The sequence below is a fragment of the Penicillium griseofulvum genome (assembly GCF_001561935.1).
Source record: "Penicillium griseofulvum strain PG3 chromosome Unknown contig_6, whole genome shotgun sequence".
In the NCBI taxonomy this organism is placed as follows: domain Eukaryota; kingdom Fungi; phylum Ascomycota; class Eurotiomycetes; order Eurotiales; family Aspergillaceae; genus Penicillium; species Penicillium griseofulvum.
The window spans coordinates 1,214,106-1,756,102 of NW_024467419.1; the positions used below are offsets into that span (position 1 = coordinate 1,214,106).

At 47.9% G+C, this 541,997-nt stretch overlaps 184 protein-coding genes across 184 annotated transcripts; 75 read left to right on the forward strand and 109 right to left on the reverse strand.

Moving 5' to 3' along the window:
• Nucleotides 1-387: 387 nt before the first annotated feature.
• PGRI_075630 (uncharacterized protein) lies at nt 388-3,050 on the reverse strand (the record flags this gene model as incomplete). The annotated part of the gene is made up of 2 exons (XM_040795277.1): nt 388-2,608; nt 2,668-3,050. 2 exons carry the CDS (start codon nt 3,048-3,050, stop codon nt 388-390), a joined length of 2,604 nt encoding a protein of 867 aa, XP_040652954.1.
• A 4,721-nt stretch (nt 3,051-7,771) lies between these two features.
• PGRI_075640 (putative C6 finger domain protein) lies at nt 7,772-8,543 on the reverse strand (the record flags this gene model as incomplete). Its single annotated transcript, XM_040795278.1, has 2 exons — nt 7,772-8,397; nt 8,471-8,543. 2 exons carry the CDS (start codon nt 8,541-8,543, stop codon nt 7,772-7,774), a joined length of 699 nt encoding a protein of 232 aa, XP_040652955.1.
• Nucleotides 8,544-12,770: 4,227 nt separating this feature from the next.
• On the reverse strand, nt 12,771-15,641 carry PGRI_075650 (uncharacterized protein; the record flags this gene model as incomplete). The annotated part of the gene is made up of 1 exon (XM_040795279.1): nt 12,771-15,641. The coding sequence occupies one exon, from the start codon at nt 15,639-15,641 to the stop codon at nt 12,771-12,773; it is 2,871 nt and encodes a 956-aa protein (XP_040652956.1).
• An 878-nt stretch (nt 15,642-16,519) lies between these two features.
• On the reverse strand, nt 16,520-17,458 carry PGRI_075660 (dienelactone hydrolase family protein; the record flags this gene model as incomplete). Its single annotated transcript, XM_040795280.1, has 4 exons — nt 16,520-17,127; nt 17,196-17,243; nt 17,299-17,369; nt 17,430-17,458. 4 exons carry the CDS (start codon nt 17,456-17,458, stop codon nt 16,520-16,522), a joined length of 756 nt encoding a protein of 251 aa, XP_040652957.1.
• A 3,320-nt stretch (nt 17,459-20,778) lies between these two features.
• On the forward strand, nt 20,779-22,023 carry PGRI_075670 (putative C2H2 finger domain protein; the record flags this gene model as incomplete). Its single annotated transcript, XM_040795281.1, has 2 exons — nt 20,779-21,843; nt 21,898-22,023. 2 exons carry the CDS (start codon nt 20,779-20,781, stop codon nt 22,021-22,023), a joined length of 1,191 nt encoding a protein of 396 aa, XP_040652958.1.
• Nucleotides 22,024-23,053: 1,030 nt separating this feature from the next.
• Nucleotides 23,054-24,424, forward strand: PGRI_075680 (uncharacterized protein; the record flags this gene model as incomplete). The annotated part of the gene is made up of 3 exons (XM_040795282.1): nt 23,054-23,662; nt 23,710-23,874; nt 23,924-24,424. The coding sequence occupies 3 exons, from the start codon at nt 23,054-23,056 to the stop codon at nt 24,422-24,424; spliced, it is 1,275 nt and encodes a 424-aa protein (XP_040652959.1).
• Nucleotides 24,425-24,652: 228 nt separating this feature from the next.
• Nucleotides 24,653-26,463, reverse strand: PGRI_075690 (uncharacterized protein; the record flags this gene model as incomplete). Its single annotated transcript, XM_040795283.1, has 2 exons — nt 24,653-26,382; nt 26,430-26,463. The coding sequence occupies 2 exons, from the start codon at nt 26,461-26,463 to the stop codon at nt 24,653-24,655; spliced, it is 1,764 nt and encodes a 587-aa protein (XP_040652960.1).
• Nucleotides 26,464-28,619: 2,156 nt separating this feature from the next.
• On the forward strand, nt 28,620-30,041 carry PGRI_075700 (uncharacterized protein; the record flags this gene model as incomplete). Its single annotated transcript, XM_040795284.1, has 7 exons — nt 28,620-28,757; nt 28,815-29,041; nt 29,102-29,241; nt 29,293-29,387; nt 29,443-29,556; nt 29,607-29,702; nt 29,778-30,041. The coding sequence occupies 7 exons, from the start codon at nt 28,620-28,622 to the stop codon at nt 30,039-30,041; spliced, it is 1,074 nt and encodes a 357-aa protein (XP_040652961.1).
• Nucleotides 30,042-31,141: 1,100 nt separating this feature from the next.
• PGRI_075710 (putative MFS transporter) lies at nt 31,142-32,926 on the reverse strand (the record flags this gene model as incomplete). The annotated part of the gene is made up of 6 exons (XM_040795285.1): nt 31,142-31,301; nt 31,352-31,819; nt 31,876-32,290; nt 32,342-32,627; nt 32,682-32,707; nt 32,758-32,926. 6 exons carry the CDS (start codon nt 32,924-32,926, stop codon nt 31,142-31,144), a joined length of 1,524 nt encoding a protein of 507 aa, XP_040652962.1.
• Nucleotides 32,927-34,125: 1,199 nt separating this feature from the next.
• On the forward strand, nt 34,126-35,121 carry PGRI_075720 (NAD(P)-dependent alcohol dehydrogenase; the record flags this gene model as incomplete). Its single annotated transcript, XM_040795286.1, has 1 exon — nt 34,126-35,121. The coding sequence occupies one exon, from the start codon at nt 34,126-34,128 to the stop codon at nt 35,119-35,121; it is 996 nt and encodes a 331-aa protein (XP_040652963.1).
• A 1,076-nt stretch (nt 35,122-36,197) lies between these two features.
• On the reverse strand, nt 36,198-37,592 carry PGRI_075730 (uncharacterized protein; the record flags this gene model as incomplete). The annotated part of the gene is made up of 1 exon (XM_040795287.1): nt 36,198-37,592. The coding sequence occupies one exon, from the start codon at nt 37,590-37,592 to the stop codon at nt 36,198-36,200; it is 1,395 nt and encodes a 464-aa protein (XP_040652964.1).
• A 955-nt stretch (nt 37,593-38,547) lies between these two features.
• Nucleotides 38,548-40,293, reverse strand: PGRI_075740 (uncharacterized protein; the record flags this gene model as incomplete). Its single annotated transcript, XM_040795288.1, has 6 exons — nt 38,548-38,815; nt 38,875-39,186; nt 39,249-39,372; nt 39,423-39,881; nt 39,931-40,088; nt 40,142-40,293. The coding sequence occupies 6 exons, from the start codon at nt 40,291-40,293 to the stop codon at nt 38,548-38,550; spliced, it is 1,473 nt and encodes a 490-aa protein (XP_040652965.1).
• Nucleotides 40,294-40,769: 476 nt separating this feature from the next.
• On the reverse strand, nt 40,770-41,923 carry PGRI_075750 (sugar phosphate isomerase/epimerase family protein; the record flags this gene model as incomplete). The annotated part of the gene is made up of 3 exons (XM_040795289.1): nt 40,770-40,863; nt 40,917-41,503; nt 41,567-41,923. 3 exons carry the CDS (start codon nt 41,921-41,923, stop codon nt 40,770-40,772), a joined length of 1,038 nt encoding a protein of 345 aa, XP_040652966.1.
• Nucleotides 41,924-46,234: 4,311 nt separating this feature from the next.
• Nucleotides 46,235-47,741, reverse strand: PGRI_075760 (Aldolase-type TIM barrel; the record flags this gene model as incomplete). Its single annotated transcript, XM_040795290.1, has 7 exons — nt 46,235-46,402; nt 46,464-46,503; nt 46,554-46,722; nt 46,780-46,894; nt 46,957-47,025; nt 47,085-47,651; nt 47,709-47,741. The coding sequence occupies 7 exons, from the start codon at nt 47,739-47,741 to the stop codon at nt 46,235-46,237; spliced, it is 1,161 nt and encodes a 386-aa protein (XP_040652967.1).
• Nucleotides 47,742-49,008: 1,267 nt separating this feature from the next.
• On the reverse strand, nt 49,009-49,992 carry PGRI_075770 (Quinate/shikimate 5-dehydrogenase/glutamyl-tRNA reductase; the record flags this gene model as incomplete). Its single annotated transcript, XM_040795291.1, has 1 exon — nt 49,009-49,992. The coding sequence occupies one exon, from the start codon at nt 49,990-49,992 to the stop codon at nt 49,009-49,011; it is 984 nt and encodes a 327-aa protein (XP_040652968.1).
• Nucleotides 49,993-50,253: 261 nt separating this feature from the next.
• Nucleotides 50,254-51,393, forward strand: PGRI_075780 (Gfo/Idh/MocA family protein; the record flags this gene model as incomplete). The annotated part of the gene is made up of 1 exon (XM_040795292.1): nt 50,254-51,393. One exon carries the CDS (start codon nt 50,254-50,256, stop codon nt 51,391-51,393), a length of 1,140 nt encoding a protein of 379 aa, XP_040652969.1.
• A 382-nt stretch (nt 51,394-51,775) lies between these two features.
• Nucleotides 51,776-53,002, forward strand: PGRI_075790 (uncharacterized protein; the record flags this gene model as incomplete). The annotated part of the gene is made up of 2 exons (XM_040795293.1): nt 51,776-52,122; nt 52,186-53,002. The coding sequence occupies 2 exons, from the start codon at nt 51,776-51,778 to the stop codon at nt 53,000-53,002; spliced, it is 1,164 nt and encodes a 387-aa protein (XP_040652970.1).
• Nucleotides 53,003-53,204: 202 nt separating this feature from the next.
• Nucleotides 53,205-54,362, reverse strand: PGRI_075800 (CaiB/BaiF CoA transferase family protein; the record flags this gene model as incomplete). Its single annotated transcript, XM_040795294.1, has 1 exon — nt 53,205-54,362. One exon carries the CDS (start codon nt 54,360-54,362, stop codon nt 53,205-53,207), a length of 1,158 nt encoding a protein of 385 aa, XP_040652971.1.
• A 559-nt stretch (nt 54,363-54,921) lies between these two features.
• On the reverse strand, nt 54,922-57,364 carry PGRI_075810 (uncharacterized protein; the record flags this gene model as incomplete). The annotated part of the gene is made up of 12 exons (XM_040795295.1): nt 54,922-55,240; nt 55,303-55,443; nt 55,505-55,688; nt 55,755-55,809; nt 55,868-56,002; nt 56,063-56,163; nt 56,221-56,224; nt 56,296-56,520; nt 56,577-56,757; nt 56,814-56,866; nt 56,918-57,283; nt 57,335-57,364. 12 exons carry the CDS (start codon nt 57,362-57,364, stop codon nt 54,922-54,924), a joined length of 1,794 nt encoding a protein of 597 aa, XP_040652972.1.
• Nucleotides 57,365-57,475: 111 nt separating this feature from the next.
• PGRI_075820 (uncharacterized protein) lies at nt 57,476-61,021 on the forward strand (the record flags this gene model as incomplete). Its single annotated transcript, XM_040795296.1, has 6 exons — nt 57,476-58,465; nt 58,743-58,806; nt 59,432-59,523; nt 59,595-59,716; nt 59,770-60,341; nt 60,393-61,021. 6 exons carry the CDS (start codon nt 57,476-57,478, stop codon nt 61,019-61,021), a joined length of 2,469 nt encoding a protein of 822 aa, XP_040652973.1.
• A 471-nt stretch (nt 61,022-61,492) lies between these two features.
• On the forward strand, nt 61,493-62,212 carry PGRI_075830 (peroxiredoxin family protein; the record flags this gene model as incomplete). The annotated part of the gene is made up of 5 exons (XM_040795297.1): nt 61,493-61,542; nt 61,592-61,704; nt 61,758-61,921; nt 61,975-62,121; nt 62,177-62,212. 5 exons carry the CDS (start codon nt 61,493-61,495, stop codon nt 62,210-62,212), a joined length of 510 nt encoding a protein of 169 aa, XP_040652974.1.
• Nucleotides 62,213-63,729: 1,517 nt separating this feature from the next.
• Nucleotides 63,730-64,448, reverse strand: PGRI_075840 (uncharacterized protein; the record flags this gene model as incomplete). The annotated part of the gene is made up of 2 exons (XM_040795298.1): nt 63,730-64,006; nt 64,066-64,448. 2 exons carry the CDS (start codon nt 64,446-64,448, stop codon nt 63,730-63,732), a joined length of 660 nt encoding a protein of 219 aa, XP_040652975.1.
• A 787-nt stretch (nt 64,449-65,235) lies between these two features.
• Nucleotides 65,236-66,648, reverse strand: PGRI_075850 (uncharacterized protein; the record flags this gene model as incomplete). Its single annotated transcript, XM_040795299.1, has 1 exon — nt 65,236-66,648. One exon carries the CDS (start codon nt 66,646-66,648, stop codon nt 65,236-65,238), a length of 1,413 nt encoding a protein of 470 aa, XP_040652976.1.
• Nucleotides 66,649-70,000: 3,352 nt separating this feature from the next.
• PGRI_075860 (uncharacterized protein) lies at nt 70,001-71,248 on the forward strand (the record flags this gene model as incomplete). Its single annotated transcript, XM_040795300.1, has 1 exon — nt 70,001-71,248. The coding sequence occupies one exon, from the start codon at nt 70,001-70,003 to the stop codon at nt 71,246-71,248; it is 1,248 nt and encodes a 415-aa protein (XP_040652977.1).
• A 1,585-nt stretch (nt 71,249-72,833) lies between these two features.
• PGRI_075870 (sugar porter family MFS transporter) lies at nt 72,834-74,520 on the forward strand (the record flags this gene model as incomplete). The annotated part of the gene is made up of 2 exons (XM_040795301.1): nt 72,834-72,928; nt 72,993-74,520. The coding sequence occupies 2 exons, from the start codon at nt 72,834-72,836 to the stop codon at nt 74,518-74,520; spliced, it is 1,623 nt and encodes a 540-aa protein (XP_040652978.1).
• Nucleotides 74,521-75,529: 1,009 nt separating this feature from the next.
• On the reverse strand, nt 75,530-76,179 carry PGRI_075880 (uncharacterized protein; the record flags this gene model as incomplete). Its single annotated transcript, XM_040795302.1, has 3 exons — nt 75,530-75,614; nt 75,673-75,895; nt 75,960-76,179. The coding sequence occupies 3 exons, from the start codon at nt 76,177-76,179 to the stop codon at nt 75,530-75,532; spliced, it is 528 nt and encodes a 175-aa protein (XP_040652979.1).
• Nucleotides 76,180-77,653: 1,474 nt separating this feature from the next.
• PGRI_075890 (Flavin monooxygenase FMO) lies at nt 77,654-79,087 on the reverse strand (the record flags this gene model as incomplete). The annotated part of the gene is made up of 1 exon (XM_040795303.1): nt 77,654-79,087. The coding sequence occupies one exon, from the start codon at nt 79,085-79,087 to the stop codon at nt 77,654-77,656; it is 1,434 nt and encodes a 477-aa protein (XP_040652980.1).
• A 998-nt stretch (nt 79,088-80,085) lies between these two features.
• On the reverse strand, nt 80,086-80,808 carry PGRI_075900 (GNAT family N-acetyltransferase; the record flags this gene model as incomplete). The annotated part of the gene is made up of 1 exon (XM_040795304.1): nt 80,086-80,808. One exon carries the CDS (start codon nt 80,806-80,808, stop codon nt 80,086-80,088), a length of 723 nt encoding a protein of 240 aa, XP_040652981.1.
• Nucleotides 80,809-84,698: 3,890 nt separating this feature from the next.
• Nucleotides 84,699-85,943, forward strand: PGRI_075910 (oleate delta-12 desaturase; the record flags this gene model as incomplete). Its single annotated transcript, XM_040795305.1, has 2 exons — nt 84,699-84,740; nt 84,798-85,943. The coding sequence occupies 2 exons, from the start codon at nt 84,699-84,701 to the stop codon at nt 85,941-85,943; spliced, it is 1,188 nt and encodes a 395-aa protein (XP_040652982.1).
• A 1,730-nt stretch (nt 85,944-87,673) lies between these two features.
• PGRI_075920 (YoaK family protein) lies at nt 87,674-88,723 on the reverse strand (the record flags this gene model as incomplete). The annotated part of the gene is made up of 2 exons (XM_040795306.1): nt 87,674-88,281; nt 88,357-88,723. The coding sequence occupies 2 exons, from the start codon at nt 88,721-88,723 to the stop codon at nt 87,674-87,676; spliced, it is 975 nt and encodes a 324-aa protein (XP_040652983.1).
• Nucleotides 88,724-91,361: 2,638 nt separating this feature from the next.
• On the reverse strand, nt 91,362-94,097 carry PGRI_075930 (fungal specific transcription factor domain-containing protein; the record flags this gene model as incomplete). The annotated part of the gene is made up of 4 exons (XM_040795307.1): nt 91,362-92,418; nt 92,508-93,385; nt 93,449-93,529; nt 93,585-94,097. 4 exons carry the CDS (start codon nt 94,095-94,097, stop codon nt 91,362-91,364), a joined length of 2,529 nt encoding a protein of 842 aa, XP_040652984.1.
• Nucleotides 94,098-95,433: 1,336 nt separating this feature from the next.
• On the reverse strand, nt 95,434-97,356 carry PGRI_075940 (acyl--CoA ligase; the record flags this gene model as incomplete). The annotated part of the gene is made up of 5 exons (XM_040795308.1): nt 95,434-95,992; nt 96,066-96,490; nt 96,574-97,008; nt 97,066-97,203; nt 97,264-97,356. 5 exons carry the CDS (start codon nt 97,354-97,356, stop codon nt 95,434-95,436), a joined length of 1,650 nt encoding a protein of 549 aa, XP_040652985.1.
• Nucleotides 97,357-98,195: 839 nt separating this feature from the next.
• PGRI_075950 (uncharacterized protein) lies at nt 98,196-98,466 on the reverse strand (the record flags this gene model as incomplete). The annotated part of the gene is made up of 2 exons (XM_040795309.1): nt 98,196-98,292; nt 98,348-98,466. The coding sequence occupies 2 exons, from the start codon at nt 98,464-98,466 to the stop codon at nt 98,196-98,198; spliced, it is 216 nt and encodes a 71-aa protein (XP_040652986.1).
• A 522-nt stretch (nt 98,467-98,988) lies between these two features.
• Nucleotides 98,989-103,778, forward strand: PGRI_075960 (Beta-hexosaminidase subunit alpha/beta; the record flags this gene model as incomplete). The annotated part of the gene is made up of 5 exons (XM_040795310.1): nt 98,989-99,683; nt 99,739-100,413; nt 100,484-100,951; nt 101,013-101,089; nt 101,656-103,778. The coding sequence occupies 5 exons, from the start codon at nt 98,989-98,991 to the stop codon at nt 103,776-103,778; spliced, it is 4,038 nt and encodes a 1,345-aa protein (XP_040652987.1).
• Nucleotides 103,779-104,081: 303 nt separating this feature from the next.
• Nucleotides 104,082-106,391, reverse strand: PGRI_075970 (Hsp70 family protein; the record flags this gene model as incomplete). The annotated part of the gene is made up of 13 exons (XM_040795311.1): nt 104,082-104,278; nt 104,332-104,391; nt 104,445-104,463; nt 104,529-104,712; nt 104,763-104,780; nt 104,831-104,928; nt 104,992-105,091; nt 105,152-105,416; nt 105,463-105,529; nt 105,585-105,629; nt 105,683-106,146; nt 106,204-106,274; nt 106,327-106,391. 13 exons carry the CDS (start codon nt 106,389-106,391, stop codon nt 104,082-104,084), a joined length of 1,653 nt encoding a protein of 550 aa, XP_040652988.1.
• Nucleotides 106,392-106,754: 363 nt separating this feature from the next.
• PGRI_075980 (uncharacterized protein) lies at nt 106,755-107,978 on the forward strand (the record flags this gene model as incomplete). Its single annotated transcript, XM_040795312.1, has 4 exons — nt 106,755-106,848; nt 106,897-106,946; nt 106,998-107,451; nt 107,497-107,978. 4 exons carry the CDS (start codon nt 106,755-106,757, stop codon nt 107,976-107,978), a joined length of 1,080 nt encoding a protein of 359 aa, XP_040652989.1.
• Nucleotides 107,979-108,143: 165 nt separating this feature from the next.
• Nucleotides 108,144-109,246, reverse strand: PGRI_075990 (isocitrate lyase/PEP mutase family protein; the record flags this gene model as incomplete). Its single annotated transcript, XM_040795313.1, has 3 exons — nt 108,144-108,766; nt 108,836-108,983; nt 109,037-109,246. The coding sequence occupies 3 exons, from the start codon at nt 109,244-109,246 to the stop codon at nt 108,144-108,146; spliced, it is 981 nt and encodes a 326-aa protein (XP_040652990.1).
• Nucleotides 109,247-110,281: 1,035 nt separating this feature from the next.
• Nucleotides 110,282-110,731, forward strand: PGRI_076000 (CTAG/PCC1 family protein; the record flags this gene model as incomplete). Its single annotated transcript, XM_040795314.1, has 2 exons — nt 110,282-110,325; nt 110,410-110,731. 2 exons carry the CDS (start codon nt 110,282-110,284, stop codon nt 110,729-110,731), a joined length of 366 nt encoding a protein of 121 aa, XP_040652991.1.
• A 682-nt stretch (nt 110,732-111,413) lies between these two features.
• Nucleotides 111,414-112,282, forward strand: PGRI_076010 (YoaK family protein; the record flags this gene model as incomplete). The annotated part of the gene is made up of 3 exons (XM_040795315.1): nt 111,414-111,504; nt 111,600-111,629; nt 111,696-112,282. 3 exons carry the CDS (start codon nt 111,414-111,416, stop codon nt 112,280-112,282), a joined length of 708 nt encoding a protein of 235 aa, XP_040652992.1.
• Nucleotides 112,283-112,823: 541 nt separating this feature from the next.
• PGRI_076020 (aromatic amino acid ammonia-lyase) lies at nt 112,824-114,914 on the reverse strand (the record flags this gene model as incomplete). The annotated part of the gene is made up of 1 exon (XM_040795316.1): nt 112,824-114,914. One exon carries the CDS (start codon nt 114,912-114,914, stop codon nt 112,824-112,826), a length of 2,091 nt encoding a protein of 696 aa, XP_040652993.1.
• A 1,142-nt stretch (nt 114,915-116,056) lies between these two features.
• Nucleotides 116,057-117,593, reverse strand: PGRI_076030 (FAD-binding oxidoreductase; the record flags this gene model as incomplete). The annotated part of the gene is made up of 3 exons (XM_040795317.1): nt 116,057-116,196; nt 116,252-117,413; nt 117,462-117,593. 3 exons carry the CDS (start codon nt 117,591-117,593, stop codon nt 116,057-116,059), a joined length of 1,434 nt encoding a protein of 477 aa, XP_040652994.1.
• Nucleotides 117,594-117,859: 266 nt separating this feature from the next.
• On the reverse strand, nt 117,860-119,170 carry PGRI_076040 (isopenicillin N synthase family dioxygenase; the record flags this gene model as incomplete). The annotated part of the gene is made up of 6 exons (XM_040795318.1): nt 117,860-117,964; nt 118,014-118,193; nt 118,252-118,638; nt 118,689-118,769; nt 118,827-118,979; nt 119,030-119,170. 6 exons carry the CDS (start codon nt 119,168-119,170, stop codon nt 117,860-117,862), a joined length of 1,047 nt encoding a protein of 348 aa, XP_040652995.1.
• Nucleotides 119,171-120,118: 948 nt separating this feature from the next.
• On the forward strand, nt 120,119-121,331 carry PGRI_076050 (pectate lyase family protein; the record flags this gene model as incomplete). The annotated part of the gene is made up of 5 exons (XM_040795319.1): nt 120,119-120,241; nt 120,307-120,533; nt 120,585-120,670; nt 120,728-120,813; nt 120,867-121,331. The coding sequence occupies 5 exons, from the start codon at nt 120,119-120,121 to the stop codon at nt 121,329-121,331; spliced, it is 987 nt and encodes a 328-aa protein (XP_040652996.1).
• A 285-nt stretch (nt 121,332-121,616) lies between these two features.
• Nucleotides 121,617-124,242, reverse strand: PGRI_076060 (FAD-dependent oxidoreductase; the record flags this gene model as incomplete). The annotated part of the gene is made up of 5 exons (XM_040795320.1): nt 121,617-121,971; nt 122,021-122,161; nt 122,228-122,504; nt 122,889-123,198; nt 123,253-124,242. 5 exons carry the CDS (start codon nt 124,240-124,242, stop codon nt 121,617-121,619), a joined length of 2,073 nt encoding a protein of 690 aa, XP_040652997.1.
• Nucleotides 124,243-125,331: 1,089 nt separating this feature from the next.
• On the reverse strand, nt 125,332-126,780 carry PGRI_076070 (uncharacterized protein; the record flags this gene model as incomplete). The annotated part of the gene is made up of 6 exons (XM_040795321.1): nt 125,332-125,348; nt 125,401-125,532; nt 125,603-125,846; nt 126,051-126,400; nt 126,462-126,707; nt 126,759-126,780. The coding sequence occupies 6 exons, from the start codon at nt 126,778-126,780 to the stop codon at nt 125,332-125,334; spliced, it is 1,011 nt and encodes a 336-aa protein (XP_040652998.1).
• Nucleotides 126,781-127,631: 851 nt separating this feature from the next.
• Nucleotides 127,632-128,018, reverse strand: PGRI_076080 (nuclear transport factor 2 family protein; the record flags this gene model as incomplete). Its single annotated transcript, XM_040795322.1, has 1 exon — nt 127,632-128,018. The coding sequence occupies one exon, from the start codon at nt 128,016-128,018 to the stop codon at nt 127,632-127,634; it is 387 nt and encodes a 128-aa protein (XP_040652999.1).
• Nucleotides 128,019-131,334: 3,316 nt separating this feature from the next.
• PGRI_076090 (purine-nucleoside phosphorylase) lies at nt 131,335-132,575 on the forward strand (the record flags this gene model as incomplete). Its single annotated transcript, XM_040795323.1, has 2 exons — nt 131,335-131,451; nt 131,502-132,575. The coding sequence occupies 2 exons, from the start codon at nt 131,335-131,337 to the stop codon at nt 132,573-132,575; spliced, it is 1,191 nt and encodes a 396-aa protein (XP_040653000.1).
• A 98-nt stretch (nt 132,576-132,673) lies between these two features.
• Nucleotides 132,674-134,016, reverse strand: PGRI_076100 (SGNH/GDSL hydrolase family protein; the record flags this gene model as incomplete). The annotated part of the gene is made up of 4 exons (XM_040795324.1): nt 132,674-133,250; nt 133,302-133,412; nt 133,479-133,915; nt 133,972-134,016. The coding sequence occupies 4 exons, from the start codon at nt 134,014-134,016 to the stop codon at nt 132,674-132,676; spliced, it is 1,170 nt and encodes a 389-aa protein (XP_040653001.1).
• Nucleotides 134,017-137,232: 3,216 nt separating this feature from the next.
• On the forward strand, nt 137,233-138,866 carry PGRI_076110 (putative MFS transporter; the record flags this gene model as incomplete). The annotated part of the gene is made up of 3 exons (XM_040795325.1): nt 137,233-137,440; nt 137,491-137,553; nt 137,608-138,866. 3 exons carry the CDS (start codon nt 137,233-137,235, stop codon nt 138,864-138,866), a joined length of 1,530 nt encoding a protein of 509 aa, XP_040653002.1.
• An 865-nt stretch (nt 138,867-139,731) lies between these two features.
• On the forward strand, nt 139,732-140,304 carry PGRI_076120 (cupin domain-containing protein; the record flags this gene model as incomplete). Its single annotated transcript, XM_040795326.1, has 1 exon — nt 139,732-140,304. The coding sequence occupies one exon, from the start codon at nt 139,732-139,734 to the stop codon at nt 140,302-140,304; it is 573 nt and encodes a 190-aa protein (XP_040653003.1).
• A 52-nt stretch (nt 140,305-140,356) lies between these two features.
• On the reverse strand, nt 140,357-141,516 carry PGRI_076130 (zinc-dependent alcohol dehydrogenase family protein; the record flags this gene model as incomplete). Its single annotated transcript, XM_040795327.1, has 3 exons — nt 140,357-140,826; nt 140,877-141,323; nt 141,378-141,516. 3 exons carry the CDS (start codon nt 141,514-141,516, stop codon nt 140,357-140,359), a joined length of 1,056 nt encoding a protein of 351 aa, XP_040653004.1.
• Nucleotides 141,517-141,913: 397 nt separating this feature from the next.
• On the forward strand, nt 141,914-143,058 carry PGRI_076140 (glycerophosphodiester phosphodiesterase; the record flags this gene model as incomplete). Its single annotated transcript, XM_040795328.1, has 4 exons — nt 141,914-141,959; nt 142,010-142,197; nt 142,245-142,424; nt 142,474-143,058. The coding sequence occupies 4 exons, from the start codon at nt 141,914-141,916 to the stop codon at nt 143,056-143,058; spliced, it is 999 nt and encodes a 332-aa protein (XP_040653005.1).
• An 811-nt stretch (nt 143,059-143,869) lies between these two features.
• PGRI_076150 (uncharacterized protein) lies at nt 143,870-145,672 on the reverse strand (the record flags this gene model as incomplete). Its single annotated transcript, XM_040795329.1, has 1 exon — nt 143,870-145,672. The coding sequence occupies one exon, from the start codon at nt 145,670-145,672 to the stop codon at nt 143,870-143,872; it is 1,803 nt and encodes a 600-aa protein (XP_040653006.1).
• A 1,048-nt stretch (nt 145,673-146,720) lies between these two features.
• On the reverse strand, nt 146,721-148,943 carry PGRI_076160 (LIM domain-containing protein; the record flags this gene model as incomplete). The annotated part of the gene is made up of 3 exons (XM_040795330.1): nt 146,721-148,615; nt 148,675-148,785; nt 148,835-148,943. The coding sequence occupies 3 exons, from the start codon at nt 148,941-148,943 to the stop codon at nt 146,721-146,723; spliced, it is 2,115 nt and encodes a 704-aa protein (XP_040653007.1).
• A 987-nt stretch (nt 148,944-149,930) lies between these two features.
• On the reverse strand, nt 149,931-151,109 carry PGRI_076170 (uncharacterized protein; the record flags this gene model as incomplete). Its single annotated transcript, XM_040795331.1, has 5 exons — nt 149,931-150,061; nt 150,115-150,214; nt 150,277-150,383; nt 150,440-150,883; nt 150,938-151,109. 5 exons carry the CDS (start codon nt 151,107-151,109, stop codon nt 149,931-149,933), a joined length of 954 nt encoding a protein of 317 aa, XP_040653008.1.
• A 1,488-nt stretch (nt 151,110-152,597) lies between these two features.
• Nucleotides 152,598-154,195, forward strand: PGRI_076180 (Major facilitator superfamily domain, general substrate transporter; the record flags this gene model as incomplete). The annotated part of the gene is made up of 2 exons (XM_040795332.1): nt 152,598-153,486; nt 153,543-154,195. The coding sequence occupies 2 exons, from the start codon at nt 152,598-152,600 to the stop codon at nt 154,193-154,195; spliced, it is 1,542 nt and encodes a 513-aa protein (XP_040653009.1).
• A 2,158-nt stretch (nt 154,196-156,353) lies between these two features.
• PGRI_076190 (inositol-3-phosphate synthase INO1) lies at nt 156,354-157,949 on the forward strand (the record flags this gene model as incomplete). The annotated part of the gene is made up of 1 exon (XM_040795333.1): nt 156,354-157,949. One exon carries the CDS (start codon nt 156,354-156,356, stop codon nt 157,947-157,949), a length of 1,596 nt encoding a protein of 531 aa, XP_040653010.1.
• A 157-nt stretch (nt 157,950-158,106) lies between these two features.
• PGRI_076200 (putative 1-aminocyclopropane-1-carboxylate deaminase) lies at nt 158,107-159,195 on the reverse strand (the record flags this gene model as incomplete). Its single annotated transcript, XM_040795334.1, has 1 exon — nt 158,107-159,195. One exon carries the CDS (start codon nt 159,193-159,195, stop codon nt 158,107-158,109), a length of 1,089 nt encoding a protein of 362 aa, XP_040653011.1.
• Nucleotides 159,196-160,053: 858 nt separating this feature from the next.
• Nucleotides 160,054-161,497, reverse strand: PGRI_076210 (bifunctional alcohol dehydrogenase/S-(hydroxymethyl)glutathione dehydrogenase; the record flags this gene model as incomplete). Its single annotated transcript, XM_040795335.1, has 6 exons — nt 160,054-160,268; nt 160,323-160,960; nt 161,010-161,145; nt 161,230-161,344; nt 161,413-161,427; nt 161,477-161,497. 6 exons carry the CDS (start codon nt 161,495-161,497, stop codon nt 160,054-160,056), a joined length of 1,140 nt encoding a protein of 379 aa, XP_040653012.1.
• A 986-nt stretch (nt 161,498-162,483) lies between these two features.
• On the reverse strand, nt 162,484-162,985 carry tim9 (protein transporter TIM9; the record flags this gene model as incomplete). Its single annotated transcript, XM_040795336.1, has 3 exons — nt 162,484-162,678; nt 162,806-162,875; nt 162,978-162,985. The coding sequence occupies 3 exons, from the start codon at nt 162,983-162,985 to the stop codon at nt 162,484-162,486; spliced, it is 273 nt and encodes a 90-aa protein (XP_040653013.1).
• A 1,579-nt stretch (nt 162,986-164,564) lies between these two features.
• Nucleotides 164,565-167,442, forward strand: PGRI_076230 (uncharacterized protein; the record flags this gene model as incomplete). The annotated part of the gene is made up of 3 exons (XM_040795337.1): nt 164,565-164,721; nt 164,959-165,114; nt 165,164-167,442. 3 exons carry the CDS (start codon nt 164,565-164,567, stop codon nt 167,440-167,442), a joined length of 2,592 nt encoding a protein of 863 aa, XP_040653014.1.
• A 1,431-nt stretch (nt 167,443-168,873) lies between these two features.
• Nucleotides 168,874-170,852, reverse strand: PGRI_076240 (Major facilitator superfamily domain, general substrate transporter; the record flags this gene model as incomplete). The annotated part of the gene is made up of 10 exons (XM_040795338.1): nt 168,874-169,021; nt 169,070-169,212; nt 169,262-169,395; nt 169,443-169,534; nt 169,586-169,686; nt 169,742-169,879; nt 169,930-170,389; nt 170,439-170,488; nt 170,542-170,622; nt 170,682-170,852. The coding sequence occupies 10 exons, from the start codon at nt 170,850-170,852 to the stop codon at nt 168,874-168,876; spliced, it is 1,518 nt and encodes a 505-aa protein (XP_040653015.1).
• A 445-nt stretch (nt 170,853-171,297) lies between these two features.
• Nucleotides 171,298-172,668, forward strand: PGRI_076250 (Peptidase C45, acyl-coenzyme A:6-aminopenicillanic acid acyl-transferase; the record flags this gene model as incomplete). Its single annotated transcript, XM_040795339.1, has 2 exons — nt 171,298-171,437; nt 171,486-172,668. The coding sequence occupies 2 exons, from the start codon at nt 171,298-171,300 to the stop codon at nt 172,666-172,668; spliced, it is 1,323 nt and encodes a 440-aa protein (XP_040653016.1).
• Nucleotides 172,669-172,700: 32 nt separating this feature from the next.
• PGRI_076260 (fungal specific transcription factor domain-containing protein) lies at nt 172,701-175,058 on the reverse strand (the record flags this gene model as incomplete). Its single annotated transcript, XM_040795340.1, has 8 exons — nt 172,701-172,861; nt 172,929-173,682; nt 173,732-174,067; nt 174,123-174,362; nt 174,408-174,639; nt 174,812-174,829; nt 174,890-174,968; nt 175,028-175,058. 8 exons carry the CDS (start codon nt 175,056-175,058, stop codon nt 172,701-172,703), a joined length of 1,851 nt encoding a protein of 616 aa, XP_040653017.1.
• A 453-nt stretch (nt 175,059-175,511) lies between these two features.
• On the forward strand, nt 175,512-176,503 carry PGRI_076270 (PIG-F family protein; the record flags this gene model as incomplete). Its single annotated transcript, XM_040795341.1, has 3 exons — nt 175,512-175,931; nt 175,996-176,282; nt 176,347-176,503. The coding sequence occupies 3 exons, from the start codon at nt 175,512-175,514 to the stop codon at nt 176,501-176,503; spliced, it is 864 nt and encodes a 287-aa protein (XP_040653018.1).
• Nucleotides 176,504-177,475: 972 nt separating this feature from the next.
• On the forward strand, nt 177,476-178,264 carry PGRI_076280 (uncharacterized protein; the record flags this gene model as incomplete). Its single annotated transcript, XM_040795342.1, has 1 exon — nt 177,476-178,264. One exon carries the CDS (start codon nt 177,476-177,478, stop codon nt 178,262-178,264), a length of 789 nt encoding a protein of 262 aa, XP_040653019.1.
• A 1,806-nt stretch (nt 178,265-180,070) lies between these two features.
• Nucleotides 180,071-183,218, reverse strand: PGRI_076290 (transcription factor domain-containing protein; the record flags this gene model as incomplete). Its single annotated transcript, XM_040795343.1, has 6 exons — nt 180,071-181,048; nt 181,098-181,893; nt 181,945-182,009; nt 182,457-182,474; nt 182,665-182,882; nt 183,125-183,218. 6 exons carry the CDS (start codon nt 183,216-183,218, stop codon nt 180,071-180,073), a joined length of 2,169 nt encoding a protein of 722 aa, XP_040653020.1.
• Nucleotides 183,219-183,830: 612 nt separating this feature from the next.
• Nucleotides 183,831-185,893, reverse strand: PGRI_076300 (putative acyl-CoA dehydrogenase; the record flags this gene model as incomplete). The annotated part of the gene is made up of 4 exons (XM_040795344.1): nt 183,831-185,295; nt 185,397-185,459; nt 185,517-185,733; nt 185,788-185,893. The coding sequence occupies 4 exons, from the start codon at nt 185,891-185,893 to the stop codon at nt 183,831-183,833; spliced, it is 1,851 nt and encodes a 616-aa protein (XP_040653021.1).
• A 372-nt stretch (nt 185,894-186,265) lies between these two features.
• On the reverse strand, nt 186,266-187,127 carry PGRI_076310 (glycoside hydrolase family 18 protein; the record flags this gene model as incomplete). Its single annotated transcript, XM_040795345.1, has 2 exons — nt 186,266-186,912; nt 186,986-187,127. 2 exons carry the CDS (start codon nt 187,125-187,127, stop codon nt 186,266-186,268), a joined length of 789 nt encoding a protein of 262 aa, XP_040653022.1.
• Nucleotides 187,128-188,757: 1,630 nt separating this feature from the next.
• Nucleotides 188,758-189,180, reverse strand: PGRI_076320 (tautomerase family protein; the record flags this gene model as incomplete). The annotated part of the gene is made up of 1 exon (XM_040795346.1): nt 188,758-189,180. The coding sequence occupies one exon, from the start codon at nt 189,178-189,180 to the stop codon at nt 188,758-188,760; it is 423 nt and encodes a 140-aa protein (XP_040653023.1).
• A 640-nt stretch (nt 189,181-189,820) lies between these two features.
• PGRI_076330 (NAD-dependent epimerase/dehydratase) lies at nt 189,821-190,865 on the forward strand (the record flags this gene model as incomplete). The annotated part of the gene is made up of 2 exons (XM_040795347.1): nt 189,821-190,235; nt 190,294-190,865. The coding sequence occupies 2 exons, from the start codon at nt 189,821-189,823 to the stop codon at nt 190,863-190,865; spliced, it is 987 nt and encodes a 328-aa protein (XP_040653024.1).
• Nucleotides 190,866-191,452: 587 nt separating this feature from the next.
• yth1 (cleavage polyadenylation factor RNA-binding subunit YTH1) lies at nt 191,453-192,217 on the forward strand (the record flags this gene model as incomplete). The annotated part of the gene is made up of 1 exon (XM_040795348.1): nt 191,453-192,217. The coding sequence occupies one exon, from the start codon at nt 191,453-191,455 to the stop codon at nt 192,215-192,217; it is 765 nt and encodes a 254-aa protein (XP_040653025.1).
• An 817-nt stretch (nt 192,218-193,034) lies between these two features.
• pst2 (putative NADH-quinone oxidoreductase Pst2) lies at nt 193,035-193,807 on the forward strand (the record flags this gene model as incomplete). Its single annotated transcript, XM_040795349.1, has 4 exons — nt 193,035-193,061; nt 193,114-193,199; nt 193,259-193,655; nt 193,712-193,807. The coding sequence occupies 4 exons, from the start codon at nt 193,035-193,037 to the stop codon at nt 193,805-193,807; spliced, it is 606 nt and encodes a 201-aa protein (XP_040653026.1).
• Nucleotides 193,808-196,079: 2,272 nt separating this feature from the next.
• Nucleotides 196,080-197,301, reverse strand: PGRI_076360 (uncharacterized protein; the record flags this gene model as incomplete). The annotated part of the gene is made up of 3 exons (XM_040795350.1): nt 196,080-196,532; nt 196,590-196,935; nt 196,994-197,301. The coding sequence occupies 3 exons, from the start codon at nt 197,299-197,301 to the stop codon at nt 196,080-196,082; spliced, it is 1,107 nt and encodes a 368-aa protein (XP_040653027.1).
• Nucleotides 197,302-197,917: 616 nt separating this feature from the next.
• On the forward strand, nt 197,918-198,898 carry PGRI_076370 (uncharacterized protein; the record flags this gene model as incomplete). Its single annotated transcript, XM_040795351.1, has 1 exon — nt 197,918-198,898. The coding sequence occupies one exon, from the start codon at nt 197,918-197,920 to the stop codon at nt 198,896-198,898; it is 981 nt and encodes a 326-aa protein (XP_040653028.1).
• Nucleotides 198,899-200,123: 1,225 nt separating this feature from the next.
• On the forward strand, nt 200,124-202,151 carry PGRI_076380 (DUF3176 domain-containing protein; the record flags this gene model as incomplete). The annotated part of the gene is made up of 3 exons (XM_040795352.1): nt 200,124-200,635; nt 200,689-200,864; nt 200,920-202,151. The coding sequence occupies 3 exons, from the start codon at nt 200,124-200,126 to the stop codon at nt 202,149-202,151; spliced, it is 1,920 nt and encodes a 639-aa protein (XP_040653029.1).
• Nucleotides 202,152-205,549: 3,398 nt separating this feature from the next.
• Nucleotides 205,550-207,702, forward strand: npl4 (nuclear protein localization protein 4; the record flags this gene model as incomplete). The annotated part of the gene is made up of 4 exons (XM_040795353.1): nt 205,550-205,603; nt 205,713-205,843; nt 205,903-207,361; nt 207,421-207,702. The coding sequence occupies 4 exons, from the start codon at nt 205,550-205,552 to the stop codon at nt 207,700-207,702; spliced, it is 1,926 nt and encodes a 641-aa protein (XP_040653030.1).
• A 633-nt stretch (nt 207,703-208,335) lies between these two features.
• Nucleotides 208,336-209,950, reverse strand: PGRI_076400 (DUF2417 domain-containing alpha/beta hydrolase; the record flags this gene model as incomplete). The annotated part of the gene is made up of 2 exons (XM_040795354.1): nt 208,336-209,760; nt 209,816-209,950. 2 exons carry the CDS (start codon nt 209,948-209,950, stop codon nt 208,336-208,338), a joined length of 1,560 nt encoding a protein of 519 aa, XP_040653031.1.
• A 293-nt stretch (nt 209,951-210,243) lies between these two features.
• On the reverse strand, nt 210,244-211,896 carry PGRI_076410 (aldehyde dehydrogenase; the record flags this gene model as incomplete). Its single annotated transcript, XM_040795355.1, has 3 exons — nt 210,244-211,699; nt 211,751-211,792; nt 211,844-211,896. The coding sequence occupies 3 exons, from the start codon at nt 211,894-211,896 to the stop codon at nt 210,244-210,246; spliced, it is 1,551 nt and encodes a 516-aa protein (XP_040653032.1).
• Nucleotides 211,897-212,189: 293 nt separating this feature from the next.
• On the forward strand, nt 212,190-212,928 carry PGRI_076420 (uncharacterized protein; the record flags this gene model as incomplete). The annotated part of the gene is made up of 2 exons (XM_040795356.1): nt 212,190-212,810; nt 212,863-212,928. The coding sequence occupies 2 exons, from the start codon at nt 212,190-212,192 to the stop codon at nt 212,926-212,928; spliced, it is 687 nt and encodes a 228-aa protein (XP_040653033.1).
• Nucleotides 212,929-217,410: 4,482 nt separating this feature from the next.
• Nucleotides 217,411-220,059, reverse strand: PGRI_076430 (uncharacterized protein; the record flags this gene model as incomplete). Its single annotated transcript, XM_040795357.1, has 2 exons — nt 217,411-219,808; nt 219,857-220,059. 2 exons carry the CDS (start codon nt 220,057-220,059, stop codon nt 217,411-217,413), a joined length of 2,601 nt encoding a protein of 866 aa, XP_040653034.1.
• Nucleotides 220,060-224,795: 4,736 nt separating this feature from the next.
• On the reverse strand, nt 224,796-226,853 carry PGRI_076440 (ATP-binding protein; the record flags this gene model as incomplete). The annotated part of the gene is made up of 3 exons (XM_040795358.1): nt 224,796-225,259; nt 225,309-225,454; nt 225,517-226,853. The coding sequence occupies 3 exons, from the start codon at nt 226,851-226,853 to the stop codon at nt 224,796-224,798; spliced, it is 1,947 nt and encodes a 648-aa protein (XP_040653035.1).
• Nucleotides 226,854-227,424: 571 nt separating this feature from the next.
• On the forward strand, nt 227,425-231,796 carry PGRI_076450 (uncharacterized protein; the record flags this gene model as incomplete). Its single annotated transcript, XM_040795359.1, has 6 exons — nt 227,425-227,775; nt 227,832-228,024; nt 228,075-228,239; nt 228,311-229,235; nt 229,294-231,023; nt 231,087-231,796. 6 exons carry the CDS (start codon nt 227,425-227,427, stop codon nt 231,794-231,796), a joined length of 4,074 nt encoding a protein of 1,357 aa, XP_040653036.1.
• A 427-nt stretch (nt 231,797-232,223) lies between these two features.
• Nucleotides 232,224-233,759, forward strand: ppe1 (putative ribosomal protein/carboxylic ester hydrolase (Ppe1); the record flags this gene model as incomplete). Its single annotated transcript, XM_040795360.1, has 4 exons — nt 232,224-232,408; nt 232,497-233,035; nt 233,088-233,178; nt 233,228-233,759. 4 exons carry the CDS (start codon nt 232,224-232,226, stop codon nt 233,757-233,759), a joined length of 1,347 nt encoding a protein of 448 aa, XP_040653037.1.
• A 549-nt stretch (nt 233,760-234,308) lies between these two features.
• PGRI_076470 (putative transcription initiation factor TFIID subunit) lies at nt 234,309-236,995 on the reverse strand (the record flags this gene model as incomplete). Its single annotated transcript, XM_040795361.1, has 5 exons — nt 234,309-235,347; nt 235,397-236,211; nt 236,262-236,305; nt 236,361-236,499; nt 236,630-236,995. The coding sequence occupies 5 exons, from the start codon at nt 236,993-236,995 to the stop codon at nt 234,309-234,311; spliced, it is 2,403 nt and encodes an 800-aa protein (XP_040653038.1).
• A 394-nt stretch (nt 236,996-237,389) lies between these two features.
• On the forward strand, nt 237,390-238,903 carry PGRI_076480 (mediator of RNA polymerase II transcription subunit 11; the record flags this gene model as incomplete). Its single annotated transcript, XM_040795362.1, has 4 exons — nt 237,390-237,660; nt 237,747-237,996; nt 238,287-238,383; nt 238,439-238,903. The coding sequence occupies 4 exons, from the start codon at nt 237,390-237,392 to the stop codon at nt 238,901-238,903; spliced, it is 1,083 nt and encodes a 360-aa protein (XP_040653039.1).
• A 272-nt stretch (nt 238,904-239,175) lies between these two features.
• cap2 (F-actin-capping protein subunit beta) lies at nt 239,176-240,303 on the reverse strand (the record flags this gene model as incomplete). The annotated part of the gene is made up of 5 exons (XM_040795363.1): nt 239,176-239,249; nt 239,303-239,350; nt 239,422-239,691; nt 239,754-240,133; nt 240,275-240,303. 5 exons carry the CDS (start codon nt 240,301-240,303, stop codon nt 239,176-239,178), a joined length of 801 nt encoding a protein of 266 aa, XP_040653040.1.
• A 343-nt stretch (nt 240,304-240,646) lies between these two features.
• On the reverse strand, nt 240,647-241,345 carry PGRI_076500 (HD domain-containing protein; the record flags this gene model as incomplete). The annotated part of the gene is made up of 1 exon (XM_040795364.1): nt 240,647-241,345. The coding sequence occupies one exon, from the start codon at nt 241,343-241,345 to the stop codon at nt 240,647-240,649; it is 699 nt and encodes a 232-aa protein (XP_040653041.1).
• A 642-nt stretch (nt 241,346-241,987) lies between these two features.
• PGRI_076510 (uncharacterized protein) lies at nt 241,988-242,695 on the reverse strand (the record flags this gene model as incomplete). The annotated part of the gene is made up of 3 exons (XM_040795365.1): nt 241,988-242,178; nt 242,233-242,517; nt 242,578-242,695. The coding sequence occupies 3 exons, from the start codon at nt 242,693-242,695 to the stop codon at nt 241,988-241,990; spliced, it is 594 nt and encodes a 197-aa protein (XP_040653042.1).
• A 914-nt stretch (nt 242,696-243,609) lies between these two features.
• On the forward strand, nt 243,610-246,921 carry mph1 (3'-5' DNA helicase; the record flags this gene model as incomplete). The annotated part of the gene is made up of 1 exon (XM_040795366.1): nt 243,610-246,921. The coding sequence occupies one exon, from the start codon at nt 243,610-243,612 to the stop codon at nt 246,919-246,921; it is 3,312 nt and encodes a 1,103-aa protein (XP_040653043.1).
• A 1,175-nt stretch (nt 246,922-248,096) lies between these two features.
• On the forward strand, nt 248,097-250,709 carry PGRI_076530 (ankyrin repeat domain-containing protein; the record flags this gene model as incomplete). Its single annotated transcript, XM_040795367.1, has 1 exon — nt 248,097-250,709. The coding sequence occupies one exon, from the start codon at nt 248,097-248,099 to the stop codon at nt 250,707-250,709; it is 2,613 nt and encodes an 870-aa protein (XP_040653044.1).
• Nucleotides 250,710-251,993: 1,284 nt separating this feature from the next.
• On the reverse strand, nt 251,994-255,362 carry PGRI_076540 (uncharacterized protein; the record flags this gene model as incomplete). The annotated part of the gene is made up of 2 exons (XM_040795368.1): nt 251,994-255,108; nt 255,178-255,362. 2 exons carry the CDS (start codon nt 255,360-255,362, stop codon nt 251,994-251,996), a joined length of 3,300 nt encoding a protein of 1,099 aa, XP_040653045.1.
• A 1,203-nt stretch (nt 255,363-256,565) lies between these two features.
• Nucleotides 256,566-256,939, reverse strand: PGRI_076550 (dolichol phosphate-mannose biosynthesis regulatory protein; the record flags this gene model as incomplete). The annotated part of the gene is made up of 3 exons (XM_040795369.1): nt 256,566-256,751; nt 256,805-256,885; nt 256,937-256,939. 3 exons carry the CDS (start codon nt 256,937-256,939, stop codon nt 256,566-256,568), a joined length of 270 nt encoding a protein of 89 aa, XP_040653046.1.
• A 272-nt stretch (nt 256,940-257,211) lies between these two features.
• Nucleotides 257,212-259,771, forward strand: PGRI_076560 (pre-mRNA-splicing factor CWC22; the record flags this gene model as incomplete). Its single annotated transcript, XM_040795370.1, has 2 exons — nt 257,212-259,038; nt 259,091-259,771. The coding sequence occupies 2 exons, from the start codon at nt 257,212-257,214 to the stop codon at nt 259,769-259,771; spliced, it is 2,508 nt and encodes an 835-aa protein (XP_040653047.1).
• A 323-nt stretch (nt 259,772-260,094) lies between these two features.
• PGRI_076570 (putative MYND domain protein) lies at nt 260,095-261,783 on the reverse strand (the record flags this gene model as incomplete). The annotated part of the gene is made up of 1 exon (XM_040795371.1): nt 260,095-261,783. One exon carries the CDS (start codon nt 261,781-261,783, stop codon nt 260,095-260,097), a length of 1,689 nt encoding a protein of 562 aa, XP_040653048.1.
• A 3,802-nt stretch (nt 261,784-265,585) lies between these two features.
• PGRI_076580 (WD repeat-containing protein) lies at nt 265,586-269,015 on the reverse strand (the record flags this gene model as incomplete). The annotated part of the gene is made up of 5 exons (XM_040795372.1): nt 265,586-265,594; nt 265,645-265,767; nt 265,825-266,081; nt 266,127-268,762; nt 268,858-269,015. 5 exons carry the CDS (start codon nt 269,013-269,015, stop codon nt 265,586-265,588), a joined length of 3,183 nt encoding a protein of 1,060 aa, XP_040653049.1.
• A 555-nt stretch (nt 269,016-269,570) lies between these two features.
• On the reverse strand, nt 269,571-270,506 carry PGRI_076590 (uncharacterized protein; the record flags this gene model as incomplete). Its single annotated transcript, XM_040795373.1, has 1 exon — nt 269,571-270,506. The coding sequence occupies one exon, from the start codon at nt 270,504-270,506 to the stop codon at nt 269,571-269,573; it is 936 nt and encodes a 311-aa protein (XP_040653050.1).
• Nucleotides 270,507-271,666: 1,160 nt separating this feature from the next.
• PGRI_076600 (uncharacterized protein) lies at nt 271,667-272,287 on the reverse strand (the record flags this gene model as incomplete). The annotated part of the gene is made up of 1 exon (XM_040795374.1): nt 271,667-272,287. The coding sequence occupies one exon, from the start codon at nt 272,285-272,287 to the stop codon at nt 271,667-271,669; it is 621 nt and encodes a 206-aa protein (XP_040653051.1).
• Nucleotides 272,288-275,607: 3,320 nt separating this feature from the next.
• PGRI_076610 (threonine/serine dehydratase) lies at nt 275,608-276,675 on the reverse strand (the record flags this gene model as incomplete). Its single annotated transcript, XM_040795375.1, has 2 exons — nt 275,608-276,174; nt 276,229-276,675. The coding sequence occupies 2 exons, from the start codon at nt 276,673-276,675 to the stop codon at nt 275,608-275,610; spliced, it is 1,014 nt and encodes a 337-aa protein (XP_040653052.1).
• Nucleotides 276,676-278,709: 2,034 nt separating this feature from the next.
• On the reverse strand, nt 278,710-279,510 carry PGRI_076620 (6-phosphogluconolactonase; the record flags this gene model as incomplete). Its single annotated transcript, XM_040795376.1, has 1 exon — nt 278,710-279,510. The coding sequence occupies one exon, from the start codon at nt 279,508-279,510 to the stop codon at nt 278,710-278,712; it is 801 nt and encodes a 266-aa protein (XP_040653053.1).
• Nucleotides 279,511-282,835: 3,325 nt separating this feature from the next.
• PGRI_076630 (uncharacterized protein) lies at nt 282,836-283,246 on the forward strand (the record flags this gene model as incomplete). Its single annotated transcript, XM_040795377.1, has 1 exon — nt 282,836-283,246. The coding sequence occupies one exon, from the start codon at nt 282,836-282,838 to the stop codon at nt 283,244-283,246; it is 411 nt and encodes a 136-aa protein (XP_040653054.1).
• Nucleotides 283,247-287,481: 4,235 nt separating this feature from the next.
• PGRI_076640 (Nucleotide-binding, alpha-beta plait) lies at nt 287,482-288,793 on the forward strand (the record flags this gene model as incomplete). The annotated part of the gene is made up of 4 exons (XM_040795378.1): nt 287,482-287,559; nt 287,614-287,770; nt 287,822-288,017; nt 288,076-288,793. The coding sequence occupies 4 exons, from the start codon at nt 287,482-287,484 to the stop codon at nt 288,791-288,793; spliced, it is 1,149 nt and encodes a 382-aa protein (XP_040653055.1).
• Nucleotides 288,794-290,969: 2,176 nt separating this feature from the next.
• Nucleotides 290,970-292,400, reverse strand: PGRI_076650 (TBC domain-containing protein; the record flags this gene model as incomplete). Its single annotated transcript, XM_040795379.1, has 3 exons — nt 290,970-291,093; nt 291,145-291,893; nt 291,951-292,400. 3 exons carry the CDS (start codon nt 292,398-292,400, stop codon nt 290,970-290,972), a joined length of 1,323 nt encoding a protein of 440 aa, XP_040653056.1.
• Nucleotides 292,401-292,752: 352 nt separating this feature from the next.
• PGRI_076660 (uncharacterized protein) lies at nt 292,753-293,776 on the reverse strand (the record flags this gene model as incomplete). Its single annotated transcript, XM_040795380.1, has 3 exons — nt 292,753-293,177; nt 293,244-293,715; nt 293,774-293,776. The coding sequence occupies 3 exons, from the start codon at nt 293,774-293,776 to the stop codon at nt 292,753-292,755; spliced, it is 900 nt and encodes a 299-aa protein (XP_040653057.1).
• An 836-nt stretch (nt 293,777-294,612) lies between these two features.
• PGRI_076670 (AFI1/MesA family protein) lies at nt 294,613-297,090 on the forward strand (the record flags this gene model as incomplete). Its single annotated transcript, XM_040795381.1, has 3 exons — nt 294,613-295,223; nt 295,272-295,332; nt 295,390-297,090. The coding sequence occupies 3 exons, from the start codon at nt 294,613-294,615 to the stop codon at nt 297,088-297,090; spliced, it is 2,373 nt and encodes a 790-aa protein (XP_040653058.1).
• A 449-nt stretch (nt 297,091-297,539) lies between these two features.
• Nucleotides 297,540-298,457, reverse strand: PGRI_076680 (uncharacterized protein; the record flags this gene model as incomplete). The annotated part of the gene is made up of 1 exon (XM_040795382.1): nt 297,540-298,457. The coding sequence occupies one exon, from the start codon at nt 298,455-298,457 to the stop codon at nt 297,540-297,542; it is 918 nt and encodes a 305-aa protein (XP_040653059.1).
• A 793-nt stretch (nt 298,458-299,250) lies between these two features.
• Nucleotides 299,251-300,635, forward strand: PGRI_076690 (pyridoxal kinase; the record flags this gene model as incomplete). The annotated part of the gene is made up of 6 exons (XM_040795383.1): nt 299,251-299,298; nt 299,349-299,359; nt 299,432-299,511; nt 299,564-299,776; nt 299,828-299,945; nt 299,996-300,635. 6 exons carry the CDS (start codon nt 299,251-299,253, stop codon nt 300,633-300,635), a joined length of 1,110 nt encoding a protein of 369 aa, XP_040653060.1.
• Nucleotides 300,636-301,047: 412 nt separating this feature from the next.
• On the reverse strand, nt 301,048-301,665 carry PGRI_076700 (DeoxyUTP pyrophosphatase; the record flags this gene model as incomplete). Its single annotated transcript, XM_040795384.1, has 2 exons — nt 301,048-301,131; nt 301,186-301,665. The coding sequence occupies 2 exons, from the start codon at nt 301,663-301,665 to the stop codon at nt 301,048-301,050; spliced, it is 564 nt and encodes a 187-aa protein (XP_040653061.1).
• A 341-nt stretch (nt 301,666-302,006) lies between these two features.
• Nucleotides 302,007-303,229, forward strand: PGRI_076710 (phosphotransferase family protein; the record flags this gene model as incomplete). The annotated part of the gene is made up of 3 exons (XM_040795385.1): nt 302,007-302,105; nt 302,172-302,467; nt 302,536-303,229. 3 exons carry the CDS (start codon nt 302,007-302,009, stop codon nt 303,227-303,229), a joined length of 1,089 nt encoding a protein of 362 aa, XP_040653062.1.
• Nucleotides 303,230-305,493: 2,264 nt separating this feature from the next.
• Nucleotides 305,494-307,064, forward strand: PGRI_076720 (uncharacterized protein; the record flags this gene model as incomplete). Its single annotated transcript, XM_040795386.1, has 3 exons — nt 305,494-306,641; nt 306,694-306,891; nt 306,947-307,064. 3 exons carry the CDS (start codon nt 305,494-305,496, stop codon nt 307,062-307,064), a joined length of 1,464 nt encoding a protein of 487 aa, XP_040653063.1.
• Nucleotides 307,065-308,674: 1,610 nt separating this feature from the next.
• On the forward strand, nt 308,675-309,693 carry PGRI_076730 (esterase/lipase family protein; the record flags this gene model as incomplete). The annotated part of the gene is made up of 2 exons (XM_040795387.1): nt 308,675-308,748; nt 308,829-309,693. 2 exons carry the CDS (start codon nt 308,675-308,677, stop codon nt 309,691-309,693), a joined length of 939 nt encoding a protein of 312 aa, XP_040653064.1.
• A 1,177-nt stretch (nt 309,694-310,870) lies between these two features.
• PGRI_076740 (putative C2H2 transcription factor) lies at nt 310,871-312,010 on the reverse strand (the record flags this gene model as incomplete). The annotated part of the gene is made up of 1 exon (XM_040795388.1): nt 310,871-312,010. The coding sequence occupies one exon, from the start codon at nt 312,008-312,010 to the stop codon at nt 310,871-310,873; it is 1,140 nt and encodes a 379-aa protein (XP_040653065.1).
• Nucleotides 312,011-313,125: 1,115 nt separating this feature from the next.
• On the reverse strand, nt 313,126-314,999 carry PGRI_076750 (putative L-cystine transporter; the record flags this gene model as incomplete). The annotated part of the gene is made up of 5 exons (XM_040795389.1): nt 313,126-313,308; nt 313,919-314,281; nt 314,363-314,801; nt 314,872-314,889; nt 314,959-314,999. 5 exons carry the CDS (start codon nt 314,997-314,999, stop codon nt 313,126-313,128), a joined length of 1,044 nt encoding a protein of 347 aa, XP_040653066.1.
• Nucleotides 315,000-315,645: 646 nt separating this feature from the next.
• On the forward strand, nt 315,646-318,063 carry PGRI_076760 (uncharacterized protein; the record flags this gene model as incomplete). Its single annotated transcript, XM_040795390.1, has 3 exons — nt 315,646-315,793; nt 315,876-316,243; nt 316,291-318,063. 3 exons carry the CDS (start codon nt 315,646-315,648, stop codon nt 318,061-318,063), a joined length of 2,289 nt encoding a protein of 762 aa, XP_040653067.1.
• Nucleotides 318,064-321,316: 3,253 nt separating this feature from the next.
• Nucleotides 321,317-325,543, reverse strand: PGRI_076770 (uncharacterized protein; the record flags this gene model as incomplete). The annotated part of the gene is made up of 2 exons (XM_040795391.1): nt 321,317-324,910; nt 325,019-325,543. 2 exons carry the CDS (start codon nt 325,541-325,543, stop codon nt 321,317-321,319), a joined length of 4,119 nt encoding a protein of 1,372 aa, XP_040653068.1.
• A 688-nt stretch (nt 325,544-326,231) lies between these two features.
• PGRI_076780 (uncharacterized protein) lies at nt 326,232-327,872 on the reverse strand (the record flags this gene model as incomplete). Its single annotated transcript, XM_040795392.1, has 1 exon — nt 326,232-327,872. The coding sequence occupies one exon, from the start codon at nt 327,870-327,872 to the stop codon at nt 326,232-326,234; it is 1,641 nt and encodes a 546-aa protein (XP_040653069.1).
• A 117-nt stretch (nt 327,873-327,989) lies between these two features.
• PGRI_076790 (F1F0 ATP synthase subunit delta) lies at nt 327,990-328,839 on the reverse strand (the record flags this gene model as incomplete). Its single annotated transcript, XM_040795393.1, has 6 exons — nt 327,990-328,022; nt 328,078-328,167; nt 328,224-328,312; nt 328,403-328,533; nt 328,615-328,637; nt 328,708-328,839. 6 exons carry the CDS (start codon nt 328,837-328,839, stop codon nt 327,990-327,992), a joined length of 498 nt encoding a protein of 165 aa, XP_040653070.1.
• Nucleotides 328,840-330,934: 2,095 nt separating this feature from the next.
• On the reverse strand, nt 330,935-332,456 carry PGRI_076800 (uncharacterized protein; the record flags this gene model as incomplete). Its single annotated transcript, XM_040795394.1, has 2 exons — nt 330,935-332,094; nt 332,198-332,456. 2 exons carry the CDS (start codon nt 332,454-332,456, stop codon nt 330,935-330,937), a joined length of 1,419 nt encoding a protein of 472 aa, XP_040653071.1.
• Nucleotides 332,457-332,753: 297 nt separating this feature from the next.
• On the reverse strand, nt 332,754-334,182 carry PGRI_076810 (NCBP3 domain-containing protein; the record flags this gene model as incomplete). The annotated part of the gene is made up of 2 exons (XM_040795395.1): nt 332,754-334,013; nt 334,078-334,182. The coding sequence occupies 2 exons, from the start codon at nt 334,180-334,182 to the stop codon at nt 332,754-332,756; spliced, it is 1,365 nt and encodes a 454-aa protein (XP_040653072.1).
• A 1,297-nt stretch (nt 334,183-335,479) lies between these two features.
• On the forward strand, nt 335,480-337,506 carry PGRI_076820 (putative glycosyl hydrolase; the record flags this gene model as incomplete). The annotated part of the gene is made up of 2 exons (XM_040795396.1): nt 335,480-336,362; nt 336,425-337,506. The coding sequence occupies 2 exons, from the start codon at nt 335,480-335,482 to the stop codon at nt 337,504-337,506; spliced, it is 1,965 nt and encodes a 654-aa protein (XP_040653073.1).
• Nucleotides 337,507-340,986: 3,480 nt separating this feature from the next.
• On the reverse strand, nt 340,987-341,943 carry flbD (putative MYB family conidiophore development protein FlbD; the record flags this gene model as incomplete). Its single annotated transcript, XM_040795397.1, has 1 exon — nt 340,987-341,943. One exon carries the CDS (start codon nt 341,941-341,943, stop codon nt 340,987-340,989), a length of 957 nt encoding a protein of 318 aa, XP_040653074.1.
• A 5,364-nt stretch (nt 341,944-347,307) lies between these two features.
• On the reverse strand, nt 347,308-352,333 carry PGRI_076840 (uncharacterized protein; the record flags this gene model as incomplete). The annotated part of the gene is made up of 3 exons (XM_040795398.1): nt 347,308-347,934; nt 347,991-350,598; nt 350,655-352,333. 3 exons carry the CDS (start codon nt 352,331-352,333, stop codon nt 347,308-347,310), a joined length of 4,914 nt encoding a protein of 1,637 aa, XP_040653075.1.
• Nucleotides 352,334-354,739: 2,406 nt separating this feature from the next.
• PGRI_076850 (60S ribosomal protein uL11) lies at nt 354,740-355,432 on the reverse strand (the record flags this gene model as incomplete). Its single annotated transcript, XM_040795399.1, has 4 exons — nt 354,740-354,753; nt 354,810-355,255; nt 355,337-355,370; nt 355,429-355,432. 4 exons carry the CDS (start codon nt 355,430-355,432, stop codon nt 354,740-354,742), a joined length of 498 nt encoding a protein of 165 aa, XP_040653076.1.
• Nucleotides 355,433-355,874: 442 nt separating this feature from the next.
• sec23 (GTPase-activating protein SEC23) lies at nt 355,875-358,518 on the reverse strand (the record flags this gene model as incomplete). Its single annotated transcript, XM_040795400.1, has 7 exons — nt 355,875-355,899; nt 355,953-356,146; nt 356,205-357,302; nt 357,354-357,827; nt 357,884-358,178; nt 358,237-358,367; nt 358,426-358,518. The coding sequence occupies 7 exons, from the start codon at nt 358,516-358,518 to the stop codon at nt 355,875-355,877; spliced, it is 2,310 nt and encodes a 769-aa protein (XP_040653077.1).
• A 691-nt stretch (nt 358,519-359,209) lies between these two features.
• On the reverse strand, nt 359,210-360,818 carry PGRI_076870 (DNA primase subunit PRI2; the record flags this gene model as incomplete). The annotated part of the gene is made up of 3 exons (XM_040795401.1): nt 359,210-359,974; nt 360,029-360,579; nt 360,629-360,818. The coding sequence occupies 3 exons, from the start codon at nt 360,816-360,818 to the stop codon at nt 359,210-359,212; spliced, it is 1,506 nt and encodes a 501-aa protein (XP_040653078.1).
• A 620-nt stretch (nt 360,819-361,438) lies between these two features.
• Nucleotides 361,439-362,265, forward strand: PGRI_076880 (adenylate kinase ADK2; the record flags this gene model as incomplete). The annotated part of the gene is made up of 2 exons (XM_040795402.1): nt 361,439-361,610; nt 361,673-362,265. The coding sequence occupies 2 exons, from the start codon at nt 361,439-361,441 to the stop codon at nt 362,263-362,265; spliced, it is 765 nt and encodes a 254-aa protein (XP_040653079.1).
• A 330-nt stretch (nt 362,266-362,595) lies between these two features.
• On the reverse strand, nt 362,596-363,589 carry PGRI_076890 (thermonuclease family protein; the record flags this gene model as incomplete). The annotated part of the gene is made up of 2 exons (XM_040795403.1): nt 362,596-363,072; nt 363,200-363,589. The coding sequence occupies 2 exons, from the start codon at nt 363,587-363,589 to the stop codon at nt 362,596-362,598; spliced, it is 867 nt and encodes a 288-aa protein (XP_040653080.1).
• A 652-nt stretch (nt 363,590-364,241) lies between these two features.
• PGRI_076900 (putative peroxisomal carrier protein) lies at nt 364,242-365,421 on the reverse strand (the record flags this gene model as incomplete). The annotated part of the gene is made up of 4 exons (XM_040795404.1): nt 364,242-364,365; nt 364,415-364,652; nt 364,703-365,247; nt 365,321-365,421. The coding sequence occupies 4 exons, from the start codon at nt 365,419-365,421 to the stop codon at nt 364,242-364,244; spliced, it is 1,008 nt and encodes a 335-aa protein (XP_040653081.1).
• A 553-nt stretch (nt 365,422-365,974) lies between these two features.
• PGRI_076910 (calpain-like protease PalBory) lies at nt 365,975-368,674 on the forward strand (the record flags this gene model as incomplete). Its single annotated transcript, XM_040795405.1, has 4 exons — nt 365,975-366,013; nt 366,066-366,436; nt 366,484-366,715; nt 366,770-368,674. 4 exons carry the CDS (start codon nt 365,975-365,977, stop codon nt 368,672-368,674), a joined length of 2,547 nt encoding a protein of 848 aa, XP_040653082.1.
• Nucleotides 368,675-368,877: 203 nt separating this feature from the next.
• On the forward strand, nt 368,878-370,255 carry PGRI_076920 (uncharacterized protein; the record flags this gene model as incomplete). The annotated part of the gene is made up of 4 exons (XM_040795406.1): nt 368,878-368,980; nt 369,041-369,141; nt 369,238-369,365; nt 369,418-370,255. The coding sequence occupies 4 exons, from the start codon at nt 368,878-368,880 to the stop codon at nt 370,253-370,255; spliced, it is 1,170 nt and encodes a 389-aa protein (XP_040653083.1).
• Nucleotides 370,256-371,665: 1,410 nt separating this feature from the next.
• On the forward strand, nt 371,666-372,888 carry PGRI_076930 (NAD-dependent epimerase/dehydratase family protein; the record flags this gene model as incomplete). The annotated part of the gene is made up of 3 exons (XM_040795407.1): nt 371,666-371,711; nt 371,759-371,920; nt 371,972-372,888. 3 exons carry the CDS (start codon nt 371,666-371,668, stop codon nt 372,886-372,888), a joined length of 1,125 nt encoding a protein of 374 aa, XP_040653084.1.
• Nucleotides 372,889-374,024: 1,136 nt separating this feature from the next.
• Nucleotides 374,025-377,120, reverse strand: PGRI_076940 (DNA topoisomerase 1; the record flags this gene model as incomplete). Its single annotated transcript, XM_040795408.1, has 6 exons — nt 374,025-374,159; nt 374,214-374,663; nt 374,732-374,974; nt 375,025-376,518; nt 376,608-376,834; nt 377,066-377,120. 6 exons carry the CDS (start codon nt 377,118-377,120, stop codon nt 374,025-374,027), a joined length of 2,604 nt encoding a protein of 867 aa, XP_040653085.1.
• Nucleotides 377,121-377,689: 569 nt separating this feature from the next.
• PGRI_076950 (F1F0 ATP synthase subunit gamma) lies at nt 377,690-378,829 on the forward strand (the record flags this gene model as incomplete). Its single annotated transcript, XM_040795409.1, has 4 exons — nt 377,690-377,745; nt 377,887-378,461; nt 378,514-378,682; nt 378,733-378,829. 4 exons carry the CDS (start codon nt 377,690-377,692, stop codon nt 378,827-378,829), a joined length of 897 nt encoding a protein of 298 aa, XP_040653086.1.
• Nucleotides 378,830-379,772: 943 nt separating this feature from the next.
• Nucleotides 379,773-381,508, forward strand: PGRI_076960 (uncharacterized protein; the record flags this gene model as incomplete). Its single annotated transcript, XM_040795410.1, has 2 exons — nt 379,773-379,931; nt 379,985-381,508. 2 exons carry the CDS (start codon nt 379,773-379,775, stop codon nt 381,506-381,508), a joined length of 1,683 nt encoding a protein of 560 aa, XP_040653087.1.
• Nucleotides 381,509-382,481: 973 nt separating this feature from the next.
• On the reverse strand, nt 382,482-383,966 carry PGRI_076970 (F-box protein; the record flags this gene model as incomplete). The annotated part of the gene is made up of 1 exon (XM_040795411.1): nt 382,482-383,966. The coding sequence occupies one exon, from the start codon at nt 383,964-383,966 to the stop codon at nt 382,482-382,484; it is 1,485 nt and encodes a 494-aa protein (XP_040653088.1).
• A 345-nt stretch (nt 383,967-384,311) lies between these two features.
• Nucleotides 384,312-385,904, forward strand: PGRI_076980 (putative disulfide isomerase; the record flags this gene model as incomplete). Its single annotated transcript, XM_040795412.1, has 3 exons — nt 384,312-384,458; nt 384,512-384,519; nt 384,599-385,904. 3 exons carry the CDS (start codon nt 384,312-384,314, stop codon nt 385,902-385,904), a joined length of 1,461 nt encoding a protein of 486 aa, XP_040653089.1.
• A 277-nt stretch (nt 385,905-386,181) lies between these two features.
• PGRI_076990 (ribosome biosynthesis protein KRE33) lies at nt 386,182-389,346 on the reverse strand (the record flags this gene model as incomplete). Its single annotated transcript, XM_040795413.1, has 2 exons — nt 386,182-386,314; nt 386,372-389,346. 2 exons carry the CDS (start codon nt 389,344-389,346, stop codon nt 386,182-386,184), a joined length of 3,108 nt encoding a protein of 1,035 aa, XP_040653090.1.
• A 5,163-nt stretch (nt 389,347-394,509) lies between these two features.
• Nucleotides 394,510-396,941, reverse strand: PGRI_077000 (FAD-binding, type 2; the record flags this gene model as incomplete). Its single annotated transcript, XM_040795414.1, has 7 exons — nt 394,510-394,690; nt 394,756-395,063; nt 395,138-395,268; nt 395,337-395,899; nt 395,966-396,305; nt 396,363-396,510; nt 396,576-396,941. 7 exons carry the CDS (start codon nt 396,939-396,941, stop codon nt 394,510-394,512), a joined length of 2,037 nt encoding a protein of 678 aa, XP_040653091.1.
• Nucleotides 396,942-400,175: 3,234 nt separating this feature from the next.
• On the reverse strand, nt 400,176-401,132 carry PGRI_077010 (uncharacterized protein; the record flags this gene model as incomplete). The annotated part of the gene is made up of 1 exon (XM_040795415.1): nt 400,176-401,132. The coding sequence occupies one exon, from the start codon at nt 401,130-401,132 to the stop codon at nt 400,176-400,178; it is 957 nt and encodes a 318-aa protein (XP_040653092.1).
• A 2,047-nt stretch (nt 401,133-403,179) lies between these two features.
• PGRI_077020 (DJ-1/PfpI family protein) lies at nt 403,180-403,893 on the forward strand (the record flags this gene model as incomplete). The annotated part of the gene is made up of 1 exon (XM_040795416.1): nt 403,180-403,893. One exon carries the CDS (start codon nt 403,180-403,182, stop codon nt 403,891-403,893), a length of 714 nt encoding a protein of 237 aa, XP_040653093.1.
• Nucleotides 403,894-404,955: 1,062 nt separating this feature from the next.
• Nucleotides 404,956-406,752, forward strand: PGRI_077030 (uncharacterized protein; the record flags this gene model as incomplete). Its single annotated transcript, XM_040795417.1, has 3 exons — nt 404,956-405,748; nt 405,800-406,284; nt 406,339-406,752. The coding sequence occupies 3 exons, from the start codon at nt 404,956-404,958 to the stop codon at nt 406,750-406,752; spliced, it is 1,692 nt and encodes a 563-aa protein (XP_040653094.1).
• Nucleotides 406,753-407,590: 838 nt separating this feature from the next.
• Nucleotides 407,591-408,806, reverse strand: PGRI_077040 (glycoside hydrolase family 16 protein; the record flags this gene model as incomplete). Its single annotated transcript, XM_040795418.1, has 3 exons — nt 407,591-408,344; nt 408,398-408,630; nt 408,681-408,806. 3 exons carry the CDS (start codon nt 408,804-408,806, stop codon nt 407,591-407,593), a joined length of 1,113 nt encoding a protein of 370 aa, XP_040653095.1.
• Nucleotides 408,807-410,189: 1,383 nt separating this feature from the next.
• On the reverse strand, nt 410,190-415,054 carry PGRI_077050 (CORVET complex membrane-binding subunit VPS8; the record flags this gene model as incomplete). Its single annotated transcript, XM_040795419.1, has 3 exons — nt 410,190-414,226; nt 414,277-414,709; nt 414,761-415,054. 3 exons carry the CDS (start codon nt 415,052-415,054, stop codon nt 410,190-410,192), a joined length of 4,764 nt encoding a protein of 1,587 aa, XP_040653096.1.
• A 2,442-nt stretch (nt 415,055-417,496) lies between these two features.
• On the reverse strand, nt 417,497-418,914 carry PGRI_077060 (uncharacterized protein; the record flags this gene model as incomplete). Its single annotated transcript, XM_040795420.1, has 2 exons — nt 417,497-417,614; nt 417,677-418,914. 2 exons carry the CDS (start codon nt 418,912-418,914, stop codon nt 417,497-417,499), a joined length of 1,356 nt encoding a protein of 451 aa, XP_040653097.1.
• Nucleotides 418,915-420,511: 1,597 nt separating this feature from the next.
• On the forward strand, nt 420,512-421,519 carry PGRI_077070 (uncharacterized protein; the record flags this gene model as incomplete). Its single annotated transcript, XM_040795421.1, has 2 exons — nt 420,512-421,109; nt 421,158-421,519. The coding sequence occupies 2 exons, from the start codon at nt 420,512-420,514 to the stop codon at nt 421,517-421,519; spliced, it is 960 nt and encodes a 319-aa protein (XP_040653098.1).
• Nucleotides 421,520-422,065: 546 nt separating this feature from the next.
• PGRI_077080 (uncharacterized protein) lies at nt 422,066-423,355 on the reverse strand (the record flags this gene model as incomplete). Its single annotated transcript, XM_040795422.1, has 2 exons — nt 422,066-423,090; nt 423,316-423,355. 2 exons carry the CDS (start codon nt 423,353-423,355, stop codon nt 422,066-422,068), a joined length of 1,065 nt encoding a protein of 354 aa, XP_040653099.1.
• Nucleotides 423,356-423,706: 351 nt separating this feature from the next.
• Nucleotides 423,707-426,294, reverse strand: dppV (dipeptidyl peptidase DppV; the record flags this gene model as incomplete). The annotated part of the gene is made up of 8 exons (XM_040795423.1): nt 423,707-423,842; nt 423,917-424,128; nt 424,183-424,415; nt 424,467-424,689; nt 424,738-425,761; nt 425,810-426,048; nt 426,107-426,158; nt 426,227-426,294. The coding sequence occupies 8 exons, from the start codon at nt 426,292-426,294 to the stop codon at nt 423,707-423,709; spliced, it is 2,187 nt and encodes a 728-aa protein (XP_040653100.1).
• Nucleotides 426,295-426,924: 630 nt separating this feature from the next.
• On the reverse strand, nt 426,925-429,878 carry PGRI_077100 (DNA ligase (ATP) CDC9; the record flags this gene model as incomplete). Its single annotated transcript, XM_040795424.1, has 4 exons — nt 426,925-427,470; nt 427,528-427,758; nt 427,938-429,714; nt 429,811-429,878. 4 exons carry the CDS (start codon nt 429,876-429,878, stop codon nt 426,925-426,927), a joined length of 2,622 nt encoding a protein of 873 aa, XP_040653101.1.
• Nucleotides 429,879-430,465: 587 nt separating this feature from the next.
• Nucleotides 430,466-433,938, forward strand: PGRI_077110 (uncharacterized protein; the record flags this gene model as incomplete). Its single annotated transcript, XM_040795425.1, has 2 exons — nt 430,466-430,498; nt 430,552-433,938. The coding sequence occupies 2 exons, from the start codon at nt 430,466-430,468 to the stop codon at nt 433,936-433,938; spliced, it is 3,420 nt and encodes a 1,139-aa protein (XP_040653102.1).
• A 325-nt stretch (nt 433,939-434,263) lies between these two features.
• Nucleotides 434,264-435,502, reverse strand: PGRI_077120 (translation initiation factor eIF5; the record flags this gene model as incomplete). The annotated part of the gene is made up of 1 exon (XM_040795426.1): nt 434,264-435,502. The coding sequence occupies one exon, from the start codon at nt 435,500-435,502 to the stop codon at nt 434,264-434,266; it is 1,239 nt and encodes a 412-aa protein (XP_040653103.1).
• Nucleotides 435,503-436,503: 1,001 nt separating this feature from the next.
• On the forward strand, nt 436,504-438,371 carry PGRI_077130 (bifunctional hydroxyethylthiazole kinase/thiamine-phosphate diphosphorylase; the record flags this gene model as incomplete). Its single annotated transcript, XM_040795427.1, has 7 exons — nt 436,504-436,603; nt 436,653-436,829; nt 436,879-437,014; nt 437,079-437,486; nt 437,538-437,914; nt 437,963-438,063; nt 438,117-438,371. The coding sequence occupies 7 exons, from the start codon at nt 436,504-436,506 to the stop codon at nt 438,369-438,371; spliced, it is 1,554 nt and encodes a 517-aa protein (XP_040653104.1).
• A 217-nt stretch (nt 438,372-438,588) lies between these two features.
• On the forward strand, nt 438,589-439,371 carry PGRI_077140 (uncharacterized protein; the record flags this gene model as incomplete). Its single annotated transcript, XM_040795428.1, has 3 exons — nt 438,589-438,619; nt 438,667-438,682; nt 438,744-439,371. 3 exons carry the CDS (start codon nt 438,589-438,591, stop codon nt 439,369-439,371), a joined length of 675 nt encoding a protein of 224 aa, XP_040653105.1.
• A 979-nt stretch (nt 439,372-440,350) lies between these two features.
• Nucleotides 440,351-442,006, reverse strand: PGRI_077150 (uncharacterized protein; the record flags this gene model as incomplete). The annotated part of the gene is made up of 1 exon (XM_040795429.1): nt 440,351-442,006. The coding sequence occupies one exon, from the start codon at nt 442,004-442,006 to the stop codon at nt 440,351-440,353; it is 1,656 nt and encodes a 551-aa protein (XP_040653106.1).
• Nucleotides 442,007-444,046: 2,040 nt separating this feature from the next.
• On the reverse strand, nt 444,047-445,063 carry PGRI_077160 (DUF3632 domain-containing protein; the record flags this gene model as incomplete). The annotated part of the gene is made up of 1 exon (XM_040795430.1): nt 444,047-445,063. The coding sequence occupies one exon, from the start codon at nt 445,061-445,063 to the stop codon at nt 444,047-444,049; it is 1,017 nt and encodes a 338-aa protein (XP_040653107.1).
• Nucleotides 445,064-445,959: 896 nt separating this feature from the next.
• Nucleotides 445,960-446,967, reverse strand: PGRI_077170 (SGNH/GDSL hydrolase family protein; the record flags this gene model as incomplete). The annotated part of the gene is made up of 5 exons (XM_040795431.1): nt 445,960-446,093; nt 446,147-446,537; nt 446,613-446,691; nt 446,739-446,778; nt 446,841-446,967. The coding sequence occupies 5 exons, from the start codon at nt 446,965-446,967 to the stop codon at nt 445,960-445,962; spliced, it is 771 nt and encodes a 256-aa protein (XP_040653108.1).
• A 2,646-nt stretch (nt 446,968-449,613) lies between these two features.
• PGRI_077180 (putative voltage-gated chloride channel (ClcA)) lies at nt 449,614-452,466 on the forward strand (the record flags this gene model as incomplete). The annotated part of the gene is made up of 3 exons (XM_040795432.1): nt 449,614-451,806; nt 451,864-452,250; nt 452,308-452,466. 3 exons carry the CDS (start codon nt 449,614-449,616, stop codon nt 452,464-452,466), a joined length of 2,739 nt encoding a protein of 912 aa, XP_040653109.1.
• Nucleotides 452,467-452,969: 503 nt separating this feature from the next.
• Nucleotides 452,970-453,860, forward strand: PGRI_077190 (uncharacterized protein; the record flags this gene model as incomplete). Its single annotated transcript, XM_040795433.1, has 1 exon — nt 452,970-453,860. The coding sequence occupies one exon, from the start codon at nt 452,970-452,972 to the stop codon at nt 453,858-453,860; it is 891 nt and encodes a 296-aa protein (XP_040653110.1).
• Nucleotides 453,861-454,372: 512 nt separating this feature from the next.
• PGRI_077200 (dihydrofolate reductase) lies at nt 454,373-455,203 on the reverse strand (the record flags this gene model as incomplete). The annotated part of the gene is made up of 1 exon (XM_040795434.1): nt 454,373-455,203. The coding sequence occupies one exon, from the start codon at nt 455,201-455,203 to the stop codon at nt 454,373-454,375; it is 831 nt and encodes a 276-aa protein (XP_040653111.1).
• A 423-nt stretch (nt 455,204-455,626) lies between these two features.
• On the reverse strand, nt 455,627-456,331 carry PGRI_077210 (RNA polymerase II mediator complex head subunit MED22; the record flags this gene model as incomplete). Its single annotated transcript, XM_040795435.1, has 3 exons — nt 455,627-455,905; nt 456,018-456,157; nt 456,229-456,331. 3 exons carry the CDS (start codon nt 456,329-456,331, stop codon nt 455,627-455,629), a joined length of 522 nt encoding a protein of 173 aa, XP_040653112.1.
• A 613-nt stretch (nt 456,332-456,944) lies between these two features.
• Nucleotides 456,945-458,824, reverse strand: PGRI_077220 (spliceosome-associated CWC15 family protein; the record flags this gene model as incomplete). The annotated part of the gene is made up of 10 exons (XM_040795436.1): nt 456,945-457,282; nt 457,328-457,338; nt 457,735-457,748; nt 457,802-457,837; nt 457,893-458,063; nt 458,118-458,199; nt 458,253-458,549; nt 458,602-458,678; nt 458,734-458,756; nt 458,815-458,824. 10 exons carry the CDS (start codon nt 458,822-458,824, stop codon nt 456,945-456,947), a joined length of 1,059 nt encoding a protein of 352 aa, XP_040653113.1.
• A 180-nt stretch (nt 458,825-459,004) lies between these two features.
• PGRI_077230 (exosome non-catalytic core subunit RRP45) lies at nt 459,005-460,095 on the forward strand (the record flags this gene model as incomplete). Its single annotated transcript, XM_040795437.1, has 3 exons — nt 459,005-459,249; nt 459,306-459,425; nt 459,486-460,095. 3 exons carry the CDS (start codon nt 459,005-459,007, stop codon nt 460,093-460,095), a joined length of 975 nt encoding a protein of 324 aa, XP_040653114.1.
• A 763-nt stretch (nt 460,096-460,858) lies between these two features.
• PGRI_077240 (aminophospholipid-translocating P4-type ATPase DRS2) lies at nt 460,859-465,044 on the forward strand (the record flags this gene model as incomplete). Its single annotated transcript, XM_040795438.1, has 3 exons — nt 460,859-463,788; nt 463,842-464,145; nt 464,196-465,044. The coding sequence occupies 3 exons, from the start codon at nt 460,859-460,861 to the stop codon at nt 465,042-465,044; spliced, it is 4,083 nt and encodes a 1,360-aa protein (XP_040653115.1).
• A 498-nt stretch (nt 465,045-465,542) lies between these two features.
• PGRI_077250 (type-X family DNA polymerase) lies at nt 465,543-467,510 on the reverse strand (the record flags this gene model as incomplete). Its single annotated transcript, XM_040795439.1, has 1 exon — nt 465,543-467,510. The coding sequence occupies one exon, from the start codon at nt 467,508-467,510 to the stop codon at nt 465,543-465,545; it is 1,968 nt and encodes a 655-aa protein (XP_040653116.1).
• Nucleotides 467,511-467,567: 57 nt separating this feature from the next.
• On the forward strand, nt 467,568-469,355 carry PGRI_077260 (uncharacterized protein; the record flags this gene model as incomplete). Its single annotated transcript, XM_040795440.1, has 5 exons — nt 467,568-467,616; nt 468,069-468,333; nt 468,387-468,504; nt 468,552-469,076; nt 469,239-469,355. The coding sequence occupies 5 exons, from the start codon at nt 467,568-467,570 to the stop codon at nt 469,353-469,355; spliced, it is 1,074 nt and encodes a 357-aa protein (XP_040653117.1).
• Nucleotides 469,356-472,703: 3,348 nt separating this feature from the next.
• PGRI_077270 (HoxN/HupN/NixA family nickel/cobalt transporter) lies at nt 472,704-474,481 on the reverse strand (the record flags this gene model as incomplete). The annotated part of the gene is made up of 7 exons (XM_040795441.1): nt 472,704-473,326; nt 473,388-473,533; nt 473,597-473,875; nt 473,926-474,011; nt 474,067-474,139; nt 474,201-474,211; nt 474,266-474,481. 7 exons carry the CDS (start codon nt 474,479-474,481, stop codon nt 472,704-472,706), a joined length of 1,434 nt encoding a protein of 477 aa, XP_040653118.1.
• Nucleotides 474,482-475,602: 1,121 nt separating this feature from the next.
• On the reverse strand, nt 475,603-476,985 carry PGRI_077280 (uncharacterized protein; the record flags this gene model as incomplete). Its single annotated transcript, XM_040795442.1, has 1 exon — nt 475,603-476,985. One exon carries the CDS (start codon nt 476,983-476,985, stop codon nt 475,603-475,605), a length of 1,383 nt encoding a protein of 460 aa, XP_040653119.1.
• A 3,205-nt stretch (nt 476,986-480,190) lies between these two features.
• PGRI_077290 (dicarboxylic amino acid permease agtA) lies at nt 480,191-482,116 on the forward strand (the record flags this gene model as incomplete). The annotated part of the gene is made up of 5 exons (XM_040795443.1): nt 480,191-480,347; nt 480,404-480,461; nt 480,520-480,526; nt 480,577-480,737; nt 480,787-482,116. 5 exons carry the CDS (start codon nt 480,191-480,193, stop codon nt 482,114-482,116), a joined length of 1,713 nt encoding a protein of 570 aa, XP_040653120.1.
• Nucleotides 482,117-482,546: 430 nt separating this feature from the next.
• On the reverse strand, nt 482,547-484,174 carry PGRI_077300 (M14 family metallopeptidase; the record flags this gene model as incomplete). Its single annotated transcript, XM_040795444.1, has 2 exons — nt 482,547-483,749; nt 483,803-484,174. The coding sequence occupies 2 exons, from the start codon at nt 484,172-484,174 to the stop codon at nt 482,547-482,549; spliced, it is 1,575 nt and encodes a 524-aa protein (XP_040653121.1).
• A 734-nt stretch (nt 484,175-484,908) lies between these two features.
• Nucleotides 484,909-489,139, forward strand: PGRI_077310 (Arf family guanine nucleotide exchange factor SYT1; the record flags this gene model as incomplete). The annotated part of the gene is made up of 2 exons (XM_040795445.1): nt 484,909-485,266; nt 485,334-489,139. The coding sequence occupies 2 exons, from the start codon at nt 484,909-484,911 to the stop codon at nt 489,137-489,139; spliced, it is 4,164 nt and encodes a 1,387-aa protein (XP_040653122.1).
• A 738-nt stretch (nt 489,140-489,877) lies between these two features.
• Nucleotides 489,878-491,127, forward strand: PGRI_077320 (putative RING finger domain protein; the record flags this gene model as incomplete). The annotated part of the gene is made up of 3 exons (XM_040795446.1): nt 489,878-490,417; nt 490,476-490,731; nt 490,790-491,127. 3 exons carry the CDS (start codon nt 489,878-489,880, stop codon nt 491,125-491,127), a joined length of 1,134 nt encoding a protein of 377 aa, XP_040653123.1.
• Nucleotides 491,128-491,319: 192 nt separating this feature from the next.
• On the reverse strand, nt 491,320-492,297 carry PGRI_077330 (DNA/RNA non-specific endonuclease; the record flags this gene model as incomplete). Its single annotated transcript, XM_040795447.1, has 1 exon — nt 491,320-492,297. The coding sequence occupies one exon, from the start codon at nt 492,295-492,297 to the stop codon at nt 491,320-491,322; it is 978 nt and encodes a 325-aa protein (XP_040653124.1).
• A 639-nt stretch (nt 492,298-492,936) lies between these two features.
• On the forward strand, nt 492,937-494,527 carry PGRI_077340 (Zn(2+) transporter ZRT3; the record flags this gene model as incomplete). The annotated part of the gene is made up of 3 exons (XM_040795448.1): nt 492,937-492,988; nt 493,037-493,167; nt 493,217-494,527. 3 exons carry the CDS (start codon nt 492,937-492,939, stop codon nt 494,525-494,527), a joined length of 1,494 nt encoding a protein of 497 aa, XP_040653125.1.
• Nucleotides 494,528-494,986: 459 nt separating this feature from the next.
• On the reverse strand, nt 494,987-502,475 carry PGRI_077350 (ATP-binding protein; the record flags this gene model as incomplete). Its single annotated transcript, XM_040795449.1, has 3 exons — nt 494,987-500,001; nt 500,054-500,660; nt 500,715-502,475. 3 exons carry the CDS (start codon nt 502,473-502,475, stop codon nt 494,987-494,989), a joined length of 7,383 nt encoding a protein of 2,460 aa, XP_040653126.1.
• Nucleotides 502,476-506,045: 3,570 nt separating this feature from the next.
• Nucleotides 506,046-507,380, reverse strand: PGRI_077360 (splicing regulator NSRP1-like domain-containing protein; the record flags this gene model as incomplete). The annotated part of the gene is made up of 1 exon (XM_040795450.1): nt 506,046-507,380. The coding sequence occupies one exon, from the start codon at nt 507,378-507,380 to the stop codon at nt 506,046-506,048; it is 1,335 nt and encodes a 444-aa protein (XP_040653127.1).
• Nucleotides 507,381-507,940: 560 nt separating this feature from the next.
• Nucleotides 507,941-508,744, forward strand: PGRI_077370 (TRAPP subunit TRS20; the record flags this gene model as incomplete). Its single annotated transcript, XM_040795451.1, has 2 exons — nt 507,941-508,218; nt 508,378-508,744. 2 exons carry the CDS (start codon nt 507,941-507,943, stop codon nt 508,742-508,744), a joined length of 645 nt encoding a protein of 214 aa, XP_040653128.1.
• A 470-nt stretch (nt 508,745-509,214) lies between these two features.
• Nucleotides 509,215-510,558, reverse strand: PGRI_077380 (cysteine hydrolase family protein; the record flags this gene model as incomplete). The annotated part of the gene is made up of 4 exons (XM_040795452.1): nt 509,215-509,717; nt 509,770-509,901; nt 509,959-510,383; nt 510,449-510,558. 4 exons carry the CDS (start codon nt 510,556-510,558, stop codon nt 509,215-509,217), a joined length of 1,170 nt encoding a protein of 389 aa, XP_040653129.1.
• Nucleotides 510,559-511,488: 930 nt separating this feature from the next.
• nde1 (nuclear distribution protein NudE) lies at nt 511,489-513,350 on the forward strand (the record flags this gene model as incomplete). Its single annotated transcript, XM_040795453.1, has 2 exons — nt 511,489-511,725; nt 511,782-513,350. 2 exons carry the CDS (start codon nt 511,489-511,491, stop codon nt 513,348-513,350), a joined length of 1,806 nt encoding a protein of 601 aa, XP_040653130.1.
• Nucleotides 513,351-514,767: 1,417 nt separating this feature from the next.
• PGRI_077400 (acetyl-CoA carboxylase ACC1) lies at nt 514,768-521,671 on the forward strand (the record flags this gene model as incomplete). The annotated part of the gene is made up of 2 exons (XM_040795454.1): nt 514,768-514,926; nt 515,000-521,671. 2 exons carry the CDS (start codon nt 514,768-514,770, stop codon nt 521,669-521,671), a joined length of 6,831 nt encoding a protein of 2,276 aa, XP_040653131.1.
• Nucleotides 521,672-523,655: 1,984 nt separating this feature from the next.
• mfs56 (uncharacterized protein) lies at nt 523,656-525,543 on the forward strand (the record flags this gene model as incomplete). Its single annotated transcript, XM_040795455.1, has 3 exons — nt 523,656-523,947; nt 524,001-524,918; nt 524,972-525,543. 3 exons carry the CDS (start codon nt 523,656-523,658, stop codon nt 525,541-525,543), a joined length of 1,782 nt encoding a protein of 593 aa, XP_040653132.1.
• Nucleotides 525,544-525,858: 315 nt separating this feature from the next.
• On the reverse strand, nt 525,859-526,372 carry PGRI_077420 (putative glyoxalase family protein; the record flags this gene model as incomplete). Its single annotated transcript, XM_040795456.1, has 3 exons — nt 525,859-525,935; nt 525,991-526,187; nt 526,239-526,372. The coding sequence occupies 3 exons, from the start codon at nt 526,370-526,372 to the stop codon at nt 525,859-525,861; spliced, it is 408 nt and encodes a 135-aa protein (XP_040653133.1).
• Nucleotides 526,373-527,011: 639 nt separating this feature from the next.
• PGRI_077430 (GMC family oxidoreductase) lies at nt 527,012-529,047 on the reverse strand (the record flags this gene model as incomplete). Its single annotated transcript, XM_040795457.1, has 5 exons — nt 527,012-527,229; nt 527,281-527,808; nt 527,860-527,946; nt 527,996-528,573; nt 528,650-529,047. 5 exons carry the CDS (start codon nt 529,045-529,047, stop codon nt 527,012-527,014), a joined length of 1,809 nt encoding a protein of 602 aa, XP_040653134.1.
• Nucleotides 529,048-531,026: 1,979 nt separating this feature from the next.
• PGRI_077440 (F-box protein) lies at nt 531,027-532,883 on the forward strand (the record flags this gene model as incomplete). Its single annotated transcript, XM_040795458.1, has 2 exons — nt 531,027-532,481; nt 532,542-532,883. The coding sequence occupies 2 exons, from the start codon at nt 531,027-531,029 to the stop codon at nt 532,881-532,883; spliced, it is 1,797 nt and encodes a 598-aa protein (XP_040653135.1).
• A 941-nt stretch (nt 532,884-533,824) lies between these two features.
• PGRI_077450 (uncharacterized protein) lies at nt 533,825-535,034 on the reverse strand (the record flags this gene model as incomplete). The annotated part of the gene is made up of 3 exons (XM_040795459.1): nt 533,825-533,972; nt 534,029-534,606; nt 534,714-535,034. 3 exons carry the CDS (start codon nt 535,032-535,034, stop codon nt 533,825-533,827), a joined length of 1,047 nt encoding a protein of 348 aa, XP_040653136.1.
• Nucleotides 535,035-537,660: 2,626 nt separating this feature from the next.
• PGRI_077460 (uncharacterized protein) lies at nt 537,661-541,683 on the reverse strand (the record flags this gene model as incomplete). The annotated part of the gene is made up of 2 exons (XM_040795460.1): nt 537,661-538,148; nt 538,347-541,683. 2 exons carry the CDS (start codon nt 541,681-541,683, stop codon nt 537,661-537,663), a joined length of 3,825 nt encoding a protein of 1,274 aa, XP_040653137.1.
• Between the last annotated feature and the right edge of the window lie 314 nt (nt 541,684-541,997).

A 541,997-nucleotide genomic window follows, 5' to 3' on the forward strand; every position in this document is an offset into this window, starting at 1 on the left:
CTAAAAGTAATCACGCAAGGATACCAAGATCCATTAATCAAAGCCTGCTCAGCAGCGCAAGAAATCCAAGAATAGAGTAAATAATATCAAAAAACAGGAGAGAGATGCGCACTTCTGCCCGGCTCCGAGCTGCAAAACAAAGGAAACATAAAAGCAAACATAAAAGCGAAAAACATCATAGGCAGCTCGGGTCCCGGACAGACGCGGTTGTATCAATCAAATCAACAAAAAAAGCACACGTGACGTATAGTAATCAGGAAAATATGGGAGTAATAAAGGCACGACCGAGGACATAAGTCGTGTAATACGTGAGATTATAGTGGCAGTAGCCGCGTCACACATGAACAAAACTCAGTAAAAGAAAAAGGGTCATGTAGTAGAGGCCAACTACAGACTCATTGTCAGCCACTCCCATTCCTGGCTCGCACCCTGTCCACCAGCGATACTGTGGTTCGCTGGATTTGCGGCAGCAGGTGGTGCCATCGCCGGAGCTAACGGTACGACTTTGGATCGGCTCGTAGGAGCGGCTGACTTGGGGCTGTCGTCGGGATCTGGGTCGGATCCAATCGGCGCTTTCTCGAGTCTGCGCTGCCGTCTGGGTGCTACTTGCACACCGGCACGAGCCTGAGCGACGCCAGCCGGGGGACCAGACTTGGGCGGAGCAGCGGCAATTGGCACAACACCGGGCTTGCCCAATGTGTTGGATCCAGTCATCGAGGGGGGTGACTCGGAAGTGTTGATGCGGGATGAAATCGATGTGGATGGGGCATGCTGAATAGAATTTTTGCGGGAAGATTTCTTAGATGACCGAGAAGTACCAACAGCAAGGGTATTGGCGCTGCTGCGGTTCCGCTTCTTGATCACATCGGTCTTGAGCGAAAGGGGGCGGACAACACCATGGAGTTTCAGGAACAGGCCACATGCATTGCACAGGGGCTGGCCCTCTGGATTGCGTCTCCAGAGAGGAGTGGTTTGAGTGAAACAGTTGGTACAGGTGGTCGGTCCCGCGTTCGGGTCACCATTTTTCGACCCACCAGGGCTGCCTGGTCGGGACGGCACCGCACTACTCAGACCGGACTCTGGAGGAGTGCTAGGCGAGGGGTGGTTTGTCGGAGGCCCGCTGGCTGAGCCATTCAAGCTCTGACGGAGCAGTGCAGCAGCATTGGGGGTCGATGCTGTGCGAGGGACCTTTCCGTAGCGACGAGGATCCTGGTTCTGATTGCGAACATCGCTGACCGAAGCAACGGATCCGTGCCCACGGCCAAGAGTGCCTCCCTGGTTCCATTCAGGCGGGCCATCCATCATGTCTGTGGATCCTATCGTAACATGCTTGCGGTGCTGAGCACTGAAGCCTGGTAGCGACTGTACTGACCCGGGGAAACCTCCATCCCAATGAAGACCGGCGCTCATATCACCAGACTCATCCATCGAGGCAAAGTCATTTGGCATAGTCATGCCCCCGCGTTCAAAGTTGCCATCGTCATCCTCATTGTCCGAATCTCCACCAAATGTGAACATGCTGGTGGCAGGCGCAGTTGTGGAGAACTCGCCATGGCCAAGCACCTGTGAAGGGTTGACATGCTGCGGTTGTGGCACCGAGAATCCAGAAACATGAGTGGTTGGTGGCCCTGTAACTGCGTTCCCTTGGTGAGAATCGCCGTTCATGTTGTACATATAACGCGGCTGTAGAGATGCAGACAGGTTCGACTGGCGCTGCTGGATATAGTTAGGAATGCGGCGCTGGGAGTGGGATTCAGCGGAGGGCGCATCAGAAAAGAATATCGATTGCTCCCCTTCATAAATCGGTTGCGGGGTCGACACAGTAGACTGGTAGCCAGAAGGCGGGGGAGAGAAGAACTCGGTTGAGTTAAGTGACGAGGCGAGCGGCGTTTGAGAATATAGACTCGAGAAAGGATTTCCTGCAGTCATTGGAGACTCTGACGGCGAAAAATGGAAATTTTGCTGATAAGGCCCGGCTGAGTTGATCCCGTGGTCTTCGTTTAAGCCATACGTATCCAACCCGTAGGGAATGTTAGAGTGCGTGTGGTGGTGCTGAGGTCTGCGCGGGCCCACCGTGCCATTTCCGGGAAGAGCAAAGGCAGAAGGTGGGTGATCGAGTGAGTAATCTGGCAGTGCCGCTGACAATTCCGAGTGCTGCGCCAGCATAGCGTTGGACACCGGGGGAACCTGGGGCGAGGCCTCGGCAGGGCGCTTGCGGGTCGGAACAGAAAGACCAGCGAAGAACTGGCGCTCGTCGACGCTTGTTTTGCGGACCCGACGGGCGACATACCCAAACTCGGAGTTTGTTCGCTGATCCTGGGGTGGGTGGGGGAACGAGGCGGCGGTCGACTGTTCCATCATTGCATCCTTGCGCGATTTAATAGGAATTGACCCAGTCGGCGTTGCTGTGAATTGTCGATCGGCAGAAGGGTGTGAGGGGTGTTCAGCGGGCGAATCAAAGGGAATAATGAAGTCATCCAGATTCATTGCATCTGAAGTGCCATCAAGGTTCATATCGTGCGAAAGATCGGGCCCAGCGGAGGATACTTGGTCGGATATGCGCATCTGCGCGATGCCGCTTGGTGCCGGGCTTACAGTTTCCGAGGCACTGTTTGGACACCAGAAAATCAGCTATGTGCTTCAAGAATTCGCAGGAGTATTTCTTACCGAGCCTGTTGCTCCCGTTCCTGCTGCTCCCGTTCCTTGCGCTTAAGGTTCATGGCCATCATTCGCCATGTCAGATTCTCCATGCGTTCTTGGTTAGGCAACTGAGACTTTGTCCTGGTATATAGCTTCCAAATCTGAGCCGCCAATGGATCCTTTCTTTGCATCTCATCGGGGCTTTCGCCACGCGGTGCACCGTTCGTCCATTCAGGAAAGATGGAGTTGCCGAGGACGCCATCATTGGCGTTGGAAGAACCGGAGGGACTGAACGGAGAGTCAAAGGTAAAGTCGTCGGACATCATATGAGAGTCGGCGTCGAAGCCGGGGAAGGCCATAGACTGGGATGGCCGGGCTCCCCCGTGCCCTCCATGGTGTATCCCCTCCATAATCTCCGATGGAGAGGGTTTCGATGAGAGGGGGAAGGTAATTCAAATAGAGACGTGGGGGGGGGATGGCAAAAAAAGGTGGGTTGGATTGAAATTCCCCCGTACCCGCCGTAAACGAGACCCTTGCCGGAAGTTGATGATCGAATGCAGCCAAGCGAGAGACGATTGGCAGGATTCAGCCAACGACCAGGGTCTGTCAAGGCAAAACGCCTATTAGCACGGAACGGATCTTATAATAATAATATATGGTAATAAGATAATTACGCTGACGACTGGGATGAGAGAAACGCACGATGGATCTGTAGACCACCACCCAGCCTCGACGCCTCTTGGGATTTCCTGAGTCGTGGAGGGGGGGCTAGACCCTCCAAACGCTCATGCCCCGAAAAGATATATCCTTTGATGGAAGAGAAAGTCCTCCCCGAGAACAAAAGGAAAAAGAATAAAGTGGCAGAGATGAATAAAAAAGATGGAGGGGAGAGAATGGAATTGTGTGGGACGGGAGTGTTACTGCCGACCACGCAACCAAGTTGTATAAGTTAGAAATCAATGTACTTCTGTATAATGAAATTGAACAAAAGAACAAAATAAAAGAAAGAGGAAAAGAGAAATAATATGATGTCTAAAGGAGAGAGTAGAGCAATAGTGAAGAAGAGTAGGTACCTGTAATCTATGTAATTTATATGTAACAGAACGTACCAGTATGATTCTTGTCACAGGAAAACGACCGATTTACGGCGCTTCGCTCGACTCCCAAATTTATGTGCCACTCCCGTCTTCTTAAAAAGCCATGGGGTTTTTTTTCTTTAATTTTTCTTATATTTGGACTTTATTTCCTTCTCCAATCAACTGTTATGTATTTACATACATCTGGTCTAGAAGGTCTTTCTTTCTTTCTCTTGCATATTCGCACGGTCCCAATCTCATGTCACATATCATCTGAGGTCAAGTACATGACCGGCATCTCAAATATCGGCCCGAATGTTTTCAAACCCCCGTACTAAAGTTGAAACTAATGTATGTACATACATTGCCAGACCCTCTCCGGTGAGTCGGGGCCGCGGTCTAAACGCAGGTACTATCATAATGGCCAGTTGGATACTATCGGAAAAGCTTGTGAAAAGAGAAAACATGGCACTCCCAAAGATATCACATTCCTTAGTGTGTCCCCGAAGGAAGTCCAGATGCAGGCTAAGTGGGGACTGTTCGTTAGTGGTGGAGTACAACTCCCGGTCCAGTCAGAGAGGTCTGAATAGGCTGAAAGCGAACAAAGGCATTCTTTCTTCTCAGGATCTCGATTTCCTTGCTCTGAGATGTTTCAAATCACCGAGGGGCTGTCTGTGGGATATCCGGGAAGAATTGCAGGCGTAAGGAGAGAAAAAAAGCCCAATCAAATATGTTGATATCGAAGTGTATAGTCCATACTCTTAGCGCAACGTAGCGGGGCGGAATGATAGTAAACCGAGCAACGGATGGATCCTCAAAGATAAGGAAACATTCTATGGGTCTTCTTTTCCTTCTTTTCTTTTTTTTTCGAGAGAAAAATAACAAGGGAATTGTGTTTTTCACGGATTGAGTAGTTATTTCCGTATGCACATATTCAATAAGCGCGATATAGAATATAAAATCAATATCTTCCAATAATCTGGAGACTCACCGAGAGGCTCAGAAGGAGTGAAAAAAAAGATTCCTATATTACCCGAAAACAGTACCAGCCGTGTATGAAGGAGACATACAAAATGGCCTGTAACGGAATTTCCCCGATCATCGCCCCCAAACAAGTTAAGGTACCTAAAAAGGCAACCAACAACTTCGCAAATCAACGATCGCATTGGCATTCTGGAGATAATTCTCCTTTCGCGGGGGATTATAGGTGGACATCCGTACCGGTGAATATCCCTGCTCTTTCGTAGGTTTGCCACCGCTAAGGCGGGGTTAAGGGACAACTCCGGCCTTCAACAGTCGCATATTCCGTGTCATTTTGATATCCCCGGGAGAATGGTTGACTCATGTGGGGACGACCCGGATCGGACAGGCACGCGAGGCCTAAATGAGTAGATGATGTTCTCTCCCAATAACGGTGTAGGGGTAGCTCTATGGCATCAAATATGTTGTATATTTTTTTTGGCCCTACGACCCACAAGTCCCAAGATAAGAAAAAGTTGATACAAATGTATATTTGTAGAGTGTAATTAGCCGTGGTCAGATAGACTGCAGATCGGTGGAACTTTCGACCTTATCTCTTTGTTAGCATAAAGTACGGAGTACATAAGAAGGTCATACGTGTTTCTAATCATATTTCCAATCCATAAGTGGGGGAAATAACTGTCTCAGGCACCCGGATCAACCCGATTATGATTCTTGTATGTCGCGGGGGAAAGCACTGGGCATTTCCCATCGCATACGGGTGGGTCGTGGCGTCCTGCACATTCAGCCCATGCTGACTGGTACTTTGGTCATCTTCTTTCGAGGGGTTGTACAGTGTTTTTTTTTTTTTTGCGGTTCTTGCGGTTACGCGAATATATCGAAGGTCAAGGCATTTGATTTCATATGAAGAAGCTTTTTCCCAACAGTGAAGAGCGTGGAGACAGAGAGAGACTGACACTGCGCATATGTAACAGGCATTCCGTTTTAGGTGAACCGAGTTGACATTGAGATTGACCGAGCTGACACCGAAGTGAAGCCGAAGTCAAAAAGGAAATGCCAGGGACACGGCAGTATATATACTTTGTACTCAGCAACCCGAGAATATTGACGCCTTGCCGTGTGGTTATCTACCAAGACCGTCTCGATAAGACGTGACGCTACCTAAGGGGCCAAAGAATGTGCTCACTGATATCGCAACCAACAGGGAGAATCATAGGTATCTTGGCCGAAAAATTCGACCTGCAGAGAGAGATAAGACCCCTGACACAGACCAGAAGAACCTTCCAGGGTTTGAACGATGCGTTGTCATTGGATATACCCCCTACACCGCCATCATATTGCGACTCTGCTATCTCCAGATTTCAACCCCAGAGTATTCCTTCCACCGGATCTCCGGGGGATCCTCCAATGCGGCCCCGGGGATCCCGGGAGCCAATTTACTTGTAAACGGACAATGGACCTTATCTCCTGGTTTAATCCTGTGAGATAAAGACTATATCGCCGATGTGACTGATCTTCGAGATATCCGGATTGTCTCACTCAAATATGGGATCAGATCATTGGTGCAATCTGGGGATATCAACACTCACGCAACGCTATTAGCAGATCACGCAAGGGAAGATCAAAGATGACAATCCCCATCCCAAATGCGCTGATTTATTTAGCCAATCTCTTCTTGATTCTTCATGCAAGGTCCCTATCAAGTCGGATTCGCGAAGTCATTGATGTACAAATCAATGCTGGCTAATTGTTATCAGAACTTCGGTGGTTTTCTATCTGCTTATTATCTATCTAGCTATCTCCAGAGCTGTGTCAAGCATTTGTTATCACAAACTCAAATGGGCTTGATTCGAGAGAGTCAATTGGCATTTATGTTCTTATATCTAGGGCCATAAATCGTCCTCACGGGGGCAATGCTCTTCATAGGTATTGGGCATTTGATTGGCTTCTCTCGACGAACCAATAGTTTGACTTGACCTTTGTACGATTTTCCGGTTTTGGAGCAGGAAAGATCCCGGACCAATAGAGCCTCACATATTGTTCAATTCTTTGCATGTGAGATATCATGCATCGCTCAATTCATGTCGGACCTAGCTTTGCTCCTACTATTTGATACAAGCGAATGCATTCTTCGGAGTACTCCGTGTTATTATTATGTGACTAGCAATTATGCTTTGATAAAACAAGGATGCAATGGACATGTACAATTCGGCGAATAGGAAGGAAACTCACATATCATATCTACAGTAGAGCTCTTTGAGTACATTGAGGGTAGACGAATAAGAACCCTAAGAGAAAGCTGGCTTAGCTGAGGTATTCTCAACGATAAATATGCAATTCAGACATTGTATAATATGTACAAATGAAGTATGCATCTCTAGCACATCAGGCACGTGCCTCGAAGAGCTAGAGATAAGATCGTAGCCCAAGAAATAGCACAAAGTAAACAAGAACACTCTAATTCATAGCAACAAGGTATCATAGCAACAAAGTATAGCAACCCTTCAATTGTTATGCTATCTTGGTGAGCTGGTCGATATCTTCCCGCATGCAGGGGTCTCATCTTATGACACAAAAGCGACAGAGACGAGAAGGGTATCATGTATGACAAGATAACGCATAAATCGTCCATGAAAATAAAGGGGAATGAAAGAAAAAAAAAGTCTATATGGCCCAAAGAAAAGCTCCAACATGTATGAGGTAAACACTCCACGACAACCACCACAAAAAAAAAAAAAGCACACCGGGGGAGAAATGCCACCAAATGAGATAAACGCAAAAACCCGGGATAGAGCCCGAGGATATAGAAAAGATGGGACTATGCCATAGAAAAAGAAACAACGATGGGGAAAAGCCACCCAAAAACCCTTGCGCCCGCTAATGACCAGCTGCAAAGCAGACCCGCCACGGTATATGAGGATGAGGTGAAAATAGAAATGCGAAGGGGGTAAAAGTATGTGAATGTGCCACGGGGTATTAGAAAAGAAACAGGCCGTCTAGGAATGTGATGTGCAACGTGATGAAAAGACTCGAAAATGCGAATAGGACATGGCAGAGATAGAAGGAAAAGCGGTTCATGGGTTCGGTGACCGTGACGGGCCTGGGTGTCCCATCGGAGCAGGATTGGGCGGGTATGCGTGCGGAACTGGGTCGGCGTACATAGGATAAGGCACCACGCCCATTGCAGACATGGCGCTCATATCCTGCCATTGCGGGTAATTCATTCCGGGAGGGTATGAGACTGATCCTGGAGTCTGCATTTCGGGCGTTCCTGGCGAGCCTTGGCCCATGGCACTCAGTGATTGCGCGGGTGTTGTCATTCTCCGTTTGAGCTCTGGAGGCATGTGATGAAATTGATTAGGGTATGATGAGCCTATTTCCTGTCCTGGATAGCTCATAGTTCGTGGCGGTGGCGGCGGGACCTGCCAGACTGTTCCGTCGGGCTGCATGGCATATGCAGGTGTCTGGCCCATCGGCTGGCCTCCCATTGATGAGGCTGCAGATATCGGCGAGGCGGGTGGTAGGCCTGACGTGATGCTTCCGGGATTCCATACGTTGGGTGACATATTCATCATCTGGCCTTTTGCGGCTGCCATCGTATTCAACAGCTGCGGGTCCGCTATTGTCGTAAATTCGTCCCATGCCACCCCAGCATCCATCGGTTGATGCCCAGCAAAGTCTCCTGGTCCCATGGGTCGGTCTAGTTCGGATCAGTCAGTCAATGGATGCGCCTTGATTGCAGTGCAGAGATGATCTGCTAGACATAGACCTACCTGGCGTTAGACCCATGTTGGCTTGAACCATTCCGACATTGTACGTTGACATGTCCGCGGACGAGGTGTTCATTGGCATAGGCTGGTATGGGTAGAAAGTCTCGGCGGGATCGGGCATCAAATTAGGCGGAGAGGAAGCAACTGGCGTGGTGTTTGAGCGTTCGGTAGAGGGAGTCTCCAATCTCGAGCTTGGTCGTGATTTCTTTTCAATCGGTGGTTGCTGGTCCACCGGGAAAAACTGACAGTCCTTTCGCAGTCGAATACAGTTCTCACATCGTCCTTCCGTATCGTCTGGCGCTACGAGACATCGGATCTTTCGTCGTCGACAGTGCACTGGAAAAGTATAAGTAAGATGACCACATGCGGGATATGCCACTCTGGAAAGGAGGGGTTATTTTTTTTTAAACAAAATCTCCTGATCGACAGAATTTCACACAGAAACGGAGAAAGGCAACACGCAAAAGGACGATGGGTGCTTAGGATTGTATTACTGACCACATGCGACAGAGGTTCGATGATATCCTAACTTATTGCGCTTTTTATCATTTGCGTCCATGGCGCTTTGTGAATTTCCTGATGCCATATCGACAGCTGCGGGCATAGCTCCCACGAGCACGGTTCTGTTGTAACGGTTGAAGGTGCATCAAAAGCCCTGGCAAAGCGAAAGGCGTGCTTTGCGAAGCAGCCGGTTGAGAGTACGTCGAGGGGTGATCAAAGGTAAATGCGACAAGGATCTGCACAAGGCCATACAGATACAGAAGACTCCAGAGAATGACGCTTCAATTCTCGGGGCTCCGATCCACATGCGCCACACTGGACCAGGTATGATATTGCGCACGTTTCAGAGGATGTTTGGTATGTCAGGGTCTGTCTCAAAGTATATAGGTGTTGCAAATGGTCGAGAATAGATTGGGATTCGGAGTCCCCAAATAAATCCAGTAATTGCGAATTAATCAATGATAAATTATGGTGATTAAGTTGGATTGCCGGGGGGATTTGGGGGGGTTTAGGGCCTAGAAGTGGCCAGCAAGAAACCACCTTAGGAGTCAAAATAATAAAAAGAAATTAGTAAGAAAAGGGAAATGGGAAAAAAGAAAAGAAAATAGAGTATTCAAAGGAGTGAATATGAAGTGAACGGTGTGAAGAGAAGGAAGAGCAGATCGAAGATGGTAGGTATAGTCCAGGTCGAAGCTAATCGCGGGGTGAAACGCCCAAATGTCTTTTGTTTTATTTATTTTTATTTTATTTTTTTGGGAGAGAGAAATTTTTTTAGATTTAATTTAATTTTCAAGTATGTATATCACGTACGTGGAAGTGGCTACTAACACGGATGTATCGACTTAGCCCTCAAATGCAGGTCATTGTCAATGGATGATCATTTCAGGGGGGGAGAACTTCCCTCTTAATTTACTATAGTGTACTCCGTATAGATTTTTACTATTGAATAGAGGTTATTTCTTATTTTCTACATTTTTCTTCTAATTTTTTCTACATTTTTTTACCTTAGGGTTTTCCAAAAAAAGGAACTGTTGTCACCATTAGATTGGTTCTGATATGATTAGGTAACTTGCCAATGCCCCTGATTGCGTACTATAGACCCGGTTCTTATGAAGTAGAAACGAGGAACCATGGTCTGGGAGCGCTGACAACAGTGGGGAGTGGATGTTCCAAGGTCTTACTAGTTAGGTTTAGGGCCATAACTGTCAATCATTGATGAACTGGGGAATACTTCCTTCAAGTCCAAACTAGGTGATTGGTGACGCGAGTTTAGGTCGGCTCTCAGAACCAATAAGATTGTTGATTTGAGGGTCCATTTTAAAAAGAACCTTCTTTCGGTTATTTCCAAGGCTGATCCCTAGAAACCTTGAGGGCTTCTCGAAGGGGAGTTTTGCAGTTCGATCTAAGCGATATTGGACCACATGGCCTTCTGGAAAGATTAGAAAGACTACTCCGTAATAATCTGAAACGAACCATTTTAATTTGTGCTAAAAACAGATCCAGGGTCCACGACCAAAGTGTATCAGGTTACTGTTTTAAATCCTTCTTGTAGTTTGTTTAATATGTTCTAAAAAAAAAAAAAAAGAAATATCATTTGGATTTTGCCCCTTTTTTTTCGTTCAATTTCTATTTGACTGGCAAATTTATCCAGAATAAGAAAACAGTCAAATCCATGGAAATAGTGGAGTTGTCCAATCAATGTTTTAGATCCAATGTACCCTGAGATGTCCCTACATATATAATATACAGTAGGATGTTTCAACATTCTCTATAGGAAATTCCTAGAGACACATACGTGGCCTTACTATAAAATATCTTGTACTTTAGAAACCAATCGGTATACATTAGAGAATACACAGCCCTGAACTACACCCAAGTAGGATAACCGTCCGAAAGCTTTTAAAAGGTAGCAAATAATTTAAAATATACAACATAGGAAACAAAATGCGAAGTGCAACAAACTCAGAGTGGACACAAGGTTTAATTAAGGATCATCTCGACTGCTGGTAGCGCGTTACAGATTAGTCTTGGCATTCGTTTGGGGCTCATTCGGGGGTTTTCTTTTTTGTTGTACTTAAGGGTACTTAAGAAAAAGCGCGGGGAATCACTTATTCTCTACTACAATGTAAGTACTCTGTACATGTTTTAAAAAAAAGGGGGTTAACTTCCGGTTAAACTGAAGAACGTGTCAAATATCGCTTAATAATGTTAAGTGTACTGTGGATGATCTTCGTACTGTATGCCCTGTGTATCACGTCAAGGTCAACGCCACCGATCACCGTCTCTCGTGCCTCTCCAAGCCACTTTACAAGAATTCAATATATGCACAATAGATGCTGAAATCTTCGAAGTCGATATTTCCACCGCTCTTTTGCGACACTATACGAAGTAACATTGTACATACTCCCTCGCTATGGCCCCACAACTCAGCACACACAAGTCGAAGATCGACAAGCACGGATCTTGAGAAATGCACATGGGCCAATACTATTGGATCACACAATAGACTCTTTGGAGCTGGGGTGTGCAGCTAAGCAATAAGCACATGTATCGTGACGCGGCAAATGTTGCGATAGATCTCGCAGTTGCATACGAGGCAACCGACTCATCCGAATCTCCGTAATAGCAACATACGTTGTCTCCAACAGGCAACATCATGTAGAAAAGTGCCTCGGTATTTTAAGAAGCCCCAACGGGCGTCGTCATTGTCGATCGAGAATTGTTTAAAACTGAAACAGGGTCCAGGGTTGAGCCAGATCTGGTTGATCTAGGCCAAGAATATATCCATGTGGGTGGAGTGGAAGAATGTCTAAAATGTCGGCTAATTACCGTCTACTTCACTAGTCTATTTAGGTAGTTAATACATATTTGTATTGTAGCGAGGTTTATCGACAAATTATAACTATTCCCTTCTGAGATTAGTGCACAAAAGCTCTTTTCTTTTCCCCTGCCAAACCCCCCCAACTGCCGAGCTCCGCAGTGGCGTGCATGTACGGAGTATACGCTATGAGATACGCTATATACGCTATGTACGCTACGAGAAGATACTACAAGCTACTACTCCGTACCTTTGGGCAACTGCATATCCGAGGTTTTAAGGTCTATCGTGTATACTTTCGGGGGGTGATGCTATTTCGGAATGTCCCCGTCTCTAAATTCTAAGTCTCAAGGCTTAATCCAATATGCACATGCAAATGCAAAAATATGATCTAATATGTAAGAGGCCCTGCAGATGATATAATGCCTTGTAGGGTACATTTTGATATACAATTAGGGTTTTAACCTCTTTCTCTTTCTCTACAATATATATAGTAACAACATCCATATCATAAATTAAATGAGATCGGAGATCTCCCCTGTGGGCCATTCAATGCAGGGACCTCACTGGTCACTCAGCTTTGGTCCGGTTGTTTCACCATCTTCGGGGCCCTTGACTCCATTCGGCTCCCTCAAGGGGGTCACCCTTTTTAACCTGCAACCTGCCTTACGCGTCCTCCCAAGAAAAAACTCCCTTTTGCCCCTATCATGATTCGAGATTTTAATTTTTTAATTTTTTCGAAGAAGAGGAAGGTGGTATTTACTATCTGATGGCGCAGGAAGGCGTTTCCCCCACTCTCAACAGCCATTTTCTACGGCTTCTCCGGAGAGTTGAAGCCACAGACTTTTCCAATTCGAAAAAGGGGCCAATATCCGCCTTTCCATATTGTACTGAGAATGCAAATTGCGCGATTATGCTCTCATGTTTCGGGGCTCCGCCGAATTCGGCCTGAAGTAGAAAGACAACTTTCAATTTGAAATTGTCTCATTCGCTTACTCGTACCACAACCATTGCGTCAATGGCTCTCGCTTGCCTGATTGAACATGCAACACAACATGTCACACGAGTTCCCCCGGACCGACTTATGATCGCATGGCACCCGACAGCAGCACACCATGCCCGAGCGAACGTTTCTCTGTCTCGGTTGCCCCGCGCATCAATGACAATAATCTCCGGCGCTTGATCTGCGCTTTGCGATAGTGGTGGTGCTGGTGTATTGGAAAGGGAATCCAACGAAACATATTTGTATCGATAAGAGATGTGCAGAGGGTGGCCTGGTAGACGGGTATACTTGGACACGTGTCTCGTAGGTTGTGTTTCATCTTTCTCGCGGTCGGACTTGTGAGATGCGACCCCCAACGGTGGACAGCATTCATGGGCGGAGATAAAGCGCACATTATACTTGAGGGGGAAACAAACCGTAGTTGAGACTCCAGTATGTGCGTCTGCGATCGAGAACGTCATGGATGGCTCAGCGGGTGTAATACCGTATCCGTTGGGTCCGTAATCATTGACAGACAGAGTCAACCCTTCGATATTGACTTCGGTTGTACTTGGCTCTTGAGTATCTACTGGGAGTGTAAAAGCCTCCGCTGTGAGGTCTCCCGTGCCTAGCGGTGTCGATTCCATGGAAAGCTTGGCTCCATGCTTGATTCGAGGTCTGCTCGAGATCCGCGGAACCTCTTCAACTGCGAGTTCAAGCCATCCACGTTTGAATATTTCCCCCGTATTCACATCCCGGGGCATCATGTCGCTGCTGATCCACCCCATGCATGTCTTAGCTCCCGCTGAACAAGACAAGACACGTCCGACAACGCATGCTTTGCTCCACCAACTCCGTCCGCCATAAACGAATCCTCCGTAAAGGTTAGCAATTGAGCCTAGTTGGGCAAGGGCGTCTGCGTCATTCTCAAGGAGCGTCGCCATGAGAAGGTGACTGATACCCTCACCGGGTATCACGAACCCGGATAGCCAGGAGCGCGAGATCCAGCCTAAAGTTTTAGACCGTGGATCGCCAGAACTACAAAGCTTGACACGGCGGCGGCTGGGGCTTTGTGTGTACATATCCTCCTTGGCCAGTAACATCTCCTTGGATATTTTTTCCTGTCCCCAGCTGTCATCGACAACCAAGCGTGGTAGAACCGGATTGTTAAGGTCTCCAAGTTTGAGCTCCATGGTAGCTTTCAGCGCATCCAGTTTTGGCCATCCAAGGTTTTCTGCGAAGACATACAGACCCTCGAGCTGCAGTCGAACGTGAGAAGAGCTCAATTCACAGTCCCAGGCAGACTGTAAATCTGGAATAGGAGGCGAGCTGCTACGTCGAGTGATGCTGTCCAACAATGTAAAACGACGACTTTTCTCAGGCGACTTCGTGCTTGAGGATTTCGACCGTGGGCCACCAGGAGATGCTGGTTGTGGCGGCGGGCAAGTGATATCCAGACTATTAAGGAAACGGCGAACAACAATCAAATCCCAGTTCAGCTTTCCTTCTCGCAATCTCTCGAAATGTCGAAGCTCAGGGATCGTGATGTGACCACCGTGCGGATCATACAACATGCCAACTCGAACGAACGCATCCAAGCGAAGAAGCAACTCAGCAGAGAGGAGCAGTTGGATGAGCAACCACTTTCGCTCCATCCCGGAACTAATCAAAATATCCCCTGACACCTTATCGTTACTTGAATCGGGTTCCAGACAGTCCCCGTCGCAGTGCAGGGATGCCTCCCATAGGACCTGCCCTGCGCGAAAGCGCCACTCGGGGAGACTGAAATTGATCCAAGCTCCTGGGGTGGCCAGCACAAGTGACAGGGTTTTGATCTGGGATTTGACACTTTGCGGATGGCGTTCAATCAACTCATTTGGAGGATGGGGGTGAAGAGAATGTGTGTGTAAACCATCGTGCAACTCGCGTGGACTTTCAATATCCAGAATTGTCTTCGTCGACCCCTCTGTGAGTATTTCACGTCGGACGTTGCGCAGATGTTCTAAGCGTTGCACGAGATATCGAAGGTTGATATCTCGTACTCCAATACGTTTCCAGGCCTCTGGACCTTCACAGATGAGTGTATGACGATCGAATACGACACCACTTTGACATTGTGAATATGGTTTGTGGTAACCCTCCATTAAACCGAATGCCACGGTTGCCCCCATGTTTGAGAGTTGCTGTATAGATGGAAGGGTCTTCGGTTTTTCGGGGACGTATCGAATCGCATCAGCAACCGATAATTCAAGAAAGTGGCGGAAACCGACGGTGCCGGGTTCTTTGCCGTTGTTTGATAGCATGTTGGGTACTTCGAAGATTCCGACGTCAAACGTTGCCCTGTTCACGGCGCCTGTTCGGCGCCGCCAGTCAGCCACTTGGATCGGAACTCCACCTTTGACAGCCCAGTCGTCTGGGACTGGTAGATGGGCGTGAAGTGTGCTCAGAGTAAAGGAAGCATGGGGCAATGCCTTGCGATCCCACATGTGTTGGATTATTGGGTTCTGCTCATCCCAGGGGAAGATCACCTGGGGATACCATCGGCCATGCTTGCCTTTCTCTAGAAGAAAGTGAGGCGCCCCAGATAGCAATGCCTTGATATCTTTCGGTGTGAGGTATGATTTCTCTGGGGGTCCGGGGTTGGAATCAGGTGAATGGTCTTTCAATTTACACGCCATATCCAATCTAGATTCGAGAAGATCTTGAAGATTTTGAGGTTGCCTCGGCTCGCCGTGTTCTTCTGGTGTGGGAGAGTCGCGTGTAGGGGAGCCACGGGGATCTTTGGTACCCTGTTGTCGGCTACTACAATCTGGTCGTGATTTGGGCGGCGTGCTCGCTTCAATTGAACCTGACTTTTCTTTTTCCTTTTTCATCGTGAGCTAGCGTTCTAACGACGATGTAGATATTCTTACTTGTCTTGTTGGAGAAGGTGTGTCTAAGTTGCCGCTCTGTCTTCGAAATAGACTTCGGAACCTCCCGTTGGGTTGGTCATCTTGGTGGTGGCCGGGAATATGAGGATGCAATGGTGATGATGGCTTGGGTGTCTCGGATTTATGAGTAGTAGATGCTGGATCTGGGGAACCATCTGCACGGCGTCGGCCAAATAGGAAAGACATTGGAACCCATGAGGATGCAATTATTGCATCTCCTGAAAAAAAAAGTATGCTCTTATAAACTAAAAAATAAGAAGGAATAAGGAATAAGGAATATAGGCACTATATGCGGAGTGCTGATCTCGGCCCTCTCGGCTTGTGACGTGACCCTATAAACGGCAATGCGGCAAGTGGGCGACGGCGAGACCGAGTTTTTCCCGTAAATGCACAGATTATATTGGCGAGAACTGATAATGAGAAATAGATTGTAAAAAATAGAGAATTGAGGAGGTTAAGGAGGCTAAGGTGGACTTTAGAAAGTGATGACGTATGGACAAGAGCGGCGAGCATATGGATGGCCTGTCTTCCATCTTTTAAAACAAAACAGGAGAGAATAATTTTGTGTATGTGTATACTTTTCAACATCTAATCTTAATAAGAAAAGAATGACATAAACAACGCTCTTCAAAGTTAGACATAGCTACGATTTATCCTAGCTAGACATACCTTGGAAGGAAGCTATGTGTACATAGGAGGTTTTGGTTTGTCCACGTAGGACTGATCATTCTCTCATTCTCTCGTTAGGAAATCTAGTTCTCATAGTATCATCAAGCCTCCGCGATAAGGTGCTCCTTGTTAATTGTGCCTTTCGGGTTTGTCTACGCGTGCTGGTGCAGGAATTCAAGAACGGTCTTATATCCGCGCTCGTACTCCTTGCGCACCTCGGTGTTCTCCAAGTCCGATCGCGCAGCCATCCAACCGTGGATCTGAGATGAGAAAGTCTCAACGTGCTTGGGAACCTTCAAGTTGGCCTCAAAGTTCTTGACGTCCTGGACAGGCTCGTCTCCCGAAGCGAGCATCGCCATGGGGATGTTTACAACCTTTGCATCATTGGGATCGACCATAGCTGGGTGGCACTGCACGGCCGCCTTGAATAGCTTGTTATCAGCGCCGGAGGACAAGCAGGCAATCTTACCGCCCCAGCAGTAGCCCAGGATCGACCAGGATTGGAAATTGCCGCCAGGAGCTAGCTTGTTGCCTTCGGCGACGACATTGGGGATCTTGGAAAGGGTCTTGGGTGGGACAGCCTTGGTCGAGAAGAAGTTGCCGAGCTTCTCCTTGTGTTCCTGGGTGGTGGGCGGGTACCACGAGATGTCGGCAGGGCTACCTTCAAAGAAGTCGGGCATGAACACGCGGTATTTTTGGTCGGTCGAGGTGGCGAGGATGTCGGCACCTTGGACAGTTTGGTCGAAGAAGCCGAAGATGTCTGTAGATCACGCAATGGTATCAGTTGATGGTCGGATTGTATTTCGTGTGGGGAGATGAGTGACTGACCATAGATGACCAGGATAGCCTTAGTGGCCGATTCTGGGCCAGTGACGTCTAGAAGTCATCTTGTTAGCTCAATCCATCAGAACTGGGCGAAATAGGAACTCACAGGTCTTCATGCCATTGATGGTTTTGTATTCTCCCTTGGGCTGGTAGCCCTTGGATACAACAGGGGGAATTCTATGCATAGTCAGCGACCCCTAATTTTGAGACATCACAGAATGCAATGGGATCACGAACGAGCAACAGGCCTTGCTGATTCCAGACATAGTTGCAGAGAAGCGATGGAGGGGAGGTGTGCTGAAGCGGGGTTTGGTTGCGAGAAACGGTCTTGGTAATGTCAGAAATGACCTGTATTGCAATTGGAGTTAGGAGTAGAGAACATACAAGCAATTGAATTCTGGAATTCTAAATTAAAGGTAAGGTTGAAGAAGAGAAAAGGGGAAAAGGTGTACCCCGCCGTTCGACGTCATCGGAGCAACACTCGGCAGTTCGATATTAGGAGATGCAACCCGCAAGGAAACCTCCAATTTAGACCTGTCTTATTGCTTGGCTTAATTTCCGAAACTGCTGTCATTTTTGAGGTAATCTATATGAAAATATATTTCCGAATTTGGCCATAGCCGAGGTTTCTATCTTTTATATAAACACAGTAGCGCAAATCATAAGAAAATCCGTGTTACTTTATGCAGTAAAATAATCGAAAGCTGGGGTAGCCTGTAGGGAAAGACTCACAGGGTTATCGTTTCCAGTAAACTAGAAGTATCACAGCCATCGGGTCTTGATGAGACCTCATTTATGCACTCAAAGGTTTCACAGAGACTGTCACACCAGAAACCTATATGAGACGGGAGCTCAAGGTAAGGAAAGTTGAATCGATTATGCATAAATAGAGCACGATGCAAGAGAAAGTTGACGTCTCGTCTTAATTTTTTACAGGCAATACAATGCAAGCAGACCCGAATCTCGCCGCAAGGGAGGATCTAACAGCGACCGAAAGATGCTCGTGGGGCCGTTCGCATGTAAAAAAAAAGGAAAGATATAAAAAACCGAAGAAATCCCGAAAAACAAATGCCGAGAAGAGCTTGGCTTTTAGGAAAGTCACCTGAACACAAATTACCTAAACCTAGAAGGCCGGGGGCAGAGATCCGTGCTCACCTTCTGAACCTGAGACCCATCTGCCACCCACATTATGGGATATAGAATAGTCCACGTTGGGAAGATAGGCGAAATGTGGACACCGAAATCCCAGGTCGGGCATATCAGCCCTGCAGGAAACTCATGGCCGCAGATCTCCCGGGTCAGAAGAATAACCAACCTTCCACGAAACGCCATTCCCGGGGACGATCGTGAATGCTGTGAGCCTCTCCGAAGCCACACCGGCAAGAGCCGATGCAGGCGACACTAAGGCGTTCACGATCAGCCAGGTGGATCCTTGCGCGCTGTCACATCTGTAGGAGCCGCCTTGCATGAGAGCAGCGACTAATCGGCTGCGAACCGTGTGGTCCAGGGATATTGCAATCGAAAGTGCGAGGGTCGATCGACCGGGAACCAGCATAGGAAAGGGCCACAGATGATCAACTGATCGTCACTGATATAAACCTTTTCGGGTTGGTGTGCGGCTACAGACGCGGTGGAGGGGATGAACGCTATCGAATTGTAGAGTTTATTTCGAAAGCTAAGAAGTGTCTAGTGAATGTCAGTATACTGTATAGAATGTATAATATTGGAGAAATGCTGTGCCTTGTCGTTTCACTAGGTAGAGGTATGCAGTTCCTAGGAATGTGACTCGGCAGATGTTTTAAGACCCCCTTTTTTTTTTGTTTTCCCCCCCTTCCTATTCTAAGAGCACTGCAGGTTCAAAGCCGGACTTGCTAAATACGGGGGAAATGCGAACCGGATCGTAATATTAAATTCTCTACGTGAATGGATATGTCTAGCTGTGCTAAGGAGCTTCGGCATTCATACGGAGTACATACTCCGTACTCCGCACTTCGTATATGGAATGAAGTTCACACCCTCCATATGTTGTAGGTAATCGGAACATATCTTTAAACCATGTTTTTTGCGGCAGATCAGCTCTGTCAAGTTTTATAAGGTAAAAGACATCGATCGACAGGGCATGTTCCCTTTTTTCCCCCCCCTTCTCTACATAAGCATCTGCCACGTCCGTGCAGAAGGCAAACAGACGCCTCTGTTAGTGGAGAAACCGAAGCGAGGTCGGAGCTACAAAATACAAGAGCCCGAGGGAGTGGAAAGCGATTGGCTTTCGGGGAGTGAGAGAATAAGTTCCAAATAAGGTCCGAGCCAAAGTAAAAGAGAAAAACGAGGAGTAACCATGGCCGGTGAAGTCTAAAGACCAATCATATTGGGGGCTAAAATTGAACCCTTGGAAGTAGAAAGAAGTCTACAATATACGTCTCTGTTCTCTATTCTATACGGAGTACTGTACCTTATGGTCTAAGTTCCAATATAATATCCGTAGGAGGGAAAAGGGAAAAAAAAAACTAATTTCATTTTACCTAACGAATAACCAACGAGATAGCTCGCTTCCCTCTGCCTTTTCAATGGTCTTCTCGTATTCTAGCCATTCCGGTCTTGTCCGTGCGTTGACATCTCTTTTTATTGGACAGGAATCTTACCATGATAGTAGGAAAGTATCCATTTTATATTTCTTTTTTTTTATTTTTCAAATGAAATTTCTTTCTTTCTCAATAATAGCCGGGTCCATTCCTACAGATTCTCTCCGGAGTCTCCTACACTAGCGTCCTTTTTTTTTTTTTTTTTTTTTTTTCACGCGATCAAGTCGGGAAGCAAGGGGAATCCCCTCGAGGAAGGGTCTTTTTTTTTTCTTTTCTTTTATAAAAATAAGAGTTACTTTATATATGAATAGTTATATAGTTAGTTTATATAGTTAACGGTAATTAAAGAGACAACAAGATCTACATATATTCGATATCCACAAAATAAAAATAAATGTCAACCACGTTCTGCTGACACCCCTCTCACTCTTTCGCCTTTTTTCACCTTTTTTCCCTACTTTTTAATATATAGAACTGTTTATTTTATTATACCATTCCTTTCCCCACGGTGGCCAGCTGGCTAGACCCATGTCGACTCCATTCCCTAAAATAATAAAAAAATACATATTTACTTTTTTTAATGTATTATATTCCTCTCTCTTAACTCCCTTAACTCTTCTTATAATACTTCCCCCGCGCTTGCTCTATCGCCTCCAACGCCACGGTCCTTTGCCCACCCCCCACATCTTCTCAACTTCTTCCTCATTTCTCCCCGAAATGTACTACACGCGTAGTCGTCGACCGTGACAATACCGGAATTATCTCTTTCGAGGCTCTTGTTCTAGAAATTTTCTTATTTCTCGGACTTGAGTGCCTCTCTTTATATTCCGATCGCGAGCCCCAGCGATCGACGATCGCCCCTCCTGGATTCTACCAGCCCTTCCGGGGGCTTACCTGGCGATCGAGATTGGACGTTGAGCGGATCCTCTTTCGGTCAACTCTCCAACGTCAACGACCCCGAATTTTACAGGGAAGCCAACCTGGCGACTCTAACAGTGCCAGCGGGAATGGGGACAGCGTTGGACACGCTGTCAGCCCCGCCGTTGAACATTCGTCGTCCAGCGGCCCCGACATTGCCGAGCTTTGAGCTTCCACCACCACCTTTCACCTTGGGTGCGACAGCACCCAAATACGCCGGACAACCCAACCATCCACCAGTCTCACACGCGCCGGTCAATGTGAGCGTGGGGAACCTTCTAACGCCACCAGCCACGATTCAAACAGGGGATCAAGCCACACCCCAACCATTGGCGCCCTCAACAGGCGCGTCCGCCGAGTTGCCGCCGGCATATTGGTCAGGGGCTAATCCGTACGGACAGTCCTGGGGGTCCGGGGTAAATCCATACTCTGCCCGCAGTTCCTTCTCACCATCCGGCATGCAGCGCTCGGTAATATCACCACCGACAACGGATGGCTTGCCACACCCATATGAAGGCCCAACATCATCTTATCAACCTCTACCCGCACCGTCAACAATGCCTCCTTCCGCCTCACAACCTGCTATGGTCATGTACCATGGACACGCTACATCTCCCACCCCACTGCCATCCAACGATCCATATGCCCCTAAACACCAGCATATGTATGCCGGTTCTCCCCCTATGCACAGTCCCCACCAGGCCGGCTTCTCCCACATGTATAGCCCTGCCGGCCCTGCCGGCCTCGGCATCCACCCTCCAGGACGAATTCCCGTTCACAGTCCAGGCGGACAGCCACCATTGGGCTATCCCCGCCAGCCATGGCCCTCATATTCTCTCCCTGCGATGAACGGTCCTGTCATGACCAACGTGCACAGCCCCGGTGGGCCCATGTCGATGATGGGAATGCAACCTGGCCTTCTACCGGGATTCAATAGTGGACATGTTGCCAGTTCCCAACATCTATATGGGGGTCATCCACCACCGCACGGCATGTCCGCACCCGCAGCGGATAGACCTTTCAAATGCGACCAGTGTCCGCAGAGTTTCAACCGCAATCACGATCTCAAGCGCCATAAGCGCATTCATTTGGCCGTGAAGCCTTTCCCCTGCTCACACTGTGACAAGAGCTTTTCGCGCAAGGATGCTCTTAAGGTATGTTATTTGCGATTCTGTACCATTTGCGCGTATACTGACTTTTATCGATAGCGACATATCCTTGTGAAAGGATGCGGAAAGGACGGCGACTCGGACGCGAACAGTACCCAAACTGGGCCTGATATCAAGGGCGAAGGGCGGAGTGAAGACGGCAGTCCCCTCCTCAATGGACGTTGAACGTTGTTCCGTCCTTCCCGTGTTACTTTCGTCTTTGCGACGTAACTGCCCCCGAACGTTCACCCGCATATTTATGGTGACGTTCGAAGACATTTGTATGTATCTACTGAGGCATTGGGAGTCAGGGTTTCTATCGGATTTACTTTTTGATTTTTTTGTTATTTCTCGAGCTTCGGCGAAAGGTTTGTGATTTGGGCATCATGGGAAGGTCTGATGTCTGTTTTTTTTTTCTCTCTCGTGCTATCCGGATTTATGTTTACTATATGTGCTTATCGGACTCATGTGTGACGTGTGTACCTATCCTGCTTCTCTGTGATTTAAAGCGATTAAGCGAACTGTTAATGGGATGGGCAACGTCGGTATATAAACAACCCTGATTATGATATGGAAGATATCCCGAAGTATATTAATCGTCTTAATTTATGTAATAAAACACATTTCAAGCCACATTTTGTTACTCGGCCATTATTGGCTACTCATCTGCCTATTGACGCTTGAAACGGGGGTGTTAGACATATGGCTGATTTGGCTGAACCGCCATCTGCGCCACTTACTGGGGAGCCACATGGCTGTCTCATTCTAATTAAACTACTCCGTACGAGTATATGTGAACTAGATATTCAGATCGATCTTAATATGGATACCCGATTTCATTTTTGTGTGGGGGATAGGGGTATGTAGATTCAATGCTCCCCATTGAGTTACTGAAATAGGTATCATTGTACTGGTCCATCAGGGAACGAGCCTCCATACAGGTAGATGATCGTCAACTCCCTTTGATCTCGAAAACTATAAAAATTCAATTCTCCGAATCTCCCTACGTTCCCCCTTTTGCTTCTCTTATACTACGCAGGTATATATACCCAGGGATCAGCAGGACTGCAGCAACTTATGCAGTCGGATATACTATCACATGCATTTCATTTCTCTATCATCTCTCATCGATAGTGGTTGCACAAGATTCCTGCACCAGTGAGAACTGTCATTGAGTAGCATTCTTAAGATACTGCCCACGCCGCCGTATTCCACCATGTTTCCACAGTTCTTACTCTTGATATGTGTTCTACCAGTGCAGACCCTAGCATTCCCAAGTCAGCACACAGTCAACGAAAAATCCTCACCACATCTCCGTGCTAGCAGGTACTCGCGCAGCGGGAACTATCATATCCCTAGCGTTGTACAGAACGGAACTAGCAAGGCTCGATTCGACATCCAAACACCAAAAACAACACTCGACACAGAGACCCTCTTCAGTCTAGACGCACCGCAAATAGACCCAATCAACAGCTCCGTCTTCGAATGGTGGTATTTCGACGTCGTCTCAGAGACAAACCCAGATGATTCCCTCGTCGTCACATTCTTCACCTCATCCATGGAAGCATTTCCATTCCTCGATCCAAATGAAACATCCATCTTAAGCGTCTGGTTATGGGCTTCGTTCGCCAACGGAACCGTTTTCGAAGATTCCGTCCCGGCAACAGTGGCAACCGTGACTGGCGCAGACGGCCGAACAAATAGCTCGGGTAACTGGTCGCCCACAGGGTTTACCTGGAATGCTCTCACAGCTAATTTATCTCAATATGAGATTATCATTGCGTCTGAGAAACTCCAGGTCGAAGGACGGTTGACCTTGACTTCGGTAAGTGGCTCGAATCACACGAAATGCTTGCTGACAGTATCTAACAGCGAGCACCGCCTAATCTACCCTGTGGAATCCAACCGGGACGGACTGAACTCGAAATCGCACCTCATATTGGATGGGTTAATCTCGTACCCGACGCTGTGGCTGAGGTGGATATGGAGATCCATGGGTCGACGTTGAAGTTCCGAGGGTCTGGATATCATGATAAAGTAAATTTGACCCGAGGAAAATTAAGGATTTCAGCTGACCAACTCGCAGAATTGGTCCGATCGACCCTTTATAGACTCTGTTCAGAGCTGGTACTGGGGTCATGGCCGTGTGGGTCCGTACTCGATTGTATGGTTCAGTTACCTCGCGATTAATGATACAACCAATACCACGTATGTGAGTAGCTATGTTGCTAAAGATGGAGAGATACTCGTGTCGGCTTGCGACCCCTCTATTCTCACTGTGAGGCCGATTGGTAAGCCTGGGACTACTGGTGGGCGATATCCGCCATATGCGCGTGACATACCGGACGGGTTTAGGTTGGAATATGATTTGGGAGAGGCGGGTCAGCTGAAAGTTAATGTCTCGGTTAGAACGGTGGTTGCGGGGGATGAGGAATATTATATGCGATGGACAGGTGACATGGTTGGGGAGGTTGAGTCTGAGAGAGGGGGTGGCGGTCCGAAGAAGGAAATGGGAGAACGTGACGCACACTCATCTTCACCTCTTGTTGGTGTTGCAGTTTTGGAGCAATTTGTTTTATTGGAATAGATGATGTCGATGACTAGCATTGCCAAAGAAAGTCATGTGTTTATATAATATACTCACATACTTAGAAAACACCATTGTATTGGCTTGAATAGCGCAAGACTTATGTGAAAGAAAGAAACAAGAACACCTCGAGCTAGTCGCACACACGCGAAGGGAAATAGGAAGACGAAATACATAAATACATATCCGACAGGATTGACCGAAAGAAAATAAATGATACCCGGACCGTTACTGGGTACGTTGCTTTGATTTCCACTCTTCGACCAAACCACGGTAGTCTTCAGGACCATAAGGCTCCAAGCACCGGGCCAGCAAGCCCTGCTTGCGCTTTGGTGACAGACCCAGTTCTCCCAGCATCAGATCGACATATGGGATCGCGTCAAACACGAAGTCAGGGTTCCGCCGTCCGAATCCTCCCGGGTAGCGATATTTGCCAAATTCAGTAAACAAAGCTGTCTCCCAGGCAAGGTCGATTTCTGATACGTCTTCCGTCTTCAGGCCAGATGCAGCACGCACATCAATTGGGCAGCTTTCTTGTGTAGTCGGGGTCAGATCTCCCTTGAAGTAGGCTGAGATCCACAGAGCCTGGGTTTGAGCAATCAAGGTTGTGTTGATGGTCATGGTGATGCCCATGAATGCCAGCGAGCGTTCATTGACCAGCGAAAGGGGGACCATGAACTTCGCCAGCCTGAAGGGATGCGGCACAGCTGCCTCGGACTGCTCGTTTAACGGGGTGTAGTTAGGGTTCGGCTTTGGTTGATCACGCAGTCGGGGGAACCGGCGCAGGATCTCTTCGTCTGCTGCTTTCACCATATTCTCGTTCAGCGGATCCGCACTCCATGGGAATCCCAACTCGCGATCAATGCCTTCAGGCAGGAATTTGAGGTTAGGAGTGCAACGCCAGCCAGTCGAGCATATCAGTGCTGAAGTAGATAGCGCATCACCCGATGACAAATGAACAGTGTGATCTGATAGACGTTCTATATCAGAAACGTGCACCTTGATAGTGCCATCCTTGATCAAATCGAAGAAATTGGTCGGGTAGTTCAGAATGCTGAGCGACGAAGCGATCCAGAACGGGCCCACCCACGGCTTCAACTTCTTCATCTCCGGGTGCTTGTCGTAGCCGTTCAACTGCACAACATCATCCGCCAGAATACCCCAGAAAGCATCCACGATCTTACGGCCCAGCCAGGTACCATGCAAAAATCCACGAACGCCAGAATACCCGTCCGCCTCGCCCCAGATACACGGACTGAACCAGGTCAGCAGACGTGTTGTGACTAGCTTTTCCAGCCATTTTTTCAAGGGCGTCACATAGGGAGGCGCCATCCAACAAGGTCCATGACCGGACTCACGGATGATCCAGTCTACCTTCATACCTGCCGTTGCGCAAGCATAAGCCGCATCCCAGGCAGACTTGGTACCGCCGAAAACGGTCGCGCGCTGTCCAGATTGTAGTACAGCATCTTGATGCTGCAGCAGATCGCGACAGTGGAAAAGTGGCGCATCAAATGACTCCTGGCCCTTGAATGTAGGTAGATATGCCTGTGAGGTGATACCGGTGGCGACGATCATCTTCTTGGTATTGATTGTTGTCGTATCCGCTCCGTGTGACACGGTCAACTGCCATGTTCCGTCGAGATTGTGTTGCGCGCTTTCCACATGGTGTTCCAGTCGAACGCAATTAGCAAAGTTAAAGTGCTGGATATAAGCCTCCATGTATTTTTGAATTACATGGCCTGGAATATGTTGTCCAGGTTTGATGCCAAAAGTCGCTTCGTCCATTGGGAAGTCGCTGTACTCGTACGTGCCCAGCATATTGTTCGATTTGAGGCCTTTGTATAGACGATGTTTAGCCCATACCCCGCCAACAGAGCTGGCAGCTTCCAACAAGAGCACATTGTGGCCGGGATTGACCTCGCGATAGGTCTTGATGGCGGAGAGCCCGCTCCAACCTATACTTGTTAGTGAAATAGCTTGCGACGGTGAAGATTCGACTTACCTGCGCCTACCACTACAAGATCCACGGACTCCATGTTAAAGAGTCCCTTGCTTTCGTCTGTTTTTTTTTTTTGGAGGGGTAGAAAATAAGTTGCGCGACCAGGATTAATGCATGAATTTATGTACAAGCAAACAAACGCAATCGACCATCAGATTACCGGAAAGGAGGCAACTAAAAGTATTAGCGTCGAGTACGTTTTGTTTTTAGATTTTTTTTCCCTTTTAATTTCAGCCCTTGCTGTTGCAGTGACACCCCGGAATGGGGCAATGAGAACTATTAAATTGGACCTAGAACAACCCTAGAAAAAGCCCACAGTTTCCTTTTGTCTTTCCTAAAAGATATGGAAAAGGACCCGAGACATTTTAACCATACGGAGTACACTTTAAATTGATCCCATAATGGTATTATGGCCACTAGTTTAAGACCCCTTGACCCATCTCGGTATGGAGTATGTGCTTGGCATGCATTTACTTTGTGCTCTGTACTCTGTTTAGTGATACCAGGGGGCTCTTCAGGAGAATTTGAATCCGCACCGAATATTTTAGCTTCCCTCCGTCGTTTGACTAGTTTAGCCTTGCGGTCAAAGCGTAAGACCCGCGCGCTTTTTAATCTTGTTTGTAGCGTTTATAAGGAGTAAGCGGGTTACAAGGAGCCCACAATTAAGGAGTACACGACTATTTTAAACGTTTTCACGGTGGAAACAGCGTGGCGTTTGCATTTACTGCAAAAAAGAAAATAAAAGTCGGGACCAACATATGCAGGTTGCCATCCCTCGGTTGGTATCTCAATCCGACTATGGAGCACTGGGCGTCCAATTAAACAGACCGATCTAATGCATGTTGTTTGAGAATACCTAATTATTTGAGACGGTCTTCGCGACTTAGAAAATGAGAGGATAAGGAGAAACTGAACTGACCGTTATTCGCATTTCGTATATGACCCGCTTTAAGATCCACTGAGTGGCAGCGGCACTCAACCGTGAATATCGTACTTTTGATATGGCATGTTGACCGTCTATGCAGAAGGTTAGGGTTGGATAAATAGGAGTCAACCCCTATTTCGGGACCGCAAACCGCCTAATTCAGTACTTAGCATATCCCCGGACTCGTTTGGCGCGATACAACAAAAAAAGCCATCAGTAACCGAGATAATAATATAACTGGCCTAAGTGCCGATGGCTAGTTACAAACTTTTGGCTACACGTATTATCGGAGTAATCTCCGGTCTGATCAGCAATAAAACTAACCGAATGCAGCATGTGGGTTAGAAACATCAATACATATCATTGCGATGGCCTTTGAAACCTCGGCAAAACGGCAATCAATTGGCTACAATACGCAAGCTTTCTGCAACTGCGCTACTCCATCTGCCGGTCTCTGAGTTGGCCCGTTTGCACGTAATAGGTAGTCAAACCAAATCCTCGGCATTGCGATTCATTGCTGCTTCTAAAAATTGGCCCAGTTGACATTGTGGCTGAATATGTAGTCGGGTGTAACCGCAAAAAGAATTTCTCAGGTTAGACGAAGCGAGATCTATCAAGCCCCCCCCGTGTGCGCTCGTATTTGATGGATGAGTCGCCTCTTTACACCGATCATTCCCCCAATGGGGAAGTTCATATTGACCCAGGGGATGTGTGGACCTTTGGATTATCGTTTGCATTTCCGGGAACCAGTAAGCTGGGAGTGGAACAAACGGTCGTCTAGACCTTAAACATCTCCCCGGCACGTTGAAGGACCCATAGCCCGACTAAGGCTAAAGATAGTCCTTCACTATCCAATGAGATGACTTGGTGGAGGTTGCGATGGAGCTATCACTCTTGCATGAAGACTCCAGGCCTGTCATAAATCTTCTTCACGTGTAGCATCCCCGTAATATATGGGGCTTGTTTAGTTTAACGAAAGCCACAATATGTAGGTCGGCCCGCTAGGATTTGAGATCCTGTTCTTGCTTTTTTTTTTCTTTTCTTGGTGTTGATAAGTCGACCAAGGAGCTCGTTTGGTTCTTTGTCCGGGCTGGTTCCAATACCAACGACCAAGAAGGGAGCTGAGATACTGTCTTCTGCCGCTCGTTTCCCCCCTCCGCGCATTTACCTTTCTCTCTCTTTATCTCAATGTACACCCTGGGTTGAATGGTTTTTCCATTTAATTTTGATGGCATATAGCACAAAGCTATCACTGAAACTCACCAATCATGAACAGCTTTAATACAGAAGCGTTCACCCTGCTAGGAATAGCCATTGCCGTCATTGGTCTTCGAACGACTGCAAGATGGATTATGGTTGGCCCAAGAGGGTTCCAAGTTGATGATTATCTGATGCTGGTGGCATGTGTGAGTTGAATTACAACCTGTGGTTTGTTTTCGCCTTGCTAATCAATATGAATATAGGTGGTGTATGGATTAGAAACCGGTGCTGCATACATGGTCGGGGCATGGTTCATGGGCCTTGCCAATAATGCGATGACGGATGAGCAGCGAAAAGAATTGTCTCCTCATTCGGAGGAGTATCGTCTGCGTGTGGGTGGTTCCAAGGTCCAGGTAGCTGGCTGGTCATTATACACTCTGCTACTATGGTTGCTGAAAACATGCATGGCCGTTTTCTACTCTCGATTGACGTGAGTTTTGATCCCACAGGTATTCTGTTCTTTGGGACTAACTTATATCCTACCATATAGCGCCGGCTTAGTGAATATGCGAATCCGAATCCACATCGCCTACGTTTTAATCGCCGTCACTTATATTGCTACGATCTGCTCGATTCTCTTCGGATGTCATCCAATCGACAAAAATTGGCAAATATATCCAGACCCTGGGAGTGCGTCATATGTTCTCAATATGTTAGAATATGTCTCTGATTATTTATTAGATTACTGTCAGCCCGCCGTGTCCAAGATTGACATCTATGTCACCGTCGTACTTAATGTTGCGACCGACCTCTATCTCATTAGTATTCCGGCGCCGGTAAGCTTCTCCCTAAATATTTATGTGTAATACCGCTAACAATACCATTGTCAAGATGCTTGTCAAAGCCCGACTAAAGTGGCGGGAAAAGCTCGAGCTGCTGATTCTTTTCAGTGGTGGTCTATTCGTTATGATGGCGGGTATTCTGCGCTGTGTTCTCATTTTAACGGTAAGTTATACCGAGATCTACTGGAATAACAAATTCTAATAGCTCCCTAGGCTGGCGCAAATGGTGCTCAACAAGCCGGCAGCTGGGCCTGCCGTGAGACCTTCGTCGCCGTTATAATCGGCAATACCCCCATGATCTACCCGTTGGTAAGACGATTTACAAAACGTGCTGGTATATATATTTCATCAAGGGGTGGCTCACAGAGCTACCCTGGCTACCAGGGCTATCCTCTGTCAGATGCCGACACTGGCGGTGGCGGGTATGCTAGACGCAAGAAGTTCCGCCATCCTCTATCGATTCCTGGAGACACCCAGTGGAATACAATCAGCGATGAGCAAATGATATTACCTACCTCACGACAGCAACCAGCCACATGCACCGCTGGCGACGGTGACTGGGAGTCTCACAGCCAGGGCAGCCAGACTGGAATCAAGGTTGTTCATGAAACAATCGTTCACAGTAGCGAGAAGTCTCCTCGGCTATAGCACCAAAATCTTCAATAGAGATCTTGCGGAAGTTTTTTTTTTGTCGTTTCTGTTAATCTCGGGCATTTGAGCGTTGGCATGTCTTACCATTTTATTTGTTTCTCTGTACATAGTATATATTTCTATACCCATTTTCGGCTCGGCTTTCTCTTTTTATTATCAATTGAAACTACGGAATACTACATGGGGTTTCATCAGGAAGGTCGGAACCCGACAGGCTGATACCTGAGCATTTTTCTAGATCCGATTCTGAGACGGATTGTGATTTGAACACGATATAACCGTTACACAAGACTTGGTATCAACCAAGCGGATGCAAATTCCCATCTGTTGTAGAGGTTTTGTCAAGTCAAGGGGTGGGAATTTGAAATGGACTGGAGTATGCAAGGAGGGTACTGAGGAGGAAGCAAAAGAGAGGAACATTCATGGATGTTGGTTGACTAAGGAATAAGGATGTTGACCAAGGAATAAGAAAATTAGATCTATAACGAATAGGATGACTTGACAGCTAGTGATGCAAGTGATGCGATGGGGCTGAGATGAGACCAGGCAGTTCCCCATGAGGCTTTCAGCCTTGAAATGTTTCAAGGGTGTTTGCTTTATTGTTTCACTCTTTGATTCCATATATCCTTCTACAACGGGATATAGTCTTCAGATCTGCAAATCTGATCTCCGGAAATTTGATCTCATCACCTACGTAGTGTCACCCAGAAAGGGGGTTGTAGCACAATGCGAGTTGAATCAAATGTACCGAAAACGCGAGTCTGGGGCCGAACCTGCATTGTGGTACTTCAATTTTCCTGCAATCTCACAATATGATTCAAGGCAAGTGCCATGAGAGACTGAATGAATGCTTTCCTCTGATGTTTCAATTTGCGGGTTTTAATTATGTGCATGTAGTTTCTCAAGGAGTTGCATATCAGCACATTGCATGTTTGCTGTGAAGAATCGAAAATTTTGACTATTTTTGAACATAATGTTCGACATGTTTTGGCATTTTCTATAGAGCAGATGCAGGGGATGTAAGTATTAGATAGCAGCCATGAGTTGTGGCTTTGCAGTCTCCATCCCATAGAGGAAAGGAAATCCATTATTATCTATTATAACGCGTATCGGAAAAAGGGATTCTGCTTGTCAGTGAGGTCATCGAATGCAATCTTGTCTCGCTGTACCTCATCCAATTCCAACGTTTCGCGAATTCGGTTTTCCCGTCGGAGGACTAAGTACAACACGACTGCGGCAGCAATTGTGATACAGTAGCTATACTTCGTTAGAAGGGATCAATAAGGAGGAACCAGATATAGACTTACCAGATAATCATTCCAGTCCACAATTCTGGGTAATGTTGTGCCTTGGTGTTGCTTTTCACAAGTTGCGGCCCGATGATGTTGCCGACAGTGTAAGCCACGAATACGGTTGCTGCCATGACGGTTTTCTTTGTGGCTCCAGCGACATTGCTAGCTCCAACCGTGATGACCAAGCTGACCACTGGCCCAAAGAAGCCAGTTAGCGCGTAGCCAACGACTGGAGTAACTGGATGATATCCCCATTGTGATTTCCAAATCATTACACAACCAGCAATAACAGGGAGGCAGCAGGCGATGAGCAAGGGTATGCGGGTGTTGGGGATGACGGTAGGGATATAACCGCAAAGAGGAATGAAAATGACACAAATTCCGCCGACGGGAAACTGGAATAGAATTGAATGAAGGGTGTCATAGCCGAAGGTGGACACAATCAGCGGCCCAAAGCCCGAGATAGCACCATTGATAGTGTACCTATAGTCAGAGATGTTAGCAACAACAAATGTATGGTGTGCAATGAGAGAACTCACGCTGACGCCATCATGATAGCCACCAGATAGAGCTTAATGTCCGTCACACACTCTTTGATCTGGTCCAACTTGATCTTCTGGCAACGAACGCCAGTTTGACCCTTGCGCAGTCTCTCTACAGCAACCACTCGTTCTTCTGAGGTTAAGAACCAGGCAGAAACTGGGGAATTAGGCATAGTGCAACACCAGAGGCCAAACAAAAAGGTCAAGGCACCAGCCAGAATATAGATGTACTGCCATCTTTTCAATGACCCAGATGTGATTTGGCCAAACCCATAGTTCAGGGCACCGCCGATGATAGTGAACCAACCGGTACCAGAGAACCACCATGCCTGTCGGAGAGTCTGCTCCTCTTGTGTGTACCATCCGCTGACTATGGTCATGAAGCCTGTCGGAATAACACTTTCGATGAAACCTATCTTCTATTAGACAAGAGACTGGTAAAAGGAATTCAAGGTAAACATACCAAGGAAGAACCGCTGCACGAAAAGTCCTTGCCAGGTTGTCACACCAGCGGTAGCGGCACAGACAATGGCCCATATCAGAACAACTGGACCGAGGACAGTTCGAGTATTGAACCTTTGCAAGATGAATGTCATTGGGTAGAGACCAGCAAGCATTCCGAAATAAAAGATTGATGTTGCCCAGCTGAGCCGTGAAGTATCAACAGATGGAGGAGAAGTAGAATAGTCCTTCACCAGTAATTGCAAGTCGGTTGTCATGCCAAATAGTGTAGCACTACCTAGAATAGCCTATACAGAGATCAGTATATATTGACTAAAAAGGAATCGGTGCAGTCATCGCACCTTGTCATAGTACACTATGCCATAGCCTGTGTTTGAGTTAGTAATAATTCCCACGGATATGAAGTGTATAACTAACCTATAAGCATAGCAGGCATGAAATACAAATCGATCTTGCGTAGAACCCTTTTTTCCACCACCGGGTCAATTTCTTGGGCGAACTCGCTCACTACCGCCAATGCTGCATCTTTCTCGGATGAGACATTTGGCGATTCACCCGCACTAGTTATGCCATGGATCTGAATCATGTTCCCACACCAAGATGGCTCCCCTGAATGTCAATGAGGCCAGGAAAAAAAAGAGATATCTTCGAGATACGACTGTATCTAATAATTAATAAGTGAGAGAGAAAATTTGCTTAAACTTCGTACTTTCCACATCGGGTTATCCGATATCGCGTGCCATACCGCCTTTGAATGGCAAGAGTTAGCGACCGCGAGAATCGATCCAGATGGTAATATTTTATTGTTATTATTATTGAGCTGACGTCTTAGTATGTATGTTCTCAAAGGGAAGAAAACAACACTGATCTCATTGTTCAAATCTATGGGTTTCTAACAGCTTTACTCGAAGAATTATGCCTTCAATCCGGCAATATACAACATAGTTCTCAACGAGTGATAGCTCGGCCGAGAGGGCGCTAATAAATGCACCAACAAACCCTTTCTGGGTAGTAACACCAGTACCATTTATTAGTGATATTCAGTTACCAGTATAGAGCTCTCACCTAATTCTGTATTTATTTTACTGTATTCATTTGAAAGGATACCGTATTTAATATCGGTGGGGTGCATGCATTAGCATCCCTTCTCGGCCGGGCTGTCGAGGCAGGACAATATTGATATATGTTGTACAGCGTACAATCGAGTCAGTCTTTGTCCAAGGGCGAGATACGGAGTAGAAAGACTGGGAAATATGTTTGGCATCCAGAGTACATTGTCCCTAATAGCAGATCGGAGCTCAGAATGTGAGATAAATGCCTAGATTCGCTAAAATGGTTATAGCATCATGGAAATAGCCACGCCCCGTGTGTAACTATCCAATACTTAAAGTATCAAAAGAAGTTGGTGACTGTTCTTTTGTTGCTGAACACGGCGAACCCGAATAGATGATGTCATTGGGTTTCAGCTCTTCGAGGTCAAGCTTGATTAAGCCCTTGAGAAGGCCAAAGAACTTCCGGAAAGATTATGAATCTTTGCTCTAGCTCTTCGCGGACCTTTAGCTCAATTTGGAGGGAAAAGACCGAGGTATGAACAAACTTGCTCATTCAACAGGCCCACTCAATTGCATCACAGAGATTTCCTGTCGATCTCAAAACTTTGTGATTAAACATTTTTCGGGGTCAGTGACGTACTAGACATGACCGGCCTATAAAGAGTAATGTTAATATCTGAATTCTTGAATATATTCTGTCTCAAACCCGAAGTATTTTGCAATATTCCCCACAATGACGATCAAATTCACTGTATTCAAGGGCTCCAAAGATGGAATCACCCAAGCGGAGAGCGAGCGACAGGATCTCAAACACGACGATGTCCTAGTACGAACCACGCATTCGGGAGTGTGCGGCACGGACGCTCACTACCAGTCAGTCGATATGGCCCTTGGCCATGAGGGAACGGGTGTGGTAGAAGCAACCGGACCAGATGCGAAGATTTTGAAGAAAGGTGATCGCGTGGGCTGGGGATATGAGCACGACTGCTGTGGCTTTTGTAAACAGTGCCTCACCGGATGGGAGACATTGTGCAGTGAGCGAAAAATGTACGGCCAGGCCGATCTCGATCAGGGATCTTTTGGTACCCACGCCGTATGGCGCGAAGCCTTTTTGTTCAAGATTCCCGACGACATGAGTAACGAGGACGCTGGACCCCTGATGTGTGGTGGTTCGACAGTTTTCAACGCTCTCCATGTCGCACAGGTTCGTCCGACCGCGCGCGTTGGTATCGTCGGAATAGGCGGCCTGGGACATTTGGCTATCCAGTTCGCTGCAAAGATGGGTTGTCAAGTCGTGGTCTTCTCCGGCACAGACAGCAAGAAGGATGAGGCGATGAAACTGGGAGCTGGCGAGTTCTATGCGACCAAGGGTGTGAAGGAGTTGAAGATCAAAGCTCCGATCGATAATCTCATTGTGACGACCAGCAGTCAGCCAGATTGGCCGATGTACTTGAATATCATGTCGCCTGGTGGTGTCATTTCGCCTCTTTCTGTCGATTCCAACGATCTCAAAATCCCATATATGCCACTGCTCGCGAACGGCCTTCGGATTCAAGGAGGTATCGTGGGTTCGAGACAGGTCCACAAGGATATGCTTGAATTTGCTGCATTCCATAAGATCAAGCCTGTGAAGATGACCTTCCCTATGACGTTGGATGGTGTTAAACAAGCCTTCAAGACACTGGATGAAGGGAAAATGCGTTATCGTGGCGTCTTGGTGGCACCCTAGAATGTCAGTGTGTGGGACAAAAAGTCCTTGGGCTGTTGTTCCGACGTCATAAGTCCAGGGTATAGGTTTCAAATGGGAGGATGAAAAGGGGAGTGAAAGAAGGTTAGGAGGGTCTGTAATTTTTGTATACATACTTACCTAACTTATAGATATGCTTACAAAAGTTTTTATTTCGTATTTTCCTAACTAAGAGGTAAACCTAGATGTTTCCCTTAGGAGTCTAGATTATCTCTTCAACAAGATAGTAGTAGATCTTTGCGGGGTAATCGTCCTAATATATAGTAGTAAAACTATCTATACTAAAGTCGATTCGGTTTATCTTATGAAGTAATAATCTCTTATTGAACGTTATTCGTAACCTAAGGGCTTTAAATCCCAGAATATTAGAAACAGCAAATAGGGCGGTTGAAATAATTTCATTCCGCACAGTAATTAGTAAAACCATTCAATAGCCAACCATAAGTCTCCAGCATATGTATAGATGCTCGCGGATCTGAATCTAAACCTCGTTTCTTCAACTCACTTGATTTCTTTTCCCTAGGTGTAGATGAACACAGGGCTGACGTTGTTCATGGTCTACACAGGAACTTCAAGCCAAGAGATTATCTACTCCCTTCTAAACATTATCTGTGGGCATTCAAGTAAACTGATGTATTTAGGAGCAGAAAGCAAGAATATATGCAGAAAATAAGATAAAGGATTGAAGTGGGCGCTCAATGGTCGTATTTATTAGCACCCTGCGCTGGAGCTTTTTCGACAAGACACACTAGGCACGTCCTAGAATATTGAGAGGAGCACGCTCCACGGTGCGTGACATAACGTAGATTGAGGATGGTTTCGCAGACAGGTTAGTTAAGATCTCATGAAGGACACCAAGCAGAGAACATCGGCAAAACTGCAGTATACCAGCTCGGCGGCTGCGAATGTGTCGCCCAAGAGCAGTCTCATGTTGGCTGGATCTGGTAGTGACTTGGGCGGCTTGGCGACCAATAAACAAGCCCGTTTTAACCTGGTGACTTACCATTCTATATTCCTGACCTTTTCCGGTTGCACGCGTGGCTCGGTGACCACCATAATTAATTGCATGCCCCTGCTTCTAATTGCGAAATTGCTTCTGACAAAGTCATGCGAATCTGTGTATCTTCTTCCATTAGTTTAGCAGCGACTGACCTTAATGTCTCCAAGTAAGGACAGTCTTCTGCATGTGCAGCAATCTCTGACAAGAGCTTCCCATAAGCCCAAATATCATTCAATCGCCGTCTTTCGAACGGGAGCCCAATAGGTGATAGTATATCTCGAACTTCCGGTGCACGCCATTCGTACGTCATTCCTCCAATACCACTAATATCAATGACTATCGCATTGCCCTCTGCATCAAGAACAACATTCGAAGTCTTGATATCCATGTGGGATTTTCTTGCCGTATGCAAGCAGCTCAGAGCCGTCGCAATTTGGATGCCCCAGCGCTTCCAAGGATACATTGCCACCTGGCCTTTTGAAAGAACATCCCGCAAAGAGCCACCGGTGTAATACTTTAGCAAGATACCGTTGACGACTAATGGCTGGTCAAATCCTCTTAAGGTCATGTATGGGTTGGGTGACACCACAATACCAGCTTGTTGAACGATATTAGGGACTCCATGAAAGCATTTGAGATTTTCCAGCTCGCTTCGGATAACATCCGTATCGTGAGGGAAGTAGAGAGGACGGTTGACGACCTTGTGTATGTAGTGCATACTGTCATGTTTGTGGGACACTCGGAAGACTCCATCAGTGATTTCCTCACCGTCTATCAAATCTGCCAGATGGATATTTCGAAATGACGGAAACTCGTCACATAACGGATAGAGGACTCGTGATGGGTCTTCCCGAATTTGATAGGTTAACCGCCTTGCGAGCATCGCATAACTGTTGACGTTATTTGTCGCTTCATGCTTCAGTTGAATCGTACCGACAGTTTCTGGTGCTATCTCCAGAATCACTTCAGTGACAGTGTCGTCAAGCAGCGGAAGCGAGTTATATTGTATTAGCTTAACAAAGGCTTGGTATTTCTCTCGTAATTCGCGTTTTGATATACTCCGTTTTTCAGAAGCGTGGAGGGCGCGTGAAAACAACCCAACGAATGTCACTTTAATCCACCATTCACAGTCACCTGAACGGTAGACTAGAGTTTGCGAACGACTGCTAGTTTCAGGCGTTCCTTGTACGAGATAGTCCTGATTCTCGGAGTATGACTGCAATTTGACTGTTGACTGGATGGGGGGATGCAGAAGCGAAATCGGGGCCGCAGTTAGAATTCGACTGCATTCTCGTATTTCATCCGGGGTGGCTGCTTTGGAACGAAAGAGATGATTATAAGAATCAATCTCAACTAGTTGTGTTAAATGGGCACTCACCGGGAGTAGAAGGGGTAGGTGAAAGCTGTTGGGTCGTTCCAGTTTCAGGCGTCCTTTCATCCCAGCCTTCTCCATTGTGGTAATATTGGGGGAGAAACTTGTGGCTTCAGCCAGGGGATAATTTGTCAGTGATATATAATAAGATAGGCTGCGGAAGCACTCAGAGACCTACATTGAAGTAGATATGCTCGGCAACCAGGACATCGTTGGAACGGAAACGATGAGGCTAATGCCAAAAATTTGGAAGAATTTTCTAATGGATGTTGAGCGTGGAGGGTAATTCATCAACAGAGTGGATGTTGGCAATAGCTTAGGGCCGTTCGAAGATGTACCCGTGTTTCTTTTTCAATGTGTTTTCAGCCAGCGAGCAAGGATTGTTGGAAGAGACAAGAATCCAGGAAAGTAGGAAGGAGTAAGTAGAGGACGGGAGGCAGTATGGAGTATATAAGGAATCAGTCCACGGGTTACAACATAGGTAGGGGCAGTTCCTTGGAAGACCCGGCCCCGGGAGGCCCCCGGGAGGCCCCGGGGTTACTATCAGCTTATATAATCAGTGTTTGGCTCCAACCCTTTGGAAGGTCTGGAATTCCGAATTATATATGACTTCAATGTTTATTACTCGTTATTCGTAAAAGAATAACTCTATATATATCATTGATGTAACCTGCTCTGGTATTCTTTTACAAAAATCACAGACCCTCTTAACGGAACGTTTACCACCCATATGCAATTGTACCTTTTATCAAGCGGACCATACAAAAGGTACATATGAATGCTGATTTTTAGTACTACAAAATTCTCTACAAACTTATTATTATAACCCAGCATATGTAAAATAACAATGTGCTTTATTTAACTGCGAATGTGAAGCTTTATACCCCAAAAGGTGAGGATCTTGATAGAGAGACTGGAATGAGCCATGTCACTTGACAATGCGACCTCCCAATTTTATTGTGAATCTCCACAAGATGCTATTTGATCAAACGCCATCTCGTCGATAACACGTTCTGCACGCGACTTGCAAAATAAATTAAAGACGCCCTTGAATTGGTTTATCCTCTCCATCCCGGATATCGGCAGGTGGTAAACGAGGCTCAGGCAACCCCAAATCGCGTGCAACTTCCCGGGCCGCCCAGAGACCTGTCACAAACGCGAGAGCAAGACCACCAGCGTATCCGAGATTACTGAAGCCACCAGCATCAACACCCGCAACCAGCAAGCCTGGGATTTTAGACTTATCAGGGGTCAAAGCGTGGCCCTTCGAATCGATCGCGATACCGCCATAGGTGAATGTGATCCTATTAAACGTTAGAAAAAGAGAGGCTGGAGTGAGCCAGAGACAACAGAGACAACTTACGACGGCTGGACCTCCATGGCATAGAAGGGTCCTTCCCCATCCACCAAGGGTGTCGGGGGTGAACCAGCACGGCCGATAGGGGCATGAAGGGAAATGCTCTTATCCCCTAAACGCACCACTCGATCATACTCCTCGATAGTCCGTCTTGCCTGCACATCGTTTACACCCCACCCGTGAAGAACATCCACCAGACCACTCAATGTTGATGCACTTCCGACATTACAGCCATGGTCGCGAGCTTTCTGCAGACGATCGACGTCCCCTGCATTAGGGAACAACGCAGTGACACAATGTTGGAGCCGGGTTTTCTCGCTATAATAATAAGTCACTGATCAGATTACTGCACAACCCCTCCTTTCTGGGAACTAACATACTTGAACAATATAAACCCGCGGCGCTTTTGCTGCTTGGCGAGATACTGATTGATGATCTCGTCACCTGTGGTTTCGTCGGCAAACCGCTGACCCCCTTCGTTCAGCAATAGGCAGTATTTGCTTTCTATAGCTTGATTAGAGGGAAATACCGAGTTGGCGAGGACTTGCTCTTACGGTATTGCGCGAGTGGAAGATAGTCCTTTGGATCGACGTCTTCAGCTCGAAGTGGAGCTGCCAGAAGATGACCATAGTAGGTATTCATTCCTCTACTGGTTCCTGCACCAGCTTCAATGGCCAGCTTGAGGCCATCTCCTACTGAACCACGATTGGAGCGCACAAAGATATTGTCTCCGCCTTGTCCCAAGTATTTCGATGTCATCCCCGGAGAACCTTGGAAGCCACCAGTAGCCAAAACCACCATTTTGGCTCTGACTTCATAATATGTAGCTGGTGAGCTGGGAGAATTTCTGCAGATGACAGCGCCAATTATGGTCGATCCTGAAACACCGGGCTCTTTCTGAATCAACTTGACTACCGATGTATTGGTGAAAACCTCGGAACGTGTCTTGCTAGACTGAATACGCTTTCGATGAAGGTTATGGAGATGTGGAATCTTAATCGGGAATCCGATACCTATAATTTGTCAGGGTAACTATTCGCCAAATTCCCTTTTTAGTCCTACCAATTGTCATGATACCGTCAAACCGGTCTGCCGTTGGCACCCCATTTTGACGCATCCACTGCACAGCGGGCAGATAATCGCGCAGCCAGGCCTCTTGCAATGCTGGATCTCCTTCTGGAACCCAATTCCTCAGCTTGTTATATGTTTGCGGGGCCCAGCTGTTGAAGCATTAACAATCTCGTTTGCCCTCAAGATTAAGTCAATCACTTACAACATTCCGGCAGAGTAATTCGACGAGCCACCGATATCCGCTTGCTTCTCGACGACCAGCACTTTAGCTCCTGCATCCGCCGCAAAAGCAGCGCATGCCATTCCGGACATGCCTCCTCCGCAAACGAGAACATCGACTAGAATGGTCTCCATTGTGGGTATGGTTTATCTCAGGCCAGAAGAGATCAATGAATAATATCTTCAAAACGCATCACAGCAAGCGATTAATATTTAACATAATTACTATATTCAAATGTTGATATTCCGGAAGCTATAGATGCCTCGGCGCCGGCGAATAAATCAAATGACCGGTGTGGACCCATTGCAGGGATGTGGGGCTATACAATTATCTCAACAGGCGACGGCAGAATGTAATCCCATGGCCTGTATGATCGTGAGAGGAAGTTATAGGGAATTTATTTATTCTATTAGGATGCTTCGAGGCCAACGCTAGCTTTTCTGGTTAAATAAAATTAAAATAGGAGGGAACAGAAGGTAGGAACGTAGAATCTATTCATTTTATACTGGAGAGAATTCGTTCTCTTATCATTTGAAAAATGTAGATGGTTGAGTATGGTCTTTGCGGTATGGAAGTATCCTGTATCATTTTTACATAGCATTCAATACTCTCACAGCTTCCCATGGGTATGTCGACCAAGCCCGCAGTGAAAGGATATTTCTCGCCACGAAGCCATCCCTCTTCTAGCCCAGTCATCGGGTACTCTATAAACATGTTAAACTTAGTACGAGAAGTGATCATGGAAGGTCACACTTACGAAGAGCGTGGATTCCACATATCAGTATGAAATACTTCCATCGACACCCACCCAGTGTACCCGAGATCAAATACGGCCTTTGCAACCTCGAGTGCAGGAAGAACACCTCCACGATTCGCTTCACAGGGGAAGATCCGGCAGTTTCGCGATTGAGTCATGTATGGGGGCTGATTAAGGTCACGCCGTGGGTATCCCACTTGGCTTTGGTCAGCAACCATTGCATCACTTAACTGAAAATAGGCGATCTGGTTTGGCGTCACAGTCTGCTTCAGTTCGTCCAACGATTGGCGCAGATTTGTGAGGCCGCCTGGCCGAATAGGAGCCACAGCATTGAACGGATCGCCTGCCTCTTTGACGGAAATATGAAAGGTATCAAGACAATGACGAACATTGGGAAGGTTGACTAGCATGATAATCTCATGGATCTGCTGCCAAGTATCCAGGTGAGTCCCCCAGGCGGGAGCTTCATATCCAATTTGCAAATCGTATTTCTGTGCAAGCAGACCTAATAGTTTCATATTCGCGGCGATTTTGGTTACATCCGGCGTAATCCTGACAGGATCAATAGGATAGAGACACGACGTGATCTATAGTAAGGATGCGAGGTTAGTGTGACAAAAATTCGCAATCAAAATATTAGTCGTGCGCACCTGGAAGATTGGAATTCGCATCAATCGACAAAGGTCGAACCAAAGCTCTGCCTCTTCTAGACGAGACTCAACTTCGGCTGGGTCTATAAGCCCATCGTATGCGCCAAATGGATTGAGCGCTATCAAAGATAGAGATAATTCTTGCGCCTTTCGGTTGACATCGGCGGCGGCTGCGCGCAGGCGGGAAGCTCGAGATGGTTGCGAGAAGGAGGAAGCATGTGCTTCAAGACACTCTATGGCAACTTCCACTCCATCGAATCCGTGTAATTTGGCTGCTTCAAGTTTATGAAGAAGTGTATGCCCCGAAGCTGACTTGCCTAGTGAATTACTAGCGATCGCAACTTTGATGGATGTCATGTTGTCTGGCAAATTGGAAATTATCTGCGAAAGGGATCGAGCAATGGTAAAAAAATTTGAGTACTGCGAGAGGGCCAAAGGTATGGAAGGAATTCCGGGGACCAAATTTGAGGCCGGTGGATGGAGACAAATGCGGGGAGAATGAGATGAAATTCCGATTTAAAGTAGTTAAAAACATGGAATACAGCAGATTTCGTGGAAAAGGAAACCTATGCCAAGGATATACTTGACTTGAATTATGCCTCTTCGTGCGAAAATGAACACTCCACGTGTGGTGATTGTTACAGGTCAATACACCAGTTGACTCGTCCTATCAACTATGAGCTGACTTGGACTTATAGGTGGTGCCGATGGGTTTGGGGCTGCTATCGCAGATCGCTTCAGCCGCGAGGGATGCAAGGTCATGATTTTGGACTTGAATCAAGCGAAAGGTGAAAGCAAGCAACGAGCTGACTCAAATATAACTTTCCTCCCTGGTGATGTGACTCGCCCTGAAACATGGCAAAAGGCCCTGGCTTTGGCCCAGACAAACTACGGTAGGGTGGATGTGGTGGTCAATAATGCTGGTGAGAACATTCGAAGTATTTCACGTGCTAAGGTTATGTTCTGATGTGTTGACTCGGTCTAACTAGGAATTACCCACGATCAATCTGTATGACTCCCTGCACGAATGCGATGGCCCTCCTAACACAGTGATTTAGCCCATCCACACGAAGAGTCTTCTTGAATATGAGAAGACATTCAACGTCAACGTTAAAGTAAGACGATCTAGCTGCCGTGCGTGGCCATTCACTAAACAATATTTATACAGCCGGTTTTCATTAGTGCTCAGGTCTTTGCGCCTGTTATGATGGAACAAGGACATGGAATCTTTATCAACATAACGAGGTAAGTCACATAATTAGGCTCTAGTATGAGGTTATTGACCAGTGTAGTACTGGATGTACACGTCCTCGACCGGGATTCGCCATTTACAACGCTTCCAAGGCGGCTGTAGAAGTAAGTATAAGATTTGAAGCTCTTGCGCTAAATAGTAACGAATTTCTAGGTGGCAACCAAGACAATGGCTCTGGAGTATGCCCCAGCTGTTCGATTCAACTGCATTTCCCCCGCTGTGGGAAATACTACTATGTATGTTGATCCAAAATTTAACTTAGTGCAATTGTTAACAATGAACCAGGCTTCAAGCTAGCATTGGAAATGGCGAAGATTCCCGTCAGCGACTACGCCAAGTGGAAGACTCGTTACCAATGAAAAGATTGTGTCAGCCAGTAGATATAGCCAATGCAGCATGGTATTTGGGATCGGAGCAGAGTAGCTTTGTAACAGGAACGACATTGGAAGTGGATGGTGGTCGAGGGGTGTAAATATAAATTTCATAGCCGAAAATTCCCCCGCAATTTTGGAAATTCCGGGGGTTGATATTTCTCCACTTCCCTCTCTCCTTAAATCAATTTATATTTCCACCTTGTTAATATTTATTTATCTGATTCTCATAGTCCTCATGTCCTCAAATTCTGGGGATGATAATACATCTGGCCAAACTCGCCCCGCTAACGCGGCAGCGTGTGAGGCGTGTCGGAAACTGAAGGTATAGGCTTCAAGTTTTGACAAGAGATACATACTTGCTGACGAAAACTGGTAGATGAGATGCATTCGGCCACAAAAGGAACAGAATGGGGGATTGACAGAACCATGCCAGCGATGTAAGCGTACCAACCGCGACTGCAATATCCCAGAGCCGAGGAAACTTGGGAGAAAGCGCGGTGCCACAGGTCGCTATCAAGGAATTGAAAAAGCCTATCGAAAAATGCAGTTGGAATTAAAGAAGGCGAAAAGTTCTCATGCGGGCGATAATGAAATACATAATTTCGTCAGCGAAGAGCCGATGCTAGAACTCTTATTTTCCAACCCAGCTGAGACGAACGATCATACCCAAACGTCCTCAGAGTTAGGAACTGAAGGCTCTTGCGCGCCCCATTTCGATTCGATTATGCCAACTGTACAAGATAGTGAACCATCAGCAAACCTTGTCTCTCCTATATTCCGCAGTGGCGAACCCTCTCAGTCCAACCGTGAACCAATCAGTAATCCTCTGGCTTTGCTCGCAGACGCCTCTGATGCTGCCCAGGCTTTGGAGCTACACTCAATATCCACCAATTCTTCTCCAGAAACGAATGGCTCATCTTCTGCGAGGCCGTCGTCAGCCAACCTGCCAGCTGGAGCAAGCCTTGGTCGTCAACTGCTTCATCGGCCAGGGTACGTGTCACTTGGCCTACAGCTGGGCAGAGATACTCTTGAAGCAGGAATTGATTCCCTGGTTGTCGCTTCTGAGCACCCATACCGTTACTTGAACTATTTCAAATCGTCTCCACAGGTGCCTCTGCGAGATGTTGGTCCCGATGTTGACCCAGTAGACCTCGGTCTGGTGACCATGGATGAGGCCTGTTATTTGTTTCCAATGTGAGCCAAAAGAAATCCATTTGGTCTCGATTTACATGCGCTAATCAATTGAAGATATTTTATTCGCTTGCATCCGGTGAACGGTATCCTAGACCCGATGCTTCACACTCCAGATTTCGTGCGTTCGCGATCGGCCCTTTTGTTCACCTGGATACTGGCTTTAACTGCCCAATTCGACCATGGATCAGCCTCAGTTGCCAAACGGTTACGGCTTCATGGTGAAAAACTCTCGAAGCACGTCCATACCTGTGGATATAAGTCGGTGGAGATCGTTCAAGGCTACTATATCTCACTACTATCAGCCACTCCCGCAGAGACATTGGCACAGGAGCGCTCGTGGCTCTACACAATGTATGCTTTCGGTGTAGCGGCCGAGCTAGGTCTAGACCAAGATTCCCGTGCCAAAGATGCGACTCCTCCCAACTCGATCAATGCTTCCTATTTCCGAACTCAGGATGCAGGTCCAACACCATTCCCAGAAAATGACTCGTCACATTCCTTACTGGAGTATCCTTCAAAAGACCCCATCGACAACCAACGTTTGGCGCGAAATCGCGAGAGAACGTGGCTAAGGATTCTACTATGGGAACGGGCGAACAGTGCGGCCTGTGGTAGAATACACACCTTCCCGGAAACAGACCTGACACAAAGTGTCGACAGCTGGTGGCTCCACCACCTGGCAGACCCCACAGACAAGCACACATGTGCATTTATTACCCTGCGACGCATTTTAGCATCATTACAAAATGAACTAAGACATCAAGCTCATTTGACACATGATGATCCCCACTGGGTACGGGAAATGGTTGACACAACTCTGGGACCCTGGTGTGATCTCTGGCTATCACATCCAATGCCCAATTTAATCACATCGCCGTCTGAAAAGCTGTCCAATATCTTTCTCCATTATGTTTATCTCCACGGAAGGCTTTGGACCTTGTCATTCGCCCTTCACGGTTCAATAAACGGGGACCAAAATATGGACGCAATCCGGGCAGATTGCTTCGAGGCTGCAGTTAATTCTTGTGAGCTCGCCGTGCGTGATTTGCATAATATCGGTGAACCATTATATTGCATGTTAGCTCCGACTTGGGCTATGATATCCTACGCTGGGGTGTTGGCTTTGAAGCTATTCCCCGCCTTGTATGGATCCCGCGTTGGAAACGATGTGGAACTTCTTGCTCTACTCAGCCAAGTTGCAATTCAACTAGAGCGTGCAGGAACAACACCGCCGCATCGATTTGGAATTGCTGCGTTGCTTGGACAACACCTTATGATGATCCTAAGAGCTAGAGCAGCGAGACTGAAAGACTCGAATCAGTTTGGCCAGACCAGGATAGATGCATCGTACACCAACTCAGGCTTTGATGACGGAACGAGACAGTTTATGCCACAACAGTCCCCTAACTCGAAGCCGTACGAGGCTCTGATCTCGGATTATGATCCGTTCTTAACTACAGCTTCAATGTCTACTCAGGGGGATTTAACTGGGGAGGGATTCGCTGACTTCTTCCGGGAAATGTTCGGGCCTGGATTCGGGGGTGTCTTTTGATATACGTCGCAAAGCACAGCTATTGTTCGAGCAACTTTAGTGTCTAATGATAACAAATCTATTGTTTCCTTACGCCATTTCTTGCCAAGTCCTATTAGCATTAACAGCCTTTGGAACACATATAAGCTCCGCATGAACAGTGGCTAGGGTCAATATTCCAGTATTTGACTACGTAACAGACACATTAGTGATTTTGTAAAAAAAAGAGAAAAATATTTAATTATTCGCAAAATTTCTACCATCACAGTGAATACTATGTTGGTTACAGTCGCTATCTCGGACCACCAAGTATCAACCTACAAGTTACTTCTGCGAACCTCACCGCGAAGCACCTTATTGACAAAGTCGGGATCCTCTCGAAGAGGTCGACCCAAGCCACACATATCGATGTCTCCGCGTTCCACAGCCTCCGCCATACGATGGCTATCCCGCCAACCACCCGTAGTTCCAATAACAGCTCGTGACTAGGAGTTTCTCGATCAGCTCGATAGATCATTAGTGACAGCAAACGGGAAATGTACTTACCAGGACCTTTTTCAGCTCTTGCGCCCATTCAATGAAGTAGCTTCGCCTAGTCAGCATATGCACACAGGGAACCAATCGAACCAAACTTACCTTCCACGCTCTTTCTGGGACGGTCGTTCAGCCAGCTCAGTCATGATGTTGCCACGCCATGCAGGAGAGGCATAGGTTCCACCCGAGATGTCGAAGAAGTCCACGCCAGCATCTTCTAGCCATTTTATCACAACACACTGTTCGGCAAAGCTTTGGCCTCCCTCAATGACTATATGTATCTGTCAGTTAGAATCTCTTCTTGAGTTGTGAAGTAGAGTAGACTGACAATCTTGGCAGTTTAGTTTCGCTGCAATCACGAACTTGTCCGAAGGAAGTTTAGCCTTGATCGCATTGACGATCTCCAAAATGAACCGCGCCCGGTTTTCTAGGCTTCCGCCATACTATAAACGCAGTAAATATCAGCGCTAATTGCAAGGGAAAAGAACAAATCTAATATCCATACCTCGTCTGTTCGCTTATTGATTTTGGGCGACAGGAATTGATTCATGATGTACCCGTGGCTGGCATGCAGCTACAAATGCCGGCCACTTAGCCTCTTTCCCAACAAGTGAAGAATGTTCAAACACTCACAATAATACCATCGGCACCAGCCTTTGCAAGAACCTCAGAAGCCCACACATATCGGGAGACAAGATCCTTGATTTCAGCCTTTGTCAACGGCGACGGCTTGCCATACGTTTTGTTGAGACAAGGTTCGAGGTGCTCAGCAGAAGATGACTTGGGATTCTTGTTGAGGAATTCCGGAACCTGACGTCCTGGGAATTGCAGCTGGGGGAGAAAGATCGCGCCTCGCGACTTGGCTGCTTTGGCAGCTGGGGCAAAAGCTGCGACTGGATCCCAAGGATTGTTGGGGTCCAACACTGCGTTGTTGTAATTTTCGAGATTGTCGCGATGGATGGGGATATTTCCTGTGCAAATGAGACCGGCACCTCCTTCTGCTAGCTCTGTGTACTGGTTAGCACCACTCGTGTATGATAGGGTGCTTGGGATAATACCTTGATATAGCTCTGCATATCGATCCATGGGTTTGCCGGAGTTCTCTACATTGTTCTCGTCGTATGTTGAGGCATACTCGCTGAGAGGTGTGCGATATAGGCGATTGCGAATCACTTTTCCGGAGAGCTTTAGGTTAATGGGCTGCTCATTTGCTGTTAGAAAGTCTTGTCAGGGGTTGGTTCGAGCGAGGATGTATACCTGAGCGAGAGGGGAGATATGCGATGCAGACATGGTGATATAGACCCAACGGCAAGTAAGAAATTTGAAATACTGGGGAGGAATGTCTGTATTTTGCGGGGATGTAGTGCGCCTTTATTTTGCGCGTTCATTCCGTTCTATGTCTTATAGCTTCTAATCGCATCTTGATTCAACCGGGCTATTTATCTGGCATCCGGTCAATCTGAACTGCGGGGGAAAATCGAACTAATGATCGGAACTAACGCCGAAATTAGAGGCAGATATTGCTACCAGGACCACTTTTGATGTTCAATTAATCGTGCGTTCCATTGACACTTCGCGGGGGATCGATGTGCAGGAAATCCCCGCTTATATCTTGATGCTTCATGAGATCGATTGTACTAGCAAGTTTAGCATCGCATATCGCACCATTAAAAGCCGAAGACCCACTAACAAAGAGCGTTGCATTGAAAGTGGCAATATTTTAAGCTATGGCAATTCTACCAGGTGATGCCTGGTCAGGGTGTTCACTTTCCCCTCTAACCCCTTTAGGGGCGTGACCAGGCGTAGCTGCTTCCACCCGATCTTGTTTCGAGAATTTTTGTTTTATATAAGGGCAGTCGTCGGGGAGACGATGGATGAATCTGTACGCCCAGTTCATACCAAGGCACCGCTCTGTATTATAGCGACGAAGCATTTGAGTGGCACAGTCGCGGATCATCTCGGCGGTTGGTGGGGTATTAGCGGCAGTTAGGGTATGTACCCAACGGATCAATGCTTCCTCTTCTTCTGGTTGCAATGCTTTTCCAGGGCCTATGCGACACCTTGCAGATTTGCGACCGTGGACTCGACCACGCAGCAATTGATAGGAAATATCAAGGTCCCGCGCTAGTTTAGCGATTTTGGGTTTCTTTTGTTCAGAATATAATTTCAATGCAATTTCAATGCGAGCTTCCAATTCTTGGGGTAATTGAGACATATTTGGTGTGGAGGTTTGACAATGGTGAGTTCAAAAATATAATGAGAATATTATAATTAGGGTGGTCGGAAGTCCCCATAAATCGGACATCTGGAATTGAACCATCAACTGATTTGAGAGCTACCGGAATCATCGGAGAAGAAGCTCCCGCCTGCTGAATTGGCGTTATGAAGGCCATCACATGTGGTATGGGCGGCTGCCCATTCAAGGTTACGGGTGGAAGGCGGCAGTTTCTGGCCTGGAAAGTGGTCATTTTATGCCTCAATTGCAGGTGCCCATATTTCTGGTGAAATTTCATGTCACAGGAACATGGAATAGTAGTATACCAAGGGAGTCTCTAATTCAAATCTTCGAAGCTTTTGGACCGCTCTCTCCCTGGTTTACAGCTTTCCAAATAGCCGACATTGCATCATCCACCCCCTGTTTATTGACATCCTTCTCCAACCAGAGAATCTGTTGTGCGATACAAACACGCACTAGAACCTCAGTCCCTGGAATAACTGCCCAGCCGTTGCCCTTCCCGTTTGTATATAGATATGTCACCGGGGATGGGAGATAGCACATATCCAACACAACGCCTTTGTTTTTCCTGCACAAAATGGTATCGCAGATCTGACGGCAAGTAATTTCACCTGCTTCACGGGGTATATCGTTTGGAATCGTCCCAATGACGATATAAGGTGTCTCGCAGGTTGCAGCTTCCTTGGCAGTAGCAAGATATTTGAGTGTGATATCTGGTGCCGTTGATTGGAAGAAGGCAATTAATGCATCTACTTCTGCTTTCAGACGGTTGGCGATGTAGATTTCTGTAGAGCCAAACCATCTCCATAAGGCAAAGATCGCACTTCTGGCCGCACCTCCACCCCCAATCACCATAGATGGGCGACCTTTGGCCGTGGTACCCGCGTCCGGCATTCGGTAGAGAATGGAATCCCGAATACCGATGCAGTCTGTGTTTGTACCGATATGTCTTCTCTGCCCACTTTTGTCAAGTCGAATAAACGATGTATTGACGGCCCCAATCATGCGCGCCTCCTCGGTCAAGTCATCGAGTAGAAGGCCAAAGGACACCTTGTTTGGCATCGTGATTGTGGTCCCAATGCATGTGTTGTCATCTAATTGTTTCCGGAATATGTTGCCGTCGGTGGTCTCCGTGAGGTGAAATGCCCATGAGGCTGAATTGGCGCGAAATAGAATTGAGTGTAGCAAGGGCGACAGTGATTTTGAGATATTACCGCCAAAAAGATAGACATGGTATTGACTTGCAGCTGCGTTTGGTGGTAACGGAGAGCTGCCGTGGGCGTAAGATTGCTTGAGGAGATCCATGTTTTGGCGTTTGTGTGTAGCAGAATGGGATTGAAAAAAAAAAAGAAATAGATAAAGAGAAGGCAAACAATTCCAGGGAGACATCCTCTAAGTGAAGGTCAAGGCCAATCAACCGCCCCGCATCCACGGCATTTTTATATATTGACCGGTACCAAACGGTGAATAATATTTACTGCCTAATGGCTCAACTATTTGATCTCCAGTTTTGCTTAGGTCTAGATGCATTCTACGAATCCACAAACCTCGTCTTGTGTCTCCAGTATGGCAGAAAATCCAAAGGTCCGGGTCGCTCTCATCGGCGGAGGCACCATAGCTCCTTTGCACGCCGAATATCTCATGTCCTCGCCAACATGTGAGCTGGTGGCAATTGTCGATCCGTACCCTCCGGGGTGTGCATTGGCAGCGACCTTGTCTCTTCCGCACTTCGAGTCTGTCGCATCACTTTTGAACTCACTACAAAAGCCACCGGAGGCCTACGTAATATGCGTCCCCTCGAGCCTCCATGTTTCCATAGCGACGAACGTCATTCATCAAACACAGCCTATGGCCTTACTCATCGAAAAGCCTTTCTGTACAGATTCAAAGTCTGGAGCAGAGTTACTCGCCCTTGCAAGCGAGAAAGGTTGCAAGATCCTCGTCGGACATCACCGCCGATTCCACCCCTCGCTGTCAACTACGCGGTCGGCGATCCAAGATGGAAAAATCGGAAATATTACAGCCATCTCAGGAATGTGGACTGCGAAGAAAGATGAGATCTATTTTGCTTCTGCCAGCTGGCGAGCAACACGTTCCGCGGGAGGAGGTCCGATTTGGACGAATTTCGTGCATGATATCGACGCCCTTCATTTCCTCACTGGTGCCAAAGTAACATGTGTCTGGGCTATAAGCACTACATCCAGGAGGAAACACGCAGGTGTGGCTGCCGATGATATCGTTGAAGAAGGTGCAGCTATTATGACGCAGTTTTCTAATGGGGTTGTTGGAACCTTTTTGGTGAGTGACAACGTGGCGAGCCCTTACGGCTGGGAGGCTGCTACTGGTGACAATCCTTTATACCCAAAGGCAGAGCCTCCGGTGGATATTTATCGCATTCTGGGCACAAAAGGGACTATCGTTGTGCCAGAAAATACGCTTTGGACATACGACCCGGAGACGGCGGACAAATATAACCAGGAGACTGGGTGGAAAAGTCCAATCTCACGAATCAAGCTTCCAGTCGCTGAGGGGATTCCATTTCAAAACCAAGCAGAGCATTTGGCTAGAGTGGTTCGCGACTTAGAAGATCCTCTTTGCTCGGCCGAGGATGGACTAGCAGCAGTCTCTGTCTGTGAAGCCATTGCTACAGCCCTTAAGGCCAAAGACGGACTACCTGTTCCAATCTCACACGCTTCACGTAACTAGTTTTCTCTTAAAGCAAGATATTATCCATGCAACCTGTTATTGTCGTTGGGGAGATTCGAGCGAGAAAGTTGGCTGTACATTATCGTGATAGTCCCTAAAGTTTCGCACACACATTCCTGTGCACTCACCGGATTTCCTCTATTGAATACGAATCAATTCCTACCTGAATCCTCTGACTAGTTTCCTGATTTGGAGGACTATACGCTTTAAATTAGATGACCCACTACCCCACACGGTGTATAAAAGAATACCCCGGTCTGTGGGGGTGGCGTCAACTGCGTCAAGTGGCGCCAACATATCGGGTATTCGATCACCCCTCTGTCCTATTAATGGACGGGACTCATAATTCAAACGTATTGGGCAAGTTACCATATCTGAAATTATGACAGTCTCATGGCCTCCATCCACAGCCAACCCATTGGGTATCGCCACCTTATCACTCGGCAACTGGCGAGAACATGGTTTGGAGCCACGACTGGAAGCCGCGGCGAAATCAGGATATCAATGGATCGACTTGTTCGATGAGTGCTGGGCTGCTTACCTCGAGGAACATGGCTTGCCTGGAGACCAACTTTGGGAACCGACTGCCGAGAATCTGCAGGTTGCTCGGAAATTGGCTCGTGTTGTCAAGTCACTGGGAATGAGGATTGCTTGCACCCAACCTCTCCGGAAAATCGAGGGAATCAAAGATCCAGCCGAACGACAGGCTACCTTGAATCTAGTCGCCAAGTGAGATATACCTTACCCGGATAACAAGATAATGGTAAAGTCCATACTGACTTGTTAACATAGACGATTTCCATTCATGCGCGCCTTTGACACCGATCTTGTCTTCATGTGTGCAAACATCCGCACGGATGAGGGAGTGACATCCGATCTCAAGATGGTCGCGAGAGACCTCGCAGAACTGGGCGACATGGCGGCCGCATATGCAAAGGCCGATGGTGGACGCATGTTGAAGATCGGGTACGAGGGGTTATCATGGGCAACTCGAAATACGTGGTCAGCTTCATGGGAAGCTGTGCGATTTGCCAACCGCGCTAACGTTGGGTTGATTGTGGATGCTTTCAATATCCTCGCCGTTGAATTCGCTGATCCGTATAATGTTGCTGGCCACGGGCGGATCTACCCAACCTTAGAGGAATCTCTAGATGTCCTTACTGGATCACTCGCATCATTGGTATTGACGGTACCGGGTGATCGGATATTCTTTTTCCAATGTGGCGATGCGGAGTTGATGAACCCGACGACGTTCCTCCCTCCAACTGACCCGGAAACACCAGCACTGCTCCCATGGTCGCGAAGTCACCGACTATACCCTCTTGAGCAGTCTAAGGGTGCTTATATGCCGGTTGAGCTTGTCGCAGCTGCTGTGCTTGCCACCGGATATCGAGGGCCAATCTCGCTTGAGGTGTTCAATGCATCACTGAACCAACCCGGACGAAACGTTCCGGCGGAGCATGCTTCCAGAGGAATAAATGGTCTTCGTCTCTTGTCCGAAACTGCGAAGTCGATGCCAGCGTTTTGGCAAAGTCATGGTGAACGTAAGAGTGCCATCGCACAAGTGGTACGACGGCTACAGTCAGATGAGCCCAAAAATAAGCTATGATAAATGACAATTATATAGTTCAATCATTGCCGAATATGACAGAAATTAATTGTGTTGACTAGAATCGATAGTCCCCGTCTACCATACCATTAATGTCGTGTTTTATAAATGAATTATTTGTATGTGAAGCAGCCATTGAAGGTTTCTTAGTTTATATTTGAATAGAGCCTACTATAATACGATGGAAACAATACTCTGAGTTCTACATCTTTGCGGCTTCCTTACTGCAAATCCCTCCATTAACAACGACAAAGTCTCTTCCCTTTTTCCATCCAGCCCAATCCTGCAGGACAGCCTCGCCTCCTTGCCCGTTCGGCAATGTTCTCACTTCCCAGCCATCCGTTCCAGGCATCACCGATGGCGTCTCGCTAAGTGTGACGGCAGGGCGTTGATCATAATGACTAGCCTCCATTTCATGATGTTCCAAAACTGGCGTACAGCAGGCGTCAGTTCCATCGAATATGACCTCCCATTCTTTGCGTGTCTTTTTGCGAAATGTATCTTCGAAGAGGATGTGCATTCCAGGCCACAGGGATCTGTCTTCGCGATTTCCTCCCCAATCCTTCTGCTCTAGGCCAAGTCCTCGACTTAGTGCGTCGAAAAACTTCGGCTCTAAGGATGCAACGGCCATGTAACGGCCACTGTCCTTGCATTCATAAACCCTATAGTAAGGACAGCCGCCATCGACCAAATTCTGTCCTCGAGGCTGGTCCCATTGTCCTGGAATCTTGCTTGAAATGCGTGGTGCGGTGCCAAGATAAGAAACACCATCTACCATGTTGGCTTCCACAACCTGTCCTTTGCCTGTGCTGACTCTAGCAAACAACGCCAGAATAATACCCATGAAACAGGTCATTCCACCCCCGGCGAAATCAGCCAAGATATTTCCTGGTGGGCTGGGTGGAAGCGGGTGTCCCAAGGGTGGAACTCGAATCGAAGGGCCGAGCATTGACAAAACTCCCGAGACTGCAAGATAGTTGAGGTCATGGCCCGCCATGGTGGCATACTTTCCATCACGGCGAAACCCTGTCAATCTTGCGACAATCAGCCGGGGATTGATTTTCAGCAAGATATCTGGGCCGAGCCCCAGCCGTTCTAGAACACCAGGGCGAAAGGGATCGATTAAGACATCGGCGTGTGGGATGAGGCGGAAGAGGAAATCCCTTCCAGGGGAACCCTTGAGATCAACACAAATAGATGACTTCCCCCTAATCAATACATCTGGGCTGGGAGAATGACCTGGCTGAATGCGGTCAACTCGCAGCACATCTGCTCCATTGTCGGCCAGGAGAAGACCGGTAAACGGGCCCGGCGCGAGTCCAGCTAGCTCAAGCACGCGGATGTTTTCAAGGGCTCGCATTGTGGTTGTGGAAGTTGAATTTGATTCTGGGGAGCGAGATAGAAACTAATTGATGCAGGTAGCGAGAGGAAGGTGGGATGACACGGCAGTGTTCGACATCTATGGGTTTTTGAATTCCCGCAATGATGTACTTGTCCGCGATGATATCTATATCCGGTGTTCTAGATAAATTGACCGGTATGAGGAACTCATTGTAACTTAACAAATTCCGAGTCCTTGCTTACAATCTTCATGTGAGTGTGTTGGTGTTCGCCGAAGCAATGATTGGGGTGCTTGTAACAGCTTGAATATAGTATCGAATCATCAAACATTGAAGTACATATCCTTCGCATATTACAAGTACAAATGAGGGCATTTCTTTAATTGACCCACGGAAAGAAGCAGAAGTAGAAACTGGTACGATTTTGATGCAGCTTGAAGCGGAAGTAGAAGATTAGGAAGCTGGAGGCAACGGGGCTTAATTTAATGTGATCATCTGGAATCAAATTGAAATCTAGGCTCATAATGAGAAAATAACTCAAAAGGGACTTCCACAGAGGCATCTTCTAAGTAAATGTCTCTAGATATGCGCCTTCAGTCTTGCCAGACTGCGCAGCTCTCTCCTTAGCAACTTGCCCGTCGGGTTTCGTGGCAACTGGTCAACAAATAAAACACCGCCGCGCAGCCTTTTGTAGCCAGAAACCTTAGATGCCACCATTTTCTGAATTTCCTGTGATAGCTTTTCACGCTCCGAGGAAAAGACTTTTACCTTTGGAATCACAAATGCTTGAGGAATCTCCGTTGCTTCTGTGTCATCCCATACAGATGTTACAGCAGCATCGGCAACAATTGGATGCTGCCCAATAATCTCTTCTAACTCGGTAGGGCTCACTTGAAATCTGTGAGTAAATGAGTAGTTAGTCTGGGTAGCTTGTACTGTCAGATAGAACGAATCGCTCACCCCTTATACTTGATCACATCTTTGATTCGATCAACGATAATCAGAAATCCTTCCGAATTTAGATAACCTATATCGCCGGTCCTATACCACCCTGGTTCTAGCATAGCATCTTCAGTTGCCTTTGGGTCATCTTTGTAACCCCTATCATATTGTCAGTATGTTTGAAGTCACTGGTTTGGCTGCTTTGAGGCCGGTTGCCTACATCATAATTGTGGGAGATGACACGCAGATCTCTCCTGCATTTGGAGGAGAGACGTCTTTTCCATTTTCATCAATAAATCGAACTTTCATGTTTGCAAGAAGAGTCCCGGTAGCAACAAGGGGCGCGTTTTTATCTCTGACACCACTCTGAGAGACGCAAGACGAGAGCTCGGTGCAGCCATAAGCTAGAGCCGGTTTTTAGTTAACGAATGTTGTCTTAGGGTTAGCATGATATTGGATAATTGACTCACTTTGGCAAAGACTGACACCGGGAAACTTGGTTCGAAGTTTCGTTGCAACCAACGGCTAGGATTGTCAATTATGCTGTGAACCAGAAGGATAAAAGCGGGACTATAGATCTCACCTTGAGTGGTGCTGCGGAACATGAGAAATATTCCAGGTCGTCGTACCTATATTTCTCTGTGATTGGAGACTCTGCAAGCGCAAGTGCCACGGGAGGCACCAATCTAGCCAACGTAGCTCGCTTCTCTTGCAGAAGCTGTTGGTTGTTGGTCAGAACCTTTTTGTCAAATAGAAAACTAGGAAATAGCTAGCATACCCGACAAAATGTCTCAAGGTCAAAGGCCGGTAACAAACACACGTAGTAACCCAGCCATGGACCAAGGAGTGCACAGACATAAAGCCCGTATATATGCGATACTATTGCAGTTAGATATGTCTAGTTAATACGCTATTCACCTAAGAATATAAACTCACGAGGCTGGATTTGGTAAGAAGCATATTAGCTTGAGAAGTTATAACATCTTTCAAGAACGGAAGTACATGGCTCACCGGAAAAAACACCTCTCGCATGCTACCTCGCCAGTTGTCTGGGTTATGGGCTCGTAGTTGCTCGCAAATAGCCACCAGATTGTGATGGGAAAGCATCACAGCCTTTTGAAGACCTGTTGTCCCACTCGAAAGAACGATGGCGGCGCATGATTTGCGCGCATCCTTCCCATCCAGCACATATGCCTCCGACTCAATTCGACAAGATTTGACGAGGTCCTCCGGGAACTAGTCCTTATAATGTCAGTTTCACTTATCTCAGTGTCTTCTAGATCATGACTGACCAATGGATAGTTGGCTTCTCGCTGAATCAGTGTGAAGATGGTGACCGAGGAATTCATGTCGAGGGTAGTAAGAGCCCCATGCAGCTTGTTGAGTACCGCAACATCTACGATAATGACTTTGGGTTTTAAAATTCTCAATGCATGTACTAGCTCTTTGGGCGTGGACGAATGATTGATCGTGCTATTTGAGAAGAATGGTGAGCAGTTGTCTCAAAGTCCCTAGCTGACATGACGAACCTCACGACTGCCCCTGCAGACCATATGGCATGCGCCGCCAGGATATAGTCAACCTGTTATGATTCCGTTAGTAACATGTCACTTAGAACAAAAGATTAACGAACGGTGCTTCTAGATATAATCGTGACAACGTCTCCAGGTGCGATGCCGTATCCATGCCGCAAAGAATGAGCTGCCTTGAACGCATCATCCCGTAGTCCACCGTAGGTGAAGGTCTTGCCGGTCAAGGTATCTTCGCAAATAACTTTTGTTGGATCTGTGTTTGATGCATTTTCCAACATCAACTGCGTGATTGATCGGTCTGTGCGCAGATGCACAGTGGTTTTTGAAGTAATTACAGCCATGATGATTTTCTTAGATACGTGCAATACCGACACCACGTCTGTCACTGGTGACAGGTCGTTATATTTATTACTACTCTCGTAGCTCTCCTCGGCGGGGTAGGTTGTTCTAATCTCAAATTCCGATCCCTAATTCCGGGGGGTGTTCCGGCCTTAATTTTATACACCGGTTGAGATTACCTCGAACATCGCTAGATCTTCTTCACTCATTGTGTGAACCCCAAATTTCCGCTGTGGATGGCGACTTGTTTGTCTTAATTTGAATATTTGCTTTCCAAGCTGTCATTCCTGTTTAATCCTCCTGATTCAACCTCGCCCACGATGGCCAACAAAGACATGACATTCGCCGCACTTCTAGCCGTATCACCAATTGAGAGACAAATCGAAGTTACGCCAGCCACAGACTTTGGCCCTTCTGTGTTCCTCAACAAATATCCTGTTTGCCACCCCAAAGGTACACGAGGGATCTTCGGTGGTATCACCATTGCACAAAGCCTCAGCGCAGCCCAAGAGACTGTGAAAAAAGAGTTCGATGCCCACTCAATGCATTGCACTTTTGTATTTGCAGGCACTGCGCTCACAACAATCTGGTACCATGTTGAGATAGTGCGAGACGGGAGGACATTCTGCACACGAGCTGTAAGGGCCATCCAAGACAATCGCACAATATTCCTTGCAACAATCAGCTTCGCTCGTCCACCACCGGAGCCAATCACAAATATCCACCATGCTGAGCGCAATCCTTTGACGGTGCCAGTACCGCAAGATACTGGTATCGGGTCCAATAGCAATGAAGAAACACCGGGACTCCCATACATAAACCAAAGCGTTGGAATGCTACACTTCAATTCTGCTGATCCATGTAATAAACGTATGCATCAGTGGATCAAAGCACGTGGGAAGATTTCACCTCAAGGTGGCTCACGAGCGCATCTGGCAGCGTTGGCATTTATGTCAGATAGTTATTTCCTCGCCGGGATACCTCATGCGCATAATATATGGAGCTTTGTCAACCCTCCAACTACCGAGTCCTATGACTCCAATGAACAGCTTGAGATGCCATCTCCTATTCACACCAAGATACCTAGGCCCCATTTACAAGGGGGCGGTAGTGTGCCTGCCCAGTCCCATAGGATTGGAATGATGGTTAGCCTGGATCATACCATTTACTTCCACCAGCCTAAGCGACTAAGAGCTGATGAGTGGCTTTTGACTGAAGTGAAGACCGATTGGGCTGACAATGGCCGTGGAGTGGTATTGCAAAAGATATGGGCCCGAGATGGTACGCTACTTGCGAGCTGTACTCAAGAGGTAAGCCAACTTCTCCAACTTCAGGGTTCCAATTTAACGCATTATTCTGCGTACAAGGGTATTTTGCGACTTGAAGCCCGTCCGAGGAGAACCCAGATTTCTAAGGTGGACTCTCGACTTTGATGGTTCCGTGCAACTATATATATCCAACTAGCTATACATACCGGATTTGGATAGATGATGATGTGTAATTACTCATCTAGGAACACTGTTGCAAAAAAAACTGCTATAATCTACTATCGGATATTTCATAGAACAATACTTTTCACAATATTAGCTGACAGAAAACTGGCAGTTTAACAAGAGCATATCTGATGGTCGTGTCGTCAACAGCTCTGGGGGTACCTAGCTAACGGCCAAGCTGCCAAATTATGTAACATACCATTTGATAGTCATGTGACTCTACTGTAAGAATACCGGCAGATACCTGTATTTAACCGTCATATTTCGGCACTACCCAACGGGAGCCCGAAATTACTTTAGCCAATCAAGGCCACCCAATGACATTCACCGTCCGAATACGATTTATCCCCCAAGACTGTCCAGGTGTCCATCTCGATAGGGGATTATGGTACAACTCGTGCTTCATTGCCATATTTTGATTGGATATTTTGATTTTATTGCTTGATAGACCTTACTAAACGTCTTGGCGTGATACCTATAAGGTACCTTCTCCTGAGGTCCAATACCTACAAGGTATAGCGAACAAAGATTTATAGCTGGGGTCGCATTGATCTTATCCTTGACATCTGTAACTGACCGCAAGGTCCTTGCTGTTGAAATTTTGCACGGCTGAAAGCATTATGCCACTTCTCTCCCCGTTTTCGCAGTGCCTCTCTTCGCTCGCCCAGCTGAATCACAAATGGGGTAACCATAGAGTTTCAAGGCAAAATGATGGAACGCAAAAATCCCTGTCAGAGCGTTTGTTGGACGTCTTTCTGCGTACATGGGATCTAGGTTTTACAGCCTTCGGAGGACCACCAGTACACTTCCAGATTCTACATGCCAGGTTTGTGGAGGGACAGGGCGGCAAGGAAAAATGGGTAGATGAGCAGACTGTACGATTCTCCCTATGTATCCTCAAACTGGCGGATCTCAATATCATAGGGATTGCTAATGAATCTCACAGTATCAAGAGCTCTTTGCTATTTGCCAGGGTCTTCCGGGTCCTGCTAGCACGAAGTTGCTTTTCTGCCTCGCCCTATTACATGCAGGATTTATTCCTGCCCTGCTTGTGTTTTTGCTTTGGAGGTGACTATACCTTTATGCTATAAAATACGCTACCTTTTAACTAACCGTGTCAGTCTTCCTGGGGCAATTGGCATGTATGCTCTCTCACTTGGTGTGCAAAACATGAGTGAAACCCTTCCAAAACCAGTCTACTCCCTACTTTCGGGCCTAAATGCCTCTACGGTAGGTATAGTTGCACTTGCAGCCGTTCAGTTGGCCGAAAAAGCCATTCGCGATAAACTATCCCGTATTCTTGTGATATTTGGCGCATGTGCTGGTCTCTGTTACAATGCACTCTGGTATTTCCCCGTTCTGATGATTGCCGGTGGCTTCCTCACAAGCCTTTGGGATGGATGGCTATATCATCAAATTCTGAGGGCAAGGCTTGCTTGGAAAAACAGACATAGTGCTCCACAGGAAGTGGATGTGTCAAATGGGGAAACTACAGGCATGGACTATGTAACCCTGGAAGAGAATACAGTGCAAATGAGTGACACGATGCGATCGAGGAGGACGGACTCAAGACCTGACGGACTGCCACAGCATATAGGCAACACTTCAAGGCGAACGGAGTCCGCCGAAGATCCGTCACAACAGCACATTATTCGGATTCGGGTCGGAGCTTTGGTCATGGTTCTGTTTTTTGGTAAGGCCCTAACCTGACAAATCTCCTGAGAGTCAACACTAATGTCGTTAGCCTCCTTCATCGGGATTCTTGTTGCTAGAAGCCAGCTCGCTACACCCCCACTGGTCCTCGACCTCTTTGCTAATATGTACCTTGCTGGTACAGTCATCTTTGGTGGAGGTCCTGTTGTAATTCCCCTTTTACGCTCTTATGTCGTCGATCCCGGTTGGGTCTCTAGCAGAGACTTCCTTATCGGCCTTGCCATTATCCAAGCTTTTCCCGGTCCTAACTTCAACTTTGCTGTCTTCTTGGGGGCGCTAGCACTGCAGCGCTCGCGCTTCCCTACCGTTCTCGGCGCATTTCTCGGCGCTTTGGGAATCTTCTTTCCAGGGATCACGCTGGCCGTTGCAATCCAAAGTTTCTGGCGTGTATTGCGGAAGAGGAAGTATGTGATTGACTTCCTAAGGGGAGTGAATGCTACAGCGGTTGGGCTAGTATTTACAGCTGTATACCGGTTGTGGGAGATTGGATATTTGACTGCCGAAAGAAGCGACGGACAGAGTCTGGGCAAGGAACCGTGGTGGGTGGTTGTTGCGGTGGTAACCTATGCTGGGAGTGCATGGTTCAATGTGCCTCCACCCGTTGCGATTGTAATGGGTGCTATCTTAGGGCTATGCTGGTATGGAGCTGTGGGGCAATAGCATATTATGGAAGGGGTTCTTGAACCTATCTGTCATATAGAAGAGAGGCCGATTTATGGAACCACCATTCTTCTTATATAGTCTAATGATATTGTGAGTCGATGTACTATGTACTACTCCGTACATACCATAGGCGGGGTCCCCACACCGGGCCGGCTCGCGGATATGGAAGTTTGGGAGCTTGACTGTCCCTAGTAATAACTTAGAATTGACTATTCAATTTCAAATGTGATATTTATTACCAGAAGTCCAATGCTAAGTTAAATCAGCATGGTAGAAGACAAACGGAAGAGACGGAGAGGAGAGGAAGAGCTTCGCTAGGTGCCGAGGTCGGCGAGCCCCGCCCGCCCGCGATCACCTCATATTAATCAGCGTTACGTCGACTGGGGAGATCAACAAAACAGCTTCACCCCGCCATTTCCAATTCATCTTCTCTTTCATATCACCCTCTCCAATATACTTCATTCCAATATGACTACCCTCAAGTCCGGTGACTCGTTCCCTAGCGACGTGGTCTTCAAGTGGGTCAACACACAACCCCCGCAAACAAGCACACACTGATCTCTCCAGGTACATTCCATGGAGCGAGGAAAGTGACGAAATTACCTCCTGCGGAATCCCCATCAACTACAATGCCTCACAGGAGTGGGCCAACAAGAAGGTTGTCTTGTTCTCAGTTCCCGGTAAGTAGCTATTACCCGTTTACTGAAGTCGGTGTGCTAATGTGTGAACCAAGGTGCCTTCACCCCGACCTGTTCCGTCAACCATGTGCCCGGATATATTCAGAACCTGCCTAAGCTCCGTGAGAAGGGGGTTGACATTGTCGCAGTTATTGCCTTCAATGATCCGTTCGTGATGAGTGCGTGGGGCAAGGCGAACAAAGTTCGCGGGGATGATATCGTGAGCATAACCCCACTTTCCACGTTTCGGTGACTAGTATTGATTTTGGATAGCTTTTCCTCTCGGACCCCGATGCCAAATTCTCGAAGAGCATTGGATGGGCTGATGAGGCGTCTGGCCGTACAGCTCGTTATGCGATCGTTATCGATCACGGTAAGGTCCGCTATGCCGATATCGAGACTGAAAGGGGTGCTGTCAAGGTATGAGGTTCCGTCCTTCGTTTACCTCTTTTTGGTGGCTAATTACCTTTTACAGAAATCTGGCGCCGATGCCGTCCTTGCTTCCCTTTAAATAAGCAAACTATAGAATACCCTAAGACTACTCCAAATTCAATTGCAAACAAGAGTTGTTGGCCGCGTATGCGGCCTCTGTTATTGAACATTTTCCCTTGGCATTTTATGTTTCATAATTGAGATTGAATTTTTATAGTCCCAGTACTTTCAACCCACTTCCTTTTTTTCAGGCGGGAAAGCGGAAATGGTGCACATGATCACCCCAGGGACAGAACGGGGCTGGATCAGAAGCATGTCGGGCACCGTACCTATTGTTAGTTACCCAAGTAAAAGGCCCGGCCTGGTGAGAAGCGGTGGGTTGTTCTAGAGGAGCGGTGCTTTGAGGGTTGGAATACAACAAGGCTTGGTAAGTTTATTGTCTTGATCCAAATATGACATGTGGCACTTGGGAAACGCAGCGATGGAACTGCAGATAGTCGTTGCTGCATGTCGTCTTGATACATAGGCTATGGTGGCCTTGATTATCGATCTGAACATGGGCTAGGACAGAGAGGATTTTGTGTTGACACACTTGGGAAAAGACAGTGATGTGACATTCAGATGACTACGCAGCGGTATAGACGCCAAGGTTCAAAACTCCATTTCTGGGCAATATCAACGCCCTGGTGCCTCATTTTCTGAAATAAGACCAGTAGAATCATTAACATACTTCAATTACTATTACAAGAATATTCAGCCGCATAGGCTGTCTTTTGATATCTTTTCAATGGTCATTTTGGTGGTCTCTTTAGTGCTCTCCTCAGATACCATTCTGTTAAGATGTGCAAGTTTTATAGGTAGACGGCAAAAGAAAGTCAGAAAAAGGCTTAATTTGTGCAAACGACGTTCCAATGTGTAATCTTTCAACTATTGATAAAGTGGTTGAAGGAGCGACCGAACCACGCCAAAATGGGACATCAAGGCATCAATATTCTCTAAAAATGGGGGGTTGACCTCAGGCGTCTATACCGCTGCGTAGCTGGGCTCGGATAATGCCCAACTGGATTTAGCTTTCGGAAATCGGGAGGTACTCGTGCTAAGCGCCCCAACACATTCTAGTGTTAACTGATTCTTCATCAATTCGACGCTCCGATTGCCTCTTTGGCATATTAATGCTAGAGTTCAGTGCTGACGCGATACGTTGCTGCTCACGGGTAGAGACTTCAATCATCCCCGCTGCCGATGCTCATCCGCCGGCTGGCTTGCTATTGAATATGCTGAGCATTCTTTCAGTGAAACTGTGCTATGTTAGTGAGGATTTCCGGGCCCCTGAGAGGGCACCGCGCTAGGTGTAGAAAGTCAGGATTTACTATCTCGGGTGGATAGCTCGCTGTGAATCGAAAGAACATATCAAATGCTGCATCACCCTTGGAGGCAAAGCAGAAAATTCGAGACTTCCGAAGTTCGAGCTTATCGTTGCACCGGTGGTAGCAGGCTTGGATGATACGCCCGTGTCGAGGCCCGAAGAGCGAAATTAAGAGTACCTATATAGAAAGAGATCGTGAGTATAGCTCGGGAGTCCTAGTGGGTAGAAATTTATCTCACTGGGAATAAACGACATGTCTCAAACCCCGCCTGAGTTCGGCGGAACGCAACGACCTGAGCGATTGATCCGAGCTCACTTAGTAGTAGGCTGCCTTCCTTGCCATTCCCCTCCGTGCAGATGATAAAACGGATAGAGGGCCCAATGAGGACTTCGCCATCCCACCACTCTTCTAGCAATCCAGTTGTCCAGCCTGGGGTATCAACGCCTCGATATCGTCCACCCGTAGAGAGCAGGAATCCCTCATGACCGCCAGCGAACTCTTCGAAACTATATGCCATTAGAACCAGCTTTCGTAAGGAATCGCAAATATACACTAGTTTACTTACTCAATGTAATTCCACCCGAATGCATCCCTTAGGCTAGTTTTCGATTTGCGGCGATATTCGAACTGCGCCGTGATAAAGGTGAGCACCTGTTGCGTGGCGCGTGTGACGTTCCAGTCAGGCCGATGCTGCCTTGCGAGATCCAAATCCGGGGGATTCAGGCGGTGACTGACTTGCTTGGCCTCAGAAGCCGAGATCTTCCACGGTTTGATATCCTCCTTAGAGATCGGTTTGAAAAGCCATGGTGTCTTGCGGTCCGAAGGCTCTTCGTCGTTCGGGTCAAAATCTCCGACGGAGACTCCTAGGTCCAGAAGCTCAGATTCAGTGATATTTGCGTGGTCGATCACCGCCAACGTGTTCATGATGTTGACTACAACATCCTTCATCTTGGCGGACGGAGGAGAGCCTGTTGAAAGTTTAGAGATCAGGATCACTTCTAATGTTGTTTGAAATACGGAAGACGAAGGTTAGTGTGTAGAGAGATGGGGTAACAATACCTGTCTGCGTTAGGGGATGGAATTTGGGGTTTGAGGATGAAAGGTTTGTCCCGGGGATTGAAGTTAACCTTGGAAGGTGGTCAACTGCCCAGGTGCTCACTATTACGTCGCAAAGTATCCGTCAAGGTAATCTCAAATGTTAGATACATATGCATGTATTACATTCTTTTCATTTTATATCTTTCGCATTTAAATACTGTACTATAATCTAGATCGCTTATAATAAATAATGAATAAATAAATGATAAGTATAATTTCAATTGTCGAAGTCAGAACAATTATATACAGTCCCCGGAGAGAGATTTTATATATTGTGCTATTCCTAGTGGAGACAGAGACTGGCTGCTAATTATTGTTTCAAGTTCTCGGGACTTTTAAGCATGTAGAATCCCTTTCCGAGGCATAGAACGGAATACGTTATACTACGAGGATAATACACTACTAGATAGGATATGTTCAGAACAACTTCAGTTCAGTATTCGGGTTACCGTTTCCGAGATGAAGAGTGGGAAGCTCGTTTCATCATCTAAAGAATTGCAGTTGAAATTCCAAGTCTCGCGCCAAATTTTTGTGGCACATCTATATCATGTCTATATCATGCAAAGCTTTCATGTGGTATCGTCGAATCAAATGCTGGGAAACGCAAGCCCTGAGCTTGCTAAGAAATGAGGCAGAATCAAATATGTGACAGAGCACGGTCATAAAGATGCAGCTCTAGGCCAGCATTGACACAGTCTATATGCAAAGGCTCAGCAGCCTGATATACTTTGTCCCTGATGCCAGCTCCAAGTACTTGTGGTCCGGAGTTGGCAACCTCATAATCGTCATCCGACGGGACATTGCGGAATGCACCCTCAATATCGACACGCTTGAGTTTAGGGAAACGAGTCTGGCGATTTTTGATCACGGTCTGTAACTGTGAAACCAACATCCCCAGATACCGCTCCTCACATCCTTCAATATAAAGGGTCTCAAGCGACGACGGGAGACATTCAATGAGTGGCGTGGTTGGTTCGTTCTGGTATCGAATATCCAGAAGGTTAGGCAGTCTCACGCGCACCTCTTGCAAGGCAGTGAAATCAGCAAGCGAGCCGAACCACTCGTCGTGGTTTTGATTCAACCCGGCAGCTGTGAACGGGTGGTGGCTGCCATAGTGGTCCAGCCACAATGTTTGCAGACTCTTTTTGCTGTGGGTCAGAGAGCAATAGAAAGCGGATGGTTGGTAGCCATTCGAAAGGACATGCGAGTCCGAGTGCTGGTATTTGAATGACTTGAGATCTGCGCATGAACTAACTAATGTCTCCATGCCATAGTTCCCGCTACTTGCCCGCAAATCGATATCGGTGATTGAAGAGAAACCAAGGCGTGGCTTCTCGTCATCCATCGGCTCCTTTGATGATGAGATAGTGGAACCAGGGTCCACTACAGAGTTGGCTGTGATAGCACGAACAGAAGGTAGGTGGAAAAATGGCAGGAGGAGTGTCGATGAGAGTTGAGTTTCACCCTCCGTATTGCCTAGCTGCTGGCTGTAGTTGAGATCTTCTCGATGATGCAGTGAGACCTTGCGTAGGTGGCGGAAGGCTGGTTGAACTGAAAAAGGCGTTTCGCAATCCACAGCTCTTTGCATAATCCGGTCCAAATGGGGAGAGTTGGTCGTGTATGCCAGTGTAAGCTTTCTGAGCTGGCTTAACAGTGGGAGAATTAGCGCAACCCAGGCGTCGGCGAGGCCTTGCCCGAGACCTTGGGCCCACTGATCACTTTCGACCGTTGAACATGATACATCATCGAGCCATGCCCTCAAAGCTGGCGATGTCTGAATTCGGTTGCAGTCGTCATCCGATACACTTTTTGCATGCCAGTGTGTTAGGTCTAGCTCCCGAACGGCCCGCGCCAGCGCAGGTCGTTTTAGTATGGCATGCAGGAACGAACTAGCATCTTGCCAATTGTGGATAAACACCTTCCGATATACCAGCGGGAGGAAAAGGTCGTGGAAGTGATGAGAGACAAAGATGAGGTTCCAGCGATCTGCTTTGTGTTCCACCTGCTCTCCTATCAAGACTAGTACGTCATTTGGTATCGCCAGCTCCATGATAGCACTTTCGGATAACTTCAACAAAGCCAAAGTGCAATGGATAAGAATCGTGGGGAAAAATGAAGGAAAGAACCACAAAATCAACTAAAACAAAGAATAAATATGGATAAATATGGAGCAACTCCATATTTTAACAATTTTCCATTATCGCAGAGTTGGCCACCGGGGAGTTCTGGAAGATCAAACTTTGATCCGAACCGACCAATGCCGAGTCTCCATGAAGCCTTGTGGATCTATAATCCGATACTCTGAGAGGTTATAAATTGTTTGTTTCCACTTTGAAGAAAATTTGACATAGACCGACGTGACAATTGCCATTGTCGGAAGGTTTGTCGCATTTTCGGATTCCAATTCCGGCGGTATCCATGAATCAGATTTCGTACGACGGAAATGATTGTATCGGGCTCAATGCGGAAGGATGGCCGGGGAGCCTTTTTCCGAGGGGCAGAGATTGACAGTCGAAGAGCCACTTAGGTGCATGAAGTGCAGTTATTGCGATGATACTCCGTGCTGAAGATGGCGTCCGAGAGTTGCGGAGTCATGGCATTATAACATCCACTTTGATCGCGAGCGATACGCGCTCATTAAGAACAGTAACAGCGAACATATTAAATGTAAATCGAATAGCATGCGAATACAAAAACCGGCGATGATGAAGGTGGATCAGCCCGAGTGGGCTGGCGGGCGGGAGGTGGTGGAAGGAGAGGGCTAAGGATCGTCCTGAGACATTGGACACGACTCTCTCGGACTGGACTATGTTAGCGACAAAGTTCACATGCAACTACTATTAACACGCGATGCCCGGTGTACGATAGCCTTATTGATCAACGGATCGCCATCTTTCGGAGATTTCAATGTTAATATCCGCTCCCGCGCATGCCGCCACCAGGGCAGTTTCGTCACTGACATTCCAGCCTAGGTCACGTGGCTTCAAAGGCATGAGTCCGTATAGGGTTTCTATTGGATATCTATGCTGTTCACTCGTCCCTCATGGTGAACTGTGCACTAGCAAAACGGTGAAGATTCATCCCAATCATTTTTTGGTTGACAAAAGTACGTCAGGCTTGAGCCGTACACCGTAAAGGTATCACTTATGCAGAAAACATCCAACCGAATCCCCGCTTGTGGTCAAATACAGGCAACTAAATGGGCCGCAAGTCCAAAATCCTTCTTTTGCTGTTAAATTGGGGGAAAGAACTACAATAGCAATAGCTGTAGGTCGGGATCTGACGGGCCTTCTATTCCGGCCTGGGGATGGAGTGGTTCATGCTCCGATGTAGACTGCAATCTCGAATCCGGTAGTGGATCATGATCGAGGCTCAGGTTCCTGTCTAACCATTGAAGTTGATCCTTAGCGAGCCTTGTCTCCCACTCGGGTCATTTTGTCGCGAGCACCAGATTCTACTCAGTATGCTCTCGCTCTAGAATGGATTCCGGTTAGAGGCTGCTAATTTGTAATGTCCCTGGTAGAGGGCTATGGCAAAGAGAAGCCATGGTGCGAAGATAGCAAGGAAAGAGAGCCTGAGAACAAACGGGGAAGGAGCAAGCTTCAGGCACTCAGGCAGCAACGCGCCCTACAGTGGTCTCTATGCTGTCTTTCCTGCGGTTGGTGTTAATGACCGATGGGGCGTTGCAGTGAGCAGCACTGTCGAGACGGCATCATCCAATTGATTCAAGCACAACGAAGGCAATTTAAACCCCTCTAACCAGCTCCAAGAAACGTTGTACGCGATGAAAGCCATAATCTCCAACCGGTCGCTCATATAACTCAGAAGCGACATATTCCACGATCTTATCCATATATTGAGTCCCTGGACGACGTGGCATCGTGATTCCGGTGGGTATGCTCCTTCCCCACCTGTCACCGCGTGCCGTCGCTATTGCAGGTGCTTACTGATTGGGCCATCGTGCCCAGGTGTAACACAACCGACGGGAGGGTTGCTATTTGGAACGGTCGTCGAGGTTGACAACGCATACAACCTTTCTTCCGCAATCGGCCCATGGTGGAAGTTGGTAAGTTTCCTCTAAAAGTGTTCGTTAATGAAAGGTGGATATTTGGTCGACGCAGATGCACTGGTGGATTCGGTATGGGGTAGTATCTCATATTGGGGAGCTTCTGTGGTCTGGGGGTCGTGCTGTATGAGGTGGTAAGTCGTCGAGTGGTTCACTTCAGTTTTAAATAGAAGTCCTCCGCTGTAGCCACCATGGAAATTTGAGAACGAGAATGGGGAGAAGTGAGAATCCGCGGGATGTAGCCCTCCACATTTTGACTCCAACGTGACAGGGGTACGCCGTACACAGGGGTCAGACTTCCTGATCTCTTGTGCAGTCAACGTCATTTTCACAAAACGTAAGATTTATCTTCTTTAGCGACGGGATTAGGCAGAGAAACAGAAAGACGAGTGTCTGCCATTGCAAGGTGGAAGGTGCAATTAATGGTGTGGGGTTAAATTTAACAAATGTAAGAGAATCGACAATTAAAAAAGGCGTCCCTAGCGTGTATTTGGGCTGACCCAAGCATGTTTTTACCTCGAAGCATTGACCTAGAGGCATCATGTCCAGGCATTTTGTGGGGACAATATACGAGATTGGGGGCCAATGCGACCCTAGCAGCCCATATAGAAATTTGATGTACGGAGTAATACCACCAACCTTAGGACCGCGCGGTGGTTAGACATTGTATTTAACCCCGAGCCAGGGCGTACCATTTCTTAGAATCTACATGAAACATCCGACCATAGAGTACGGAGTATACAAGAGTTGGTTTAAAGGGTTACATCAAACGCCAGGGATCCGATTGTGTTCACTGTTTATGTCTTTGCGCCTATTTTTTGCTGTCCATCTATAGACTTAATAAGATATCTAGATGGAGACGACGACCCGTTCACTCAAATACAAACAACACTGAAAGGACATCGGAAGACCGCATAAGTGACCGAATATACTTGTAGCCGATAGTTTAAGCTATGGTCATGAGTATAGGCTATAGGACTCAAAATCACAATCGGTTTCATAGACGACTTGTGTTAAAAAATTATCGAAAAGCGTGAGCTCAGCTTTACGAACTGTTACTTGAATAATTTACACGTACCAGTTGGTTACTGCGGCCAGCGGGAGACTTACCCAAAGTAGTTTAGCGGATAGTGCGTCGCGAGATAAACATTGAACTTCACAAGAGTCCGTAGTCCTTCTAGTCAGAGAAACCCATTTCCTGTAATTGTCTTAAAGAGAAGCATTAGATGTTCTGCCGACAAGACTGTTAGCGGTGAGGATTGAGCTGCCGCCTATTTTAGTATGTCTCATTAATCTAGCAGCCACAACTCGGCATTCTGACTTCTCAACATCAACGATGTCTTCCCATCTGCCCCAACTATCTCATGTCTCCGGCTCTTCCCATAATTCCAAACCATCTACAGATGCTGGTTTGGCCAGTGCTGCAGAAGAAATGCTGGCAGTTGACGAAGATGAAGACATGCTACGACGGGCCTTGAGCGTGCATTCCATCATATCAACAACTTCAAGCTTTGCATATATGGGGCGAGCAAAATATATTCATGATGCTGCATTCACTGTCATCGGAAGAGGAACATGTGGAACGGTCTTTGAGATTCCCGGGACTGAGTCTGCATATAAAAAAGGCAGCGATAAGGACTCACTATGGAATGACGCAAACTTGACCAACACTGCCTGCCGTTCAGTGACAGAGACCAGGACTTATCTTCAAGAACTATTCCCCAATATCTCAATACCTCGTGTGCCTGTAGTGACTGGATGGGTCTGTGGGAACGAGCTAGAGAACTGGTGGTGCCAGAACTTGTCACGATTCCCAGAGGACACACAAGCCGGATATATTTTTCAACTTCAGCGGATCTTGCCGCTTCCTCGACCCTCCCGTGAAGCTCTCATCCGCCTCTATTTCCCGCAGGAAATGCGTCGTTCTGCATTCGAAGACCCAGAGAATAGGGCATGCCTTGTACGACCATATCTTGGACAGCGAAGAACAGAGTGGGAATTTTCGCATCCAGCACTCAGCCTTCAGAATTTTCCCCTTTATCTCGATCAAATAGAGGAACTCCGGTTAGAAGCCAACCAATTTTCTACAGAGATGGCTATTGGTCTGGCTATCGTCCACTGGAAGGCATTCTTGGATGGCATGGACATGGAATTCGTACTCGGAAGTGCGGCGACGAATGGGGAACTTCCCACCGTCATTGAGGACTTCAAAAACGTGGAGCCATTTGATATCCCTGCTTGTGATGTTAAAAGACGACAGGTACATCTATGGATGCTCGACTTCGATAAGGCTGACAAGCTCAACCTGAAGGAGAGCTGGAAGTCTTGCTGCGATAAGATGGTCACTGCCGTGACAGCAAATGACCCTTATTTCCCCAACCCAGTAGCTACGGGAACCCTCGAACATAAGTTATGGGAGACATTTGAGCGGGCCTATCTGCTTGCTGCGTCGAATCTGCTGCTTAGACAGACTGGGCTGCCAAAGGAGGCGAATGAATACCCGGCTTTGTTTTTAAAAGCATGGAAGAAGAGAGCCACAGAACTGGCAAAGGATACAGAGGGTGGTTTTGTTGAGTTCGTGTAAATATGTATTCTATGAATGATTCGTTTTAGTAGGACCGATTTCGGGGTGTCTTTATCATTATCTGAGCGTTCGTTGAGTAATAAGAGGAACACGAATAGCCGCATAAGCGGCCTTCTAATATCTTTTCAGTGGTATCTTTTGATATGATTCCGTTTGGATGTCCCATCAGTTTTATACAACATGGGACGACAGCAAAAAAGCAGGCGGGGAAAGGGTTTTGTGCAATGGGCTTTTCGAAGTATAACTTTCAGTATGTCGCTTGTCGTTCTCTTTGCCATTATGAGACTTAAATGTGGGAAACGAATTTAGAGAAATGAGGAGTTTAAAGTTCTCTAAATCTGGGGTACTGGCCGGGGTCATATCCCCCACTTTTAGACAGGGATGTGTCTGGTAGGAGAAAGTTATGCATCTCGATTTTGTAGCTCCATGCTCTTCCTGGATCTTCGACAGCCGGGCTCCAAGGTCAGAAATGGGGACGTGAGCAAGCCATTTTCTCACTTTTGCGCCAAGAACCAAGAGCGAAAGTCATGTGGCGTGTTTAGCCCTCGTAAGCGTAGCCTTGGTCATCCACTTACCGACTTAATTTACGCCTTCGCACTGATGTGGCGCTTTACAGCTGTGCCAAGATACTAGTGGCTATAGGGGGATTTTGATATCCAAGTCTGGAAAGCCCCTGGAAAATAGGGGGGCCCGTCCACGTATTACGCCAGTTAGTCAGCATTAAGAATTTACCCAGTTGCTTCCAGGGTGTTTCCAAACCCAGCTCCTAGTCGGGTCGTACCACAGACACGAGTTGCTTTTCGGTCAAACTGGTTCCGAAAGCGTTGGCTGATGCATGTGCCGTGTTGGCAAATCATAACGGGATAAGCGTGTTGCCAAGGAGAACTTATGCCACCCGCCTCGCGATGGCGCGCTAGGTGAAGGCTAACGTAGGCCAATATCGCAACTTCGATGTCAACACAGCGGGGATGTCAGCATTCGTTTGGATGCTTGGTCCTTCGTTCTTTATGGCCAAAACCTAGTTTTGTATTTTACCTTTCTTGTATTTCAACAAAGGAGGGGAAACCAAAGAGATCGCCCTCATCCATGGATGTCCCACTAAGATTGAACAAAATAGGTAAATGTCCGACATGCGATGATACCATGTGGCTTGAGGCAACATATGAAGTTACATACACTAAGGTGCCGACCGGCATCTAACCACAAACCAATTTAATATCTACCCAATGATTGGTGAGTCCGTCACATACTGACTCGGTGACTATATGAAGGATAGCTTTGCTTGGACGGCACCAATGAAGTAGGGAATTTAAGTTCATTGTATGATATGGCATTTCTTTACGCGTTACATTCATAGCAATGTAACTATAAACATTGAAGTATTCTGGGGATGCCACATGCTTTCCGCCCCCCGCATCTCTCCGCACCTCCGCGTTTTCTGTTTTGGGCCCGGACCCTGCGGTTTGACGGTATTAAAAGTACTGTTATGTATTTTCTTTCAGACCTTTAAAACCCCTGGCTCCTCCCTCTACGCTTCGTTCTTTCTTCTTCCATCTATGATCTAACTCCCTTGCGGAACTTCATAATGGGGTACAAGATCACTAATATCTATGTCATCACCATGGTGGCCGTCATTGGCGGTGCACTATTCGGTTTTGATATTGCTTCTATGTCCGCCATGTAAGGCTTATCATTCCTAATGGGAGCATAGTGGGAGCTAATTAGGACTGACCATCTCTCGCAGTCTTGGTACACAGCAATACAAATGTTTCTTCAACCAACATGGCATCCACGAAGGTAAATGCGGTGGCCCTACTTCTGCCAACCAAGGTGGTATTTCAGCAGCCATGCCTGGTGGCTCCTGGGTTGGTGCTCTAGTTTCCGGCTTCGTGACTGATATTCTGGGTCGCCGTGGGGCCATCCAGTCTGGTTCAGTAATCTGGTGCATTGGTAGTGCCATCGTTTGTTCTTCTTATGGAATCGCCCAGTTAGTCGTCGGTCGCTTCATCAACGGTGTTTCGGTCGGTATCCTCAGTGCGCAAGTCCCCGTATATGTCGCCGAGTTAGCCCAGCCCAGTAAACGTGGCCAGGTGGTGGGAGCACAACAGTGGGCCATCACATGGGGTATCATGATCATGTTCTACGTCTCATATGGCTGTAGCTTCCTTGAGGGTACCGCTGCGTGGCGTACCCCCTGGGGCTTGCAAATGGTCCCGGCTGCCCTGCTCTTCGGCTTGGTCTTCCTGTTGCCGGAGAGTCCACGTTGGTTGGCAAAGAAAGCTCGCTGGGAGGAAGCCCATGAGGTTTTGGCTTCAGTCCACGCCAAAGGTGACCTAAATGCACCTTTCGTCCAGGCCGAGTTACAAGAGATCCGTGACATGGTCGAATTTGAGCGCAACAACAAGGATGCCTCATACCTCGACCTTTTCAAGGGTCCGATGCTCTACCGAACCCACCTCGGTATGTTCACTCAGATCTGGTCCCAGCTGACCGGTATGAACGTTATGATGCTTTACATTACCTACGTGTTTGGTATGGCCGGTCTCACTGGAAACTCGAACCTTGTCGCATCCTCGATTCAGTACGTCATCAACGTGGTGATGACCATTCTAGCCTTGGTCTTCATTGATCGTTGGGGTCGTCGCACTCCACTTTTGGTCGGTTCTACCCTCATGATGGTGTTCATGTTTGCCAACGCTGGTATCATGGCATCGTACGGAAAGCCTGCCCCACCGGGAGGTCTCGACCATGTCCCCGAACAGTCGTGGGATCTCAGCGTTGCCCCCAAGGCTGCTAAGGGAGTCATCGCTTGCACATATCTTTTCGTCGCTAGTTACGCGCCGACCTGGGGTCCTGTCAGCTGGATATACCCCCCTGAGTTGTATCCTCTTCGTCTGCGTGGCAAGGCCGTTGCACTTTCAACCTCGTCTAATTGGATCTTCAACTTTGCCCTATCATACTTCGTCCCTCCCGCTTTTGAAAACATCCAATGGAAGGTTTATGTGCTCTTTGGTGTCTTCTGCTTTGCAATGACTGTCCACGTGTTCTTTGCCTTCCCTGAAACAGCTGGAAAGACACTGGAGGAGGTCGAAACCATGTTCACCACCCCTGGTCTTGTGCCGTGGAAGACCGCCGTGCAGTATCACCATGTTCGCAAGCTGGAACAGGGAGTTATTGTGTCAGACAAGGTGGCAGATCTTCGTGCGGAAGAAGGGACAGCCCAACAGCCCAACCCCAGTGCGAAGGAGACTACCGTTTCGCAAGTCGAATAAGTATCTGGTCTCCACGACTGGGTATAGCATCTCTGTCTGTATCCTTAACCCAACCCAGTACTAACTACTAGTACTTCGTCAATAGGATGAGTTTGCTCTCGTCTCTCCTAAGCTTTTGAGCTATTATTTATTACCCCTACATCTCCCTAATTATGTTATTTAACCCCGAAATACCAATCGCTCTTCCTTTTCCTTGGATCCAAAATGTAATTCATATAGATCAACATTTAGTAAACAGAGTCTCCACTAAACAGCTAACCACCATTGGGCATAAATAAGTACACAGACGGCGAGAAGACTGCGGTAGTCTCCCTTCGACCACAATGCTTATCTTGCTAGTATTAAACGCAGGAGTACGGCAGCAATTAGCCTCATTTTGCTATCTTCCAATCATAAGTGCTGTTGGCCCAGCAGACACTATGTCATCGCCTTTATATAATGCGATCAACGAGCCATTATGTTCCAAGGTCATACCTGTAAGAGTAGGCCACCGGTCGCAGAATTCATCTTGCTGCGGTGCTTGTCGGTTGGTCCTGTTCTGTGGGCTTTCGGTGCTAGACAAAGGATGGTGATCCAGGCCTTCCATTCGCTGCACCACATCACCTCTGTAGTTAATTCCAGCAGCCGAGTGTGGTGGCATCGAAGCTTGTTTGAGCGGTTGTCCTGGCAGACTTATGGTAGTCATTCTGGGATAGCGATCGGCGAAATGGACCAAAGGATGGATAGGCATGACTCCTATAGACAACGCCGAGGTCGGGAAGGCGATGAGGCCACTCATAATCTCAAGAGATTCCATTAACTAATTAACGTGCATAAAAAAACTAGGTCGCTAATATGAGGCTAAGAGGATTTTCTCTTGATCTGCAAATCCAAATAAATTAACAATGACGCTTGAATCTCAATGCTATCTTCGGTTTGGTTATGGCCTGTACAGATGATCTGGGCGACAAAAACGGTCAAGCACAACCTGTTAAAACATCCAAGACTGCTGTAGAATGTATCACAGTGTTTAATCATCCAGACCGGGGCAATGCTCGCTGGTCTCGTCGGTTATTTGGTCCCAGGGGGATGGGACGGTCCAAATAAGGTCGAAGCTATTATAAATGTTAGACAACTGGAGCAAAATCTATGACACGAAGGTTGAACACTGACCTATCGTCTGGATAATGTGGTGCATCCTCGACACCCAGTGTCTCCAGAATATCAGTGATTGTATCGTGCTCCCAGCAAATCAGGATATTGCCTTCTCCATCGTAGTTCTCGATGAACTTCTTAACGCACTCCGGATCATCCCGATCGCAATCAGTATCAACCTCGAGCCCAAGGTCCTCAGCCAGCGGCTTAACAGTGTCGCGGGGACGGGCGCGTTTCCCATCTATTTCGTTCGCGTTAGTGCTCTAGTCTATATAATTCGTAATTGACACGGGGTATACTCGTACTGCTCTTGGGTGTTTGTGCCATAATGTGGCCGATATTGTACTCAGATTTCTTGCCGAAAACTTCGCGGATGCATTTTGCACGTTCCAATCCTACTGCATTTAAACCATTTCCTCCATCATCAGGCTTCTCGCCGTGTCGAATGAAGTAGACTGTAGGACCGCATGATGCTGCTGCAACAGAGGCGAAGGCCAGTAGGCCAGCAGGCAGAAATCCACGCATGATGTCAGATCGGAGGAAAAGAGACTCTGTATGTCAAGTCCTGCGAGTGATTAAATTTATATATCAGAGGATGGGCTAGTCCCATAACCCCACGCTATACTCCGTACTCCGTACTATTGAGCGAGTTCAGGAAGACCAACCATTTCCACGATCAACAGGGCCATGTCACGTTTTGAAGATTTGATTCGGTAGCCAAGTCGGGTCTAGCCTCTATGGGGGAAATGGGTGGCCCGCTGCTAATAAAAGACCGACAGTTTGAGCCAATCACACAACAGTCAGAGTAGGATTCAATTTATAGTGCTTTAGTTGTTGTCTGCAAAAGGAAACTCCTATTTTCTGCATTGCATTCAGCATTCATTGTGGCCCAAACATGATTGTTATCATACGGAGTACTCCGTATGTTGTGGTAGAATGGACGCCATCCACCCCCGCTTCCGCCCCCATGTTTCGAATAGTGCAAATCAACCTATCTAGGAAAATGGGCGGGTGACCGGGTATAGAAATATACCATATCTGTTGATATCCTGTTTTCTTGTCTTGGCCATTTCATCATGTAAATCCAGGGGTTTGCAATGAGTTGTGTTTCTTCTGACTATTTGTGCCTTGGTCGGTCCACACGCGGAGGATCCAGCGACGAGAGTTTACAATGCACATACTCCGTAAGCACTAGTAAATCGCATATGCATGTCCGCCATTCCTGCCACATTGAGGTTGGACTTCACACATATAGAAGCACTGTTTTGGTTTAATAGTCCCGGACAAACAACAGCCAACAGTGGATCCAGCGGTACAAAGACAATGGAGATGGACCTCATGGGCGCTAACAGTAATAGACGATCTGCAATGTGAAGGATTGTTCTTAAATTACCACATGAACCCAAAGGAATGCTGACTTTATGCACGCGTTGGCGATGCAATACCCACAATGAGTAGTATTGGTGTTAGGTCTAACGCTAGTGTATACACCAGAGTAACATGCCGGGTATGCCGGTCCACACTTGCACGTAATTTCGAGATTTGGAGCCTAGTGGGGAGCTTGGAACTGTCGCACATGATCCACGGTTTGCTTTGTCCGCAGGGCAGCAGAGATGACGGTACTGCGCAGCTGAACTAAAAAGGAATATGCCCTCCCCCCTAATTGGTGGCAAAGTTGGATATTAAGTAGCGAACTCAGGGTCTTATGTGCTAGGACTGCATAGTGTATTTCTACTTGTGCAGGTGAAGGTGAACTCCATAAATGGCAGTAATTGCCGAGTCGGTGGCATAATTCCATGAAGATGATGTGGGAAAAGTTGCAGTGTCATCACCGTGGGAAGTAAGTACGAAGATGGAAAAAGGAAGGAGCAAGGAACAAGTCGGCTCAAAAAAGCTTTCTAAAATTGAAATCTCCAACGGAGTTTCCGCCTCGCAATCGACGACTTGAAGACGCAATGAATATATATTTCCCTACCATGAACAGTATATAATGTTTACTTCACAGCTTAGCTGCCACTGCCACTAATCCATCTGCCCTTCGCAGTGACTTCCAGTATTTGTCCTTTAGCTGGAGAATCTCGAATCCTTGTTCCGCCCATCGATCTTCCCAAACAGGCAGTGGGTAACCATCCGTTCCCGGTGCTGGGGGACCAGCTAGATCTGTCAAGAAACTGAAGTATTCCTTGAAATCAGGCCTGATTTCGTGGAAGAGGGCTGTGTGGCCTTTATATTGAAGGCGCTGGACCTCCCAAATATCCTGTTCTTGTGGAGTAGGCAAGGACGCCGCGTTTCTTCCGGCAAAATATCGGGCTACCGCAACGGCCTGGTATTCATAAACCCGGAAGCTAAGCGCAGCGCGGACCTGGCCGATCAGAGCCAAAGACGGATCTCCAATCTTGAAAATATGCTGGTAAAATCCCCCCAGCCGGTTGTTGGGAGTCACGGGGTTCGGTACAAGGAATGGATAAGACAACTTGTACCCAGTGGCGAAAATGATTTTGTCGACACTATCCAAAAGGCTGTTGTCAGAGAACAAAACATCTATTCCTTTCTCCGTTGCTTGGATCTCTTTGATCGTTGGTCTAAGTTTGACATTAGGTAGGTCCCATGCGGCTTGCAGTGCCTCGTTCTTCCCTCTCTGGGATACCTCGAGAGGACCTTTCACAATGGCATGTAAATCTGCGACAAGATCTGCGGAGGAGACACTACCTCCAACGACCACCACGCGCTTACCCACATAATCGTCTGCCGTTCGGAACGACTTCGAATGCTCAAATGCGGTTGGATAGCGCGCGAACGCAGCGTCTAGTCCTGGAACAAAAGGAACAAAAGGCACGCTGTAATGCCCCGATGCAACAATCACAGCATCAAATTGCTCCTCCCACCAATAGTCTTTGGGAGTGTTGCCATCGCCGTGCCCAGACTGACGAAGTGCTAAGGTCCATTTTTGGTCTCGCTTCTCAACCTTTTCGACTGTCGTATTTAGCGAGGCAAGGTGAAGGTAGTCTTGGAACACGTCTTCTAAGTATTTTCTCACCACGCGAAACGGCCGGGTTGGGTTGGAATGCCCTAATTGTCTGGTTGACGATGCCGAATTTATTTCAGGAAACGGAGTGTGGCTAAAAGCCATGACTTTGGCACCGACATTGCTGTCAAGTCCTTCGTAGATGCCTGTGCGAGACGTCACATCTTCAGGAGAAGGAGATCTGAGGAGTGGAAGGTGACTTGGGATTTCGATATCTTGTCGACTGAAAGACTTGAGAGATGGAAAGCGATCGGGAATCTCATCATATTGCCAGATTCCTCCAATGTGACCTCTTCGCTCGAATAGACGTATCGTCTGGAAAATCTTTTCTTCTTGCAAGGCTTTGACGGCAGAAATGCCAGATGGGCCAGCACCGATTACAGCAACGCTTTGAAACCGGGGGGCCATGACAAGAAGTCGTCTCGGGGAGCGTTTTTGAAAGTGAGTAGTTTGTTCAAAACTGATCTTTCCGCCTGGGACATACCAGCAATAGGATGTGAGCTTCTTTTAAGTCGTGCTGTATTCTTATCGTATACAAAAGTTAGCGATGATGTCAAAATACTCCACATTGTCGGAATTGAAGCTAAGGGCACGATGGATCAATATTGTTTGACACCAGCTAGATGGTGACTTTTCATTGGAAATAACATGCAAGATGTATTTTGGATGACGTTGACGCAATTTGAAGTTGAGATGATCATACTTTCGATCCAACCATCATCTAGCATGCTGGTGATAAGAGAATCTTTTGGTGTTATATCCATGGATACCCTTGGACACTCAACGTGCTTAAACGGGATCCTTGAGCAGATTAAAAGGGGGCGGAGGTGTATTGCGAATAGTGACGCAGTTCCCCCTCACACTATTCGGCTTATCCAAAGCTGCACCCTTTACGCTCAAATCATCGACAAGCAAAGACAAATTGCTATGACGAGCGGAAATCATGCGCCTGTCTGAAGTGCAAAGAATTATATAGACCATCCACTCCACCGGGATGGACAACGGATCCAGAAGAGCTTGACTACGAGGGTGAATGGGCGGCGGTAGAGTCTTTGGAATATCGTCTCGCTACTTCTTATGAGCTTCGGAAATGCACCCCTATCACGTGTGATCACCAGGGGGGAGGACTTGTCTTTAAGGCGAGTAGGAAATTCTATATGGTCGACCAGATGTCCTGTGAGGTCTTCCAGATTATTTACCGGAGACGCTCGTTGAAATCGTTGCTGTTATGAAGGGAGAAAGCCGACGAAAGAGACTAAAAATGAGGTCAATCGGCTGCGCGGGGTAGTATGGGTTATTCCTTCCTGGATCGGAAAAGCAGACCATGACTGCCAGAAAGTCACCCCCGGAAAGAGAAGTTGCATTCTGGAATTTGAGACTCCATGTCATACAAAACATCTCAATATTCATTTGGCAGCACCCTCCCATTCTAGCTCACTCGGTTCTTTCCAGTAGTTCGTGTCACTCAGTGTAAAGCCAAGCTTTTGCAACACCTTCGCACTCCTACTATTTTCTCTCTCGGTCTCCGCGATGAACCTCTTCACCCCTCTTTCTTCGACAGCCCATCGCATAATGGCCTTGGATGCTTCCTGTACAATTCCCTTGCCCCAAAATTTTGGCGAGACACCGTAACGCAGCTCAATCATTTCAACCCATGACGGTAGCGCAGGATCTCCAGCCTCTCGCGGTGGCATCGAGGTTGTTGTGGCATCACGGAGGCCTGCATAGCCTACCCATTCAGAGGCGGCGAGGTGGATATCGTTGGGGCCCGCAAGCCGAACATAATCGTTGCCTTTGAGCAAGGTGAAATCGCCATTTTCAGTGGACTGGGTGTCGGACTCGAATGTGGATGGTCCACGCAACCCCACCGCAAAATCACCTAAGCCGCGCCTCTGCCAACAACGTTCAATATCACGCGTCTGGATCTGATTACGCGTCTCCTCGTCGCTCCATGTCCTGGCTGGAAAATGATGCCCGAAACCCATTTGGCAGAAATCTACATTTGCATGTAGTTCGGAATAAAGGGCCCGGTATGAGTTGAAGGAGACTGCTATGGTGGTGGGAACAATAACGAATCGAGGTGTGAGGATAGCAAATTGCTCAAAAGAGCTTCCTTTATCTGAAGCCATTTTGCGGATAATCTGACCCTGAATATAAATGGAATAAAAGGACGAAATCTGGTTCTATTATTGGGGGAAAAGCAAAAGAAAAATGTCGATTTTTCCCCATATAGGTCACGTGTACACGTGCTTCTTTTGAATCCGATATTGGGCTATGTGGTTTTCTCCAGGGCGCCGATATGTGAACTGCTAAGAATGCTTGCCTTCTAGGTGCAAAGAAGAACCCCAAGTTGCAGTGCGATTATAGATCAAATAAACCCAAAAATGGTACATGCTATCAACTTCGCGATAATGCCAAGACATAGCCGCCACGATTGGGGTGGTCATTTGTGGCGCCCATATCATTCACATCATCGGTGCTATTCCCTCGATTCTTTAGAAGGGGCCATCCAATGCTGCTCCACCCTTCATTCTCGAGCTTCTGACCTTAGCTATCGGCGCCGGGATCTTCAAATGAACGTTTCCCCAATTATGCTAGATCAAATTCGCCAGTCGATAGCCAACACCCCCGCAGCTCAAGTCAGCTGAGAAGGTCTTCGTCGATCTAGATTCCATCACCATAAGGACCAAGCTGGTCTTTAACGGCTCTATAAACATTAGTACTTTTTTACGCTTGCTACCACATATGCTGGGACGTACGTTAGGTACTGGCTGTCGTTTCTCTTGACGGGATTCATTTGTCTGCTACACCCAATTCTACCTTTAGCGATTCACAAAAGAATACACCAGGGGACACCCATCTGGGGATTAGAGATCACCCACGCATTGAATACCACCACTACAGCACTCGAGCAGAACAAGTCTCGAGTATGCCGTACGAACTTCTGGGATGCCGCAACCCCTGACAAAGTGCGCAGTGGGTATCACAGCTTATTCGACTAGAGATGCCGTGAATGATGTTGGGAGAACCCTCGGTAAGCCCATCAGTTACCCGGTTTACGGTCTGCTTGCTCTCACCTTTGGGGAGAAACATGCATGTATTATAGCACCACAATGCTTATCTTTTTGCATATATGCGCATGCGATGTGGCTTTGTTTTTCCCCATCTGGAACTAAATGTCGGTGGTATCGGCTCAGTTGTAACGAACCAAGATGCAGCCACGATCACAAACGGAACCCCCAACTTTAGTGCACTGACGATCATCACGATTCCATTCTTGACGTTTGTGTGTTACCCGTACAACCTATCACCATGCGGATACCACTCATCAACGTGCGATACTGCTGCTGCTATCCGTATGTGGTGGCAGGCTCGGAATATTGTTTTTAGGGCATTGGGCGAGTGCTTTTGTAACGTTACCGCATACGAACTGGCATATGCGCGATTATCTCTGAGTAATGAAAGGCTTGGTTTTGACCCATCCTATTGCTATTTATGAAAAATATTCTTTGTAGTGCACTCGGTGAAATTTTGTCCCAATTATCAAGGATCCCTGGGGGCACCGACTGCTGCGATGGGTGTCCAAGAAGTAGTTCCCAGGGTGCGGTTCAAAAGGCTTAACGATAGTATGGATAGAACGAACTATCCCTATTGCTCTGCCGGTGAGGTGAAAGGCAATGGACTGACAGACAATGATGGGAAACGCGATGAATATTTGACCTTTAGGACTATTTGATATCTCATATGTTCACGACGATGCGAATTAGTTATTCTAAGATTGAAGGTCTTGCTGTCTCGCTCCCAGAGGAGATATTTGCTCCCTCGAGATACCTCTCTTAATTCTCCATGGGTAGCTAGTCACGTTATACAATTATTTCCTTTCTGATCACTACACACCAGTATGAATGTCTTGCCTAACATTCAGCCCCCAATTCACAGCATGCTCCACCGGTTCTAAGGGCTTACCATCCCGTTTCCCGGTCCTGGACTGTGATCCGGATTCGTAGAAGCGAACTAGAGTGAGGATTACTCTGGATACTCCCTAGTGAATCATCACATGTGGTCCGATGCGCTCAATACAACCTTTAATTTCAAGGTAACACAACCAAACGCATGTGATTAAACGGCCAACGCAGACCTTTTTGCAATCTCGAGGACGATATGGCATGTGATTAGGACCCGCTTAATAGGACTACAACGAATTGAACAATTCCAATATGTTTTGTTTTTTCCTTTTCAAGTGTGGCGCAGCATAGCATTGAGTTGGAAAACTCCTCTTGAGACACCAAAATATAGGTTTCATATGCACTCTGCCGCTTTGATACATTAGAAGTAGCTGGTGACACATATTACATCTACATACTGCTAGGTAGAATCTGCAATTGCCTTCAATATTAGCCAAATTGAACACATAATCAGTGCAATGCAAATTTAAACGAGGTCAAAGATAGATAAAGTGGGGCAAAGGATTAGGACGAAATCAACTTCCATCTCGGGCGAAGGCAAAATTCCCGTGCGGTTCGGGTTGTGGGTTATCATTTAACCACATGTAATTTGGACACAAAACCACATGCAAATCTCAGCTCTCATGTGGCCCCGAGTATTTTCCGAAGCAGAGCGGTGTATTATTGCCGTCACGTGCACCGCGGAGGCCCTTAAAAGGTTCCAAACTTTATGTAACTTTAAATAAGGTACGGGGTATGGAGTCTGGAGAATTGGGAGATACCATGTGAAAGGAACAGCCGGAGGTTTGCCTGGTCCCGGGGGTCATATGTACACAATGTGTGCTGTAACTTATCCAGTAGGTGGTCCGAGTTTGTGTATATAAAAGACCCCATCCATCTATTCAATGAAATATCTGTTGGGCCTGTGGCCCCCAATCATTGTTCTCCCATAACAGTGATATGGGCAACCTGAATACTTTACAGCCTTGGCTCGTACGCATATTCTAAAATTGTCTTAGTGCCCCTTTGTTGGGCTTATATATCAAAACTGCGCAATGCGTTGTTTTACAATTAGAAATATCGGAAACTAAAGACGCGAGTGACATGATACGTTATTTTTGATAGATTCTGATCAGGCAGATGGTATGAGAAATGATAGGTCATTGTTAATCGCTATGATTGAGCAAATATGAAACTCCATTGAAGCCAAGATCAGCATCGGTCCGGGAGCCCACGTATATTACGGTATGTACTCCGTATGTTGTATGCTATAAACATTCAGAGGAAAATAAGCTTAAAATAGACTCCAATGGCTATCCCTCCAATGACCGGAGTGCTGACCATGTTTCTGGGAAACAATTTTTAGGTGATATTGAATGATCAAAAAGCGCTTGAGAGATGAACAATCCAAGGCAGTGCTCTACCCCTGATAGAGCCAGTAAGACAACGAGATAACCGCCAAGCCGTTTATTAACTTTTTTTCTCAACCTTTGCTTATTAGTGGATCCCTAGATTCTCTCCCGAGGTCGAAAAAGGGGTGTGTACGAGACTTCCCGTGTTGTGGATAAAATCGAAGGCAAACACCGAGATATGCCAGTAGCGTGCATGGATTTTGTCATATGGTACTAGCATGGGGTAGCATTATCCTGCCGCAACATTCTCAATTAGTTTCAATAAGTGCTTTTCGTGTTACTAGATATTTTCAAGAAAGCAATGATCTAAGTAAAATTTCGTTGGGCCAGAAACGTTGAAAAAATTAAAAATAAAAGAGGCTAGCGCATGTGAATCCATGGAACAAGCGCGTCCACCCGCTAAACGATCAGCCAATTGGAAGGCTACCCCTTTGTCAGTGCACCCAATTTGACAGTCTTCTGGAAAAGAATTGGAAAAAGGGGATTGGTCAATGTATTTTTGAGTTCAGATAATCTAGAGCTCCTTTTTTCCAGACTAAGGGGATATCGGGGCGAAGGGGGGCGAAGGAAAAAAAAAAAAAAGAGGAAATAAAAATACACTCCAAATCCTCGACATCTTTTCTTATCTCTATCATCTTGAAATCTTCAACCCACCGCTTCAAAATGGCTGTGACACAAAGGCAGCCTGTCAAGCAGGCAGAACAGGTATGGAATATTGAATTCATTCAACAATGCGCATAAACTAATATTCTACTCCTACAGAAGACCGAAGTTCCCAGCTTGCAGGCCCTCAAAGATGCAATCCCTAAGGAATGCTTTGAATCATCCCTCGCCACCTCCCTCCTCTACCTCGCTCGCGATATCATCTACTGTGCAGCTCTAATTTACGCTGCCCTCCACATTCATCTTCTCCCAACCCTGCCTATGCGCATTGTTGCCTGGGCCGTGTACGGATTCTTCCAAGGCTGTGTTGGCACAGGACTATGGATTCTTGCTCACGAGTGTGGCCACGGTGCCTTCTCAAAGCACCAAGGGATCAATGATTTCATTGGTTGGGCTACACACTCCTTCCTTATGGTCCCTTACTTCTCATGGAAGATCACACACGCTCGCCACCATCGCTACACCGGTCACATGGACAAGGATACCGTCTTTGTCCCCTGGACCGAGGATGAGTTGGCCTCCAAGCGCAATGTCAGCATTGAGCAGCTGAAAGAACTCGCTGAGGAGACACCCATTGTTTCCTTTATGCAGCTTATTGGACACCAATTGCTTGGATGGCAGATGTATCTCATTCTGAATGTGACTGCCGGCAAAAAGAGCGGCCCTGAAGGATCCGAGAAGGTGGAGTATGCTAGCCACTACAACCCATCCGCGTCTATCTTCACTGCTGCCCAGTGGAAGCTGATTGCCTACTCCGATATCGGATTGCTCATCATGGGCTCTATCGTCTGGTACACTGGAACTATCATCGGAGCGTGGAATGTCTTCTTCCTTTACGTCGTTCCCTACCTCTGGGTTCACCACTGGCTGATTGCCATCACATACCTTCAACACACCCACCCTGATGTTGCTCACTACACTGCTGAGGCCTGGACTTACACCAAGGGAGCTCTTGCTACCATTGACCGCACCACCGGTTTCATTGGTCGTCACTTCTTCCACGAGATCATTGACTACCATGTGGTCCACCACTTGTTCAGTCGCATTCCTTTCTACAACGCTGAGAGGGCCACCAAGGCCATCCAGCCCATGCTCGGTGAGAACTACCACGAGCAGAAGGATGAGGGCTTCTTGTACTCGTTGATGATGACCTTCCGCAAGTGCATTTATGTCTCCGAGGCCAAGGGACGCGCCAATGGACAGTCCGGAGTTCTGCACTTCGTTATTGCAGATGAGACCAAGTGAGCGTGGTACTGCCATGTGCCATTCAAAGAGCCACTTAATGAAATCATAGAATAGATTATAGATTTTGGTTATACCACTTCAACATTTTGGTTATACCACAGTCCAAACAAAAATATATCCTCTGCTGTCTCAATGCTCCTATATACTATTTTCAATTAGCTCCAAGTAGTTCTAATTTATCAGTTAAGCAGGTAATACTTGTCGAGAGCAAAGGAGTGGAAGGTGTTCATCACCATGTCCCATATAGCCTTACATCGAAGGGTACATAGGAACCGAAATTCGCCTACTTCAGTTGAGAACTCCATGATACCCCCACGTATCGAATCTTGCATAGAATTGAGAAACGATGTTGTGTGTAGTGAGGGGAATAGATCAACGTTTTCAACGCTCAGTTGGCATGTCATCCATATCTAGATATGGTTGTGACCTCTAACTAGGGTTTGTGAGAGTCAAAGGTAGCATATAGACATCCAGATACGACCTACGTTTGCTGTTGTACTATAGAGCAATCCAAGATCAGCAGCGTCTCTGGCAGTGACAACGTGAAAGAATACCCCAATGAATGGGATAAATGGAGGTGGGGAAGAGCCCTAGGGAAACGATAAGTCAATTGTATTCAGATTCAAGAGATGAGGTAGGATGAAGAGCGTAAAAATGCTTTTTTGTGGCGATAATTACCGAAGGAAGAACCATGAGGGATGGGAGAGGTCTACTACTTGAGGTCTCGTCATCATGCGGTTTTCGAGAGATAATTCGACCTGTACCAATGTGTAATTTGTGAAATTTAATCCGAATCTGTAAACGGGTGAGTGACCTTTCTCTCTGAGTCGCCATGAACAGTCGTAAAAGGTATCGGATCTTTGGATGCTGTGCTGAGGCTGAGCATGATGTTGTGGAAATACAGTAGGAAAAGTCGTGTCAATAAAGACTACTTTAGCATCCGAACCGTCAAGCAAGTGGAAAGGCTCTATTATAAGATGGATATAGCATGCGGTAATTTGAGCCTCGCCAACGAGAGTGGGAATGAGCTCCAAAAGCTTTCGGGTGGCGAATCCGGAAGAGCGTGCCTTGTCGGAGTGGAGACGTGACAGTGTATGACTAGAGACTGTATAGAGCTAGGTACATGGGATTCACGCTGGCTAGCGACGTCCAGGCTCGACGGGTTGCTAAACTAGGTGGCTGATGTTGGGAAAAGGCCAGTTCCCACGACTGGTCGATGAGGCGAGATTGCAAGTATGCGAGGATGTACGTTGGAGGATACCGTTGGGCCTTATGCTGAAACACGTGAGAAATAAGCCAGGAAATTTGTGTTCCCGAGTGGATCGATGGAATATGAGGGCGTGGGATGTTACCCACTGGGAACTGTGATCTGCTCCGCGATGAAGGCGTATGATAGGACATGACTTTCAGAATGACCTGGTGAGTTGTCTGCGTGAGACATTGGTGGCATGTGCAGTGGAATGTGAGTGCGGAGAGCAAAATCTGCGACAGCGAGGTTGATGTGAAGTGAAGAGCGTCATAACACTACACTTCTATGTAGCTTCTTAGTGTTTCGAGTAGATACCAAACGAACAGTAGATAAGCTAAAGAAGACGAAGCGATTGACCTAGTAGATGAATAAAAGATATCAGGCATTCAATACAGCAAGCAAAGCCTTATTTGACAGTTGCATAGGCTCGTATACATGCCTATGTGAATAGGTGACAGAAAAACTAACAACCTTGGCCAAGTCAAACATCCAAATCACTCTTCCTCCTTCCCTCCCGCTGCCAAACAACCCACGCCAAGGTAACTATCAACTTCAGACCCATAGCAAGCCATATACTAGATGCCATACTCGTGGTCTTAGTAAGGCCACCCGCGGTCATGGCTCCCAGAAACAATGCAAGAAAAGCGCCTATCCGACGGTTCCGCTTCGGATTGAATTTTGCAGTCAACTTTGGGTCGACAAGCAGATCGCATAGCATAGCCGTCACAACAACCGTGGGGATTTCATCTAGGGCCAGGACCCGGGAAGCACAAATCTGGCCTCCTGCTTGGAAAGCTAAAAGTGATATTGGCAGCACTTGCATCCATTCGATCGGAGCCCGGGGGTCCTCGGGTTTCGGGGCAATGACCTCTTTCTGGATGAGAATCGCTGTCACCAAAAGGGCAATAGTCTGTAGGGCGAATGAGATTATCAGAGTTGAGCGGCGTCGTGGGCCCAAGAGGCGATGTATGTTGATGAAAAGAAGGTTGCTGGCAATAAACATGGTCAGGGCGACCAGGGACTTTGCCCAGAGGTATGCTGGATATGCAGGCTGGCCGGAGGGGCCTAAGGCTAAGAAGATGGTATTTCCTATGTCATTTGTCTTTAGCCCTATGTACTTTCACCGCGGAACGAAATTGCCATGTAACTATAGCCTGCACTAACCTGTTTGCATACTCGAAAAGCTACCCCATGCATTAAATGACAGCCCGTCTACCAAACCACCAACGAAACCGCATATTATAAGAGGAATATCAGTATTCTTGGTATTTATGTCGGCTCCGAAATGACGGGAAATAGTTGAGTACACCGTATTATCGTCTTCTGTTTGGTTGCCAGAGACAGACACTGCTGTGCTGCCCCCAGAGGACCAAAAGCCGGGTGTATATTTGATTTCCTCATTGGGCCGTTCCAAACGGAAATTGGCGGTCGTTAACTCGTTCTGGTAGATGGAACGGTTATCAGGGGCTCGGTGCCCGGTAGGTGTGGGTGGCTTAATATCTCCCGACGGGGAAGGGGGCCGGTGGTGCATTGCGGGATTAATGTGAATATGTATGTATTATTTAAGGTCGGAGAAGCTTATTATGAACATAATCAAGCCTAAAAGGTTCCACTTCAGGTGTGTCAATATGAAATGAAATAGATTGCCCAGACAAGGACTCAGCCTTCTTTAGTACATGTCCATTTCTCGGTTTCATTCCGGTCCTCCCCATGAAAGGAATACATTGGATCTTCGCCAAGAAAGATAAGAAAACACCCTGATGACATGAAACAGTAATACACTTGCCTCATCCCTACATAACTCGTGTCTGTGTTACACCGCCGGGGGAATACGTTGGGAGCCGAAGTACTGCATCTATATCTACTCCATACGGCTCTTCATCTCACATACACTATGCGTATGCAAGCACTATAACCTTGGTTATCCGCATAACCAGATCATATCACATGGCTAATCTTTAAAAAATGAATAGCCCAATATGAATGAATACCCATCCTGAAATGAGTTGATCTCACACATCCCATCTGGGCTGAATCTGGGCGTTATCTTGGCACCCAAATTATCTTCGCTAACTGCGTAATTCATTCCCAGACCCCACTCAAAATCAAGCTGCAACACGACCTCGGAAGCTGGGGATTCAGGATTGCCCTTCGCTTCGTGGAGGTTGGTAAGAGCCAATTGCTAGGCTTCTTCGTTTTCAATAAGCAATCCGCAGCATTTACTCACATTATCTCTTGGCAGCATGGTTATACAATAAGGAGTTGATTGGTTATCTTTTGCACAATCACTACGCGGCAGTCGACCGAATTCAAATTTGGAATAATTGTGACTTATCATCATTGTTTTTACTCGCTTACCCTTGTATTTATACCATTGATATGCAACTATGCGTGTATCCCCTATCCCCTTGGGCTGAGATGGCGTTTTACAGAGTTATCGCCTGTTCTGGCCCCTGAAACGTTAAAAGGTTTTATTGACTTTATTTGCCAAGAGATCGACGTATCCACCGACACTAGTCGGCTTGGGGGGCTGCCACGCGCTACAGTAAGACTAGTTGCCAAGAACGATCTCCGGCAGCATCAATGGTTCATCACTAGTGTGGTTCGCCGGGGAGTCTTATCTCTGCCTGCCAACGGCGGAGTTCCGATAACACAGCCTCGAATACTAGATCTTGGCGTTTAACTAAGTTGCCTACATTCACTACAACATCGCAGTTCAGGCACTGAGTCGCGCTGACGGATCAAACCTTGGCATTTTCTCCTTGAAATAGATATGTGGGCTGCACCGATCGATGCCTAACTTGGAACAGGGCAGTCTAATACTAATCACGTTAAGGGTTTTTATGGTTGTCGCAAGGTGAGGCTTCACAAAAAGGGGGGAAAATAGCAAAATCTACCGTTCAGGCTCAATGGAAAATGATGAAATATTTCCATCTAAAAAAGCAAAGCTATACGCCAAGGTTTGAGAAGTGGTGTTCCTTCCATGCTCTTGTTATATTCAGACTAGGCAAGGTCAATTGATCCATGAAGCCGCCAAAAATACGTGATACCGCCAAGGGGATGGAAGGCCTTGCTTTATCTCCAATTGGCCAGCCCGCCGACTGGGCGGTGTTTTGGCTTAAAACCATATTTAGCCATTCTCCCTGCTGGGAGTCTGACATCACCACCTGATAGTGCAGAGCAAACCTGCAGGTGAAGACTTGGTATACTTCAAATTACTGCCAAGGAAATACTCGGCATACGCCGAGTCCATCCGATCCCCGAATTAGGTCGTCACGATCTAGTTGAAAGTTTCATCGCATTAACATAGATGGAATTATTTAGGCATTGCAACATATTGTACGGAGTAAAACAGAGGAGGTATAACAAAGTGTGCACTTTAGTTCACGATCTTGACATTCGCCATCTCCAAACAATACCTAGAGCCAGCAAGGGTGAAGGATTAAGTGGGGATGCCGATACCACGTTGATATAGTCATTGGTGTTTGTCAATTTTCTTATCGTGGAGGGAAGATCCTAACTTTAAGCATCCGAACTGATCTACCGGGGTACCCCAACCCTTGTTCATTGAAGGGATCCGCGCAAAAATCCGTTAAAGCTGCGCCACTCTGAGAAGAGCTCTCGGCGTGGGGTGAATGTGGATCCGTGTCGATCATTCCTAATGGCTTAGATACGCCCACTTTCCTCCCTTACCGCAACAAGAGGAGTTAAAATGTTCTTCCACAAAAAGGGATATTGGTGCTCCATACTGTTCCTCGCCAAGATAATTGCGTCAGTTGATTTCCAAGCCTGGAAGCGTTGTCGGAGGGATCATCGGGGAAATTCGGATTGCATTGCATACAATTTTGTCTCGTGTTGGCCATGTGCGCAGTGTCCAGCCCCAGGATTTGGTTTCCGCATAAATAAATTACCGACTGGTGCTTGGCCGAAATGAAAATGAGCCTAAAGATGACGTGAAGTGCAGTCCCTTGGTGTGGCCTAGGCGTTCATAGATCACCTTGCGAGTCTAGTTCCTGTGCAAAAGCAAAATCGTTCATGGTAATGTCGGTGATTCCATATTTGTGTCTGCCGCCGTTTCCGGGAATATATTTATAATCAAGATATCCATTTTTTGTTCCAGATACTGTCATTATTTCGATGATTTCCTTCTGGAATGTTCTTCTCATTGTTCAGCCAAAGTCTGTACTATTGAAAGGCCCGGTTATGTTCAAATTTGCGTGAAGGAACGAGTCAAAAATTGTCGAATCAATGGCTTTGATTGATTGAGGTAAGGGGGTACCGTAGGTGTCAAACACGTGTTGTTCCAACGGGATGTCCGCCTGCAGGTCGTGACCAGTAAGTCTGAATGGAGTCCTGAAGGCACAGGTTTCCATCACACTTTGTGATACCACCCCTTGATAATCTCCAAAGTCCATGAAATCTAGGTTCGGTGTGGTAGTTTCACAACCCGTCTTCTCCGCTACTTTGTCGATGTATTGCAGTTGCTCCTCCATTGCCAAGGAAGCGGTCGCAGAATACTCGGAAAATGCATCCGGTAACAAGTTGTAGTTGGTTTGGACCCTTTGCGAGGTGGTCTTCTTCTCCGGCTCAGTCCCCTGACTGATACGTTCCGAGGCATCTATCCATTCCACACAGGACGAACGCAAGCTCACAGGGTAGCTCTGCTGCTGTACCTGGTTTATATGGCTTACGAGAGATTGCGTGGATTTGGAGAACGGAATATCAGATGTCCAAGGAAGGCGAGTGATGACACCCATTGCTGGAAGGTCACGCACAATTTCAGGAAGGCCGTTCGCTGATGGGAGATCCCCAATTGACAGAGTATAGTCCACAGACGTCGATATCAAAAGATATGCCCTCGGGCACCGAATGAATGCATCTTGCCAGCTCTCTGGGCAGTTGGATCTGGGCAGTGTCGATTTACTGGTCGCTCTGGCTGGGACCCGATTGTTGGATACAGTACTCTCTCTCACCATGTTCTCAGATGAGAATAATCGAGATGGCTTTCTGTCCAAAAAGAGGTTCTGTGTTATCGAATAAGCCAGCTGCAACATATGGTTGATCGCGACGGCGACGCGATCAGTAATATCGTAAAGTATCTCTGAGTGACGGATAATTCGACTCAGTGAGTGCAAACGTCGCTGCCTTGCCTCAGCCTCCTTCCTAGAAGGGGAAAGCTTGAGGTCTACAGCCGCCAGTACGAGTGGCATGCTGAGGTATCCAAGTCTGCCGCTCATTAGTAAAGCATTACACCTAGTAGGGAAAGGTTGGGAGTGGCATTTTTGTGACAAATAAATCATAAAGGGAGTACTTACACACTCAAGGGAAGACTATCAGCATATCCATTGATGCTGAAATGTTCCATCACGAGACTCAACCCTTCGATCCCATCCCTTAGGTCATTACTGACCTCTAGAACCATATTGTTGTATTCGTCTCCCGCGTAGAACAAGTTCTCTTCCAGTATAAATGCTGCATACTGAGCCAGGTCCACTCGTGCTGCACTAAGATAAACAGCCGCTTGGTTAGTCTTGAAGACAATCGGGTGACTGGTGCTCACGAACTGGTAGTACATATATGTCATGTAGGTCAACTTTGAAACTGCGTCATTTCCTTCCGACTTTGATGCCTTGCTTGGGGAACTAACAGGCTGGATGGGCAGTTTCCACTCGTCGAGAGATCTTTTGATATTTTTTATACTCAACAGGATGCCCTGGAATTCAATCATAGACAGAAGCCGTCTTGGAGTCTTTTGGTGGGTAAATGCCAAAGATGCCAGATCTGTGAGTAGCACTGCTAGTTCACATTGCTTCTGAAGTGCCTCCAGTAAATCCTTCTTGGTGTCATAATCGTAAACTTGAGACTGGTGCAACTCTTCACCGAAATCCTCTGTACTCAGCCAATCACTCCATCCGTGCAGGCTGATCGACGTCACCTGAGGACGGCGGCGTAAGCCAATACACAGGCTTCGGTCGCGAAGAAGGATAGACCACCAAAGCCGTTTCTTCAACGACATTGTCACATTTTCCGCCAACAAGGACGGTTCAGCATCAATGAGTGTAGCGTGCTCGATGGCTCGTGTGACCCACAAGCTCCCAGACTGGGGGTCATCCGTAGAGGTATAATGGGTAAGCAGAACAGCACCTTGCGCGTTTGGATGAGACCGGCATTCAGTTCTCAGATCGAACAATAGCTGTACCCAGCGCAGTCAATACTTGAGCAAGGCAAATGTGACACGGAATGTGGAAATGCGTACTTTGGCTCTGTTGTACAGCTTCTTTCGTGCATCCCTCCTATCACTGAATCCACATTGACGCAATGTTTTCAAAGACATAAACTAACGTGGCTTAGTCAAAGAGTAAGACCTGCCGGAGAGATAACATGACACTTACCGGGCAGCTAGCGAAAAGCATTGATTGCAGCACAAAAAGAGATATTTTGGGACCGGTAGATTGGTTTTCTAGATACATTCGCCAGAACCCAGCCTCATCCAAGACAGGTACTAATGGATGGATGCGCTTGAAATACTGGTGAATGAACTCGTCGATTGCATCGGACGCTGGCAAGCTCAAGCTGTCGCTGGATGTGAGAAATGCTGTATCTTCGGAAGTAAGCGAGAGAATTTGCTGCGACTCGATAAAGGCGTATTCATTATACGGAACGTTGGGGGATTCTGGTGGACTGGCGCTACGGCCATCGAAACTGAGACCATGTGCGCGTAGCTGGGAGGTAAGATTTGGATCACCATTTGACTGGCGCAGGTCGTCGGAGTGCAGGCCTGTTATCGTGTTTTCCGACCTTGTGGGCAGATAGAGGTCAGCAAATACGTTCTTGAGGCAAGTCTTTCGATCATAATTCTCACTGCTTAGGATTATGAGGACGAAGAACACATTTGCTGCGACCATCTTGTCGACAACGAGTACAAGGAGAGCCGAGTTTCAATGCATCGCAGCGCACTTTTCGATGACGGCACCAGGAGCAAGCTGTTGGCGATCTTCTTGTACGGCGCAACATTTTGTTTATCACATTTAGTTTCTTTGATGTTCGACACAGGAGGGGAGATGATGGTGCGGGGATATTTTCAGCGGGGGTCAGAAGAAACTCAGCTCCGGGGTCTGGGATCTGGGATCTGGGGGATGATCAGCGGTCGTACCACCAACATTGGAAGAAGCCGATTCGGATGTTACCATCCCGGAGCCGCCTATGCAAACTCAACCGCCCTGTGGATAATGATGCCCTGAACTTAAGACCCTTGTTAGCTCTCCACGTTATTTTAGCTGGTATATAATGCATAACTGCAACCTTGTACTCACTGTGCCTAGTCTGTGGTTCTATTGGTAGATATTACTGAGTACACTAAGACTGACCCGCTAGGTAAGATACCTACCACGGTGCCTAGTCAAGCAATGACGTAAAAGTATGTCCACGTCCAACCATTTTACAACCACAAGCTACTAGTTTGATTATCTTGCATTGTGTTCAAAGGCCGAATACGAACAGATCAATGCCTTGATCTAATCTAATAGCCTTCATCCATGGGTAGCTACCCCGCTAAATTTATGCTTAGCCGCGGAACTCGGCTTCTCCACATTTCTCCACTTTGGGTTGATGCAAACCAAACTTCAATGATCTAAGTGGCGCGTTCTAAGGGGACTATTCCGAGATGGCGGTACATTCTTGCGAAATAACGTATTAAGGTAGGACAGCACACTCCCATTATGAAATGTATAGTGTCGTAAAATTAGGAACATGTCATGTTTTAAGGTCACATTCCCGTTCTATGACTGTTGTTATTGCACGTGATATATTGCACTATGACATATAAATGTTTGGATGGCGGGCAGTTGGCCAAGCGGTTGTCGGTGACAATTGGAGCACAATTGGAGCACCGCTTGTTTCGCCTGCCATCCCCAGCTCGAGTGCCGTTTGATCTCGAGTTGCCGGATTGCCCCTGGGCGATGACTTTTTCTATTTTTTTGCTTCTTTTCTAGTGGTATCCAGGTCATGTCCAAACGTTAAAAGCATATCTTAACATCAAATTCTGATATTGGATATCCCGAGATTAGCTTAACTACCTCTGTTCTTTCTTCCTGGCTGCGACTGCACATTGCGCACCTAGAGACCCTACAGCCGGGGTTTGTTAGACTAAAAGGTTTGCTCAAATGCTTATTCAAATTAGGATTGACACGAAAGAACGTCTTTCAAATGTCGTCCTACTGAGTTGTTCTACCTCTATTGACCTCATAGCTTAGCTTTCAGAAGCCCAGCCTCAATTTCTTTCTTAGCATCCTCGCGCAATACTCTCTTCAAGATCTTCCCACTTGGGTTCCGTGCAATCGCACCGACAAACTTCACGCCACCTGTGAGTGCCTTATATTTCGCAAGGCGCCTCAAAACATATTCTTGAATCTCAGCTTCCGTTAGCTTAGACCCTGCATCCCCCGGTCGTCGTACCACGTAGGCACGTGGGTACTCGGTATCAGCACCAGGGAAGGTGATCCCAATGACACCTGCATCGACGATCTGCGGGTGCGACAACAGCGCCGCCTCGAGTTCCGGTGGAGCCACCTGGAACCCGCGAACTTTGATCAATTCCTTCCTGCGATCCACAATATACCATTTGCGAGTATTCTGGTCACAATAGGCCATATCGCCCGTTTTGAACCAACCTTCCGCGTCAAAGGACTCGGCATTGGCCTCGGGATTGTTGAAGTACCCGGGTGTCACTGTCGGACCTCGGACACACAACTCGCCACGGACGCCAAAGGCGGAGATATTCTCTCCGTTTTCATCGATGAGTCTGTAGAAAATAGATATTAGGCTCAGATCAACACAACCCTACGTATCCAGCTAAGGGATTGGATGTAACCCACTTAGCTTCAAGATTTGGGAGAAGCCGGCCAACAGAGCCGGTATCATCGTGCTCAGGGTAGGGAAACATGGTAGCCACACATGATGTTTCAGTCATGCCCCATACCTGCGTGAATGGCCCGTTGCCGCCCATCAGTGAGCGAAACCTGGCTTGGACATTCTTATCCAAAGGAGCCGCTCCACAACCTGCCGTTCGGATCTTTTTAAGATAAGGTTTCTTTTGAGAGAGAGGCGACATCAGGATTGCGATTACGATTGGTGGAACCATAGCAATATCGGTGACGTTGTACTTATCGACTGTATTGAGGTAAGTCTCAAGGTCGAACCGACGCATCATATATACGACTGCGCCAGCTTTCAGGGTTGAAATATGTGTCACTGGAGCTGCAGATGCATGGAATATGGGGACTGCAATGACCCGTGAAACCTAATGGAGTATGTCAGGCGTCAGTTTTAACATCGCCCTCGTTTGTCGATATCCCCTCCAGGCTGATACGGGAATGAACTGACAGAGTAAGGACGGGGATTCACGCCATAAACAGCCTCATGTTGTGCAATAAGATTGTGATGTGTAATTGTCACGGCTTTGGGCAGGCCGGTAGTGCCGCTGCTAAACAATCTTGCGGCTGTGGTCTGTCGGCATGTTTCAAGATCGTTGAATCGGACCCAATCGTCCTCGCCGACTTCTAATAGCTGTTTCCATGATCTCATTCCATCCGGAATAGATTGTCCCAGATTATCAAAAATCCAAACATTTTGTTTGGGTATTTTTATCTCCTCAGCCGCACGCAGGAGTGGATCCAAGATCTCGGGCTCGGAGAAAAGGAACTTGCTCTCGGAGGCCCGGATATGGTGAGCGAGCTCATGGGGGGTGTAAGATGGGTTTGAGCCCGTGTAAACTCCTCCAGCTCCGATAATAGCTAACACAAGCATGCTGTAGCTTATCTGAATTTAAGTTAGTATCCCCTAACCGTATCTCAACTACACAATGGAGCGTCGTACATCATTGAATGAATGAATGAGAACACAATCGCCTTTTTGGAGACCAGATGCCCGTAGGCCGGCGATGAGCTGACGAATGAGCTTTCGCGCCTGGTTGCAGGAGATCGACCGTGTGGGATTATGGACGTCGACATAGATCTACCAGTGTCAGTTCGGCGGCTGATTGATGCCTAAGTTAGAATATTAATTATCCCTCACTGGCTGGTCTTGGTCATATGTTGGTTCATCAAAAATGTAGGACAATAGGTCCCTTGTTGGAAGCAGAATCCTTTCTGCTGGTTCGAAGATCATGCTGAGCGATCGAGACTGACAAGCTGTAGGGGACTAAAAGGAACGACCAGGTACAAGATTGTCGGGTTTTATTCTAAGGAGTTACTCGAGGAAGAAGACGGTTTTAATTCCAATAGATGTATCGTAAGTCCCCGCAACTTCGGTTCAGCTGTCGTGTGCTTAGCTCGGAACTCGGTCGCTTAAACGGAAGAGCATAATTGACTTAATTAAGACTGGCAGGGGGTTGGAGACCACATACAGTTACCAGTCACAATTTTATGCAATTTGATGATCTTACTATAGTGAACGAATCAAGTCAAAAGAAATGTGATTTTATGCATCTTCTCTTACCCCGCTTCCCCCGGACTGTGCGGAGAAGTGTTTCAGTCAAATTTCATAGGGACACTTGGGTTTTTCTATGATATATATTGTACGGAGTAGATAAAATTAGGGTAGAGTCCACCCGTGGATATCTTCTTTATCGAATGTGGGAAAGAGGAAGTCAACCCGCAATTTGTGTATGTTGAGCCCCTACATCTATCCTTACAGGTTTGCAACACAAGCTACCAATGATTTGATTTTTTAACGTTACCTTCAGGTACCTACTTGAAACATGCAGGAAAACAAAAAACTTAGGGTAAATGAAAATAGATAAATAAATAATGTCGACAAATTATAAATTATATACAGGGAGGGTGAAAAATAGGGGTGTTAAGGTCATCCCACAAGTGTCAAAATGCATAAGGTACTTTATGCTTGGCTCTATGATCGTCGATGAGATGATTGTCGGTGATTGAATGTCTATCAATTTCTGCAGCAAGAGCCGAAGCACATATCGCCCGCTGAATAATATTTCCCCATTAGCTGATGTTGCATGTCATTACTTTAGGGCTGAGGTACTCACCATTATAATTCCGGGGTATGTTACGCTTCTTGTAGGTTTTTGGTTTTGTCTGTCTAGAATGAGTTAGCATCGTAATGTTCTATCCATGCATAGTTGGAGTTGTCATACCGTGGGACGAGTGTAGTTTCGGATGTCGCATCATCCTTGATCTCGCGCTCTTGGCTAGAATTCCTGGAAAAGATAGCCTTGAGATGATCGTATCGGCTCAATCTGCTGGTTTCGGGCATTTTGGTATGATAATAGATACTTTTGAAGCTGATTTGTGGGATTTTGATTCAGAGGAATTAAGCAGTGCTGCAATGGATATATATGTTTTAACAATGTTTAACAAATGTCTTGAATATGTTTTTAATCTACACTGAAATCTACAATCAGAACATCCAGGCCATTTATATAGGTGTTGTAGCATTGCCGAGCAAAAAAAATCTGCTTCTACCGAAAGAAGTAGGTTGGTTCATGGCGTTGTATGCCGAAGTAGCCGCCGGCTGCCCGCGTTCGCCGGTTCGCCGTGACCCCTCGGCGGATGACGTCACTGAGCGGTGTCACGCGGCGGTACCGACTGGCCGGCATCTTCGGGCAACGTTTATGTGTTTGTTTCGCTAGACTGTGAATTTTCTAGGTTATAACTTCGGCCATTCATCTCGGCCACCCACTGTTTTACGTTCGCCGATAATTCCACCACTGGCCTGGCCTGATAAAATGCGTGTTAGCCTACATTCCTTGCTTCCGCCGATCATCTGAAACAAGTCATGTCTTCTCCCGTTTCTTCTCGGCCATATCGGTCGAAAAGACAGCGTCCGTGTGATCAATGCCGTGGCCGCAAGCTAGGGTGTCAAACCGATGGCGGAGGCCCCTGTCTGCGATGCCGATCGGCGAAACTGGAGTGTACCTTTGATAATCCTCCACCGAAAAGAGCGCGAACAGTGGAGAATTTGTCGCCTTTTGGCGCTCAAAGTATTGATGGAAATACATTTGCAGGGCCAACATGCAACAGCAATTTCACCCGCGAGTCTAGTTTGGCAGGAAGTGTAAGACAAAGTGTTGAACCACGATTCCCAAACATCGGCCTCGATCCGAACACTCCTGGTTTATCTCCAGGGTCCGGTGTTCTAGCCCCTGGAAGACCCCCGACCCAGTTTGTGCAGAGTATTGATCAACTGGAACACGGTTACGCCCAGCTATTCGGCGCATCTTCCGAATCAGACCCATGGCTGTTAAGACATTGTTGCTTTGATGATTCTGGCATGAAATATTTCTACAAAGTGCACTTTCGCAACGCTGGAGGTGTCCCCACAGCACAGAGAATTCCAATCCACTTCATGATTTCTTCCGAAGATCTCACAACCTCCATTAAACGTGAAACTAGGGCCGGAGTCGGCGAAGCGACACGGGAACGCCTGGACTATCTAGTACCCCCTGAGTATGGAAGGAGGCTAATGGCTTTGTGAGTATTACCCCTCGAATAAGACACAAGCATCAATGGACTAACAGAAGGTCAGATTTGTCAAGTATGTCTTCCCTGCTTTGCCAATCATTTCCCGTTCCCAACTAGGGTTGACTGCTGCAACATATCAGCTACCCGAGCTGTCAGCATTGGAAAAGGTACCCGTGCACCTTCTCGCGGCCATCTATGCATCAGCATTTCCATTTGTCGCCCATGATGATTACCTCTGTGTGCTGAGCACATATAACGCGTCGCCAGTTGAGACCTTGTGGCGGATGGTCTATGAACTCGTAACAGAAGAGATCCATAGCCCTCGTTTGGCCGTGCTGCAAGCAGCGTTGTTATATATACATCAAATGCCGAAAGATGAAACCCGCCTCACGACCGCCGATACCCCGTTTCTGTGGTCCTTCGTCGGCCAAATCGTTGGGCTGGCATGTTCCCTCGGCCTTCACATCGAATGTCGCATGTGGGGCATTCCTGCATGGGAGAAGCGTCTCCGGCGGCGGTTATGGTGGGCCGTGTATGCCGAAGACAAATGGCGCAGTTTGCTGATGGGCCGACCTCCATATATCCATCCCGCCGAGTGGGACGTGAGTGAATTGGATGAAGGAGACTTTCTAGTGGGCCCACGACAAGGATTCTCAACTAGTTCGTGTGATACCGAGATTCCATTCCGATACCTCATCAATCTCGCACGAATCGGCGAAGAGATCCATGATACATTTTAGTAAGTTTTGGCCCCCAGGCCCTTTGTTTGTTCATCGGCAAAAAGCAATCTTGCTAATCCTGATTTGTAGCACGCTTCGGGCCTCCCAATTCTTGAACGCAAACTTTATTGCCTCTGCAGAGCTCGGCCGAGGGCTGCTTGAGAAGCTGAATGCCTGGTATTCTTCTCTTCCTGAAACATTTCGACTTCCTAATTGGAGCAAATCCGTCAATGGGCTTGCCCCGTACCCCACATCGATTCATTTTGCTTACCTATTGCTTGTGGTCTATGTTTACCGTGCGATGCTCCGACCGATGGCACGATCATCTGACCCGCCGCTTATTTTCGACTTGGAAGATCTGTCTGCCACATCGCCATTGCCCGTAGATGAGTCCATAATGGACTTCATGGACCTCCCGGAAATTGGATCTTTGCCGGAAATAGCTATCTCCGATGAGTTTGGCACTGGCGATGCCACTCTACACGCTGCAGAGAAGTGTGCCTCCATATTGGTGAACTTTGCGAGACGGCTGACGTCTAGTGACTTCACTGCATTCTGGTATTCTTGTAAGCTTACCTTTTCGACTGCTACAATCTCATATGGAGTGCTAACAATGTAGGGTCCCGAATTGGTTTCGCGACGATTTCAAATTACCTGATGTTGCTACTGGTACAGGCTCCGAATATGGCACATGCGGTAAGGGGAAAGCATTTAGTAGATTCGTGGCTACAGGTTCTGCGGTGTCAGAGCCAAAGCTTCCCACTTGTGAAACTTGGACTTGCAAGACTTGATGCGCTTCACTGGGCGGGACTGGGGAATACCTTTGTCCTTCCTGTGCATGTTCAAACGGCTATAGTAAACCCGGATATGCCCGAGCCTTGAACGGATGAGTGCGGCATTATTTATTGGATGTATATTCACTTATGTCTATAGTATTCTTCATCAACCGTATCGTGAGCGGTGTTCTTCCGAGAAGAGCGGGAATAGAAAATGAAATACTTCTAGCTGAATTTACTCAGCCTGCCTCCAAGTATAAAACCAGCCAAGCTAGTAAAGCCGAGGAAATATGGGCAGAGTTACATTTGAGAAGTACAACTCTGCCTATATAAAAAGCCACAGGTGTATAACCTCCACACTTCCCCGCAACCCTACCCCCGTGCATCCATCACCCCCACGCTCCTGTAGGAATGTAACGCTACCCCTTGCTTTGCATAAAAGGGTGCTTTTATATCACAAAAAATAAGACTGAATACAATGTCCAGACATGAAGTGGATTCTACTCTCCCTTGCCGCAGTCGCGTCTGCGCTGCAGAGCCTGCCCCCAGTGTACTTTGAGAAGACTGGTTCAGGTCATAACAAAGGCTTCTCATTAACAACAACCAACCGGATAATCTACCTGGATGCCAATTTCGCCAGCTGGAAGGATCAAAATGGCCTAACGCTAATTCCACCATCCGCATCCGACTTTGCCAATACGTTTCGTGAGGACTTAGAGGAATTAACAAACAATTCCTGGGAGCTTCGCACGGTCAGGCAATTTCCAAAGCACGCGTCAGGAATCTTCCTCGGTCGCGCAGACCACAGGCACCGATTTACCTACGAAAATGGACGCGAGACCGAGGAGGGATATGAACTAGATATCCAGGATGGCAGTGTGTTCATCCGAGGCTCTGGAGCGCGAGGTATGTGGTGGGGGACGCGAACGCTCCTCCAGCAGCTCCTTTTGACACGCTCATCCCTACAACCCGGTCGGATAGAAGATGCCCCTGCCTATGCGACTCGTGGATTTCTGCTAGATGCTGGTCGCAAATGGTATTCGCTGGAGTTTCTGAAAGATCTTTGCACTTATGCCTCGTTCTTCAAAATGTCCGAGTTTCAGTACCATGCGACCGACAACTATCCACTGAGTCGTGGTCGTAACGAGACTTGGAACGAGGTCTACTCGCAGTTTTCGTTGCACCCCGAAAGCGAGGCTCTCCATCCTCTTGTCCAGCGTGCCAACGAAACGCTGTCCCGGGCTGAGTTTGATGACTTCCAGCATCACTGTGCCCAGCGAGGTGTTACAGTTATGCCGGAGATCGAAAGCCCCGGACACTGTCTCACGGTTACGAAATGGAGACCTGAACTCGCATTGGACTCGAGGGATCTGCTCAATCTCTCCCATCCGGACACTGTCCCTTTGATGAAGTCCATCTGGACTGAGTTCCTGCCTTGGTTCCACACGAAGGAGGTGCACATCGGTGCCGATGAGTACGATCCTGACTATGCGGATGACTATGTTGAATTCGTGAACGAGATGTCCCGCTTTGTGCAAGAAACATCTGGCAAAAGTGTTCGTATTTGGGGGACATACGAGCCGTCAAACATTACGATTGATAAGGATGTGATAATTCAGCACTGGCAGTATGGACAGTCGGATCCAGTTCATTTAGCTAGCAACGGTTACCAAGTCATCAATTCTGAGGATTGGTGGGCGTATATGTCGCTGAAAAGCAACCATGTACCTATCACTCCAGCACCCTATCCCCAGTTCTTTAACAATTCCCGTGTTATCAACTTCGCCGATCAAGACGGGTGGCAGTGGACGCCAGAGCTCTTCAATCCAGTGAACACCACTGAACAGCCAGATGCCAAAGCTGTACCAGGTGCTCTCTTGGCTGCCTGGAATGACAGCGGCCCAGACGCCACTACTCAGCTTGAGGCCTACTATGCAATCCGCGATGGCATTCCGGTTGTAGCTTCGCGGGCGTGGTCTGGTGCGCGTGGTCCTCGCCTGCACGAACGAACCTTGGCCAAGTCTATTGCCCACTTGTCCTCTCACGCTGTCGGGCAAAACCTCGACCGACGTCTCCTAGGAGAAAAGAGTCACGGATCAGGACCTTTGCTTTCATGGACAAGGCCAACCGCGAAGCCCAACCAGGATAAATATAATTTAGGGCGTGGCAGTAAGGGCATGAATTATACCCTCCAACTAGACGTCACGGGTCCCTTTTCTTTGCAGTCCTCTGATGCGACAATTACCCTGTCATCGGATGGTGAATTGACCTTTGTTTCTGATGGATGGCCTTACCCACTTCGCTCTGTTGGTGAGACTGATGGCTTTGACCAAGACCAGCCTGGGCGAATCTGGGCCAACAAGACCACCTCAAGCCACGAGGTTGTGATCATCCCCCGCAAATCACAGGTCACTATCTCCACAAACGAGATATATGGAAGTCGTGTGTGGGTGGATGGAGCCTTTGCTGGCCGTTTTGAAGTCTTCATCTATGGCGGAAAGAATAAAGTTTTCTCATGGAGTCAGATGGCTCTCGTGGCACCGTTGGATGTCCTGGAAGGGTCAGGCTTGCAACATTTGGCTGTTTTCCAGGGAAGCAGGGATGGCTAATATCGAATCTCGTCTACCGGAACCTAACGTGCCAGGGTTTCTTGGATCCCGTTTAATATACCTTAGTATATTGTATGAGACTGCCTAACGCACATTGCCTTGACAATTTCATCACAAGTGAAGCAAACATCGGTTTCACATTGCTAGCTATTTCTGTCTTTCCAAGGATTTCATAAGCCAATTTCAAGCGATCAACTGATTGAGCCTGCAAGGAGCACGGCCACGCCCATCATCGGCCAAGATTCCCTTTGTACCCAGCTATGTTAAGACATACGTACCTATTTTGGCTCGCTGTAGTTGAATTCAGTAGCGAGACTTCACACTCCCATAGGAGACACCATTGAAATGAAGGTCGAAAAGAAACGATGCGGAAGTTGGCGTTAGAACCAATTCAAAGTTGATGTGGTAAAAGGTTTGCCTGGCGGAGTTGATTTTCTTCGTAAAGAGCCCTTTCGGGATTTTACTCAGATCTGCCTCCAGCTCACACAGCACCGTGACACCTTTTCAGGTCAGTAAAACGCGTTTTATATGTATTGGACACATGGGTACATACTGGAATCAGTTACTTCGGGAGCTGTAGTCTTCTGGCAAAAGCGCAACTTCTCGTGAAATACTAAGGAACAGCAACGCCCACTTCACGGTAGAAGGACATCCTTATTGGCTCACCCTCGGACACGCGTTTTCCCTCCAATTCCCTCATGTTAGCAGTCAAAGCCTCCAAATGGTCAGTCTGAATTGGAGACTACTCACTTTAAAGATATACCATTGCATACGTTTACTCATAAACCATTCCTCTTCATACGGACACCATATGAGGTTTTCATCTGCGCGATGCTTCTTGGGATCAAAATGGACTTTCATCTCAACGCTATAGTTGCCTCTGGCAATGCGACTCTCGACTTGGTTGCCTTCTTGTCCACGGATAACGGCACCACTAAGCCTGTTAGATACAAAACAAGAGATAAGAATGCCTCAGATACGTACCGAGCAACAGCAGACCACCTAATGTTATATCAGTATAGGTTCAAATTAACAAAAGATTGAGGACTTACGCGTTTGGGGGCTGCATGACTTGGATGCCATCAGAAGCAGCCTGCAAACGCTTGAAGAGATACCCCGAGGCACCAAGGCCACCAACCAGAATAATAGCCTAATTGGAATTAATCGGGATTTTTTTTTCTTTTTCTTTTTTGAAAGCGGCTTGGGGGCTTACCTTAGTCGTATGACCAGTTGCTTTGACGCTCCTTCTCTGTTCGGCGACGAGACTCTCAACCTGTTTGATGATCGGATCGAAGATCTCTTTCACTTGATTACTGTGTCTGCATTAGCGTAGCCCGTTGGTGAGCTGATAAGGTAAAATTCAATATACGCACCTGTCGAGATACAAGTGTCCCTCACTAAGCTCGATGTTTGAGATCCCTGAAACCCCGGGAACTGGGATCCAATATCCTGGCTCACACATGTCATCATCATCGTCATCGAGAGGACCCGTATAGCCTGGCTTGATATAATCTTGCCAGTACTTTCTTGCAGCCCTCACAGTTGACTGGGGAATTGGTTGATGCGACTGCTCCTCAATGATGTCTTTGATAAGTGCGTCGAACCTCTCATCCAACATCACTGAGCCACACACAGCACCTGGAATTTGTTAGAAAGAAGTGAGAGATGCACTTTTGATACATACCAGTTCCCTTCGTGGCTTCCTCAACTCTTAGCGGGTCAGTTTGCTTGACGCGATAGGTAATGATGTCCTATTGTCAATGTCACTAAAATTTGTCAAATCAGTTTGATACAAGAACGACTTACGACCGTTCCACCTCCAGCATCACAAACAACCAAACAGTCGTCTTTCTATATACTTTATTAATAATCCGACTCAATTCATGGTGCGATGAGATCCATACCGTGATTGAATTTGGTTGAATTGTCCGAATGGCGCAGACAGCCGCCGCCTCCGGCTCAGACAAGAGTCTCAAGCACTCAGGAGATATACCAGCTTGGTGTGCTGCCTGCTTAGTAAGATCCTTACCTTTGTCGGACCACACAGCGGGGACAGTGAGAATATACTCCAAGTCCATGGCTTTCAGCGCAGTTCCAAAGCGACGTGTCAAAACCTCCTGGGCATGGACGACCAATTTTTCCAAGTAGTCACCAGCAACCTTCACTGGCGTTTTTTCGAGGTCCTTGATAATACTTTGTGATTCAATAGCAGGTGAGTAGCGGAATTTCTGACTTTCATCTAGCAAAAGCTTGACTCCTTGGATGAGCCGATTCTGCGTGCCCGGTTGGCTCGACTGGTCAGTCTGATGACCCCATTTCATGCGCTCGTCATCGTAGGAGCATAAGGTTGGGACTTTCTGGCTTGTGACTATTGAACTATCTATCAGTTTTGATGAACTTTGTTTCTCTTTTGGCTCAGACTCACTGTTACCACCACCTGGCCATGTCTGAATGAGTTCAATATCATCAGGACAGTCTTTCAATCCCCAGGCAACGCTATCAAAGTTAGCCCACTACCCGCTATCACCATCAGAGAAGATATATTTACCCGCTGAAAGTTGTCCCGAAGTCATTACCCACTATGAGCTTTGGTCGTTCCTCTGTGTCCGTCATGTTGAATTCGTACGACTTGTCTTTCTTATCACTTTCGGAAAATAGAATGAAGCAATTTTCTGCAAAGGAGAAGACTAGTGGGTTATATTTCTTTAATCAAAAGATTGCTAATTTCGCAAGTTTGATATCATTGACTCCTGCGCTTAGCCGCAACGAGCGTCGGAGCAAGGCATATATCTACAACATCACCTAATTGTGATCACTACTTTCTAATTTTCTGTACGGGTTTTCCCTATATTCTATCGGAGTCGCCTAGTTGGGTCTCGCTCTGGTTTTCCTGGTTTGAGATAACCTCATCGGTAAAAGTTGGAATTCTGCATTTGTGACATTGTAAACTTCCCATCACTCGAGCATCGGTGCGCAATGTGGTCTCACGAATTACCCATGCCTGGCCAGGCGGACAGCAGTAATCAGACGTTCCCAGATTCACCAACGAGATGGGAGCAACTTACTAGTGGTTCGTCTTCCCATTCACGGCTGAAATGCAATCAACTAAATTTATTAGGTTGCTTGGATCGCAGGGCAGTGCATGATGAACTTGAACGGCTTCGTCAGGTATGTGGTGAAGATCCCTTCTATGCTATTCTTATCTAATAAATCGAACAGCAAGTCAAAAAGACGAAGGAAAATGTGGAGATACTGCATAGAGCCAAGCTTCTTGCAGAGGAGCAGTTTCGTCAACGAGGCGAACTGCTCGAAAATGCTATGCGGGAAACAAAAACAGCTCGACAAGAGAACCGAATCCTGACTACCAAAATAGCAACCTTACAAGCTGGAGCCGAGGCTTTCTCCGACGAAGAAGCCAAGCGAGAGATGGCTCTACTATATCACGACCTTGAACACTGGACATTTACTCATTTTGGAGCAAAGCCATCATCTCAACCAAATAACGAGCCTAAGCCACAACCAGAGAGACTTGATATCTCGACGTTGGATATTATACAGTCCGAGATTGCCGGGCTAATTTATCAGTCGTTTTGGAACCGATTTATGGTTGGCGCTGAAGATCACTTTTGGAGCAATTATCTTCGCAAAGTCGACACCGAAGTAAATAAACAATGTAAGCTATCAGAAAAAGTTCACTATTATAACTGAGTTCTAACAGCAGGAGTTTCTAACCACATCTCCCGGCATTGGCGATGTGCGATGAGCACTGCCATCCTATCCTTAGAAACCGATCTTTTGCAAGACCGGTGCAATCGGATTATCGAGACAGTAGAAACATGCTTTGGTCCCTACGCTGTCACCGACAGAACGAAGCGAATGCAACAGCTACACGACATTATTGCGCGCTGCATCAGGCTCAAACACAAGTTACAGTGCCAGGAAGACACGTACATCTTCTGGAGTCATAAATACGGAGTGCCGTTCCGCGATGAGAACATGCGTACCCCAACAGAGGAGAATACCTCGGATGGAATCGTTAAATCTAGCCTATGGCCTGGTTTATGGAAGATCATTCGGCCAGGCGAATGGTCTATAGTCGAAAAGGAAATGGTGAACACGCTTTCCCCATTGACCCCTTCTATTGAAATGATCGATGAACTGGAATGTCATCAAGACGACACAGATTCGGATGAAATTTAGAAAGACTTTGGCTTATCTGAGGGGTTGTATATTGCGATTATTGCTTCCAATTTGAATATGTGGCTTTATGATATATTCGAAAAGACATGAGGATAGCTATAGAAACTCCGTTGCTTGTTTGTCCAATGCAAAACTCATATATCCATGCTAGTTCAGAACTTACTACTAGACACCCTCGGCAAAGCCGTCGTTTCCGGATTCTGTATCCACCTTCATAGAATCCATCAACCCACAGACCTCGAAGATCGTTCGTGGTCCGAGGCCTTCGGGTACACCGACTACTCCGTCTGCCTTGAGGCGCTCCAAAGTGGCCTTGATGCCCATGTAGGCTGGGGTGATTGTGGCAAATGAGAAGATCATGATTCTGAAGCCCATTTCCTCGGCCTCCTTTGTGGTGATGAGAGGACTCGCGCCGTTCTCTACCATGTTGAGAAGAAGAGGCCAAGGTGCCAGATCCTGGACACATTGGCGAGCTTGCTCCTTCGAAGTAAAGCCCTCAAGTAGTCCAACATCAGCTCCGATATCTCTGGCAGCCTTCAGCCGGCGGATGCACTCATCGTAACCATGTTGTTGGAGTGCGTCGGTTCGTGCAATCAAAACGATATCCGAGTGCAAGCGATCCTTCGTCAGCTTGGCGGCACGAATGCGCATGAGATATTCATCCAGACCAACGACTTTCTTGCCATTGAGATGACCACAACGCTTGTTTTGGATCTGATCTTCAATATGGAAGCCAGCCACACCCGCCTGAATATATTGCTGTACAGACTTTGACACCATCAAAGGACCTGGGAAAGGGTTAGAATGCTTTTATATAGGCGAGAATGGTCTCTTGTTTCAGAATGCTCATCACTAACCTCCATAGCCAGTATCCATGTCTGCAATCAATGGGGGCCCAAAGGGATCCAAGTTTGCAATCATTTCAGCATTGGTCTTCATGTCGTGAAGCTGAGCCAGGCCGAGATCAGCCATTCCCAGGCGTGATGCGGTAGTTCCAGCACCGGTCTGTGCACTTGGTAAGCATACAGGGATGTGGTGTAACAGGTCAGAGTTCTTACCATGTACAGTCCCTTAAAGCCAACCTGCATAGCAATGCGTGCAGAGAGGCCATCATACACACCAGGACATACAATGAGCTCTTTGGTGTCTTTCAGCATCCGACGCAACTTGGAAGCTGCTGGAATGACATAGAGAGAGACAGTGGGCTCCTGCCGGGTCCCATTGACCTCGTAGTATCCGTCCTTCTCGACAGTGATTGTAATAGTCATGTTTAAGCTTTGACAAAGTAGATGTCTTGTTGTTTAGACACTTGAGTTCTTGTATCACAGCGTAATCTGCGAGGGACAATGCTGCTCTTTATATTCGCAAGATCTATACCCCGCAAGGTTTTTTGCTTCATCTGGGGACACCAATCCCAGAGGAGAAACACCCGTCTCCTCGAAGCAGACAAAGCATCTCACCAGCGACAAAAGGCCTTGATTTCTTGGGGATGTAACATTCCACCATCCGCCAAGACGTCCGCAGACCCTTATCTTCCTTCGCGTCGGACTGATCCTGGATGACCTCAGCTGAGTGAGTCCAATGAGTCCACGGAGTAGATTTCTTGCGCAATGTCAACAGCGCTAGCCGCGGGACTGATTCCTCAGGCTATTCCCATCAATCAACAGTCAGAATAGCGTTGCATAGATATATCTCCGAAAGCATGTGCCAAGATGAAGATAATGCGTGTTTACATTGGGCTTGCCAAGTTGATTGGGATAGGTTGGCGACAGTGAACTCGGCCCACAATCTTCATCCGGCAGCTTCCTTCTCAGACAAATTTAATCAATGTGAAGTATCTTGGCAAGATGACTGCATATAGGAAGGCAGTGCATGCACTTTTTTCCCAATAGATCGGCACGGCGATATCTTCAGAGGGGGTGCGTCTCTTGGCCAAATGCACCGTTCCACAAAGGCCTTCGTTCGCCAAGAACTTCACACCGGGAGATCATCACCCAAAAAAACGTAGAAAGCGCCATTGTAGTGCTGTGTAGCGAATCAACGCTTACCGTCGTGCAATGTGTACACCAGGTTCAAAAGTGAAGTTGGACTTCTTTACCTACAGTAGCCTCGTTGAGCGTTCGGCTGAGTCAGCTATTTAGTTTTCGGGTCGGGACGTCCTCCTTCTGGCACTCCGATCGTTGCCAATTTCCACCCCCGTCATCCTCACAATAACTCATACCCCTGTTTCTTGGAATTTATCCTTTTGTTGAACTCAGAGCCACAATCTTCGATAACTTTTACCAACCTCAATTACGCTTATCATGGCTCTCAGCCAAGCCACCAATCCCGAATTCCCTTACTCGCTGTAAGCCCCTCCACGCCCCGAAATAATAGCTCCGAAAAAAACAAGGGCCGATTCAGCCAAAGCAATGCTAACGTCTTGACTCAGCACAATATCTCTCCCTCTCCCAACCAATCGTTTGGCATCATGCGCTCTACGCGCCTTGGAAGTTGACGCCGAACTATCCCCCTTCGTGCGACGGAGTTTCACCCTTGAAGCTCCGGCGGTGCAAACATCATCCGAACCGCAAGAAAAGAAGCAAAAACAAGACCCTGAAGAGGCTAAAACTGTGTTGAAGATAACATATATTGCGACGACAAACCGGATGTTGCGTGTTTCTGTTAATGGATTTATGGAGAGTCTGGGCATCGTGCTTGGGGTTATGACAGAATTGGATATTGATGTGCTGAAATCCGAAATGGAGGGTTGAATGGTGTATTTTCCCTGCAGCAACATGCGCCAATGACCTGTGATTCTTGGCTTCAACGTCTCGTGTATCGTCCTATCGGGGGTCGCCTATCGGGGGTCTCGTGTCTGAAAAACTGAAACTCTTGGCTACCACAAGGTCTAGAGATCAAGCAAAGCGGGTCGTACATCAGACCCCTCAATGAGGACCCCCGGTGACACAAGTCCAGCCAGGGATAGAGTTCAGGAGGAGAAAGTTGCCGCCAAGAAATACGCCAACATTCATTCCACCGAGTCATCCTTGGCGTTCTCGACACGCATCGGAGACTAAATTAGCGTGAGGTCGGCATGGTCTACTCCGTACGGCCCGTCCGAACAGAACTACGAAGGCTTTATGCACGAAATGTGATTGTGGCTGCCCTTATCTGGAATTCTACGAGTTTCGTGTCTTGGACTCCGTGGAATCTCACGGAGCTTCGGAGATTTCACTGTCACTTGGCTCCGTCTTGGGGTGCGTCAATTATGTGAGATGCTGATGCGATGGGCCAGGGGAGGGGAAGCACATGTTGGCAAATTTCATAGTTTATTCCCCCGTCCTTCAGTTGGCGAAAAGAAAATGTGTCAATTTTGCTTTATCTCAAAGGTTTCCTATGTCTCTTTGGCACCTCATCTTCATTTCTCTCCCATTGTAATCAATAACTTCCAAAATGGACGATGAAAAAGGTACACTTGGCGGACTTTCCACATCCCTGAAGGCCGAGCTCGAGCCACAGCATGCCGATCTCCTACTTTACGCTTGTTGTTTGACATCTGGACTTGTGGATAGCACGATATACCGCGGCAAGACGAAGCCCAAGTCACGTCTCCACTGTCGCACGTCTAACATTTTATAGCCTACAACACTTTTGTCTCTATGCAAACAGGTGATACCACAACCTCGCCGATCCACAATCCCCGCACATGATCGTCTAAACCCCAGTTAATTGTAGGAAACACCATCTTCGTCGGGCTAGGTGCATCGCACCAAAACCTGCGTCCGTATGGCTGGGCACGGTCGCTCACATCCATCGGATGTTTCATCCTCGGTTCCTTCATTTTCTCACGATTACATCGCGCCCTTGGCGCCCGGCGACGAGCGTCATTGATGTTGTCTTTCACCTCACAGGCCAGTATCATCCTCCTCACGGCAGGACTAGTCCAAGGAGGTGCCGTTTCTAGTACGCTAGCTGGCAATAATTCACATGCAGTGCCCCCATGGGATCAGGAGGTCCCGATTGTTCTCCTGAGTCTGCAGTCTGCCGGTCAGATCGTAGCGAGTCGTGCCTTGGGTTTCAATGAGATCCCGACCGTGGTGATTACTAGTCTTCTCTGTGATCTGATGTCGGATCCCCAGCTGTTTCTTGTGAGGAACGTGAAACGGGACCGGCGAATCATTGCCTTTCTGCTGACGCTTGTGGGTGCTATCGTCGGTGGATGGGTCACCAAGGTCACTGGGGCGATTTCTCCCATTCTCTGGCTATCTGCTGGTATCAAGGGCTTGCTCGTCTTGGCCTGGGCCTTATGGAAGGCGAAGTAGAGGACTTTATTGTGAGTCCCTCTGTGCAGTTTCGGAGTTACCAGAGCGAACTTGACACAACCATCTGGGCTGTTAGTATCATGCTAGTCAACAAATTCACTATATATAGGTCGGAACAGGAGTCTTACGCCGTTCATCCCCCCGTCCACTACTGTCGCTACTCCATTGCCATATCCGAACAACGGCCAATACACGGGATCAGGATAGGTCTGGTCGGATGCGGAATGATATTATGAACGTTAAATTTCAAGCATTATCTACGGGAGAATGTCCTGCACTTCAAAGGTTTCTCGCTTTATGCCTACTGTTTACAAAATACAACTAGAAGATAAAGCACAACATTACAAAAGAAAGGACCTCTCTAGAGGCTATTCTGGCTCATATACATGGGGCCTACTGGACTTTACCGGGGGCTTTCCTATTTGAGCTACCGCTTGGGTAGATGCATCACAGATCCATGCTCACAGCGGGTGAGTACAGGTTATTTACATTCTATTACACACACTCAAATATCCTAATCTAAACCTCGTCTAAGCCTCGTCTAAGCCTCGTCCTGCATCCAACCTTCTAAAATCATATCCATCATTTCACCCTCCAGCAAGCTCTCATATATCGTGCTTACCGAGCTTCCAATGCTCCTTTTACCCTTTGTGGGAAGGCCCTTTTGTGCGTTGTACAAAGGATCATCGTGGAGACCACAATTCATAGGCACGTTGAGTTTCGAGCGTACCCATGTATACAGCTGTGCAGTGCCGCCGCCAAGCTGTGCGACCACCTCATCCGGGGAAATAGTTGGGCTGGGATAAAACATTGCCTCGGCTGTGCTGTAAACGAAGCTCTGGAAATGCTTCTTAAATGCAACGATCGTTGACACCGAACAGTTTGGGTCGTGAGTGGCCATGAATTCGTTGACTGGCGCCATAACAGCATCAACCACAGACAGCACACGGTCTTTCCAGGTATTGGTGTTTGCGCGATACCAGCTTGCCTGGACGATGGGTAGGAGTAACGCGCATAGTGTCTGAATGTGTGAGCCATTCAATCCAAGTCCATACAAGGCCCCGCTTGCAGTGAAATCCTCCATCTTGATGCGGAGGGCTGATAGAAATCGGACGTGGTTTGCGCGTATCTCGACGGCCTGACATGAGACATATAGATGGCAGGCGCACATGTGAGCCAATAGATCTGCAGCCTCGATGGTTTGTCGCGCTGAAATCAAAGCCAGGGAGTTGATACCCTGATTATGCATCTCGGCGGACATGACGTGGGCTGAGACCGGGTGTGCCAGGGCTGCTAGCTCGGACATGTATGCTGACATGTTGATGTCGATTCCCTTCATGGTGAAGTTCTCTTGTGCGGTAGCATTGAGATTAGCCTCGAGGCCATTGTTTGTAGCAGGATTGATGATCTCGGTGACCTGAGACCAAATCATTCGTCCTATCATCTGAATAGCCAAACGGGCCTTGTCCATGGCTGATGTGACGGCAACGGCTTGGAAATTTCCACCGGAGTAAACCTTCCCACTGGAACCATCTTCTTGTTTGCTCGTGTCAACTAGAGGGTTGTCTGATGTGGAGTTGAGCTCTACTTCGAGCTGATGTTGCGCCAGGAGAAGGTCCTCAAGGTAAGGACCAATCCATTGAGGCGCTGTTCTTGTCGAATATCGATCTTGGCAGAGTCCATCGCCGGATGTCTTCTGTGACTCCAAGCCAACGACAAATTTGGAACCCTTCAAAAAGCGCTGGATATTGCTTGCAACCTCAATTTGTCCAGTGTGAGGTCGAGTAGCATGAATAAAAGGGTGAGCCCACTCTACATTCCCGGCCAAGCACTCAGAAGCGAAAGCCGTCAGCATTTGAGACAACAAGGCAAGCTGCTGTGTATCATATAGTGCCAGGCTTGCCACTGCCACAGAAGGAGCAGTGCCGTTAATTAGTCCTAGCCCCTCCTTTGGTCCGAGTCCCGACGGGGAGAGCCCGCTCATCTTCAATGACTCTGGCGAGGACATAACTCTGGCTTGTGCTCCCTTTCCCACCTGGACAAATACATCTGGGTTGCCCATAATTGCACCAGCAATATACGCCATAGGCATAAGATCCCCGGATGCCGAAATGCTCCCCCGCAGTGGAATTAGGGGCGTAATGCCATTTTGCAGCAGGTCAATCAGGCTCTTGAGCACGCACTTCCGGATGGCACTATGACCTCTCAGATTTTGATTGGCTCGAGCCACGATGGCGGCTCGAACCCAGGGGAGAGGCATGACATGGGAAGGTTCCCGTTCTGAGTTGCTGGCGGGATCTTTGTCGGCGGCAGTGATGATTCCGCTTTGGATAAATTGGAGCAGATGGGTCTGCAGGTCGATGAGTTCATTGGTTCTAGTGTCTGCACTGCCACCGAAACCGGTGTTGACGCCGTATATGACACATTTCTGAGAGATCACATCTGCCAGAGTGTCGACAGAGATTTCGAGCCGCTTGGTGAGCAGCTCTTCTGTGCTAATTGTCGGCTGAACTCCATGGCGGGCAACTGCGACGATGGAAGCAATGTCGAGGTTGTTGCCATTGAGAACAATATGTTGTTTCTTGTTCCTCAGATCACGTAACCGACCCAAGAGGTGCAGTGTCGCGCTCATATGAGCTGATTGGTCCAGTCTCGTGAGGGTCATCATGAGACAGACGCAGAGTATATAGTGCCTTTAATTCAAGGGATGTGTTGTTGTTTGCTCGATTACAAGAATTCGAACGCGTCATGCAGAAGGGAAGGAAAGCAGTAAGTACGGTGAGAACAAAGATCTTATTCTCTGGTTATTGCACTCATGTAATAGAATTTATGAGCGGACACTAGATATATAAACGCGTGACGTCTTTAGCTTTCTCTGATGATCTCTTTCAGCTGTCGGTTATACGATCCGTGCCCTTACATAAATTAAATAAATTACGGGCCCTCAATTTTGGTAAAAAGATAGAAGGGCACTCTAGAACTGTTAGTATGTATTAGTTTCGTTATATATGAAGTTTAAGTGTTCGAATGTGTACACATCCAGTTTATTAGGCCAAATGGGCTGGAGATGATCCTCAGCTGAAACCCGATCTGCCCCACAAGTTAGTACTTCTGTACGGAAGGATTATAGACCTATCTGAACTAAAGACAATGAACCTACGGGGTGCAGTTCCGTAGAAATATTCTAGATCTATAGGATCCACTGTTCGTCAAATACAACTATCGATTTTATCCTGCGAATTATATGATCCTATGTGGCCCAAACCATCTTGGCGGGATTTTTGGCGTGATATATCACATATCAAAAAAAAAGAATTGAAAGAATTTTACGCTATATTCTTCTTTGGGAATATGCTGTAAAATCATGATGCGACAACATGTCAATATCATTTCCAGCTGAGTCGGCTAAATGACGCACGCCTCTTTTAGTCTGTTACGTATCAAACATCGCCTATCCTTGTTTTCCATGACCTAGGTCCTTGAATATCTGCAGGCTATCAATTTACAGCGTCTACCTGCTTGGAGGTGCTCGAGTCTACAGGCAGGTAAATAAAATTATGAAGATACTCGAGTTAGGTCAATTGACAGTCAAGTATCGGCGATGCTTGGCCCCAATTTTCCATTCTGAGATCCTCAATTTGTTGTCCTATCACTTTTCATCCCCTTGCTAGAGCAGGAAGAAACACACCAAGAACAAAATACATTTTTCGGAGAAATAGTATCAAAAACAATGTCAAAATGACGCTATCACTTCGTTTCAAGTCGATGCTCATCCTATTCCTTCTTGGTAACAGATGCGCCCGTTGGAATTGGCTGCATTTTGTGGAAAATGTTCTTTGGGTCATACTTGGCCTTCACCTCTTGCAGTCTTTCGAGGTTCTGACCGAAGATATTGCTTACCACAGAGTCACCAGCTGGATAAGATGTTAGTATCTACCGAAGTGCGAATGTCGAGTCAAGTATACTCACGTTCTGCGTAGTTGATGTACTGAGGCACGCTCGAATCCACAACCTGGTCTTTGGTTTTCGAATCCAATTCAGCTTTCCACTTGGACTGGACTTCTCGTGCCCAAGCACGGTGTTCCAGGTCTTTAGACGGGTCGGTCCATCTTAGATAGATGATACCATTCTGTGTGTGATTTCGACTTGCCAGTGCCGTTGCAGTCAGCGGCACTTCGCAAATCTTGCGCATGTCGGTAAACTCAAGAATGATGGCAGATGTCTTGAGATCTGGTTCACTCTGAATCTTGGCCGTGAAGTCATTGAAGATCACCCTCGCGAATTGAGGATCCAAAGGTGGCTCGTAGAAAATGCCCTTAAAGGACTTCCGATCACCGTAGGTCGCTTGGGGATTTTGTAGGGTGTTCACCACAGAGTACGGTACCATATCAAGGGTGTTCATAACTGGCTCAAGGGCCGTGAAGCCGGCGAATTTCTTTTCGCCTTCTTCACGTGGGCCGTTGAAGAAACCAATTACGATAATCATCGGCCCAGATCCATCTGGTGCCAAAGCAAAAATGGACATCGCACCGAAGCGAGAGTCGGGCTTTGCTAGCGATTCATTCAACGCGTCCATAATCCCTTCCAACTTGTCGGCAGTGAATCCAAGGATGCCAGAGTATACTGGATCTTTCTGGTCATACGCCTGGTAGGTGAAGTCTACCACAACGCCAAAGTTGTACCCTGCACCTCGCAGCCCCCAAAACAGGTCGGTGTTCTCGGTGGCAGAGGCCGTGATAATACGACCATCCGCTAAAACGACGGTCGCCGACAGGAGATTGTCAATAGTGAGGCCATACTCTCCGCTCAACCAGCCATAACCACCGCCTAAAGTGAGTCCTCCAACGCCGGTGTGGTTCACGGTGCCCCCGACAGCGGCCAACCCGTGGACTGCACCTGTTTCGTCGACTTCCTTCCATGTCGCTCCACCCTGGGCGGTGATAGTCTTGTGCTCGATATCCACCGTCACTTTGTTCATGCGCGACAGGTCAATTACCAGGCCACCATCGCTCGAGCTTGTCCCGGCGGTTGAATGACCCCCGCCTTTCACAGCAAGGTCGATATTATACTCTTGTGTCCAAGACAGGGCGATTGAGATATCAATCGCGTCAATTGGTTGGACTACAACGCCCTAGAACTTATCAGTCGGTCGTCCCATTTCTTATGTTCCTTTCCGTACCGCATATTTCATTCCAGTGTCTGACCAGCGGACCAGAACATCTTTGTAACTATCTGATTCGGGTGTATATATAGTCGCGGTCTTTAGGCGACTCTGCAAAGCCTCAAGGGCTACAGGATTGATCTTAGACATTGTTGAGAGTGGGAAATTGGTGGACATTAAAATTTACCCCGCGTGTGGATATTTCCCTTTGAAGTGTGACAAAGAGGATCAACATCAACTCGGGTAAGAATTGGCCCACAGCCTTGAAAATTTCATTATATTGTGTATTTTGCTTCAATCCGCTCGGAAATTCATATAGAAGTTCTGATTTCCCTGTATGGGTTCTTGTTTCACCGTGATTGTTAGAGATATATATGTTGAAGTTAAGCAGATGTTTGCTTCAATGTTTTCACTAACTATTTGAGGACCTGCTGAGAATACTTTGTATACAGCTCTGAATACCACCGCTGGCCCACATCTGGATGGCTTAAGATGCGATTTCTCAAATGAGCCTCGCCGAACTGCAATATATTAGTCTCATGCATGAAACATTGATCTAGGACCACTCACGCAGGAATACAAAGGAGAAAGGAATTCACTCGGCACATCAACTGCCCGCTTCTTCTTGTCATCAGAAGCTGGAATGCGCTCCACGATGTGAGCAGCTGATTCCTTGAGCTGATCTAGCGTCAAGTCCAGTCTCACGCCCTGGAAGAACGGAATGCTATAACGAGTCCGAGAAGTAGGCGCCTAGGGGTACAAGAGGGTTAGAAAGACGGTTCAGCGATGAATGGTATAGTAAACATACGATAACGCGGTGTGTGGTGGCCGCGCAAATGCCTCCAGTAATCGCCTCAAATCCCTGTTGAATATTTACGACAAGACTTCCCTCAATGGGAGGCACATCGATCCATTCTCCATTCTTGTTGAGTACTTGTAGTCCTCCTGTGTTGTCCTGAGACAGGAAAGTAAAAAGGCCCGCTGAGTCCTTATGAGGGCCAACACCCTGGGAGTTTTGCGCTGCCGATGGGTACTTGACAAATTTAAGTCGGCTCATGTTACCCTTGAAGCTATCGAATGTCTCCCGTGGGAGTGACAGGCATTCTGCCACGAGGCGCACGAATGCTTGTGCCAAGTTATCAGTCTTCGCGATATATTCATCGACCAGATCTTGAGCACCTGGGTAATCTGGGTACTGTCGAGAGTTAGTGGTGGAGATGAGCCTCTAGAGGCGGAATGACCTACCTGGTTAGGACCTTCAAGCCGTTGCCAAAAGGGATCCTGCTCTGTCCAGGGTTTCATGCCAGGGGTGCCAAAATCAAATTGCTACGGAAAATTAGTGTCCGTGAACTGTAGCAGGGCTCCAAAAGGAAATTATCTCACCTCGCGGAGATCTGTTTTCGCCGCAGTGGTCTCAGCACCGAGGCGGGTATAGCCGAGAAACGATGGCGAGTTAATCATGTTACATTTCTCCTTAGCCTCTGTCGAGAGAGCAAAGAGTTCGGGTAGCTTTTCATGAGTATGGCGAATTAGGTTCTATCAATTTGGTCAGTATCCCGGCTACATACATTGCTTGTCTCTCATACCTCTAATCCCGTGTTGGTCAAATATAGGAATCCAACGACGAAGATAGCTTTGCGCAGATTTGAGAGCTCCTCATCTTTAGTCACAGGGTCGTTTAACCGAGCGAAGTCGACGATCGGCACGGATGAAAATGTTTCTGTCATTTCCGCCTATTGCAAGTGAAGAGTTGATGATTCGCTTTTTCCCCGCAGATGTAGATTGCCCGGGGTAGAACAGGGATTACTCAGCCACCAGACTGTGAAGAACGGTTATATGCGGGGGATATTCCTTGTCCTTGGAGGTTATTCCTTGTAGGTCTTGGATATGAATGTGTCAAAGAATTGAATGCCGGAAGATCGGAGATGAAGTGTTTGTCAAAGACTTGATTAATTCGATCACGCCATTTGCCCCATATTACTATATTGCTGAAGCCTCCACCTACCAAAAAGAATTATACACAAATTTCATAATAGTCAACTCTGAAATTATAGAGGAACATTAAGGCTTCTTCATAAAAGTATGAATAGAAATCTTATGACTTTCCCCTTAACGCTTCTAAATGCCAAGACCGGATATGAAACTGGGGGTCTCGTTGGTGCAGTCTTGGGGGCGTTTCACATCATTAGTGGAACTTATTCCGGCGAGAATGGTCTGTGAGCAAGCAGCATGTAATTATTATTTTCCATCCAAAGAGCTTCCATCTCGCAAGGTGAACATGGGTGTCCTTGGCCCTGAAGGTCTCGAACCCATTGTAGACTGAAGACCTCAATTAACTATGCCAAGCTTTAAGTGTCAGAGGCAACGCCCCTAAGACATCAGGGTGATACTCGACGTGTCGGAGAATTAACTTTTATGTCCATACCGGTAAAACTTCGGGTTGGCTAGACTAGAATCTATCAGGGAAATTCTCCAACAATCAGGATGATGGTGGATATGGCTCGTGCTGGATGTACGCGTAGCTTCAAGTAGCCCTAAGGAGCTCTTCCATGGTATATAAACCCTTCGACCCACCGTGGTATGCTCTCATTGTTTTGATATCAACACTCACAGACTCTGGCAAAGCATCATTGAGACTCAGTCTTCAATATTCCCCGATCTCTTTCTGTGTCACAATGGCTCCTTTCAACTTGATCGCAGTTTCCCTCCTCAGCTGCTTGTCCAGCATTGCATTGGGAGCTCCTACTGCAACTAGCAACGAGGCAAACCTCCTAGGAAAGCGTGCAAGCGTTGACGACGTAAGTGCAACCCACTATTCCTTCAATTACTTCCTGATCAACATCCTGACCCGACTCTGACATAGGTTGCTACTGGTTATGCCAGCCTGAATGGAGGCACCAAGGGTGGTGCCGGTGGAACCACTACCACTGTTTCGTCATACGCTGCCTTCACAGCCGCCGTCGAGAGCGATGATGCTAAGGTCGTCTTTGTGAGCGGCACTATCTCGCAGAAGGCCGACCAAGTTCGTGTTGGAAGCAACACTAGCATCATTGGCAAGGACGCAAAAGCCATCTTGGACGGCTTTGGCCTGTATGTTCCCGTTCCTAACCTCGACATGAGATAATACTAAAACCAATACAGCCTGGTCAAAGAAAAGACCAACGTCATCATCCGCAACCTTGGCGTGAAGAAGGTGCTTGCCGATAACGGCGACGCCATTGGCATCCGTGAGTACCCTTGCATAATTATCTTCATCAAACAAGAAAAGAACTGATCGTGGTTAGAAAAATCAACCAACGTGTGGGTTGACCACTGCGACGTGTCGTCCGACATGGACCACGACAAGGACTACTACGACGGACTTATCGATGTAAGTCCTGCTCACTGGAATCCCAATAAACCACAGACGCTAATATAGACAAGGTTACCCACGCCGCCGACTACGTCACTATCTCCAACAACTTCATCCACGATCACTACAAGGCCTCCCTGATCGGACACTCCAACAGCAACAGCGCCGAGGACACCGGTCACCTGCTCGTCACCCAGAATAACAACTTCTGGAACAACCTCAACTCGCGTGGACCTTCTTTCCGCTTCGGTACTGGTCACATCTACAACAACTACTACCTGAACGTCGCCGACGGCATCAACACCCGCAAGGGCGCCCAGCTCCTCGTCGAGTCTAACAAATTTGTTGGTAGCAAGAAGCCCCTTTACTCTACTGATGACGGCTATGCTGTGGACAATGACAACGACTTCGGTGATGCATCCAACACTGCTTTGGCTGGAACCCTCAAGTCTGTTCCCTACAGCTACACCCTCCTTGGCTCGTCCAAGGTGGAGGCTGGTGTCGTTGGCACTGCTGGTCAGACCCTTGTCTTCTGAGGGAAGTTGGCAAACCCAGTGATCGCTGTCTGAGATGCGCTTTTTGTTTTTGTTTCGATTGAATTATTGCAGTCTAGTTGCTAAGAATTATATATGTTGTACTTCAATTGCGGCAAGAATACCCTGTAAATGTTGGTGTACTCAAAATTTCGTATTTCATCTACTACTACTGTATAGAAGCCTTTGCTATTAGTGACAGCCAAAGTAGAGTAATACTACGAGTAATAATTTTGATTATCGGCGAACTAATACCACACTTCACAATTCCTCATAATAGTGTATCCCCTACCGATCACTAGAACACCAGATATCATTATCATGACGGAATTTTACTGTCAGTGTATGCAAATTCATCATCTGCAAGGCGACAATAGGATTAAACTCTTCCACGATACTCTCCACGGCGACATTAAGATACCCTTTAAATCCAGCACCGGCTACATCCTCATCACCTAGGCCTAAAGGAAGACGCGGGGCACTCGCTCTCCGGGATACCGAAACAACAAAAGGAATCCCCTGGCGCTCATGGCGGACGGAAGAAAGACATGGCCAGGAGAGAACAGACTCTAGAGAATCTGGTGTCACCATCAGACAAGCGGAAGTGGCGAATCCCCGTGATAATGCCTTTTCATTGAAGCGTCTTCGCATATCAGTCAAGATAAGAATCGGAAATCAAAAAAGAGACATACCTAGCCACATGCGCTGCATCTACGCCCTCTAATTCAGGCTGTTCCACCCACTGAAACTCCAATAAATTGATCGCTCGGTCAACTTTCGAGATAAAGCCTCGATACGGTGCCAAACCCTCCTCGATCACGGCATCCCACCGGCTTCAAAAGTCCGCCCACTCCGTCTCATGCTCACCCCCATAGGGAGTCGTGCGAAACACCACAAACCCCCATTTCCCCCAGTCAGTCTCTGTGCCTTGGAAGAGAGAATTCAGGGTATCGACAAAAGGTGCGAGGGGCTCGCGCTCTTGCTGCTTGGGTTCCTCTGACTTAGAACTTTCAACTTGGGCCAGGTAGCGACGATCCATTTCCTGCATTATTTGGCGGAAGCTATCTTCTCCATGGGTGATTTTCAGACCATCGAAGAGAATTGTGCGCTGAGTGTCTGAGAGGGCCATAAGGTCTTCTCCGCTGGCGTTGAGGAGCCGGTCATGCGTCCAGCCTTCTGGGTAGAAAAACGTGGGATTTAGGTTACTATTGCGGTGAGGTAGGGTATATTTATGCTAGATAGGAAGAACTGGAACACGAGCCGCTTGTTTACTTCGAATTAACTAGGATTGTCAATGTTGATGGATTAAACATTAAACGTGACATCAGCAAAAGTACAAAACACAAGTACGAAAATTGAAAAGTACGAAAAGACTTGAACATCCACAGAGATATCGATTTAGATATATTCAGATCTAATTGCCGGGTATCCATTAATTGAAATGATTCACGCCCCAGTCCATGCATCCATACAGGCCAACCCAAACTCCGGTCCTCTAAATCCAAACTCCTCATATAGTGCGGTCTCTCAAAAATGAATTCAATGAAACCAGATCTTCACTGGGCGCCGGCGTGGGGAGTGCAATTTTAGTGGCGTCAAACTCCCAGGCTGCCTCGCGTGCGTGTTCGTTGGTTTTGAGATGGAAAGTCATCATCCACTCCTTAAGTCTGCCCTCCAGCAATCCCATATCGCGATTCCTTTCCCACATACGACGGGACTCTTTGAATGCACGGTTGATTGTTTCACGACGGAGAGTCTCGTATGCGTCAAACACCTCTGTTAGAGGCTCTGAGCGATAGCTTGCTAGAATTCGAGAGAACAGGATTGCATCGTCTAGTGCGTACGCGGCGGACTCGTCACGCGGGGGCATCTGTATAGCTTATTAGAATGGAATAAATAAGGGGGTTTGATAAATAAAACATACCGCGTGTGCTGCATCGCCAAGAAGAATAACTCGATTCAGGCACCAACGCCCTCCAGGGGGGACTTGGTATACGGGATAAAGCATCCAGTCCGCTTTACTCTCGATCATCTCTTTGATACAAGGAATAGCACACTTGCGGAAGCGGTCTCTGATCTCCTCACGGAGGGCACAGCGAATTTTGTTCTGAGTGGCCCAATCCTGACCAGGCTCAAGTCGGTAGAGGCTCAACGCCTCGCGACTAAATTGGACGATAGCAGCAGCGAAGATCTGTTCGCGATCACGGTCACAGTAGCTCGCGAGCATTGATCCATGACGCGAGATATTGAGTGATGATGTGCGGAAGTGAGGGAGTGATGAGAGTGAATCCGTATCAATGGTAGCCTGCAAAAACGACAAGCCCGTGTACTCGGCCGGCCGGTTGACGTCCACAAACTTGGTTCGGACGGCGGAGTGGACTCCATCACAGCCAATGACCAAGTCACCCACTGCCTCAGTACCGTCCTGGAATCGTACCACGGCTCTATCCGCGAATTCCTCGCCACCGATAACCTTCTTGCCGAAGACAATCTCCACATTGCGAGTTCGCTCGGCCACGGTCAACATGGCGACGGAGAGGGCAATCCGCATCACTCTTCGGCCCTTATATCCGCCGAATCCTCTTCCTTGGTTGTCTGTGAAGTTGATGGATCCGATCCCGCGGCCCGAACGCATGGAGAACAGTTCAATGGCATCGACATCGGCACCACCCTCGGGACCCATACGATCCAACTCATTGAGGACTCCTAGCTGAGCCAGATGTCTTTGGGCAACGGGAGTCAAATTGATAGCACCGCCAGAAGTCGAGAGTACATCGTGTCGTTCGTAGACTTTAATTTTCAGATCTGGCACGAACGGAGAAAGCTCCCGGGAAATGGCCAATGCACAAGCGATGCCAGCGATGCCAGCACCGATAATGGCGATATTCTGTGGGGGACGAATTGGTTCCATCATGTTGAGTAGATAGAAAGACAAGTTTTCCAAGAGGAAGAAGTGCCGTGAAGGAGATTATCTTGGCATGAGCTTATGTCGAAAAGAATTTTTTTTTACCATCTGACGATTCCGGCTCTTTCATCCAGAATTAATATATACTATGCACCTAAAAAAACTAACGGGCAGGCTAGATGCCTCTAAGGCTCGGCCGGGGCAGGAGATCACTCGGGCATATCCATCCGTGGATTCCGATGTGGAGTCGCGTGTCATAATTGAAAATCACAAAATATGTATACCTCACATGCGAGTTCAAATTTGAATAGTATACTCCATATTTAGGTCAGGGATAGCGAGTGGCGTTGGATCTATGGGAAGATCAAAAGAGGATCATGGAAGGATCCTAGACGGTCGAATGTTCCAACAAAGGAAATGATCAGTTAACGGAAGGAGCTCGGGGAAAGCTAGGGAACCCGTTAGGCCATCCCGTTAGACCGGAGAAACTGACAGCACAGTTCTTTGTTGGGCCTTGTTTCACTTTTGACTTGTCCACTTCGGAAATTCAGGACCAGTTAGATATAAGAATGTATTCATTTTGAATTTGTTAGTTCCATTTCTCTGCATTTCTCGATCACTGTTCCACTTTAATTCTTCCAACTTTTTCCAACTTTTTTTATGTTGTAGTCTGGGGTTGATTGTTCTGGTCTATTTAATATAGTCTAATATACTTATATATTATACATATGTACCTCGGTACGGAGTAAGGAGCAAATCTAACGGTCTTCCGGTCCTTCTTTGGTCTTTTTGTCGCGCTAAGCTTAAAAATCGAGCCTCTTTATTTATTTTTTAATTTATTTTTTTTCCTTCTTCTTCTTTTCTTTCCTTTTTCTCTTCCGAACCCCTTCCAATCCCAAACACTAGTTCAATTCATCCAATCTAAACACGGCACATGCTTTACATCTCGTTTAAATCTCCATAAAATCTCCATACCATCTCCACCAAACTCCGATGCTAAGACCGTTGAGGCACAGACGATTTTAAATTCCAGAAGGCGGTAAAGGAACAAAGTCCGCACATCCCCGCTAGTTATGTTAGCGTTGAAACTTGAAGAAATCAAACAGGGGGGACACCTATACGAACCCAATACACAATTCATCCCATAGTATCCGATTTTTTCCGTACCATATCCGGACACAATCGGCCCAACAAACATTCCCAGTGTCCAACTGATACTAGAAATTGATATTGCCCTAGAATACCCACCGTTGGGGCCAAAGATTCCAGGACTTTCGGCTTGGATCTCATCAACAGCTTCTGCAAAACGTTATTATCCGTCACATGTGACAGCCTCTAAAAAGATAGCCAAAAAAAAAAAAAAACTTACGAGTCGCTTCCATCATACCCACCCCATTGAGCAAACAGATCACAACCCCAATACACGTGACAGCAACACCGTATATAATCCGACCAATATGCTCTTGGCAAGCCCAGGGAAACCGTTCATCCCCAGGAATACCAATAATCCACATTAAAGGGACCAGAAGAGCAAACCCTATCGTGGTCGGGTACCGCGTCCCCACCCGATCCTTCAGCCATCCGACAGGAACGCTAAGGAACACCGCGGGACCCTGGAAAGCAGCGAATAACAAACCCGCGGGGAGACTTCCCCAATGAAAAGCATCGCGCACATGCAGAGGAAGAGTTGTGTCGAAGCTGGCAGTTAAAACGGCGTAGCAAAAATAACTAACCACTCCACCAATGAAGCGACCGTTGTTACACAGGCATAGATAGAATTGTATGCCCGTCTTTTCAGATACAGCGTGACTACTTACCTCTTCGGGATCATGCGGCAGAAGTGTCTCCCTTTCTGGATCCTGTTCCTGCTCGACAGGAGTAAGTTTGGGGAGACTCGACTGCTCTATCATCAGACATCGCAGGATCACATCAAACACAATAACGAAAAGCACACTCGACCAAGCAACCCAATACCCGCCTAAATCGAACAGAACACCAGCAACAAGTGGTCCGCCCGATGTACCTACGCCAATAGCAACGGTCACAAACCCATACATTTTGCCCAGCTGGTCCGCAGGGACGTTCTCTGCCAGCGTAGCAAAACCGACTACCCACAGACCAGTGCTGGCAAGAGACTGTACAAGCCGCCCGGCAAAAAGAGCAAACACTGTGTTAACATTAATCATCTCCCTGGGAATACCATCCTCTAACTGATAGTTGCCACTTACATGAAGTCGCCAGAGCAATTATCAAAGATCCCAGCAACGCGCCCGCAAGTCCCCATAACAACCAGGCACGTTTCGCGCCCGAGCGATCAGCATGGGACCCGATCAGGGGACTTGCCACGACCATGACAAGCGCGGTCTGCGATAGCAACGCAGTGCTCATGCGCTGTGTAAGCGAGACATCAAGTCCCAATCGATGCTCGAGCACGAACGGAAGAATTGGAACAAGAAATCCATACAGATACATGTCTATGGGAGGGTCAAAATATGCATTTTTCCACTATGTGCAACAGAACCTACCAGTGAGCAAGGCCACTGACATTGTCGCAACAATGAAATAAGTGGATGATCGCCATCGAAGGCCCCATGGTTCTTGGTGGTCTGATGCGGCTCTCATCGTGTCCACAGATCGTTTCACAGGTTTAATGATCGTATTTCACGAAAAAAGGGGGCTGTTATCCTGTCTTACACCGACTAAATACAACATACGGAGTACATCGGGTCTACATACCCACCTAGGTCCGTCGGCTTATTAATGGTTCGATCACATCACCCCTGTGCCCAGGCGGAAGGATTTTTCACGATCCGGCCTGACTCATCATGCAATGGTCTGATGTTTGTTGTAAGGATGAGCTAGACAGGGGTGTTTGGTGATTGCGCCATTTCTGTCAGAATCTGCCGGCAGAGCAAGGGGCTTGCATTAGTGAAGTGCTTTCTGTTTTTTTTTTCAAAAAACTGCGCCACGGCTGAATGGTTGGGATATATCAGCCACTCAACAACACAGCCACAGGTAAAAAAATTCAATGAAATGGGAATACATTTGCGAAAACTGCCAAAAGAACAGCCTAGACATCTTGAATGTTGAGTGGAGTCGATCTCATCGAGTAGATCGTACTCGATATGCACTGCGGAGTATGGAGTCGAGATCATCGCATTAGTTAGCTGATCACTCACCGGCAACTCCACTAGAACATATAAAAAGACCACTTCTCTTCCGCAAAACGGGGCATTGAAAGTTCAAATAAATTCAATTATGCTTCATGGCATTAAAAAATTCGTTGACTCGTGATACATGGACATCATATCACTTAAAACACACATTCGCCGCTCGCCGAACTCAGACATTCCCTGCAAAGGTATAGAAGGATAAGAAAAACATCGCAAATAACATTTTCACATCAAAGTTTCTTGATGACAAGCAAGTGTCCACTCGCCATCCGAGCCTTGACTCCAAGTCGTCGAGCCGGAGCAGATATATTCTTTCTTCCCTCGTTTAGCGCGGACTTTGTATGTGACGACGCCGGCCATCAGGTCGACGATGATGACTCGTACTTCTTCGAACTGGTAGGCATCGAATCGGTGGAATGGTGGTCGCACGGCTTTCTTGAAGGCTTCCTCGTCCTCGAGGGTGATGATGGGCATTTGAGGGAATAGGAAGCAGGCTTCGGGGTTGCTGAGTTTCCAGATTGGGGGTGCTGGATCGGCGGATGTGAGGGCTGTCCAGAGTTCGCGTTCTTTGTGGAGGATGTCCTCGCGAATACGTTCGTGCATTCCAGGCATGGTGGGTGGTTATGGTTATGGTTTGGTTTGTATTGGAGTGGGGTATCAAGGAAAGACGCTGTTTTGGATGGATATATGTTGCGATGCAAATGTGAGTGCGAGGATATGCGAGGATATAGGAAGATAGAACTGAAAGCCAAATATAATAAACAGAGAGACTTTGAGGCCCTGGCCTTGATTTTATTTGGCATCCGTGGTACCTATATTAAAATGACGTCAGATGACGTTGAGGGTCGAACAATTTTAATCTCCGGGGATCAACGCATATCTGCCATACACAATTCTAAGTATAGTATTCTTAGTATTCTATTGACATGCGTCATGATCCACCGTTTAACATGTGGTCACTCGGTGGCTTAAAAGCCCCGGCATCACTGGGCCTGGCGCACAACCTTCCCGAGTTCATCCATGGAAGTATAGCCAAGCCGTGTTCTGATTTTTACTTGCTGACAATGGATTATGGGTATATTTTTTGCCACTTTTACTGCAATACTTGGGTACAATATGTACCTGTGCCGGATCTCCCTCGGTGCTTTCATAATCTGAGCCGCTTCAATGAGGGCGCTTAGTTAGGCCGCGGACTAAAGATCTAGTCGCAAACTTAGACTACATGATAACCGATGCTATTTAAATTCTCGTTGGTTGTTCATTACTCACTCATGCCGAGTGTCTAATTTAGACACCCCGATTATTTGGCCCGCCATCAAATACACGCATAGAGTACTAGACCTATAGGGTCGTTTATAGTATAATGGTTCGCTGCTTCTGTCATCATATTCTGCAGTACCTAGTAGTCATCTCATCAAGGCTTTAACTTGATACATTGATATAATCTCGTATCCTTTTTCTTTGCATATGTCAGATAAACGGATAGTGGTATTTGTTATAAGGATGTCTCTCTGAATCGTCAGATAGTACACCCAAGGAGAGAACGGGTACCACATACTCGATAAATAACCATTAGAAGGAGGTGTATCATAGAAGAAAAAGTCTTGTCCAAAAAGATGGCTTGGAGTTATCTTGAAGGCGTTGCCACGCATGTCAAATTGAGCAAGGACCTCGTGAATTGGGCAGAGACTTGCCGTCTTTGCATACGCATAGCTGGACGACGGACCGATCAGAATTTGACTATGAGGCGTTTATTCAAGGCGTAGATACTCTATAAGTCATAGCTGGTGAAGGGTGGCCAGGTAGAACTAATGCATTTGCGTCAGAATCTGAATGAACTGTTCGGGGGAGTTCGTATGTAGTATATCGTTTCCTCTCAAGGGTCAAGTGTGCTAACCTACAGGGGGGTTACCCTTTTCATCTGCACGGTTGTGCCGGTCGTTCTCGGGTGTTAATAAGGTTGTGGCGGAAATGGAAGGAGACGGAAGAGGGACGCATATAGAACATCTTTAGAGGATGGATGGTTGAGACACGATTTGTAAAGAGGTTGTTTGTCAAGTTTCCACTAGCGATCTATCTAAACAGAATGATATCTGAGAAGAATACTAAATAGATATCACAAAACCGCGTATACGGCCGACTATTCTTGTGTATAATTAATTCCTTCTTCTTCTTCTCTCATCTCCCCCCTTCCCTTCTCTCTTGTCACCTACCCTCATTTCAATTACTGGTTCTTTCCCTACTGGCCAGGCGACTCGGCATGGTCAATGATCACAGCAAATTCAGATAGGCCAAGTCTTTTAAGTTAGTCCTCTGGGGCACCTGGGCGGCTATCAGAGGCAATCAAAATTCCACAACAAATGAACTTACACTACTTCTTTCCTTTTCTTTACCTTCCTATTACTTTCGCTAAGACACAAAAATGGCAGGTTTCCTAGCTGTCTAGCTGCTTTCCATAAAGGTAGGCCCGCCTTACACTCTATTTCTTCTTATCATCTAATACACAGGAAGCCTTGGACCCGATTGATGCCGGACACAACATAGACCCGATCCGATAAAGACGATATTTCCAACAGATTGACGGCGGGCAGTGATGAACTCAACTGGTATAACGCGAGTATCAAGTATCCATCGGAAATATTCAGAGATAAGCACCACAGGGACCCGAGACATCAAAGTAATTCTTTTTCATTGAATCTCTCCGGATCAGCCTTGCCGAGATGTAATGTGGCTGAGCAAAGTTGCCAAATGACTCCAGCTGCCAAAGCACCACGCGGTAGAGATCTTTACGGATAGCATCAATTCGTAGCTTTTGCTGTCGAAAAGGGGAGGGAACTCAGCTAATAGGTGGCTCACACGACGCTATCTCTTCGTCAAAGACGCCGTCCCACAAGGACATGTGGCAATCACCGTGTTGAGACTGAAAAGAACGCCACAGATAGATTCATTAAGGCGTAGATAAAGGACAAATTCGAGGCCTTTATCGGACTAATTGGTATGACTTAAGTTTACGAGAAGGATATGGGGCTTTTACAATGTGAAGGTAGAATGGGAGGTCCTGATATTAGGAGGATACGAAGGTTCTATGAGTGGAATGATGGATGCCTCGGGCATGTATTAAACAAAGGCCTTTCAGCGCAATATTTGTGGGATTGAAGATGCTTCCGGTCCAGGAAATTCCTGCTGAGGAAGTTTTCCATTTGAGGGGATGAATTTGACAATGCGATCATACAACAGATCTCAGCTGAACTCAGTGTATGTCATGTTGACGGCCTAGAAGATATTGGGGTCCTTCGTGATTGACAGACACGTGGAACCATCAACTGGTTTGGAAGAAAGTGCATGTTTAACCTCATATGTTGTTTGATAGAGGTGTCACGGCAGTGAGGCTTACGATTTTCTACGATCGACACACTTCTGCTACACAGGACAGGCGCTTGAGCACGAAGGTAGGATGTCGCGATCAGATCAGAATGCATCTTCAGATCCCCAAATATGCTGCTGTTCACAAGATTCTTCATAGCCGACTGCAATCTCTGCAATGGACCCGCCGGCAAGCTCCGATGCTTAAAAGCAATTGTCGTCGTAAGAAGATAAGTTGTGGAATCGCATACCCACATCGAAATACAAAATGGCCAATTAAAAGACAAGTACCAAGAATCAACAATCTCTTGTTTCTTTTTTCTATCTCGAACTAATAAAACTCTATTATGAAGGCCAATAGGACAATCTCCGGTATTGTTTTGAGCAAGTTACTCCAACTCGCTCCACGGACTGATGTTGATCTTGCCCTAATCAAGTCACCAATATGTCCACTCATCGATGATCCATTTGTAGTGTGAAAGACGCAAGGAAAACAAAATCTTCGCCCTACAAATAGAAAGCTTCGGCGCAAGAACCTTCAATTGTCACTGCAAATTTTCTCAACATGCACCTACTTCAAACTTTGTCGGCGTTGCTGCTCACCGGCAGCTCATTATGCGCCGCCACTATGCCCCACAAGGGCCATGGAGCAATTGCGCCTAAGGTTTTCATTGTGTCAATGGTATGCGCTTCCACCGACAGAAATGTAATGTCGCTAATAAATCATGACAGTTCGAACCTGAAGCCGAAGCTTGGTGGAACATCCCTGAATTCGACTTGCTTGCCCACAACATCACTATTCCCGGTCTCTCACCGCTGTTCCCAGATGTCCACTGCACCGAAGACTATGAAGTTTGTCAGCTTATTACCGGAGAAGGCGAGATCAACGCTGCTGCCACTGTAACCTCCGTTGCTTTCTCCCCTCTGTTCGACCTCACGCAAACCTACTTCTTCGTCGCGGGAATTGCCGGCGTCAACCCTAACAAAGTCACCACTGCATCCGCGACCTTTGCTCGGTACGCAGTGCAGGTCGCTCTGCAGTACGAAATTGATATCCGCGAGCTTCCCAGCAACTATACCACCGGATATATCGCCCAAGGCACCGATTTCCCAGGCCAGTACCCGACCAGTATCTACGGCACAGAGGTCTTCGAAGTAAACGCCGACCTGCGCACAATTGCCGCCAATTTCGCGCGCAAGGCAAACCTCTCCGACTCCGCCACTGCTCAGGCCTACCGCGCTCGCTACAAGACCCCCAGTGGGAAGTACAAGGCTGCCACCTTGCCACCCAGTGTTGTTGAATGCGACGTCGCGACCACTGATGTATACTTCAGCGGCCATATCCTCGGCTCGACGTTCGAAAACACCACCAAGGTGTTGACTAATGGAACGGGCGATTATTGCGCAACCGCACAGGAGGATAACGCCACGTTCGAAGTCTTGCTCCGATCCTCGATTCACAAACTGACCGATTTCTCTCGCATTATCGTCATGCGCACGGCGTCTGACTTCGATCGTCCCTACCCCGGCGCGTCGGCATCTTACAACCTTTTCCAATCCTCGGAGCAGGGCGCATTCGAGCCCGCTATTAAGAATCTCTATGTTGCTGGTATCAAGGTCGTGGAGGGTATTCTGGACGGATGGGATGAGACTTTTGCTGCTGGTGTCAAGGCCAACAACTACGTCGGTGATATCTTCGGTTCTCTGGGTGGTGTTCCAGACTTCGGCCCTGGACGCAAGCAGGCTCTCATCGGTGGCGGTGCTTACAAGCGTAACGTTCAGAATCGGTTCACGCGTCGTGCTTAAATATGCTCTTTTTGCTGGAAGTTTGAAAGCTTTCATTTGTTCATATCTGAAGACTATGTACTTATATTTTGCATTGGACACTCCGAATCATACGAGGTTCACTCGAATACCCCAAGAGGGAAATAATCAGCCAACGCCTGATACCCCGCCACATTAGGATGGAGATGGTCTCCCGAATCATATTTTTCCAGCAACTGAGACGGTGCATGCGGATCCCTCAATGCCCGATCAAAGTCCAGTACCTCATCAAATACACCACTTTGCCGGATGAATTTGTTGATTTGTTGACGAGTCTTCTCCCGCTCAACGCTTGAGTAAGGTTGCTCATAGTCGGACGTCGGTGATGAGCCGAACGGTGGGATAGTGGCGCCAAATATCGGAATGCCTAGGGCATGCACCCGTGTCGCGATTTGTTTATATGCCGCCTTGAGTTTCTTCTCGATCTCCGCCTGTGTGGCTGTATCACTAGCAGCGACACCGATATCATTGACGCCTTCGAAGATCATCGCATATCGCACACCCGATTGGGCTAGGACGTCACGGTCAAGACGGCTGATCACGTTTGGACCTAGGCCATCTTGTAGGATACGATTTCCACCAGCGGCTTGGTTGAGAATGGCGATGGTTGATGTGGGTCTATGCTTTTGCATTCTTGCTAGCAACAGATCCGGCCAACTATAACCATAAGTTGAGCTATAAACATGCATCGCAGGACGGTCCACTTACCGATTATTGCCATTTGTAGTGCTTCCTCGTCCATCGGTGATACTGTCACCAATGATTACGAATGCACTAGACTTGGAAGGTAGTAAAGCCTCGACTCCACTTATTAGGTACCTAAAATAGGGGTTAGATATAGAGTCGTGTTTGTGCAAGCCAAGGGGTTTGCAGGAGAAAGCTCACCAATGATCTGTGCTCTTAAAAGATGAGTCTGTGAGGTTCTTTGCGCCAGTCCAATCCCCAAAAGCGAGGTATGAACTTGTTCTACTTCCAGGATGACCAGTGATAGAGAAGCCTTGCTGGCCCTCTTCGAGGTATATGTTGATCATGAGAACCGACTGGGCCTTCACAGGGAACTTTATCGGGTCTGACGCAGCCAGTCCACCAGTTGGGATCTCCACATCTGGGCTTCCATTGAATGATACGGGTTTCACTGTCTCTGTCTGTAGACCACTGGTCCCTACCTGCGGTTTTTCCGGCAGGCCGACGGTCACTTTGGAGATCTTGAGATCGTTTGCGCCGAATGCATTAGAGAGTCGAATACGAATCTCTTGTGCAGCTAATGAAACCTGCAGGGTTTGACGAATTGTAGTATTACTGAACACCGAGGTGGATCCATTCTGCACTCCAATTGTCAGTATTGGGGCATTTACTGTGACAATGAAAACCAACGTACAAATGGAGCAGGAGGTAGATTAGCGGGCTCGACCAACTGGGGCATAGTAGTCCATATATTCACCCAGTGCGAGTCTCTCGACTTGCCGTCATTGTTTTCTCGCGCCAGTAACGGGTAGGAAGATACTATATTGATGCATGACAGACAGATTAGAAATATAGATCTGAGTTGAAACATGGTGAAGATCATGGCAGGTAGTCCACCTGCTGATGCAAAGGTCACGTATTCGCCCACATTTCAATTTGAACCTCAATCTACCATTTATAGCCAGTTAGCTTGTGTCCGGATAATGTGGGTAAATTCTGTCTGAAATTTAGATCTTCGATTTCCCCGCCGCATATGTTCCCCGTGAAGACAAATTGCGGGGGAAATGGCTAAATTCATCTACAATTTTTGGCGGCATCCTGGATAATTGGATAAATGTCAAAATCCTGATAATAGTGGACTCCAGATATAGAAAATTGTTGTGATATATGTTGCAATATATCTGTTAAGACCACGATGGCATCTACGTGTGCCCCTGGAAAATTATTCTTCACTTGTTTGTATTAAACTTCCCCTAATAATACTGGAATTTTCCTATCTTAACTACCACCTTCATGAGGTCAGAGTCAGACTTGAGTAAGTTTCAGATTGGGCCCAGGATGAGTTTCACTGAGCTCAGTCCATATTCAGTCTACAATATGTACCCAAGAGGACAGATCCAACTTTTATTTGTGACTTGCTTTGAAGGATAATCAACTTGAATTTTTTTGAAACAATCTATATCTGTACTTCTTTTCCACTCTTAACTCCGGCCCGGAAACACGCCATCGAGCGAGATGATGCTAAAATGGAACACATGTTTCATATATCCCAGCCAAAGCGGACACCATAGCCGAGGAATGCCGTCTCTATGCTGCCAATAATGAGACAATGAGGAAAAGGCTTCGCTGAACCAGCTGAAGAGGAGTGTGGCCAGAAGTGTGGCTAGTATGGCGATAAAAGGGGGGAGGAATCACCCGAGGGTTTGAAGAGTTTCGAGTGTTGCGAGATGTCTCTAAACGGTTGCTTAAGAGCGGACATAAGTGGAGATGAATTCGATGTATCTTCAAGGTGTCTTCGGGCTTTCAGGTAAGCTAGTGAGATCAGCCTTATGCAGCGGATAGAGTCATCGGGTTTCAGGAAGAACCTTTGAAAGTATGTTTATCAATGCCGAGAAGCGAGATAGAGATAAAGAAGAAGAGAGTTCCTGATTATAAAATCTACGTGATAGCAGAATATTTATACCCTGTACGCATCGGTATAGACGCCAGGGGTCAAACCCCTAGTTCTAGAGAATTTCGATGCCTTGATGTCTATTTTTGGCCTGGTTCTTCATCGCTCCTTGCACCGCTTTATCAGATGTTGAAAGGTCGCTTGCACAAATTGAGCCGTTTTCGCCTTTTTGTGGCCGTCGACATATAAAATAGGGACTCAGTGAGGAGACCACTGAAAAGACCACTGAAAAGACATCACAAGGCCGCTTATGCAGCGAACAATTCTTGTGATAATAATTTAAGTATTTTATTTATTCTGCTGGTCTTATCTCAAAAAATGAGGTATCAAGGCATTATATTGTTCAGAAATGGGGGTTTGACCCCTGACGTCTATACTGCTGCGTAGGATATTTATACCCTGTAAATGTAGCAAACAATCTAGCAAATGACAAAGATCACAGTATGGAGCCAAACTAGCAAATGGCAGAGATGGGATCATCCAATAAGTGCATTTATTGATTACTTAGTCGGATTAAATGTTGTAATTCCCGCGTCCTTGATATCTAGACTATATGTATATGGACAAGTCCGTTAAGCTTTTTGCTGCCATTCTTTTGCCGTAAATTGAAATTGTCAAAAGGGAGAAAATACTTTAAGAGATATAAGCAGAACATCTGAGAAGACCGCTGAAAAAGACCACCGAAAAGACATCACAAGCACGTATAAGCGGCCGACAATGCTTGTTGTATCGGTTAGAGACAACTATAGTTACATATATGTACCTGAAAATGCTATACATTGTACTGCTAGATTTCTATCACTATTCACTAACTTAACTTGCACCTTTCATCCACTAAGTACCCGGTTATCAGAACCCTTTGTCATATAGCAGATGGCCGCACCTTTAATTTTGTCACTGGCAAGTATTACCCCATAATAGAAAATAAGTGTTGAAGCATATCTATCTAATTACGTATCTTCACACCAATGGTCCTCCAGGCCTCATGTGGCGCAAGTAACTGTAGGATCGTGATAATGGGGTAGGTGACATGTAAGCCGCCTAGCGAGTGCAGTTTATTTAGGTCGCTTTATAAGCTGCTAGATCCGACGCCCACGTCCTGCTCAGCGAGCGAATCAGACGAGGGTCAGTGAATTGACTAGACTGACTACTCACCAGAGTCTCAGCTCAGTCCTACTCGGTAAGCTAAAGCGGCAAGGTCTGAGCACTAAAACGGAAGGGGCAACCTTGTCACTTACCACTTCGTTCAAGTATAAATTGTCTTCCTATCATTAATTATACAATCACTCTATACTATTTAGCTTAAGAATAAAATAAGTAAGTGATTCGAATTTGGTTCGAAAATTGAATTGGCAATGCTGGGATGATCGCCTCATTTCAAAGAATATGCTAATGTCCCTGAAAGGAAGACATAGAAGTTCAAATAAACTTTAAGTCCCTGGAGACCCCAAAACCACTTTCCGGGAATTTTGCAGTCAGATCTGCTGTCATATTCCAAGGTGGCTTAATGTGGTGAGGTCATGAGATGCAACCCCTATTTTTTGGGCGGATACAACCCTAACTTCCAAGCTTCTATATCGCCTGTTTATGGAAATATCTAGTTTTAGAACAATACTAAACCGGCGAGACATAAAATGGGGTCGGAAGGAAGAGGAAACGGCAGCTACGATACGAACATTTACTATGAAGGATATAGCCAGGATTCGACTATTTGAAGCTTGAGGGATCCTCTTCCCCGCAGATAAGACGATGAACAAGTCCGTAAACTCCCCCCAATGCGACCATCTCCGGCGATCTTTGCCCAATCAGCCCAAAGCTCCCATGCGGAGAAACGTGGGGGTGCTTGCTATCCATGCATAGGCAATGCAACATTCCCGAGGTCTTGTTATCTAATAGAGCAAGGGATGTCACCTCTCTTTTTCGATAAGAAGCGCACATCTGCAGCTTTATAACTTTGAATAGTGCACTTGGACTTCCTGTATATTTTATTACCTTGGATAAAACATGACGAGTCCAGCGCGAGCGCCGTCGCCTGATGGCACAGTGAAGAAAACCGACACTATGGGCACCATTGAGGAGCCTGTCACATTGAAAGGATATGGCTCTGCCCCGGGTGTTATTGACGAGGTGACCCGAGTCGTCGACCATAAAGCTGAACGACGTCTCTGTCGGAAGTTTGACTATCGCTTGCTCCCTATCCTCGCGGTCATGTGTAAGTCTACCGAATATCGTCAGCCATGCGGGGGAACTGACTAGCGACAGATCTATTCAATGCGCTAGATAAGGGGAATCTGGGAAATGCAGAAACTGATGGGATGAGCAAGGGTATGTAAGACCTCAATCCAAGCGGTAGGCACTCAAAATTAATCGCATAGTTAGATCTGAACTTCAAGCCGAATGAGTATAATCTCCTCTTATCAATCTTTTTCGTTCCATTCGTGATCTTCGCACCGCCCTTTTCGATGCTCGGAAAGAAGTTCAGTCCAGCGCGCGTACTTCCAATCCTGATGTTCTCATTTGGTTCCTTCACCATCCTCTCGTCCGCCGCCTTCAATTTTAGCGGCATGTTTGCCTTGCGCTGGTTCCTGGGCATGTCCGAGGCTGCATTCTTCCCACTGGTCATTTACTACTTGACCACATTTTACCGTCGTGGCGAGCTGGCTCGTCGTCTGGCTATTTTCTACGCTGCGTCGAACATCGCAAACGCGTTTTCCGGACTCATTGCATTCGGAGTATTCCAGATCGAGGGATCTAATCTCCCCAATTGGCGCTACCTGTTCATTATTGAAGGTGGCGTCACTGTTCTCTTCGCTGTATTTGCATTCCTATATCTCCCACGGAGTGCCGCCGAGGCCAAGTTCTTATCTGACGAGGAGAAGGCACTAGCCTTCCACCGAATCCAAGTTGATTCCAGTGCAGTGGTCAATGAGGAGTTTAGCTTTCGCGAGGCCCTTGGCATTTTCAAGCACCCCACTACATACGCTTTCTTGTGCATTGAAATCTGTCTCGGTGTGCCGTTGCAGGGTGTTGCGCTATTCATGCCGCAGATCGTGGGCCGGTTGGGTTATCCCACCGTCAAAACCAACCTGTACACAGTTGCACCAAATGTGACAGGAGCAGTCATGCTGCTCGTTCTAGCCTTCTCCTCTGATTGGACCAGACTCCGATCACCATTCATCGTTCTGGGCTTCCTGTTCACTTTCTCCGGATTCATGATCTATGCATCCATCGATGATGTCCAGAATAACCTCCAGGTCGCCTACTTCGCAACTTTCATGATGACTTGGGGAACATCCGCCCCATCCGTCATGCTCAGCACATGGTATAATAATAACATCGCCCACGAGGGCCGTCGTGTACTGTTGACCAGTATCGGTGTGCCATTGGCCAACTTGATGGGCTTAGTGAGCAGCAATTTGTTCCGGAAGCAAGATGCACCCAAGTATATGCCCGCGCTGATTAGCGTTGCTGCATTTGGTGCTACTGGCGCTTGCTTGACAGCTGCACTGGCATTCTACATGATAATTGATAACAAACGACGCGACCGTCGTGATGGAGTCACGCTCCGGGCGCGGGATATTCCGACGGAGCGAATGAGAGATGGACCGGCATCTGTTGAGTTCCGATGGTTTTTGTAAAAGGAGGTCGGATCATCATGTCTATACTTAGCTGAGCGAAATAAATATCCATCTATCAGTCTCGCATTCCCGAGGTCCCCTAATTCTCGCTTACATGACTTTCAGCTTCACAAATGATCTCTCCCCCGCTCTCCCCGCAAAACCAAAGCGTGGGGGCTTCCGGAATAAACGAGCCGGTTTTGCAATCGTTTTTTTTTTTCTTTCTTGTTTTGGATAGTCAGGCCCGTGCGATTGCTTAAAGGTCATGCGGCGTTTAGTGGGCTGAACAATTGGGGCCGGAAAGCCAGGTGTGTTAATCTTGGAACTCGGAATAAAAGCCAAAATATTAAAAAAAAGGTTACTCCGAACTCCATACTCCTTTGAGATATTCAGCTCGCCAAAACTCCTTTCGCCCAGCCCCGGAGGCGTACCTAGCGTAGGATGGTGCTAACGGGCCTATCCGTATTCCGTAGACTGAGAAAGAATCCGGCAGCTACCTCGGGCCACATCGATGTAGCTGGACATCTCTTCGGCATGTTTCTCCTTGCTTTTCCCCTGTGTGGGCAATCTTGACCAATCTCACAACCATAAGCCATTGGGTCCCGTGTCGCTCAAAATGGCAACTGCATTGACAATCTTTCAATTAGGTCTAACATGTTGGTTGCTTTGAACATGCCACTCCGAACAAAGATCCGCGCAGGCCAGTGAGATTCTCATCTAGATTGCTGGTGTGCAAGCTGACATGTAACCTGCCCCGCATCACGTGGAGCAAGGGTACGTGTTTGGCAGCGTTGGCATCACTATAAAACCATCCGAGGGGCCTCTCGTACAAGTATCTGATTTTGAAAGCCTAACACTTCCGACCACATCTCACGCCCTATAAACAATGGCATCCAATACCAGTCAAATGTCGCCTTTGCGGCCCATCACTCGCCATATCACAGGCCACAATGAGGCCGGGAGAGCAGTGATCCATTCCTCGACACCGGGTGAATGGGAATCACTTGAAGAAAGCAAGATGGCATTCAACGTTATTTATACGACGAAATTCCCTGCGGATCTCAACAATGATGCGGATATCAAGACCCACGAGACATTGATACAATCGAACGAGCTGGGCCTTGTTAACCCTGGTGGAACCGTATGCCGAATTGTGGATTTCGCCCCGGACAACCTTGTTGTGGTTCACCGGACACAGAGTCTAGACTATGGCGTGGTGCTGGAAGGTCAGATTGAAATGGTCTTGGAAGATAGCGAGCCGGTTATCATGAACCGAGGTGATGTTGCGGTACAACGGGCTACGATGCATGGGTGGCGCAACCCCAGCAAGACAGAATGGGCCCGTCTCCTGTTTGTGCTACAGGATTGCAAGAAATTGTCGGTGGGTGGGAAGGAATTGGGAGAAGAACTGGGCCTTGCGACTGGGATACTCAAGCCGAGTGGCAATGACAAGAATTGAGGGTCTCTTAGGATATTTTGAAAATGAATTTCTTTTTCAGAGCTTCATGGCTCTATTGAACTTTGATAACTACCTTTCCAAAGTGGCTGCCACTTTCCAGGAATCTGAATGCTGCCTTCGCCTCGGCAAACGAAAATACCCGGTTAACTACTGGGTGAACCTGCTTTGTCTCATAGAAACGGATCATCTCTTCAAATCGATCCTTGGGACCGTTGATAATTCCTTTGAGGGTAACCGTCCGACGGAGAGCCAGGAGATTGACATTCAGGCGGTCGTCATCAGCATCAACCTTGCCTGAGACATAGCCAATGCAGTTGATCAATCCTCCGAAAGCGACGCAATCAAAGCTCTTCCGCAGCGTTTTGGCACCGCCAACTTCCAAGATTATATCAGCGCCGTGGTTCTCAGTCACCTTCATCACCTCCTCTTCCCAGTTCGGGTTGGTGCGGTAGTTGATAGTAAAATCAGCACCTAGCTCTTTAGCCTGGTCCAATTTGGCATCGGACGAAGATGTGATAATAACTGTTTGTAGATTAGAATTTGCGCCAATGAACGGTGATAAATCCACCCACCTTTCGCACCAGCCGCCTTTGCAATCTGCAGTCCGGCAATAGCCACACCACCAGTTCCCTGGAGCAAGACATATTCGTCCTTTCCGCCACTCTGCCCCATCGGTCGCATACCATTGATAGACATCCACGATGTGACCGAAGCAATAGGAAGCGTAGCCGCCTCCTCATCTGACATGAAGCTAGGTGCCTTTACCAGGCTGTGGTCGGGGAACACGCGGTGTGTTGCAAGGACACCATCCTGCGGCAGCCCCAGACTTCTGCCAAGCTCCTTTTCAGTGACCTGGCCGGTTTGATGATCGGGTAGGAAAGTCGAAAGCACCCGGTCGCCGACTGTCCACTTCGTCACGCTAGATCCAACCTGCGTCACCACTCCACACATGTCCGAGCAGGGTACGATGGTGGCATCCTGTTCGGCGGATTTGTGGTGTTTATACTCGCCCTTGGTCACTTTATAAAATTCTGTCAATCTAGATCCTGGTCAATTCTTGGCGGGCGACTTACCTTCCACGTCGCGGTAGTTTAGAGAGACAGCTCGGATCTCTACCAATACTTCGTTCGGCCCTGGTGCGGGCATTGGAACTTCCGTCTGGCTAAGGCTGTCAATGCCCTTCAAGGGCGTGATCCATTGTTTAACGGCCATTTCTCACGACTTTAGTTGAAGAAGATGTTTGATTGAAAAGGACCCTGAGTTAAAGACCGAAGTTATAAATCAGGTTGGAGAAATTTGGAGTAATCCATCACTAACGCCTCAGGTGGAGCCGGGCTGGACGCCTGCAGGTGCTGAGTAATCTCTATTCGACCTCGCCAACTTCTCTACATGGCAGCTTTCTCTTGGTCAATGACCATATGAATATCTCTAGAACCTGAACCCGGCCATTTGGCACCCCTGCACCTGGAAGAACTCCAACTCCAGGCAGCAATATGAACAATGCACAGTCACCCACGAAGCGGGGCCTAACTCCGCCAAACTCCGATGGCCCTGTTTGATCACCGAATCTCCATTCTTCTCTCCATCAACACTCACAATTCCTTTCAAAATGGACGACACATCACCTCTAGCAGAGCATCCACATGGAATTCCAGGTACGCAACCCTCCACAACCGGCATGGTCAAACTAACACAATTCCGCAAGCTCATTTCCACCACTCACCGGTTTCCCGTGCCTCCCCACGTCTCCCTCAAGCCATCGCCCACCGAGGATTCAAAGGCCAATACCCCGAGAACACCCTACTATCAATAGATGGAGCAATCCGGGCAGGAGCACACGCCCTCGAGCTGGACCTTCACATCTCCCGCGATGGGATCGTGGTTTTATCACACGTACGCACACCCACCCCATGATATAGAACCACGCTCATACATCCAAGGATGCAAGCCTGATGCGCTGCTTCGGCATCAAGAAGAAAGTAATCGACTGTGACTGGGAGTATCTAAAGACTCTACGAACTCTACAAGCCCCCCACGAACCCATGCCGCGGTTAATCGATGTATTGGAATACCTAAGTCAACCAGGCCGGGAGGATTTCTGGATTTTGCTCGATATAAAGGTATTTATTCTTGACATATTATCTTTCCAAGGCTAACATCCATTCCCAGCTCACCAATGAACCCTTCGCTATAATGGACCTTATTTCCAAAACAATCGACTCAGTACCATCAACTGTACCCTGGCACCGTCGAATCATTCTAGGCTGCTGGTCTGCTCGGTATCTACCCGCGCGAGCAAAACATCTACCGCTCTACGCGGTGACGCTTGTCTGCGTTGATGTGAGCTATGCGCGCCAGTTCCTACAAATACCACTTGTATCTTTCAACATCAATCAGATGATCCTGATGGGTCCGCTAGGACGGGGGTTTCTAGACGAGGCGCGTGCTGCAGGACGTCAGGTTTATGTCTGGACGGTGAATGCGCCGAATCTAATGCGTTGGTGTATACGACATCAAATCGATGGTGTTATCTCCGATGAGCCCGGACGGTTCCGGCAGGTTTGTGAGGGGTGGGAAAAGGAACATAGTGGTGTGTTGGGTGTTCCGAATCCTAATTTAGATCGGATTCCGTTGAGACAGCGGATTGAGATTATTGCTGTGGCGCTTTATGTGATTTGCTTTGGGTGGATCTTGAAACGGATGTATCTTGCTCCGGTTGAGCGACTAGAGTTTGAGGAACGGAAGTCTAGATAGTTACATAGCATAATGGTGCGATGGTATATTAATGGGTAATCAGATAATGAGGCATGATTTTGGGTCATTGGTGAGAATTGGGAAAAGAGACCATGTCTATTAAACTTGTAAACGGTGGATCTGAAGCGCTTGTTTTTAGTCACATCTTCGCTACTCTCCCTTTCTCTCACTTTTCTATTCTTCTACCTCTCTATTTTGCACTTACTACGCCCCGACAACTTTGGCTAATCGGACTGCCCGACTCCTCTATTTGCCCCTTATCACTTTTCAGCCAACTATGGCTACTCCCTCGTTTTCTCTTCCATTTAGACCCCTTATCTGTTGTTATTATCGGCTTAACGTTACAATTATCTTCTATACGGCTTCGATTTGTTAGATAGATCACGGATCAGATACGAGTTCGAAGCAGGAAGTCTAGCAACCAAGTCGTTTCGCCTGTGCTTAAATACTGACATCTTCTAGGCAGATGGGCGATTGTAGAGGCAATCTACCTCCTACTATGGATGGAGAGGCATACTAGGTAGCATGGGTATAATACACCCTGTGGTGTCTTCCTACTGTATTGTATGACACAACTACCAGTCTAGAAAACGGTTTGACATGCGCGCGAGAGTGTAAAGGTATATCTGAAACCGAAAATTATTAATGTCGGTACAAAAAGAACAGAACTATGCAAAAGAATGGATAATTGAAGGCAAGTTTGACATCTTTGGACTTGAGACCCAGAAATTGAATCGCAGATACGCTACTACAGCTTCCAGAGATATCTAGCAACCTAGCCAAACAAACCATGCTCACGAATTTTGTTGGCCTAAGACTGGTCAGAAAGATATGGCTCATCAGATTCATCCTCGGTTGTGGTATCGCATTCTGACCAGTTAGTAGTATTCCCCTTTCTCCAACGATCCAGTTGACTTCGTTGCTTCTTGGACACAACAAAGCGCTCCTCATAGACTGACCGCACTGCAATTCTCGTGTCCTGTTTGAAGGTGCCTGGATGCGAGACAATAAATAACACGGCGTTGTAAACCTTGGCAGGATCTTTTTGTTCATCGCTGAATTCCCCACGTATTATCACAAATAGCAGTCGAAATGCCGCGTCCCGTGCTCGAGATTTATCGCCCTTTACAACTCGATAACGCTTATATTCGAGTTGATAATCGGGTTTGCAGGCCTTCAAATCAGCAAAAATATCATCAATTGACTGTCCGCCAAGTACGTCGACCCCAAGGAAATCATATGTTTCACAGAGGGTGTGGTACTGAGGGATATCATCTCGCAAAGAGCGGAAACATTGCCGATAGCCTGATTCCAAGCCCCTGAGAGCAACGTCAAACAAAGCAATACTGCCGTGAATGAATTCGGTTTTTTGCGGCTGGGAAACACCTTGAAACCTGACAAAAGCTGATAAATATGGTATCGTCGAAATGTCAACATTGTAGAAAGTATCCCCAATTCTGAGTCTTGTTTTGCGAGAGTTTGTATCAATCGCTTCAGTCGATCCCGTTTCGTCGAGTTTCGAATAAAGATCATCAGCTAACATCCTGCCCCCTTTGCTCTTCAAAAGCGCAAGGCTGTCACTTCGACCGTCGTATTTTACGACAGCATTCCCACCATTTTCTCTCACTACCCTTATGATTCCCTTGACCAATACAACTAATCTCCAAAGGTCATTGGCATGATTTCGTTCCCATTCAGCAATCTCGCGAGTGACGTTTTTGACTTCCGGTAATCCAAATGTGCCACCATTGTGGTAGGCACAGACAACATTCGGTGTTTGCGATACCCACAGCTGTGGAAGAACCTCTTGGATGTTGATAGGCTTGTGGGACACGCGTGTTTTTATCTCAAGAGTTGAATTAATTGGGACCTGTTTTCCTTTTTCCTGGACCACTAATTTGGACTCGGCAAGACGAGAGGAAGTTTCGGGTCGTGAAAGAGAAAGATTTTCCATCATATTCAGAAAAGTCTCATTTTCCGAACCACTTTGAAGTTTCGAAGTTTCTTCAACGTAAGCGTCAGTCTCGTAGCGTACTATGAATTTCAAATCCTCCAAGTTATAGGAGATAATCCGATGATGTCCCGTGCTGCCGGATACTTGGGTTGTGGTGAAGGCTTTCTCAAACTCGTGACCGTAGCCTCTGAAGTCGTGTGGGCCGACGAATGTATGTGTTTCAGTTTCTACCCGACAAAAGATTGCTGTATTGTTTGTAGTCTCAATTTCAATGGTGAAAGGCTCCAGTCCATTTCTAGAGAGTTTTGGATTGATGAATGACAGAAGTTTGCGGATGTTGTTTCGATCAGTTATCAAGTCGGCTTGGTGTATATCGTATGAGGGTTTTTCGGTGTACAGCGAGCGAAAAAGTGGTTCAAGCGGACTTTCAGGATAGCGAAACGCGTTTTGAGCAATGTAAATGAGTCCAGAGTCTTTGGCTACTTTTCTGGGTGTTTGGGGTGGAGACCAAAGAGGCGGGCAGCCAGGAACCGCAATAGTAGGGCTGGAAGATTCAATCCAATTGTAAGAAGACAAATGCTCCACATTCGTGATGGATGGCCCGATCTTCTCATCTGTCAACTCCGGGCGAGGTATGTCTGCAACCCAAATAGAACCCATTGTTTACTTTGCTTGGTGATATTATGATAGTCAGGGCAAATGAGATTTGGATTGAGTCCCTTGAGATATTTGAATCAGCACGAGTCCTACGGATTACCCCGCACGAGTTTGGACAACACATCCTTGCATACTCACGTCTTACCTTGTATGTACTATTTGTCCAGTTTGTATATTGACATCCCTGTATGACTCTCCTTTGCCGAATGGGAGATGAAGGAAGATAAAGGACTTTGCAGATGATGCCAAGAACTATGTAAAGCGTGGAGTGATAATTCAGCCGACAGGATTGTCTCTATGCAGGGCTATCATTTGATTGGTTAGGTGTTACATGCCAGATTTTATCAAAGGAGAAAGAGTGGATTTCAAGTAGAATATCAAAGATGAAGAGAAAGAGAAGAGGAAGAAGCTAGCAGGGAATCCGTAAGGATTAAATACTGCATCATGAGCAAAAAATCTAGAAGCAAACACTCTCTTTAGATAAAGAAGTAAGAAATAGCAAACCTGTATGAGCAGGTGATAGCAGATCGTGACATTAGGCAGAATCCTGGTGATGGTGCTCTTGCTGCAGCTAGCAGCCTCACCCGTCTGACAGATGCTGAATTCACCACCGTAGAACACCTTAGCGCTAACTCGAGCAGAACGTTTTCGTTTTCAAAGCTCATGCGGATATTCCCTAGCTTTAGACCTGGTAGATAGATTACATCAACAGGTGCTCATATTATAGTTGCAAATCGTGTACAAGAAATAACCAGCCCAAACACCGAGCCGATAGAGAGCACATTAGATACATTTCGGCATTAAAATCAACAAATACACGCCGGACCAAAAATCACAAAACACGTCAATGGGGTTTCACAGGACAGCCCCGATGCAAGAGAAAAACAAATCAACGCCATTGCCAGCGGAAGTTAAATGGGTGAGATAGCACAGGGTATATCGCGATATATAAACGAATGAACAAAGTGGGAACGCCATCCGCGATAGAGATGCGGAAAAAAAAGGAATGTGCAACTCAGCGCTTTCCAATCAGGAAAGAATGATGGTTTGCTCAAACCATCATAAGCTTAGTGGTGCGTCGTTCAGGGAAACGTCCTCCGCCCCCAGCTCCAGGTGGGAATCTAGCGCCGGGGTGGAGTCCGGGTCCGGGTGGAGGTCCAGGTCCGAGTCTTGCGCCAGGTGGAGGGTACGAGCCTGGTGGGAAGTGGCCGGACTGGGCTAGGGGAGATGAGCCTGGTGGGCGGCGACGACCTGGACCAGGAGGACCAGCAGGACCAGGTGGTGGGTAGTGGTGCTGGGAGGCAGCGGCTGCTCTGCGAGCGTCTCTTTCGCAGAAGACTTCACCATTCCACTCGAAGTAGTCGCCTTTGAGAAGGACGTGGCATGTACGACACTGCAGACACTGGGTGTGGAATCGACGGCGGTCTGGTCGTGCAGGGTTCCGCTCGACGGTCTCCAGGTAGTGGCCCTCGATGCCGGTGTGACAACCGGCGCAAAGGGAGCCGTTGCGCTCGTGGTAATGTTGCGCGCAGAAGGGTCGGTTGTTGAGGACGTAGAAATCGACTGTTTGGAAGGGAGAGTGGCATTCGAAGCAGACGAAACAGCCCCGGTGGTATCGACCTGTGAGGCGGCCATCTGAGGATGATATCGATTTGCCTGTGATTGTCTCATTGCAACCCTTGCACTTCCCCTTCGAACGCCCAGTCGCGGACCGGGTCGGTGTCGTCGGTGTTTTAGGTTGTGGGGGTATGGGTGCTGTGAATGAGCGTTGAGGTGGTGGTGGTTTTCGGGGTATCGATTGTTGTGGTTGTGTTTGGATGGGAGTTGGAGGTTCCTTCCTCTCCGCAATTAACGACACTCCACCTTTGTTGATTGAAGGGTCGGTAGGTGAATCTGGGCTGAAGAAAGCAGCCGGGATGGGTGGGACTTCTTCCATGGTGCTTCGTATACGGCCGGGTATTTCTACAATCGTCTGTCGTGTCCGGGCGGGCATGTCTTCCACCAAGGGGGATAGATTCAAAGGGTCGGTGGGTTTGTGTCGACTCAAGCTACCATCGGATGGAAGACTGGACATAGAACTACCACTGCGGGCATCGGAAGGCGATGAATCAGAGCCAGAGCTTTCAGAGTGATTCATTTGGTCATCCAGACCAAGTGCCCGGGCAAAGCTAGTGACAGAGAATGCACTTGTGGTACTCGCGTTAGAACCTTTCCGCGGCGCATCGCTACCTGGCTCTGCTTCCGCTGTCGCGGGGTGAAGGTGGGTTTGTCCAGGACGGAAAGCGACATATTCGGTCTGATTCTGGAATGAAGGAGATTCCTCCGGGAGATCATGTAGTCCGGTAGTCTGGTTCTGACCTGTAGGTATACCGAAGTCGAACCCACTGGCTTCTTCCTTGCTAATCCGGGATGAAACCACCGAGACGTTAGAATCACGGGGGAAAGACGTCTTGTGAGGGGTGCGTAGAGGTGCCAGTGGCACTGGTGGTGTGTCATCCATGAATGACCGGAAGCCACGCGAGAGGCTGTTGGCTGATGACCTTGTTGTGGAATCGCCGTAGCGACTGCTGGCGAAAGACGACCGGTAACTGCTGTGGCTCGCCGCTGAATTCTCCCTGTTATGGTTCGTCTCTGGGGACTTGGGTGGCATTGGACTAGGTGGAAGCTGCATATTCTCCGGCATCAAACCCAGCCCCAATCCCGATGACGGGGCTGTTCGTAGTTTAAGGAGATTCCGATCCGTCATTGGGCTTGGTGTCCTCACTTCAGTGGGTGACCTGTTTCCAGGCATGGGAAATGAGAAAACTGTATCCAAGTTGCTCTCAGATTGATCCTCGGTCGGATTGTGAGACGGGCGCAGTGTAGATGGTGCTGGACTGGCAGGCAGTGGTGATAGATGGACACTGTTAGCTGGTGTCGGCATATTTGGCTGCAAGAATGCTCGGTCTAGATGTAGGGTTAGTGACAGATCCCTTCAACTCCTCACATGGTGATTTGAGACATACTTGCAGCGGAGGGGTCTATGGCCGGGGGTGGCCCCCGGCCAACCTTTGCCTCTACAAATCGGTCTGAGTCAAACCCTGCGGATGGAGGCGGTGATGGGATAGGTGCGACTGCTAATAAAGTCAGCGCATAGATCTGTCGTATTGAATATACAAAGCCTACCAAAATCATTTCGAATACAAGTATGATCTCCCATGGAGGAGATCTCAACATTGCACCCACAATTGGAGCATTTTATGGTGGGCAACATGCCCATGTTCATTGACGCCATCAAGGATCGTGAACATCGAATTTAAGCCATATCCCGAGATATGGGGAAGATTCTAAGAAAGTGAAGTCTAGGAGAATTCCAGTATGGGGGGGGATGTCTTTGTGTTCTGAGAAAATACGCTAGTGTGGGTAGCGTCTCCAGTGCGGAAAGGGGGTGCGTAACTTATTCAGGGGGGTTCCATTTAGTATATTGCTATTATATTATCTGATATGATTGTTTTGCATAATTAGATATAGCTGTTTCATCTTTCTACAACTTATTTACTATATATTTAATTAAAACCCCCTACTCTCCCTATATCAATATCTGTTATACCTGTTCTCAAACCAGTGGAGCAACACATTCAGGGATATGCACATCAAACGGGAAAAAAGACAATGCAACGCGACTGGCCCGTATTTGGAGTCTGATCCTCCACCGTCACCAATCATATTGTGTAGGTGATTTTTGAGTGCATTTTCGATGGAGAGATATCTCTCCATCTGAATTTTGACATTCGACTACTGTACTCAGTACGGAGTACTTCATGCAACATACAGATGTTGTACAGAATGAACCCATCCAAGATTCCCTTAAATATACGCGCTTTAATAAAATCCCAAACTTATCGGAGTATTCGAATACAAAACAATCAATTTGTTTTACCCTGGCGATCCGCGGGGCCATTTTTCTTCCCAATCCGTTCATATTACTGGCCACTACTTTTTCCACCGAACGCCATGGATGCATGGCCCTGACACTTGTCCGAAAACAGAAGTACATACTCATAGCATTGTTAATACGTTTCTACCGTTTAGGTAGTTGCAAAAATGAAGCCAAGCCCGGACATTTGAAAACTCGCATATGACGTGGGGACGGGATGCTACGAGTATGGGGCTGTTGGTTACGGGAGAGGGACGATCACCTGTCGCGTCTGTGCATTCTCAGACACGGCTCAGTTTCGTGAGACAACTTTCTCTCTTTCACTTCTATTTAAATGATACAAAGTCAACGTATGCCCCACGTCTCCCGAAGCTGTCGCTGGAGTACATGCGTAGGCCAGCCGTGAAGTGCATCCATTTGGATAAGAACTTGGATCAAAAGCTGCTGTTCATGTGGGTCTGTGAAGCGATCGCCGCCTGTGATATTAGTTAGCCTCATACTTAGAAGATATTGAGCAGTTTCTGCTTACATAGATGGATGGCCATGCAACCAACAACCATGGCGGGGGGCACAGAGGCATTGGATAATGAGGCGCCACAGACTGTCCAAACACCCCGGCGGATATGGTCCTAAACTACCTGTCAGTCTGTGTTTCGGTACTTAACGTAGGTTTCAAAGTTAAGACACTTACATCAGCCTCCTGGATCAGACGCCTGCGCAGAGGTCCAACGGTCGGCAGACTTGGGTCATGCACAGAAAGCAGAATCTGGGCAAGATCGATATATTGATTGCCAATTGCTATAGTCCCAAGTAATTAGCCTTAGTTCACTTCCAGAAATATCCTCGGTACGTACCATGCCAGGGACACCCATAACGAATATCGGGCAATTTAACTCCCACCTCCACCTCTTCACCCACAAAGTATGGGTCAAAAGAGTCCGGCCGAGTCTCCCTCCATTGCTGATTATGTACCTTAAGCTCTGCATGCACCCCCACCGAACGAGGTCCCTCCCCGAAACAAAATATCAAAACGTCTGCACAATGAGTGATTGCTTCATTCGCCCATGCGCAATCACCTGCATCAGGGCCCAGCGGGCTAACATGGGAACTCAAGTTCAAGGACCTCAGGCCAATATCTGGGGCTTGGTGAAGGCTAAGGGCATTGTAAATTTCCTGGCGGAGGCCACTCCAGTAGACAGCCTGCCGTAGACTCGGGGTTGTAGTCATCATTGATGGGCCCCGTATGAAAGCCTTTGTCCCAAAGGAGTGGCCTCGAATATCCGACCCGGCGAGTGGGACTATGCTCAGTTAGTTGGATTATTGGCACAAGCGGGAATGCATCTACTACTCACCATCAAACTCTTCCAGCAAGCGTAAAATGACAGTAGCAGCCAGCAAATCATCATCCATCGTAACACTGTGATCGTCTAGCGCGGGGATCAACTTCTCCAGGCATGCTTGGTAGTAATGGTCTGACACGAAAGGGTCAAAATCTGTTGTGCGATTCAAATGACGAGCTGACATGGCCAATAATGCATTGAATAATGTGTCGCAACGGCGTGCTCGGTAAGGGATGTGGATAGCAAAATGCTGCTGGCTATCCGTGCAATCAAACTTGATATCGCTCAGTCAGACTACCGGATTTTATTTTAAACAGAAATGATCACTTACAAAGGGTGCAATTTTATCCACAAAATGTTGCAATAAATACGCCTCGCGGGGATCTCTCAGCGGCCATGGCCGTTGGTATGATCGTTCAGGTGTGCTCACCACCGGAGGAGTTGAAACAACACTACTCCTCGTATGTACTTGGTGGTTTGAGAACCCATATTGCGGCAAAGGGGCGGTATATGAAGATCCGGGAGACGGCCCCGGTATAGGAGTGGAGTCGGCAGGACTATGCAAACTCCCGGCAGGTGACTCAATATTACTTGCGCTCTGTGTCTGTGTCGAGGCATCTGGCTGGCCGCTTCCACTTTCGAGTATAAAGTCAACTAAATAATGGTTTGGTGTTAGACTAGATATCAATGAAACCGAGTGGAAAATCCAACCTCTAGGTGGTGGCCGAAGCCAAACTTGATTGCTAGGAAACTTAGTGCGCGTCGTCCGACCCTTGGCCTGTCGGAACTTAGTTTCTTTTTTACCTCGAGCGCATTCGCGACCTGTGCGAACGCATCGGCCGCATTGTGGCAAGACTCCGTCACCTATCGACAGTTAGAGAAGAACTGGTCTGGGCGGCGTTAAGCGGCATTACATTTATGGTGAAGTACACGACATGGATCACTTAATATAGTCAGTCCTCAAATCCTAGAAGATAAGGATCTAGATCGTTACTTACCAGCATTGGCTTTTCGGACCGGGCATGACGGAGTTGATTTCTTCACCTCCGTCGGGGAAGTTCCCCATTCTCCACTGCGGGGGATTTAATCCGGTGCCACAATATATTTATGCCAATGATAGAGATGATTAATCTTACCTTAGCGTAAAATATTTACTAACTACCTAAGTTCAAGGGAAGATGACAATCTAAAATAAAAAAAAGCAATTGTCCACTGGTCGAAGGTAATATCCATACGCATATATATATCTTCAATGAATCATTCACGAACAGCCCCCATAAGTTGATCCCACGTCCGAAATTTGATGGAAATCCCACGCAACAAGTCTTGATGTTAAATTATATATCATGATGTGACCGTCAAATTGTCTTGTTATAGTAACAGTGTTCAACAGCCACACAATATGATATACCCCTTGCTTATACCTCCCGCAGCATTCATCGATCATCTCGATCTGCAACTCAAAATATTACTGCTAACCTTGCTGAACTGGTAAAACATGTGTTTCTAGATGCTGATCTCGAGATTGGAATGCAATAAAGTAACATCAATGCAAGGATTGAATCCACCCCACACAATTGCAAGATATCTGATTAATTCCAAACCACGTCGGCAGTCTTCCAAATTGACACCAAACCACCCAAACATAGCCTTATTTCAAACCTTGCACGCCATGACACGATTTCTTGGCTTTCGAGGCAGCCGCCTCAACTACGCGGCACTCCTTGGCGTGGTTATGCCTGCAATGATGTCCCTAGGCTATAATCAAGCATTACTAGGAGGAGTTCTCACCCTACCCTGGTTCAAAGCGCAATTTCCTCAAATCGACGTGACCAATGCCCACCCTTCAGAAAAACACCACAAATCCACATTACAGGGTGCTGTGGTGGCCCTGTATGCCGCAGGCGGGTTCTTAGGAGCCATCGCCTGCATTGGGTTGGGTGATATCCTTGGACGTCGACGAACTATCATACTCGCCTCAGTGACGCAAATGATCGGGGCTTTCCTCATGGCTAGTTCGTTCCCTTTTTCTCAGTTAGTGGTATCGCGAGTTATCCTAGGTCTAGGAACCGGCGGTCAGCTAGCCACTGTACCTGTCTGGCAATCGGAGATATCGCCAGCTGCCAAGCGTGGTGCGCATGTCGGGACCACAGGCGTCTTCGTCGCTATGGGGCTTACGCTGGCGTTACTTGTCGATCTTGGGATGTCATATGTTCCCAATAGTGCAAGCTGGCGTGTCCCAGTTGGTCTGCCTATCATATTTTGCTTAGCTGTGATTATATTTACTTCTCATATGCCTGAGTCTCCCCGTTGGCTGGTCCAACAGGGCAAAGTCTCTGCTGCTCGTGAGGTATTAGCAGCATTGATAGACACGGAAATGGAAAGTGAAATGATCGGGAAGGAGATAGCGGATGTGACGGCCTCGTTAGCTATTGCTGGTAATGGATCCCTGCGCCAAATCTTTCGCATGGGTCATCAGAGAATCTTTCATCGTGTATCGCTTGCGGCAGGTGGGTTGATATTGCTACAACTGACGGGTGTCAACTGTATCACGTACTACAGTATGTACTCTAATCCCTCAATCCCTTCCAATGTCCTTCGCTCATGGATCCACTAGGTACGACGATTTTCCAAACCTATCTTCACCTGGACGCGACAACATCAAGGATTTTGGCCGTGGTTTATCAATTGTCAGGTGCCTTTGGTGGCATTGTCTGTGTGTTCACTATAGAAGGATTTGGTCGTCGCTTCTTGTTGTTGTCAAGTGCGACAATCAACGCAATCACCATGATCCTCGTGGCTGCGCTTAGTTCCCAGTCGACAAACCACATCGCCATGTACGCAGCTGTGGTCTTTATGTTCATCTTTCACTTTAGCATGGTTCTCGGGTTTGGCGGCATACCTTTCCTCTATGCATCTGAGGTGTCACCTCTCAGTCTGCGTACCACTATCAATGGTATCGGGTCTGGCATAAACTGGGCTCTGAGTGTTTTGATCGCTGAGGTCACACCAATCGCTTTCAACGCTATTGGATGGAAATACTTTCTCATATTTGCCGTTCTGAACTTTGCGATGATACCGATAATCTATCTGTTTTGCCAGGAGACTGCAGGTCTGTCGCTGGAAGATATAGATGAGGTGTTTATTATGTCCACAGGTTGGTTAGATCCTGTTCGTGTGGCCAAGCAGTTGCCTAACAGGTTAACTGGGCGACAACCCCAGGAAGATGGCCCTTTGGAGAAAGAAGGCAATGGAGTGCCGAAAGATTGAGGGTTGAGAGTATAAGCATTTTTTTTGTGACAAAAAGAAATAGGGACAAGAAATAGGGACATGATTCTCAGGAGTGTTCAGTCAATGAGAAATAGCCATACTATGGAGGTATCTATGGATTGCAGACATGATTTGTTTCCATAGAAGAACGCACTATGTTTTCGGAAGTGCGCAACATTGAAATGCAGCGTCAAGAACAACAGATGCATAAAGCAGCGTAACACAGTTGAGCAATATAAGAGAAACAAATCACAGATGAATACATGAGAGGAAATACGACCACACTGTTACCAGGTTCAAACCCTAGAAGTTGAAGTGAGGAACACCTTTCAAAAAGTCCGCCGGCATCCCCATCTTCCGGGGAAAGACGCGAGCGTTCTCGCTGCTCAAACACTTCATGAGAGTTTGCAGTCTTGTAATACTCGATAGTCTTTTTCAAGTCCATTTTGGTAAAAGTCTCTTCGTAATCGTCGATCTCTGCCGGGGACGATCTGACGACAGCAACATCGCCCGTCACAGTTCGTCCCAAACATTGACTGGCAAGTTTGTTTTTGGGGAGGTTGTGACCGGACGATTGATACATATAGTAGTACCATGTATCGATGTCCTTCTGAGGATAGAATTTTCCAGCCTCCTCAGCTTGCGGCCAGCCAAGCCTTTCCCTGAGCTCTTTCATTTCGAGGCCCCAATTTCCATAGGCTTTGAGGTGGAATGGCTCAATGTAAGCTGCATCAGGCTGATTATCACCGGCAACAGGGGTAGCTCGGATCAAGAAGCAGTTGTATGGGATTGTAGGCGCATAGCTGAGTATGGGACTTTGAAGTCGGCTTTCTGACACTCCCTGCTGTAGTACTAAGCTTTGGCATTGGGTGGCTCACATGCTGAGCAGGTCCAAAGGCCAGTTTTGGCACAGCCTGATGCGTTACAAGCTTTCACGGTCATTTTGAAGGAGAGGGCTGATACAGGCGTTAGGGGATTGGAGATTTGAAACTTGAGAAGATCTTGCCGTTGTGGGGCATTGATAACATTTCAGGATCCATTATCTTATTCTATAGTAAAGTAAAGTAGGAATTGTTTGATATTATTACATATTATTGCTGTCGGTTAAAGCTTTTGGTTAAACCCCTGGAAAGTTGTGAATTTCAAAGCGAATTTGAGGGATGCTATGCTGTCGGAGCTATCCGGGCCGTCTCTCCCAAGGTTCGCAAATTAACATGTGTTTCTGGAGGGAATATGCCGTAATAAGCGAAGGATACTAGTAACGACTAAGAAACGATAAAGAGAAAAAAAAGGCAGCAAAATTTAGGGCCAAGACCAGGCCAAGTCAGGGGCTGACCGCCATTCTGCCCCGCGGAGGTTACCCCTCCAGCACGGTTCAAGCAAAGGCTCGTGGTCTGATTGATACTCCATCGGTTATTATTTCAGTAAATATAGGAATTACTATCATTCAATTGACAATTAGAAGCTCCCCTGGAAGAAAAGGTCACCGAAATTCGAATTGGGAAAGGAATGTACCGGGCCAGGCACCAAAGAAAACCTTGGAACCCCCGGAAGCGGAGCACGTCAAGCGGTAATTCGGTAGATGTGTTATGATAGTATGGGCTAATACAAAGGCCATATATGCAGGAACAAAAAGAATGCGGTATCGGCTAGAAAGAATAGACGGTGTGATCATTTCAACCAATTATAATATGAATAACAAGTAGTCTGAAGCTAAAAGAAAGAAAAAAAAAAGAACAAAAAGGGGAAGCCGGGGGACCGGGGGAACGGGGGACTACAACGCCGGAGACAGGCGGAGACCATATAAGTTGTGGCCCTTCCTCCCTCTCTCTCTCTTCTTCTTTCTCTCATCCTCAATCATATCATTCTTGCCCGTTTATTTTAGGTTCGTATAAACCTTGTCAGCAGGTCAGATCACTTCTCGTCGAGACAGTGGTCACATACAACCGCCAAAATTTTCGCGACAAGTCTTAACTCGTGAGTTTCTCCTTCTCTATATGAATAATGATCGTTCAATTGCTAACTCCCTACTAGCCGGCACCACCCGTTCAACGGCCGACGCTCATCCAACCGTGGAGGAGCATCGGATTGCGCACCCTTTATCCGTTAAAGCTAAGCTATCACACAAACTACTCTCAATTCGCCAATTCATCCCGCAATGGCTCCTCACGCTAGCTCGGATGTTGCCAATGGCACCCTGAACGGGTCGGTTCGCCAAGAACTGTTTACTGTCCAGTCTCCCAATGTCGTCTATACTGAGGACGAGATTAAGTCGAAGTACGCCTATCAGACTACTGAGATCACCCGCACCGCGGACAACAAGTTGATTGCCACTCCCAAGGCTACCAACTACAACTTCAAGGTCAACCGTAAGGTTGGCAAGGTCGGTATGATGCTGGTCGGTTGGGGTGGAAACAACGGTTCCACCGTGACTGCTGGTATTTTGGCCAACCGTCGTAACCTCTCTTGGGAGACTCGTGATGGCAAGCAGGCCTCCAACTACTACGGTTCTATCGTCATGAGCTCCACTGTCAAGTTGGGCTCGGATGCTAAGACCGGTGAGGAGATCAACATTCCCTTCCACGACCTGCTCCCCATGGTCCACCCTAACGATCTGGCCATTGGCGGTTGGGATATCAGCAGCTTGAACCTCGCCGAGTCTATGGACCGTGCTCAGGTGCTGGAGCCCACCCTCAAGAACCAGGTCCGCAAGGAGATGGCTGAGATGAAGCCGCTGCCTAGTATCTACTACCCCGACTTCATCGCTGCCAACCAGGAGGACCGTGCCGACAATGTCATCAAGGGTGACAAGGCTTGCTGGGCTCACGTTGAGCAGATCCAGAAGGATATCCGCGACTTCAAGGCCCAGAACGGCTTGGATAAGGTGGTTATCATGTGGACTGCCAACACTGAGCGCTACGCCGATATCATCCCTGGTGTTAACGACACTGCCGACAACCTGATCAACTCGATCAAGTCTGGTCACCTGGAGGTTGCTCCTTCCACCGTGTTCGCTGTCGCTGCCATCCTTGAGGACACTCCGTTCATCAACGGCTCGCCCCAGAACACCTTTGTCCCTGGTGCCCTTCAGTTGGCTGAGCAGCGTCGTGCTTTCATCGGCGGTGATGACTTCAAGTCTGGCCAGACCAAGATGAAGTCGGCCCTTGTTGACTTCCTCATCAACGCTGGTATCAAGCTCACCTCCATTGCCAGCTACAACCACCTGGGCAACAACGACGGCAAGAACCTGAGCTCTCAGAAGCAGTTCCGCTCCAAGGAGATCTCCAAGTCCAACGTTGTGGATGACATGGTCGCTGCCAACCACATCCTCTACGAGAAGGATGAGCACCCCGACCACACCGTTGTCATCAAGTACATGCCTGCTGTCGGTGACAACAAGCGTGCTCTGGATGAGTACTACGCTGAGATCTTCATGGGTGGTCACCAGACTATCAGCTTGTTCAACATCTGTGAGGACTCGCTTCTGGCCTCGCCCCTCATCATTGACCTGGTTGTGCTCGCCGAGATGATGACCCGTATTAGCTGGCAATCTGACAGCGAGGGTGACGACTACAAGGGCTTCCACAGCGTCCTGAGCATTCTCAGCTACATGCTCAAGGCTCCCCTGACCCCTCCCGGTACCCCCGTCGTCAACGCCCTGGGTAAGCAGCGCTCTGCTCTTATCAACATCTTCCGTGCTTGCGTTGGTCTCCAGCCTGAGTCGGAGATGACCCTGGAGCACAAGCTGTTCTAGATTGTGCATGCTTCCCTTCAATCATCTTTACGCGCCAACTATAGTCACTCGTTTATCAATTCAAGCTTAAATATGCTACAACCATACTTCCTATTCATAAATCCGTAAATTCCATGTAAGTATATTCCCATTCCAACTTCTAAATACATTGATACCTCTATTCATTAGTCCGACCAAGCTCGGAGTAAGCATTCAAAGCCAACTGCCCACCAAGATGCGCATACAGAACATTCCCACCCTTAATCTCCCCCTGACGAATCATATCCATCATCCCCGCAAAGCTCTTCCCTTCATAAACCGGATCCGTAATAAAAGCCTCCATCTTCGCCGCATACTCAATCGCATCCCAAGTCCTCCGATCCGGAATACCATAAACACCCCCATGATACCTCTCATCAAGCTCCACATCCTTCTCCGTAATATCATCCTCAGAAAGTCCAATCCTAGCAGCCGTATTCTTCGCAATGCGCAAAATCTGTGCCTTGGTCGCCTCAACAGTCGCAGAAGCATCAATCCCAATAACCCTCCTCTTCCCATCCCCAGGATACAACTTCTCCAACAACTTAAACCCAGCAATCATCCCCGCAAACGTCGATCCCGTAACAGCACAAACAACAACAGTATCAAAGAAAACACCCATCTCCTTCTCCTGCTCCCGAACCTCAAACGCCCACCGCGCAAACCCCATCCCGCCAAGCGGATGATCCGACGCTCCAGCAGGGATATAGTACGGCTTTTCGCCGGCGACCTTCGTCTCCTCAACAACAGCTTGAACGGTATTCTTATGCTCGATCCCGAAGCCGGACGGGTCGAGACGGACGTCCGCGCCCATCAGACGGGAGAGCTGGATGTTGCCGGTACTTTCATAGCCGGGGTCTGTCCATTCGACCCAATGTTCTTGAACAAGACGCGCTTTTAGACCGGAGCGTGCGGCGACGGCGGCGACTTGGCGCGTGTGGTTGCTTTGCACGCCGCCGATGGAGACGAGGGTTGTGCAGCCTTGCGCTTGGGCGTCGGCGAGGAGGTACTCGAGTTTGCGGGTTTTGTTGCCGCCGTAGGCGTAGGCGGAGTTTAGGTCGTCGCGCTTTGCGTAGATGGTTACCGGGTGAGGGCTGTTTTTGGAGAGATCGGCGGTTATGCGGGGGAGGGGGTGGATTGGGGATGGGCCTAGGAGGAGTGGGGTTCGGGGGATTGTGGAGAAGGGAGCTGGGAGGGTGATTGGGTTTGGGTCTGGGATCTTTGACATGTTGGAGAGAGGTGAGTGCGGAGGGATGCTGGTGGGTTGTGGAGTTGTTCTGGAGTTGGACAAGTAGAAGGCAAGTAATGCAGTAGTGGTAGATAGACTGATTTGATTGTAGAGAAGGTTTAGAATGAGTTGGTCTTGTACAGATGAATGATATCGTGGACTATATACCCCTCCTCGATATCGCCGCGGGAATCGCCGCGGCGGCGGAGTTGGGATTGGGTTTGATAGCCCCTCATAGACCCCTCAGGACGTGGATATGCAGTGCTGTATGTGGGCAATATGCCACCTATCACAGGCTGACAGCGACGTTATTCCGAAGTAGAACCGAGATTGGCGTCTTTGGCAGTATATTATTAGTGGAGGGTTAGTGGGGAGTTCGGAGTCAGAAGTATAACCTGCGCGGTATCTGTGACTCTTCCGCGGCTAAGGATCTGATTGAAGTGACTACCTTGTCTGATAGTCCTTGATATCTATCCGGAAAGAGAGAGGAGAGGAGAGAAGAGAGTTTCAGAACTCAACAGCTATAGGCCTCAAGGAAACCCTAGATCTTTCAATGCTATGACCTATCAATTGATATACGAAGGTACTGCTATGCTACCATTCTACCATTGACATCAATCGACTGCTCTAGGGATATCATAGCCTTTCCCAACCTATTGGGCTGACATCAACATGTACACATTTCCAAGGTTGCCTCGAGGTGTTGCGGGGCTGAGGACCTTGATGGCAGCCACTGCCCTACAAAAGGTTCATCCTTCTCGATAAATAGTACTGCTATATAGAAGAATTTGAATCCAAGAAATAATTAAAGTCATATTTCACATCAGTTATTTTTTATCGACTAATAGAATATTGCATCTATTGCATGTCGACAACACAACGAACACAGTCACCCTCCTTCATCTGATCGAAGGCAGTGTTGATACCGTCTAGCGACTGGCGGTGAGTGATGAACTCGTCCACCTTGAGCTCGCCGTTGAGGTAATCGTCGACCAGGCCGGGCAATTGTGTGCGACCCTTGATGCCACCGAAGGCACATCCCTTCCAGACACGACCGGTGACGAGTTGGAATGCTGCGGCATGTGTTAGCGAATATACAATGGAAGTGAAGAACGAGGATAACTTACGCCGAGTGGCGATCTCCTGACCAGCAGCAGCAACACCGATGACAATGCTCTCACCCCAGCCCTTGTGGCAGGCCTCGAGGGCAGCGCGCATGACACCGACATTACCAGTGCAATCGAAGGTGTAATCACAACCACCATCGGTCATCTCAATGAGGTGCTCCTGGATAGTCTTGCCTTGGAGCTTGGTGGGGTTAACGAAGTGGGTAGCGCCGAACTTGCGAGCCCAGGCCTCTTTGCCATCGTTGACATCGACAGCAATGATCTTACCGGCCTTGTTCTTAACCGCACCCTGCACAACAGACAAACCAACACAGCCGACGCCGAAGACAGCGACGTTGGAACCCTCCTCGACCTTGGCGGTCACGACAGCAGCACCGTAACCAGTGGTGATTCCGCAGCCGAGCAGACAGGACCGATCAGTGGGGATCTTAGGAGTGACAGCGACGACCGAGATATCGGCAACGACGGTGTACTGGGAGAAAGTGGAGGTTCCCATGAAGTGCAGAATGTCCTTGCCGCGGGCCTTGAAGCGGGAGGTGCCATCGGGCATCACACCCTTACCCTGGGTAGCACGGATCTTACCGCAGAGGTTAGTCTTGCCAGACTTGCAGAACTTGCACTCGCGGCATTCGGGGGTGCTACAATTGTCAGTGGGATATCGCGCCGAGATCGGAGCCGGAAACATACTAAAGAGCGACGACGTAGTCGCCGACCTTGACGGAGGTCACGCCCTCGCCGATGGACTCGACAACACCGGCACCCTCGTGACCGAGGACAACGGGGAAAGCACCCTCTGGATCCTTGCCGGAGAGAGTGTAGGCATCTGAGGGATGTCAATAATTGTCGTTGATCTCGGGTTTTTCGGCAGTTTGTTTCTTTTTCTCAGGGCGGGGCTGGCGGGGCTTACCGGTATGGCAGACACCAGTGTGGTGAATTTTAATGCGCACCTCACCAGCCTTGGGGGGAGCAACCTCAATGTCCTCAATGGACAAAGGCGCACCAGCCTCCCAGGCGATGGCAGCCTGTCAATTCGTTTAGTGTTCATTCACTGGTCGACGTCATATATGCGGGGCGGTCGGATCGAGCTCACCTTGCAAGTGATTGTCTGTTTTCAAGTTAGCAAGGTTATTTAAAAGAAGAGAAGAATAATTTACCTGTCCTACTGTGCTGGCCATTGTGAATGTTTCCAAAACTAGCACTGTTAGTAGGAAAATTCCAGGGGGGTAAAAAAGAAGACTCACATCAATGTAGAAGAGAAGAAGGGAAATGACGGGCTTTTGAAGGAGGGGTGGATCCGGTGAGGGGAAAGATAAAAAGCATCAAAAAGAAGTTGGAGATCCGACACCTTCAACTCCCCTCACATTCTCTCCCCACTTGGGGAAAGATAAAGATATTTCCCGTATAGGATGTTTACTCCGCGGGAAATAAGGTTAATCTACCTGATTTGTCTATTATAAGCACTATGTGCCACTATATATAGGCACTATAGAGAGGAGTAGTTGACAAGCTACTTGTACTCGTTATTCTCTCTCCTATTGGATCATGATATGATATCTAAAGACATGTCGCCGACCTCGGAAGGAATAGCTATATCGACCGGGAAACCCCTAGGACCCAAAGTCCGGGGAATACATAGTATTTAGTCGGGGAAAACTGATAAAGTAACTACTTTGAATGCTCACCTGGGCAACCTCAACTCTGCCACTGTACGCCGGAGATAAGGGGGGAAAAATCAAAAACAATAAACGCCCGGCCTTGGCCTTCACGACCGTTAAGCAGTTCGACAGCAGGAGATAGATGTCGACTTCGACATGAAGAAAGAAGTCGAGCTAAGTCCCATTCCGCGAACCCGCTCAACATATATGTTCACATCTTTCCTTGGTTTGGTCAAGTCTTTTGTATTTTGAGCCCCGGGAGAGGAGAGATATCTCCCGTGCTAATCTCTATGGTACACGGAAAGGAGCCGATCCTGCCTGCTTCCTCGCCAATAGGTCATCGACCACGTTGTCATCCATCTAAACCTCCATATAAAGCTATAAAGCCACAGTCTGGCCGGCGACAACCGGGTCGATTGAATTTCGCCAATCAATTCATCGAATGCATGGTGCCCAAAACGGAACATACTCATCGACAATATGTTTCTTATTATCAAAATAGACCCTTAGTTGCCTCCCATGTTGCCGCTCTGCATCATTGCGGCATTCTGCTCCTGGAAGCGCTCGTTCAATCGGGCGGAGCTCTTGAGGTTCTTGTCGACACAGCGCATGACGCAAGTCTCCTCACGGTTGATGAGGGACTTAGTGGTGAAGTCATTGACACAGTCATCGAAGCAGCGCTGGACCATCTTGGAGTACATCTGAAAGGAAGGTTGTTAGATCACGAGTATGGGAGAAGACAGGTAGTTGATGGTAAGGATCCAGCATCACGGACAAGGGAATGAGCGCGAAGTCGGATATTCAATGCGGAAGCCAGGAGACACATACAGTCATAAACTCCTTCATCTGCTTCCGCTCCATGCGGGCGGCGAATTCGCGCTGTTCCGATGCGTTAAGTCTGTGATTTGGGGATTAGCGGGTTTCTCAGAGAATGATCCGGAAGAATAATAAGGTAGAAAATATGTTGGGAAGTTAAGGAGGGTTCAAAGGAATTACATACCCGTCCATTGTGATAGATGATTGATATCAAGATGTTTTGATGGTAAGATGCTTTCTACAATTCTCCTGCCAGCTGCCAGCTCCGCTGGTTCTGAGCTTCTCGGGTGCCGGAGAAATATTAGCCCACGCGACTTCAATCTTGTGCCTTAGTTACCAGGCCATAACATTAATAATCAATAACTAACTAGTTAACTAGTTATCTCATCTTTTTTGTTTGCATTGGGTCCTCCACTTTAATAACTTTCTAGATCACATAATATCTTATAACTCCAAGAATTCAATCTTCAAAGCAATGGCCTTCACTGGGGGTAGTATTGGATGATGCTCTGTAGCTCTACCTACTCCAAGCCTTCCGCGATAGGATTTATCCGAACGGCAAAATTATCCAAAATTGGAAGACGTAGTCCACGTGATTCTCAACGTCACCAATATCCCTTCAACCTCACTTCATGACGCTATGGACAGCAGCTTCCACCACAATGACTTCCAATGTATGGTCAAATGGGTTTCTGCTCGTGGATAAAAAGTTACATCCTAGGGGTGAATACCCGTCTATTTTTATTTTGTCATTTGCACTTTTGACAACTCAGATGACGTATAAGATGTCAAAAACTATATGTAGATCATGCGCCCCAAAATGATCTAAAGATGGTAAGAACGCCAAAGACGCCACTTCAAGGCAAGTACGTTTTACGTCCGAGGGACGATCTAAGCCGTACCGGAGACATATTGTCCCGCAATAGACCAAGTGGCAATAGATATGCTCTAACCGAGATAATATACTTCAACTTCATTTACACTGTAAAAATGTTAACCTAGAAGACGGAGAACCAAAAAAGAAGAAAATCGGTACCTGGTGAAGATATGAAACCCGAGATATAAGCGACTAATTTCCCAAAAAGCCCCTAAAAGGGTCGAGACACGTTCCAGCCAGTTCAAGACCCGTTGGTTCCAGACTTTCTTTGAAGGCCTTCATAGTCTTAATATTTTATCTAGAACTTCTAGAAGTTCCAGAAATTCCATTCTAAAGCTATATTATCTATTGTATATAGATGTTTTGAATATATAGAGATCTTAATTTCAAGTAACATTGTGTACCTGTAAATTAATCTACATGACAGGCGACCCTGACCCGTCTTTTGACTACGGGAACCTTGGGTCTTCAATATTGTCTATTCATAGTTTCATTCTAGAATTTCCCTTAACCAGGTCATTTTTTTTAAAAAAAAAAATACAGCTCTCTGTCATATGTGTTTGGTTCTTGGCTCGTGCCCCCCCGACTCATTGACCCTTTCGAAACCCTGACCTTTCAGCCCTTTCGCATCCCTTCCATCAAACTTACCCTCGTCTCGCCTTTTCCTCTCATCCTCTTTGTTCACACACTCTACTCGAATCCCCCATCTTTACTCTGCCCCTCGAAAACGTGCCTGTGCTATTTTTGGCTCCAGCCCCAGGATTTCCCACACGAGGGCGGTGACGCAGGGCCGCTTCGACTTTCCCGAAATCCCTCGATCGACACACCCACTTCCCTGCGCTTCTTCGATTCTTAGTATCTTCGATTTATCTCGAGTCGCCTTCCGGACTCGCCATGGTGACGGTCGGCAAGTCGCACCCGGGTGGTGACCCCGTTCACCCTCTCCCCACCTCACCCGACCCGGTCGGCGCCAGCTCCCCGCCATCAAAGCGAGATTTAGCGTCATGGTGGAAGCAGTTCAAACGGAGCACCCGGAAAGACGAATTGAAAGGTAAGCCATACTGCGCGAAAGTGATATTAGAACACTAGCGACCGCGTAAATGTTTCCTCAGGCGCCCCGGCTCGTGGCGGTCCGCGACTCCTCTCCCCTGACCTTGCCGGGTATACTCTTGTCGCACAGGAGATAGTTGTGGCGGTTCATATCTGAGTTGGGAAATTTGCTCGCTTTTCAATTGTTTTGTTGGATTCTTCACCGTCTCGAACTGGTTTGCTGACTCGTTTGTCGCAGAAGAAACACCCCGCGGCATCTTCGGAGTTCCGCTGAATGTCAGCATTAAGTATGCCAATGTGGCAATCTCTTTGACAAACGATCACGGTCAGAGCTCCATATATGGATACGTGCCCATTGTTGTTGCGAAGTGTGGAGTTTTTCTAAAAGAAAAAGGTGAGCATTTACCATCTTATACTCGATGAACTGTTGCTCACCGGAATAGCAACGGATGTCGAAGGAATCTTTCGCCTTAACGGATCGGCCAAGCGTATTAAGGACCTCCAGGAGGTCTTCGACTCCCCCGAGCGATATGGTAAAGGACTCGACTGGTCCGGATACACGGTCCACGATGCAGCAAATGTACTTCGCCGATACCTAAACCAGCTGCCGGAGCCCATCGTGCCATTGGAGTTCTATGAGCGCTTCCGTGAGCCTCTACGTATCTACCAGCGACAAGTTCTAGAAGACAAGGAGACTGCCGATGCCGATAAGTTCGACCATGCAAAGGCTGTCGAGACATACCAGAACCTCATCATTGAGCTTCCCCCACTGAACAAGCAACTCCTCCTTTATATCCTTGACCTCCTCGCGGTCTTCGCCTCAAAGTCGGATCAGAATCGCATGCCGTCGGGTAATCTGTCCGCGATCTTCCAACCAGGCATGCTGTCCCACCCTCAGCATGATATGTCGCCAGAGGAATATAAGTTGAGTCAGGATGTGTTGATCTTCTTGATTGAGAACCAGGACCACTTCCTGTTCGGAATGAGTGGCACGGCTGCCGATGAGCAGACCATGAAAGAGGTCGAGGGAGGCATTTCACGACCCGTATCTCACACAACCGTCCGACGATCCGTGTCCAACGCCAGTGCCAACACAGAAAGCCATCGCAAGTTAGACAGTATCCGGCGCAATGTCTCCGTTTCATCGCGCAACTCCCGTCATTCTAACAACGCCCAAAGCCCCGTAACTCCTACCTCAATCACCGCTGGTGGTGGCGGTGTTCACCGAAGCAACACTTTACCCTCAAAGATGGGTCCAGTCTTGACTTCTGCGCGTTATGCACGAGCCAACGACACGGGGTCGAACAGCCCTTCCGGGCTCGCCTTCTCTCATCAGAGTTCTCGATCGACGAGTCGAACACCATCAGTGCGCGAAGAACCTGAGCAGCCTCAGCCGATCCCTGAGTCGATGTCTCATCCGGATCCTCAGCCAGTCCCTGAACAGGCTTCGGAGCAGCAGCATCCTGAGCAACGGGCCCCTGGTCAATCAAGCACCTCATTGGCTCCAGGCAACGCCTATGTACACACGTCAACCCATGGGCCATTGCCTCCGGCAACTGCTGAACGTCTTAGCCTCAGTGAAACTGCCAGGCCACATGAGAATCTCAGTACGGCCGTCGCATCACCCCCGGTCGCATCACCTCCACAAGTTGTTACCCCGAGCCGCGAGAGGAAACTCTCAAATTTCTTCACGAAGTCACCGCCAGCTGATGGTGAGCTGAGAGAACCTCGGCAACCGAATCGCTTGAAGAAGAAGCGCATTCCCGGTAGTGCAAGTATTAGCGCCCAAAGCTCGGCTAACTCACTCCATGCCTCAAATGCAGATCCTAGTGCGGATCTTGAACCTAAGCACGATAACCGATCCGTGGAAGCCGCTGTTGGCGATACCACACCCAGACCACCAAATGCCCCCACACTCGGCAACCGAGAGAACCCTTTAGACTCGAACCCGGCTCTCACAGAAAGTACTTCGCAACCTCACAATGAACACTCTCTGCGACCTAAGAAGTCCCGCACGCCCTCCATGAACTCTCGTTCATCGTTCACTGATCAGTCTGACATGGATCAGCCTGACGATGCTTCTCGTCATGAGAACCGCCGTAGTTGGCGATTCCATCGGTCATCCAAGCGCACCAGTGAGCAACTTGGACTAGGCGTCGCGTCTCCCCCTCTGTTGGCGACGAATCCCCGAGCCGAACAAAGCACTAGTTCAATCGGCAGCGGTAACTATCAAAGCACAGACCTCTCCAGCCACCCACTGAGTTTGGATGCTGGTGTTCAAGGCACCTCGTCCGCAGGATCTGAGCATGAGAAGAAGAGTTTGTTCGGAAAATTCAAGGCGAAGGTCGCTCAGGTTGTTAAGGACGAGCGTGAGCGCACAAAAAGCCCCACCCGGTCGGAGGACGATCCTTCCCTCACCAATCAGCCTCTTTCTCCCATTATCACAGAATCGACGAATGGAAACCCCACCCCAGTCGATGTCCAACGCGAACAGCCCAAGGAAGAGCATATGCGTTCACCTGTGTCTCCCTTGCCTGGCGCTGGTCTTCCACCGTCTATCCCCGAAGAGCCGCATAGTCCCAAGCCGTCTGTGGCTGAGGTTGTCATTGAAGAGAAGGAGCCCACTCAGTCGTCCGCTACCGAGTCTGTGTTGGTATCAGAGCCAACAGTGTCCCATGAAATCCCGAAAGAGACAGCAGGACCGTCTACCTCGGCTGCTTGATGTTCTTCAATCTGCTTTCACGAAGTGCTTCCATTCTCCCGTTTTTATCATTATCACGATTGCTCTTGCGTCGATTGCACTTCTATTTTTATCCAGTTGTGCAGGATCTGTTTAACCATTTGAGAAGGAATGGCTTATTCACGGAGCATTGGCGTCACCTGAGGCGTTAAATGAGGTTTTTTTTTTCCGTCTTTTCTTTTCGTTCATGATGAATGGGCTTCGCCCTCGTACTCGTGACCATATTGCCCTCCTATCCCTTTGCTGTCGAATGGATAGTGTGATGTTCTCCCAAGTCCCCTTTGAATGACCCCCCATGTATTCTTTACCCCGTTGTCCTCACCCTACCCTGTCTCGCAATGATCCAAAGCTCACTTCATATTATTAGCCCTTTTCCGGATTTTAGTTGATCACGTTGCCATGTGGAATGAATGTATGTCTGTCTCTGCAATTGCAGCTGGTCTGTCTTGATCTGTTTTCGTGTTTTTTCCCCCGATCTCCTATTATTAGGTTCCGCTTGCGATGTTGGTCTGGTGTTATCGTTATAAACTCCACGACAAGAATAGGGATGTTGCTTTTTCAAGGTTTCTTTCGCCTTCCTTCTGCATAGCTGTAGGGTGTGTACGCGGCCGGAGTGTCGCCCGGAGAAATCCTGGAGAAATGGTCAATTCTCATCGTACCACGGTATTCATCAGTTCGAAATCACCATGAAGGAAGTGATTGCGTTTCTTACGTGTCTTTCGTCGTGGAAGTGATGCTATCGCATGAAGACCTGAGAATGTTGTGGCTTCAAAGTTGACCGACGAGTCAGGGACGACTAAGCAGCCATGTCACAACCATGGAATGGCCAGTGATACACTCTTGCACTGATATTTATATTTTCCGTTCTGCATTGAAGCCCATCAGATACGCACAACTGCTCTCTGTGGTACATCAAAAGAAAATCCAGACCAGCTAAGGCCCTCGGGTCACCTACATATAGGTACGTACATGATGCGTTCAGCCAACAAAATATATATCTTCCCAAGGGATATAAGAACTATCAGGGCAATGCAAATTCACGTAGCTCTCTTCTAAGTGAAAGCAAGAAGAAAATGTACGGTGTGCCTCACCAGATACATACATGGCTTTGACCATATTTTGATAGGAATTGGTATTAAATGTATGTAAGTTGAATATCCGTGACTTCTGTTCTTCGGTCATATAAGGATGAGACCTATACTAGGTACTCTACCTCAGCATTTCACCGAAGGTTATACATAGAAAAGTCCAATGCACAAATTAAGCCTTTTTCCGCCTTTTGTTGGCCATCGACCTATAAAACTGGCACATCTACATAAACAGAATGATATCTGAGGAGACCCCTGAAAAGACACCACAAAGCCACTTATGCGGCCGACTATTCTTGTGATTATATATACTTTGTCAAATTCATCACCAACTGTATCGGAAATTCGGCTGCTCCCGATCTGTCAAATCCATCAAATCTGTCTCTAAGATGTGATGTTGATTACCCTCGTCTGCAATGACTGATCCTTCACTGCGTTTATCACGACGCCGATTCTCATTTATCAGATACATCCTATGAGAATTAGAACTTGACAGCCTTTAAAGCTGGGTGGACACTTACATCAAAGCGGCTTCAATGACAATCATCATCGATGCGGTGACGAAATATGCACGGAATCCCGTAGGATATGTTGGTGCTTCAGAAGTGATGAAGAACTGTGGCGTGATAATTTGACCAATACAATAACCAATAAAGATCATGACCTAAATGGCATTAATCAATCGCTCACAGGATAAAAAGGTGTTCACTTACGCTTGCTGTCATCTTCTTGGTGAACCCAGCTACGTTGGATGCAATCATTGACATGCACATGATGTATGAAACAGTACATGTGAGGAGCGAGTAGACGGCGCCGAGACGGGACAGCTTTCTTTCAGCGGGAAGAGCTGCAGCAATTAATATCGGTAAAGAAAGATGGGATTCGGTCACTTACTGTAGAGGAGGACACTACCAACTAGCACGCAGATATTACTCAAAATCATCGCAATGCATCGTCCTTTGCCTATATAGGAACATACGCCGCCACTGATTCGTTAGAAATAGAACCACATGAAGTGAAAGCTGGAAGCCACATACGCGAGTACCACCGAGACGAGTTGAATCGCATGCTCGGGCATGGCAACAACTGTAGATTCGACACTTGTGTAGCCAAGCCCCGTGAGAATAATCTTATTGAACTGAAAGAAACGTCAGTTACTCAAATAGTGTACCAATGTTAGATCGTTCCCTTACAGCAGTCAATCCGCCACCAGGAATACATTGAAGGAACACAATGGCAAAGAGCATCAACACCTGAGGATCACGGAAGCATTCTATGACCTGGTATTTCTTGTATTGCCGATTCTTTAATCCGGTATGGTTTTGCAAGACCTAGAGGATACATCAACAATGACACTATCTCATGTGTAAATGGGACTTACCCTGACAACCGCGATCTGCCTTTCCCTTGGGGTCAAAAACCACGCCGTCATGGGGGATGACGGCATAGCGAAAAAGAGAAATATACCCCAGGCCATTGTAATGGGACCAAAGATGAGGTACAGATATTGCCATCTGCTCAACGCGCCTTCGAAATGGCCGATTCCATTCGACACGCCGTCACCAATAAATGCTGCAATCGGACCACCGGCCCACCACAAGCACGCCCGCAATGCATGCTCTTGGCTTGTATAGTACTGGCTGACTAGGAGGGTGAACACGGGGTTGTTTGATGCCTCAAACACACCAAGGAAGAATCGGGCGACGGCTAGCGTCGCGAAATTGGTGACACCCGCCGTGGCTGCGACACAGACACCCCAAAGGAATACCATGCCTCCTATCCAGCGGCCAATTGGTAGTCTCTGCATGAATATAGAGTTGGGGTACTGCCAGACCAGGAAGCTGTGTTGCATTAGACCTGTGAGGGACGAAAGGGAGTTAAGCAACATACCCGAAGTAGAATATAGAATTGGACCAGCTATATTGTTGGCCCACGAGGCGCTGGAGCTGTTAATTTATGCATAATCACAGGAGTCTGAATGTAATTGTCTTACCAGGTCATCGCGGAGCCCATAAACTGCGGCTGTCGATAGGATCCCTTTGTCGACAAAGGAGAGTAAATAACTTATGAGCATCTACACACCTAGTAGTAAGTATGTGTATAGGTAACAGGGGCTCGGATATTGATTTATACCATAGGCACAATTGATAGATCAAGCTTCCAGCGGACGATGCTCTCTTCTCTTGCGCTGTACTCCACCACCAAGTCGCCGTTGAACATCTCTGCGGCATCGTCACAGCCCTTGTCATGCATGGCCTTCTCACCGTGGGGGACGGCGGTCTCCTGTACACCGTGTTCTCCCATTGCTGTAATCTGTTTGGGCTTTTGTGGATACACTAAAGAGTCTTTCTGTTTGGCAAAAGGACATGGTTCTGGCGGCCGAAGGACAATAAGTACTTCTCCAGTTCCCTGGCAGCCACATGGAGCTAACGGTATTCCCCGCACTCTTTTTGGTTCCCTTATCAATTTAGCCCCTTTACTTGACCTGGGGTAATGATAGTCATGATAGTAAACATAGCACAGGATCACTGCCGAGAGTTAATTGTCGGGAATCCCGATATATCGGCTCATACCGATGTCTCGGCAGCAACCGATATCTCCGAGATAACCTAACCCTTACCATTTGCAGCTATCGGAAGGCTGCCGAAGTAAATAGTTCATAAAGAACGACAATCTTCCGGATAAGCCTCTCTGCTAGCCAATTGACTCTCTGGCAGATCTGCAAAGATATTCCAGCGCCCCTCGGAATATGTCTGAGAATCCGTTTTATCAGCATGTGGTGGTCCATGGGTTACCTTATGACCGCGGGTTCTCCTATGGTGAGCAAACCAAGGAGAAGATCCAACTCAATGTTACGTACTACAAGCAACCAGGCAAACTAGGACCATGGTAGGCCACTCAGATCTCAAAGTTCAATCAGAGGATGCTGATTTGCAGGTCTTCAATTTCGAGAGTCATTCACAGCTGCTATATTCCTGGACTGCAGCGTTACTGGCCGTCAGGATGGGAAGAGATGCGTGGTGTTGCCGCCGGTGCTGGAGTTACAATCGAAGACATCGTCATGCTGAACGCGCGATATGACCTCTCGCATGTTAAGTTCGAGGCCGTCTCCGAAGCTCTTGCCGCAGAAGAAAGAGAGACCGTGGAATCTATTCCTGAAATCTCCCAGGAGACAACTGCCGTCGAGGATCCCAAGGCCATTGAAGTTTCTAAACATACCACCGAGAAGAAGCCGGCCACCGAGGAACAACCCGTCGACGAGAAAGTGCAGGTCGAAGTCGCAGAAGAATGCACCTCTGCAATCATTCTTGCCCCCGCGACAAGGGACAAGATAGTCTTCACTGCTCAAAACTGGGATATGTCCCACCGACTTGTCATCGACGACGCCATCATCTACCTCGAGATCCATCCAGATCCCTCCGAAAACATCCCCACAATGTTTCTCGTCACCGAGGCAGGTCAGCTGGGCCGCTCAGGATGCAACGGGGCTGGACTAGGTCTCACAGCGAACTCCCTGCAGAGCAATATTGATCAAGCTCCAGACTTATCAATCCCTATCCCCCCCTCCGGGGCATTGAGACGTCTCTTCCTTGAGCAGTCCAACTACTCCCTCGGACTGAAATGCATTGCCCGAACCCCACGCCACGTCTCCTGTAATATCATGGTCTCATCTGCCGACGATATTGGTATGTGCCTAGAAGTGACACCAAGTACAATATTCAGGTCTGTCATTTCATCGACCTCGGAAAAGCCATATCTCCTCCACAGCAACCACTTCCAGACTGGCCCCTTCCTGTCCCAGACGCAAATTGCCGATACATACCTCGGAGGGAGCTCATGGTATCGGGGTGAGCGACTCGAGGTAGGTCTGCGCGACCAGGCACAGAAGGAAAATTTGATCGAACAGGATATTGTGGCGGCATTCCAGGACCATGCGGGTTATCCCCATAGTCTATGTGAGCATGCCGTGGAACAGAATTCTCAAGAGGAGAATACTGGACCGTATTCTGGGCCCACGTCGACTGTCTGTTGTGTCGTTTATAATTTATCTAAACGCACGGTGCGAGTTTGTAAAGGTTGCCCATGTGAAGGAATATTTCAAGATTTCGAGTTGCGATGAAAGAATATATCTGAATTACATCTAGATAATAGTTAGCCGCATAAACGGCCATGTGATTTCTTTTCAGTGGTCGTTCCAGTAGTCTTTCCAGTGGTTTTTCCAGAGGTCTTCTCAGTGGTCTTCTCGGTAGTCTTCTCAGTGGTCTTCTCAGTGGTCTTCTCAGTGGTCTTTTTAGAAGACTTTTCAATATTTTCTTTAGATGTCTATTCAGTTATAGTCGGTGGCAAAGGAAAAAGCCGAAGTATAATCTCTGATTTAACCCATTATTTCCTCAAGCCTGAACTGATCGCGAATGTAATCGTCTTCAACCAAGTCATCAAAAATCGACCAAAAGCCCTCACCCCCAAACGGTTCCGCATCGACCGGAAACAATCCGTTCCAATTTTGAGTTTGGCTGCGTTTCAAAATATCCATCATCTCCCGCGTAAGGGTTTCAAAGATATCCCTGAACCGTTTTGTTGACGGCCATTGCTCTGATATAGCAAATAGAACACTCGAACATGCTCGTATGTCTTCCAACGCGACGAGATCGGGCCTCTCCTTCCCAGTCCAGGTGGAGTATAAGAGAGTAAGACCGGCAGTGAAGATAGAATGTAGCGCTAGGAGATTCCAGCCTAAAGGGCTTCGTTGATGGAGCACTTTGTAATGTTGACAAATGTCACCAGCTGCCCGAGCACTCAGTGTAAGATACTCTGCTGTCTTCGACACGTCTCCTTCTGGTTCTTTCTTTGTCGTGGTAATACGTCGTTGAAGGAGCATACGGAGTGCCTTGCTATATTGGATATCGAAGAACTCCCTTGTATCGTACATCGAGTAGCCAGGGAGATTAAAGGAGGCATCGATTGGGACCGGGACAGCAAGTCGCCAAGCATCCAGCTCATATCGGAAACAGTCAATCTTTTCATCCGACGCTTCGTGCACGTCGGCACCAAATATTTCACGGTGGATGCGGCTTTCTAGCCGTCGCAAATGGCACATGTGGGTGAAGGATTGGTATTTTCTCGAGTCATGTACCTGTTCATTCATCAGTATTCAGAAGTAACAAATCAGAAATCAAAATTACCGGAACGTCGATCTCATGTTCTGCTAGGGCAAATGGTCTGCCAAGGGTCAATGAGACCGCTCGATCCAAAATATATGCACTCCAGAAGACACGATTTCGCAGATTCAGGTCAACTGAATTTAATTGTCTCGCCCGAGAATCACGAAGATTGCGATGAAGACCCATCTCGACCGCATGTCGGATAGCGAGACCAATAATGTGCCAGCTTCCAAGGTTTGACACATTACTTGGAGTTCGGAGAAGGTATATGGCAATTAATAGGAGGGCTTGCACCCGTTGTAGGCTCTGGCTCGCTAGAGCAGAATCGATATGGCGAAGAGCACGTGTAAAATATGTCTACACGCGTTTTAGAGTTGAACCTGGTTCCTTTGGCTCTTGTGGCGTGACATACCTCCGGGCTTGTACAGCGACGCATCTCAGGGTGCAGCTGAATGGTCCTCGCAGCAATAGCGTAAACCATATATAGTAAGAAGAGATCAGGGCCATCGTGGTCTTCGTCACTGGCCCTCTCCTGGAATAAATTTTGAAGCAAAACCTCGTCAAGAAGTGGATATCGAGGATGCACTCGTTGGAAAAACGTATCAACCAAAACATCCTCTTGGTCTGTGGCCACAGAATGCGCTGGCATTGTCTGATCAGAGACAGTAGTGCTATTATCTCTAGCTCTTTCTGTTACCATAGACTGCGATAAGATTCCCTCGACCAGTCGAGAAAGGGAGAAGCCCGATGTTGCACCGACAAATGACGGCTCTGCAGCGGCATTCATACTCAAAAGCACAACATCCGTGGATAGCTCACCATGGCAGTCGACCGGCGAGATAGAATGCGGGGCGATTTCATGGGTGCAGACCTCATTTCTCTGCTGGGACTGGAGGCGATTTTGTAATTCAGTGACTTGCCTTTCTAGTCTGCTAGCATGTTGTACCAGTTGCGAGTGCTCTGTGGTGTGGAGGGCATCAAGCCGAGGCAACGTTGGCCATGTACAATCTGCGCTTATTAGAATCTCCACACTATCTATCGGTTTGAGATATATAGATTTCAAAGCATACTGGACCCTGACCGCTCACAGGCTGAACATACGGGGAGCTCTCCATTGCACTATCCTGCTGTCAGTAATCATCGCTTCAACGCATCATCATGTCCTTGCCTTTGTCTTACGGCGCTTGCAACGCTCGCAGGCGATAGATGCCCGGGTTCTTCGATGTGGCGGCATGAACAAGATGGGAGGCGATAGGAGCTGAGGGGGTTAAATGGGAGAACGCTCCTGTATATACCCCGACTCTGCGGTACGCTAACCTATATAGGAAGCTAGATATAGGACATCCATTGATATTGGTCCTGATTTGGATGACTGATGGTAAGAGATAGCGAGACAATTGTTGAGATATATTTTCACATAGTTAAAGACAAGAATAATAATATATACCATCATGTCAAAGAAATATATTAAGAACTGCAAAAAACCTAAAAAATTAGAAACACTCCGAAATGAGGTCAACTATCGCACGTAGTAGGAGCTGCTGCAATTTTATGGACTAGTTATGTATTGACAATGTAAGCAACCAGTATAAATTCAATACGTGAGGTCCAGAATGCCGTTGTAGCCCGAAAATCAAGGCACTAAGGATAATATGCCTGAGGAAACGGGCGGCAAGGCATCAAGGCCACAGCCAATCACTGTCGAGCTGTCATCTCCATTGAAGACCCCCATTTCCATCCCAAATCAGCCGGAGCTGCTCAGGGTTTGTTTTCCACAGAAAACTGCCAGTTGAATTCTGCAATGGCCCCAGATACCTCTTCTGCACCAGGGGCTTCCTCTTTAACACCCCAGGCCCCCGACGAGAAACCATCCGCCCCTCCCGTCAACATCCTCCCCTCGCTGTCAGCCCGGATCTATTCAATTGCGCACCCAGCACTCCTTTTGGCATTGGGCGCTACCCGTTTCAAATCATTGGTGGCCGATCCCACCAAGGAGCTTCTTTCTACCTTACCATGGCTCACTCTTCTACAAATTTTCTACGTGATTGTTTGTCTTCCACCCGCCGGGTCGACACCGTTAACAGAAACGAGCGCATCCACCTCGGCTGATGGCAAGTCAAGTCCTCGGTCATCTGGGGTTGGTAGCGCTGTACGCCATGGAAAGCATGGAAAGCGGAAGCAGCACGCCAACAGCTGGGCGTGCATTTGGTCCCGGTCACTGGTACGCGATTATTTTCCAACTGATGTGGAACCTGTGAGTCTTTGATACTGACAAGACTTTCTAGCCGGCTCTCCTCTCGCTCTCTCTGACCTTCGCCTTGGCCACCCCGGTCCTCACAATCCTTCTGGTTCTATTTGGCGCCCCGCTCACGACGCACAATTCTGAGACCGTCCTGTGTGCGGCCCATATGGCCGTTCTGTCCGCGACAGCCCTGATCTACGCCCACGGGGTGGATCGCACCGTGTGGAACGAGGTTTGGGGTATTTCCCGTCCCGCTGATGCGGTCTGGGGCAGTGCGCTCGGCACAGGTTTGGGGGCATGGTTAGGCGCTATTCCTATTCCTCTTGACTGGTGAGTTTTTACATTCTATACTGTACTTCGATTGCCGAATACTCAGCTAACTTGATGTATCAAGGGATCGACCTTGGCAGGCATTCCCAATCACCATTCTCGTCGGAGCCTACATCGGATATGCCGTTGGCTCCTTGCTTTCTCGTACTCCGTTGGTTTACGGTAAGCGTGTCAAATTCACTTCAGAGGACTCAAGCGAGATTGAGAAGAAGACCAACTAGGGGCTTTGTCACAGAGTCCTCTATATTTGCGCAATACGGCCTATCTATGAAGATACATCTCTGGCTTGTATTAGCGATAAAAGCTCTTACATGACTGTGGCCACCAGTTTTAATTGGCTTTATATATCCAGAGAATTAATTTGATAATGTGAAATTCTAATGGGAGCCTCTTTCTCTTCACATCTTGCTATGAATCTTGAAGCTACTATGCTGCACTGAGCATTTGTTGAGCTTCCTGCACCTGTGATGGCTTCCTGTGAAATCACCCAGGGAACGTGATGAGCTATTTTGCTATCTCAATAGCTTTCCTTTCAAGATTCTTCTTGACTGTCCTCTTGACAAGGTGGGTTAATCTGGGCCCTGGTCTAACTCAAGATGACATATTGTGGAATACTCAAGTCATTGGGCCATACTGGCACAGTTGGATTGACATAGATGATCCCAAGCACTTACTTACGAGTTCCCGCTTATGTTTTGAAGAGATAGCCCCTCAGTCATTTGAGCAGTCAAGGTCTCGTAACCTCTCCTATCTGGAAAACCAGGAATTCAAGAAGGGCATGCCTTTCACTAAAGCAGGAGGGAACCATTGGTACATTGCATACAAAGAGCCTTCAAAAAAAAGGGAAGTAGATTGCTGCGATCTTTACTGAGCTTTTTGGCTATATCTCGAGACAACGAGACTGTCACAGAAAGACATAGATGAAATTACTATTTGTGACTCTGCTTCACCTAGCAAGCACCTTGTAACACTTTGATATTCCTCCAATTCTTCCCGATGCGTCGTAATTGAGTGTCTTTCTACACAATGTACATATACAGATTGTTATAGGTTTTACTTGCACCTCTGTAAAGCCCCTGCCGAAGCTTTTACCTCACGTGCAGCACATGACCCCCAGGAGCTCAAGGGGTAAGTGCTTTGTTATCAGAGATATAGACATCACAAGCGAACTATCTTCGCTAAATCCACCAACCATGAATAATGATGGACCTGAACTCATTGGTCTCGGCCGAACTGGACGTGTGATGCGCTTCGGAGATATTGCAGTCAAAACTGCCAATATTTGGACTGCGCCCAAAAACTCGTCCGAGACAGCAATCATCGGCTGGGAGCAAATGACCAAGCAAAATATAGAGTTGATAAAGCATGAGGGACTTGTGTATTGCCATCTTGGGCATGTCGAAGGCGTGATAATACCCCACCAGGTTTCCGACACCGAGATTCAGATGCCATATCTACGCCAAGGGTCACTCAGCCGCTATCTGTCCGCTTATGCTGATAGCGTGGACAACATCCGACGATTAAGGTGGCTACAGGAAGCTGCACACATCATCCGTCGAGTACACGAACGGCGGGTATTGATTGTCGACATTGCGACAAGAAATTTCCTGCTCGACGAGAATCTTGCTCTCCAGATGTGCGACTTCACTGAGTCTGTCATTGTTTCGGATGACGAGGGCATGGCCAATTTTGTATCTGAAGATCTTGTTTCAGTCAAGTTCGACATTGCACGCTTTGGCTCAATGATATACGAGGTCATCTCTGGATGCCGATGTGAGTTCTATGTTGTACCTGAAATGGAGACTGATATAGATGACGATCCAGAGTCCAAGATATTTAAGGCGTGGCCCACTGATGAGAAACTTCCCAATGTGAATAGTGTGTTTTTGGGGGCTATTATCCGGAGATGCTGGGCTGAGGACGGATTTCTCACGATGCAGGAAGTTTGTCACGCCTTGGATAAGGCTGATCCAAAGCTATAGGCTTCATAGGGCTCTGGAGACGCAGAAAATACGTTAAATAGAACAACAATCCACCCAGCAACCGTCCGGGATGGGTTTGCCTCGATGTCATATGACATTATTATGAATGGGAATATCTCCTGGAATACGGTTGAAATTTGCATTGTGTTTCTTTTTTTTTCACTAATGTCAGGCTGACTCTTTATGTTCCGCCTGTTTTCGGCCATCTACCTCTTTATAGAGCAAACAAAGGGGAGAGAATATATTTAAGTAAGACCTCTGAAAATAGTATCCAAGAATATCCAAAAGACGATCCAAAAGACTACTAAAATGACTACTGAAAAGACTATATAGGCACGTACAAGCCGACGATTCTTATTATGCTTGAATGTTTGTATACATATAGCCACCTGGGCACAGAAATATAATTATCTCACAAATTTTACTACGGGAAATCTGTTATGGCGCACTGGCTGTTCGAGACTGCCCTACTTGGCACCTTCTTTCCTTCTACTCTCTGAAATATCTCTCTAAAATCAAGCAATACAAAATGTCTACAATACCAACAACAACTCTTTCTTCATCTCTTCCTCATCTTGACAACTAAAAGATGAACCTTTGAGACACATGTCCGCACGTCGATCTTGAATGTCATGCCTACCTAGACACTACCTGGATCCTACCTACACCTTGAACTCTGGATCTCTATGGAACCTCCATCGCGTACACCATCATCTACACGCGAAGGCAGATTAGCCTAACAGGGAAAGCAACGTGGATTACCACCCACTCAAACCCACCAACACCGCCACGAGCAAGATCTGGACGAACTTGCGAGAACGTGCACAAAAGACCGGCTTGTCTAACGACCCTGCCGTCTACTTGAGAATGATATGCACACATCCATCGTCCAGCGAGACACCTGACCTCCCCATCCTTCGGCCAGGCCTAATGGTCGGTTCAATATGAGCGGCGAGGAGATGGCAAAGACCGGCCAAGCCCTTCAGATGCGTATGTACCCTTTCCCTATACCCCAGCCTTTGAGAAGAAACCAACTGACTATACTTATATGATAGTAGAAGACAAGATGGTACTAGAAATGGATTCCCAGACCAAAGTCTTTGGCATCATACTTGTTGTGATGCAGTTTGTCAGGGAGTTGGTCACCGTGTATAACTGGTGGGCTGACAGCCAGGCCGAGAAGGCCAAAATTAAAGGCGACCTACAAAGCCTGCCACAAGGGTGGAGGTGTCGCAGGTTAGAGAGGACCTCCAGGCGATAGGAGGCTCACTGCAGCGCCAGATGAATAGGCTGTGGGCGTTGCAGACCCACGAATGGGGAAAGTCAGAGGGCCGTGATGAGGAAAGACACCGAGAAGGGGCGGGTGGTCACTCCAGATCCCCATGTGGTGTTGAAAACCGTGGGGGAGCAACGCGCGGTAGCCCGATGGACAGAGTAGCAGAGTAGGCGGATGAGCATGAACACGGGGCGCAGTACGATGAAGGGAGTAGGATGAAATGAGCAACTATCAACAATGAGGGTATAGTATACATGATATACCCCATCGATTCATACCACTATCACTTCCTTCTAGTAGTTTGCCGATGTCGAATTTCTAGAACACTTCAGGTAGTATTATGATCTTGATATACAAAACGATAATATAGGTTAACATAGGTAAGCTATAAACGACATTATTGTAGACGAACAGGAGACAATGGGTGGTATTTTGAAAGAAAACAAGAAAGTAGCTTTTGTACATAGAACAAGACATGAACCGAGACTGACCAGATTTTGCATAACGCCAAATCTCAGGCTTTGTCAAGTTCATACATTGAGTAGCCAGGATCCACTCCAGTCAAATCCAGCACCTTCCCAGTTATTGCTGAACGGATCCAAACTAACATCAGGGGAGGCAAAATCGTAAGAATCCACCTGTTGTCCGTGCGGAGCATCAAGGGACCGAAGGGCATCATTAGGGTCTTGAATATCCGCCATAGTGCAAGTAGGTGAGATCCCAGTGTTCCCTGTGGGTTCTAAGGATCGTCCAATGATTTGCCATTGTTTGCAAAGTTTCGTATCGAATCCCTCGAAGAAAGAGGCTGCATCTTGGTCGAGAGTAGGCGACGAACCCGCAAATGGACCGAGCTCTCGGACTTTATCGGTCAATTTGTTCAGCGCACGCAATGGTCCCACCGCTGAAAGCCATCTTTCAGATAACTTCTGAAGGGAGAGTTTCATGACTGTCAATTCATGTTCGGCCGTACCCTGCAGGTGGGTATAGCGACAGCTAGAAAGAAGTGATAGTCCAGCGCATAGTGGATAGAATGCGAATACAGGACCCAGGTATCGAAGCTCGTCGCGAAGCAGGAATTCCTCGTAAATCCCGGCAATGAATGAAGATGCGACCAGAGATGCTGCGGGTGGTACGCTCCCTGGAGTAGGAGAGCGATGGAGAATAGTGAGGACCACGAAATACTTAACCATCAGCTGTTGAACTTCGAAATTGCAGATGGCCGGATCGTCTTGGTCTGCGACAGATGATCGTAGCCTTGGAACGACTTGTTTTGCCCATCGGTAGACGGCATTCTCAAGATCGACCTGTCTTTGACGAGAGATTTCCTGTCGGAGATGGGACTCGACTGTGTCTCCCAGAAGCCGACATATCGTGTAGTAGGCTAGGAATAATTGAGATTTGAAGTTGTTCACGGGGAAATCATTAATTGATGGTGGGAGCACATCGCTGTCGCGTAGATTGATAGTTCGTGGTCGGCCTACGCCAACAGAGATTATATTGTCTCGCACCTAAGTATGTTAGTGCGTGATACGTTGTGCGTTGCAATGAGATACCTACCACCAGAGACCACCACAGCCTTCTCCGAAGCCCCCGATCTCGAGCATTCGGCGCAGGTTCTTTGTGCAGTCCAATCTGAAAAGCCATTGCCCCGGCTGTTCGGATCCAAAAACCACTGGTATCGGTAGAGACATCTTCGGGCCCAACCGGGTTATACCAATGCAGCAGGCAGGCGGCCACAATAGAAATCAAAGGGTCGTCACAACCACCAAAAAAGAAAAGTAGCTTTGCTCGGCGATAGAACACTTCACTAGACCCATAGTCTAAATGAGCTTTAGAAACTCTGCTTCCAGCGAGAAAGACAGACTGGAGAAGCAGCATTGATCGCGGCGCACTCTCTTCCAGCCATTTCGGGTCCACAACCGGTGTCCAGGGTGCACAGTGCATATTAAAACTGGCCATTAACTCTTTTTGAACAGATACTGGAGGTAATTCAAAGGCACCCTGATCGCGGAGCATTTGCAAGTCGGTTGCTGATGGTTTGGGGTTGGTGTAGGTAGTTTCGCGACCGGGTTTGACCATATTTTCATCAAACGGGACGCTGCCACCGAGATATTCACTGCGGCCACGATAGCTCTCTTCTTTAATGAAGGGATCATTATTAGCTGAATTGGCTTCATTTTGAACATTTGGAATGACCCCAGACGCGCTCAAAGAATTCCGCTGTGAAGCCACTTCTGGTGACTCAGGAGGAACTTGTGAGCCCCGCGGTGTCTGGCTCAAGGGGGCAGAGATTGACACATTTCGCCCTGGCGAGAGACTGTTGGTGAATCTCTTGCGTTTTCTTGTATATGGTCTAAAGGGAGTCAATTTTTTGAATTCGATCTCTCGGGGTTTTTTTACTTACCTGCACTCCACATCTGATTTTTTGCAGTTGGTGCAAGGGTCTTGTGTGGCAAAGTCACACCTCACCTATAATCATTAGTTGCATTATTTAAGAACTGATCTATCAATGTACCTTTCTTTTATGACAGATTATACATGCCGAAGACATGGCGCTATGCCCGACAGGGCAGATCCGATTGACGGTGGGTTGGAGAAGTTCGAGAGTGGAGTTTAGCCGAGGCTCTATCTTAACCAACATTTCATCTTTTGCTTATTGTTTATAGGACATTTGAGTGATTGCAATAATTCTAGGGAGAATGCCGTCCACCCCTTGCCTGCAAAGGCACTCTACGATACTATTCTTCTCTTTACGGATGACCAGAAGTGTGAGTGTCCTGATAGATGCCAGCTGTAGTTTTTGCGCAGTCAACCTTCACAGTGTTGTGTATGCAATGAACAGCGACTATCTCTAGCCTGTCAGTTGTCTAGGTGGTCTACGTGGTATAGATATTGGTGTTTGTTTGATCGACGCACATCGTTGTCTTCAAGCTTCTAGCCGTCTTAGTTTTAGTGAAGATGGTTTCAAGTTCATCGCGTGAGCAGCAGCAGCCACCATACCACATCCCTGGGACCTCACCACCATGACAACCGCGACCACCACGCCGAGACTTCGCGGATTTCCTCCGCTCCTTCTCTGTCGGGTGTTTCCCTAATCCTTCAGCCGAGCATCCAACCTCATGACCAGCTCATCGAGCTTATTTGTGTCGTCTTTGGCAAGTTCATGCTCCACCTTGCCAAGTTCAGGCCCTACCCCCTTCTGCCTGTCACCTGCTAGTTCTTCTTCTTGCCTCTCGGACCAAGGGTTTACCCACCATTTCCAGGTTTTGATGCGGTCCACAATGAATTGGCGTACTAGTACTAGGACACCAATATCTTGGTAGGCCGTACTCCACACCTCCTCTGGTGTCGCGCTGTCAGATATTTACAGTTAGTTGATGTTTGCCCAAAGGATAGGGTATAGGGGAAAGGGACTCCCATACAGCTTTGGAAAGCTTGACAGAATTCAGCCATTTCTATATCATTCACATTGAACCGACCGTTAGGCCTGGCCGAGGGATGGTATGGGCTCTTCCCCCCAAAGTGTCATCGGAATAAAACGATTAGAAAGTTATTCTCCGAGATACTCAGACGGTATTTCCTACCGACCAGGTAGGAGGCGGGGTTCCAGTTTCCACAGAGTATGTAGAATGCTTTATAGACTGGGAACCAGAGCAAACCATTCGCCCAAATGATCATGTGGCAGGGTCCAGGGTGATACGCGAGGTGCATATGTCGCTGTATTGGTCAAAATCACCCTTAAACTGGGAGCTGCGTTGGTGGGGCGTCAACGGGCAGAGGCAGTAGAAAACATTTCGGCCGGTGAAGCAAACGTAAGACAGCTCCAGGCGAGCCTCTTGCTTGACGTGGTCCGTTCAAGCTCCTTGCCATTATGGCGATTGGAACGGATCCTTCGGCGGCTCACAAAGACGTGGACGTTCTCGACCACCGTTGCCGCCTCGTCCTCACCCCCACGGCCACCATGATCAGCGCAGATTTGAATATGAAGAAGGGAGGAAGGGTTAGATAGTCTGGTATTTATATATGCCAGAGGTATGGGGCGGGTAGGTATGTTAGTCTTTTGGGTGGTCTTTTGGGTAGTCTTTCTATAACTTTTCAGATATCCTTTTAGATGTCTTTTTCGTATATATTTCTCACCCTTCAAGGTTTGATACTGGACGGCAGAAAACGCGAGAGAAGGTATAAAGCGTACAAAGACTTTGCTACATATAAATAGTGATGTACCTGAGAATCACATAGAACAGCAAAATTTGCGTGCTATATAAAGCGTCAAATTTCATGCTTGGCTATTCAAAGCTTCGAACCCGCCTTTTGCAAGGATCGATGACCAGAGGCACGGTTCGCCGGCAGATCAACTCCCCAGGCAATACGGCAGTCCCATTGGAGATGCTCATCGCCTCCGGAACTAGCACTAGCATTGCCACTGACAGTAACGATATCATGGAACACCTGGTCTCCCACACCACCCTCGGCGCTCACGATCCAGCGACGAGCGATCTCTGCCATGACAGGGTCATTATCCCTTTCAGCATCAAGCGCCAGAAGAGCACCGGATAAAATCCAAGCTAGTGTAAACATAAAACGACGGCCATCAGCAACAGTCGAAGCAGGATCCTGAGTTGTAAAACGAGCACGTAAAGTCGACCACGCAGCTGTCAGGACATTCCGAAGATCTGCCCGCTGAATCAGGGTCAAGGTACGGTCAAGCCAGCACCCAAATATGCCCAGGTTATCTTTCTTGATAAGGAATCGAACAAACTCGCTCGCTAGCACGTTGGTAGTACCCTCCCAGATAGAGTTGACCGCGTTATTACGCATAATCCGAGAGATATTGAACTCGGGCTCATCAGCCTCATCCATATATCCGACTCCACCCATAGATTCCTGACATTCCTGGATTCCGATAGTGGTCATTTTACTAATGACAGCCTTAGCAGTGGCAGTCAAGACGCGGAAAACCACCTCGGCTTCCTTGCCGGGATGAGGTAGATGGGCGAGCTTATTGGACGAGGATGTCTGATCCTCAACCACCCCAAACAAAGCAACTGTGAACCATGCAAGGTTCATCGCTCCGCGATGCTTTACTTCCATGTCTGCGAGGAGTCGCAAGTGCATCGGGATTAACCAGAGCGGTTCACCAACTGTAGTCCTCGCTTTCGCGAAGCTCTTCGTGATACTGATAGCTCTACGCCAACCGGCAAGTGACCCGACAAATGTATGAAGACGGGTGACATTGAGTAGAGGCGCGATGGTGATGATGCCCTGGTCTAGCTCTCCAAGGAGATGCGCACGCATGTCCTTTAGTTCCAATTCGGCCGTTGGCAATTCTTTGGTCCCGAGTTTGTTCTTCAGTCGGTGGATCCTGACGCCATTGGATACAACCCTAGGGACGCCGTCGGCGCCTATCACTGTCCGTCGCAATGGGGCGAGGAATGTGCTTAGCTTTCCGGACGGTGTTTTAGCGAGCAAAAGGGCAAGGTTTGCATCCGTTGCTGAGGAGAAGAACTTAAATCCGCTGATTAGGTAGTCGCCTTCACCTAGAGGGTCGGACCCTGTGGTAGCTAGAGGCGAGTATGTTGCCCATGTTTCGGTGTTTTGAACATCGCTTCCACCGGCTCTCTCGGTCATCCATTGGCCCGAGGTCCAGTGGTCATCTTTTTCGGAGATCAGCCCGTTGAACGCAGTATGGAAAGAATGTGTAGATGGCAGTTTGTTGATTCTGCGTGATAGAATAAAAGCAGCACCATCGGTCATGCTAATTGGACAGGAGTAGAGTCCAGAAGAAGGAGAATATAAATAGATCCTGGGATCATGACATCAGTGATAGTGTGAGAAGATCGATAACGAGTTACTAACAGCGCATACTGAACTGTCCTTCTATCAACCCCTAGGTTCTGGTCATAGCCCGCTGAAACGATCCTAATCGGGTCAAGTTAGATTATGCATGTCATCTTCAAGCCGATTAGTCGATGATACCTATTCCGAGCACCCCATTTCCCCAATTGTTTCCAACCTTCCGTTGTTATCAATCGGTCATAATCATATCTCTTGCCCCAAACATTATGACTCTTGACGTATGGCACATTACGCTCGGCATCGGCGCTCCATTCACGAACCTGCTCGGAAATAGCCTCGGAACCGAGCTGGGTGAGATGTGGTTGTATAGATTCAAATGTAGCGGATGGTAAGTACCCTGAATAGTGTTAGGTGTTATTATAGGGTAGCTGCATATGAGTGAGAAACTTACATGCCAGTGCCCGTTGAAGGCTGGGATCCGATGTGTAGGTATTCCCCAATGGGCTGGGGTCGGTGACGTAACCGGTATCTACTGTCGCGGGCTGTTGGGAGGACATGCTGTGATTCTTACAAGTGAATACAATTATAAGATAACAAACAGAACACTCAGAACATTCAGAACACTCAGAATGAAATTGATTAAAGCTATTAAATATGCGGGGGAGATGGACCTCGGCCGTCGGTTGTCTCATGGAAGTCTTCCAAGGTTGTGCCTTATAATTTGTCCTCCGTGAAAGCGCCGAGTACCCGGTGATCCTTGTTGACAATGCAACATCGTATATATAGATGATTTGCTGTTTCTACTAGATATCCTGGTCAAAGTCGGCTGGCAAGCCAACACATTTCCAATGGTCTTTTCACTACTCTTTGCAGTAGTCATGACAGAATTTGATTTTTTATTTAACGTTGCTTTTTCAAACTGAAATCCCTCACATCTCATGCAGAGTGTTGTATCCCGTCTCAACCAAGCTGCGCGGTCCTCGGGCATCAGAGCAAACATGCCAATAGAACAGTCCACCCAGTTTCGACGAGGTCACAAATTCCGCCTTCTGTTTTACCGTTTCTGGGGTATCGTATGTGACAAAACCACCATCAGCTCCAGTACAGAATGACGCACCAATGTCCCTGTCATAGTACTCCTGTGTGCCCGGTCGGGGCAGATCACGATAGTCAAAAACACCATCCTCGCCACCATGTCCAGTATACCGCTGACCAGGGCCATTGCTACCCAGGAAGGAGCGTCCATAAACTGGGACACCCAAAATGATCTTTCTAGGAGATACTCCTTGTCCTACGACGTAAGAAACCGCCGAATCACCAGATACACCTGGGCCATAAAGCTTCGCCTGATGGCCCGTCTCGGGCTCCCACGGCCCAGCAAAATCGTAGGTCATGAGGTTGATCATGTCAAGATACTTTTGTGCCGCAGCAAGGTCAATGTTGCGCAATGCCCACTGGCCAGCAGGGAGGGCGGTGGTAAGGACGTATCGTGGAGCGGGTAGGACTTCCCGCAGACGTGCGAGGAGACGAACATAGTCCTTCCCTTGCTTGGAATCAGAGGGATGTTCCCAGTCAACTGCGTAGCAAATATGGTAAGTCATATGCTTCCAGCGTGCGTCCGAATAAAAAAAAAATTAACACGGTCTTACTGTCAATGCCATCAATTCCAAATTGATCCACCAGTTCGCGCGCGGTGCGAACGAAAGTGTCCACCCGAGATCGGCTGTTGGCAACAGCAGCGAAGTTCTCACTGCCTTTTCCACCACCGCCAACAGAGAGAATTACCCTCATTTTAGAGTACTGTTGTTTCAATTGGACAAAAGCTCTAAGGCAACCTTCTGCACCATCAACGGGCATTTGGGTATCAGCCCACTCATCACTTAGCTATGACGCGGCGTCAGTAAATATTCCCACATTGGAGGATGTGCATGTTGATTAAAACTGACATAGACAGTGCCATCATCTTTCACCCTGCGAGAAACCAATTTGAGATTAGCGCATCAGCCATCTACACGAACTCGGGCCTTTGAACGGCGGTAATTGGCTGTGTTTACCAGGCAAATGCATAGAACACGTGAGAGATAAATCCCAAACGTAAAGATGAGGGAGGTTCCTTTCGATAGATTCTCCAATTCGGATAGTAGGCTGCATTTGTGTACAAAGGCACTTCGTAAGAGACGTGGGCAGCGGGGTCACGATCCGCACCCAGTCGACGGAAGAACCTGGAGGCTGAGAACATTGTCAAGACGTCAGAGTCAGGAGTGTTATAAGCTTGCTCATTGGAGGAGTAGAAAGACTGAAGTTGAAAACAAAAATATATGAACAGAAAAGAAAGAGAAAGGATGAATTGAAAGTCGGAAAGTGCCCAGAGCAATCGTGTGTTTCCTTTTTTGGAATCTGTCACGTGGATCTGTTCTACCACTTAGACTAATTGGGGGAGTGTGGATGATCAGATTTGAAGCAGATCTCAAGGTGTCACTAAGCTACTTGGGGTGGACGGTAACGAAAATGCGGGGAAGGCGAAATGCACAGATTTTTCAACGTACAGAAGTACTGTTTGGCCTAATGCGGGGGGATTGTTCGGTTGCCTACTTGCCATGAACCTGTTCTAGATCGGACCTTCTCGGGGTATCTCCGTGTGATCGGAAAATCCTGGAAGACCTAAGGTACGATGGTGGATCGTCTTGCATGCGCCCCATGTTTGAAAGGATGCAAAAGATCATGAACCATTGTGGATGACCATGAATACGACAAGCTCGTGTCCCGGTGTGCAATAAATCTTTGCAGATCAAGAGACTAAGAAAAGGGGCTATGCAGGTTTGATATTTTGCTAATCCTTTTTTTGCTTTTTTTTGCTTTTTTTTGCTTTTTTTTCGATCGGATCGCTTACAGGGATATCTGATTCGCTCATGGGATTTATATGAGGCTGGTGAACTATACAGTGTGGCCCGGGCTTTGTGCTTTGCCTGAGGGAATGCATCCTGCGGGGACCCGTGGGCACCGTTTGACTACATCGCATGCCCCTCAAATCACTCCAAAGTTCGGAGTATGAGAGGACATGAAAAATGAAAACGAGCTATTTTTATTGGCCAAATGTGCTCATTACAACGAACGGTCCCAAGATAACCAACACAAACCTACAACCCTCCCCTGCCCTAGATAGGTAATCATGGATCATCATATAATCAGGTACCATCGGTGTTGAACATGATTTATTCTTCGGCCACAGTTGTCTTCAGTTACGGGTATGGTCTTAACACAGAGTCTGATTCGGGGCACTTGAAATACTCGGCGACATGACAAATTTAGATGCGGGTTTTGTATCCGTTGAAGTGAACGATCTGCATGTTCGTCTCAATGACTTTTACAATGTTGTGGAGGCAGTTGATCAATCTTCATCATCCGTGATCTTCATACAACACTAGAGCTTAACAGCCTTGTTCAGTTCGGCCCACTTCTTCTCCCCCTCAGACCCAGTCGGTGGCGGGACCAGACCATTGAGCTTCCACAAGTCTCTCGACACTTCCGTAATCCAGTACTCCCAATCCATTCCCTTCGATTCAAATACAGGATTGAGGATCGCATCAACATCAGCTAAGAATCGCTGTTTGCTTTCGTCGCTCTTGAAGGCACGAGCAATGTGATAAATTGTCAAGGCTGCAAAGTTGGGGTGAGTTTCGCCGCCAACGAATGCAGTACCGGGGGTGTCCTCGGTGAAGCGAACTTGGACGTAGAATGCAGGTAGGCCGTACGAGACGTACAATTTAGTGATTGACTTGGCGAGTTGTTCTTTTTCAAGAGCCGTAATAGTGTTTGGGCTATGTTTGATGTCCCAGAGAGGCATTTTGAAGGAAGTATTTTCTTCTGGGAATGATCGTGTTGGAAATTATTTCAAAATGAATCGTGAATGAATAGTTGTTGATTAGATTTACATTTATTAGATCGTCTTCATTTTTATATACTACATTGAAGATCATGAGGTCCCAAATAGACCGAGATTAGTGATATCAAATTGTCGCGCCATCGTCCATATGCATAATGACTGTTATTTCTCCGTATGTTATATAATATTGTGTTCATCTCTCGGGAAGATATTGTAATAGAAAAAAGTCTTGAATAAAAATAGCGGGTCAATTGTGACACTTTAAGGTTTTTGATCATTTCATCAGCCTCGGCCGCGATTTTGATGATTATATCGTGCAACTTGCCTCGGAAGCTTCACAATAGTAACACTGATTACTCGGGTTATTGGATCGGGGTAACATTCAATATATGATGACATATCTATGTCTCATGGAGTTGAGGGTATCTTTAGAACCGGACTAGGATCCTATGACGTGAGTGATTGTGCTATACTATCAATTATACACAGGTGGAGACTGGGGCAAATTAGATTCAACGGCAGATTACAAATTCAGACAGATATAAAAGACAGCTGCCTAGCAGTTGGTTTATCCCCCATCAGCACTCTAATAATCAACAATATGTCCAACGAACTGATATTTATCACTGGAGCTACTGGCTTCATTGGGAGCGCCACGGCAGTGGAGGCTCTCAAAGCTGGTTATCGATTGCGGGTTTGTCTTCGCAAGCCATCTAAGCAGTTGGAAACTCTGTTGTCGGAGTACAGTGACCGAGTTGAATTTGTTATCATCTCAGATCTCACTGATGAGACGGCATTTGATGGCAAGTTAAACGGCGTGGACTATGTACTTCATCTTGCATCCCCACTTCCCCATGGGATCAACAAGGAAGCATACTTCGGCCCGGCTGTGAAAGGAACCACTGCCTTGCTGAAAGCAGCAGCAAAGGTGCCAACTATCAAGAAAGTCGTGGTTACCTCGTCCATTGCAGCCTTCATTCCATTGTCTGGCATTCCTGCCGGTGGTGTGGTCAAAGGTACGTTATATCACACTTTTTTATATCCGAGTAAGAATTTTATTGACGCATCTCCTAGAGGACAATGACTGGGACTTTTCCGTTGATGAGAATGGAAATTTTGAGGTCCCTCAAAACCCGGCTGCAACAGCAATGCGACTGTATATGGCATCCAAACTTCTTGCAAACAAGGCGACTTGGGAGTTCCGAGAAACAGCCAAGCCACACTATGCATTGGTGACATTGCATCCTGCATTTGTATACGGGCACAATCTTGTTCAGAGTTCAGCCGACGGAATCCAGTCGGGATCTAACAGTGGTCTGTGGAATCTTATCATGAAGGGCGATCCCTCTGGAAGCACCGTGGGAGTGCATATACAAGATGTTGCCGAAGCCCACGTCAAAGCACTGGATTCCAAGATCCCCGATGGCTCGAAGTATCTGCTGGCCGGGCCGAAGACGACGGGCCCAGACGTTGCGAAAATTGTGCGAAAACTCTATCCGGATTCTGGGGCTCTGATCTCTGAAGATACCCAGGGTGTCTCGTTCCCAGTTGATACAACTAAGGCGGAAACAGAGCTTGGAATTCAATGGCGCTCATTCGAGGCGATGGTGCGGGATCTGATGGACCAGCAACTCGGGTTTAGGTAGACATATCTGGCAAATTTTGTGTTTATAGATAAATAAGAATATTTCGGAATATTTGCTATAGACTCCATGTAAATGGATATTAATTGGATTGGTTGTTGGGATTTAGTTCTCTTGTCCTGATTGCTTCTCTTCACTTGATTCCCACCTCGCTTATCTCCATTCGGCATATAATCGTATCATTTCCAAAAGAATAAGAGCACTAGGCTTGGTGGTATAAAACGTATGAATCAAAATTTTGTTACCAATGTAAGGAGAAAGATTTAGTATCGCTGGCTTCCAAGCTTGTCCACGTCTCCGATGTCAAATGCAAACAAGCCAAACACTGTGTCGCCACCTGATTTCTAAGGCGTCAACTGGAGAACAATCTGGACAGCTCCGCGACCTTCAACTAAGCCTTCTTCCTCAATCCTCCTTCTCCATGCCAATTTAGCTGAGATAGTCTGAGAATTTGTGATTGCTACTCTCTCCATAATCCTTGGAATTTTATCCACAAAAAGGCGGGTACACAAGTCAGTCGAATACACTGACCCGCGACGACCACCGATCATCTCTTTGCCCTCAAAACTACACCCGAGCTTCATCGAGCCATGGCTGCCGATACTCAAAGCGCAGCTGCGCGCATCATCTCCGCCGAGCCGACACGCGATCCTAGCTATAATGACTTTTCTTTCACACCCTTTCTGCGCAAGAGCTTCGGGTTCGGACTTGCCAGTGATGTACCTGTCTGCAAAGCTTATAGCGAAGGACACTGCCCACTAGGACCTGCCTGTCCAGATCGCCATCCCACACCATCCCGCGTGACGACCTCAACTACCACAGCCTCCGGAATGGCACCATCTACAACACACGGATCGCTGGTTTGCAAACATTTCCTCAAGGGACTGTGCAAAAAAGGACTGAAATGCGAATACCTCCACGAATATAACCTTCGGCGAATGCCAGAATGCCAGTCATTTTCGCGATCCGGATACTGCACCAATGGTGACGATTGCCTTTATCAGCATGTCCGCGAGGAGGCACGCCTGCCACCTTGCGAGCACTACGACCGCGGATATTGCGAATTGGGACCACTCTGTGCAAAGCGACACGTCCGCCGGCGTCTATGTGTCTTCTATCTAGCCGGATTCTGCCCTGAGGGAAAAGCGTGCGCCAATGCTCACCCTCGCTGGACGGAAAACCTACCACGGCCTACAATGCGCACCGAGAAGACGGAGGAAGAACTTGAACGTGAACGAGTTCTCATTCGCGAAGAACAAGAACGCGAAAAGGAACGGGAACGAGAATGGCGAAATGAACGTGGTCGGGGTGGTGGGTTTGGGCGTGGTCGCTTCCGCGGGCGTGGAAGGGGTTAGCTGGATTCCCGAGGTCTTAGATTCTTATCGCAAGGGTTTTTTTTGGCGACATTGCATGGCATGGAGTGAGGTGTGGGTTCAGCAAGGGTCCACGGGCTTGTTTTCTTTTCGTTTATGGTTCTTTCGCTAGTCCCGCGATACCCCCATTAAATTTGACGCAAAAATATATAAATTTTACTTTTCATTTGCTCAATGGCACATCTGGTCAAGGGAGGCATACTGTTTCACCCACTTCGCCTATAATAGACTTATAGTACTGTGAAACATATTCAGCCACCGGCCCTCAGTACGCCGTCAGCTTACGCATCTAACTCGTACGATGTCTAGGTGCATTCCTAGTGCATTCGGACCTTTTCCCAAGGTTCTCCCAAACTATCGGCGATGCGATGACATCATGACAGGCAAAGAGATAGTTAACGGAATTGAAAGGATATAAGATATACACCTAAAAGCAATAGAATCTCAACAATTACTATTTTTTACTAATGATTTTGTAACTTGGCTCTGAAGACCCTTAGCGTCTAAATTTTAATTTGTCAGTTCTCAGTAAGAATCACTAAGGGGAGAGCTATATCCGGGTGGATCCTCTTTAGCCAATCATACTCCATTCTTGCTCCGTAATCGATGACTGATAGCCACTGTAAAGCTTTGTTGAGCTCGCTAATCATAGAGGTACCTAAGTCCCCTAATAATTAATATGGGGAATGAAGTACCCTAGGACATTCCTCCCGGCGGGGTGTCACCATATAATTAGCTCCCCTCCCCCACGCCTTCTCAGTTTCCCTCTACATTCACTCAATCCTCACAAACCGTCATAATGGCTCCCAAGATCGCAATTGTCTACGTACGTCTTTCAATGGCAATATACTCCTTCATCTCACTAATTGACCGAACAGTACTCTATGTACGGCCACATCAAGGCCTTGGCCGAGGCCGAGAAGAAGGGCATTGAGTCCGCCGGTGGTCAGGCCGAGATCTTCCAGTCAGTGACACCATTATTCTTCTACCATCAAATCACTTAATTAACATTTCTATCTCTAGGATTGCTGAGACCCTCAGCGAGGAAGTCCTGGGCAAGATGCACGCTCCTCCCAAGTCTGACTACCCCATTGCTGAGCCCGCCGATCTCCTCGCCTACGACGCCGTTCTGTTCGGTATCCCTACCCGTTACGGTAACTTCCCTGCTCAGTGGAAGACCTTCTGGGACAAGACCGGCGGCATCTGGGCTACCGGTGGTTTCTGGGGCAAGTACGCCGGTCTCTTCGTGTCCACCGGTACCCAGGGTGGTGGTCAGGAGTCTACTGCTCTTGCCTCCATGAGCACTCTCGCTCACCATGGCTTCATCTACGTTCCCCTCGGCTACAAGACCGTCTTCGCCCAGCTGAGCAACTTGGACGAGGTTCACGGTGGTAGCGCCTGGGGTGCTGGTACCTTCGCTGTAAGTTAACATTACACCCTCCAAAGCGTTTCTATTGCTAATCATCTCATCTAAAGGGTGCCGACGGTTCCCGCCAGCCTTCTGCTCTTGAGCTCGAGGTTGCCACTGCCCAGGGTAAGGCCTTCTACGAGACCGTCTCTAAGGTCCAGTGACTGCATGGTAGTACCGAGTCGAAGCCGGAGAGCTCGACCCCTGCTGCTGGGGAGACTGCTCAAAAGACGGAGCAGCCTGTCAAGGAGCAGCAGGGTTCTCAGGGGCCAGCTAAGAAGGAGAAAAGCAGCGAGGGGCCATGCGGTTTGCCTAAGAAATGTACCATTCTTTGATTGGACCCATGTCTCTACTTGCTTTCTTTGATTTTTGGAGGTTCTCCCTGGGCGTTCTCTTAGGCGTTTCGAATTATTATGATGATACGGAGATACCATTTTCATTATCTATTGAACAATTATCTCTATAATGGAAGATATATGTGGGAATTTTTCTCGGTTTCTTTTACAACACCCCATTATAACGTATATGCTCAGCTCTCTTGCCTAAGACTGAAGAGCCAGGTTTCAGCTAATAATCCTGAGGTATATTCTGATCCTCAAAAGGTACATCTTCGTGGTAAACGAAGCCAGAAACAACCCGGCCTTGATCTACTGACTAAAAGTAGACCATCACAACTTCAAAGCATAGCAGTAAGAATCATTCAGCAACAAATATGGGCCAATGCTAAACATATTAGATGTGTAATAATATGTGAGGTATCTTTGGATTGTGCGGCCATGAGGCAACAGTATATATCGCGAGATGTCCGCCTGCCATTCAAAACCAAGTACCTGCCCCCCTGATCAGCGTGAAGACGTCCACAACTAGCAAGAGGATTAAGGACAACGAAGAATGCCCTGCATGTAGGGGGATAACACCACCAGAGACACCATAAATATAATAAGTGAGGTGACATCTAAGCCTTGAATCATTCCATCTCGTTATTGATTTCCTTCCGTATACCTTCAACAATCTTTTGCTCCTCTTTACCCCCCCAAGTGTATGAAATAGCTCTCTCCTTTGCCTTTTCACTCCATCCATTACGGAGAATAAAGGTTCTGTCTAATCAGAATGCGTATCCAATACCAAAACATTAGACTAGACGCCTCACAATTTGCCGTTCTGTTGACTTGCAAGGTATACCTGATGAGGAAGTTGCCGAACATCCTCCTTGTCGAGTTGTTGAACGACCCCCAAATCAAGAATAAACCATCGTTTAAGGGGTTTCTGTGAATCAAAATCAGCGGGAATATGAACGTGGTCATAGCCCGCTGGGTGAAGAGAAGGATTGAATGCACGGTTTAACATAGTTGCACAGAAATCTTCTCCAATTGTGACATAGCGCCTCTGGGGACACCCATCTATGTCGGTTACACAGGTATAAATTATTATTCTGGTAGGATTGGAATCCATATTTTCCAATATAATGATAACAAAGCGAGCAATGGAGCAGGGCTTAGAACCCTGGAATTTTGAAATGACGCATTGTAAAGTGTCTAGGTGAGTATCACGCCTCTTTTATATGACATGGCCAAGAGGTTGAGCGGTCAAGACCCTCTCGATGATGGATTAACAAAAGGCCGAACTTTCGGACAACAGAAGCTTGGATACCAACGATGGGATCCATACACCAGATTCTCCAGATGTATGGCTTTTTGTAAGCTTCCATTCTTATTTTATGGATTCAGGCCGGTTCATGCACGAATTTGGATCTATATACATAGCTCCTACCGTAAATCACAAGCTATGAGGCGCCAGACAAACATTTATTTCCAATTAGAGAAGTCAGTTCGCCCCTACCTAAATCCTAAACCTTGCCCATCAATACTTGTAGCAAGTCCTTCAAGAAATGTATGGGATCAAAAGTACCAGAAATGTCTACTATAAATGAAAGGCATCCAATATTCTACCGGTGGCCTGAAGGGCAGAACAACCAAAAGGGAGGCCGGGTTTGACTCCATCACCAGGAACATTGTCTTGCCCGACGATTGGTGCACTGATGAAGCAGGAGTAAAACAGCTTCCAATATACAACATTCCATATTATTGTTCTAGAAGTGAATGATACGTCTTAGATACATGAAGCCTTTACGCATTCAGTTCTATGCGATTTCACGGTTAGGTCACTCTTGCAATGCAAGTAGGTGTTAGCTTAAGGGCTACAAAGGAGTCATAGATGAGGTAGGAAAAGCTATATAGCCAATTAATGTAGCTGAAAGACAGCTGTAGTAATATTCGACAAGGTTTTTGAGTGTTGTACAGTCGTCACTTGTCCTTGACTCAAGCGAAATATTGATAGAATTGTCCAGAACGCCTCTAAAATGCACCATCGGAACGCTCAACACGCAAAGAAATCACCTTGACCGTAGTATGCTTATGAACTGTTCACTCATTTCTTTCAAATTCGCCTTGTCTTGCATGGTCCGTAGTCTTCTTGTTCGTGAGATCGTTTCATATTATGTTCATTGACATCATTCACGTCATTTGACGTATTAGGAAGATCGCGGTAGGGTAAGGAACTGGGCTCCACACCCTCGGCAACAAGTCGCTCGGCGTCCTCTTTTTCGTGTGGTCGTTTCATACTGTGCTCATTGCTATCATTCATATCATCTGATGGATTGGAAAGATCCCGGGAAGCTAACGGACCGGGTGCCACAAGCTCGGCAGCGAGTCGGTCGGCGAAGGTAACATAAGGCTTGTATGGGATTTTCATCCGTCGAATGATAGGCCATTCCATGGGGCTTGTTGCATCCTTCGGATTCCTAAGTCCATTCAGAAGCTCGGTGGTGATTTGGGCCTCGTATAAAAGCATGTATTCCCTCTCAAATATGTGGGTCACGAGAAGACGCGACTGGAAGCGAATTAGCTGAGGCCTGGCAGAGAGAAAGCGAGCAAGCGTGAAACTTACTATGTAAGTAGTTGGTTTTGGCAAATTGAGCTTGCGCTCTTGAAGCTGCGCAAGAGCCAATAAGTGACATATGAAATATGGATCTTCGGTCCATTCCTTTGGGGTTATCTGAGCTAGTCGCTTATTGTAGATACGCCCTACAATGTGGTTCAGCGTGCCCCTTGGACCCGGGCAAGCCATAAACCGCCTGCCGCGAGATCCGTTGACGCTTGTGTAATGTACATAGCCTACCAACGGGGGTGGGCTATTGTGGATGTGTTCCGCGGGTTCATTGCGACGATGAAACATGATATAGTTTGGTCTGTGAATAAACCGACCTTGAAAATAAAATGGCGCTCCTTTAATGCTTAATAGTATTGTCAGTAACTCCTATGGAAGCTGTTCTGTTAGACAGTGGCTCTTACCTAAAGAATGAAAAAGGACGCTCCTTGCCCACTAAAATGTTGATGAGATGATCACGCTTCGCGGGAGGGGAGATATTTCTAGCAAGTCCTTCAGCGTCGCTTGCTGTATTCTGGCAAGGCTTTGGATGATCATTGTTCCTCTGGTCGTTTTGAGGAGATTCTGCATAGACATGGGTAGTCCCGACATCCTCGAATCGACATCCCACTAGATCAAGATGGTGAGAAGTCCACAGGAGAGGATTGACAAGGAAACTGGTATGGTAGCGCAGGATATCATTAAACGATTTTGGCTGAGAAGTGGCCGACATTATGACATTATGGATAAGATTGGCGATGACCTTTGATATTTTGAAATCGGCACCACTATCCATGGATAAAGCCAATAGAATATATCCACCGCCTAACGGAAATATTTGACCGCCTTTGTCACATGACCAACCATCCTATCAAACTGGTTGTCACGTGGCGCGGACATGGCCTCGGTTTGTTTGCTCCCAGCACTTCTTGTCCACAGTTCCTCTTTCTTTATTCTCTCTTCATGCATTCAAGGTTTTACTAAATCACTTCCTACTGCTCATAAATTATCCTTCTCTCAATATTTTCCCAAGAAGGGTTATTAACTTCTGCCATCTATAACCCTTCTTACTAGTTCAACTGAGTTGGGCACAGACCTGCCAGTGATTAGGCTGCTCGTTAGGCAACCGCAAATGAATGGTTAGACAATATGGGAGACCAATACCACTTCTGATTGGGATATCAACCCTTGGGCTTGCTACACTACGCTAGTTCAGACTAAGATTCTTTGTTCGCTAGTTTGCCAGTTTGTTTGCTAGTTTAGTATAAATACCTCCCAGATCTGTTTCTTGCTTCTTGATCTCTCATAGCATGCTCAACAACTTCTTTAATTCTTCAAATATCTGAGCCATGGTCCACACTCCTTATTTTAACAGTGTTATCTCCGAATCTGCCTTCAAGACTCGTTTCCAAGCTGAGAATGGACAAAACTTTTCGGAGATAGCAAATCTCTCAGCCAGTCACTGGGGACGACCTCATCTGCTTGCATGTCGTGTAGTACGGCGGGATCCGCAGCGCAACCTACTTCCCATCCTATCACACTATGCAGCACCCTCTGATGTACAGTCTCCAGCGGATGAAATCCGAGCATTCTTACGAGGCCCCGACTCAACATTTATGACCCAAAGCGAGCACTATTTAGTGCGAAGGTCTAATTGTGGCATTTCACTTGCTCAAATTTGGGCAGCTATGGCCATGTTCAAGGGAAACCAGAACCGACGCGTTCGAGACATATCTGCTCTCACTGTGCTAGGACAGAATGAAAGTGGGCATGGTAATGACGATGGGCCGGGGCACCCGAAGCGTCTTAGGCGACAAATATCCCAGCCAGACTTCGCCGACTCCAGCGCAATCCGAGTTGGCTCTAGCAGTCCACTACACGATGGCTCGCAAGATGGCTCCGATAGGTCCTCTTTGCCCTATGTCGACGCTAGTACACACTATTTGAGTATAACACCGGAAGATGACACTGTGCGACTCGCGTCATGCGTCATTCGACATATCCTTTACTTTGCTGCACCCCAAAACTCTGCATCAAATCCAGTTGTTGTCGAGTTTCGAGATGCGAAAACGAGGCTCGCCGCTACCACAACGACCGCAGAACGGCGAATGATTGCCATTGATGACGGCGGCCTCTGTTTGCGACGACAAAACCAAGATGGATCTTTTGCACTTGCGAAGAACCACGTTGCACTCTTGGAAGCGAAGACGCAATTCCATTGTGTAGAAAATGGTCGACCCGTCATATCAGATAGGAGCTTTGCGCAGATGGTTTGCGAAGCACTAGCGACAAGGTTATCCAATATGGGTGATGAGTCACTACGAAGGTAAGCTTAATTGGCTCCAGATCCTCTAAACACCGAATGCCTAGGTGTTTCCATCTCCGCATATTTCCTTTCAAGTACAGACTGACAATCCTAGCAGCGTCATAGTCATAAATGCCGCACAGCACTATATGTGCTTCCTCCAAATGGATATAAGTGACGAGTATATCATGGATTTTGAGACCACCTCACCTACACATATGTTGTATGTGAGCGCCACGCCCTGGTTTGACCTCAGCCAAAAAAGCGGGAGGGAAAGCGTATTGGCCAATTTATGTGGGATTGTGCGTCGAGCCATATCCGAATAGGAGGTAGAAGAAAATTACAAGTCTATCTTGAGAAAGTTATATCAAGTTAGGCACTTAGGCATAGCTATTACAACTATGAGCCTAATATATTAAATAACGTATATTCGTAAATTGTTTGGTCGTTGAATATATAGTAGGGGTCTCACCGAGCCCTTTGCGTGCGTGGTACCTAGTGTCAACGCCAGTGAGTTCATCAAGTGCAGCAAGGTCTTCGAAAAGGCGATTGCAGTAGATGACGTTATGTCCACTAATTTCGCAATGATTACAGTATAGCGATATTATGTTAGTTCACATCTATATATCCTTAGTATATCTAGTAAGTGTTGTGTTGAGGAGATGATGATGGCTTAACAAGGAGTTAGGATTTAGAAAGTTGTATCTCGTACAAGATGATGCTCAAACACAACCTGTTCTTCGAGATAGGGTGGGGTCCTAGTCAGAGAAGGACTGATGATGCGAAAGAGCATGATCCAACAATTCTCAGGGGGCCATAGTGATCAAGAAGTTGACATAATGGTGGGAATGTGCTATTATCGGAGACTTTTGTTGCTGGTCGTACGAACTCTCCTGCATTGAAGCGAGCCGCATTGGGCACGCACTTGTTGCCCTGAAGTCCCTGTCGCAGCAGACATACATGACAGGAACCCCAAGGCTCAGCCTCTGTTGACGTGGTACCTCTGACTTTAAGGGGTAAGCCAACCGCAGATCATTTATCTGTGCGGAGCCTCAGCCTACCCCAGACGCACCCTAGGAATGATCGTTATAGCATTCGGCAGGAGGGCGGAGTAAAAATAGCCATATTTTCACTGACTATAATTATTTTAAGTTTGATATAGCCACCCGCGACACAACCTTGCCAGCTTGGCATGGAAAGCTATTTTAAAACAACTCCCCCGTGGAGAATTTTGGGGAAAAGCACTCAGGATGGCCTCGAGCATAAACGGAACAGATCCATCATACGAGCTAGCCCAGGCGACGATAGAGGGAGAATTTTATCGTCACCCATCAGTGAGTGAAGATGAGGACCCTTCGTCCGCCAATACTCCTGAAGCGGGGAGCGATGGAGCAAATAACGTGGACAAGCCCAGCAACCTATCACAGTCATTATCTACTACATTTAATGACTGGTTTGTCTGGGAGGTACTAGGGTTGGTAACATCAACAGGCGTTTTGATCGCGTTGGCCACGGTGCTTGCGCAATATAATCGAAAACCACAACCTAGCTGGCAATATATGTCGCTAAATTCTTTTATTTCCTGGATGAGCACTATATTTCGAGCCGGTATCATCATTTCCAGCAGTGAAGCTTTGGGCCAGTTAAAGTGGATATGGTTTGCTCAAAAACGAGAAAGGCCGGTGCAGGAGCTTCGTGTGTACGACTCCGCTACAAGAGGGCCTTACGGGGCGATGGAGCTTATATGGACATTGAGGGCAAGGTAGTAATCAACGATTGTTATATCGTCGGGAACAATTTTCTAACACTGCGCAGACACTTCGCCGTCCTAGGTAGTCTTGCAGTTATCCTGACTATCGCCATTGATCCCTTTGCGCAGAACCTCGTCTACTACTATCAAGACATGGTTGACCACCCTTTTCACCAAGCTTTGCTCTCCAGAGCAGACAACTATAGTGCTAGTGACCAGAATTCAATGAATTTGCAGGCAGGTTCGTTGCTGAATTGGCGACAGTGGCAGAAATTTGCACTAACATATGAGCATAGGCTCCGGTGTTGATGTCGTCCTCAAAGCCAACGTCTACAACTCCCTCCTGAACAACGATCCCCAAAAGCCATGGGCAATCCCGCAATACTCATGCCCGTCAGGAAACTGCACCTGGGATCCAGTTGCCGCTTTGGAAGCCCGCGCTCTCTGCGCAGATATCACTAGCCTCCTCTCCAAGTCCTGCATCAAGCCTGAGGATAACTTTGGCAGCACAAATTGCACTCTCAGTCTCCCTGGAAACCACACACAGGGGTCGTATATCGGTCCTGACGACGGACATAATTTGCACTCCGGCAGTGAAGAAAACATGATTTTCGTTGGCAGCGGTGTTGACACACCTGTGGCGAAGTCAAATCGTGCAAATACAACACTAGGCGTAGTGCAGTTCATCGCCCGTCAAAGAGACATCCCCCCAGATTGGCTTCACGAGATGGTGTCATCGACGGATGATCTCGAAGCCACCGAATGCACCATCATTCCAGTCGTGCGGAGCTTCCGACCTTCTGTCGAAAACAACGTGTATAAGGAAGAGACACTCGCTACATGGAATCAATCCAGCCTTATACGCGGAGATAAACTCGTTGCGCATTACGATCTCATTCCACCCTGGGGTCCTGAGATGGGGATTGACCAGCCCAACCAGGTATTCGGCTACAACGTCCTTTCCTCCCGTGTAGTTACAAGATTTGTGGAGGAAATTTTTACAGGCCGCCTGAGTAAGAGTGACAACACCCCAAACTACCTAGCAACCGCCCCGGACCCGATATATGCAGGTCGCGACATCCTCGTGGCGTTAGGGGAAGGCGACGTTGTCGGCTGTGGTGGTTATCTCCCGTCGAGACTAAATTGCACCATGGAAAATATCGCTCAAGCAATCTCAAAAAGCTTCCGAGACTCGCGCTATAGGGTAAACGCAGAGGATGAATCCGGGAGAGCTGTCGGGCGTGTTCGGGTCAGCGTTACGCATGTCGGGGTGCGGTGGCAGTGGATTGTGCTTCTAACGCTCGTGTTGCTCTTGGGAATACTAGTACTTGCTGGGACTTTATGGAAGGCTCGACGAAGATGCATTCCCAGGTGGAAGAATGACCCGTTGCCGCTGTTGTTTCTATACAACGATATGACGGGTGAAAAGACCGGAGGCCTGGGCTTGCCGGTACAAGGAAGTCTCAGCCATACTATGGATATAAAAGCGAGGTTGGATACGAGCGATGGCCGGATTCTGTTGCGGTAGTTGATGCTGTGCAGGTGCATTTTTTCTAATGTTTGATTTCATTGATCTTGGACTCAGTTAATTTGGGCTGGTTATATAAAACAAAGCAAGGATAAGGTATTTCTATTCCTATTTGTTTTAGCCTAGTTATAAAAGCCTATATATTTTAATGATTCATCTGCTTCATAGACGGGGCTTTCGTGGGGGCCTAATGGGGGTCTACAATAAGGCTGGGGCTGAGGCTATAAGCCCCGAGGCTCGACCCCGGACCCACTGTAGGTCACGCGGAAGAGTAACCCCACTGTGAAATGGCTGGTGATTTGACCTCGGAGGCTTAGAGATACCTCACTTTTTCACACCATATTAGAATTAATAGGTGTTAGAGAGGTTCTTATGGCCATGATTGAGAGTTGAAAATAATTTAAAGACGCTGGTGTCCGATTTTACGGATACTTCTGCGGTAGAGCTGGACATACTTCCAACGACTTCTTGAACAATTCCATCATGGAAACACCCCTGTCTACCACTCCGTAACGTACAAAAAAAATCAGTAGCAAATAAACTGAGGCGCATATTTTCGTAAATGTGAACAATATAGTTATGGAATTTGTATGATCGAGTTCCAATCAAAGGAGAACCATGGCAGTACCTAGAGCTAGCACCATCGAGATAAACCCGACAAAAGGTACGCTTTGCCCCCATCTAATGCTTTCAGCTTGAGCAGCCGCATTAACATGCGATTCTGATTTGTCTGAGGGCTGATGCATCATGATCAAGCCCGGAACCTGCGTTACGGCAATATAATCGGATGTTCTGCTCGGGTCCATTGTCGTGATAGAGGAGGAGGTGTAATATGGATGCACGCAAAAGCTTTTGATCTCATATGACGACAAGCGCGAAGTGCAGCCCCCTCTTGCAACTGGGGTCATTGAACTATCAGGATGTAAAACGGATTAGAAACAGCAGATTGACGAAGTCTAGAATGAAAGACCAACTAACCTTGGGCAGCACCAGGCGGCAGTCTCACTCGGTGCCAGGGCTGAGATGATGTTACGAGGATGCACTCCTTCTCCCTGCACTCCCGTTGCACTGGCGAAATTGAAAGCTCCCGAGAGACTGGGGGACTCGCTGCCCGAGCGAGCCGCTATGCCCATCGTGGCCCAGCCAGACGGGCAGACGAGGCCGGGCGAGTAATACCCCATCATTGACATTGTGGCGGTGGCAGATGTTTGGGTTATGGCATTACTGTGCTCTGAAGCCATGGAACTACCGCTTGGGAAGCACTCATAGGCCTGCGCCCACTCACAGTCAACCTTTCTGTAATATGAAGTTGTGCGGCTGGCGTCAGCCAGCAACACATCACCAAACGAGGAAATACATGATGCGGGAGGAGTGAACGTAGTGGTCAATGGACCGATGTTTGAGAAGCTGTATCCGGACAGGGCTGCGGTTGGCATGATAGCTGGAGATATGGGGATACTTGCTTGGATATTTGGGAATGATGACCAGGGACCTAGATTGTTTATAACCTTTGGACAAACATCCTCGGGAACTTGAAGGATTCACCCACGCCGTGCGCTTGGACCATTTATTTGAATGCGGATTGATTAATTCTGACATCCTACCGAAAGCTGAGACACTAATTCAAGGCTCTGCCTTCTTCACTATAGGGGAAATTAGGCCTGGGCGAATGGTGTGTTAGCCGAGTGACGATCAGGCAGGGATTCCTCGTATGTTGTATTCTGTCTTTTATTTCATCTACTATGCCAAGTAAAGGGGGTTCTCATGAGCCGTTTTGGCCCCATTATTTTCTAAATAGCAGAGCCTCATCATTACCTCCCATAGTCCTTTTACCGTCAAAGATCTCTTCTATATAATCTACCGTGCCAGCTCGTGCTAATGTAAGCCAAACCTCTTTTTTTTAGCAGTAATACCAATACTAATAGGCAATTATCACTATGCAGATCACAACTTTTTCCATATTGAATTGTATTGCACTTGAAATGTTACCGCACTAATTATTGGCGGCGTACATGCCGCGGCACATCGAGATTGCCGTTATTGGCATCTAGCAAGATTCGTTGCATAAATCAAGTGGCTATAATTACCAAGACTAGGGTATATGTCACATCATGGCCTATTTCTCACTCAGGTAGAGACCGAAGAGAACTAAACGAAATCGCTCTAGTATGCTTTGAGCCATCATTGTTTTTTGCTGTGGTTGTTTTGAGTAGATTCCGCATGGACAGGGGTTATTAGGACATCCTCGAATCGATAGCCCACGAGATCGATATGGCGAGAAGCCCACGGGAGAAGATTGACAAGGAACCACTCTGGCTGCGCCCTATTTCACAAAACGGTTTTTGCCGAGAATTGGCCGCCATTACAAGGAGGGCAACATTGCCAATTATCTTTCTAATATTTACATGCCTAAAGTCAGCATGATGATAACCTAATGATGATTGGCAACAAAGTACTGCCTCCGCGTGATAGCTACCTTGGTATCTCTGAACAGCATAGTACAAGCCGTATATGAACAATCAAATATCATAGATATGTGGGATAGTGGAGTCTATACACAAACTCTGGTAAGCTTAAATTATAGTTCCGCTGAGCGGGCTGACACTGGCTGATTCTCATGTCCATCTAATGTTAGATTCGTCCTTCAGGCTTGCAGCTAAGATCATAAAACCTGCATCATGTGTTTATGAATGTTTTCTTGGGTTGCCCAAGTGACCGAGTATTCTACATAAATTCCTACCCTTCTGCACAAGCCCGTGAGCAATAGATCTTCTTGTAGCTTCAGACATTGGGGTGCTCTTCTTGGGCACTTAGTATTCATATACACGCTCGCAAGGCCAACGAATCGATATCGAGCATTCAATGAACTCACCTATTTCTAGACCCTAATTTAAGGTGGATAATTAAAATACAAGAGTTAGAAGATCCAGGAATTATTGGAAAAGTGAAGTCAAAACGAAATAAAACAGAACTGTACGAGTACTATCACTAACTGGTCAATGTTTCCGAGGCTTTCCACATCTTCTACATTTGCTACATTTGACGATTCTGGCTATGACTATTTATGTGAGAGTCTCCAAGTTGATACCTAATAAATGTCTTTTTTTTAATAATGTGAAAATATAGTACTATCGCTGTGAACCCACAGCTCTTATTTATACGATGGCTTTGTATGTGTAACGACTTTTACAATTTTACCGCCTTCTTACTGAAAACTCCACAGTCGAGCGGAAAGTGTTTTGTCAGTCAGGTACCATACCGCCCGCCAACTGTGACGTGACCAGGGAAGCTTCCGGGTCGAGCTTCTCATTCTCACTTTCTTCTTCTTCCATTTTATATTTCTCGTTGAAGCAGCCTCTCATTTCTCCTTAACAGTGCTCTAGGAATTAAGGGCCAAGATGGCCTCCATTCTTCTGCGATTCGAGAGTCGAAACGGCCAATTTCGACTCACGGTCAGCCCACAGGAACTCTTTCCATCACTTCAAAAAAAGGTATTGCCCTTGGTCAGAAGGGGACGATAGCAGGATCAGATCCAAAAGCTAATTTGGCAACTTGCATTAGATTCTAGAGCATCTCCCCGCAGCCGCCGAACCTTCGTCCATCACCCTCTCAAATAAACCGATCGGCACAGGTGGTGAGGAGAGACCACTAGACGGCCTACAAGGTGTTTCACTCGAACAGGTTGGCCTCAAGTAAGTGTGGAAGCTCTGGCCTTTATGGAATGAATTACTCACGCCCCGCTGACTTGAAGGCATGGCGATAAGCTCTTTATTGGGTACCGGGAACAGGCACAAGATAATGGACCCTCGAACGGCGACTTATCTAGCACTTCAGAATACCGACTCAATGGCACGCCAATTCCCAAACAACAGACAGTTCCGATTCGTGCACTACCAAGTGTTGCCGCTCCGATGAAGAACCCGTGGGACCTAGTGCAACAGTCACCGCTGGACAATCTGCTAGACAAGAAAGATGGGAAAATCAAGCGTGGCATGGACTACAAGATGTGCAGACATGGTCCCCGAGGCATGTGTGATTACTGCATGCCACTCGAGCCTTATGATGCGAGCAACATGGCAGAGAAGAAGATTAAGCACCTTTCTTTCCATTCATACCTGCGGAAAATCAATGCCGCGACCAACAAGCCCGAAATGGGAACCTCGTTCATGCCACCGCTCAACGAGCCATATTACCGAGTGCGAACGGATTGCCCATCGGGGCATTCTCCTTGGCCGGAGGGCATTTGCACCAAATGTCAACCAAGTGCAATCAGTCTTCAACCCCAGGAATTCCGAATGGTAGACCATGTGGAGTTCTCGTCCTCTGATTTAATCAATTCCCTCCTTGACTTCTGGCGAAAGTCAGGCGCTCAACGACTGGGCTTCTTGTATGGAACATATGAGGAATACACTGAAGTACCACTGGGTATCAAGGCTGTCGTTGAAGCAATCTATGAGCCCCCGCAAACCGGCGAAGTGGATGGCGTAACACTCCATGACTGGCACAACGAAAAGGAAGTGGATGAAGTAGCCCGTCTCTGCGGATTGCAGAAGGTTGGTGTGATATTTACTGACTTGATTGATGCTGGCCGTGGAGATGGTTCAGTCGTTTGCAAGCGCCACATCGACTCGTACTTCTTGTCTTCACTTGAAATTGCATTCGCTGCACGACTCCAGGCACAAAACCCCAAGTCAACGAAATGGAGCCGGACAGGGCAGTTCGGCTCCGATTTTGTAACGTGTGTGCTCAGCGGAGATGAGGCTGGTGCGATTTCTATCAGTTCATACCAAGCATCTGTTTCTGCAGTTGAGATGGTTCGAGGAGATATCATCGAACCTTCAGCGGACCCGAGTGTGATGCTGGTACAATCAGAGTATGACGAAGATGCCGGAAGCAGGACACGATACATTCCCGAAGTCTTCTACCGACGAATTAATGAGTACGGTGCAAGTGTACAGGAGAGCGCCGAGCCTAGTTTCCCAGTGGACTTCCTATTAGTTACCCTGACCCATGGATTCCCAACAGAGTCATCCCCATTATTCACCAACAGTCGCTTCCCTATTGAGAACCGTGAAGTTGTTGGCGAGAGCCAGGAGCTTCGACACGTTGCCCAGAAACTGATGTCCCATGGTGATCCCGATAAAGCTATCCAAGGCGTTTCTGATTTCCACATACTGTGCTTCTTGCATGGACTCAGCACATTTAGCAAGGTCGGTGTTATATCGTGCATCTGTTACTGTATGCGACGCTAACTCCCATTAATGAATAGGACGAGGAATCGCTCCTCTGCCGTGTCGCCAGAACGAAGTCCCCCATCGAGGGCATGCAGCTTGTGAATACCCCAGGATGGGCCACATTGATGACAATTCTTCAAGAGAGTGGTGAGCGCCCCCCTAAGCGCCCCTGGCCCACACCGGCGGACCCTTCTCGCCCGGATTCCCAAGCCCGGAAACGCCGCAACCCCCCACCCTCCACTCTACCCCGGTCCATATCTCCCAGTCCCGAGAGTGACCAGCTTGCTAAGAGGTTTAAGGGAGCTAGTTTAGAATGACCGGTTTCGTCTTTTCGCCGTTCGGTTTCATCGCACCGCCCCCAGGCCTTTCGGTTCAGCTTTCCCACCGCGTTGCCACAAAATTCACGAGGAGTCACTAGTGGCTGTGCATCGCCCTTTTTTCCCGGGATATTGTCGATTCACGGACCCGAAATGGAGATGTGATGCGGGAACGGAAGCTAGACAGCCCTTGGGTCCGTCGGCTGGTTATAGCAGGCTAAAGCTCTGCCCGATATCACTGTATTTTCGACGAATATACTCGAAATCCAGTTTGTGTCTTACGCGTCTTACAGCCCTGGGGTCTGCTGTAGATAGATAATTCACTGATTCTCTCGTGGTTCATTGAACTTGCTTTTTCCGGTCACATAGATATATGGTAAAATATTGGAATGTCTCTAGGTATATGCTACAGATGAACACGGAGTAATGAGCCTACATATAAGTCATATTTATATGAGGTGACGTCAGGCAAGGAACTATTCCTGAGGGTACATTTCCCCTCAACTTCCGATGTATTTCATACTACACAATTAACAAATTTCCTGCCCTCTCCGATATTTCACGATAAACGCCCGATTAAAGATGCAAAAACTCACAGATAATAACACGACTTACCGACGATGATCACCCTCATTATTCATACACCTGACTTTCTTGGACAAGCTCCTTCAAACGTTTTTCCAATATCTCTCGTCCCTGTCCAGTATTCCATACTTCATGAGGAGCATCATCAGCAATATCCCAAGACAACAGGTTGTCTGTGATATGAGAAAGATCTTCCTGTCGCTCTGCCCACTGAGAATCTTTCCTCACTTCTTGCCCAGAGCTCACAACGACCACGGGAGCATGACCCATCTGAACATGGCGAGCAGACTTTATCTCAGCGGCAGTCATGGTGACAGCAACAAGGTTTTCCTGCAGCTTTGCTTTGATGTACTTTCCAGACTGGTAAGCCGAACGACCAACAACTCGGTCCTCACGAGAACGGCCGCGTAAAATGGCACCAGCAAGCCGATCCAATCCCAGGGGGGAAAGAATACCACGAAGCCAAAGTAAAAACCCACGACCGGGTCGTCCAATGTCTGCCAAGTATGCCTCGTGGAGAGGGTCGATCATAAAGATGCCGCGAACTTCGAAAATATTACGACTGGCGAACAGCCTGGAGTATAGACTGCCAACTCCAGCGGAAACAACTATCCATGGACCAGTCTCGCCAGCAAGAGCTAACGCCTCTCCTAGCGCATCTACCGACATGCCTACAGAATGAGGCGAGGGTGCATTGTCGGACCATCCGAATCCCGGTCGATCCCAGTAACAGTATCTACCGATACCACCACGGCCGTATACATCGTCGATGAAGGGTTGCAGTGTATGCTCGACCGGCCCATTCCCACCCTCCAGAAGAATTGTCGGTACTTTGTCGTCTGCAGTTTTGTTCCCGACACAAGCGAGATGAACCTGATAGGTTTCCCCATGTACCAAGTACCGCTTACCCGGGGCTTCGAGTCCGGCGTCGAAAGCACGCAAAATCAGAGTCGCTGTGAACAGGATCGTGGCGATGCCCATGACAGCCAGTAAAATTGTTTCAGCGAGAACAGCAACCCACTCCAGGAGCGAGCGTCGAGTCTCTTCTCGACCAGTGAGGCGCTCTTCCTCCTCTCGTTTACCCCAAGCAACCGCTTGGTTCTGGATCGCATGGTAGATGGAGATCAGAGCTACCCAGACGACTGATGCAATCCCCACCCAGCCCTCTTCAAGACGGATTCGCGGCACAGCGAGGATAATACACATGTCCAACACAAGAAGAGCTGCAAGGGTAATGGCCCATATGGTCATGGGCTTGGATGGCACTGCGAAGAACAGGAGTCCAACGGCGAGATATCCTGTCGCCAAGGTGGTATATGAAAAGGCAAAGAAGCCCGACCCTCGTGGGTGGATCATAGGTGGACTAACAAATATGGAGACAAGCAGGAATGTCCACCATATGAAGCTAATTGCTAATGCAGTGACTGACACGCCGCGCAGGGCGCGCACGCTCCATAGATTGTAGGGCGATACCTGGGTTCTCGAGTTAGCTAAAACTTGTGTGATATTTAGTTTTAGTTTGACTCACCGCTGGATCATCTGGAGTGAGGAAGCCATGATTTTCTGCAGGAAGCAGTCTTGAGCGCTCAGTAGGTTCATGTTGATCTTGGCTATTCGGTGGCCCCGTGGGTCTAGGGTCGGTTTTGCGACCCCGAAGCGACATGATGAATATGAGTGTCGATCTTTTGATATCAGTAGGTTTCATATAAATTAAATCAGAGGAGTGTTTCATTGTATTATAAAGAAATATAAGGCGTAGTATCCCGGCTGGGTATGACATCATGCATTTCTTACTGCAGATCTATATCTTGAATATTCAAGTAACACCGTCATTTCCTGCTTTTTGCCAGATACAAATGACATGCATTTCATAATGTATAGAAAAGAGTCTAAAGTGAGATACAGTTTCAATAAAACTAGATATAACTTCTACTATATATGGTTACCTAAAAGTATTCAACCATATCTAACATTGCCGGAGCCATCTCCAAACCAGTCATCCGCAGCCAAGGACTCATCAGGCGAAGCATAGTTTATGATTGTGCTTTTCGATGTTGTGTAGGCATTGTAAGCCTCGACTCCGTTCTCGCTTCCAACTCCACTAGCAGACTTTGAACCTCCCCATGGACTACTAGGGTCATTTCGATGATGGGTGTTCACCCAAGTAATTCCCGCATCAATCTGTTCGCATACTCGGAAAGCCTGGGGGAGATCGAGTGTCCATACACCAGCTCCCAATCCAAACTCGCTGTCATTTGCCAAGGCGATTGCTTCTGCCTCGGTGTCGAACCCTGCAACGACAATAACAGGACCAAACGCCTCCTCACGCCAGATAGATGTCTTCACAATACTGTTGTTTTCTTTGCTGGATGCAAGTAGCGTTGGTTCGTAGAAATATCCCTTCTCGAAGTTGAATCCGTCAAGCGGGCTTTGAGAGCCCATCCTTTTTGCACCGATGAGAGCGACCGCATTCCCTCCTTCTAGAGCGCTATTGACTAGACGCTCCACATTTGCTAACTGTTTTTCGGAAATAAGTGGCCCCATGGTTGATTCCGGGTTGCTCGGGGCTCCGATTCGGCGTGTAATGCTCTCGATCTTGGCCTTGAGCTTATCCAGCAGCTCATGCATGATGGAGTTTTGCGCTATAATTCGGGTGCTGGCCACACAGGTCTGTCCACTTGCGATGAAGCTTCCAAAGACGATTCCATTGATTGCAGTATCGATGTTGGCCTTCTCAAACACGATCAAGGGCGCCTTTCCACCAAGCTCCGCGGTGTATTTTGCCAGATTTCCACCAACAATTTTGCCGATTGCTCTGCCGGCCTCGGTACCACCAGTCACATCCACCTTTTTCACTAGTGGATGCTCGACCAGTGCTTTGCCGGTGATGGCTCCATATCCAGGTAAGACGCTGAACACGCCATCTGGGATTCCCGCCTCGCGGAGAATTTTGCCCAACATAAGAGTCGTCAATGGGGTCAGCTCGCTAGGCTTGACTATAACGCTGTTTCCAGCGGCAAGTGCTGGAGCAAGCTTCTTCACGGCGATCAACAACGGGTGGTTAAACGGGGTTATCTGAACGACCACGCCGAGAGGTACTCGGTCGACAAAGTTATGCAGTTTACCCATCGTCGGCAGGACAGACCGCTCCTCGACTCGTAGCAGGGAAGCATAGTATTTGAACCATCTTGTCAAAGATGGGACTTGAGCCTTCATTTCCCGTATCACTCGACCAGTCTGCTTTGATTCTGTTGAGATGAGTTGCGGGAGGACATCGGAGAGAAGCGATGCGCATTTGTCTAGCACATCGGCACGGTGATGACGACTCGCACGCGACCATATGCCGGACTTATATGCTGCGTGGGCGGCGGAGATGGCGGTCTCGACATCTTCTGATGAGGCTGCGTGACATCTGTTAAAGGTTAGGCCGGGATGGCTTCCCAAGGTCTATGAGTTATCTTACTGCGCGAAGATCTCTCCGGTTGCTGGATCTTCAATTGGGATGCTGTATACTTGTCAATGCTTGTTCGAAAGTGTCAAGATAGCCGTTACCCACAGGTCGCCATTCCCATCCTGCTCTTTACCGGCTAACCACAAACGATATTCCATTTTGATAGAAAATATTCAGGTACATAAAAGGCTCCAAAATCAGGGGGAGTGATGTCTTTATAAATTGGGCTTATCTGGCTTATCTGGGTAAATGCCCAGGTGAGGGGTCAACGATATTCCATCCGATCTCGGGATCTTCCTATTTCTAGAGGGGTTTCACTCTCAAGTTATGAATGGACTCAATGTTGTATTCATTCACAAACTGGTATCTGTCGGGTAGAGGGGCCATGTCGATCCCTTCTCCAAATTGAAATGTCGCGACCTGCAATGTTTTCATCTTCAAACTCCTCGCCATGTTTTCTTATGATAATATTACACCCGTAAATAAGGCTGTCAAGACACTCTCCCAGCCTGTCGGAATCAGACAAGAACATATCGCCGATGAAGAAACTCTCCTCTACCTGAAACCTAAATATGACCAACTATCGCCCAATGAATATACCATCAAGAGATACTGGGACGACTCAACGATTTTCACAGTCACTGGCCACAAATATGGTGACACTCCAGCTCGCGAATTTCGTGATTCCTCAGGACTCCCAATGTTCCAGTCTCGCGCAGCTATCCTCGCATGGAAACGACCACTCCGGGTACGATTACCTGGCAAGGAAGACGAAGAGCTTGTGGATTTCAGAGTCGATATGAACAAAGTCTACAGACTCACATTTCGCAACTCGATGGAGCCGGACTCCAGAAGCGAGCGTGATAGAATGGTGACGGTCGAAGTGCGAGAGACGGGCTGTTATGCATGGCAAGGATTCTCGGCTAGTGTTGGGGGCCAGAAAGTGGTTGATGTTCGTGAGAGCATAACAATGAATAAAAAGCTACCTAAAGCTACCTCTCAAGGTGATGTGTCCTTGATGCCACGACAAGTGCTTGAAATTCTTGTGGCTGAGGGGTTTGACTTATCTCTAGTAAGTAACATATCTGAGGTCATTTTAGTTGGAAACTAACAGCTCTGTTCAGGCCGCACTCATTGCTGTGTACATGGCAGATACGAGGTTCAGTACTGCGCCTCCTCCCCGATATTAAGTCATGTCTAGAATACAAGGACTTTTAGATACATGTATTGCAATTGAACTGGTCTCAATCCACCCCCGGGTACTTGAACCAGGCTGAACGAGCGCCTGCAGTCAGCATCCTTGGCGACCTGAGCGGTCATTGGCGAATTGCGAGTAGGATTAAGCTCCACGTTGCCAGAAGGTCCTTAATGTGGCATTTGCTGGGGTGCGTTGGTCACAGCACAGCCCAAGGTGTCGCTCTTGCCCCGCCCAGGCGTCTTCCGCTAAACTGCCTATCTCTAAGTCAGACTGATAACTATTTCTCTTTAATTTCCGCTTAGGCCTGTAGCTCATTTGAGCAAAGATTAATAGACTGAATAGAACACTGGATTGTGCAGCAAGTAGCAACCGTTCATGGCGGGAACCGAACCCGCTGGACAGCACCGGGCTCTGTCTACTGTCCCTCAATGGTGGTGGCATGCGCGGGCTGTTAACTCTATACATCCTGAAAGGGTTGATGGATCAACTGAATCAGACACGTCCCGAGGGTTCACCAGCAAAGAAACCCTGCGAGGTGTTTGACCTTATAGGTGGCACTAGTACAGGCGGGTTAGTAGATTTGGTTCATGTTGTAATATCGGATGGCTGACAGATACAAATTGATTGCAATCATGCTAGGTCGATTGGAGATGGATGTTGATGACTGCATCATGGCATATATCAAGTTAATGAAAATTATATCTAAGAAGGCCCCGAAACGGGCCAACCTCAGCGTTTTTGGAAAGAATGAGCCCCTATTCGATGCCAACACGCTTGAGAGTGTAATCAACGAAGTCATCAGTAATAATGGAGCTAAGCCAACCGATTTATTCAATGATTAAGCTAACCGGGGTTGCCGGGTGTAAGTGCATATGAGCTGATAGTTCCGTATCCTGCTAACGGCTCCAGGTTCGTCTGCAGCATTATGCAAGAGACCAAGGATATCGTGCGCCTTCGCAGCTACCCTATACACGGCAATCCTGGCATCCCAGTGACCATCTGCCAGGCCGCCCAGCTACTGAAACTAAGCACACAGAAAAAAACTTCATCTCTAGATGGCGGGGTTATTATCGTAACAAGCGGTATTTTTGATTCAATGTGAACCAGGGGTTACAGGACGTCGGGTTGGCAGAGTATCAGGAGCAAGGCTTGATTGAGGTAGCGACGGAGGTGTATCTCGGCCACCAGGCGGTGGTATTTCAATTGCACTATTGTGTTGAGAAGCTAAAATCAAAGTAGAGTGTGTATTGAGAAGACTTCTCATAGTCCTAATTTCCCTCGACTGACGGATAATAACGGAGATAGGTGCAACCAATTTACATTTTGATAAAGATATTCGGGTTCATACTCCGTCACCAGAATATAGATATGCTGCTAAGCTAATACAGGCGTATGGGGAGAAACAGGCTCTTTGGAAACAATGTATGCCGTTGTTCTGAATACGTGATACCGAAATATAATGCTAATAGAGGTGAAGGGCAGGGCAGGGCCAAATAGCAGGTGGCGTTTGAACGGAATACGCGGTTTACCGGCCGCGAAGAACTGCTTAGTGGCCTGACACAAAAATTGAAACGGAAATCTGAGGCCACCATGGTGTAGGCAAGACCCAGTTAGTGCTTGAGCTAGCGTACCGCATGCGAGAACAATACGCGGTCTATTGGGTTGCTGTCAACAGTCCTTGATAGTCAGGGCAGGTACAAAGAGGTTGAAGCCACGCCTCGGCACAATCCATATATTGAAACAATCTGTATCTCTTATTATATTGTGGATCACTGTCACTCGTCGGTATCGAATGACTTGCTCATATACTTCTGCCCACCTTAGTCCGGATTGTCTAATGTAGGTTTTTGAATCCACTTCATCATCGCATTTAACAGTACATATGTCGACCATGCTTGTTAAGAGCATGCTATGAGAGAGAGATGAAGAAGGGAGAGGGTGTACTGGAGAAAGCTATGGAGAGGCCGGGGTTTAAAGTTTTATAAGATATAAGTTTTTATGTATACTCATGTAAAGCAGCAAGCAAACAAGCAAATAAAGGTATCAGGAGTCTAGACTAGCAAACAGCATGGCAAACAGTATAGTTGATATCCGAACAATATATATTCACTATTCACCTATTCTAGTTGATTGAGCTTTTCGTCGAAAGCTATGAGTGGATCATCCCGAATAATCCAAGTCCCCGAGGATTTTCTATGCTAGCGAGGGAGCACTGAATCTCACACAGAAAAGTGCTTTATTGTATTCATTGCTATAAATGGGGTTTGAAACATTTAAGTATACTGTCAAAATACTGAGGCCCTTTTAATACACATTTTTGCAGAATATTTACATCCAATGGCGGTTTGGCCGAGTGGTCTAAGGCGATTGAGTACGTTTCTCTTCACAAAAATACCACATACAACATTCACTAACAATCCGAACAGCTAGAAATCAATTCTCTTCGGAGGCGCATGTTCGAATCATGCAGCCGTCGTCCATACTTTCTTTTTTTGTCTCTAAGTGTATGCAGTAAACCCTCCTTTCTACGATTATCTTAAATTCATCTACTCTCCCGCGCAAAAGATCGTTATATCCAGCGCTTTATTAAGCATTTTCAACCAATTAATGTCCCCTTAGTTGGTCGCGTGACTTGACTTTTACCTTTCAACCAATGAAAATATCACACTGTTTAATCCTAACCGGGCACCCAAGCCCAGCTGATCCTAACCTCTTAGAAGGTGGCTTTACAATAATTAATTGGTAAGTATAATAGATATAAATGGTTAGCGGAAGCAAGGAAATCGGGGTTAGAGAAGCAGAGCGATATTAGGAGCTGTTCTGGCACCTAGCTTGTGTATAAACCAGAAATAAATATTTTATATATGACATTTCGATTGAACGAACACCTGGGTATAGCAACATTTTTACTCCGTCTGAATTATATCGTTATAACCAGGCTTTACTGTATTAGGTATCTGTATAGCTTTCCCAATTGGCAGGGAAGTAAGGATTCCTAACTAGACCTCCGCAATGGGCCGGGTTGGGCCCGGAGCTCAAGCCCATAGCCCAACCCAACCCACGGCCCATTAGTGGAGGCCCATAAGGCCCCCAATGAAGCCCATCGGTATTAGCCTTTGCAATCGCTGTATTATAGCCTTTTCTACCAATTATATAGAGTCTAAATTCAGAATATCAAATCACAGTATCTATATTAGTATATATTTTAATTTTAAATAAGATCCGATAAGTAGAGGACGAGATATTGTAGAAAGTATTAATTTTGATATTTTGATATTAGATATATATTTTAGATCTAGACGGGAATACTACTACTTTCTAGTAAGGCTCTGTAATTTTTAGAATTTCTTTATAAACGCGCTTTTTCGTGTTTTTAAACGCGATATTAAGAAATTACTAATATTAAGCTCTAAATCATTTAATAAATAGAATATTACCTTAGGAATAAGGCCTAGAAACGTAGGTAAAATGAAGCGTAATTAAAAAGACAGAAAAGGGAGGGTTCAACTTTACTTGGCACCTAGATTCTTAGCATGTTTGTACTGTTTGGGGCCCATTGGGCCCCTACGAAAGCCCAGTGGGCTTCTACCCTAGGCCCATAGCCCACCGGTGGGCCTAAGGACCGGGCCCATTTGCGGGTTGGGTTGGGTTGGGCCCTGGGCTTTATGGGCTGGTGCGGAGGTCTATCCCTAACTACCTAATAAAGTAGTAGTAAGGCTTAAATTCTAACAATCAATAAGCGGGTGTAAAAAAGGATGTAATATCATACTTGTACTATTACTCCGTATAGGTCATAAAATATAGAATTTTTGGGTACATAGCAGATCTGGGCCAAGAAATGTACCAAAATTCATTGATAATATGAGTAGACTTGGCGGGTACACCGAATAAGTTTTTCGACCTCGGAAGTATCCCCGAGCTACATGCCCACTCTCGAGGGCTAAGAAATTTATATACCTATAAGGTACTTAAGCAGAGTTGTAATCTTACTATGTACTAGAGCGAGCGCACTAGTGGAATGGATAGAAATTGTTAATACGTTGATATAAGATATAAATGAAAGTATAATTAATAATGGCGGTTTGGCCGAGTGGTCTAAGGCGATTGAGTACGTTTCTCTTTGCAAAAAAACTCCACATACAACATTCACTAACAAATCCAACAGCTAGAAATCAATTCTCTTCGGAGGCGCATGTTCGAATCATGCAGCCGTCGTTCACATCTTTTTTCTTTCCTTTCTTTTTTTTTCTTCCTCCTGGATCGCCTACTCGATACGCTGATTGATACACAATTCTTTTATCGATATCCGAAAGAGATGGATGTTTCCTTTTTCCTTTCGCGGGTCTACATTTTTCGGCTTAGGTGGACGATGAATGAATTCCCACCCACCTTCAATAATTGGCAATGATAGCTAGTGCTGTTGTCACAACCTTCATGAGATCTTCCCAGATGAAACTCATTACCAGGACACGGTTTAACCTGTTGGCTTCAGAACCTTAGGAGAAGCACTATTGAACCTGATTATATTGTCTTCATCGTCCCGGTAGGCCCCATTAATAAATGGTTGCAGTTCTGGTGGCACGTTCTTAATCCTTTTGTCGATCCAGACAAATCGTCTTTTCCGACGACATATCTCTTCAAATGAGTCCCCATCGAGACCATCCACAAACGAATTAGCGATCGCGATGGCTTGCCACGTAGAGCTGCTCGCATACTTCACGAATGACTCTTCTCCCTTTTCATCACGCAATGAAACTCTAAAGCCAAATCGCATGCCCGGGTCACTCCTTAAGGCGTTGGTGGCGTAGGCGTGGGGATGTCTCTCACCCATAGGTGCTATCTCGGCTTTCACAAAAAAAGATGTCTCATTTGGGGGCGCTTGGTGGATTCGGAAAGTTGCATGTTGAAAGTTGAACTGATAAGTACTGACTTCCCCCTTTCTGGTTTCGTGTCCCTTGAAATGATAACCTATGAGAAGTTGTAGACCTTTTTGATAGGTCATCTGGTTCACTTCTGTTGCCCCAGGTCCCTGTGCTTGCAGCCGTTCGACCACTAGTCTCTCCTTCTCTGAGTCCAACTCTTTCAGTGTTGCACTCCCATGCTCAACCGCTTCCATTATGAGGTCTTCATCTACCAAGCTGGTGTCCTCCCACTGGGTGTGCGAGGGCTTGATAACGTCGCCAGTGTCAGTCTTATTCACTGGGAGTAGCTCTTTCTGGACATCTTTCAGTAATAATCGGACTTTTTCCATCGTCTCTGGAGATATCACGCCGATTCGCTTTGTCTTGGACTGTGGGACCTTTCTGGGTCCTACCCCCGGTGGAGCTCTTGGTAATACTTTCAGGAGAACGAGCAAACCAAGCCTCAATGACCCCGCTGTGCACTCTGCAAGACGGCGGACATCCTCGTCCTCCCTAAACCCTAACCTTTCTAGCCATATTCTCAAAGTGGGATTCACTTTTTCTAGCGCTGGTTCGAGCGGGTCAACCCTCTCAGATCTCTCATCGTCCCACCCACGAATCACCAGTGCTACTGTGAGTGCACTTTCATAGAATGTCGTGGAGAGCCTAGTGTTTGAGACAGCCGACACACACCTAAACAGTAAGTCGATCTTCACAGCTATGGACCCTTTGTTCGACCATAGTGTGATGAGAGGAGCGGGCGATCTCACGAAGATGCGCTCAATGGCATTGTGTCGGAATCTCACCCAGATTTCATATCGAGCACCTTGGAGATCCAAAATAAATTTATTCTTGAGGTCTTGCTCTGTGAGTGCCACTTTTTCAGCGAATTTTCCGCAGAGTAGAATGACTCGGAGGCTGCTTTTCTCAATCAATTCTTGGGTACTTTTTGAGAAGAATTCTGTATCGGTGTCGCGTGACATGCCGACTTGGAATGTCCCAGGGATAAGCTTGTACTTTTGAAGATTGGTGAACCATATCAAAGAGTTTGTCTCCGTGAACCCGCTTTCTCTCAACCCCCAAGGGAGAGATATCTCGCCATAGGTGTGGGTCGGAACGCTATCTAACATGATGCCAACAGAGGCTACTGTAGTGCCTATTGGGATTGCTAGATCGCTCTTGGTGCAACCATCGTTCAAGATCCAGTTGGAAATATTCTCAAACCAGGCCTTCACATCCAAGGGCTGGATCTCACTGCCAAGGGGCGTCCATGGAACCTTTCCCTTTGATGGCCAGAAAGCCATATCAGCAAACTCCTCTCCACTCTGTATGGCAACATAAAGAGCATTGACATTTTCTTCAGCGGTGAATCTTGGGCATCTCTGAGTTTCAACCAAGCTTTTCTCGGAGGCGTTGGGCCGGTGCTTCTGCTTTGCCCGGACACTTGGCCACTCACGGATCTCGGAGTCTGTAGAGCCCTCCAGAAGTTTTGTAAACTCCGCCCGAACTCTCGGTGAGAGTTCTCTACCTTGCATCAGTGGGGGAACTATGTTAAGACCAAGGCTTGAGTATGAGCCTTCTGGGCAGGGACCAAAATAAAGCTCGAGGATAGAAGGGGCAAGTGTTTGAAATGCACGAGTGAATGATAGTTCCAAAACATTTTCGAATGCCTCTTTTGTCGAAGTTTGGGTACAATTTGGAAATTGTATGATCCATAGCCGAATGAAGTTGCTGTAGCGGTAGCCTGCCGCCGAAGGTTTTGTGACAATGTGATAGTGTAGGGTGTTGTTTTTCCCTGTCCTTATTGCACTGCAATGCTGAGGAATGCGAATTGCCAATACTGAGGCCTGTCCGACATATCCACGCCAGTACTTCGCATCTCGGGAATCCGTTATAAAGTCGCAGTAGCCACCATGAGAATGAGGCCAAGGGTCGAGTTCTTGCATCTGGGATGCACGGATAATATCTAGCCTAGCTTGTGTGAGCTTTTCTCAGCTAAAGCTAGTGGATAATACATACATTTCCACTGTGATTATTTTGCCCTGGAGAGCGAGAATACGAGGGTCGATTGCATTCAATGCCATTTCGGTAAACACTTGTTCGCCCCCGACAGCATCAATCACAGACTGATAGCCTAGATGTTCAATCAGAGGATCTTTGATCTCTTGTCCGTGCAGTTTCTGTACAAGTGAAAGAATTACTGGCTCCATTTCAGGCATCATGATCTGGTGCTGAGTCTAAATGACCTGGGTCAGAGGTAAGTTGGACCATGGGAGGGGAAACGGGGATCTTGCCTCGGGTATGATCTTAGTTGACTGCAGCGAATCCTGCATTAATGGTAAGGTATTTTCGAGCTCCCGTGAAATCATTAGGTTCATCTGCGGGCATTCGGCCTTGCGATGACCTGGCTGGCCACACTTGAAGCAGGTTGGCTCAGTCTGCTGGCAATCATGCTTCAGGTGACCCTTCTTCCCACATCGAAAGCAAGTCTGCAAGCTCATAGATCTTGACCTAGACCTATCCTCGTGTTTCCTTTTTCTTGATGGGCAGTCATGTTTTACGTGCCCCTTCTCTCCACACTTGAAGCAGGCCGGTGCCTGTTTACAAGTGGCAAAATGGTTGGGCTTCATGAACTTATGGCACCACCTGCAGTGATCTTGGCAGTCTTTAGCAAAGTGGCCACCGAAGCTGCATCTACTGCAAAACATGCAATCGCTTGGAAGAAAGGATGACATGCTGGTGTAGGGTATGGGCGCTTGGAAGGGAACGAAGGATGGATAAATGTCGTCGAAACCTAAGGTGTCAGGGAGAAGAATGAGGAGGGAGGTGCGGGGCGTAGAGAGATGGGCAAGCGACACGCCTCTAAATAGCTTGACGCCCTTTGACTAGCAAACAGAGCGGCGATTTAACGGAGTAATTATTTGCTATAGTCTTCTCTCTTCTAGCTAGATTGGCCTCTCTCTCTCTTTCTTTTCCCAAAGTCAATCAACTATCTTGATCTCTTCTCCTTCTCCATTGCATTCTCTACACTGGTTGCCGCTCTATGGTTCTCAGCACGATCTCTTCAACTCTACGACGGCCTCACACCTACGGACAGCTATTTCTTGGTACTTTCCCTGCATCACTAATGGCTTCAATGCTCTCGCAGATCTTATAGAACTAAATGCAGTGTTCTCACCTTTCGGCCCTCTGTCATAGGCTACTCCTTTTCCCTTAATGTTCTATCTTCTCAGGTTCATTTTCAGCGTTTCGGAGACCCTCCATACTCCCCAGGTCTTCTTCTCTCTTATCAAGCTTTCGTCCAAACTTCTCGGGTTAACCAGCCTTCAATGACCTCTCCATACACCGACACTAACTTCACGATCTACTTTCGGGCGCGTACACGAAACCCACTGTTGATGATTTTGACAAGGGTGTTCGGCCGCCGTAGAGCTTACCATCCTGAATAAATGGGTTCACAAGTCAAATATTCTCCATCTGTGGCTCACCATCACAGTTCACGATTCGCCCAAGTCATACATCAACGACACTTCAGATACACGAATAATCGCCCTGTTACAACCTTCATCAAGCATTTACGCCCCACGTTTAGGATATCAAATCCAACAGCACTGGAGCTCTGGAGGTTCAAAAGTAAACCAGAATTAGTTTGGTGGTGGCAGAATACATGACAGAAATCCTGATCGTACCTAATCAGGAAGGCGGAACTGACAGATCAGGCATTTGAAGGCGGGTTGGTTGCATTATCAATCCCTATACAAAAATTAGATCGTATCATTGATAGCTTTCCTAGTTCTATCCATACAGGCCTCTCATACTAGGAAAATTAAGATCAAGGATTAGCAAAAAAGAGAAGAAAAAAAGATAGAACGACGGCTGCATGATTCGAACATGCGCCTCCGAAGAGAATTGATTTCTAGCTGTTGGATTTATTAGTGAATGTTTTTTTGTGTGGTGTTCTTGTAAAGAGAAACGTACTCAATCGCCTTAGACCACTCGGCCAAACCGCCATTAATGAGGTAACTGGAATACATGTGCATTATGAAGGTAAAAGTCCGGATCCTCCCATCTTGATTTACTATAAGGTAGTATTTTTCAGCACAACAATACTCCAAGATATACCGCGTATATTGTACGGAATACGCTAGGTCAGATAGAGATAGAGGTTATGGAATGGCCTCCTCATTCGCTTGATTTAAACCGATTGAGAATCTCTGGGCGATACTAAAAGCGAAGATCTACTAGCTTCGACCTGATCTCCTGCATAAACCTTCGCAATGGGCCGGGTTGGGCCCTAACTTCAAAGCCCAGGCCAGCCCATGGCCCATTGGTGGGGGCTCCATGAGGCCCCCAATAAAGCCCATTGGTATCTAGTAAATCGGTATCTGCAATCGCTGTATTACTACCTTTTCTATTCATTATATGGAGTTTAATCTGAAATATCAAATCACAGCAGCTATATTAGTATATATTTCTATTCTAAACAATATCTGACCAGTAGAGGACGAGATATCGCAAGAAGTGTTAATATTCATGTGTTGATATCAGATATTCTAGATTTAGGAGTACTACCACTTTTTAGTGAACCTCTGTAAGTTTAAAAATTTCTTTATAGACGCGTTTCTACTTCGCGTCTTTGAATGTGATACTAAGAACTAACTAATACTGAGCTCTAAATCATCTAAATAAGTAGGAATATCTGACATACTATACGATAGTTGATACAACGAAGTTGAACGAAAGCGAAAGTCAGTAAGAGAGGCCCTATACTCGCTACACTCGGCATAATCTGCGGCCTGCAAGGCCCGAACTGAGTCCCTATAGCGGGCATAGTCCTAATAGCCCTAGAGGGCAGAAATGGAAAAATTGACGGGGACCTGCAGGCGGTAAGGTAGAATCCAACCAATGAAACAGCACAAAGGACTCGAAAGAGATCTGCAGACTACCTAAGATTTAACAAACTCTTGCACGTCTATTCATCCATGAGTGACATGGAGAAAAAAAAAGAAAAAGAAAAAGATGTGTACGACGGCTGCATGATTCGAACATGCGCCTCCGAAGAGAATTGATTTCTAGCTGTTGGATTTGTTAGTGAATGTTTTTGTGTGGAGTTTTTGTAAAGAGAAACGTACTCAATCGCCTTAGACCACTCGGCCAAACCGCCATTATTACTTGTACCGCTGATACATACATATGTATCGTAGATTAACCTGGATAACCTCTATCTACTATTTTGCACCCGGGTACTTCTATTTTCTGCCGGAAGAATTTTGCATCCACTCACATCTAATCAGGTGGGGTCAGTATTAGTAGTAATAGAAAGGCGGTGATCAGGGCGGCCAAAAATAGAAGTATTGGGTTCAAATAGTCATGAAATGCCACTATATTTCATTAGTGCCCCCTAGTAACCGGCCCCACAACCTTTTATACAAAAAATACGGACCCCTCGGTCCGCCACCCATATGAAAGGGATCACCCATATGGAAGTGTATCTTTTACTAGGCACACATACAAAAGGTACATACAACATACATAGATGTTGGTTTCTCAACCATTTTTATATTGGTAACCCTTATTTTAAGTATAGAACTGATATGCAAATGCTACACTAATGCTCTGATCAAATCGTAAGAGTATATTTCAGGGACGCATTAAAAGTTGAATAACTTATGTTAGGCATGATAGTTGGTTAAAATTTGAAATCGCAACACTGTAAGGAGGCTCCTTTAAACCTAGGCCGAAACTCGAATATAGTCTTTGAATAGGAAATTTGATTTTATACTATAAGTTATACAAAGGGCTCTCAATATAAAATGGCTGAGAAAAACTAGATTTTCTTCCTTTCTATCGGCGGCGGAGTCGACATACGGGCACCGCGAATTCTCGCGCAGCTTACGCGATATTAGGTTTAGTTTAGTTAGAGAGAGGGTCGAGAGTTGGATCTATTTTAAGCTGTAATTTTTTATTGGTTTTAGGCATAGTTGGTGGTGTGGTTGATGTTTAAAGTAAAAAGGAGGTTTTTCAAAAAAGAAGTTCCATATGGGTGATCCTTTCATATGGCTGGCGGACCTGAGGCTCCGTATGTTGTATTTTTTGTATAAAAAGTTGTGGGCCGGTTAGATACAGGTAAACTTACAAATTAGGTCTTGTGTATGTTGTATACTTGTCCATGCAAAATATACTTAAGCACCTTGTAGTTAGGCATATGCCTCAAGAGTTAAGAATCTTTACTTCCTTATTAATTAGTAAAGTTATATAGTTAAATAACTAGTATACAAGGAGTTAAAAAGAGAAAAAAAAGATATGAACGACGGCTGCATGATTCGAACATGCGCCTCCGAAGAGAATTGATTTCTAGCTGTTCGGATTGTTAGTGAATGTTGTTGTGTGGTATTTTTGTGAAGAGAAAACATACTCAATCGCCTTAGACCACTCGGCCAAACCGCCATTATTGGGGTATATGAAATAAATACAAATTATGAAGGTAATCTAACAAAACTTACAGGCTTCTTGTCTAGGACTCGTTAACTCATGCTGGAATCTTTTTCGTTCTTTGCATATGAATATTTCCAATCATCGATTTCAGCACTTGTTCGATAGATACAAATCACCCCTGGTACTTGCTCATATGATTTTCAACACAGAAAGTTATATAAACGATTCCCTGCGCCGAGGATTTTCCTTGTACATCGAAATGCGTCAATAAATGGTCGGCATAGACTACTCATGAAAAAACCCGGAAATTAAGTATGTGAACTGGTCAATTCCAGGGTCTGACTGTTCTAACAAGATTAAAAGGATTCTAAGTAATTATATCGAGCCAAATGTTCTCGGTTATAACCTCCCAAGGTGTTACATGCACCTTATCTACAACCAACAAGTCTCGAGAGGTAAGAGTAATTTGTATAAAAACTCAAATAATGTTATATGCGCCAGTAAAGCGAATCAGATACACATCTCATGAATTAAAGCCGCCTTTTTCATCTTCTATAATTGAATTCGTTCTTCGCATCATCAAGTGCGAGCCATTGTCCATAGGATGAGGAGCTCCCTGCCTGATTTTCTGCAAACTTTCATCAAATCTTTTCCAAACACCCAGGACCATCTCGATATGCTCAATCCCAACCGGCTTCTTTTGGAAGCGTGCGATTGTCCGGGCCGTATGGACAGCATTCGCAATCTCCCTACCATTCATTTTCACCAGCACGAAGGCCTTCATGGCCTCATCAAAATCAATACAATTTTCTTCGCTTGGTATAGACTTCAACATTTGCAACCAGAGTCTTTCTCTAGTCTCAAGGCCTGGCGGGGTATATTCGAGTGCGAGGTGAATGCGAGACTTCATGGCTTTATCAAAGGACTTGATACGATTAGTGGTGAGGAAAACAATTCCACTGAAGTACTCTAATTCCTTCAAGAAAACTAAATGCATGTTAGCTTTGCTTTTTAGCGACTTGGATAAGCTTCTTACCAGCCACGAGAGCATTTCGATAGGAAGTGTCGCCGTGGTCCTCTCGAGCCTCGAGGAACACATCCGCTTCATCCATTAGGACGACTGCCTTCCAGGTTGTTGCATATTGCAAAAGAAGTTTGAGGCGATATTCAAAAGCCGCAGGACTTTTTGAAGTTAGTCCTTTCCGATTTCACATTGCTGGGCAATATTCAACACTTGTTCGTACCTTTCCGATTTATTAAGCTCTCCCAGAGAGGTCATCATAATCGCCCTTTTTGATCCCTCAGCGGCGGTCTCAGCTGTCAATGTTTTACCAGACCCAGGTGAGCCATGTAATAAAACAACCAGACCCTTTCCTTTCTGCAAGCTTTGATCCCGTGCGTCTTCCGGGTACGAGTGAGACGTGACTAACGACTGAAGAACAAGCTTTTCATGATCACCAATAATCAATGAATCCCAAGCATTCTCTTTCCATTTAACGTCTCTAATCGAGTCGATAAAAAACCGACACCATTCTTTGCGACTCAGAGAGAATCCATACTCATATGGCGGACAGCATAGCGGATCGGGCGTCTTGGCCTGAACTCTGCCTGCATTTGAATACTGGTCCTCCTGGAAGGTCTTGCGGTCCAAAATTACCCTTCCAAGCTCAGTATAAGGAAGCCAAACACCGTCAAAGTCGGCCATTCTGGGATGAAAGTAACTGTAGTCCGGTTCCTTGAGGTACTGGGCATGTCCGTCGTAGGACATAACAGATATGCCCTGCAGTGTGAGAAACCTTTCGCCGCGAGCTATGAGTCGATTTTCCAGATCCCATTGGTCCTCGACAAATTTTCGAGGAAAACACGGGAGCTTGGTAATGATGGCCGGATTTTCGGCGGCAAAGCTTCTTTTCTGAAATATCCGAAAAACATGAGAATTTTCGCCAGTGATAGTCCCATCGTGGTCTGTGAAGAGACAGTGGACTTCCATATACTGACCATCTGTGGTGCTTTCTTCATAGGCAGTCTTTTGACACCGCAACAACCAAGGATGGCCCATGAACTCGGTGTATATCAGGTCTCCAGGACGAAAGATACACCATGCGTTCTTGTATGTGATTTGTTTGTTCCGTAGCATACTCAGAAGGCGCTCTCGCTCGGGTCCAATCTCATGCTTCATGAAATCAAGCAGCAAATTGAGATGCATACGCTCGTCAGCATCTTTTGTTGTTTGTCGGCGTTCGTCTAGTTCTTCCCAATAATGTAGAAGGATCTGAAATGGTCCCTTCAGCTCAAAGGGAGATGTGAAATCTGCCGGGACAGTGGGGTAAAAGCCGATCACTTCTCGAAAGACATTCATGAGTCGCCTGGAATTTATTTGTAGAGTAGTTTCCTTGAGTTGATTCTTCTCGCCGAGGAAGCGATTGACAATCAAAGCATAAGGACTGTCCTTGTCGCCGAGTCCAAGTCGAGCAAAGGGGTTTGAAACGGTCTCAACAGATATATTTCCATCTTTCTTTTGACTGTGACGATAGACTTTGAACTCGCACTTTTCTCCAGCCAGGTCTTCAGCGGTTTCCATGTTGGCTGATTTAGTTATGTTTGTGTTGTTGCAAGATATGGAGACTATTTATGTCGGTTGTGTCAATATAAACGAACGACGTAAGCTGCTCACGTCGGGTAAGCTGAGGCTGAAGACAACGTAAAGCATCGCTTATTGGCGATGCCAGCGAACCCAGGCAGCACGGGCCTGCAGTGACTGCAGCTAAAGTAAATACTGCCGATATCACACCTGTCATGATGCGGGGATTACGCCCCTCTGGGCCTTTAGCACTTGTTAGCGTGCACTAGTGCTGACTGTCTGTACGAGTAGACCAATCGAACAACGCCATATGTACAGGCTTCCCGCCTCAGTCCACTTCTAACTACATTCAGGGAAAGGCTAGGCCTGTGATCGTCTGTTTACAGCTATAAATCACCCGGGTGATATCTTTCTCCCCACCTCTAAAGAAAGGTCGACCGGGGTTTTGATTGGAACCGGCACTTCTGGGGCTGAATAGCACACTTCTCTTAATTTTGGGCACCGGCAGATGCATAAAAGGGCTATCTAGATTCTACTTGAGCATTTGTGTCCAAGTCATAACTAAATCTCGATGGCAGCTATCACGGCATCGAGCCCTTTGGCTCAGGCTATTGATGAGTTCCTAGATGATATGAAGACTCGCGACCGGAAGAGCCCATTCTACAAAGAAGTCTTGACCTCAAGGTCGGTTTTGGCACTAAATTCAAACCCACAAGGCGTCGAATTATGTGCGGAAGAACTGAGGGGATATGTAAAAGAGCTCGAAGAGCAGAAGAGCACGTCGAAGTCGTTGAGAGGACTTGGGGCCCTTGCACCTTTCATCAATGGCCTTGTTATGTTGATGGACGCTTGCTCCATGCTGGTACAGGCAAGTCCCTTCGCGGTTGGTGTGGCTCTATCGGGCGCTCGTTTTGTGCTCAAGGTGAGTGCACCAATATTAAAATGGGATAGAGTACTTTGATTCTGAGTCTATTCTAGCTCGCACACAACACCAACTCGATGTTTGAGCTCGTATCAGACACGATGGGCAAAATCGGAATGTATCTTCAGTGCTATGGCAAGTTTGCTGTTGCGTATAAAACCTCTGATGAGGTACGCGAGTGTCTTGTTGCCTCGTACAAGAACATCGTTAGCTTCTGGGCAACGGCTTCGAAACTACTGTCCGAGCACGGTATGTCATTGCTGCTGTAATCATTTATACAGTCTACTGACTCGGCATAGTTTTTATAAGCGCGATTAAGAACATTGTTAATTCCATGACCGATGAAATAAACCTGACTGTCGAGCGTCTTAGCAAAGATTGTGCTCGAGTCCTGGCAATCACTGCGGCCGAAGAAGCAATGCTTGTCCATGATGATAGGAAGCGTAACGCTATAGAACAAGAAAGTAGGTTGCAAGCTATTTTTGTACCTCAGCCAAGCACATTACCAAGTAATTTGCTCACAAATCCACGGCAGATAAAATGAAGGAAGGAATTTTTGACTGGATCAGAGCGGGCGATGACCTCGATCTCCGCGGTCACTTGCAAATGTATTCTGAACGAAGGCATGCAGAGACATGCGAGTGGCTCTTTGACGAACCAGAATTCCAACGCTGGCGTGACGACTTGACCACCAATGTGTTCTGGTACAATGCGCCACTAGGCTCTGGGAAAACGGTTCTTTCATCAGCCGTTATCAACCATTTGACGAAGAAGAATCTTCCGACAGCATACTACTTCTACTCTTTCAGCGACTTCACTCTAAGGAAGGCCATTACGGGTCCTCGTGCCCTTGCTCTACAGCTCCTTAACATTATCAAGACTGGAATTCCGGATACAGTGGTCGAACTTTACCAGAGTGAAATGGCACAGCATGCAAGATACATACATATCCCGTCAGTTGCAGTGGACACGGTAAATCGCATTCTAAAGGGATGCAGCCTTGTCTATGTGATTGTTGATGGCCTGGATGAATGTGTCGATGATCAAAGAATGCGAGAAATGTTCACAAAAATTGTATCCTCTCCAGCTTACGGCACAACCAAATGGTTCTTCACTAGCCGGGATGACGTGAAGATTCGAAACATGATGAAGCAGTTGAAAGCCGTGACATTTTCTCCTAGTACATCCACCCTGTCGGCGGACATCAAGCTGTTCTTGTCAGACGGGCTACAGTCAATCAAGTGTGCCGCAAACCACATCAATTATTTCGTTGAGAAACATATCGAAGGGAGCTTCCTCTACTCGAAATTCTTGGTTGATACACTACAAGGCGAAGGCATTACCTGTGACGATGATATCAGTAAGGCCTTGGAAGAGTTTCCTAAAAGTCTGACCGGATACTATATTCGTACACTACTCAAGCTCTGCGAAAGGCCCGAACGAGAGCAAGAACTTGTCAGGTGAGTTCCATCCAAAGGAAGTAATCAAAACTTCTACAAACCGCTAATGATATTTTAGACGAGTCTTTAGGATACTAATTACTACGGTCCAGCCTATTACTTGGAATGAGCTCTGCAATGCACTTTCGATCCGGACCGGCGAGAAGGATTATTTGAAAGGGCATGAACCTCGCGAGCAGCAGATTCATTCTCTCTGCGGATCCTGGTTGCTCTTAGATTCCTCTTCTACTGATAACAAAAACGATCAGAAGATCAGGTTGGGACACAAAACCATCCAAGACTTCCTCGCCCAAGACTTTGAAGATCTTCTCATCGACCAATCCATTCGACAGATGGAGCAGGAGAATCTGTCTCGGATTCAAAAATTCTTTGTTAACTCAAACGATGCTTCTCGACAAATTGGACGCGAGTGCCTGACATTCTTAAACTACAAGCGCTATGAGTCATTTGCTACTGCTAAGGCAGTCCTGGACGAGAACACCAGAGAACACTCGTTTTTGAGATATGCTGCAGCCTTTTGGTTCATCCACTTTGATGGAGAAAATAATAGCAAAGAAGATTTCGAAGAGGTAAAACGTTTTCTTCAGAGTACAAACCTTTGGACTTGTGTTGCTGTACAAAGTCGCATCGTCCCTTATCTTTTCGGTCGATACGCCAAACAAGGAGCCGGCACCTACCAGATGAGCCTGCGACAAACGGGCTGGGACAAGCAGGATTCTTTCGGTGTCCCATTGCCTACGTGGTTGGAGCAACATCCACCCCATGGACCCGCGTTGGATCTTGACTTTTGTGCTTTCATAAATGATTGGCACGAAGTTCTAGCATCTCGACCGGATATCTTAGATCAATGTGTTCCGTTGAGCACCATGGAATCAAAGCTTGGGGGTGAATTCCCTCAATCAGAAAGAATAAAAGTCTGGAGGTCCAGCGAAAAGCTCAATTTGAGTGATATCTCAGAGCTTCGCCTGAATTCCATATTTCTTTCCAAAGGGAAGTTGTTCGCGGACTTGATTTACCATAATCGAAATGACCCTTCAGATCTCTTCCACTACCATCCGGTCACCATTTTCTCAAAAAGCAAGGCGACACGAAGCACTTTCCGTCCTATCCCCCGACTTACAGAGTTGAATTGGGAAGAAACTGCATTTCAAGTTCAAGAGTCGTCTTCGATGGTGAATATCCTGGAATATGATACAGTGTCTAGACAGCTCCGATCTTCTCAAAATGGTGTCTCCAAAACATTTTCAGCCCCGAGATCCTTGGGAGAAGCTCGTCAAAATGAGAACTGGCTGGTGAAACGCAAAGACAGCAAGTCTGCAGCATGGGGAGTAGTGACTATCTTCCACATTTCAAAAGAAATATTGAAGCAAGGACCGTTATGGCAACGCGATCATTCGAGTTCCGAATCGGACTCTAGCTCATCGGGCTCAGATTCAAACTCAGACTCAGATTCAGATTCAGAATCTGGATCAGGATCAGACTCAAATTCAGACGCAGACTCCGCCTACCACTCTGGCTACGACGAGGAACGACACAGAGATACCCAATCACCTGAAAAGCTAGCACGAAAATGGTTGATCGTATATCATCAGTCCTATTCACCGCTCTGGATTCCTCTAGCTGACCACAACACTGCTGGAAGCTCATTTGCGCTCCATCCATCTCTGCCTCTCGCTGTTATAACTTCCATCAAGAGCCAGGCTATAATTGTCAGATTTGACACAGAAACATGGAATACTGTGGACTATCCAGGTATCTCCAAAGATAAAGAACCTCTTTTCTATCAAGGTTGGTTTAATTCCCTTTAGTTACGAATGTTGGAATTGAGGCTGCTAACACTCCAATCAAAAGACCTCCATTTTTCTTCATGTGGAAAGCTCTTTTACTCCCTAGACTCCTCATTCATAAACGGTGACGACTACTCTGAGTGTCATTTGCGTCTGTCTACATATTCAATTTCGTCAGGTCATGGAATTTCAAACATTGAAGATACCCCGACACCAAAACCCGAACTCACATATAGATTCGGCGAACGAATTGAGAGTCTACCCCCTCATCTACCAATCCTCGTCCACTGGAGCGACAACGAGGTGGTTATTGCTCTGCCACCGCTAACCTGCGAGCCGAAACTAGTCAAGTTTAACTTGCACGCGCCGAATCAAGAAGTAAAAACACTACAAGATCCAATATATTTCCCCTCCTCGACGCTATCTTCGAATCCGATCCTGCTATACCGCCACAGATCTTCAAAAGAGCATGAAATCTTTCTCTCGTTGACACGAAAGCCACCATGTCCGTCCAAACCACAGCCATCCGAGGAACAAGTTCCTACGCCTACTGCTCCACCCGCTTCACCTGTCGTGATGCGTTGGAAAATATCAAATGAGAATGGATGGCGGGTCTGGGACCCTAAATGCGATGAAAGGTCCACGGATCTAAAACTAGGAGTTGACTATATTCGAATGTTGCGTGGCGGATTTGTAGACGATGAGAGGAAATTTGAGGTGCCGATTAGGAGTGGACTTGACTGGACGCGAAAGGCGTTCTTATCTTGTGCTTAGCGGTTCGTTTAACAGATTTCAATCATCTATCAATGTCTATATATATTACCGCCGTAGCAAGTTGGGATGATTCCTCATATATACTTCTCCTTCATCAGCGAATTTTATGCTGATTTACTATGAAGACCAACTAGGTACATACATACCATATCCAAGTCTTTTATATGATTACCATCGTTAAGATTTCCAAAAGGACATTTCTAAGTTCTACAACTTTGGCAGGACATCTCAGAGCTGGCGATGGTATTAGTCAGCAATAACTGACGACAACAGCACCTGATGTGAATGGACTCGATTGTTTCAACTGAAAGCCAATTCACTTGGAGAAATTATTGGCTGTGCGTGGAAAAGCGAAAACAAAAATTTATGACAGTCCTCATTTATGCACCCCTCATTTTGATCGACACAGCCGTAGTATCCACTTGAGATGAGTGACCTTCAGAAATCATTCGCCAAGGCAAAACTGGCCAAATTTCCGCCCGAAGCACCAATGCCTGAGTCAATGAGTTATTCAGAGGATGGAGAGGATAGCTCTTCGGCATCGTCAGTATCCTCCACCGGGACCATCATCCCGTCTCCCACGCGCCAGCTATTCGCCCGAGCGAGCCGACGGTTCGTTTACTTCTCCAATTTCCAGTTCAACTTGGGATCAATTGGCAATCAGCAGATTTTCTAAGAGAACGCTAACATGAGACCGCAGACAATCATCTCAAACCTCTTTGACATGGACAGACTTCTTTGACCAGGAGCTCTTTCTTCCAGAGGAAGTGGATAATTTCCATATTATACATCATGTCTATTTAACACCGCCAACTGAATCAGGCCCGCTTTTTGTCATGCACCATGGAGCGGGTTCATCGGGACTTTCCTTCGCCTCCTGCGCAGAAGAGATCCGGAAGATTCTCCCAAAGGCAGGAATCTTGTCTCTGGATGCACGAAGCCATGGCCGCACTGTCGTGACTACATTAGACAGTAAGACTGATGACGAGGCTCCTTCTACGGCAGCGGCGGCCCATTCTGGATTCTCGGGGAAGGCCGAGCTGGACCTTAGTCTTGACACTCTGAGCCGGGATCTTGTCCATGTGATCTACCAGACACAAACCAGGATGGGTTGGGAGATTCTCCCTGATATTATTCTGGTTGGACACAGTCTCGGCGGGGCGGTGATTACAGACGTCGCGAAGAAAGGAGAGCTGGGTCCGAAGCTGTTGGCATACGCGGTGTTCGACGTAGTGGAAGGTATGCTCCCCTTTTTGGTACATGTCTATCAGATACTGATATAACTTGACAGGGTCTGCAATGGATGCTCTCCAGAGCATGGAAAAATATCTTTCGACTCGTCCGACCAGATTCCCATCCCTGTTATCTGGAATTGAATGGCAGTATGTGTCCACGTCGAGTCGTCCTTCCACCATGGCTAACAGATACAAGTACTCGCTCCCGTACAATCCGGAACACTACTTCTGCTCGCGTCTCGGTTCCATCCCTCCTATACGAAGAAAGCGAGCCTAGCGACCCGTCCCGTCCTTGGGTGTGGCGCACAAACCTCTCCGCAACGAAACCTTTCTGGGAAAACTGGTTCGTTGGCTTGAGTAGAAAGTTCCTCGATGCACGAGGTGGAAAGCTACTACTGCTTGCTGGGACCGACAGGTTAGATAAAGAGTTGATGATCGGGCAGATGCAAGGTATGCGTTTCGAAAATCCCTATCGGCTCTCTATGATCATTCGGCATCGTACTTACTTTAGTATCACAGGAAAATACCAACTTCAGGTCTTCCCTGAAGCAGGCCACTTTGTTCATGAGGACCAGCCTGTGAAAACTGCGCAGATTCTGGCGGACTTTTACCGACGAAATGACCGGAGCGCATTGGTGCTTCCGCCCAAGGTAGCGGATATGCAAGCATCAGCGGCAATGAAGAAGGGAACAGGCGCTACTGGTGGCCCAACGGGGCATCTAAGATAGGATTTATGATATATCGCAGTGTTTGCAATGAGATATGATGTCCAATAAAAGACCATTCATAGATGTAAACACATGCTTCTTGAGCAAATACGTGATCTACGAGGACTCTTTCTCTAATGCCGTTACGTCTACAAGTGATCGGCTTTACCTACTCGTATGTAGGAAACTGATATGAGCAGAAACGTTCCATTTTTGAACGGCGTGAGTTGCTTCTTTTTTAGGCCCAGGTCAAACCGGCCATAGAGGGCAGCTAGTGACCCAGCCTTTAGTCGTAAGCCTCATATCACCCCGTTGGGACAAGAATTAAAGCGAAAAAAACACAAAAGAAAAGCAAAAAAGCTGCCGGGCACGACAAAAAGTTCGTGCCTCCCCATCGATAAACACCGAGAATCAGGGTTTCGAGATTCCGAACGCCACCGGGATTCCATCACACGGAATCATCATGCGCGGATCGTGAAAAGGGATGTGATAATACAAGGAGGAGTAAGGGTATTCCGAGAGAAAAAAAAAGAGCGCATGACGCCAAGAACAACGGGCCTCAATGTCATCTTAAGGCAAGTAGGCACCACCAGCAACCACCAAATTCATGTTGGTGAACTTGACCTTGTAGACAGGCGACTTCTTAGTCGGGAAAGCGCTGATTTGGTCGGCAGTGACAACGACGTCCTTCCCCTTCTTTTTCTTGGCCTGACCCGTCGAGGGGTTTGTGCCTGCATCCAGTCTAGTTCCAGTACCAGTTTCACCGATGACACGGCCACCCTGGGTGGTTTCCTGGGAACCGGCAACATCCCAAACTCGCACGGTACCATCAGCTCCACCTGAGACCAGGACGGTGGATTCCACGCTCCAGCTGATAGACCATATTCCACCCTTACCGTGCCCACGCATGCGCTTCAGCAGTCTACCAGGAGCGAGATCCCACAAGATGATGCAACCCTGGTCATCAGCGGATGCTAGAAGCTTTCCGTCACGGCTGCACTCCATCGCAGTGATGCTGCCAGTGTGGCCAGTGAACATGCGGACGGCATTACCAGTCGAAACAGCCCACATGCGGACAGTGTGATCGGAGCTGGCAGTGAAAACGTATGCTGAGTTGGGATGGAAGCAGACGACATCCACATCATGGTCATGACCGACGAAGATACGCTGCTGGCGGATTTGGTCACTCACCCACAAACGGGCGGTCCGGTCAGATCCACCCGAGACGAAGTAGTGACTAAACGGTCCCCAACTTAGGTCCCAGACAGGGCGGTCGTGACCCTTGTAGACGACCATGCATTGCCAGCTATCAAGGGACCAAAGGCGAATTGTTTTGTCCATGGATGACGAAAGCAACCAGCGTGCATTGGTGGCAACCTTATCATCCCCGGAAAGGCCCTCGCGAGCAGCTGCGCAGGGCTGGAATGCGACAGCAGTGACGGGACCCGAATGGCCGATAAGGCGGCGCGAGCTGGCAGGTGGCGAATTATCAAGGTCAGGATCAGCAGATTGGATGTTCGAGCCATCAAGACTCCAAATCCGAATGTATGACTGCTGGAATCCAACAGCGACAACCTGGCTGTCATCTGAAAAGTCCATGCAAGTAACACTGTGTATTTGTTAGTTCTGTGATAAAAAGATAGTTCAAATGAACATACCTATCATAAGTGTTATGGAATGTGAACATGCACACACTAAGCCCCGGACCGACTCCACCTGTGCGAGCTTTGATCTCGAACCGATCGCGATGTTCCATAACCTTCTTGACCTCGATCTGGACGTCACGAGCAGTGGATTGAGGGAAAGGAAGGTCTGCACGAGTAGGTGCTTCGTCGTCATCTTCATTTTTAATCATTTGGTCGAACTCTTGAATGAGCGTATTACGACCAGCGGCAGGAGGTTGCTTCGCATCTTCCTCTGCTAGTTCAGCCCGCACGTCCTCCTCCAGAAATTGTTCCATGGGGAGTTTCCCGAGTTTGAGACGGGGAAGTGTGCCGGCCATGGCCGGGTTGTCACCGGTGTAAGCTGAGCCAGGGTGGTGTCCTGGAATACCTTCATCCTCAGCTGGGAAGGTCTGGTCCGCACTCATCTGGTTCAACATGGCAGCGAAACTGAATCGGTCGTCTGCTGCTCGGTCCAAAGTTTTCACCGAGCAAAAACTGCTGAGAATTGCGTTCATGACAGAACCTCCTTCTTTATCCTTGCTCTCCAGGAACTGGAGAAGATTGGTGTAAGCGGGGTTGCTCAACACAATGCGGTACTTGTTGGTTCGGTAAAGCTTAGCAACGGAGTTATCCTGCAGATGCTCCGGCAAGCTGATAGGCTCGAAGTGGCGGACATCATCGGTATGCTCAGGAAGGAACATGTTCTTGTTGGTTTCAAAGAACGACTTCGCATCCTGAGGATAAAAGGAAGTGACCATATTGAAAAAGGAATAGACAAACAGCGGCCATAGGACACGTCGAAGCTCAGGCTATGACATAATTAGCATGCATATATTAGGTCGCTCCTTGTTTCGCATACCTTGTACAAATCAAGATTTTCCTCGACCCAATTCTTCAATAAATCTAGGCAATGTATTAGTCGGTAGGTCGGGTCACATTGATTGAATGCTCAACTCACCAAAACCTTGCCGAGTCTTAGGACGGGAATCCTCCCCAAGCTGGGGGAGCGGACGCCCATCAATCTCCTGGTTGGCAGACTCCATGCGCAACATTGCCTCTGTACGACTGTAACCTTTCTTGGCCAAATAATCAATAACCTAGAAAAGATGAAAAGTTAGACGGTAATCCAAACAATTCAAATCAAACTTATCAGAAAACAAAAAGAGAACAAATAAAATGGTGAGACAAGCAGGGCGTGCTGAGAGGAGTCTGAGTGGGTAAACCGACGACTTGTTCATGTGCGCGTGTCTCCTCAACCTCGACGGTTTCCAGAGGCTTCGCGATGGGAGACTTGACGGCGGGCTTCATGGCAGGCTTGGAAGGCGGGTTCACGACAGGATCCGCAGCAGGCTGGGAAGGCGGCTTCATGACAGGATCCGCAGCAGGCTTGAAAGGTGGCTTCGCGACAGGATTGACAGCAGGCTTGGAAGGAGGCTTCGCCATAGGTGGAGGCGCCACAGATTCTGACTCAGTCAGATCGACAACCACCGGCTTGTGTCTCTTCTGGGTCTTCTGGGTGGGCGAGGCCTGGCGGGGCCGCCGGCGAGGCTGCCGCCGGCGAGCAGGCAGCCAATCCTCATCTTCAGTTGGCATATTCACGGTTCTGCTGGGGTTTTGCGAATGCGGTTCGGTTTATTCAACTGATGTGAGGATGAATGAAAAGTATGGGTTGATAGGTTGATCAATATGAATAAACCAGATGAATGGTAATAGTTGAAATGTGAAGAATGGGTGTTGAGTGAGAACCGATTGATGAGAATGGTGAATGAGCTATTGACGTTTGCTCTGAATTGCGGCGCCTTGGGTGCCCAGTCATAGACCTTGATCGCCAGGTATAAATTGAAATGCCCTTTGAACATCCAACTATCAATGCTCTTTGAGGTCTGTGGAATGGATCATATTGTCGTATTGTTGGAGTTCCAGATAAACCCATGCAGTCCTTTGTCGTGGACTTCAGTCACCACATACGGGCTGCAATAACCCATGGATGGAGAACTCTAGGGCTTGTCGCATCGACCGAATCACCCACAGTGCGCTGCTCTGCCTTTGGCTTCCTATCGCGAACCTCCTCACCATCCAAGGGCTGCCGTGGCCAATGAACAGGGAGCTTCAGGCCTGTACCATTTTCCATATCCTCGGCGTTAAGGCCAGACATTCAGACTCCCCAGCCATGAATCAAGCCTCTCAAACTTGGCCGACCCCGAAACACAGGACGGACACAACACACAAAGAGCAATCATCTCGCAAAGGGACAAAGGGTACATGGGAAACAAGATCTCTCAAACAACGTGCAAATAAATCACAAGGGTACCTACTATTTGGTTTAAATTTTGCTGTGACATAGCACCACTTGGTGGTGCACTGGGTCCTGGAGTGGGTGTTGAATGGACGGGGGTTCCAGGTAAAGGTTGCTGGGAACCCATCATCCCATTTCCATTTACACCTGGTCCCATACTGCCGCTTCGCGGCCCAGGGCTTGGTGCACCGCCTGGAGCCGACATGATCAACGCCTATGACGACAACTTCGAGACAGCTCAAATTGCGATGAAGGACGGCAACAGAACAGAGTTGCTACAACGTGTAGAATCACCGGTGTATTATATGGTAGACTTGGGCGATGAGCTATCAGTGTTTCGTCTAATGTATATAGTGCCCAAAGGTATATGATACTTCACCGCTCGATAGAATAATGGATTTGATATCTTGAATTTGATATCCTGACGAGCTGCGGGCCCGCGCAACCTCACCGCTTATTAAGACCCTCCTACTTCTGGCACGTGATGTTAACCAGTGAGCTTCATTGCGATCTCCATCTCTTGTTCTACACTCAAAAATCCAGTGGAATTGATTGCTACGGACGCAACTATTCAACTTCTTTATCCAGTGTCGGACTAGTCAATATGGGCGAAAATGTGCCTCCGCAAGAGCTACCTACCTTTACCTCCGCCGATCGCATTCGACAGCTGAATGACATGGATAAAGTACTGGGGTCAATCTAATTTATACCGGAAATATTTACTAAATTTCCTCCATTAGGATGTTACCAAGCTTCTTCATTCAGCTGGTCTCGCGATCCAAGCTTTGACCAATGCCAAACCAGACTCCTCCTCCGTTGCGCCAGATGGATCGCTTGACTCGCACAAAACACGGTTCAAAGAAGCAAGCGCGAAGTACTTCGCACTTCTCTCCTCAGCTGATGTCAACCTCCGTCGTCAGATCTACTCACTAGAGGAATCATCTCTGGTAGGACCCGAGAAAGGCCCGCGGGCAGGGGACACCAAAACTGGAGCTAGAGCCGAAGGAGTTGTGGGAGCTAAATCACGAGTGCCAAACTCACTGGATATCAGTCGGTTGAACACCCGGAAGGATACAGTTGGGAAAGATAAGGAGGCTGAATTGTGGGCGGCAGCTCGGAAATTTGTTGAGCAGACACAGAAGCCTTCCGAGGCAAGCAAGGATTCTAGGCCATCGAATGAGCCGGAGGGTATGCAGATGGACTGAATGATGTGCTATCAGTTCGTCCAGCCAGAGTGGTTGGGTTTGCTTCATGCGTTTATGATACCCCGGGCTATATGCTACCATTGGAATTGAAATTACGAATACAATGAGCCCCATTGGAGGAGGATACATTTATACACGTACGAAAGTGCAAAGTGCAAAATGTGTATGGACCAGTGTTCGAGCATGTTCACAGAACTAAGCTATACAAAACGAAAAGAGGTATAGTTCATCGGCCAAACTGAGCAGGATATTTGTCAGAACAGTAAAAATGACTACTTCTGCATGGACATGATCATTTCACGCTGGGTTTCCCGGTCTCTGTTTGCATCAGACAATGGACCCAAGCCTATGTTCATGTTAGCATATTGCAGCAGCAAGATATTACGTGCATCCACTTACTTCGGAGCTCGCCAACAACGTCCTTCGCCTTGCCGAAGTAAACCTCCTCTATATTATGAAAACCTTGGTCAGCATAAAATCCCCAAGTTGTTAAATTGCGACGAGAGAAAGAAACATACGCAGCAAATTTCGCATCTTCAACTCCATATCCTCCACCAGCCTGCCTACATTGGCGACATGGCTAGCATCCGACTCTACAGGCAGATCAACTTCCACCTGACGAGTCATGTTCCCGCTAAGGTCCATATCACCAAGAGCCTCGGTTTTGTTGGCGAGATGGAGGATAACAGTGCTAGTGAGTTTGTAGTGGGACATGCGAGCGCGGTCGGTGGCCTCGAAAACGTGAATGCTGTCCCATTCGCCGGAGCTCTGGGAACCTGGGGTGACACCTAATCAAAATAACGTTAGTTGCAATTTAAGCATAGTAATCCGTGGTCAATCCATAACGTACCCTTCTTCAGTAGAATCACGCCTGCAAATCCATCATCTAAATCCCAGAAGTACACACTCCCCACACCTCCTTCATAGTACAGCTCGCGGTAAACATCGAATGACTCGTTTGCAGCAACCTCGAGTTTGCGCACTCGCTCACTGGGGACGGTACCGTCCTCAAGCGGGGGATCAAACTCATTGCTCCATGGTGACCGGTAGCTATCGCCGTCGCGGTTGTAGTCGCAGAGCAGATAGTCGCGGTTGGTCTGCGGGCAGCGGCGAATCTCCAGGGGCTGGTCAACAGAGGAGAGGAGGTCTTCGGTGAGATCGGGGACGATTGAGGTGATGGCTTGCAAGTTTGCCTTGGTGTCCCGTGGGTTCAGACGCCGAAGGAGGTCGCTGTAGAAGGGGTGGTCAGCTCACTTGTCTCCAACTGCTTGAGGCGGGGTTGCGTCGGGGTCTAGGATTGTCATGGCGGGTGCCATGATTGAGGGCAAAGAGGTATGTAGTGCCGTATTACTGGCTAGACAGATGACTCACAGCGCGCTGTCAAATTGTGCATCAGCCATGGTTGCGAAGGTTGGTTGTATATTGTTGCTTGACGAATGGCGGTGTTGATCTCGGGCGGATGAGGTGCGTGCACATTTCGGGCTGCTTGCGTGGCAGTACGTTATATCTATAGCCTCGATGGCATCTATAAAAACACGAGAAAAGAGTACACTAGCACATAGCTACAGATATTGTATTTAGACAAGGTTTCTTTCGTGATTGTTGAATCTTGATTTAGAGTATGAAATATGCTCACTACCTACAAGATCTCTGACAGGACTATCTAGACATATATCACAACCATCTCGAAGTGTACAAAGAAATCAATATATACATATTAAACGCTCTCTATAAAGTTACCTATTAAGTAGAACCAGAAGCAACACTCATCTCCTCCTCCCACCACCCCGCAAAGACGTTCAATCTCTCCGTCCGTACTCTAGCCATCTCCCTCCCGGTAGCAGTTTTCATCATGCTCTCCAGCTTAACCAACTTGTCCCCGAAATGCTCAATGGAATTATCCATCTCCCATTTCCCATCAACAGAATACTTCTTCCCTACCGCTCCAAGGAAGGTAAAACACCTGCCAATTCCGATAGCACCAATGGCATCGAGTCGATCGGCGTCCTGGACAACTCCAAGCTCGACAAACCCATCCTCGTCAATCATCTTTCGGATAAATGCCGGATCCTTACATTCAGTCGTATAAGAAACATGTGACACGATCGTCTGCACCCGTGATGCGAGTTCTGGCGTCGCACCCCGTGCAAGGAGCGCATGCTGCACCATCGTCGTCGGGTCGAGTTCTTCGCCCGCATCCATCTTGGATAAGTATTTTCTGTCTCCGATGTCATGCAACAGTGCCGCGAGTTTGACAACTGCTCCGTTGTATTGCGTTGTTGGGTGCAATGCCCGCTCTGCTTCCAGGATCTTGTTGGCGAGCGCTCCCACTCTGTGGACGTGTGCTGGGTTATGCGATGGGTCATGTCCTGACATGCAGTCTGTCACGAAAGCGGACATCGCGTTGTAGAGCGCTTGAAATTCTTCGCTGCTATCATCCATTGTGGGGCGTTTGGTCCGGTTCTTGGGGGAATGGTTTTTTTTTGGTTTGATGATACCGACTGAACGGTAGCCAAGACCTATGTCAAGGGTGCAAGTTGGATTCTTATATGGTGTTTTGAGAGCTTTTGTGTCCCCAAGAATCAGCAGTATGTATGTTTTGAAGGAAACGCTGGATTTCCCCCGCAGTAAACAAAGTTTGGCGGTGAATGGCACTCGACCGTGTTTTCAGCGTCAACTTAAAGCTACGCAGAGAGCTATGTGACTCGTATTGCAACTATGTGTTGTATGAAACCGGGTTTTCCGTGGAATAGTGGGAATAGCTTCATATTTATTGAAGATGAAGATAACCGGGTGCCGAATTTGCGCGGACTAATGTCATGAAGGCATAGGGTCGATATAACATTGAAAGATTCCTATACAAGGTCTTCCTTGAATTTCAACAAAGTCTAACTACGGCGGTTACAGATATGCTTGTTCCATCAACAAAAAGGGCTCCAAATTGATATTCAAGATACTATCACACGGAAGAAGGCAAGATTATGATACAAGGCCGAGAGGGCTACCCCATTGTCCAGATCTGGGACAGTCCAATACGACCATGTCAGATTACAAGGTAGTAGATTGAAGACCCATCCAATCTCCTCACAGAGCAAATGCAGCAACAACCAGACCGAATAGGCCGGCAGCGGAGGCACCGACCTTGACATTGGCTCCGGCGTTGCTGGTCTCCTTCGACTCGCCCGAGGAGCTGGTAGCAGTGGCAGAAGAGGAGTCATCGTTGCCGTTGTTGTCCTTGCTATCATTGCTATCGTTGCTGTCATTGCTGTCCGAAGCTGAAGGGTGATGTTAGCAAAGCTCCATATCAGCAACAATGAATGTGGACATACACTTGGAGTCGGTGCTCGACGAGTCAGAGCTGGTCTGTGTGGCAGTGCTGCCGGTGCCAGTGGAGGTGGCGGAAGAGTGGGTTGCAGTTGCACCGTTGCCGTTGCCACCCCAGAAGTGTGAGCGATAGCAGGACTGCTCACAGTCGGCGTACTTCTGGGTATCGGCCGGGGAGCCATTGCCTTGAGGGCAGGCAGCGACACATTCATTGGTGTCATTTGCCTGGTTATCGCTAGGGCATGGCACCTTGTAGCACTTGGCAGTGCAGCAAATATCCGTGGCTTCGCCTAGAGTTGAAGTTGGATTAGTATCAAGCTAAGAAGAGATTCCGAGAATGGATAGCTTACAGCTCTTCGCGCACTGAGCCTCGGGGGTCAGAGTAACAGTCGAAGCGTTCGCGGTAGTAGTGTCTGCCGCAGTCGCGCAAGCGACCACGGCCGAGAGGGCAAGGATGCTGAACTTCATGTTGAGTTGAATGAATCAGGAAATGATGAAATCAAGAGAAAAAGGACTGGTAAGTAGCGACAGTAGTTGTACTAAAGAACTAGGGGGAAATGAGCGGAAAGTGAATGATTAAATATTGAAAACAAGACCACAAAGCAAACGCGCTTGGCGGGCCTCGGCATGGAGTTTTACCTACCCCAGAAACAAATACAGGGTCAGTGCAGATCCCCATGATGTCTCATATTTAATGCTCATTGCATCTGGCACTTTCCAGACTACTCTATAAGTCATCTAAGTGATACACGGTGACCACCCTACTTCCCCGTACAAGGATATTGTGCAGGGCAATCTCCCCCTTAGGAAGGGGGTTCGGTTTTGTCACACATTGAAGCCACTCGGGATGGTAGACCTGTCAGATTGGACAATATTGATTGATTTCGGGCATTAGCGTGTGAGCAAGGGACCAATCTATTTTTTGCTGGTGTATATGACTATCCCTATTGGCTCTCGGAGCTCGGCAGAAGTTCCTTGAAATCAAGAGACAGAAAAGACAAATCTTCAGGCTGTTCGTGGTACTTCGTACTTCGTACTCCGTACAGAGTATGTGGTTATATGCTGTACGCCATCATGGGGCTGTCAGGTGGTTTGAATATCATAGAATGAAGGTTTCAAAAGGGGTAATTGGACAAGGCACATGTTCGATAGATAAACAAGCAGGTTATTTGAATTCCCCATGCACCTACTCCATATTCCGTATTTCGTAGTTCGTCTAGACCTTGGCCATTTCTGAGAGATGAAGTAGTACATTCAAAGGTTTGGGCTCCATAAATAAGGCTCCAGTGCAAACCATACAAACATAACCTCATCACCTGATGACGCGACGCGACGCGAGATGATTGCCCATACAATGGCAATGCCTTTGAACCATCCGCGCGATGTCGACAGATTCCGAGTCGGATTACTTCGATGATGACGACTTCGTAGTCCCTGGAACCCCAGATGGGTCCCCACGCCCCGCAAAACGCCGCCGCATTCGAAACAGTGGGAAAGAGCGCGAAGGTCAAGATGACGGTTCTTCAATCGACTCGTTCTCTGATATGGAGAACGACGACTTACCCTCCGGTCGGCACCGAGAATCGCCTCTTGGTTTTGAAGAATACCAAAACCGCCCGAAAATCAAGAGCTGTGTACTGAAGCAAGCTAATGTCCAGAATGACATGTTCGTCACACAACTCACACAACCCTCCTCAAGTCCAGAACGAATACGCGGTCCGCGATGGCAGAAGCCTGTTACAAAACCTCCTACGCCAAAATTCGAAACTAGAGGACAAGATGGTGGTAGTGGACGGGAGAATAATTATACCCATGATGATGATGAGGAGTTGATGGCCGCTATTGCAGCTTCCTTAGATTCATTTGAGGAAGAGAAGACTACCAGAGCGGTAATTCAACCGCTAAGCGTGTCAAACAATAATGCTACGAGAAAACTTGCCCCGCCGACAAAGACAAACACGCATATCTTAGCGGATGTCCCATTTGAGCTGGAGGACATTCCTGAAGGTGCATTTGATTCGTCGCCATCATTGTCACCGGTAGCACGACCAGTCCAGGCTGCAGCTTCGCAATTCAGTCAAACACGAGGCCTAATTCGACAACCACATCTCCGACAAAGTACATTGTTCGGCATGATTGCTCCAAATCCCGAGATGGTAGTACCGAGCGACCAAGACTGGGGCCCGTCAACGAAGACCGAACCACCAACCCAACACAAACTTGTGACAGAAGCTCTAGATACATGGCTATACCCGACAAACTTGGGGAAAACCAGAGATTACCAGTTCAACATCACTCAGGCAGGCCTGTTTCATAATCTACTCGTGGCATTACCAACGGGTTTGGGAAAGACATTCATAGCAGCTACAATTATGCTCAACTGGTTTCGCTGGACGAAAGATTCACAGATCATTTTTGTAGCACCAACGAAACCCTTAGTTTCACAACAGGTATCGGCCTGCTTGGATATTGCCGGAATCCCACGCTCCGAGTCGACCATGCTCACGGGAGGGGCATCACCGGGTATTCGCGCCGAAGAGTGGAAATCAAAGCGAGTGTTTTTCATGACACCCCAAACACTGATCAATGACCTAAAGACCGGAATCGCTGATCCCAAGCGAGTTGTGTTGCTGGTCGTTGATGAAGCCCATCGCGCGACGGGTGCGTATGCATATGTGGAGGTGGTCAAATTCCTTCGGCGCTTCAATAAGAGCTTCCGCGTGCTAGCGCTCACAGCAACGCCGGGCTCAACCGTCGAATCGGTACAGGCGGTTATTGATGGCCTGGATATAGCACGCGTCGAAATCCGCACCGAGAACTCGCTTGACATTCGCGACTACGTGCACGCTCGCAATATCGAAATCGAAACTTTTGAAAATTCAGATGAAATGGTCTTCTGTATGGACCTCATGTCAGCAGCCTTGCAGCCCTTGCTTGACCAACTCCGGACCCTCAACGCCTACTGGGGACGTGACCCGATGGGGCTGACAGCGTACGGTCTCACAGTGGCAAGGCAACAATGGATGCAGTCTGACGCTGGCCGGAATGCCAATTTTGGCTTAAAAGGCAAAGTGAACTCCATTTTTACTGTTCTTGCTAGCTTGGCCCACGCTATCGATCTCCTCAAGTACCATGGCATCGTGCCATTCTATCGCCATGTCCTCCATTTCAAATCAAGCTCCGAAGGGCAGAAAGGCGGAGGTGGAAAGTATCAAAAGCAAGTTGTGCAGCATGATAGCTTCAAGAAGTTACTCAGCCATCTTGAACCATGGAGTAAGAATCCAGAGTTTATTGGCCATCCGAAATTGGAGTATCTCAAGTCAGTTATTTTGAATCACTTTATGGACAGGGGTGAAGGGAAAGAACTCCCTGGTAGCACTAGTCAGCCTGCGACTCGTGTCATGATCTTTGTGCATTTCCGTGACAGTGCTGAAGAGGTCACGAGGGTGCTGAAAAGATATGAACCCATGATTCGGCCTCATGTCTTTGTGGGTCAATCAAGCGCGAAAGGCTCTGAAGGCATGGACCAGAAGACACAGCTCAGAATCATTGAGGATTTCAAGAAAGGCACATACAACACGATCGTTGCTACTTCCATTGGCGAGGAAGGTTTGGATATTGGAGAGGTCGATCTGATCGTATGTTACGACTCCTCGGCATCGCCCATTCGCATGCTGCAGCGCATGGGTCGAACAGGCCGTAAGCGGGCCGGTAACATCACTCTGCTATTGATGAAAGGCAAAGAAGAAGACTCCTACATCAAGGCCAAAGATAACTACGAAAAGATGCAGCAAATGATTGCCTGCGGCTCCCGATTCACATTTCACGACGATCGTTCTGCACGCATTTTACCCGCGGGTGTTCGACCAGTGCCCGATAAACGACACATCGACATACCCCCGGAGAACTCGCAACAAGAACTCCTCGAGCCGAAACGCAAAGGGCGAGCACCGAAGCGACCCGCCAAGGTGTTCCACATGCCCGATGATGTGGAGACAGGCTTCACTCGAGCCTCGACTTTGGCTGGCGGCATACCACAGAAGAAGAAAGCCACCCCTAAAAAGAGGCCCCGGATCCCAACACCCGAGCCTGTGGACGTTCCGTCGCTGGAGGACGTTGTTCTTAGCACGAGTGAGCAAAATGAACTTGAAAATCATTACCAGAACATTGGTGCCACTTCTCCACAATTCATCCGATTTCCCCGCAACGACGCCTTTCCACGTTTGCAGCTCATTGAAAGACCCACAAAGAACGTCAAGCATGGATCTCTCACGCGACGCATGGTAAAAGCTTTACAGAAAATGCATGAGGCTGGCCCTGAATGTGACCGTCGATTCAAAGACATTCTAGCCCGGGAGCCCCTTTCGTCAGACGAGTCTAGTCAGACGTCCCGGAAGGATTCAACTAGGAAACCTCGACGCAGCCAAAAGCCCTTGAAAACACCATCTAAAACTACTTCTCAGCGAACGTCCAACAAGGCCACTGCAATACCTGCTGGCGGGGAGATTGTTTCTTTGTTGTCTCCAGATCGGGAACCCAAGCACAAGAACGACCCCTTTGCAATCATGGATGATGACTTCGGTGATGATGGCTCGGATTTTGAGCTAATGGATGCTAGCCTTTTGTTCAGTAGTGGGTCTAAACCCAAGGGTCGGAAACCAAACAGACCGATTATTGAAGATAGTGATGAGTGATGTTATAGAGGCGTTGGGTGTTATTTGGATATGGTTTTTGTCACATTCGAACATAGAAATGCTATTGGATACTTTTGAAGCGTTGTTCGATTCTAATTAAAAGGTAAAAAGGCCCATGATGTTTATATATCAAATGTCAGTTATACTTGGAAAAGTCCATCCCACGAAGCCTTTCTCTGCTCTCACAGCGTAACAAATGTGCTATTTTGTTGACACAGCCACTTTATGTGTGTGGTAATTTAGGACTCACTCTTTTGTTGCCCAATCAACTGTGGCGCTTCATAGCTAACCTGCAGCTTGTGTGGTTTCTGCAGCAGACGAGACTTGATTTGTGACCAGTCTCTTTCACAGCCACAGAATTAACAGCCCCCATTCGCCTTGGCAATGATGACCGATGCCCCCGCTCCAGGTGCCTGGGGTTTCAGTTCGCACCAGAAGCATGGCCCAACACCCCAGTGGGGATGCTGGGCAGCCCATTGAGCTATGTGGCTGTTTAAAGGGCCTACTGACATGCACTTTTGTCTATACTTCACTTTACCAACGCATGATATTGATACCTACATGTCCATTTGAAAGACGCTTGCCATGGCCTTGGTTCGAATTCCTCTAGGCTCAGGCTTGAAGCCTGAGGTCAAGCTTGGTCAAGCTATATCAGAGTTTGTCGCAGATCTCTCCTCGGAACAAAAAGCTAGATTTAATGCGTCGAGAACTCAAGCGCTCGCATCGCCGCCGACTATTCAGGATGTCAGAATCATTGCCGCGGAGATTGGTCGCTTGCCTAGTGGCCGATGCTTGGGCACGAGGTTCATTAATCTTATTCAAGCAGTGCAAAGATTCGCTGCACTTGGGGATATCCTGATTGGAGGATCACAGAATCTCATCGCGTGTGGCGTTTGGTCGATGGTTCGTCTGTCATTGTTGGTAAGATTCGAGACTCAAATTAGAGCTACCTCGCCTTGCTTTGATGATACGCTTACCATCCTCGCTAGCTGATTACAAGCTCGTCATCACATTTGGAGAAACTCTCGGTACTTTTCATGAATGTCGGTCGCTCGACACATATCTTCGAAAAGCTTGCTTTAGTATATACTCGATCTCGAGATTTACAGTCAGCTGTCTGTGAATACTTCACTCTGGTCGTTCGACTGTGCCACGACATATTGAAATTCAGTAAAATGTCGACGTTCAGGAAGTTTGGGGCTGCATTATCTGACTCGAGCCTGCAAAACTTCACCTGTGAACTTACCTCTTGCGCTGAGCTAATTGAACGTGAAGCAAATACTATGATGCACGAGCGGAACGAAGAAGAGGCCGAGGCCAATTCTAGATTCAGAAATGTCTCGACGAGGTTCTTCAGCTCGACCTCCAGTCAGCAGGCCAATCAGCAAAGATTTATGACACGACAGCGAGTCCTGGACTTTTGCTGCGAGTATGATTACATGGTCCCATGGAAGCAAGTCTGCAAAGCAGGGAGCACGGATTTGTTTCTCAAATGTCCGCACTACAAAGCCTGGCGAGACCGCACAGAACGTAGTCCCCTTGTCTATACCGCCAAACTTGGAGCTGGGAAGTCTGTCATGCTTGCTAGTATAGTCGATGACTTGCATCTTCATGTTGCCTGCCAAGATACGACGGTGGCGTTTTTCTTCGCCCGCTATGATGTTGCTGAGACATTGAAAGCCCGAACTGCAATCGGATCACTTGTCAGACAGTTCCTGAGCCAGGTAGTGGATCTGAGGCAAGCTTGTCAAGTGTTGGAAGCTACCTCTCACAGAATCCCATTTGAGAGAATGTTGGGCCTACTTCAATCAGTCCTAAAGCCTGACTTCAAGGCTTTTGTCGTTGTCGATGGATTGGACGAGATGAGTACCGACGAGAGAGAACTCTTCTTGCGAGACCTCTATAATCTGAAAGCTTCGTTCCAACTGTCTATCTGTTTGTCATTTCGCCAAGAGCCCAATACGTCACTGAATATTGGCCCAGCATCTCGGTTCAATGCGAAGATAGTCCCTATTCCCCCAAATACCTCTGAAATTGAAACATTTATTACAGAGGAACTTGAGAGGCGTCTTGAATCACGGAGACTTGAGATACGCGATCCTATATTGCCGCTGGAAATTCGGGATTCTTTGGTGGAAGGCTCACAGGGGATGTTCCTATGGGTAGTCTTGCAAATCGAATCCTTGTGTGCCATGCAGACCGATGCAGAGATACGACATGCCCTGAACGACCTTCCAAAAGATCTTTCTGAAACCTTTTCGCGGACTCTACAGCGAGCGAACAAACCAGGTAATCTATACCAGAAACGGATATTAGAGCTCATCACCGTTGCTCAGCGCCAATTGACAACCGAAGAGTTACGCGAAGCATTGAGTGTGACTCCTGGTGATACTAATTGGAATCCATCCCAACTCTTGAACAATATCTACAGTACACTCACGTGCTGCGGAGGCCTGGTTGTTCTTGACGAGGAGGAGTTGACTCTACATTTTGTCCATAATAGTGTCAAACAATACCTCACCACTGGACTCAATAATTCAGCTGACAATATGGTTGATCTTGTGAATGCCCATCGCAGGATGTCGGACATCATCATGACCTATCTTTATCGCGCAGAATTTACAAAACAAGTCTCAAAACAGGCTATCCCCGAAGTAAGCGCAAGTCTCGCCATGGATAAGATTATTTGCTCGACCGGCCACACTCTAAATGATTCAAGCAAGTTGGCCATGAAGCTTCTCAGAAAGAAGACTCCATTGAAGTTCAACATTGCAAAGCCCCTTGCGAATGCGTTGAACCCCTGGAATACCTTTGAAAGGAATGATTTCCTGCATAACTATGCCAAGACATTCTGGGCTTCTCATCTTGCATCGTCTCTACCTCTCTCATCTCAAATCACACCACTCTTTGAAAGACTATGTGATGGGAATGTCTTGCTACCTATCGAATCTGATGATGTCAAGCGGCTCTTTCAAAGAGCCGTGGTAACCGGGTCTGTGGAACTTGCTGCACATCTCATTAACGCATGTAACGCAAACGTCAACTGGAAGCTTGATTCCAATAGAAGAACGGCATTACATCTTTCTGTTATGCATAATTTTGGCAACCTTACCGAGTTGCTTTTGAATTCGGAAAATATTGATGTGGGAGCAATGGATGTTGCCTATGCGACTCCTATGAGGCTCGCAGCAAAAAAGGGATTCCCGCTAATCTACCTGGCTGCAAAATGCGGACAGCGAAGCATCATCGCTCAGCTGATCAAACAGAGCCAGGAGGAACGAAACCATCTGGTTACTATGTGGAACACCATTGAAAGAGCAGCCCTTGAAGTGCGCCCAGAGATGATCCATCTTATTCTTGATGAAGATGTGGTGCAACAAGAACATGCAGAGATCACCAAATGTCTGCTCGAGTCCCAAAGGGTCCCCCCTCAAACAGTTTATGGCCATGAGAGTTCACGTTCAAGTCATTCAGAGGCGCTTGGCAGGACGGTCAGTCCGAACGCTGCCACGCTTTTGCATATAGCGGCTCGGCTCGGCTGGGCGTGGGCGATGGCCCTTGCGAATGCTATAGGAGATATAGATTTCAACGAACTAGATCCACACGGATTGACGCCTCTACTACTGGCTGCTAAATTTGGCCAGAAGGATGTGGTCAGAGTTTTAATCCATATACCTAATGTGAACCTCCGCGCGACGGATCCCTATGGAAACACAGCCGTACAATTGGCGTTGCAATATGGCCACCGTGACATCGTGACATTACTGTCAGGATCATTACAGTCGTAGGGTGATTGATCCATGGACCTTTAGCCCCACCGGTGTTAATCTTCCTTCCTCTCACACTCTCACTTAGCACGCGGAATGCAACAAACGGGGGTTCTCTCTCATCAATCACTCAACTTGAAATGCTAACCTCGTCTCGAGTTCGAAAGACCTTTGCCCTTGGCTGCCAGAGCTGGTCAAGCCGATGCTGCAAGGCTGCTAATCTACACAAACACGAGCACTGGTGTGACTGGGATGCCGCGTTCATCTGGCAGTATAATCATAGATTGAGGCATGGAAGGAAAACACGTCGATGCAGTCAAGCTCCTTGGGTTCGACCCGATCTGCAAAACCTCACATGAATCCCATATGGGTGAACCACTACCTACAGATTTCTAACAGGATGTTAAGCCTGCCGAAGCACAACACTCTGGTGAATAGAAAGCATTACTTAAAGCCAAATACATCAGATGACAAACATTACTGCACGTCACGGCTCTCTGTTGATACAAAGGAGCCTCCGAAATCCTCCTCGACGAACTACTATTCAATTGGCAATCACTTGCAGTACCACCCTGATATCTCAAGCTGCTCCAGATCACTTACTTCCCGCACCTATTTCTTTCCTATAATCTTATTGTTTTATTTTGGAAACACCCCCTGTCTGAAACTTATACATGTACATGAGTTTGTATTCATAGCCTTCACTGTTGTATGTAGGGATCGTGCGATATGTATAATGATGGAATTTATCCAACCCTGCCTATCTCTTCACTAACATCTCTTCCACATGACAGCCATGAAAGTATGCATGGAATAAAATGTATTTTTTTTGGTGCTTTGTAGCTATCTGTTTCTTGATTGTATTCCATTCTAGCTTAGGGCTTGTTGAAAGGGTTCATACCACCACTCCCTTAGAAAAAAAAAAAAAAAAAAAGAGAGACCAACCTAGCTGTAAATCATCGCCGAGCCTCACCATCTATGAGAACATAAAAACTCCGAAAACGTTCTGGGCTGAATCTGGGTATTTGGGTATTTGTGTTTGTGTGAACGGTATCAAACGTGTAAAGTCAGAGAGCAAAGAAATCAGGAATCCGAAAAACAACCCACCTCGAAGAAAGAAAAGAAGATAGTATGGGTTTATGCAAGTGTATGGTAAAAGTCAAAGCAAAGATCGAAAAGGGAGGAAAGAAAAAGCTCCGAACTCCAATTGTGATCAGCGATGCCACGCGAGCACAAGTTCTAAATCAATGCAAAGAGTGTGAGTGTAGAGCAAAACGGATAAGACAAGAAAAGGGAAATATCGAGTCAGACGCGGTCTCGAGCAAAGTCCAGCACCTCGCAATCATCCTCGAAGAAACCATCATCGGCTTTCAGAGGAGTGGAGTGTCTCTTCTTGCGGCGGGTAGTGATAACGACTTCCTCCACATTGCCGGTGCTGTTTCCAAGCGTGATGAGGTTTTCTATATCTCCGCCAGCCCCAAGCGAATGTCCGTGGATGACAGCATTTTCATCCTCGTCATCGCCATGGTCATCGCTGGAGCTGTTGAAGGACCTCAAGTGCACTTTCGTCACCGGGATATCATTGCCGAAAACCCATTGTCCACTCGGCTCACTCGCATCACTGCTAGAGGAGAAGACACTCAAACCAACCCGCTGATCAGTGTGGAACGGCTGGTATGGGGTATTTGTCTCAATCTCGGCCTGCGAGAGAGGCTGACAAAGTGATCTTGCAGCACTAGATGGTTGCGAGCTGACGGAAGGAAGAACAAGTGAGGCATGAACTACTAGGTCTGGATCAAAAGCAGACAAAGGAGCTGGTCCACAAGGACCTTGGAGATTGTCAGGTAGTTTAATCTGGGACTCCTTGCCGCCGATAACAGAGTGAGGCTGTCGGTTCTTGTGGCCGGATACAGTAGCACGCTTAAGGCGGTACATCTTGAAGTATCCGCCATCCACGACACCCAAGAATATGAGACCCTTGCTGAAAATCCACGTCACCCGAGAAGGCGCAGGGTCTCGAGTTAGTCCTGGCAAGTGTAGGCGATTCTCTCCGACATGGCGCAGAGTATTGACAGTACCAGTTGCGGCGCCCATTGACTTGCTCAGGCCTGCAGCAACAACCTTACCACTCTTTACACTAGCAGCAGAAGGTAACGCAAATCCACTCATATTAGGAAATGCAGCTCCCGTGGACGGGACACGACCACGGACAGCAGAGAAGAATGGCTGCGTTTTACCGCCAACCAACTTCATGGCAGCTGACAAGGGGTTCCCGCCAGCGGATTGACCGGTCAAATCATCTGTCATAGGATCCGTAGCCGGCGACTTACTTGCAGTAGGCTTTGCACGGCGGAACGGGGGCCACTGAAATGCGCTTCGAGGTAGATCGAAAACGTGGACGGTGCCTTTACGTGTAATGACAGCCAATCTATCACCCACCGGGGGGGTCCAGATCACATCAACGATACTAGATGTAGTCAACCGCGCGTATCTAGCAATCTGCCGCACATTGGGATTCTGTCCCGTCTGGTCATCAGCCATAAAAGCCATGGACCGACAGTGCTTGAGTTGCATGAGATCCCACACGTACTGCACATCGCCCTTCTTGCTTGCTGTGAACAACATCAAGCCGTTTGGAGAAAGAGACAAGAAACTGCACCCATTAGGAACGTGGAACGTTGAAACTGGGTGGATAAACACATTTCGTATATCCGTGCCGTCTTCAAATCGTCTCAGATCGATGATAGATACAGTGTCAGGTTCTGTGGCTGACGTCTGTGTATCCTGGGCATGGGTTGGAGGGAATAATCCATATCCCTGTGTCTGAGGGTCCGGCCCCTGAGGTGGCCGACGTGGAGAGGTGCCGGCTGCTTGCTGGGTGTTCCAATAATTGTTCCAGGCTTGCATTCCTTGGTCACCCATCCAGCGGGCACCTCTGACGAGTTCCTGGGTAACACCTCTTGCCATTTTGTCGAAGAAACTTTCCCCTTCTCCTACGTCTGTCGCACATGACACCGAGGGAACAACAGGAGGACTGCGAGTTTCAATTCCCGGAACCTTTCCGATAATCAAACTCGAAGGAACAGTACCCTGGATCGACCCTTTGTATGCCGAGGATGGGGGAGCGAATGCCAGCCACCTTCCTTGCACAGCTAAGATGGGTCTTTCCAGGGTAGAAGAACCGTGAGGAGAGTCGGTACTGGTCCCGTCGGGATCAGTTGTAGAACTTGAAGAGGTCGAGTAACGCCGCGTTTCCTTAGACTGAACTCCAGTCCATGTCTTACCCAGACACTGGTATGCAGTTGTTTCCGGGGATAGGACATGTCTATAGACATAGACTTCCCCACTGACCCCGGATGCTAGGATAATATAAGCACCGGCTGCAAAGAGCTTCAATTTTCCCACGGGCGAGGGGGCAAAGGACGGGAGGCCGGGGAGATTTTCCAGACATGGTACAGGCTTGCTTGCAAACAGGGTGGAAACATGTTCACCGGTCCGGAAAGAGTAAATTTCAACTCGGGTTTGGTAGAACTGGATATCGTCTCGCGTTGAGCGCTTATCATTCGAGTGACCGCGAATCGTTGAAGGGGGGATTTCATTTGCGTCGGATGTCGCAGACGAGACTCGACCTTCCTCCTCATGCGGCGGCAACGGCCCATGAACAACGAGAGCCACATGCGGCCGGGATGATGCAAAGGGGTCGCTCGATGGGTGACCGGACAGGAGTTTAGCCTCAATCACACGGCCATTTAGCCCAGTGATCTGTCCCACGAGCCGAGTTCTCCGATCTTCGATGGCGAGGATCTCCACGGCCCCATCTGTCCCAACCAGCAAGACGTTCATTCCTGTCCGCGACCCTTTCGGTGATAAGCTAGGTAATGTATCAAAGCTACAGAATGAATAATTTCCGTCGGTGGGCGATCGATTCTGAGTTGTAAGAATATCGATGTCTGGTGCTCCGAAGAAGTGTGCTTGAGGAAGATGAGGGGGAGGCGCGTGATTGCTCATTGGGCTCCCGTAAGAGTGACTCTTTCTCCTGTCAACGGACTGTTGCCTCGAGTTTAGACTACTTCGGTAGCCGTTACCATAGCTAGAAGGCAAAGTTCGAGTCTGGGGGGATGCCGAGGAAGGATGGCCGAAGCCAGTCCTTTCTTGAATTGTTGGAAAGTTCAAGGGCGATGCACTAGGCAGCGATGCGCTTGGTATATCCCCATCCATAATATCGGTGGGGGGGCTCTTTCCATAAGGCACCGATTGCGCCCAGGTATCGGTGCGGCTAGTGAGGTCGTCACCTGCAGGTTCATCGAGAGAATCGAGGGCATCCAGAACAGGTGACGTGATAGATGGATTTACATGTTCAATAAGAGGTGGGGGATCTGGGTAAGAGAGAGGCTCCTCTGGTGGGGCAGACGGTTGGATGCTATGCATACAATCTAGCGTTAATCGCGCGTATTCATCAGAAACTAGGCAATCACGGGTGAATACATACATATCGTCCGGTGGACTTTCAGTTACAGCCCTGGCCACCTTATTCTTCTTGGCCTTCTTCTTTTTGCTTTTCCCACTTGGTTCATGCTCTGGTATGGTCCGGTTTAGGTCCGGGGCGAAGGAACTATCGTCTTCGGGCAAACGGCTATGCTGGCGGATAAGATCGTCAGATGCGGCCGGGAGCATTCAAATAGATGATGCCTCAGAGAGAGGCGATATAGAAGTAACAGAGTGAAGCCGCTCTCAGGACCTTATTGGGGGTCTGAGAACGGGATAGGATCGTTCTGTTTGAGATCCTAGGCACCGGAACCTTAGGTATCACTAAAGAGGACGACTTTCATGGAATCAATCAAGTGAACAAATATCACAACCTGCTGGAAATACATACCTGGATTCACAGTGTCTTAAAGATAAGGGAGTGGCAAAGACGGAGAAGCGTATCTAGAGCGGAGAGAACTCTAGACACGCGGGGAAGCTTTAATAGATACGCGCAACACAGCAACAGCTTAGAGATCAAGCTGTTGAGATCAAGTTAAGAAATGTTCCAACTTGTATACACAAGTTCCTAAAGTTGAAGTTCGATGAGTCAAGGAAGAAGGATGATGTTATGGTATGCGATAAGAGAAGAGGGGGAGGCTGACCCCAGGTCATCAGTCAGGTACGGGGTTATTAGGGTGGATAATAATAGCCTGAGTCATAGTGCGGAATAATCCTCTGACTGTGTCATTTCTAATGAAAGCATGATCTGATTCTCCATCTTTACTTGTCTATTGTCTTTGTTTTTTTTTTTTGCCTCTTCTCCAATCCCGACTCTACAATACACCTTGTGCACGCATATGAGGGGAAATGTTGTCAAACTATGCAAACACTGATAAGACCTTAGTCATATCTTGCAGTGCCCACGGGTGGCACCTCGTCATTACTTGGCTGATATTATCCCCCTTACATCCTTTGTACATGACACTGAACATGAAGTCAATATCCGAGTTCAGCCGTGTCCTTCCTAGTCATTCCTTGGTTCAATAAAGTTGGCCTTGAAGGAGGTGGCTGGCGTCATCGCTCTAGCCGAGGTCATGGGACATTTGTGGTATGGGCAATGACGACTTGTCAGGGCTTTGACATTTGGCCGGGAAATTCAGGCTGTTTTATTTGGGCATACCCTACGCGGTTGGTTGGTTTGGTCCATATCTTCACGTATATGTGACCGCTTTTATCTTCCAATATTCTTCCGGGCCATGCCCAAGGTATATCCAGCGTGAAAGAGGCGCTCAATAGAAAATTAATTAACTTGAGATGTGTTTTGATAGCCACTGAGCTTTGAAATGGATGATGGTACAGAGTGCTGACACGGAGGGTTGCCCTCTCTGCCAGTATGATGTCCACGGTCGCTTAGGTCTTCTTCTTGGCCGCGGCCTTGGCCTTGGCTGCCTTCTTCTTGTTGCTGTTGATCATGACAATTCCAATGAAGGTGCCTACCACGGCAGAACCCAAGAGTGTGAGGATGACGGGGATGCGGATGGCCCAAACACGGGGCGGGAAGAGGTCGTGGAGAGGGTGACCGGGGTCGACGAAGGGCTATAGAACACACATCAGTATGGAAATTCAAACATTATTATCAATTAGCATACCATCAACAGGGTCCACGCAGTGTAATAGAGAAAGATCGCGGTCGCGACCAAAAGCATGACGGATCCTACGAGTTGGCCCAGCTAAAGCAGTGTCAGTGGAGTATGTCCATTGGATGAGACTGAGTAATTTACCATTCTGATAAAAGAGTGGTAATTTAAAGAAAAAGAAATATTAAGGAACGTCGATGAATCCTGCGCTGGACAGAACTACTAGGAATCTCAGGAGCTCCCGTTGTTCCTAGTTGGCCTCTGGTCACCGCTGGTCACGTGCACCGCCGCTAGAGCTTTCTCCTGCTGCTTCCTTCAATCATCTTGTAACCTCAGTCCCAGCTGAGATTCACAACCACCGCCCCTCCGGTGTACATTAAACCTTCTCTCTACCCCGGAGGACTCTCTACTCATTGAAAATGTCCGAATCGGATGTTCTCCAGTCTGCGGTGCGCGTGCCCACGCCTCCCCCAGGCGCGTCGTATTCACCAGCCGCAACCTCTCGCAAACGCTCACCTCCCTCTCGTTCCCCCTCTCCAAATCGTCGTCGATCGCCTCCCGGTGATTCCCTTCGAGAAGGTATCGATGTTTCCAAAGTCGACGCAGAACATGCCGATGACAGAGAACGACAACTCGCTGAACGTCTTCGCGAACACGAGAAGCGCGAAGCGGCGCGCAAGCCGATGACCGAGGAACAAAAACAGGCCTCAGCAAAGGCAGAATATGAGAAGCTGCTCAACATGCGATCCGGTGGCACTTACATCCCTCCAGCCCGACTCCGTGCGTTACAGGCACAAATTACGGACAAGACAAGCAAGGAATACCAGCGCATGGCGTGGGAAGCTTTGAAGAAGTCGATCAATGGTCTGATCAACAAAATCAACGTTTCCAACATCAAGTTCATTGTTCCGGAACTCTTTGCGGAGAACTTGGTGAGGGGCCGAGGATTATTCTGTCGGTCGATTATGAAGGCGCAGGCGGCCAGTTTGCCCTTCACTCCAATCTATGCAGCGATGGCGTCTATCGTCAACACCAAGCTTCCGCAGGTTGGCGATTTATTGCTAACCCGGTTGATTGTCCAATTCCGCAAGGCCTTTAAGCGAAACGACAAGGCAGTTTGCATTTCCTCTACAACTTTCATCGCGCATCTCTGCAATCAACAAGTCGCCCACGAAATGTTGGCTGCTCAGATCCTATTGCTTCTTTTGCACAAGCCAACGGACGACAGCGTGGAGATTGCTGTGGGTCTCACTCGAGAAGTTGGTCAGCACTTGGAGGAGATGAACGCCCCCATCGCACTTGCCGTATTCGACCAATTCCGAAATATTCTACACGAGGCCGATATTGATAAGCGTGTACAATATATGATCGAAGTGCTCTTCCAGGTGCGCAAGGATCGGTACAAGGACAACCCAGCAATTAAGGAGGAGTTGGACCTAGTGGAAGAGGAGGATCAAATCACACACCGTGCCGGCTTGGATGACGAGCTGGAAACCCAAGACACTCTCAACATCTTCAAGTACGACCCAGAGTGGGAGGAGCACGAGGAGGCTTACAAGAAATTGAAGGCCGAGATCTTGGGCGAGGGGAGCGACGAGGATAGTGAGCATGAATCAGATGAAAGCGAAGAGGAAGAATCCGATACAGAAGAAGTACAGATGGATATTAAGGATCAGAGTAATACTGATCTGGTCAACCTTCGCCGAACAATCTACCTCACAATCATGTCCAGCATTGATTTCGAAGAATGTTGCCACAAGCTAATGAAGATCAACCTGCCGGCCGGGTTGGAGCATGAACTTCCGTCCATGATCATTGAGTGTTGCTCCCAGGAACGGACATACTCCAAATTCCTTGCCCTGGTTGGAGAGCGATTCGCCAAGATCAACCGACTCTGGTCAGACCTGTTCGAGGCTGCCTTTGCCAAATACTATGATACCATCCATCGTTATGAAACAAACAAACTGCGCAATATCGCCTTGTTCTTCGGCCATCTCATCAGCAACGATGCGATTGGTTGGCATGTCTTGTCCGTGGTTCATCTCAATGAAGAGGAGACCACATCCAGCAGCCGTATCTTCATCAAAATCCTGTTCCAAAGCCTCGCAGAGAATCTTGGTCTGCCTGGACTACAGGCCCGCTTCAGGGATGATATCCTGCAACCAAGCTTCGCGGGTCTCTTCCCAACGGACAACCCACGCCACACTAGGTTCTCTGTCAACTACTTCACCAGTATCGGTATGGGTGTATTGACAGAGGACATGCGCGAGAGCCTCAAAGCCCTTCCCCGCCCGACAGTCCCCGCTCTGCCTGAGCGAGCTTCTCGGTCCCTGTCGCGCACTCCATCTGATCGATCCCGTTCGATGTGCTCAACATGCACTGGATCTCCTCACTCCCGCCGTTCCCGGTCACCTTCGTACTCCCGCTCTCCTTCTAGGGACCGCGGACGCTCCTACTCTCGCTCCATCACTCCCTCCTCCAGAGGCCGAAGCTACACACCTTCACGCTCTCGGTCCCCAGTCCGTCGCCGTCGTGGCACATCAGTCAGTCGGTCCCGGACCCCCGCACGACGATCCCGATCCCGATCCCGATCCGTCTCCCGCACACCGGCCAAGCGTAGCCGAGCACGATCCCGCTCCTACGACTCACGAAGCCCAAGTCGCAGTCCCTATCGATCTCGTCGCTCGGTTACTCGGTCTGTCACACCGCCGCGTCGAGGCCAAAGCCCTCCTAGCCGGAGAAACCGCAGCTACACCAGATCAATTTCCCGATCCGTCACACCTCCACCTCGTCGTGAGCCCGCTAGGAGTGCGAGACGGTATTCGTCTGAATCTGTGTCGCCCCCTCCCCGCCGACGACGCGGGGCTACAGACTCTGTCTCCCGCTCGCCCACTCCTAGGCGTCGGGCCGACTCACGGGGTCGAAGCTATTCGCGAACCCCACCTCGACGCAGATAAAATGGAAGGCTCTGATGCTTGATCCCGCGGGGATCGGCTGGACGGACCATGTGTTACTGTCAATGAAATAGTGCGTATCTGAAGCGAAAATACGACGTTGTCCTTTTCCGTCTGGTGCCAGGAATTTGAAACTTAGGGGGATCGGGAGCAAATCGGTTATTCATGGAGTACCCACGCCTTTTCGGGGTTCCATATCGATGTCAAAATAAACATATTCAAATGGACCATAATGTGTCAAGTAATAAGTGAATTCTAAGAGCCATTGCTTGGCAATATTCTCATTTAATGCAGTAAAAAGGGTATCTCATCCTGATCAAGTCGATCTATACACCAACCCATATAGACCTATTCAACCTCACCAGCCTCCCAAACACATCTATCACACAAACAAGTCCCACCCAAAGCTCCAGCAGCCCACTCCCTCCTCTTCTGAACCGGCAATCCAATATCGCAATAATGATTCAGAATCTCCGAATCCTTCGCAATACCCCCAGGTCTGAGCTCCTTCATTTCATGCCCACGCGACCAAACAGCCGTCTCATCATCTCTCCGCGCACGGAAATTAATCTCACTACTCCATTCCCACGTCACGTTAGGATCACACGAATGGTTCGCAAGACACCACATCGGATGAACAGCACACAACTCCGGACCTCCATCCCAAGTCGACAACCGACCCGACGCCGTACCACGGAACTTCGCAAACAGCGTATTCAGAACCCAGGTATCATATCTATAGAGCACAGCATAAGGATCTAGACCCATTTCATCGAGGAAACGTTCCGGCTGAAGAACATTGAGCTGGAAGGAGAAGGGGAGCGTAGCGGTATCGTCTGTAGTAGGCGTTGTCTCCGCTTCCGAGACAGCCTCGATATCGAAATCGTGGAAATCACCCCAGATATACTTCACTTCCGGCAGGTCGAGCGGGTGCTTATCCTGCGTTTCGGACATGGCAAGCGCGCGGCCCAGCAGAAGAAGGTATAGGTAATCGGCTTTATCCTTGGGATCGGGGACATCCTTCCCGATAGAGTCGAGGCCGTCCTCCAACCCGCAGATCGCACCGTGGTACACCTCCTGCGCGGTGTCGTGGCATTTCTGGCTGCAGAAGATGATGTCTACGCAGCCGCCGTCGCAGGCGACGGGGGGCTCGGCGGAGGAGAGTTCTGGGAGTGGGGCGTTGCATGCGTCGCAGAGATCGTCGTGGAGACGGTTGGTTGCTGTGAGAAGTGATGATTCACGGAGGATGATCTCGTCTGGGGCGATATCTTCTTTTGCGAAGAGGCCGAGTTGGATGGAGACGTCCATGTTTGATGAGTGGTCGTCTGCGGAGGCGTGCAGAACTGGTAGTTCTACTGCGCGGACTTCACATTTCGGTGCGATGACTGCCAGTCGCTCGTTGAGCATTTTCAGGGTCTCTGGTGAGCGGCGGTCAGGCTCGTGCTCGTTCCAGGGATACAGGACACGGCGGGCGAAGCCCTGTGCGGGGAGGACACTGGGATCGATTGAGTCTAGGTTGACGTTTTCGGTTTTGGAGTCGGTGCGAGATTTGTAAATTTGCTTCACACGGTCCATCTGAATGTTCAAAGCGGCTACTGAGGCTGTTGCGGATCTCTTTTCGAGGAGGGCTAACCCGCGCACGCCGAATTCGAATGCATCGCGGTAACAGCCGCAGCGGACGAGACTGCGTATTAAAAGGACATACACCTGGTCAATGATGGCATCGTATTCATCTTGCGTGATGGGCACAGTGTTATCATCTTCGTCTTCGTCTTCATCATCTGATTCATTTGTCGCTTTCTCCGGAGCTTGCTGGGAAGGGTCTATCTTCCGTCTGGCATGGAACTCGCATTCATCTGGGTCAACCACTGACTCTAGCAGTGCCAGCGCGCGGTATGCATCTGCAGAGGCGAGGTCGGGGAAGCCCAGCTTTTCATACTGAATGCCTCGTTCAAGGTGGAGATGGGGGTTGTGAGGGTCTGCATAGAGCCTGGTGGTTGTCTCGTTGCGAGCTTGGAGCACTTGCGATTGAGACATGATGTGATATGTGTTTACTCTTCTTGTCTCCAAGGATGTAACAAACAACTTTTTGTACACTCTTACTTCTCTGGCAGCCAAAAATGCAGTATAGAGTCGATATCAAGCTGTGATATCGGGTTGCGAGATATGGGATGGTAGAGAAAGAGCAGGCTATAGACTTGAGCGGCCGACTCTAGAGAATTGGCGCAATACCAGTTGATCTTTGACTTTTATAAATTAAGTCTTTGATCTGCCCCTCTGTAGATCGACGATATTCGTGCGGGCAAGTTCTTTTTTTATCGCAAAAATTTCTACGATAAGAACGGTCACGTGAGTATATAGTTCTCTCCAATGGAGGTTGTCTGAGGACGAATAACCTCGATTTTGATTCTGGCCTCCTAGATCCTGCGTGAGTCTAGACGTCTAGGTCGAGACTATTGTATCTTCCATACTGTACTAGTATCTTTTGAGCTCCTGGGACTACTCTTTTTATGTTATACGTCTGTAGGACACTCCCATCGGAGTTGGCAAGAAGTGTGATTTCCTAACGAATCAAAGAAACAAAAAAACAAAAACATACAACAGTGAGGATTCGCTGGTGGTCACCCACCCAACTACTAACTCACCGGCGTGTGGCTTAAGTACGGCTGAGCGGACGGGAAGCCCTGTTTTCCACACCCTATGGTCGTATGTGCCTGATATTACACTTGGGAGAATGATAAGGATGATAAATTGGCTTGATCATCGTCTCAATTGCTAGAGCAATCGCGGCTTGGCATCTGGCTGCATAAGGAAAGGTTCCGGGTCTGATCGGCCAAAGTTTCATGTGGGGCGCTAATTCCCCTGTTGGACTTGTTCATTGGACGTTTCGACATTTCTGCGATTGCTTTGGTCATACTATGTAGACCCTTCACTTCGACGAGGATTGCCGCCACGAGTGAGTCAAGTATCATGTGAGGGATTGCGGGATCGGACTGGCCAACATTTGTCTTGATTGCCCGAGTGCAGGAGACTCAATGGGATAGGGAGGGAGGTCCTTGGTACATAATTGAGTCAGGAATAGGGCCCCAACCCATCATCCATTAGTGTCACAGAGAAAGCGGCCATAGACTGACCCAGGACAATCTCCCCCGGTGCTTAGACCTCAGGGGCCGGAGCATTCTATAGTACTTGCTGCATGAAATGTCAGAATGTTCCTGTAATCAACACAGCGACTTGACATACCTCCGGATGTGAATCCGGGCCCACCAGAATAAGATGTTCAACGCCTGACAAACTGCCAGGCAGAGTAGCACAGCTGCTCCCACCTGGAGCACAGCTTTGGCGCAGTATCTCCACCTCGCTCGCCTGCGAGGCGGAACAGCTCTGCGAGGACAGACTCCTTATCCTCCTTTTCGCCAGGAGGGATGTTGGGGGGATTGGGGCTAGAAGAAGTTGAAGCCGCACTTTTTGAGGTGTGACATCAGCAATTGAATATTTGAAGTGGGGCTGGGTAACTCGACCGACCTTGGATTCAGGAAGATACGAGGCCTGGTAGGTTGAACAAGGTAGTGTATGAAGTGAAGCAGTGTGAAAGTATAGCGAGAAAAAAGAACTTCTGCAAGCATCTTTGATGACCCGCCGCAGCCCAGGAAAGATCTCATGACGTGATAAAGATAGGTTCATCAGGGATATCACATCCAGAAATAGGCACCACAATGTGTTGTTGTTGTTCGGGAAGAACCCCGGTCATGAAGGTCTGATTGAATTGTTAGTTGACCTATTTGTAACTTGGGGTTATCAAAAAAAATCACATTAACGTGATATGATTATCCTTGCGTGATGAATCATTTGGCGTTTGAAGTTACCACCTTCGTAGGTAGGATCGGTAGGTGGGTCGATAATTCGATCAACACACAAAAGAAGCCTCATAAAATGTCTTCACCCATCAAACTCTTAAGCCAAGCCAAGAGAAGCGCAGTTTGACTCAATTTTCACCCACAGCTGGGGGAGGCTGAGCAGCCCTAATTGCTTTGCGTCATCGAACAAACCAAAGGCGACTAGAAGCATATATCACAGTATCGAAAGCAAGGATGTCTCCCTTGTAATGTCATTTCCAGGCTCATCAATTGCAAAAAAATAGATGATGAGGCTATCGTAGATAGCGAGCTGAGAGACTGCGAAGTGGAAAGTAAAATCGCAGAATCTGCGACCACATATGGTCGACTTTGTCTTCCTTACATCCGCGCCTGACTTTTTGGATATACTGTGTAGAGTTAGCAACTCAATTCTATAACAAGTAAGATTCAACTTACATTTGTGGACGTATATGGAGTCGTTTAGAGTAACCAGCTATCGGCTATCTTGGATATTGTGAGGCGTTTGGTATCTATTCGCCTCATCAACTCGTACCCCTCTGTTGAGTCTTCTTTTGTCGTGCAAGCATTCACCCATGTTTGAAGACATCGCCCATATCGCCTGCATGTTGTCTTCCACACCGCACGCACATTTTGTGGATACCTGGTGTTCGAATGTAACTGTCCTAGTATTGAATCCACAATGTAGCAGTTCTCTTTGCCGTTTGGGCACAAGACATAGTTCTGATGGGGATCGCAATATTAAAATGGATGGCCGTTTTTGCTTGCAACTGCAGCTTCCCCCACCCTGTCGGTCTTCTTCTGAGCCAGGTCCTTCCGAGGCAGCGAAAATACGGTAGATTGGTCACGGACTCAAGAGATATGGGCGGATTGTTCCGAGGTACCATTTCCCAGTGACCACTAGTGATCAAAGCTTCCTAAATCATTCGCTATGACAAGCACCAGCATTTCCACTCGCGAGGCCAAGCCATATATCCATATTTCGGTGCCTCTTTATTTCTGATTCAGACACGCCCACTTCCAAAATAGCCCCTTTCAGAGAGGTGACGAGGATAATGGATATTTGCGCCGCGGACGAAGCGTAAGATGTCTTCTCGTCGCCATCTCAGGTGAGGCCCGAAGGTCGACTGCCACCTCCTCCTTCTGTTTGCCATCGACTGTAGGCCAGACGACGAACACTAGAAAATCGAGCGACGCACCGAAGTGTTGCAGATGGCAAAGCAAATTCTCGCAAAGCTCTGTGCTATGTGGGCCCGTCAAACGGGCTTTCCGTTCATCGGCTTTGTCTTCGCCCCAGAACATATATAGCGTATTCCAGTGTTGTACGAGCTAGTGGACTTATCGTTGTTTCCCGATGCTCGTCTTTTCTTTGGGGATAGCGGATAGATGTGGGCCACATCTACCAGGGGGAAATTGGTCATCACACAACTGAAATCGTCGCGTTCAAGACGCTAGTCAGGGTATTAGTTCATAGATCATTTCCTCACTCCATGCGAATTAGATGACTCACAGCTGTTTTGGCACTGGGGTTTCGGTTCGGGCTGTCCTCCCCCAACTTTCGCTTCCCTTGTATCTCAGGCAGCCCGGCGTCCCTCCTTGGCTTTGTTTTCCCTAATGAGTCTCAATGTCAGTACTTCCGTCGGTTAGAAAGGGGAATAAAAGGCGGAAGTAGCTCACAAGCCCTAATGATTCACTGTCATGGGGTGTGTTGGGAAAATATAAGAGTCGGTTTCTGCCGGCGTAGAAAGATGAGTTTGAATAAACATAACGCTGGGGCTTCGTTGCGAGGGTGATGATATTGGAAATTTAGGGAAGGGGCCTAGGTCAATGTATAAAAATATAAAAATTTAGAGCCATATAGGTGACTTTGAAGGGAAAGAGTGTGCGTTGCTATAACAATAAATGTGTGTAGTTATGAGACACTGCTGTGCAACGCAGATATCCGCGCTCCGCCTGTTCATCCTTTACATCACCTATTGAATGATCAGTATAACTTCCAGAATTAATGAGAAATCTGACATACCGAGCAATTATCATCGATAACAATAGTTCGATGTTCACCAGGAGAGCCAATATCTTCAATTCCAACTCCAAGGCCACCATGTCCGCCTCTCAGGTTGGTAGCTAGACGCTCAAGCATACTCCGCTTTATGTACTAGTCAGTAAGGAGAGCTAGATAATCATCGAGGAGCATATAACGCACAGTGATGTGTGCCTCGTTCATACCGCCACGACGCTCAACATCGTTTTGGCTCATGATGCGGTAGCTTTCATGGACTCGCTTTCGGCTCTCGAGACCGCCAATCGTCGAGTTGGTTCGTCCAAACTTGTTGGATGGATTGTCGGGGTCGAGGATGTTCACACCATTACGGGCATCCTCTTGGGCGTTTTGGTCTGGCGAAAAGATTTTGATGGTGTTGTCAATTCCCGAGGCAGCGATCATTGGTTCATAAGGATGGCCTAGCAATGTTAGCTTCTGTTTTCCTAATCAATAATGGAAATTACCTTGAACAACATTGACAACCTCACTATCACCTTCTAGGATGTTGACCAGATTTGATGTTTTGCGATCCCAGATAAATATGTGACCAGAATCACAGCCGCTGACCACGTACTCATCATTAAGTCCGAAATAGTTGACATCCTTGACGGTCTTGACGTTGCAGTGACCGCGATAGCTTCGCATATGAGGTACACATGGAACATGACGCTCAAGAATTTTATGTTGCGCCTTTCGAATGGCATATCTCCGGGATATGATATCATCTGAATCAGATTCCTCGCCATCTTCATCCAAAGATGAATCCGAGGACCAGCCATCAAGCTCTTCATCGTCAGTTGACTCCTCTGCCCGGCTACCATCGCTCTCATCTTCATCTGCATCAACGCTGCCATTAAAAGAAGATGTTGCACCGCCTCGGGAGCTTTCAGGCCGAGGATTATTATGCCTGGCAACAGAACTACCAGCCCTGGCGAGTTCTTCCTCCTCATTAGGGTCAATATCTGTCTGGTTTCTCTCTTCACCAGAGTCGCTCTCAGATCCATTCATTGTAGCGTGGAGACCGCCGAAAGCATTGTCGACAAATATGTAATTTACTTCCCTACCTGCCTCCATCAAGATTCCTCTTCCTACTCGCAAAGCCCAGAACCTCTTCGCAGAGGCACGGTCGAGAGAGCGGATCTGTGACGTAGGATTAGAATCACGACGCCTGTCGAACCTAGCAGCTGAGCCTCCGAGATCTTCCAAGGGCAATTTGACAGCATTTCCAAATGCTGTCATAGCAGCCCGTTGGGTTTGGAACAGGATGCGCGTACTGTCATGCTCGAATCTGTTCGCATCGACATTCACAATCGGAGTGTCTCGCGCCAATTCCATAATATAAGGCACCAGAATGGTTTCAATGGCGTCCTCTCCGGATTCATCCGGGATTGGGAAACGGCTGTGTAATCGTCGAGGGGCATTGCGACGTTGAAAACCCTCAAGAAGACGCTGCCTGCCGCCCTGAAGCCAGAGAAGGATTGCTCGGAGGAATTCATAACCGAACAGGGCCACTGGGTCAATAGGGTCGTCTTCGCCCGGCGCAGGCTTGATCATCTCGAAGTTTGATGTTTCCGGATCTTGCGTTTGGTCTGCTAACGCGTGAGCTAGCGTACCAGCAGCTTGGACAAATCTCCACGAAGATTGACGATTGCGACGAAGTGATTGTTGGAGATTAACAGTCTCCCGTGAAGGGTTCATGGGGTAGCTCCATTCGCGCATGATATCGCCCATTTGTGGAAGAAGCGACGAAGCAATTTCCAGAGCGGATGTAAAGGATCCCGAGTACGATTCGGGTCTCACGTCCCCGGACCCTGCGGCCTCCCGAACCGTAGTTTCTAGAGAGAACAAAGTCTGTCGAAGTTTTACCAACCTTTTTGCAATATGCATGCTCAATCGCTGGGACTCGTTTAGTACAGCATATCGAGCCTGCTCGAGCAAACGCTGGGAAGTGATGCCTTGATCACTATCTGAGGCTGTGGGAAATGTAACATCCTCTTCCTCGCCATTCTCGTGCTGGGCTCTAAAAGTATCTGACTCTGCTGAGCGACGACGAGACTGGTGTCGACCACCGCTTTCCTGCGATGAAGGCGTCGTGGGCTTCTTGCGCTTTCGGCTCCGTGAACTACGGCGAGCCCGTTGACCCTTGCCTTTGGTGGTCGATTTATTGCCGGCCCGGGTCTCTCTGGCATCTGGGCTGCGAATCAAATCGAAACTGTAGATGTGATCCCCAGACCAACTAACAACCATCTCGCTGGGGTTTGCGTCACTGATTTTACAAGCAGTGATGTGTCCGTCATCAACATACTTCATATGATGCTTGCCACCCGGTGCGAATCTTCGCACACATCGCGTCGCCTTGCTCATTTCCTCATCAGCGGAACTGCCGGCGCTTGGTGTAGGTCTGCTGCCCCTTGCAGTGGAGGTATCCTGGCCAAGCATCCGCCTGTCATGCAAGAAGCAGTGGACGTGCGCACCACCCAAGGCAATATAATACGGTTGACTCGGCGAGCAAGAAATCGTATTGAGGTCCAAGCTGTATGGCTTGTATGAGATTAAGGGGGGCGGAACATTAGAGTCATCATTTCCCGACCCCTGTGTCATGAGGCTAAGACCGCCCCGCGATGGAGGGTATGCACTAGATGGTAGTCGCAGATCCCACTGGCGGACCTCACCATCCTCAGAGCAAGTGAGAAAGAGGAATGGGGAAGATTCGGTGACAATGCGCTTCACGCGATCTGAGTGACTTCGATACACTCTGGCGTTGGTATTGCCGTCACTTAGATACCGCGCGCCACTGAAGAACTCGTTGAAGCGCCGCCTCCGAGTGGAAGCCGCAAATGCGGTGGTAGCGGCATCATTACTAGTCCTATTTGAGTATTCGATATCGAAGACGCGAACCTGCGAGTCGCCGGCGCATGTAACCAGAGTCCCATCATTCGAGTGTGGCATAAACTTCACGGAGAAGATGTTGGCTCTATGGCCGGTGAAAACGGTTGTGTTGAGCGCGAACGGAGCATTGGAGGAGTCGGGTTGGTAGGAGTAGATATTGAGGTGCTTATCATCGGAGCCTGATGCTAACAGACGCCCTGAACTTGACCAACTGTGAGACCGTTAGTATGACATGCATCGGAGATGGCGGAAGTGTTGGCCGATAGATAAAACCAAGTACTGCCTAGGTAGAAGCAATAAACATACCTGAGAGCATTGACACATCCAGTATGGCCACCGAGCTCATTCACAATGTCAAGATCATTGACCCATTCCTTAGATCCATAAATTCCCCGAAGCCCAGCATACCGCAACGATTCCCCGCATTCCCGGCGCCAAAGGCGATCGTAGATCGAGTTTTTCATGATTATTGATCGGATGGGCAAGGAAATTGAAATTCTTCACTAGGTACGGTCGGCGATCATCTCGAAAGGCACTGGACAAGTGGGTACCAGATCTCCTTGCGGATGACTTTTATCTGTCAAAACGGAAGCTGCCGTAGATGACGTCAAGAAGAGAGATGAGAGATGGTTTTCTCATCACCCCAGATAAAGAAACTCATGAGATACGTGTATCGCTTAGAGCGTATAAAGCGGCAAGTGGTAATGAGGAGAGAAAAACTGAAATTAAAAGATAAGAGGGAAATGAGCGGGTTCGCGATCCTCTTGGCCACCGGGAGCTCCTGAACTCAGATAGAGCCCTGGAGATGACGATGGCTGACTCATCAAGTTACCTCGGGTCAGGTACCACCCAAGCTGCGAGAGGCTGTAAGGTACTTGGGGCGAAGTACTATTACTCATATCACTCATCTCTATTCTTCACATCATTTTCATTCCTACATAATTTGTGCCCGTACAGTTTGAAATCTAGATTGGGTATTTGTGTATTTCTGCCGACCATAAAGCCATAAATATCGCGGACTAGCATCTCCATGCCCCAATTCGGGGAGCCCTTGTTTCTCTCATGGAGCCTACCAGCTGCATCGCAAGAAGGCTGACAGCATCTCTTTCTGAGCGCACCACCTCTGTCTCCAATGTTTGCATAGCACGAATCTCCTGCATCATAAGCTGTATCAATTCAACCAGATTCTTAGCCACTCTAGCAAGAGCAGACTGTTCTAGGCGCTTCACTTGTCCGAAGCCTAGAATATCAAGGACTTGCAATTCGCGTACACAGAGTTCCAGCCTAACATTTAAATTATGCAACGATTCTCTCCAGCTTCGCCCCAGGGGGTTAATAAAGGCGCCGACATCAAGACACCCCGGCCCACGCTTTTGGCGAATAATTTCCGCTTGGTCAAGCCAGTCTTCAAAGGACTTCACAGCCTGAGAGTATTGTGCACCCCGACTGCCAGCAATCATGTCCGAGACATCTTGTAGAACCCTTGATAAAATTTGAATTTGCTCGGAGAAATCGTGCGGGCCGCGATGTTCGAGACAATTGGAAAGCCAAAGCCCTAGGGCCTGCACATTCAGGTGACACTGCCGCTGCGTTTCATCTGCTAGTACTACACGATATTGGCTAGCGACACTGTCGTACTTTTTGCGCAGACGTGACTCGGAGTCAGATTTCCATTCCGCATGACTTTGTAGCGAGTTGGAATGGAAAAGACTGAGCTGAAGAAGTTCCGTTTGCAATGCTGCGATATCCGGCCATGATGAGGGAATCAGCAGATTCCCAGGCTGAGGTTCGACTCCAGGGGTAGGCGTTGGAGGTTTAGAGAATTTCTTAGGGGATGGCGGCCGTTGGTAGGTTGAGAGTGCTCGTGTACGTTGACCGATTGCTGGTGTTGCTTCAGCCGGTTTTGTATTCTGCGCCAGCTGACTTCTGTGCCGCACATGGCTTTTGGCTTCCATAGGTGGTCTTTTGCCGGCGCTGATAGGTTGCCTTAGAGAGAAAGATCGTGTTGGGCGGGGCGGGGGTAACATTTCTGTTTTCTTGGGTGAAGGGGGCCTTCTAATAGTAGGAGGTTGAACTGGGGATCGCCTCCCTGGCGCTTTGCGGGGTGAGGGGGGCGCGAATGATGGCGCTGAGCTCTTTGATGCAGGTACTGTAGTCTTCGATGAAGGCATCTTCAATGCACCAGGTCGCATAATGCTTTGACGACGGCTTAGTGCTACCCCGGTTTTCATTGTTGTAGAATCCGCCTGTGTTTGCTTTTTAGGCGGCGATATCTCCCGTCTAGTTGGTGATGGGTCCCCACGTGGTTTCGGTCTGCTGCTAGGTAGCTGAATACGACCATTCCCCATTCCACGACCATTGTCTTGGACAATATTACTGCGCTGGGGCAGCAGGGTTCTTCCTCGGGTAGTGAGTCCATTGTCTTTTAGAGGCACACCCTCGACCGGCGAGGGATTTGATGGCGAGCGGTTCTTGTTATTCGTATCTCGGGCAGAGTCTTTGCTCGGGCTGGTCGTGGTTAGAGTGGAGGGTTTCGTGGCAGGTCGTGCTATATTTGAAGTCTTTAATAATTAGCACAGTTGGCATGGCAATGGAGATGTGTGGGGAGCAGGGTGAACAAAGAACTGACTTGTTTACGGGGATCGCGCAGCGAAGCTGAACGCGTTGGAATAGGCATGATACAAGGTCATCAGAGAGGCATGATATTTAAAATGTGTTAATGGAGAGAATTGGGGAGGGTGCGCGATCCCCAGAAGTTACCCGCACCCTTTTGTTCTTTGTTTTGATTAGTCCAAGCTACTCCATACTACAGGGCCACAACGCTAAAACCAATTTGATCAAAAAAGAAATATAGAAAATAAAATATAGAATGAAAGACCAAAAACTAGGTTATTTTTTAATCATATCACTTACTTACATATACAACTTTGGAAGGTAGTGATATCAGATGAGGTTATATACATCCTGTTTAACTCCAGACCTACATACATGTATTTACTATGTTTGCAGATTATCAAGAGCGAGAAATATTCATACATCTCAGATTGAAAATAAAAATCGAATCAGTGAGATAATCAAACATCAGTACATCCATACTTTCCGCTTTATCCTTGCTTCATTCAATGTAGTCATCATCCTCGTAATTTTCCAGATCTACATGGTCGAACCACCAGTCAATGAGACCAAATAGACCCAGCCATTCGTTTTGGGAATTCAACCTCAATAAGTTCTTTGAAGTAATCGAGTTCCAAGTGGATTTGTAGCACCACAATTCTGAATCGACTCCAGAATTGTAGGTAGAGTGAACCATGTCCATGTCGACTGGAATAACATTGTCGAAATCCAAGTTGATGAGGTCGGTTGTGCGTTTGCGAGGGATATTGGTGTCCTCGGTCTCAGGGGAGGTGTCATCATTCGGATTTGTAGTTTCAATGTGAGACCTCAAGTCAATGAGGTCACTGCAAGAGGAAATCACAGGAGCAGGATCATCCGAAGGGTCGATGAAGGCGCCACGAGTAACCTTGATTTCCGAATCCAGATCGATTAAATCGATATCGGCAGAATCGTCAAGGGTAACAATTCTCAACTCCAAGTTAATGAAATCGATGGATACTCGTAGAGCATTGGTCTCAAGGTCCGAGTTGAAGTTATTGTACTTCGGGTTGGTCGACGATGAGACCTTGCCGTCCGGCGTCATAGCGGATAAGCCAAAGTTGCGTGCAACGCGCTCAGACATTATGCTGTATATTGTTAACAGTGTAGTTCGTTGTTTAGATGCTATACTTAACAGATGAGGTTTTTGTGAGAGTAAAATTAACTTGTTGTGAAATGTGATTGCTTGAGATTAACGTTGAAGGTGAAGCTTGAATAATAGACTAGCAGCTACTCATATGACACGCTTCAAGTCCAGACGCGAAGGGCTTGTTCGCGTAGGTCTAAAGCCTCACGTAGTTCCAAGAATCAAACATTTGTTTTCATCCAATGTCTATGTATTCTTCATTCACATGGCTCTAGCGAACTCGATATGCAAACCCCTTTTGGACTGGTCGATCTATCTATTAGGCATGCTATATCAACATCGGGTATAGGATGCTTTACGGCTCTTAGGAAGGTTCACAGGGCTGGTAGTAAAGCTTGGCCAAGATATTTTGCTAGCATATCCCTATAAGATGAATTGGTTGAATCATTGTATTGACAGTTTAGGATAGAACACTGTTCACAAATATATATGCAGCTTTCCTTGCCTAGTAGCTAGGATCATGGTCTTCACTCTTTACACTGTTCACGTGTATTCTAGATGCACTTGTACTGATGCCAGATGTCGTTGCTAGATCGAAAGTAGTACGTCGTTTGCTCTCATAGACATTTAGTCTAAAGATCTAATTCTATGTAAGGCACGACTGAGCTAGTGAAGCGCACAGCTGTTGGTGATGTTGGTAAACAACATCACGCATGGTCAGTATGTCTGTGAAAGATATGTTCGTAATCCTCATTAGCCCAAGAGGCCAAAATAGCAACATGGTTAGTGTCTAGGGGTTTGAAAGTTATAATACAGCGTTATACATGGATAAGTTGCTTTACATTTTACATTCATATCAAAATTGGAGTATCCTCTTTCAAATTGAATGTCATCAACGACCCAGAGCGGCGGAGTATTATTTGTCTACTATGAATTGGAACTAGGATCCACTGAAATCGAGTTTAAGATGGCATGTACTGGCCTTATGATCAGATTGTCAACTTGAGCTAGCTCTCTTGAGTAAAGACCTAGACTAGCAAGACATAAGAACCCATTGAATTGCCGGCTTCGTTGCATATGGATTTTCATCAACAGATGTTTAAAAGCGGCAAAACACTGCCTGGGATACTCCGGAGTCCCAATGGATGATGTCTTATTTGCACTACATTTCTTTTAGCTATTTGGTCTCATGTTGGGTTACATCTGTTTCCAGAAAAAAGGCGGGTGTAAACTTACCACATTTCCACTACATTTCCCTTGTCCTCGACAGCATAGGAACGTGCCACCGTTGCAGTATTGTCCCCTCTGGGAGCAACCAGCTCTCGCTTCCAGGTTTGGATCAGCTTCGGCCATTGCGAAGGCAGCTAGGGCGAATAGGACGATAGAAAGTTTCATGTTTGACGATCTGGTTTGAAAAGTCGTGATTTGTTTGATATTTGAAGAGACAATGTGGAGGGAATATAAATGCAGGGTTGAGGCAGTGTTAGGAAGTGGTCTTATATAGAGCTGACGGTCCTTGCCAAGTACTCCCTAATGTGGGGGTTGGGGGTACTTGGCAACGACAGTGTACCGTCTTGCTTATTTCTCTAATATGAGGAATAAATTGCAGATCCCGAGGATCATACGGTTAGCACAGTGTCTCAAACTTACGTCTTACTGGTTCCCAAGGTTACATTGCAGGGATCAGAGGCCAACGCTGTAATTCCTGTGAGCTGAGAATAATCAGCTTATAGAAATGTGCAGGTCTCTACCAAAACGGTAGAATGTCTGTGTAGATCAATCTTGGAATTTCCCAATACGAGTAAGCATTCTTCGGGATTATCACCGTATGATATGATTATGCACATAAGCCTGCAGGAGTCGTGGGGGCTGAACTTGAAAATAGCAAAGGGGGATACATTGACTAACTTATATCTATACAGTGCAATGAAAAAGATGAGAATAGTCGATGTCATCTTAGTAGCCTTCTTTGATATAAATACAGGCAGTTCCTCCAGTATAGCTCAGACAAGAACCTTCACTTTACCACTCAAAAATAGATCTTTTCCCACCAACCCCAACCACCCAACCCACCAGCCTCTTCACCATGCATCTCTCTATTCTGGCCCTTGCAGCTATTGTTGGCCTAGCCTTGGCCTCGCCCATCGAAGTTGATACAAGAGCGGAGAATGGTGCCCAGACCAACAACTGCTACACACTCTGCAAGATCAATGGCGGAGTGAGTTCATTTTGCTTGTATAACTTTGAGTTTGGCTAATATTCTCGGTTACAGTCTAGTGATTATTGTCTGCGGAAATGCGCAAACCAGTAGGAGCAACACAGTTTCACAGAGAAAGAGGACAATACAATGTCTACAGCCAAACTGGTCTCACTTCTAGACATGCATTGACCAATCGAGTTTCTCTGTGAGCGTACATGGGTTAGAGGACTATAATTAACGTCATTCTATGTTCGTTTGTTATCTCACTAGCATGAAATTGTTTGTACCTAGCGGTCAGGCGATGGGCGTTCAGACCCATTGTCTAAGTAGTTTGACATGCTCTGTGTCCAATAGACATATCATCCCCCCTACCTAAAAGCTTCCAGTTTATATTGATAATCACTATCCTAGTCAGAGACCATTAGGGCAAGCTGGTACCTAAATTATGGCGTGACACATACGTTTGTGGGGGCCGGATAGAAACGGGAGATCGACACGCCTTGGCTGCATGGCTGAGCATCCGAATTGAGATAAGAGGGAAACGACAGCTCTACGGAGTACCCAAAGCTGAGTCTTTGGCATATGTATGTAATTTGCTTATAGACTGAGTGATTGCTTACTGGTTGTCTGCTATACTTCCAAGGTATATATACCCTGCTTTTCCATAGATTCTACTCTAGAGTCTATACAACACTTCCTATTTCTCTCTCTAGCCTAGTAGCTACTACAAAATTTGACAGACCCTATAACATCACAAGTATAGTATTCAAGGGCAATATTGATGGCCGGCCACATATATGGAGCTTATGTAGTCTTTCTAGTAGGATCATAAGCTAGGGAGATATCAAGAGATACGAATAGTATATTTCGCTTGACTCCGAAGGGTGAGGGTTGGACAATCAAATACTCCGACAAAACTTACTGATATTTCCCTTTGAGGATGCGACCTTCTCGCCGTTGCTAGGGTACGATGGTCTAAAGCTTTTTTCTAGGCCCAAAATGGCATTGTTGTGATTCCCTTCTAGACTATGCAACATTGTTTGATTCTATCCATAGAGGTCTTAATTTATTAGCAATTCCTTCCTATACCATAGACTTATTTGTACTCAATCCATACCTACGCGAACAGCTTAGCCAGTCCTTCAGCGCTAACATTCCCACCACTCAAAATCAGTCCCAAGTCCCAACCCTTGTCGCCCGCCTCCTTCTCCACCATCTGCCTAAACTCCTCATTATACAAAACCACCGCCAGTGTCACCGCAGCAGCAGGCTCGACCACCATCTTAAGCCTCTCGAAGATCAACCGTGTGGCCTCGAGAATCTGCTCTTCAGAAACAGCAAACATACCATCCACTAGCTTTCGCACATAGATAACGCTCCAGGGGATCTCCCCGACGACGCCAATTAGTCCGTCTGCAATGGTATTGGTGTTAACGCTCGTGATCCTCTCACCCGAAAGGAACCCACGCCGACAGTCATCAGCGCCCTCGAACTCAGGCTCTGCGCCGAAGACACGAATAGAGGTTTTTTCACAGCTAAGCGCAGTACCTGCTAATAGTCCCCCACCACTACAGGACGCAATAATAGCATCGAGATTATCAGCTTGCTCTTGAAGCTCCAGACCGGCAGTGGTTTGTCCGAGGATAACATCTGGATGATTGAAAGGTGGCACAAGACGGGCACCCTTCTCAGCAACGATCTTAGCGGCCGCAACCTCTCACTCAAAACGTGGGCAGACAATGACGTTGGCTCCATAGCCCTTTGTAGCGGCGATTTTGTTCAGCCGCGTAATGTCAGGCATCACGATGTACGCCGGGATGCCACTCTCCTTAGCAGCGAGAGCGAGGGCCTGGGCATGATTGCCTGCACTAAATCCAACGACGCCTTTTTCCATGCCGCCACTCTCGATAAAGCTGGGATCTTGCTTCAGCCTCTCGATGGCGTGAAATGCACCGCGGGCTTTGAAAGCTCCTATGCGCTGCAAATTCTCACACTTGAACCATAGTCGAATGACTGGCTTCGCGGGCTGGCGATCGCCCTTTTGCCAAGCCCGGGGGGTTGATGCCATCTCATTCAAAGTCCTGCTTGTGAGAACTGGTGTGGGGTGGAATTGAGGTTTGATCAGCTCATGGGCTTTGAGGGTGGACTCTTTGGTCAATGGAAGACAGGTCGAAAGTTGTGCCATGATGGATTTTTAGAGTATTGTTGCTGAGTCGCCAAGTATTGTAGGACGCAGTTGCGGTTGAAGTGTCGGGATTCATTCAGCGGTTCACTTCTATGCTACACAGGTTGTTGTAAGTTTTGTAGCCTCCAAGTCGGCCATACAACTATGCACACTAGTTTACTCAGCAGTACATGAGGCGGCCAAATTATTGTCCGCCGAGTACTAACGCCTCCGGCCTATCAGCGCTAACAGCTTAGAGAGGCGGCTTCCATGGCTCATGGAACCCATATCAGTACCAAACAAGATTTATAGGATCAATCCAGGAATAGACAAGGCGCCTATTAGGTGCTACGCCCGAGGTCGGGACGGTAAGAGGTGTTGTTGCCGAATTTCTAATCGCCGGCGTCTAGATACTTTGCCGATATTCCGAACTTATAGACTCTGATGTATATAAGGCCCAGTATTCGATATTAGCGAAGCTAGCATAGCACCAATCCTACCATTATGCTTCTCATAAAGCTACTCGATATCCACTGGTATCGGCGTATTTATACAAGCGCAATTGGCGGGTCGGAACATGGGTGAAAATGTCCCCGAGATGGCTTTGTTGTGACAGCAAATATTGGTCTTCTTCCACAGGTGTTACTGCATTCCTTCATTGATGAAAATATAAATGGGAGCAATTTGGTCATGTCTCCATCTACCTTGAAGGATCTGAAGCATGGTATGCTTGTTGAGGTGCTGACATTGACAGTCAAGAATCTCCAAATGAGTGGTTGGTCTGAAGTAAATAGAGACACATGATATGTAGTACTCAAACACCGTATTAGTCCTGTCCCTATGCAAGCTCTGGGGTAGTACAAGAGGCTGAAAAGAACCTTAAGGTATGTTCATGGTTGGACAGTCAGTGTAATGCAAGGGGCTCATCACTAGATCGGCACCGTCGCAACCAATAGCAGAGCGTACCTTCACATAACCTCATCATTAGCGATTCATCGGGCCTGATTTGAATGATTTAGAAGATTCTTCATTAGTTGATGAAGGAATCCTCAAAACCCAAGTAAAGGGAAAGGAATTCCAAACCCATGATTCGATACAACTCCTTGGTTGAATATTCCATGACTAATGTAATTGCATGGAACATGTTAATCAGATGCCCATTCTCCTGTACATTTACCTTTCGCTCGCTGTGTTAGGTTCAAGAATATCGCCGGTGGTATACAACCCTCCTCCAATCACCGTGTCGGGTTCAGAATATCGCCGATGTAGTACACACCCCTCATTGAGTATTCAAAAATATAAATATATCCCCTATCCTCGAGAATCTATCAGTCAATCTAGTCAATTATTCAAGCTAAAACCTCCAAAAATGGAGTTCATCTCCGCCTCCATCACTGTTGTCCTTTCTCTCGCTATACTTGCCGTGGCTTCGCCTGCTGAGCTAGAGGAGGCATGTACCGCGAAGGAATGTCATTGTGGAAAGGATTGCTTCAAGTCCTAAGTGGAGGTAAGTTACTCAGACATATTAGTTCTAAGGGCTGAAATTGATTAGGTGGTTATAGCGAAACCATGCCTCAAATTGGAGGTGGTGAATTAGCCGATTCAAACTATGTAGATGATATTGAAAACGCATGTAACCCTGGAGGACACACACTATCAATATGGAATAAGGGATGTGTGGTTGGGCCAGTTATTAAAATCTAAAGTGAACCGACATCAATGAATTTATTTGTATCATGAATTTTAGTTCGACTGTGGCAGATGATATCGTCACATAATAGAGGCCTGTATGACCGAGGAGTTATGTGACCACTCTAGTTTGCTCCCTTATGGGAATAGGACAGGCGGTGATTTGCATGTCGTTGGGCGTTGATGGCCTAAAAGAAGGGGAGAGTAGAAAATGACTGAAATGAAGTATGAATTCTATACCAAGTTGACCGGTCCTAGCAACAGATCAAAACAGAACATCACTTTTCATCATAGCTATTGAATTCAATGCCATAAAAGGCAGATCTTGCGAAATAAGGAAGAAATTTCAAATCCATCTAGGAAATCTCAAAGACTCCCACGACGAGGGAACGAAACACCTTCCACTGCCGGGTGATCCGTGAACCAGCTTACCTTATCACCAGCACCCTGGTTCACCAGAGCCGAAGGAAGACTGGAGCCCTCCTCAAGATCAAAGATCTGCTTGAGGATATCCTTCTTGCCTCCACCGGTCGCAACAAAGCCAATGCTAACAGCGTGGGTAACAACAGGCAGGGTAAGGGTGATACGCTTTGGCGGGGGCTTAGGGGAGTTTGTCTCAGCGGCGACCCAAGCATCCTTCTCGCGCAGCAAGGCGTGGCCAGGGAAGAGTGAGCATGTGTGACCATCGGGTCCGCAGCCCAGGAGGATGAGGTCGAACATGGGCAATTTGACGCTGTCCTTGGCGGCGAACTCGCGCATCAGGTCTGCTTGGTAGAGATCTGCGAGTTCCTGGGGATCGTCATCCTCGACGTGCTTCTCGTCGATGGGGTGGACGACGGGCGAGCCGAGCTCGGCGGGGATTTTGTTCACGAGCTCGTCGTTCAGCAGGCGGTAGTTGCTGTCTTCGTGGTCGAGTGGTACGGCGCGCTCATCGGCGAAGAAGATGTGCCACTTGGAGAAGTGGGGGGTGTCTTCCGGGGAGCCATTGCTGGGGGCGAGGAGGGCTTTGGCCAGAACGGCTGGCAGAGAGCCACCAGAGACGGCAATGCGGAAGGTGTCATGTCGGGAAAGAGCGGAGTTCTGGCAACGGAGGACATAGCCTCGCAATTGCGCAGCTAGTGCATCGGAGGTGGGGAAGCTGTAGAGGTTGGGGTGTCCGGTGGCCATGGTGATATGTGGGTGGGATGGAAATGAGGGGCAAGAGATATTTCGTTTCGTTTTGGTGGGGCAAGATCTGAACAGTATTTGGTTCTAAGCTAGCACGATAAGAGAAGAGGTGAAATCGAGGAAATATGACGTCGCTGGCGAATCTTGGGATTTCGTGATGTTTCCATGGGAGCCTCTCCGCCTTATGTTGTATCGACTTTTTTTTTAAGCCTAAACCGGGATTCAATGGAAATAACTTCATCTTCCATTAATTAACATAATTTTGGGAACTATTCAAATGGTTTAAATAGTTTAAATATATCCGAGATATACTCCTTGACATTGAAAGACATTCCAAAGACACATTTAAAAGACAGAAATTGACGGACTATATATTACAAGTCTAAATAATTGGAAGGCTAGACTAAATCCTAGAGTACCCATGTACGCGTATGTGATGTTTCCAATTTAGTTGGGGATGTGATGATACCCATGTCCTACTATTCGGTCAATAATACTTAAAACGCCGAAATTCCACATAACTGTCGGCATCTAGGTAGCAGCGTTATTTTGCCAACAAGACAGCCTGCGAGCCCATACGTATCAGTAAGAGAAAAGGATAAGTACGATAAGTACCTTTCCGTTTTAGTCCACAGATATTGCCGCCTTTTGCCCACTAAGTATAACTGGGAACGCCTCTACACTGTATGCCAAGCCTTATGGTTTTAGTTCTAATCACATCACTTTATTTCTGTACAACATTGTAAGGTCATCTTTATTTTGTCTCTCAAGAATTCTTTCTCTGATACTCAATCATCCAACCAGCTTCAACAGTATTGTGATTCCTGGTTTCTTATTTTGAACACAACACTTAGCTAGCTTGGTAGACCATGTTGTTTGTATGTGCGCTTTTTCCACCATGAATATGTCCCAGTTGAAATGTAATTCATAGGCCGAGCGAACCTATTGTGGGGGTCGACCCAAATTTGTCTTGTATCTTTAGCCACCATCTGAACCCCAGGCGTTGGAGTACAGACATTTCGTTGTGGTATGAAAGGCTTATTATGGCAGCGGATTCTAGAGGCTGCAAATAGGGAATGTGGAATTCCCGGCATGGCGTCGTTTAGCTGAGCGTGCGTTTGAAGTCGTTTATGGTGTAGTGCGGTCAAATAGCCAACACAGGGCATACTTGTCGGGATCCTTGTTTCAAGCATCTTCAAATAGGTTTTGCGTCGGAATGACGAACGATTCATTTTTTACTTTCTTTTGAGTCTTCTTCTTGGCCTCTTTTCTTCTTTGGATGCGGAGAATATTCTTTTCGTCATGGGGTCCGAATGGTTCAGCTGAATCTGAAATATCGAATGTCCCAGGTGGTTGGTCCCGGGCGACCTCAGCTTGGAGGCGCTTCTTGAGACCCTTGATGGGGTATAATGGGACCATTCTGTGCTTGATGATCGGCCAATGTACATGCTTCGTGGCAGTACTTGGGTTGTCAAGCATTCAGAGAAGCTCAGAGGTGATGCGAGCTTCAAAAACATGGAAGAATTCATCCTTCGGCTCGTGAAACAAAATCAGACGTGACTTCCATGAATGAGCTAGGTGTCCAATGAAAAAAAGCACACGGGTTAGCAAGTAGAGCACTTACTAAATGTATGGGTGGGTGCGACTCTTCACGATGGTATTCCTGGAGCTGTGCAAGGGATAGAAGAACACATAGCAGATATGGGTCCTCGTTCCAGTTTTTTGGCTTGATTTGAGCTATTCGTTTCAGCTGAATTTGCCATCCGGGGATATTAGGACCCCGATCCCTGGGGGCACAAGGCGGAAACATCTCCCGGCGATAGATCTCAACATCAAAATAGTCCATATAGCCAACGATTAACCGTGGTGCTTGGCCGGTTAGCCTGTGACGATAGAGCACGGTGTACTGGGGTCGATGAATCCTTTTATTTGCAAAAAAAAAATACGGCGTTTCACTACACATAATAGATTAGTATTGGCTAAATGAGCCAATGCATTGGAAGGAGCAGCTTGGATTGTTCACCATTTGCTGTCGAGCAAAGGCGGTAGGAGATATTGGAGGCAGCTCACCCAGGGCAGATGATGGCGGCCCCTCGCAAAGCTTTCCTCATAGTTCAAGTGCTCCCTCCCGGCCTCCCTCTCATCATCGGTCAGTTCGCATGTATCTGAGTCAGGCTCGGCTGTTGGCACATAGTCAATATGCTCAAACCGACATCCCAGCATCTCCAGATGACGAGAAGTCCAGCATATTGGTTGAACCAAGAGATAGCGGTGGTGGCTCATGAGTTCAGCAAGTGAAATTACACCAGTAGCTGGCATCTCGGAAATACTTGTATTGTAAAGGCTGAAGGAAATAAGAATACGACGAGTAGTCTAAAATGCGTCTTGACCGCCTTGGGAAGTTGATCGGGAAAATGTCACGGTTTATCCGACCTCAACTAGCAACGTCCCAGATCCAAGGAGTTCACTTATCTTATATTCCCAGTTTCTTAAGCAAAAATAAATTGAACCATTCGCATATTTCCATCTCACATCTACAAACTTGCAAGTTCGGTAGGAATTTATTGATACCAATCCAACTTCCACTAAATCGGGCTTGAATTGGACCCCTAAAGTGTCTTCTAACCTAACAGCGCTAACTTTGTGACCAACTAGATATGCTTGCCCAGGTGGTTATTATTAAGAAAAATGTGACCAACTGTCACTGCTGATAGTGTGAGGAGGCTCGGCGCTTAGGGAAAGGGCTATGCCACTCTTCGGACCCCGGGAACCTATTTAGTTACTAGGCCCAATCTACCCAGGTAGACACCGATCCTGCTATCCTTGAAAGGTATGCTATTGATGCCACATGCTGTAGGCATAATAAAAAACAAGCATTATATCACACAAGATACAGTAAAAATCGCTTAAGTGTAAATAAATGATCTTTTAATAGTCATCAAAAGAACTCTGAAAAGACCGATCTAGGCGGAAACAATATCATGTGCTTTCCTAGGCGCCAACTAAACTAGCTCGTGTTTCTGATAAAAGGAATTATATGAGGCATTTTGGCTATGGATAATATATGCATCTAGTTGGTTCGTTACGTACCTGTCTATCCCCACCCAACAGGCCAGAATTGGGTTTCAATAGTTGTACTCACAAGCTGGCAGTTTCAGATAAGGGGGCCGGCGGTTATGTAGGCGCATATCACCAACACTCTATTCCATGGCTGTGTGGTGTGGCAAGGCAAATATTTACAGAAGAGGTGGTATAAGAAGGCACTGCCTCCCAGTGCAATCATATCATAATCCACCATCTCTCTATCTCAAGTTTGATTTTCAACATGCCTGCCCATTATTTTGACAATTTCACCTCTGCCAGTCAGTTCAAGGACCCAAATCTGAGAACTATTCCTCCAGCAGTCGGTGCGAGTCAGTGGAAGCGGGATCATCTACTTGCCTGTCATGTTATAGTACAAAAACAAAGGCATCGAATTCCTCCAATCTTGGAAGAACACTCGGAATCATCCGATGCAATGTCCTCGGTTGAGATTCAAAACTTCGTGAAGGGCCCCAAAGATATCAACCATTTTCAGCAAAGCGAGCATAGTCTTGTGCGCGATTTCGGCTATAGCACTTCGCTAGCTCAAACTTGGTCAGCACTGGCAACCTTCAAGGGTGATCGTGACCCTCAGAGGAGGCATCTTCCAGATTTCGCCGATGCCGACCATTCCGAGGACTCCAATACGGATTAAGATTCTCGAATGGATACTGCACCCGAATATGGCACTAGTTCTAGGACTGTGACAAGACCGGCGCGTAACACAAAAGCCAACCAAGATCCAGCATTCGTCCGTTCTGGGGACATTCAAATTGGTTCTAGCAGTCCACGGGCTCCAAGTTCTGGCACTGCATCGTCAACGGGTCACATTGACAACGCGGAACACCAACTCCGAGTTACGGTCGAAGAGGACACCCTGCGACTTGTGTCATGTGTCATTCGACATGTTCTGTATTTTGGGGCACCTCAAGAGCAAAACAAGTTGGCAAAAGTCATCGACTTTCGGGATGCCAAGTTAAGAGCTGCGAGACTGGTACCTTCGATGGGCAGTATGAGTGCCACTGATGATGGTGGCCTTTGCCTACGCGCCCGTAATAGAAAGGGCTATTTTGAACTGACAGACGATCGCGTGGCAATTTTGGAAGCCAAGAGAAAGTTACAATCCGAGGATGATAAACTGACCATTTCGGACGAATGTCTAGCCCAGATGACATGCGAAGCTCTGCTGGCTAGGCTGGTTGATAGAAGCTCCCCGGAGACTGTTATAGTCATCCATGCTGCGCAACACTACATTTGCTTTCTCCAATTTTGGATAAGCCACGAGTATCTTGAGGATTTTAATATGGGTAGAGTAAGCTCATGTATTCACGTGGTGGCCACTCCCTGGTACGACCTTAGTAGTGAGTCCAATAGGAAACAGGTAGTCCTCAATCTGTGTGCTATTATGCGGTGGGGAACGGTGCAGAAGCAATGATTTGTTGTTGTGCTCTCTTGTTGCAATCTTGCTGTGTTCTTTTTGTGCTCTTTCTGTGCTATTTGATGTTTCTTTGATGTTTCTTTGATGTTTCTTTGATGTATTGTTGCGGTCTTGTTGGAATGTTGTCGTGATCTCGCTCTTTGCTTTGGCTTATATAGTCAAGTATATGTTATAGAAACCACGTTGTCTTATAACGGAAGATCCTGCTCTTAGAGTTAAGAATAAATCGTTTAAAAGAGATTCGAGCTTTTAGAAGCGGAACAAGCCCTTTTGATAGGGATATAGGTTATTCCTGCTACTCGGGAGACTATGCTTCAAATTATATAACTATGAAATACTCTGTTGAAAGTTCGGACTTACTAAAAGAGATCTACTACCTATCTGCCATTCCCGGCAACTCTCTTCTTCCCGCAAGTGAAGAACAAGCCTCTCTCGGCCCTCTCGACCAATTCATCTTCATTCTACGGAGTTTCAGCGGCGTATATTTGAAATGCGAAACCTGTTTGCCTCAGACAGCTGGCGCATTCTTCGAGACTTGAACCGATGTCTTACCTCGAAGGTAAACATATGAATGTTGAGCGTACACATATGACAAAATGATATAGGAGCACGGTGATTATCCAAAAGTGGCAAAATAAACATTGGGGCAAAATGCTCTTTCGGGTATGGCTGAGTGCCCGGTCCATGCCAAGACCTGAGTAATCAATTAGCAGGTGAACATCCAATCAGAACTAGTCAGTACTGGATATCACGTGATAGTCTAAGTCTGGGCGGGCTGAAATCTACTCAGCCTACTCAAATCATAAAAGCGGCCAAGGTAGGAAAGACCTAAAGGAAATATCGTATGTTGTACTCCGGAGTACTCCGTACGTATAGGTATTGTTATAGGTATTGTTAGACAATTTTAAAAAGCCGAATATTTTCCCTGTTTCATATCCCTTTCTTCAAGTCAAATCATCATCGTCTTAGAAAAACTGGGGTAAACCAAGAAATCACGGGGACGGGGTCAACTCAAAAACATGCGATCCTCCCCCCCCTTTCTCCTTATCCTCCCTCAATATCAAATTCGCTCAAAATGAGCTCTCCTGTGCAAATTACTCCTCAACCTCAGTCTGGCGGTGTTAGTCGTCCATCTGAGGCCTCTCCTCCACAAACCCTCGACATTGTCCGATGTTCCCGTTGCCAACAATCCCTCAGCCTAGGCCAATCAGGCTGCAGCATTGTTCAATTCGGCATGAACTCCTACTACTGTAGCCGCTGCGCAACGAAAGTCGGGTTCGGAGGATGAACGATATTCAAATAAGCCAAACCAAACCAAATCACCAAACCAAATCACCACAACAAACCAAAACCAACTAAACCGGAGAATCTGGGGGAGTCGAGTGGCTGGATCAACATCAAAAACCGTCTTTCAAACCAACAAATCGTTCCCCCGATACGATGAATGGGATAAAATCCTATCTCGATACTTTCGTCGACCTGTTCGAGAATTCCTGGGAGAATGTGCTGGCACTGTCTTAAAGGGAGGATTACAGGGATCGGTACAAGAACCACGGACCGAAGCGGGAGATACCCCCGACACCGAGTACATTGTTCGGACTGCAAAACAACTTAAGCGCTTTTTTTCCATTGCCCTTTGTTATTGCTTTTCACTTCGGCGATCGCCTGGGTTCATTATCCAAGCACTTTCTGATATCATTTTTTTTCATGAAATTTTGTTTGAAATATAACATATACCCTTTGTGAAGTTTTTATACCATTTTTATACCATTTTCATGTTAGTCATATTGAAACCTAAATATTCGTGGCATCCGGGGAATTCAACCCCGTGAGAAAGATATTCTGAGACAACATTCTTTTAAGATCTCCCACACTTTACCAGAAGAGAGGTCCGTAGATATGCGGAAAGACCAGATTGGCCATCTGACCTCCCCTAGAACTCTGTGCTTTGGTCGCGTATCGTCATAGTACAGCTTCGTCTTACATGCTTGGAATGTACGGAGTATGTAGCTCCCTATATGGATGGTCATTTGTCTTTGATATACTTCTATAGTCACACATGCCCTGTATTATGTTTATTGTAGTTATTAGCCCCCCTTCGACTGGCCTGTATAATATAGGGAGGCCTTAGGTACATTATTCCACATACCTCTTTTCAGAGACGGAAAACGCCGACCGCAGACTTTCTGGGACCTGCAGTGTGACTACGTATCTAGGGAGGTATACGTTGTATCTGTGCACATGATGTTCAAGAATTTAGGGTATTGACACCATTGATAATTCTATCCCTCCATCTGCAGGTACTTAAATCAATAGTCGTAATTGATCAAAAAAAGAAAAAAAAATCCACTAGCTACCGAGTATGACTGCTCATCTTAGAGACCCGCTCTGATCGGAGATCCCTCCTGTTCTTAAAATCTATTTCATATTTTCTTTTCTATTTGCTTTTTTCTTTTTCAAAGGTTTCGATCTGACAATAGAGCCAATGTGATGAATACAGGTCCACTCTGCATGTCCATTCTGCATGTCCGATTCATCTAGCGGTGTAACACTCCGTATTAAAGGGCCTCCCAAATGATTTGCCTCCTGTACACGGGTATATCCGGTAACTTGGGAGGTTACTATTTTAATATTAATAACAAAGGAGGGAAGAGCATACATTAGAATAGCCATACAATGCCCTTAGGTGGAACTAGACCCAGGAGGTGGGACGGCAGAACCACACTCTATTGCATTTGGCAGAGCTGAACTCATGGTGAAAATGACATATCTCAGCCAGAAGGAGAAAGGGTCCTGCTTGTTCTCTGATATTACTGGCTACTGCTGATCGCCTTGCCTCGCTATTCGTCCACTTTGTGCAGTATTCTGGGTCCCCATGATTTTCTACTTGCAAGCCATGATCGTAGATTATTACTAGCCCTAAGAAATTAATTAACCATATCATATATCATCACCATTCCTGTGAAACCTCGAGACTTCCTCTTTTCCTTGTTCCAGGACTTTATATAATCTGCTTGATTCTCGTTCAACTCGTGGAGGGGTTTATCTCTTTTCGCTGTTTGTCGGTCAGACCAATTCGTTGACTTGCATTTATCCGGCAGGTAAGAGGAAAGGTAGGCTTGTGCGGTTTGGTTTCTCAAAGATTGCACCTTTATGCTTGGGGATGTCGTCCCTGTGGTCGTCGCAGTCCAAGCAGAGTGGGAATTCAAAGATGTCACCATATTTATATACCTTAAGCTAACGTGGGCCTCTGACAGAGAATACAATTGCCCAAGTTCTGGACTCGACCAAACACCTGGTCGGACAAGTCGAGGCCCGACTGTTTCGCAACGCCAACGGACCAGGATACTTGCAAGCATCGACATCAATACTCCATTTAAATCTATACATCTGAGGTAGTGCGCTTTCGGCACTGAGATACCGAGGTGCATTGCTTTGAGATATCTGCAGTCATGCCTCCTCTCGGTCGTGATAAAGGTCGTCCCAGATCGCGCAGGTCAGATGATGAGTTTGTCGTATTCCTTCAAGGCGTAAGTTTGATATGGAGCATGTCGAATGAGTTTAAAGACTAACAAGAATTCCAGATCCCACCTCATTGCCGCTGGCAGGAACTCAAAGATCTCGTCCGTCAAACAGCACTGCATATTCGCCAGGCAGTAGTATACGATGATAGCCATGGATTTCCCACCGGCCTCGGCCAAATCATCGTCAAGAATGAAGACGAGGCATGGCGAACGTACCGTATGTGTCCATAGCCCGAAACCTCCAATCCTCCACCCTAACACCCAACAGATCGACTTTCAACTAGCGGATGGGACGGCCAGAGTCTGGTCGTCACACTCTCGCGGACCAGTACACCCACCAAGCCCATTGCCGGACCTACCAGAAGTCCCTCAGCCATGATGTCCACAAGCTACGTCTCCGGCCACTCAACCCCTCCATTAGTACATGGAAACATGGCAATGCCCCCATCACCCGTCTCCCCAGAGTGAGTTCACCATATTCCGAAGCATGAAATAAAAGAGAACAAGCTAACCCCCCTCCAGATCTTCCAACCCCGCCACCCCACCATATCCATACCCAGAGTACGGCGTCATGATGGTACCCGTACCAATGCCCCACACATTCATGCCCATGATGCCAGATCCACACGCACCACCAATGCAATACTTCCCCCCATCCCCAGTAATGAACGGCGCCTACGAGCATTGGAACATGATGCCAGGATACCCAATGTCCCCTCCACACATGTACCCAGGCGATAACCCACACTACCACTACAGCGAATCTCGCAAAGGCACGAACCCCAGCTCCCCGTCTTTCTACCCGAATTCTCGAGCTATCACCATCGAGAACTTGAATCCAGTTACTACATGCGCCGACCTAAAAACACTTCTGCGGACAGCTGGCACTGTCCAGAAATGCAACATAATCACCATAGATCCCGCTGATACGAATGCCCAGCTCCGCGCTTCGGTAGCCATGCAAACGGCGGACGAAGCTCAGTGCGCTGTGACAATGTTCAATAATCTGAGCTTCATGGGGTCGCGGATTAGAGTGCGGGTTGATCGTGAGCATCCTGCACGGGCTGTGAGCTGTGATGGGCGTGCTGGATCAGACACCGCGGGATCGGTGAGTGGTAAGGCGGATACCTGTCAGTCGTGGGCTGATGAGATGACTACGGAGACCAATGTCGGTGTTTGTAAGCCGTTGGTGATAGACGGGTCTGGATTGAATAGGTCTGAGATTTTGTGCTCTACGTGATAAAACCGTTATGTATTATTCGTTGATATTCAAACATACATATTTTCTGCTTATGCTCTTCTTATGCTTTTGATGATTTTCCTTGCTTTGGTGTAAATTAGTCTATGCTCTAAGCCATGTTCATTCTTTGACTATACATCCTTTCCCAAAATAGTATCCCTTGCGTGTAGTGCATACTCCTAGCCTTCATAGACCCACCTCTCAGCTCTCCATCGTCACTTATTAAGATTTACTTGTCAAATTCCAATAGATATCTATCTATTCACTTATCATCCCCCAGCTCCACAGACCGCACTATATACAAATCCGTATACGCATTCCTATGCGGACACAACCTCTTCCCAGACGAGATACGTTCCAAAACCCTCCGATCCTCACAAGCCAAAATCCAACTTACCGACTTATCACCTTCCAAAGCCCCCAACAAACACCCAACCAAGACCCCAATCATCCTCGGCCCAAAAGTCGGCTTAGCAGGACATTCAAAAGGTGGACATCCAAACGGCATAAACGCATCTCCCTGCGCCGGCGTAAGAGCAGACCAGCGACTTGGATTAAATCGCTCTGCATCAGAACCCCATATATCGGACCTCAGATGACATCCCTCGATATCAGCAGAGTGGATCTCATAGGATGCACGCAGATCTGACTGATACGCCCGATGTACATGTCTCGTAGGTACGTATAGTCGTAGCGATTCACGGACTATAGCATTCGCACTGGGTGAGCTCTGATCACATGTACCACCTGTTCTATCACTAGACTCGAGTCTAGAGCGACTGTGACATCCAGAGCCCGTGTCAAATTGACGTTTCGTGGAATTTGAAGCAAAAGAAATCATCGTTTGACGCCATAGAGGTACTTCCTTTCCAGTCCCGAATTTCAGCTCTAGGAATGCTCGTAGCACGACACGCCACATTGTCTCAAATGAAGGGAGGATGAGATTTAGTGGGTTATCTTCTGGAAGATCGTGTTTTCCGAAGATATTGGCCAAGGATGTCTTTAGCAATATGTCGTCTTCGAATTTAGGGGTGTCGGTGGATTTTGACTTGGATGATATCCAGACTCGATTTATTGATTGTGCTAGGTTTAGGAGACTCTCGTCGCATGTCTGGTGTTGTGTCTTTTGATCGAATATCTGCCATAGTACGACTTTCAGGGAAAGTATTTGTGCTAGACTGGCGATGTTTATCCGATTGCGGTTGACATTGTGGGATGGATTTTGTTCTTTGTGGGAACTGTTGTTGGGGCTATGATCAAGCTCGGGGAAGCCTTTTTGGATCCAGTTGTCGGTTGTGGCTCTGGCGAACTTGGATACGCTGTGCCATTGCTCGACTGATAAGTTGATCAAGGGTTTGACTTTTTCAACGAACATGCTGGCATGGGCGCTATCTGTTCTTGTAAAGGCGTTGTCGATTCCGAAGGCGATTGGAAGGTGTTTATTTGCTACTGCTTTGGACTGGTTTGGCGAGAGAACATTTTGTTCTGTGGAATTCAAGACGCCGGCAATGATCTGGCGGCATATTGCTGGGTCATTTGATGTGGAATGGGCTTTATGGGACTTGCTCCGTATTACAATGAGAAGAAGTAAGATGGCTAAAAGGATTAGACCTGACATTTCTCTGGTGGGTTGAAGAAGTGGTTGATTAACAGGGCCGTACTTATAAGGCAGATGATAAAAGGATTCTAAATCATGCGGTATGAATGAAGAAGATGGCCTTGTTTGATTTTGTCTTTTCGTCAGTTGTCCCTTTGTGGGAAACAACCTTGGAAGTGTACAAACGGATTCCATGTTGCACATATGTGAGGATATATGAAGATATCTATGGATACGTTATATGGCAGTGACAAACAAGTTTGGGATGCCTGGTCTCAGACTGAAGAAAATTAGGGCTTCGTCCCTTGAACAAACAGGAAAGCTGAATGTTGCACAAAGATCAGTCCGAAAAGGAAAATATCCTGAAGTGCATTCTCAAAAACTAGTAATATTTGTGTACAATCATCAATTCATTCAAACAAGTTCTCTTGGGTGTTCGTCAATGTAAATCTCATATCCCATCCAAAAAAAGTCACCATTACCCAATCGTTGCGATCAATCATATCAAAAAACGCCGCTTTGAAACCCAGGTAGTATGTCATTTATTTCTTTCCGTCAGATTCTCAGCTCAAGCCATGTCTATTTCGCATGGCTAATCATCTCTGCGTAAAGGTCCTCTGGGATCTTACGGACGAGGAGCACTGTCAAAGCAATGATCTCCTTTGCGTCGAGAGGAGGGAATGAGCGAAGGATTTTGTTTGGGCTACTTAGTTAGCTTGTTTGTTAAACAAATCAATAAAATCCCGAAACTTACCTTGGACTTTCGAAAATTAGGTCCCGCATACGGATTAGCTGGGCGACAATGCACAGAATATTCAGGTGTGAACCATATGCAAATAAGAAATCCCACAGGTGCAACACCTCTGGCAATGGAGGTGTGCAGGCACATAGGGTCAATACAGACGGGAATGCATACAGCTCGGCGTGCATACCCTTGGAGAACAGATAGGCTGCAAGCTTGGGCTCCACAATCTCAAGGCATCGGTCAACCAAACGAAGACCCTTGTGGACTCCATCCATAGCGCCGCGGATATAACCTGGACATTCGCGTGTGACAAAGTAGTGAAACAGAGCGAAGGCTTCCACCTCGCTACGGGCAGCATAGAGGAACGGCGCACACAAAACATTCATGCCTTGGACGTACATGGCCGAATCACTCGTGTTACCATTGGTGACCTTCTCTAGCTCCCCGCCGAACGGGGACTCCTCTGCGATGCTGGGTGGCGCATTAAGCTCCATCTCACGGCGCCGAGACGACGGTGGAGACCGGGGTTTCGGCCTGGAATCGTAGAGTTTCCATGCCACGGCATTGAGGAGTCGAATCAAGCTTGCTTCCGTGACTCGGCGTTTGAAGAGAGGATCTGTGGCTAGTGTTCGGAAAGTATCATTGCGAATTTTGGCGTAAGCGGGAGAACGGCCGCGGTGGATAAGAGCAAGGTAGTCATCGGTAGGCATAGGAGGAACATCGAGGAGGATCAACCAAAGATAAATACGATATGGCGACTATCCTCGCAAAATTGTTAGAGATTAATCTTCCAAAACAGACTGAATACCCCTCACCATCCCATCTCCATCAGCGTCCACTCTGCTAGACAAGACGAGGTATTTAAGCTCTCGCAGTGCCTCGTGAGGATTTGAATTCTGTGGTCCATCGCGCAAAAGGTTCTCCAAGAGTGATCGCTTTACTCCAATTCCCGACCCTGTTTTTCGCGCGGGTCGTCTATGAGACGCAGGTGGTGTTTCTGCAGCTTCACGAGAAGCCGCATCGCTATTTGATCGAGCTCGGCGATGCGCGCGCGCTCGGGTTGCAGCACCAGGAGTTGCTGCCGATACAGTGCCAGCTTGGTTTGAGGCAGCTTGGCTAGAGGCCTGGGTCTGAGCAATGAGCGCGCTAGAGGTTGACAGCACTTGGTGGGATTGTATCTTTCGCAGGGTTCGCATGGTTCGCGGTGATGCGGGTGTGTCGGGGCCCGGAACACCGAGAGCCCAGGAGGGCTGAGGTTTGGCCATATTTCAATCAAGTCTGCATTGGAGGGCCACCGACAGACATCTTTAAGAAAGGGGTAAGATGAGCGCAGTTGATGAGGTGGAGTGTATGAGATCGCGGTGGCTGGAGCTTTTCTGCCGATGAAATGCGGAAGGCGTTGCTAGGACATATAGTTCCACTTTAACTACTCCATATTTACTTCGCTTTTACCAAAAATTCCTGGTAACTGTATAACTAATAACTAATGATACATGACCATTCATGACATGATTTGTATAGTCTGACCTTTGCTACTACAGCCTTGAAATCTGTCAACTGCCAAAACGTTAGACCCATAACGCCAATTCAATTGAAACCCATCTTCATAGTCGCAGTTCATGCATGTGCTGCATCTCCTTCATGTTTCACATTATTTCCATTTTCCCCACCCATGACGCTGCGCACAAAGTCATGATACTGGAAAACCTCGCCCCTCTTACCCATCCCGCCTGACTTCGCTCCCCGACCTATAAATGCTGGGCGGCCTATAAACCCATTGAAGACTTCATCGATCTGTCTTTCAGTCAATCGCTCCTCTCCGTCTTCGGGTGAGGTATGTAGTAGAGCATCACGTAACTCGGCGACGTCGATTTGCCCGTTGTCGTCGTCATCAAACGCAGCAAGAGCGTTGAGAAGCTCTTGGGAAGGCGACATTGATGCCATTAGCCCAGAAAGTGTATTAAGGAAGGTCGGGAAGTTCATAGTTTGGCTTGACCCGGGGGGGAAGAAGCGCGAGAGCGTGGATGGAGACGAGTCTTGACCTGTTCAAACACTCAGGTTAATTCCTCAAGTCAATTTCAGGAAAAGATGGATATATTTCTTCCTACCCAAAGTTGTCAACACATCAATCACATCATCTTTGTCCACAAGGCCATCGTTATCCCGATCGAGAACCTGGAAAGCTTCTCTGATCTCCCTCACTTGTTGCGCCGGCAGCTTTCCCGCCGCGTCACTAGCTGGGCCTGCAAAACCACCCGTCCTTGACCCAAGAATTGGTGATGAGCTGCCTGGTGACCGTGCTCCTTTCGTTGGGGAAGGAGGGAGCTGTCTGCCAAAGTTCGGCTGGGGAATGGGCCGCTCGCTCTTCGGAGAGCGCGATTCGCCATCCTCCACTGTATATGATTGATTGAGCTTGCTGGGAGATACCATAGGTGTATATGCTCGACTGGGAGAGCTTCCCGGAGTGCCCCCTGTGCGAGTGGCCGAGGGTGGGGAGTTTGGAGTCGACGGGCGCCGGAACGGGGATGCTCTCGGCGACCCAAAGGATAATGGCGATGGTTTGAATGTAGGGTTATTGGCCTAGACCATTGTTGGTTAGCCTTGAACACCTATTCCATTTATCAAAAACATCAATTACCATGGTGGAAATGGTACGTGAGCTGAATTATGAATTGTAAACAGCTATGACGAAGGTTTGCTTATCGATGGGTGTAAACAAGCCTCGGGCTGGCACAACAACATGATTCTGCCACCGTCTTCCCCACCGCCCATACTATCTATATAAATATACGGAGTACTCCATAGACATTTTTCCTGTAATTAAATGATCCTTAGTTTTGATATTTATGAACATTGAATTTTTCTGTGATTAGTTGGGATGTAAAGACTATATGGAATCTAGACAGAATAGACCCTGGCTGACTGGGTGCTGCATAAATTTGAAGTGTGCATAATGCATTAGGAATCGTACTCGTCACATATGTATCCTTGATTGGCTACAAAGGTCCAATAATGAAGGTTAAGATGAGTGCAAGCTAAGTCGTGAATTTAGCCTCTCTTTAGGTACTCGGTATGTATAACATTCAAAGGTTCTGTAACAAGGCTGCCTTTCGCTATTTTATATCAATCAAGACACCTAGAAAATGGCCAGTGTTGTTTTTGGCAGATATTGCAATAGGACTGAACAATTGGACATGTTAATTTTGTCACAAAGTATAAATAGGAAGATCTACAATGTAAGGAAGAAGAAAAAAGGAGATTGGATTCTGATAGATCTATGTTCAACCTTGGAAGGAATGTTATGGATCCTCTTATCGGCCTTATCGTCTCTCCACTGTGGAGAAAGTCCTTTTTCTTAACCCCTCTTAACCCCTGAACAGTTAAGGACAATTAATTATTGGCCTTGCTTTTTGCTTGTTTTGTGCGCTATGTTCAATTTATAGATTTGCCTGGAGCAATCCTCTTTTAACCCATAAGATGGCCACAACACTACCATATCGACCGTCAAACGACTCCCTCTCCACTTCGAATAACCGCCAAACAAGTGGCCTTCCTCGGCTCTCGCCTGCGGCCTCCTTTATCGGACGCTCTCCCAGCAGCTCACACGGCTCTCTTCGAAGAACATCCACTGAGAATGCGACCTCAAGCTTCAAGCCACGCCGCTGTAAAGCGCAATATCCGCTCGACTCGCCGGAGCGCCATGTGGAGTACATTCTGGTTGCGTCCTTCCATATTGATCGAGGTCCAATTATGGAACACCAGTATCCCGCTGCAATTAGTGGGGACGAGAGCATGCTTGCAGAGCTGATGCTGCCGGATCAGACGCATGTGCGGAGTCAGGATTGGACCATGTTCTTCTTACACAAAGACACCAGTGGCGATGAAGAAACGGATTCAGCGGGTGGGAAGAAGAAAAAGAAGCGGAAATCACAATACCATGCAAACCAGGAGGGAGCCGATATTCAAGACGAGAGCCAGGAAGAGATCTCCGATGACCCCGACAGCAGCGATGACGAGGGTGGTGAAGGACCACCCTTGATGTATGTGCTCAATCTTGTGAACACAAAGCAGGATAACACTGTCCGAAGGTAAGTCGTACTAATTCATCTCAATTTGCGGGTACTAACAGTGAACAGAGGTGCAGTGGTCAAGGCAATGGCAATCTGTACGCGACATTCTTTCCTCCACATCTACAAAGTAAGCAGCTATGTCACTCCTAGCACTATCACCCAAGCAATTCTGACTATTGTACAGCCTTTACTCCTCCTAGCGCTGGAGGACTACTTCAAATCCCCATTCCCCGAAACTCTAGCATCGCTTTATGACGCCGTTAACGCCATGGATCTTTCGTTAATGCCAAAAATGTCAATCCTTGAGCGCCATATATTGCAATCTAGCAATACGAAGGATATGTTCCTGGAGAAATTCGAGCAAATGATCCGCCAGAGGGAAGAAGAAGAACTCCAGGATGGGGAATGTCCACCATCACCGAAGAGAGTAAGCCGATACGCCCTACCGCGGGATACACATGAGTATGAGTCGAAAGTGGTTTACAACGATATCCCCATTCCGGTCAAAATTCCGACAGTGATTTGGCCGGAGACTGTTGGAGACTTTTCCCTCATCAAGCTCATTCAGACATTCGCCGTGCCACATGCCACAACCCCCCAGCCTTTCCCAGCGCATCCCCATTTGACAACCAGCGGACCATTTACACACCCCGTTATTGTTCTTGTCAACGCTATCCTCACTCAAAAGCGAGTGGTATTTCTAGGACACAACCGACCATCGGGAGAAGTTGCAGAGGCGGTCCTGGCGGCCTGCGCTCTTGCATCCGGTGGCATTCTGCGTGGATTTACTCGACACGCATTTCCTTATACTGATCTATCCAAAATCGACGATCTCCTGAAGGTGCCTGGGTTTATTGCAGGAGTCACAAATCCTACATTTGCCAACCATCCTGAATGGTGGGACGTTTTGTGCGACCTCCCCACGGGTCGCATCAAGATCTCAACTCACGTTGAATCTGCCCCGGTAACGGAAGGGCTTCTATTCTTCCAGCAGCAGAACTCCCTCCTACCCAGCAGTGCACCCAGCACGACAAACGACCCAACAGGTGACACATTATTCATGGAAGACATCCTCCGTAGCATCAGCCAACGCCACGGCGAGAATGCCGTCCGCGCGAAATGGCGAGCCTACATAACGAAATTTGTGCGCGTCGCCGCAGCCTTCGAAGAAGCAGTCTACGGCGCCTCAAACCTCTATATCATCGGCCCAGGCGAAGAACTCTCCCCAGACAGCCCAACAGGCCATCAAAGCGACGCATCAGACCCAACAACTCTCCGCGGGCACGGATACGTGTGGACAGACGAAATAGCCAAACAGCGCGAGCTCTCGGCTTCCGTCTCCCGAATTGAAGGCTGGCGCAATACCCGTTCTTACTACTCCTATATCCAAGACATCGCAGCAATGTACTATCCCGCGCGCCCAATCCAACGCCCGGACATCCACCACCACCACGACCGCCTCCGTGCCTTAAAACTCTCTCACTCCGAAGCCGCCTCCATCTACCTCGCTCTCTCCCACTCTGTCAAGGACTATGCCGGTATCTGCCAGCTTTTGACCGTTGCACCGGAGAACCAGGCCGGTCTCTTTTATGTCAGTATGGGCCTGTTCCATCCGGACCAGGTCGTCCGTGAAGCGACAGCCGATCTTCTCGACCGCATCGCCGTACACCCAGCTGGCCGCCATTTCTGGACGCATGTTGGCCGCTTCGCCAAGCTAGCGTATATTCGTGTCAAACGAGAACGGGATGCCGCTACACAGAGTCCTATTTCTGGTGGTGGGTCGCCAGTTCCGACGAGTCCTGGGGCTAGCTTTGGGGCTGAACGGGGTGAACCCCAGAGTCTTGTTGGCGTTGCTATGGGAGGTGGGATGAAGAGGAGGAGCTGATGAGTTCTTATGGTCTTTTTTAAATAACATTTTCTTGTCAGCGAGCGTTTTTCTGTGTTGTTTTGCTATCTTTGCCAGATTCTTCATACGTGACGAACTATGCGCACTTGAATCATGATTTCAGATGGGATTTGTTTGTTTTTATATTGTGAATATGTTTGTGAATACTCATACTGTCTGGCGTCTGAGAAATACATTATTGACCCAGTCTTTTTGACATTAGCGAATCTCAACAGAAACGAATCGAGTCACCCAGATACGGAAGTGAAAGAAAATAACAGAGTGAATAACTGCTAAACAATATGGACAAAATCACCAATTAGATACAAATCATATCAGAAAGCCAAAAAAAAACGCGCTCGCTGACATCAACCATGGCCATACCCACCAGGGCAGACGGACTCAAAAACATAAAGAGTGTATGAACAAGAAAGACAACAGAATTATCATCAAACCCCTGTCATGACACCAACAACCAAAGCCATGACAGTAACAATCCCAAGATTAGGCAACAACCCAACCCCGGCCCCAGCCAAGACATCCACGGACCCAACCGTGATATTAGTAGCCGCAAAGCCCTCCCCACAATGCGCATTGACAATCCTCGCCGAGGGAAGATAAGTCGTATCAAGCGACTGCCCATCCCGTTTCGCCCACCCCGAAAAAATATCCATAGTCGCCTTCAAACACTTCGTACAACTCGGTACAGCACCGACAGTAAGCGGCGTCCCGAGCGGCATCAAGTACACGCTGTAATCATCTGGTGCGGTGGAATTCGACACCGCATCGACGAAACAGTAGTCTTTCGTTGATGGGTTCGTGAGACAGGTTGCGCGGTACATGGGTTCGTATGCGACGAGATCGCGATACATGCCCCTCACGACGGAGTTGCCATTTTCATAGTCCGAACCGCAGTTCTCGGGTTTGAGGAGGTCGATGGCGAGGCTGGTCAGTGTTGAGGCGCATTGCGCTACATTGCTTGAGCAGGATGTGTCGAGGAGGAGAGATGTGGCGGGTGCGGAACTTAGGGTGTGGAAGAAGGCGTTTGAGTTTTGGATTAGGAGGGAGATGGCGTTGCAATCTGTTATTGTTGTATTTGCGCGCCAGTTGGTGAAGAAGTCGATGCAGGTGCTTGCGTTGGCGAAGTTGTAGGACAGTGTGTCGAAGGGTTTGGGCGTTCCATTTGGGGTGTCTGGTGCTGTCACGATTGTTCGCCGGTTTATTGTTGGTTGATCATTTGAGATCTCCCCACTTTGGGGCGATGGTATGGACAGGTCTGTGGGTTCCACGGACTGGGCCCATACGGGTGATTGACAGAGAATAAAAATTAGAATTATGAAGTTGTAGATGTGGTAAAGACGGGACATTTTGGTGTGTGGACTTGTCGAGGATACATGCAAGTATGAATTATCAACAAGACAAGTAAGCGAGGTCGTATGTTAATGAGTGGACTGTTGGAAAACAAAGAAGTGTTTATTCCAACATTATGATATCAAAAGAGTGACGATCATTTCATTGAAAGGAGTGACTGGGAAGATTTTCCCTATGGTGTAAGATGAAGAAGTCGAAAGTACATGAGGGTAGGGAAGTAGAAAAAGCCTAAAGGGACTTTTCCTTTAGTTCTTCGCATTTAGCAACGGCCAAGGCCGAGAACGTTTTGCCAATGCGCTAAAGTTATCCGAAGAATACCACTAGCATGAACTAGACCGTTCGGTGGAACTTGTCTTTGCTCAGGGGGTGAGATCCATTGTCTTTATCAGGAGTAGGGCGAGAGTGGAAAAAAGAGTCTCAGCCCTTTTCTGATTTGACTTTCATAGTTCTTCCTGACTGGTCGAAGTATTATTAGACCAGAGCATTTGGAAAATGAGGAAGTGAGATTTCTGATCAACGGAGATTTTATGCGGATTTGGGTCAAGTCTAAATATTGACAAACCACATAGTATAGCATGTCTAATTCTATAGTTCTAGTCCATACCTCTATATCATTAATATATTCACTATTAATATATTCAAATCTATCTGGATTTGATATTTCTGATAACTCCCGAAATCGGCCAATTAGGTAAGTGGAATTTCGGCAAATCCCCCCGGCCCCCACACAGAGTCATAGCCATATGGACTTGATAGACTCCCTCTCTATTTCTCTATAATTACTCAAATATGGATTCATTAGTACCTGAGACAAGGGTTCTGGCTGTTGCTAGCCATGTAAGTGAAATTGACCCCTCCTTCAAACAGATAAACTGACAACTCACTAGGTTGTCTACGGGTATGTGGCAAGTCTGATAACGCGGGTTATCATATCTAGAAGACACCATTGGGGTCACTAACGTCTATCCAGCCATGTTGGAAATACAATGGCAACATTCGTCATGCAATCCCTCGGCTGCGAAGTCGCCGCATTGAACACTGTCCACTTCAGTACGTTGCCATCCCATCTTAACAATCCAGCCTGACTCACATGCAATTGCAGGTAACCACACAGGCTATCGCCAATTCAAGGGAACCCGTGCCACTGCACAGGAAATTTCAGATCTCTACCAAGGCCTGTGCCAGAGTAATCTCACAGACTTCGATGTCATGCTATCGGGTTACGCCCCGAGTGCAGCAGCTGTGGAATCAGTAGGCACCATCGGTATTGATCTGCAAGAGAAGGCAGAGAAGAAGCCCGGGTCATTCTTCTGGGGTAAGTAACCCTCGCTATCCATCCGAGTACAAATGCTGATTATAATGTTAGTCCTGGACCCGGTCATGGGCGACCAAGGCCGGCTATATGTCAATGACGATGTAGTCCCCGCATACAAGAAAATCATCCCCTTTGCGGATCTGATTTTGCCTAACCAATTTGAAGCAGAGTAAGCCATCCCCAAACAGAAAGATACGCACAGTCTAATATATAATATAGGACCCTCTCCGGCATCAAAATAACTTCACTAGCCACCCTGGCTTCAGCAGTAACAGCCATCCATAAGCTCTACTCAGTTCCGCACGTGATAATCACTTCAGTGCAACTTTTCAAACTCTCCCAATCAGGCGCAACCCCTTCGCCACCAGAGAATTTCCTAACAGTAATCGGCTCGACCATGCGCTCCGATGGGGTCCCGCGACTCTTCCGCGTTGACGTGCCCGCATTAGACTGCTTCTTCAGCGGGACGGGCGATATGTTCGCGGCGCTGACCGTCGCGCGTCTAAGCGAGGCCGTTTCCGCAGTGGAGGGTCTGCGCACGACCAAGTCGTGGGTTTCGCCTGACGACGTTGCCGCTACGGATCTCCCGCTAGCTAAGGCGACTATCAAGGTTCTATCTAGTATGCATAGCATTCTAGAGCGGACGCTAGAGAGTCGTGATGCGGAGCTAGCAATTGCTGTGCCTGCGTCGGAGGGAGAGGCTTCAGCGGAGGAATTGGAGAAGAGGGATTATTTGCGTAGGACTAAGGCTGCTGAGGTTAGGCTTGTGAGGAACACGCGGTTTTTGCGGGATCCGAAGATTATATTTGAGGCGTTGGAGTGGAAGAAGGAGGATCTTGCACCAAGGAATACGCCATAATCTGCTTGGAAACAAGAAGAATACTTTTTAGTGTTCTTGCGGTTTGCCCTTTGATCCTGCACCAAGATGGATCAGGTTGATTTTAATATGTTTTCACCGCAGCTAGTGTGGCTCCCAGTGTTGAACAGGAGATGGGGATCTGCGGTAGTTTTTGGTGGGGGTTTATATATATAACATATTTTGCATGTGGCATAGATAGAAGGATTTCGGGAGCATTAGATGAAGTCCGGGTGGCATCTCTATACCGGTTCGGTCTGTACATAGATTATTGAATCAAGCATGGAATCTTGTATGTTTTGTTCATTCAAACAATGTCTCGAATGCATGTAATCGTAACTAGGTTCTTTTTAATCTCAGAACCCATCTATCTTTTTTCCGTTATCCTCCCAACTTTTTACCGAGGTATGCACGCTTAAATGCCAGTGCTACCGAATCCACCCGCTCCGCGGACACTCTCCTCCAGCTCCTCGACAACGCTCACTTCAGGGGTGTAGATCTAGAACAGGTCAGACATGTCACATTACATACAACATTATTAATATGCACTCACCCGCTCCAGAACCAGCTGGGCAACACGATCACCCGTCTTGATAGGGAAGTCGACGTCAGAGTGGTTGAACAGAAGCACCTTGACCTCACCGCGGTAGTCCGCATCAATGACACCAGCACCGGTGTCAATGAAGTGCTTAGCAGCAAGACCGCTACGGGGAGCAATGCGGCCGTAAGTTCCCTCAGGCACAGCAATAGCAATACCGGTATCAACGGCGCCCTTACCCTTAGCGGGGATGACAGTCTCCTTTGCAGCGTAGATGTCGTACCCAGCGGCAAAAGCCGAGCCGCGTGTCGGGGCCTGGGCAGACTCAACAAGCTTCTTAACAAGCAGCGGGGGCAGCGGCTGCTGGATCGAGGTGACAGCGGTGGTAGTCATTGTGTCGGGCTTTGATCGCTTCGGCAGCGGGGAGGCAGGCAAGGAAGGCGGGTTGTGCTGGACGGATTTCTCTTGTGGTGGCGGGGTTGTCTCTTTGGTCATGGTAAACACGAAATGGAGGATTGAAGATCGAGAATCGAGTGGATAGAGCAATCAATTGGTAAAAAATCACAGGGCCCACAGTTGAATCGACGCCCCTAGCTTCACGAAAATTGCGGTGAGCTCTGCGCGTTTCACCGCTGGGACGCGTCGGGTGTTTGTTCTGTTTGTTTCCTCCCCGCTCTCAAGAGCGGCGACGCCGAGGAGCTGTTGGTGCCGAGGTCCCGCGGTTACACCTGGACACTAAGGCATTTATTGCTCCCCTGTAACTAACTACATATTATTTTGAACCCCTTTGCAAATACATACGCTTTTTGGACAATCTTTTCCTTCGTATCGACATCATGGCGGGAGAAGTGCGCCAGCCTATAGATATTCCCTCGTTGGAGAGGTACATTGACTTGAATGTGCCTGGGGTTAAGACTCCACTTGATGTGAAGCAGGTGAGTCTGGCCCCGGCAGGGAATCATCCTATATCAGCCACACCAACTAATATCTTGTCACTGTAGTTCGGCTTCGGTCAATCAAACCCTACCTATCTCCTTACTGCTGCAGATGGCAAGCAGGTCGTTCTGCGCAAGAAGCCACCTGGCAAGCTGCTCTCGAAGACAGCTCACAAGGTCGAGCGCGAGTACAAGATTATCCAGGCATTGGGAGGCACCAATGTACCAGTTCCGAAGGCGTACTGCCTATGCGAAGATGACAGCGTGATCGGAACCGCATTCTACATCATGGAGTTCCTAGACGGGCGACATTTCACCGACCCAGCAATGCCAGGAGTGAGCGGGGAGGAGAGGACAGAACTGTACGTCACGCGATTGCGGCTCCAACGCAGTGACCAACCCCAGTCCGCATATACTAACAAGCACGCAGCTGGAAGAATGCAGTACAAACTCTCGCGAAGTTCCACAACGTAGTTCCCAAAAGCGTTGGACTCGAAAACTTCGGTAAGCCTACAGGTTTCTTCGACCGCCAAATCGCCACATTCAAGACAATCTCCAAAGCCCAAGCAGCAGTTGTCGATGCCGATACTAAAGAACCCGTCGGTGAACTCCCCTACTTCGACGACATGGTGACGTTCTTTGCGCAAAAGAGCACGCAGCCAATGGATCGGGGTACACTTGTGCATGGAGACTACAAAATCGACAACCTGATCTTCCATAAGACGGAGCCGCGCGTGATCGGAATTTTAGATTGGGAAATGGCGACCGTGGGGCACCCGCTCTCGGACTTCTGCAACCTCACTAGTCCGTACATAATGGACGGTGGAGACAGCCAACTGTCGCAGTTCGCGCCGGGGGTTGTTCCAGGACTACCAAGGCGCGAGGAATGCATTGGCTGGTACGCCGAAACGTCTGGGTACGAAACGAGCTCCGACGTGGCGTGGGGCGATGCGTTCTTTGCGTTCCGGGGCTCCGTGATTATGCAGGGCATTGCGGCCCGGTTCGCTGGGAGGCAGGCTAGTAGTGCGAGGGCCAGTGAATATGCGAAGCGGGCAAAACCGTTTGCCAGGGAGGCTTGGGAGAGAGTTAGGCTTGTTAAGAGGGCTGCTGAGGGGAAGTTGTAGTCTATAAGTAGAGTAATTATGAAGGGAGCTTTGCTTGTAAATCAGAAATTGAGGCCCTTTATTTCTGTAGATGCATATATGCCTTGTTTTCAATATAGAACGATCTAAATCTAAATCGAACTCTTCATGCAAGGCTGGTCCAGAACCAATTCTCTCCATGAAACAAACCCCACTCTACTTGAGATGTACGGAATGGCCGAGAGCTTTAAAGTACTTTTGGCGCCTGACGTGTGATGTAAGCACTTATCCCGATGGGGACAAACATATGAGAGAATGGTATAATATCCTGCGAGTATATCACGTTTATGTACGCCATTTCATCCGATCACTACCGAGTCAGATATATATCTTGGGTAAAAATATAATATATATATAAGAATATAAAAAGAGTATGAACATATAAGCGTATATTTATATATATGGGTATAAGGATAGAAGAAGTAGGAGGTAGAAGAGTAGATAGAAGATCGACTGGTAACGTTATAACCTGGAATACCGCATTGTGTAATGTCCGTTAGAGCCCAGACAGTCAATCCCGTGAATTATGATTGGCCACAAAAGAGGGGAAAGGGTGAGGCTTTTTTTTCTTCGCCCTGAGGCTCTACGCGTAAGTGAGGCTGACGGGGGGTGAAGAATCCACCTGTATAGATTTCAATAGTAGGGTTTGAGAATCAAGATAGGCAGTTTCAAATTAACTAATTTATCTATTATCCACTATTCACTAGTGTGAGGGGATTGAGGGGATGCGGCTTGGGGGAAAATTCAGGAATTAGGGGGTTTCCGGTGACCGACAGGGTTGGACAGCACCTATATGCAGGTAGTATAGCGTAGTATTATAGTTCCAAGGTTATTGTAATTAAGATGTTTAACAATGAATAAAATGGAAGAAGAAGATGTCTCCTAACGAGGCTCTGAAACAACGTGGGCCGGCCGATCTCCTTGCCGCAGACAGCGCGTTGTCAACTAAACCGGGAAAGCCTGAAGATCCTTTCGGGCTGATGGCTCGAGGCTCGCATTTAGCGTGCCAGCGCAGACTTTCAGTCTGACGTTGCAAAGGCAAAAAAAAGGACCAAAAAGGCGGGACAGAAAGAGGAAATGAGAGAACAGACCGTGTGGGCCCCTCTTCGTGCAGCTTCCCTAGCCGGGTATAACAGACTGGGGGAGTGGAGAGAGGGGAAACGACCTCAAAAAGACTTGCCGGTTGTTGTCTCCGAGTTTAATGGTGGAGCCTGAATAACAGAGTAGCGGTGGAGACTATTTTTTTTTATGTGCGACCAAGTTCAAATGCTCCGAGTATAGATGATAAAGTCAGGGGATCATTGTAGAGAGGGAGAGAGAGAGAGAGGAAGTCGGGGGTATAAAGAGGTAACCTAAAAAAAACATCCATACCTTAAAAAAAAACATAAAATAGAAAACAGAAAAACACAAAAACACAAAAAAACACCAAGAATTATCAAACCCGAATAATAATAGAAATCCATTACAAGCGGTAAATACTGTAATTTATTATGGAGACTGAACTTTGAAGTTGTCAGAGCCGCATGCCATTCTTCTCTCCCACTCATCCCCCCTCGAAGATTCCTTTGGACGTTTTATTCTCCTTTTCTTCTCTTTTTTACCTTGCTGAGGGCATTATATTGGTAGAGATATTGCGAACTTATCACGTATAGAAACGTGGTTATCTCACCCCTTAGAACCTCTTCTTTTTATTTTATTTTTTTACCTCTTTTCATTTCTTTTTCTCCCAAGATTTGTACAGTTTCCTTCCGGGTGATATCATTCATCTGCAGATGGCGCAGTGACAATCGGACCTGTTGAGCCTCAACCCCGGGGACCCATTTACTACCCGTCCACCTTTCCGCTTGGGTAAGTGCACCTTTCTGCAGACCTCGACCTTTAGGTAGTCTAGAGGCGTCTCTTTTTATTTTTTTCCTTTTCTTCTTTTCCTTTTGTTTTCTTACTCTTCCCTACCCTCAGACCCGTTTGGCTTTTTTATCCCCTCGGGGTCATGACCTGGTAACCCCTCATCTCCCCATCTCGACGCTTTGCAGACGGGCAGTCGCATTGTGTCAGAATCGCTTTTCTACTTTTTTTATTCTAAGCACCTAGATCATTGATTCATCCGATCATCGGCACTATTATAACCCCGTCTCTAACCATATCTTATAGGCTACTTATAATTTCTGATGTGTGATCGTCAGATTAATCTGACAGACCAACAACAAGTATAAGGTGAGGTGCCCGATGCACCTGCCACTATATCTATGATGTCTACTATGTATGACTCGGATGATGCCTTTAATCGGTCGCCTCCAATGGAGGCGATGAAACCCAATTATGGAGAGAAGGAACCATCACCACCGCCGTTTGTTTCGGCCGAAAAAGATGCCGACGCAATTGGTTCCCGTAAGCCCAACCAGCCGGAACCTCAGAGCTCAACCCGTGAGGGCGACCGAGTGCTGATGGGGTTTCTAGCTCCGAACCACCCCGAGATCGCTGTGGCGGCAAGGAATTCTCCATTGGAACTATTACCTGGGAATCTCAAAAATTATAAACAACCACCGGACTTCGATCCCAGGGATCCAAAGAAGTCAAATCCATTCGCAAGGAGTGGACCTCCACCAAAGGAATTACTGGATCTCCAGGAAAGCTCAGGCTCGGCCTCACATAAGGGGACCGAGAAGAAACCTCTGTTGGAATCGCCTCCAGTCCCAATACAGCCACAGCCAGATGTTAAGATTAAAAATGAGGTTCAACATGTTCGACTTCAATCATTCAGTGGCCCGAGCCCACGACCACAAGGGTTGCCCTATCTCAAAACTTCTCCGGAAAACGAGCCCCCAATTCCTCTCCCATCGCTAAAATTGAGTGAACCATCTTCTGGATCAAGTCTCGCAAAATCACCAGATGCCAGCAATAAGCAAACACTGCCGTCTATCCACAAAGCTATCAGCGAACTGTCAGATTTCGATCCACCACCAGTCAACACAATGCCATCACCCTTCGCCTTCTCCTCGTGTCCTACATCAACTACATCAGGGAACGATTCTCCATTTGACCGTGCTTTTCCAGGAAAGTTTTCCATCCCTGCAAGTCCTTTTTCTCACTTTTCCCCGGTGAGCATGAAGGACTCATCTACCAACCCTTCTCCAGCCTCGCACTCGTCCTTTTGGCGCGGACCTCCTCATTCTGAGATGCTATCCGCCCAGACCCCATATGAAGCTTCCCCTATGACTGCCAAAAGCCCAGCGACCAGTTATCCTACGCCAACGGAACAGGTTGGTGCTGGTATGGGTGATCGGCATTCGCTTGCGGCGTCCACTCCCCAGGCCAATGGAGGCCCCGTGGGTAGTTATAAGTGCACACATGCTGGATGCACTGCTGCGCCCTTCCAAACTCAGTATCTTCTCAAGTAAGAACAGAATATGAGACTCAAGCGAAAACCAAATCTAACAAAATAGCAGCTCGCACGCAAACGTGCACTCACAAGACCGTCCACATTTCTGCCCGGTAGAGGGCTGCCCACGCGCACTAGGTGGGAAAGGTTTCAAGCGCAAGAATGAAATGATGCGCCATGGACTCGTGCACAACTCCCCGGGCTACGTCTGTCCATTCTGTCCAGACCAGCAACACAAATACCCGCGACCCGACAATCTTCAACGGTTTGTGCTACATCCGAGCCTCACTTAATCTGACATCAGCTGAACACTCACACAGACATGTTCGTGTACACCACGTCGACAAAAACAAAGACGATCCCATTCTCCGACAGGTTCTCGCGCAAAGGCCGCTTGGTAGCGCTCGCGGGAGAAAACGAAGGATGAACAATACATGAACCTTTAGCCTTGTTATTTTCTTCTATTTTTGTCGCTTTACATTTTGCATTTCCATCTCATTTCTTTCTCTTGTTCTTTCCCACCGGCTCCGCTACCCTCTACAACCCTCTCCTATATTCAACTCCTGTGCCCCCCGGGTGTTCCAGATTTCCAGATTAGCGCCTCAGTACGACATGCTAATCCCTCTTCGAGCCAACTTCGCAACTTTACGCGTGACGAATCTCTCAGCTGTGATACCTTTCTGCTGTTTTTTATTTTGTTACTTTTGATTTGGTGCTTCTGCAATGATACCTACCACCTGTCCATTGTTAGAAATTCATGATGTTACATGGGCCATTCGTTTAATTCGAGCGTGTGTCTTTACTATTTTTATTTTATCTTTCTTCATCTTGTCTGATCAAGGTTATCCTCATTTGAAATTCCTTCGCTTTATTTGGAATATGTTAAAAAGTCACACTCGGATAGAACTTTCTTTGGCCCTGATGCACCAACCTTTCGCCCTTGCAACCTGAAAATTTGAATTATGTCCAGACGGAATATAACTCCCTAAATTTCGCGCACTTTCCCACTACCACCGCATCACTATGTCCATTAGACTTTCCCATGCAGCCAAGTTGTGCATTCCTAGTGCTGCGATAATTTACGTCTAGGACCTTGCTTCCGTCTACCACTTGTGCTACAATCGAGTCAGCCTCTTTCCACCGCCGTTATGTACTAATACTTTCAGCTGCGATATAGTAACAAGGCCGCTACATCACAGATCAATTGGTTTGGTGGCCGCTGGCCGCAGGGAGCTTCCCGATTGGTATAAAAGAGCAATCAGCATCGGTCCCAATTTCCAATGCCAGCAGTTGGAAAGCGATATGAATTGCGTCAATGGTATTACCGTCTCAGTCTTTAACGCGACTTTTTGTAACTGTTTCTCACGAATCGTGATCAATATCGAGAATCTTAAACTGTGTGGATGATACGATGGTAATTGCAGCTCTCGTCAAGGAAGCGATCATCGTCAAAATCGTCAAATATGAGAGCCCAATTAACACTGCTGTCTCGAGGCCGAGTGCAGAGAAGCCTTAACATGTTATTCCTAGGATCTTCGCGCAAATCCTAAGACGAGCCCAATCATGCACCAATGGCTAACTCATCCCTTTGTATTGTTGATACAACCACGACTTTCTGGCCCGATATCTTTTAGGAAAAGGGGTGTTCGCAGCCATGTTATTCGGAATATTTTTGTGCCACCTACAATGATTTCAAAATGGACGTATCATGGACAGTGTTGAGACATGTGGTTTATTTACGACATTATGTTATGAAGCGGCCCCGGAAAGGTTCTTCAACTCCGGACAGGGGGTACGTATGTTTTCAAGAGGGCGCTTAACGGACAGAATTAAGAGTTTCAAAAATTTCTAACTATTCACCCGCTCTTCTAAGGTTGTCTCTTTCGTTGCCTCGTTGCAATTTTCTCTTGATCTTAGTTTCATTCGGGTATTTGACCCAACGTCACATATAGTTCGCCACCATGAGGCTATTCAGGAGAAAGACTAAACCCAGTGTTCCACAACACAGTCTGTAAGATTTTACACTAGAAAGACGATCTATCGAACTAATGATGCCGAGATACTCCACAGAAGGTGCAATTGGAATGAAGGTGTTATCTGATCCTCCGAATGCAGACCTAGAGTGAGTCCATCTTCTACCTCAAGCCCAAAAGCGAATGAACCAGCACCTAAAGAACCCCGAACTAAGATACACGGAACTAGCATCATCTTCGTCCACGGATTGACCGGCAACCGTGAGAAAACCTGGACCCACGAAAATGGAACCTTATGGCCCCAAGATCTCCTTGCCAAAGACTTACCCAAAGCCCGCATCATGACCTTCGGCTACGACATCGACATATTCAACTTCACCTCAATGAACTTCTCAGACCGACTCTACGACCACAGCCAATCCCTAGCCTACGCAATCGTCAGCCACCGAGTCGACTGCTCAACCAGACCAATCCTATTCATCGCACACAGTCTAGGCGGCTTGGTATGTCAACAATCCTTGATCCTCAGCAACGCCATTGACGGTCTATGGGCGATATCCTCAAGCGCCATCGGCATAATCTTCATGGGTACACCGCATTACGGGTCTTCGCTCGCTTCGTACAGAGAGAAACTCGCAAAAGGAATGAAAATAGTCCACGCCGCGAATAGGGATATGGTTGGGGCTTTGTATTCGGATTCGGATAATGTGCAGCGAGTCGGGAATGAGTTCCAGGCTATGTTGGCACGTGGAGACATCTCGCTTAAGGTCTGCTGTTTCTATGAAGGGAGGAAGATGAATGATGTAGTCGGGAAGATTGTTGAGGAGCACTCGGCTATTTTGCGGGACTATGAGAGTCGTGTCATTGATGCTGATCATTGCAATATGACGAGGTTTAGTGGTTATGTGGATGGAGGTTATGGGCTTGTGAGGGAGGTTATCACTGGGTGGCTTCATGAGTCTGGTGATGCAGATAAAACTGATATTCCTACTGTTTCTGGGAATCCTGCTTGGTTGGGATCTTGGAGTCCTGGGAATTTTTGCTTCAATGGGAGATATCACACGCGTGGAGATCAGAACTTTAGCTTTGACTGATAGTGTATCTGTACGGAATATGGGTTTGCAATTTTTTGGTTTCAACTGCGTTTCAAACGCCTTTATCTTTCGAGTCAAGATCTGCAGAGTTTATCATACGATGTCCTTGTGTCTGAAGTACCTAGACGTGGATCATGCATGTTTCAAATAGAGTTGAGAGTTAAGCTTCACTAACCTTGGAACACGTGCGAAGTTAAAACCTTCCAAGATTAGTCCCAAACTTTCAGATATCTGATGAGTCAGTGAGATTATCTGTTGACTTGAAAAATACTTTGAAACTAGCATTCATGACCTAATTGAATAGTGTAACAACTAGTAGCAGCTCTATGTCAACAAGGAAGCTTGCGCCTGCTCAAGTTATTGGTGTAGTATTGGTATGTTGGCTGACCGTTCGTGTTGCCATCCTTAGGTCAGTACTCGCCTGGGGCGCCAGTGTGATACGCCGAGCGATCGTTGCCCTGACTCTCAGGACATGCAGGTGTCAAGACCCCGTTACCTGGATACCCTGGATAGAAAAGGCAAACGGGCAATCCCTGCATTTAATATCTTTCTATATTTGCTCTTTGCCGCTGTACATAGCCTCAACTGACTAGCAGTGGCTTGTACAAAAATGATCGGTTAGACTATTTTTGATGAAAAAGTATGAGCATCGTGCACTATTATTAGAATTCAGATCCAGGGGAAATACCCGTTTCATCTGGACTTCTGCGTAAACGTCTTGCATACATGAGAGGCTCAAGGGTAGCTAATTACACAGGCCTTTTCGCAATAATTTCTATAATCAGGCCCAAAGTAGTTTTAGTCCGGCCTAAGGTTTCGTTTGGCAATAAAATTAGAACCAAGCGTTTTATCGCTTCTTGCGGCAGGAGATCATTCGACAATGCTCGAGTTTAATTCTAGATTTGCATCTCTACATCACGTATGGAGTATATGTCCATTTCGCGAGTACTGAAATTATCCATTTCTGTGTGGCTTATATGCTTGAATAAGATAGAACCGAAATATAAATCCTCGCTAAACAAATAATCGCTCATTTTCTAAATTTCCCATGTCCTTTTTCCGTTTTACCTATCATTGTTATACAAAACCAACCAAAGTCACCAAGTACAAGCAAAACAGTAAAAGAAGACCCAAAAACCCCTAGTCATAATAGTCATCGTGGTAATCTCACCAAAAATTAAGCCCTTCCAGTCTCCCCCTTCCGGTGAATCCTCCTCACATGGTCTTTCATATTGTCGACACGACTGAACACCTTCCCACAGCCCTCCCACTCACAGAAAACGTCAGGATTATGCTTCGCCTCGTGACGAGCACGGTCCTTCTTGCTGCTAAAGCCATTCTTCGTAGACTGAGGACATCCCTCGTAGCGACAGAACAGGTGCTTGCGGTGGCGGTTGAAGTGCTTCCTTAGATCACAGCCTCGGTGGAAGACACTCTTCGAGGAACAGCCTTTGTAGGCGCAGCGCCAAGAACCGTCGTCTGTCTTGATGCCGTAGTTGCTTAGGTCCCCGGTGTTGGAGTTGTAGCCTGAGCCGGAAGCCGAGCCTGGCGCGGTTGGTGGGGAATCTGGCTCGTAGAAGGAGTGTGCTGGTGATGAGGAGACTGAAGTGGTTGTAGTAGTGGACTGATAGGTGTGGGTTGGTGGAGCTGGGACTGATCGAGGAGCTGAGATGGATCGGGGGATAGAGAGGAAGGATTCTGGGATTGGATCAGAGGAATGGAGTTGGTAAGAGAGCCACTCGCTCGCGGTTAGAAGTTGGTTGTTGAGGGGGTAGGGTTCTGGTTGTGTTTCCAAGGATGGCGGGAGATTTATAGAGCCCATATTTGGGAAGGGCTGTGGCTGGTAGATGACTCCGGATGGTTCGCTCTCAATGCACCATTTGTCTATTTGCTGAGGAGTATAGCCCATGCCTGTGTCGCTTATAGCGAGCTGTGCAGATTCGGGGGCGTAACAGCCTTGGATGAAGGGTGTTGAGGTGGGACCGATGGAGGTATCGAAGGAGGACATATGGGGTGAGTTTGAGAGGATGTCTGTGTTGGACGCGGTAGACCAGGCGTATTGAGAGCCGATTGTATCGGTATCTATTGATCCCCTTCTTCCAGTGGAATAATATCCCGGGTTTAGGAAGGATCGAGGGTCTGATTGTGCATCTATAAAGTCCATCTGCTGGAAAGCGGACAAGTGAGAGTTGGATGGAGCGCTGGTGTGGATATCGGTCAGGTTTTCCATTTGTTGAGGCCGTGATGACTCTGAGTAGCTAGGGTTATCCGGCGCAGTGCTGTACATGTTCTTGGACTTCTGGCGACTAGGATACATGTTGGCGATGTTGGAAGTGTAAAGGATGTCGTGGGATGATAGTTCTTTTGCGAATGAAAACGATGATTCCCAGTCAAAGTACTCAAATCCTTGGTTTGGAGAAGACCGCTCTTGCATCTCAATTGCCGCGTAGTATAATTTCGCTCTTATAAGTTTGGAAAGGATGTATGAACAGGTGTGTATGCGCTTAGATATTGTTGCCCGACATGAGAAGTCAAAGTGTTATAGAGTTTTGGCGGATTTAGAGCTGAACTTGGTTTTTAAACTAAGACGTAACTGGGGATTATTTATGTTCATCTTAAATCAAGGAGGCAGTGCAGTAATTCTACTTGTAGGGCGTTCCGCAGAACAAATTGAAACGTTAATTGATAATACTGCCAGGCTCGATATGGAATTACTAACCATACTAGCGGGTTAGTACCTTGTTAGCCCATCGAATGAGCAGCTGATATCGCTCCCTTGAGTCTTGGATCATCTCCAATGTAAGTCAGAATAAATTACTGCGGCCCGGGGGGTCGACTAGCTTCAGAGATGATCATCAATTCATGGCTTATTGGCCCCTCATCTGTATAATTATGGGGCACAACTTTTTTGGGAAGTAGGGCTGAAAGATGACGGGGTGGGTCTGTACATCGTACATTCCCAGGTTGGCTAGACCACTGAGAGATAATTGTTAGAGGTTAGGGTTTCATGTATCAACTATGAGATTCCCAGGGTCTGCATTATACGCTCGTATTATTGGTTATTATAAAAGCCACAAAACACCCATGACTCCAAGGATATTCTGTAAGACCTTTTTTAGTCTTTTGTACATGTTCGCTGCACACTGTATACACACGTGGCAGTGATTCATAGTCATATCTATAGCCTTAATATCATTATGATCACCATTACACGAGATATGTCTCAAGTTATACACAAAATCCCCGATTCCATGCCTGTAAAATTACTGATTTCTTTTCATAATTTTATTTCCCATTTCTCGGAGTTGAGTCAGCTTGAAGGTAACATTAAAGCCAAACGTAACATCTCTTGCGTGGGGTGTCTTACTGGTAGGGAGCTGGGTTTGATATCTTGCAGAAATCTCTCACTCTAATGATGTTCTGTATGGTCGATCATGGCGCAAATCGGGTATATGTGCCGACGGGAAAAAGTGAGCCCAGGTCGAAGCTGGGAATGTGGACGTCGGCTTCGCCTATGATAGTGTAGTTAGCCCCGACGCCGACGGCTCGCATCATGAGTGCAGAGTCGTTAACCCCGACACCGACGGCTAGCACCGTCAGTGCATTGTGGATTGACTGCATCCTTGTTCATGATTGGTCAACTAATGATAAATTTTTGCTTATTCCTGTATTCGACCACTCACATCGTTCGGCGGGGACCAAATACGGGGTGCCGCTCAAAACGAGGAGCGGTGTCCCAAACAATATTGATCGGCATGAGCCTCACTGTGGCTGCAGGTTTATGCAGTCACTGTGTGAGTTGTAATTATTCCATTATGCGACAGGTTGTTTCAGAGACAGGAATAGAAAATGCTATGAATGCTTCTTTCTAGAATGACACATTTGTACGTTGTAAGCTGGTTGTGAAACCGGATATCTTCGGCCTAAGAACAATATATGACCGTGTCTTAGATTCTAAAAAAAAAAAATATAGTAACAAATTTCCAATAGGACGATTTATCGTGTATCTAAAATGTGGCTTATATCAAACCTCCAGAACAATCGGCAAGATTTCTCCAGGACCACATGTTTGGTCGGAATTACCGCCCCCACAATGTCTCAAAGATCCAAGACCAGACTGCTCTGCTTCTACAAAAATAGAGACAGATCCCCCATGTCTCAAAATCTAGCCACGAGGTCACTACATCTCACGTGTCTCTTTGTGTGCCTTGGATCATAATCATACCCGAGCTCCCACAGCATCATCTTGTCCAATCAGGAGGGGCGTTTGCTCGCCCGAACCGGGTGTTCTCTTTAGATCAGTGGTATCTCGGTATAAGATGTAGTGTTGGATGCAGAAGATCGCATCGAAGAAGATTGTAACGTTGCCCAACAGTAGCTTGACCGGGTTTCCAGTGATACCACTCCAGTCACTTTGAAGGCTGGAGTCAAGCACCAGTTGAAGCATTGAAAGAACACCTCCAGCCAAATCCAGAAGAATAGTTCCAATATTCCATCCTACCGTAGATTGGCGCTTGTAGTTCAATGCCACTTGAGGCATATATTTCACAATGGTGATCAGGAGTTTGATGTACGAAAACGAGTAGATCTGGAAGGATTTTAGTTTTGTTTTAAAGTTTTCCCAATGGTTTATAGACCCATTAGAGGAAAGTTGCTTATTTTCACCTACCACGTCAATCCACGCCCAACTGGAAGGATCATACCCTCCATCCGGACTTTGCGCCAACACAACCGCCACAACCACCAAGGGAGTGAGAACAGAGCCCCAAAAGAGCCCTGCCATTGTCCAACTGATCCTTTGGAAGCGGGGAACATGTAGTCCCCAGATGAATGGCCAGAATTGTGTGTACATTATGATGCACATTACCACCGCGTGGGCTGCAAATGCGAGGTCGTTGAACCGAACGGTGGGTTCGATCGCAGCAGGGTGTCGGGCCGCATACTGTGATCGAATGACGGGCGAGTAGAGAAACGAGGCAGTATATATCGCATAGCACACAAAGCCCAGAGGGTTGATAGTGGATAAATCAATAGATAAGCCAACTGTGGACTTGCGTTTCCAGTTGGTGATGGGCTGCGGATAGAAAGACCCCGACCAGCAGAGCATGCTGAGTTCGAGTTAGCCTTCAATACAACTGTCACATGAGATATAACCTCGGAATCGACGCGTAGACTTACTATGCCCATCCTAAAAGGCTGAGATAAATTAGTCAGTTATATTCATAATGCCCGGTGGCACTCGGGTGCAAACAGGAGTTCACAAACCGGGACAAAGCGTTGATAAATATCTCTAGCTGAGGTGTCATTTTGGATTGAGGGCACTCATTACAAAGTATGAGGCGGGGAAAGAGGAGAAGAAGAGGAGGTGCGGATGTTTATTCGAATTCCAATTCAGCACGCAATCTTGTGATAAGATCAGCTCAGAAATGGATAGGACAGATAAGATAAGTATTTATAGTCTAGCTGTTTTTGGAAGGCGGTCACAATTTCAAAGCTGAGTCAGCGGCTGGTTGACCCGGTGATGTGTTGACGGAAAACAGATGACTGGGGAAATCGGTCAGCCTCTTGTTGTGATTCCTCTCTGCCCGAGGTCCTTGTGCGACGTGCATTCTTTCTATTTCATATTGCGTTTTTAGGCGCTTTTCCAATTCTACCTTAACCTCACATTCCGAAAATCTGTACGACTTGATTTCCCCCTCTCCTTACGCTCCGCCCCGAGTTCTACTCTACGGCCATCTCGAACCCTACTTAGATCTTGTGACACGATCAATTCCGCACCATTAACTGGTCAATATACAATTAATTGGACGGTCTGTCATTGAGCATTCCAGACGACATTTCGATTCCGCTATCGCATGGTGCATTCCTCCGATCGGGAGATCTCGCAAGATCTCCGGTAAATCCGACATTCCAAACTAAAGATCGCATGGTCATTTAAGAAATATCCTCAAAATGTCAAACCCAGATCTCGCCGCTGCAGGCAGCAGCACGTATTCATCCAACACCCTCCATGTTGGTGATGGCACCTGGGACTCTGAGAGGGATACGTTTCTGCTGCCCAATTTGATGGGGCTGAACTTTGAAACGATGCGATACAATGGTTAGTCTAATGCATCAGCAATCTAATTTTTTATGATAATGCGTGTTCTTTCAATTGCCTTGCAATGGCTGACACGTTCCAGGCATGGGCAACCGTTTCAAGAATATGGCTGGGTACCATTCCATGATTATAGCGCATGGTGTCATTGGAGCCATCGTTTTCTTGGGCATCGTCCCAACATCAATTTTCCTAATCCGATACTACTCCCGGTGGAACCCTTACTGGGCATTCAAATTGCATGCTTGGTGTCAGGTACTTACCTTGCTCTTGACCACAGTCGTATTTGTGCTTGGTTGGTTCGCCGTTGGGCCGGAAAGAAGCCTAACGAACCCCCATCATGGAATTGGCCTGGCAATCTATGTTTTAGTCATTTTCCAGGTGCTGTGGGGCTGGTTCCTGCACAAGAGGGAGAGTAAGAGACAGCGAATCCACGTTCCTCTAAAACTGGTGGTAAGTGATGCGTCAAGGAATATACGGGCTCTACTAACACATCTTAGTTACACCGGTGGTTGGGTCGCGCTCTTGGACTTCTCGGCATTGTTCAAATCCCACTAGGACTAGTTCTCTATGGTTCGCCAAAGGTCCTTTTTATCCTATTCGCGCTGACAGCTTTCGGCTACCTGGTTCTTTACTTCATACTTTCGTACCGATATGATACCGAAGGATATCATATGGAAGGTGAACACGGTGGTGCTCGGAGTCATTACACCGGACCTTCAGAAATTTCAGAGCCGCATGGCCATCACGTGGGACAAGCCCTCGCCGCCGGCGCTGCAGGTGCTGGCTTAGCTTCCATGTTTCGACGACGTACAAGCAGCCGCCACCCAAGCCATGCTTATGAAGACTCTCGCACCTCTATTTCTGATGAAAAATATTCGGATGAATCTTCCCATCATCATGGTGGCGGTGGTTTCGGCAAAAAGCTTCTTCAGATTGGCGCACTAGCCGGGGCTGGCCTCATGGCCAAGAAGTTCTGGGACCGTCGAAAGAAGCGAGAAGATGACGCCGAATCTGGTCGCTATAGGCCGGCTCATTCGCGCAGTACTAGTCACACGGATGAGTCTCTCAGCAGGATGGAAGATGGCCGGCCAGAGCCGACTCATCACACGCCTCTCAATCGACCACCGAGCCGTGCACCAAGTAGGTCCCAAAGCCCAGGGTCTTCGTACTATTACAACAGCACATATTTTACCGAGCCACCTAAACGAAGCGCTTCTCATGGCGTTAGAAACGCTGTTCTGGGTGCCGGTGCTTTTGCTGCCGTGAAGCGACTGTTCAGCCGTGGTAAAAAGGACGATGAAGAGAAACGGCGGCTGGAGGATATCAGGCGCCGAGAAGATGAAGATGAAGCGCTACAAAGGGCAAACAGCAGACGACGACCACAGGCGGGAGAAAGTTTCCATCCACGAAGAAGGGCTAGTTCGTACAGTGAAACTGATCTCACTGAAACCGATCTATCCCGTCCTCCTCCACCTCGACACGCATCACAGGGAGAGTCCCTTCTTACGGCAGAGCCCCGTGCCTCCGGTGCTGTCCATAGCGTTGTATCAGATATGCCCCCTATGCCTCCGAGTCACCAACACTTGTCTGGTGACTTGAGGTCCGAAGCTCCTCACTCACGTCCTTCCCTTGCCCATGATGGAGCAGAATTTGCCTCAGGTGCGGCCGCTGGAGCAGCACTAGATGCAGCCTCCCGTCGCAACCGTAGCAGCAGCCGGCGCCGAGGGGACGACGTTGCCTCCCCGCCGGTATCTGTGAAGGTCAAAATGCACAATGACGGACGACATGTGACACTCCGACGGCTGACCGAAGAAGAAGCGGCCGCGAGCCGTGAGGCCCGTCGTAGGGAGCGAAGAAGCTCCCGACGTCGCAACAGCAGTGCTGGCTCCTTGTCTGGAAACGAAGACGCTGCCCAGGACCGCTGGCGTCGAGTCGAAGAACTCGAACGTCGACAAGACGAGCAAATGCGACGTGAACAGGCTGCTGCTGCTGCTGCTCAACTTGCCCCTCCACAGGCATCTATGGCGCCATCAGGTAGTATGCCTGCATCTTCCTGGGCCGCACCGCCGTCCCAAGTTAGCCAAATGCCGCCCCCACCTCCCATTCCTGCGCCTTCCACCATCCCATATGGGCCAGGCAGTATCACTTCACCTACATATACCGGTACTGAGATGAGTGGCTCGTACGCGAACAATCGTCGCCGCAGACGTGCTGAACGAGCCCGGACCAAACAGGAAAGGCAGCAGCAGCACGGCGTGGAATTCACTTGATCCATTTTATATGCCGTCCAGCATCCTCCGTTTTCCCCTTTCTTTTGTGTCTATTCAAGACCCAGCTTACGACATGTACAAAACGAGTTATGTGCTTCAAAGCCGTGTTGATATAAATGATCCCCCTTATCACCGTGCGATGTCCTTTTGATATGTTTTCTTTCTTATGCTCTTCAGGCGACGAAATGAATATTTTAGCTAGCTTTCCCTTTCTCATATCTTCTTTTTTGATGCCAGCGATTTAACGGATCTTTTATTGGGTTGTTAGTTGGCTTCTTGTCTTCACTTTGGCAATATACCTTTGGGATTGGTCATCTGCCCTATTGTTTTGTTATGGCTTGAAATTCTATGGCCTAGCAGTAATACAACTTAAGATTCTAAAATCCGATTAATATTGAACAATATTCTGTGCCGGTATACCTCCTCGTATTGAATTTAGATAAGATCTTGGAGGATGAAATGTCGCGACCCTTTACCCAAATGTATGCGCTTCTGCCCTCGAAGTCCTACGTTATTTACGTCTACGTAGTCTATAATTCACTCGTAAGAGCCTCATACACACGGTAGCCCTCAGCGTATGTGTAGTGAGTCCTCCATTCGTACTAGTGGGCCGAATACGAGAAACATATGTCATGATAGAATACGGCCTGAGAGATCCATCAGCGTATCCATAATGATCTTTCACACGGTTCAAACACTCTCTCGGTTGCTCTAGCTGTCGATGCCAGTATACTTCGAACACAATTGATATTATTATCAACAGTATCGTCCTCTTCTGAAAGAAAAGAAACAGGACCATGTCTAGTAGAACTTCGTGTTAGGAGGAAGTCCCTCCTTTTGATCCTCCTCCTAATCGCACCATTAGTGACAAAAATCAAAATCCCAGAAGAAAAGACAAACCAGATGATTCCCAATACTTTTGAGAATCTCAACCTCAAATTTACAGGCTTGTATTGGTTCAGGGTGATGACACCCTATAGCCTGATCCTGGAGTTCCTTCGTTGCGAAAGTTTCCGCGATGTCGAAATCCATCACAACCACCCTTTCCGGACTGCCAGGTACAATGAGTATGTTTTTGGGGTAAAGGTCGTTATGGACGATCAAAGCGTTGTGGACTTGGACAAGGGATTCCATCGCCTTCGAGACGCGTTCTTTGGAGTAATTAACGCAATTTAGGGGCTCACACCCTGCTAGATATTCAAGTAAGATAGCGCTAGGGTGAAACTCGTCTTTCAAGAAATTATTCAGCCATGGTTGGTGACAGGAGGGATCAAGTCGATCAATGGATCCATAGTATTTGGGAACTAGGCCGTTGTTACAGACGCCATAGGCATGAAGGTTGGTATAGGCCTTGACTTCGTTACGAAAGCGGTTGAGATCACGGAGTTCTTTTGTATATCCCGGATCACCGTGGCCGTGGAACTGTGATATCAGTGCGAGATCCTTACGAAAGTATGCAATACCGGAATACACACCACCTTCAGTGCATAGCGGTTGCCATTATGCTCGATCTCAAAGATCGAAGAGGCCTCTGAGCTTCCGATTTCTGCTTTAAACAGTATAGAAGACAGATCTTGGCTGGTAAGTGGTGTAATCATTGTGTGGATGCATTGAGAGATGTTCAAGGAAGATACGACCGGAGGTGACCAGTTTCCTTTACCGCTTCTTCGCCCGGATAATACCTAGCACTTATTATTCAACACTAAAATAATTTCATCTCTATTCTTGATGGTCAACAGCTGTTTTTGATATTTAATTCGGGAAAGGAACCTCATTGTTCTCTGCCATCCGGATACCCTCTGCTGTAGCCTCATCCAAATCCTCAACAGGAAGACCAAGCACTTCATTATCCAGACCAATTCTGGACTCATAGTCCCCATCCCCATTCGAGAAAAACATCCGACTGTACAACATTTTAACGAACACTTTCCAGTCGTCACCTTCATACCCTTCTGTCCCTCCTTGAAGCGCTCTTCAGCAGACTCCTGCGAGATAGTCCAGTCGACATCCGTAGTCTTAGTCACACGCTTGACACTCTCAAACATATCACGCTGACTCAATCTGAAGCTCGAGACATACGTAGAACGGTTCTTGAACTGGGACAGGGTAGGTGACTTGTCATTCTCATCCTGGGGTAGTTCCTTCAAACTCAGCAATTTCGCAATCGCCCGACCACACTGCGGCCAGGTGGTTGTGTTAATAGGCACATCGCCGTTATCAAAGAGGGTGAGAGTACGTTTAGCGAAATCGAAGCCAAAGCAATCTGGTCCGCCGCCCAGACTGAACTCGTACCAGAAGTTACATGCGAGGAACAAGTAGGAGCTCACGCCTAGACGGTTTATTTCGGCAATGAAGCGGTCACGGTTGGGAGTGACCATGCTGTCGTTGCAGAGGGCGTCGTTGTCTGCGTCATGCCCGTACCAGTTCGGTTCGATATATGGCACCCCAGCTTTGGCGGCGGCACCAATAAGCTTAATCATGGTATCTGGCGGAGCCATGACGTTCATCGTGATTAGCAGGACTTGTTGGCCTCGTAGAACTTCCACGAGAGCTGTGTCGTCGTCGCTGGCGTAATCGATGCGAGCAATTTCGACGCCTTCGGGCATTTTGTTGGTGCTATCAGGGCGTGTGATGGCGGTCACGACATGTTTGCCGTTCTTGATAAGCTGATCGACGAGATGTCTTCCAACTGCGCCGCCGGCCTGGAGTTTATGTTCTTAGCAATAGGGATCGGATGCGAGGAAGTGGTTGACATACCCCGACAATCGCGACCTTCTCGATGCGGTTGGTGAAGCCCTCAGGCTGGTCTTTGGCGTATCCAATGGCCATTATGTCTTGTTTTTGTAGTTGTTGAAATGAAATATATTCTGAGAATGAAATTTAACCTGGTTTAAATAGATTTTTAAGGGCCTAGTAGATATGCTCAACGGAAAGCAACAAAGCGGAGTTAGGGCTTTCAACGGAGACAGACTATCTCCATTCTATTCAGGACGTTCTACTTCTTCTAAAAAGACGAACTACTTAGACTAAACTCCGTGTTATCTCCGACTTGTCCTTCGGTAGCCCACCGGCGACACACCGGACTTAGTTCGGGATCTACAACTGATATACAGTCTAGCCCTAACAATGCTTCAAAAGGGCATGATGGTAGAATATACGGCCGTGGATCTGTTGGACAAATCTACAAACATGTCAGGAACAGCTTTCCCCTTAAATGCAACAACTTACCTCGAAACAACCTTTCGCTATCGTTCTAATGTTCTGTAACCACCACAGGCGGCACACGCCATGGGAGCTTAGAGTAAGCTACATCATCATCACTATCCTCAGACTCCGACGAATCGATCACAGGCGATGGCATCTTAGACTGAACGACATCATCGTCGTATATCGCTTCGTAATCATCAGCATCCTCAGACGCCGGCAAATCTAACTCGGGTAGCGACTTCGGCTGAACAACACCATCATCGCCATACTCAGACAATACAAAAGTCGGCACGCGCCATGGCAGCTTGGGATGAGGGATATCATGACCAGCACACTCAGGAGCCATCATTTCCAACGCATCCTCCGGCGCTCTTCGAATCTCTTCTTCTCGGATTATATGAGCAACCTTTAAATGGTTATACGCAAGGGCCCATGAGCGCGGCGTGCGTCCATGAACGAGATCGCAAGACTTCACATCAACTGCAGCTGACTGCAACAACAGTTGGACTACCTCTAAATGACCATTCGCCGCCGCCCATGAGAGCGGTGTTCGGCCGTAATTCGTGTCGGCGAGGTTAGGGTCCGCGCCTTCTGCATTTAATAGCCGCCTGACAATGCCAGTGGCGCCGCTTTCGCAGGCGTATGAAAGCGGCGTACGGTTATATGTGGACTTGGAATTGGGGTTCACTTTTCCCGTTGCTAAAAGGAGATTGAATAGAGTCTCGTTGCCGCGCTCGGCGGCGATTGATAACGCAGTGCGGCCGCCTGAAATGGAATCAACGCAATCGAGATCTTGGGCTCCGCTGTCGACGAGAAGCTTGGATATTGCGTCGTGTCCTGCTATGAGAGACGAGAGGAGCGGGGTTTGTTGCTTGACTGAGTCTTTTGCGTCAAGTTGGACGGCGTTTGTTGCGATCAGAAGCTTGACTATTTCTATGTGACCTTCCCCTGCAGCCAGGAATAGAGGCGAACAGCCTTCGCGATTTCGGCGATCTGGATTAACACCCTCGACACAGAGGAGGATTTTGACAAGCTGATCATCGCCGCGTGTTGCAGCGAGAGTAAGTACTGTACTGTTGTGTGCTGCACTCTGCCACATCGGGTCAATGCCTTTTTGTTTCAGGAGGAGTCTCACGATCTCCAAATGGCCATTTTCTGCGGCTGGTAAGAGCGGTGATTTATCGGGAGAGTCACCATTTGCATCAGCTCCGGATGCTAGAAGAAGCCTCACAACTCCCTCGTGGCCATTTCCTGCTGCCCACCAAAGTGCCGTAGACTTTGAAGGACACGCTGTGTCTAGGAAACTCTTTTCCCGGGCTAGGAGAATTTCCACGACCTGAACATGGCCATTGGTAGCGGCCTTCTCTAGAGGCTGATATGATTTATTCTTGATGTCAAAGAGTTGACCACCGGCCCCTGCATCTAGGAGTAGATTTACAACTCGCTCGTGTCCACCTTCGGCTGCCAGAGTCAAAGCAGACCTTTGAAAGAATGAGCCCCTGTCCCTCAGTCCTTGGCCAGTGCGGATTAGATCCTTGACCCTTAATTCTAGGCCCAAATATGACCCCAACAAAAGGTCGTTGAACTGAGCCTCATTCCAACTCCACAAGTCAGAACTATCCCAGTCTGGACTTTTCTGGTATACAGAAAACCACATATCAAATCGCCTGGAACCTAGCCTGCACACCTCGATCGCTGATCTTAGAGTGGCAATCTGCTTTTCCCTCGACGCCTTGCGAAAGTGTTCGGCCCAGTTCTTGGTCGCGTATTCTAGGAAATCATGTGCTTGAGTATATTCGTTGAGAAGTCGTTCTGGACAAGACTCAAAGTCTTCAAACAAGAGATATGCGATGCATATATCATTTAGGATGTTGTTCGACTCGGTTGGCACCAAAGAATGTTTCCAACAAGGGAAGGAAATATCGCCATGCCGTCGATGCTCGACAGTTCCATGATTTGTCGACAAACTCCACTCCTTTCGTGGCGTCAATGTCTCTTCTGTCTTCTTCACCAAAAACTCTTTCGCAGTCTGATGTAACAGATATATTCTTGAATCGATGATAGTCACAAAAAGCCCGCATATATTTCTCACCACGGCCGGAAATCGTGTCTCCGATTCGAGATCGAGATCCTTGTATCTACGGTCAGTTGGGCCTATTGCAAGGGCAACCCTCATTTCTTTGAGGGTCAGAGGCCTGACAGCAGAAACAACAATATGGAGAAGTTTTTGGGCTATCGCCTGATCGGGACATCGAGCCAGGATGTTCTCGTACGCTTCGTCGACTGTCCTAGGGAGTGTGTTGATGATCTCTTGTACTTTCTTATTCGTATAGCTGATGCTGTTCTCAATCACGTCAAATGTCAGAGTAACCCAAAGATACGTCCGATTAGGGAAGAGCAGAAGCTGATTGCGAAGAGATACTCGTTCGTGATCGTCAAGTTGCAGTCGATCCCCCATGTCCTCGACGCGGGCTTGGATAACCAGGTTGATCTCACTGGAGATCTTCTCTATCTCAACGCCATCTTCGCCACTTAGGTGAATTTCTGGAGCATGGTTTTTCAGAGACTGGAATTCGCGCTGTATATGAGCGTATGGCCGACTCGTGACTAGGAATTTTAATGCCGATTTGGTGTTCTCCCTGCGGTAGAATCTGTTCAAGGCTCGGGCAAGTTGAGAACGTTCAAGCTCCTCACACTCGTCTAGAGCATCTAGAATACAGACAATTTCCCCGGCATCCGAGTCGCTCGCCACTTTGAGCAGCAAATCCCACAAGCTGGAGAAAGACTTGGTAAGCCCCGGATCTCTCCGGGAATCGTCAAGTATGGATTTGCGCAAAAGCTTGTCATTTTGAAGAAACAATTGACGTAGCATGGCACACAAGGCATTAACTGCACTCTTTTGCTCCATATGGTCATCCTTAAAGAAGAAGTAGCAAACGATCCGCTTGTCGGACCGCTGGATCTCATGGTCGACTAGATGTTTTGCCAGCACTGATTTCCCACAGCCAGGGTCTGCAGAAACCCAAAGGAAGCAAGACGATGGATTGTCCCTCCACCGTTGAAACAGAGGATGGCTTGTAAACCATTCACATGTGCCCTGGACTTTCTCCTGGTTTCTGTCTTTGTGGTCCGCATAGCGAGAAGTATAAAGCGTCTTGAGAAACTCATCCCGAATATGAGCCGTTTGAGGATTCTGATATCTTCTCAGGCTGTCCAAGATTTCAGTGGTATTTTCCCTCACCTCTAAAAGACCTCGTTCTTGCTTTTCCAGACCACTGTGCAATTTCGCAGAGTCAATGACAGAAGTAAAGTTCCTGCACATCGTTTCCAACTCCTTGATATCCTCTATTTTTTCTTTCCAACTGCTGATTTCAAAAGTCTCTTTGAATCTCTGTCGGATGGGGTGTCTAGAAAGGTGACACAGAGCTCGGGCCTGGAATTCCAGCACGCCTGAATAGAGATCCAGCATACTGGCTTCAAACTCAGTCGCAAACTGGATAGCATCGTCCGCGTTGGCAAGAACAACATCTTTGCGAGACATGTACAGTTTTTCAATCACATTAAACTGGCAGATCAGTTTTGACGTATAGTCAAAGCCAGACAGCAACGCCTTGTGTTCGTTCACTGACCGAATGAGCAGCTAAACCCAAGCCTTAGCAATCCCCCTTATACATTATTGGAAAACGCCTGAACAACCAAGAAGAAAGATAACCAAAGATGAGAAAAAAAAAAAGGCAGCTAAACCTACCGATAATATTACTGTGACTCCTGCACAAGCCAGAGCAACATGTGGATCTGCAGCAGCCGCTGTGGAAACGATATCCTTCACAGCCAGCACATTATTCACAATCCCAGAGTAGATACTTTCGACGGAAACATGGTTTTCACGTAGTCGAACTGTCCATTTCTTTTCGTCGAGAGCTTGAATTTTGTTGACAGTGAAATTAGATAGCTGCTTCTGACGATCGGAAGATGCCATCCCCGCAATCGCAAATCCCAGCTCTGATTCCAGAATTGACAAATACGTCTCCATGACATTTCTCGTCTCGCCATCGGGGCTGCCTCGCAGAGCCTTTTCTGCACGATCCCAGAGATCGCTAGGCTCATCCGGTGTGGGTTGAGCAATGGGAACATCTTCATCGATATGCGGGGTGTTCAATTCTTTGCTTTGATCACTCTTGGTATTATCTATTGTCGGATGTGAGTATAGAATTCTCTTGAGCTTAGTCCTCCCGGCGCCCTTTATTTCATGGAGCCGTTTGGAAAAACGCATTTTGTGGGCTGGGAAGAGAAGATTGTCAATCAGATACGAATTGGAGGGGCGTCACTCAGCTGACCTGCACGCTAAGGTCGAGGCCGCTTAATAGCCTTACCTATAATGTGAGAATATATGATTTCGATGGTGAACTAGGAAAGAATACAGCATAGCGTCCAACACTTCGAGTGTGAAAAAAAATGCTCGGCATGGTCCAAGATTCGTGTTTCTGGAGCTCCGACGATTGGCGACGCGTTCAACAGCATGTCAACCCGGGAGATAAGGGAAGAGATAATATTGACAGTGCTTCACAGACCAAAATAACCAGTGGAAGCTATCTTGAATTTCGTAGAACCACAGGCAGTGTGGTTGCGGGAAGCTTTACAACCACCTATATATATTCTTGTGGTATAGCGTTCATGACAGCCCTAGGCTATATTTGATATAATGTTTACACTGAAGGGTATGGGGTAGTGTATAATACATAGTTTCACTGCTGAGATCTGTTGAACGCATACTCATGGCTCAACTTTCAGACACAAGCACTTATCAACTAGAGCAAGACTAAACTTATTTGCGCAACACAAGAGATACTCGTAGAAAATAATGCATACAAACTGTCTTCGGAGAAAGTACGAACTGAATTCGCTCCGCATGTCACATCCATCTTGTCTAACCTCAACTCCCCACCACCACAGGGAGCTACTCAATTCGAGTGAGTGTCTGGAGTCCACTGGCAGCCGCAAGAAACTCCACATTTCAACAGCACAAGAAGGACAATGTTCCCCAGTAGGTACAGTAAAGCTCTAGCAAGGTAGAGCAGTACAGCGCCGGCGTTGGTGTTGGCCAATGGGTGTGTCACAGCGAAAATGACACGGAGAGGTATCAGTACAGCTGGCGTAGGAATGATAAAGCAAGTGTGGGATATCAAGTCATCGATAGCCGGGTGGCAAGTCGTGTCCTCGAATTCGGTAGGAAAATGCGGAGAGGGTTGTTGAGGGAGATCAGGTTGAGTGACTCGAAATTTCAAAACGAATTTTGGTGGTTTCTCGGTGGATGAACTGGGCTCAGGTCGGTTCGTGTAAAGCGAAAATGAAACAGCAAGAAATGCAGGGACGTTCTTCTCGGTGTTATCCGCAACTGTCAAGTCATCTCCAACAGAAGTGTCGACTACATTGCGGGCTTTCACTTCCTGGGTATCACCACTCGAGCCAATACGAGTGAAAATTGCCGTTTGACGTGTTTCACGAGATGGCAAGCTGGAACTGGACGAGGGATATCTATCACGGTTCTTTGGGATGCGGGCTGCCAGACAACGTGTTGTTTTTGGAGCGATGCTGCATGGAGACCATTTTTGAGAATTCGCGTGACGAGTGAGCTTCCATTTCCGGTATTGTTTGCTCTGTCGATGCGAAGCAACATAATCCTGCCTTCTTTCAATCGAAGGTAGGGGACGGTCTATCGCGCGAGAAGGCGGAGATAGTGAGCCCGCAAGAGGAGAAAACCGAACGTTTCGCAGGAGTGAACCTGGCTTGGCAGCTTTTTCGAAGTTACTGGTATTTACGCCTGGCTGATGATTCGCCAGGGCAGCAACAGGAGGCTTGTACCACTGTCGGTGGCCAACGGAAAGGCGTCGTAACTTTGAGGATTTGAGGGATTCGTTTTCATCGTCTTGAAAACGATAAAAGCTTTCTTCCGGCGAATCTTGGAAGCAATCGAGATTAAACTCCCCCATCTGAGGTGCAGAACTCCTCCGTAGGTTCTCCATTTTATAGCAACGAAGGGACTCGGTGGATTCCTCCGTGCTATCTCTTTCGCTATTTGGCGTGTTTTGGGGATTTAAGGGCTCAGTGAGGCCATCAAGAGTGTGGTACTTATCCACATCGACATCCAACTCAAGTCGAGGACATTGGCCGCTGGAATCGAAACCACGGAATGAGTTGCGAAGTCCGAAGATTCGGTGAGCTTGCTTCGGGCTTGCGTCTACTTTTGTCTGGCTGCCTGGCTGTTTTCCGTCGGTTCGATCAAACCCAGTGAATGGCGATGGTGCAAGGAAAGGTGGTAAGCCATTCTCTGCCTGCCTGGCTGGTTTCTTTTCGTCGGTTCGATCAAAGTCGGTGAATGATAATGGCCTAAAGGGTGAAAATAAGCCATCCGTAGATGGGTCCGTCATCGTAACTCGATGATCCATGATGCCGAGAGAGTCTGACTTAATTGATTTGACGAATGCCATGTCTGCACGGTTAGCTGAAGATAAAAGTTGAAAGGTTGATGGTTGGTCAAGATGAGATGGGAAAGTCAGGTGCGCAACTTCCAAGCGTGGAAGGTGCGCTCCCACCTCCACCATGTGTAAAGTGTAGATAGAAGAAAACGATATAATAAACAAGTATAATTAGAGGGAAATGGAGAATTGCTATAATTCTACAGGTTCATGGTTGGGCGATAATGGTTATGTACATCAAGTCTATTTGACGTGAGCCTGGAGGGTCTCGAGAACCTATTCAATAAAAAGTCAGTATTTAACTACTCCAGTAATGTCCGCGGGTTCATACCTCAAGCTCAATCTTGGCCTCAGCGATATCCTGCTCGCTGCCGCTGCCGCTGGCAATCTTCTGGGCCTCGGCAATCTGGGCGCGAATGGACTGGCAAGGAAGTTTCGGTTAGTTTGAGTTACGACGTGGCGAAGAAGAATACCTACATCGGCGCTGAAATCCTCAAGAGCGAAACCCTCGACAGCGTTGATGCTGAGCTGGGAGTCGGGCTGGACAACGGCGAAGCCACCGGACACTATATAGCAACATCATCGTTAGTTGATTGATTCCAATTGACAAGAGACCAGATTTGCGGAATGTCTCAGGGCACGATGATCGGACGTACGGAAGTACTGCTTGGTGGAGCCGCTCTCCTCAATGATCTCAACGAGACCGGGCTTGAGCTGCTCGATGGAGGGAACGTGGTTGGCGAGGACACCCATCTCACCGGAGGCGGCGGGGATGTTGACCTGGGTACTGTAATCGCGAAGGTTGGTCAGTATTTAGTCAAAGGGCGAAGGCACCGTCGACGTGGGCGCAAGTGGAAGCATAACGTACACGCCAGTCGAGCGGTAGATGGTCTGTCAATCAATTATCAAGTCAGTACTTAGGTTCTGAAGTTGGGATGTCGGCCGGAGTTCGTTCACGCACCTGGTGAGGCAGAGTCAGGGACAGCTTGATCTTGTCGGCGACGGCCTCAGCGTAACCACGGCGCTGGACGGGAGCACCGAGGAAAGAAGGACGAGCCCGGAGGGCGGAGCGAGCGAAGCGGAAGGAGCTCATTTTGCAGTGGTGGATGACGTGCAAAGGCTGGATTATCCCTCTTGAAGTTGCGGTGCAAAGGTCGAAGTCGGAATGCCGGTTGTTCCCTAGCGGCTAGTCACGTGGCACGGGAATTCAACGGCCGGACTATGGCCAGTATGGGCTGTGTTGACTACAGTCATTCTATGCATATTTTGTGAGAGCATAAGGAGAAAACATATGATTTCAATTAATACTCTATATATTTCAGTATCTGTCTGTTTTGGAGTTCATATTCTTGCCCAAAGTCTGATTTCCAGAGCTGAAGGTTTGATGCCGAGAGCAAGTTGGTAAGATACTCGCTGATAATTTGGCCCAAAGTATTGGATCTTTCTATTTGACTTGCTCTTTGACCTCCGAAATAAATTCTTCTTCAACTCTGAGCAGCATATACTCCGTACTTTACTTGCAGATGGGGAAGTATATCCATCACGTGATGTATATGGAGTCGAGTCACGTGTAGATGAGTGGCAGAACAAAGTAGGAAAAAGTGGCAGAGTGAAGAACAGCCAAAATTCAGCTAAAAAAGACCCAAATTTTGAAGTATCTAGAATAACCCAATGGAATGCAATAGGATACAAGACCATATCAAAATATTACCACGCTGCCTAAGACAATCTGCAAGTAACAAGCCATCTAGTGAAGCTTTAGTATGTACACCGCCCGATAAGCGAGATCCCACAAACGGACGAGCCCTAGCCGAGCCTCTTAGGCCTGACGTCCTATTCCCACTCCTCTCCATCCATCAAACCGTCAATCAGCGACAACATCCGACAAGATGGCCAGTACGTTTTTACCACGACCCTATGACCTTTGCTCCTCTGCAAGCTGGAGAGAGTTTAAAAAAAAGGCGATGGCGCTGACATGATTTTCCCCCACAGAGTCCAAGAACGCGTCCCAGCACCACAACAGCCAGAAGGCTCACCGTAACGGGTACGTCTACCCTTGAACATCCTCGAACACCCTACTATTACACTTGCCCGACAATATTGAACCGATCGAATGCATATGGTGGAAGAAATGCTAGTGTCCGAATGGTTTTATCCGGGATGATAAATTTAAGGTCACGACTTGAATATTCGCTCGGACAATTTCTTCGAACCACTGCATTCAACCACCATTCATCACACGATCTCAATCAGAACCGAATCGCTGATATATCTCCTTGAATAGTATCAAGAAGCCCAAGACCAACCGTTACCCCTCCCTCAAGGGCGTTGACCCCAAGTTCCGCCGCAACCACCGTCACGCTCTCCACGGCACCATGAAGGCCCTTGTACGTTGACCACAACTCGAACCCAACATCACCTATGACACGGAATACTGACCCATTGAACAGAAGGAGCGCAAGGAGGGCAAGCGTGAGGTCGCATAGATTATGAACTCAGTTTTAAAAAAATGGGAAACATGAAATGCAACTCGAGCGTGCAAGAGATCCAGAGAACATAACGTGTGCTACGATCAAGGACGGTCCGCTGTGTCGAATAGGCCTGGTTTCTGCTTATTCCTTGCGCGACGAGCCTCGAGTTGTTTGATATCGAGAAATCAACAGGCTTAATTCGATGTGCACAGCGGTGCCATTTTCCTAAGCGGAATCTCTTCTGCTATATCCCTTTCCATTTCTTCCAGACTCGAGGGCTCGACTTAGTCTGTGTTGTGGCCCTGGAGCTTAGTCTCTCCCTCCTTTTTCCCAACCCCCGTCCGGCATATGTGTGTACAGCTGCGTGCTTTTCTCATGCGCGATTGCTGAAGGATTTTTTCTTAACGTGCCAAGAATAACCCCCAAGTCTCCGATTGCTATATATCCTGTCTTGATTCTTCTCGATCGAGATAGGGTTCATAGTCAGGGGGGCTACATTCCGTAAACAGTAACAGATTTTATACTTAGCCATATTCGAATCAACTCATTTACATCTACTTTGCATCCATTTCCACTTCCATGGTATCCATGTTAGTGTATCGTATCTAGCTACACCACAATGTATACTTTGAAAATCGACTTGGCAACGAGCTAAATGTCTAAAAGACTTCAAGACATCACTAGGCCGACTATTCTTGCTAAGTATAGTCACAAAGGTCATACCTTCCAAACAACCAACCTTTTATCAAACCCACCACTAATGACCCATTCCTCCCGGACCGGGTCACCCTCTTCCTGCGGTATATCGACATACCCCGACCAAACAGTTCTCACCTTAAAGCCCGCTTCATGGCCACCCTTCAAGCTAGCAATGACCTTCCCCGTCTTCGTCTCAATACCACGAACCACACCATCGTCTCCATTAACCCAGACCCCAGACCCATTAGGCCTCCATGCTAACTGCGGCGTGGAGTAATCAGTCTGCGGCGCAAAGGTATTCGCCTGCACAAGGATAGCAGCATCCTCACGATTCTGCAGTTCCAGCGTCGCCATCGCCTGAGACGCCTGTGTCACTGGGTCCTCTGAAACGGATGTTGTCTGTGCAGGGAAAAGCAGACGCACGATAATCACTTTCATATGCGGCAATGACGACGTCGCTACAGCCAGGAGACCCGGGTCGTGTGGACTGAGCGCCATATCGCACAGCGAGAACGCAACCCAGGCATTGGAATGAGGAGCCAGGTTTTGGTGTCCAAGGAGACGGGCTTCTGCTGCTTCGACCTGGTAGTAGTAGATATAAGTCGAGTCTCTGCGTGAGACGAGGAGGAGCAGCTCGTATGTGTCGACGTGTGGGACGAACAGCAGTGATTCAGGGTTTGAGTTGAGTTTAATGCGTGTAACGGGCTCACCGATCTTCAATGCTGGTGCGTTTGTTTCAGGGATATTGAGGCAATATATGAAAACACACTCGTCCCAGCCGGCGGTGGCAACCCACCACTTGGAAGGATCGGTCCTGTCTTCGTGGGCTACTACCTTCACTAAGTACTTTGCATGGTCCTTTCTGCTGTCAAGTGTTTGGGATCCATGTTGGAGGATTAGCTGGCCGGACATGTTGCTCATGAGGATGTAGCGTCCCTGGAGGATTGAGACATATGACAGAACGGGTGTAGTAGAGATGCTCAGGAATGATTTGATAGCCGTGTGTCCGTCTGCTGTCTCGAGTAGATGGACTTGTTTGTCTGCACTCGTAGAGACGATATAAGACTGCGCTGATGTGGCTTCATCCTCATCGCCGCGGGGTTTCAGCCATTTCTCTACCGACGCAGAAAGAATGTTTGATGATGTCGGTGTCTGGATGAGAGCAGCTCTTGATGGTGCTAAGGGTTTGTCAGATCACAGAACAAAATAATTGTAGATCATGGTTGACCTATAAATCCAAGTCCTAATGCCTTTTGATTGCCATGCCAGAATAGAACTCACCTGGCTCGCTCCATAAATCCGACTGTTGATGACCCTTGCCATATCTTTCAAAATCTACGGTTCGGTCATAGGTGTTCTTCTCCTCGAGCAAGCTTTGGATGGTCCAGTTGTTGGTGTCATCGCCCGAGCTCTGCCCCACGTCGAGTGCAAGGTCGGCCTCACGAATAAAAGCCTTCAGTGTATCGGAATAGCCATTTGTGCGCAAAAATCGAGCAACTATAGCACTTGATAGTGCATCTATTGTTCTGGAAGGAGGCATGTTTTCATTTGATGTCTCGGGGAGATTTTGGTCAGGGAAAGGTGGCGCACAACACCCGTGGACTGGGAGATGTTGGTTTGGTCTACATCTTGATCTTATATTCAAGTTGTTCAGTTATTACCCGATTACAGAATGTAGGTATTCCACCAGTAGAGCAGAGTATGTGTCATTATGAATTTTTATCAGACAATCGAACTTCCCATCCCATTCGCGAAACGCCGGATATCCTTCATGCCCCCCTGAAGCCTAACAATCAACATTGAAGCAAATGCACAGTTCTCAACTTATTTGGTCTATTTAGCTGAACATATCCTCGGCCCGACGCCGACGACCGCCACGTCCTTCTAGTGTATCAGAAAACAATTCCTTGCCAGCGTTGGCGCCAACATTTGTATTGTTGGTGGCATTGTCGAACTTGGAAGGGAACAGCTCGCGCACCGACGCACCCCTGCCCTTAATCGACATGCCATTCGATGCACCACCCCGGATAGCAAATCCCTGGTCCTCGGTAGTCGTGGCTGCAGCTGCACCACGAATGCGGGCGCCATTGTTGGTGGAATCAGGGAAGAGCTCAATATTGCTGTGGCGTCTGCGTTCCGAGGTTCCCGGGACAGAAGAAGCGTCGAATGCATCTGACCGACGATGGTGACTAGACTTGCTAGGCAGCAACTCCTTCTTGATGTAGCTGGATGTAGTCTTGTTTGGGAAAAGCTCGCGGCTTCCTGACTCGCTCTCGCCCGCGCCCGCGCTTGGGAAAAGCTCTTTATCCTTATTCTTACGACTGTACCGAGGCGACCTCTCACGGAACCGCCTGGTATTATCACGACCACCTCTGCTGACTTGGAGTTCCTCCTCCAGCGTGTCTCGTCCCGGAGACGCACTGCGGTTCCGGAGACGTCCACTTGATCGGCCCTCATCCTCCGGAAACAGATCCCGATCCCTCTGGCCACGGCCTCTGGGCTGTGTCCGAGCACGCTCGGGTTCAGAGCCTACATTATCACCGTACATGTCAGCGCTGAAGTGTTCGTCCTCGTCGCGGTCTCGGCGACGTCGGTGCTCCCGGTTGTCGAATCTTCGCCGTCTGTAATCACCTTCACCTGCATCGTCGCTGTTTCTCCTATCTGCAAACTCTTGTCGCAGACGTTCCCGAGGGTCGTGCTCGGGGTGCATGAGGTAGAAACGACTCTTCTCATGAGCGCGTGGTTGCTTGCGGTCCGACTTGACAGCCGATCGCACTTGGAGGACGGAATCAGGGTGGGAGGAGAGGAGTTTCGCCGATCGGAGACGCAGAGGTGGCAAGGTAGACGCGTCTTCTTCCTCGGCGACTTGGGTGAGAGCTGTGAGGGCTTGGAGGCCAATTTCGGTGGAGGAGAAGATGATGTTGGCGGATGTGTCGTCGATCCATTCAATGCGCACTGGTTCTTGTCCAGAGCAATCACGAGCAAATTGTTTGATATCTTCTGTGGTCATTTCATCGACGCCGCGAACATGAACTTTTTCGTAGACCGCTTCATCGGTGAGGGGGTCAAGGGTGGTTTCTAAGGCCGTGGTTGTTTCCTAGCACTCGATACATGTTAGTCGACAATTGATTACGAATATAAATGCAAAAGAAGATACTCACCACCTGAATTGGTTCTGGTTCTGGCTCTGGTTCTGGTCCAAGGTCAAGATCCATGTCGATGTCCATGTCAGCGGTAGGAGCTGACGCAGCTGCGCTGAATGCCATGATTTCTGCGTTGACTCGATGAATCTCAGGTTCAAATCAAATCCCAGCTAACAGTTCAAATAGAATTGATAATTGATGGGACAGGACTGAGCAATGTAAGGTGAAAACCGTGCCCGCGGTAGCTTGACTCTGTGTCCTGATGGGGAATAGCGCCCTTTTTCCGGGGGGGGGCACCAGTCATCAATATCAACCTCCCGTGGACTTTTACACGGCATTCATGTCGAACGCAGAGTCTGAAGAGGAATTGCGAAGAAAATAAAAGTAATTTTCTTTGACAGCTGACGGATATTTGAACAGAAAAGAGTTGAAAGAACAGGAATTGGTAAGCCTTTCAGACATCGTGTCAAAGGATCAATTATATATAACGGTCACAACATACTATTGAGATACAGGAGAGAAACGAAATCTCCCGTGGTGATGAAATTGTCGCAGACTTGAACGGGATTTCGATACAGAGAGCAGAGAGACGAAGAAGGCCGATCCCTACAAACCGGAAGGAAGCTACCTAAATCTATGGTGAGGTCTAATGACTCAAGCACCCAGCATGTATCACTGCCCGTTGTACTGAGTGGCTTGGAATGGAAAGAAGACTAGACATTCAGAAGTTATTATCCAAAACTTGAATATCCTCGATGGAAACGCTTCCTAATCACGCCAAGTTCTAGTTGAAGAGCATGCTATATCGAAAATTTCTAAATCGAAATTCCTGGGAGAGTATAGTACTACCTTGTTGTGATACAAGTAGCTTGCTTCGCGTGCTCTGAAAAGTACTATCCAGGGAAGCCCTAAATACCTTCTGCTCCTCTCTATAACACTTGGTGGGTTCTAATTTATTGACGGACTAGACTCTAATCAAGACGTGCCTTGAGCTCTGATAACCATGATATAAATAGACACATTATCCATATAAACTATTTATTCCCTGTTTCCTTTTTGGAAATCACGGAGTCATGTCCTTGCTATATTTAGAAGGTCAACTTTAGGCTAAACTCATGCCGGATGCTGCCTATGATCTCGAGGCGTTTAAAGACGGGCATCTCCACCACTGCACCTACGAGAGCTATCAGAAGTTCTCTCGAAGAAATGAGTGTTGTTACTGGTACTTCCTGCAGTGGATCTGCGGTAATTCTCGTCGGAATTAGCCATGGCACAACGTCAGGATTGAGGGGTACATGCCATTCCCTCAATATTTAATGTCCAGCTCTTTGAACTAGACCGCTCATCTGTCCAGCACATTGCCTCAAATTGTGCTTATTTCCATCAGCAGATTAACCACTAACAATCTCGTGCACCAAAAATGCTCTACGCCGAAGACGACAAGCTCGTCTTCCGTTTCGACGACCATATCCTCTGGATACAGCCATGGGGCGAGAATGCCTTCCGTGTGCGGGCAACAAGACAGGCATCAATTCCAACGGAAGATTGGGCCCTCTCCTCCAAACCATCCACCCCAAGCCCAAACATCCAGATATCCGCTGATCAAGAAGCGACTATCACCAACGGCAACATCAAAGCAACTGTCTCACGCAGAGGCAAGATTATCATCTACGATTCGAAAGGAAACAAACTCCTTGAAGAGTATGCCCGCCACCGCCAGGATCCAATGGACCCTAAATGCAGCGCGTTGACTGTCGAAGCTCGCGAGCTGCGTCCAATCCTGGGCGGCGACTACCACCTCACCATGCGATTCGAGTCTCTCGATCAAAAAGAGAAGATCTTCGGCATGGGCCAGTATCAGCAGCCATACCTGAACCTGAAGGGTACAGATCTTGAGTTGGCGCACCGCAACTCGCAGGCCAGTGTTCCTTTTGCCATTTCCTCGCTCGGTTACGGCTTCCTGTGGAATAACCCCGGCATCGGACGGGCGGTTCTAGGAACAAATGTCATGAGTTTCGAGGCGTATTCGACAAAGGCATTGGACTACTGGGTTGTGGCGGGTGACACCCCAGCAGAAATTGAAGAAGCCTATGCTAAAGTGACAGGTTATGTTCCTATGATGCCAGAATACGGTCTTGGTTTCTGGCAGTGCAAACTCCGCTACACGAACCAGGAGCAATTGCTCAATGTAGCCCGCGAGTACCGACGTCGCGAGGTTCCTCTAGATTTAATTGTCGTTGACTTCTTCCATTGGAAGCATCAAGGAGAATGGAGCTTTGATCCGGAATTCTGGCCGGATCCAGGTATGTCATTGTTCTCTTTTTTATATCGCTTAGATAGCAAGACTAACAATGTTCGATTCCAGAGGCTATGGTCAAAGAGCTTAAAGAGCTCAAAGTCGAACTCATGGTTTCCATCTGGCCGACCGTTGAAAACGCATCCGAGAACTTCCCAGAAATGCTCGAACAAGGTCTTCTCATCCGCCATGACCGTGGCCTACGCGTAGCAATGCAATGCGACGGCGATATTACTCACTTCGATGCAACGAACCCAGCCGCCCGAAAGTACGTCTGGAGCAAAGCTAAGCAAAATTACTACGACATGGGCATCAAAGTATTCTGGCTCGACGAAGCCGAACCCGAGTACTCGATCTACGACTTCGACATCTACCGCTACCACGCCGGCAGCAACCTGCAGATCGGAAATACCTATCCGAAAGAATACGCACGTGGATTCTACGAAGGCATGACCGAAGAGGGTCAGTCGAACATCGTCAACCTCCTACGGTGCGCATGGGCAGGTAGTCAGAAGTACGGGGCGCTAGTATGGAGCGGCGACATCGCGTCGTCGTGGAGCTCGTTCCGCAACCAACTCGCAGCAGGCCTGAACATGGGATTAGCTGGGATCCCGTGGTGGACGACTGATATTGGCGGTTTCCACGGCGGTAACCCGGATGACCCTTTGTTCCGCGAGTTGTTCACGAGATGGTTCCAGTGGGGAGCGTTCTGTCCCGTTATGCGGCTACATGGTGACCGTGAGCCGAAGCCGGAGGGTCAGCCTACGGCTAGTGGGGCGGATAATGAGATCTGGTCTTATGGAGATGAGGTTTATCAAATTTGTAAACGGTATATTGGGATTCGTGAGCAGCTTCGTGAGTACACGCGAAGTTTGATGCAGGAGGCTCATGAGAAGGGTACTCCTGTGATGAGGACTTTGTTTTATGAGTTCCCATCGGATAAGCGGGCTTGGGAGGTTGAGACTCAGTATATGTATGGATGGAAGTACTTGGTTGTGCCAGTGTTGGAGCCGGGCCAGCGCACGGTCAAGGCTTATCTGCCAGCTGGGGCATCATGGAAGCTTTGGGACGGGAAAGATGTGTATGAAGGCGGTCGGGATGTTGAGATCGAATGTCCGATTGAAAGTATGCCGGTCTTTTGTCGCCAGTAGATGGCGGATTTAGGAAGACCTAGCAAGCCAGATCTCTCATTCTTCGGTCATACAATTCTGTTCTTTCTTGTTGTCTACACAAGTACCAGAACCAGCTCACTCGTATTATATTTCCCATTTAGCCGTGCTGACAGCATTTCTCCGCAGTGGAGGGGTCATGTCTCCTTCCAAGTTTGTACTAGACATCAAACATCAAACATCCGATATTGCCAAGCCGCCGTTGCCAAGTTTATGACAGCAAACTGCATATCCAATCAACTCAAATTAAGCCCCTACCGTATTAGGAAGGACTACGTCAATGATACTTTGCCGCGAGGAAAATAACCCCTGAAGTTGGAAATTGTCCGGCGTGTACTCAACATCAAACATCTGATAGTACTAGCCAAGCCACCGTTGCTAAGTTTATATCATCCCAGTCGATTAGATATTTAAAGACAAATTAAACCTATTAACCACATTCGGAAGGACTTATTAACATTAATTTGCCGCGACAAAATCCCCTGATACTGTGTACAAACGCAACGTTGATGCCCAAGGCATCCATAAAAAGATACCGAGGTTCACTTATGCATAGAAGCCCATCAAAACTCAAAATCGATTTCATCACCGTTAGAAAGCTTTATTTAGAAGTAAAGAAACAACAAGAAAAATAACCGAGGCACTTCCAAGGTCCCCCTGAGCGAAAACGGCCACCGGTGCCAATTACCAAGAAAGGCAAATGAAGCACTTAATCCACGGTTAAGGCAAATTGATTCTTAACTTCGGGGCTTTCCCGAAGAACGGGGATTTGCACGGCCATTGTCCGCGGATATTATCAGGGGAGAAGCGCGAAAAAAACTGAAAGGCCGCGAATACCGACAGACGGGTACCTTTGTGCGCTAGAACTGTTTGGGATTGGCGTGAGATTGCACCGAGATTCTCCGTAAGCCAATCAGAGGACTGTACTACAGGCGGTTATTGCGGCGGCTTTTCGTATATTAAACTATATTGCATTTATCTTCAGGAGACGCAATATAGAGAGATTGAGTTAATTTTAGTATATAATTAAATCCCTGGGATATTATAATTGATCCGAACAGGAGAGACAGGAGATTCCATGTAATATCCCACGGATACGGGTAGTCCAAATCTCCCGAGATAGATCGATGCGCGTAATGGATCCCAAAATTGAGCGCGGGAAGAGATTCTCGATAGGGCTATGTGGTCGTCGATCACAGGATCCGAGAACTTGGAACGCAACGGTATGAATCGAAGTGTAACGTATCAACCTCAAGTCCAAATTATGGATATGTTATTTTGTATTACTACCTATGTTGTATGTACTTGGTATGTTGTATGTGATATACCCCTGATCCATTCGTTCTCGTTCCATGGTAGTGGTTAATATACAGTCCAACGGCTCGTTTCATCTAAGAAAATCCGATCTGGTCTTGGCGCCGTTTTCCAAGTCCGGCCAAGTGGTGGTCAGGGCAGCGGCAGTGAACTTTTTTTTCTGGGTTTACTTCTGCTTTGGATTACAGTTTCCTGGATTCTTTTCCTTGAAATTCAAGTTTCTTTTTTGTTTCTATGTAATGAGTTTACATATATTCATACAAGGTACAACATAGGAGACCAAGAAAATGTAGGAAATAGTGAATATCCCATCTACATGTGGACAGTATCAAAGTTTTCCATCGTGAGAGTTCCACGGTCCGCATCCCGTTTGGATCCACAGGTAAACACACAGTCAAAGAACCTCGGGAATTAAGACTAAAAGGTGTTGGGAACCTGCAGATCTTTCACAATGCCAATGTTGAAGTGTACGAGTACCGGTACAATATGACATTATTCCTTGTCCTAATTTAGCTACTGTTGTCTCATCACACTGGCCATCTACCCGGTCTGATTCGATAAACTCAGTGGCAAATGATACATACCCGATCAGCCCAAGCTGAACAGAGTAGATGGTGTGTGGAAGCGAGATCTGGGTGGCTGGTATTTTCACTCTAATAATGTGGAGCTGGACACGTCCAAACATGTGAGTTGAAATCTGATAAAACAGACGATATTTCTGTACTCCATAGACGAAAACAACACGAAACAGAGATGAAAACCCACAAAATACATGAAACCCACCCAAACCTGCCAAACTCTGTCATTATGCCCAAACTCAAAGTAAAAAAAAAACCTCAACGGCCAAAGCCCAACACAAGTCGCCTCACGGAAATCAAGACCCGACGAAAAAAAAAAGAAAACATGCATGCAACTCCACGATCCATGCAAAACCAACCAAATCCCCACCAAGCCCCGCCGTTCATCAGAAGGACAACCAGTAATGCATACCCTGATTGGCCACGGTCTCGTCTCAACGCTTATCCCGTAAAGCGATCCGAGCGAGAAATCACAACCTGCATTGGCTGCACAGCGCAGCGGATAAGCGGGAAACAAGTCTGGACTGTGGCGTTCACACGGACTAGACCTGTATCTGGATTGCACTCCGCTTTAAGATTGGGTACCGTTAACAGTCTAAGGCTGTGTTGGGATTTACCTGCATTTAGTCTGAATTCAATGTCAATCTTATTCCATATCGGGAACCGTTTTACCTGCGACGAACCTCTCTAATTTCTTTGGATCGGTGCTTGTGCATAGGTGCCTATGTACATGTACGTATGCATTACACGCTGGTTCTGGATGCAGGAAATAGAGCTCGCTTACCTACCAGTATATATGGGTAGTACTATAATGTTTACGCGATCCCTAGCTGAACATTGCATAGACTATGTCACTATGTAGTCATCTGCAATATATCAAACGATAAACCTTGCCTTGTCAGACAAACGGGTGGGTCCTTACTTCCGTGCTTTGGCCCTGGGAGATATCTCCCTTGCGTCCCGTCCTCGTGAGCACAGCGTGTGAGCGGTGGCGCATTCCTAACCCGTGCAAGGGAACGGGGTTAAACGGTTGGAGGCTGCATATCTACATTCCCTGTATATTGGGTCAGAGGCTGGAAAAGGTGTGGGAGTACAGATGTGTTTTTTGGGCTCTTGCATATATGTACGACTTTTAGTGTGTATATGCAGGAATGCAGATTTGGGTAATGGCTTGTAATAGATATTATATTATTATTTTATAAAACGGGGGTATTATGCAATCCCAGCAGAAAAGGTGAGCCCAATCTCTCCAGGCCTAATCAATCAGAGTAAATAGAAAAGAAATAGTCATTCAACGTAGCCTAAGAGGCCCAAGAGAACAAACAGAGTTTCAAGATCCGAACCATGGTAATACACATTAAGAGTATACAAAAGGAATTCGTAATACCTCCCTAGAAGAGAGAAGACACACAAAGAAAGGTTGAAGCTTTTAGCAAAATGTACAAGAAGGGTTCCATCGGTGGACCCGAGCGCAAAGGGGAATCAACAGTATAGAACAGGAAATAGAGAAATGAGACTCGTAAAAATCATGATAAATGCAGGGGGTATTCTTTTTTTTTTGGTTTTTTTTTCAGTTGAGCAAGTTGTTCACACCCATGCGAGTGTCACGAGTAGGCTCAGGTCTGGAGATCCAAGTCTTGGGCAAGTCCGTAGGTTGGTGCCATGAGGCCAATGTAGGCTGGTGACCCATCCAACGCTGTGTAGAGGCGATCTCTGACAAAGACTCTAGAGAGCGCGCCGAATAACTGGGCGAGTCCTCAAGAACATGAACACTGGGCCTCCGGATCTCGTACTGCGAGCGCAGGTCGACAGGCAAAGGCAGAAGTTGCGGGGAGGGGAAAGTGCGGGGTGAAGAGGAGCAGACGGAATTGTGGTCTGAGACCATAGAAGGTGGCTCGCAAGAGTTAGAGTGTGAGGTCTCTGAGAAAGCGGGCGAGGTGAGAGGAGCTTCGATCGGTCGGTTGATGGAGGGGAGTGTGTAAATGGGAGAGAGCTGGCGGGCGGAAGAAGCCAGGGATGCTCTGCGGGAGAGAGAATATTGTTCAGAAATAGCGGACTCAATGGATTCTGTCCATGAGGGGCGAGAAGAAGAAGAAGAACTGGAGAAGCGCGAGCGAGCTGGGCTCATCGCTGAGGCGCGGGTGTAGGGTGCCTCAATGCGACCTGAATAAGTGCGGGAAGTGGTGGGGGTTGACAGGCCACGCTTCTTGCGGTTCATGCTACCATTCCACCAGTTCTTGACTGCATTGTCGCTGCGGTTTCCAAGACGGCGGGCGATCTCAGCCCAGCGCTTTCCCATTTCATTGACCATGCGCTCGATCATCAGCCCCTCTTCGGCGGATATGGGCTCTCTGTTTAACGAGGGCTTGAGATTTTGGTGAAAACGCTCGCGACATTGCTTAGGTGAGCGGTAATGCATGTGTTGAGAAATGCGAACCCAGTTGTTAGGGCCTTGTTCGCGGACCAGTTGAGTGAGGAGTTGGTCTTCCTCTGGGACCCAAGGACCACGACGGTGTGAAGCAGGCATTATGAGAGTATTTAATGGTTGGTGATGTTGATGGTGATGGTGATGGGTAGAGTAGTAGAGGGGAAGTTGATGAAGTATAGAAAATAAAGAAGTTATACGGACAATGTCAAGTCTTAAGTACCAGGGGGACGGGTCCAAAAGAAAAAAAAAACCCGCTATGGAAGATCACGATCCAAGATCTCGGAGCTGACAGTTCGGAATAATACAGGTTAAAAGGTAATAAAAATAAATAAAAAAATAAAAATAAATACCAGACTATTGTAATCTATAGATCGTGGGGAGTGGAAAAATGCTCCGTTGGGATCTTCAGTACCACCCGGGAATTCGGGCTGAGGAAAGACGCGTAAAACAGAAAAAGATCGGAATGATCGACCCTGAGCCCCGTTGCTGGAATTTCAAATTTGTGGCGCTAACTGGGTTTTTTAAAAAAAAGGAAAAAGAAACTTTTATAAATTTAAGAATAAAACCTAAAAAATAATATTAATATAAAATATAAAACAGAAAGGGGTCAACAAAAAACATCAGGGGGGGTAGATCTATGAGAGATTCCAGCCAGCCATGCACAACACTTTTTCGATACCCGATATCCAATCGGTCAAGTCCGAGCTCTTATTGGTGCGATCAGAGTTTCTGAATGATCCACGGAGCGGAGCGGTGGACCGGGTTCCATACCAATTTCTGACATCCAAAAAAATATATAATTTTACATTCAATAGTATGGGGAAGTCGGTGCTTCCGATACTACCACCCCCGAACAACACCGAGCTATCCCTGAAGACCCAGATCGGAGTCCCTTTTTTTATATAATTATTTTCTAAAGAATCTTAGTATATTCCATACTATTGGAATGGGAAATTGTATATAATTTATATAATTTATATACCTTGCAGACTATACGGAATACGTATCCATGGATAGCATCGAACCAAATTTACTTAATATCAATCAAGATTGAGATCCGCTTAATGTTAACTAATTTATATTGAAATATCCGTTTAGAGGAAAAGAACGATAAATTAATACGCATGGGCCACCTGCCACTTGTCACTGACAGTTGACCGTGGATCCCCCCATGACGCCAGGATGGAAATGAAAAATCGAAATCGATTTATTAACGAAGCCAAGGGTACTCCATACTATACGGAGTACTCCGTACTGCGGGACGTGATGACATTTTGACATGGTGAACCCCATTCTATAGGATAGATCAATCTATTTTTCCCGTTCTTGTCCAGAGTCCACACACTATTTACGGTCTAACACTGGTGTACCAGAAAGCATCGAGATCGGGATCGAAAACAGAGATCGACGAGTGCGAAGTTACCAGACTACCCAGTTAGGCATGTCACAGCTGAGATCTCTCTCCACCGGTGGAAACCGTTGAAACGCAAGCCACACCTTTTTTTTGCTTTTTCTTTACCAGATGGTATACTTTGAAATAGAAATACCAAATTAATTTCTCCAGTGGACCTTACATGCATCCATATGGAGGAACCAGGATGTTGATTGGTCCCCAGTATTTGTCATTGTTAGTGGGGCTGCCAGTTCAGTTAAGGATCAGCGGATATAGGCGTTTCTCCTAAATCTTTAATCTATTTGATCATTTTAATCAATGTTATAAAAATATATATAAAATTCTTGTTTATACATGTCTATATAGATTAACTGTTAATTAGTGCTTCGAACATTCGAAATAGAGCTATCTATAGGATTTGAAAAAATATAGAAAGAGTGTGGAGAAAATATATTAATTAATTTCCCCCCTTTTTAAAGACTTGCGTTCTGTGTGAAATACAGAGAATGTAAAGGGAACATTCTTGTGTAGCCATGTGGACAAGTCCTCGTGTGGACAGCCAGATCGGATTTCCATACTCCTGGGAAAACCGTTGCTGAAAGGATGAACCCGTCGTCCTGGAATGCAACATCGACTAGGGTGTACCCGAGATTGGACCTGTCACTTTTTTCATTTATTTATTTTTTACCGTTTACTCAAGGTAGACTATTGTTCCCCTCTTCGCCAATCAGAGACACGGCAAGTATTTGAGATTAATCCCTGTCGGCGTGCAGGGATCACCGCTGATCAGTAGTCCCGTGCACTCGAGTTTAGATCGGGTGTTTGGGTACTGCTATTAAGGAGAAGTGTATCAAGGGAAGAGAAGATAGTAATTAGTATACTTGACATAGTAAGAATAGTATACTAGAATAATCTCCATATCAATATAAAAGACTTTGACGCCAGATGAAGCTCGGGGTACCCGTCACTAAGAAAGTGGAGCGAACGGTCTCGCAGCTTCCTGACTGTCGGGCCTTCCGCATGGCTTTGCCCACGGAGGGTCCAAGCACTTCCCCCTTTTCGCCGTTTGGGTCACGTGGCTACATATCCCCCATTTGGATGTTATTAGCGATTTTTTCGCTTATGTTTGAAGTTATTAGTACGGAATACGAGTATAGAGTACGGAGTACTCCGTACAGAGTAATCAGATCGCAATTTATTCTAGATTTCTTATAGTAGCTATTTTGTGTTGAATAACTAGTTTTCCCTTTTAGGTAATGGATATTTTGTGATATGTTCGCCACCACACGAGGTGAGATCATCAGGAAATAGTGTAAGGAACTGTACAGAGTATCAGGTACTAGTAATTCGTATACTCCCGTACCAACATTTGAATTTAGGTTATAATTTGAATTTGACTTTGAGTATTTGAATCTTAGAATTTGGATTTAGAATTTACTAGGCCATGACACCATGGCCTAGACGCTGATTGGTGGGCCACCATCTCGGGCTTTAGATATCGGGGACCACTCGCATGGTGCCCGATCTGTGGGAAACCGTTTGGGCCTACGCTGTCACACTCTATTCTGCGGAGTACAATTAGATTTTGAAATAGTAACACAGACTTGGATTTGCTTGTACAACATACAACATACAAACCTCTGTATTTTACAGACAACATATAGGTACAATATACAAAAATATCCAAACTTGACAGAATAGGAGAACGGGCCCTATGCCCCGCTTCAGGAACTACGAACCAGTTCTGTAGATCCAGTTCCTGATCTAGTATCTAGTACCTTGGAAGCTTCCTTGATATCCAGAAGATGATGTATCCAACTCTCCCATATAAACCGACCCTATACACACAATAACCTGCAAAATTCGGACCAACCCTATCTATCCGGTCGAAACTCAATCGTTCCCGAGCAAAGGTACAAAGAACCCAGTCATTCGGGATATAATCATTTTGGGTAAACGGTAAAGGCCTGAAACTTTACATGGTCATAGCACCTATTCCAGACAGTAAGCCGGGCCGTGAGTGTCAGAGTGGAACCTGAAATCCGTTCCCGCAATAAAAAATTTGCTCTCCACCCTCATCGAAACAAGCGAGATGGAGCGCAATCTATATCCCAACTCCACTCTTTTCTTCTTTCAGCCTCGTTTCAGGGGAAAGGTGAGACTAGGGCTTGTGGGCTTGTGGGCTTGCAGAGAGGGCTGTGAAAGGCGCGTGACGCAACGGCCTCCCCGTCGAGATCTCTCGCTCTCGGTCTCGTGATCGTCATTGCCAAGCTGTTTATAGTACTTACGAAGAGGAAAAGATACTACGTGATTGACTGAATGGGGTTACTTGTACCGAGTACGAAATATCCTTCCAGGGTTAGTACTATATTGTAAATGCTGAAGTAATTTGCACGGGTAAACTTCGGTATTCACCAGATTCAAATGGCAAAAGTACTACACCTGCATAGATATATCTCCGTACTCTATCAACATCTTACTACGGAATATTTGTCTACGTACATATGAATCCTCAAATCCCAATACTAATACCAAGCCACCATCCATAATCGCTAGCATATATTTCCGATTCACAGCGGCTAATCGACCGATCCAACGCCCCAAATCTCCGTGGCTTACATCCCCACCCGCGCCACACCACTCACAACCCACCATAACCGACTCAGCTATGCCGCTACCCAGATCTGAGCACGCTACACCAGGACCAGGCTGGGAACCGGTTGTAGATATGATACCGCACATGGACATGTGGCATCTCGTGGGTTGTGAAGCGAACGGTTCTTAGCTGAGACGGGAATTGGCAATGAGGCAAGGGACGGTTTATTTAGATGTTGGGATATGACGAAGATATCCTTTTGGAAATGTTGTATCAAACGGTGCGGAGTACGGAGTGTATGATACTCCGTACAGCAAATGATTTCGTTATGGATTCTATACGTAGAACCTATCAAGTATGTTCTTGTTCCTGAATAACTATATACATCTGAACCAATTCATTAATTCCAAACCAATTCACATCCAAATCACAATGCCAATTCCAATCCTCGGTGGAAACGTGGAAACAAAACTGGCAACTCGCAGACGGATAAGCACATGTCTTACTCCCCGGTCCCGAGGAACATGTGATGGGAAATGCCATGCCGCATCTACCGGGGGTCTATCGGGGTAGACATGTACATGTCGTAGGGATGTCGATATGGACTGTGGCTTAACGCCTTACGGAGTACTTGCACCGTATTAGTCCGCAATAGCGTTGCAATAGCGTAATGTGTAAGGTGGTATGTATGCGTAATGCGCAACAGAACCAAGCGCGTGCTCTATGCAGCTATCCATCAGCCTCTGTCACGCGGGTTTGGGTTTTGGGCTGGCGTGGATGTGGGTGCAATGGTGATCTAGGGATTAGATTGTAGTGGTATATTCTCTCTGTGCAGAGGAAGAGGACGAAGCTTACTCCGTCGATTGTGAGCGATAGAGGTGATGTGATAGGCTCGGGGAGAACGAGAGCACCATATCTTATGATGTATGGAGTATCGTCAAGCTATTGGTTATTGATTGGTCTTGGCTGCGGTACATCAATGTCTCGGATTGGGATTGAGGGAATGGGCGAGGAGGTTATTGGTTGCCTGGGAAGGTACCGATAGTCAGGGATATTCAGGGATGTGGCTTAGTTCTGCATGTGTACGCAGACGGGGATCAAGTTGTATCCTGTAGATGTGATCATACATACTGCGGACATGTACTTTGTAGGGACAGAGCTTACCATAGTTACAATATCATGCATTAAATGCAGTAAATGATAGACGGAAAAAGTGACAAAGGATCTGTTCTGTTCAGTACCAAAACTACAGGTCCCGGAATATCAAGGACAACGCCTAAATCAGCAGACCATCTCTTTCGTTCCCAAAATACGTGTACATCAACCCTCATGCAATAAATTCATTAGATGATTCGGCCCAAACCCAAGGGCAGAAAATAGAAAGATGAGACCCAGATGCAAAAAAAATGAGGAGACAAAAAAAGGTAAGAAGGAAAAGGGAAAAATCGCTCAAAGGGTATATTCGCAGTGCACATCATAACCAGATATCGCCTTCTTCGCCATTAACCCACTGCGCCCAGACTGCCTCATAAGCATTCTCCAGATCACGCACCCAGCGCGCCGTATCGAAGAGCTTATTCTTATAGCGGTCCCGGAACAGTATCTGCCGTATATCCGCCAGTCGGCCGCGGGCGTAGCCCTCGTGACCAGTGTACTGCAGATCCAGACATAGACGGATAGCCTTGGTCTCGTAGTCTTCGTCTGACGACGCGATGAGATCTTCACGGGCGCGCTGGCCAGCCTCGGAGTTGGGCAGTGCGCTACTGAGAATACTACTCGCCATGCGGGAGCACATTTTGTACTTGTAGCGCGGGAGAGTAAGTAGTGGGGTGCCGCTCCAGAGGACGTCTGTAGCTGTGGTGTGGGCGTTGCATTCTGGCGTGTCGAGAAACAAGTCTAAGATCTTCGCTCGCGCGATGTGTGTGTTCTTTGGGGCTACGTCCGTGAAGATGATCCGCGATGCTGTCTCTTCGCCCGCCCAGGCTTTAGCAATGTCTCGCAGGTTTTGTTCACCTGTATCTGGGAAGCGAAGGAGCCAGAGAACAGCGTTGGGAATGCGCGCTAATATGCGCAGCCATGTTCGGAACGTAGTGGGTTCAATCTGGAGGGGGTTAGTTATATGGTTTGGGATGAGGGTGCGTGGCAAAATAAACTGACCTTGTACAACTGGTTGAAGTTACCCAAGATGATGGTATCGTCGCTCAACTTGGGGAATAGTTCTTTGCGCATTCTCCACCGCCGGGCTTGTTCTTCCTCCCATGATACATGCTTATCGCCAGCATCCGGGGCACTTTGTCGATGATCACAGCAGAAAAAGGTATCGCGGGTAAAAACAATCTTCTCTCCGTAAACCCAGTCCTCGAGTTCCTCGCCATTATCTTCTTCCAAAAGACGATCTTCGATACGTGTTGTGCGCCGTCCGGGGCTCAATGTCTCCGGTGGAATCGAAAGCTCATCAGAAAGGATGTAGTCGCACCACTCAGCACCAAGGGTGCCTGCGAAGCCCATGAATGACATGTGAATAGGCGCTGGGCGAGCAGCGAAGACCTCATTGCGAGCTCCACGCGTGTAGCCGTTCAAGTTAACCAGGATGTGAACCCCATCCGCAACAATCTGCTGGACTAATCGATCGACTGGCCATCTACTCGCATCGTAAAATACCGGAGCTTCTTTCTCAATTTGCTGGCGATGCACCGATTTGTCACTAGGAGTCGTAGCGTAACAGTACGACTTGACGCGAGAGGGATCATGCAGTCCAAACACAGACTGCATTAGATGCGCGAGAGGGTGGTTGTTGAAGTCAGATGACACATAACCAACTCGAAGGAACGGACTAGGCGGGGATGGTGGAGGGAAAACAGTAGGTGGCAGCCACGGGAGTCTCAGGGTCGATGTTGAAATCCGCAGGCCATTTCGCTGGGAGATCTGACGGATTTGCTTCGCCGACAGGGGAGAAGTGAAGGTATGGAAAGGCAGGACGGTAGGTGCATTCGGCGCAGATAGACCTCCAGGAAGCTGAGGTCGACGATACTTTGAAAGAGGATAATCTTTGCCAAAAACATAACGATCTTGATACCACTGCCATGTGAGAGACCGTATAGCCCGCTCGACAAGTCGTACGATTCGAGACCCTTCCCATTTTTGTCCAGCCCAGGACTGGAAAAGCTTTGTCAGAGACATGCGATGACTGGAGGCAAACCGAGTGGATTCCAAAGCGGGAGCCAATTGGAGGCACAATTGCTCTGCCGTGCTCGGGGTTAACATGCCACGGCCCCAATATTCGCCTTCTTTGAGCTGTCGGTCGACAATGTCCACCACTCGCTTGATCCACCCAGAACCCGTGTCGGTGTTGAGAGAATCCCGCAGCATGCCTTTCTCATCAACATGCCACCGATCTCGGAAGCCACGGGCATTAACAACGCCACCGCGACCTACCCAGTTGCAGACGGAATTCAAAGCATTTGCTAATCCACAAACTGCCTCGGCGAACTCGGGGTTCACCTTGACAGCGCGCTTATAGTAAACAATGGCATCGTTTACCTTACCACTATCCTTGACAGCATTGGCCAAGTTTGCCAAGGCGATATCGAAGTTACCATCGCACTGAACTGCTTGCTCGTACATCTTTATAGCGGCGTGAAGCTGCCCGATGTCCTTGAGCAGGCTACCAAGGTTGGTATACAGATGAGCATGTCGCGAGTCGAGATGCAAGCCGTAATTGTAGTATGCCAAGGCTAGGGATATTCCACTGCCAGGGACAACTCCAGGAATCTCGAGGTGATGCTGAGTCTCACCATTAGAACGCACCGAACTTCTTGCTGGCGGATTGTTCTGAATGCCAGCCAACAAGATTCCAACATTATTGGCAGTGGATGGGCTAGGTTGGAGGGAGAGGGAAAGGTAATAGAGAGCCAATATATCCCGGACACCAGGGGAAGGCCTTCCTCCCGAGGAACCCACGTTGGACATGCCATCCTGGTAAATTTTTGCCAATGAAAGGAGAGAATTGCTGGTGGTGGAAGTAGCTGCATTGCGAGCAATACCTTCGGGGACATATTGGAGCCCCGGTGGCATGCCACCCGCTTTGAAAACAAGTTTGGCGGTTTTCAATGCTGTATCGGGATAGAGCAGGATGCTCTCCTGGGACTCATGCTCGGATTGAGGGTACCCATTGCCCGGACCACTAGAAAACGCAGCAAAAATCTGTTTTATGATGCTTTGGATCCCATGTCGCCTTCGACCAGCGGCGATGAGAACGGCATCCTCAAATGCAGCTGCAGCACCTACATTATCACCAAGAGCATATAGCATATTACCCTTGGCATGGACCAAAGCCAGCATTCTGCCGTTCTCTGCACCTGAAATTGCATATCCGCTAGACGCAAAACCAAGGGGTTTAGCATCCGGTGAGCCAGGTTCTATTCCCTGTGTTCGTCCCATGTCATCATCATACTCGAAAGATGCTTTGTCGTACATGCACACATCAGACATGTTGCTCTCGGCATCACTTTCTGGTTCGCTGGCGTGTTCATCTGTCTTGAAGCAATCGCCATCTTTGGGATGGCGAAGAGAAGTCTGGACAAAATCAATAATGTTGACAGCTTCCTTTCCTCTGTGGCTATTGCATAGTAAACCAATCAGATGTTCGACGGCCTCAAAGAAGCTCGGCCGTAGTTGGACGGCACGCAGCCAGTTTTGCGATGCCTCCTCTCGGCGATCGAGTGCCAACATAGTAGCAGCAAGATTAGAGATAGCTTCCACGTGTCTAGTACTGGTTAGTATCAATGATCAATGGACAGACAGCAACAATACTTCACTTACGTCGAGTCACGGGCTATGATCCTAGAGTACCATCGCACGGCTTTGTGATAATCACCTAAGCCATAGGCTAAACAGCCCCCAAGAAGCATTCCGTCGATCCATTCCCAACGGCTTTCGGCACACAAGCCAGACAGCATTGACAAAGCAGATGCAGCATTAGCAATAGGCGTGCCCTCATTGAAAAGAGACCCACGAGGCCTGGTGAAAGGTGCCACTCCCGGAGCACCGGCCATGTCACGCAATCCGAGCATATGGGTATCCGACCCTCTGCTATGCGCAAATTGATTCAAGGATGGGCGGCGAGTGTTGGCACGAGCAAGAGATGCCGAATCATTTGATCTACCCGCAGCATTAAGTTTCTGGCGTTGCAAGTCATGTTGACTAGCCGGGTAGCTGTTATGACGTGTAAGATCGGGTGGAGGTGCCTGTGAAAAGTCGAGACCCGGTTGCCGTGGGGGTTTAGGGTAGATACTCGGCTTCAAGAATCGGGGATAGCCTTCAGCAGCGGGTTTACTAATGCTGTTGCGGCGAGCCTGGTGGATTGTAGCGAGAAGGTCGACATAGACACCATGAGCCTCAGACAGGACCTTCTCCTTAAAATCTGTATTCGCTACCACTGCAGGACCTGGGTTTTGGAATCCATGTAGTGGACGATTTGACCAATTGGTGGGCTCATTATTCAGTGGCTGCGGCGGCGGAAGACCTGATAAAGGACGGCTGGCTCGCACGTGGAAAGGTAATTCGGAGTGACGTGGTGGAAAGAGGGGTTTCATTAAAGGGTCCTGGTTAGGCAAACTAGGCATGGAGTGCCCCCATGGGAGCCCCGAATCCGCGTGGCTGCCTAGCGGAACCGGCGCTTGGTTTTGGTTAAAGGCAGGCTGATTGAGGTCGTAAAAATTTTGGCTCATCTGCTTTGTGAAGGGAGTGGGGGATTCAAAACGCGCATCACGAAATGCCGCGGGACGATATGGGATGTATACTCCATCAGGCCAATATGGACCGAATGGCCCAGTACCTGCTGAAGCAGTTGGTCCGAGACACGATTGCAGGGTGGCCGGTAGGACCGTGGGCACATATTGTCCATTCTGTAGGAGATATCGCTGCTGCATAGGCAAAGTTTGATTCAACATGGAGTCAACCCCCGGAGGATAATTGACAGGACGAACCCAGCTCGTCCCATGCACATCTTGAACAACTTCTCCTGCGAAGGTATTGCCTGCGGGGTCATTTTTGAAGACCGGGGGGAAATTCGTCTGTTTGGAGGCTGACTGGTCCAACATGAGCTGCCAGTTATCGGACTGCATCCCTTGTTGGGGGGATATGAACTGGCCCGGTTCCATCGGCGAAACCAAGATATGCTTGGGCGCTGGTGGCTGGACGGTATCGCCAAGGGATCCATCATACCCCGCAGCCAGAGTTCCGTTGGGTGTTTTCCTCCTCAGGGTGTGTTCGGTGGCATTTGTAGTGGAGCTATATCCGGAGCCATCGCGGGAATCGAGGCGCTGAACGGGGTGTGGTAGTTGGATGCGCGATCGTGTTGGATTGAAGAAGGGTTTGGAGGAGTCGTTTCGTATGGGGAGTGTTTCGTTTGCATCGTAGATGTGTTGATTTGGAGGATCTGTAGGGTAGGGTATGCGGTGCGGTTGAACCGGGGGAAACGGTGCGACGGTTGGATACATCTTTTCTATCTTCTCCTTGCAAGATAATACCTTGAGGCCAGCGACACGGGCACCGAGAGCTCAAGTCAAAGTCAACATTCAAGCATCCTCGCGTTTCCGACCCCCTCATTATGTGAATTCAAGCCAGTTCTGAACAGTTCAGCCAGTGTGGCTGGGTGAAGATTTTCAGAATATCGTCATCGAAATGTGTGGAATCAAAATCCAAAAAAATGGGTTTAAAAAAAAAAATTAAGCAAGGGAGTCAGAATGTGCTATAAGACCAAAAGGTAATCTTGGCAAGTGCGAGGGACACAGGGGTGTATATATATATAAGGAAGGAATATAAGAGAATATAAGGATAGGAAGATATGTGAAGAGAGTAAAGAGAAGAAAGACAGCCCTGGAGAAGACAAAAAACACCAACCCGAAGGGAGTGGACACGGTGGATTCAGGTGGGGGAGTATAAAATATATTTTATCTTATATTAAATTATCTTATTCTATTTTATCTCTTATATATTTTAGTTATGTTTCTATGTTCTAGTTATATTCTATTTCTCTATGTTCTAGATAGTATAATATAGAAATAATATTCAACTTTCATCTTCCCCAATACTAAAATACAAAAGTAATATCTAATATCCCCCCCAAAACCCACTTGATCCAACGGCCTCTCCATAAAACCAATGCTAGTGGATCATTGGTTCCATCACGGCGACTAGTGATGGATCGGTGACGCCCCCGCCGGTGATCGAGTCGAGATTCTCACTTTTTGTGGACTATGAGACTTGGCTGAACTTAAGGAAATCACTTTACTTCTCTTAACCCCGTCAATATTTTTATAGAATGAATAGAATATCGTATCTGTCTATCCTTTTTCCTTTTTCTTTTTTTGTTCTTTTCCCTTTTCCTTTCTGACACACGCAGCCCCCTGTTTGTTGGCTCAACCGATCATTTCCTATTTGGGATTATTCTGGGGTTGCTCGCAAGCATGTCCACTACGATCCCTTGTCATTTATTTTTGAAAATATTATTTAACTCGTATAAAGAATACATTTATAAATATACAAAATAGAAATAGTATTTTCCTCTATTCTATATCGTACGTAGCTTAGAATATGAATATTTAAACCGAAAGTCAACATGTCATAGGCAGAGATCGGCAAACTCCCCACTGGGTGTCGCATCCTTTCTTGGCTTGCACAACGTTCCTGTACGGAATGCGGGTCGGGTGGTACACAACTTATTAAAAGATGATTCCCCTTGGATAATTATCATGGATCAAATGGATTCATGAATATCCACTTGAGCACACCAGGATCTTCGGTGGATTAATTTGGTTTGGACTAGTAGAACAAAATATTATAATCAAATTTCATTGGTCCCGGATACGGACTGATTTAAGGGCTTGGGCGTCGCCGTTAAACGTTTCAGAACAGAACTCAAAGAGGGCTATTTACAATTGGTGTGACCTCTACTGACCCTACCTGCATACGTATGTAGCTATGTATCCATGACTATGATGAAAAAAATCGTGGTACGTTGTCGCGTGGTTGTTTCATTCGGAATATATATATATCACACCGTCGAAAGGTCATAGAAAAAAATTTAAAAAATTAAAATTCTGCCTAGAAACCATTACAGCCTCAAATACGGAGTAGATATCATATCAATATCAGAACCATAAAGTACTCAGGTGTCAATAACATCGCGTCGCATATGTACAATGCATGTTGGCAGTCCGCATGCAGGGGAGCCTGGCTGTGTAAAGACGTGGATGTACTTTGGTACACCGCCACTAAAGGGTCCGAGTGTACGATAATTTTAGATTAATGTTTATTGGTAGATATTCATGGAGTCCAAAAAAAAAGAATAGATATATTGAAGCTAACTAACTACAGCTTACGAGAGCAGTAATCATCTGCAAAGAGATGTAGACCCGAAATATGGATCACTGTACCCACGAAGACAAGTCTCCAAGGATACCGCGATGAGTAATGGGACTGATTTTCTCTTCCTCACTTAAAATAAGCCTATACCACGTTTTTGATATGATCAAACCCCGTAGGGAAAGAACAGTAAGGGCCAGAGTGTTGTGAGGGTTCCAAAATGGACTGTCGGCTGCGCCGGGCATAGCCTTCTATTATTCTCATCGCCATAGGAGTAAGGCGAAGAGGATCACAAAAGGGGGGAGGGAAAATGGAATACAACCGGAAGCGAACGAGGAAAAAGAACGAGCAGCGAGCTGGTCAATTTGTTCCAATTGGACACTCGCGAATTAGGAAAAGGTATCATAGGTCATGACTCATGAGTATTTTGGTTTGAGAAACCATTCGTATTCTGCAACTAGCCATCTCATCATTAAGAGAAGCACGCATTAGAAATCAGATAGGCCTCCTCTTTTTTTGATCATTCAAGAGAGAATAATTTATTCCTCGGGAACTAAACAGATTGTTAGTGAATTGATCCACAGCACCGATGAATCGGTAAAAACTTACTGTCAATCTCGCCAGACTTAACGTCATCGGAGACATCCTTGGGGCTGCGGCCATCGACCTGGCAGCCGACGGAGAAGGCAGTTCCGAGAATCTCGAGAACACCACCGCGGAGCTCCTTGGCCATGGAACGAGTGCGCATGATGCGGGCAATCTCGATGATCTCATCCATGGGAATGGACTTGGAGTGCTTGATGTTCTTCTCCTTCTTGCGGTCACGGGGAGGCTCCTTGAGGGCCTTGATGACGAGGGAAGAGGCGGAGGGAACAACCGAGACGGCGGCCTGACGGTTCTGGATGGTCAAGCGGACGGTGACACGGAGACCCTTCCAGTCGCCAGTGTTCTTGGCGATGTCTTCACCAATCTTCTTGGGAGACAGACCGAGGGGACCGATCTTGGGGGCCAGAGCGGACTGAGCGCCGACCTCACCACCAGTCACACGCAGGTGGCTAAAAAACAATTGATTAGTTTCTGGTTGGCTGAATACAGCCGGATTGAGCCAGACTAGCTGTGGGGAAAAATTGACTTACATGATCTTCACCTCATTGGGATCGAACTTGGGAGCTGATCACGAGGGAATGTTAGTCGCCATCTTGCAAAAGGCCAAGTAGATGATACTTACGCATGGCGAGTGCGAAAGGTAGTCGATCTTCCTTGGTTGTCGAAGAGGGTGGTTGAGGAGAGAAGAGGAAAGGGAGCAAAAAATCAAACTTGAAGGAGAGTCGCTGCTAGCGTGGCCCACACTTGCTCATCTAAGCGAATGACCAAATTGGGCGTTAGGGCACGCACATTTATATCACGTGCGATAGCAAAACCCTTATCGAGCTGATTGCTCTTTTGGGTATTTTGTTTTATGCTTGCCTCGTCGACAACTCACGGCGCTTTAGGGCTACTTTAGTGATAAATATTCCAAGAAATTTTAAAAAAGAAATCCCTCTGTAAATGGTATCAATCCATTCAATCTACTACTATATCGCGTCAAAGGAGTTAAATCACCGCTAAAGATACACAAGACCCGAGGGTCGATGACAGACCGCCCTTGCTCTCATGGCCATTGTCTCATAACACCTAGCTGGTTCCAGATACAGCAAGTCTAGAATTAAGTTAGAATAGAAAATTCCAAGTCAACGTCTTGAGGAAACTTACTTCATCAGGTGGTCCATGAATGTCTGGAGCGACACGTCGTCAGTGAAGATGGTCTGCGATGAGACACCGCCACCGTAGCCACCTGTGGTGTGAGTGGTCGACGGGTTCAGTTTGGACAGCAAGAAACGGGCCTGAGAACCACCGGCATCACAGACGATGAAACGGGGTAGAGGGAAACGGTCGGCAATAAGATCCTACAAGACACAGGTCAGTTAATATGGTAAACAAACGGAAAGAAAGGTGATAACGAACCCTAGCATCCTCCTTAGGCTGCTCAAGGAGCATCTTGAGGTTCTCGTAACCCTCCTGTTCATGGTACCCGGCTTTCCTCCATTCAGCAATAGTCTCACCGTTGAAGATGAGAATGTGGAAGAAGGTATCAAGGAGGAGAATGTGGGCGGGTTGGATAGAAGCAGAGTCCAGCAGCACTGGCTGAGCACCCTCTTGTTCCAGAGAGTACGAATCAAGAGTGGGCTGGATCATGACAAGAGAGTCACCGGTATCCTCGTGGTTCAACACATGTCGGTAGAAAGCAGTTTCATCGGGTGAGTTGTTGAAAACCTGCAGGAACTGACTTCGGCGGAGATGGAACATGAACTGAGGGTACAGGGTGAAGTTCTTTTCCAATCGGAATGATGTCGGGTCATCCTTCCGGTAGTCAGCGAATCGGGAGCAGAGTCTGATCAGCATGCGATCAACCCAGCGCAGGACGTCTGGCCCATCATCAACCTCGGCCTTGAACACTGCAATACGGGCCATGAGGACAGCGGCAGCCTCTTGGTCGAAGGACTGTGCCAGGGTTGGGTCACCGGCAGGTCCGCTCAAGGGGCGGGCAGCGGTGGTCACCCGCAGGTGGTAGTGCCCAGAGGAGTGCTGGTAGTATGTCAAGAACTGCATCACACCCCGTTGAGGACCAGGCTGAACAGCAGCTGGGCCACCCTGGTTGGCAATCTCAAAGTAAATACCGTAGCTGGAGGATGGATCCATTCCACACATCTTCCAAGCACAGGTGTTACCGATACCGCATTCTGTCTCGCCAACAGAGCTTGACTTCTTGTTCAGTGAGATAGCGTGACCAATCAGACCAGTAACCTTAAGTTCCTTAGTCGTAAGCACCTCGAGGGATGCATTGAAGCCCATCAATAGGTTATCGTTGGCGTCCTTGTCGAACACGCGCACGAACGATTGCTTGAACTGTGATGATGTGAAGCTATCGGTGAGAAGCATGTGACCTCCAGTAAAGTTGGAGAGGTTCTTCATCTCCAGCATACCGACTTGATCAAGACATCCAGCGAAAATATCGACAATGTGGCCATTGTTGGCCGCGCGTTTGGCGAGGGCGTCGTAGAACTAGAATTGGGATTAGCAAAATTCCAATATACCGATACGTTGAGAACTGACCTTGACAGCCTTCTTGTAGTACTTAATGTTGTCACGGTCGATATCGTGGTGGGAACGAATAGGCTCTTTCAGTTCAGGTGAAACAACGTGGCCAGGGCCCTCAGTGGCGGCACCACTGGTGAAGGCCATAATGCGGGCTCCGGCGTTCTGGAAGGAAGTCTCAAGAAGACCAACGGCAACGCTCAGGGCGACACCGGTGCAGCGAAGGGGACGCTTGTCATTGGCCACAGGCCAGGGATCGCGCTGCAATTGTTCGAGGACATTGGTGATCTGGAATTCAGCTTGCTGAACAGGCATGAGGAAGCGGGCAGCCGGGCCAAGGGGAGCACGGGGAGGCTGTTGCTGGGGAACACCGGGGCGCACGCCACCGGCCAGGCCCAGCATCTCTTGAACCTGCTTGGCGTTGTATTCTTTGTTGCCTCTGAACACATATGACTTTGCGCATTCGGTGTAGCCGAGCTCGTGAACTTGGGCCTATATATCAAGGTCAATAACATGTCACCTGCCTCGCAAATATCATCTTTCCTTACCATTGTACCGAAGGTAATCAGACCAACCAGCGCGTTGGGTGGTAGAAGAGACAAGCTCATGATGAGGGAATCCTTCACAGCCTGAAGACTGTCATCCTCCTGGCAGGTATCGACGACAAAGACGAAGATCGGGGGAGCGGGGGCTGGTCGTGCCAATTGGTACTCGATCGTCGTGCTCTGGGGGTGGAGCTCTGGGGGTATCGTGTTCTCCGTGATATCCTTGTAATGCGGAGGAAGAGGGTTGCGCGACAAACAGAAGGGGCAGATCCAGAGTCGTGCGCGGACATCGACAGTGCTATCCAAGCGTCAGTCCATCTACTCATTGAGCTATATCAGACCAACAGGTCACGTACGCGTATGGGTTGAGCACAGCTCGACAAGGTTGCTTGCAAGTAACGGGCTCATATTGTAGCAAAGGGGAGTCGGGCTTTTCCTTCAACGGGGTGTAGACGGCAGCGATGGGAACGACCAAGCGGGACGCTTCCTATATCAAGTATCAGCGAATGATGCGGTGAAGGTGAGACAGGGTCACTATCACGAACCATGCGAGTGCTCGGGAAAGTGTTCCAACTGAGTCTGATGCCATCGCGGTCCTCCACATCACTCCATTGATCCTTCAGCGCTTCGTAATCCATCTTGTCGGTAGATGTTCGGGGACTCGGTCTTGTGTTGACCAAGGGAGGGGGTATATGCGGATATTGAGATGTCGCGAGGAAAGGGAACCTCGGAAATTAGGGTCTACTCCAAGAAACTAAGCACGTAAACCACCCGGGGCATAATCCAGTCCCAAAAGAAATAAAGTCCCTGTTAATAGCTTGGGATTGAATGAACGAGATGGGGGAGTATGTTGTGTGGAGGTCCGATCCGCGAGTAAGGCCAGGTTGCAGCACAGTTGGTCTCTACCGCCTCCCGGACCAAAACATCATTAAAACTCGGCTCGTCCGCAGTTTCTTCTCTCCTTTTTTCTTTTCTCTTCAATTTCACGCCAGCCTACAATGTGTGTAAACATATTATTATCAACAACTTTCGTCATTCCATGGCAAAGTTGTCTACTCGTTGAGCGGAGAACGACTTGACCCGTTGCTGGGCACCTGGATTTGAGAGGTCATTCTGATCCTTTCCGATTCTCTGGGAATCAGCTGTGGTCACACTCCAATTTTGTATACCATAATTGTTAGAATATATATCAAATGTGCTCCAATTGAACCTGCTTATGTGCTCGTACAATCCTATGATCCCTCTAAACGCCGACTATCAAAGAAAACACGTGAAAACTGAAAGACAACCCAACATTACATCATGAAAAATTTGACATGTGAAAAGACCCTAAGCTTCCTTCGGGGCCTTAGCTATTTGCTTCAACAGGAAGCTCCGCTTGAAGTAGGTGTTCGGGTGAACAATCGTGTCAAGGTCAGTCTGACTCCATGATCCATCCTCCTTGACCTTCTTGATCTCATTCTTGTGCGTCGCCTCGAACACTCTATTGCAAGCGATGTGATAGCGCATCTTACCAACGTCCTCACGCACACCCCGCAGCACCTCCTTGTCATTCACGCCAGTGGCCTGAAGGAAGCCCACTAGGTTATCAACGGAATAATGGCGATAGGGACAGCCGTGAGTCTGGCCAATACCGGGATTTGAGTCGCCGAGGATCTTCTGGCACGAATAGGGAGTATAACCCTTTCCGCGACGGTTCACATCTCCACCGACCTCGCCATAGGCGTGACGAATATTGTACTTGTATTGAGAGTTGAACTCATCATCGGTCTTGCCCTTGAACCCTTGACGCCAGAACAGAATACACTCCTCCAAGGACAAGCCAATGCCCTTCAGGAAGAGCGTATACTGGAGTCGACCAAAGTGCTTCAGGTGATTGTTCTTCCGCAAGTTGACATGCAAGCTCTTCATGCACAACGGGAAGTGCTGTTGGGCCAGTTGGTCTATCGAGCTGGCTGTGATCGGAGATCCGTCCACATATCCTTCGCCTTCCGAGTACACTGACTCGGCGCTGCCAAAGTTCTTTGAAAGATGATTCAGAATGGGCGTTAGACGGTCATCCTCGTCCAAGCGGGGGAGGGCACGGCTAGTGAGCTAGAATTTAATTAGCCACGACATTTCAAGCATAAGTCACCGCTGCAGACATACCTCAAGTGCACGTTCCAAGCGAGAGGTAAACTCAGCCATGATCATGCTAAGCTGCTCTCGACCAGGAACATAAGCCTTTCCTTTCTTCAGGAAGACGGAGCGCCGCTCGATTAGCTCAGGGACCTTTTCCCAGTCGACTTTATACCAGGTCTCATCATCCAGCCGACGTAGGCCTGGCGTGGAGCTGAGGAGACTCTCCGCAATCTCCGTCTTCTCAAAGTCACCTACAGGTTCCCAATCGAGATTCAAACTATCAATGAATGCGCGCTTCTCCCTCGAGTCGTCCTGTTGGAAACGAAATCTGAACAGCATGGTCTCGGCGCGGGCGAATCGTCGACGGAGGTCCTCTGTGGCCGAGAAGGCCAACCGAAGGATAAAATGGGAGTAGTGGTCCTTTTGACGCTCATTTTTCAAGCGTGGGTCTGCAGCACCAGAGGGGGAGGAGGTATTGGAGGAAAGAGGGAGGAATTTCTGCAAAAGAGGTGTAATGTAGGTGGCCGTCTCGGCGGGGGATTTGTTTCGATAAGAGCATGCCTCGATCTCGGCCAAGACTGTTTGGTATTAGTATGTATGAGAATGTGAATGTTTAAATGCGCGTACTCTTCAGTCTGTCAATGGCCCATTGCTCGAATTGTTCGAGAGTGATTTCCGCGGTAGGAGGTATGTCATAAATGTTCAGACGGTGCGCATAGTCCTGCTGTTTGTATGTTGGAGCAGCGAATTGTCTTTTTTTAGGGTCAATAACAGCCCTTCGTTTAGGATCGATGCGATGGGCGTCTTGTCGAATCATGGTGTACAAGTATTGCGTTGTCGAGAAATGTATGAGATATCTCCGCACTAAATTGGTCAACGCGAACGCGTCCCACGCGCAAAATCACGTGAAATAAAACCGGCAATTGGCGTGCCTTACGTAATAAAGTACCCCGGCTCCAGCAGGGCCCCCCCTGGCGCTTAACGGGAGATGATTTCCCCGAATGCGTTTTCTAAGACCATGTGCAGAGACATGTGAAATTGGCTATACCGAGCATAAGCAGATGCATATGTATATAAGTACTTGATCTTCTCTCGAGGTAATGACGTTGTATTATAATATAAATCTTTTCATTATTCAAGACTTGAAGTGCTGCTATATACGCCGTACATACCCAGTTTCCCTCGGAGTCTTCACCGACAACCGAAAGGATCAACCTCCCCACAGAATCACATTCCCAAAAGTCTTAGCCCTGGGGATATGCGACTGCTTATCAACTCACCCCAGGCTTCAACTCTTCCCTTCAATCCATTATGCTGTCGTGATTTTGTCCACAAGATTTCTCGTGGTCCCTCCGCATCCCCAACATTTGAACCGTTGAGTGCCAGGACCAGCAATTTTAAACACTCTACGAGCTCTCAACACAGCCATCACACATAATGTCACACGCGACAAAGCAGCTCCGTAAGGCTGCGCGGATTATCTTGATTGGCGCACCGGGAGTAGGAAAAGGAACACAGTCCGAGCGACTGCTAGCCCGATTCCCACAGCTAGGTTCGATCAGCTCCGGTGATCTGTTGAGAGAGAATGTGCGCCGACGCACACCCCTCGGTAAGTAGAGCCAGCGTCAGTGGAATTAATTGCATACGGAGTATTTCTAACCCCAGTAACAGGCCTGGAAGCCGAGGCCGCAATGCAGTCCGGAAACCTTGTTCCTGACTCAATGATCTTGAACTTGATCTCCAATGATATGAAATCCAAGGGCTGGCTCCTCCCATCCGAATCCTCAGCACTATCCTCAACATCCGCATCATCTTCTTCTCCGGCCGTTACTTCCTCCTCGGCTCATTCACTCAATTCCTCTGCCTCGTTTATCCTCGACGGGTTTCCCCGCACCGCAACTCAGGCAATATCCCTAGACAGCCTAGTACCGGTCAACTTCGTCGTGCACCTCATCACCCCACCATCGGTGATCCTCTCTCGCATCGCATCCCGCTGGGTCCACGAGCCCTCAGGGCGTGTGTATAACACAGACTTCCACCCACCGAAGGTGGCAGGCAAGGACGATGTCACGGGCGAGCCCTTGACGCAGCGAGAGGACGATTCCCTCGATACATGGAAGCAGCGTTTACAGAAGTTTGAAGAGACGAGCAAATGCCTCCTGGAGCACTATGACCGTCTGCAGTGTCTATTCCGTGCGGAGGGTAATAGCTCCGACGAAATCACCCCAAAGCTGTTTGCTGAGATTGAGCGACGGTTTTGCTAAGCAAATAATAGCCTGTATACTGATTTTCTTTCTTGTATTCCTCCAACCTCTCGGGAGACCACGCGAGTCTTAATGCCCATTCAGCAATTGGGGCTTGATTTGGGGCCAACACCACCCCCCGCGCATGTATAGCTTAACACTTGGTGTATCATATTCAGCATTCAAATTTTGGATTGATCATGATCCTCGCGTATCAGCCATACATATACAACGCTGTGTAAAGGATTGTAGTCGTGTGGTCTCGTCGCATGCAAATGTAAAATGCCAGCAAGAAAAACAACATATAAACGCTCATAGCCATAATCGCAAGCCCAGCTTACCGCGACTCATCTATTTCGCTCCAGTCTTTCCTTTCCCATTCAACTTATCAATCGGAAGAGGATCCCCCATCCCCATCCGATTCTTGTACTCCCTCGGACTCTCCCAGCCAGATCCGATACGACGATAATCCTTCCAAAGCCCCTTAGCTCGCTTCTTAGCCCACCACTCGGCCTTGCGGTATTTCTTTTCCATCTTATCACCGCCAAATTCCGAGCCAACCTTCGCTTCGTATACAGTCGCTAATCCACGCTTCAGCATTTCGTAAGAAACATCCCGTCGACGGAATGGTGGAAAGTCAAATGCGCGCCGCACAAAGACACTCGCGACCACGCGCGAGTATTGATCCTGGCGATGGACGAGGGCACGGATTCGTCGGCCAGATACGTAGGATGTTAGCCAGGTGTGTGCGTCACGCGCGAAGGGTTGTTCGGGGCGGCCGAAGTGGGCTAGTTCTGGGGCGTCGACGCCAGCGAGGCGGATGTGGATCTGGGGTCGAGTAAATATGTAAGCTGCATGTAGATATAAGGATGGGGTTATGGTATATGATATGCCGCGGCATAGTTATGCCTATTCCAGGGTGGAAACGCCAAGGGTGGGACAGTAGGTGACGAACAGTTTTATCCTTCAGATCCTTCTTCGCAGTAGGAACCTTTTTCCACGGTAGCCAGCCCCATCCAGCCATGCGGCCGCCTGGAGTATGGAATATCCTGAAATTGTCTCCATCGCCGACGCTGGTGACTTGGCCGAAGATGCTCCGCCGGCGAAGATACGAGGATGAGATGCTGGGCGCGTCGGGGATGCGCCGTAGATAGCGGCGGTGGAAGCGCACTGCAATGAGAATGCCGCTTGTTAAGACGAGGGTTGGCAGAATGGTTCTGACTTCTGTGAACGCTGTCCAGTCGAGGATGGAACTTGGGTTGTTTGCCGCGGAGGAGAGCCAGGAGCTGGGTGTTTGTTTTTTTTCGTCATTGGTCGACTCGGAGCTCCATGGCGGCCATCGCATCACGACCCATGCCACTTATGTGACAAGTTTATGTGAGAACGAGCGTTTGGCGAGGGTGGTTGTTGGGGGTAAAAGGTTATCGGTCTAGCAAAGATCATCGGCACGGGTAAAGCAACCAATTGCTATTATTGGTAAATCAACAAACGTCCGTCGACCCTATACAACATTAAATATATGAGGAGAGTCGTTGTAATATGACACTTTCCTTCTGGTTTCTTCAAGTTTTAATTCTACTCAGGTATTTAGCAGCCATTACTACTATACGCTGGTAGCCTGAAAGCTATTATTCGGACAACTTTGGCCGCAGCAACACTATTTACTACTGGAATATTTCCAAGCCAAGCTTGATAGACAGTCTCAACATTGAAGCTTGTGGATGATAAGAGCGGTGGGATTTGGTCCAAGTATAAAGGTTACTGAGGACTAAAGCAAGTAAGGAATCCATAGATGACATGACCATGTACAGATCTATATAATGATATTGAAAAGCCAGAAACACATTCTATCAAGTGTTTCCAGCAAAAGACCGGAAAATGTCTAGACTGTTCAAAATCCACCAGAATTGCCAACAGCATACCAACGCGCCAGTTAGGTAAATACAATTTGGAATGGAAAGGAAAACCGAAAATCCCTCCGTCTAACTATAAGACAATTATTTCAGTGTAGCAGGCATGCTGGTCTTGGCCTTTTCAGCTGCCAAATCCACTGCCTTGCGCAGCTTATCCTTCTTGATGTTCTTGAGGTAAGCGAACAGGAGGATGAAAAGAAGCTCCATCCTTATGAAAGTTAGTACAAAGAAATGATAATTCTGAGAAGAAAACATACCTCTCCTTGGTCATCATCAGCAGACCCTGGACCAAAAGCCCCTTCAGGATCTGAGGTCCAATACCCTTGAAAAGGGAAAAGAGACCCTCATTATCAACAATGTGCTTCATGACCTCACCAAAGGTCTTGAAGGGCTTGCCATTCCGGCTGGGCGGTGGGCGAGACTGAAGTCCAACCTTAGCGACAATCAGAGGCTGGGTTACAATTGTGGCCAAAGCCTTGGACATGGCACCAAGCACTAAAATAATAATCAGCAAGTTGTTGACCATGAGAATTGCCGCTACTCACAGAATGCCTCCCAAGGCTTGAGGTTGTTCTTTCCTGGGAATATAACATCCTTCAGACGCTGGTATGCGCCATAAGTGATGGCCGGGTTGACGACCAGGATCAAGCTAGCCTTTAGGCCGCGCCACAGGCCGGTCCAGCCGTCCTCGCTCTCGACCACCTCCCGACCAGTCTCGATCAATCCCTTCTTATCGCCCTTTGGCTGTGTCTGTTGCCGGGTTGTAATAACGGCCACCGGGATGGTGAAAAGCTGAGCCACGGCACCGGAGACGGCGCCTAGGGAGAGCTCAATCGCTGTGCCGGGAGCCTTTGTCGACTTAGCAGAAGCCATGTAAAGCGTTCTTACGACGCTGTACCAATAGAAGTATGCGAAGTTTGTTGAGGCGACACCTAGAAGGGCTCCCGCCATTCCGGCGTATAGACCGCTAGGGCCCTCCTTCTCCACGATCTTGTTGATAGCATCCATTGTCGATTCATAATGTTCGACGTCGTCGGCTCGCACAGCTCCGTTCTTCTCCTTGACTTGTACTTGTAGTTTTGTCTTGACTCTAGATATCGGGAGCGCTACAGTTAGCGGGCTTTAGTCTGATAATTTGAGTACTGTTTTATCTGGGACCTCACAAGTCAAGTGGGTACACCATTGCGTTGGCCAGGACGGCACCTGTTGCGCCTGCCACGGCGCTGCCCCATGGCGATAGCGCAGGCTTAGATTGACCGGCCATAATGTCGTTTTAAGGATGTTCGAAATCAAGGGAGCGCAAATAAGAATAGGATCTAGGAGGAGGGCTCGGTTCTCTTAGCGGCCGGGCGACAGGAGAAATATTGAGCGGGGCTCTACACTGCTTTACTCCGAACAACGGAGAGAGTGAAATGAAAGAAATATCACAATGGAGAAATACACAAGACGACAATCATACCGAAGTCACCCGAATTAAAAAAAGTGACCGAGCTCATGCGGAATTCACAACACCTCGGCGTCACCTTAAAAGAGTGAGCCGAGGTCCACTCTAAAGTCGGTATGAGCTTATGTCATTGCATTACATCAGTATTTATTTCCCTCTTTTTATATTTCTATATACATATATCTATATAGTTTCTATATCTTTTTCATATATAGAGTACTCTCAATATAACTGTCTCATAAATATCAATCTTTTACAAATGTAAATCTCGGAATATTCACCGGAATTAAAAACGTACGGGTCCTCTCTCGGCTCAACCAAATCCGGTAATTTACTTGCTGTTCGATCTGATTACCTCCACAACTTAACAAATATGTCTAGACCTGCATCCATATATATATCTCAAGCATTGGTATTTTTATTGTTTTATTTTACGCTTACATTTGAAGCTAATGACTCGATAGAGCGCTGAAGAGGCGGTAGTCGCAGCCACCTCCCAGAAAGCGGCATTGGAGGCGGCCATCAATGCCGCGGAATATTACATGAAAGCGCTGCGCTTGGCATCCCCCGACGATAAAAAACAACTAGACACGAAATGCAAGGAATTGCTGTCCAAAGCCGAGAAGATCAAGGCCGCTGCTGACTGGCAGTCTGTTGCTCGTGCGGGGCCCCAGAAAGTCTTCCCTAGCTTACGACCACCGGCATCTACGCGGAAGCTCACCACCCGGGAAGAAATCATCATTCTCGAGGGCGCCAAACTCAACGGTTATATCTTTCCACCGTGGAGCCGTGCCCCGCTTCAAGATGAATTTGTATACAAAGGACAGGCTTTTACGTATGTGGAGAAACGTTCCAATGCTGATCTTTTCTAACCGGATATAGGGATGCACCTGATTTGCACCTCTCTGAATGCCAGAGAGAGATTTTTGCAGGCTGGAAAAGGCCACATGATCTGTTACGGACAAAGAATGCTGCTAACCAGGGACATGATACAATCGATCCTGTTATGTCGGCTTCCGGGCAAACAGATCTCGTGCAGGATGTGTTAACAGACTGTTCAGTGGTTGCAAGCCTATGTGCCACAACATCCCGAGCGGAACGAGGTTTAGGACAGGTATGGACTAATTTCATCCCACATAGAGGAGTGCCCAAAAGCTAATTCGAACAGCATGCATCACCGACACTGTACCCGTGCAATGAGGAGAAGAGCCCGATACTTTCGCCTTCTGGAAAATACATATTTTGTTTTTACTTCAACGGATCTTTCCGAAAGGTAGTGATAGATGATCGATTACCATCATCGAAGACAACACGCTCACTCCACGTGATCGATCGCAATAACTCGAACTTTTTGTGGCCTGCTCTTGTAGAGAAGGCCTACTTGAAGGTTCGCGGAGGCTATGATTTCCCAGGAAGTAACTCAGGGACCGACCTTTGGGTGCTAACTGGGTGGATTCCAGAACAAGTGTTCTTACATCACGACGATTCGACCTCTGATGAGATTTGGGGACGTTTATACAATGCTTTCTGGCATGGCGACGTAGTTTTGACTATCGGCACTGGGAAGCTGACAGAATTCGAACAACAAGGCCTGGGGCTAGTGGGCGAGCATGATTATGCTATTTTGGACATGAAAGAGGTAAAGGGTCGTCGCCAGTTCCTTTTGAAGAACCCGTGGGCTGGCGCAGAGCCCAATATACAAAGCAGTCTTGCGGCTGATACCGCCTCACTCGACCTGAATGATAAGCCTCCCCTTTCCCCAGGGAAATTCTGGATGGACTGTGAACAAGTCCTCCAGAATTTCGAGAATCTTTACCTTAACTGGAATCCTGGTTTGTTCAAATATCGTGAGGACATACATTTTACTTGGGATTTGTCGCATGGCCGAGTTATCGCCGGCTGCTTCGTGAAAAATCCCCAATTCTCCATCTCCAGTGATTCAGGAGGCACGGTCTGGCTGTTGCTTGGAAAACATTTCAAGACAGACCTTGACCAATTCAGTTCCGGGGAACCGGAAAACGAAATAGGCTTTATCAGCATCTACATCTTCAAAGCAGATGGCCGAAGAGTGTCTCTCAGTGACGGTGCGCTCCATCGCGGACCATACGTGGACTCTCCCAACACGCTTATGAGGCTGGAAATGCCTCCTAAGTCGACCTACACCGCAGTCATATCCGAGCAATCCCTCCCGTCATCTACTCAGAATTTCACACTCTCTGCATTTTCAACTGCCCCGGTGGCTGTGGCACCCTCACTAGATAAATATCTATGCTTGACCAAGGCAGCTGGTTCCTGGACAGCAATGACAGCAGGAGGAAATGCCGAGTCACCTCGATACCACTCCAATCCACAATTCAGTATACGAATTTCCGAACCGACTGACGTCTCAATATTGCTCGAGACCAGTGAAGCAGAGCTAGCAACCCACGTGAAAATCTTTTGGTCAAACGGACAGCGGATATCGCGCGTGCGAAGCCGAGACATTATTGCAGACAGTGGCGATTACCGTCGTGGATGCGCATTGGCCGAAACCAGATCCCTAGAAAGAGGCACATACACCATCGTCTGTTCTACATTTGCACCTGACCAGCTTGGCCGCTTCACCTTATGGATATCATCTACGATCCCGTGTGTAGTCCAGCCCTTGGTATCTGAGTCTGCTGGGCGGCGCGCTGTCCTATCTGAAGTAGGTGTTTTGTCTCCGGGCAAGGACCGGATGCTGGCGTCGCTGCGAGTCTCTCGTTTGACACGGATTCGACTCATTGCGAGGAATAGGCGGTCCACGATTGGCTCTCGCGCTGTTGCTCCGTCTCCCGTGTTGATGACTGTGGAGCTGGGCCAGGGGCCATACAAGAAGATATTGGCTACCTCGGAGGATGGAGCTCACAGCGATGCTACGTCCGGGGTTCGAGTTGATGATTTTGATTTGCTACCTAGTGCCGAGTCACAGTATGTATGGATTGTTATTGAGCGTATTGGGGGCCCGGGAGGGCAGGTGGAGGATCATTTTGAAGTGGAAGCATTGGCGGAGGAGAGAGTGGAGATTGGAAAGTGGGCAATTGAAGATGAATGATACCAAGTACAATCGGAAATATATAGTGTACATATATCTCATGAAATAGTTTCCTGGGCAGTTTCATAGATCTCCAAATCGTTGAAGACTGGTAGATAAGAGAGCGATAAGCGCCCTTGGCCCCCGCACACGGGCGGTGGGAATTCCGCAAGCTCCAAACGTCATTCGTTCACCATCTTCTCCTGAACACAACATCTTAAATCATGGCGAGTAACATCCCAGCTGGATTGCGATCGGCAGATATCGGGCGATTTGCCACTAGGGCAGCTCAGATCGAGAAAGCCAAACCTGTGGTTGCCTATTGGTGTAAGTTGTAGGACCCCGCGCTGAATACAGAACATTTGAGCTGATTGAACCTCAATGTAGGCAATTTCCATATTGTAAACCAGATTATTGAAAGGGATCTTCACAATACCGACGATGAGATCAAACTCTACACGACGGACCTCGTGGAAAAGCTGGAGCAGGTGAGTTACGCTCCCCGCCCTCGTTGCCTTCCTACTAGTCTATATTTCACATCTCCCTCTTGAGATCTAGCAGCTGATGATATTGGCGTTAAATAGTTCAAAGTAGAAAACCCAGACAATGATGCAGTCACGGACACTGTTGCGGCGTGCGCCTATGTCGAGCAATTCGGATTGGAGGTCTTCGGTCGTGCTGAGGCCGCTATGAATGCCAACAAAGTCACAAGGTAGGCTCTCTAATTGATTATTGGAGCTACCAATGTCTAAAAACCCAAAAAGGCAAACGGCAGATACTTTCTCGGCAGCAGCCACATTCCTCGAACTTTGTTCGATCTGGGGCCCTCTGGACCCAGAACTTGCCGGGCGGATCAAATTCGCCAAATTCCACGCCGTCCGGATTGTCAAGGCTATCAAAGCCGGCGAAGATCCCAACGAGACAAATCCCGTGCCAAAGCAGGAAGAAGAACTCATCGACGACCCCGAGGTCCAGGCATTTGATGAGTCGGTAGCGGAGCAGGCCTCTAAACCACATCAACCCTCTATTGAAGAGATCCCAGACGAGTCTGACCGTCTCGGACGAGAGCTGGCTCAGAAATCGACTCTCGATGAATCACTTCACCCATCACGCACATCGTCAACACCTCGTCCCCCGCCCGAGATCCCTTCTGTTCCTCGCGACGCACCTGGTTCTCCGCGAGCGATGGATGTTGATTCCAACACAGGCAACTTAGAGCTCCCGTCAACTCCAGCCACCATTGGCGGTTCATCTTCTGTGCCTAAACTTCCAGATACCCCGACTGCATTCCATTCCTTCCCTCCACCATCTGAGGACACGTCCGTATCCGCGCCAGACCCGGCTTCTTTCTACGATACCCCAAGTGCCAGTGCTCCTATCCAGCCTCCGGCTGCTCCGACATTTGTTCCATCCCCACTTGCCCACGCTCCGGTGCAACCAGCTCCCTATGTCCCATCCCAACCATCACATGATATAGATGATAGCTCGGTGCAGTTGGCGCAGAAACATGCTCGTTGGGCGGTCTCTGCTTTGACTTTCGATGATGTTGACACCGCTATTAAGGAGCTTAGAAACTCACTGAAGTGTCTAGGCGCATCATGATTCTATAGGAATGTATGATTTCTCACGTTTTCTTACTCTTCCGGTTGTTAAAGCACTATGAATATACCTTACTTTGGCTATTATTAAATATATTGAGTTTCACCAGTGTGACTCTGTCGTATCGAGAGGGGGTTGTTTCATGTCTATCCGAAGTTTAGCCGGGATATTTATTTGCGCTATATAGTCTTATACGGATAATATAAGGCCGATCAAAATCCGAATATCATCAATTCAACTCCTTCATCGCTACACATTGCGAAATCTGATGGATTGGATAATAGTGTTGACAAGGTCTGGGTTCCAGCCGTTGGCAGATCCCCTGGCTTGTATCTGACCGGAATCCGGCACCGGTCCGAGATTTATAGATATGTTAACCCTACATAGTTTCTGAAGTAGCAATATGTCTCATATTTGGTGGCATTGACCTTCTCGCTAGGCCTGAATTGGTAGCTAGATGTATGATATTTCAGAATTGATCTCATTGACTGGTTGTACTTGTTCTACAAACTGCGGGAAGATATCCGTCTATCAGTATAAGGACTTCAACGGGTGTGGTATGGCCAAAAAAGGCAGAGACTCCAGATCCAATGAAGGACCTCTGTGAACATCTATCTGATATTACGACATTCCTCTAATCTTAAGCTACGTGTCGTCCTATACGTTTAATCTTAAAGGACACATTACTAAGTTGGATGTGGTAGAGCACAGCCTCCCCAATAAGCCGCTCACACTCCGACATTTTCCTTGTTCGATTGCCGCGCCGACAAGATCGTCCTTCGATAAGTGCCCCGCCCCATTGCCTCTTTTTGATTATATGTTATGTTATATGTGGCCAAATGCTCGTTGTAAAGCAGCCCTAGCTATGATTAATTTACAAAGAATTATGAAATTAATATAAAGCTGATATAGTCGAATTAAGCATGGGAAGGAGGCTCATTGCATCTATGGTTCGGGTGATCGGAACCCAGTACCACGGGACTAACACAGATCTACTTACATGAACTTTCTATACAAAAACAACAGGTATATCAGTTATTTATCACATATTATTTTCATTATACAGCTTGAATAGATGTCGTAAAAGTTGAATACTAACATACTAATCTCACTAACATCCATTATCTCCACGACGTCACAGATAGATGTGAATTGTTCCCACTGTAACCCACGTTGAACCGGCTTGGCAGGGGAGCCGAATAATAATATTGTTTTTCTTTTTTAGTTTTTCTCTTTTTCTTTTTTTTTTGTTAAAATAAAATATTCTTTAGATTCTTTTTTTTTTTCTAAGTTTCTGTTTCTTTTTAATTGTTCCCTTTTAGTCCGCCCCCCTCCTTTCTCCCGTCCTTCGCCTTTCCCCCCTTTCTCCTGAACCTGCGGGGAGACCTTTTTTTTTTCCCTTTCACATTCAAAATGGCCGACGCCAAAAAACCCGCCGTTCTAATTGTTGGTGGCCTCGGTAAGACCTTCTTTGTTCTTCCTATAATTTCCATCTAACATTCCCAGGCTTCATCGGTCGACACCTCGCACTATACCTCCACGAGAACAACCTAGCCTCAGAAGTGCGTTTAGTAGACAAAGTCCTCCCACAATTGGCATGGTTAGCCCCCGAATTCTCAGAAGCATGTTCCAAGGACAAGTTCGTACAGGCAGACGCCAGTCGTGAACGTAAGTAACCCAACCAATTCCCTCCCCAAATTCCAATCTAATCCCCCACAGAACACTTCCCACGCATCTTCGACCGAGCCAATGGCGAACAATTCGACTATGTAATTAACTGCGGCGGTGAAACACGCCACTCCCAACCCGACGACGTCTACGAAGTGCGCAGCTACGCCCTCACAGTCGCCCTCGGTAAAGAAATTGCCCGACGCGGTATCCCCGCCTTCATCGAGACTTCAACCGCGCACGTCTACAAGGGTAGCTCAACACCACGCAAGGAGACAGACAAACTCGCCCCGTGGCACAAACTAGCCTCGTGGAAACTCAAGGCCGCAGAGGAACTGCGCAAAATTCCAAACTTGCAGTACTGCTGCCTCCGTCTGCCCCACGTCTACGGAGCCTACGACCCCGGTTACTTTGCTACGGGCATTTGTCTATCTGCCGTGCATGTCGAGCTCAAGCAGGAACTGGTCTTATTGCATACTAAGGACTTGAAAATTAATACCCTCCACGTTAAGGACGCTGCTAGTGCGCTGTTCGAGGCTGCTAAGTGGCGCGCGAAGAAGGGTTTCATTGATCCCAAGGATGGTGTTGTTGCGTTCAATGTTGTTGATCACAATGACACGAAACAGGAACATGTCGCTAAGGCTTTGACGGAGGTGTTTGGTCTCAAGGTTTCATTTATCGGGTCGCTTGCTTCGCAGCTTGCTAAGTTGAATCTCGACGAGGTCGTTGATGATATGAATGAGGTCGGATTGCAGACTTGGGCGGAGCTCGTTGAGAGGGCTAATATCACTCGTCCTGGACCGATCAGTCCGTTCTTGGAACGGGATATTCTCAGAGATGAGGATATGTGTCTTGACGGGTCTAAGTTCGAGGCTGAGGTTGGCTGGAAGCCATCGTACCCGAATTTCGGTGCTGACAGTATCCGCGAAATCGTGGATAGCTATAAGCGCATGGGCTGGTGGCCATGAGAGGTTCTTTTGGGGGGTTTTCTTTTTTTTTTTCCTTCTTTTTTTTTCTTTTGAAGATATCCCGTCTGTCGGTTATTTTACTCTTTTCTTTCCCCCATGATTCATTAACGGTCTCCCCCCTGACATCACATTGTGTCTGAAAAGGATGCATTGAATCCCCTACGACACGACTCATGATCTGCATCTCTATACGCTCTCCTCTCCCTCTCTACCTCTGAAGCTTATCCAAACAGACCTGTCTAGCATTGCTAGTGAATCGAGCTTGTACTGTAATTGATAATCGCTGTTATATGGGGGGTTTTCTCTTCTTTCCTGCATATATGTTTCAATTCCGGTTTCTTGTTTTTATCTTTTGCATGGCCCTGCATTGGCAGCATATTGAGCCCTTCTCTGATTTCTTATTTTCCATCTCAAACCAACATTCTCTTACTTTTGATCTGTGTTAAACATGTTTGATCACACAACCTATAAAGTTGTATGTAGCACCTTTGGACTACAGGGCTAGTTCCATTCTTTTATGCATTATGCATAGACGTGGTAGATATGTTGTGCAGCACAGCTACATAAGAGCTAAGTATGTATATAGACCTACATGTCACCACGCAGCAAGTACTACCCTACGTTGGACTGTGAGTCAAGGGAGACAATGATAGCTAAACTTGAATAGAAACGACGGAATGCATTATTCGACTTCTAACCCCATGACCGAAATGACAAAGAGCAGCGGAACAGAAACTGTGCAAGATGTCCGACTGCCATGAGTGTGTGCATTTAACCAAGTCACCCAGACAACCGAATCAATGGGTCTTTTGTGATGTTTTTTTTTGTTTTTCTTTTTTTTTCCCTCGTGTATACTGGGTATACCGATTATATCGTACCAACCACCACCACGAATGCAGGCTTGCACACAGGGTCAAGCCTCCCATAACGAAAACCATGAAAATGCTGAGGGCAACGTCAATTCTTTCTCAAGCATGCGAATGCAATCAGGGATCCCATTGGATCAACAGCTAGATTTGAAAGAATCATTTGACAAACAAAAAGAAATCATCTCTTCCTGCCAAGGCAGACTGAGTTGAACCGAAAATATTGTACGAAGAAAGTAAACCGCAAGAAAGACAGGGATCGGTGGTAGATTAGAATTCCCAGTCCTCCTCAACGGATTTGATGGCCCACTCGAACTTCTCACGCAGCGCCTTGGAGAAGAACTTTTCGATGGGGACGTCAAATTTCTTGCTGAAGACGACCGTGAGGCGAGGATCAATGTAGTTCTAATAAGAATGATTAGCTGGCGATATGGTAGGGAGCAGACTAAAAAAACTCACAATCTTCGAGGTACCGAGGGCAACCTCTTTGTTGTCTTCCTTATCCTGAGCCTGAACGGACATGGTTTCAACCCGCTGGTCGATCTTGGCGATGGAACTCTCAAGCTTTGGAACTGTTGCGCCTCTGGCCTCGGCCTCAACCTTGCCGGTTTTGTTCTCCTTCTTGAACTTCTTCTCCATCTCCTTCACGGCCTCCAGGCGCTCCTCCAGCTCGGAAGCCTTCATCTCCTTCTCGCCATCAGCAACGCGCTTTTCGTTGTCCTTCTCGAACTTCTTGGTGATTTTTGTTCTCTGCTCCTCAATCAAAAAGGCTTGGTGTTCTTCGATCCATTCTTTGTCAAGATCCTCATCAATTTCGAAGAACGCTGCGCCCTTCTTTTTCTTCAGAGTAGGGTCCAAGTCAAGCATTTGCTGCTTCAGCCGCCACTTCTGGTACCGAAGGCCCTTGATCTGTATAGCGAAACATATATTAGCATTATGCCTCTCCCCTTGAACAAGGCAGAATAGAGGAAACTCACCCGTTCACCCATCTTTTCCATTGCATTGGCATGGCCCGCAGTGACAGTACGCTTGTGGTTACACAAGATGGCAACCTTACGGTTGGCATCGTTGTACGCTTTCACCTTTTCGGCTATAGTACCACCGGTATCCTTAATCTCGTTGAGAACACGACCCATGGTATAAGACGCGTTGTAGGTACGGAAAACCTTGGCGGTCAAACCAGGCATGTAGTTGGCAAGATGCTTATTGAGGGCAGAAGTCTTTTATTTGTTAGTGATGCTTACCGCTGCAGGAGGGAGACAGGACATACCGTAAGGCGGTCGAAAATTTCATCGCCGTTCTTCTTGGGTGCCTTTTTGAAGATCTTCAGGTTCTTGAAGACTTGCTGGTCGACCTGGACTTCATCGTAGAACCGAATACTATCTTTACCCAGGAAATCGAAGACAACAGTGTTCGGGGGCTTCAGCGTAACATTCTCATACTTCAGAGAACAGCAACCGACAGTTTCCGCCTCGTCTTCGCCTTTCTCGTTTCCAGCACGCAGGGCAAACTGATCAATGAGATAGACTGCGGTGGCCTTCTGTCGTTCGACCATCATATCGTGTTTGAGGTTCTTCTGATAATCTTTGCGGATTTTCTCGATGTGCTTCTTGAGTTCACGGGCTTTTTCGAATTTCTTGAAATCGCTCTGTCCCTTGACATCGGAATTGGCGGCCAACATGACGTACTTGTAGTTGCCATTGATATTTTCCTGCCACATAGCAAGCCAGGTGCCTTCCTGGTCATGCTTCACCTCCTTCCACTTATGGCCGGGAGGTGGCGGCGGAACCTTTGCTTCTTTGCCGATATTGATAGTGATTTGCTCAGGTTGCACGCGCGTCTTGACATGTCCGGTCTTGGGGTGCTCACCGCGGCCTCGGAACAGAGAAGGCGGTTCCACGCGGAAGTTGCCCACCTTCTGCTTGCGACCATCCCAGATACAGAACTGATACGGAGCTTCTTGCTCATCCTTCAAAGCTTTAGCAGCCTTTTTCTCTGCTGGTGGCAGATGTCTCTTCTCCTCACGCTGAGCTTCGTAGAATTCGAAGATGGGCTTGAAGTCGCACTTGGCAAACTCCTTGATGTCCACCTTGTTGCCCTTGGGGTCTTTCGCCCCGCCGCTCTTTTTGATGACATCCTTGAAGTCGCCGAAGAAATTCTTCTGGAACACAGGGTTTTCCACGTTGTGCGTGGAGTTGAGCATGGTACCGAAGAAGCTAGCGACCTCTTCGGCTTCTGGCTCAAGAGTGATCGGAATACCATCATATTTCATCTTGACATGCTTAGGCAGCGGTTCGTATTCGGGAGGGAACACGACGCCATTGTGTTCCAGCGTTGTCCACTTGATGGTTCCATCGCCTTTGGTATGGTCTTCCCACCAGCGATATTCATCCTCCTCTTCCTTTTCTTCGGCGTCCTGGCTTTCTGCCTTCACGGCGGTCTTGGCCTTGCCCTTCTTGGCTGTGGCTGGTTCAGCCTTCACCTTCTTCGGGGCAGCTTTACTAGCAGCCGGCTCTTTCTTAACGCCGTTTGCCTGCTTCTTTGTTGCTGTAGGTTTGCGCGCAGGTTTAGCCTCATTCTCCGCCGTTTCCTCAATCCTTTTCTTTTGTGCAGCAAGTTTCCGTTCAATCGGGACGTCGGAATCAGATTCATCCCCGATGGATGTTTCGGCGGCTTTGGGAAGTTTGCGGCCGTTGCGCCCCAAGGGCACATCGTCATCGGTCTCGGGGTCTTCATGCTTCACAGATGTACGCCGGCGTTTGCTCTGTCGAATGGTCAGACGCTTCAACCGAAAGCGACGGTATGGTCGCACTGGGAATAACAAAGGTCATCCCGTGGTGGGGATAGGCGTACCAAAGGCTCATCTTCTTCGCTGCTTTCTGCTTCCGCATAGGACTTCTTTTCGCCCACACTGGTCCGAGACTTGCGCTTACCAGCAGCCAGCGCATCTTCTCCATCCTCCATCTTCACATCTTTGTCTTCCACAGGACCAAATCGGATGGATATTCCAGGATCAACGTGGCCGTTCGTGGCAGGGCTAGAATCCGCCATTTCGACGACCTCGGGAGACTTTGGCGAGACTAGAAGCGCAGAAAAAGCCATGTTAGAATGCCGCTCAAGTTATGCTGGAAGTGTGAAGGAAGTGACGTCAAAGTGCAAGATGTACCCTCAATCACTCATCTATAAGGAAAGTACGATTGTGTAGGAGGTAGAGGAGATATAGAAGTGAGAAGATGAAGTGCAAGGAAAGCCAAGGTCCGCGACAAATTGTAGGGTTGCATAATCACAGCCGAATAACCCGAGGAACGCACCTTTACCACGTCCATTGACGCGCATGAGGGGTGCGTCGTCCTCTGAAGAGCTCATGGTGGCGGACCTTTGACTAGCAAAAGGGGGCCGAGGGTAAAATGAGAGAAATCGATGTTTTGGTAAGGGAGGGCGTCCTCGTGCGCCTAGTCGGACAAATCGAGCCGCCTGGTAGAAGGAGGAAAGTAGAGAAATTCTGACCAATTAAGAGTAAGAATAGGGTTTTAAGATCTACTGCATCAATGATACATTGAATAGATGGGAAGTTGCGGGTAAATCCGGAGGAATCGAGATGAGAGAAGAGAAAAGACGTGAGGAAAGAGAGAAAGGTTGGGGGCACTTGGGAATGGAGGAATGGAATGGGAAAAGAGGCCTTGAGGGATTACAAGGTGCCTGAGGCGGATGTTATGTAAATACTCAGTTTGCCTGAGGCATCACTGCGGTGGAAGTCGGAATGGCGCACCGTAGATGCTTACCATTTTTGGTTTAGCGGCAGCACGGAGACAGAACCTCCCTGGTTCTCAACTTCCTTCCCGACCAGCGAGGCATCTCCGTCTAACCTTCGTCACACCCCTCCTCTCCGCAGTCACTAACTGCTCGTTCTCTCTTCTCTTTAAATCTCTCGCATAATGTTCTCCCGTGCCGTCCGCCCGGCCCTGCGGGCTGGTGGTGCCGCCGTCGCTCGGTAAGTCTTCATCCGATACCTCGTGCCAAAAGTCCTTCCACCCGACGTACTCCGACGCAACCACCTCGACACCATTGAAACTGCAAGATATGCTAGACATTAGAGGAGGTTAGAACGACAATTGCTGACTGCGAAATCAAGCCCTGCCCCCGCCAATGCCGCCACTTTCGCGACTCTGCGTGAGATTGAGGGTCGTCTCAAGTCCATCAAGAACATCGAGAAGATCACCAACACCATGAAGATTGTTGCGTCCACTCGTCTCACCCGTGCCCAGAAGGCCATGGACGAATCTCGCGTCTACGGTCAGACCTCCAACACCGTTTTCGAGCAGGCCGAGACCAAGCCTCTGGAGGACAAGAAGACTCTTCTGGTTGTTGCCAGTTCCGACAAGGGTCTTTGCGGTGGTATCCACTCCGGTCTGAGCAAGGCCACCCGCCGTATCTTGGCTGAGAACCCCAACGCCGACATCGCCATTCTCGGTGAGAAGGCTAAGGCTCAGCTGTCCCGTTCCGCCCCCGAGAAGATCGTTCTGAGCTTCGCCAATGTCTGCAAGGACATCCCCACCTTCGCCGATGCCCAGGCCATTGCCGACCAGATCGCCCTTCTGCCCGAGGACTACGCCAGCGTTCGCATCATCTACAACTCCTTCATCAACGCTACCAGCTACGAGCCCGTCTCTCTCGAGGCCTACTCCGAGGAGGCTATCACCCAGTCCGGTGAGACATGATTACACACTGTTCATTCATCTCCCACTAACATTGAATATAGCCAACATCTCCTCTTACGAGGTTGACGATGAGGTTCTGACCAGTCTCCGCGAGTACGCTCTTGCCAACAACCTCTTCTGGGCCATGGCTGAGGGCCACGCCTGCGAGATCTCGGCTCGTCGCAATGCCATGGAGAATGCCTCCAAGAACGCTGGAGAGATGATCAACAAGTATGTTTTACCTATAATATCTTCAAGATTCGAGTCTAACAACCCCCAAGGTTCCAGATCTTGTACAACCGTCAACGCCAGGCCACCATTACCGGCGAGCTGGTTGAGATTATCACCGGTGCCACCGCCAGTGCGGATATGGCTTGATTTAATTTTCAGGACGAAGTCGCCTTTAGTGTAGACTTGTTCATATTTAGATCGACCTTCAGCTTGTGTAAAATCAGAGTGAATCCATTTCAATTTCATATGTATAGCCTTTTCCCTTGGTGTATAGCCCTACTCTACGCTATTTAAAGTAAATATGAGTGCTGCTATTAGGAGATCTGATTTATATCGATTGGGATATGGTCACATTAGCCCTGTGTGTATAGCCCTAACCCTGGACGACTTCATTTTGGAATTTCTTTGTTTGAATTTCTTTGTTTGGTATAATGGTACTATGCCTTTTATGGCGTCTCATGCCCGATTCGATCAATAGGATTCGAATTAATGTTTACAATAGCATTGTTGATTCAATCCCTCGCTATACACCTCATTCCTCTTCTTGCTCTTCCTTTCTCTTTTCCTCATTCCCTTGAAAACATCTTTCTTACTATTGCTCTAATCTCGTGCTAAACATCTATCTGCGTCTTTGTTCTTCATTTCATGCTTGTTCACCCTCTACCATACTCTCTCTTTTCATATTCTTCTGTCTCATACTACTCGCAGTGTCCCGTTATTTCCATCTCATACAACTCGCAGTGTCCCGTTATTTCCATCTCATACAACTCGCGGTGTCCTGTTATTTACCTCTTATCCCAGGTCTCTATATTGGCTGTTCTTTCTAACTTGATCTTCTTACGTTTGTGCGGTGAGTTTTGATATATTTGTCGTCATCCCAACCGTCCCCTGGAGCTGTTTCCCACACCTACCTCACCAGATACGTTCTGATTGCCCACCTTCCTTCATATCTATCTCACATTACTCTCGTTCTCTCTTTCCCATTCAATTCTGGCAGTTCGAATACTGGCGACCAATATCTATCAAGCCTACATACACATACTATAACAAAATACTGACTTCTACTATCAAGACTTGTATGACCGCAAACATGTCGGCCGACGATGTGACCACTGATGCTTATGCCATCCTGGGAGTTGAGTGGAATGCCCGAATCCAGGACATCAACCTTGCTTACAAACGACTCGCCTTGAAGCTTCACCCAGATAAGGCTGGAAATAGCCCTGCAGCCATCGAACGATTCAGAAAGGTACATCTATAACATCAAGTTGCTGAACATCGCTGACAACCCATTGCAAATAGGTTCAAGATGCTGTTGAGCTTCTCCGTGACGAAGACCGTCGGCACTTGCTTGACGAGGCCCTGAAAAAGAAGACCAAGAGACATCTAGATCCCGAGGATGACAGAGCCTACAGGGGTAGTCGCCAGGGTTCCTCCAAACGAGAACGCCACGGATTTGATTTTGAGTACTGGCCAGGCCAATTGTACCAACGCCAGTACGACGATGATTACTACTACAGTTATGGAACAAGTGTACACATGGACCCAAATTCGGCCGAAAACAAAGCAAAACGTGCCCAATTCCAGGCCGAGAATATCCAGTGGGAGAACGAATGGGCTGGCATTGACCCAGAAGAGCAGAAGGCACGGGCACAGTCCCGCAAGGATAGCATGCGGGCTCGGGTGCAGCGTGACCTAGAAGAGATGTCCGAAGAAGATTTCGATGACCTCGCCTCTGGCCAAGGTCCCAATTTCAAAGAGTTCATGGATGCTCTGCCTGAAGAGAATACCAAGACCTGCAACCCTGCAGACACATTCGACTCATTTTCCTATGAATACTCCAAGCAGTTCGGTTCTTCTCCAGTCCGCTCTGGTTGCACTTCAAGTTCTCGGTCTACTACTAGTTCTGCTAGTAACGATCCGTCCGTTAACATCTCAACAAGTGGCAACCCCACCAACTATGCTCATTCACCGGGCGAGTACTGGAATTCCAAATCCACCGCTGATAATTCCAATGAATACTCTCCAAACTACTTTCATCCAGCCAACGACCACTGGAGTTCCAAGTCCATTGCTGAGTACTTGGATGAACGTGTCCCAGGGTCCACCAATGCAGCCAACGAGCACTCGACTTTCGCGTCCACTGCTGAGGATTCCAATGACAACTCTCCAAACTACACTCATCCAGCCAATGATCACTGGAGTTTCAAGCCCGTTTCTGAGTACTTGAATGAACATGTCCCAGAGTCCACCCATCCAGCCAACGACCACTGGAATTTCAAGCCCATTGCTAAGTACTTGATTGGACATGTCCCAGACTACACCCATTCATCCAATGAGCACTCGACTTCCAAGTTTACCGCCGAAGATTCCGAATCTACCACTACCGATTCCACATCTACCGATTCCAATTCTGATGCTGACAAACTGATCAACTCCTTCCTGGCGCGCCATGAGTCCTTTGGCCCTCTGGTCTCATTCTACAAGCAAAAGCTTGCCGACCCTCAAGGACGCTACACCGTCGATGACCTCGCTGGTGAGCTTAACGGCCTTGTGTTGGAAACCTATTGTGGCTGGTTGGAAGATATTCGTCTTTCATTCCCGAATGCCTCACGTATGACAGCTCGGACTGATCCCTCCAATTGCTCCCACCGTGGATTCTGGGACAAAGAGTTCTGCCGTCCCATGTGCAATGTTTGCAACATGTGGATGCCTACATACATTCTCACCTGTCCTGGCTGCGGTGTGATGGCTTGCGTCGCTTGCGTCCGGTGTAAATTCACCGGTTCTACGTCCTTCGTGGGGTCTTTGATGCAGGGGCAGTGATTGATCCATGTTGGATCACATGTGTTTTCTGTCTTTGTGCTTCTTTTCTCTTGTGTTCAGTCTAGATTTCTCTTCGGTCTGGATTCCCTGCCATGGTTTCGGAATGGGAGGAGGAGAGATTGGGGGTTGTGGGAGGATTTTTCGGTCTTGTTATCTTGTCGAACTTTTTAAAAAGAAAAATAAAAAAAAAGCCAATATCATGATGGATTTTTTTACTTAATCATTCCATTGAATCTATTGAATCCAAGTCATGATACCACTTCCTTCTCGTTCACAGATACTATTCTCCATCGGATATATATCGGATGCGCCTGTACCTTCACTTCGGGTTCGCTTTGAAGTTACTTCCAAGTCACCTTAACTTCTAATTGTATTCTTGCGCTTCTTACGAGTCAAATCCTTCGTCTTTGTGTTTGTCTCGAAGGCAGTCAAGCAAGCAATTTTATCCTCAATTTCGTTGTCATCATTTGGGCCATTGCCATCAGGCTCACAAGCATTACGGTTAGAAGCCATGATATGAGTGGCAGGATGGGATCTCGAGTTTAAAAATGAGAAATGAGAAGTAAATACAGGAAGGCGAGCAACAAAGATCGTGGAAACACAAAGGGTAGGATGAGCCAAGTGCCGTGCGATAAGTGCAAAGGGACGTATTTCATTATTTGACCGAAAGGAATCAAGAATACTTATCATCACTTAATTCCTTTGTACTCTTGTTCAAAACACCCCATTCAAAAGAAACCACTATCTGCTTTGCTTGTTAGGCCTTAGTGGCTCGTCTTCAGAGGAGGACATCTCCCATTCATGGGGACTCTTGGCCATGATGGAGACAAATGTATCATGTCTGGCGATTACGGCGCTATATAGCCGGATTCGGATCTGACTGTAACTTGTACTCATAAGAGAACAAGCAATAGGAATGAATTCTTGCATGGAAGCTATCGTCATTCATAGTATGGGCCGAAGACCGTTCAATTCATCTATCAAACCGGTAGATCACTAGCTCTCGATTGCAATTCTCACCCACCAAATATTTCTCACAACCAGCAAGCCTCGCCCTACCAACAAAATCCCAATTATCACAAGTGACACTCGAGCGAGGTGTCTGAATTGTCAAATGGACAATTTGGTCCTGGATCCACGTCCAAGGATCAAAGTGAAGACAAAAGCCGAGATCAGGCTCGAGTACAGTCACTTGAGCAATAACACCAAACCAAGGATCCATGATAAGCCCATCGAATTTCATACTCTCTGCCTGCATGCTGCAGTTCCCACGGTAAGGTGGTAGAATCCCCTCGAAATGTCGGCGCCAATGAGGCCCATTTCCTACCAGAGGAATGCTCGTAGTAACAGGTTGAGGAAGGCCGAATGGGTCGGGTGGTTGGTCTCCCGGCGGTATACAAACGTTTTCTGTGATTTCGACTGCCTGGGCATCATCCGTAATAACTAGTCGCTGTATGCTTGGACAGCCTCGTTGTCGGATATTGAAGAATTCCAGGTCTCGGAATCCGAACCGTGCCACGATCGATGGGGAGTCATCAGGTGAGTCGTCTCTCAGTCGTCCTGTGGGGTCCAATGAAGGTCGGTATGATGATGTTTTCGATATGTCCCAGACAGACAAAGACTCAATGGGCGCATCCTCGTCGGCAGTATACAAGCTGCGATTTGGCTGCCATATATAAATTACATAGTGGGTGTTGCTATGTGAGGAGAAGAACCGATCTCGTTCGCTTAGTGGATGGCCTAGGAACATAATCTTCCATTCGTTTCGTGGGGTAATATTCCACCCCCGAGTCTCACTCCTCGTTATATCAAAGGAGGATGCAAAGTGGCGATGCACGCCATCGCTATCATTCAACCAGTGAAAGGCTTTCGGCTCAGCCCATTCAACGACGAGCAAGCGCTTCTGTAGACGCACTCGACGGATGACCTTGCCGCGAATAATGAATGGCACCATGAACTGCCGGTCCGTTTCCAAATCCATGAGTACGAGAAATTGATGATCGGCGCTGGGGTAGACCAGTAGGCCGTCCTCGAAAGTCCATAATGCCTCAGCGAACTGGCGGTCGATGAAGCGTCTCATATGACTGGCGTGTGACTCCCATGGTTGAACCTGATACCATTCACGATCTCCAGCGCTGCCGAAGTCATCGCAAAGGCGGTACTTCTGGATAGAGCGGGGTTTGCCTCGTTCTAGGTAATCGTATCGTGAAGCGACCTGGTCAAAAAGACGACGACCTTCTTGTTTTTCAGATGTCTTCAGGGCTTTTACTTCTTTTGTCCATGGGTAATGTCTCTTTAGGAGTCGGAGTAGGATGACTGGGTTGGTAAAGGCTTCGTTCCAGGCACGTGAGACGCGGCGACAGCGGACTAATTCTTTTGGTTGTAAATAGCCTAAGATCATCCAGAAGAGTTCGCGAGGTAAAAAGGCCACGTCATTGTTTTGTTTTGATCTGGTCATTGTGTTGGTAGAAGAAAAAGGAGTTGGAGATGTCCAAGTTGGATGGAGATGATATAATTTTGATAACTACATAATCATGGATGTACGTAGTTTTCAAGAAGATAGATATATTTTAACATGGCGAAGATATTCCATGACGTATAGTACACATATTGTTTGATAACTTCAGTATATCTCTTTTACTGTGTGCCTTCATTACCTAGGTAGACACCCTGGAGTATAGTAAGACCGCCAAGAGCTTCAGGACACCTTGCGTAAATCCGACCATCTGTCTTTTTTTGTCTCTGTCTTTTCTTTACTTTTTGGCTTTGCTGAATCTCATCTTGAAATCACCTGTGGATAACAATGCTACACAGTGCTAGTCTTTTCCTTGTTACGCTCCTTGCGGCATTGCCTGTCAATGCCGATGGACTATACACCAAGAATTCGCCAGTGATTCAGTTGAATCCCAAAACCTACAAATCGCTTATTGCGAACTCGAATCACACCTCGGTGAGTATTCATCGTCTTTATACATGTGCATCGACTAATGGTTGGCTACATAGATCGTCGAGTAAGCTGTCCCGCACTGTAGCTATCTAGCTACCTAGCTCTGCCTCTCCCCTCCGACCTTCATTCACATTTTCACTTAGATTCTACGCCCCCTGGTGCGGCCACTGCAAGAACCTCAAGCCTGCCTACGAAAAAGCCGCGACTAATCTCGACGGACTCGCGAAAGTCGCTGCAATCAACTGCGACGATGACGAAAACAAACCCTTCTGCGGACAGATGGGCGTCCAAGGCTTCCCGACCCTGAAGATCGTGACACCTTCCAAAAAGCCCGGAAAGCCCCGTGTCGAGGACTACCAAGGCGCGCGTACCGCCAAAGGCATCGTCGACGCAGTCGTCGACCACATCCCCAACCACGTGAAGCGCGCAACAGACAAGGACCTGGACAAGTGGCTCGGACAAAACGAGGACCGACCCAAGGCCATCCTCTTTACCGAGAAGGGCACAACCGGCGCGCTGATCCGCGCCCTAGCAATCGACTTCCTCGGCGCAATTGACATTGCCCAAGTCCGGAACAAAGAATCCGCCTCCGTGAACAAGTACGGCATAACCGAGTTCCCATCACTCGTCCTCATCCCCAGCGCCGACGCCGGGCATAAACTCTACACCGGGGAGCTGAAGAAGAAGCCAATCACCGAGTTCCTGAGCCAAGCTGCCACACCCAACCCAGACGCGTCCGGCTCCGCCTCAGACAAGCCTAAGCCGAAACAAAAGTCAAAGTCCAAGCCCGCTTCTAAGCCCACCTCCGTCGCCGACGACGAAGACATCAAGCCAACCGCCTCCCAGGACCAGGACACAACAGACCCCTCTGTCAAGCCTGCTCAGGTCCCCCTCCCCGCAATCCCAAACCTCCCCACCCGCGAATCCCTCGAATCAGCTTGTCTCGCACCAAAGTCCGGCACCTGTGTGCTAGTCATTCTTCCTGAGACGAGCGAGCCCGAGGCCGCCCTCCCAGCATCTGCTACCGAGGCGCTCGCGAGCTTCGCGGAGATCAGCCACAAGCACGTCCTGCGCGGAACCCATCTCTTCCCGCTTTATGCTGTCCCTGCTATCAACGACGCGTCCAAGACTCTGCGTGAGGCATTGGCATTGGGTGATGGCCAGACGGTGGAGATTATCGCGTTGAATGCGCGTCGCGGCTGGTGGCGTCGGTTCAGCGCCGGTGCGGACTTTGGGGCTATTGCTGTTGAGTCTTGGATCGATGCGATTCGGTTGGGTGAGGGTGCTAAGGAGAAGTTGCCTGAGGGTATTGTTGTCAGTGTTGAGGCTGAGACTGAACCCGAGGCTGAAGTCAAGACTGAGGCGGAAGCTGAGGTTGAACCTGAAGCTGAGACTGTCGAGGCTGAGACTAAGGCCGAGGAACAGGCCGTGGAGCATGATGAGCTATGATAGTGTTTCACCCTGGAAGAGGTCGATACTATTTTGGTGACCTCTATGTATCTTTTTCTAGTTTTTGAGAGCGAATCGCATAAGCTTATGTAGGCAATGCATCAAGCCATTAGGAGATATCCTACGGAACAGATGTAGTAATAAACACATGATTCATATGTACAAGAGACGAATATCCTGAAAGATGAACCTTGAAGACAAATACTAGACACAAGTCTTTTTAGACCCAAAACCGAACACCGTACATTAATGCAAAAAGAAAACTGTCCTAAATCATTCAGCGCTTTTTGCGGCCCTCGGTGCCCTTCTTGATCATCTTTTGTCTCTTGGAGTCAATCTCCTTGTCGTAGATGTCACGCGCAGTCTCGATCTTCTTGCGCTTGGAAGACTTAGAGCTATCAGGTCCATCACTGGCTGGAAATCAGTTATTGTTGTTTCGATAGACTGACGATGTGATTGAAACTTACGGGTTAGATGTGCCTAGAGCAAGCTGCTTGGCGCGCATCTCCTCATCGATCTTCTTTCCTCCTTCGCGGAGCTCATCCTCAAGAGAGACGGGCAGGGGCTGAAGGGTGACTTCGGGCTCGTCGTCGTGAGCGGCGGAGGTCTCGAGACGAACCTTCTGTGCCGGTAGAGACTTCTCAATATCGCTCTCGATCAGATTGCGGAAGTGGGTGGAGATCTTGCGGACAATCTTGAGGAACATGGCGAGGAGCTGGGAGGAGGGGAGGTTTAGCTCTTTCTCAAGGTCGTCGAGGTTCTTGTGCTGCAGGCCGATGGCGAGGAGGATGGATTGCTGAACGCCGGAGAGGCTGACTTTGCCATCGAGACGGTTGCCGAAGTAGTAGTCGGAGAGAGCGGGGACCAGATCAAGGATGACGTGGTAATCCAAGAGGTTGTTGGCGTAGCTGTCCAGACGCTTAAGATCGAAGGGCGAGAAGGCGGCATCGAGGTCCGATTTCTGCAGCGCCGGTGGCTTGAACTTGGGGTCCTTCTTGGCACCGGAGTTGGCAGCCTCGCAGATGCTAAGGGAGAGGACGGATGGGAACTGTCCGAATTGGTATGACATCAGAGCGAGGAATCGCTTGTGGAAGTCGCGCGCGTAGGCGCTCAGCCAGGCATCGTCGGCCTCGCCAGTAGAGAGGGTGCGGACCATCACGCAAGAGTGCTCTCCGGTGAGTTCGTTGGGGGTCTGACGCAGGTATACTGGGACAAAGGAACCGCGCTTCCAGAACTTGTGGAGGGATGGGGTAAGACCGTAGCTGACACCGATGTAATCGAGGACATCAGGGCGACGTTCGGTCAGCTTGCCGAACAGAGGGGGCATGGAACGAATGTCACGGACGTGGACGTTGTCATCCAAAAGGCTAGAGCCGGCGAGCTCTTCGTCTGTAACACGGACCATTTGCTCTTCGGTGGAAAGGGTCTCCTCCTCCAAGTTGGTGAACTTGCCCTCGAAGAAGTCGACCAGAAGCTCCATAGCCCGGGAACCGTATCCCATACCCACATACTCGGGGTTGGTTGCGATACGGACAACACGAGCGCCCGAGAGACTGGCGAAGTTCTCATCCTGGAACTGCTGGCTGACCAACCACGGGATGAGATCACCTCCTGCGCGCTGACCACGGCTCAAACTGTTGAGCACACTCTGGCGACTGATGCGACCTTCAAGAGCGACCTGAATGACGCAGAGAGGCTCGGGCAACTTAGTGGCCTCCTCATCAATAGGCGGGACAAGTACATAGAGTTGATGGGCAGGGGCGTCACTCATAAGCTGAAGGTCGTTGGGTGTGTTCTTGTAGTGGCTGGCAACATAGAGGGCCATCATCTGCTGCAAGAACTTCTCGGAAACAGGGTGGAAAGAGAACAGGGTATCACGGTTGACCTGAAGCAGCTGGCACTGCGAGGGGTGAGGGCATCCTTGTGTGTTCATGCGGGACTTGGGAAGGGTTGCGTCAAGGCAGAGGACCTTGTTCAGCCATTTCTCAACAGAATCACCGGGGGCATAACGGATGGGCTCTGAGAGGGTGATCTCCCTCAAAGTTCGGCCGCTGAGATTCTTGTCGGCACCCTTGGCTGACTTGCCTGTGCTGCGGTCGGCGACGTCGGTATCGTCAGTCTTGACTCCACTTCGGGACTGTTCCCGCAGTTGCTGAATCAACTTCAGAGACAGGGACCGGCCCGTGCCTTCGTATCCATTGATGGTGGAGGACATGAATACCAAGTAAGGTCCCATCAGCTTGCGGACCAATGGTAGAGGGATAGCTGCAGCCTCATCGATAACGAGAAGCTCTGCCTGTCCCAAGACTTGCGCATCCTGGGGCTGAATGTACTGGATGGTTTGACGGTGGTTGCGGTGAATGTTAACACGCACAACGGCCTTGTTGAAGTCGGGGTTGGTCGACTGCAGGATGGTGTAGTCAACGTGGTCGAGATATCCAAGTGCATCGAAGCCCTTGAAGATGAATTCGAAGAGTGTCTTCAAGTTCTCCGGGCTGGGAGAAGTGATGAAGATATTGCTGTAGCCATGAGCGACAGCCGCGGCAATGGCGACACCGAGAGCGGCCGACTTTCCTCGTCCACGACCGGCAGTCAGAGTAACAGTGCTCTTCAAGGTCTTTTCAGCAATTGCATCAACAAAGGTCAGGAGGGCCTTCGCTTGATCCACCGTGCGAGCCAAGCTGAGCAGAGGGCCCACGGGCTTTGAGTCCGCCAAACTCTCCTTGATTTCCTTCAATTCCTTCTTGGTGCCGGAAGCTGACTCGTCGGTTGTTTCGGGGGCGGGGAGAGGCTTCACGGTCTTGCCGCCGGAGATGGGCAACACGTTCAGCTCGTCGTCGACCACCAGACACGAATCGCAACTACCGAGTGACAGGATGAATCGCTCGTTGAAACGAGCAACAACATCATCGTGCGCCTCTGTTCGGTATCGCGAGTGAATATCCATGGACATGGTGTAAAGCTGCTTCAGACTGGTCATGCTCTTCAAAAGCAAGATCACCAAACCTCCTCCCTCGACGGTCTCGACGGTTCGTGCAAGCAAATTGGGAGTCATGGCCTCGAAGTCTTGCAACACACACATTCCGTAGGTGTTACCCAAAATCTTCTCGGTTTCCTTATAGTAGACATAGCGAATCTGGTTGAGAGTAATGAAAAGTTCGAATGGGTCTTCCTGGTTCGGTTCGCGAATGCCACGCTTGACCTCCTTCTTGATCTTCATTTCGCGCTTCTTGCGGTGACTGGTAAATCCAAGCAAGTCCTTCTTGTATGCCCATAGTACTGACTTGTTCTGCTTCACGTCCACGCTGGACATAATATAGTGAAGATGCACGATCACATCCTTGGCATGGTCGCCAACAACCACGAAGAAGCTGCGCTTCTTCTCCTGCACGCCATTTCGAATAAGAGCGGGAATCCGCGAGTCAATCGCCTTGCGTGGCATGGCGATTCCGGATTAGTGTTGTTTGGGAAAAAACACTTAGCTTCGTCTTGCGACCAAAAACTTCCTAGCGGTTAGAAAAAAATGATACTGCTATCTGACACCGCCCGAGGCAATAATACACCGCCAGCCAATTCTCCAAATTACATAATCATTTATTTATCACCTGACAAGGGAACTGCCAAGGCCACCCCGAAGAAGTAGGCGGTATGTTGATACCCCTTAAGACATCACGTGATACACTCTATTTCGTCGTAACAACTGGCCGTTACATTTCATTGGACGAATAAGTCGACGTCTGGACCCTAGCCAAGTCACATGACTCTAGATGACACAAGCTTACCAAATTAGTAAATAGACGAGCTGTTTTGGGTTTAGCCAAATTTATTTTTGGCGCTAACCATGGGTCGCCTAGACCATCTTTATTTTCACAGCCCGAATGAGCCGATAGGATACATCCAACGTCTTTGATATGACGCGTGTACTTAGTGAACCTTCCTTGTCTATGCACATGAGAGAGTCGTTCTGCTTACATGGATATGCGAATGCTACTCTATTATATTTGCCCTCCGTATACACCGAAAGGTCCCACAAAAGATATCACCCTTCGGACACAAGTGGGTCTTGAATTTGACCAAAGCCAGATTCTGGCCGCTGATCGGCTCGGCGTGTCTTGCTGACGAAGTTTTTCAAGACGCTTTAGATAAAACCAGCTAACCACCAGGACCTAACAGTAGACATGGATGAAGACATTATAGTATCCTCATTGACAAGATACTAGAAACACAAGCAATGGCCCGTGGTTACCACAGCAAAAGCCCATGAAACACATACATCGTAACCCGTTGACGCAACCCTAATATTAATGGATCAGCACTCCGGATGCCTCTGATTAGCCGCCAATCTATCAAAGGACCCTCCTGGCCCCTCTCTGCCCTGCTTTTTTTTCCCTATGTCTCGAAGACTGTCAATCTCCTGAAGATCCACAAGAGGTTAATCTTCTTCTGTCTTTCAGTCTCGCTACCTTTCAACTGTTCGATCTATTCTTGAAAACACAGCGATGGCCGCTTTAGAGTGATTATAAAAATCTTGGGTGCAAGATGATCAAATTGGCTTCCGATCTCGGGCTGAAGCTATCTGTGGGGTGAGTATCTAGCAAGCTATCCCACACTATTGAAAACTTAAGCTCATGATCGCATTCTATGAGCAGGGTATTTCTTTTAAGCTCGTTATTCCTTACTACCTCCTACAACACTACATTCGCTTTTGGTGAGCCGTGGCCATGGATATCAATGTCGTTATATAACTTAATCTGACTGTTGCACCGTTACAGATCGTCCCGTCAGTACCGCCGTACTAGCCTGCTTCCTTACAGGGTTCACACTCTTGGTATGGAGTCGGTTCGTTTCATTGGCCTCGTCGCCACCGTCGCCAAATAGTAAACGGCCGATTATACCTCTCGCAGAGCAATTTGAGCTTCCTTCTCGCGCATCGACTTCATCTTTCGCACTGGGCGATGCCGAGACTCGACCTCGGCTACGGTTTCAGTCATGGTGGATAAAGATCGGTCTCTTGCTAGGGCTATGTGGCTTGCGGATTGAATCGTTTCGCCAACTAACCCTGCATACCGAATGTGCGCCCACTGGATACGCTGTAAGTGGCCGAATACCTTGGTTATCCTGTAATTCTTCATGCGACTAACACAATGTTTTGGACAGTACGCTATTCCTTTCGTTATTTCGCTCTACGATTACTGGCGCAACCAGCGATCTCGACAAGTGGACCGATATGTCCCTACCCAACGATTCGAAGGGCTGCCGTTGCAAGTGGTCTACTCTGTTTCCCGTCGGAGCTTCTATTATCTTACCGAAAGTCGCTCCAGAGGTTTAATTGCAGCGGCTTTCTTGTCTGCTGGTGGGCTCTTGGCCTCGTCGCTCTCAGCCGGAACTCGGTCAACCTATGTCTGTCCTATTCTAGTATATGGCGCATCGGGTCTACGATCGTACAAGCTATTCAATCTATTGGCCGATTCTGTTATTCTTATTGGTGTCACTGAGCTATGTCGGAGTGGTGCTCAGTTTGATGACGCGCGCAGAAAACGAGCTTTGACGTTCCTTGGAGCTGGTCTCTTGGTAAGTGGAAAACTACGATCGAATAGGGAATACCTGCTCTAACTTTTTTTCTAGGGTCTTTCTTTTGTCTGGAGTGTTATACAAGCCCTGGTCCCATTATCAGACAGATCTCCTGAACTTGCTGGTCAACCCATGTTAGATCTAGAGTATTCGCGCGGCGCTTTCAGCCAGTCTATGCTGATTGTCATATTGGTCTTGTCAGCTTGGCATATGGTTGGTCTTGCTAGTTCTCTATACTTATTTCTCTCTCAGTACTGATTTCTTCTAGTTACCGCATTTCGACGTCCTTGGGCTGTCAATCATAGGTGGATATATGATCATATCCTTCTCTTATTTATCAGCAGTCACCGGAGGACAGTCACCCTTCCAATATATCTCCCTAACTCATGCTGTTCTCCCGCTGGCTGCATCTCTAACGGGCGCACTCCTATTTCTTCTTGCGCGAGTGGTTCATAATGAAGAGCCAAAATTATACCGCACCAACGTTGCCATCCAAATATTCTTCACCGTGCTATGTGGAATCAGTCTCATTTTTGCAGTGAGCAAGAATCGCGGTCATGATATTCACCCGATTGAGTTTCTCATCAACGAGGGCAAAATTCAACATGAAAACTATCTCGCTCAGGCGTCTAGGAGCAGGACTCTTGGAGATGCTGTTACCGAATACCGGAGGCGATATAATCAGCATCCACCACCGTATGTTTGAGATTTCTACGTTTACACATAGCTCAACTAATATTTGCCTAGGGGCTTTGACGAATGGTACCGGTATGCCACTAGCCGATCCTCAGCTATCATCGATGATTTTGATCAGATACACCATAATCTACTTCCATTCCAAGCATTGGCTCCGGAGCACATCCGCGCAATGACGCACGAACTGGCCACAAACCCTTTCAATGATCTCGGTGGAATCAGAATTCGCAACGGCACAGCCATGGTGCAAGAAGGCATCAAACCAACCCATGCGTGGATGGTACAGGGTGCCGTGGACATGATGGACAATTTTGCCAAATATCTCCCGGATATGGACCTAGTGTTCAATCTGAACGATGAACCACGTGTTGCAGTTCCCTGGGAGAAAATATCAATGTTGAATCGACAGACTGAGATGCAAGCAATGATCCCCGAAGAGCGCACGGTGCAGACCTGGTCAACCAACCGAGAGGAGGGCTGGGCCCCGATTGAACCGGCCGATCAAACCAACATCACCGTGTTCACCGACGGAGCGTGGAGGGGTGTCTTCGACCCATATGTGAGCGCTGTCTGCCCGCCTTCGTCGAAAGCGCGCTCTCAACGAATCTGGAACCGCCGTGACATCTGTCTGTCATGTGTTGCTCCTCATTCCATCGGCCAATTCCCTCTAAATTTCAATATTGCCTCTGAAATCTGCCACCAACCCGACCTTGCCTTCCTCCACGGTCTCCTAATCTCCCCAGCCTCATTCAAGGTGTCACAGGAACTTATCCCGGTATTCAGTCAAAGCGCTCTGACTGGATTCAACGACATCCTCTTCCCAAGTCCATGGAACTACATCGACAAGGTAAAATACCAACCCACACACGAACACCCAGATCCAGAATACAGCAAAAAAGAGAACTCCCTCTACTGGCTCGGTAGTACATCAGAAGGCGTCAGCCGCTTCGGCGAGTGGAAAGGAATGCCACGCCAGCGCTTCGCACATCTAATAAACAACAACACCAACCAAGTATCCGTTCTCCTCCCAACAGACCCAACCGAAAACTCCTTCCATTACGAAACAATGGGCGGCAGCGCCCCCGCCTCAGACCTCCATCTCCAAACCTCCGTCCACCTCGCCGACCCGATAGTCCGCTGCGAAGACTGCGCCGAACAAGCCGCGGAAATGGGCACCGCAGGCTGGGCAGATTTCCAAGCCCACTGGTCCCACCGTTTCCTCTTTGACCTAGACGGCGCCGGGTTCAGCGGCCGCTTCCTTCCTTTCCTACACAGCAATAGCCTGCCTCTCAAAACAGGTCTGTTCCGTCAATGGTTCGACTCCCGTGTCACCTCGTGGCTGCACTTCGTCCCTGTCGATATCCGTCTCCATGGTCTGTGGAGTACGCTTGCATACTTTGCGGGTGTGTCTGAGGAGAGTGGTTCTAGTTCCGCGCAGATGCGTATGAAAGCGCATGATCGGGAGGGGAAGTGGATTGCTGAGGAAGGGCGGAAGTGGGCGAGTACGGTGTTGAGGAAGGAGGATATGGAAATTTACTTCTTTCGGTTGCTTTTGGAGTGGGGTCGGCTTACGGATGATCAGCGTGATGTTCTTGGGTTTGGGCGTTGATTTTGGTGCGATTGCATAGGTTGGCGTTGAGTTTAATGTTGATGTTAATGTTAATATTAATGTTGTTGATAGATATATTTCTGTCATATCTTATTTAAATGTAGCATTGTCATTAGATCTATAGGTGCTGATATGTCTAAGTCAAGATTAACTTACCAAGTACTCCGTAGTAGTATAAGCCTCTATAAGAGCCTCTTTCTGGATTCATTAGCACCTCTCATACAACATAGATGCTGCACCGACCCTCTCTAGCTGAATTGTAGCCGAATATGATTGGGTTGCCCTATATCGAATGAAGATAGACTAAATATAACTTGATACTAGTGCCTACTATACGTAGTACTAGAGCAAAAAGTAAAATAAGTATGTATTTTAAAGAGTATAAAGTGCTCGCTATTTAACCCCTAAATTGCTAATAAATTAAGCCCGGTAAGTGGGTAGTTTAAATAATACAGGTGGTTCCTATATGCAAGAAGTGAATTGTAAAAAGAATGTATGGAATAACAGTCTACTAGTGCTACACTTCTAAACTCTGGCAACGCTCCTTTTAACAGCTAGGAAGAACCCTATTGCTGTTTCTTTTTTTATTTTTCAAATTTTTATGTTAACTCCATGTTCCGAAGTCTTATCCGGTTTTTCCACTTTCGCTTTCCGCTCACTGAACAAAATTCGTCGATCTCAGGCGTTAAATGGAGACCATCTCCATGATAAACTTGTGTTGACTCATTATTATTGGAAAATCAAATTGTCAAAAACTTCGTTCGAGAACATATCCTGAATGTTCTGTAAAGTCCATCCCTGATTTTCCCCGATAGTGGTGAGGGCAGTTTTGAATAGATCAATCTCCTTTTTGAAGCTTGTCTCTTTCAGATACTGCGGCCAAGGCTTGCCATCAACTTTGTATTGCTGCCTACAGGTGTTGAATAGTCAGTTAAATGGCATTGATAGGCAGAAAGCACTTGCAGAAATACATACCACTCTTTGGCCCAGTGGGGTCTGATGTTAAGATTTTGCCCATTCCATTTTCTGAGGGTCATCCACTGATCAAGTACTAACTGGGCGAATCCTTTCCATTCACTTTCCATGAAACGAGGAGTCAAAACTTCAATAGCACAGGTTCCGTGAATGTTGCCACGCTGCGGCGCCATCAACACATCACTATCGGCAGTGATGCGCATCTCAAGGGGCATTCGCATAGGACATGTCGCCTTGGTTTCATACGTGACCAGGATTGCCTGCCACCAAGCCTTCCGAACGATTTCGAGGTTTTCTTTGGTAGGAATCTGTCAATTGCGCGATTTAGACATAGTTTCTTAGACGAATGTTGAATTTGGCGCACGGTTCATTAGTGACTTACGGGTATTTCAACCTCAAGATCCCGAACCCGACAATTTTGAATTCCTCGCCGGAAATGAAGAGCATTAGGGAGCCAGGTCAAGATGGTGCTGGTATCCTCATTCGGAGGCAATGTTTCCATCGCTTGGTCAGCTTTGATTTTGGTTAATAACGTTAGCGAATAACATGTCGAGTCATTTATATGGAAAAGGATCAAATACAGATTAATTTGGTTGCATCTACCGGTTCCACTTTTCTTTCCTTGCGAAGGGTTTCCTGCAACATCTCGAGAATAAAACTCTGAGTAATCTGTTTGCCTATCTCATCCTTGGACGGATAGTCACTGGGTTTGGCTCTTGTAGTATCTAGGTCCCATGTGTTGATCCAAACCTGTTTATGGAATGGGAACCAAAACCATTCTGCATAGTAGTCATTGAAGGCGCGTCTTTCAAATTCCCGAACAAACTTGTCGATCTCCTCTGGAGTATATCCGTCATAGGATTTCTTAAGCTCATCTGGAAGCTTGTCAACCATATCAGTAGGTGGAGGGATAGCCTGAACAACAGGAACCTTCTCAGGCTTCATCAACGCGACTGTCATCTTGTCAAGAACAAGTGTCAAGCGGGTAACGACACCAAGCAACCCAAAGCAGCCACTTGCAGCCTGAATGAGAGTTCCATTTCCATCCTTGCGATTGATTGTCTGAACCTTGGCATTGGCATCCACGTACTCAATCTCGTAGACCAAATCACTCAGCGTCTTTGTCTTGTATCCGGCTCCGTGGCTGGAAGCAAATCAACAATCTTGCCCAGAAATACTAGAAATGGGAGGGTATTAAAAGCTCACGAACCAAATCGGGGCATTGCTTCCACCGAAGGTGATTTCTACCATAATCACGTTCAACGGCAAAGTCCATTTGTAATCACTAGTTTGGAGACACCATCGTCGTAAATCCTCATTTGTGGTGGCACAGCCAACACTAACAAGGTGCTGATCAGCTTGGATGCCGCTGTCGGTACTGTCTGGCTCTTTAATCTCGTTGAGCTCAACTTTATAATCGGCATATTTTCCAGAAGCCTCTTCATTCTTGTCTTTGCCGAGAATTGCGCGGTCAAGCTGTAGTGTGGAGATGAGAATGAACTGCCTGTCCTGGGATTTGTCTGGCCCAAAGATTGAGGACCATGAGTGACCTTTGTTCATTAGTACCGGGCTTAGAACAGTAAGCTCGGAAATAACACATCACATACGGTATCCAGATACACGAACTCCATAGCCATTTGCCTTCGCATAGCTTACAATCTGTCGAACACCGTAGACAGTATCGGGGATGCAAGTGTACAATGGGGTATTGGTCACTGTATTACCCCAGTTTGAAAAGACCACATGCAAGTAAGCCTGTCGCACGTCTTAGTGGCCGAGGGGTATACATACCCAGCTCAATGGCTAGAAGTCCAACTTACCAAAACTGGATTTTTCTTATCGGCGTCATTGTAGAGGCCGAGGTCGACAGACTCATATTCATCGCCATGTTCAGCGCCATATTTAACAGGGGTCGCAGAAAGCGGCTTTCCTATGGTTTGAGAGTATCCGACGGAAGTTGGTAAATTGAGTGGTATCTCTCTGGCTAAGTCCTCTAGCGCTTGGCCAGCGACAAATCTAGTCAACAAATGTTGTTGGTTTGGATCGTATGTTTCCAGAACATCTCGATATTTCTCTGGGTATTTAGCTTTCAACGCTTTCATCAGGTCACGGCGAGAAATCTCATCTGCAATGTTGATTTCATTGCTACCCTGAAGGAGGGCGTCAAGGGGGCAAGATTCAGGCATTGTCTATCGTTCCAACTTGAAAATATAAAACCTTCAAGTTGGAGCCTTAGCAGATCGGAATATTGGAGGAATCTGAAACTGAAGCTGGGTGGTAGACTGAAATAAGAGAGCATCTATGGTGGACTTTAAATATTTATGAAAGCTGCTCAAATTACGCGAAATAAAGATCGGCAGAACATGACGATACATAGGGATAGTCTGCCACCTTCAGGCCCGGTTTCCCCCATCTGCATGGCCAATTGGTGCCCACTGGGGATGGTGGAAATTCTCAAGTGTTACTAAAACTTGATATCATATGCAACGAGCCCTTATCCTACAGCTCGACAGCATCCCCTACTTCTAGGATTTAAGATGCTAGGCCTAGCTGAACTTGAAATTCAGGTGTGGTGGTCCATATTGTTATTGGCACATTCCTTTATCAAAATATCAACTATGCTACAGGTCTTTTTGTTTGATTGGTTCAAATATTCGTATAGCTTGTTTTAGTTCTTTCGGAAGCTGTGAACTTCACATTACACCCAATTGAAGAAGTCCAGGGTATCGGCTCTAAGCCCTAGAGTGTTCTAATGTTTACTGTGGAGCATTGACAAATCAAAAATGCTAAAGCAAGCGTCGCAGCAAGACACATATATGTAAAGTGGCACGCACATATTCAGCTGGTATGTGCCTCAAAAGTCGAGGCATTTGATCGTTTTCGAGCTCAGATTGGTACTCAGTTGGGCAGGAAATGGAGCAGACGCATTATTTGTGCTACTTACTGGCATCATCCCCTTTCAATGGCGGCCTTACAGCCTAAAAGTGTACCACTTTCACAAAAGAAATTCTCATATTCGATGTTCTTCGTGGATTTCCACATAAACTCGTAAGAAATTATGTTATATACACTATACGTTAAGGTAAGCGTAGTAGGTTCAAGTTTAAACTTCCAAGGTTGCAAGTGGATGGATACCCCGGGCCGTCCACGGGTTCCCAGGTTGGGCACCCGCGCCGGAGGCACTAACCACCCGCATCTAACCAGGCCTACCATAAAGTGCAGGCATAACAAAAGCTAGAAAAATGACTCAAATGCTAGTTTTTGTGTGCATTAGGTGGTATCATGTTACATTAACCTAGCGATCTACAACTATAGGATATCCAATCGTTGCGCCCCGCATTCTATCTGTGATTACATATCAGCCAGGCCCGCCTGACCGTCCAGGCATTAGCCCCTTTCCAGGCATTAGCCGAGACTTTTTATGTGCCTTATTTCTTTCATTACCTTACAACTTCTTAGCTATCTCTACTATCTCTCTTACTAGACTGCGACAACGCCCATGACAGTGGAGACACTTTTAGCGTCGCCAAGACATATGCGGGTACTCTTGGCAAAGTGGATACTGCCAAGAACTGGTTGTGTATATAAAATAGCCTAATAGGGTAGTTTTTGCATTAATTTTGCAGAACAGTGGGCGATGGGCGTCAAATAATTTCAAAAGGCCCATGGGCCGTGGACACTTCCTAGTGCCCATGGACGGGCGATGTCGCAGTCTATCTCTTACCTTCACTTTACTAGTATTATACTACTTTTCTTACTACTATTATCTATAACTAATACTATATTACCTAGACCTGGCAGTGACTAGACTACGGTATATCCGCTCTAATGTGTTGGCTAGAATTACCCTTATTCTATACATTCTTTCATAATTCACTTCTTATATATAGGAACTATCTATATTATTTAGACTACCTACTTACCGGACTCGATTTGTTAGCAATTCAGGGGTTAAATAGTGAGCGCTTCACGCTCTTTGAAATACATACTCACTTTACTTTTTGCTCTGGTACTGCGTACAGTAGGCACTAGTATCAAGTCATCTTTAGTCCACCTTCATTCGACAGATAGTATTGTGGGGCAAGGTGCTTATTTAGGCATAGTCTGAGGGTAGACCGAGTGCTCAATAGATGCCTCTGAGTAGTCTCTAAGTAATCAGAGAGCGATCAGTGACTCGTGGGCACCCAATCAGACTCACTGAGCGTTCATTAGAGATCACCAATTTATCACGTGACTGGTCTGAGCGGCTCAGTGAGTCTGAGCTCGGACTGAAATCTACTCAGTAAGCCTGACTCTGAGCGCCCTCATAAAAGCGGCGGCAGCTAAGATAGGAAAGCCCCACCCGGCAGAGGAAATCAAGTACGTATAGGTACCTATGTACAGTAAAACCTAGTTATAACGATACCGGATAAAACGATTACCCGGCTATACCGATTAGAATCCGGTGCTTGAATTGATCCGCCATACAAATATCGTTAATACCCGCTTTCTACGAATATGGTAAATTCATATACCCTCCCACGCAAAAGATCGTTATATCCAGCGCTTTACTAAGCATTTTCAGCTAATAAGATGCCTTCTTATCGAGTCACGTGACCTTTGCATGCCTCCAACCAATGAAAATTTCTCGCCAATTGATCCTAACTAGATACCCAGCCCAGCCGATCCTAACCTCTAAGAAAGTGGCTCTACAATAATTAATTAGTGCGTATAATAGTAGAAAAGGTTAATGCAAGTAAATAATTAGTGTTAGAGAAGCAGATCGATTTTAGGAGCTGTTTTGGTACCTAGATTTGTATATAAACCAGAAATATATATTTTATATATGGCACCTCGGTTTAACGAACACCTGGGTATGTTGTATAACGATATTTTGTTATGCCTGTATTATATCGTTATAACTAGGTTTTACTGTACCTAAAAAAATGGGGTTTGTTCTATTATTATTGGTTAACTAACGAAAGTTTACAAAAGCGCATGGAAAATATAAAAATAGCCGGCATCTCGGAGTATCCCTCTTGTTGATTGCTAATTGATCCCCGCGGGTGGGATGTCCGAGGGATATGAAACTGCTTGGCTCGGTATCCCGCCCGACCTCGGAAGAGATGCACGTGCACCCGTGGACCCTAGCTGTTCTATTTGTCACTTGGGGAACGATGGATTTAAGTGTGGCTAAGAAATAATTGAAGAGTAGATGGACTATAGGATATAAAGAAGATGCTTGCCTTCCAACAATCACTACTAGCTGAAGAATACCAAAGAAGCCGAATTCAAGAAAGCTAGCTTCTTCTCAGGCAGATCTCTATATAACCTTCACATGCTATAGCTAAGATGCATTTAATGTACAACCAAGTTCCCATTCCATCCACTCATTGATCAATATCTGTAACCCCATGACCGAGGGAGTCAGTTATTTACATTTAGTCCACATCATTCGCATGAGGAATGCGATACATAAACTTGAAATAGTTTAAACACGAAGATCCCGTAAACTTGACGGGAATATATCTCGCACCTCGTCGAATCCACCACATTGCACATTTTGCTGCCCAGTCTGCATCGAATGCACCGGTTTCTAAAGATGAAGCACAGGGCAAGACAACATGGCGGTAAATTATATCAGGGTCATCAAAAAAGGAACGAGCGTGCGACAAGAATGACCTTCGTTCCTCCCAAGGTTGACAGAACTCATTCTCGCTACCAACATACCATACCTCGGGAAGCGCCGGGCAGGCGGGATTGATCGCTCTATATTTCTTGAATGACTTGACAAGTCGGGTAGCTGACTTGCAATTTGATTCAACTTCGTCCTGGTCATCAGAGCCATAACCAAGGATTAAGATGTCGGTGTCTGAAAGAATCGGGATCAATTTTTCAAATTGATCATGATCCCAATCTGTTCCCAATTTCAACTTGCGAATGCAGGCTATCCCTTGTTCACACTCGAGCTGTGCGATAATAGCTTTGCTGAATGCTTGGCTCCCTCCGATTATCGTAAAGCGCTTACGTCTGAAGGAGTATGCGGTGCCCCAGATCCAGTCGAAGACTTTAACGAACGAACCCATATAACGATCCGGGTAGACATGATGGAGAGCGTGAAACTCTGGGCCCACGAATATCCAGTTGATGTCCTTCGGGGCGGTTTTGTAGATGAGATGGTTCGAGTCGCGGCCGCTTATAAGGATGACAAAAGTAGTCCTTAGGATCTGGAATCCAATCGTATACCAAAGGTGATTTCTCGTGAACCACACGAGACCGTTCGGCGTCACAAGGCTGGCGAAGATATAACCTAGCGCGGTTCCAATGATTTGGAGTGCTAGCTCAAGAGGCAAGGCTTGGAATCGATTTTGCTGAAGATACTTTTTGTCGAAGTCCATGTGTCGTGTGAAGTAGAGGTGGTGGAAATGGTGGACGCTTGCTAGGCGCTGGAAAAGAGGGTGAGAAGATTTGTTGCAATGGTGCAGCATATGATGGATAACGTCAAAAAACACGGAACCTGTGCAAAGCAGGTAGAAAAAAGATAGTAAAAATGGAGGAATGTCATGCCTCAAAAGACGGAGGTAATGGGCGGCCAACCCGGCAATTCCGCCAATAGAGCGCACTTCGACTGGGTTGCTCATCTCCAAGGTGAAGTTTGAAATCGAACTGTAAAAGATTGAGAAGTATGAGCTAGAATTCCTTGTGGGATTCAAGCGATATGAGGATGTTCTTTATGTCTTCTGAGTACCGCACGCTGGCTCTCTATATGAGCATGCCCATTTGGCTCATTACAACATATGCGGAGCAGTTCTGTAACAATTTTATCTATAAATAATCAGCAAGATGGCAACTACCTTCGTATGATTTGATACCATTCGCCATGTCTTGAACTCAACCAATTCTGGCGTGTTTCAAGCAGACTATCTGTATCCTAATGCAGATTCATTCATACAAATGTGACCCACGTAGGCTGGCAAAAGTTCGGACAAATGCAGACTAGGCAACTGCTTAATGCTCTGCAATTACGACGGCAGTAGTATCAAAGGCCACCGCAAGACCCGTATGGTTTCTATGGCTGGATACTAGGCGAATGGAGATATATCGGGAAAACCTTCTGGGGCGAAATGGATCACGCGCCTTCAGGAACGTGGTAATAAGTTGAACATTATCGGAAAAGGGGTCTTCCAAACTTCAGATTCATCTTTGAACTAGACGTGCCGCTCAAACGTTAATACACAGCCGCTATCCTTCAACAATTGTTCAATGATGATCAGTCACTAAATAATGTCCCATCATCGTTGAACTTGCAGAACCTCATCTCCAGATAAAATACCACAGTGGCTTTCTCAAAAAGAGGAATATACAAGCTCGTTGTTCTAGTAGCCCTCTCTCTCACGGTCTTCCCCCTCTCTAGCATTGGCTCAGCTGCGCAGACGATTTACTCTAGCCAAGCTATTGCCTGAATTTACCAGGATAATCAACGGATGGACCACTAATGTCATTGAAACTCTCGCTCACTTTTCAAATATGCTCAACTCCAGAGTACCCACACCATTTGCTAACCAAAGAAACCAATCGACAACCCAGGGTTTTCTACGGAACGCATATGAGCTATAGAACACTATACTCGAGCCCTAAACTTACACTATCAAGCTCTAGATTGACAGTGACTCAAACTCATTAGGCCTAAGTACGCCTAGCTACTACTAATATATCGAATAACGACAGTATCCAACTTGCCAACATTACTAGACTACTGATCGTCTGAGCAATCATTTATTTATAGGGCGTGGGTCTCTCTAAGTATTCCATGGCTCACGTAGACCCGAAAAGCTTGGAATTTTTCTATTAGTCCCGTTCCTGATGGGAAAGAGATTTGATAATCTGACCTACTACCTGATTTGTACCGAATAAAACATTTTGCAACCTATCGGGTGTTAGCTTCGAGATAAAAAAATTGCAAATTACGGACGTTGGGGTTGTGTTACGATTATAGGTATGTCGTTCTCATCTAAGGAGTTCTTTTAGGCAATGAAATTTACGGGAAGTTTCCATCGATGCGATTGTTTATCCTGAAACGGCTAGACTCACAAATTTAACTTTATATCGAGCGGCAGAGCCCCGCTAAGAACCTTAAAAGTACGGAGTAGCCTGGTTTTGTTACCGTACGGTAAGATTCAAAACCGGGATTTGCAGTATACATAAAGTTTTGCTGAACATACGATGAGTGACTCAAAATGGCTAGTTTTCCCAAAAGAGCGTTAGATATAGTTTGTCTCGGCTTCGGACTTTCGGGTTCTGAAGTTATGGAGTTGAGGGATTTGAGCACATTCGTAACTTCTTCTACTTAAGAGTGTAACAAATCCCAAAATCTAATTCAAAATCTACAAAGCATACGATCATTCGCATTTTGTTTCTTAACTCACATCCTTGTCTGCATCTCCAATGGCGCCAATTCACATCGGTATTTTGGTCTATGACTACCAGGCTATTGACGTTGTCGGCCCAATTGATCTCCTTCAATCCGCCAATTCCGGGTTCTTAGAAGTATCCAAAATGTTTGGCCCCATCGATGACGATGTGATCTCTCGGGCCCCAGACTTCGTTTTCCATCACGTTGGAATCACGAAAGAGCCCTTCCACCTATTCACCAGTGCCATTAACCTCACCCCGACTACAACGGTGGACGAGTGTCCCGAGCTCGATATCATCTTGCTAGGGGGCCCGAATCCTAACGGCTTCAAGCTGCACCCGAAATACACCGATCTCATCCGTCGACACATCGGTGCTGGGAAGTTGCTTTTTACGACTTGTACTGGCTCAGCTGTACTTGCGTCTACGGGGCTCCTAGATGGGAAGAATGCAACTATCAACCACTCGGGGTATAAATGGGCGAAAGATAATTATCCTGCTGTCAACTGGACTAAGGAGGGGAAATGGGTCGTCGACGGGAATATATGGACTGGAGCTGGTGCTGTTGCGGGTATGGATATGGTTGCATGTTGGCTTAAGGAGCAGTTCGGATTGGCGGTTCTTATATACGCTGCCCGGAATCTGGACTACGAGCCTCGAGGCATCGATGGTGTCTCGCTTGTAATTCCGAGGAGATACGACAACAACGGAAAGCAGATCAGCACCCATGAATTTTTCTATTATTAGTCTTCAGATTTTGAAGACGTGATTGAGGACTTTACTGGAGGTATACCAGCGAAGAAAGCCAAATGTTGTTGTCATTTCTATTGGATATTACGTCCTAAAACTCCCCTCTTCGTTTAGGTATTGTCTTTACTGAACGCATGAATCAAATTCTCCTCTCCATCCAGTATCAGGCCGCTAGCTGTCATATAGATGCATCTTTCTGACTGGGCTATCCAGTTCCGCTAGGTAGGTAAGAGATAACGAACTTCATATTACAGATTTTCTAGAACCAATTTTGACTGAATCGGAAGTTCATGCCAAAGAATACTTAGATAGCGCTATAGTACGGGAGATCATATGATGTATGAAATAAGTATGGGAAAATACCTACTATGTAGTGCATTCAGATGTACGAGATACGGCAGTCTCTAACCGCTAGTGCGCTATAACAGATCGGTCCTACAGTATCACTTGTAATGTGGGAATCCATTTCATACGGCTAGATACACTAATGTTACACTAATTCCCTATTTTCGTCTATTTTCGGCCATCTACCTTATAAAACTTAAAAGGGGGAAAGATATCTTGCACAAGGACCTCTAAAGAATAGTATCTAGAGAATATCTGAATGACCACTGAGGAAACCACTGAAATGACCATTAAAAAGATCATTAAAAGGACTACTGAAAAGAGGTTGATGATGAGCCGCGTCTCAAATAGGAAATCGCACCTAATGTTGACTCAAACAAGTTCTAACCTGTGAACATCTTGCCCCGACGCCTATTTAGGATGCCCAGTAACCAGACTTCTCTCTCTCTATCTCCTCTCTGTTGCATCACCCTATTCATCTCACCTTCAAAACCCCTCACTTTGCATCTCTTTTCATGACACAGAATGTCCTCATTCAGCATTTCCTCTGCCTTTTTAAAGGCCAGTGCTCATGCACTAAACTTTTGTTCATCGTCACAGACCTCATCGTCATTCAGTGGTCCAACATCTATGGACACCCACGGCTTTTTTAAGTCATCCCACCGAGTTGGAGGTCCGACTCTATGCTCACTCCCCGCTCGCGTCACAACCTATATGCCCTCTAAAATCCAGCAAGTCTCGCAAAAGGTCGAAGAACAAGCAATATACATCCTTCAACAGCTTTCATTGGAATTAATTTCCGTCCAGCTGGTCGGGCGCCTATCAAAGGTCAACCCAGAGTCCGAGCCAACATTCACGATCCTTACGATAATGCCAGACCAGCCAAATCCAGACATCTGGTATCGCGCTGTGCGACAAATCCATTCGGTGCTTCTGAGGGACACTCCAGATATCTCGGTTGAGCTTATTGAACAAAAACTCTGCACTGGGATTTACTGTTACCCCGTGAACAGGACACATCCAATTTTTCCCAAGTGGCCATCGATTGCACAGTGCATTGTCTCTCATTGTGATACCCGCGAGTGGACCGCATTGGAGTGTTGGAGATACGGCACAGATCCAACGAGAGAGAAGAACCCCGTCACCGTCGTCGTTCAAGTTCTTGAAACAAGCACGTACTCCTTTATCGCAGTAGCCCGGTATATAAATATAATCCTCGGACTTTTTGATCAGATAGATGTGGATGTCCTGTTCCGGAGAAATACAAGCAGGCCGTTCATGGGAAACCCCCCTGTGCCTGTAGAAGCTTGTGCGGGGACGATTCTCCCTGGTGTCAGCCTAGGTATGCATGAATGTTCTGTAGGAAGTTCAACCCTTGGTGGTCTTGTCCAAGTTCAGCTTGACCATCAGTGGCGTACCTACGCCCTCACATGCTTCCATGCTGTCTGGCCTTCAGAAAACCACCGTGACATCAAACGGCTAAATGAGATTCCAGATGCTCTCAAAGGTACCGTATTGCCCTCACTATTGTACACTCAAGCTAATAGATTTAATCTAGCAATCGAGCACTGGGGGTTTCATCCGCTAGATCCTCGAGACCCCACATCATTCCCCCATCTTTCTAGCCATATCCTACGCGTTGATCACCCTTCCCTGCAAGACTTGAACAGTACCATTGACCGAAGACGTTCTATCGTCACAGGAATGAGGACACAACAGTTTCTGAATTATGAGAACGAGATCAACAAGGGTGAAGATGGATGGCTATCGGAATCAGCGAAGGCCAAATACGAGGCAATACTCCGACGCATCAAGGCAACCGAGGATGCGTGTAGCCCATTTATCACAATGCGTGATAGCGGCAACCATGTCCTAGGTTATGTGTATGCCGGAAGTGGCATGAACCGAATACGGAATATGGAGAGGTTGAACAAGCAAAGCGAAAAAGAAACGCGTCTGGTTTCTATTGATTGGGCACTCGTTGAAATCAACCCTGCACGCCTACAACCACAGCAGCATGGCGATTGCATCTCCGGTAATAGGGTAAGTTGTAACCTGTATGTGTTTTGCACATAGCTAATATGTGACTGTTTCCAGCCTTTCCCTTATGGAAACAACGTTCAGTTTTCTGGAGCATTCGGCCAACCAATCACTGAACCCTTCTTCGGTCTCGAGCTCCAAAAGTCTGGTCGCTCTAGCCAGATAACAACTGGGACCTATAGTGAGCTAGAATGCGTTACGTTCACGCAGACCAAAGGTGACGACGGGCAGACTATAGTTGTTCCCACATGGGAACATAAGATTGCTAGCAATGGAGACGGTGATTTTGCAGAGCAGGGTGATTCAGGGTCGTGGGTGTACACCATTTCTGGTGAACTTGTCGGGATTCTGAAAGGTGGTGACGAAGCTCATGGAACTGGGACAATGATGCTGATGCCTGATATCTTCGACGATATTCGGAGTGTTACAGGTGCTACTAACGTGCGTGTTGCTCCAGAGCCGGTTGGTTGATCTGTTCGTCGTTTCCGTGCTCTTTGTTTTTTCCGTCCACGCGTGCTCTTTGCTTTTATATTAACTTTGTTTTTACATCTCCAATTATTCTCACTCTAGAGTATGTATTTATAGTTGATCTACTAGCCTACTTCCCATTATAGTTGGTTAAACACTAGAGCCTATGTGGTTGTAAACACTAAGCACTCATATTCGATTCTTAGTACTACCTAGCTTTTTTCGTAGCTGCGCAAGGTAAACTGAAGAAGCCGAGGAACCCACTAGCTAGGAGTATATGAACCCCTCTGGCCATTTGACTTAATACATCGGTGCTTAGTGGTGGAGAGAACGCATAGATATTGGAAATTAGACCGGAGCTGAAAACACTTGTGGCTGACAATCTCCGAGACTTCCAAGGTTGGAAGAATATGACAAGAGCTATCTAGATCATAGCTAGATGACAAGAGATGAGTTTATTGTGGCTGTTAGACGTTTGGTTGTGAACTAGTAGCATCATTGTTGCACACAAGCTAAAGAGAATAGAAGGTTGACGACGGTGAAATGATATATAGGATAAAATGGTCTACATTGTATAGTCCTCGCAGATGTCAGCAATACAGTCCCAATATCTACTAATAACCATACTCATAATGATAATTTCATTTCTCATATTTCATTTCACATCAAAGGGATATCCGCAAACTCATAAAGAGTAAAGCGTATCAAACGCCCTCATCACCACAGCCTAGACTAGCACAGGCATAGGAATCCGAGTAAGACCGTCAGACGAAAAGACCGAGGGTAAATGACAATCAAATGTAAAGATCGAACCCATCAATGAAAACAATTCATCCATCATCTAAGCATGTCCATGCCGAGCACGATGATGACCCCGACGATGCTTCAAAGTCCTGGGGGAACGCGGCTCAAACCACTTCGGATCCCAAGCAATCTCACCCTCAACGCCCACCTTAGCACCATCCCCAGCACCCTCAGTCTCACTCTCCGTCTCAGCCCCCCGACTACTCAAATCCTGATAAACCTTAAGCGACCGCACCCGCCAGTAACTCTCCTGGAAAGCAGCCGGATTCCGCGACACATAATCAACACACGAGCCCGCGCGACTGGCGCAACTCGACGAACCCCAAACGGAACCCGCCCAGTCTCCACAGAACGTAATATCGAAGATTATCTGCAGATCATTGAATTTCGAATCGATATCGCAGCCACCCGCAAAGCGAGCCATGGGCATTCCCCACGCACCGGGGTTAGGATTTCCAGATGTGATATCGCCAGGCACGGCGTAGGAAGGGAAGAACCAAACTGAGATAGCGGACCCGGTCCATTCTGTTGCGTAGACACCGCCGCCGACGTTGTTAAAGCCCGTGCCGTAGGACTGGGTGTTTTCGCTGCGGATTGTGCAACCGCTGTTTGGGGATTGGTTTGGTGCTTGGACGTAGCAGTTTGGTGCTTCGAGGACGCCGGTGAAACCGCCATTGTTGATTGTGCAGCCGTTGGAGGTGTGCAGGGCTACTTGGTTTTGGGTTTGTTCGTTTACGCCTTCGATTATGTCAATTTCGCCGTTGTTGGGCCAGTTGGGACCGAGCATCCAGCTGGATTGGTTAGTTTAATCGTCAAGAGGATAAAAAGGGTGATGGGTTCTTACAAGGCTGGCCAGCTGCCGCATACACTGCCAGGCATATGGGCCAGATCGAGAATGACAAGACCGTGTCGGTAGGTGGTGGTGCTTTCTAGGCGGACACTCTTGCGACCTGGATTGGTGGCGGTGGTGGAGTGGTCGACACCGATGTAGACGCCATTGCCTGTGTTGATGAGACCGTTGGCTGAGGCGGTGTTGCGGTCAACGTAGCTCACGTAGCCATTGGTTGGGTCGCGGTCCTATATCTTGGGTTAGTGTTATCGATGGGATATGGGATCAATAGACATACGGTGAAGAATTTGAACCTGTCGAAAAACGAGTCCGAGGTGCCATAGTCATCACGCAAGGTGTATGCGGCGGAAGAGACATGGGCTAGCAGGCCCAGGGTGGGCAGGAGGGTTGAGATAAAATGCATTGCGCTTAAATGGTAGGATCTTTGCAGGATAGGTGCAGGATATTTGCAGGGAAAAAGAGGAATTGGAGAGAGGGAGTCTCTTAAGACTGGAGATGGTCTAGTATGGCAGATATTGACCGAAAAGGTAAATGACAATAGGAATAGAATGAATACAGATGAATAGAGAGACAATAGGTGCAATGCACAAAGGAAGGACTAGAGATTGCCTTGGACAACAAACAAGGGAGACGCGGTCAATTTTATATTCAGGACGTGTCATCCTCATGGAAAAAAAAAGGGACAAACGAAAAAGGGAAAAAAAAAGAAAAAGAATTGAACGTGATACATCCACCAGACAGTCCAAAGAACAAAAGGGGTTGAAACATTCTAGTAGAATAGAGTCTGACATCTCCGACTGTATGCCGATTGGTGTAGTCTGATCTTGATTTCCATTTCTACATAGACAATAGACATACATTGTAGTCTAAAGATATAAAGATATAAGCGCCGACATTGATGTTTCGAAGATGAAACTAAGTAACACATCTAAGACCAATCAGAGTATTTATCGCTAACATTCGTTTATAGAAGAAGAAGTACAGGAATCTGATAGGCTACGATTGAAGATCTCTCAAGCATTTCATTTCTTTTGACTTCGGATCTGTTTTTTTTTTTTTTTTCTCTTCATCTCTAATGTCAGAAGATTGTTGAAAAGAATAGAATCTCCAATCCGATGAAGTCGAAAAATAACGTGGCGAACTCTCGTGGCATTTCCGATCACCAGATCTCTCTTTGCCAAGGTACTTGACTAGAAGTACCGAGACATACAGATATACCTGCAACAGTACATGATCTGATGTACCTTGTGATCGTGAAACCAGTTCTCATGAAGATCCTACCCAAAAGTGATACGCTAAAATGACATTGTCATCTCGTTACATCCATCACATCCATGCAAATAATTACTTAACTACTTCATATCCCTACTGTAGATCACTACCCGCAAAAGCAAAGACACCAGACCCTACCTAAATCCGATCACACAATACACTTAGTCACAGAATATCAGTCCGCGAGAACCGGAGTATCCTTATTCGGTGGGAGTACAGATTGTGCCAAGCGGTCTTGGAGAATGAGCTGGACAACTGAAGAGAACTTGATATCACCTGTACCCACGGGAGACGTATGAGAATAGGGAAATGTATGGCAGGGATACATCTGGGTTTAAAATCCCTACTTTACAGTAGCTAAGAGTTAAGAGTTGAAGAATAGTTTAAAAGGAAAAAGAATGGTCTATATGCAAGACAATCGAATGTCTCATCTAGGGATCCTAAAAAAAAAGCAACTAGAAAAATTAACAAAGGAATATCCCTAGACACAAAGGAAATAATCCCCACTAGAAAACTATGTACAAATCGGACAGAACAACTCAGCCCCTGACCAGTCAGGCATATGGTCTCGAAACCTTTCAGCAGGTGGCCCCGCGCTGACAGCATTCATCACGCACCGCCGATGGTAGAGATGTCGACAAGCGAAAACGACAACAGGTTCCGGGATGCTATCGGCAACTGTAGTCGTGCTAGATCCAGCTCCAGCCTCTGCTTGGTCGTCATCGTGATCATGGCCAGCATTCGCATCAGACATACCACCATGCTCGCGATGAGCATGGACATGCACATGCGCCGTATCCAGATGGGACAGATGACCGACTCCGACATCAGCAGCCTTGCCCTTCCCACGCTCGGACGGGTTATAGCTATCCTCATTGCGTCTCGCGATGCGGCGGGCGTGAGTTTCAGCCCGTCGCGCTTCCCATGCGGTCCAATGCGCGTCGCCAACGCTGGGGCCCCAGATGCGGCCGCGACAGATCTCACAGATGTGACCGCGGGGTCGCCAGCCCTGCTGACGTAGACGGGAGACTTCGTCGACGTGGATGAAGAGGTCGCGGTCTAGCATGCCATTTGCGAGAGTTAGGAGGGATTTCTCGTAGGAGTAGGCGGAGAAGATGGAGGCTAGCACAGCGCGTAGCTCGAGGAGCGAGGGGGACCAGCTTGCAGCGCGGGTGAGGAATGCGCGTAGGATGCGGAGGAAGGACATGTCTGTTCTTTCGGTTGTGGCTGGGCTGCTTTTTACTGTGCTTGCGAGAAGGGCTGTGAAGACTTGTTGGACGAGGGTGCGGAAGGAGGTTGTTAGGCGGCCGCTTTCGCCAGCGAGGGATGTTGTTGGTTGGGCGGGGAGAGTTATCTGGGTGTTTCCCTGTATGAAGGCAAAGACGTTGCTTGCGATGCGGACCACGGCTTCGATGTGGTCGAGCCAGAGGAGTTCGTCGAAGGCTAGAGGCTGGTCGAGGGTTGGCGCGTTGCGTTTGCCATTGGCGTTCCCTGTGCGTGCCTGCTTGATTGTCTTGCTTTGGCCCTGGCAGAGCCACGTTCCGACACCGGCATACTTGTTTAAAGACTCGATCAGGTCATCGATTGCCTCGGCGGTAGTCGCTGAATCAGGGCTCTCGCGCACGCTCTGGAGAATGCCTACAAGACCGGATTCGAGGGTACTCAGATGTGCCACAAGACGGTCAAGGGCTTCACGGACTTGGCCCTGTCGGGCGAGGAGGATGACGGCAGCATCGATGGCTCCACTTTCCTCAATATACGGGAGCAGTTCATCCAGGTGGATATCACCGACTCGCAATCCGTCAACGAAGTCCGCGACATGAGAAGGGTTATATTTGCACAAGAGCTGCACGTAGCGCTCGATCATCCAGTTCTCAACATTGGGCGAAGATTGAGTGTCCGCAGTTAGAGCCTGTGGCTCGACCAGGACTAGCAAGTACTGATACTGTTTCTGAGGATCATCTTCTAAAACCCGCAAAAACGTAGAATGTGTTTCAGGAGCCAACTCTTGCATCGTCTGTGCAGCGTGCGTCACGTCGATTTCAGCAATCTCCCGGGCATGTTCCTTGACTACGTCCACTACATCACGTCTCTGTTTCTTGCCAAGCCCAGAGCCTGACCGGAGGCAGTTATGTAGGCAGGTGAAGATGGCGCCGCGGTCATTGGGATCCTCTAGGTAAGCCATAACCAACAGGGAATATTGCTTCTCTGAACGGTAGGTCGACTTGAGAATCCGGAAAAAGCGTGCCTCTTTAAATAGGGGGATCATGCTCTGGATATCCGGTGGGTGGTAAAAAGACAGCAGATACTCTGCACTCAATTCACAATCGTCTGCCATTTCCTGCTCGGGATATTGGCATACACGGACCAGAACCTGGTGTAGGATTGTGCCGGAAAGGAGAATATACTGGGGATATTTGGGAAGATTGCGGGCAACAAACATATCCAGGTAGATGGTATCAAAAGGCGTGAAAAAGGAGTCACTCATGACTTGCAGTAGAATGCTGATGAGGTATTGTCGATTGATCGACATGCCTGACGCGGAGACATCCTCACTCTCGGGCTCATTTAGGAAACTGTCCTCGAATGCCTCGTTGAGCATGCTCATGAAGCTGGAAGCATCGAACTTGAGCATGGCCCGAAGTTGCGAGAACGAGTCTGCCTCGTTGGTATCTCCAGGCACCGTACCGGACCCACGTCCTGAGAAGAGGAATTGGTACAGGTCTGTTTTTGCTCGCGTGGCTTCAGCCTCATCCATGTCGTCTCCGGTGGGATAGACGCGACCTGTCAGAATAAATGACAAATACGGAAACATTTTCATCGCATTGTTCTGCCGTCTCATTTCAATCACGTAGTCTCCGTTGACCAAGGGCCCGGATTGGGAGGGAATAAGATGTAGTAGCTCATCCAGTGGTCCCACATAATCCATCAAACAGCGATTCCATACATATATAAAGGCGTCGTAAAGATTGTGCTGCTTACACAGCGTCGTGACCTGATCGATATCCATAGTCGTAGTATCAAGAAGACAGATGATCTCCTCTAAGCGACCGGCCGAGTGAGTTCCAATGAAATGGTTAATCAAGGCCTTGACCGCGGTGGGGGGTAGTGATCGCAGAGTTCCATCAACGATGCGTGGTTCGAGGGCATCTAAGAAAATACCCGCAGAGTCTTGTTCCTCATACCAGTTGAAGACTTCCTCCCAGAGGAACTCTTCGTCGGCCATATAGATACAAGCCGCGATGGAAACTTCTGCTAGCTCCTCTAGCTGCTGGTTCTCAAGTCGGCCGTTGCTGGCTTCGGAGTTTCGACCAAAAGCATACTTGAGGGATGCGGAGATCATCTCCAAAAGCTTTTCTTGCACAATCGGCTTTCTCAAAACATCCTCTTCCGGAAGCCCAACCGTCAACTTTTCCGATTCTCCCGTATAATAGGAGGTTGCTAGTCGAATGGCCCCAATGAAGTCACCGGCCTCCATAAGCGCTAGTAAGCGATCGGCCCAATTTGATAGATTGCCCACCAAGGCTTCGTTATAACCGAGTAAAAACAAACGCCCTTTATAAGAACGGAAGCTCATATGGAATGCATCTGCTACTACTCCGTGCATAGACTCGTCCTCTTCGTCAAGTTGTTCAACTAGCGAATGAAGCTGTGATGAGAAGAGATCAGTGTGATATATGTGTCTGTTGGCTAGATCGACCGAGTCCGTCACATGCATGGAATAATCCTCGATGATCAGTAGCCGCTGCGTTATTGTGAACACTGCGAGTACCGAGCGACTAAGCCACTGAACAGCCACAATGGCTTCATCTGCTCTCCATCTGCTGCGCGCTCTGAAGACAAGGCTGGGAGGTTTATCTTTGTCTGCAGGCTCATCTGACTCGGCCTCTGAGACTTCAAGTACAGTCAACACATTTGACCAACAGTAGACAAGCTTCGTGTTTGAGGTCTGGGTGTCTTTGCCCTTTAGTCGAATGGCTGGAAACCATGCCAAAGCGCCGGTCATAGCACTGTGAGCGGGAACTTCTTTGGGTCTCGGTGTTTTGTGTTGCGTTTGTGCCACAGGCGTGGTAGACACAATAACAAGAAGATAGGGCGTCAGCATAGCAACGAGGCCCAAAGAATCAGTGGATTGCTCTACGTTGCCAAGCGGCAGAGGAGAGAAAGCAAGGACAGAGCTAGGCTTCCGCCGCTTGATCTCTGCCGTTGACTGGGGATATCGACCCAGGATTCGAGTTGTCTTGACTGTTCGCCCCACTGCACCCATTCCTCTTGTTGCTAGGTGTGAGAACGACATGCCCCGTGTGTCAGCCGAAACCAGCGCGGTTCGTCGGGTGCCAAGAAACCCGATATGAATAACCGCGGATCCTGAGAGATGGCCATCAGATGTTCGAGTCTCGACTTGATTGACGGGGATTGGCGGGATATGGAGGAAAGGCTTTGCTGAGCGCGATATCTCCCAGGTAAAGATATCGCCCGAGTCATGGCCTCCTGCAACGGTAGAATGATCCGCGGAGAGCGCTAGAGATGTAACAGCGCCGCATTCAACAGCTGGTGGTCATCAGTACAATATATTAGAGTGTAGACTTCTTTTGACAAACCTGGTGTGCCCGTTCCGATAATAGTCTTCAGGCTTTGCTGATAGTCAAACACAAGAATAATACCCTTGGATGTACCTATTACAATAGATGTAGAGACAGCAAGGCAGGTTGGCCGTCCGAAATTGCGCTTCCCAATTTCCGAAAACGCCTGCCCAGTGATCTTTCGCAACTTTGTCCATCGCACCACCTCCCAAGGCCCCTGGACCGGTTCGGCCTCTGGCTCGGGGTTCTGGGAGACTTGGCTAGTTATTGAAGATTGTCGGGAGTGAAGATGCGCTAGGAATGGCGAACTGGCTCTAGACACACTTTGCGGGGACGAAGATAATCGGGACTGGAAGCGAAGGTCAAAGGGGCGACGGGCCGGACTTGGGCTGACTCGCGGAGATCCGCGGAGCGCAAGAGCACTGCTACTCAGGGAGGACGGGATAGAGCCCTGTTATCAATCAGCTAGCTATCCAGATCATGCGCCAATTGTATTACTAACATGTAGCGATGGGGAATCGTCGGGGTTTGACCCTGTTCCATCCACGCTTCCTGTTGCGGTCCAGTCCGCGTGTTGTTGCGGAGGGGTTTCTGGGAATTTGAAATCATTCTGTGCCGCTGTCTTCTCGGAATCGTGGTCCTCCGCATCGTCTATTGTGTCCAATTCCTCTTCCGCTGGTGCCTGCGGGGAAGGTAATGTCTGGTCAAGGGCGCCATGGTCGGGTTGTCGGGAATCGTCTTCCTGACCCAGGTCAAGCTCGTCCTCGCGCGACCAATCCTTACTGCCCTCAGCCATCGAGCTCATGAGCGAGATCTCCGAATGACCATTGCTCCCCGTTATGTAGGTTGGGGACGAGGCCGAATCAGCGATGGCGCGTTGTGTGAATGACGATAGACTGAGGTTATTGAAGATAAATTACAAGAATAGTACAATATAGAGTGAAGGCGTGGAGTGTCAACTTGAAGCTTGAGGGGTATGAACAGTGGAGAATGAGAGTTGAGAGCTCCGTTACTTTGGGTCGGGGCCGTCTTAGGGGCCGAACACCAGCCACAGTGGCTGCCAGGTACATTTCACTATACAAATATTTAGAACAATATTTACAACATTTGTCTGGTTTAAATATCTTTCTCCCTATCTTCTTTCTACCTTAAACAAGTGAGATGATCACACAACTTCGTAAGCTCCCCAGGGCCGTTGAAGATATCTAAGAGAATCACCCCAGGTCCGTGATAAAGTCGCGTCGTCCATTACAATATCGAGATTCAAGGAGTGTTCAGGGAAGCTCACTAGAGAGACGCAATTCTTACCGAGGTCTACTCCCTTCACCCCCGTAAAGAGCTCGAGAATGGCTACCCTTACCCCCCCTGGTTATCGTTCCGCCACTGAATACTGTCTCGACGAAGCACAAACCGACGCTATTGTTCGAACTAGCGCCTACCACCGCATAGACTACCCCATGTCTGTGATTTGGTGCTCACCTCGTGAACATATGGGTATTCGCCCATCAATAGCAACACCCTTCCAGCGGACTTCGAACATTGGAATCGGTTGCCTCAACCAGCTACCCCTCGAGCTCTTGTTTGACATACTGACCCGCCTGGACATGCATTCTCTATTCAAATTTCGACAGATAAATCTCAGATCAAGACAGATGGTGGACTCCCTCAGTGAGTATCAGAGCGTTGCCTCGCATGGACTAAACCTCTTCCGCGCCTTGTTACGAACTCGACTTGCCGTCGATGTTTCTCTACTCGACTTTTACGACGCGTTATGTACCAAGGCATGCAGCTTTTGCGGCGAATTCGGCGGATTTGTATCCCTCATTGTCTGGAAACGATGCTGTTTTGAATGCATCCAGAAGTCTTGGGAAACGCAAATGCAGACTCTCGCTGCAGTCCGAAAACAATGCAATATCACTAAAGCCCAACTAACCCAAATAAGATCATTCAAGTCCTTGCCTGGGGTATACTCGATGAAGGAATCCACACAAAATTTCCGCATTACCCTCATTTCTCTTCACCAAATTGGTCTGGTTTGCAGACAGCAACCAATTCCACTTCCGCAAGGCCAACCAATGAGCTCATACCGAACTAGAAAGCTCAACTCTATGGGGTCATGTGCGCTTCCTTATTACGACAAACAGACTGGAGTAGTGGAACACGGAATTTCGTGTGCTGGGTGTCAACTTGCTCTTGACAAAGGTATTATCGGCACTAGGGAAACGGACTGGGGATACAAGGCTCGAGACAAGGTGTACTCACTTGACGGCTTCCTAGACCATTTCCGGTGGTGTGAACAAGCACAGCTCTTATGGAGATCGAGTGACGAGGGCAAAAACCGGCCACCCGAGCTGCCTGTGGCTGCTCAAAGAGGAGGCTACTTTCAACTAAGAGAATGACAACATAGCATCATTCGCTCTATTTAATTGGAATAGAGGATCCCCAAAACAAGACATATTTCATGCCAACGAGCTTCACAGATCACAGGTGGTGCTTATTGCTTGATTTGTCCCACTTGATTCGTCAATTTCGCCTCGTCCGGCCAGACCAGATGCCGTGGACAGTGATTTTCCGAGTTTTTACCCCGTTCTTTGTTGATTGTATTGCATCTGACATTCGTCCCCTCGCGCTCTGCGCACTGAATGAACTCCATCTCCTGCTTGCAGCCACACGTGTATTGAATATACAGTGATTTGCACATTTCGATCTAGATTAACGTTAAAGGCGGCTTAGATATGTCAGATAAATCTTCTCCTTACGATATTTTGTAATCAACTTGTGCGTTTGATGAAAGCGACTAGTGCAGAGAAAAAGTTTCACTTGCAGAAACTTGTGTAGAGGGCTGCTCTGGACGTTTATTTGCTGACGCAATAAAAGAAGAGACTGTAAACTTGGACACTACGGTGTAGATGTTACCTTAACTTGCAGGCGAGGCGGAGAGGGTGTGTGATACAGGGGGGGGCTGGTGTTGACAATCTATTTATAAACTCAACTTTCATACTATACCTTGTATTCCTATTTCCCACTTCCAAATTCATCCTAACTATTCCCTTAGATCTTACACACGAATTCCCCCATGAGTGACTCCCGCATAGATGCTCGAGCAAAGTATATATTCTTCAAACCGACAAAGCAAATACCGGCATTATGGCATAATATGGTTGCGTTTCGTCACAATCTAACTAATATATGTAGCGGGCGAAAAATAACAGGTCATCTGACCCAGACACCTGAATCTCTACCGACTATAGTAGGAATCGAAGCCCACTTCAAGAGGGTATCGCTTGACAAACGCTCCGTCGCGGCCCGTTCCAAAATCCATCGCAACCTCCAGCATGGGGTTGGAGACAAAGAATCTGATGGATGGTTGGGCATTATCCAGCAATAGCCAGGAGTTGTATCATAACACAGATCGAACAATTTAAGTTCTCCAAGTGGCCCAAAGTTCTTGGAATAAGGCTTTGCCGATTTGATGTTAGAGACAAGGAAATCCACCCCCCAACCGGGTCGGAACGAAGCCCAATCACGTTCGCGGGCCATTGTTGCGAGCATGCCCTCTGCATACTCTTTGTCCAGACGTCCGGAGTTTTCCTGAAGAGTCTGGGCTACGTTACAGAGCCGCCAGATATCTTCTGGTCCCACCGAACTGAGAGACTCTGGCACATGAATGTTTTGCAAGACTTCAGGGGGAGGAGGCGCAGAGCCATCAGACGAACTTTGGTTTCCCACAATGGTATTGCCGATATATCCTCGATGCAAATCGAGTGGCTTTCGGAGATTTTCCACCATAAACATCGCTGCTGAGAGTTCCTTTTTATCGGGGAAAGCCTGCAAGCGGGCGCGACTGCTACATATGCTCACCAGCGCGATGACGATCAGATCCGGCGAAAGGGACAGCCCGGGGATATCCTTCCTGTATTTCTCGGGAACAGACTGCAGGGCTGAATTGCAGGCCTCGTGCAACATTTTGATCTTTTCGGCATCGAGTAGATGAGGAAAAGTGACGGGCACTTGACTAGAATCCATGGATATTTCTTCTTCGCCTGCTTGGGAAGGAAAGGTTGTCCATATAAGATCCTTCGGTGTGGCTGTAAATGCAACTTTCTCGATGTGCTTCCTTGTTTCTTCTTGCATCTGTGCGTTTGGGAATGGCCCCTGGGAATCCAGATCACAGCAAAACGCATTGAAAATAGCGATCAAACGGAAGGTCCCGGACCCGTCGATTACTCGGTGGTCAAAGGATACAACTAGGAGTAACTCGTCTCCAATCACGTTGGCCTTTACGCGTAACACGGGTGAAGGATTGTGTGGTGGGTAGATGATTGGGAAAGGCAACAAGGCAGGGTTGAACTTCCCGTCCACGTTGAGAGCAGTGGGCTCTGGATGGTGTTTAATGACCAGAATAGGGTATTTTTCAAGCTCGGCAGCAGTAGAAGGTCGCACCTGAAGTGCGTTGCTTATACCGTCTCGCAGGGTAGATGGTATCAACATCCCAGTCAGGAAGGGAAATATGGAGGCCACACGAGCAATCGCATCCTCCATTCGCTGAAGGACTTGCGCATGATTCTTGTCAATCAAACTAAATTCGAGAGATACAGTAAAGTGCCCCGGAGGCGAAAAATTGTCCAATGGCGTAAGATTGTAGGGTTGGAACATGTTTGCGAGATTTGAATATACAGAGTTTGAGGCTATGTCAAATTGTAATGATAAATCACAATGATAAAAAGGATGATCTCAGTCTACTTAAATAGTTTCAAAAACTTGACTTGGAATTCGGACTTAACATTTGATAACTCGACAATACGTACTCGATGGTCTATCCATTCTCTGTGCGACTCTTCTCCTGCAAGTAAATGATAGTCCACTTCTGTGTGACCCCAAGGTCGATGAACAGGATGTATCGAGACACCGAATCATAGTCCATAATTATGCATCATTGCTATTGTCTGGTTTGTATGTTGAGATCACTTATATCGCACTGAACCCTAATCGGTTCTCTGCGCAGAATACCCGCATGAAGATAATACCTGATTTTGTGTGACATCACTTTAATCGGCGATTCTCAACTATAACTACCAAGATCAACGTAGTAATATGATATAAAGCATAAGGTCATGTAACCATGAAAGGCAAGAAGCTTGATTTGGCAATGAACATTGGACGCCTCAAAGACTGTGTGTGTGGCTTTTCAGTACCTGCCATGGCTTGCATGATAGCCTTAGATCAAAAGTGCACCTTTGCAGAAAATGCAAGATGACTATGGTAAAAATAAACATAAGAGATAGAGAAACTCGGTAATTCTAAAGTTATCTTAGGGTCTACGAAAAATTAAGAGTAATGTTGATATGTGACGAGGTATTATATATTATGTAGCATATTTGCTCATGGCTACACGGCATGAATTGCTTATCACTTGCCTATGTTAACTACTATCAGCTTCGATATTACCTTCATATGTCTCGGTTGCTTAATTTATGTGAATCTAGTCTGATTCAAGCATCATCCATGTGCATGACTGTAGCTGATCTCTGAGCAGAATACCAACCTATCGAAAACGTGAACAGAACTGAAGAGGATGCATCCTTTTCATAATGTCCCGTGGCAACATTAAAGTCTACTGGACTAGAAAATAATAGACCATCCATGTCCACTTTTCAATGTTCTTCGGCCCTACCGAACTGAACCCCGACACTTACTTACATAGCACGCCAGTACCAGCATCTAATGCGTCACCTCAGCTCTATCATCTAAAATTCCTTGAAAGTACAGAGAAAGTCCTTGGGGATTAAATTATCTGGGCATACAGCCGGAAAAACGAAGGACGATCATCCGCGAGACCTGCTATTGGTGCATGGCCGCGGTCACGAGGAGACTGCGATATTCCACTCATCATTATGTTCCATCACGATGGGTATAACGAACTAATGTTATATCTCATAGTAGACATGATTATGGTCAGTTTCAATTTTATTTTCTTTGAGCTTCTCGTCTGGTCATAGACCAAGATGTTGACCTCGGGAATGCAGGAATCAGCATGTGCACCCCTGCGGGGGCAGCTGATATTACTATTGCTGGGGGCAGCTGTTTCTCCTGCGTGACAGGGACAGCAGATATCTATCACGATATCCGCAACGAGGAGAACGAAATCTCGAAGCATAAAAGGCGAAACAGGCGCCCATTTGCGCCTTGCTCAGAACTAAGTATAGGCAAAAACGACTTAGAAATGGCCCAAATTCAGAGACTAACAAGCGCAATGCTGAGCGCTCTTCTGCTTCTCCCGCCTGTTCTCGCAGGATCAGGGTCAGGAACGCTTATACCGCGAGCATCGCCGTCCTCGGCATCTATATCATCGACCACTCCATCAATGTCAACCCTAGCTGCGACCTGCAATAACCATTCAGAGTACTGCACCCGGCCCTACTCAAACATCACGTTCATAGGCGCCCATGACTCGCCCTTCGTCGGACCGTTACCACAGCAGAACCAAAACATCGATATAAAAGCCCAACTCGACATGGGAATCCGATACCTGCAAGGACAAACACACCGTTCCGTCATTGACAACAGCGTTATAGAGCTATGCCATACATCATGTCTACTCGAAGATGCAGGACCTCTTGAATCATTCCTGACGACTGTTAAAGACTGGCTGGATGCAAACCCAAACGAAGTCGTCACCCTTCTCTTGACGAACGGAGACTCCGTATCAGCCACCGAATTCGGAGACACTTTCTCCAGAAGCGGGATATCGAAATATGGCTACGTGCCCTCCAAAAGTCCATTGCCAATTGCAGACTGGCCCACACTGGGTGATATGATCTCCAGCGGAAAGAGATTGGTCGTATTCCTGGGTAGAAGCAGCAACCACAAGACCTATATATAGAAACTAACGTATTTAGACTACGGTGCTGACACTACAAAAGTGAACTACATCCAAGATGAGTTTGCTTACTACTTCGAGACAACCTACGGTGTTACGGACCCCAATTTCCCGGATTGCAGTATCGATCGGCCGTCTGGCGTTGCCGCTACGGGTCGTATGGGCATTGCCAATCACTTCCTTAATGTCGAGGTTTTTGGTATAAAGGTTCCGGCCCGACATCTGGCGGACACTACTAATGCTGCGACGGGGCCTGGTAGTATTGGTGCTCAGGCGGCGCTATGTGCTGGGTTGCATGGGCGTGTGCCTAATGTGTTGCTGGCGGACTTTGTGGATAAGGGGGATGTTATTACGGCACAGAAGAACTTGAACGGGTTATAGATCGAGTTTGGGGTCACTTCATGCTATGATGGCCATAGATATACATATCACTACATAGTATGATGTTGGAATATACTGTCAGGTTTGAGTTATTTGCCTTGCTGGAAAACGCTAGATACATTGGAAAGACATAGAAAACACCGAAGAGACACGGGAGCATAATAGAGCGCCTTCAAGGAAGGGACGCTTGAAAGATTTTATGGGGAGGTTTCTCTTATTCTTCACATCATAATCCTATTGTGATTGAAGAAACCTTCGGGCTTGTTACAAATTTCGTTTCATTCGCAACCTATGGATATGGATGGCAGAAGAATATTGCTGCCAAGGGTAGATACATAAGAAAACCATAAAACAATTTGTTCAGACTGAACAAAAGCTAGAAACTGCATATTACATGCCAATAGAGCACCATAGATCAGATATCAAAAGATCCGGTCCGGGTGCGACGGGCAAGAGATCCATTAGGGAATCCCAGGACAATGTACGTATTGCAGTGCATACTCCCCACAACACGCAAATCCTTGCCAAACTCCAGGCATAGACCATCTAATCCAGTTCATCCTCCGAATGAACGTCATCCGAGTCAGGCGAGGAATAGTGGACGTAGAGATGAGAGATCAAAACCTCAGGATCATCGTCGCACGCGATGTTTATGAAACAAGCGGATTTCCGGATCTCCTCGGAGACGTTGGCGTAGATAAGGCCGATTGCACAATCACACATGCGTTCATACCATAGGTACAGATTGTGGGAAGGAGGTAGTGGCTGAATCTCCGAGGTCACAACAGACCACACCGAGTGCTGGCGGAAAAGCAGGCGCATGGAGCTCAACCATTGTTCCCAGTTCGCATGGCCAATGAGATGGGTGACTTCGATGGGGACGAAGTGCTTATCGTGAGTAGTATCCATGAAAAATTTCACATGCTTCACGGTCTTGGCTTGCCCGGCTACGTCATCAACTATCGAGGGCACTGGGGGGTGATCATCGTCGTTCTCGAGGATGTGGAATGGGAATAGGAAGGCATCTAGGTCAATGGTAGAGAGGGGGCTGTCTGATCGTTGCATGTTTGGATTGGCCTCAGGCATGTCTTCCACCGTGGCCTTGGGAGGGGAAGACTCTATACCGGTGTTAGAAGGGAGAAACATCCATTCCCAACGTCCGTTTTGAGAAGAAAAGGTGGGATTGGGGCCAGAATTGGGACAGGGATCCAAGGTCATATCGTCCTGGGAACAGGGAAATTGGTTCAAGAAAAGACTGAGACCGGCAAACTCACTCTTTGCATTATTGCCATTTCCGTTGGCCGTATTGTTGGTACTAGAAGCGGAAGACTCTATAGTCCTGTTATTAGAGGGAAGATAATACCGGCCCCAGCGTCCATTTCGGGAAACAAAGATAGGGTAGGTAGTGGGGTCAGTAGTGGGAGCATGACATAGGATAAGATCATCCTCGGTACATGGGAATGGGGCTAAGATTGGGTCTGGAGCAGGAGGCAAGCCAAAACTGTACTCACTCTCGTTGTCACCATTGGCGACGGAACTGTGAGTGGGAGAAGACATCTCAGTTTTGATCTCTGCACAGGAGTAGTGGTTAGAATGAGTAGATTGTGTAACGCCCTGGAAGAAAGCCGGTCGAGGCTCTGTTAGTAAATTCCAATACTCACTTGGAGCAGACGATTCAGTCTTGGAGGTTCCTTGGGGGCTGCTGTTAACTTGCTCTAGGATGGCTGGCTGTATACGTCTTTGCCTCTTTCTGATAGGCGAGGATGATAGACGAGAGGACAAAGTATAAGACATACCTTTCTTGGCGCCCTTACTAGAGGGAGATTTGGCAGGCATGATGGATTTTGATGACGAGGTTTATGAAATCGAAAGGCGGAAGAGAAGACAAAATTTGAGGTGAGAAAGAGGATGGGGGAAGGAGGTTGATGGAACCCGTTTGCAACCAGCAACTTTTTATATGCGCCGTTGATAACCCGCCAGATTCCATAAGACAGGTCGTATTACACAAAGCACATAAAGCATATAAGAAAAGGTCATTATATAATGATTATTCCATTGTTCATGTACAAGAGTTGGACACGGCGTGAATAAAGCAATATTTACCAAGAGGACAAGTCCCTTTGAAACAAACTGTCTGAGACATGACATGCAGACCCTCGTTTGTAATAAATTATGTAGTCCTGTATACTAAGGATTATAATCCACAACAGGGATTGTAGTATCATCCAGACTGACAGAGCCAGGGGTGTCGATACCAGCGTACTTGTTGAGCCACCCTAGGACCTGTTGATGCCAGACAAGACTGTTTTCCTTGTTGACGACCCTATTTTAGTGTCAAGTTAGCTTTATTGACCCCCTGATGATGCATTCACATCCAAAAGCAGTAACTGCACTTACCAGTGGTTTTCATCAGGGAAATTGAGCAGTCGGCTTGGAACACCGCGTTCTTGCAGGACATTGAAAAGCGCCAAGCCCTCAGAGATGGGAAGTCGGTAATCCAAATCACTGTGAATGATGAGCTGCGGGGTAGAGAACTGCTTAATGTGCTCTGGAGCCGATGGATCCCAACGACGATAGTTGTCTCGATTGTCCCAGAAGGTGCCGTTGAACTGTGTAAGGGTTAATATACAAGTTGAGCAAATACCACGGAAAGGTATACATACCTCATGCTCCATGAACCACAGCTCCTCGGTCGAGACCTTTGCATCGGCCACAAATGTGCCGTCGTGGCTGGCCAGCGCCTTGAATTTGCGACCTAGGGGATTACCCTGGATCCAGTTGATCATGAAACCACCGTAGCTGGCGCCAGCTGCCACACCGCGATCGGTATCGATGAAGTCGAAGTTGTCCCGAACATGCTCCCAGCATTTAACCAAGTCGACATAAGGATAGCTTCCTGTTAATTGTTAGAAGGTAATAATAGGAGTGACTGATGACAATGACATACCCCAGTTGTTCGCGATCTCATCCGTGAGCTTATCGCCAAATCCAGTGCTACCAGTTGGGTTGGGCGCAACAACCACATATCCCTGGTCGGCAAAGGCCTTGTAGTTCCAACGAGTGCTCCAGGAGTCACCCCAGGAGCCTTGAGGACCACCGTGAATATAGAACAGGAGTGGGTATGACTTCGACTTGTCGAAGTTCTCGGGGTAGACAATCCACGCGTGAATCTATAAAGTTAATATCCCTTCATTCTCATGAGAAAATAGCAGACTTACATCTGTCCAGCTGCCCTTGAAGTAGAACTCATCAGCATCCGATGGGCCCATGTTCTTCAGCGCGGGGTCAACATCATTGGCAGAGAAGACAACACCTGTGACACCCTTGCTAGGATTGGCGGTATAAACATTGCGACTAGTATGGATAGCAGAGCCAGAAACCAAGTAGTCTCCGTTGGGTAGACCGTAGTAAGCAGCCACCGAGCCGGCGTCGGTGAAGTTCTTAGGCTTGAAATCATCACCAGCATTGACAGGGAGCAAGAAAAGGCGAGAGCGTGCAGAATCCTCGGTGTTCAGAACAAGATCCTTTCCGTTGGCAGACCACTTGATAAGACTAGGTGAGCGATCCCAGTCCTTGGCCAAGGTACGAATAGTATCCTTGGAGTCAATAGTGTGAACGTAGACAACACGACGATCTGACTCATAAGAGATATCTTGCATTTGGAGGTATGCAAGGCGACGACTATCTGGGGAAAAGACAGGGCTGCTCGAATCACCCTTGATGTCTTTCGGCGTGCCAGGGCTGTCTGGGCCATTGATAGCCACGGCCTTCTTGGATCCATCATGGGGCACAAGATAGATATATGAAGCAGTGTTGTTTGCGCGTGGCAGCTCAGGAGCCTTGCTCTTGAATGCAACCAACTTTCCGTTGGGGGAGATGTCATACTCAGACGAATCACCGAATGGCGGGTAGGGTGACTCGAGGTTCTTGACTCCTGCGACGAGGTTCTTGAGAGATCCATTAGAAGCGTAGCGGGAGGTCGCTCCATGTCCGGCTCTCTTCTTCTTTAGAGTTCCTGAGAAGATAGCATTGAATCTGGTAGTGAGCCACGTATCCCAGTGGCGGACGTAGATACTATCGTAGATACGCGCCGAGCTGAGGGGCGTGGTGGCGAGCTCTTTATTGTACGCCGTTCCGTTGGGGTAAGATTCTCCATACACCAAGAAGTTAATATCTCCAGACTTGGTGATGGCGGTCTTGAGGCCAGAAAGCGGCGCCGGCAGTGAAGCCGCCTTGTAGGCACTGCACAGAAGTTAGGAATGGTTCATCCAAATATGCATGTAAACTTACGAGTTTGTAAAGTCAGAGGTATCTGACACCCAAATCTCGGTACCTCCAGGAATCTCGGCATTGGTGCCGTTGATATACAACAGACCCGAGTCAGTAGACCCCAGCCAAGCCAATTCCGAGACATTGCTGTCGTCGGTAAGCTTGGTGACTTTTCCAGTCTTCAGATCCAGCAGACTCCACCATGATGATGTGGTGTGGGTCTCGAAGGAGTATTCAGAGGTGGAAAAGAATGCAACTTCCTATGTCAGGTTAATAACGCTTGATCGATATCTGCATACAGCTACTAGCGCAACTCACTCCAGATGGATTGGGAACAGCGTCACTCCGTCTCGGAGCCGAGATAAGTTGTCTACAAAGAAGATCAGCATCCGGCGAAGAAGCACAATTGATAAATTGGCTTAGAAGATCGGCACTTACTCGGGTGTAAGAGCTGCCGCAGAAATGACGATCGACCCGAGAGCCGTCGTCAATTGAAACACACGCATATTGACAATCAAGTATGAACCCACACAGCCCAGGAGAAACGTGCAGAGTAGTAAACGGGCTGCAGCAGACCCTGAAATATAAGTGTTGTGACTCCGCACGCCGAGTCAGCTAGTAGCCATGGCGGATAGCGCACTTTGCCGTCGAAGGGGGGCATGTTACATTCCGCGGTGCCAAGAAAGATAGGCATGATGTTATTTCCAGTTGTTGGCCGTTTCCAAGCCACTAATAAGACGTGATGCTAACAAAGAAACGCGGGGCGCAGGCCGACATTGTGCCAAGAAGGGTCCGGCTGCTTGGTGCAGCGCCAAGCGTACCGGAGTCCGCTGATAATCCGTTGATAGCCGGGATTATGGAAGACAGTCATGATATTGAATCATGATCAACAGGGGAATTATCCTAAAAAAGATAGATTATAGTAAGCAAACAGAGAGATGCCTACGGGAAATCATCCCCGAGATCGTATAGAGAGTCAAAGGAAGGATACTAGTGGCACCATGGTAAGCCCTAATGATGCACCCCATATGAGCAAAATGGTGCAATTTACACAATATGTACGACTACGCGACGCGGGAATATCAATATCCAATGAATTTGATTACAATCGCTATAGTTCGTTTGACAAAATCGCTTCAATACTCAAAGTCATCATCCACACCCCCCTTGCTCCCAGTCTCTTTGGCGACTGCTTCTTGTTTCCGATACATCTCCGCCACAGCACGCGTGGTAGTAGCCTCGTCTGGTTTCTTATCGTCGCGAGATTTGATATATCGCGGGAAACGCAGAGACACACCCTTTCCACCACCGGTTGTTCCTTGGAACTCATCGGCAGCGGCTTGGTAGCGTGGACTGAGGGTCAAGTCGGCTGTTTTCACTTCCCACACAAGTCTTGGCTCGAACCAAACATCCGGTTGATCCTTTGGGACGGCCGAGTGAGTGTAAAATGGCTTTGGGCGGTCAATTACCAGAGGAACTAGCGTCTGGTGTAGCTCTTCAAGTAGCACCTCGGAGAAGCCAGTGCCGATGTTACATATGGTCTCGTATGTGTCACTGTTGGGGTTATAGGCAGCGAGAAGGAAGGCACCGTAAACAGAAGTACGTTTTCCACGACCGTAGTAGGCCCCAAGTACGACAAGATCGAGGGAGTCGCCAACGCCAGCGAGATAATCTTTTTTAACCTGGATGATTCGTTAGCAATTTGTTGAATAGGAAGTCAACAAAAGAGGCATTCATACCTTCAGCCAGTTGCGACTCCGTTTACTTGGCTCATAGCCACTCTCCGCTGTGTCCAGCATCTTCACCATAAGACCCTCACACGAAGCTTTAACACTAGCCTCGAGCAATTCTTGGATCTCATCGAGAACATTGGAGTTGCCATACTGGGCAAATTGGAACTCCCCTTCAATCGGTTGGAAGCATTGGTGCATAAGCTCTCGCCGTTCCCGTAGAGACTTCTTGACGCAAGGCTATTGCAAAGTTAGCGAGAAAAACTAGGTATGGCCAAAAGCGACTCGCTGCACCTCTTTCCTCTCTCATAACCCTGGCGATAAACGAGAAGACCACCAAATCGCGAGGGAAAAGAAGATAGAAAGAGGAATCCAGCGAATCGCTCTTTCATAGTCATTAAAGAGACGAATGGTCTTACCTCTCCATTGAAGAAAAGCAAATCAAAGGCATACACGCAGACCTTGACCTTGACATCCTCCGCTTTGACATCCTTGCGCTTGCGAGTCATCAGTTGTTGGAATGGAAGAACCTTTTTGGCCTCCGTATCCCACGCGACAGTTTCGCAATCGAGAACGAAGCTCTTAACGTCAGCTTTGACCCACGTGTCGAGCTTGCCTAGAACATCGGGATACTTCTTCGAAAGATCTTCTGAGTTGCGGGAGAAGATTGACGAGAGTCCTTTGCTGTCCTTCTGTAATGTGTTCAAGGCTCCAGGATACTGGTGGATAGAATCCGGAGACACAAAATGGATCTGTGCTCTTTCTCCATCGTATTTATATTCGCAAGTAAATTCCTTCCCTTCGAACCGGTCAAGAACCTCAGTTATAGACTTGGTTGGTTTGGCAAGCATAGGTTTGATAGGAATTCCCGGGGAAAGCTTGCACACTTCAGGCAGCTTGAGCAGACCATGCTCAAGAACTGCAGGAATGATTACTTCGTAGGCAGGAAGCTCGCTGTAAACAGTCTTGAAGATGTTTTCACCTTCGACCATTTCCTCTGCAGACGGGATCTTCTTGCCAGCTGATTCAGCCTCGTGGGTCTGGACTGCCCGAGAAACAGCGACAAGAACTGTCTTCTCTGCGAGGCCCAGTCTCAGTTTACCTTCCAAAAAGCGAACGATGAATTTGGCTTCACTCGGGCCGCCCTTGTTCTCGGTGATATCCACTCCCTTGCCAGCAGTGTCGGCATCGGCTGCAGCCAACAGTTTCTTGATGCCTGAAATCTTTTTGTCTTGAGATCCATGACCCTGGACCTTCGCGATTCCAAGAAGGCCTTCATGTACACCTCGGACAGTCAAAGGCTTAGGCTTGAACATGGTAGGCTGGTTTGACCGACTTTTGGCAGCGACCAGTCCCAGGTCTCCAATTTCGCGTTGATCGGCCTTAATGACGGCAAGGCTGCGGCCGGTACATTCACCAATAGCTTTCATGATTAGTGACTCCCCGATGCCCAGTTCAATTCCGGCATAATCGGCAGCCAGTTTATTGATCATCAGCTGAACAGTGGGTAGGAAATCGGAAGGTGTCAGCCGGAGAACCTGACGAAGGAAAAGGGAACAGTGGTCCGTGATTTCCAAGCGCTTTCTGGTCATCTCCACTAGAGAAAATGTGGTACATAACGCAGCGTAAGGGACAGGAGCACCTGCTTTCCAGTCTGGGTACGGATCTTTACCACTGCCTTTCAATTTAGCTTGGAATTTTTCGATTGATTTCTTCGTGAGCTCCGGCTTGAGGTCATCCTCGTCTTCGCTTTCCAATGGGTCCTCCTCTTCTTCGACTGACGGTGACTTCTCTTCGGGAGTAATGTCAGAGAGCCTTTTTGCGACAGGTGGTGGTGATGGCGATTTAACCTTTGGCTTTGTTGACTCGGGCTTCTTCGGGGATGCCGATTGCTTCTTCGCAGCAGGAGAGGTCTTCGCGGAGGCCTTTCGACGCCTTTTAGAGACAGGCTGGATATCGGAACCATCGCTTTCTTCCGCCTCGGCGCTCTTTTCCCGCTTCACGCCCTTCATTGGCTCCGCCCCATTGAGGGCGGCTGTTGATGCTGAGTCGGTGGCGTCTTCCGCCTTAACTTCGTCGGTGGTATCCTTGGGCTCCGCCTCAGCGGCATCACTGCTTGCAGCTTGTCTCTTCCCACCAAAAGCTAATGTGGTTTGCTTCTTCGGCGGTTGGTTCGCACCCGAGCCGAAAAACCTCCTACAACGAATAGAATGAATTAGCGGAGTGAACCAAAACAAGGGCAAAAAAAGTCAGAGTGAAAGGGCGCATGCGCCATCGGTATTGTCGACGCACCCAATCGTCTGCTGTCCATCCCGTACATACCCTAGGGTAGCCTGTTTCCTGCTCTTATCATCAGCCATGATTCGCGATGCTGAGAACGTCGTTTTGTTCAAACTAAAATTTTGCTGCGCTGCCAGGCTGGCTGATATTAAGCCTGTAGATAGCTTGGAGATTGGTGTGGTCAAGGAATTATGTTGTCTTGCAGATCGTATGCTGAAGCTAGGTCTTGAGCGCGAAAGCGATAAAAGCGCGAGCTCTGGAATCCGCACAACCCGCATAGGCAATTCTCCTGGAACTTAATGGGCACAGAATATAGCCCAATATATAGTCCAAGCAGACCAAAGCCGGAATTAAAATAGCCAAGGCAACACTGGTTGCTTTGTCGCAGGCAGCTGTCGGGATTCCCACGCGTTGAGACGCGCTAACGTATCACGTGCAGCGTTATCTTGCCCTTTCGGGATAGATTGTGTTCACCGCTTGATTATGCCGGCAGATGATGACAGAGCGGTGCAGTTTTGGGATGCAGTCCCGCTGTATTCCATCACAATGGGTCCGACGGTGTTTACAATGGAGCTCTTTGATGTTTGACTGATCTAGTACTGTCCCTCACTCAACACCCAGCCTACTATCTTGCCACTCTAACGCTGCCCGGCGTTGCTCGGCTGCAATGGACAACCTCCGGCAGGAATCTTTCAAGAAGGTATGTCAGGATTCATTCGGCTCTTAGGACGAAGGGCGCTGACCTGTTAATAGCTCCGAGCGCCATGCGTGGAACTTAGCGCTATAGGGCTTGGCTTCCGAGGAAATCAAGCTTCCGCGGCCGATGTATCCCGAGTCCTTGAGCCGGTGTACAACTGTTTAAAGGAACTCGCGCGGAACAATACCCTCGACGAGAAGCTAGCTGAATATGCATTCTTTCCATTATCGCATATCTTCAATGAGACGCAAAGACTACCTGCACAATGCTTGGAATCGGCCGTCAACTGTTTGCGGATACTGGTCGCTGATGGGTGGCGGCAACGGCTGTCTCCTGCAATGGGCAAGCAACTCATAATCCTGTTGACGTTGATCGTGGGAGGATCTCAAAGCAAAGCGGAAGAGAAACAACTACCGAAGCCTAAGGTTTCAGAAGAATTGTGTATTGCTGGGTTTGACTGCCTCAGCGCCATATTCACGGTCTTAGAAGGAGCTGAGCCAGAACGGACAATATATCACGAGATCGGCACAGCGACGGTTATCGATCAAACAGTATATATCCTACTTGAGGGAATTGTTGATGATAGATCAGATGAGCTCTGTCTAGCAGCCGCCAGGGCTTTGCAGGCACTTTATGCTCGAATCACGGACCGCGTGGTACTTGCCAGCATCATGCCGCGAACTGTGTCGGCACTGGCCAAGATTCTAAGGCCATCAACACAGACTCGCAGGTCATACAAGCTCCTCCAGACTTCCTTACAGATTCTCACAGAGCTCCTAAGAGCTGTTCTCAATGACCGTGTCGCCTCAGAAGTCTCCCCGCCCGAGCTAGGAAGCGATAAGATAGCCCTGGATGAATCCTGGTTGAAGGCCACAACGACACAGATCAAGCTTGCGCTGGCCAATGTTATCAAGGTTCGACGTCATCAGCGATCAGAGGTTCAGTCTGCCGTCCTAGACCTCTCCCTGATGGTAATCGAAGAGTGCCAAACCACACTTTCAGAGTCTGTGCCTATGATGGTTGAAACAGTTGTTGTTCTTGCAGATAAAGAGGATGAGGGAGTAAATGAAGCCTACAAGAACATAACTCATCTTGCCACAACATATCCTATAGTGTTGGACTCTTTGAAAGAATCGCTGCATACCTGGCTCACTTCTTTCCCTCGAATCATGCAAGGCAATGATGAAACTGCTAAGCAGTGGGGGGTTCGTCAGATCTCCACCGTCTTTCAAGTGCTGTCCCAAGTTCAATCTGGCTCCGACTTGCTTACCGGCAGTTTGGCATCCGGTCTATGTGATAGCGTCGGTGCCGTTGTCAAACAAAACACCAATGCTCTCCAGCAGTTAGCCTCAATGGATGCTGACTTCAACTGGGAGGTACTCAGCACTGATGCTAGATCTAAGGTGTTTCCGCCCATTATTCTGGAACACCAGAGCCAGCAACAAACTCTCAAAGATCTACGGTCAATGATTACTAGATTGAACTTGTCTGATTCGGGGAATGATATCACTCGATCAATTGTCAACCGTATGCACACAACATCAAGTGATTCCACTGTTGCGCCTTTCTGGTTGGCAATGACTTTCTTACGGGACAGCACTACGGCAACAGCCGGCTTTGACGATTTCATCTCTCTTGATCATGTTGAAGGGTCCACCTCGTTAACGGGCCGTGGCGAAATGATTGAAGAGTTGTATTATATCTCTTTAAATATACTGAACGAATTGTCAGTTGACGGAACGGGTGACTGGCGTACATCGGCACTCGCTCTGGAGTCTGTGGCTCTTCAAGCTCAACAACTAGGCGAGGCTTTCCGGCCTGAACTCATGGACGCGCTCTACCCAACTTTACAGCTGTTGGCATCACAGAACCCTAATCTTCAACGCCACGCCATGACATGCCTGAATATCTTAACCAATGCCTGCAACTACCCAGACACGAGTGCTATGATCATTGAAAACGTGGACTATCTCGTCAACTCAGTGGCATTGAAACTTAATACCTTCGACGTATCGCCCTATCCGCCACAGGTCCTGTTTATGATGGTCAAGCTCTGTGGCGCCCGACTGATACCGTATCTGGATGATCTAGTTGATTCTATATTTGGTATCCTGGATCTATATCACGGCTATCCCAAACTCGTTGAGATGATGTTCAAGACCCTAGCTGCAGTCGTCGAGGAAGGGGCGAAGAAACCGTCCTTGCTCACAATCGACGAGGGCAAAGAGAATGGCTTGCACAATACCCGCAAGTCTCAATACCAGAATCTCTCAATTTCAGGCATCGCCGCAAGTATTGCCAATCGCAGGGCTAAACGGCATGCCGAGGATGAATTAGCAGATGCCGATGGTAAAATCCCTCATCCCAAAAAGCCATGGTCAGAAACATACGAAAAACCTCCCCCAGAGCCGTCCATCGAAGAGCTTCTGAACCAAGCCGAATCGGATGAGCCGCCACTCCCACCCCCTAAGGAACCAGAAGACGCCGAGAAGCCACTCAGCAAAACCCACGCCCTCCTCTTACACATCGTCAAATCCATCCCATCCCACCTAACCTCACCATCTCCCTACCTCCGCCGCTCCCTCCTCTCGATCCTCATCGATGTCCTACCCGCTTTATCCCAAAACGAAACCAGCTTCCTCCCTCTAATCAATGAACTGTGGCCCACAGTAGCAAGCCGAATAATCTTCCCCTCAGCACAAGGAAACGAGACATCGAAAACACTCATCGCCACCTCGTCCACAGAATCAACCCGCAAACCAGAAACCCCAGACCACCAAGAAGAAACCTTCGTCACGGTAACAGCCTGCGAAGCCATCGAAGCAATGTGCAAAGGCGCAGGCGATTTCATGGCCACACGCGTCGAAACCGAATTCTCCCGCTGGGACCGGCTGTACCGCCGCGTGTGGGAGAAAGTACGTGCCGACGCGGAGGCCGCAAACGAGCGCCGTGCCAGGTCCCAGGCTACCACTGAATTAGGAGATACGGCGTCTACTCTACACTTAGCCCTATCTTCTTCCCTTTCGCTCTCGCCCTCAACGCCGGGATCGAGGTTCTTCACGTCGCACCACCGTCTGTGGCGTGCGTTAATCTCCCTCTTTATCACGGTTCTCTCGCATGTCCGGTTACCGTTGGAAGTGGGTGATAGGATCTGTGAGATGCTTGGAGGCTGGATTGCACTGTTTGTCGGTCCTGAGTATTATTTCGTTTCTTCGAGGACTTCTTTGTCTGTGAAGACCCCTGGTGAGGGTATGGGTTCTGTTGAGGATGCAATTCAGGCGATGGAGGCTTGGAATGTGGATTTGACGTGGTTTGTCTTTATGCAGTATCGCGTAAGAGCGGATGTGCTTACTACAAGCCATTCTGGGAAATGTGGTGGCGATACTAGTCTCCCGTTCGATGGCGAGGAAGAGCAGGTTAGACTTGCTGAGGTGGCGTTCTAGATCTTGCTCTTTGTTGATAGCATTGCATGGCATAGCATGAGATGAGATACGACTGTATTGTATTTTGTTCTACTTCCAATGTTCCAGTCATTTGTACGTGTACCAAGTGCTACTAAATATGGATTGAAATGAGGTTATTGACAACGTATTGATATGCATTATAAAGGAGTGGCGACTGGTGAGCTAAACTAAAATGAAAGCCAAAATGATCAACCCATGATGGGCAGACCAGAAAGAGGTCCAAAAATACCTGTCCAATCTAAGAATGGATGCAGCAAATAGCAAATAGCGAAGGATACATGATAGCGTACGCAACGTTTACCGTCTACTCGCTCTCTTCTTCACTCTCCTCGTCGCTCTCGGCATTCTCGAGCCACTCAATGAATGGCTTAGCAGCCTTGTGGATCTTCTTGCTGGTCGAGATGTCGACGTACTTCTTGCTAGTCTTGGCACCCCATGCCTTGAGGGTTTCCTCAGACACAAGGTCGTTCTGGTAGTAGCCCAGCAGGATGGCAGGGACCTGGGCGACAAGTTCCGGGTGATCCTGGCCAACGAAGCGCTCGGTACCACCGAGGAAAGCCTTTTCATGACGATCGGAGGTGATCAGCTTCTTCAGCAAACCAGAGCGGCTTTCGATCTGCTTGGCGATCTTCTCATCGAAGATGCTCTGTGCCAGCACGGCGCAAGTCTTGTGCTTGGTCTCAATGCCGAATTCCTTGGCCTTCATGTAGATCTCAACATCAGTGACATTGGTAACACCACCCTTCTCAGCAGCGGTCTCGACGATCCAGCTGCCCAGCTGCTCGTAGGATGAGGGTCCATCAGCTCCCTCATCGTCACCATCCTCAAGGACGAGAGCCCGCTTAAGGTCCGAGGGGAGATCCTTGGCACGAGCCTTGACGGCCTCCTCGGAAACGTCAACGGCCCACTCATCATCCTTGATCTCGACCTCAGCCTCGATGGCCTGGGCCTGACGGGTCACTTCATCATCGCTGTTAGCCTCGAGGGCAAAGTCTCCGTCATCATTCTCGGAGTTGTTGCTGTCGCCAGGGCTGGCTTCCTCGCCATTAGCGGCCTTCTCCTTGTTTCGCTCGCGGCGGGACTTCTTCTTCTCCTTTTTGCCACCCTTGGGGTTATTGCGAACAATGAAGGTGCTCAGCTTGAGGCGAGGGTCGACATCGGAGCGCTGGCCACAGGCTTTGCAGTCCAGGGTGATCTTCTCGTCCTTGATAGAGACGTCGGTCTCAGGGTTCTTGCACTTCTTGCAGAGCACAAACTTGGCGATGAAGCCGTCGAGGTAATCCTGGAGCTTGGGGGCGTCGTGAGAACCGTTGATGATCCAACGGTCGTCAGAGGGCTTAGCATTGGCCTGAGCACCAAGTTCAAAACCGAAGTACTTGATGAGATAGGCAGGGGGGCGACTGAGGGACTGAGCAACCGAGTTCAGGTTGACAACAACGGTCTTGATACCGTTGCCCTTGCCCTCGACCTTAGCCTGGAGCTTCTCCATCTTGTAGCGATAGAAGGGATCGGTGATATCCCGGCGAATGTTGACGGTGGCCATGATGACGGTTTAGTTGAGCGATTGGTTCACTAGAATGGAACAGTAGGCTTGCCTAAAGGAAAGCTGGGAGGATTATGGATGATGATGTTGTTGACGAGACAAGACATGCGTGTCAAGTTTCTTTTTTTTTTGTTATACGATGTGATTCTTTGGGCGAAGTCACAACAAATCGAGGAAAGATCCGGGGTATTCAGCCACAGGACCGAAGGTGTATGCTGCAAGGTTTCGGCGCGCGAAACGTTTGCAGCTTGAGCGGCAGGTGATGTTCGAAATTTTGGACGGAGGACGAATACATAGACAAGTTCGCGGGAAACTTCTCAACGTGTTGCTTTCTGGGAACGATCGAAGTTCTTTGAATCCGAGTCAGAGGTCGGACACCTGGCGGATGGTGGAAAGTGATGGTGGCGAGGCCGAACTAACCAGTGAGGAAAAATGAAGAGCGTAGAACTTGGAAGTCCACGCGTTAAGTAGATAAAGGCTTCGAAAATAACTCGATGCCTAGTGTTTGTGTGTTGTTGAGGAAAAGAAGAAAAAGAAGAGGAAAAGGCAGAATTTGACAAATCATGGTTATGTCAGCGCGCACGTGCCGGAAATAACTCGGAGTATAAACGACCATTGACAGTTGAATATATCACATATGATATCCTAGGAGTTTCAAAAATGGGATTTTGAAAATCGGATTTCAAGTTTAAGATTCTTTGTGTATTAAAATACATTTTTAATCATTCTTGAAGGATATATAAGTGAAATATACTATGTTTTTATGCATCCGGACGAGTACAGGCCGAACCTTCCAAGACCCCACCACGGGCACACAGCGATAAACGGCAATCTCGTTCGGTCAACTTAAGTACAGCGTTTTGCGTTGTACGAATATAGCCTGCTGACCCTGTCATTTCACTATTCACTATTTAACTTCCTTTTGATTCACTTCTGTTACAACACTTCGGATCTATTACCCCGAAATCCCCCGCTCTATCTTTCTCCGGAGCCAAGACATCATGCCCGTAGATCTATCGCTATATTTGGTCACGGATTCGACCCCAGCCATTCTCAAGGGGCGAGATTTATGTGAAGTGGTAGAAAGTGCTTTGCAAGGAGGTAAGTGGTGCTCCGGCGTTGCTAATTATTCAACTAATCCCTGCTGCAGGCGTGACGGTGGTGCAATACCGGGAGAAAACCAATGACACTGGTGTTATGGTGGAAACTGCCCGGAAACTACACCAGGTAACCAAGAAATACAATGTGCCTCTTTTGATCAATGACCGGGTTGATGTGGCTCTTGCCATTGGTGCCGAGGGCGTGCATCTTGGTCAAGATGATATGGGTTTGTTACTACGATTTTACAATAGTACATGTACTAATCTTAAATATAGATTTTGCGGAAGCAAAAAAGCTTCTTCCGGAGAATGCCATTATTGGTATCAGTACATCCTCAATCGAGGAGGCTAGAAAGGCTACCGCAGATGGCGCCGACTATATCGGAATCGGAACCATGTTCGCCACCCCAACGTAAGTTTTCATCCATAGATACTCTGTATGTCGTCTTCCAGCAATGGACGCTAATTATTAATAGCAAAACCAATACCAAGTCAGTCATCGGTACGGCAGGTACTCAGGCCATCCTAGATGCCATTAAAGACTCCGCCATTGGCACTGTTTCCATCGGCGGGATCAACCACTCCAACGTGCAACGAGTGCTCTATCAGTCTCAGTCACCAAATAAAGCACTGGATGGAGTGGCCATTGTCAGTGCCATCGTGGCAGCCGATGACCCTAAAGCATCTGCCGAGAAATTCGCCGAGCTTATCAAGAATCCTCCCCGGTTTGCCCAGGCTTCCAACCCTCCTCGTCCTAATGAGGCAGAGGCCTTATTGAACGAGGTGCCCCAAATCATCCGTAAGATGGTTGACGTGCATCCCCTCGTACACAACATGATCAACTTTGTTGTTTCGAACTTCGTGGCCAATGTTGCCCTTTCCATGTCAGTATATTATACCTAGCCAAACCGTTCTCCATGTTAACCATTGTACAGCGGTGCATCTCCCATCATGTCTCCATATGGCGATGAGGCCACAGACTTGTGCAAGTTTGATGGTGCCCTTCTGATCAACATGGGGACTTTGACTAGCGATAGTCTCCCAAACTACCTAAAGGCTGTTAAGGCATACAATGAGCGGGGGAACCCAGTGATCTACGACCCAGTTGGTGCAGCTGCGACACATATTCGCCGCAACGCTGTGACTCAGCTTATGGCCGGAGGTTACTTTGATCTGATTAAGGGTAACGAGGGAGAAATCCGCCAGGTTTGGGGTAGCAGTGCTGTTCAGCAGCGCGGTGTCGATAGTGGACCGAGTACACTTGACGGCAATCAAAAGGCTGCCTTAGCTCGGGATCTGGCTCGCAGAGAGCGTAAGTACACTATAAGTCTCCAACTGCGATTTGTCTAATTCCAAATAGGAAATGTTGTGCTATTGACCGGAGCAACAGACTACCTCAGCGATGGCGAGCGAGTCATTGCCGTCAAGAACGGCCACCCATACCTAGGCCAAGTGACCGGAGTATGTAGCCTTTCCAAATCCGTATTTCTAGTACCCAGCTAACAAATATGCAGACCGGCTGTGCCATCGGCACAATCTCCGGCTGCTTCTTGGCCGCCCACCGTTCTGACAGACTCCTCGCGGTCCTGTCTGGAATTCTCATGTACGAGATCGCAGCAGAGAACGCAGCGGCCAAAGAGTATGTTCGCGGCCCGGGTAGCTTCGTCCCGGCATTTGTCGACGAGCTTTACGCTATCCGCACGGCGGCGGCAAACGGTGATGACAGCTGGTTTGCTGGCCGGGCCAAGGTGCATGAGGTGAAGCTATAGATACCTCCATATTAGTAGACGATATGTACATAAGCAAAAGTTTGACCATAATTGAAATAAAAATATCAACCATCATCCCTCGGCTTTCCCCGCATCTCCGAATACTCCGATTCCCCGCGTTCCCCCGCTAACTCTTCTTTTCTTCTTATTCTTCTTCTACTTCTACAACCGTCCCAGATCCTTCAATCCTCACGTAAAAATTACAATCATCGCAAGAATGGCTGCCCCAACGCGCGCATCTCGAATCCGTAAGTAACCCCGGAATCTCAATGCAATACATCTAACATTGAACCAGGCAATCCCGCACTCTTGTACGCACATCCATATCAAACAATGATACCCCAAACCCAGAACTAACCCATCCCAAAACAGTATCTGCGACATCCAAGACAAATTCCGCAATGGAATCTACGAATTTCCCAAACTGTACAAATCCCATATCCCAAAACCACCCGAACCCAAAAACGCTAACAAACCAAACAGCGTCTCAACAACAGACAAAATGCTCCGCGCTGCCTCAACCCTTCAAATCCCCGTCTTCATAACAACTCAAAACCGCGCCAAACTCGGCAACACCGTGCCAGAACTCCAACAACACCTTAACGGCCCACACATCCGCGCCGACGTAGATAAGACCCTCTTCTCAATGATAACCCCAGAGATCGAGAAGTTACTCCCAGCCCCAGGTTCTGCGCCTCTAGATGTGATAATCGTCGGGATTGAGACGCACATCTGCGTGACGCAGACGACGCTCGATCTCCTCGAGCGCGGTCACCGTGTTTACATCCTCGTTGATGGAGTCAGCAGTATTAACCCCGAGGAGAGGGGGGTTGCGCTTGCTAGATTGAGGGATGCTGGGGCTGTGGTTACAAGTAGTGAGAGTGTGCTTTTTGAGATTCTTGGTGATGCTTCGCATGAGTCGTTCCGGGATATTAGTGGGCTTGTTAAAGAGACGAAGGAGAGTACGAAGGTGGCTTTGGGGGTTTTCTCGAAGATTTAATTGGTTTTGGTTGGTTTGGATACACCTTACTTGATCTTCCATAGGCCAAGTCTGGAACCAGCGGAGACTTGCGCTTATTTACCCTACCTAGTAGGAAAGTGGTGAACGTATTCGAATGATGATTTAGAATTATAGTATGTCTAGTGGCAAAGATATAAGTCACAGAACGTGGGTCACGGGACCTGGCAACAGTAACAGATTATTGAATTACTCCCTTAGCAATAGCACCTAGGCCTACCTAATGTTACCAGACCTAAAACCCTTTGTAACTCCTGCTAGCATAGCATGAAAGAAATTAAAAAGTCGAAGTCGCAGCCTTACGATTACTGATAGTAGAAGTCGTATGCGCTATCCAATTGTGCCACAGGGGCTAAGTGAATATCAAAATGCCACAAATTCTAAATGGTAAATTAAAATCTCATTCTGACACTCGGTTGGAAGAACCTTGGAGTCGCCGCCGATCACTTTTGAGATATCCACAAGTTCGTAGATTTCATAGAATATTAGTTCCTGCTTCGTGCCCATTTGTAGGTAGTCACCGATCGATAAAATCAGTTCGGGTGGAACATCAAACAGACGTGATATTATTTCTCAATGTTGCTCTCTCGGAGTAATCGCTTGGGTTCTGAGTCAGTTCAAATTTGATTGTGATGTAAGAATGAAGGCCGAAGAAAACGACAGTGACCTAGGTACAACTTTTTAGTTTGATAAGATTTCTAATCTCACGCATGGGGCTCCAGCGCCCCAGGGCTGCAGGGGTTCGAAGGTCGCTTCATTAATTATTAGCTACTACCCATCTGGGTACGAAGTTCGCACCTACGTATACTACATAGGATGTAATCATAATATTGGCATGGACCATGTGAATTAACTCGTAATCATAACATTGTTTTGCAACCCTCCCGTATCATCACGTAAAACCGAGATCATTTCAGATTCGGATGTAATCAAACATAAAGCCAAGCCTAGTATGTTTCATCTAGGACGAGGCGTTGTGAGGGGCCGGGTTAAGCCAACCAAACGCCGATGCACTACCCACGGGATTCAGCGTACCATGCTTGTCCGAGGGAGCCGTCGGATGGTGGGTAGAGGTAATCGGAGAGGACTTGTCGGACTGCTCAGCGGTAACACTGCCAGGGGCTAGGGCCGAAGTCGTGGAGTTCGCATGGCTGCTAGATTTTCCGGTGCGGAAGACTTTCATCTCACGTTTCTGGGTCGGCTTTTGGGTATTGGTGGATTTGTATTTCTTGGTATCGCGGCGCCATGCGCTCCAAGAAGGCACATCATCGGTTTTAGTAGAGTCAGAAGTCGGTAGACTGGAACTGGCGGGACGAACTTCAGCTGAAATGTGAGCAGGGGCCTGCGGGTGATACTTGTGAGGATCGGTATTCTCGCCGCCAGGTAGACGAGCTGATGGAGGTGCAGAGGCCGGCTTTTGTTGAACATTGACAGGCCGGCCGATGATACCGACGGATGGATGTCCATTAGTAGGATGTTTCAGTAAGTCCCCAGAATTGGGAGTACCAGGAGAAGTGCAAAGAGATTTGAACACAGAGTCCTTTTCAGGACGCACGAGGGGGACAGAGACACGGGTGTGGTCATCGTCCACCATAATCAGTTTATCTTGCGAGAACAGAATATCAGCATTGTGGGCGCGCATCACATCGCTTCCAATGATGATTTGAATTGAGTTATTGCCGACTGCTGTCTCCCGAACCACGAAGCGGATAGTCACAGTAGGGACTTGGTGAGTAGGTGTCCCAGGGCGCGACGAAGATGGGTGAATAAGTGCTTCAGGAAGATAGACTGGAAGCTTGAGGTACTGTACATCGCCTTCATGCACGATCATGTTCTCCATCCCAAATTCGCGGACCATGGAGAGAGTCAAAGTTGAGACGTAAGAGCCCGAGCAAACGGCTGCATACAGGAGAGAGTCGTTAGTGAAAGTGTCAGTCAACCAGCACCGGATGATGGATGGGACTGGTCCGAGCAAGAAGAGTCCAGGAGGGGGGATCAAAGGGGACTCGATAGTGGTAGCACCAAGCAGTCGAGTAGTGTTCAGACGCAGGCTATTAGTCCGAGCGGAATGGTGTGAGTGGCCAGATGAGCTCAGTCGTCCATCAGATTGGTGAGAAAAGGTCCGTTCAAGAAGCGGGTGGGTACTCAAACTGCTGCCGGTCCGTAGAGGAAGGTCGTTACTGGAACGGCTAGCCTGGGCGTTCCCGTGTATAGCACTTTCGTCGAAACGGACACTGTTGGCTCGGGATGCGCCCCGTCTGGGCTCATCATCGCCATCAAACCCCACCGTAGAGCTAGCCATTGCGGAATGGTGACCCTGATCGAATCCTTTGAAAGCATCCGGGGGGGATTGGAACGCGGGGTCTGGAAGAGATGTCTTGGTAAGTGGCGAGCTGATTCCGGAAGGCAGTGGACTACCTGGAGCGATTGTCCCAACCGAATGTGGAAATGGGGACACAGGACACCAAGGACTCCTCAGACGTGCATCGTCGTCCCGGCGACGCTCCAGTTGCGCGAGCCGCTCTCCTTGCTCGTACTGGGCAATGTGGAGCTCCTTCAGCTCGTCAAAGACACGCCAAATGTCGTCACGTGAAGCAAAAGGATATTGCGCATCCATAGCCAGTTTAATCTTCAGACTTCAAGGTAAAATAAAAGAAAGCAGAGAAATTGACGCGGGGGAGTTGAAATAGTCCGCCCTAAGAGCAGGGACGCGAAAGACGTCACTTGGATTCGACACCTTTTCTCTAATATCTCCTACCGCCTTCGATCTGTGAGACGGCCCACCGGCCGTCCACCCTGTCTTCGAAGGTCAAATATCTGGGACCTGATCAGAACATCCAGTAGGGAGTTAGAGATGATAGACGATGGTAGGTGGACACGCGTTTCAGTATGGCTGGTATCGTGATAAGTGATTCCTGCTGGATTGTAGGCAATTCACAGACAATTTCAAGTTCACAGAAGGATGCAACCAAGTCTTTATTGACGTAGGATATGTGATGCGCAAGACACAAGTTGCGTTACGGGTTATTTGGCTGTCGAAGCAAGGCGAAGCGAAGCGAAATCGAGAGCAGATCAAGGTTTCAAGATTTCCAATTAGGGAGGGTCGAGAGGACAATGAAGAAAATTATTAAATGATGGTTTCAGCAACAATCTTGGGGAGGAAACGATTAGTCCAGTAGTTTGGAGAGAAGCCATTGCAATCAATGTATCCATGGATGGTAGGCGGTGACGCACGATAAAGGCGGTCAGATGAAGGGCGGGCACAGTGAAGGCGGTGATCAGTTTCGCAGGTTATCAACTAGTGAAGATACGAAGTCCTTGAAATTTCCTTGAAATACCTTTCTGACTGGATAGGTTAGGTTGTTGGAGGATGTTTGTGGAGGACGCAACGAAGATGAACTAGCTAGTCACCAGCATCAACACAATCTTCCCATGTTGTTACTCTCAGGTGATGAGTCACCTGACCCGGGTGGATAGGGCCCACCTGAGTACAGCATCTTTATCTTTCCTAGAGCTTTCAAAATTCAGCGTCACACATGCCCTCTTCTATTTAAGGGTGGGAAGGCTCCTAACATAGCTCCATCGTCTCGTTTCGGCTTTGATGCTTCGGTCGAAAGCCTTCACTCCCTAAGTATGGTACCACAAGTTTAAATGACCAAGAACGAATTTATGGAATGCTCAAGATGGTGTGGGTATCGGTGTGCCATTATGAAGAGCTGGACCTCCAATCTCGAATGTCCCCCTAGTGAAATTACTGGCATTTTACAAGCTTTTCATATTGTTCCGTTTGCCCTTGGGGGTTTCACGAACAAAACTAACAAGAGATCTATTCAGAATGATTCTAAAACTGCTAAAAAGTCCGCTAAAGAGTCCGCTGAAAACCACAAGGTATTCTTCCACTATAAGACTACCGAAATATATAAAGGGAATATTTGAGAAGATCACTGAAACGCCTATATATAGGGCGGCATGAGCGGCCGGTGATTTATGTTATACTTGAATCCTATACTTGAAGTTTGTGTTAGGGATCGTAATATATTGATTATGATGAAAAACGGCGGTAGGCTAGGTTAAAATGTGTTGTAGCCATTAGACTAGCCAAGGAAGAAATGTTGGTTTTAGAATCTATCAAAAAGCATCCACGATGGTGTTCGCGTAGGAAATATAGTAAACCACCAAAGTAATGGCAAATATTATATTGTAAGTAAACTACGTACCATATAATCACAGCAAATTATATGTAACTATGGGAAAATCTGTCATGGCGCACTGGCAGTTGGAGACTGCTGTACTATCCCACCTCTGTTTGCTATGCTGTTTGCTAGTACCGAGTATAGACATGAGACCTTTGATTGCCAGTTTGCCACAGGTATAAATACTCTATCACTTCATAATCTTACACATAAAGGGCCGCTTGTGTTGAAAAACCGGGGGCCAAATGGAATCTAATTAGGTTAGACCACTGCGCCAACAGTATTCCACATTGCGATTGGCCATCCATGGGGCTTCGCACATATAAGCCTAGCATCTAGCATTTCATAGAGTATTCAAACTGCCTATGAGATTTAACACTCATGATATGATTAACATAGAAGAAAAAGAAGAACACAGTAGCCCTTGGACATAGGATCACATGTCCAGTCTGGTTGTGCTGTATCTACCATTCCCTTTTCAGACCCACGAGATCCTTATCCTGGTTCACAGTATCGCTAGCAGCCTCGAACACCCTGAGAATCTGAGAGTTCCTCTGCTTAACATCACCTAACATAATTTCGATTGCCTTCGCAGCCTGCTCTGCAAGAACCTTCTCATCTGCTTTTGATGCCTCATCTGCAATCTGATGTAACCGCTTAAGCCAGTATAACCATCTCCATGCACTAAATCCATTCGGCGCTCGCTGGCCTAGCTCCGACTGCGTATACTCCCAGCCACCTCTCCCAATGGTACTATGAGAGCACTCATTCCACGAGACATCGGACAAGAGTATGATATTATGCCCAGCTTCCCGGATCCAAGCACATGCAGATGGGAGTAACGAAGCAATAGTAAGACCATGGTTTGATCGACGAGGTTCTTCATCATCCGGCTCATCAGAGCTACCAAGGTGACGCTGGGTCTCGAATGTATCACGGAAAATGACCAGAGCAATCTGACAAAGTCGATCGTTCGCAATGCGCGTGGACGCAAGCTTCGCAAGGAAAGACGCAGAATTAAGACGCTGTTTTGAGTCCATTGCGGCGAAGTCGTGGATCCAGCAATCTGTCATGTCCGTCGCAAGGAACGGCATGTCGTTCCAGACTGTCCCGTCGAGAGTTCTTGCAATATCGATCCCAGCCCCCGGTGCCTTCCTAGTGAGAGGTCCGCGTCCTCGTGTCCGGACGATGTCGAGGACTAATCTGTCTTGCTCGAGGCTTTCGTGGGAGACGTGTCTGGAGCATTGGTAATAGATGTACCAGAGGGAATGCAAATGGTCTTCGCAGGAATCAATTGACTGTCGGCTCCGGCAATAGGTTAGGCCCATGATCCATGCTCTGTTATGTGCCGCTCCTCGGAGGATGTCGAAATTCCCTGCTCGAGCAACCGCTTCCATGTCTGCCCAATCCTCTGGGCCGCATACAGCGCAGCCGGAAGGCATATCTCGTGAGGTCGGTGATTCTTTTAGTAAGTCGTGCATTCTGACCAGGTGAGTTTAAGAATGTAACGAGCTGGCAGTACTGATCAATGATGAGGGTCACCAGGGTGAATATCTAGAAATGAGATGAAGGTAGGAGAGATAGAGTGTGGGATTAGACGGATATATTATTCCTAAAAATAAGAAGACACTTGGGGTGGAAAAGAATGGTAAAGATACTGCTGTCTCTGTGACAGGCAGCAATGATCTTTTTCTTTTAACCAGACCGGTATACCATTGGTGACACACCCCTGTTCAGGGCAGGATATCCACTTGGGATCAGCAAGGATCAGCAGAAGGCGTCTTCATGACTCGATATCTGGGGCCGCCCCGGGGGCTAGATATGCGAATTCTGACTAGACTCTCGTGCTGTACTCCACAGTGGAGTTGAAAATAAGTACAACGAGTCGAATGAGAACAAGATGCCAGTTCATACAAAATGCTGGTATACAACATAGTGTAGAAAACAGGACAACATATACTGAAATTTAGCAAACTTGCATGTGGTCCTATACAGTGCTTCAGAATCAGCCCAGTAGCACAGAACTCCAGCTACGATTATTACCAACTTTTTTAAATCATTTGAATGTTAATCCATCTGGAGTCTGGAAATTGCACGTCGGATACTATTAAGGACATTGATGCTATAGCTCACAATTGTTACCAACGCCAGAAGTATATAAACGATGATCTCAAGGACGGAGCCTCTACGGATGTCCCACCATGCTCTTCTCCTCCGAGTAAGATAGGGAAGTCCCACCTACCAGGGAAAATCCGGTACTTATAGTTGCACACGTGAGTCTGAGAATTCTTCATTGCTAATTTCTATCTTAATAAACAACTTTAATCCCAACTCCCCTTACGCTGATTGCAAGCTACCAATCTATGATCTAGGCAACTCATTTAGGTGCCTCGACCCACGAGGGGAACACCATAGGAAGGCTATCTGGAGTCTGATCCGGCCAGTTCGCCTGAATTACCTTCATAAGTTCGTCGTAGACGATGCGGTTACCAGCGGGTGTCAAATGCAGACCTGTGAGATGAGTGAGTACGCGCAAAATGGGGAATATGCCAATATTCACGCACCATCAGTGAGGAGACTAGACAATGTCTCATTGTCTGGCGCATCACGACTGCCAATCAGAGGCTCTCCCTCCTTCCAGCCAGTAGTCTTCATGAAGGCAGACCATAAATCCACCACTGGGACATTGAGCGACGCGCCAACTTCGCACGCAGCCACTGCATATGACTTAGTGTTTCTGGCGGTTCTGCTGGGGAATGGGCAACCCTTTTCAGCGTCGAATCTCTCCATTTGATACTCATTAACAGGAGGGGGGCTGATCAAGATGAGTCGCGGGTTCTGTGCGCGTGTCGCTGGGTGTTGAATAATCGTCTTCAAGTTCTCCTTGTATTGATCCATAGGCACGTGCTGGTCATGAGCTGGAACGCATGCATCATTCGCTCCGAAAAAGATGGTCTATCGGATGTAAGTAAATTGGTCTTTTGGATACATTCGAGATTTCAAATGTGTCTGCCAATAACGGGGGCTTACCATGAACCGCACATTAGCGGTCTGTGGCATAGGGAAGAATTTCTCAAAGACCTTGACAGCATGGGCGGTTGTATATCCACTGTCGCTTGTTAGCATTGAATATAGTAAAGCCTTGGATTATCTTACGCTAGACCACGGTTGACAACATCCAATCTGCGACTGTAGGCTGATTCTTTCATTAGATTATTGGTCATGCAAATTTTTAACGGTATTAGAGGAATGACTTACATTCCTGGAGCGCAGCATGAAATGCGAAACCTAGCTCTTGATTACAGGCCATCTGTGTGATGGAGTCTCCGAAGAGAAGAAATTGGTCATACGGCTTGAATGCATCCTGGGTCTCGGTGGTAGCCATGGTGAAGTAAGGATGTGACTGTAAAAGGATCAAATCACTTTAGAATGAAGTTATGGGGGTCGGGGGCTTATAAGCAACGTGGACGAAAAAAGCAAGTGGGGGAACTCGCTCCGCGGACGAAAGGGAAATTGGTGGAGCTTCGCTTGTCGTCAACTATGGAAAGAATATATTAAGACAAGTTGATAACAGAGTAGAACATTGTCCAAATCTGCCCAATCTGGAAATAATTTATCCACTAATTGTTAGTTTCGCATTGGGGGCCAGATCTGAACCCCGCCTTGCACTAAGAAAATTAACTACCAGATATAGCATTGGCCATGGATTTTGTTCTAGGTAGCTACATGGCTATAACCATACTTGTAACAAACAGAATCACTACTTTGGACCCCTCGTGCACTTTAAAACTGATGTTTTGGCCTTTCTGGATGTACTAATGGGGAGTCCATCACCACCCCATCCAATTCAACTTTGCCGGTTATATTCAAAGGAATTAGAAATGCAAAGTTTCGTCGAAGTTCGATGGTATATCCTGGAAATATAACTAATCCAACCGAGAAAGAAGATCTCAACTCAGCATCTAGCATAGTTTTCGTCTAATTCACATCATTGTTAGACCAGATATCGCCATATAGATAATATGGTTCTCACTTTGAAAAATTCCACTCCTTTTCACAATCACATAGCAAGCGTCTATTGGGAAGAACTTGGCACAGTTTATAGATTTGGGCCTAAACAAGGGCTAGGTGATTTTAGACATTTCATTCTCCCACACCTGTGAGACGCTGGCTTCCAACGTCTCAGAGACAACCACCAGAGAGGGCACTGGAGAAAGATTTAGTCACGTAGTAATCTTGAGAGTTCAGGATAGGAAGGAGCACAGTTCGAAATGGACTTGGTGGTATATTTGAAACACCCAAATTTTCAGGGTTTGAGTATAGAAGAAGCGAAAGTTTCTCTAGGTTTAACATCAAGTCATGGATCAAAGGGAGAAGAGATTGTGGGAAGAGGAAGAAGCTGGAGTTATTATGCGTCGCCATACCTAATATATAAGTGGATAGAGTCCTATTGCACGTCTCTTGAACCATAAAATAACAATAAGATACCCTACCAATGTTCTGGTGATATATACTTCTCCGGAATGTTATGAGCATCTTAACATACTGGAACAGCTAGTCAACCAACTAGACTGAGGAGCAGGAGTGAGCAACATAGGGCTATGAAACCATCTAAAGGATGCTCACTACCCCACTATGGATCGGACTGTCAAGAACTAATATAGCGCCAAAACATTAGTAACTACAGTGACCTGACATGGACCCCACTCTATATCTATGAATCCTACAATCATAAGACCGTCGCTCAAAATTGCAGGATATAAGCTTGACCAGGCCTTGACCTCGAAAGTATTATCTCAGCCGTTGCAAGATCCTCAACATATAATGAAAATTATACTCTGTTAACTATATTAGGCTGGCGTTAAACTTGTTGCTAGTCTTACTAAATGATATACTTGTAGAACACGCCATTCGTTGAACCCCACATGTCCGAAAGAGCGGTAAAAGGGATGTTGAGAAGAAGGGTTCAAAAGATAATATCAGCTACCTATTAGGTATGGATCTCGGAGCATGTGATTGACTTCCTTTCTAAAGGATGTTCCAATGCCTACCAGCCTTGTACACATGAGGTTGGAAGCAGTCCGCGTGAAATCGGAATATACCGAGTGATACCTGCATGTCTTAAAATGTTGGACCAAATCGAAACTTTATATATACCCCAGAATAGCCTGAGCCTCAAGTCAGCCGCATGCTAAATCCGATATTTATATGTTGTATTTCAGCTATATCAGGCATCCAAAAGAAGCCATATTTACCCGGAGATGACGATTTCTTCAAGTCACACATCCGGTTCCTCGCATGGCGGCGTATACGGAGTATGGAGTACTTCAAGCATGCCAAGAGATCAGCGTCGGATGACGATCAGATTGGGCAGTGTCTGTCACAAGGATCCCTTCAGCCGGGGTGAAACCTCTAGATGTCGAGAATGTTAAACATCCTGAGCTAGGTTGATACCCCAAGGAACTGCTTTACAGGCACTCTTACCTTTATCGCCAAGCCCAGAGTGGCGCCATGAGCAAGGAGTAGACGGGGTATACTTGAACATGCCCCTACTCCGTCCGGAGTACAGTGAAGCAGATCGGCGGAACGTGGGGATGATCAGAGGAATGTCACACCAAGCATCAAATCACCATTCCAAAATGTTGAGCATTGAACTTCAAGTACATAAAATAAATTAAAGATAGTCAAAAATGACCCCCGTGGGTCAGCACTGAACTTCCGCCTGACGCGTCCCCGCCGTTGAGTCGATCGCCTCATCTTTAGACCTCGGACCCTCTTTTCTCACCGTTATCTCTTTGTTTTTTTTTGTTTTTTTGTTTTTGTCTTTCTAAATTATTTACCTCCGAGAAGAGAGAGATATGCTACTCAGTAAGTCAAGTTCCTTGATCTCTTTGATCGTGTGAGCTCTATTTCACCCCGTGTTTACGTCTGGTGTGGATCGGCTGCTGCATATCTCCAAAGTACATACTGCCAAAACTAACCCTTGCCAGCTCCACTGCATATAATTGTAGCATAAATCCATATATGCGACATGCCTCGGTCCCTTCCAAAATCCAGTGTTCCCCTGCGCGAGCAAGAGGACATCGAAACAACACGCACTGCCCAAACAGCTCCCCCCTCACCGAATGCCTATAGACGATCTCAAAGCTACCTCTCTGAAACACATACCGAATACCAGTCCCTCGATGCGCCCTTGGAGATAACGGAAACAACGAGCCTCCTCGGGCCCACTCAGCCCTTCCGCCGACGAGCTCCCCGACGGTCGTACACCAGCACTTCTGGGGTATCGGGGAGCGGCACGGACTCATTTAGACATGTTCTGGCGGCTGGCAGCCTGCGACGAACGCGAAATCATAGCCGTGCCAACTCTGCAGGCAGGCGATTTAGTCGACGAGCAAGTTTAGAGGGCGATAGCAGACCTGCCAGTCTACCCCCGTCTACAAAGGACAATCTTACGGCGTCTTCATTTTTGGATGAGCGGACGTGGTACGATCAATTCACTTCCACAGATTGGGTACATGATAGTATCGCCGATGGAGCACGGCTTCGCCTACTCCGCCAGCGAAAGGATGTCCGAGGCCGATTGCTAGCAGCTTTCGACGGTGCGCAAGGGTGGATCTTAGTTGCGCTCATTGGATGCATCACCGCTGCCATCGCTTATTTCGTCGATGTTACTGAAGGGTCGGTCTTTGATTTGAAAGAAGGCTTTTGCACGACACAGTTTTTCCGTAATCGGCGTACCTGCTGTCAAGGGCTGGGTATTTGTGATGGATGGCGGCCCTGGTCCAGCATCTTATCGCCATCAGGTACAGAAAGCGAGTGGATTGGCTTTGTCATGTTTGTCTTTTGGGTTGTGACGTTAGCCCTCATATCGTGTGCTTTGACTCTGCTCACAAAAACTGTCGTTCCTTCATCAATTTCTCTTGCCACGCTTGATGAAAACCTGGGCGCTGAGTCTCGTGGTACGAGATCTGGGAATGGACTTGGTACCTCCGCTTCTCCTACTTCGGAGCCAGGGATGAGCCCACCGCATGGAACTTTGCCTAATCTTCCGTCCCGTCCAGCTATGATATTCTACTCTGCTGCTGGCAGTGGGGTAGCGGAAGTCAAAGTCATTAATAGTGGATTTGTCCTCCACGGATATATGGGACTAAAAACACTGGTCGTGAAGACTATTGGCTTGATCTTTAGTGTCTCATCTGGTTTGAGCTTGGGAAAAGAAGGCCCGTACGTTCATATTGCCACCTGCGTGGGCAATATCTGTTGCCGTCTGTTCGCTAAATATAACCAAAACGATGGAAAGCGACGTGAGGTTTTGAGTGCCAGTGCCGCTAGTGGTGTTGCTGTTGCCTTTGGTGCTCCGATTGGAGGTGTCCTCTTCAGCTTGGAAGAAGTCAGCTATTATTTCCCACCCAAGACCCTTTTCCGGACGTTCTTTTGTTGCATTGCAGCTACGCTGTCTCTTAAGTTCCTAAACCCCTATGGAACAGGTAAGATCGTCCTATTTGAAGTTCGGTACCTTTCCGACTGGCAAATCTTCGAACTTTTCATTTTCATCCTTCTCGGTATTATGGGAGGCGCCGCTGGTGCGCTCTTTATCAAAGCCTCGAGTCTGTGGGCACGATCGTTCCGTCGTATTCCAGCAATCAAGCGTTGGCCAATGCTTGAAGTTTTCCTCGTTGCGTTGTTTACAGGCGTTGTCAGCTACTGGAATCGATACACCAAACTTTCCGTCACTGAACTTCTATTTGAGCTAGCTTCTCCTTGTGAAGCAGATGTGGAGAGTACGGGCTTATGTCCCCGCACAGACGGCATTCTTGAAATCGTCAAGTACCTTATGGTAGCATTTGTTATCAAGAGTTTCCTGACCATTATTACATTCGGTATCAAAGTGCCTGCGGGTATCTATGTGCCATCCATGGTTGTTGGCGGCTTGATGGGGCGGATTGTTGGACATTTGATCCAATACTGGGCTCTCAGACATCCCACGTTTTTCTTATTCGACTCTTGCCCCGCCGTTGCTGGGATTGAATCGTGCGTGACTCCAGGAGTTTACGCATTGATTGCCGCTGGAGCGACAATGTGTGGCGTGACACGGCTATCGGTCACTTTACCTGTGATCTTGTTTGAGTTGACGGGGAGTCTCAACCATGTGCTTCCGTTTTCCCTGTCAGTGCTCTGCGCCAAGTGGACTGCGGATGCTATTGAACCTCGCAGTATCTATGTATGTCCTATCACCCGCCTGTTAATCCAACCCCGACGTTATACTAATTGAAATTAGGACCTCTTGACCGATATGAACTCCTACCCCTTCCTTGACAGCAAACTCCAACCGACCACCGATGCCGAGCTGGGAGACATAGTTCGACCAGTGCGGAAGAATCGCATCATAGATATCTCTGCATCACCATTTGTCGCAGCGACAGCCCTCCGTTTGAAACTGGAACACCTGCTAATGGCAGGCGAGCTGGACAGCGGACTACCCATTCTACGTGACGGTGTCTTGGCAGGTCTGATCCCAGCGCCGGATCTCGAGTACGCACTGGATACGCTGGGCGACGAGGAAGAAAATACGATATGTCTGATGGCTATGGATGCTTCCACGGCCATCTATGACAGCGAAAATGAGGATGCGGACCAAGTCGATTTCAGTCGATACATTGACCCTGTAAGCTTAGTTAACCTCTCCAATATCTTGACCCGCACTAATCTCTTTTATCCATAGGCTCCAATCGCTCTTGATGTCCATTCCCCTATCGATTTAGTCTACCAGTGCTTCGCCAAGCTGGGTCTTCGTTACCTCTGCGTTACTCAGGACGGGAAATATGCCGGCCTGGTACATAAGAAAGCCTTTGTGAAATTCATGAAGGAGAATAGTGACTAGGTTGTGTATATTCGATCTTTCCACTGTTTCTATTCGCATTTTCGGGCGTTCCCGAGGCATTTTGATTCAATTATTTGCATAGCTTTACATATCTCATTCCATGTCTATCTATCCTGCGGGCTCACTGAACATTGTGCAACATTTGTACATATTTTTGGTTCTTCATCTCTGTTAATAGGTAGTGTCCACGGGCACTATTACTAGTAGTAATCAAACGCTATACATAGGAAAGTCGTCTGCACAAATTAAGCCTTTTCCCGCCTTTTATTTTGCCGTCGGCCTATACAATTGGCACATATAAACAGAATGATATCTGAGAATACCGCTGGAAAGACTACTGAGAAGACCACTGCAAATATATCATAGGGCCGCGTGCGTCCCATTATTCTTGTAGTAAATAATTCTCTCAAGGTTCGAGGTACCCGTGGACACTTGCGTTAAACACATTGCATCATCTTACGCGTCACTCTACTCATTTTCACCATGTCCTTATTACAGACGAAATGTCAGATCCCGCCCCCATACTTATATCTGGTCTGCCGCGAGGTTACCTGGTTTCGTCTTCTCTAAGCACACTGCGCCACGAGGCATACCGGATCATCGAGTGGTTTAAAGACCATACCAGCGGCAATCAGTGGATTGTGGTTCTTGACCTGTCACCAACACTAATTGAAACCCTTACAACCGACCGCAACGCGCTTAACGGTGTCACATATCGCTTTCAATGGGAGGGCCCAACTGGCCTCATCAAGGTTGTCCCCAGAGGAGAACATGAGATCGCGATATCACAGTTCACCACGGTAATCCACGATAAACTCAAAGCTATGGGCCTCCCCCGTAGAGAGGTGGTTTGGGTTGGTTCTAAAACATACCACTCTGGGACAAAAGGGATGGAAGCTGACAACTCATACTTGCCCCCATCTCGCCATGCACGACCCATTGAAAACGCAGGCTACCCATCACTTGTGATTGAAACAGGTGTCTCTGACTCGCTTGATCAGCTGCGTCAGGATGCGCGCAAATGGTTCGCGGACTCAGGGGGTGACGTCCGGATCGTCATCCTTATCCATATGAGGAAGGATATTGTGTGCTTCGAGCAGTGGCAGTTGGCACCGAGTACTGCACCCCGTCCGTTAACCAAGAGATACATCGATAGCATCTGCGCACAAACACCCAACATACCACTTACCGGACAACCGGCACAACTCCAGCAAGTCTACTGTGTCAGCCAAGTTGATGTCACCAGAGACTTTGTTGCCGGAACGAATGTTATAAATGGGGCTCCTATGGTCCTCCCTTTCATTGCAATCCAAGATCGCCCTCCAGGTCCAGGGGAGTGGGATATCGTGGTAGGGGAACAAGAATTTGATGAGATTGCAGATTTGTTGCTCTGATTTGAGGAGTGCCTCGAACAATGCCGGGGATATTGCTATCTTTGTTCTGCAATCCTGGTTCTTATAGACGATCTTTCTCTTTGCGAGTTTCCTAGGATTTACTCCCTCTTCGTCTACCTCTCAGTGTATTAGTACGGGAGTGTTCCGGTTTCGAATCTTTATAATTCCCCGATCTACACTTATCTTAGTGTTAGGTACAGGAGTCTTTTGTCTTCTAGTATATAAGAATAGTCGGCCGCATAAGCGGCCTTGTGATGTCTTTTCAGTAGTCTTTTCAACAGATTTTCTAGTGATCTTCTCAGATATCATTCTGTCTAGATGTGCCAGTCTTATAGGTCGACAGCAAAAAAAGCGGAGAAAGGCTTAGGTTGTGCAAACAACTTTTCTAAGCATAACATTGGAAATAGGTATAGTAGAGGGTAGATACTAGCTTTGATATTTGGACACGTACAAAGTCGAATCTTTGAACATATTTGACTAGTCAATTATCCAGGACAATATCCTACGAATATCTAAGTCAATTTCTCAAATCCAACCATCTGAACCTCAACATCTCCATCCCCCTTCCACTCCCCATCAACTTCCTCCCCAACCCACTCAGAAACCTCTTCAGAGCTAACAGCCCGCCACCCATTCCCCTCATGAAGCCCATCCAACGGGAAGAACGTATCACACTCAAACGAAGCAGGCGCATCAACAGCCCCCTTCCGCACAACATTCGTCATAACAACCCTAACAGCCCGACCCCCGAGCTCCTCAGCACCCATCTTCAACGTAGCATTATAAATCTCCGCCCCACCAATAACAAAAACTTTCCCAAGCGTCGTCCCATAAACAGAGTCCAACTGCTCCAACGCCGCGCCCAAACTCGGCGTAACAATCGCGTCCGTCATCGGGCCCGGAACAGTCTCCTGGGGCGGGTTAAATGTCTCTTTCTCTGCACTCGTAGTCTGAGCCTGAACTTGAGCCTCGGCGGCTTTGGCCGCGATCTTTTTCTTCATTTTCGCTAATTCGGCATTTACGCTCTCGCGGACAGAGCCGGTTGTGTCGCGTGTGATCACGACGTTAATTCGTTTTGCCAGAGGACGTAGAGAAGCCGGCACGGAGTCGTAGGTCTTTCGGCCCATGATTATCGCGTTGGTCTTGCCTGGGCTTGGGGGGCGGGATGTCACACGCGCGAAGAATGACATATCTGTTTTTATGCGTGGCCATGGGAGTGTGCCGTTTAGGCCGATGCCTAGGCGTGTGATTTCGTCTTTTGTGGTTGGCGACGCGGTGCGGATTGGAGTTGTTGCCACGATTAGGGTGAGAGAGGGGAGAGAGTGGGGGTTAAGAGGTGGCATTTCGGTTTGTAGGTAAGAACGTTGTATTCAGAGATTCAGAGGCAGTGCGAGGTAGAAGTTGTGAGGGTGTTGAATGGTGGAGTAGGTAGAGGTTCGCGTCGCGAGTGGACTCGTTATCGGCTGCTTATCGCCCCGCACTATAGGTACAGCTATAGGTCCACGGGTGGGCTTGACATGGTCGTTCACTTTGGGAGGGTGTTATGTTATGGTCAATTCGATTTCGATATGAAGGGTACTACGTTATTGCTCTAGTTTAAGTCAACGAGCAAAGAAACAAAGTAATGGTAAAGCAATGGGGTTGGATTCAACATTGCATAAACTGAATGCGCCATAACACCGGTCGAACGCCAGAAACAAGTGGGTATCACATGCGAAACAGCTTTAAGGGCCAAGCAAAATGCTTCAAAGGAGGGCCTTAGGAAATCATTGTTCCTTTTCGGTCTTCTCGGGCTTCTCGGCCTGCCCAAAGTCCTTTGACTTGGGCTTCTCAGACTGTTCAGGGCCCCCGGACTTCTCAGGCTCACCCGATGAAGGCATCAATAATCCTCCATCAAGGGCCTCCTGGATGGCCTTCACATCCTCCTCGAGCTTCTCACGCCGCTGGACATCACGTTCGTCTTCACCGAGGGTATCGAGCTTGCCGAAGAGCCAAAGCTCCTTCATGAGGCGAGACAAGGCAAGTAGGTCCTCCGCAGCACGGATCTAAGGTAACAGAATGTCAGTCTCACGCGTTAGGGTAGATTTGGATGCTCAATTGCATTCTTCTTGGGAAGGGGAAAGCTGCGCAAGACTGGGGCGGTGCATATCAACATACCAGCGCAGTAGACTCTACATCAATTTGGAATGCTTCGACAGCAGCATCAACGTGACTGGTTCCATCGAACTTGTTGGCAGCAATAGCGACAATGTTCTCGAACCGCTGCAGCAGCTGCGAGATATCATAGTCAAGGCGATCTACCAGGATACATTAGCGGACAGAAATTGGACCTAGGATGTAGCTGCAGTAGCTCAAAGCTAGTACGTACCAAGCAACTCCTTGGCAGTTGGACGTGAATCCATGGTTGAAACGTTGGTAATGTCTTCAGACGATGGTGAGGATAAATCCGAAGTGGGATAATCCGAATCCATGTTGATTAACGATAACGATAAGAAATGTGTGGATACGGGTAGATGCGGAATGAAGCCGACATTACCCGAAGTTTTACTTGGGCGGTTTGTCTTGGGCGTTCCCCTACCCCCCATAAGACCCCGGGGGGAAGCCCGTTTCTAGGCTTCTCTCTAACAATACCAAGCACACAGCCAGGGACCCGGTCATTAACCTCGACTACCATCAATCTCACTATGTACGCATTTATTTATCTACTTTTTCTCACTTTTATTTCGCTAGATACACATCAATAAGACAAATTTAGCTTAAGAATAGTACATATATGAAATATTTATATTTGGCCATATTCAGCTTTTGTATTCGAGGCTCTCTGGTTTCAGTTTTGAACGATATAGCACAATGGAACAATATGATCTATCCGACTCGAAATTATATGTAAGACATTGCACGCTAGATAAGACTCCGATGTATGTATTTTTAAGATGTTCTTTCTATAATAGGAATAAAAGCACAGAGTAAACATACCGAGATCATCAGTCTACGACAATAAAGTAGAGAATCATGCAAACTATATAGACGAGTTCTCTATGCATGACTAGGGATGCAACTAGTACTCAGCTTCCCTCACCACCTCTAGTAAAAGAGACGTTGTCGGTCAAGCGTAGCCCTACCAGCAATAACTTCCTCCAGCCAGAATTGCACGGCAATCGCAGCCTTAGCCATGGTGATACGGACCTCTTGCTCCTTACTTTCGCAGTCCATCGGAACTTCTACCGGGAACGAAATACACTCTTTCCTCATCCAATGCTGTGGCTCTCGAAAGATCATAGCACGGATGTTATGGATCTCGCGAAGCGCAAACTCTAACAGCATTTGATCAGTATTGGTAGACGCCATGGTCAAGGGGATTTCCACAGTCACCCAGTATAAGTTTCTGGCTTTACTATCTTGTGCAAACTGGTTTGTGAGGACTATACGAAAGAGAGATTGCGTTTGTGGGATGTTTGGTCGCATACTGTCGGGTGGTCTGTCCGTATGAGCTTTAAAAAATGTTTGTATATAGTCCAAAGAGGGATCGTGTTTAGATTCAAGGACTTTGCGAGGCCACTGAAGCGTATTTATATGGAGGAAATTAAAATTCCGAGGCCTTTTGGATACAACAATAGTCTTTATGACCCAATTCTAAAGTCTTTATCAAGTAACAAGAAGGTTGATCATAAGAATAACCATAAACAAAGATGTTAGCTCAAAGGTTGCCACCACCACAAAAAGACACTCTTGGGGAACCAAACTGCCCTCGAAATCCTATTACGTTCTTTCAATGAAACGACGAAAATAACATAAGATAATACATATCCATTAGTTAAGCTAAAATATGCCTTGAAGTGACATCTAGATACCCAACTATCACAGGAGACTCTACCGCACATATTTTCCCTGAAAGCCCGGTCAGCGGATGTATAAAAATGACAGCGGATATAGGTACATACCATGAAGCGCTTGTGGAAATCAGAACGAAGAAGATCCTGAAAACGAATTAGTTTAGTGTCACAAGAATAAGCCAAAGGAAAGTAAGCATACGTTGACAAATTCCTTGCCGTCTCTGTTCTCTGTTCCTCGAGCCTGGTTCTTGAATACAACGTCGTCATCCCAGCGCCGTTTCATGCTGAAATCCTGGGAATTGAGCAGAGGATTACCGCGCGCGATATCAACCTCTCTTTTCTCTTCTTCCTCGGCTGCCCGTTCACGCTCCTGTTTATGCATTAGCCACCAGTATTTAATTCAGGATGTGAGAAAGCAAGATACCTCTTTCTCCTTTTGTTCCAATCGCTCTTTTTTGATCTTTTCAAGCTCCCGCATTAACTCAGCTGCTTCGTCTTCGTCGTCGCTACAGGTTGTCAGTTTATTCGTGCTAGGTAGAAGATTCCGGGTTCAACCCACCTATCTTCATCACTGCTGTCTTCTTCTGACGCGTCTGAATCGGCATCTATGTCGCGCGTCTCCTCCAGTATGCGTCGGCGTTTGGCCTCTGGGTCTTCTTCCTGGATATCGCCATCACCTCCGTCTTGGGGCGCAGCTTCAATTTGTCTCTTGGGGGCTAAGGATTCAACAATAGCTGGTTGCTCGGCCGGAACTCCATTCTTCTTGGCGAAGTGTGCTGCCTCAGCCTGGAGAAGCTCTGCGCGAAGGTCACGGGGCGATGGTTCAGCGTCGGCAGCGCCGCCTTGTCCGGGTTGGCTAGAATAACGTCAGTGATCGGTATTGACTGCCCAAGTATCGTTATACATACCGAACTTTCAGGTGTTTATGCGCAGGGAGGAGTCGCTGGTGGTATGCTGGACCACGGAGGGCTTCTTTGCCTTGCGCCTGTCGAAATCAAGTCAGTGTCTATGAAAAGTCGTGTCGAGAAAGATTGTCGTACCGGGTCAAAAGTAGGTCTGTGAGCTAAATAAATGTCAGTTACAAGTATTCAAATTCCCACATTTTGTTTCTATTGGCATACCTGTAGTCATTTTGTGATGTGGTTGCTAAGTGAAAGTTGAAAGTCCTAGGACGTTGCGGCTTCCAGCTTTCGATATCTGTCGTCGCCTCAGGCACTACCTAGTATTCTCCTCACGTTATCTTCACCGCCTGACGTATCATCCACTGTCATTGGCGCAAACTTCGGAATAGTGATAATCCGAACCGCTACAATGCGGTCTGCACGGGCAAAATGGCCCAAAAAAGAAAGCATCTCTGATCCCCGCGCTGGGGCTTTTAGATCTTCCTCAACGATGTCGAAAGAAGCGCAACTCTCAATCGCAGAGCGCGACTTTATTCTTGAGGCTCTCCGTGAGGATGTGCGTCTCGATGGTCGCAAGCCTGACGACTATCGTCCACTAAATATCTCCTTTGGTGAAGAATATGGACATGTGAAGCTGCAGCTTGGAAAGACACAGTGAGCCTCAGATCTTTTGTACTACCACAGATGACAGTCACTGACTCATTCTCTAGCATTATTGTTCGGATCTCCGCTGAGGTCACCAAACCGCGTGAAGACCGGCCCTTCGATGGCCTCTTCAACATCAACCTAGAGCTGAGCGCAATGGGTTCACCAGCCTGGGAAAACGGACGGTATATACCACCCGACATATTCACTATCCACTGATCTATGCTTACAATTACGTCTTACAGATCTAACGACATTGAGGCATACGCTACCAACACCCTTGACCGTATCATCCGCCATTCCAACGCCCTCGATACTGAATCTCTGTGCATTCTAAAGGGTGTGAGCTGCTGGTCAATCCGGGCCGACGTTCACATTATCGACTACGATGGAAACATCACTGATGCGGCCTGCATTGCGATCATGGCTGGACTGCAACACTTCCGCCGGCCGGATGCTGTGGTGAGAGACGGACGTGTCATAGTCTACGGTGTGGAACAGCGTGTGCCTGTCGCACTTAATATTACACACAAGCCTCTCTCAGTAACATTCCACACCTTCAATGACAGCAAGCATGTCATTGTTGATGCCACCCTCAAGGAGGAGCAGGCTGCCGAGGGTGATCTTGTCATTGGCATTAACAGCGCCGGCGATGTCTGTTACCTCTCGAAGTACGCAGGTGCACCAGCAGATGCCATGGCAGTTGTGAACAAAACAAATGTGGCATGGGAAAAAGTCAAAGAGATCAATGCTACTGTTGAGAAGGTCCTCCAGGCCGACTTGGCTAAGCGGGCGAAGATTGGCATGGCCGATGAGTCTCGGGCAGAAAATGACCGGTTGGTTCAAGTCGAATAAACAGCATGTACTACCATTACTTTGACGATCGGGGGACTGGAGTTTTGCATGGCGTTTACATCAATGATACTTGGCTGCCACATGATGGGCGACATATGGGCGCTAGTAGATGAATGAACTTAACCATTTTTCCTATGTTCTCAATGTACTCCGTACACTGGGCACCTCAATTTTATGAGGAATCGTTTAAGTACCTTATGTTAACCCTTTTTTCTTTCTCAAGCAATATTTTTTTGTGTTTAAGTGGAACCGTTCCTATATCGCATAGTACTCCATACAAACAAAGCGTTTAATATATTTCCGGATGCCAAGAGCCCCCTATTCTTAGCTCACTTCGCCGTAGAGCCCGGGGCAGCCAATGAATATAAGTGCATTTTGACCATAGTATAGAAAAAAAAAAGTACAGAAATAAAGTGTTCATTAAACTACACAGTTATTATAATAAAATCAAAGTATCTTTGCAAATATTCGAGCTCTTTGGCTGTTGTGAAGCGCTTTACCGCCTACCCGTGCATCAAATCAACATAGCTTAATTGCTGCCTTCGCCCGCTAAGCCACCCTTGGACCTCATTCTCACTCGACTCCCACATTTTTCCAGCCCAAGCCTCCTCAAATCTTTCATTGTTCGCCATACCTCGTTTCGTTATCCCTGCTTCCGACAGATATAGCAGAGCGCTTTCTGTCGACCTGGCCTTGCGATCAATGCCTCAGGGGCATTGCTACTGCGCTACAACAGTGAGGCTGTCAGCTTCCCCGCGGCATCATGGCCAGCGGTAGGCCTCCTGGGTCGCATCCAGCCGCTGGCCGCGATGACGACCTGCTGCTGGATTCCGAACCTATCTACAACAGTGGTCAACGCCCTCCCGTGAACGATGAACATCTATTAGAACGCTACGACATTGACGACTCCGAACAACCGTACACCCAAACACAACCACGCCCTTCCGTCTCCTACGATAACTTTGTCGGATCTCGCGCGCCGCCTGGCGCAACGCAGCACAATGTTGCTTCTGGACCGGCGCATCCGCCTGTCAACCCCAGTCTCCAACCAAATGACCCCTACTCCAGTGGCACGCGAGATCGAGCCTACTCTCAGTCCTCTGGCCTGGACAATTACCGGCGGTATTCTTTAGACGACTTCGACGACGGGCATTCAGGTTATTATGATCTCGACGCGGACGAAGACCGAATCGCCAGTTCACACCACGTCCGCAAGGCAAATGAGCGCAATAGTGTTCTCGGACTTGGTGGTGGATTTATGGGCAAAGCGAAATACATGTTCGGCATGGGGTCATCGCAATATTCAGAAATGGATCTTCCATTGACTGAGTCAGGCGCTAGAAGAGCGACAGTCGATAGCAGTGCTTCTCCGGCGCCACGTCCGAAGGAACGCAAGAAGTTCCGTGTCTCTGACCTTAATATCTTTGCACGCAAGGTTGACCCATCGACACTGGGTCCGCGCATGATTCAACTCAACAACCCGCCCGCAAATTCCACCCACAAGTTCGTCAGCAACTTCGTATCAACGGCCAAGTACAACATCTTCACCTTTGTTCCCAAATTCCTGTTCGAGCAATTCTCTAAATACGCCAACCTGTTCTTCTTGTTTACCGCCATCTTGCAACAAATTCCGAATGTGTCGCCCACGAATAAGTTCACAACTATCGTTCCGCTAGCTATCGTTTTAGCCGTGTCGGCAATCAAAGAATTGGTAGAGGATTACAAACGGAGAATGTCGGACAGAGGACTGAATTACTCCAAAACCCAAGTCCTTAAGGGATCTTCATTCCACGAGACAAAATGGGTAGATGTTGTGGTCGGGGATGTAGTTCGGGTTGAGTCCGAGCAGCCTTTTCCGGCCGACTTGGTACTACTGGCGTCATCTGAGCCTGAGGGTTTATGCTACATCGAGACCGCAAACTTGGACGGAGAGACCAATCTCAAAATCAAGCAAGCCATTCCGGAGACTGCGCATCTGGTCAGCCCTAGTGATCTGAGCCGTCTGAGTGGACGCGTTCGGTCAGAACAGCCAAATAGCAGTCTGTATACTTACGAAGCCACCTTGACTATGAATGCTGGAGGCGGCGAAAAAGAGTTGCCCTTGGCTCCGGATCAACTTCTACTTCGTGGCGCAACGCTGCGCAACACTCCCTGGATTCATGGCATTGTGGTGTTTAGTGGCCACGAGACAAAACTCATGCGAAATGCGACAGCAACCCCGATCAAGCGAACAGCCGTGGAACGAACAGTTAACATACAGATTCTAATGCTTGTCAGCATTCTTGTTGTTCTGAGTGTCATCAGTTCTGTCGGTGATCTCGCTATTCGGAAAACCAAATCTTCACAACTTGCATACCTCGACTATGGGGGTTCGGTCAAAATGGTAAAGCAGTTCTTTTACGACATTTTCACGTACTGGGTGCTCTATTCAAATCTGGTTCCGATCTCCCTCTTCGTCACCATTGAAATCGTCAAGTACTTCCAGGCCTTCCTCATCAACTCCGATCTGGACATATACTACGATAAAACCGACACCCCGGCCATCTGCCGCACATCCTCCCTTGTGGAGGAGCTTGGTCAAATTGAGTACATCTTCTCGGACAAAACAGGCACCCTTACCTGCAACATGATGGAGTTCAAGCAAGTTAGCATTGCCGGCATCCAATATGGCGATGATGTTCCTGAAGATCGACGTGCCACCGTGGAGGATGGTGCTGAATATGGTATTCATGACTTCAAAAAACTCAAAGAGAACCTTCAGTCGCACCCAAGCCAGAACGCTATTCGCGAATTTCTTACTCTTCTCGCCACCTGTCACACTGTTATTCCTGAGCGAAACAGCGATGACCCAAATGTGATCAAGTATCAAGCAGCATCGCCAGACGAGGGAGCCTTGGTAGATGGAGCCGCCTCGTTGGGTTTCCGATTCACCAACCGAAGACCGAGATCGGTGATCTTTGAGGTTGGCGGCCAGGAGCTTGAGTACGAACTGCTAGCAGTATGCGAGTTCAACTCTACTAGAAAACGAATGTCCACTATCTTCCGATGTCCTGATGGGAAGGTCCGCGTCTACTGTAAGGGTGCTGACACAGTCATTCTTGAACGGTTGCACCCCGATAATCCTACCGTGGAAGCAACTCTCCAGCACCTGGAGGAGTACGCCTCGGATGGTCTACGGACGTTGTGTCTGGCTATGCGTGAAGTCCCAGAAAATGAGTTCCAGCAATGGTACCAGATCTATGACAAGGCTTCTACTACTGTCGACGGCAGTCGTGCGGATGAACTAGACAAAGCGGCCGAGCTGATCGAAAGGGATTTCTATCTTCTGGGTGCCACGGCTATTGAGGATCGCTTGCAGGATGGTGTTCCGGATACTATCCACACTCTCCAGACTGCAGGCATCAAAATTTGGGTTTTGACAGGTGACCGACAGGAGACTGCAATCAACATCGGCATGTCCTGCAAACTCATCTCGGAAGACATGACGCTTCTCATCATCAACGAGGAGTCGGCAGATGCTACCCGTGACAGCTTGCAAAAGAAAATGGACGCCGTTCAGAGCCAACTTGCCTCTGGGGACACCGAACCTTTGGCTCTGATCATTGATGGACGGTCGTTGACTTTTGCTTTGGAGAAAGATATGGAGAAACTGTTCTTGGATTTGGCTGTCATTTGCAAAGCCGTTGTTTGCTGGTAAGTGCCATTGGCTTTTGGTGATTTTATTTTGGTTCTAACATGTTCTTTAGTCGTGTCTCTCCTCTTCAAAAGGCTTTGGTTGTCAAGCTCGTCAAGCGCCACAAGAAGGCTCTCCTCTTGGCTATCGGTGACGGTGCCAACGATGTGTCCATGATCCAAGCCGCTCATGTCGGAGTCGGCATCAGCGGTGTCGAAGGTCTCCAAGCCGCACGATCTGCTGATGTGGCAATTGGCCAGTTCAGATTCCTTCGGAAGTTGCTTTTGGTTCACGGAGCGTGGAGCTATTCTCGCATCAGTCGAGTCATTCTATACTCATACTATAAGAATATTACCCTGTACATGACTCAATTCTGGGTAAGTTTGACCTTGATGGATTATTTGGAGTGGTATCTGACTTGTCATAGTATTCTTTCCAAAACGCATTCTCTGGACAAGTTATCTACGAATCTTGGACGCTTTCCTTCTACAACGTGCTCTTCACTGTCCTACCTCCATTCGCGATGGGAATCTTTGACCAGTTCATCTCCGCCCGATTGCTGGACCGCTACCCACAGTTGTACCAGCTGGGCCAGAAAGGTGTCTTCTTCCAGAGGCACAGCTTTTGGGCCTGGATTCTGAATGGATTCTTCCACTCTCTGATACTGTACATTGTGTCTGAGTTGCTCTACTTCTGGGACCTTCCCATGGCAGACGGCGAGGTCGCCGGCCACTGGGTCTGGGGTGAATCTCTGTACACTGCTGTGCTAGCCACCGTCCTCGGTAAAGCTGCTCTGATCACCAATATCTGGACCAAGTACACATTCATTGCCATCCCAGGATCAATGGCCCTGTGGCTCATCTTCCTCCCGGCTTACGGCTACGCCGCCCCGGCTTTGGGATTCTCAAATGAATACTACGGCACTATCCCCGTGCTCTTCAAATCCCCCATCTTCTACCTGATGGCCATCGTCCTACCTTGTATATGCCTCCTACGTGATTATGCCTGGAAGTACGCCAAGCGCATGTACTACCCACAACAATACCACCACGTCCAGGAAATCCAGAAATACAATGTCCAGGACTACCGTCCACGCATGGAACAGTTTCAAAAGGCCATCCGGAAGGTCCGCCAGGTCCAGCGCATGCGCAAGCAACGTGGCTACGCCTTCTCCCAGGCCGACGATGGCGGTCAGATGCGTGTTCTCAATGCTTACGATACTACCCAGAGTCGTGGGCGGTATGGTGAGATGGCTAGCTCTAGACCTATGGCGTGATGATTGATTCGCTGTGGGTTGATTATGCATCATGCATTTGCAGTGGCGGTTTGTTGTGCTCTTTTTCGCTCTTATGCATTCATGCCAGAGGCTGGTATATTTGTATCTTTGTGTACCTTATGCTCTTTTTCTTTTCTCTAGGTCGTCCTTATAGCCATGCAATTGGTCTGGAGGCTGTGACATATTACCTTTTTCCTGTTTACTTGATATCGCTTTAGCTGAGTCTTGCGAAACTTGAACATGACATGATTCAGTAACATTCTGGTTCTTTATTTGATAAACATAATTAACGTATGCGTAGACGTGGCTGCTGGTCTAGTACTTCTACATCTACTAGTAGAAGATCTCCGACTACTATAGCGTTTTTCTTGTTCTCTTTTATAAACATTTCCATGTAGTATATGACATGATAGCTGGTATGTACACTTTACATCCGATGTCCTTTTGGGCAGAGCATACATCCAGACTATATTATCTCTTCCCCGGCTGATCAGGGTTCTATCTCGAGCACCGTTCTTCTGGTGGTCTCCAGCCTATGCCCATTCCCTCCATCACAAGTTTCTCCCTCTCCTCCCAGGTCTCTCCGCCATGTTCTAGGTCAACCTGGCGTCCAGTATTTCGATCTCTCACCCCACTCGAATCAAATTTCAACGCGCGAGCTTTCTTCGCATGCCGCCGTAAATCCCGCTGAAAAGTCGTATCACCAGACCAACCGAGTATCGCACACCCGACCGTACGCCAAGGCGATATAATGATATCAACACGACGATGGATATTAGGATTCTTCCTTCCATTATCCCCCGCATCAAAATGCGGATCCTGCCAAACAACCAATGCTTTATCCAAAGTATCGAATTTCCTCGTATCATCACCATGAAAAGGCAACGTCTGTTGCTCCCGCAGCGAAGAAGTCAAATGCAAAGAGAGCGTATGAGTGATATACCGCTCAGCCTCAAGACTCGCAACAACATCAACAACCAGATTCCGAGTCACCGCGTCATCACGATGACTCAATACAATATCAACATCACCGCTCAATTCCTTCCCGCGTCGGTATCCGCCTACAATCACACACTCAATGCCATCTCCATCTTTCCGGACTCGACGAGCATGCTCCCGAATGACATTCGCTATACCCTCGCTCTCACCGCGCGGAACGCCCTCCTGAAACTCTTCGTAGAATTTCACTCCTATCTGCTGAACGCGAGATAGTGTATTCCACCCATGCTCCACAATATCGTCGAGATCACGCCAGCCATGCTGGTAGAACTCGTGTGCTGTCTTAGCGCCAACGCCCCATATCCCATAGAACGTGTTCAGAACGCGGAGGATGGGATCCGTCTCCAGCGCGTCGGCAGCGGCGACATTCCCGTCGTCATCGGTATGACTACACCCGCCGTGTCGCTGGAACTCCACGAATAAATCTGCGATCTTGGCGTTGCACCCTGGTAAAGCGAGGATCTCACTCGGGGTCTGGATGGGATATGGGTAGGCTGCTAATGCTGCGATGGATGTGCTGTACGCACGCACGCCGATCTCGTCGAGGGTGAGTTCGCGGATTCGTCTGATTTTCACGAGTTGAGAGATAAAGTCTTCGTTTGGAGGGTGTAAGGGTGCTGAGCGTAGACATGCGAATATGACATGGTCACGGACCCAGTCTGGTTGTGGGGGTGCGTTGGCTTCTTCTTTTTCGTGTTCGGAGGTCGTCTGTCGATATAGTTTTGGTCGGGGGCGCTGGGATGATCCATCAGGGGGTTCTTTTGAGCGGTGTGCGTGGATGTGGTCTGGAGGGGGAGTTCGTGGTGCTGGTAAGCCCGCATCTTGTTTTGCACGCTCGATGATCTGATTTGATTTTTGTGCCAGTAGGTCGTGCTTGCTTTCTGTTTTTGTCGTGGGAGGAGGGGGGATCTTTCGCCCACGATATACAACGAATGGGGCTTGGGATACACAATTGCCGGATTTGATAGAGGTATCCATCCACTCGAGCTTGAGGACTGTGACTGAGTTTTTAATTTCCTCTACCTTTTGCTCTGGAATTTGATTCTTCGAAGGGTCATGTCGATTGGCAGTTCCATCCTCGCTCTCAGATTCAGTACTAAGGTCGATAATCTCAACCGGAACGTCTTTTGTCCCATCATACTGATGTGTGCGTCTACGCTTAGGAGGGGGCTCCGCATCACTGCCCATTGACTTCGAAGCTGAGTTAGGTATGAGCTCCTCTGTCCAGGTACCGCGGGTGCGCAATTCCAGCGCTGCACGCTTCGCGCGCCCGACTTTCCCCAGCACGAGACCGGCCTCGGCGATGTCATAGGTCAGCCTTCCACCGTAATCTATCAATCGGCCTTCAATCTCGTCCAGCTCCTCCAGGGAGAGATGTGTTGGCAAAATGAAGATGGGTGGTTGGGATGAGAAAATGGAGACATGTTCTGTCTTGTCTTTCGAAGAAGAGCTTATATCTGCAATCATGATCGTTGGCAACTTCAGAAAAATGAGTCTTTGCTCTATAATATGCAATCATCATATATGCGAGGAAGAGTCTTTAAGGAGCGTGCTCATTATTTTGCTGCCGTTGGTGCTTTGAGACAAACATTGCTCGTAAGGTAAATAAATGAGAAAAATGTCTCGAATATTCAATCTTGTAGAGCCACGTCTCATCTTTGAATTTGGCTGAAGTTGTGATGGCACATGAATTTGAGATCACGAGGAAGGTTTAGGGGACTGACGTCACTAGCTTGGCGAGGCATGAAGTATATAAAAGTTAAAAATGTCATCTTAGTACGCATACAGTACCCAAGAAGGAAAGAAAATATCTAAAAAAAAGAACTCTGAGAAGACATCTAAAAAGATAAGTGAAAAGACAATCAAAAGATTATAAGAAACAGAAATGCCAGAGTTCTCAATATATATCTCCCAGTAGACTTTACACTGACTCTTCATTCATCCACTCTGCTTCCGTATACTCTTTCCGAAGTGTAGGCAAGGCCAGACAGTTCCTTCTAAGATGAAACTTGCTATACAATTCAGAGCATTTCCTCTTCAGAAAATGCCCCGGTACAGCACAGAAGCGTCGCTCTTTCGCGACGAGGACACCAGCACAACTCTCTGAAGAGAAAATCAACGCCTTCCAGACCCTCAAGGATGTCATCGCTTCTGGAAGCGTCTGTACGTACCTCGATCGAACAAAACACACGTACTATGACCTGGATGCATTCCTAGATGGCTTTGCGGCCTCGTTCGTCGTCCCGTTCGCCGTCGCCGTCGCACTTTTCGATTTTCTGGGCTTTTGTCGGTTTATTTTGAGGGTTGAAGCTATATTGGGCAGCGACTGAGAGACAATATCAGTCTTACCGCTAGCAGCCAAGCTCCCATGGCCAAGCATTTGGCAATCAACCGCAGAAAGTGGACAAGGGGAAAGGACATGGTCCGAGAGACTTCCCCCTCAAAGAGTGGGAATGTGATGGTAATTTGATCCGGACTCTCAAGTGAACCAATAATGATTCTGAACAGTTCAGCGACATTATGCCAATCGATAGTCGTGTCACCTCACGAGGAGGGACCCCGATGAGTGTCTGCATTGACCTAGAAACTGACGAATACATGATCTGGGAGCCCGTATATGCGCCAACTCTCGCATCTAGGAAGCTAGAACTTGAAAGATTGAACTATCGCTTCATGGATTGGGAACTTGCGCCCATTCGCGGCGACGGGGCTGTAGGTGTCCAACTGTCGGCCTATTTCAGATGGTACACGACCACTGCCGAACGGATCAACAGGGTCCAGCAAATCTGGATCAGGACTCTAGCGGAGAGGATGTGGCCATTTGAAACGCCCCAGGTCTTCTCCCGAGAACAACTTCAAAATCGGGGAGTCTACAAGACGCCATGCGAGAGTTCAAAAGAGCACACAGCCGACGCTAGAAGACAGCTGCTGAGAAATCCTGAGGCGCAACGAATTCTCCGTGCCGGACAAGAATTGGCAGCGCATCAGAGCGAATACGACACAAATATGGCTCTGATCAGAGAACGTATTGCGGTAAGAGAGAACTGGGTGAAATTCAGCCTTCGAAGGGCTCTGGGCTTGACCAGACTAAAGGATCCTGAGGGATCTCTCGTTCAGCCTGCCACAGAGAATCAATCTGCCGATGCATAATCCGTCGACGTGTGGTCCGCCTATGAACTCTACGATCCGGAGTAGAAAACTACGGAATCCAACACGGGTGATGAGGGCAGGGAAGCGGAGGACAGTGGCGACGAGGGCAGCCACAACAGTGGCGAGGATGACGATGGTGAGAAGGACAGCGGCGACAATTAATTATTCATCTATTCTTCCGGTTCGCCTCGATGAGAACGTCGAGAGTTTAAACCCGAGGGAATTATTACAGTGGATAGTCACCACCCGTCCTACCTTAGTCGCAATAATTTAGTCTTAGGAAATTGTATCCTTTTTCCATCTCCCATACATAACAAAGCTTTGGCTTCAGCTTTCTAGGAGGCTAACCGCGAAGTTGCAACCCTAGTTACAACATGGAAAACAACGGAGATAGGCTGCTTCGACCCAGATAACAAGGCTGCTTCAACGATCGAATCTATCAACGTCAACCACTACACAAACGTTTATACATGGGTCGATCATATGCGCGGCATTATGAAACTCATATTGCATCAGAATATCGGTCAGTGTGTTCGTAGTGTCGGTATCCCCATAAATTGTCAACCCATTCTCGAGTGTGACTTCCTTCGGGTTTTGGGGTCTGAGCGTGAATTTTTCGTGGGATATGGTGGTCGTTGCTGCGGTTAGCGGTGCTGCAGTGGCGTCTACCATGTAGGTAGTGGTGTAGTCTGACTACATCACAGCGCCGATGCGTGTACGGCGTGGAATATCTTGTATAAGAGAAGGTAGAAAAGCAGACGGAGAGATGTTCATGTCTGTCGTGCTATCGGATTGCATCAAAGTATCCATGATAAATAGTATTATGATAACTGGTATGTTGAAAAGTCGTTTGCACAGTTTATGCTCTTTCTCACCCCGAAAAGGGTGACGTCTAGAAGAATTGTCTAGAAGGTCGACTGAAAAAGAAGTCCCAAGGCCGCATAAGCCGGCTATTACTGTACCATGATGAAACAAAGGGCTACTGCAGCAGTTGAAATTAGCCCGAACTAAGTAGGCCACTGATCAAATACTTGGAAGACTAAGTTCTTATGACGATAAAATTGAAAGACCATGAAAATTCCTTGATTTGCTTTATAACTATGGAGTGTCCTGCTCCGACAAAAATGGCATAAAGATATGCGATATGCAACGATTTCTTTTTGTTTTTCCTTTCTTTTTGATAAGCACACCCCTGCAAGTTTGAAACCATAACAAAGGAATAGTTGAATGATTGAGGTGGGCAATTGAAGTGGCCGGTTGGTTGCATTGAATGATTGAAGTAGTTGTTGGAAGTGAATTGGGTGAAGTGGGTAATTGACCAGTCTGCCGATTGTCCTGAAGCCGTAGCCCGCCACGGTCAGACTGGGAGTTGTTGGTCGTTCGAGGAGGTCGTTCGAGGAAGTCGGTCGAGGAGATTGCTCAACCAGTCTGCCGATTGTCCTGAGGCCGTAGCCCGCCACGGTCAGACTGGGAGTTGTTGGTTGGATCGGATTGGGTGGTTGTTCGAGGAGGTTATTCGAGGAAGTGGTTCGAGGAAGTGGTTCGAGGAGGTTACTCGACCAGCCTGCCGATTGTCCTGAGGCCAAAAGGCCCGCCACGGTCAGACTGGGAGTTGTTGGTTGAATCGGATTGGGTAGTTGTTCGAGGAGGTTATTCGAGGAAGTGGTTCGAGGAAGTGGTTCGAGGAGGTTACTCGACCAGCCTGCCGATTGTCCTGAGGCCGTAGCCCGCCACGGTCAGACTGGGAGTTGTTGGTTGTTCGAGGAAGTTGTTCGAGGAAGTCATTCGGGGAGGTTGCTCAACCAGTCTGCCGATTGTCCTGAAGCCAAAAGGCCCGCCACGGTCAGACTGGGAGTTGTTGGTTGTTTGAGGAAGTCGTTCGAGGAAGTTGTTCGAGGAGGTTGCTCGACCAGTCTGCCGATTGTCCTGAAGCCGTAGCCCGCCACGGTCAGACTGGGAGCGGTTGATTGAATGGATGCTTGAAATGAATGGGTGGTTGAATGGGTGGTTGAATGGGTGGTTGAATGGGTGGTTGAATGGGTGGTTGAATGGGTGGTTGAATGGGTGGTTGAATGGATGGTTGATTGTATGGATGGATGATTGAATGATTGATTGATTGATTGGATAGATGATTGAATGATTGAATGATTGATTGATTGATTGCTTGGATAGATGGTTGATTGGGTGATTGATTGATTGGATAGATGATTGTTTGGATAGGTGATTGTTTGGATGGATGGTTGGTTGTATGGATGGATGATTGATTGTTGGGATAGATGGTTGATTGGATGATTGGATGATTGGATGATTGGATGATTGGATGATTGGTTGATTGTTTGGATAGATGATTGTTTGGATGGATGCATGGTTGATTGATTGATTGATTGATTGATTGATTGTTTGGATAGATGCTCGATTGATTGATTGGATGGTTGATTGATTGGATGGTTGATTGATTGGATGGTTGATTGATTGGATGGTTGATTGATTGGATGGTTGATTGATTGGATGGTTGTTGATTGATTGTTTAGATAGATGATTGATTGATTGTTGTGAATAGATGATTGATTGAATGGATGGTTGATTGATTGCGATGAATGACGAGACGTAGTGAATGAACGGGAACATGAAGGGCAAAAAATGGGGATTGACCACAATTGACTCATTTTTGTGACAGCTGGTGAAACGTTGTTTGCCAGTCGCTTTGGGAAGCCATGCCGGATTGTTGGTTTGTTTTGAGTACAACAGTTCCAGCTGCTGGGTGGTCATGATGAAGTGAGGAGACGGAGGTGTGGGCAATATGGGGGTGGGTATGAAAGTTTCTATGAACTTTGAAGTTAGCAATGTTTGTATTCTGGGATGAATACACGTACATCACAAAAGGTTATTAGCTCAAAGCAGTCATGATGGAAGGTGACCTTGGAAGGTCCATGAAGGTTGGAAGGTGGGTGACCAAGGCGGAAGGACCATGTTGGAAGGTGACCAAGGTGGAAGGTGACCAAGATGGAAGGTGACCAAGGTAGATGACCAAGGTGAATGTGGTCAAGGAGGAAGGTCCATTGTGGGATGTCCTGGTAGATGGAAAGGATGGAAGGTCCAAAGTGGATAGGGCCACGTGGGGGATCCATGATGAAGGGAGACCATGGTGGAGGATGAAACCTTGAAATGTGGTGGAACCTTAGAAGTAGAGAAGAAGAGATATGAAGGAGGGAAGAAAAAAAAAGAGAAAGAAATGGGGAGGGGGGTATTTATACCCTGGCAGATGGATGAGCATCTGGGGAAGGTGCGGTTGGACCGGGTTGGTAGTTCCTTCCTAATTGGGAAGACTCAGTAGTAAACGAAGAGCGTCACGCACCTTAAGATTCAGGCATTCGCGTCCCTCCCTGAGAAGATGGCAATTTAGGTACACACAGCTGTAGCGTCTACTCATTGGAAGAGAGTTATGTAGATATTGAGAACTCCTGCATTTCAAGAAACCAACCAGATTATACTAGCTAGATAAAGCAACACCTACATGATGTGATCTTCAAGTCTCGGCTCACCAGTCTCCTTAACAGCAACGCGAGACGAAGCCCCCTTCCCAGTAAACTCAGTAGCTATACCCTGGTGCTGAGTACCGGTTGTCTCAGTCACAATGGCAGCGCCAGGAGCATCGCCAGGAGAACCATCTTCATCTCTATACCCCTCCACATCATTAACGACACGCTTCCCATGTCGCTGATCCATCCACCTACGCCATGGTTTGTAGACTAGAACGCTCAGCCCACCAAATACAATAAAGCAACCACAAATACCACCACCAATAGCATCGTAGTAGTCGCCAGCGACCTGGACGCCGTCCCAGAATTTGCCTTTGGCATCTGTGACGTTCAGGATGAGACTGAGCAGCTGGATCACGCCAATTATAATCGCCACGATGACGGTTAGCGTGGTCAACACGATCGAGTAGTACAGGAATGCGACTGGGTCGCGGTGGTTGTTTCGCGATTGCGGGAGCTCATCTGGGTCGCTGGCTGTTGATGAGGTGTCTGAGATGGTGCTTGTTGGTTTTTGCGGGAGAAAGTTGGCTGCTGGTTGGATGTAGAGGGAGAACATTAAGGCTCCGTCGATTGTGTCGAGGAGACACATACCGGCTGGGGGGTGTTAGTCGAAGACCCCAGAAGAAGTTATGGGCTCACATAAGAGGATACTAACCTGTGAATAGAGCTGGGAGAATGAGAATCACCCAGAAGGATGTTCCCTTCGCTGCTTCGATGGATGAGATTCCAAGTAGAGCGATCTCGGACGAAGTGTCGAAACCAAGGCCGAACAGAATTCCAAGGGGATACATCTTCCATGGGCTAGACAAGGATAGACACATGTGTCAGAGGCGCGGAACATCATAAGTTCACCAAAGAACATACCGGTCAATCAATTTGAACATCTTCTTCAAGATCTTGAACAGCACTCCTCCACCCTCGATCTTCCACGCTTCATCTTCATGGCCCTCAGGAAGACTGAATACCTTTTGCATCTGTTTCACAAGTTTGTACAGGATGTACGCATTCATAAGACCAAGTAGGATCAAAAAGGCAGCGCTGACGGAGGTACCGATGATTCCACCGACCGTGCTGAAGCTGTCGAAGCGCTCAGAGACTGCTGCTGCTGTGGCTGCGACGACAATAGATGTGATGATCACGATACTGGGCTCGGTCAGATTGGATTTCATATAGAATGAGGAGACTGTGCTCACGTTGAGTGACCAAGCGAGAAGAAAGTGCCCACGGTAACAGGCTGTTGTCCCGTTGCCAGAAGTCTTCTGGTCATTAGATCGATAGCCTATAGATAACATTGTTAATTATTTTGATATAGCTCGTGGTCGAATTCGACATACGGAAATATGATCCGCATCGAATGCATGTCTCAATCCAAGCGAATAGGCAAGGGCAGCTGTAGAAACTAGCGAACTGTAGACACGCAATTAGTATATAAAATGAGTTCCTAGCCATGATATATCCAAAGACTCACGGATGATAACTCTACAATAGTCATTAGCGAATCAGTCCAATGTCACACAAGCTATCAAAACATACTAGCACAATAGCCGCCGCAACCCAAACTAGAATATTCAACAACGCAATAAGCGCAATAATTCCAATGGCGCGAAGAGGAATCTTTCTAATGCCCGGCATTTTGCTATGCGAGCGCTCAGCACTGCGAAGAAGAGGCTGCAAGCTCCATTTGCGGTCGCTGTCTAGACTGTGCGAGTCTGTATCGGCAGTATTGCCAGACTCATTGAAAGCCGACATGATAGATTTTCCCGAATTCTTTGTAACAATACCTAAATTTATTTTATATTGGAAAGATATTGAGGAGATTCTCAAGACATTTAAAAGACTTTAAATCACAAGAAGAGGGGTTCCCTATACGCCTGCAGCTCTTAAACTTTTTAGATAACCGCGCCAAGCCCTGCTCTGCCAAGCATACACATCCAACCTTCCCTACTCTCTCTATAGATGAAATTCTGCGGGAGTTGACCCGAGTCATGAAGTGATCGAGATACCAATATCGATGCCCATGATCCCGTTAAAAACAAATCCCACGTGTTGAGTGTTGTAAAAAAAAAGTAGAGCTATAACACAGTAGAGCGGCGAGTTCCGATGCTGATAGGAAACGTGGATTATTCACAGCTTGTATTCCCATGTGCTAATAGTGTCAATGCTTCAATTTTCATGGTTGACACCCACTATAAATATTTTCCCGTGTCTATGATTGGACGGTCATGAGTAGGTGGCTGTCTCAGTTCGCCGGTCGCCGAATTTAAGCGGGGCCAAGCTATGGCTACTCCCGAGGTCGGCAAACTATATACGCCCGAGTACGTACCTGATTCATGTCAGCACCGTTTGGTATAGGGCCGGGGTATTTGATTATTTTTCGGATTTGCTAGTATTGATTCTGCTTGGATCTTTGGATATTGGCTAATTGGTGATTAAAATTTTGTATGGACACCTAAGAAGTGAACTATGTACACCGTGAATTGGTTCGCAACATTCAATTCCCTGACAAGATCCGTCATTAAAAGCTTTTGAGATCATTATCATATCAATATTAGAGCGCCAAGATGAATGCTTGGCGCCAGTCCGGGTACCGAAATTCTTCGCACCAGTATGTCACAACTGGGCAATCTGTCCTTCACCAACCCGGCCTATCAAGGTCTAGAATTGATGGAATCAGATACGGGGAAGACAAAGAGATGGTCCAGCAATACGAGCTAATTATAGTTCTCGTCTGTGTCTTCATATTCAAACTCAACAAAACCCCAACAAGTCTGGGGGATTAAACGTGAGCCGTGACCGAGACCCGGCGCTCACGACAAGGCTGGGGTTTGCTCTGGTTGGTTTTGTGCATCAAGCCAAAAGATAAGTCAAGGTCAAGCAGCGGCCAATGCCAGCACAGTTGGTGACGGAGTCCACTTGGTAACTCTAGGCTGGGCACGTATGTCCTGAGCGGCAAGAATATTCCACTCATTTCGCGTGATAGGAGTAACATCCGACGCAGAAAGAGGCGTCTTAGGTCCACGCTTCTTTTGTCCTCGCATGTTTGACGGTGGGGGCTGCCTCCGACCGCGCACAGTCTGGATGGGTGATCTCTTTACTTCACGAGGCCGTTCGGCCTTCACCCGGATAGGGATAGGATTAGCTTTGGGCTTCAAAAAGTCTCGCTCAGCTTTGGGCTGGGAGTTCACTTGAGCTTGAACCGCCTGGGCTTTGGCCTGGACTACAGCTGTAGCTTTTTCTGGAACGATAGCCTCAGCTTTGGGCTGGAGTTTCGCTTGGACAGGCTGAATTTTGGGCTGGACCACGGCTGTAGCCTTTTCTAGAACAATGGCCTCGGATTTGGGTTGGGGTTTCGCCTGAGCCGGCTGAACTTTGGCCGGGACTACGGCTGCAACATTTGCTGGAACAATAGCCTCGACTTTTGGCTGGGGTTTTGCACGAACTGCCTGAACTTTGGCCTGGACCACGGCGGTGGCTTTTGCTAGAACAACAGCCTCGGCTTTGGCCAGAACTGGCGACGGAGATGGTGCTGGAGGTTTTGTTTGGGCGGGAATAATGATAGCATCTTGACTGTGAACATTCTTATACGCAATTGCGACGGCAGTGAGCTGCTCGTCTAATATATCGAGCTGCTTATAGACACGGTGGAAGAAAGCTTTGCTAAAGGGGCGACCGGAGAAATCTGCGACGATTCGGTGGAGTAGCCGGACGCAGGATGACATTGATTGTTCCTCATTTCGGGAGAAGGGACGGGTGGAAAGGATACACACGCGGCGCTTAAAGGTATAGATGCGGTCCATGTTGAGAAGAGTTAGACCCTCCTGGCTGAAGATGACTTCATTTTGGAGAATGGATTGCTTGACGAGGTGATCGTTTGCCTGTCGCTCATATTGGCTCCGGCCGATGGCGTCGGTCCAGCTGGGGCCGAGTGAGAACTTCTTTGAACCTTTGGCAATGGCACGTTCAAGTACTCGCCATGCTTGTGGCTCAATCGGATGAATAGGGATGATCATTAGGTCGGAGGGTTGGCCAGTTGGGTAGGGCTTTCCGCGGCCGATGAGGAGGGTGACATGCATCACTCTTTGTTGAAGTTTGGAGGAGATGTATTCCAGCGCTGGAATTAGAGAGGGTGTGATGGTCTCCGAATCGAAGCTGAATTCTGGAGAGAGTGGTGGAGATATCATGTCGTTGGTGAGGGTTCTTGGTGGTCTGGGGACATAGATGCCCGTTGGGCGGGGTAGACGCATAACACCCATGATCTTGGGATTCGATATAGGGGAAACCCCTTTTTCGGTTGAAGGGTTGGAAATTGAAGGATTCGGATGGCTTGATTGCCATCAGACTCTGATATAGGGACTAGCTCAGGAGAACAACAGTCAATTCCCCCGCATCTCTTCAGTCTTAACATGGAAAACTATCAAATTAACTACTATTTAATAATTCTAATGATAGTAAATTTCAAATTCCATGGACGAATCATAATCTTCCGATCAGCACGATAAAAATACCCCCAAGGTTGTAACCGCTGCGGCGTTCGCCCACCCAATAGACGACCTTCATTGATCGCTGCCCTAATGCACGTATGCATGCCACAGCACACTTTCAAGGCATTGGATTTGTTGACCAAAATAGCCCCCACCTGAACATAATTGATCACATTTCCCACCATCCAGGATGTTGGAAACGTTGGATTTCATTGACAGGCTCAGAATGTCTCCCCAACTGCTAGCTCCGGACGTGTTTACAGGAACTTTCTTTCATAACGGCAGGTTCCACTAGGTCGGAAGTGGCAGCGCATATGATGAGATTTTAACTGGCTCAGTCTCCTGAATCACTGCATACGCGTTGTTGTCTATCATGAACTCTACCCTGTCAAACGACAGGGGTCGTCATTGTGCAGGTCTTCTCGGTGGTACCACCTAGTTAAGTAAATACGAGCCATCTCCTCATTCAGCCTCCCTAACTGCACCAACATAGACCTCCCACCATTATTTCGCCCCGAAATCCAACCCGGGATATGCATCGCTCCCACGAGGCTGAACAAGGCGGCTGACTCCCACATGTGAGAGGCAGACCCAGTCAACTTTGCTAGACCTGCATATGCTGTATAGTGGCTACACACCCTCCAATGTTGTTCCTTCTGAAGTAACATGATTCTGCCCTTCTAAGGCCACGTTGCTCATGCATCAAAGCGCTGTGGGTCACAACCTGCATCTGCGAGTCTTGATTCTGGACGAATGAATAACCGACCTGATCGGTGGCTTTGTTCTGCGGGCATTTCTTTGAGGGTACATCATGCCTGGCTCCCCACGAGGAGCCTCCTTCTCAGTGTCGGTGTGAGCCCAACTAGAGCATGATTCGCTTGTTGGCTTGCTGGTTGGGGGCCATCGTCTTCCACGTCAGCTATTCATGCTCTAGCCCATATCGCCTTCACCTAAATTGAGCTTAATTTGCTAGATTAACCTGGATGAACGCTAAGCAAGCGTGATTTTCTGTTTATCGCAATTCTTGGCATTATCTAAATACATGGACAGACCCCGACTCGATCTATGACTAGCCCAGGTATCCCATCGCTGAGACCTTCTTACTTTTTTTTTTCACTCGCTACTTCTGAATTTTAGATACTCCTACATTTCTTTACCTAGGCTATCAATCACGTTTTGGAAGCACTACTGACTATTGTCTCCCACTTCAGATGGGTTTTGTAAGACCCCACACTGCAGAATTTTGGATACCATCTCTGTGGCCATTTACTCTATGTAGCCAAGAATCAGGGTGCACTCGACTGATCATCGAGCCGAAACCCGAACCGTGTCTCTTCAAAGCCCGTACAATCACTTTAGGAGGATGTTTATCCGTTACGGTGGAGCCCACACGAGAAAAGAGAATGTCTTAATTGTACCTGAGACATTTCATATCGACGACTCGGCACTTCTCCGTATTGTTCAAACAGTTGAAATCGCTGGTTCCAGAAAGCCAAGGAGAGCTATGCCGGGCTTTCCTCCTCACACCGCTCCAATTTCGATACCAGCTGTGGTGTTTGCCCCTTGGTTGAGCCTTGGCCCAGAGCGACACACGGGAAAGTACAACAAGGGGTGCAACTGATTAAAACATTTGCTATGCAGCTAGGCGGGGCATTTCCACTCTTTCTATCTGGATCCACGAACAAGCGCGAGATAAGCTTGACAAACTGTTGAAACACACAGATAATCAAGGCAACCGAGAAGATCGACATCTCCGGAACTATACTTTGTCGGTACGGGCTAGAGATCGAGGAAACTGCACGTCTTGACGCCTCCTCGCATTGATGTGTTGTGATTGACGCCATAGCCGATCCTACCAGGCCCTATCCAAAATCCTTCTAGAAAATTATTCCCCGTAAACCAAAAGTACTATAGATTAAGACTCTAGATTAACCACTCGAGCACCGACCAAGAGAGATAAGCTATGATTCGATGGTTTTGCCCTTCCCTTTCATTGATTGGTTGAACCATCCGGAAACACTCTTGGCGCACATACCCAGACCCAAAAACGTGTATCTCGCTCAGGTTTAGGTTAGCGTTTCAGGTGCCAAGGTGAAATTTCATCTTGGCAATGGCAGGGTGCACATACTCTTTGAGGCTGGGCTTGATAAGGGGGGGTTTCTCACAAATTGGGGGCTATCAGCCGGCCCGGGGGCACTCGGGTGGCTGAGTCAGAGATATGGGGTTTTTAGACCCTTTTTGATTTCGATTTCAGTGCTTTCAATTTATGCAGCACAGTTGAACATTTCATCTATTTTTGTTTTTCTAGATAAATCAAAGTATCCATCACATATCAAGCATATCGAAAATCTGGGGGAAATGGGGGAGATGGGGCAACTTAATTCTCTCAGGCGAATGCCGTTGCAAAGCGCTCCCCCGCAGAGTTTCTTGGCGCCAATGTCTCCGCTTCCGTGTTCCGTTGTGATTCTATTACATATCAAGCTTTATCTCTAGATACATATAGTTCTAGAGAGGATGTATCAGGAGTACGGAGTATGTTGTACATATATCTGTATACAGTAATCATCTGCATCTTGAAGGCATCCCTGCCGAGGGATCTACAGCCGCATCGAAAAATCACGTTGTACCACGTGGGAACCGAACACGGCCAACCCCGTCGGATCGCGGATTATACCCTTCTTTCGGAAAGAAGCCAAGTGGACTGTGCAGTGTGGTCTGAGGTGTTATGATAGGTAAATTATTATAGTGCATGCTACCCCGTAAAATGAAAAAGCCTTGGCTAGGTCCCGAGGTCTTATGTTTTCGTATCTTATTTAATCGTGTTTCCCTCTGTTTTGCTTATCTTTCTCCAGGGCTGTGTTCTCCTCTTGGCTTTCCATTTAATCCCTCTTCCCCCGTCCTAGTCTTACATCTGGGATCAATTTTATCTCTTCGGGCTTTTTCCTCTCGGCGCAAAGCTCTGCGCGTCGAACACAAAATGGAGAAGTCTATCAAGGCTGACGATTACCCGCAACCAACCGTAACAAGGGAGTTCAGCGAGGATGGCAAGGTTGAGCATGGTGAGAGTGGTCTGAATGACCCTAACCATGTTGAACTGAAGCGTGCGCTCAAGGCGAGACATATTACTATGATTGGTAAGTGCAGCTCTGAGCCCTAGAGTCGCACACGAGTATGCGCTGACAGTGAACAGCCATTGGTGGTGCTATTGGTACTGGTTTGATTATCGGAACGGGAGAAGCTCTTGCAAAGTAAGTGATTGTCCAGACATCTTACCCTAGGAGCCAAGGCTAACAAAATTGCGTGCAGGGCTGGCGTAAGTGTTTACACTGGAATTGACCGAAACTTCTTACTGACTTAATATAGCCCGGTGCAATTCTTATTTCTTACGCTTGGGTTGGTTTCATTGTTTTCCTGGTTATGTGCGCTCTTGGTGAGATGGCGGCTTGGCTGCCATTGCCATCTGGTTTCACTGGTTATGCTGTTCGTTTCGTTGACCCTGCGCTTGGTTTCACTCTCGGTTGGACGTATGTACCACTAATCCCCTTCGAGATGGCCGCGCTAACACAAATCCAGATATTGGTTCAAATACATCATTTTATCGCCGAATCAAATGACTGCAGGTGCATTGGTCATATCCTATTGGATACCTACAGAAAAAGTCAACGCTGGAGTATGGATTACCATATTCCTGATAATCGTTGTCGCTATCAACTACTTCGGCGTGAAGTTCTTCGGTGAATTCGAGTTCTGGCTATCTTCCATCAAGGTCATCGTTATCCTCGGTGTCATCCTCCTCTCCTTCATCCTCATGCTTGGTGGTGGGCCGGACCATGACCGCAAGGGTTTCCGCTTCTGGAAAAGCCCAGGTGCTTTCAACACTTATAAGATGGAGGGATCAGCTGGCCGATTCTTGGCTTTCTGGTCCACAATGGTGTCCGCTACATTCGCCTACTTGGGCACTGAGCTGGTCGGAGTGACTGTCGGTGAAGCACAGAACCCTCGCAAGACGATCCCTCGTGCGATCAAGTTGACCTTCTACCGAATCCTGGTGTTCTACGTGACCAGTGTGCTGTTAGTCGGCACACTTGTTCCCTACAACTCCAAGAAACTTCTCTTCGCCCTTTCCGATGACAACAAGAAGAAGGGCTCAGCCGCAGCTTCACCCTTCGTCGTCGCCATCGAGCTCGCCTCCATCCCAGTCTTGCCCCACATCCTGAACGCCTGTATCCTACTCTTCGTCTTCTCAGCAGCAAACTCCGATTTGTACATTGCCACCCGTACAATCTATGGTCTCGCCCGCGAAGGCAAAGCCCCCAAGATCTTCGCCCGCACTGACCGTCGTGGCGTCCCCGTCCCCGCATTGGCTATCTCATCCATCATTGCCTTGCTCGGCTACATGAACGTCAGCAGTGACTCCAAGACTGTGTTCAAGTACTTCGTGAACCTGGTTACCATCTTCGGTCTGCTTACCTGGATCTCCATCCTGGTCACTCACATCTACTTCGTGCGCGCGCGCAAAGCCCAGGGCATCCCCGAGGAAAGCCTGGCTTACAAGGCGCCCTTGGGTGCCGCAGGCTCGTACTTCGCTCTGGGATTCTGCATCCTCATCGCTTTCACTAAGAACTTCGATGTCTTCATCCACAACCCCAAAACATACGGAAACTTTGACTACAAGAACTTCATTACCGCTTATCTCGGTATCCCTCTTTACCTCATTATGATCTTTGGTTATAAATTTGCCACCGGCTGCAAGGGTGTTGACCCCATGACGGCTGATCTCTTCACCGGCAAGGACGAGATTGATCGCGAGGAGGCGCTGTATCTCGCTGCAAAGGAGGCACAGGCCGAAAAGAACAACGATGCAAGCTGGTTCTACCAGAAATTCGTCTCCTGGCTTTTCTGAGGCGGAATCTATGTCAATATCTTGTTGTGGAAATTGAGCGCTGTTTGTGCCGTCGTCTTTATTGACAGGCCGTTAATATCTTGAATTTTACCGTTAGATGTTTCGATTATGAGAAATGATTTTCGGTCATGGTTAATTTTATCGCGTAGCTTCCGGTAGTTGTACAATATACATGTGGTCAAGCACAAGCACGTGATAATTACATTAACGATCAATGAGTCCCCTAATGTATATAAAGTAAGTGGTCACTTTCTCAAAGTCATGTCACATCTAAGTATACGGGCACAATGGAAGATCTGCATTACATTCTTTACATTCTTGGGCCGAAGTAGCCAACATACTGTACAGGGATCCTTCAACATCAGAAGTACCGTAATTAAAGGGGAAAATGCGCTCGTAAAGTCAACATGTAATCATCAAAAGGAAAAGCCTACAGGCTGTCGGATAGAGGTATCTGATCGCCCATCAAACCCTCAAAGCTGATATCAGACGCCTCCTCGCCCCAGACAAACTTGCCGAATGTCAACAGAGCATTGAAAATCTCCTTGCCCGTTGGAACAATGTGCTCCGAAGGCAAAAGGAATCCGTAACTACCGCGGTCACGGAGTTTGATCTGATACGAGAATTTGGCGTGCAGCTTATGGTAGAACCAATCCAATGCACTGCCGCCCGAGGTAACCCCAGCAGCAGCGCCTTGAGAAAGAATCCCTTCACATGCTGAGGTAACGTCATATGATTCATGGGAGGTCTGACGAATAGACTTGGCTAGACCTAACGCTAGTTCCTCAAGACTCTCGAGGGTGGGGGGCACGGATGAGCAGGAGTATGAGTAAGGGTATAGAATCTGCTGGGAGTAGGAGTGCAAGTCAACGAGGCCTACAATCTCAGCACGACCATGCGAGGTCTCGTTTTGAGCCCACAGGGCCAGGCGCTGCGATTCAAGTGCTTCGAAGGGCTCTGAGCCGGCGTAGTTCTCTGAGCACGGGTTCGAGCGAGTCGACTCGCCGTCCCACTCATAGTCCCAGGCCCGGTCTAGGTCAACGCCCGGGCATAGTGGAAGACCCGTTGGCTGGCGGTTCTTGCGCCACAGACGGTCTGATTCCCATGAGTAGACGTATCCGTCCGGGTTGAGGGTTGGGATTAAAACCCAGTCATACTCTTGCAGTAACCGTGTTACTGCGGGCGAATAGCCATAATGAGTGATGAGGCTGTATGCGACATATGTTACCGTGGAGGTACTGATCCATTCCCTGGCATGAGTGCCGCCGACGATAACGATTGTCTTGCGAGGGCCCGATTTGTGTTCTGGGTCGGTAGAGGTGCCGACTCGCAATGCTGGGATCTCGCGACCCTCGTAGGTGGCTCCTACGCTGAACATCTGTACGTGCGAGGAGAACATTGATGCCATCAAGCGCATCCATTGCGTGATGACATTGAGCGGCTGGTATTCTTGGAAGAATAGGTCGCCGTTCGATATTGTCTTCAGTTCCCCTGATCCAATTCTTGATCCAAAGTCTGAATCGGTACGGTGGCGGGAGGGGTAAGAAGCGTATATATTATCGGCGAGGTTGTCCATGAGAGGAGTGTAGGAGGTGCGGAGTGTTGAAGGTAGTAGGTCCAACAAGGAAGGGATCTAACAAGATAATTAGTGAGGCGATCACATAAAGTATCCAGAATAAATCTCACCATATCATCTGCAAGCCTAATATCTACGAATTTTGAGGTTATGGCCCAGATGTCCAAAAATAGCACATGGGAGGCGGAAGCTAATGCTTCTGCCTCCTCCGGCTCGCGCAAATGGAATCGGAGGACGACATCACTGCCATACCGATCATGAATATTGGACGGTGGCGACGAATGTTTTGAGCAATGTTTGTGATCAATATCCCATATCGAGCCAATTACCCAGTCGCGGAGCCGACTCCATGGGCGCGGGTTGGTATGAGGTTGGCGGACAGGTAGCAGGGGTGGCGGTGGGGTGATGCTCGAACCAGCGGGGACGGCGGAGATAAGAGGGAGCAAGGTCGATGCGACCAATATCGGTGATAAAAGACGCATGCCGAGTCGCAATGATCAAGTTTTGAAGGGGGTATTCACAATCAGAGAGGTTCACAGGTACTTAGGTTCCCAAGATTCTGTGAGATCGGATGCGGAGAAGACCTCGGGAAGGGGACAAAGCGTTGAGATAAGCCCTGGACAAGTTTTAGTCCAAAAGTCCAAAGTATCAAATTAAATGTAACAAGAAGTGTAAAATAATAAATATTTGTTAGCCATTAAAATCCGGAGAGAAGAATGACATGCAGGCAAAAAAGTCTAGGATTTTCTACGTCAGTGGCCAAGGTATTCGATATACAACAATAAAATGAACAGTTTTTTATCTTATTTGAACATTCTATTGGTCTATTAAGATCTTTTTTTTTAATTTAATTAGAAGATACCCCGTACCTTTAATACACTAAATCCATTGCTCTCTCTCTCTCTATAAACCTGGTCAATTACCCGACGCTCAGACCTAGATTCTAACTCGTCTGCCTTGCCCCTCTGTTTTTTTTTATTTCTTTCTTTCTCTTCTATACTTTAATTTTATCGATATTTTTTGCTTGTGTGAAATAAAAGAAAAATACGCGTGGCGGCAGAATCAAGAAATCTAGAACCTTTCCCTTTCCGGTGTTCCCCTTTTTGCCAGGGCGCTGACACCCCAGATCCCACTCTGGAATGTCCTCGATTCCCATTCTCATCTAAACGCGTTTCATGGATCATTAATTTGGGTCTGTAGCGCTCTGTCCTTCACCATGCATTGGAAAGGACTGCGTCTTGTCGCTGATGGCAAGAGGCAGAGCACCTTTGAGCCTCAAGCCCGTCACAGTGAACAGCTTCCACGTCCTTATCCCCCCGCCGAGCCTAGACTATCCGAGTCAATTTCTCGGTCATCAGACAGCCCGGTAAATCAAGGACTTCAGGTACCAGATGACAACGGGTCGCACCATGCGGTATCTCAGCCAGACCTTGCAGAACCATCTGAGGGAGACCGTCCCAGCTTACGCCACAAGCGATTCAGTTTCATGAGACTACGCCATGCATCTGACCCCCAACTTTCGAAGTCTTATGTCAAGGCGGGCCAGGACACTCCCCCAGTCCCTTCCTTACCTCGTAAGTGAAACATAACAACCCCAATGCTCATCAGAATAGATTGATTGACTGTCTCTACCGGATACAGCTCCCAAGATCATTACTACCGCCCCGACTAGCCACGAGCTCGACCAACCCGTGAAACAAAAACCCAGGCTCAGCTTTCGACCATCGTCACGAAAACAGTCTATGGAGGAAATGTCTCGGAAATCAATGGAACACCCCGCGAAGCCTCGTAGAAGGGGCCAAGGATCAACCGACTCCCAGGTTACCGACTCGACGCTTGCCATGTCCCGGAGTATCACCGAAGAACCTGGGCGCTTATCAACCAACTCGCTTCGCGGAAACCCGCAGACCAGCGACTCTCAGCGCTCGTCGGTCATTGATACCCGATTGTCCGAATCCTCACGATCAGACCAGAGTTACGGTGACCATACAGTCACCCGAAGCGTTTCCCCTCGTGATGGCCAAGGCGCCAATACCGCAAAGCGATTCCGTATGCCGCGCTTGAAACGAACCCGGGCCCCTCTCTTCCCTTTACCCCCGAAAGTCTCGCACCCGCCTGGAGTGGATAATCGACCGAAGTTCCCCCCGGTAGATACGCCAAAATCCGAGGCTTCAGATGGCCAGGACCAAATCTCACCACTACCTTCCCCATCCCGTTCCACTGTGGGGCTCGCTACCTCGAGTGTACTACCGCTATATCGAAATGATTCGACAAATTCCGCTCACTCAGTCCGATCCAATCCCTCTGTTAAGAACCGAGGACGCTCGTCTACCATGGGATCGCTGGCCGAGAACCAGGACGACTTGTCCATACCCCCATATTTGGCATCCTCGACACGCACCTCCACTTCGACCAGTGGCCGCAAGAGTTTCAGTGATATGTTCAATATCACGCAGCGATTGAGGCAAAACTCCTCCCCACCTGCTCCTCGCCATGCTTCACCCGCGGTAGGCGGCACCTCCACTCCGATTTTAAAGCAAGAGCTCCCAGTAATCCCAAAACGGGAAGAAAACGATACACCCGCTTCATATCTAACCCGCTTAGAAGAAACTCTGCCCCGCGGCATGATTGCTGGTGTCCTCGCTCAATCAGAGGAGGAATTCTACAAGATCTGCCTGCGAAAATACATGAGAACTTTCTCATACTTCGGTGACCCACTCGATATGGCAATCCGCAAGCTTTTGATGGAAGTCGAGCTTCCGAAGGAAACACAGCAGATTGATCGGTTCGTGCAAGCATTCGCTGACCGCTATCACGAATGCAACCCAGGCATCTTCACAGCCCCGGATAACGCTTACTTTATTGCATTTTCGCTTTTGATTCTTCACACCGACGTCTTTAACAAGAACAACAAACGGAAGATGCAGAAGGCGGACTATGTCAAGATAAGTCGCAGTGAGGGAATCTCGGAAGACATTCTTGAGTGTTTCTATGAGAACATCTCATACACCCCGTTCATTCGGGTCGAAGACGCCAATCTACCTGACCGTCATTTGGTGAAACCACGCCGCACTCTATTCAAAACCACTAGCTCCGAACATTTGTCCCGGATTGCACGGGAGCCTGTCGATCCCTATTCGCTTATCCTGGAAGGCAAATTGGGATCCCTGCGCCCCAGCTTGAAGGATGTCATGGATCTGGATGATACATACAATCATTTTGGAACCGCTGGGCCACCAGACATGGATGCCCTTCACCTGGCCTTCACCAAGTCCGGAATCCTACAGATCATCTCTCTGCGCTCTCGTCCTGACGCGTTCATGCCGGCTAGTTTGGATAGTCCACTCGACTCGAATCCCGGTCTGGTTGATATCAAAGTCGCCAAGGTCGGCTTGCTTTGGCGGAAAGACCCGAAGAAGAAGAAGGCCAGGTCACCCTGGCAGGAATGGGGTGCTATTCTCACATTCTCTCAGCTCTACTTCTTCCGCAATGTGAACTGGGTTCGCTCACTCATGGCACAGCATGAGGTATACGTCAAGAATGGCCGTCGAGGAACTCTCGTTTTCAAGCCACCCCTTGCGGAATTCAAGCCGGACAACATCATGTCTACTGGTGATACAGTTGCTCTCCTAGACTCGAGCTATAAAAAGCATAAACACGCCTTTATGTTTGTTCGGCACAACGCGTTGGAGGAGATATTCCTTGCTAGCTCTGAGTCTGAGATGAATGACTGGCTTGCACACCTTAACTATGCTGCAGCCTTCAGGACCACTGGTGTGCGCACCAAGGGCATGATTGCCACGAATTATGAGGGACAGCGATACCGCAGGAGTCAGCGATTGAGCTCGATATCTTCACAAAAGTCTCAACAGTCGACGGAAATAGAGCCCCCTTCTCCCAGTATCGATAACGACATTGTTGCCGAATTTGTTGCTGCACGACGAGAATTGATGAGCCAGAAAATCCGGGAGAGAAATGAAAAGCTTTTGATGCTACAAAAGCAATTGGATGACCTTTTACAAAATGCTCGACACTTGCAGGTTCTCACTCCTCTTCACGCTCGGGCCCGCGAGAGCGTCATTATGGCCGCAGGCCGGCTCTCTGCCAAGATTAAATGGGTGAGACAGGATATCTGGCGCAGCAAATGTTACCGCCAGGTTCTCTTGCGAGATCTGGGAGAGGATGACGAGGTAGTGGAAAGCAGGGTCGGGTCTGTCGCTGAACCGACGCCATCCCAGTCGGACGGAGCACGTCTGGCCTCTCTTTCCGGGCCGTCGGTGACATCGGAACCTAGCGTGGAAAGAGGGAGCAGTATTGTGCGTACCGTCTCCAGCGCCGATACCCGTGAGTCTAATGTGGGCCAACCCGAGCAGCCCTCGGAGACCGGGCTGCTGGGTAAACCTTCGAATGATGAACTGCGTCGTCCTAGTATCCCGGCATCTGTCACTTCATCTGACATTGCTCGTATCGGTCGCCGGCGCTCTGCCGTGGCCGTCCCCGAGCGTGCCAAGTCATACTCACCCGATCCAACGACCCTCAAGCTCGAGCGTGAAGCTTCGGTCCTCAGCCGTGCCAGCCGATGGGATGGAGCTAGTATGGCATCTCGTACTTCGAAACTGACATCGCCCGCGAGCTTCGATGATGGCGAGGAGCGCGTTCTGAGGGAAGCTGGTCTACTGGCGCTACCAGAGTCCCCGTCGGCACGCCATGATGAAGAGATCGCCCCTGATACACTCCCCGAAGGCGAGACAAATCCAAACGATAAGAACGACAGACCGAGTCGCGTCCGTCGTAGCCTTCATCGCACGCTCCGTGATTCGCATACTCATAGAAACCACTCTCGTTCGAAGAAGAAACGGGGTTCAGTGTCTAGCATTGGGCAGGAAGAGGATGATCAAGTCTCCGGTGATGGAGAAGTCCTTCCTCGCAAAGCCCCCAGTTTCACTGTGCACGGCAAAAAAGCATCCGTCGTCACATTCGGTTCTGAATGGCAGAACATGCCCCCGGAAGAGCGCCTCAAGCTCCGCAAGCCCACCCCTCATGAAGAACCACGGGCGTCGGATCCTGCTATCTTGGGTAGTGGCGAGTCGATTATGACCGACCGCAGCCCGGAACGTCGCTCGGTGCGCAGAATGAGCACTGCCACAGGTCTAAGTGTGCACACCGACGATCTGGCGGAGTTCAAGGATGCGCGGGAAGAGCTATCGGAAGAGGACATCGAGGGCCCGGCTTCTCCAGTGATCACCACGCTTCCGACTTCAGATGCAAATGCCCTAGACACTGAACATAATCCTTTCTCCCCTTCATCCACAATGTACAACAGCCATCTTTCTGCACCAAGACATGACGGCTCTCCCTCCCCCTCCCCCTCCTCTACATCTATCAACGAGCGAATTGTCGATACGCCGTCCAGCGAAAACCTACGTGAGCAGGCCGTAGGCGCCTGAGTCTGTACGCCTTCTTCAACTCTCGACCCTCTCTTCCTTTACTTCCTTCTGTACATCCTGACCATTCTCATTTTGATCTTCTGCTTGACGATTATTATACCCCTTTCACAAACTCTTGCGCCTCATCTTATCTTTTCCTGGTTGGCTTTCTTTATTCTTGCATTAACATCTGGCGAATCTCGGTTTCGTGACAGGTTTTCGGTTCGGGTGGGATTTTTGAGCATCTGTCTGCATCCCCTTCTGCATTTGTGCTTCTGGGAACTTTATTCATTTGCTTCCAGATCGTTGAATGAGATCTGTATGACAGGCTGCATTCATGGGCGTGCTTTGATATCTTATGGCAATCTGGCCATTTCATTTCGATTATGCTTCTTTCGAGTCTGAAGCTGTGGAATTACTGATAGACAAAAGCGAATTATGATTGACAATGATTTGATTCCATCCTTTCTCATTGTTTCCGCAGTATCTGTACAAGCTTATATGTATACAATCACTTAGCGACTACGCATTTGAGTCGAATGATTGTTCTCAGTAGGAAGATGAGCATACAATCCCAATGTTGTATATGTTGCATAGGGCTGAGAAAAGCGGTAAACCAAGCGGTGAACCAACCCACCAATCCCAAGTCCCAACTTCCCACGCGCCTCCAAACCCCCGATCAAAAACCCATTACGACATTCCAAAAAGCTCCAAAAAAGCCACCCTCACCTCCCATCAACTTCCACGCCAACATCCAAAATGGCGCACTCAAAACGCAACACCTCCCTCCCACACTTCACCTCATATGAACGCGGTCTATTACGCTCAACATGGGGCACAAAACGCAGCGCAATCGGCCGCGACAGCTTCCTACCCTTCGGCTCGTGCCGTCTATGTCTGCAACCCGCACGCGCGCCTGTAGTCGCATGCGCCAGCAACGGTGACCTCTTCTGCCGCGAGTGTGCGATCAGCGATCTCCTCGCTCAGCGACAGGAGATCAAGCGACTTGAAAAAGAGCGCGATGAGGCGCGGAAACGCATTGCGGAGGATGAGGAGCGCTCGTTGGCGGAAATGAAGGAGAGAGATCTCAAGGATTTCGAGCTTGTTTCTATGGGATTGGAGAATAATGGTGGGAGGAAGAGGAAGGCGGAGGAGTCGGAGGCTTTGGAGAAGTTTAAGGCGAGAGAGGTTGAGGTTGGTGGGAAGAAGAAGAAGGTTTTTGAGCTTGGGGAGGAGGAGATGGCTCGTGTTGCTAGGGATGAGAGGGAGAGGTTGAGGAGTGAATTGAAGATGGAGAAGGTTTGTTCTTTCTTGGAATTGGAGCTTGAAGCTTGTGTCTTGGCTAACTTTGCTTCAGTCGTCTAACAAATCCGCGCTGCCGTCTTTCTGGGTCCCTTCGTTAACGCCGAATACGGATGCGAATGAAATCGCTGCCAACAAGGCTGTCAAGTTGACGCCTGTTTGTCCTGGGTCGACGGATGAAAGCCGGCATAGCTACTCGCTCAAGTCGCTTGTTGATGTGAATTTCACAGAGGAGAAGGCTTCCGATGGGACTGTGTCTAGGGTTTGTCCGAGTTGCAAGAAGAATTTGAGTAATGGGCTCAAGGCGATGCGTATGTGGAATGGAAGCTGGTACAGCCATTGGATCTTGCTAATTATCTCTTATGACAGTCACAAAACCCTGCGGACATGTCATTTGCGCTCCGTGTGTAACGAAATTCATGACTCCCCACGAACATCATGTGCCCGATCCACATGCCTCAAAGGAGGAGCAGGAGAGAACTGCTGCTCTTCATGGTCAGGTTCTATGTTACGTGTGTGAGACAGATATCACGGCAAAGTCAAAACCAGAAGACAATGGGAATGGGAATGGGAATAGCAAGAAGTCTAAGAAGAAGGATAAGGATGCTATTCAGCCTGGTCTGGTGGAGATCTCCTCCGAGGGGACTGGCTTCGCTAGCAAAGGTGGGAATATGGGGAAGAAGAATGGCGTTGCATTCCAGTGTTGAGTCTAAAATAACCGAACAAAAAACATAAAACACCAGGGTGTTGATTATGTATACGATAAAATATCCTGATTTTGCCGCCCGGAGCGGTTATTAACGCCCGAACCATGCAAATACAATGTTCTAGATATACAATGAAGCCAAGCGAGAAGTCAACAGGCGAACCTAGTCTCTCTCATCCCATATACATCAAGCTCAAGAGCGCTTCTTGGCATTGTTGAACTCACGCACTGTGACCTTGCAAGCCACCTCCTGACACAGACGACGGCGGCGACTGAGATCCAACTTAGAACCGAACTCCAAACCAGAAGCACGCTCAATAGCCTCGAGAGGAACCTCGAAGTCAGTCAGAGCCTTATCATTCGCAATACGAGCATTGGGCAGAACAAAAGCACCAAGCGCAACCTTGCTCGTAGGCGAGTTGGTGCCATCCTCGGCATAAATAACCTTATAGAAATGCGTGGGCACAGCGACGTTAGGCGGGTTACCAATAACCTCGTAGTTAACGCGCCACTTTCCATCCGGGTCACGGTGAGGCAGGTACAGCGGGCCGGTAACAACACGAACGGATGGATAACGCTTAGTGAGATCGCGGCAGAAAGTCTCAAAGTGAGCCCAGTAGTCGCGGTTGAAGCCCTCTCCGACCTGCGGACACATATTGCTCAATGCGAAAGTGCCGTCCATCGCATCCTGTGACCACTTCGCATCTGCCGCTGGCACCTGGTGTCCGCGGTCATAACCTGAGCGGAAATAGTCCGACAGCTTGGCACGGAACATGGACGGGATGGTGGTGTCCTCGAAGAAGGTGCTCTTTTTTCGGTCGGCGTTGTTAAGGGCCAGGGATTCTGGGGTTATGTGTTCTGCGACCCAGGATGGGTTGCGTGTGCGTCGGTCGTAGGCGCCGTGCAATGGGAGCGAGGAGAGCTCGTCGGCGATTGGGCCTGGGAAGCCATACTGGAGGATTCCGGCTGCATCGACGGGTCCGGTGGCTAGTTTGGATGCTAGGGCCGGTGCTGGGATAGTTGTGGGCACTTTAGGGCCTGGGATTGTTGGTGTCGGGGGGAGGGTCTCTTGTTGGGGCTTTGAGGGTTTGCCGGAGAAGAGCAACGCGGTGACACCGGCACCAGTGGCTGCACTGGCGGCAGCGATGACGGCCAAAGTTGCCTTGGACATGGCTAAGTGTCCGGGTATATTTAGGGCTTGTTGAAGTCGAAAAAAGTCAGGAACCGAAAGAACAATAAAAAGTCGGGGAGTCACGGGCCAATCATATCACATGAAGAATGAACTATTGTTATTCTACAGGGGAAGGATGGATGAATATATATATATTCTCCTCATTGTATATTTCTTCATTCTCTCGTGATTCTTTTGTGTCTGGTGAGTTCTAAAATTATTTCAAATCACAAGATAAATGTCACATCAACCCCCTTGCATATGCCCTTATGAGTGTTGTTAAGTCACACTAGATAACTTGCCATTAAGATAGTATTTATGAACCTCCGGTGGTCGGACTTTTTATCCATATCCTATAACTCTATAGTTCTCAAGGGACTTACATACATTGGATATTCATAATGGCAGACTGTCTATTCCACCTCCCATGTCGCAGATCTTATGAGGGGGAGCTGCACCGCAGTGAGAACCTTGGGGGTGAATGCGCCTCAGACAACAGGTGATCGACAATATAAATCCCCCATGGACATCGTCATATTTTCATTATCATCAAGAGAGAGAGAAGGAGAGGCGAAGTGTTGACCGCCAACCCGTTACCAATTACATCACCGTTTTCCGTTTTCTTCAACTCCCCACGACATGTCTGCTAACGACCTCCGGGGGTGGGTGATGAGCGCCGTCTCAGGCGTCGGTAAGTATCACTTGAAAATCATCGCGGTCAATCGCTAATTGTATTCAGCCTGCGTCCTTGGTTCCTCTATCATCTGTATCGATGTGCTGGTGCGGGTGCTTTCCCGCCGCAAGAGCTTCCAGATCGCCAACAGTAGTAATTTCTTGTCGGCATCATTATGTCTTAGCGCCGGAGTTATGGTGAGCTATCTCTTCAAAGGAATGTATAGGTTATACTAATTCCAAACAGCTCTTTACCTCCCTCTATAGCATGCTCCCCACCTCGAAGCAGTACCTGACGCGCGCTGGCTTCTCTCCCGGTGTATCCGCATATATTTTGATCGGCCTTTTCATTGTTGGAGTGATAGGCATTCAAATAGTATCCGCATTTGCACACCGATATATCCCATCTCATGTTGTCGACTGTGCGCATACCCACGGCGAGTCGGAAAGTGATCCCGAACGCGGAGAGCTGACACACGAGGACCATGGCCACAACCATACAAATGGACATACCGAACGAACACCATTGTTACGGCCTAATAAGCCATCTTCATTCAAGTCAACGCCAGCGGTGGTACAGCGGAGCCAACATACCGAGCCGGAACCCAGACGCCGCGAGACGATGCGGGCGATATTAACGCGCAGCATTACCTCCCTCATGGGTGGCGTAAAGCCCACCTGCGATGAAAACGGGCCTTGCTTCGGCGTTTCTCAGACCTGTGGTAGTGAATGTACCAAGGTGCTTCCGCCATCCAACGTCAATGAAACCGCACGGCCAAGCCTGCCGCAACGTGAAAGTATCTCTGTGCCGCTAGAGCCGGAAATTGCCCGTGCAGAAAGTGACATTAGCAATGAACATACACCTACTACAATGGAAGGAGGGTATTTTGACAACATCTCCGCACACCACCACATGCACCCGCGGAATCCATCCGCTTCGCATTCCGAGCATCATTCCGAACATCATCCTCATTCTGAGCATCATCACGAATCTCATGGTCATCGCGACGAAATTGATTCCGAGCGTCCCAAATCTGCCGCCGGAAACCCACACCACCATCACGTCCCTAAAAATGCATTCCTCTCCATCGGACTCCAGACCTCACTCGCCATTGCTCTGCATAAGCTTCCCGAGGGGTTCATCACCTACGCCACAAACCATGCCAGCCCAACTCTCGGTATGACAGTATTTCTAGCGCTATTTATCCACAACATTGTGGAAGGCTTCGCTATGGCACTCCCGCTCTACCTAGCCCTCGGTTCCCGTTGGAAGGCAATGTTCTGGTCCAGCCTCCTGGGAGGTATTAGCCAACCGGCCGGTGCTGGTCTGGCTGCACTTTGGATCTGGAGCACTGGGCAACACGGTAGCGACGATGCTATGGGCCCGTCATGGGGTATATATGGAGGTATGTTCGCCGCCACTGCTGGAGTCATGACTTCCGTTGCATTGCAGCTCTTCAGCGAGGGACTTAGTCTCACCCATCACCGCGGGATGGGAATCGGGTTTGCCATTGGGGGAATGGGTTTGATGGGCCTCAGCTTTGCATTGACTGCTTGACCAGGCTGGCTCTGATTATTTTTTTATCTGGCATGCATGAACGCACATATTGTTCCTGCTTCCAACTACATTCATTCAATATGGCCAGTGTAGTCTTGCACAAATGGACAAGGGTAGGTGCAATTTCGGACAATATCTCTTATCAACAAACTGCTGCAGGTGTCAAATCACCGATGTGGTGGAAGCACAATACCTGGTGTCATTGGGTACTGTATGTACATTCCTCGTGCAGATAATGCATTAGATTTCAATATATCCTTTCTACATTCAAATCGAGTCTACCGCAAAGTATATTAGGCCAAATATTCAGGTTATTAAAGTTGACAAGTAGCTGGATAACTTCAAGATCGTGATATTAACTATGGACATGGTGTACAATTTGGTCCTATAAACATTTTAGAACATCAGAAAACGCCGGCATAGAATCCAAATATAATACATCTTTCAAATCCCACATACTCAGAGAGCCTGCACCGAAACACGTCTCGGGGCACCGCTAGACTCGCGCAGATGATTGTGGTGCATCTGGCCATCCTCCTCCATATCCTCAACATCAATACTAAACCGTCTAGGCTTCGACCAAACGCCGAATTCCGCACCTCCATTAGCCTCACCAGCTTTCTTCATCTGCTCGGTCTTCACACCGAACCGATCAACCAACGACTGGTACAGCTCCGCATGCGCCGAAGCCCGTCTGGCACTCTCACCCGTTCCAACACGTTCCTGAGCACGACGCATCAACTCCATATGCTGCGACGCAACATCAGCAGCGCTGGAGTGGCCTTCTGCCTCAGTGTCGCCGAGCAGGTCGTACAGAATTCCTTCGTGCAGAGCCGCAGCGGACTTGTGGTTCTCTGATGCTGTGAACATGGCAGAGAGAAGCTTGGTCATGTCCAGGGTAACCGGGTCGCAGCTACCCCATACCTGGCGAAGGTTGTAGCAGATGTCACGACATAGCTGGATGGCGGAGTCGACTTTGCCGCTGCAGAAGCGGGTTTCGACTAGTCGGCGGCCGATCCATACGACCACGTCTGGTGTCCAGGTACGCTGGACGATTCGAGAGGTCCAGAGTTGGGTTAGGATTGTTTCGAGTTCGTCGAACATCTCGTATTGGCCCAGGAGGGTGATGATGTCGTTTAGGTGATTGAAGGGGAGGTCGACCATCTCGGTACCCATGGATCTCGAGGCTGCCATGATCTCTTGTAGGAGGAGCTTGGACTTGATGGACATGGCTTGGTAGGTCTTTTCGTTTGTGCACTTAGTTGCCTTGTGGCCGCTGAGGTATAGGCAGAGCTGGGTGGCGGTGTTGATGCTCTCGTGGTTGTTGAGACCGTCGGTGAGATGCATGAAGGAGTGCAGAACGCCTGTCAGGATGGTGGCTTCCTGGAAGCGGGAGGAGTTGCACAGGTCCCGGACGAGCTCAGTGGTCGTTTTCAGGATGTTCATGCTGTAGTTGTCGTGGTGAACCTCACGCAGACAGATCTGGTAGAACTGCTGTACGATTCCTTTGTCGGCGACCTTGTTGGCGGACAGGTTGGAGCAGAAGTAGGCGTACAACTTGTCCTTGGTTTCGTTGGCAGCCCGAACTCGCTTCTGACCAATCTGGATATTGTAGAGCTGGTGGCCATTGATCAGAGTAGGAATGAAATCGTGGCTGGAGAGGCTCTTGGCAAAGGCCTGGGAAGTCTTCATCTCACGGGCCATGTCCTTCATGATCTGGTCGTAACTGGCACGCCTGCCGAAGACTTCCTCGAAGGCAGCGACAAATATGGCGTCCCGACGAAGGTTCAGATCCATGGCGGAAGCTTCGGGGCTGTACACCACGCGGTGGCGAAGCTCATCGAGGAGATTGTTGCCGCCTTCGATGAAGCCGCACTCAAGGTAGATGCTTGCGATCCGGCGGGCCCAGTCGGCCATTGTGTCAGGGGCACCGTCGTCATGCAATACATCGGTAGAGTAGGCGTGGAGAATAGCGTTGCCCTGCTGAACGGAAGAAGCAGTTCCCTGCCGCGAATGCGCGAGAGCAAGTTCACGGAGCCACGAGAGAGTCGTGGTGGAGAAGTAGCCCTGGTTCTTCTTGGCCAGCTGGAACTCTTCGGTGTAGAGGGAACGGGCTTCAAGGGTTGAATCATGCTTGCGCACATACAGCTGTGCCAATTTGTGCTTGAGGGTGATAGGCAGCGGTGTAGTCATCTGGTCTAGACCCTTCGACGACTGAGAAGGTTCCACCCATTCGCTGGTTTCCAGAGGGATCTTGTACAGCGAGATGGCTTGGTCAATGTATGAATCATTGGTCTCACACAGCTCGGCAAAGAGCAAAGTAGCATTGAGCGTCTTCCCGCTTGTTGCTCCGTGCACGTGGCGACAGGTCATGACATACTCAGAGGCAACCCGGTATCGCTCAGAGAAGTCAGAGCGTACGTGGGTAGTCAGGATAGCCATGTAGCCCAAGTAAGTCTTCTCCAGCATCCGGTCCACGAGTTTATTGTCATAAGTATTTTCCCTGTTGTCTTCAACAACCAGCGTCGGCCAGAGAGATCGGTAAACCTGCAAAGCAGAATCCCAATTCATCTCCGCCTCGTACAGGGTAATGAGGCCAATTGCAGCGTCAATGCCTGCTGGGGCAATTGTGTTCTTATCGGAAGTAGCCTTGTAGATGCGCTGGTAGATGCTCTTGGCCTCGCCACTCATCTCCAAACGGATTGCCAAAGCAGCTTCAAGATACATGTTATCGATGGTATGCTCGTGTGTTTCTCCGAGACGAGCAGCCAAGAAGTTGCTCATGGTGTGAAGCAAAGTCAGCGCCTTAGTGAATTGATAGGAAGTCTCGTGGAACTCGACGACAGCCTTAGCAACGGCCAAAACAGACGGCACCGGTGCTTTGTCAGAGGATATCATAGAACCGAGGGCATTCTCATACACAACTGTAGCCTGTTCCAGATGCAGCCTGCGGAAATGGCAGTAGGCTAATACCAAAGCCAGATCTGCCACAGGAGGTGCTAGGTCGTGGGAGAACTTCTGGTGAGATTTAGGCTTTTCGACTGTGGGCCAAACATGCTGCAGGACGGCCATGACGCATTCACTGCCATGGACCCAGTTCTCTTCACGCACGTAGATGCTGGCAAGGTTGTGGCACATAATCAAGGTGGTGACAGTCATATTCTCGGCACTGGCCGAAATAACGTCCAGCAGCTCAACCAGCAACTTGCGGTCCCGAGAAGACAGAGAGGATGCATTCTCCATGGAGACTGCATTTGCCATGCTTTGGGCAATTGAGAGTGCCAAAGCTGTAGAATCCTTCGAGTACTCTTGGTGAGTCTCCTTGAAGTAGTACCACATAAGAATGGACAAGGAGCGATCGAGATTGAACAGAAGCATCTCCCGAGTCTCAGCACGTAGAAGGTGCACGCGCTGCAGCATCTCCTCAGAGTGAATACCAGTAACCTCGAGATCTGCAACCAGTTCACGAATGATGACCTCAGATTCATCACTTCGGCCCTGGCGGCGGAGGAACTGGTAGTACACAAGGGCTACATTGGCCTTCTTGTCCATCATATCAACCGAGTCAATATCGCGCGAGTTGAGACCAGCCCAGAGGCTCGAAAGAACTGCCTGGGCATGGGCTACATCACCCTGATCCTCATACATCTTAGCCATATACAGAGTGTAGGAGATTCGGCGCTCGTCGGTGACCTCCATTGTGCGCACGACATTGTCATACTTGGTTCTGGCAATATCGCGGCTCATCTCGTCGCTTCCAGTTGTCGAGAAGTGATCGGTCAAAAAGTCGGCTGTCTCGGATGACTGGCGCGAATTGGTTCCATATTTCTGAAGAACTTGCTGATAGAATTGCTTTGAGATGAACAATGCGGACTGGTTTTCGTCGCGAGACTTGTACATGCTCACGATCATTCCAAGATACTTTAGGCGTTGGTTGAACTCCACTCCGGTAATCTCGGAGTCTGTCAAGATCAAGTACTTCACGATGTCTTCCTGCTGAGAGGTCATCGAGCCTCGCTCGGAGAATGACTGTATCATCATCTCGGAGCATGCCAGAGTGATCGAGTGTGATTGGCCAAGAAGCTCCTGGCTTAGCTTCCACGCTTCGTAGCAGGTCTCATCGGCGTGGCTGGCAGACGCCAATTTGGACACACGTGCGCTGAGAATCAAGCTTTCCAACAGGGCGAGAGATTTATCACCGAGAACTAATCGGCGAATGTCACTCGCAAGTCTGTAGAGCTCTACAACACTAGACCGAGTGAACTGGGACTCGCGGCAAGTCAACTCGAGACGCGCAAAGAGAATGGTGGCAGGCATGAGGTCCTTGAAGCTTGAGTTGAATTGGAACTCTCCCTCGTCGGTGAGCAAGGGCGAAGAGAGAAGATGCGACAGCCAGTAGCGTGCGGTGTATTCCAATACGGCATATTTGTCGAAGAGGTGGTTGCGCTCCTCAATGCTCAGCTTGTTCATCGAAACGTCGACCTCCTCACGCACGCTCAATTGCACACAGGAGAGGCACCTAGTGAGCAAGTCGTAGTGAGCATCCTTGATGCTCAGCTGGGACTGCCCACCGGATGATTTGGCCTGTTTGATGACGTGATCGCGAATGCAAGTGTGAGCGAAAGAGACCACACCATCACGGGTCATGACCAGCGGACTCAGAGCATTCAAGATATCGTAGCTGCTAGTGGGCTGGTCGGAGTTGTAGCTGGGACCCTTGGGGTCCACATTGAGCAAATGCTCAATCTCCTCAACTAGCAGGGGTCTCTCGGCAGCTGCGAGCCAGGAAACAACATTAACAGTGCCCTGCTGGCTGAAGTCGAGGCTCTTAGAGTGGAAGTCAATGAGTTCAGGCATCAGTTGTGGCAGGCCCTGAACACACGAAACAGCCTGGCTCAAGGTCTTTTGCTGCTTAGCGTATGCAACTGCCATTTCGGCCCAACTGAAAGAGCCCTGGGAGCGGGCTACAATGGCAGACACAGCAGATTGAAGCTGATTGGTCTTGTGGGTGTCAAAGTTGGCGCCAGATGCAAGCATCTTGTTGACATATGCTGCGATGTCTGCCTTGGTCTGAGAGGTATGCATGGCGTACTGCTGTACACCCTTAGACCTCGACTTCACGCTCAGAGGCCGGGTGAAAGCGATCATCTTAGATCCAGCATTCTGTTCAGAGAGAATTTCACAGATACGATCAAAGCAGGCAACCGCATTGGTATGGCCACCCTTGATCTGGTCGATGCCGTCAATCACAAACATGTACTGGATGTTTGTGGCAAGGCCAGCACGGATGCCCCTCCAAAGGCTTGTTTCAACTGCGTCATCTCCAGCCCCATCAATCGCTCCTTGGGCTGCCCTGGCGACTTCAACCAGAATGGCCTCCTGGGTGTGCTTGTCACTGACGGAATGATCCAACATCTGGTGAAGGATACCCTTCAGGATGCGCAGAGGCAAGGTAGCGACAGGAATATCATCACCTGTATTGAATCAGCTCGTGAATTCAACAAAGATACAAACAGGGAAACTCACGAATGGTGTATGGGATAACATTCCAGCTGTCGTGTTCAGCCGACTCTTGTAGTCTTTCGATTGTCCATTGGGCTAGCGCACTCTTTCCCGAGCCAGGACCACCAGAGATTAGCATAACAGGGGAGCTTGAGACAGAGAAATCGTAGAGGGTGTTGTTGAACCACTCAAACGATCCCTCGGCAAGCGAATGAGCGCGAGAGTCGAGGATAAACTGAAGAGGGCGGTCTTGCACTCCCAGGAATTGACGCAAACTACCCAGCTCAGACGAGGAGTAGATCAGGGCGCTTTCCTCCACGAGCTTTGCAGTGTGAGAATCGACAACACAATTCCAGTGGGTAGAAAAGCGCTTGGCGTAGGCCACAAAAGCGGCATCAACGTTGCGTCCAATAACTTGATCGGACTCTTTGCTCTTGAATCCCTCGACACAGCTGATGGTCGTACTACAGACCATCTCAAGCAAATCTGCGAAGACTGCGGCAACATCCGGCTGGAGCTCAGGGGACGATTTGTACGCAATCTCATACTGCAGAAGCAAGTAGATGCCGACGGCGACCCGGCCATATCGGCCAAAGACACTCTCGAAGACATCAGTGGTGTCCAGATCAGACTATGCAATAAGTTAGTATGCATATCCAAAAGTTTGCATCGACCCTTAACTCACCTCCAAAAGGAGGATACAGAATCCCCAGATGAGCGTTGCCGCATCATTGGCAGCAGGCGCGAAGGCTCCGACGGACTGCCGAAGAGCATCAACTGCATACGCCAATCTGGACGCCCATCTGAGACTGCAGTCAAGTCTGCTACCATCATGAGGCATCCAGCGGAGACGTTCAGCTGCGATGGCGTCGAAGAAAGCATCCACGTTAGGGCTGCGCTTGCTGATCGCGCCGGAAGACAGGCCCAGCTGAGTCTTGCATCTCTGGGATACAGCCTGAACCTTCTCCTGGAGGACAGTGACCTTGTAGCCACTGACACTCAGTTGTCTGACAATACGCTTCGAGGTCATTCCATGCGCGGCGCTACTCTTAACACCGGAGCTAGACTCGGTGGTTCCCATGTTGAGGCTTTCACTGACAGAGGGGCCGTAGGCACCGCCCTGTCGAGTTACTCCTCCGCCAATGATGCTTCCCTGGTTGACTCCGCCATTTTCAATGTTAGATAGACCATAGCCACTGTCTTGGTGAAGTCCCAGGACTCCTCCGCCAGCGGCACCTGCTTGGTTTACTCCAGTGGCGCCAGTAAACAAGGCGTTGTTCGACTGGCCCGTGGTGGTAGAGCGTAGACCACTTGTTTGGTTGGATTCACTGGTGGTAGCCTGCCCTGTGCTTGTCTGGATCTTGGGAGTGTGCGCTTGGTCGGACACTGCGCGGGCATAACTATAAACCGGCCTGTTTGTCTGGTTTGAGGCGGCTAGTCCTTGTCCACTTGCATATTGGGTTCTGCTTGGGTTGGTCTCAGAGACAGAATGCCTCTTGCTTCTCTGTTTCCTGGTGGTAGAGGTCTGGTTCATGACTCCTTTGTTCACGCCATAGGCGCCGCCGGCAGCGGCAGCGGCAGCAGCAGCAGCTTCGCTTGCTCCCTCTTTCTGGGAAGGCTGAGAGCCCTGTTTCTCAAGTTGCTTTTTGCCGATGTGGTATTTTCCAACAGATTCTTGGCCGGTAGCTTTCTTGGAGAGGTTTTTGCTAGTGGTTCCATCACTAAAGACGTCGGGGCTAATTCTTTCAAAGTCGTGGAGCTCTTTTTCGATATATTCTTTGCCCCAACCACCTCCAGCGACGGCTTTCGCGGTCTTTGCCTGGTTTGAGCTGGCCTTACTACCGCTTCCTGCTCCGACGAAGGCAACCTGAGGGGAATCTTTCATGGCGGTTTGGCTAGGTATCTCCTTGCTTCTAGTTCCTCTCTGAACGAGAGTTTCTCTGCCGCTCGCATTGTGGAAGTTCTTTTCCTGGAAAGTTCCCGGCAAGGTGATGGGGCCCTTGCGGATGTCGTAGTTGGGTTGAAGCTCTCCGGCCGCCACACTACCTCTATGGTCAAACTGTGTAGAGCCAGTGTTGCTCCTTTCATTCATGCTGTATTGTTGTTCCTGAACAGCTTCTCGCCTGTCGTTTCCAATGTCTCGTTGCTCCACGTTCGTGTTGCCAGTAGAGTAGATGCCTGTGTTGTCTTGGCCAATCCCTCCTTTGCTGGTCTTCTGTCCAGACTCCTGAACATATTCCTTGTTAAGGTCTTCTTTGTTCATAAGGTCTTCTTGGTTCATTCCAGCACCGCTGTTGGATGCTCCGCCGGTGTCTCCTTGGCTGGTTGCTTGTCTACTGGATTGGCCTTGGGTGACAACATCTTTGGCGCTGTCGAAGTTTCCTCTGGGGGCTTCCTCGCGAACGGATGAGCCCTTCTCGAGGATTTCCTTGGCTTTGGCGAACATGCTGGTTGGTTGTATATTGATGTGTGAATAGAGGTGTGAATATATTAACAATAGGTGGATCGTAAAGATAAAAGATTAATGAAATAATGTCATTCAGTCGTGTGGGTTCGGGTTTCAAAGTGGTATCCGTTCAAAAATAGTAGATGCTGCAAAAATAATTGGGAACCAGACCCAGGAATGGAACTCGGGGGCACCTAAATAATATGAGCAACCATCCTGCTCTTCATTGCATCATAGAGATTTTTCGGTCATGCCCGAGTCAGGTTCATATTCAGCAGTGGGTGCAAGAATAAGTGAGCCAGCTTGCTCGATATGCAGGTCATGGTTTTGCTTGGATTGCAAGGCCCGCAGCGTGAACCAAGAAAGCAATGGGAAGCTCGATGTCATGGCGCAGCATAATATCAAAAGTCGATGATGCTCAACCAGAGAAAAGAAGCGGGTTAGGTGGATCTTTGAACAGCCGTTCGCTCCAGGTTTGGAAAGTTCATCACACGCTCTATGTCCAATCTTTTTTTATTCTCCGGATAGAATAGCTAGCTTACGGCCCTTCGTTGTTTTACAACTTCTGTTGCAAGGAAGATGTAGACCCAATTGGCAAACTGATATCGTTCTTTGCATTGTGTCTTGTAGTACCACAATATCTAAAATCAACTTCAACCAGTTAAGGACTCGGAATTGGGTTCAATCGATGTCGTTGCAATGTGTGGGGTAGAGACCTAGAGTTTGGGGACAATCAGCTCTGAAACTCAATGGCTCCAAAGGGAATGCATGTCTCCACTGTCTGACGCTTAGACACGTCTGGATATGTGGTCATGGCGTTCCATAATTATCTCAAGTGGATGTAGAAGTCAAGATTGAAGTCAGCGACTGGTCAATATACCCTTAGTCATCTCGAGCTACCCCGATAACCTTAAATTAACTCTGGCGATTTTGCCAGAAATGTCCGAAGTCATCATTTCCGGATGACCCGGCATTAACCTCGTGAATTGGTGAGGTCATGCCTCTTTGTTTCGATCAAATGACCGCGGGAACATCCGCTATTTATGTCATGACATAGACTTGGGTAAACACTTTTCCTTGAAATTGAAATAGCAGATCAACATCCCGAGATCGTCCTGAAATCGAGATAAGTTGCTTTGATTGTCAATCATAAATCCCCGTTCGGGGAACAGCTTGCTTATCATGTATACTCAATGTTATAATAGAATAAATTTGTAGGAGTTGAGGGTTTGAAAGTGTTTTGCGATTCGCAATCATCTCCACCCTTTATAATATAAGAGGAAAGTGAAGGTCTTACGCGATCACCATCGAAAGACAACTTGAAGCTAATATAGGTAATCTATGATTTCATTGGGAACTATAAGATGATCAGTTTGGAAGAGAGGTTTATATTCCCGCTGTCTGTAAGAAGGCTCGTGCCAAGCGTCTTGCTGGTATAGAGACAATGTCTACTCGGCCGGAACGCCTGTCTCCTGCTATTTTTTCCTCCCAATACCTTTGAAGGAATATGAATAACAGATCAGGAACTCTCTGTCCAGTGTGTCAGGTTCAATCACCTATCTATAGCATATTAAAGTGATCGCGTTTGAATATTTCTGGGTGTCAAAACCCCCCTTTTTTTCCTTCGCAGAAATGTTAGAGCCTCAGGTCATAGTTGGTACCTGAAGGACTGATCACTTTAGACACCCCAGCAGAGCATCCATCAAAAAGACATTATACATAGTAGCATTACCATAGATATAAGGTCCCTAAGATATATCATCCTGAGCTAAGCCACGTCGTCAAAAGATAAAGTGTAGGTAGTGGACAAGGTATAGAGTGATCTACATCCTTGTGTTCCAACCTCCAACACTCCCTCGAATCAAGCTAAAGCGGAAGTATGTACTTGCCAATTTCTATCATCCCCCGCACTTTTCATGACGTGAGGATCCATGTTGCGACTCAGAAATAGAAATGCAGAATAAGGACTTGGACTATGCTCCTTATGCTAGCGAGATCTGGCACGTGTGGAGCAAACATCACATGTAAGTGTGGAGTATCCTTCAATGTACTCCGTACAGTGGCCAGATGGGCACCGGATATATATTACATTATTATCATTGGGAGATCAGAACATACTGCATAGGGGCTGAACCCCACCATGCAAGGCCCGCCTAATCCATTCTACAACTCCAATATCAAATCTAAAGAGGCAGGCCACTAAGGCAAGCAACTAAGAAGAGCGAGCTCTATGTCCCTAGGCACATTCTCAAGTAGAGATAACCCGAAAAGGATGGAAAAAGAGGTAGTCCATTTCTGGATCGGAAATGCAATTCATGAAACAGCCTATGAAATGAGTCGAAAAGGGACTCTGAAGTCTAGCCTGCGAACTGCCCATAGACAGCTCACATCCAGCCACAGCTTTCCATCCTCAGACCGCCATGGGTATCCATTCATTTCCGCGAATCAACCCCCAAAAAAAACCCATCCGTTGCCAGCAAAAAAAAAATTCAAGTGAAGACGAAGAAGCGTGATATCATCCGTACAAGTACCAGCCGTATCTGGTGTGCTTTCGTTCGTTTGGGCCGTGGTCGTGCCGTGGTTATGCGAAGATTTTCATCGTAGAACTCGACTAGCCGATCGCGGCTCAGGTGGTTGTTTTAACGACTTGAATAATCTATTGGCCGGGGTTGGGGTTCATCTGCATTTCGCGACTTGTCAGCCTTCCTGTCCTTCATTTTCGATATTCGTGGTGTGGTCGTGGATATTTTGCGAGATTGGTTTGTGTTTGGTTGTGTGTTGTGTGTGGGTGAGTCATTCGATATGTACCTTGCGCTTGCCACCGGTCATGGTAACGTTGACGAAACGGCGGGTGTAGAGAACACGCTTGTAGGCGCGACCCTTGGGGTTCTTCTTCTTCTCCTGGGGCTCGACCTGGATGCAAAATTGTCGTTAAAAGGACTGGTCGGATGGAGGGCCACTGCGATCGTGTATCAAGTGGCGTTGGCTGGATATCGAATATAACTCACCTTAGGAGTGGCAGCCTTGACCTTACCGGCACGGGCGAGAGAGCCGTGAACCTTACCCATGTTGGATGATTGACGTTGATGAACGGGAGATGGAAGTGGTTTGGTGATGAAGCGATTCTTGAATCTCGATTTGGGTGTGCAAAATTGGGAGTGCGACCTGTGTGGGGCGGCTTAGCGAGTGCTTTCGGTCCGGATTAACTCAGCCCGTGTGGGGTCATGTGATATGAGACAAGTTGGTGAGGTAAGCCGGGGTTAAGGAAGTCTTGGCAATGATTTCTCCGAGGTATGGCGGTAGAACTTACTGGGTGGTCTAGTAGTGGGGACTGATGGGTAAATGAAGAAAGAATTACTGGCAAGGAAGCAAGAAGTTGATAAATATATATACTCTTAAGAGGATTTTCCAGCAGCTCTTAAGGGACATGGTAGCAAACAGTATGACTCAAAGTCGGGGTCTCTTTTTGGTATCATGAGTAATGTACAGGGTTCTCCCCAGCGCTATGCAATATTAGGTATTCCAAAATTCCATGGATGCAGCACATCCAGACCACTCTTTGGCATACACTTAGGCCCCCTTGGATTTCTCCCTGGCAGCAGCCTCTTCTCGTTCTCTTTTTCTTGCCAGGTACCGCTCTTTGGCGCTTAGCACATCTACCTCGGTTTTGCGACTGCGGCTCTTTTCGGCGATCTCCTTTTGTCTTGCAGCCTCTGCCTCCTCTTCTTGTCGCGCACGCTCTTCGTATTGGCTTGCAACCATGTCGGTCTGTCGAGCCCGCTGGGCACCACGGCCACCCTGGTAACCAGCACCTGGTCGTCCGGCAGTAGGTCGTGAAACTCCTGCTTTGGGGGCAGGTGCTTGAGATTTCGGTTTCGGTGCCACGTTCAGTCCTGCAGATAGGAGTTGGCGCTTGTCAACGACTTCGCCCTCGTCGTTCACAACAACCCGAGCTCCATGGGAGTTGAGATCCTGCGCCTTTTGGGCAGCCGTCTTATCCTCTTTATCCTCCGTCTCCTCAATAATCTCGCCTGCTTTGAGGCGGCGGGCAGTTTCTTCTGCAGCCTTGATAACCTCCTCGTGTCGTGCTTCTCCTCGCGACAGAACGTCCCGGTAGAATCCAATCATGCCGGAGCCGCCACTCTTTTTACGCCGTTCTTCTTCTTCCTTTTCACGGCGTGCTTCCTCTTCCTCTGCTTTCCGCAGTTCAGCTTGCTGCGCCTTGTAGGCAGATGTGACAAACTTCTCCTTGTCAGCAAACTCGTCGCCTTCGGCTTCACGCTCCCTGGCTAGCTGGCGATCCTTGGCACGTAGTTGATCCCGTTTCCGAATCTCCGCAGTCTGTAGCAAGTTCTGCATGTACTTAGGTGTGTCGCTCTTGGTTTCTACTGAGGACTTGGCGGGCTTGGCATGTAGACTGTCGTATACTTCATCGTATGAGTAAATCAATGGGTCGAGCTCTTCGGCTGCCTTTGCATGCATGTTGCTGCTGTGCATTGACGCGAGGTTGGTGTATTTCTGGGCAGGGGCGGTTGGCTTTTTCGGCTTCGCCTGGTTCAATCCAAGATTAATTGCGCCTTGTTGCTCTTTTTCCTTTTCTTCGTCTTCATCCTCATCGTCTGCAAATAGCGAATTCTTGCTGAGCGGTTTGGCTGTTGGTTTGGGACCGCTTCCGAATTGAATTTTGCGTTTTGGGGGCCCTGCGCTTGGTGGGAGCTTCTTTTTCGTGGCTGGCTCCTCTAGCCCTCCAATCGTTGAGATTTCAATTGCGCCATCACCAGTTTTCTGGTCTTCATCTTCGGAGTCGTCGTCAAAAATGTTCTTCCTTTTCTGCCCAAGGGCATTCCCAGGTTTCGTCGCACTTTTGTTTGGAAGGTTCAATCCGTAGGGGAGATTTGCTGGCATATTAAAAATAACCTTTTCCAAGCAGTTCCAGGTTTTCTATACTCGGATTAATAGCAACGATACTAGTGTGTTCGGCAGGAGATGATTGTCGAGGTCAAAAGTTGCGACTGCGATCGACCGCGATAAAGCCTTGGCTGGTTATCAGTCGATCACGTGCTGGTAACATTTGCGGGGAGATCGGAGCATCGAATATTGTATCCATACTAGACACAAAATAATGTCGGTTTTGTAATTAAGAGTTATTCATCAGGTTTTAATGGGATATTATTCTGATTTGATTGTATTGCCAAACTTAGGGGTATCATGAATAGTATTGCTAAATTCAGTTCTATAGATGTGAAATGCAAAGATATATATTAGTTAAAAAGCACGTTTGGACAAGATATCACACCCGATATTCCTTTGAAGACAGCGCAGAAGATCAATTTAAACCAGCCCAAGAAGCTAGAAACTCCAAGCCTCATCTCATTATACAATATCTTTCATCCTTCAACTTGACCATATCAAAAGTGCATACATTCATCTTCACCTGGGCAAGCTCATTGCTTATCAGGCACGTGATGGCGGCCGCTAGTAAAGCCACAATCCCCAGCTCCTCGACCGTCAACGGGTCCATCTCAACCCTTAATAATCCCAAACTACTCAGAATGTCCTACTACTTCACGATTCTGTCGCCCACCGACACGCCTTTGTTCAACATCGCCTTTGGCACATCAAAGGGGGGTGGTGATGGCATTGCCCGCTTCCGCTTCCCGGAGACAGCGCAGTACATGAACCAGTTCATCATCCACTCAAGTCTGGACATATTGGAAGAAGCGCAATGGACAAATAGTGGAATGTGAGTTTAATAAGCTATTCCACATCCCAAATTGCTTCTGCAAACTGGCTAGAATCCCGGAGAGCCATATGCATGCAGAGGAATCTCCCTAAGCCTAATAACCCGCGCTCCATACCCCACATTAAACCTCCAATTCCTAAACTAACATTGTCGCAAAAGGTACCTGAAGCATATCGACACATACCCACCAGCAGCAGCCTACATCACAGCCTTCCTCACCCCAAGTGGCGCACGCTTCCTCCTCCTCCATCAACCCCCGAATCTCCCCTCTTCAACTAGCACAGGCAGCGGCCTTGGTTCCTCCTCACTGCTAGGCACAGCAGGATCTACCACACGCGCTTCATCCAGCTCTATTGCCGCAAACCCGACCTCCCCGCAGACTGAAGAGGCTGTGCGCCAATTCATGAACGAGGTATACGAGAGCTATGTCAAGACAGCGATGAACCCGTTCTATAAGCAGGGAATGGAGATCAAGAGTCCTGTTTTCAGATCGCGGGTAACTGCTGCAGGGAAAAAATGGCTGTAGTCTGGCTGTCTCTTGGTGGTTTTAGTTCATGAGCGTGGCGTTTCTAGGGCATGTACTCTTTGGGGGGATTGGTTCTTTCTCTGTATCTATTGCATTGTGTTTGATTTGCTTTGCATAATAGAGACACATGTTTACAACAATGATGGAGTCGATAATCTACTAGCAGTGTCTAGTGTAATACAAACAAGAGTGTCCTTGTTATTTCTGATTCAAAACAACTGATTGAACTAGAAATGTAAATGACTATTGTTCTGCACCTAAACTGGTTGACAGGAAATGACACTACCTGATGATCAACGAAGTCCTGGCCCGCTAAAACCTAATGAAAGAAAAAGGTTCGAAAAAGAAAAGCAACGAGTATGCGCACTGCAGTATCTCAACAGAAAAGAGGTAGCTCAGTCCCAAACGCCGGGGAATTTCCTTCCAATCCCAGCGTCCAAAGTCAACCCGCTAAAACAAAGAGTACAGAATTAGACGCTCATCTGAGGAGCCAGCTTCTTCATGGTGACGGTTTTGAAATTATCGACAGCGTGAATGACGTCGTCCAGCTTGGCAACAGTTCCAAAGATTCCGCCTTCCATTTTAATTGATTGCATCGTGCCAACATGTAGCGATGGCTCGGCAGCTGCAGTGCCGTCGTCCAAGACGACACAGTCGAAGCCACGGTCGTTGGCTTCGCGCATAGTAGTCGAGACGCAGACGTCGGTAGTCACACCCGCAATGACGAGGTTTTTCACTCCTTTGTTGCGAAGGAGGAGCTCAAAATCGGTGTGTGCAAAGGCACCCCGGCCGGGCTTGTCGATGACTGGCTCACCGGGGAGAGGATACAATTCGTCAATAGTGTCGTGGCCCATTTCGCCACGGATAAGCAGGCGGCCCATGGGACCAGGGGAACCAATGCCCAAGCCGGATGCGTTGTTACGGGACCGATATGCCTCACGACTTGACAGAGTAGATAGATCAGGTCGATGACCTGATATGAGTCAGTAATACATCTTGGAAGCCAGATATGAGTCACTAAGTACCCTCGCGAGTATGATAGACCGGGAAGCCCCCAGAGCGGAAAGCATGAAGCAATCTTTGCAGGCGGGGAATCAAAGCCTGCGTGGCAGAAATATCATAGCCTTGATATCCCATGTATCCTTCGGGAGAGCAGACTAAGGAAAAATCAGCCAAATGATCCTCTGATAGTGGTGATAGTCTGAAATACTTACAATCTTTTTGCATGTCAATGATCACAAGCGCAGTGGTGTATGGGGTGAATGAAGCATCATGGGGCCAATCATACGGGACGGCTGGCAGCTGGCCCTTGCGGACCTTGTGATGAGGCACCTGTCGCGGCTTCTCGACAATGGGACCATGGTTGTGAGTCGAATTAAGCACCGTCAGGGTCCAGATACCTGGAGAACCGGCTGCGACTAGCATGAAAGGACAGTCCATCAAACGGGAGGTTCTGCGGCGCTTGCGCGTTTCCTCAGTTAGACCGTTCCGTGGCCGATAGTGGCCGCCACGATCACAACGCAGCCACACCTTGGCGGTGCGGCCAGGCTTCTTCTCTGTGGGCGTGCTTGAGGACTTAACAACCACATTATAGCCATGCTCTTTGCCATGGTCCTGGACCGCGGCGAGAAGAGTGGCTCTATAGATAAATTGTCAATTTTGGTCGTAATAAGCAAGGGGCGATCCATGGATGGGATAATTTACTTGTCAGGATATGTTCCCTCTGGAGGGGGCACCAATTGCATCGCTAGCTCTGGAATGTCTTGAAGGTCACTGGGCGCATCGTCAAGGTTCAGATCGGTTGAGTCCGCCATGGTGATAGATCGGGTTGGGCCTTGGCCTCACTGGAGGGGACCTATCTGAGGGACGAAAAGTGTAAGTTCAGATGTCATACTTCCATCCCAAGTCTAGCCGATGCGGCTCAACACTGGGATAGGCTGATGGAGCTTGCGAATGATCGGGGGTAAACAAGTGCGTGGAAGCAAACAGGTTGATCAGCGATCTTAAGAACAGCGTGCGTGGTTATAACATTGTAGCTTTTGGAGGCAACAAACACATGATCTTAGAGCCTGGAAGCTCACAGAGGGTTCTAGAGAAAATACTGAGAGATAGACAAAGCTACTTACCTCTCCAACTTGATTGCCCTAGAGACCTAAAGACTGGACACTGGGAACTGCTGAGTCCAGATCACGGGCTGAGGTCGATCAGGATCACTTTCAGCTCCAATGAGGCTTAGCTCCAGGTTGACGCCTTAATATGCCTGGGGCAGGAACTTTCTGCCTTAGCACGTTAAAAGAGCGGTGGGTGGCTGAGACCATATCTGCCAAATTAGGACTAGTGCATTACCCGGCCCCCCCTGACGACCGAAACAACAACATCGGTTTCTCCCAGCCCGATCTAATCTAACCCGCTTTTCGACGCGAGGCGGGTCGAAAGTAACCCAGCTGTGGACATCTTCGCTCGTCGCATCCCTCGATCTACTCTTCTTCTCTCTGTGGAGAAACATATTACAAGTACCGGAATCAATCCCTTGCGTCACCGCCTCGGGAGGGGCTCTTATCAAAACGCACGGTTGTTGACATCGGGCCACCACACAACATATGAGTATTTGAGAGGGGCTGGTGCGATCTGCAGGGCAAGACAGCTTGGTGCACAGTCTCTACTGATCTTCGCCAATTTTGGACGACACCTGTCGTCCAGACATCTTCTTTGCGACCGGTCCTCTGGGTGCCCAACGCGAGAAGATGCCGGCCGTCGATGAATCACCTTCCGAACGGAAGCATACGAGCAGCTCTTACAGAGATGAACTAGCTCATTACAAAGCCCAGTATGAGCAACTTGAAGCGGAACTTGCGGACTTCCAGTCCTCTAGCCGGGAGCTGGAGACTGAAATGGAGAAGGATATTGAGGCTTCGGAAAAGCGGGAACGGCAGCTGAAGGAAAAGCTCGACACGATGCGATATGAAGTCGACGAGTGGAAGGTAAGGGATTATGCCCATTGCTCACGATTATGCGGTCACTAACATTGCGCTGCCAGACCAAATACAAGCAGTCGAAAACCGAAGGCAACGCCGTGCAAAACAACCTACAGAAAGAAATCACCACACTCCGAGACGCGAACCGCACTTTGCAGCTCAAGCTTCGAGACATTGAGGTTGCCAATGATGACTACGAGCGCCAAGCCCGGAACACCACCTCGTCCCTGGAGGACATGGAGTCCAAATATAACATCGGCATTGAGCGCGGGGTCTTGCTAGAGGAGGAAATAAGAAATGGGGAGCAGGAACGGGAGCAGCTGCGCATTGACAACCAACGCCTTCGAGATGAGCTGTCGGATCTGAAGATTGAGGCTGAGATCATCCAAGAGAAGCTTCGCAATACTGAAGGACATGGATTCCGCCGCCGCAAGCCCACTCCCTTGTACCATCGCAGCCCGGCGACCCCGCAGAGTTTGGAGATCTTTGATCGCTCACCTACCGCTACGTCTTCCCCAGTATTTGCTACGCCCCCCGCTAAATCATCCCTTGCGTCGTCGACCGCTACCCCACCTTCACCCCCTATCTCCGAGTCGTCGGTGAACATGCGCAAGTCGATCAACCCCAACGGAAACGCAACGCCTACATTCCCACGACAGAGAGCCGCTGGCGCAGAGCCAGTGAACTCTAGAACCCTTCATGCTCGGACTCAATCGCGCACCGCCCAACCGCGCACCACTCATTCACGAACTCCATCTTTCGCTTACAGCAATGGCGCATATAGCACTGGCACCGGTACCGGCAATGGGAGTGGCAATGGTCGGTCCACTCCTTCCATGTCGATCTCGTCTCGCAACAGTTTGACGAGAATGAGTTCCTCGCGGGCACCGGGTCTTCCCAAGTCTGGATCACTGTTCCAGATCCGTGGCCTGATTGGCAAGATGCAGAAGCTCGAAGAGCGCGTCCAGTCAGCCAAATCGCGACTTCCCGCCCCATCCGACACCTCCTCACGCGGATCCCCTCGTTCGGGCTCCGTGGTCAGCGAAAGCCCAATTGTTCCGTCCTCGATCACCGCTAGAAATTCTCATAAGCGGCTGAGTAACAGTAGCCTTGGGTCCTCAGCGCGAGACAGTGAAAGCACACCATCTTACCCTCCGCAGGGTCGTCAGTCATTTGGACGGACAGGCGAGAGTCGCCCCAGTAGCCGAACCAGTTACTCTAGCCTCAGTTCCTTCAGCCAGAGTGTGCACTCTGGTGTCCCTGTCAATGCCCGACCCGAAAGTCGTTCGAGTCGTCCCGGGGCCAAAACGCCATTGGGTCACTACTCGACAAACCCTCTGATCGAGGGCCGGCGGCCTCGTTCATCCCTCAGCAACCATGCCGGCCAACTCCCCAACATCGCTGGCATGTCTCTCATCGATGAAGACCAAGATATTGTTACGCCGACAACCTCCCGCATCTCCCCAGAGATTCCACGCCCATCCGTGACTACCACCCCCACCCCCGTAGTGAAGAAGCGAACCATCAGTGGCATCCCGGCTCCTCGAAGCTTCAAGACTAGCATCGGACCTGGTACTATGCCACCGCCAAACAGGAAGACCCAAGTCGGTGACCTGGGAGAAACCTTTTAATTGGTATTTTCGCCTTTAGTATTTATGGAATTTACAAGAGGGGGGGGGGGTTGGTTTCAGTGAACGGGTGTTTCGTGTGCTACGGTTATTTTTCGACTTTTGTTTTACAAGGTTTTGTGTGGCCTCCAGTTGATTCTGGGGGCGTTCCTAAGCTGTGTCTCAGCGAATTGTCTTTTCATTCCAATAATACCCATGATGTTACATATTCCAAATTAAATAACATTGTACAATGTACGGAGTAGTAAGTTCAACATATTTTGGCGGTTCCTTGAATAATTGAGATAGGATATGATTGGTCAAGTTCTCATATTTCACTTCCAAGGAACTGGAGATGTTGAATTATGCATGTTGGCCGAATTAGGATAGCGTGCCATTCCCGGCATTGGGGCGTGGAGCATATAGATTAGTTTAGGTCATACCTAGAATCTACCTTGGTACCTAGGTAGATTGCATATTTCAAACAATACGGAGTATGGAAAAAAACTATACCTTAAACCATTCCCTACTCCTAGGTAACATGGACATTTAAATCTTACATACCAAAAGGAGTCAAACCCGAATCTCCAGAAAAAGAACCAAGACGAAAATCGCCGAAAAAAAACACCCCGAAATCCGAATCGGGTACCGAATGGGCCCGAGACCCATGGGGAAATATTAACGGAGTATGTACTCCGTCGGAGTTGAGATCTCCCTAGACTGAAGTAACTAAATGTTGGATCTCAACTTATATTGTTTTTATAGTCAAATATAAAAATCCTCACAAAAATCCCAAAAAAAAAATAACCAAAAAAATAAGAAGCCAACAGATTGTAGTGGAACCCGGCCCAACAAAGCCAGGGAGTTGGGGGAGCTCGTTCCTGGAAAAGTACCTTTCCATAATAATAACTATGGGGAGGTACATGTAACTTCGGCCACTTAGGGGAAATCAATCACGGCCAGTTGGGATGATCTCCACTTCGGTGGGACTGTAGAAAATCATCTTCTCAGCAGTTTTTCTTCACTTTATTGATCTTTCTTGCTCCTTTTCCTATATTCAATTTTTACTTTTGCAATTCTGCTCGGGTCTTGGTGGTCCTCGGTAAGTCTAAAGTTATGATTGTACTTTTTTTTTATACCTTGATGCCGTTTGCGAAATCCTGCAGACCAATTCCGCATTTGACGCTATCGTTCTTCAAGTCTCCAATTACACATGCTGACCTGGCCTTTCTTACTCTCTAGAGCTTATTCCTTACGCTTATCCTTCTCTCGCCTTCTATTCCCCTCTTCTCTTCCTCTTCCTCACTTTTTCTGCCCATATCCACCATTCGGGCTCTTTCCGCCACTTCCATTGTACATTACCCGACTTTTTAATCAGCGCCCGCATACCGCGCGAAAGAACCTCAATTCCTATAAGGGAATCTGACCTGTGCTTATCAACATGGCCATCACAAACGGTAACCCGTCAGCCAACGGTGCGACTGTCACCAAACACGACCTTCCCTCACATTTTATCGGTGGCAATGCCCTCGAATCAGCACCCCCTAGCGCCGTGAAGGATTTTGTCGCTGCTCATGAGGGTCACTCCGTCATCACATCGGTAAGTGAGAAATTGAAAGACTGGCGGAAAACAAAAATACGGGAAATTGAACGTGGGACTGACTTGTTTCAAGGTGCTTATTGCCAACAATGGTATCGCCGCTGTCAAGGAGATTCGCTCAGTGCGGAAATGGGCCTACGAGACGTTCGGAAACGAGCGTGCTATCCAATTCACTGTCATGGCCACACCCGAAGATTTGACCGCCAACGCCGACTATATTCGCATGGCCGACCAATACGTCGAGGTTCCCGGTGGAACCAATAATAATAATTATGCCAACGTCGAGCTGATTGTCGATATTGCGGAGCGAATGGATGTTCACGCCGTGTGGGCTGGATGGGGTCACGCTTCCGAAAACCCTCGGTTACCCGAATCTCTTGCTGCGTCGCCCAAGAAGATTATCTTCATTGGACCCCCAGCTTCCGCTATGCGCTCGCTTGGTGACAAGATTTCCTCTACCATTGTTGCACAGCATGCCGGTGTGCCTTGCATTCCCTGGTCTGGAACCGGCGTTGACGCCGTGAAGCTTGATGAGAACGGTATTGTGACAGTCGAGGACGATGTCTATAAGAAGGGCTGCACCTTTTCCCCCGAAGAGGGTTTGGCCAAGGCTAAGGAAATTGGTTTCCCTGTCATGGTCAAGGCCTCCGAAGGTGGTGGTGGTAAGGGTATCCGAAAGGTTGAGAACGAGGAAGAGTTCCCCGCCTTGTACAATGCCGCTGCCAACGAGATTCCGGGATCGCCCATCTTCATCATGAAGCTGGCTGGTAACGCTCGCCATTTGGAGGTCCAGTTGCTGGCTGATCAGTACGGAAACAACATTTCCCTTTTCGGCCGTGATTGTTCCGTCCAGCGTCGTCACCAGAAGATTATCGAGGAGGCCCCTGTGACTATCGCGAAACCGCACACCTTCCAGGCCATGGAGCGCGCTGCCGTGAGTCTCGGTCGGTTGGTTGGATACGTTTCCGCTGGTACCGTTGAGTACCTGTACTCGCACTCCGACGACAAGTTCTACTTCCTCGAGTTGAACCCTCGTCTGCAGGTCGAGCATCCCACCACTGAGATGGTCTCAGGAGTCAACCTGCCTGCTGCCCAGCTCCAGATTGCTATGGGTATTCCCCTGCACCGCATTCGTGACATTCGTCTTCTTTACGGTGTCGACCCCAACGCCGCCGCCGAAATTGACTTCGATTTCTCCAAGGAAGAGAGCTTCCAGACCCAGCGCCGTCCTCAGCCCAAGGGCCACACCACTGCTTGCCGTATCACCTCCGAAGATCCCGGCGAGGGTTTCAAGCCCTCCAGTGGTACTATGCACGAGCTGAACTTCCGCAGTTCGTCAAACGTCTGGGGTTACTTCTCTGTCGGTACTGCTGGTGGTATCCACAGTTTCTCCGACAGTCAATTCGGTCACATTTTCGCCTACGGTGAGAACCGATCCGCCTCGCGCAAGCACATGGTCGTTGCTTTGAAGGAATTGAGCATTCGTGGTGATTTCCGAACCACTGTCGAATACCTGATCAAGCTTCTCGAAACTCCCGCCTTTGAGGATAACACCATCACCACTGGATGGCTCGACCAGCTTATCACCAACAAGTTGACTGCTGAGCGCCCCGATCAGATCGTTGCCATCATCTGTGGTGCTGTCACCAAGGCCCACCTTGCTAGCGAGGCTGGTATTGATGAGTACCGCGTTGGCCTCGGAAAGGGTCAGGTTCCGTCCAAGGAGATCCTGAGAACTGTTTTCCCTGTCGACTTCATCTATGAAGGCGAGCGTTACAAGTTCACTGCCACTCGTGCCAGCTTGGACAGCTACCACCTCTTCATCAATGGCTCCAAGTGCTCAGTCGGTGTTCGCGCTCTGGCTGATGGTGGTTTGCTGGTTCTGCTCAGCGGCCGCAGTCACAATGTTTACTGGAAGGAGGAGGCTGCTGCCACCCGTCTCAGCGTTGACGGCAAGACCTGCCTGCTGGAGCAGGAGAACGACCCCACTCAGCTGCGTTCCCCCTCCCCCGGTAAGCTTGTCAAGTTCACCGTTGAGAATGGACAGCACATCCGCGCCGGTCAATCTTACGCCGAAGTTGAGGTCATGAAGATGTACATGCCCCTTATCGCAAAGGAGGATGGTATTGTGCAGCTCATTAAGCAGCCCGGTGCCACTCTAGAGGCTGGTGACATCCTCGGTATCCTCGCCCTGGATGATCCCTCCCGTGTCAAGCACGCCCAGCCCTTCACTGGTCAGCTGCCCGAGCTTGGCTCGCCTACCGTTCTCGGTAACAAGCCCTCCCAGCGCTTCTTCTTGCTTCACAGCATTCTAGAGAATATCCTTCGCGGTTTCGACAACCAGGTCATTATGGGCACTACCCTGAAGGATCTCGTTGAGGTGCTGCGCAACCCGGACCTTCCTTACGGAGAGTGGAATGCACAGTCCTCTGCGCTGCACTCTCGTATCCCCCAGAAACTGGATGCCCAGCTCCAGAACGTGGTTGACCGCGCCAAGGCCCGCAAGGCCGAGTTCCCTGCGAAGCAGCTCCAGAAGGCCATCCTTCGCTTCATCGAGGAAAACATTGGCCCTGCCGATGCTGAGATTCTCAAGGCCACCCTGTTGCCCCTCGTTGAGGTCATCAACAAGTACATCGATGGTTTGAAGTCCAACGAGTACAATGTCTTCATTGGCTTGCTCCAGCAGTACTACGATGTTGAGAAGCTGTTCTCTACCCACAACTTGCGCGACGAGGACGTCATTCTCAAGCTCCGTGAGGAGAACAAGGACGATATCACCGGCATTGTCCACACCGTCCTTTCGCACAGCCGCATCGGTTCGAAGAACAACCTCGTTCTGGCCATTTTGGACATGTACCGCCCCAACCAGCCCCTTGTCGAGAATGTTGGCAAGTACTTCAAGCCCATTCTCAAGTTGCTGACTGAGCTCGAGGCTCGCTCTTCCGCGAAGGTTACTCTCAAGGCCCGTGAGGTTCTTATTCAGTGTGCCATGCCATCTCTGGATGAGCGCCTGTCTCAGATGGAGCACATTCTGCGATCTTCCGTTGTCGAGTCTCGCTACGGTGAGACCGGATGGGAGCACCGTGAGCCTTCCTTGACTGTCTTGAAGGAGGTCGTCGATTCGAAGTACACCGTCTTCGATGTCCTTCCTCGCTTCTTCGTCCACGCTGACCCCTGGGTCACCCTTGCCGCTCTGGAAGTTTACGTTCGTCGTGCCTACCGTGCATACACTCTCAAGGGTATCGAATACAGCGCCTCCTCTGAGCAGCCCTTCCTGTCTTGGGACTTCACCCTTGGCAAGCTCGGACAGCGTGAGTTCGGTGTTCTTAATGCCCAGCCCTCCGCCCCGGGCACTCCCGTTGCGGAGATCAACCCATTCAAGCGCATCAACTCCATCGGCGACATGTCCCTCTTCGTGAGCGACGCTGCCAGTGATCCCGTCCGCAAGGGTGTCATCATTCCCGTGCAGTACCTGGAGGATGCTGAGGAGATCCTCTCCAAGGCCCTTGAGGTCTTCCCTCTCGGCGGCTCCACCGTCAAGCGCCCCAGCGAGCAGGGTCTTATTGCCAGCCTCGAAGGCAAGCGTCGCCCCGCCCCTAAGCCTGTGAGTGACAGCGAGCTCACCGGAGTGTGCAACATTGCCATCCGCGATATCGAGGACATGGAAGATTCGGAGCTCGTTGAACAGATGAAGCAGCTGCTCGCTGACAACAAGGATGAGCTTCTCGCCCGCCGTATCCGTCGTGTTACCTTCATCTGTGGCAAGCAAGGTGTCTACCCCGGTTACTTCACCTTCCGTGGTCCCAACTACGAAGAAGATCTGAGTATCCGCCACAGCGAGCCCGCTCTTGCCTTCCAGCTGGAGCTTGGCCGTCTCTCCAAGTTCAACATCAAGCCCGTCTTCACCGAGAACCGCAACATTCACGTCTACGAGGCTATTGGCAAGGGCCCTGAAAACGACAAGGCTATTGACAAGCGCTACTTCGTTCGCGCCGTGGTTCGTCCCGGCCGTCTCCGCGACGACATCCCCACCGCTGAGTACCTGATCTCGGAGGCCGACCGCCTCATGAACGACATCCTGGACGCCCTGGAGATCATTGGCAACAACAACTCCGATTTGAACCACATCTTCATCAACTTCTCTCCCGTCTTCAACCTTCAGCCCGTCGATGTTGAGCAAGCCCTGGCCGGTTTCCTCGACCGCTTCGGTCGCCGTCTGTGGCGTCTCCGTGTCACTGGCGCAGAGATTCGCATCCTTTGCACTGACCCGGCTACCGGCATGCCCTACCCACTGCGTGTGATTATCAGCAACACCTACGGTTTCATCATCAACGTCGAGCTGTACATCGAGCGCAAGTCCGAGAAGGGCGAGTGGATCTTCCAGAGCATTGGTGGTACCGCCAAGCTGGGTTCTATGCATCTGCGCCCTGTCGCCACCCCGTACCCTACCAAGGAGTGGCTCCAGCCCAAGCGGTACAAGGCCCACCTGATGGGAACTCAGTACGTGTACGATTTCCCCGAGCTTTTCCGCCAGGCCTTCCAGAACAGCTGGACCAAGATTGCCGAGAAGATTCCTTCCTTGTACGAGAAGCGCCCTCCCGTTGGAGAGTGCATTGACTACAGCGAGCTGGTCTTGGATGACCATGACAACCTTGTTGAGGTGTCCCGCGAGCCTGGTACCAACACTCACGGTATGGTTGGTTGGATCATCACTGCCCGTACCCCCGAGTACCCCCGCGGCAGACGTTTCATCATTGTCGCCAACGACATCACCTTCCAGATTGGTTCCTTCGGTCCTCAGGAAGACAAGTTCTTCCACAAGTGCACTGAGCTTGCCCGCAAGCTGGGTATTCCCCGTATCTACTTGTCTGCAAACTCCGGCGCCCGTATCGGTGTGGCCGACGAGATCATCCCCCACTTCTCGGTTGCCTGGAACGACCCGGCGAAGCCCGAGGCCGGTTTCAAGTACCTCTACCTCACTCCCGAGGTTAAGAAGCGCTTTGATGCTAGCAAGAAGAAGGAGGTCATCACTGAGCTCATCAACGATGAAGGCGAGGAGCGCCACAAGATCACCACCGTCATTGGTGCCAAGGACGGTCTTGGTGTCGAGTGTCTGAAGGGTTCCGGTCTCATTGCCGGTGCCACCTCCAAGGCTTACGAGGACATCTTCACCATTACTCTTGTTACCTGCCGCTCTGTCGGTATTGGTGCTTACCTTGTGCGTCTCGGTCAGCGTGCCATCCAGGTTGAGGGCCAGCCTATCATCCTCACTGGTGCCCCTGCTATCAACAAGCTGCTCGGTCGCGAGGTTTACACATCCAACCTTCAGCTTGGTGGTACCCAAATCATGTACAAGAACGGTGTTTCTCACATGACTGCCAACGATGACTTCGACGGTGTTGAGAAGATTGTTGAGTGGATGTCCTTCGTCCCCGACAAGAAGAACGCCCCTATCCCCATTCGCGCCTGGTCCGATACTTGGGATCGTGACGTTGGTTACTTCCCTCCTCCCAAGCAGGCTTATGATGTCAGGTGGCTCATCAGCGGTAAGGCGGATGTCGACGGCTTCCTTCCTGGTCTGTTCGACAAGGACTCCTTTGAGGAGGCCCTTGGTGGCTGGGCTCGCACCGTCGTTGTCGGCCGTGCCCGCCTCGGTGGTATCCCCATGGGTGTGATCGCCGTCGAGACTCGCTCGGTGGAGAACGTCACCCCTGCTGATCCTGCCAACCCCGACTCCATGGAGATGATCTCCACCGAGGCTGGTGGTGTCTGGTACCCCAACTCCGCCTACAAGACCGCCCAGGCTTTGCGTGACTTCAACAACGGCGAGCAGCTGCCCGTCATGATCCTGGCCAACTGGAGAGGATTCTCCGGTGGCCAGCGTGACATGTACAACGAGGTCCTCAAGTACGGTTCGTACATTGTTGACGCTCTCGTCAAGTACGAGCAGCCCATCTTCGTGTACATTCCTCCCCACGGCGAGCTCCGCGGTGGATCTTGGGTCGTCGTTGACCCCACCATCAACCCCGACCAGATGGAGATGTACGCCGACGAGGAGTCCCGCGGTGGTGTCCTCGAGCCCGAAGGTATGGTGAACATCAAGTACCGTCGCGAGAAGCAGTTGGAGACTATGGCTCGCCTAGACGCGACCTACGGCGAGCTCCGCCGCTCCCTGGCCGACACCTCCCTCACCAACGAGCAGCTCAGCGAAGTCAAGGCGAAGATGGCTACCCGCGAGGAGCAGCTCCTGCCCGTGTACATGCAGATTGCGCTTCAATTCGCCGACCTGCACGACCGCGCCGGCCGCATGCAAGCCAAGAACGTTATCCGCCAGCCTCTGCAATGGGTCAACTCCCGCCGCTTCTTCTACTGGCGTCTCCGCCGCCGTCTCAGCGAAGAGAACATCATCAAGCGCATGGTCGCTGCCTCGGCGCCTCCTGCCCCCGGCGCTGACGCTTTCGGCGAGACTGCTCGCACCGTGCAACTGCGTACCCTGCACGCCTGGACTGGTCTGCTGGACGAGGAACTCGAGCACGACGACCACAAGGTCGCTGTTTGGTACGAGGAGAACAAGAAGGTTATCCAGAGCAAGATCGATTCTTTGCGCACTGAAGGCGTTGCGTCTGAGGTTGCTCAGCTGCTTATTGGAAACAAGGAGGGTGGTCTCCGCGGTGTGCAGCAGGTGCTTTCTATGTTGCCCGTTGAGGAACGTGAGAATGTGCTGAAGTACCTTGGATCTCCTTAGATCTGCATGTGTCTTGCACAGAAGCATCTATTATGACTTGATGGCTTTTTGTTTTTGTTTTTTATATTTTGATACAGATCGCATGGTGTTGTTTGTTTTGGATCCTACATAGGATTATGGCGTTATCTTCAATTTCAGTACTCCTTATTCAATACAGTATATGTGTATTCAATATGACCAAGTTCTCTTCATGATAGAAAACGAAGTAAACTGTAAATAGTAAGGCTATGTGATATGATTCCAGAACTTCATGTATACTAAGACCATCAACTCAGCACACTCCCGCATAACCACCCTTAGTATAAAACTTCCTCCACCCACCCTTCTGACCCGTCCATTCTCGTCGCAGATCGCGCTCACGTTCTCGAACTCTTTTGCTATGTGATCGGCTGTGCGACTTGCCTTGATATTTGGATCCTTTGGCTGATGAGGGTTCAGAGGACTCTGATTTGCAAAAAGGGGCTTTGAGCCAGGTGAACATCTTGAGGGGTTGAACCTGGTCTGGTACTTGCCGATGGACGATGTTAGTCTTCGTATAGGCCAGGAAGTCGGGTAAGTTGGGTTAGTTCATACATGCACCGAATAGGAGATAGAGAGGATGTGGGCTTAAGAGGACGTGTGGCTTTAGCTAGGAATGATTCAAAGCATTTACGAAGTATTCACTAGTTGAAATGTTGATGTTCTAGGTTGGGGCTGTTAGGGACCGGGGGCCAGAAGGTGGAGATCAAGAGATCGAAAGATGCCAGTAATATTGCAGATTAACGAGAGAGATCTTGGCATGGAATACTTTTATAGCTCGCTTTCAGTTAATATCAATAATCTTATAAAGTCATCTTTCATAAAACATAGTAGCAATATACAACATACGCAACATACTAGTCTAACCATGCATCTTCTTCATACGAACATCCTTCCAAGCCTGAACACCAACGATACCCAATATCATCAAGAACAAAGAGATAAAGATAAAAGTCTTCGCAACCATAGCACAAGCCCTCTGACCGTTTTCCTGATTTTCCCTGTGTTCTCGCTGCCGATCACATTCTGCACAGTGAGTATGTTGACCAGACTCATCACTCGCTGTCACTTCGGGGACAATATGAAGGTGGTGACCATGACCCTGTTCCACATCTTGGTGTTCGGCGTCTGTTTGATCGACCATGGCATACTATTTAGGTTGATTAGCTAACGGACCAGCTGGACTTTATAACCCTCTGGTAAGTGCGTACGCCATTTTGTGAGCTTGAACCGGGTTGGTGAAATAGGTCTTCGTAGGCTGGAGCTGGTTCTGTGGGTGTTGAGTTGCCCATATTTGATGATGTATTCTGTATTCTGGAGATCGAAAGAACTTGAAGGTCGTTGATGTTTTTACTTTGTACAAAGTACGCCGTCTGACATTGTCTTATATACTAGGTGGGGCTAGGCAACAGGGCTTGTACATCGGCTTTTATTCGCCAGTGGTACGCCATTTCAAAAAGGCTACCCGCATGACTTGGCGAGTGTGGCGATTTTTGTTAAATGGGCGTCTCTATGCGAATCACGAAGGATACTACATATATACGGTAGGTTACTCCAGAGTGCCAGTTATATCTGTGATATCAAGCTAGAGTTATTTATCGCAAGTCAATATGTGATGAAAAAAAAAACTTAATATCGCGTAGCTGTCCCGATATGGACAGTAATGCGAATACTGAGCTCTTTGGAATAAGAAAAACTTGTCATCAAAATTTATGATAACTGTCATTCGCAGTGATTGCCTATATAAGTAATTTTGAAGAACATTCGCAGAGGTTTCTCAATTCGGAGAGGCTTAGATTGTACGCTAAACCTAAATTGGATCAATATCAGATCCACTTCAAGGCTTAGCCATCTTCTTTTACTTCGAGATAGGTATGGAGTATGCAGTACAGGACATAAAGATGGTTGAATCGCCCCGGCTTTGGTTTAAAATCATCATTGCTCATTTGTATATCCTATTGAAATCATGTTTCTGATCTACAAGAAAATCAAGAAGCGCAACGAGCGGAAACGCCTAGGTTCTGAAGTTTCAAATACACCAGACAACACAATTGAACTCGACACAGTCGATGCAGTCAATACACCACAGCCTGATGGGAAGAACAAGAAGAACCTCTCCCCCGAACAAGTCGCAGAGAAACGACGAAAGAATGTCTACCGCTGGAAGATTATCCTGGGACTATTCAGTCCATACTGCCTACAAGCCCTAGACACAACGATCGTGGCCTCAGCTTTACCATTCATCGCAGAGGATTTCAGTATGTACCACATACACCATCTTTCAATGGAAAACCCTCAACTAACCCCACAGACCAACTCAAACAACTAAACTGGATCATCTCCGTCTTCAACCTCACATCAGCCGCCTTCCTCTTCTTCTGGGCCCAACTAACTGACCTCTTCGGCCGCCACATCGTCCTCCAATCCGCAATCCTAATAATGACAATCGGCTCCGCAATCTGCACAGGAGCCCCAACATCAGCATTCAGCGTCCTCCTCGTCGGCCGCGCCCTCCAAGGCGTCGGCGCCGCAGGCGTAAACATCTCCATCCGCACTATCCTCGCCGACCGTGTCTCCCTCACTGAATATGCAGTCAACTGGACGATCTTCGCTCTTGTCGCCGGCATCGGATTCAGCATCGGCCCCGTGGTCGGCGGGTATCTGACGCAAGCGTCGTGGCGCTGGTGCTTCGCGATCAACCTGCCCATCGGGGTTATAGCCATGATCATCGTGGTTTTTGTTCTAAGAACTGAGTTGCTGGGTCCGCAGTCTATTCCCCAACTCGAGGGCAGAGGTACTTTGACCCCGTCTGCACGGTTCTTCGCGAGGATATCAACTATCGATTATGGTGGCCAGATGCTCTTTCTATGGGGGTTTGGTCTGCTTATCCTCGCTTTGACATGGGCGGGTGGTACCTATTCCTGGAAATCTGCTGCTGTTCTAGCGCCGATGGTGATCGGTGGAATCCTAGTGATTGCTTGGGTTGTCTACGAGCGTTGTATGTTGCCTGGCTCATTGATGGCACGGGTGCTTCCGCGTCAGAAGGCGATGGTGCCGTGGGAATTACTGAGACAGCGTGATATTGGCTTACTATTCCTGATTAATTTCTCAATTGGGATAGCCATGTTTGCTGTTATGTATTTCATGGACATATATTTTACGCTGGTGGAAGGGAAGAGCTCTAGCGATGCCGGTCTTGCACTGCTGTTTTTCCTTCCTGGTTTTGGTGGTATGTATCTATAGCTCCCTGTTTACTTTATGGACCTTACTAAACTCAAATAGCTGGTCTTTATATGGCGATGTTCTCTTCGAACGTCTGGCCCCGACAAACCTTCCCACCCCTTTTCCTAGGGAGTATAACGTCCGCAGTAGGAATGACTGTACTGGCATGGAGTGTGAAGACAGGCCACACAAGCGTTATATACGGCATGATGGCACTAGTTGGACACGGAATCGGGATGCGAATGAACCCGGCTTCTATGCATGGCTTAGCGTATTTCCCTGCCATGACGGCGCAGATTTCCTGCCTTTCTTCGTTTGCTGTTCCGTTTGGAGGATTGCTTGGGTTGACTATTATGTCGACCGTGTTTACCAATAAGAGCGGCGCTGGAGAGGGAGATGCCAAGGGCGGTATCATGTGGGCTTTTATTGCATTGTTGCCGTTTATGTGGCTGTCTGTTTTGATTACTACGTTCCTTGGGAATGTGTGGATTCTGAAGGAGGGTGGCCATGAGGTTGTTAATGAGTCTTACCTTTGGAGTTTGATATTTAGAAGGAAGCTTGTGAGGGAGAGGAGGGACCGTGGGGAGGACTTGGGGGATGCTGAGACGAGGAATGCTGAGGTTACTGTTTAGAGAGGCTATTAGGTATATACAGGAATTGTGTCAACTTATAGAGTGATATAGAGCAACAGCAAAGTCCATTTTCTGAATATCTTATTCCACCGTTCTGAAGTATTGTAGCCAGAAGTCCGAAATGCCGCAGACTATAGGATATGGAGTGATGGTATGAAGCCATCGCAAGACTAGACACTTTAATCCATATCCCATCTGATATTGCTATATTGGCCGTTTCTCATTGATATTCTAGCCACCGTCAAACGGTGATAGCTGATAATCCCACACCCATGCTTTCTCAGACACAAGCTCACTTCAAACCAACGTAACTATTTACATAGTAAACTCAAGCAAGTTTCCACCAAAATCCCGAGCGAAGAATCGCGTGGGATATTCTTTCCCTTGAGTCCCTGCAGCGGTAATCAGAAAATAGCCGTATATAGGATATACCAAAGACAATCTCACCAGAGTTTACTTCACCGGGTTTATCAGCAGCCATTGGGGCCGCAGGACCACCACGCACATGATGGTTATAGATACTTGCTTTAATCTCCTCTAGTTCCTCGCGGGAAGGTAACTTAAAGCATGGATGCCGGGTAGCTTGGGGATCAGTTGCGCCGCAGGTAATATGCACTTGCTGTCCACTGGAGCCGATATCAAACCTGTTATGGAGTTAGAAATAAGCAATTTTGAGAAATAACTCGATTCACTACCATAAGATTGTTCCCTTCTGGAGCTCCGGTACCGGTGCTGAGGTGAGTCCGAGGGTTGTTCCGTAGAATTCTTCGGCTTGTTCTAATGTACCCCGAGGGATTGTGAGATTGACGTGGGCGATTCCGGAAATCATGATGTTGGATTGAGGATATGTGGGATTGTATTGAGGATGAGTGGGTATATATGGTTTAATGCGGGAATCAGTTTCCGTGTCGGATGAGAGATGCGTGAAACAATAAATAGTATGACGGCGATTACACGATGGGGACTTATTAGATCAGTGAAGATGTATCTTGTAAGTCGTTGGAAAAATATCCGGATGGATTCTCTAAATGGTTTGGGGTGAATAGGTCAAATGCTACCCCCTCTTGAGGAGTCAATGGTCGACTTTAGCCGATGTCGGGGGTTTTGCTTTCAGTCCCCGGTCTTTTTATTTGACGTCCGCATATTCCTATTTTTGTGTTATTGAATTCAGAAATTCCCCAAGTCATCCTCGTCTAGAGGACATCGCCAGAATTGCTTGTGCGCGCTGGTCGAGTTTCACAGACATGGATGGTATCGGAGGCCGTGATGCGAAGTCAGCCAAGGATGGAATGCACGGTTTGTAGGAAAATAAGTATATACTTGCAAAATCTGAGCTTGAGATGTGTGACATTGACAACTCGGAAAATATGAATGGGTAGACATTGTGTTATGTCTGCGACTACCAGGCAAGATATTGGCAAGACCATTTATTTAGATGGGATATTATCATATGGAAGTCTCATTAAATTCACAGGGGACCATTTCGAGCAAAATAGTCATCTATGATCATCTCCGCCGCCTTTTCGGCAATCGCATATACAGTGGCTTGGATATGTGCCCCAACCTGCAAAGGCATGATGCTAGCATCTACAACCCGCAGAGCATGAACCCCATGTACCTGTAACATATCATTCACAACTCCACCATTGATTCCGTCTGCTTCACCCATAGCGCACGTCCCAACGGCTGTATATGTCTTTAGTGATTTGCTGCATGAACCTTGGAGGGAGAACATACGATGCCAGTCGGTGACAGTATAATTCGAGACAAAGTCTTCGTATACTTTCTCCTCGGAATCTGCCCCGTTCGCGGGAGGAGGAAACACTCGACCGCTAATGACTTTGGCTAAAGGCTCGGTTTGACAGATCCGATCTCCCCATCTGAGGGCTTTGGCCATGACCTTCTTATCAATCTCCCCGGGTCCTAGAAAATACCGCGGATCAATCACGGGCTTGTCATCAATGGTGGTCTTTTCATAATTGATCTCGCTCATAGGGGGTATATGGATAGACCCGCGTGAGAAAGGGTACTGCAGCATTTGCAGCATCGTGGCGTATTTCTTTCCTGGCTCAGAGACAAAATATGGACTCCAATTACCCAGATCGAAGAGATACTCGATTTGACCGCGCGCTTGGCCGGACTCAAATTGACTGGCTAGAAGAGCGTCATGTGTACGTCCTGTTTTTCGCGCGACTTCCTTAGCCTGGGTGTGGAGTTCATCACATTCCTCGGGTGTTAAGATCTTCGAAAGTGGACAGTATGCCACTGAACAGGGCATCACAGTCCAAGGTCCGCTCTGAGAGGCATAATACGCACGGTCCGCGGCTTCGCGCTGAATTGGGTCTTTGAGAATGTCATCACGAGTTGGAATCGTGGAGGGTACTTCGAAGATGGTGGCAGTCACTTAGAAACATCAGCCAAGATCATAAAGAGCGCTGTTAGTTTCCCATACTCATATGCTCCTGTAGATTCTCTCCTACATTGGGACTGTGGACTTTCGTCTCAATTCCAGCAGCTTCCAACACGTCCTGGTCGCCAATACCGGATAGCTCCAGAAGTTGTGGAGATTGCACGCTACCAGCACAGATAATTACCTCTTCGTATGATTTAATATTTGCTTCCAGTCCGTTCCAGCGTACTCGAGCCCCTGTTGCGTACCAATCATCATCTTCAGATTCAAACAGGATTTCCATGGCAGTGGCTTCGGTCAGTATATGCAAGTTTGGCCGTTTCGCAATGGGGTGGTAGTATGCAGATGCAGAGTAGCTGCGCTCTTGACTATCTGGATTAATTGTGCAGAGCATGTTCCAGACACCTGTATTATCACCGGCCAGACTATCGCGCGTAGATGGAATCCCCAGACGATTGAGCGTCTCATGCCAATATTGGTGAGTGGGGCCATACTGCTTGGCGTGAGTTGTATGTATAGGGCCCTTCGTTCCATTAACCTGAGGATCATAAGAGGACTGATAATGTTTCTGATGAGCGGAGCTCGGTGGGTGGAAGTTCTCGCTGTGACGGAAAAAGGGCCTGTAGGGGATTTAGTATCTCACAGATCAGCAGATGAAGAGATAGAGCCCCGAATCTTGAAGCTGGTTGCTCATACAGTAGATCTTCCCATCCCCATCTCTCATTCCCCAGTTCCGCCCAAGCATCGTAATCCTTGCGATGACCCCGATTCCAAGCCATAAGATTCAGCGCACTTGTGCCGCCTAATATACGGCCTCGTGGCCATGGTAGTGATCTTCCACCTAGGCCCGGCTGTGGGGTAGTTTTGAATTTCCAATCGTATTTTGAGCCGATGGTTTCGCCATATCGACCAGGAACATTGATCGCACCATTATCATCTATGTTTAAGACCGATGGACCGGCTTCGATGACCCCCACGCGAAATTCAGGGTCCTCAGTGAGGCGCGCAGCAACAGCTAGCCCCGCAGTACCTCCACCTATAATCAAGTAGTCGAGATCGAGCGCGGCGAACTGTTGAAGGGTCTCGTTACCCATGACTGATGAGAGGGGGGTATAGGGAGAAAATCAAAATAATCTCGCGTGATTGGGCTGCTTTGCGCCTATGCCAAGCAACGGGACATTTCCCAATATATGCAGGGTTGTCGCTTGTACTTGCTTGCACTTGCGGGGTACAGCAAAACTCCCAACTTTTGTCAATCTCACATATGATATATCATACGACATGACTTTGGAGAGGCATATTTTGCTGAAATTTCGTCGACGCCACAGCGCTAGTCGGTGGCTGGAGGCTGCTGACATGCCTGTACAGCCCGATTATACGAGCCGTCCTGGCCGAGGCGAGAAATCTATTTCTTAAATCACTGCCCTGACCAGATTTTAAGTCAGCTTGGAATTTGAAAGGGCCAAAGATTGTGGTGGCTTTCACCAAGAAAATCTTTTGCTTCCAACACATCCGATGATTTCGAGGGTAGTACTGTTGTTTTTCCTCTCCATATCCACAACATACGCACTTGTACTCAAGACGAGAGAAGAACCTGGTTCAAACCCAACAGCAGTCATCCAGGTCGAACAAAGCTACATCACTAGCCTCTCAGTCTCCGATGATACAATATCTACAACATCGACGGACAAGACAAGTTCTTCGTCTAATGCGACTCCCACACATCAATACTATGACAGCGGACCCCCAGTTTATCTAGCTGTCACATCCGAACCACCTGATGTCTTAGGTATCGGAAATGTGAGCGGATTTTATGGACCGGGAACTTGGGCGGCTTGGTTCATCTCAATCGTCGCATCATGGTGGCGGATCATTCGAGTTTCGGAAGAGAGATTTGATCCAAATACGTGGCTATTTCTGCTCGGCACCAACTGGGCCGCGGTGGGTCTTTTTCGTGGCATCCGCATGGCGCAAAGCATTCCACGCGACTCCTTGACCTACGATACAGAATTGGGTAGCATGAAAGGGTCTATTGGGGCGGCATTTATTGTAACCTTTTGGGGAACATTTCATGGCTTGATGCAGTATCTCCTCACAATGGTATTATTCGACAACCTAAAGACCCAGCGATATCGGTTGTGGACACTCTTTCTCGGAATGATATTGCCCTCCCTCGCACTTATGCACTCTGATCCTATCAAAACAATGGACGTACCCGTGCTATACTGGCACGAAATGCACAGCGGGGCATATGAACTTAATTTGGTTGTTGCTGCTGCCACTCCATATTTTATCTTGCCATTCTCTGTATGGCTTCTTGGATACATGGATATACCATTGTTACCAAATATGTTCCCTGGACTGCTGAAACTGCCGAAAAAAGTGCTCAAAAAAGTGATATCATCCAGAATGATGCGAAGATCGCTGCCTCTTTTTATATACGCGTCACTATTTGTGGTACCTGCCTCGATCATCATGATCAATGTCACAGAAGATCCAATATGGTGGATTGGGATATCACCACTAGCTCCACCTTTCCTCTATCTGTTTTTGTTTACAGGTCCGTTCTTTTGGATTTGTTCGGTTGTATTTGCGAGTGGTGGATATGCGTTCATGGCTTATGTGACTCGCAGTGTCAAGGCATCACAATCATGTTTCTTCATGCCATGTGCCCCCCAGTCAATTAACGAAGAAGATCAGCTGTTTGCTTTATTTGCTGGACTCTTGCTTTTTGTTGGATGGGAGGTTATCCCGATCCTTGCAGGGGAATTCGGGAAACGCTATAGAGACCGGCAAGAGTTTGTGCGGGATATGGAAGTACGAATGAGGGACCTTGAAATGAGACGAACATTGCGGAGGTTTGGTCAAGTAACTGGTACTTGGAGGACTGAACGAACTGATTGAGACATAATTTAAGCTTAAATTTAGGGTCTTCTACTTCCCAGGGGATTTGTTTGTGCCTATGGATTTATAAACTACGTCATCGTATATACAGCCCTGAAGTGGAGAACAAAATATTAATCCCCCACCTCTCCAATTTGATTTCTGCAACAACCCAATATCTTTGCAAAAGATGACCATCTCCACCATGGCGGACCCTCTCACTGTCCTGCCTCCAGAGATCATTCTACAAATATTGCACTTCACCCCCGTCTCCGCCCTTGCGTCCCTGACCGCCGCCTCAAAGGCTTGGCATCAATTTATCGACGTCACTCATCAAGATATCATTTATACATCCGAAGCGAAAACCGCCCAACCATGTGGAGGTAGTCGCGATTTCTCCTTCCTCTCCGATACCCACAGCTTTGCCAAATTTTTCGAGGGCACGCAGTCATGGAAAGATCTGTGCAAGCGCCAGACACTGTTGGCCCGAAATTGGGCCGAGCCTCATCCAGTCAGCCAAGAATCGGTGCTACAAATCGGCAACGATCCTGTTTGGCGATTCCGTGCCGACTTCAAGCGCCGGTTTTTCATCTCTACTTCCCATGCTGGCGGGTTGAACGTCACTGATATGGACACGGGCCGTATCCTCTGGCAACTCCCTTCGGTGCTGGACACCGACGGCGATGGAGTTCGTCCACACGCACATTTGGAATATCAGGACGGAATGGCCGTGTTTGACAGTGAAGGAGATTCGCTCGAGGTTTGGCAGGCAGACCATGAAGGTGCGAAGCGTGGAGAGTTCCGGCGCATCGCTACCTTGGCGCATGATTGCCAGACCAGAGGCTTCCAATTGTCCTACTGGACTCTCTGTGTTGTTTCCAACGAGGGCCAGGGCTTTGTATATGATATGACACAGCGACCTCCTACATTGACCATACACTTGAAGATTGAGGGGGGTGGCATTGGCCATCTGGACCAAAGCGCAGACATCGTGATATATTCGATGGGAGCCAAAGGATATTTTGCTTATAACAAGGAATCTGGTGCGTTCTTAGGCACGCTGAAGCCGCCAAAGTCCACAGAAAAATATCACATCCTTCCTCCCGAAGCCGCCTCCGCTTCTGCACTAGGAGGCGCTGCGCGGCATGGTCCAACACCTCAACCCCTCCCACCTGGTGCTTTCCGAAAAGATTGTTTGGTACCAATTGAGATTTCCAAGGGTCCACTGCCACCACCAGATGACCCAGGTCACGTTCGGCATGGGGAGGACGAATGGGGAGCAGGGATGTTACACGGCGATCTCTTCGTGGGCTTCTCTCGCGCTGGCCGTGTCTTTATATGCTCCGACTTCCGTAAGGCTCTCCGTGACGAAGCAAGTCTTGTGGCGAACAGCTCCATATTGGAATGCGAATCAGACGGGTCAAGCTTTGACCTTGGTGGCTGGCTATCAATCCGCAACCACCGTGTGATGTTCGAAATTCAAGATCGGATCTATGTCGTCGCCCTTGATGACAACAATAGGGTTCAAAATGTGGAAAACCCTACCCGTGCTTCGTACTCTCTGCTCACCAGCTCTGCGCCACAGCTTGCTGTGCCGATCAGTTACATGGCGCTGGCTGATGATGCAATTATGACCACTTACACCGTGAGCTCCTTTGACTTATTGACATTTGGCAAACAGAACAGCTAACAACAGAAATTGCAGACCCTCGGCTGGCGTGATTCCAATATTCCAGGTGGTGCACCTCCACCACAAGGCAGAGATCTTCCTCGCGTATTTCCCACAAAAGTCATCCGCATACTTAGCCTGGCCCCTGACCTATCTAACAAATCTTCTTCTGCCTCCGGCGACACGGATGATACTTTAGCAGCGGGTAGCGGTGGCCTTGGTGTCCCTGGACTAAACTTGCCATCCGAAGACGCATGGCGCACACAGGCCGGGTTGCTACAGTTGCTTAGTATGCTTGGCGAAGAGGCGGATTTCGAACAGAGCGATGGTGAAGATGAATGGGAGAGTATTGACGAGGACGAGGAAGAGGAGGAATAGGACATTGAGTACGAGCAACCACATGCGCCTATGGGGTCTATATTTGCCGTTGGCTAGCTTTGATTCGAGAGTCCTCACTGGTGTGACAGCCTTTTCGTCTTGGTTCTTTGCCACCTCTCACACCGACGATCACACTTTTCACAACTAACTTGCTGCAGTCCACTATATCACTGACGGCTGGCCCTATCTGGGAGAATGCACTGTAGCAGGTTCAGATCTGGAACTATGGGATAGATGGAAGATTGGTACAATTTGATCTCGTGACACAGGCAATAGACAACCCCAAAGCCGCTTCATTCTAATACAACGAACGGAAACAACCATTTTTCTTGGAATGATATCTTGGCTAGGAGCATAGGGAAACAAAATGGTAGCGCATACTTGATAATATTTGGAAACCCCTAGTGATGATGACCAAATATCCTCCAAGATCTTGGGATAAGATTAAGTGGAGCCAAGTGGGTCTTATAGAACAAGGTTGGCTGTGTATTCCAACGGTACTCCGTGGATGTTGTGTGGATGTTGTGTGGATGTTGTGTGGATGTTGTGACAATATAGTTTTGGATATCGGGATTCACAAAAGCCGATTACTATAGATTCAGAAATATGGAATATGACTAGCGTTTATAGGAACTAGAAAGTTCATATGCAGACCACTCTCACAGTTCGTGATGGCGTTGGATTTTGCAGCCATCCATATATGTCTTGCTTCGTTCCTACATAAAACCAGTGGTTATCGAAAGGAGCCATTTTGTAATACTGTAACATTGAGAGGAGATTAATTGGTAATCCTACAACGGAACAAAAACATCCCAACACAACGAAAGGAATCATATGATCCCTGCCTTGTGCAGACGCGGGGATGCTTGTCCAAACAGAAACTGAATCATTGTCCCCCGCCTCTGACACACCCTAATCTAACACTTCATATCTGCAATTACTTACTCCACCTTACGGCGGATGTAAGCAGTAAGGCAGGACTTAAAGGGAACTTCCCCATCCTCAGGCATGTCCCAAAACTCATGGCAGTCATATTCCTTCTGGATCATGTTCCCCACACGGGGAGAGTCTGGGTTATGGGAAAAAGTCCTGGTCAGTTAGCAAGATGAATTGAATACATGCATCGGAATCAGAATTGGACCTACCACTCCCGGTCTCGGTAACAGTCAACTCGATCCCAAATAAGCATGGCTGGACGAGCAAATTCAACGGTAATCTCCTTCAATGGGAGAGCTGGGCAGCAGGAGAAGAGAATGCAGTTGTCGTCGATCTCAAGCAAGGCCTTGGGGTCTTCCAGAACCTCGCAGCCATGTTGAGCAAGAGCCCACTGGTCGACGGCAGTGTATCGGGGGTCTTGGGTGTAACATTTGATTTTTTGCCCAGTTATCTCTTCAATCGACTCCTTGATGGTAATTATGACGGAATTCTGCATGCCGCAGCGCCCGATGTAGTGTTCGTTGGTACCAAATTCCATCGGTCCATTTGCGATTCCGATGACCTTTGTAATTTTGTGGTTGGAGACAAGTTTGAGGAGTTCCTCCAGATTTTTCCAGTGGGGGAACTGCTTCCAGGACTTCAGGGTACTTTGCAGATACTCATCAACAGGCACAGGATTCCGAATGTAATCGGCCACGATGGGGAGCTTAGTGTCGCTCGCGCGCTTGAGCACGAAATGCTCAATCTGCAAGGGAAAGAACGCCTCCTCCAGTTTAACCTGCTCTAACTTTACAAAGGTTGCGAGTTGTTCATAGCAAAAGTAACGGATCTTTGGTCCTTGGCTGTTTGATATGTGTTAGCTAAGTGTCACGTGCCAGAAGAGCCCTGAGGAACAGCGTTGACTCGCATCTCCCAGTCCTGGTTTTCCTTCTCTCCGGTGAGGACCTGACCGGTCAGAACTTCATAGCGAAGCTTTGATCCAGTGAGACCTTTGATAGAGATCAATTGCTTTTGTGAACTATTCCGTCCGCGAGTATTGTACCGGCGATTGAGTTGGGTCGAGAGCTTCTCCAGCTCCTTCTTTGTGAAGAAAGGCTTGCCACTATCATACCACGTCTTGAGAAAATCGCTGGCTTTATCGATGGTGCATGGCCATTCTTTAAGGGGAGGTGTGCCCGGCAAGGGGTCTCGGTGGAAAGTCCCCAAATCATTCATTGCGACGGATTCCGGAAGGGAAGCAAATCAGTCAATCTGCGAGCGAGAGTATGAAGTCAGGACGTGATAATGCTCTGGAAGGCTTCAAAGGGACTTATCCATCCAGGAATACTCACTGAGTTTAAAGGCTGTAATTGAAAAGTGAAACTGTGAGATACAGGGTCCTTCGTGATGAATGAAAGAAAGAGGGAGAAGATAGATTGATGGGAAGAGGGAAAAGTTAGAAAGTATGGGATAGACGCGTGATGAAAAAGGACGCGTTTGGACAGCGACGCCATCGAATTCTGATGCTCACTGACCGCTCAAGTCCGAAGATAAATGGCAGCAATTTTCAAGTCACGAGCCACCCGATTCATGGGACTTTCCTATTTGGGCCCAAGATGGTATGAACGGCCAGTGCATGGTTAATGCATGAATATAGACGAATGGTACTCCTACTAATATTCCCTTCTACGGTACTGCATGGATGGCTAACAAAATATTAAGTCTGTAGAAGCTGTATAGAATTGTTGGCTAGTTGGCTTCATGAGCATAGTTCATATTTAGTCATCTTCCATCTCATTGACAGTATACGATCCTTTGTTCCTTCTCTTTGTTCTTCACGGAATATATTGAATAGCTCATAGAAAGAGGCACATGCAAGGTATCACATTCTCTTCCTGTTGTTTTGTCTCTGTCTATTGAGTTCACGGCTTCCATCGCTCCAAGGACTACGGATAAAGCTTGTGTGATATCTCTATTGCATTGTTCCTCTGCAGATGGTTAATGATCGAGTCTTGAAAATGTTTGTGTATCTCAATCGCATGCAGTGTAATATGCATATCGTGTCCATCGCTCCTACCAAAAATGTCTATAAATCAAGAACGCGTCCATAGATATTGACCACCTTGCTCGCGTTGTTTGTATTCTAGTACCCCAATTCGACTTTGTTTCTTTCTCTTTCTCTTCCCCGACTTCTAGTACCAAGCGTCCAGTGGGTAGGAAATGTACCATTGAGCCAAAACGCATAACGAATCAACACATTACAGGTGAGTGTCGAGGCGTTTCCACGGCGATATTAAACAACGATTGCTTTAAGCACCGGCGTAGAAGTCAGGTATAACCACCATATAAATCTATTTCACTAGCTTACTCTCCATCAGGAGAATTTCAATTATCAAACTTTCATCTATTTTCTTATCTTCCCACCAAAGTACGCCTCCAGATATGGCGTAACGCCTTTCCAAAAGCCGACCCGCTGGCATGGACCCCCTACAAAACCGGCTGTTGGCGCCCTGTTACTGTGGCAGAAAGTCAGCATCGGGAAAGCTTCCATCAAAAATGGTGAGAACTAACAATTCATAAACAGTTCACTCGGATGCCGGTGAAGTCTCGTGACATTCTCAAGTGCTGACAGACCAGGTGAATCATGTCCTGCACCTGCTAGTTTGCCTCATTAAGAGTTCTCACGCGTTGGTGTGCTCGCACGGTGATCAAATTGTGTCTGCTCCTCTCCGCTGTGTATCTTCCACTCGACCATTATCCAATGTGTCCTAGAAGGGGCTCAACATGTTCATCTGCTATCTGTCCAAGACGTCTAGTAGACGATGGATGACCCCCAGCTCCTTGCGTATACCCTGCTGTATAAATTATCCATGCTCCTAGGACATCGGTTGCTAGTAGGATGAGTCCTAGTGTTAGAAGCGAGAAATACTTGTGAATCGACATAAGGCTGGCTGAAAGTAATATAGGCTTGATGTTCCTGTTGTAGATGAGCTATCAGGAAAAGATACATCGAGTAAAGGTCTAATGAGAAAAGCCGTAGTGGGTTTGGCAGCTTAGATATATGGTCCGCAATAGATATGTAGGGTATCATTTCATTACTAGAGCAGAATTCCCACGTTTCGTTTGGTTCTGATGTTAAACTTGCGTTGCATTTAGACCTTTATGGTATCACCTATTAGTAGGTCGTACTATGAAGCTGCTAGGTTGGTGCCACTCAGCGTGTAAAGCCGCACTACATCTCCCTAACACAATCGTGGCCTAAATATCAAAATAGATAAGGATGATCTAGGTAAGACGTACCTACTTATGAAGAAATACAAAGTGTCTTTCTATAAGTACCTCGGAACTAGGGGGTTGAGAGAGAACAATGACCCATCTTAAATATATTAGCATTATATCCTCTTACGTACTCCTATGAAGAGGAAATGGTGAGTATCGAATATATTACACTGTTTCACAGACTGTACATTTCAGAGCCAACGAGCCACAGAACAAGGAATATAAAGGCGTCAACATTCTGGTTCAGGAGTGACAAATCATTGGTAGAAGAGAAACTAGCTGAGTAGGATCGATACCACAACGCCGATGGACCGGATTAGCGCTAGCCTTCGAGATGAGTATGTTCTACCTACTTTGTCGTATCTACCTCAAATCGAGTCTAATCCACCTTTCAAGAATACTGCTGTTTGAATATTGCACGTTTATTATTTTTATAGCATGCAAAGAAAAAAAAAAGGATCAAAAATCGTTCCATCATGGGTATCCTCAACGGCCATAAACATCGTAAAACAAAACAACATACCCATATGAATATAACACGAACCTCAAAACATATATTCCCATATTCTGGATCTTCCAAAAATCAAGCAAGTTGTCGCTCGACGTTGCGTGGTCCAGCCAAAAGCGATGGCGGGATCGGGGGTGCGGGGCCACTATACACAGGCCCACGGACTTCTCGGGAGCCGGGAGGGGGCGGAGGCGGAGGTAAAGGACGTCCGTAACGCGGGTGGTGGGCTTGAGGGTGAGGATAATGATGAGGATGGGGTGGCAAAGGTGGACCAGGGGGACCTCCGGCGCCAAAGGCCAGACGACTAAAGTCATCTGGAAGCCGCTGTGCCTGGTAGCGGTATTGAGCAGCCTGTGGGGATGTAGGGTCGACGTAACCCATGGATCGGTTCGGATCGCCGGGAAGGGAGACGAGAGAGGCACCGAGGGTGCGGGCGATGTCATCGAAGGTGACCTCCATAGGAGAAATGTAGGTGGTGTTGCTTTTTGCGGACCAGGCGAGAACATGGCCGCACACACGGCCGGTGGGACGGTCGAAGACCCATGCGCCGGAGTCACCAGGAGCTGTCGAATCAGGAGAGGTTAGCTTCATATTTACTCGATACGAGTCGATGTCTTAGGATCCAATGATGCTGTATGTTTACCAGCTAAGAAGGGTAACAAATGATGGGTGTGCATGAAAAAAAAAAAAAAACAAAAAAAGGGTATATAATTAAGGATCATATAAACATAAAAATGGATCCGCTGAAGTGCACCTCTTACCTCCGAAGTTACCATTGACACAAAAGCTGGTTGAGAATGAATGACGTCCATGAAGTTTGACCAATGTCATGGCCTTCGAGATCTGCCCTGTTTGCAGTCCACTTGTGCGGCCGCAGCAATGAACTTGCAAACCACCTAGCTCCTCCATCCGGGCTACCTGGTTCAGAAAGATGGGTTGTGGTGGGATAGGGCGCCCTGGACGAGCGATACTGGATCTGGTAGTATCGAGAATGATGTTGCGAGGGTCCATGCGGGACTCGTCGACTTTGATGAGTGCCCAGTCAATCTCATGTTTTAGACCCTTTCGGGTCCAACGCCGTACCCCAGATGATGCGTGGACATAACCTAGCGAGTGTGAGGCTAGATGCTCGTCGTCACGATCTTCTGGGGATGGAAAAAAGTCTTCATGTACGTCGTCAATGGCTGGTTGGGTGACAAGCAGCCGGGGTTCTTCGCCCGGTTCGATACCAGCGGTATCGCCGATGGACGCGGTGTCACCGTCATCGTCTTCTGGCCCAACGGAGTCATCATCTGACGAATCATCATCCGAAAGCCAGAATTCATCATATCCAGACTCAAGGCCTTGCGATGCATCGTCTCCGTCCTCAAGGTCGGAAATTTCAAAATCGAAATTAATGTCGGCCGAGTCATCTTCCTGATAGTCGTACCTGAATCCAGGATGTGGAATGTCAGATGTATCACGGGGCCAATTCCCCGCCGACGACCTGGAAGGGGCGTCTGGATTGGAGTCTCCGGTGCTAGTTTCTTGGCCTTCGTCTTCGCTGGGAGCTTCCAACATATGATGGACTGTCAGACCATATGGCAAGCCATCGACGATGACGGCACCACCGTACGAGACGGGTGGTAGGTGTTCTTCATTCTGAAAGGCACCGATAGACGCTCCGCATAGAGGTCGCTGCTGGTGACATGGATTGAGCTCTCGCTGTCGAAAGGGTGTATCATTGGTGGCATTGGGGCGAGTCTTGGCCGGCCTCCGGCGCCTGTTCCGAGGAACTTTAGACCGTTCGATATCGCCACGAAGGACAATCAAATCCCAGTCATCCCGGCCAAGGGCGAAGTGCTTTTTGAGAGCCATACGAACTTTTTTCACACTAGCGCAAGTAACACAGATCGTCGTTTTCGCACTTTCAGACGATTCGCCAGTCATGATGAGGTTTACTCCACACGACTCAGAAGACTCCTTCAAAATCTTCTGAAGAAGGCGACTCACTCGAGGCATTATGTGAAAATTCCACTCTTGCAGGTGCTCGTCCGGTATTTCCAAGTTCGGAAGTCTCTTGACGGTGCGTTTCTTCTGTGGCTTTTCGAAGTGCTTGTCTTCATTCACGACACCCCACGGATCGGTAGGAATGGTGGGAAGCTTTTTGTCATAGTTAGACATCTCCAGCTTCGATGATTTGTATGCCTTGACTTTTTCTTGGATGGTGACTGGCTCGGGGGTGGGGACAAGGGCAAGCGGAAGGCAGTCATCCAATTCTTCTGCCGAGGGTGCCGAGAATATATCAATCCTGCAACATGACCACAGAATCTTGCAGATTGTGTACATGAAGTTCATTGAAAAAGAGAATGTGCCATCAGGATCTGACAAGTCAAGCACCGGGTAGTGGTAAATTTGTGGAACACGGAGGCCAAGGTCGGTCATCGGTTGGGTTGATAAATGGAAGTTGGGGGCATCAAGGCACAATTGAACGGCCTGAAGATAAGCACCACCGCATTTTGGGCCAAGTTTCTTGACATAAAGATCTTCCACTCGATGCTTGAACCACGAGCGGTCATACTTCATCTTCCAAAGCCGCCCAACTGGTGCCCACAACCCTATCTCTAATAGAATGAGACCCAGCGAATAAAGGTCATAAGCCCATGCGCCATCATCGTCCACGTTTCTCTTGTCATCTGGGTGACGATACATTGCCGAAGACAACGGCTCAGGGGTTGGTCCATCCCCAGAGAAGCGTGCCGGAGAAGTGAGGTAAGGACGGCGAAGATCAGGTCCGAGACCACTTTCATCATCACTCGCATCACTTCGACCTGGGAAAAAAATAACGTTGCTGCTGTTGATATTTCCATGAACCGCATTCTGACTTCTTAAGTGGAGAGCTGACATTAAGAGATCATAAGCCAATCGAAATCGAGTATCGAGGTTCGGAACTCGATTTTCCCGGTACTCCTCTGCTGAAGGAAGAAGAGCGACCAATGGCTTGGGCTTTAGCTCCTTCAACAAGTCACTCGGATTCTGTAGGAATGGGAAGTAGTCGACCGGCATCTGATAAAGGAATGCATAGCGAGAATTCGAGTTATCAATGCAGTAGCCCAAAAATCGCATCAACCCTAAGTGCGAGATTCTGGCGTTCTGTAGTAACTGATCAAGAGACTTCTGGAGCTTTTCTAACCGATCACTCTTATTATCCATCTTTGATTCTGCCAATATAGGCATAAACTCGACAAGCACAGACACATGGGACTCTTTTGTGGAGGCAAGAAGATGCGACGCCGATGATTTCAGACGTCCAATGGCACGCGAATTGGAAGATGCCGCAACAGGTTCATATGGGGGAGGGCTATTGTCGTGGGCCGCACCGTATAGTTGTAGAGCAGAGCGATCGATGAGGAGATGGTTCAATGGCAGGAAAGCACTAAGGGAGTCACGGTGCGTGGTCGTGGGCGAGTAAGTAAATGAGTCGAACATTTGCTTTGGGCTTTGTACCTTCTCCTTGGATTCGGAGAACGAGCCGTGAGACGAATCATAAGGTGAATTGAGGTTAGGTCGTGGGCGGCGCGCACTGTTCCTGCTGGATGACATGCTGGAAGCCATTGTTCGCCGGGAGCGCGAGAGATCATAAAGGGTATCAATGCAGCCGGTGAGTTCATTCAAAATTGTGTTGGAGCGATTTATATCATCCTCCGTCCATTGCGTCTTAATAGGTCTGCTAGCAAGGGTATCCTTTGATGGTATATCGACTTTCCGTTCCTTGGAAGGAAGCATGGGCGCATCTAAATGCTGGATTTGTTCGGCATCGTTGAGAAGTTCTTGAATCGATGACATGACACTCTCAACAACATCGCTGAATCCTGCAGCAGTCAACGATTCGTCGATGTCGTTGGGCTGCGCGGCGCTTGCATCGCTCCAATCTAGACCCCATGCCAGTAATCGGTCCCTCTGTTTCTGGAAACTCCCGTGGAGGGCGACGAGCTCAGGGTCGTCCAGGGCCTTTGAAGCTGTTGTGACACTCTCGCAAGAGGTCTTCGTATCGGTATATAATTTCGTGAGGCGTCGCTGGAGAAAGCCGCCTCCTCCTCCATGTCGAAGGACTGACATCTTGGCGATTGTGGAGGGGATCGATAAGGACAAATATAGTATCGAGCATTAGAGACAAGGCACTGCAGTGAGAACGTTCAAGAGCACATAGTGAGAGTCGCGGAAAAGCAAAGAATCCATCGGATAATAGGGAATCGACAAAGACGGAGCAGTTTCAATGGGTGCCTTGAGGCGATGAAGGCCGATAACCACAGAACGACGCATTGAGGGAATCCTGTTGCCTAACCAATGAGCGATCACAAGAGATGTCAACAGTGGGGTCACGAGCGGTCACGAGTCAGGCAGCAGGTAATGAATGTTTAGATTACGGTATT